Raw genomic sequence first — 562,815 nt, 5'->3', positions numbered from 1 at the left:
AGACATCAGGAGTAAATTGTTTACTGTGGGGGTGGTGAGGAACTGAAACAGGCTGCCCAGAGAAGTTGTGGATATCCCATCCCTGGAAGTCTTCAAGGCCAGGTTGGGTGGAGCTTTGAGCAACCTTGTCTGCTGGAAGGTTCTTTGCCTATAGTAGAGGGGTTGGGACTAGATGATCTTTAAGGTTGCTTCCATTCCAACCCAAGCCATTCTATGATTCCTATGAATAGTAAGGAATGGAATTAAAAAGGCATACATATTTGGAAAAAACATGAATTTGTGAAAAACTTGTCACAAGACTCATTCTTTCTTTCAACAAGATTACAAATTTGATTGTTAAATACATAAATAATAGATTATGCAGATTAAATAGCTGCCTAAATTCAGTATTCCTAGAGAATAGGAAGACTTTGTTTTGGTTGATACCACACATTCTGAACAGGGAGCAGACTAGTAAAAAAATCAATATAGCATACTTTATAAAGATTAAAAATGAGTTAGCTAACAGATCCCAGGATGAAAAGGTAGACAAACAATCATTGCTGAGCCTATGAATTCCTACTGTCAGTTCTTGGTTCTGTTATACTCATTCTTCAATGACTTTGAAGGAGCTGGCAGGTGACCCAAAGATCAGGTATAATCAGCTAAACACACATGCTCATCACGAATCTGTAGCCAAAAAGCTTCATTTGATCCTTGGTTGTATAAATGAGTATACCTGTGAAAACAGATTAAATTTTAAAGTATGAGTAAAACTCAACTTAGGGCAAATATTCAACATCTACAAAAACTCTGCTACTGAGGAAATGGTTTTCAAACGCAGCCATTTTTGCTATGCATTCTAAAATCAAGATCAAATCTCTTTCTAAAAGAAAAGTTCTAGATGAGATGAGAAATAATTCAGAAAAATCACATTATATGGAATGCAAGAGGTCAGACTAGATGATTATGGTTGTCCCCCTCTGGCTTTCTAATTTGTGAAAGTGTGTTAGCTAAATCAATTCCCCTGATGAATTTTGGTTCTGATTTATCTTTTATTTTAATTATACTATCTGCATCAAACTTGGTGCAACAACTTAAATGTTCCTTTCATATGGAAGTGTACAGCAAATGTTCAAAATTATGTAATACTTATTTTAACTGGTGCTTTGTTTTTTTGGTTTTTTTCAGTTCAAAGCCTGCTTAACATGGAGTTTTTGCAAACTTCTATAATCAAAGAATATACTGGTGACACAGCACTTAAGCTTAAATTCAAGGGTATATCTATTAACCTTCTTATCTCAGGAGAGTACTTTCTGGTACTTTATTTATCTAAAAGGTTCACATACATTGATATCTTTTCTAATCCATAACTTTCCATCACTAATCCAAAAATACTGAAATTAAATTACCAGCCCTAGAAGATATGTCTTGTGGCTTTCAATATCACTTATTATATGATATTAGACCATATGAATTTAAATCAAACAGAATTTTATGCTTTATTGCATCTGATAGCTCATGGGAACTGACATTCATAGAGAATAAACAAACCTTACTCAGCATCCAAGTTTATCACTTTGTCAAACACATTTCCCCCTCCATAACAATAATTTTATTGCGGACCTATATTTTTCTTAATCACACAAATAGGCAGCATTTTTCTCTTCTGTCAGAGACTAGCCCTTTCATTTAAAAATCTATTTGATTCAGAGGATTAGTTCCATAGTAGTAAAATACCATATTAAATTTGGAGCTCTTTTCTCAGGCCAGAATTAATTTTGATTTTTTTCAACTTGGTTGAAGAGGCAGCTCAGCTGTGGAGTTTCTGTTCTACCTTTGTTGAACATTTTAGCAGGTGATTTAGTTGTCAGGAAGCAAACCACAGGAACACAAGCACTTAAGAGAAAGATAGTGTGAATGCCTTCCTTCCTTCCTTCCTTCCTTCCTTCCTTCCTTCCTTCCTTCCTTCCTTCCTTCCTTCCTTCCTTCCTTCCTTCCTTCCTTCCTTCCTTCCTTCCTTCCTTCCTTCCTTCCTTCCTTCCTTCCTTCCTTCCTTCCTTCCTTCCTTCCTTCCTTCCTTCCTTCCTTCCTTCCTTCCTTCCTTCCTTCCTTCCTTCCTTCCTTCCTTCCTTCCTTCCTTCCTTCCTTCCTTCCTTCCTTCCCTGTTCTCATGGAACAGTTTTTTTCTGTTCTTTCATCTCTCTCATGAAAGATGCCCCCGAAAGTAGAAAACCACCCGCCTTAATGTGTATTTATATGAGTCGTCTTGGCCAGTCATATTCCAAATTTTGCCCATGAACATCCTCTGGTATTTTTCCTCCTATAATGGTATTTCAAGGTGGAAGTGCTGCTTTCTGGCAGCAGTTCTAAGTAGTTTCTGAGAAGCAGATGAACTATTATCAACTAAATAGTGAAGACAATAAATGAGCAAGTAGAAACAAGGTAAGAGCAAGAAAGGAAGACTGAAAGAAAAAGCCAGGGTTAGAAGTTTATACAGCCAGACATTTCATTTGGATCATTAGACAGTGAGGTGAAAAGGACCACAAAAGAGAAATTGATATTTTACTGTACTTTTTAAAATTAATTAATCAGTTACCCTTGTAGGTAAACAATGATGTTACATCACAAAATGCATTTGCAACTTTGTGTTTCCTTTAGATGTGTTCTTGTCTTAGCATCAATTCAGTGATGAATTGTAGGTTAAAGAGTCAAAACTAATTTTAACATGAGAGATAGTCCTCAAACCTGCTGCTAAATTTTCTGAAGTGGAGATATGAGAAGCATCCAGCAATTACCCTTGTTTAGGCAACCTCAGATATTTTCCTCTTTGAATGTAGAAAGCAGGATCCTGTTAAACAGGATCTTGTTTTAAACAATTCAAAAACTTGCAAAGGTATTATTACCCCAATATAACAAGAGTATGAGCAACACTCTATTGATTTATTAGCTGACTAGCACCATTAAAATAAGTCAAAGCTAAGATATTGTTCTGTTTCTAGTAGCGATCAGATAAGAAAAATTAGCTGTTGGTTAGCTCATGCCATCTTCATTATTAATATCCACCAATGCAGAACATATTTGAAGTGAAAAACTCTGATTCTAGTCTCATTCACTCTACTGTAAATTAGGAGTATATTCATTCATGTCAGTAGAGTTATGCTGCTGTAATACAAATTAGAATAAGAGAATGCATATCTGTTCAAATTCAGACAAACTGAAAGCAGTATGAGAATCTGATTCTCAGTGAAAACTGTTGTCCAGCTGGGAACAGAATTGCCTATCATTCCTATATGTTAAAGATATAATTTCCAAGGGTGTGCAATGCAAATATATGAAAAAGTACATGGTTGTACCATGCTTTTCTTGGTCCATATGCTAACTAACAGCCAAGTACTAAAAGGGGTTTTAAAACTTCTTTTTATTTCTTTTACCAAAAAAAATTGTTTTGATATATGAAAATGAATGTGTACCATCTGCAGTATTCTCTCCTCTACCAAGTCTACAAATATTTAAAAGCAAACACATTTAATGATCAGGGCACAAATCCAAACATAGATAGAACAAATTACAAGACACCTTTCCTGAAAATGTCTCTGAACTGTATATGGAAGCTGAAAAACAGATGTCTATTTACTCTGGGGTGGGTTTTTTTGTTTCGTTTTTTGGTGTGTGTTTTTTTTGTTGTTTTTTTTTTTGTTAAAGCATGCTCAATGTTAATTTCAGCTGGCAAGTTTAAATATGTGGAAAAAAAGTCTCTTCTTAACTTCATAAATATATGTGAGCACTGAAAGTCATTTCTGTAGAAGCTAAGCCAAATTTATTACAAGTCCATAAAAGCTGTTAAATTAAGCAGTTTGAATGCTACACTGCAGTCAAGAGCTCTTAAGCCAGAGAAACTATAACTTGAAATAGAACCTTTTTCTTAAAATTATTTTACCTGGAATGTTCTTCTGACCCATTTGGAAATAGCAGAGGATCTGTCGTGTTATCTGAGACAAGATAGATACTTCCATATTAAGTATTTTGAGGAACAAGAAGGAAGAGGAACTCAGCTTTTTAAAAATAAATATGTTGGTTATTTTAAAGAAAATAAAGACCTTTCAAATGAATTCAGCACAAAAAATGTATGATTTATTGCAATGTTTTCATGGTGATTAGAGCATTGGATCTGGCCTTAGCAACACGGACATTTTAAGGAGATGAGATAGATTAGGAATGGGAAGTGAACAGTGACAAAGATGGCTTTAAGGGACTTATGGCTTCCAGAGTTATCAAAGCTAAGACACACCAACACGTATTAGAGGCCTGTGACATGTACTTTTCTGTTTGGGTTTACTGCCCCCCTGACAGAAGAGCAGAGTCAAAGAACTATGTCGTGCTATTGCTTTCACCAAACTGGTTCTTACTTTGCTCTCTAACTCCTCCTGCTGCATAAGGCCAGCAAACCCTCCAATCATGGTTGCACCTCTGGCAGTGGCTGAGAATAAATGAGTAGAGGAGAACATAAGGGTAAGGCAAGTTTGCAATGATACTTCCCAACTTTCTCTCTTTGAGTAAGCTGCTAGTTAGCAGCTTCCTGAGGGCAGTCACTATGTCTGGCTAACAAATAGGTCTTTACGTGATTTTTCCCAACAATTTTGCTTAATTGTTTCCTGAGCCCATCTGAACCTCTGACTTCCACTGAAACTAGAAGCAATGACTTCCACAGTTTTTTACAGCGGCCCTCCTTTTCTACCATTAAAAGTATTCCTAAATAATTTTATTGTATTGTGTTATTTGTTGCTCGTACAGTGTAAAAATGGAGTATTTCCCTTTCCAGTTTTTCCATACCATTTGTGAAGCACTTTTCTTCAGCCAAGTCCTCCTCCAAACTATCTCTATGTCAACAATAATTTTATTTTTGCTAATTAACTTAGCATAACTGAAAAATTTGTTACCTTTTATATTCATGCCCTGAATAATCTCTGATCTGTTTAAATAAGGTCCAATTAACTCAGTGAAGTTTTTTTTCTGTCACTCGTTTGAATTTTGTTTGGTTTGTTCTATACACTATGCTTCATTTGAGTCCAGCATTCTGCAACTTCACTACCAGATGAATCATCTCAAATGGCACAAGTTTTGGCACATTGGCTCTCTGATAGTAAGTTTAAAAACGTACCCATTTTTATTTAAAGTTTCATCAATGGATTTCTTTTTCCTTGGATAGACTGTGTCCCTAATATCAGTTCAATTTTTTATTAAAGTTTCCCCATTCTTAACAAGCTGACTCTGCTCTTTATGCCATTTCTCAGACATACTGACACTGCACTCTGTCTAACCCTGTTCATGGTACTGAGAACACTTCTCAGGTCATCTTTATTCAAAGATTTTCTATAATCTGTGGCTACTATTCTACAATATGAGCTCTTGAGATTTCCATTTTAAAGTTAAGTTTTCAGAGAACAAAAGAGAAGTATTTTGTCATGAGGAAAGCATTGAAAGCATTTGTTTTCATGTCATTGTTCACCCCTTGCTATTTTGTTTCTTAAGGTGTGACTACTTATTCTGTTAAGTATGTCTATTTTCACACGGCATTTCAAGATTTTAGTGCTGCCTTGATAGCTTATTCCATGCCTGCTTTCTTTGTTCTTTCTTAGCCTAATAAAACAGGGAAGGGCTTAATTTCCTCCTATTTTCAATGAACTGTTGCAGGAATATTTTTCTCATACATTCTATGAGCTTGTAGGTGGCTATACATTCCTTTGGACTGCAACATGCAAAACTACGCAATAATTTCCCTTATTGTTACAAGGTTTCTTGTGATAGAAAAACATGTTTTGTGCATCAGAAATTGAAGTCATAATGGCATTCCACTCCAAAAGAAAAACATAGAATTTCTTATACATTTTGTCATAGAATTGTTAAGGTTTGAAGGGACCTCCGAGATAATCAAACTCAACCATTAAACCAGCACTGCCAAGTCCACAAAACACCATGTCCCAAGCACCACATCTACATGTTTTCTTGAACACTTCCAGGGATGGTGATTCCATCACTTCCCTGGGCAGCCTGTTCCAATGCTTCTCACTCTTTCAGTGAAGACATTTTTCCTAATATAAAATCAAAACATCCCCTGGCATAACTTGAGACCACTTCTTCTTGTCCTATCACTTGTTACCTGGGAGAAGAAACCAGCCCCCACCAGTCTACAGTGTCCTTTCAGTTAGTTATAAAGAGCAGTAACATCCCTCATGAACCTCCTTTTGTCTGGACTAAATAAACCCAGTTGCCTCAGCTGCTCCTCATTAGTCCTGTCCTCCAAGATCTTTCAGCCTATGGGGCCAAAGGGCTCTGTTTTGCCAGCATAGACTGCACTGATTTGTTTATCTTCTGCACTTAGCTACTGCATCTATAAAATGTGTATTTACTGGGGATAGCGTTAGAGAGAACTCAGAAACTCAAAACCAAGTCAGTGTGAAGAAATTGATTGTTCAGGCTGTAAGATATGCTGGGCAAAAAAAAAAAAAAAAAGTTGCCTGTGCTACAAAATTACTAAAATGAGAACGTTTAGTAGTCTTCTCCAGCTTCTCAAATATTGATCATTGCTTCCTCTTTTCATCTCTTACTGTCAATTCCATGTTTCAGTAAGTCTTACCTTGATTGGCTGTGCATTAAAGAATATTATTATTGCCCAATGTCCTATTAGACAGTGGCTGCCTCAGTTTTTTAGTCTGCTAAACACTGTAAGCCAACAATTCAGCTTGAAAAAAGAAGAAAATAAAATGCTAAAAAATGCCAAAAAGGAAAGGAAATGTTAGAATTTCTAGATACAGATCAACATTATACTGAAGAAATTAGCCTAGCCTGAATATCAGATGAGCCTTTTAGTGAATTAAACCCATATTTTTTCATCTCAGTCAAGTCACCTTGCATTTTAGAAGTCAAATCTAGCTTCAGTTCTCATGCCTGAGTATACCACTACTTATTTTTATGGGCAGATTTTTCTCTTCCCTTTGCCACTTGACAGTATTTGAGCCTCAGATAATTATAGTTCTGGCTTTCCTACTGTAAAGATGTGTGTATGCTTTGCAGGAAGAGCCTATTATCTATGGAGGGGTGAAAGAAGAAGTCACTTAGGGACCACCTTTGCTGCTGGTAAAGGCAATTTTGGAAGAATCAGCCCTGTGACCAAGCTTATGGAGACTTACCCACCTATTGTGCAGCACCACATTGGGGCTGGCAGGGCCCTCAGTGGGCTCAGATGTGTGACAATACACACATCACTTTTGGTTTGGGCCATCAGATAGAAACCCATCAGCACAGGAACTTTTCTTGCTTTTCCTTGTATTTGTAAGCAAGCTGCCAGCTCAGAGTCATATATTAAAAAACTATTTTAATCTCTCACAATACTGTTACACGTTGAGGTGCCAACACTGAAAAGGAGACAGACCTGTGAAATTAAAAATGTGAGGCAGTGCTTAATATGCTTTGAGTGATGAGTATGAACCAGGAGATTGCAGCAGACCTGCACCTTTAAGTCCCTTTCAGCAAGAATTTGGGGGTAAAGATGTCTCACAGTCTCTGCAGTTCTTCCAGTGATTGTGAAGATAAATAATCCACTTCTGTGGGGTTCAAGACTATAAACAAGACTGAGTCTGTGATACTTTTCATTCTTTCCCCTTCTAAAATGTAATAATATTGGCTGCACATTTTTAATTTACTGCTATAGAACAGCTTGCAAACAAGGCATCCTTGTCTCAGTTTAATTTCAGCTGGATCAGATTAACCAAGATAAATAAAGATCTAAACATCTCATGGCAAAGCATGAGCAGAGCTTGCAAAAGTATTATTTGAAAAAGCACTATTCACATTTTTCCTTCAAAGTTTGCTGTGTGTTTAAATGCTTAGACCTTCTCAGATGTTTTTTTTTCTGTTTCTTTACTGGCTTTTTCTTCTGACTACTTCAAAACTTCAGGTGTGAAGACCATTTCTTGTGAAGCACAGCTGAACTCTTAGCATTTTCAACTTTATGAGGATTCTGTATGTTTCTATACATCATTGTCTGTTGCTTGCAACCATCTATAGAAAACTGTCATATTTAACCTCATCTTTTAGTTACCCATCTACAAACTGAGTTCACAGAATTTCCTTAGTGTAAATTTCTGTAAAAACATAAATTTTAGGTGCTATAAGTGAAGAGGGTGAAGGATGGCAAGTTTAACACATAAATTTATATGAGTTACATAAATCCTCATACTTGTGCACTGAAAATATCCAGACTGGGTCCACTGAGTCCAAACTAAATGTCAGAACATAGGAAATCTGTCCCTTACTTTAGCCATTCTGTTTCATTTCTGTAAATTTGCTTAGTCATTCAATTTGTGTAAAAAACCCCACAAATTTTTCTGGCTTCAGTAGATCTACTCACATCTACAATTAACCTAAACAGAGGTGATTTACAACCTGTGTAAATATTTATGTATTTTTTACAGGACTAATAAACTGCTCCTTCATTTTCCATTCTTCTTCCCAGAGGAAAAACACAGAGCTGGATCATGAGATGGAGAATCTACACTGAAAAACGAGCTGTTGAAAATGTACCCCAAATTATTTGTTACTTTGTTGTTAAAGTTTACTGAAGGTCTCTAATTAATATGTATATGCAGGGAGAAAGGAAAATTAGGGGAAAAATACAAGAGTATGGTGTAATTACACAGATCAGAGTTGTCCCATCAGTAATACTGTTGGAAGTGCTAGTGAATCTATCACTCAAAGAGCATATTGCAGGTCTTGAAGATCTTTGTAAAAAAGTGGTGAGAATGATAAACACCATGAGAATATCTTTATGAAATTGTAATATTTTACCACAGGAAACAAATCAGAAAGGTCAAAAATGAACAGCAGCATGAAAGCAAACTACGTGTTTCTGCTCTATCCCATGGCAAAAAAAGGAATCAAAGAATGAAAATAGTAGTGGGAAATAAAGGATAGACCCAACACCTTTTCTTCCAACAAGGTAAAAATAGACTATAAAATTAAGGTAAAAAATTTGACTACCTTTTAGAATGTCACATAATCAATATATACAAAAAAAAATACCCAGGCTTGTCACTGCTAATTGTAACTAAAGGTTTGGTTTAGCTTTCCTGTGTTAGAAATTAGATAAGATTTCTGAAGTTTCCTGTGGAAATCCTATTGCCCATAAATTCACACACTATGGAATTCACTAATAATGTAATAAGAGGCACCTTAAAATAAGATAAATTTCTTTTCTCCACAAATCCAGCTTACTGTAAGTAAGCCAATTATACCCAGATAAACTATACATCTCCTGTTGTCACAAAATCACAGTGAACATGGATGATTACAGTTGAACTGAGTGTTTTTCAATATACATTATTATCTTCAAAAATATTTAAGAAAAATATATTCCATCTTGAATATAAGATTGCAATATCTGTGAATAATTAAGAAAACAGGCTTTGCTTTTGGTTAAAGATGAAAAAATGTACACATCAGAATGATTCCAAAAGATTTTTGCTTTTTATATATTTTTAATATATTTGTAGCTCTGTTTTCTTTTCCTACCCTGCCAGGCAAACAGATTCCTGGAGTCCTAGTCTAATCCTGCTTCGTCAGTGAACCAAGGTTTCACTTTCCCATTTTTTTAACATAGCCCTACATAAATAATGTAGGGCTAAAAGCAAAGGGGAGGCTTCAGTAGGGGGATGAACCAAGAGGGGAATTACTTAATTAACAGTACTTCTAACTGGGGAGTCAATTCTGCTAATCTTCTAAACTTAGAAAGGTGTTGAAGCCCTGTATCAAGTGCGCATTTTATAATCTTAATCTTGTTTGGCTCTTAATTTTAGGGGTTATCAAGCAACAAGAACATAAAAATTTCAATTTAGATATGCAGATTAACACCCCCCCCCTCCAAATTTGTACCTGTGTGGTAGGCAAATTAGCCTCACAGAATTGTAGTAATAATGTATTCTTAAAGCCTGTGCTTGGGTCTTACTCAGCTCTCCTTCTACAGAGAATACGAGAGGCTAGCATAAATTAGCTGGAGACTGTCCTGTATTGCTCTTCAGCAATTCAAGATATTTGCACAGGAAAAAGTTTCCTCCTCCTAGACCCATGACAGAGCTTAATATTGTTGGCTGAGAGCACACTGGATAGAAAGAAAAAGGGTTCACACTGCCTCCTGTACATCAATCTATCTCCTAGGAAACTAGTATTTAATTCATTAACCAGAAACTGTTCCCTCACTCTGCTAGACACAGAATAGCCAGATAATATTTCTCCACTCTGTGGAAAGGAATACAGTTAAGAGGCAATATAGTTTTTGAAAAACTTACAGTTATCTCTGCTAATTTCTGTTTATATTTTTATTTTAAAGCAAACGTTTTTAAGCAGTAATAAACAAATCAAACGTGAGTTATTAAAGATTAACAAAGTACTCAATACTGCAGTACTCAAATAATCATATATTCATTTTAGAATTAATGGTTTGAATAGACATCTGGAAAATATATCAAACACATAGGGATGTAGATCAAAAGTAGCACCTTTCAGTTGTTCACCTCTGCTCCACATGTTCTGCTAAATAGTTGTTAACTAGTTTGAGAAAAGTTCTGCTGCTTAGAGTAGAAGTTGACTACAGGTGAGCAAAGCATTTACAGCCTGCTTGTCTATGTGCTTGCCTCTGTAGTTGCTATGAATACATTTAACTATTGAGTGAAGCAACGAATGCATCTATAATTTATTTAAATGGGGCCAGGGGCTGTTCTCTGGTACTGAGCAAGTGGATCACAGGCTAGATATGTCAACACTACTCTGTTCTCAGCTTTGGGTCTTTTGATGGCCTCTCTGCTGGTACTGGCTGTGGCTATATAGTAAACTAGGCAAAACCTTTGCAGTGCCTGAGTGTGACTCGGAGGTTAAACTAGGACAGGAGCCATTTCCAACATACAGTTTTCAGGACACCACACTTTTTCAAAACTCTGTTGACAAGAGCAGCTCCAGGTTGCTGGCTTGTGTATTTGTCCCTGAATCTTCTTTGTTGCACTTCTTGAAGATGGGTGTAACATTTTTGATTTTTACATTCAGCAGAAATCTTCCTTGATTGTTGTAACTTTTTTAAGGTGATAGAGAAATGAAATTTGCCAGTCAATGTCAATGACATTAGCTGATTCCTTTAGCATTACTGGATTCATCCTACCCCAAAGAATTGAATTTTTTAAAGACTTCCTTAAGCTGTAGCTTCCGATGGTGTAAATAGTGTCATTTTCACACCCTCTCCAACTAGATGCAAAAGACCTGAGAGCAGACCTTGCCAGAAAAGACTATGAGAAAAAAGTCACTGAATATTTTTGCCTTTTCTGTGTCCTTTAGCATCAGATAAGCACACTGAGCAGCAAACCCACATTTTTCTTAGTTTTTCTTTTGCTATACATGAAGAAACTCTTCCTTTCATTCATGGACCTCACCAGTTTCAGCTCCAGCTAACGCCTGACTTTGCTAACTTCAGCCCTAGATGTTTAGGCAATATCTCTATAGTTCCTCAAATAGCCCATCCCAATTTTCACCTTCTTTGTATTTCCTTCTTTTTTGGCTCAACACAATGGTAAATCTGCTTTCAGAACTGGACATGATAAAAATGTTCACAGTCATCCAATGTGAAAAGCTCAACTTGTACAAACACTTCTACTTCAAATGTGCTCCTAATTTTTTGAGGAGTTTTAAGTTAGGTCAGGCATCATCGATTTTTCAGAGCTAACATAAAACATTAATAAAATACTCACTACACAGAATCACCAGCACTGCCTTCATGTCCTTATTTTTCATCTGTGTACAGCTAGTACTGCCAGGTGACCCAGCAGCCCTCAGATCTTGTGTGGATAATGGCTGAGCCATGGCCTACAAGGACCTGAGAAGTAAGCAGGGAGCTGCTGGTTGCCTCTGCTGTCGATTCCAGCTGCTCGTCCTGTCATCCATATGACAGGTTGCTATGTCAATATTTATTTCCTGCTGGAATACACACTGTTTACTTAGGATGGATTTTACTTGGAAGAGAAGTGCCTTTGATGTTTTCTGTGACAAGTACTACATGCATTGTGTTTGGACTGAGTTTTCAGTTAAATGAAATTAGGCAGTGCAGGTAATAAATCATAGCCCTTGAAAATTAGAACAAACTGCCTTGTTCTTATTCCAAATTGCAGCACTTAAAAGAAAACCACAGTAGCCTAGAAAACATTAAAAAAAGCCAGAATTAAAAGAAAACTAGTCATCTCTGAAGAAGTTATTATGGGAAGAGACACAAAAGAAAAATGTGGGAGGGCAAACAGGAAAATAGAGATGTGCAGACCTATCTAATGACCCAGAGTCACTCACACTGTTGGAAATCAAACACATTGATTTCTCCCAGTATTTTATACATCAGACCTTTGCATCTCAGAACTACAGGACTGTGACCAGTGTGGCAATGTGGTCCATAAAAAAAAAAGAGGCATTCACAAGCCTGAGCATTTTAATATATTCTTTACTTCGAAAAGTATATTCTTTCCTTGAAGTAGTGGATCATAGCAGAGCTATGACTGTGTGTGCCATGAGCTATGACTGTGTGTGCCATGTTATTTCAGCTGCTAATCAAAGCCTCCATTCCCTGTACTGGATACCTGTTGAGGGTTACACACAGGGGAAGCTGCTGGAAAGGCTTGAACAGATGCTGCTCTTAATCAGCACCTATTAAGTTTTCTCCTGAGCTCAGTTTGGCTCCTTGGAACATGGAGGAGTCACTTAGCTGTGTCTAGGTCAGGTGCTCACAGGGGTGATGTTTAATGTAAGACATCATAAGTGCTGGTACAGAAAACCACTGTGCTTCGAGGCAGGCAGCCAAGTACCATCGCCAACAGCTCACAGCCCTTTGTGGGAGCTTCCATCTGAGTAAACAAGTGGTATTTATCATGAAAGTGAGGCTATGCCTATACTAACAAATTAGTATTCCAGACACAATTCTTCAGAAAGTGCATTGATACTGCTGAACTATTTTACTCTTCAAAGCAGGACGCTATGTCCAAACTGTATTTCTGTATTTCAATTCACGAATATAAGCCCAGGTATAGTCTGAATGTGTACAGCTCCTGTCAGTTAGAGGTCCCTGGAAGTTTGATGTAATTTTGAGTGAAACACAAAGAATCATTTGTGTTTGAAGAAAGGTGTGTGGTGCAGCATGACATGAATATTTCCATCGATGCATGAGCATGACTAGACAGATCAACTATTATAACTCAAGGATTTCTGTTACAGAGGTTCAACAAGGTTCTTAGAGCAAGAGCTAGCTTAGGGCCACTTTAAATTCTTCCACTTGCTCCTAGCCTCAAGGCTTGTTCAATACCAGAAACTACAATTGCAGGAACATGTCAGTGGGTCTAGTAAAGCCTAAAGAATTGCCATTTTAAAAAATCAGGAAACATTTTCAATGTTTTGACTTAAAACCAATTGGTTTTGATACCTATCCAAGCATCCCGGAAATTTTTCTTCAGTGACACAAGAGATGGCACAAAGTTTCTAGGGAGCAACTTGAAAAAAATTAGTCAGTAGCTTCAACTATAAGGAAGGAGTACTGTAATCTGTAATTTATATTGCTCCCAGGAAACCAAGGACTGCTAGCAAATTCTTTGAAGGATTATAACTTCTTACAAAGATGTGAGCTAAATAAACCAGCCATGGGAGGTCTCATCTTATCAAGTACTGGCAAAGATGGGGATGGTGCTGATTCCTTCTGGGATATAAAACTTCAAGTGATAAAATTGATAGGGAATGCCTTACAGGAAAAAAACCCTCAGCAAAATCCCCAGTAATTCTTCACATTTAGAGAGGAACCAGAGTAGAGAGTCACATCTTCAACATAAAACAGATAGCTCTGGGCATAGAAGGGTGTACATGCTACATTTAGCACACTAAGATTTACTTACCCTCCCCTTACCCTCTCAAGGATTAGCCAATAGAACCTTAAAAAAAATGAGCATACTTGCACGGGTGCAAGTGACAAACTTATATTATCTGGAGTGAATAAGAAAGTAAATCCTTTGATTTTCTTTTTATTTTATGAATGATTATGTACAAAAGAGGTGACAGAGATCTAGAAACAAAAAGGGTAAGTAATCCAAAGTGATTATGTATTGGGCTGACAGCAAAAATTCAAAGCCCACAGAGTTCCTGCAGAGGCAATAACACAGGAGGCAATAATGTCTCCTGGGTTATAGATGCTTGGATAGAGTACAGAGGAAGATTGAAGGAAGTACCATCAACTCATGGGAAGCTTACAGCATGTTTCTATTTGTGAAGAATTTGAAATGCTGATGGCAGACATATTTCAGACCCAACATTACTCCATTTAATTTGAAAATAAAAGCTCTTGTATACATTAGGATACAGGCTTAAAAGAGCAAATTGTTAGTTAAAAAATTAAAGAAAGATCTCACCAAAGCTCTCCATGACAAAACCTCTTCAGACAGTTATCTATGCCAATGTCTGAGTCCAGGCACGGGAACTTCAATGTCCACAATTCAAAATTGTTAAAATTATTCTGGAACTGGTTTTTATTCAATAGTTCCTCTGCTAAAAAATTCTGGGGAATTGTTCAGCAGGTAGCACAGGCAAAGAGATATTCCCAGTAGGGTCTATGAATAAACTAACCTCCTGTCCTGCAGTCAGCTTACCTATACTAAGGCAGCCTAATCCTGTCAGTTCTCTTTGGGACTGGAAAACGAACCTGGACATTGTTACTTTGCTGACACAGATGCAACCTGACAAAATTTTGAACATATCACGAACATAGATTTATTTTATACCTTTCCATCTAGGAACTGCCCCTGTCTTCCATTTTGCACTGATACACAGAAAAATTATTTTTTAGATCTTCTGTGAATATGTAAGTAGCATGTGAAAAAAATAGTTACAGTTGCTGATAGTTAAGATGCTTCTGTTGGAGGAAAAAAGATCTCCTGATCTCAAGGGATCTAACTTTATCACTAGCATAATGTCATTTAAGTATGATTAAAAACATCCCATGTAATTCTCCCACCTTCAGTACAATTATATTTCAAAAATAAGGTTCAAACTGTAGCACATTTGATAGTATGTGCTAAATAATTTGCTTTTTCCACTGACTGACAATCACATACTTTCACTGAATTATTTCCTAGACAACCTAGTGAGAGTTCTGTGATTTCCATTATTCATTACTTTTTTGAGCTGATAGTAGACAGGAACTCCCATGGCTGTCTTCATTTTGAGAATAAATGAATGATAAAAATGGGATTTTTCTTTGTCCTACACACAAAGCCTGTTTTCCCTCAGTACAAGAGGGAAAGGACATTTCTCTTAGTTTCTCTGGTCATCTTCTCAGTCAGTTTTGCACCCATAGAGCACCCATCTTTGAACCAGGTTCATGGCTGTTTTTCACCTTTTTTTCCTCGTGGGTGTGCATTCTTCCAAGAGTCTTCAGGCCTCTTCAGTTGCATACAGTCAGAGGGAAACCTCTCACAAAGTGTAGCCCATCTTTGTCCTGGCTCTGATATTTGGCTATTTTTTTTAGCAGTTGTTAATTTTTATAGCTGTCAACCTGTAAAGAAGGCTGAACTAGACACGTTTTGTTTAAACTGAGTTTTTATTGTCTGTTGACCCATCCACAGAAACCAGTAACACCTTTCAGTACAAGAAATATCTATTCTGATCTCATTATTTCCTGTGATTATTCAGGGTGCAAGAAAACCGTTGCAAGTTTGATGATAGTTATATTCAATCCTGCCTGCTGGAATCCCAATGTGGCAGTTCTGCTGGCAGCCCTGATACTTGACTCAAACTTGAAAACTCCATCAGTTTGTAGTTGCTATGCCAACAAATCATTGGCTATGGACCAGCTTCACAAATTGTCAGCAAAAAAACCCTGGAAAACCTGTCTGACCCTGAAGGCCATGTAGGCACCTGCCCTCGGGGAAGAAAGAATAAGAAACTGGAGCATGCATGGGGATTGGAAGAGTTCATTATCATGAAAATCTCCTGATTTCTGTTTGCCTTAAAAGTTAATAATACTAGCATTCCCTTTAATCAGAAATTGAATGGCTCATTGCTTACACAGGCACAACTTGGGAAGGATTAACAGGAGCTCCTCTGGACAAATATGTCAGCAAGTCCTTTGGCTCCACACTGAATGCACGACAGCCGCAGGAAGTGTTCAAAGTGTGGCTGAATAGGTTAAGGTATATGCCTCTGAAGGTAGAACACAGCCAGCAGATTCTATTTAATAGAGGGCATTCTCTTGGCATATGCTTCATTTATGACAGAATAATTTAGATGCTGAACTGGAACATCCAAGACAGAATTGTCCTTCTCCTAGAGTCAGAGTGCAGAGAGAAAACAAGGCAGAAAAGTCTCTAGAGAGCTGAAATCTTGGACTTGTCTGGAAGCCTTCCCTGGCCACAGAAGGAACTTGAAGAACCTGCGTTTTGAACTTTAGTGTCTGCCAATTGGTTAAAGATAGGCAGAAAGGTTTTACCCCAGCAAAAGGCTTGAATAGGTACCGAGTAAGAATAAAGGATTGTTGTGTGCCTTCTATCTGAAACTTCAAGAGCTGTAATCATTAGACCCCAACCTGAACTTGACACACATAACTCAGATCACTCTCAAAAATAAAGGTGGAACTTTCTGATGCTACCTAGCCAATTCTTACTAACATATGGAAGAGAATGTACCTCTGAATCCACTTCAGAAATATCTTGTTTTTCTATCCTGTGCAGAAAGCTTGATTTCCTTCAGTTTAATGCAGAGACATCAATGTAAGATTTCCTTTTTTCTTCTGTTAATTCTTTATGTTGAAAAGATTTTCCTTTTATGTAAGTCTGTGAGGTTTGGATATTTGAGTTAAAGAGCTAGAAGCTGAAAACTAAATATAATTGGACACAAATTTAATCTTTGAACCAGGTTTAATTTTACTTTTATATTTTTAAACTAAGATTCTATCTACTTACAGCAAATATCTTGTTCTCCTAACTTTTTCATTCTACTGTGACTCACATTTTTAATTTGGCCAATTACATCTGATAAAATAGCATTAGACTTTCTTGTTTATTGCAAGACTATGCTGCTTTTTAGATGTGGTAAAGTCTGCTATTTCAGACAATTTTAATTAGCATGCAAGACAAAATATTGTACAAGATAAGTGGATTTCTTATCAGTAATAAACCAACTTAATAGAATGTGATGATATTGCATCAATTAATTCTTTAAAATGAAAAATAATCTGTACAGCATACTCCTGTCTGCTAACTTCTTCCTTGATTTCCCTTTGTTAATAAATGGATGCTAAAAATAGTTTTGATAGGTTATAAGGTATTTCATGGTCTTACTTCCTGATTCGTTTACTCCTATTTTTAATATTGTTATAAGAATCTGCAGTATGTTCTTCTTAGTATGTTGTCTAAGTTATTTATCAAACAGTTTACCAAAGTGTTAATTCATAGAAAATAAATGGCAGCTGAGCAAACCTAAGTGCAGGACTACTCAGAACAAATACAGAAGTATCAACATCTGAGAGATTTGCATCATTCTTTTGGTTGCCTATAGTTAACCTGTACTACTCCTGAATCAAGAGATCATTTTCAACATAAGCAGGTGAGAAAAATGGTCAATAATATGAATGTGCTGTACAAGTTCAAACATATCTATAACTGATAATGCATTTGATAGGTTTTGTGATCTGCCAGTTCCCTGAAGGTGAAGCATTGTCTACAATGAAAAATTGTCCCTTAAAAAAATTTAATGCATGGAAAAGAAAATAAAATAGGTGCAAAATGAATAGCTGGGTAAATATTAGGAAACTTATATGCCTGCAAACCTTTGATTATTGCTATTATTTGGATATCTTCTTGGTTTATCAGTAGACACAATGATTTAGCCATGCAGATTTTCATCTCAAGAAACAGATGCTGTTCCGACTGGAGTTAAAAATAACTGGTTCTGTGCTGTTTGTTTTGGGGTGTACTTCCCAACAGTGTGTCATTAACACAGTGACTTAAAAGTAACCCTCAGAATCATGGGAATTATGCCCACATAACGTAAAAGTAAAAAACAAAAATTCCACAACAAAAAACTCAGCAACGAAAAAACACTCCCAAAAATCAATACCATCAATATATTTACCTTGCCTTTGTTGTTCTCAGAAATGGGGTATATAATACAAACTTAGTAAATATCTGATATTTTCTGAGAACTAACCGACATTCTCTGACACATACTATGCTATTTGAAACTCCTTAAAGTGACTAAGTGTATGTTTAATGAAACCAAAAGAGAAAGTCCATCACTATCTTTCTTTCCCTTTTAATTTTTCTGGGTTTTTTCATATTTAAAAGGTATTTTTATGCAAGTACCTCTGTTATATTCATCTGTAGCCTGGCATGTCTTATCTATGTTTGTAATACATCAGCCCTCCTTAGGGTAAAATCTATTTTGTGATTGTAATAATCCTCTAGAGTGTAGAACTTGGACTTTTTGCTTGTCTTTTATGGTATAATATCTCAAAGAGCACAGATGTGGAACCCAACTCACAACATGCAAGCAAGAATCAAATTCTGTTTTCTTTTACATCCACACACCCCAGGAAAGCCAACAGAATGAATTCCATTAGTGAGATTTTATCAGTAGCAAACTGCTTTAGGATGGCATTCTGACCTCACTGGATGGTCCCTCCTTGCATACAGCTAACACTGATGGGTCATCTAACTCTGTCAACAGAGCTCGGGGATGTTCTGAAGTTCCAGAGCTGATCCCTGCAGGCAGCAGCAGGGTATGAAGTGACCTGACATTACATGTACACTGCATTATGTGCGTGTGGCTCAGGGCCACACCGGGCTCCACACAGAGCAGTGGGAGCAAAGCCGCAGTGCTGAGGCAATGTCCTCCACTGCTGACAGCCCAGGAAGAGTATTGGAATACAACAAGCATATAATGATACTTCTCACACATAAAATCCCAGCTTCTAGTGATTCTTGAGCTAGGTTATTGGTATTCAATAGCAGATTGGGTTTTGTTCCACAATATTGTCATTTAATTCTATTGTATTTTCAATATGCACTGTCTGCTTTGAGAAGGATTTCCTTTCTTTGCAGCTATACTATACAATTGTTGAAGTTACTCTGTGAAAGAGTGTGTGTAAATGCTCCATTTATATCCTGTTTAGGTCTATCAGATGTCCTTGTGTGTAGAGAGATGTAAGTGGGAACAGAGGAGCAGTGTCTATGAAAGTTCCTGTCTGTATTTCCTTACAGGAATGCTGTCAGCGCTGCCTTGTAGAAGAAATACAGTATGACTGCCAAAGATATTAAAATCTGTCAGTAATAGCTATTACTAAGGATGACATTGGATAAAATCTGAGAATATGTAGAAAATATGGACATTTTCAACTAATTTCTTTAATGTTTGTCTCATGTATCACTAATGAAATCAATTGCTGCAGTTAACATCATAAAAACAGGAATGAGAAACAGCAAAGAAATAGCCCATACATCAAAAACAGTAATCTGCTTATACAAAAATGCAGTGTTTGTAAATAATGTGGTTTTTCTGAAGAAATGGAAAAGTTGCCATTTCTGGCATTCAGTATACTAACCTTTATTTTTAAAAAGACTTATTTTAGAAAATAAAGGATATGCATGAGGTAAAAATGGAAATTTGACTAACAGGTTATTTCATAGAAAACTCTTAACTTTGACTAAACTAGACTACTTTGTTGCAGGCTTTTTCCATACATTAAAAAGAAATTGTGGTTTAAGAGGAAAAGCAGTTAGAGGTCTATTGAACCTTGACTATTCAATGCTGGCACAATATCAAACACACATCATTGCAGTTTAGCACATGCTTAATCTAGCATTATTGCTAGTGAACTGCTTTGAATTATCCTGTGAAACACATTATATGGTCAGCTATCATTAGATAAAAATAATTTGATATAGTAACTGCTTCAAAGTCCTTTTTAGACAGGTAAGGTTTGCCAAACTAGGCTGAAATGAATGATCTGAGAGATTATAGGGGTTCCAGAGGAATTTAGACATTGAACAATGAGACAGAAATATATTCCATGTGTGAAAACTTTGACATTACTCAGTGGTTTTTTATTTCAATATATTTACTAGCTCTAATGGTTTTTTCCTACATATCCCTGAGCAGCTCACCATGAGCATTCGATGCTTGCTATTTTAAAACCAAACGCTGTGTTTAACACTACCAATTACATTTTATATCTTTGCTGTATAATTTTAATGTAGACTGTAGAAGTTTATATCCAAAAAAACCAGCCTAGAAATCTTGCAGTTCAGAGCTCTCCACCTCCACTTGGCACATTCCCAGTTTTCTTAAAGGATCAAAATTAGGTACCAGTGCTTGCTCAGAAATATTGTGGGGTAGAGAGCTAGTTATTCCTCTCACCTCTAACCTCTTGTGTGACTAGCTGAAAAGTGTTCAGAAAAAGGCTTAATAGCTCCAGAAGCCTGAAATCTAAAATACTGAAAAACCAACAGGCACAAAAAAAAAAAAAAAAAAAGAAATCTCAAATTATTTAGAAAGTGTTTTTTAACTTCAAAAAAGTTCAGGATAATGGGCTCTAAGCCATTGTCCTAGAGGACAGTAATCATAGACAACATGTTCTAAAGCTTTGAAAAATTGTTCAGCCTATCCCTTTTAAGAGATTCTTTTTTACTTGTGTGTTCTGATGATTGCTTAAATCTTCACTGTGGTCACACTTTCTCCTTTTTCTGCTGAGCAGTTTTTGGTTTATGAGCATTTTGTGCTATTGATTTATTTCTTCATACTCCTTAATTAGCTATATTGGCCTTCCATGCCCTTTCCTCCTTAAACTATTGTTGGGATTAATTTCAATTAAGGATGGGTTCATGACACAGAATTCTGGTGACGATCTTGAGTAGGCAAATTTAAGAGTTTGTGTTCAGTTTTGTGGCTCAGGGACTTGTTTAACCATATCTGCTGAAGCTCGTCTCTCCTTTAAACCTTGATCTAAAAAATTGACAATGGATGAATGTGCCTTATAATTTGTTTCTGCATCATAAATCCCAGAATTAGTGATTTAATAAATTATTACCTGGAGGGTATTAGTTTCACTTGCTTCTTTTTTCAAGCTTGAGAGATTACAGAATGCAGTACTCCTGTGTTTTCTCCTCAAATTCAGTATTTCTATTTCTGTAGACTTATTCCCAGTTACAGAGCAATACTTAAAAGAAGACCAACATTGCTGAAAATAAATAAAATATTCCTTTGCTGAAGCGAAGGACACTGGCTTATCTTCCCCATTTTTGGTGTAGGATCAATTCTACTCCTTTCTTGTTTTGTTTTTTATGGGTTTTGAATGAACATTTTGTGGTTCACTTCAGTTTGCCAGCTCTTGCTCAGCTTTCTTCACTACATTCGATTTTCTCCTTAGTTATTTCAGGTTTTTATTTATTCCAAATATTCTGTACAAAATGGCTTTTCTTTTGCGGAGACATGGAGCCTCAATGTGCTTTCCTCTTGACACGAGCTGCAAGCATCAGAGTTTTATATTCAGCTTAAAAGAAATTCCCTACGCCATGTTACAGCTAAGCCTCTAATCCATGACCCCAACTGACTTCAGTGAGTCTTCTAACAACAACAAAAAGATTTTTTTCAGTGTCATTTTACGGATCCAGTTTAAAGCAAAATAAATTACCAGCTTAGAGGCACAAGAAGTGTTATCTCCAATTTCTCTGAAGAGGTGAAGATGTAAGGGATAGAAGCCAATAACTGAAGGTAGGAAAAGGAAGGATGGAGCTTAAAGCACTCTATAAGTTCTTAAAGGTTCATAACATACATTCAAACTACAGGTACCTTCTTGGGAAAAAAAAAAGCTTTAGCTTTCTGGGTTTTTTTTTCCGTTGAATTGAATCATCTTGTGATAACACAATTTAGGTTTAGTGTCTATAATCAAATCATCACTGAAGCTCTGATGATTTTCTAAGAAGGAAGTTTGAGGGAGGATTCCACTCCCTCCCAAATTACTCTGTTCCCCCAGCCTCCTCACTGCTGGGGGGGTGTGAGGGGCAGAGAAGGCCTTGACATTGTGTAAGTGCTGCTCAGCAGTAACAAAAACACCCCTGTGCTATCAACACTGCTTTCAGCACAAATCCAACACAGCCCGTACCAGACATGAGGAAAGCTAACCCTATGCCAGCCAAACCCAACGTGTATGTGCTTCTGAAATTTGTCTCTCCTTGGGGTCAATTACCTCCCTGGAGGTTCATTTTTAAATGAAACAGAAACAAACATAGCAAGTCCTCTCCTGATTCCAGGTCCCTTTAAGTAAAGGGAAAAAAAATTATTGCTTGAAAAGGGGGCAAGAGTAGGGCCTGCCTTATTAAAACCTGATTATTTAACGGTAAATTTGAAATGTAGGCCTCCCTCTGTCTAAAGAGGTTTCCACCAGTATTTAACTCCGGGGACAGGGACATGATCAGTGGGCTAAAAAGCTTGACAGACTAGGAGACCAGCCCTGTCGATCTGAGAAAGCAAGATTCTTCAGATGGAGGAAGCAAAAAAGAAACATCTCATTCTGGCTTTTGCTGCTAGGATAATTTCTGCATTTTATATTGAAGACTCTCTAGAAAATTACAGTGACAGGACTTGACCTTGGGCTCCTACATACCCTCAATTAACTGGTTGGTTACAGTCAGCTTCCTTCTTTCTGTACCTATTCTAGTACCAATGCTCTTGGCTGCTTGTTAATCCAATTTCTACAGGGTATGGAAGCAGATTATTTAGGAACTCCCTGGAAGTGGATTTGTGTTCAGATATGTAGACTTGAACTTCCTTGGGACATAGAGAAACTGGAAGCAAGTTTCTCACTTTGCCAGCCTACCCTCTTACCCTCCAGCCCCACTTAGAGATTCCAGAAGCACAGGAAGCTACCTGTCCTACAATCTGCTTTACAGCTGGTCAAGCCTGCATTGCCTTCTAATGTCAGCAGTCAACAGAGTTGGATTTTTAAAATTATAAAAATTTGTTATGCTCTTTGAGATTTTGTCATATATAGATACAGATTGCCTTTAGAAAACAACATTTTTGTGGTCTCTAGCTGGGTTACATATAGAGCAAAGTTCATGGTCACAAGTAAAGTCTTCCATTTAAACACAGCTGAAAAACCCACAAAACCAGATATATATATATACCTTTTTGATTTTGTATTTACTCTTAATATTGCAGCCATACTTTAGCTAGCACTACCAAGTTTGGAACATATTGAATTTATAGACTTACCATCAGTTCTTGGAACAGAAAGTGTTTCTGAATTATGCTACTACATTAGGCTGATTCATGTGGTGCATCCACAAGCTATGTTTATTCTAACAGTTTTCAGTCAGCTGGCAAACTTCCAAAGCATTTCCAGAGAGATAGAGATTTTTCAGCATCAGCAATTTGAGACTGTAATTGTTGCTCATACAATTTGGGAACAAACTGTGCATCCCTGCAAACCTGTGAAAGTCAGTGTTGTAGGTCATGTCAAGCTGGAATAGATTGAGATGTTTTGGCAATGAGGATAAAAATTTAAAATAGCTTCAACAAAAGAAAGATGTGACACAAAAGAAATAGAATACAACTCAGTGAAGTTAAATGACAGAAAAGGAATAATAGAAAGCACACTGACTAGTTCAGGTCTTGAAAAGAGGGCCTGAAATTTAGGAACAAAAAATAAATAAATGCACTAACCCTACAGTGAGAAAAGGAAAAATTTTAGGTTAGTATTACAAACACAAGCAACATGAAAAATAATTGACCTGTTCCATTAGTTACTGGCAGGATGCCAACTGAAGAGGTTTGAGAAACAGCGGATCAACTTGGGAAGAGTCAAAGAAGAACCATAAACAATTAAAAGGGCTAGAATATGTGCCCTCTTACGGAAGATTGAGTAAGTTATTTTTTCTGAAAAAAAGTAGATGAGAGAAAACTTTATAACAGCATTCAAGTGCACAAAAATCTATGACAAGGAAAAGAAAAACATCTATTTTTCTTCTCTTTCTATACTCAGGATAGAGCAAGGAAAAATGACCTTGCGTTATAGCCTAGAAGATTCAGATACGGGGAATTTCCTTACAGTAAGGCTAGACAAGCACTGGAATAGATATTTTAATAGGGTATGAAATCCCCATCTCAGAATGCTTATTAAAAAGATTAACAACATTATCTAAGCAGGATGGATGAGGGGGTAATAGAACATGGATAGTATTGGACCAGGCAATCTCTGAAGATCCCTTACGGTCCTATTTCATATTCTTCTCTGTACACAAAATTTTATCAATTAGAAGTATGTGACTAAAACCTGAAAAATAAAGAATCTCATCTGATAACAACTTCCTCAGTGGAGGGATACACATGCGCTATTTGCTGACACTGCCACTTCAAAACTGCTTGGTAAATCCACATCACACTTGGGCTCACAGAATCACAGAATGAGCTAGGTTGGAAAAGACCTTTGAGATCATCAAGTCCAACTTATGACCTAACACCTCCTCATCAACTCATCCAGGGCACTGAGTGCCACATCCACTCTTTTTTTAAACACTTCCAGGGATGGTGACTCTATCACCTCCCTGGACAGAGGATTTCAGTGCTCAATCACTCTTTCAGTGAAAAGTTTCTTCCTGATGTCTAAACTAAACTTCCCCTGGTGCAGCTTAAGACTGTGTCCTCTTGTTCTGTCAGTGTCTGCCTGGGAGAAGAGGCCAACCCTCACCTGGATACAACCATTTTCAGGCAGTTGTAGAGAGGGATAAGGTCACTGTAAACACTGTTCTGGGAGACTTAGTTTAATTTGACTGCATAAAACTCAATTCCCTCTCATACAGCAATATATTCAAAATATGAGGAAAAGAAAATTACTGCAATGTGGTATCTTCACTAATTTTTGGCTGCGATTCATAAAATGTGCATTTCTTTCTCACAAAGATAAGTTAAAAAGCCCAGTGTAACATAACCGACAAAAGTGCAGACATGACTTTTTTCCATCTACCTTTCTCTTTCCCTTTCCCTTCATCTTGTGACAAGGTTATTTTCTTTTTAAGAACAGCTTTTGATCTGATATTTCAACAAAGAAACATTCATATTTACATTTTCAAGGTACTATTTTTAGAGTTGTCTAGAATAATGAAGACCCACATTACTCCTTGACATGCCAGTCATATTGTCTCTTTGGTAGATAAGCACACAGTTTGATAGACTATAGTGAAAATACGCCAAAGAAAATGTATCTCTGCAGGAGCAAACATGCATCCTTGTAATGAGTGGAAGACTAAATTATAGGCATTATTTATCTATCATAAGGACATGAGATCCTGAACACTGGCAACATTGGCTAGTATTCTACAATACGGACAGGGTGTTTGTGGATGCTGTATTTAGGAAGGCTTTTGGTTTCTTTTTAGCTTTCAGAATGTCTTAACATATCCCACTCCCTACTCCTCAAGTGCATCATTGGCACAGGGAAGTTTTAAGATGCACATGATAGCTGTTTTATTGTTCAAAACACTGATCCCACAATTGATCAAGTAGGACGCAGTATTGTTGTGGAACAACTGTGTTTCAGAGACAGGACTGGGCAAATGCTTTCTTCAACTTTTTTTCCAAATTAACTGAGAATTATGAGAATTCTACATTCAGAAGAAATACAAAGTGTCTCTGTTTTGTTGCAGTCATCAGCATTTAAAGCATTCTGTCTGTATGAGTCTGGGGAATTTTAATGGGGCTGCCGCATCCCCATTAAAAATATCCTGGGCAGGCATGTTCTAGCTCCACAGAGAAGACTGAAGCCTTTTAAAAATGACCAACAAAACAGTGAGGTGCCCTTGCATTGGTTGTTTCACTAGGACTATAAATGTCATAACAGGGAAGTGGGAAGGCAATGGAATTTAGGGCACCATAGGAACTCTTTCTGACCTTGTAGCCTTCAGAGCACGTCCTTTGTGAACTTCAGTATCTCTTAGACTGTATTTCAGTAATGGCATATCCTCACTTCTGCACTGGCAGTAGGCAAAGTTGACTGGAGAAAAGGACCTCAAGGGTAAAATAGGGGTAAACCAAGTTTGAGAAAGACAAAACACGACACATCAAAGTCAATGGTACAACAGTGGACAAAAAAGTATGAGCTTTTTTTCAAGCTACCTCCCCTACACAGGCTTCAAAATTAATTCCCTACTGAAGCAGCTGCAAATTCTACTTGATTTAAGACATTTAATTTAGCATATTTATGCATTGCATATGCATTTAGCATATTAAATCTCCATGGGTTTTTTTCCTAATGCTAGAAGAAGGAAGGCTCCACCTTTTCCCAGGTAAGGATGGGCAAGAAACTCCTGCTCTGAAAGAAGTATCAAGAGAAGGAAGAAAATTGCATCCCAGGTTGTCTCCCACAAGTAGGAACTGAGTTTGGAAAAGCCTCAGATCTCTTATTTGGGCTTGGATCTGAGGCAGCACACACAAAGCTTAAGCCAGAAACTGAGTAACAGTGTTCAGTGGCAACTGCTTTATTCTCATCAAACTACTACAGCAAATGAAGGAAGGACCACGATAGAGGTGGTAGTAGTTGGAAAAGGGTATCAAAAAGTCAAATGCATCTGTAAAGGAGTAGCTTCAGGAAGCTCTCCTGTGGCAAAGCAAGCCAGTGGCACCCTAACAATTTTAGGAAGACTGCTGCAATTAGTTCTAGGGAGAGGATCCTACCCCTCTGCTCAGATCTGGTGAGACACATCTGGAGTGTTATTTCCAGTCCTCGGATTTCCAGTACAGGAGAGACATGGGCACCCTGCTGTGGGTTCAGTGAGTGACACAAATATGACCCAGGGATTGCAGCATCTGTTATACAAGAAAAGGCAGAGAGAGGTGGGATTGTTAAAGACTGGAGATTTATACACTTGTATCAATGTGTAGGTCAGGGGTAATAAACATGTTGAAGCCAGACCCTTCTCAGTGGTATCAAGGGAAAGAACAGGAGGCAAGGGGCGTAAATTCAAATATAGGAAATTTCATTGAAATATTAAAAAAACTCTTTTTTTTTTAAACTGAGAGTCATCAAACACTGGAACAACGGCTGGCTGCCCAAAAGATGCTTTGAAGTCTCCATTCTTGGACACATTGAAATCCTGATTGAGTATGGTTCCAGATAACCTGCTCTACCTGACCCTGCTTTGAGCAGAGGCTGGGACTAGATGAACTCCAGAGGTCTCTTCCAGCCTCAACGATTTTGTGCCTCTGTGAATTGCCTTTCTTGCCCCCAGGGGAACGGAGATGCCTTATGCCTTCAGTGCTGCAGAATTGTCCTTGCACTTATGCCAACATGGTAGGCTGCCAGGATAAATTTAATCAGATTTTAATGCTGAATAATCGAAGAACACATTTGTCATTTTAAATATTGGATTATTCAGATTGTTCAAATTATAAGGAAGATTGATGAATTCAAAGGCAGAAACTCAGACCTCAGTTTAATACATGTTGATATGCATGACAGCATGATTTTGCATTTTAGAAAACAACTAACACATTAACAAACTTAGCAACTGTAAAACTCTAAACGCAACTCTGATCTAATATAAAAATCAATGAAATATATTGTACTGGACATATTGCTGTGCTGTATTTATAAAGAAAATGTAAAAACAGTACTAAAAATTATAGGTCTGAAGAAAACAAAAAGGATTTGTATTTTTCAATGATTAAATGATCTATAAATCAGAAATGTTGAAATGTTACTATTTGCAGGTAGAGTTTGCCACATCAGCAAAAATTATCTGATAGTTATTAGCGGTTTAAAAGAGGCTGCAGAACTCAGGAATATCCACTGTTATACTCTGCAAGTCTTCTTCCAGCCCAAATCTGGCTCCTGTTTGAGAAGGGGAAGTGCATTTCATTCCAGGTATCAAACGTGGGAAACTTGGTTAAAACGGACTTTTTAGATATTAATTTTACAAAATTCTGCGTCCAGCATAATTACAAAGATTTATATGTGTTAAGAACATTACAGCCTATTTGAGATTGGACTCTGTGTCTTTAGTGGTAAAATGGCATTGAATTTTAGATTACTTGTGATTAAATAAATGATTGTGCAGTATGTGTAGGTGGAACACCATAAAAAGAATTATTTTATAAATATTTATACACCTACCCACAGATAGATGTAGATTTAGATAGATGGATGTAGATGATATGGGTAGGCATACATAAATATAGCAGGGGGACGTTTCCTGGTGGTAAAATTTATAATTAAAATGTAGAAGGAACATGTGTAAAGAATGAAAGACTTTACTTCCTTGAAAGAGAATTCTTTAGGGGGAAATTCTTATTTCATGAAGGTTTGCTATTTCTTCTTTAAAAAAATCATTCAAGCTGGATAAGATCTTGAAGATTGTTGAGTACTACCATTAACCACCACTAAACCATGTCCCTGAGTGACACATCAACATTTCCTTTGAACACTCCAGGAATGGTGAATCAACCACTTCCCTGGGCAGTCTGTTCCAACTCCTGACAACACTTTTCTTGAAGAAGTTTTTCCTAATATCCAATCTAAACCTTCTCAGGTAAAGTTTGAAGTCATTTTCTCTCATCCTGTTTCTTGTCACTTGTGAGTTGAGGCTGACTTGCACCTCTCTACAGCCTCCTTTCAGGTAGTTGTAGAGAGCAGTAAGGTCTCCCTTCAGCTTTGTTTTCTCCAGACTAACCCCAGTTCCCTCAGTCTCTCCTCCTGCAACTTGTGCTGCAGACCCTTCACCAGCTCCATTGCCTTTCTCTGGACGCTCTCCAGCACCTCAATGACTTTCCTTTAGTGAGGGCCCCAAACTGGACTCAGCACTTGAGGAGTACCCCCACCAGTGCCAAGCATAGTCACTGCTCTGGTCCTGCCAGCCACACTATTGCTGATCCAGTGTGACCAGAGGCTTCTGCAGAGCCTTCTGACCCCCAGCAGGTCAACACTCATAGATGACTTGGTGTCATCTGCAAATTCATTGAGGGTGCACTTGATCACCTCATCCAGATCATCCATAAAGATGTCAAACAGGACTGGACCCAACAGTGAGCCCTGGGAACACCACTTAGGATTGGCCACAGCGTTTACCACCACTCCCTGTGCCTGGCCATCCATCCAGTTTTTGCCCAGCAACCATGTCCCAGTCCAAGCCATGACCAGCCGGTTTCTCCAGGAGAATGCTCTGGGAAGTGGTGTCCAAAGGTTATGAAGGTACAGAAACCCAATATACCAGCAGATAGGAGAGGAAATCAGTCATTTAATTTGTGAGTTTTACAGATCAGATTTATGTAACAAAAGGAGAATATAATCCAATTGATTAAAATGTAACTGCTCAAATTGACTTCTCAAATTATTAGTGAATGGTAATTGACATAGAAAGTTTTGTGGTTTTGCTTTGTACATTTAGTGAGTGTATAGAGAAGTCCATGCTAAATTACAAATATTTAGGAGTTAGACCTCTTGAAGTCATCCTTCATTAATGTAACATGCTTGGGAAAATCAAAGAAATGGGCTGGTTTTTGCTTTTGGTTTGATATCAAAATAAATACAGAGGAGAAGCCTCTGAACAAGAAAGCAATGAGACGGAACAGATGGATGAATCATTGCAGAGGCTCTGATAAAAATACACTGACCTCACTCAGATATTCAATCAAAAACCCAATTTTTGTTGTTTGTATGAACTTTTCTTCAAAATGTGGCAATTAAAATTGATCATCAACAGATTTATGTTATATGAGGTTCTTAATATCTCAGTTCAACTGCTTTGTTGTCTTACTTATTAGCATATAAACTTACAGAAAATAATTTACAGAATTTTTTTGAGTGAATGAAATATATTTATAAATTATTTTGAATTGCATTTAAGAGTCCTTCTATGCTACTGAGATCAACTAGGAAATCTATTTATCAATTAGTCCTAGAAATCCATATCTATTTAAAAAATGGAGACATTTTAAGGAGTCACGATTTGAATTCTAAGCCCAACACAATAAACCTGAAGTTCAAAGCCCCATCTCTGTGCCTCTGGATGGCTTATAAAAAACTACACTTAAATTGGATAGCTTATAAAAAAACTACACTTAAAGCTGGCAAAGAAGAAACTCACTGAAATGAAAGGGTTTTAAAACCCACCCTTCTTAGAATTTTGACAATTGAGCCCAGCAGTTATTTTTGATCTGTCTACATTGCAACTAGTGAATTCTGTTTTCCTCAACAAAGAAAACAGTTGGTGCTGAGTATCTGACATTCACACTATAAATGTTTCAGAGGGCTTTTCCTAGGAATAGGATGGCTTAGTCCCTGCTAAGGAACCACAGTCTAGGTTCTTTGAAGAGTTGTTGAAGAGCTGCATGGATGGTGGTGGTGATAAAGGGCATGGTTTTCATATCTTAGATGACAGAAAGCGGTAGGCTACATCATTGTGCTCCTCTGATCATCTCATCTGCTCTTTTGCTCTCTGAAACAAAAGATATGAGTTATTTTGCCACAGTGGCCCTGCTTCATTGTGGATGAAAAAATCCTTCTTTAGGAAAATATACTGGCAAAAAAGAAGCTCAGAATTAAAAACTTTCATTCTAAAGAAGGCAAAAGCTCCTAATTACTTGGTGAGTAAAAGCAGTTCCTCAGTCCCAACTGAAGAGAAAACATCAGGAAATTTATTATTATTTATTATTTCCAGAGAAGCTGGACCCTGTGAACATATATTAAGGAATATTCGTTGCATCCCAGATGAATTCCTTCTGTAGATATAAGCTCTCATTCACAATTTTTTCAGATGGGTCCTCATGGAAAGGTGGCACTGAGTGTCTAAGATTAAAAAAACTAGCAGCATGACCCAGCTTCAACAAACTAGACACTTACACAGCCAAAGTGGCAGAGGATCCTGGTAAATTGAGGTACTTCCAGGTTTGGGTACTCTAAGCAACAATTTGGACTTAATTTTGACAGTAGACACAGAAACTTAAAGGCTGATTCTGAAAAGAGTTTGTAATTTAAATGTATAACAATTATTCCTTGTGAGAATGAATGACTAGTACAAAAACCCAAAACAAGCAATATTGTTTCCTTGATATTAGAAATTTATTGACAAATATAGCAGGGAGGTACGATTGATTTTTTCACTAACATTCTTTACGAGCAGCATATGCAGTCAAGTGCAGCTCACCTATCAGTTCTCCTGAAAACCTGTGATTTAATCCCTGAAGTATCATCAGAAGTGTGAATTATTTCAAGACTCCAGGACTGGCTGAGAGCAAATACTGCAGAATCAATAGTATGTTGAACACGAACTCAGAACCACACCAGAACATCTCCTTTAAAAAAAGTCAAATGGAAAGTATATTTTTATTTAAATTTTGAAGGGCAACTTTCCTGCTGCCAGACTGTATTTTAGGAAACTTCTTGAGGAGATTATTCACATTAATTTTCCCACCTAGTGAAGAGGGAGATTCCCTCTGAGACTGAGTCAAGGTATGTGTAAATGGGAAGACTGAGATTATCCCCATGTTGTGTCTCTGCTGATTAGAGTGAAGCATACACAAGTGTGCTTCATTTTCCTAATCCTGCTTCCCTCAGGAGAGAAACCAGGCCATGGAGACTAACAGATATGGAAGTGTCTGCTGATGAAGACCCTAGCTAGGGTTATGTGAGGATGCATGCTTTACAATCAGTCTAAACAGACCTTTTCTGAACCCAGATTGGGTCCCTCATACTCTTTGCACTTTTTGGTAACTCAAACACTAGACATAGTCTCTGTTACTTCCATTTAACTTCTCTTCCCACAATTTTCCTCTTTCTTACCTTCTTTGTGACGCATTGTTTAACTCTTCATATCCAGCTATTTTTTTTTTTTCCAAAGGTGACTGACATTGGTCTGGTAGTTTTGAGAACATCTCTTGGAAGGTTAATGTTACAAGGCTCCTTCTCCAGAAAGAGAAAGGACTTCCCACAGGGGCGTTAAGAGTAAGCCTGAATAGCTTTATGAAGGCACTTGTTCATTCACTGAGGATAGAATCCCTTTGGAAAGATTAACTCCACTTCATTGAAGTGAGCCTTTCTTCTAATTACCTTAATGCCATAAACTCTGCAAGTCAGGGGCTGTCTTTCATGTCTATAAATACCCAAACCACTAGGCAGTAGTAGGTTAAATACATATTTAGATATTATAATTAATATGATACCTTGTGGCAGAATTAAACTCTCACCCAATATTCTGAACTCATCCCTGTGGAAGCCTGTAAGGAACAGACATGTGATCCAGCCAACCCATGGAATAAACTTCAAGTATGTATGGGAGGAGAGAGCATCCTCTCCCTTAAGCATGCATGGTCAAGGATCTTTTCAATGCAAGAAAGGGATAATAAAAATAGATGGAAGACATAAACAAGAAGTTGCAGAGGCACAAACCTGACAGACAAGCATAATGGAGACAAAGACAAGAAATCAACCTGTCCAGTCCCTGTAGTTTGTGAGCAATTAAGAAGCTGGAAGCAAACCTGGACTTTGCAAACCTGAGGGTGAATGAAGATGGAAGGGGGTCAATGGAGTTATGCATGCTGATGAGGGAATATCCAGGGGAAGGGGGAGCATGGAGGAATGAAGGGGGAGACTGATAGAAAAGGGTATAAAAGGGGCTGGTTGTATGTAAAATGGAGCCATTAACACACTTGTCTGATGGAGCCCTGCAGCTGATCATCACAATTCATCTTTTTTATTACATACTGTAGCTCTGCATGATCTCACCCTCTGCTCCACATGGGTGAGGGCAAGGTCTGAGTGCTGCCTACTGGGGTTCTGGTGTGGGTGAGACACTGGTTCAGCAGTGGCAGCAGAAGCAGGACCATGGCTCACAGCTCACATGCCTGGCACCAGTTTGGTGGTGAGGGGGACAAGCGTCTGTATCACTCTCAAGATGGGTGTACATGGGGTGTGCACCTGTCATTCAACAGCAAATTCCAAGCTGGACTCAGCAGCAGTTGGATGCCCCGTGTTGGACCAAGAACATCAGGCAGGTAGAGCCCATGGGGGTGGGGGGCTTTGGGGTGCCTGTGCAATGAGAATGTGAGTCTGTATGTCATTTTGCAGCAAGCCCTGAGCTAGACCAGCTGGCAAATCGAGGACCCAAGGGGTGGGTAAGGATGTCTGGAGTCCTGGCAGGGGAATCAAATGGACAGAAGGGTCATGCTGTAGTCAGGGAATCTGTGTGTGTGTGTGCTAGTGAGCCTGGACACTGCTCTGTGTGTGCTCACACAGGAGACCTGCTGTCTCTGCCAGCCCTGGGGAGGAGGGCATGGTGCTCTCTGTGCTTCCCTGATGTGATGTGAGTCCTGTGTACATGCAGCATCTTTGTGCAGCCAGCCACGTCCATGTCCTCTAAGTGTCCTGCCTGTCTGGGAGAAGGATTTAGCTTCCCTAGAGGGTGAACCTGAAAAAGAAAAGGGGCAGCCATATCTCACAGCCTGGGCAGAAACCCCAGGTCTCTGGGGTACCAGGTTGGGCTCCAGAGGTCCATCAGGAGAAAGTCTTGTGACAGACCTGCAGGAGATGGGAGCCGCCACTAACAGCTCTTAGCAAAAACCACAGTCAATTTTACAATAATCAATAGACAATAATACAAATTTTTGATCTTTAAATCTTCTGTTAGTCTATGAGAAATAATTACTCTCTTTTTGGAAGTTATTTGAGAAAAGAAAATAATTATTAAGGTACTCTCTAACTTATATGTATCCAAAATGACTTTTGGAAAAGGTCCATTTAACATTTCCAAGAAACATTAGCTCACATAATTTTTATATTTAGGAGTAATTATATGGTTCCACATGCGTAAGAAAAAGGAAAAGTAATTATTTCTTCGATAGATCTAATTACAGAAAGGTTTTGTGGAAAATGGAAATGTCAGCTTTCAATTAAGTTCACATTGGATTCAAATTCCAAAACGCTTGTTTAATCAAAAATAAATATTCCCTCAATATAGTGTATACTGAATAGTTATAGTAAGAAATTATCACCAAACCAGAATAGGAGAAGGTAAATTCCTACATTTTATGAGATTTATTCACTGTTCTATTGTTTCTGGTTTCATTAATATATTCCTGCAAGCAATCATTACATAGATGAAATGATCACACAGAAACATACTTTTTACTCTTTCTCATTCACTTCTACTTTAACATCACAGAAATATTTTCCAGTCATCAGATGCAATAGACCAGGAAAAAAACCCTAACAGCTGTCATGATAGCTACCTTTCTTAGTGTCCAGAGCCGACTTATTACAGTATTTAAAGAATAGAAGAGAAAGGCCTGTGTTGATCCTAGTAAACCTTGAGCGTCTCCTTCAGGAACACTAGACTTTCTGTACAATCATGTAACCCTCAATTAAAATCCAGGTGAAGGAGATGTACAGAATGCAGCAGTCACCTCCAGCATTCTTTTCATAGTGCAGCCCACTGGTATGGGATGAACTGTGGATCAAGCCTTCAACTGTTGATCTTGAAATAAATATATTAATCTTGTCTTGTTTTCTGTTACTTGTTTCTTAATTAAATTCTTAATAAAATTCTTAATTTATTTTGAATTACAGATGCACAGGTGCAGAATACACCTTTTTGGTATGCAAGCGCTGTCACATGAAAAGTAAACCAGGGGTGTGTGACTGATGGTTGGGTGCTTCAGCACAGCTCCTTAGCTCTTTAGGATGGGGTGCAAAGCACCACAGTCTTGGAGGCATATGAGACATTGTTCAACTGAGAACAGCAGTCAGGAATATTAAAACTTTTGACAATGATTATTGAATTTTAGATGCCTATCTAAAATCCATGGAATAATGGATTTTATATAAATAGATGGCAGAGTGAAAAAATGAATAAGCAGCAAAACTTCAGTTTAAAGTTTCTGGAACTGCCAATTTTTAGCACTCTAGAAAATCAGTCTGTAGGTATATGAAACCAGGGAGCTGAATCTGAGAAAGACTACTGACTGTGTCAGCTTCTCCTGGTAAGACTGGCCTTTGATTCTCCCAGGTCTTTAAGATCAATGGGAAAATCTGGAGCAAGGAGGACTTTTCCTTGGAGGAAGAGGACCTGGTTAAGGAATATTTAAATAAACTGGACATCCATGGGTCTAAGGGGTCTCATGTGATGCAACAATGATTACCTGGAAGCTGGCCGATGTTATTTTAAGACCACTCTCAATTGCCTTTGAAAGGTCAATCAAGAGAAACTATTGAGAGCTAGAAGGGACCAAATATAATTCCTATCTTCAAAAAGGAAAAGGAAGATCTGGAGAACTACAGGCCAGGCAGCTTCACCTCCACTCCTTGGGAATATGACAGAGCAGACATTTTCAAACATATGTATTACAAGAAGCTGGTTAAATCTAGTCAGCATTGATTTACAAAGGAGAAATCCCTCCTGACACTCCTGATAGTCTTCTGCAATGAAATGTCCAGCTGAGTAGCTGGGGAAAGACCAGTGGTTGTTGTTCATCTTGTTGTTAAAAAGATATCCCACACTTCCATAATATCCTTCTCAACAAACTGATGAAGGTTGGATTACATAACCAAAATGAATTGTTTGGCTCAAAGTGGTTGATCAGCAACATGCTGACGTCCAGCTCAAGGCCATCACCTGTGGTGTATTGGAGGGGTCAGTGTGAGAGTCAGTATTGGTCAACACTGTCATTACCTGGACAAGGGGACACAGTGGTCCCTCATCAAGCCAGCTCTGCTGAGGTCAAATCTAAAGTATTGTGCCCAGTCCTGGGCTATCCAGGACAAGAAAGATGTGGTCATAATGGAACAGGTCTGGTTCAGGAGACAGGAATATCTAATACACAAAGGGAAGCTCACAGAGATGGGATTGTTTAGAGAAGAAAAGGCTGAAGAAGAAGAATCTCATCAATATGATGTGATATATAAACCGCATGGGAGGATATAAAGAAGAGGAAGTCAGGCTTTTTTCATTGGTATTCAGTAAAAGGAGAACAAACAATGAGCACAAACAGAAATACAGAAAATTCCATTTAAACATGGAAAAAGTTTATTACTGCAAGGATGGTGCCCTGGAACAGGTTGCCTAGAGATATAACTTAAAACCTCCAACATTTTTTCTGGAAATTGCCTGCGGGGGACTGGGCCACAGCAAGCAGGTCAGGGACCTGACCACTTTTACTGTCCTTGGCAAGTAGGGAAGTATTGTTTCAGCAAAGAAGGATGAAAACATTATTGTTTGCCTTATTTTGAACTTATTTTATATACTTGAATGCTGAATCAAAAGACTCAGCTGTGACGGTAAATGTAACCTGAGGCTCTACAAATTAGGTTGAGTTCACAGAGAATGGTAAAATAAAAATAAAAATGAAACAAAACCCAACCAACAACACCAAAAATTTTCTCTGAAGGTTTGTTGAGTTCTCTGGTCAACTGAAATGCCATTTTTCTTTTATGAATAACATTAAAACATATGACTGTCATAGCACTTAAAATTATGTTGGCCTTGTGTGGAAGCACTGATGTCAATTCCATTTCTATTGACTAGAAATTAATCAGTGCAGAAATGGTTGTTCTTTCTTCACCCAGCTAATTTAGAGAGATTTAACAACAGAACATTATGTACTTTTGCCTTTCCTTTTCTGTTCCCATCTGATGGCATTTACTCAAAAACACAGAGAAACTGATTTTCTGTTAGCTCCTGCTGAACACATCAGCTATCAAATATAATAAGATAGCCATGAAAATCTGAAAGTAAATATGAAGACAATATATGATAACAGAATTTTTTTTAATGATGTATTGGCCTTCATCCATAAAGAAAAGAAACATCACTGCTGGAGTTGCTAATATTTGGCTAGTAGATCAGAGATCACACAGGTAAAATGATAAAAGCACTGGTTATAACCATAGACAAAATTAAGGTATTTGGTGGAGGCAATTGCATTCGATATCACAAACTTCCTCCTACATTCAGTGGGATACTGGAAATCTAATATTATTTTTTCTATTACTTTTATCATGTCAAAAATGTGCCAGAAATTAATTCCTCTCAGATTACTGAACCTCACCCTGGATGTCTCTTAATAGCTTTCTTTGGAGAAGAGGCAGGTTATCTGTACCAGGTTGCTTTCTTTTGGGTCTGCACCAATTCAGTCTTTATGGAAAGGAGCACTTTGATTGTCAGCTACAGCCGCTCAAGGCACAAAAAAAAAAAAAAAGCATAATTTGGAGGTTCTTTGAGATACTGGCATCTAGTTTTGTCATACAGGGGGCCAACACCCTTCATTGAGATGACCAAATATATACTCACCTTTCCCTCCGAATTACCCAGAGTATAGACTAGACGTAGCCCCAAAGGCATAGAAGAAGTTGAGAAAAAAAGGAGTTATCAAAGGAGAGTCATAACAGCATAGACATTTGGGGACAAAAGCAAGGTCAAGCTTGCTAAAGGCTAAGAAGAAAGGAACCCATCAGTGGGCTAGTAACAAGAGGACGTTCTGGTAAAATATGGTACTTTTTTGGATGGTACTCAATACTTTTTTTGGTCTCAGTCTTCACAGTAAAAATTGGATTTCAGTCATTCTCATGTACAGTCTGAGAACACAGCATCATAGAATTATAGAATAGTTTGGGTTGGAAGGGACATTTTAGGGTTATTTAGTCCACGCCCTCTGCAATGACCAGGGACATCTTCAGCTAGATCAGGTTTACTCAGAGCCCCATAAAGCCTGCCTTGAATCTTTGCAAGGTTAAGTTATTTACCAAATTTCTGGGAAACCAGTTCCAGTGTTTCACCACCCTCATTGTAAAAAATTTCTTCCTTATATCTAGTCTAAATTTACCCTTTTCTAAGTATAAAACCACTTCCCCTTGTCCTGTTGCAACTCTCCTAAAATGCCTATCCCCATTTTTTTTACAGGTACCCTTTCATTACTGGAAGGCCGCAATAAGGTCTTCTTAGAGATCCTCTTATTCAGGCTGAACATCCCCACATCTCTCAGCCTGTCTTCATAAAAGAGGTACTCCAGCCCTGCTGATCATTTTCATGGTCACCTCTGGAACTGCTCCAATAAGTACATGTCTTTTCTCTGCAGGGATGCAGCACTCCAGGTGGGGCCTCACCAGAGCAGGGTAGAGTACAGTGAGTAGAGCAGAAGGCCAGAATCCCCTTCCTTGCCCTGCTGGCCATACTGCATTAGATGCAGACTAGGATGCAGCTGGTCTTTGGGGTTGTGAATGTACATTGCCAGCTCATGTCATCCATCAGCACCCTAAAGTCCTTCTCAGCAGGGCTGCTCTCAACCCCTTCATCCCCCAACCTTTACTGATACCAGGGGTTACCCCAGCCTGGGTGTGGCACCTTGCATGTGGCCTTGTTGAACCTCATGATTTTCACTTCTCAAGCTTATCCAGGTGCCCCTGCTGTGTCAGCTGCACCACTCAGCTTGGTGTCTCTGCAAATTTGCTGAGAACAACTTGAAGTGGGGAATCAACAGGTTAGGGGCTACTTAAAGAAGCTGAGAGTGGTGAGATACATGGAGCTGTAAGAGATTAATTCAAGTGTGTTGACATGGCACATTGTTATGAGGAGGTTGACTATCATCCGCAGAAAGTAGATGACAGCTGGAGCAATTCTCTGCCAGGTGGAAAAAGTTTAAAGCTTTGCTTATCTTCATGAGAAGTAAGAATCACATTGAGAACAGTCAGCTAATCAGCCTCACCTCAGCCCCTGGAAAGGCCTCAGAGCACACTTTCTTGCAATCTATTTCCAGTTTATTGAGAGACAAGAAGATAATAAGGAACAGGCAGCCTGCAAACCCTGCTTAATCAACATGATTGTGAGTAGGTTACCAGGTGAGGATAAATAAAGGGTGAAGGGCTAAACTGGAGGCCTTTAATCCAGAGGACAGTTGAGAAGCTTGAGGACTGAGCTAAGAGGAGCCTTACAAAGTTGAACAAAAAGAAGTGCAAAGTTCTGCTCTTGGAGAAAAATAATCCCTTAATAATAATAGGTGGGGAAATAGCTGAATGTATAGCAGCCTGCTATAAAGGACCTACAATGTATGTGACTTTGTAAGTCATTCTACATATATGTTACAGTCATACTGCAGATATCCTAAGATTAAATTGAGTCTTCCATCTCTCTTCATAAAGTATGGAAGATAACTGGTCATGGCTTTGGTAATCTCCATGTGAAAAATGCTTATCTGATATCTTGCATTTTTTTTCTTTTAACTTCCTGCAAACTTTTCACGTCATTGGACTGGTCAATAATATTTGAATTATATTAAAAATTTTTAGTTCTTACCTAATTAGTCATCACTTCTAACTTTGCATTTAATATCCCCATTAAAAATGGGGGAAATACTTAAATTTACATATTGAAATGTGCCTCTTAACTTGCCAACTAAAAGTTTTGAGATTCCAAGGCTAACATAGGCATCCTATTTATTAAAAGTCCCCATCTTCTGGAAAGAAGGTTTGGACTAGACTAAATTCCAAACTCTGGGAAGCACTTGGGAGAGTATTAGTGTTTGAGGCTGCCAGGTAGGATTATAACAACTAAATAGTTGAGTTCCTTTTACCATGCTGCCTAATTTACTAATATGGAGGTAGCAAAAGAGCTTGAAGTAAATACCAGTAGGTAAAATGGCAAAAGAAAATGTTTAAAAAATTTTAAAAGGAAAATCTGTAGCCCGGTGCAACATCTGAATTATAAGTCTTTATATGTAGAAAATAAATTTTTATTTGTTTTTGTTTTATGAGCAATAAAAGTGTTCTGGCACGATGCCACAGTTTCAGGTCATGGCATCATGTGGCCCAGACAAATTACACCTAATGGCCTTAAAGAAAAGAGCCAGAAAGCTCTGTAAACATCATATAGTTTAATGAATTATATATTAGGAATTAATCTTTGAATATGGAAAAAACCCTCTGGAAGGTATCTGCTCATATATTTCCAATATTTAGATATGATAACAAGGGTGAAATGAAGCATCACTTCTAAACAATATGATAGCTTATTCAGGGCCAGCAGCAGTGACTTTACATGTAACTGACCAACACTGAGTGACCGGTTATATACTCACACTCTACCCCTTGCAAGGTGTTCAAAGCACAGTCTTAAAAGAGGGCAGATTAAGGAAAAAAAAAAAAAGCCTCATGATGCAAAACTTGAAAAGCACACTCTATCCAGCTAGTCAGAGAGAAGCTATAGAGGTTACTGGTCCATAACAATTAATGTGTGCTTGTAATTTCCATTGTACTATATAGAGAAATATTTCAAACCTAGAGAAAAGAGCATGAGATAGCAAAGTTGCTAGAAGTTGAATTCAGGTCACTTCCCTGAGGATGAATATTAAATGTTGGAGCAGTTCATAAGAAGAGGTGGGGGAATGTTAAGCTCTTGTGGAGATATTGAATTTCATTTTAAAAGCCAGCCATCTCCTGGGAGCCATCCTGTAGTCAGTGCTCAGAGCAAGCCTACACAGATCACCATGTGGTCCCTTGGCACCATCTGAGTTTCTCTGTGCTGACCTGCCCTGGTTTAATGCCATGGCACACCAGACTGGGTCAGAGTCCTCAAGGCATGTCCTGTCATGCCCTGTGCCCAGATCTGGGCTGTGACCCCAGTATGGACCAGTGCCTCTAGAGCTACCAGAGCAAGCTGTGCCCCACCTTGAGGCTCTCTGTACTGCTTGTGATAGCCCTGCAGGGAGGATAATTCCAGCCTGTTTCAAACTCTTCATTTGGAACCACTGTAGGCTTGTTTTGAATTCTGTCCTATCACTGTCATTCACATTAGTCTGTGGAAAAAAGCATGTCTCAGATTGAGAAACTCACCCATATCTCCCACTGCATACACGGTCAAAAGATAGCTGCTCGAATTCTGTGTTAAAAGGAAGTGACCCCTTCTACACCACACTGACAGAATACTGACAGAATGCTTCTGCAGAGTCTTCACGACTGGCTGTTGGAAAGCAGTTGAAAATACTCCTGTGGCTGTAAAAGGAGAATTAAATCCAACACTTTAATTATTATTAGGAAGATTAGACAACAATAAAAAGGAATAATTAGCAAAATTTTAAGAGCTTGTTGTTCTGAAATGTAATTCCAAAATCCTGTTCTCTTTCCTCCCTTTGAAGTAATAAATATTTTCTGGCTGTCCATGCCTAAGCTTCCTGCCAGCTCCCAGCACATTGTGGCTGTGCTAGGACATAATTGACACCATTAACAATCTGTTAGTCAAGGTTCCTGGTGAATGATGTTGGCAAACCCAGAGGTTGATAACATGGATTGACTGATATTGCATGCACTGAAGACCAGCCGACACTCCTTGTTCAGTCCTTATCTCCACAGACCCAGGAGGTGGACACATTTGAACTACACTGGATGGATCTACAGCATGCACTAATTCCTGAGCTGGGGCTGGGACATTGCTGTTATGCCCAGCCATGCCAGGGGCAATGCTGAGAAATGGATGGTGAGGAAAATACTGCTTGGTCTGTCCTCTAGCCTGTTTAAAGAAATAAATGCACTTAGAGATGTAGGCAGGTATCTCAGCAGCACTACACTAAGAGCATCACAATTACAGTGATTAAATTACAGCGCTATGAAAACACCCAGTGTGACTTTGGGCTTGAATTCTCTGGTTTCAGGAGAGGACTAAAACTTAAAATGCTATTCTGGATAGCAGCCTTATTATGAGGGAAATATGTGGTGTGAATATAATGTTAGTCCTACCCAGCTGTTACTTTTGCCTTCGTCTTCCATTCTGTAAGTGCTTATATAGTAATATAACACCATAAAATACATGAGAAATAGCTTAAGAATCTGATTGGTAACAGAGTATGCCAATACACCAATTTTCGATAGTAGATGAAGCCCAGAAACAAGAAAAATAAACAGAAGGCTAAGCAGAGATTTCATGAGAATAGAGGACATGCTGCCTTATAAAAACCAAGAAGTGAAATATTTTGGTTTAGGTGCCTAATAAAAAAAAAAAAATAAATCCTAGGTTACTGAAAATCTGGGATGTCCAAACAATTGCATGTCTAAACAAGTAGAAAAAGGGTAAAGGATTCAGCCATAACAATTTGTAAACGAACTCCAAAGAAAGAAATAATGAGCTCATTTCCTATGGCTCAGAAATCACAAAATAAAACCAGAACATATTAACATGTCTCTGCAGTTATTTCTGTCTACCATCCCCAAATCAGCCTATGAATACTTCACATGTTCATCACAGACAAAGATACACTTCATCAACTGTGATAAATATGAAAATCAACTTGAGATGGTGGGGTGGTCTACCACCATCTGGAAATTAGACTCCAAATAAGCCAGTCCCCTTCCCCCTGCCCCTTCTGACAAGAGATGGCCAAAGGCAGAGGCTGTGGGTTGAGGTAACAATTTACTGTAAGGAAACAGCCTTGGAATAAGGAACACACAGTAACAGCAGCAATATAAATGACAAAAGTATAGGGAAGGAGAAGGTGCTTTACACACAAAAGCTGTTCAGCACCTTGGCTTAGCTCTTTGCAGCTGCCGGGACAAAGGCAGGATGGAGGACGTTCCCTGTAGGTTGAAGCCGCATGGCCCCTGGGACAAAGACAAGATGGCGGCCGCTCCCATGCAGCACCACAAGGTTTCTCCAGACAAAGACAAGATGGCAGTCACTCCCATGCAGCACCACAAGGTTTCTCCAGACAAAGACAAGATGGCAGTCACTCCCATGCAGCACCACAAGGTTTCTCCGGGCAAAGACAAGATGGCAGGTGCTTCCTGCAGATGGTTTTCCAGACTCTGAGCCCAAGACAATGAAAAACAATGATTGACAAAGGCCCAAAATATGGACCATCTGTGCTGTGCCACTGTTGTTTTCCGGGCCGCTGTGCTCTGCTGGTTCAATCTCCCATGGTGCCATTGCTTTGCACTGCTCCACACCACTCCACTTGGCTCTGTGTGGGTCCTTCAGCTGGGCTGGGATCAGGCTCACCTCTGCTGCTCCATCACTCACGGATACTTCCCACACCAGGACCACTTTTCAGCACCACTCCTTGGAGTGGGAAGGGGGAATGGGAAGGGTACAGGCAGCAACAGAGGACAATGTCTGCAGGGCTGATCCCAACAACCTCCCTGATGGAGAGAGTGAGGCAAAATGTCACACTTCTAGTGATACATTCATCATTTCTTCCCCCTTAAACCATGTCCCCAGTGATGATGTGGCACCCTGCCACATGGTGCTAAGCCATGCCCCCTCTCTGCATTCAAAACAGGTGGGTATCTATGCAGGGATTCAATCTAAGATGAAGATATTTAAATTAGTAAGAGTCTGTAGGCACATCTCATTCTTTGTTAGGGTCCATGGAGGTGGAGTTGTAGAGAAAGCAGCTCATCCTTCAGCAGTAACCAACAATGAAATTCAGCTGCCTAGATATTGATGTCAAGTATTTTCTCAGTTGGTGTATGGTACAACACCTGGTTTCCAGTTTTCAGAGGGATGCAAGTCTCATGTAGTCTGTGCCTCAGGAGGTATAACGCACTTCCCAGTGTGTCTGAACTGGCACTAGGGGACTACATAGAGGCAGCTGAATCCTGCCCATAATACTGGTTCAACTAACTCACTCCACTTGCTGAAAAGAAAACTTCAACACATACAGCACATCTAAACACCTAAATGGGAGTCTTGAACAAATTCTGCCTCCAAAATCTGTTACAGAAACTCTGTATGTGATAAGAAGTATGTGCTGTTACAGACTTTTTGCTCTTACCTGACATGGGTAGATGAATTATAAAATTGTATTACTTCAGCTGAAAGATTAAGACTAACTGAGAAGCAATTGCATAAATTGTCTTATTTGGGATATATCCCATGTTTTCTTTAGTTGTTAGAGGCTTCACAAGCTTTTAGATCAAACAGAGTTGATATAGTACATCAAAGTAGGATAACTCATGCTTTAGAGATCTCAGGAATCTATAGTCTTATCTTCTGCAGGTCAGCTGAGGTCTGACCAGGTTGCTCATTCCCTTATTTCATCCAGGTCTTGAAAACCTCCAGGGATGGAGCCTGCTTGATCTTTTTGGACAATCTGGTCCAAATGGAATAGAACTTCAAGCAGAACTCATATACTTTGTGTACTCCTTTCAGAATGTTATTTAGAGTTTAATTTTCAGAAATATGTAGGCATTGCATGCAGTCCTGAAGAGACTGAGAATGAGGACAAAAAGGATTTAATTAGTCATCCACAGAAACTATCAAATTATGGGCAATTTTGCAATAAGTATCATTAATAAGATCACTCTGGACACTATGTTCTTGTTTCAGGACAAGAGAGGAGAACAACCTCACAAAAGATGACAATATGTACAGTGATCAGTACATGACATCAGACTCCACCTTTGCTCATAGTTAGGACAGCATGGTGTCCATCCAGCTCCTCTCAAGAAATTAGGTTGCAGATACAGAAAATTACCAAAGAGTGAGAAAGAGCAACCTAAACCCAGAAAGAGGAAATTAACCCAAAAGATCTTACCAGCAATATTTAAACCAGACTGAATCTTGGACTCTCTAGAACTAACCAACACAATCCATTTAGCAAAGAAGGCACTATATCACAACTGGGGAACATATGGGTTTATAGTGATGTCCTCCTTAATCATCCGCAGGTGTATTAGATATTTTCTATTCACAGTAGGTTTCATTAGAGATGTTGGAGATGTGTTTTTAACAAGGGCAGTGACACTTAACCACTACCAAAAGGCTTTCTGTGAGACAAACAGGTAGTTCTTATCTCATGATATACCTATCATGTTTAAATTTGCTTATTTATAAGGTCAGATAAGTATATGCAAAAAAGCCCCAAGAAATTATACTCACATGCGTCAAAATAGTTTAGCCAGTTAATTAATTGTGGAGATGTATTCATGACCAAATAACCAGGAACCTTAGAAGTAATATAGTCAATTTGAGAAACAAATTGGGTTTGGCACTTTACACAATTGTTTAATGGAATGTTTAATTAAAAATTGAGCAACTTGTCCAACCTTTGTATTTCTTGGCTCTGATTTAGCTAGGTTTGTTATATAACCTTTCCTTTATGAGAGCAAATGACATTCTGTCTGTGAACTATGGAAACTTTTCCCACATCAGCTGTGGAGACAGATGCAAGGTCACCATCCCTTATCCTTTTTCAATGGCCAGATGTCAAAGGAGCATGGAAAACATAAAAACCTCAAGGTCACAATCCTTTCTCCTCTGCTACTACTCCTTAAAAAAGAAAGGAATTTTTTATTTGAAAAATTGTGGAAACTTTTGTTGACAGCATGAAAATTGTCAGCATTCAGAAGAAATACATTTCTTCTTAGTCCCTTAAAATCACACTCAAGGCTTTCAGTTCATTAAATCTGATCTTATGACATACAAAGGAAGCTACAAATATTCAGATCAATGTAGAATCAGCAGGTATTAGTTCTTAGAACAGTAATTAGTGTTCATACTAGAATTTTCAAAAGCAAGACAATTGTTGCTGTTTACCATTTGGGATCAGTGGATTTTAAGTTAATTTTCATATGAAGTGATGCAGTACTTTGCTTCAGGCAATACTGATTCAGTACACTAGAGTTTCTTTAAAGCTGTCAATCTTCAGAGCACAGAAAACATACCTCTAATTGAGACACAAGCCAACATTGATTTTGGACATTACTTCTTGATTTCGTAGCTTGTCAGCCAAAGTAAATGATGGAGAGCAAAGAGAGAAAAGGGGGATGAGAGCTAGGGATAATAATAATATGATAAATAGCATCTTCTAAAATTAAGTTTACTATTATTATATGAAAACAGCAGCTGGCAAATACAATCAACCCACAGAAAGTATGAATATGGAATGGGAAACTCATCATCCATTCTCAACTACTAGTTTGAGCAGAGAGGTGTTGCAGCTTGCTTCCTGTCACTTTAAGCCCTTTGGCATTATAAAGGATTGTGTACCCCTCAACCCCAGCAGTGAGTGCCTCCTTATAGACCCTGTACCTACTTTTGTTATTTTCAGGGTGCATTTTAGGGCACCCAGACCAGGCCTTAGGACCTAAGAGAGATGACTGGGAAGAAGAGGAATTAGGTGAAACAGCTTGACTCATATGAGAGATTAAAATGCAAACAAATAAGGAATTGCTCACCATGTCTTCCAACAAAAGAATAAGGGCAATTATATCAACTCAGAGGGTGACTGGTCATTCCAAAAGAGAAGGTAGCTCTTCTCAGTGCAGGTGTAAGCTCTTCATTAAGAGATTTTTGACCTGCAGGGTGGTGAACATTCAGAGTATCCTGATGTCCTGGTAATCTGTGCATCTCCCAAAGGCCATTGGTGATGACATGATGCAGAATCAGATGGACTGGTGTGGTCATCCTTTCTACTCTCCCTGTCTGTATTTCCCTCACATTAAAAATTGCCAACAGCCTTCAGATTCCCTCTTTAATGCTCACAAGGGTGATCCCTCCTAAGAAGCAGAAGATGAAGAGCAGATACACCTCCTGATTCTAATTTTCCACTGTAGCTGCCAACAGGAAAGACAGTATGGCCCAGTATTTTTCCCTTAAGAATAAGCAAAAGAAAATGAACCCTCTAACCAGATACTTTCTTCTGAAAGCAGAGAGTTTCAGGGCTTGAATGAATACTGATGAACACTGAAATATTCACTGAATTCAGCTGATTTTTCCTGTGGAAAATATCCTGGGATCTTGCATGGGAATGAAAACAGAGATCATGGAAACCATGATTGCATGCAACTATGTGAAAAAAACCTGAATCTTAAGAAAGGTTAGCTATTTAAACATCTGCATAGCACTCTCAAATAACTTTGAATGAAATCTTCAAATATTTTGCTGAATATTTTCAGTAAAGATTTCATAGTCATACCATGGAGAAGCTAAACCTTAGCAGACACACTGTCAAACAACAATTGAAATTTATCTTGTAAATGCAATCAAATCTAACAAATGCAGAAAATCCCAGGTGGAAAAATACATATTTATGCAAGTTTTCCAAAATAAGATGCTTTTGCACAAAATTTAAAGATATAATTATGGTTTTGAAAGTAGAAAAAGAAGAAATCTTTATACTTGGTAATTATGTTCCAGTAAATTGGATCATTTTCAGCATATGGATAGTTACACGTGAAATCCTACTGCATTAATTTAAAGGTCATGGCTTCACCGGAGAAGTGATTTCTCAGCAACTGTCCTCTGCCCCTGGCTTTATTATGGTTTGCTCATTCCTAATATCTCTGTTTATCAGTTTGGTATCCTTGCTGGCTACATCGTGCATTTTTACAGCAAGCATTACAAGTAAAAGGATAATTTTCAGAAACGAAAGTCTGAAAGTTTGAAAGATTTATTGACTAAGGAAAAAAATAAATCACAGGGTATCTGGCTCTTACTATTTAAATGTGTCTGCACATATTCAACTGCAGGTTGAATCTGGCTAGAATATCTCATTTGGCCTTGACTAATTTTTCATAATTCTGTCCTTCATAGAAACACATGAGGGCTGTATTTATATAAATAGATCTAATCTTCTGATCCAAAAAGTAAAATGGCAATTTTAAGAAAGAAAAAATATATTTACTCAAAATATACTCAATCTGTTGTGTACCTGCATTCTAAAGGATATTGATATTAAAAGTACAAAATGTAACTTGTAAAAATGTCAACGTCTGTAGCATGTAAGAGAAAAACCAACAAAAACTTATGATATTTGCACCAGTCTTGGAGAAAAAAAAGCAAGTGAGGGAAGGCAACAAAGCTATATAGTCACATTTTTAATAACAATCCCTTTTTACTCACTAGATAGTGGTGGGCTGAAAACTTTAAGTCAAGGCCTCTACTTGTTATTTTTTTGTGAATAAACCAATACATCTAGTTAAATCTCTGCTACTCCTTTTGCAGTTGTAAATTTTGGAATAGAAAGTGTACCAGAGCAGTATTTCCCACTTCTGTTATAAATTGCTGTGAAGAGATCTTATTGTTATAAAGTGATATAAATTTTAATGGTTACAGGGAGAAGAAATTTATATGGTTATATGTTTTTTTGTGAAATTTTTTGACAAAAAATTAAACATTGTGACAAAACTTAACAATGGATTTCACCTGGGTACTTTCATTCTGTGAATGGCTCAGGGTAACATAAAGGAAAAGCTAGTAGACAGAAACAGTTATTAAAATTAGACAGCTTCTTAAATTCCCATTTAATCTGGGAATTACATTTTGACTCTATGTGTGTATACAGAATACATGTTATGAAGAATGATAATAAATTAGGTAGTCTAGACTGAACTGTTATACAACATGCACTAGGCAGAAGGAGGTAACCTTCCTATTTCTGCCTCTGTCCTCTTGTCTGAGTTTAGTGTTAGAAGCCATGTACTACATTTTATTAAGACATCAGAAAACTGCAGACATGCTCCTAGGCTTGCCAAAACCCTGTGCAATTGGGATTAGCTCACCAGAGAGCTTAAGTGAAAAGAACTGGAGATTCTCTGTGGCGTTTTTTAAAGCTCAGAAAATGTTGCAAAATGACAACTCTTTCAAGCAGGAAAAAATAATGAAAGATGGGCAATCAGTTATTGGTACAAGGAACAGACAGTACTTGTAGGTAGAAAGTGTGTATGGAGGAGGGAGCAGGAAGATTACCATAAAAGTGGGAAATTAAGTTCATGATCTACTGATTAGATTGATAAATTTTCATACAAGGAATGAAAAAAGGTTGTTGATGGTCAGAAGACATTCAGATAACTACTACATCAGGCAGGTAAAAATCCACCATTCCTTTGTACTGATACTACAGCACAAAAGTAAATAAACTTAATAAAAATGAAAAATATAATCTCTTTGTAGGAATGAATTTGCTTAGTTTGAACTAATGATCTCTAAGGTGCCTTCTAACCCAAATCAGTCTATGATTCTATGATCCTTTGAGGGTCCTGGAAAGAAGTGGATTACATGCTGAGTAAAGTGTGAGAAGGTTTTTTGGGGCGTGATGTTTTGGGGGCTAGCTCCATCTCTATACTTGATTTTTTTTGTGGCCTTGAATGAGGTATCCAAGGCCAAATGTACTTCTTATGCTTTATTAAAATGGATCTTTCTTTTCAGTAAAGAAATGAGAATTGTTTTCCCCCTTTTCAGGCATTAAATCCTTTGGTTGAAACATCTTTTTTATTTTCCATTTGTTCCATTATCTTAACTGAGTTGTATAAAACGTTAACTTAGATGCTGCTAGACTGGGAAAAAATTGGCTCTGCATTGCAGAATTTCATACACAAAAATGATGGCAGAAATGGCAGTCTGACTCGGGGAGATACAGCAAGACTAATTCATTGGAGCCTTTAAAACACAGTTTAGAAATGAGAAAAACCTGTGGGATCTGGTTTCATGCAGATACAGTAATAGTCCTTCTGCCTCCTAGATGGAGCTAAAGCACTTGTCTCCTGTATCCTGGCTTGTGGGATGAAGGAAAGCGAGTAACATGACAAAAAATTGTTTTCTCTTGCATTTGTTGATTAGTATTACCTGAAATTTTTTACATTCCTAAAGAACACATTTTACAGAATAAAAATTAAAAAGATTGGTCTCCATTTTGCAAGGACAACCTTTTGTGAGTTTATCCTAAATCAGGATAAAGTTCAGGATAAAGCCATTTTCTGCTTCTCTGCAGGCAGAGACAGTGCTGCTCACTGGATACATGCTTCAGCAAGCACTGCCAGGTGCCCAGTTCAGCTTCCTGGAAGACTGATGCTCAGTTTTCTTCCCCCTAGTCCTCATGAAGGATAGACAAAGGACTTCTGGCCCAGGACAGAGACTGAACATACAGCCTAGATGAGACCTCTTCAGTGTTTATAAAGGAAAGAGATGCCATAGTGTTTAAAGGGAGGAGTTTGAAAATAGAACCCACAGAACAAGGTACCATCATGAGCTAAGTATAGACACAAAAGCAAAGCAAAACTTGCAGCTTTTTTTACATGTGAACAAACAGAATTCTAATAAAACCTTGCAAAAACCCCCCACAAGTGAACAAAACAGTGCCATTCAAACAGTGTATTCTGTTTGTGGGAAGGTCATACAGTGCCAGGAAAAGGATGTTTCTCTTTCAGAGTTTTACTGAAACTTAAGTCATAAGCACATGCATAGGTCTCTGTGTCTGTGCAACTCAGTACCCATCAGTATACTGAGACATTTAATTTCCTAAGCCTCATTTGTGGTGAGTGCCAGCAATTCAGTCTACTCTACCTACCTACACTTTGGGGTGATGAGACCAAAAGAAATGGAGGAGGCATATCAAAACAACCACAGGGTGAAAGTGGAAAGGGAAGAGACAAAAACTCTTCACACTGTACAAAAATATGGAAGACACACAACAGACCCAATCAGAGCCTAAGAACATTAAAAAAAATAAAACTACCATACCTAAAGAAGACTTTTTAGGTTTAAAAAGGGGAAGAGATTGAAGAGGTGGCTGGTGTCCAGTGCACCAGCTGCAGCTCAGTGTCAACTAGCATCTAGGAAAAAGATCCTGCCTATCTGGAAGACAAGGTAGTTAGTGAAACTATTATAGCAAGTTGGCAAAGCAGAGCCACTGCAGAAGAGAAGGTCAGACCCTGTCCTCTGGGTTACTGGGCTTCTGTCTATGCTTTTGGACTCATGAAACAAGCAGATCTGAAGTGCAGCCAAAGAGGCACTGCTGAATCTTTATGCCTGGCATCTGGCCTGTCTGCATTGCTTATGATTTTAATGGCATTAATTTATTGCAATATCTTATGATGGCTGTAAATTATTTAATTTGATGCTTGAGGTAATTTTTAATTATTTAATTTGTATTTGTTCCCTTATGTGCTGCCTATATTAATCTATGACACCAATCCTACAATTATTTCCTTATTGGTGAACCTCTTTTCTACTGTGGACCTGCATAAAAGGTCTATGCATATGACAAGGAATTTTCTCACTTCTTTTAATTAAACAATAGTTGTCTATAAAAAACTCTATTTTTATTTTATTCTATACCTTATTCTCAATCTATCAAGAAACCATCAAAAAATAGGTTAATTTAATAATATCTGAGCCCTAATTATCACTAGAATCTGGTCCTTGAGCCTGCTCTTTTGGAGCGATGTACTCTACACAATATATTTGTTAACACATCTGCTTTAAAACCAGACCAGGTTCATATTTGGAGACTGAGGCCACAAGCCATAGGATTTTCCTGTAAGAGTCATGCCTCAACTCCAGACTTCCCAGCTGAATGTTGTTCTGCCAGAGAACAACATCATGTGAAATTCAGGCTCCCCTTCAATATTTCAATATCTTTACTTCTCCAGGATGCCTGAGTATTGCAAATGCACAACACTGATTAACAGCCACATTCCATAACTCCCTAGTTTATATACTGTGGAATCCTCTGAAAAGTTACTTATCAAAAATATCCCATGCCCTATAAAACATGTTGATGTCCTGTAATTGTGTATCCTATGTTTTGGCATGGGACTGAGTATAAAGCAGACTGAAATAAGGAGCATTATATATAGGCCATATTTTGTCATCCTCCTCTGACAAAATCACTGCTGAAATCTTGGCCTGGTTCTCAAACATGGCAAAGGCAGCTCTTACCATCTCACAGACCTGGTAACACAGCTGAGAAAACTCTTTCAAGTTGTGCCCTCATGTTTACATCTCTCCTCAGATCTATGCTTATGTATGCCTAGATGTGCCTGAAGGATTAAAATCACATTAGTGCATGGTGCTTGCTGGCATTCAAACAACTTACATGAGGAGATATTTTGTCCCTGTGCGTTGACAGAGCTGCCATGGAACCAGTTTGCACTCAGGAGTGTCACGGCAGGTTGAAGGCTTAACTAAGAAACCAAGCCCATAGCCTAATCTATTGCTGAGCACAGCTGAAAACAGATGTTAATTAAACTGCAATTACCTCATAACAGGGCTTGCATGTCAATTGATAATAGAAGGGAACAACATGAAACTGATGTCCTGGATCATTGAACTATCCAGCCATAATGCCCAAAGGATACAGAGCCAACTGGCTTTGGGATTACTGCAGCCTCTGTGAACTGGAACATCAAAATCCTAATGGAGGCAAAAGTAAGAAGGTATTCAGAGGTTTTTCTTCATGACTGTTACTTGAATTTAAGCTGTAGCAAATTGGCATTTAAATCAAACACCTGTTCTCATGGTGAGAGGGGATTCCTCCTGTTTGCCATCACACATTTTAGCTAGACCTGCAAAAGAGGAAGTGCGATCCATGAGGAAGCCAGACAGGTATGAGAAGCAGAGAAAATAGATTGCAAGGAGTGAGACCAGTGGGAATACTGGTCTTGCAGATTTAAATGCTGCATGATTTTATGGGCTACAAAGCATTCTGGAACACAGATATGGCCATGGAAGATAGAGATCAGAAAATTAAGTTTGGAAAAGTAAGTAAGGCTTTACAATCTCTTTACGCCTTACAAAAGTAAGTAACAATTTACAATCTCACTTTAAAATCAAAGACTCATGAAACAAACAGATCTGAAGTGCAGCCAAAGGAATGATGCTCAGAACACTGTAACAGTGCTAAAAGTTTGGTGAGAAAGATTGCAGAGAGATAATCGGGTGACTGTTTTGCCTTATCTTTTAAAACTAAAACCAAGAATCAGCAGAGACAAATATGCTGCAGAGTTGGGTAATCTGGTATCCACAAAGAAAATCAAGGAGAAAATCTTAATAACAGTCTTATTTTGTGAGGTATAGCAGCCTAGTTTCTAGGACAGTCTGTTGAGAGAAAGCGAGCTTTGCCTCCGAATGTTAAAGAGAATTGGCAGGAAAATATCAAAACCATGGTCAAAATTATGATGCTGATAAAACACAGCAAAAATTTATAAGGTCAAATCTGAAAAAAAATCCAGGACTAGAAGACAACAAAACTATATTCAGTGACAAAAATAATAAATATTTTAGGTCAATGTGAAAATATTTTCAGGTTTTTTTGGCCTTTTTTAATTGCTTTTCAATAAAAGAGCCATTTTCTAACTGTAACAGTCACAGAGGGGAGTTATGCTCTGACAAAAGAAAAGCTTTTGGAAGGGGACAGTTCCACCAGTTCTCTGGGAAGACAACTTAGTCACAAACTGCCATAGGAGAAAAGAAGACATCTTAGATAACTTTTGCTGAATACAATGAATATGAGGCCTAATTCTATACATTAGTATAGACATTCTATACATTAGTAAAGACATTAATTAATACATTGCATTATATTTGCACTCTTGATGAGCAGTTCCAAGCAACACTGAGGAGATGTGGTACTACACACAGTAAAACAGTTCCCAAACTTTAGAGTTGGCCATAACCTAAGATATAATAATCACATGAAGTTGCTGTTTTCTGTCAGCAAAGTGCTGCACTGTGGGTGGAAAAGTGTCTCTTTAAGAGGATCCAGACAGCAGTAATATCAGATTTAAGAGATGACAGCATTTAGTTGATGCATAATTCATGCCTGGAGATAAAATAATGCCGAAAAGGAAAGAGACCTTGTCTTTTGCCATGAACACCCGTATGGGGAAAAATACAAGGTATGTAAAAAATACTTTGGTCATTCATAAAAGCAAACTTTTCAGACTGCAGAAATCACAGCCTTTTTTTAGAAAAGGTTGTGATAGGCCTCTACAGTTTTAAAGTAAAGAACTACAAGGTCAAAATTATCAGCCTCTGAGTGCTAAATCATGCCAGCAAGAATTATGATAAGTATTGACAGCAGATTCTGCAAGCTGTAACATGCTGCTATTTAGCATATGAATTAATGGGTCACAGTACATGCCAATATATTCAAATGTATTTAGTATATAAGTGGAATTGAAAACATCATACAAAAAATTGTATGACTCCTCTGGTTTCCCTGTCAGCATCAGTGGTCCAAGCTACAGACTAGTGTTCTGAAATGTATAGAAAACTTGTTGGCTTCTTTCAAGTTCCCATGGTGCAGCAGGTTCTAGTTAGGCTTGACCCCAGGAAGTACCTTGCAGACTGCAATCACATAAAGGATGGGAAAGGTAGGACTGGATCCTGGAGGGAGGAACTCAAACTGCTTTTCAAACTGGAAAGGAAGAGGCTGGAAGTGTCACTATGATATCAGTATGAGTACAACAGGGCTAATGGGAACCTACCTGCACCCACACCTTCATTTGGTTTTACAAGCACTGAGTCCTCTGATATTATAATTCCCTGTGCAGCACACAAAACAGGAGCACCCTGCCCTCATACAGACAGACAAGGAAGCTCAAATAGGATACAAATATCTGGGAACTGGCCCTGATAGGGAAAAAGAACTGGATGTGGACAAAAGCTCATCTTCGTCATTGAGATGGAAGACAATGGCTTCTGAAGTACAGACATGAGAGAAGCCAATGGCTTCACAATACATACAGTGGTGGTCCAGGTCAAATGGTAACATTTTCATAAGAGCCTCAGTGAATACAATGTATAAAAAGTCCCAGATTAGCCCTGAGTGTTTGCTGTATAAATATGGCAAACATAGGGCAGCAGGGATGTACCAATTACATGTGAAAAATTTCTACAGCTGCATTTGCTCCACACTGCATCCTTGCAAGTAAATACATTGAATAAGGCTGGTGCATACTGCCTATACATCTGTCATTCTTCCAGTCTTGGAGCTGGCTCAACCATTTCTAGCTTGAATGCTCCAATGTGCTTGCACAAGCAGTCAATTCACTTTCAGGACAAACTTGGCATTTTTAAAATCCTTGTATTTTTCCTTTAATAATTATCGGGGCAGACTTCCTCATACCTATGTCATGCAGAAAACTTTAAAATTGTATCTGAGTGAAGTAGTAAATGTACATAGTTTTTAATAAGAAAATTATATTCTGTTTTCATGAAAAATGATACATCATTCTCTGTTCGTTCATGATTGAGAAAGACTCTAAATCTTATTTACTGCCCAATTTAGACATTAAATTTTGGAACATATTTAATGGGAAATATAAGAGTAGACTACAGCGGTTACAATTATTAGAATCACAGAAAGGATTTGATATCTCCAGGCTCTAGGCCACAAAACACACCTAACATGAGACTGTTTGAGCAAAACCTTCAGGAGCCTTTCTTTTCTAGGCAATTTGTAGGACAGGGCAGTGCTACAACACAGAATAGAACAGCACATGCTCATTACAACAGCAGATCCAAAAGGCATGTGTCATAACCAAAATGCTGATTATCAAGTAAGATACCATAACACAGATAATAAGAAGCACTAACATGTTAGATGTGAACACTTTGTAAAGAGAGAATTTGTTACATTCTGACCTACAGTCTTCTTCTGGTATCACAGAGGAATTAAAATAATTCTGGACAAATTTCACGTGTGTGTATTGGCTTAAAGGGCTTTTCTCCTTACTGCATTGGTGGTGAGAGAAAATAGGTAAGTAATTTAAGTGACTCACACACCGCATTGGTACATGTGTCTTTTCTGCATCAGAGCATCTGACTTTGAAAAATACAGATCTTAAGACTCTTCAGTCTTTGTGAAAACTGCCACACCAATCCAAAATATTGGCTTGAAGAGAATTCTTTTATTTCATGGCTGTTCAGTTGGTGTAAGGTAAGCATGAAATGTCTTTCAAACCCATCAAGTGACTGTTAGATACTTCTGCATCGTTCTGATTTTGAAAACTGATCTCCAGAGTGCAGTAAGAAAGCATTTGTTATTTCACTTCTACTTTTCTCTTATGAATGTGTTCTTTCTTTCTGCCCACTCTACACATGGTAGCATATATACATACATGTATCTACATATATGTATACACTCTAACACAGACAACTACTAAAAGAGTCCCTTGATTTTGTCTAGAATTTTCCTGAAGTTTATGGCATGTTATTTGAATGCCTCTGTTAGAATATTCTGTTATAGAAAGGACCTGGTGTAAAATGGTGATTAATTTAAAATCCAGCTATTTCCTATTAAAAGGGAATTCTGATTAATTTATCTTTCTGGAAGAAAGCAAATATTCAAGAATGGGCAAAGAAGGAGCTTATCTGAGACAAGCATGGTATAACAATACAAGTAAAGGGGCTTAGAACTTCAGTCTGCTGTAGCAGGTTTCAGTTATCACTTTTAACTGTGGTATCTGGAGAGTCAGAGGTAGACCATAAACCAAAAGACACACACAGAGATAAAGGATAAGTCTATATCCATACAAGACAGGATTCAACCATGTTGCATTTAATATTTTCTGACTGCAAACAGGTTTTTTGCACACAAATTCATAGGTACATACAGAGATTGCCTCGACTCCAGAGGTCTCTGAAAAGTGAAATTTGAGGACACTTGGCACCCACCACACATCTAATATCTCTTTTTGTAAATAGATGGATCAAGCAGAGGAAAAGTCATCAGCTTTTCTACCAGCATCTACCCAAAATCAGCTCTTCACAGGCGTAATCGTGGTTGTCTGTCTAGCATAAGAGTTTGTCAGGAAGAAGATCTGTGAAGCTGAAAACATGCTCACACTTGAATAGTAGGAATATTATTACATGGTGCACATCTCTTCCCACCCCTCCTTTCTTAGCCCCACACTTCTGCATCTGTACAAGATGAATTTTTCAAAAGAAAAAAGTATATATATAAAGATTTTTTTATTCATGTTAGCTTGCTCATGTTTTAAATTTTCTGACAAATGGCTTAACAAGAAAGTTGTGTGTCATTTCAATGGCATGAACACTGAAGGGAATGACCTGAACTTATGTCAGAGGAGGTGTAGGTTGGATATTAGAAAAAACTTCTTCACCCAGAAAGTGGTTGGGCACTGGAACAGGCAGGAAAGTGGTCACAGCACCAAGCCTGACAGAGTTCAAGAAACATTTAGACAATGCTGTCAGCACAGGGTGTCCTGTGCAGGGCCAGGAGTTGGACTTTGATGACCCTAGTGGGTCCTTTCCAGTTCAGGATATTCTGTGATTCTGTATGATGGTAACCAGTCTTCATTTTCCTACATATTCATCATTTCAGAGATTCCACTTTAAAAGTCACCTTGATTCTGTTATCAGTAAGATAAGAAATGTTATGGCTTATCTCTTTGTGTTATCCTCATGACATGCCTTGGCTTGAGTTTTATGGGCTGATGGGTTAATAAATAAAATGAAGAACTATTCAGTTCCTGTGTTGTTTTTAGAAATCTTGCTGTTGTATTGCCCTTCCTATCCTTCCTCACTGGAATGAGATATCATACCAGACAGGGCAGCTGTGCCTCCAATTTGGTTGCTGCTTAGAGTACAGCTTTCTCTAAGTTGGGAATAATACAGTTTGGGAACAATTTAATTATAATTAAGGATGATATTTACACATTCCTTTCAGAGGTAGAACTGAAGATAAACACAGTCAAGAAAATAGCATGTGCTAAGTTCAAGAAGACCTGTAGTAGGGACTAAAACTTTGAATATTCATGAAGGACTGTGTATTTTCCCGTGACATCAGAAAATAAACTCCCTTCTCTAGCCAAGCAGGCTTGAGGGCAGGGAGAGATAAACATATGCCAATGAATTACACTTCTTCCATCTTCAGTAATGAACATGCCTCAGAAGTATTGCAAAGAGCTAACTTAGGTCAGATTTCGTACCTCATGACTTAATTGAAGGCCTGTTCCTCATTCTGCACTAATCTTACATCTATTTCCATGGAGATGAAGGTTTTGAATGCATTCATCCTTGAATGACTTCCACTTCTTTGTTATTAGGCAGGTGTGCAGCATGCAAGACAATCACCCCAGAGAAATTCTGCCTGTTCACTTTGCCTCAATGAATATGAGCCTTTCAGGACATTTTGTAACCTGCACTTTCTGGTGAGTCAGCAGGGAGTATGCTTAAGTGGATAGCCATGCCCATAATCAAGAGGCTTGGCTTGCAGACTCCAGAGACTTCATTGGGTGTGACATCTCTGAGGAGAGCCTAAGAAAGTTCAGAGTAGATGAATAAAAAATGCCATTCTAGTGAAAACCCTTTAAATTTTATTTAAATTTTATTTTCTGCAGTCACACCTTTTCTTCAGCTGTGTCAGTGTCATTACTATGGGTATGTTCTTTATTCTTCCTCTCCTTAGAGCTAAACATTTTGCACAGGGTAGACCTCCAGGTCCCACTTTCTATTGTAACATAGACATCTACTAGGTCATTTCCGGGTAGATTCAGAGAAGAAATTTTAGAAAATAATTGAGCAATATCCCCTTTGCCTTAGTTTGCATTCCCTTAAGAGTTTATCTTGAAGGCTAGTTATTTATCAGACTTCACTGATATTTGTAGGTCAGATCTGAACCAGGTGTTTTCAAGAGAAATACTGTGATTCAAATAAATCAGTTTAGCACTTTATAAAAAATATCAAAATATGTACTGAATGTCTGTTCATAAACATGAAGATTTTATTACAGAGTGCACAAAATTTCCCAGACATATGTGATAAAATGAAGACTCCCAGCGCACAATGAGTCACGTTTTCTCTAGGGTTGAGATACTCACAGCTGAGAGAAGAGCAAGACAGTATCCAGGTTAGCTGTAATTCAGAGAGAAACATGAGAACTAGAAACTAGATCAGTGGTGCTCTGGTCTCTGCTCCCTCCCCAGACACCCACACTGGAAGGTGACCAAGTTGAAACAGAAGTGGATACTGCTGAGAGTAGAAGGAACACCGAGGAAGTCCTCAGTTTGCCATTTCTAGTAAATTACCTAGGACAAAACAGATGTCTGAGGCCTGACATTTTTCTCTTGGCCCTACTGAGTCCTTTGAAGTATTGGTAAGGCTCACCAGTTGATAGCTCTAAGGCATTTCAGTTTTAGTCCTATAAAACCACCTCACTGCATATTTGACAGCTATACCTTGAGAACACTGAGTAGGATTTTAATTGTGAATATGAAATAATTACAACTTCATGCAAAATAACAACATTAACAGCAGTAAAGGAATATTTATGGAATATGACTGTGAGTAATGACTTCAGTGTGGGTGATCCTGACCTATACAATGGCACAGTAAATCTTCTGTAAAGGACAAACACACAAACTTTTGTCCAATCTCACATCACTGAAACATAAGAAAATCACTGTGAAGGCCAGTGGATTTGTTCAGACGCAAAACTAGAAGGAAAAGAAGCAGTTTTCTCCAGATCCTGTGATAATCATTAGTACACAATATTCACAAACAATGTCTGGTAAACTTGGCACAATAGTTGCGCATTTAAATGCAATAAAACACTTTGTCTTCACTATTTGTCTTCATTCCTGCTTGCTGTTTGTAAGAGGTTCTGAAGGGTTAACCACATAGTTGGGAGGCAAGGAGATGCAGGGAAATGTAGCCAGCTGTTGAATGAAGCATCAAGACACGAACAGGACAATTACTTGGGGCAGTTTTCCTGCCTAAGACAACAGGAAGCTTCATCTACTGGATATGAATTTTTAACAGGAGACCTTTGAAGTGACTTCAAAGACATCAGGTGATTAAAAGAGATAAAGGGAGCAAAGGGAGAGGCCGACTCTGTGCCATAGGAGGAGCTGGGATGCAGAGGGGATTTGGCTGGCGTTTGCAGACAGGAGCCTGGCCAGCTCGCCAGCTCTCCAGGGACTAACACAGCAGCCTCCCTCAAGGACTGCACTGCTTTCAGACAACAAGTACACACTTCTTTGTTTCACAGAGAAATATGTGCTCAGCTGCTGATGATCTCCATCCCATGAGAGTGAGCACCCTGACTTGCCTGGCTCTGAGGCCACAGGTGAAGGAAGCACCCCAAGGCTCTCCAAAAACCAGGTTTAGGAGAGGTTGCTCCACAGGAACTGCATCTGGGGCTAACTGCAAGTTTTCTCTGAGGATGTATTGATAAGATACTAGCTGAAAACAAATGTGTTGTTTGGGATAAGGGCACAACACCTATCCTTCACACCCCCTAAGGGTTATTCTAACACATCTTTCCACAGGATGTTTTTAACACAGACCTGAAAAGGAGCAATATTTTCCTTCTGTTTCAGAAAGCAAAGTCTAATGCTGTATCATGGCTGGCAATTACAGAAATACTAGCAATAAAGGAATTTTCTGAAGGTTTTATCCATAACTCACAAACTTGTGAAAAATCTCATTATTAGCATATTTGATATTAGAAAGCCAAACTTTTGAAAAAAAACACTGCTAAGAAATTTTAAATGTCCAATTTGGGACTATATTGTGGCTGGAATATCAGTAAAGTGCAAAAAGCCTTTTGAAGTATCTAAAACAAAATGCAAATTAATTTTGTTGTACTGGCATGTCAGCCAAGTTATTTTGTTCAAGGACTCTCTACTATTTGCAGAGAAAAAGGAAAGACTAATTCATAAACTTCCAACACAAAGTTATTCCTTTCAACACAGAACAGTCTAAATTTTAAGTTCTCATTTAATATTTGACTTCACTCATGTTGCTTCATTTTGTACCTGACTACACAGGAGGGTTGTTTGTGGCCTCTGTTCTGGGGTGGGAAGGAGGAAGAGTCTGAAATAATTTTGTGGAACACCTGTGATGTTTTGTAGAGCAACAGAAACTCACGGGTCACAATAATAATGAATAATGCTAAATTACATCAGGAAATGCTGTATCTGTTAAAAAAAGATCCCAGAGCCCACACAGGTGGCTTACATAGACATAGTCTGCAGATGCTCAAACAGAGTCATGAAGTGCACAGTGCAGCTTGCACATTAAACCCAAAGGTTACAATAAATAACCTAAATAACCTGTGCCTCCCTTGAGGATACTCCCTCAAGGAAGAAAGATTGCCAGGTGAGAAGTATAGCAGCAGCTCCGTTTGCAGCAGCAGTTTTAGGCTCCAAGCAGCAGGGGGGAAGCTGAGGTTTCCCTCCAGCCACAGTGCACAACACCTCTGTGACTCCTGCAGGACCTGCCAGGGACTGCCCAGTGCTGGGGGCTGCAGGCAGGAGTGAGAATGGGACACACCAACCACTCTGTACTGCTGCACTCAAAGCAACTTCCAAAGCTTCAGCAGAGCCACAATGACGCTGGGCAGCCACACAAAAGTCAGCTGTTGTAAAATATCCCAAATCACAGAAAAACAGAAGAGAGATGAGACCATTTCAAGACGATATTTAAAAGTCATTCCAGTCAATCACTTTTGAGTGTTGTTTATGTTTACCCATTTTTCATGCTGTCTTCTCTGAAAGTAAATGTTCCTTTTTGAACTGGTTGGTCTGAAATTTCCACTTCCAGAATGACTGAATGCAGTGGTCAAGCTGCTTTGGAAAAGTTTTTGTAAATACTTTTAAGTCTAAAAATTCATAGAAATAGCTCACTCTGAAGGGGCAAAATGAAACTGAGAAGCAGCAATGAGGAAAAAATCCTCCTTAAAACATTGGGAGCTACTGGCAGAGACTTGGGGATTAATTTTACATCATCTACCCTCCCTTCTGAGTGGTTGGCCCAGTAGGCCCCAACATCCTTCTTCATTCCACGGGAATCACCAGCAGCCTTCCTTTCCCTATAGCACACTGGCTTTGCCCTCAGTGCCGTGAGGAGAAGCAGACACATAGGTGCCTAGCATTTGTCAGCTCATTTTTCCATCTTGGCAGAAAATTGTGAGGAAAAAACGATCAACAGAGTGGAATTAATTCTACAATTGTTAAGTAATGTTACCTTAAAAAGCAGCAAACTTAGAATTATTGTTTTGTTGCCACAGTACATTTTTCAAACCAAAATCAAACATTTTAGTTTAAGAGCACCATTGAAACAAATACAATTATTGCAGAACAAGCCATGTACATGCATTCTTATTAAAAATTCCAGAAATCCACAGATATTTATTAGTTATACTGCTGCAAGTGCTGCAGACTGCAATGACCAATGTTAAAGATATTTACACAGCAGAGTTGTTTCCATCTTTTTTCATAAACCTGTAAAGTTACACTCAACCTATTCAAATAAACCTAGCTGTAAGTTATAGAAGTAGTTTTACCTAGTGAGGAAGCAGGAGAAACTTTTTCATCACTCTGTCCTGAATGTTATAATAACTCAGAAGATTTTAAAAAGAGTTACATTAAGAGGCAATTTAGTATTTCTTACTGTCTAGACAGAAAAGATATGAGATTGCAGCCACCAACTGTACCATCAACAGAGGAGATGTATTTTGTCCCTGGTATGATGCAGACAGGTAAATGGAAGAATGTTTGGTTTTTTAGGGAGTTTTTTGAGTCTCCTTGTTTGGGTGGGGGTTTTTTATCTGCTTTGTTTTGCTTTTGTTTTGCTTTTGTTTTTGTTTCTTTTCCTTTTACAGTGTGGTTATTCTGTACAGTAAGAGCAAAAATGGACCAGAAACTACCCCAGCTGAAGTATCTCCAGCATAACACCCAATTTACTCACATTGATCCAAATTATTAAGCCTCAAAAGCCAGCCTGGTTTCTTCCAGACTAGAAAGTCACTGCAGACACATAAACTGTCAGTATTACAATTTCTGACCACTCAAATACTGCTTTGGTCACCCCTAATGGACCCAGATCTTGCTGGCACAGAGACAGTCATCTCATCTTTCCCATACCTCTGCCTTTAAAGTTTCTCAGTTAAGTTTTCTTCCATTTTTGCATTTAAGGTACCAGGTTGTTCTATCTATTCCTGTTTTTTTTTTTGTGTCTCTGATTGATAAAAGAAGTCAGCATGGAGCTGAAGGAGAACCAGTATCTCCCCAGAGCTACCCCTGTAGGAGCACCACTGATGAAGATGAGCAATCAGGTAGTAAAACAGGCAAGGACAAGAGAAGAGGCATCTGTTGATTGTTGGAAGAAGAAATCCATCTTTTTGGTCCTTGTATCTGTCTCTGCTTCTTTATTTTAGCTTAGAGGACAAACAAAATATAGAAAAATGGGATTGCTTGATGTGTTTAGAAATTGAATCTTAGTTGGCTATATAAGAAACCTGTGTAAGAGCTGCTGATTGTTAATCTCCCACATGCTAGTCCAGTACTTAATTTAAAAATACTGCCCATCCTGAAAATCAGGACTTGGGACTGCCCTCTTTCAGGTGTAAATCAGCGTGGAAATTACCTTAGGGTTGTTTAGATGTATCAGCTGTGGGCTCTAGTATTAGCTGGAAGTAATGAACATATTGCTGTTTTACAGCAAGCAGAATGCATCATTTATGCTACTTTCACTTTATGATTGGTTTGTCGTTTTTCATCTATACAGAGAGTATGCATCATGTACATAAAAAGAAAATCCAAACAAAAAAACCCAACCAAACAAACAAACAAAGAAAAATAATAACAACAAAAAACCAAAACCAAACAAAAACCCCAAACAAAAAACAAACAAACAAAAAATTTTAAAAAGCCCCCAAAAACGTGATTGAAAAACTCTGTCATCAGATTGCTGTTTTCTGTACCTGTTTTTCTGCCTGCATCATCACCATACTGAAAGCAAATTAATTGCATGTTTCCTAATATTGTTTCCTGTAAGTGATTACTAGCTAAAGTAAAACTCAAAGAACACTCTGTTTGTGCTTGAAGGTCAGTAAGGAACCATCTGCAAAACCAGAGTTGTTTATTAATTAATGCACTTTATTCTGGGGCATTTTACTACCTTGTCAGATCAAACAAATCAGTATTAAGTATTGACTGATTATTTATTTAATACTACAAATTTAATATGTATAAAAATGTCACAAGATATAATCACTTGTCATGTGAAGACTACTATCACACTGGTACATCGACACCGAACCTCAAAAACTGGGGGTGGTTTAAATGCCAGTTTTGTCATCTCTTCAGTAGCCACGTGTATACTTTTGTCAGTGCTAAAGAACAGACATACCTGAGCAGATTGTGAACTGTGGCACTTCAGATATTTTAGCAGCCTCATTATACCTGGAAAATTGACTGTAGCTTGCATATTTCCCTGGAATATCATTATGCATTGGTACTGATTGTGTGCTGGACTCATGAATGCATGGGCAGCAGTGTGAGGAGAGAAAAAGAAAATTTCTTTCAGGAAATCAGGGAAAACTGAGGACCAGGTCCTTTACAATGATTGTGTGGTTTTGATCTGTGAAATTTTCATCAGACACTGAACACCACAGAGCAGACCTGCTTGAGACTTCTCAGAAGTGCTTACAGGAATAGCTGTTAACTCACTGTACTGACAAGGTCAGATTCCTGCTTCCTGCATTGTATGATTTTGTGGCACTTTGCGTGCTTTCCAGTGGAGAAGTGACAAATCACACCACTGGTTCCTGCTTTGGCCTTCTCAGCACTTCTCCCTGCCACAACAGTCTGCTTTCACATGAAAAATAAAGCCATAATAACTATTGATAGGAATTTTTTTTTTTTGCTTTCTCTCTTTTTGTGATATTTAGGAAGATTGTTCCAGTTTCTCAAACAGCCTCCCTGCCAGTAATAGCAATCTCACTAAAGCCTGGTGTGGTCACTCATCAGCATCAAGAGAAAAAGTTTCGGGACTGAATTTTCTAACTGCTTTATCTGACAGTGCATGACACAGAACAGGATACAAATCTTCTACCTCTAGGTTTGAGCTTCACACTCAAACAAATAAAAGCAATTATAGGGAGGCTAGGGGATACATACAGAGCATTTGGACAGGAGTTCATGCACTTGCTGGGAAATGCTAAGAATGCCAGGTGAGGAATCCCCTGAGCTGTGTGCTGAGCACCCTGCTGGGATGGGCTCTGCCCCACCTCTGCTGCTCAGAGTGGGCAAACTCTGCTCTCTGCTCATGAAAATAACAGTGGGGTCTAGCTCTGGTAATTATCTGAGATTTCTGTGAAAGACTAAAGGCACAGGTGAGTATAGTGCTCTGACTGGAATGCTAGCCTGGGCTTTATGAGATGTTTAGTTGCCACCTTGTTTTGCTTGTCATTTTGAAGCACTGCTGATTTGGCTTGCTGCTGGCAGGGAATTAAAATATGCCAATGTACATTTTGGTTGCCTCAAGCAAGTGGAGGGATTAATATATCTTTCTGCCCTATGATTCTTTTTTGCATTTAATTAAGAGATGTACAGATGTGCATACAATTGTTATGATATAAATGCACTGACCCACATTTCCTCTCACATTAAAAGTATTTCTAAATAGTTCAAGAGCATAATGGCTCTTGTTTCTCAATAAGAGAAGAAAGCATTCCATTATTTGTGAAGGAACATGCTAAAATATGCTTAATGGTATATTTCTTGAAACTTAAGGTACATAAAAATTGCAAAGTCATGTCTGTTTGGTTTCAGTAATTTTGGAACCCAAGGCCGTGATGATAATGGAGTGAATTATTTAAAATACAAAGGAATAAGATCTATTAATTAATGAAATACTTTTGATTTAGGAAATGAAAAATTAAAAGGGTTTTTTTTACAAAAAAAAGAAACAATACTTCTTGCTCAAGGAAATGCAGATGAAGTAAATGTTGTTTGAATTTAAACTGTCAACTATCAACTTAATTTATTATTAATCTCTCAAGGTAATGAGATTAACATTTTTATAAATAATTGATCTGAAAAATAATCCAAACAAATTACTGGCTTGTTGACTGAATAAAATATTCCCTATTAACCTAAAGATTATAGACTGTAAATTTTTATCTACTGATAAAGTAATCTCTTTTGAATTATAGACCATTGTTGAATATACTTGTCTTTAGAGCTGATCAAGCTGGAAAATAAGCTCATGTAAGAATGCATGCATGGAATATAGATAACCCTTAAAATATTAGCTCTATAACAAGTAACACTCCTCAGGAAAAATAGATTCCCATATAGATAATGCTTTTCTCAGAGAGGTGAAAGAAGTAATATGATGAGATGAAAGCAGGGCTAAACACAAGTCTGTGAAATGTGGGTTTGAGGAGCAGTGTAAGAGGAGCAACTTGAGCCCAAAGGTTTGCAGAAGAGACATAAACCCAATAGCTAGCACAGAATTCCTGTTAGGAAAAAAGTAGAATACCAAGATGTCTTCTGGTTTACTCTTATTTTCATGGGTTTTTTTCCTCTCTGGCTAGATTTGTGGTGTGGGTGGGGGGAAAAAAAGGACAAAAATGCATCAGGCAAAACATTCATTCTGCTTATAATCTCCTGCAGTTCAACACTTCATTGTTTGAGAAATTTTATTGCTTGAAGTCTGCATACTGTGTATGAAAAAAAAGAAATGGAAATTCAGTTTAAAAAAAAAAGCTAATTTGTGGAACATCTGTTCTTGAAATCTGCAGAGCAAAACAAGTTTCCCTTTCACAGCTGATGTCTTCCCAGCAAGTGAGAAGAATACTATTCCAGATCCATGATTTGTGATCCTATCTCTGCCCAAACATTTGAAGCATCAAAGGATGTTGACACAATCTCTTGGACAATGGTGCAATCCCTTGGACAGTGGCAGAGTTACCTGGCTGAAAAGAGGCTGTATACAATGCATGGCTCCAGAATATTCCTCCCACCACCAAGAATTTGCAGTGCAGCAACTGTATGAGCCCGAGATGGGTGTCAATAAGGTAACTAAAACCCAGCAGGTTACTTATTTGTCAAGTAACCAGTGACAGATGCTGTCCTCCTAAAGGCTTTTTATGTAGCATGAGAAAAAACATCTGCTGCCAAACCGGCTTCTGATCTTCCCAGATCTTTTTTCCTCCAGTTTTTTCAGTTTTTCCCCAAACCCTTGTTCTCATCAGAAAAGGAAGAACAGAGAATCTTGAGGTGTGCATGACATCTTTAAGGAACTTTTCTGGCTGTGAGAATAAATATATGGCAACCACCTGCTTCCCTATGGCCTGCATTGATTGCTGTAATATTTCTTGTTAGGGAAACAAACATGAGGAGTTTCTGAGAACCTCCTGACTCCAAGGCCTGTCTGCCCCATGGATTTATCCACTTGTAGGCTGAGTCCTCTGCATCACTCTGGTGTAGGCATAAATGGACTTGAACAGACTTAACAGCCACGTGCCTGTCCCACCTTAGAAAGCACAAAGATGTTTTTGTTTTGATGAGTAAGTTGAACAGAACAATAGTGAAGACCATGGCTGATTTGAAACTCGCCACTGCACAGAGTAATGGTTAATTTTTTTTCTTTGTTTAAGGGCTGTCTACTTACTGACATCTATCACAGTATAGTGCCCCAAGTCCTACTAGTCACTACTTCAAGATAAAAATAGCTGGGTATCACAAATACAGTGTGGCAGTTTGTCATTTTTGAGATACATAGGGAAAGGCCATTTAGTATATACAAAGATCTGCAATTTTACAGGCACTTAATAGAATCACAGAATCACTTAGGTTGGAAAAGACCTCTGAGATCAACTGAGTCCAGTCTATGGATACAGACTTTACCAAGATTTTAGTTTTTTAGCAAGATTTTGGGAACGTGATTGTGCTAAACAAGACCCCATTTGCACACCTGGGAAATGGACTCTCCAAGTCACCATATTATTGGTAAATTTAAGGCAGTGGGACCAAATGGAAGTAAAACAAGGAGCAGCCACAGCTACTCTGGCATGCAGCAGTAAAGCCTCAGGATTCCCATATGCCAAAAGGGGATAACAGCTCTTACTCAGCTACGAGGAATTCTTGGATAATAAAGTAATTCTGCCAAAACTCTAAATATTCTTGTTTTCAAAAAGTTTTTGAGAAAAAAAGTTTTCTCACATTTTGACTTTCAATAACTGTCATGCAAGTACTTTCCTGCCAGAAATCCCCAACTCATACATTCATTGGTCTTGTTCTCATTAGGATATATGCATACCTTCCTTCTCAATTCAATTGATATGTCCCAAAAATGAAAAGGGTTTTGGTTTTTATATATTTACTTAGTGATCACACATTTCAGAATGATGCACACAGAGTTGCTGGCAGGGTACATTTGTCCTAAGTAAGGAAAACACAAAGGAGAGCAGGCAGTAATTATTATAATGACTTTTGTGTGTGGGAACAGGGAAAAGACTTGAACTCGGTCTTTTCCCAGTTCCCACACACAAAAGTGGAAATGAAACATGATGAGTTTTACTTAAATTACAATGTAAGTAGAAGTTCCTGCACAAGCAGGAGGCTCAGTATTATGCATACAGGTATGTGCACCAGTGCCTGCAGACACCACGCCACAACCCCAACCATCAAAGTCCCCATATGTGGTAAATCACCTCAGTGTTCTATAACCTTTTATAACTGAAAAAGCACAAACGTCCTCTCTTTCTCTTCATTTCCTTCCTTCATTAAGGCTAAATATAGACCATAAGCTGTTCAGAAAGGCTACTATGTTTTCTACTGTTTTTTCACAGGTACTGAGCAAATATTAAGGATTCAAAATCAATTTCTTATGAGCCATGCTATGGTACAATTCATGCATGGAGTTGTCAGAAGTTAATTCTCAAAAGCCATGTGATGGGAATTATTTTTCCAGTAGCAAGTACAATGCAAGAGATAGCCAAGCAGATTTTCTGAAGGATGCTTTATTTAAATAGAGAAGAGGAAATTAAGTCTGAGATAGGAGGAAAAAGAAAACACTATAGAACCTGACATTACTAGCAAGGCAGAATTAACAGGAAGGCAATCAAACCCAGAATACTACAGCAAGGAAGTGATAGAAGGCTCTGAAAGCAAACATGGGATACTAACACTGTGGACCTTACCCCCTTACATTTTTGATCCTACTTACTTTCATTATTATTATACCAATATTTTATTCCAGCTACTTTATTTTAGTGATGTTGGCTTTGGTCCTTTCTCTGTGGTTTCTGTGAGCTCTTGGTCCCATAGAAGGTGCAACAGTTCTGCAAACAGTGATGCTACCACAAAACAGCTTTGAAACCTCAGTTTCTTAACATTTCACTCAACATTTCTGATATCTGCATTTTTTTTAAGATGTTTAAAATTTTGAAATAAGAATTGTTAATAACAGCATGAGCCAGTAAAAAAACGAACACAGAAATGAGCTGAGCTTTAAAAGAAACATTTTATTTGGTAAAAAATAAAGGTAATAAATTATTTCAAGGCAATTTTTGGTTTGTATTTGTACATACACAGTATACCAATAACATAGCTGCTAAGTAATCCAGGAGTTCCATCTTAGGAAAAAAGGATTTACATATCAAGTAGTTGTAAATGAAACCAGCACAGTCCTTTACACCTGTCAGTATTGAAACCAACTTGATGGAATTCCTTTCCCATGTTCCCCACCCCCCCCAAATTACACAGGAAAATCCATTCTGGGTCTTGTGTATTTGCAGCATCCCTCACGTTTCTTTTGCACCATCTAGATTAGTATCTCAGCTTTTTTTAATCAAAGATCAACTGATTATTATGTTTCCTGCCAGGTTGGTGCACTAGCTTTCATTTTCAACTGGTAGAATGTTCAACTGGTAAAACATTATGAATATTCACTCGTGATTTCATCTTCTGATTTTACTTGTTTCCTTTGCTGTGTGTGAAGATACCTGCAAATGCTTTTTAGTTTTGTCTCTTTGTTTTTTTAGTAATTCAAATTCACATCCTTATCCTCTTCTGATATCTTATGGATCATCACAGATCCACATACTTTGCTTTAAAGAAGATTGATCTAAACTCTGAAATCAGAATATTTTCACACCAGCACATGTGACATTTGAAAGACACATTTTAGACATGAAGTCTAAATGTGGTGCTGCCATGGGTCAAAATCAGACACGACTCAAACAAAACAATGAAAGTACCTAGTCAACAATTACCCACAATACATCAGCTAGGAATTGCACTGAGAGTTTTAGTACCAAAATCTAACAAAACACGCATGCATGGTATGCTTTATCCTGGGATGGCCTACTTTAAAAATCTAAGCATGTTTTTAATGCCTCATTGGAATAGTTATTCAGAGTAATATTCAAGAGCTTGGGAAGCTGTAGACCATCAGTCTGAATTTTGAGCAGGTTGATTGCTAAATGAGGCAAGAACAGACATACAATAGACATGCAGGAGTCCAGTGTTTGAATGCTAATTGATTAGTTGCATTCATTTCTCAAACACAATAAAATATTGTCACTGGTGCTCAGTCTTTCAAATATTTCCACTTCAACTGGCATAAATTCCATGTGTTCTGGAGAGACAAGAAGCAATTTTTTTCCCAGCTGTATTTATATAGGGAAGTAACATTTTCAAAATAAGCACGTATCATGGCCCACACATCAGAAATGATTGGTTTTCCCTCCAACTATCATCTTTTGCACTTAACCATTGAATTTTTAGATATTTCAACACATATGGTGAAAGAAAGATGCATAGCCATGACAGAAGCTTCTTCTGAAGAGATGCCAAGTAATTTTTAGCAAACCACATTCTCCTCCAGAAAAACACTGAGATATTTTGTAAAAATCCGCAAAGACATATATGAAAAAAAATTTATTTGTCTTTTGGAAAAAGGGACGGGAAACTCAGGACAACCACAAGGATATTGTGAGGCTTTGCAGGGAGAAAATTAGAGGGACCAAAGCCCATCTGGAACTTAACCTGGCCACTGCCAGAAAAGAAAAAAGATAAAAAAGTCTTTGTCACAGACGTCTTTTGTGAAAATCCTTTTCTTTAGGATTTTTCCTTTTGAGAAGCTGAGGCCTCAGAAACAATATGTAAACAATGGTTATCTGCTGCTATGGAATGCAACAGGTGGATCCATCACTGGTCTCGTGTGGATGTTTTGATTCAGTGACCAGTCACGGCAGAGCTGGCTCTCGCTCTCTGTCTGACCCAGCTGCTTTTGTTATCATTCTTTTCCTTTCTATTCTTAGCTAGCCTTCTGAGGAAACCTTTCCTTCTATTTCTTTTTAGTATAGTTATAATGTAATATATATATATATCATGAAATAATAAATCAAGCCTTCTGAACATGGACTCAACATTCTGGTCTCTTGCCTCATCCAAGAACCCCTGTGAACACTGTCACAAGCCTTCTATAAACACATCAGCAACATGAATGTTGAGGAGAATCTCTATCCTCTCTTGGATGGGGGGGGGGAAACATAGTCACAATGGATGAAGAAAACACTGAGGTACTTAATGCCTTCTTTGCCTCTTTACTAGTAAGACCAGTTGTTCTCTGGGTACCAGCCCCCTGAGTTGGAAGACACGGATGAGGAGAATGAAACCCCCAAAGTCCAAAGGGAAATTGTGAGATACCTGATTCACGACTTAAACACACACATCCATGGGGCTGGATTGCATCTACACAAGGGTACTGAGGGAGCTGGCAGAAGTGCTCGCCGAGCCCTTTTCATTTACCAGCAGTCCCGTTTAACTGGGAAGATCCCAGGTGAGAGGAAGTTAGCAAATGTGATGTCATTCTACAAGGATCAGAGGAGGACACAGGAAACTACAGGCCTGTCCACTCTGATCTGGGTGCCAGGGACACCATTTCCCACTGCATTCCCCTGGAGAAACTGGATGCTCATGGCTTGGATGGGAGCACTGTCCATTGGGTACAAAACTGGCTGTATGGTCTGTTGGTGGATGGATTCCATTCCCATTGGCAGCCAGCACAATGGTGTTCCCAAGGGCTCAGTGCTGGGGCCAGTCCTGCTTAGTACCTTTACTGATGATCCACGTGAGGAGATCACATGGACCCTCAGTCAGTTTGCATATGACACCAAGTTAACTGGGAGTGTTGACCTGCTGGCGGGTAGGAAGGCTCTGCAGAGGAATCTGGACAGGCTGGATCAGCAATAGCATGGCCAGCAAGACCAGGACAATGATTGTTCCCCTGTGCTTGGCACTGGTGAGGCCACACTTTAAACAGTGTGTCCAGTTCTGGGCCCCTCACTACAAGAAGGACATTGAGGTGCTGGAGTGTGTCCAGAGAAGGGCAACAGAGCCCAAAGGGTCTGCAGCACAAGTTTTATGACTTAATTAGTCAACATCACAAAAGCAAACTCAGAACTACCAGCTTTGCTTAACAGCAAAGGAGTCCTGTTCTGAGGTCTCCAAGAGCAAATGTTTTCTTCCATCCTGTTTACAAGTACAGAAAAGCATTCTCAGAACATGCAACATGCTTAGCATCATGTGAAATGTGACAATTGTAGACCTAACTTTAACTTAGAGCTGAAAATTGTGAAAGATTTCAGACCCCGAGTAAAGGTACCCAGACATCCATCTGTAAGCACCTCTCTGAAATAAGGAATGAAATGGCAAGACAGTCTTTTGAGTAATGCAATCTCCTCTCTTGCCACTGGGGTGCTAATGGAATACGTACTTGTGCAAGTGAAGGCAAAATTGGAGGAACATGCTTCAATTACCCATGAACTACTGCAGCTTTATGTTGCTCTAACTCTCCTGACTTAAATGAAAACAAACTAAAAAATCCCCCAAGTACTGTACTGTGCAATAAAACACTGATATGGGGAATAAATTACACTAAGTACCATGGTAACCCTACTGATCTCTCTGCATGACACAGTTGCAAAGCTACTTGTTGATTGTACAGTTTACCCCACATAATGCTACAAATGAAAAAACATATGTATTTATCATACAGCTTAGTAGAGTCAATTTAAATTTTATTTTTACATTGTCCTGCAACAAATTTTGGTATTTTTTATGATGTCTTATAAACCACAACATGTTTTAATACATTTCAGAAAGCTGGAAAATATCAAACAGTTGTCTTTGAATAGTAATTTTTCACCTATGCAGAAACATCTAGTGCCTGATAAGCTTTTTGTTTTTCTCAAGGTTTGTCTCAAATACTACTATCCTCATTTATTAGACAGCTGGCAACTCACTTTTCCTTGATTTATAATCTTTCTTCACATCTAGTTCATGTTTGTTAGCATGAATAAAGAGGGCAGTGCAAGGTCATTAATAAGAGAACAAGCAACAATTCTGCAGTCTGAGAGGCAGCAAAAGCTGTTTATTATGAGGCTGAAGAAATGAAGCCATTTATTCACTGTATATTATGACTGTATGCAGGGGTAGTTTATTTACGACACAGATGGAATGAGCACTGTATGAGGAGCCTGCATCTCCCAGCTGCACTGCCCTCTGCTCCCAGCAGTGCTCCTGAGGGAGCTCAGCACCCTCAGCACTGCCTAATTCTCCCCAGCTTTCACAGAGATGTGTGACAGTGCTAATGGAGTTTTATTTAATGCGGGAATGACGTGACATTTCTTATGGATTTCACAACTCCCAAGCCATGTGGCCAAATGACCATCATGCATGGCAACAGCTATTACTTCACAGCCTTACAAAACTGGGAGTGCACTGGGCGTGTGCGGGTTGTAAACATTTTAACATGCAATGCACATTTAGGACACATTGAATGAACTGCATCTCTTTGGAAAGGCAGAAACATCAAGACAAGCTTTGGGAAAAAAGACGTTCAAAAATAATAATTCCAACTTTTCCCTCCAGAAATCTGCACATCCTTTTTCTCTGCTGATATACGGATTTTTTTGCCACCTACATTTTCCTTTTTATTTTATGGGCAACTGGGTTCCCATGGAGACATGAGGCAATCACATCAGACATCAGTACATCAGACAGTACTGGGTGAGCATTTTCCCACTAACACAGGTTCTGGGGGGAACAAATGAACACTTGGTCCTTGCAGCATCTGTGGACCTCCCCAGTGTGCTTCCCAACCTTCAAAGCTGTAGCTGCAGGCAGGGCATTAAGCTGCTCTTCCCGTATTGTCAAGCAGAGCCTTATCCTCCCCAGGCAGCACTGGGTCTTGTTACATTCCTGAAATAGGGATGTCAGTACATTAAGAGTCTGATCCTACTTCCCCTGAGGTCCATGGAATTCATTTTCATTAACCTCGGATCACGCCTGAGCACAGACCATTCCTATGTGGGAATTCTGAGAAGAGAGCTGAAAATGAAAAAAAAATGCTAGTTCTACAAAGATTTTTTTTTGCACTATCAAGCCTATGAGCAGGCTCTTCACTGAAGGATCTTAATCTTCTCTGCAGATAAAAAACAGCAGTATGTATATCTACAAACACAGGTGACTTGGTAAATTAAAATATCTGCCTTATGAAGACCCTTTAATTAGCAATGTGCTTTGAAAAATACAGTAAATATTTCCAAATTTCGTGAGTACAGATTTCCCAAAGCTTATTCAATATGGACAGCACTTGCTCTTCTAAACTTGGCCCAAGATCCTTGTTCTCCCTCTTTCATTTCCTTCCCAAATATAGTTCTGCCTACAAGCATAGGTCAGAGATCACTAGAGTACAAAGGAAAACTAAAGATCTTCCCAAAACTAATCCCACCATTTTTAGCACCAACTGCACTTCAATTCAGGTACTATCCTGGGCAAATGTCCAACTGGCTAAAAATTATTAAGTGTTTTAAAAAGTACAGTATGGCATTGCTGGTGTCTGCCCAGCTGTGGAATTACATTGTGCCCACGCTGAAAACATGCCTTGAGAACTAAGACACTCTTTATCTTGGGTCTGAACATGTTGCCTCTGTTGGGACAGAATATTTAAATATAAACATTTGTTTGGGAAAAACACTAACTATGGCATTTCATCAAGGAATGAACAAAGTGCTCACCAAGAAATCTATAAAATCTTCTGTGATCACAACCAATGGAGGGACCTAAACTTTCAGCAGAGGATTGAGATGCAAGTCTTTGTCAGTCATATAAATAATTGGAATCCTCACAATGAAACAGTTACTGCTATGATGTATGAGCCCTAATAAAGGTGCCTAAGAGCTTGAATAAAAAGCTGACACTGCTTCATTGAAATCACTGACAGTAACTATGGGACTTCATGGGAACCCGAGCAGGTTCTCAGTGAGAAGTAATTTCCATTTAAAATCTATTCCCATGGTCACAGGTAGATAAGACAAACTGACTTCATCTAACTGGTGCGTTTTTGCCTTTTTGGTATTTCTTCCTAAAGAATGATGCTGAGACCTTTATGGTGGACTCCTCCATAGAACACTGTGGGACCTTTCAGATCTGAGACTGAAGTTTTCTCCTAAAACTCTTTCCTGAAACACAAAGATCTGTATAAGAATTCTAAGCTTTCAGCAGTGAAATTTCAAAAAAAATTTGAATTTTAAACAAAACTGTCACAGAATATCTTACAGCTAAACGGTTATGGAGTCCTTCCAAGACACGAACTTCACACCCAGGACAGGATAAGCCAGTTGACTGCGATGCTGCTGCCCAAACACATCACCACACCTCTGTTTTTGTGAGCACTAACCTGTAGTCACCCATTATTGAGAAATTTTTTATGATACAGAGGCTCAGATAAACCAAATGTCCCTTAGACTGCAGTTAGGTGCCTCAATCCCTTCACTGAAGTTTAACACTTTCTACTATCACCCTTCACTGGTACTTTCTTTGTCTTAAGAAAGGTGCCTTATCATTTGATGCGGTGATTTTTACAAATCTCACATTTAGCTGCCTAATTCCTCGCAGGCTTGTAATAGTCATCCTGACGTAAGGCCATTAAAGCCACAAAATACCTGGCCACACTTAGAGGCCACAGCTGCAAAAATATCTGCCAACACTTAAAACAGACTGTTGCACGTGAAACTCAAAAACTTACCTGAGAAATGGAAGTCCACAGAATTTTTTTTAAACACCAAATAGAAAAATGTAATAAAAAAGCTTTTTTAGTGAAGACATTACAGAATACTGGCATGCAGTACAAATGTGATTAACGCACTGAAATTTAAACTAGTTGTAGGTTATGTTCAAGGCACCTTTTCTAGAAATAGTTTTTTTAATGTTCATTCTACATTCACACTAGATTAACCATGTAAACAAGTCCGTGAAAACTCAAATTAAGGTCACTTTCAAATCTGTATGCCAAATACTTCAGAAAAATATCATATTACACAGATAATTCAATAAAGTAAGATAGATCCATCTACTGCCCAAACAGTTCAATAGATGCTAGGAGGTAAGTTATTAACAAGATGAAACCTAAAAGAGGTTTCCAAAAATTAAAGATAAGCAACATGCCATGCATTAACATTTGTGTTTATCATTTGAAAGTGTACATAAATGCTGAAAAAATACAATTTACTATTCCTAGTACTATCCTATTTTTGAAGGGCAAATCTTTGGAGACAATATTATCTGAAGTTTAAAAACATCCCCCATCTTTTTTACCCCATGTTTATTAATCTTAAAATATACTAGAATGTATTTTCTTCACAAGGAAAATGTATAAAATTAATCTTACAATATCAACACTATAAACAACTTCCTTGGAACATCTTCTGGACAGAGAATTTCTGTGAAGATTTAAGTATAAGAATTCTAGAATAATTATTTTTAAAAATATGTACATTCGTTCCAATGTCCTAGACCCAAGAAGAAATCCAAGTAAACTCTACAAAAGTTAGCCACAAGTCTTTGTCCAGTAAAGATTATGTCCAGCTTTGCCAGTTTTGCTGCATTACAATATAATCAACAAAATTATAACATTACTTGTTTTTGTGTAGAAAGTTCCCAAACTTTTGCATAAATCCTCTCAGCTTGTTTTCATTAGGCTGCAATGGGTGGTAAGCAGCTGAGTTGTAGCTGACCATGTGATTACTCCTGCCGTAATTATTCCCTAAGGCCTTGGTTTTGATATCTGAGAGATGTGAACTGCTGTTGGCTGCATTTCCTGCAGGTTGGCTGGCATTTTCCATCTTACAGAACGGCTCAAAGCGACTGTAAACACGCCTTTCACTCAAACGAGACCTCAGCTCTTCTTGGTGCTTTGAGCCTGTCAGCTGCGGTGCCACTGAACTTGCTCTTTGGAGAGCAGAAACAGGAGCTCTTTCAGAATTAGCATTTGTGGAGATCTCCTTTGCATCTTGATACTGAATCTGTTCTGTATTAAATCTTGGCGTAGATGGATCTCCTGCAGTTTCTATGAACTTACTTTCAAGGGGGCACAAGAGAGGACACTTTTTATTGCTCTCATCAGATGGAGGTTTTGGAGATTTCGGTGACTTCGGAGACTTTGGAGACTTTGTTGGACTCCCTGTGACATCTTCTTTACTTCTGTTCAAACTACCTTGAGAATTTGATGATGAATTTCTTTTTCTCCTTGGGGAAGAATCTGTCTTATTTTCAGAAATCTTCGGTTTTTGATTCTCATCTTCAGAAACCAACGTGTCAGAACTACTACACATTCTGTAAAACGCGGGACCTTTGTTTTTTGACAAGTTTTCCTTCTTGTCTGGTGTGAGATTAAGAAGTGACCGCAGTTTCTGGGACCCTTTCTTCAGAAAACTCGGGGAATTCTTACTTTCTTTCTTCGATGTGCAATCCTTACTAGACTCCTCCCTGCTAGCTTCAGTGAGAGCTGCCATGGAGATTGCCTTGCTAGCAGGCGGGCTCTTCAGCTCTCCTTTCAGGTCCTTGTCCTCCTGTGGCGAGTGATTGGTTACACTGTGCAAACTTTTAGCACTCTTCAGCATGTCTTCTGGAAGTTTTGGACTAACTGGCTGCTTAAGTCTATGCCTAGTCAATGTGCTGTAAACATAATTCGATGCATGTTTGTTGGTACCAGGATCCAATATGGACTTGGAATTAAACATAGGAAAACTTCTCCTTTTGAGCATATTTTCATTTTGAAGGTTCTTCAAATTTTCTGCATGTTTGTCTGTACACAGTGTTGTGTACAAATACACTGATGAGTCTCCAGCTGCATTTGAATTTACACTAGGTTTTGTGTTGTCTGCAATCTGAATTCTGTGGCCTGTTGGTGCATCTGATTTAAGAGGAGAGTTTGTCCTAAGCTCCTCTAAATTATTCGTTCCATTTTCCACACTTGGAGCATGGTTAGATGTCCCTTTGGGTGTTGCACTTCCCTCTGACCCAATTATAGTTGAATTAGAAGAACTTGCACAGCTGCTTACTTCCTGCTGTTCAGGTAAAGTTGGCTGAAACACTAACGACGATCGCAAGCGAGAATGAGAGTACAGCGCATGAGCTTTAATATTTTCAGCTGTGTCATAGCTATCATATCTGTCACCCAAGGCTGACCCATTTGACTCTGCTGGATAATCTGACTGGTCATTCAAGTAGGACTTTATTCGCCAGTTACGTAGGAATGATTTTGTTGTGTGCTCAAGGGTTGGCATCCTCTGCTGCAGATGGCGGATATGATTGTCTGTCCCATTAAAAGACCTCCGTACAATTGAATTTCTCTCTGCAAGATTTACCTTTGGTCGTGAGAACTGATCAGCAAAACTCTGCTGGGGAATATTGTAGTTATTTGCATATCCTCCTCGTAATGATGACACAATACTAAGGCTATCAGATGGCATTTTCCAGGTATTTGGTAGATTGTTTGCTCTGTTAATAGCTCTGTTGAGCAATAGGTAAGGTGTCCTTTCTGGCTTCTCTCCAGCATAACTATGTCTCTTCCAGTGCTCATTTTTTTCACTAGGTTGATACTGCTGTATTGGATTTTGAACATTAAAAGCTGGATTAAATGGTTGCTTATTATACGCTTGATTTCTCAAGCCATATTTATCTATTTCATTTACTGCATATCTTCCACGAGCTTTCCAAACAGGATCTATCTTGAAACCATTGTCTTGCCTACCAAAAAGGTTTCTTTGGCTAGAAACTGAAGCCAAGGAGGACACTGAATGTTGGTATGTATCATTATCCCAGAGCATCTTGCGACTGTTCACCCGCACTAATTCTGGGGCAAACGAGCTGGGAACGGAAGAACGGGCATACAGCGTCCTGAACTCTTCATCAAAGGATTCAACAAGCTGTCCTGTGATAACTTGAACCATGCTGAGGTTGGTTTTTTCAAATGACCACATAAAGCTGAAAGAAGAACAAATGACCATTAGATACAGTTCTGTTGAGCTGAAGTATTACACCAGTCTTTCTTGAGAAGAAAGCTTTTACACAAACCTTGGCTTTGTAAAAGTACCTTCTAAATAAATAAGTTGAGGGCATGATTCATGTAATTTAGACTCAAAATGTCTAATGTAACACCAGTTAAATTCAGATCGAGTTTTTCCACTGACTTCAGCGGGAGTAAGAATGAATCTGTAACTACCCTTATAATTACCCTTATAAAAAGTTTTCTAAAAAAGGATTCACAAATGTAAAAAAGTAAAGCACAAATACCTAATGGGAAAAAATCACTTCTGCAAAGTCTATGGCAGGACTAACCTGTACCCACTGAATTACCTCTTCTGTCAGAGAATGTTACTGTGTGATTATGTTGTGAAAAAAAAACATTTGAAATAACATGCAGGAATGCTTCAGCAATTTTGAATGTACTTCGTTCTAAAGGTTTTCAAAAAGATCCATCTCAGAATTTGAAAAAAGTTCACATTTTCTAATATGCACATTGCACTGGATATGAAAATTTCTTTTAATTGCAATGATAATGCTTTGATAATGCTTTTTTCTCTTTTCTGCTGTAAAAGACTGAACACATGCTCAAAGCTAAGCAGCTGCAATTAACTTACAGCTACTAAATGAGATAATATAAATAAACATGTACATTAAGGATGCTGCAACAAGACTAATATCATGGAGTGAAAAACATACTATTTGTAGATTACAACAAAGAAAAAAATTGTTTTGAAATCCTATTTTTCATGAAAACAGGAAAAATAATTTATTTATTTGCATTTTTCTTCTAGATGTTAGAAAATGGGTTAGTTTTGTTCACAAAAATAGCTTAATGATTAAGGGGTTTTTTTGCCGTTTTTGTATTTTTCGGGAAGTTATAGTGTATCAAGATTAAATAAAATCATGCTGCGTAAGTTCTTCTCCTATTAATTCTCACAAGAATAACATCTAATATTGGAAAAAACCCCTGAACTTTAAATTGAGTTCAGTGACAGAGTTCAGAAAGACTTGTTTTTCCTGTTACAAATCACTAGATTCTTTTACCAAGAAGGCCTAATTTCTACAGAAATTGATGATTCCAGCCCCTGTGGTGCAAGGTGTTCAAGCAGCGTTGTTATTTCAAATTGGAATGAGAAAACCTATCCCACTCTCAAAGACTATGACACTGTGTGTAGATGTCAAAGCATGCAGGCTCGCCCTGCAGTCTCTTACCCTGAGTCATTTATGAACTTGTCACTTTCCTCACTACCATTCATACGTGTCACTCTGAATTTGGGGCTGGGTGAGTCTTACAGGAAATAAAAGGTCAGATTTTCAAAAGCTTACAGTGGTAGAAATCTGTGAAAGGCAGTGGCTGTGGATCTGGTACCCAGGCACTATGCTGGCAGACACTAACTTACTTGGGCAAAGGAGAAAAGTGTAGCATGAAAAGAAGGAAAATATTTAATAATGTGTGAGTTAAGACTGTCTCTGCTTTAACTTAGATTTTTTTCAGCTCTGCAAGCCTGTTAAGTTCTTCCAGCCTGTTTTCCTCACATACACTGAAAATACAAAGGAAAACAGAATACAGAAACTTAGCCAAACACAGAAAGAGACATGGGCAAATTTGAATTTGACTATCATATACTAGAAAGCCACAGAATCAGTCTCTAATGTTAGCTTTAGAAGATTATTACATGGAGGAACTATGTTATGAAAAAATTTTGACATTCACTTCTCTGGAGTGAATGTTAAACAAGAATAATTCAGAAAACATAAGACAAATCAGGATTTTTTTTCTTTTTACAACTCTTCGGCTGTAGCAAAACCTATATCCCTTTATTTCTTATTTGTGAAAAATGAACAGAGGATCTCTTAGGGTAGTTAGCAATAAGTATCTATGAAAACCTGTTAAATTACAGAAAACATAATCAAATTTACACATGTAATTCTCTAGAAGAATTTTCACAAATACAAAACCCCAAAATCTGCTATAGAAGTACTGAGATGACAGGTTTGCTACAGATACTTCAGTGATTGATCTTACCTGTAAGAACCATATATGACTTTCTTACAGTCAACAAGAATGAATTTTTGTTCCATTTTTCCATGGAATTTTGCTCCTGTTTTAGAATAGTAATCTTGTCCTTTCACTGTCCGCACCCTCATATTCTGAAAAAAACAATGCAAACATTTTATTTCATCTACTGTAGTCCATGTTTAGCATTCAGAGGGCTAAAATTCAGAGGAGCTGTAGGAGAAAAGTTAAATTATTACATATTAATAAATTCTGCAGAGAATGAAATCCTGATCAAACTTATCACCTAGGGACCAAAATGGCTGGTTACTGTTTTGGCTTCAAGACTGATGAGATTCCCTAGGCCTCAGAAAATGAAATTCCACTTTTCCATAGTGACAAATTCAAAAAAGAGGTTCTGGCAGAAAACACCTTCAACAAGGGGAAAGAGGTTTTGTACTGTAAAAAAGAATTCTTTCCATCAGCTGATGCACATGTTTATATGATTTCCAAGCACCTCAGCTAATCATAGAGAACACTTAAAAGAGCCAGGATCACTTTTATTTTAATTGAACAAGGCTGTTGTGTCTACAAATACCTATGTCCTACTCTGAGATCATCCACTTAATGATACCATTTGGTGCTAGAATGCCTTGCAGATTTACCACCATGAGATCAATCCCATTTTTAAATTCAGAGACACTAATACAACATGCATAGGTAGCATAGCTGATTTTGAATTCTATTAAGCTTTATGCTTTATTCATGCAAACTCAGTAAATGACACTTGGGAAATTTTCCACACTGGATCTCAAAGATGTGGTGAATTTTTATCCCAGATTACTGATGAAACTGATTCAGCTAAATCAGCATCTTGTAATTTTTCTCTATTGTCACTTGGGTTTTTATGCTCATAGAAATAGAAAATTTGAAAGAAGTTGTTACTATACCTCATGGACTGTACTAATAACAATATTCTAAAAGTTCTTACAGGGATGTAGAAAAAAAGACACATTGAACAGAAATTGTTACACAAAAGGTGCTTACTTATCTAAAATTTATATTCAATGCAAACCAACCTACAAGCATCTACTTCATGTAAATATGAGACAAAATGCTTCACAAGAGATAAAAGCAGCTTGGAAGATAACTGTGAATGATCACAATATTTACTGTATTTTCTAGCCTTGGAATAGTTTTTCTAGCAACCCTAAGCTTTCCAGTGGGAGTAAAATCCATAATTTAGCATTGGCAGTAAAAACCAAGAATCTACATGATTATTACATACCCTGTACATATGGAAATGGTGTAATGTAAGACCTGTGAGTAGACAGGAATGTCACACTTCACCAGGACTGCCACAAGGGCAGGCTGCAGATCACGGCACATGTGCTCTGTAAAGGTCAGCTATAGGTGGAAGGGCTGCTCATGAAGCAAATGGAAAAGACTGTGTACATGGTAATTCCAGCAAAATCAGGAGGATTAAATAATAGGGTAGGATAGGATAGGATAGGATAGGATAGGACAGGATAGGACTATTCCAGATGGAAAGGAGGTACAATGATCATCTACTCCAACTACCTGAAGAATTCTGGACTGACCAAAAGTTAAAGCAACTTATTAAGGGCATTGTCCAAATGCCTCTCAAGCACTGATGGGCTTGGGGCATTGATCACTTCCCTAGGAAGCCTGTTCCACTGTTTAACAACTCCCTTGGTGCTTCCTGATGTCCAGTCTAAACCTCCTGTGGAGGGTTGCACCATTCCCATACATCCTGTCACCGGATACCAGGGGGAAGAGACCGGTATCTCCTTCTTCACTTCCCATCCTCAGGAAGCTGTAGAGATGTTCAAACTTACAAATTCATTTAAAATTCCAGTCTACAAAGTATGACTGAGTTTGCAATACAGTGACATAAGCCTTCATTATCTATGGGAGCACTTCTACATTTGCCTAAAACATATGAAGTTCTGGTAGATAGAGGCTGTAGGAGTTTTTAAGATTGCATCTACTACAATCCAATTAACTTTATCTTTCCAAACAGAAAATTCAAAAATTAGGAGAAAATATCCATGATATGAAAGCACATTTCCAAATAACACATGCTTTCTAAATCAATGTATATTTCAGTGTTGGTTTCTTGAAACTTTTATCAAATGAAAAATCCAACCACAGAAGCAACAGTTACACTTAAAAGCCGCTGAGTTGGAAAATTAGGGTTTAACTCAAGTTATCAAAGTTGTTTAAACTTCATTCATTGTTAGGAGACTTTTCGCTTTGCATTTTTGTCAAGCTTTGAAAAAGCTCAGCTCCATTAAAATGTACTCAATTCAACTCAGTTAAAATGTACAAAGACAGCATTTAAGAATTACTTCTGTTCGTGAGCTATGTGTCTAGCAAATGTAAAATGTCTAGCAAATATAAAACATAAAGTCTATCTCTTAAATAGATAAATACAAGAAGTATTATCTAGAAGTGCTGTAACATTTTAAAAGGTTAAAATTTTAAAAGCTAAAATACAGGTGGATACTTAGGTCTATTTTCAGAAATAGCTACAAAAGAATTAATAACAACCCGATTTGCATTACTGAATGCCAGGTTAACATAAATTTGCATCTCTAACTGCTAATCACTTTTGCCAACCTAATGTTCTGTTTTTTAAGTTTTCTGCATTCCAATTATAACTCTTCTTGATGAAAATCAATTTTTGTGTTTTTCCAAGGTGATTTTGCTGAACTTTGAATAAGGCCACTGAAGAAAATAATTTCTTCACCAGCAGCTATTCAAGCTTCAACTAATTATGTTAAAAGCTTTTATTTGAAAGATAAATACTACAGAAATAGTAATTCCTGAAAAAGAAGAAAACACTGAAATTTACCCATTCTAGAGATAATCATAATAGTAACCCCTTACTTTAAAATAAAATCCTGTGAATTAGTAATGAAATTTGCATTTACTTTGATAACTGTTTTACCCAGTTCTATATACCACATAATAATATGTGTATTTCAGACATATTTAATTATATTTAATCATATTTATGTCATTATAATTTGAAAAATGTAACTTGAGAGCAGCTTATACATTTTCAAGTGCCCATAACAAGTAATACTGGCCTAAAGACATGTCAGTTGAACACATTAAATGTTACTTAGATAATATCTGATCAGTATTGGACAGGATATAATTTGGGAATCAATGCTGGAGGCACAACCAAGTCTAATGGCTTGCAAATTACCATACTACACCAAAAAAAGCTTTGCCTTAGGTACACATAACTTGATATATAAGTTTAAGTAGGCATATGTAAAAAAGGAATACAATTATTTACATTAAATTCCTGGGAGGTTAAAAAAAAAAATTGTAGTCACTGTAGTCACTCTGCTGCTTTTGTTTACCTTCTCTTCAGTACTTTTCCCCTTGTAGCTTTTCTATCCCTATTCCCTGATTCTGAACTCTTTTCCTCCCTTGGTAGGTCATCCATTGCCAGATGGGAACGTGACAAGTGGCAGAGATCATGCTTACCTTTCTCACATAAGACTTCCTTTTCCTGCACAGTTCATCCAGCACTCTTCACCAGCTTTAAACACTCTAATTAAGGTGCCAGGAATGCACGCTTTTATTAATGACCCAAAATACCAAATCACCCAAACCATATTTGGAACACGGAAACAATGCACTTCACTTGGGACTAGAAGCAGTAAGCATACACATACTGAATTACAAGCCCCATCTGGTGTGAAATGCAGGGCAGGATGAAATACCTGCCTGGCTTCATCCTCAGGCTATAGGACTCTCCTAACAGCAGTGTGCTCATCACAGCATCATTGTGGGGAAAGCAATCACTCATTTACAAATGGATCTCCTCTTTTGTCCAAGAGTTTACAGGACACTCAGGAACATTTAAAACATCCAGTGGCTGCAGTTTTAGGATAGCCACCAGTGCTATCCAGTTAAATGACCTTCCAAAGTGCCCATTTATTCACTCCATCTGGTATCACCAGCAACCTTTGTCAGGGTACACTTGATCCTCTCATCCAGATGACTTATGAGGATATTAAACAGCATTGGGCCCAGAACTGATCCCTGGATGATTCCACTTGTGACAGATTGTCAGTTTGTATTGACCACATATGCGCTGTACAAATGCCAAGTAGTTTTCAAGTTTGCTTCTATTCTGACTTCGAATATGACTCAATGACCACTCAAGACTTGACTGGAGTCTGGTCCTTATCACAGAAGTTCTTCCACAGACACAACACCATGCTGTGAGTGCCTATTCAATAACCAAATTTGCCTTAGATGTGGAAGTACTGGAAAATTTTTGATGATTTTGGTAACACTAGTGAGAAAAAAAAGGCTGCAAGCAGGTCTCAAGAGCAGCTTCTACTGTGTATTTAAACATGCATATCTGGGAGCAGATTTCACAGAAGGAAAGTAAAATCAATCAGTGGTTTAATTTTCCCTTTCCCTCAATTCATTAAAAATATTAAGAGGATTATCAGGTAATAAACAGGTCCTGCCAAACAGCTTTCAATATCCTCCTGCAGCAAAATGATTCTTCATTATTAGCAGAAGAGTGAAAAAGAGGCTCCTCCAGAGCATAGAACCTCCACCATCTCACCCCATATCAAATAAAATATCTGTCAGTAGCAGAAAAAAATAAAATTACTCATTAGTTTCTGAAAAATCACCTGGAAAAAAAACGTTTGAATCTGTAACTACTCTTCATCTCTCTATGCAAATGAATTGTAAGTCAGACCAGGGACAAAGTTAATCAAAGAAGCTTAGGTAGAGGAAAAAGAAGAAAAAACAAAAAACAAACCAATTAATTACTGAGGACAAATGTAGTACAGCCATAAAATGAATGAAACTGGAAAAGACTAATGGGAAAGCACAGGAAAGGAATTATTTGAGCTTCACTGATGGATGTGATGTCAAGATGAATATTGAGTAAGAAACAACCTACATGAAAAGATGCTGCAGGAAAGACTAAAAATTATTCTAGTAATCCCTGATTCCTAGTTTCCTATATGGAATTCACAAAATAACAACAGAATATATGGTCCATCCATTTTTTCAACTGTATGTTTCAAAAAAGAAGAGAACATGCCCTGAATTTGGACTCAGACTTCAGATAAGAAAAACTGTCTGCACAGACATTTAATGAAGATTTATGAACAAAATCCTCTTTCTCTTCCATACAGAAGACTACTTAGTTGTAAATGTGAATTAAAAAATATAATATTGTTCATCACTGAATCTCAGGTTTTTTACTGATTCAAAGGGAGAGAAAAAGAGACAGAGGTGTTGAGTCTGAAACACCTTGCAGAAAAGTCATCACAAATGTAAGGACTAAGAAGCATCATCCATACTCCAACAAGACTGAACCAAATCACACCAGACAAGAATAAGACCAATGCTGCTGGTGCTACATTTTCAGGAAAAGGAATAGACCCACACAGCTCTGTTCTCTTCTTGCCCTTCTCTTCACTGTTCTGGTCTTGCCCTTCTCTTCACTGAATAGAAGGGCAAGACCAGAAGCCAAGAGTACAAAAAGTGGAAGATGTTTATCTTTTTTCTGAACCTTGAGTAATGTGAAAAAGGGAAAGGGAGAAAACATCTTCAAAATACTGGCTGTTCTTTCATAGTCACCTGCATTTCCCTTTTATCCTCTAAAAAGGCATAGGAGTTAATATGCAGGAGTAGTAAACTGCTGTTCTCAGAGCAACAGTCACTGGGAGTAGCCCATGGATGAGAAGACCATTAATTTGAACAGCTTTATTACAAGCTAAACCGGAAACTCAGCACACAACAGGATTATTGCTTAGCTCTTTGGCATGTATTTTTTATTTTCTGATTAAACTCAAAGTATTCTAATGCATGTATTCTAAACTCAAAGTATTCTAATTCTAAGTTAACCTTGCAGAATAAAGATGTATTTTATTTCTCCCACCAAAACCCAGAAATCTATAAAACACAGTGTCACTGAAGAGGCTACATACAAACCTCTCCAATCCCCACTAATCCATAAAAAATCCACTCTGATTTATGTATATTAAATTTTCAACCATAATATAAATACCTAAAAGTCTATAAAACTGCCTTAAAAAGACAACCTTGAATCCAAAGAAGGTAAGCTTTTGAAATAACTGTTCATGGAAACAGTTTTCATATTTTGAAAATGCATATGGCATTTTTGAGACATCACTTGAAAGACACAGTCTTAATTATTTTTTTTTATTTTGGAAGGAAAAACCTCATTCCATATATAGACATAGACAATTTTTGGCAACATCTATTGTATAATTAACCCAAGCAATCAGCAAATGGTGATATCTCAAGTTCCAGAATATGGAAGTACTGCCAAATACTGACTTCATTAAGGCAATCACTATCAGTGTTTATAAAACACCACAGTTTTGGTGGTTTTTCCTTAGAAGCTCCCACCACTCTGTGTATTAGGCAACCAGAGACAAAGAAACAAGCATGGAAAGTAGAATGGGAATACTTCTGAGGATGTAAGTCAACCCTACAGAATAAAAAAGGGTATAAAATAGATTTTGCTCCAAACATCTACCAAAGAGACCTCTTTATCCTCACAAATACACCACATCTCTCTCTGATTTCTGGACTGGGCTCTTAGAACAGGTGCTGCTATAAAGAGCTTTTATAATACTTTTGACTGGCATGAATGAAGCTTAACTAGTTACAGAGGCAAGCAATTTCAAATGGAACTACGAGTCAAGGCAGTGCTCAGAACTTTGCAAAAAGACTTTGACAACATCCTCGGAACTTCTTTAGTACTGTCTGCAGTACAGTAAACCTACAAGTATTTATGAAGCGCTTATGTCAGTTCAGTGCAGCTCATGGTTTATATTCTGATCCCTGATAAACATTTAGGCAGTGTAGGACATCTCATCAAAATGTAAATGCCATCTTGTTATCTCTCTTACAGGATAAAATTACATATTTAATGTGTAAAAGGAATAGGACAAAGCACAGACATGGAAATATCGATTTTCAGGAAAACACTATAAAAATAGAATCTTGGGCCTCCTGAAGTATTTTAATGCAGAACCTTAAGAAATCATGAAATGAAGTACACAAATTTATCTAAGTCTTATGACTTTATCTGCAGACAACTATAGGAGAAAGGATAAAAAGAAGCTTAGTTTTTCAAATAAAGTCTTATGACTTTATTTGCAGGCAACTATAGGAGAACGGATAAAAAGAAGCTTAGTTTTTCAGTATTCCTAAATACAAAATAATGGAAAAATATTTTATAAAATATATATGGAAGTTATGACATTCTATGAAATGCTCTTGTTTTGACACCTGAAAAAGATGCTTTTAAAAAATATATATATCTCTAGAGAAAGTTCTGCTGAGAGCTTACCTATTTACACCTGCTTTTTAATTTGAAAAATCAGTATTTAATAACCACTCTTCCAATAATAATCACTTTTCAGTGGGCTGTGGAGGAATAAGCAGTGAATATACATGCAAAGGAAGACAGTATGCCTTACCCTGAGCCTCTGAACTTGACAGCCTTGTTTCTCTGTCATCTTCAGAAAGTGACTGAAGTTCGATTCATCAAGCAGGATATACACTGCAATCCCTCTTGCAGATGCTTCCACGATTTCTCTAAAAATATCCACATCTGTAAACATATCCATAACAATGGCAATGACCTGAATCAAACAGGAAAGACACAAATTATTGTACTGTATAACTCATATATAGAATTCTTCACTGAAGCCTGCACTGAGCAGCTAATACACTAATATTTTTTACACATTTAAATGTTCTATTTTCTATGTTGTTCCACTTAACCTGAAAGTTTTCAGGACCACTGGATCTTCTTTTTGACAAATCAAGTGAGCACCTGGGTGACGTTTGTCACAAGTACCAAAGTCCAGCAAAATGAATTGTGGGTTGTCTTGGTTTTGTCTGGAATCAAGTTGATTTTGTTCCTAATACATGGTACCATGCTGTGGTTGGGATTTAGCACAAGAATAATGTTAATAACAAACTGATGTGGCTGCTGCTAAGTAGCGTTTACCCCAAGTGAAGGACTTTTCAGTGTTCCATGCTCTGCCAGTGAGCAGGTGCATAAGAAACCGGGAGGAAGCACAATCAGGACAGCTGACCCAAACTGGCCAAAGGGATATCCCACACTGCAGAATGTCATGATCAGTGTATAAACTGAGGGGAATTGGCTGGGAGGGGCCAATCACTGCTCAGGGACTCTCTGGGCATTGGTCAGTGAGTGGTGAGCAACTGTAACATGCATCACTTGTTTTATTGGGTTTTACCTCTCCCTTTCTCTTATCCTTTCACTTACAATTATTGTTATAAATATCAATAGTATCATTTTATTATTAAATATTTTACTTTCTGAGTAAAAATGTACTTTACTATAGTAAATTTACTTATTCAATTATTAATCTGTTCTTATCTCTACCCACAAGGGTTTACTTCTTTCCAATTCTCTCCTCCATACCACTAAAGGGGTGAATGAGCAAGTGGGTGTGTGGAACTTGGTTGCTGGCTGGGGTTAAACCATGACATGGGTGTGTGTAGTGACTGGTTTTATGAGGGAAAAGGAAACTCAGTAAGGGTCCCCTCCCAGAAAGGGAGGGAAAAACAGCAAGACAAATGCTGCGGAAAAACCTTCAAAATACAATTTCATTACGCATTAAAAAAAAAAATCAGATAAAATTTTTGTACACAAGGCTTCTCAGTCTTTCATCGTTTTCTCTAAAGCTAATGGCTCAAGAGCTTGAAGCAGCTAATAAGACACTGAAGAGCTGGAGGCACTCTTACTGAGACAAAACATCCTCAGCTTGTGAGAGCTTGGCTCAAGAAGATCAGCATGCTGAACACCAGCTACCAACACCCTTCAATCCACAGGGATAAAGCAAGTGTGTCTGATTTGGAAAAGCAATGTCCCTCTAGTGGTATTTTGGCTATATATATGTATACAGAAATGTCGTACTGTTGACATACCATTAGTAATTTGGGAAGAACTACTGTTGAAACATGAAAGGAAATAAGAGGAACAACCAGGGTTTGTGTAACTTGTAAAGGTATTATTTTTATCTACTAGTATTTTCATGAAAAGTTCCAATGAGATGTCTTAGGTGCAAATTTAAACCAAATAAAACCTTTCACAGGTATCACAGCAGATTTTACCATTTTCACTAATCTTTAAACTACCTATACATGAACTTTAAAGGTGTAATTGTTAAGTTGCAAGTACTCATCTTATTCTAGAACTGAAATATTTACCTCACACAGGTAAATGCTGTTGCATACAACCAGGTAAAAGTTATATCTCCAGTCAGTTGTACAAATTACCTTTTTTGAATCCCACCTGCTTAGAACTAAAAGCTTCATTTATGCTGAACATGTAATTAAATCACTAGAAATATAAATGAGAGAAGACTTACATAAAGTAAAAGTAAAATAACAATGAAAACAACTAGAAAAGTAAAAAGACAACTCCCGAATAAGAGAAAAGGAACGAACTTGGCCTCTTCATTACATGTCACCTGGCAACAAAGAGTCTTCACAAATCCACCAGTCAAAGAGGAACTAAATAGCATAAAAGAATCCCATTCTTTTGAAAATCTTAGGTAACATGCCAATGCACTACCTCATTTCCTTTATTGACTTTTTGAAACTAAAACCTAAACGTGTTTTTCTCCAGTACAGAATATGTTTCTTTATCTGAGGACTGAAAACATGAATGTTTATCTTGATTCCAAGGATCTCATCACTTTCAGACTGCACCTTCTGTTTGGTCTTGTTTCTGAGATACACAGTGTTAACTGAACAAGGCAACCCAATTTATTCATCTGTCTTGTTTCACTTGTGTCTGAGAAGAAAACTGCCAAGACAGATCAAGTGTGGTAGATAAAGACCAAAAAATCACCTGTTCTCAAATTTGAGTCTGTTTCATTACTTGTTTACCCCTTCCTCTGAACTCCCTAATTTCTTCCTATAAGAAACCGGGAGATCTTCAAGATCTTCAGATCTTCAAGAAATGGGTGTTCAGTGCATTCTAGGATCAATTTAAATGTAGGAAAAAAAATCCTGAATGGATTTATTAGTGTTGTACACTGATACAAGTACATCCATTTGTGCATTTCCTACAAACCAGAGGTGACTCTTGTTGAATTTCCTCATTAGGCTACCCACTTACTCTTAGCAACACTCAACACTCTATTAAACACAAACATAATTAGGTTTAGCTGCTGGAGAAGAGTGCCGAATTTGAACAATACATATAATACACATATGATACATACAATATTTAAAAAGTCATTAACAGTGATAAGGTAATTTCTGCATACTGATTTCCATAAACCGAAACAGATGTTTGACCATAAACTATAGATTTTGATCCAGAAAGAGTGGATTCCATAAAGGTCATGGAACAGTCTGGCCTTTAAATGTATTAAACTTCCTTTTTTTTTTTTTCCTCTCCTTTTAATAGGGGTAATGAGTACACTTCCCCAGTTTCTATATTTTGCAGCAGAACAGAGTATTGCACATGGGAAAAGACAAAGCAAATATGGTATTCAAGGTTCCAAGTTTTGATTAATTAAGGAGACCAAGGTTAGGAAATTACTGCAGTGAGGTATTCTATAATATGTACCAACCTTTAATTAAAGCTGCAAAAACAGCTGCAGGATTAGTTACTTGCTGCATCACTTTGGAAGAAAAGATTTCACTGCTGTGTTTTTACTTTTGTTTTTGCAATTGCAGAGCTAATTTCCACCCTGGTACTTACAAGAACACAACAATGGCTTCCAGCAAGGAAGAAAAACTGATATAATTCAAACTGCAGAAATACATCAGAAAATTGTCTGTTCCGTACATCCTGTTTCTTTTACGCATAACAATACTATCCTGAGTCAAGAAAACCTCCTCAAGGCAGAAAGCTGTTATGTCATACAGGAAGGTTTCCTTACAAACTGCCTTTTTTTTTTCCTAAAGCATAATTGTTTTCCACAATGCAAAGATCTTTTTAAAAGAAACCACTCATGCTTTTGAAGCAAATACAGCGGCCTTCCAACCATCCTGGGAAAACTGGATGGGTACAGCAGTTTTTTAATGAAAGCACCAGAATTCTGTGAGAACTTTCCAAACCTTGTCAAACTGATTATCACCCTGACCAAAAATGACCCTCATTTGGGAACAGCTAAGCAAGCATGTTACAGGAAGGAGAAAATAGTTGGTAGAGCAGACGCTGTGCATAACATGACACAGCACTGAAATTATGCACAGCAAGAGGGAACTATCACCACCTGGGTGGGTATTGGACAGAAGAGCACATTTCAATGATCAACTAAAAGTGAAGACAATGCAGAAACCAGTTTTTATGCCAGAGTTCTTCTCCCAAAATTATCTTTGATTGTCACTGCTAGTATTTTTATCTTATCTACCCATTCTTTTTTTTTTTTAAGTGGTGATTATTTTTTAAGCTTAAAATTTGGTTTCAATGACATCCTTACAGAACAAGAAAATCTGCCACAGTCAATAAGCACAAAATTACTCCTAAGGAATCTGACAAAATGCTCAAATTAACTGAAGGCAGCAGTAGAGCCATATGCTATTGTCCTTCTTACTGTCTTGACACTAAGACTATGCTTTGCAACAGAAAAGTAAACTACACACCCTTCTTTGGCATTTAAAAACATGTAAATACAGAGAGGAAAGTATAATTTTGTTGAATAGGACTATTTTTATGCAAATATTCTAAACTATCTTTTTCAGAAAGCTGATTTATTTAATTTGCATGTTAGTGAGGAAAGTACCATTTTAAAGCTCAGTATCTCTAAACTATCATCACTCTGTACAAATAGAGTATTCTTTTCATTCTTTAAATTTCTTAATCTTCAATTTCAGTAAGTGACTGACTCCTACAAAAAGTACCAGTGACAAGGTTCACGAAAGACACATACATATTTGTTTGTTGGTTAAAACAAAAAGCTACAGCTGGAATATCTTGCATATCCTTGATAAAAAGGAGATTATGTACATGGTAACATGGCAACCGAGTGCATAACATGACAGTAAATGGAGGCCAATGTTCAGTTCTGTGGCACCTGTTATGCTACAGGGTAAGTTATTGCTAGTTTGGGCCCATCCATGTGTGTTGCATTTGCTTAGATGGTTCTCACCTTCAGAAACTAACTCAGAGGCTTATCCAGAAAGAAATTGCCAATCCCAACAGCTACACTTATCAGTAAACATCTCCTGAGCGTGTCCAGGGGAGGGCCACCAAGAGGGCACTTGCCCTGTGCAGACCACATGAAGGAGCTGGGTTGCTCAGCCTGGAGCAAAGATGGCTTCAGGGAATCTTACAGCAGTTCCTGGTACTTTACAGGGAAGCTCTCAAGGGACAAGTTCAGGTTCTTTGCAGTGGTGGCAGGACAAAAGACAATGGTCACACCGAAATGTGAACAGTTCTGCTTGGATATAGGGAAGCCCCTTATTCCCACAAGGACACCCCAGCAGTACAGCAGGTTGCCCAGAGCAGCCCAGTTTGCATTCTTGGAGGTTTTCAAGCCCCTGCTGGATAAAGCCCTGGGCAACCTTTTCAGATATTACCACTAGCCATGCTCTAAGCAGGAGGCTGGGCTGGAGACTTTCAACTGACCAAAGGCTGCAACTCAATGATTCAGAGATCTTCGTTCCCATCATTTTCAAAATGAAAGCAAATTTTGCCATGTTTGGCAGTAATTATAAACTTTGCTGTGAGGCCTAAAGAAAACAAACAGAGACTATAAAAGAGAATGCTGAGAAATAAAGCTTTTCTGCTTTACTTCTTCCATTTTTGATAAGAAAAAATAAGTGGATTTTAATCTTCATTGAGTTTTAGGACATCAAAGTCAACCTTTTTAATAAGTGTGTGCTGAAATTCAAGCATAAATGTAACAAAAGCCCTTTACTGCTAGCACCCAGTAAGTCTATTTTGTGAACCCTTGACAGTTTCATTATCTCAGCATTACCACTTCTTTCACAAATATAAATTATGATTCTCCAGGTTACATATTGCAGTGTGTGTCATTTAACAACTCCTTTGCTATAAACAGTAAAAATACAGGAGTCCTCTACTAAAACTGCTTGCTTAGGGAAGGCTTTACTAGGGATACCTACCAATATCAATAACCTAGTAAAGAATAATGCTGAAGACCCACCCTATCCTGCAAGAGTATTGATTTCTTGTAACCCACATGCTGCTTACTTTGGGCATTACATGACAAAAATCCATACTGCTGTGCAGTGCTTTAAATGTCACCACCCTTTCTCACCCCAAGAACAAAGAACCACATCTCTGACAGAATTATTAATTCTATTTTCATTGACCTTTCTCTGTTACTCCAGTCCTCTTTTTGCAGATCTCTGTTTTGGGGAGAATCTCCTTGAGGCACAGGCTCAGTGTTATCTGAGTCTGGCCCTTCTCAGAGAGCAGGCAATTCCAACAGTGCAGGAGGAGGATTCAGGGCTGTGTGCCATGCTGCTAGAACAGGAGGCAGGCAACAAATGGACTGCTGAGTTTCTGGTATCAGAAAAGACAAATTTGGTGGTCAATGCAAACAACCTTCCCTCTAGTAAGCTATATAATATGTCCCACAAATTACTGTGGTTCTTTTCTCAATTATATTATGTTGGTTTTTATGGTTGAGGGTTTAGGTCCAGTTCACTTTTCCTGCAATTCATATTAACAGCTCCCTAATAAATCATCTGTTATCCTTACTTCCTGGCATTGTAACTCACATCAGAGTGCTTCTAAGACAAAAGTTCATTAATTTGGTATTATTTTGCAAAATTGAAGACAGCCCTGAAATGCTTTTATTATACAACACATCCTTTTATTACAATGTCTACTTTGAAACCATTTGTCCTGGATGAATTGCTGAGGTCTCACAATACAGTAACAAATGAGAACTCTTGCAATAAAGTGCCAAAGTGCAATATAATGAGGGAAGCCTTGCTCTGTAAATACAGCCTAATACAATAATATAAATAGTAATCAACCATCTGAGTATTATCCATTCTCCTACAATTTCTGTGGCAATATAATGGAACAAATACTGAGATGATTTATACCTATGCAACATTCATGAAATTAATATCACTACTTGTTGCACTGTCACTACTTGTATTATCATCATAATTGACCCCCTGGGATCTTATTTAATATATTTAATTTGGCTCTACAGACATGGAGCAATATACCATAACTATGCAACGTGCATGGAAATGTTCTCCCATTATTGCAATCTTTAAAACCAATTTAATTAACTACAGGGTGAAGTCTGGCACTTCATTATTACAAGCAGCTACACCACCTCAGAATCAGCTCTCCTAACCCCCACTTATCCTCTTTTCCTCCTCCTGCTCCAAATCAGTTCTACCATTTATTCTGAGGATAGAAAAACACATGCTCTCAGAACCAAGTACACCTTCTGTTCTGATCACCAAGCCTCATTTTATCATGCCACGTATCACCTACAAAATCTAAGAATTTTAAAGTAAAAACTAAGTTTAAGTGGAATAAAAACTAACTTCCAACATGTACATGAGCAATCTTCAATAACCTTAAAAGTTTTTCCCTGCAACAGGACATGAGAAAAGCTCAACATCAACACAGAATCATATAAATAAGTTCACTGTCCAGAAAACATAAACTAAACTTTTACCTATCTCCTGAAATATGAGAAAAAACAATGCAAACTATTAGAAAATTATGAAGGTAGGTAACCACATAAGGCAACTATACAAACAGTTTTCACAGAATTCACAGAATGACAACGTTGCAAGAGACCTTAAAGATTGAGTCCAACCCATGCCCGAACACCTCGACCAAACCATGGCACCAAGTGCCACATCCAGTCTTTTTTTAAACACATCCAGGGGTGGTGCCTCCACCACCTCCCCAGGCAGACAATTCCAGTAATTTACCACTCCTTCTGTAAAGAACCTTTTCCTAATATCCAACCTATATTTGCCTTGGTGCAGCTTAAGGCTGTGTCCTCTGATTCTGTCAGTTGCTGCCTGGAGAAAGAGACCAACCCTCAGCTGACTACAGCCACCTTTCAGGGAGTTGTAGAGAGTGATAAGGTCACCTCTGAGTCTCCTTTTCTCCAGGCTAAACAACCCCAGCACCCTTTTAACCTGTGTAGTCCATATGGTATCTGTTCTGTCCAAGGAACACACACAAAAGATGTGCAGTAGGGGAACTTTCTAGCTACCAGTAACAGGGGAAAATGTTCTGATTCTATCAGCGAAGAGTAATATGACAATAAAAACAGGAGCTCTGAGAAAGGATGCAATTTTACTTTGAAAAACACTGGGAAGCTCAAATTTTTACAATGAAGAATCTTCTTAAAACTGCATGAGAATTCTGCCTTTTGCTCAATTTGGGAACTTTTGTGTAGCTTAGTATGTCTGAAAAAAGCAGATCAGAAGACCAGCATTAGATCTTTGACAGGCGAAACCAAAACCAAAACAAAAGTTCTCTGAAACAGAAATAAGTCTGTTTTCTCTGAAAAGTGAATGTGTAGAAGCCTTCTACATTACCTTTCAGAAAGCTATTGCAGGCCAAGCTAGTAAGTCATATATACACCACCTTAAAGGGACGCCTTCTCTGTCACCTCTTGAAATCCACACAACTGAATTTCACACAAATTTTACCTTGCAAAACCAATGGGAGTGAACTACCTTAATTCTTTAAATGTGATCTTTATCTATGAGTTTGGTAGTTGTTATTCTGGCTGAAGGATTAGTAAGAACTCATCGTGAGCTGACCAAATTACAGGAGACACCTCCTCACTCTAGCCAGCAGCAGAAGCAGTAATTCCTCTGATGCTTTACTTCCACACAGGCAGAACTGAGTGTCAGCAAGTCATGGCAATGAGAAGATGAAAGGGGATATTCCAGGGATTCTTCATGGGGACCTTCCAAAGAGCATTTATAAACCTAATCCTTGGAATGAAGGATCTGCAAAGAAACAGCTGCTGCGCAGTGCTGGGACACCATAGACAAGAAAATATATACCTAAATCTGCAAAAATCTGTCATGTATGATTAAAACAAGTGTTCACAATGCTCAATTTTAACACTTTCCTCCCTGCTTGCAGTGCTCCCATCAACAACTAAAATGCTTTTGGTATTTAGCAAGCAAGTTGTGTTCTGTCACTGAAAACAGAAACAGGCAGAGGTCCTACAGAAAAGGACATAAGGCAGCACAGAAAATCCTTGGCAAGATGGAGGGAACGCATCAGAGACCTTCCTCTGCCCTTTCTTCTCTTGCCATTGGTATCGCTGCTGTATTCCCGGAGCCATGTGGGCTGCAGCTGTTTGGGCAGCAAGATTCTAATATTTGTATTTAGCTCTTCAGAATGTTCATATTCAGTTGTCATGTTGAGAAGCTGCCAAGCTTTTTCTGAGGAAAGCAATTCAGAAAGGAAATGCCAGGATTTCTGACGGCCTACGACTCTGCTATACCACAATGGAAATTCATGAGAAAAATCAAAGGTACTTCTCTAGCCTCTGGCTTTCTCTATGATGAATTTCAGAGACTTGCTGTTTGAGAAACACATTTTTATTTAAAAGAGTATTAACAGCTTCAATATGTGGGTTCTCATGGGATCCCTTAATATTTAGTGAATGTTTAGGCTACTTGAATTAATATTAATGTTATACTTTTTATTTTAAATTTCTTTGTAAGTAGAAGCACTTAATTATTCGTGTGCATATTTAGTGACTGCACAAAAACAAACAATGCACAGCAGTGTGATAAGTATCAATTATTTTATTTAAAAGTCTCAGTTGTATGAGTTACTACTACAAGGTTAACAATTCTTTCAATACCTGAAATTATTATCTCACACCTGAGAACAAGGGAAAGGGATACCTCAAATGCAGGGGGGGAAAAGGGGAAGGCAAAGGGACAAAAACATTTTTTTAAATGCACTAAAATTGTCCTTTCAAATTACTCCTGCTTAAAAATGCTCCTCATGCCACAGTAAACTAGATTGAGCATTAATACTTCTAAGGGCTCTTCCTGTGATTTCTTTCAAGAAATATTAAAATAACTGACTGCTTATCAAAGAGTCAATGTATGAGATTTCACCTAATCTAGATAACAATTCTAGATAATATTTTGGGGAGTTTGCCACCTTTAACAGTACATTTTGGTGGCGTGTCTTAGTTTGGGAATGGAGTGATGTTGTGAGTCAGTCTGCCTTCCCACTGATTCACTTGGGTTTCCTCAAGAGTCCTGTATACATTTTTAATACTAAACCCCTCTTCCTGAGAGTTTATATATTGAAAAATGCTCGACAATGTATAAAACCCCACAATATAAATGAACATTTACAGGCTGTAAACTTTAATCTATAACAAAAGCATTTCTTAAAGTATAGAACGTTGTTGGCATTTGTTAATTAGTCACTTGGAAACAATGAAAGATTCTCTTCATCAAAGGCAGATTTATAGGAAGAAGAGATGATTCGGACCAACTTTTCTAGACCAGGAAGGATAATTTTGCTTTTAAGGTTGCTTATGCCAGAGCTGTGTACTGTTTGTCATCTTTAAGACCTTAATAGTAAACTGCCTGAAATCCCTGGCTCTTGCCTGCAAGAATAAGTAGGTACAGCAGGAACAACTTGCACAGAAGAGAATCCAAGGACAAAGGCAGGTATGTAACACAGGGGTGGAAACTGCTGACTGACTCCACAGCAGATACCGGAAAAGAATGGAGTTGAATGAAAGTAAGTGTCTCAAAAGCAGGAAACACTTATTTTTGCATTTATATGCATGTGAAAATTTTGGTGTATCCAAGTCAGCAGACAAATCTGATGTGTTTCAGAGTGGCTTATGATTCAGAAAGATAGACTTTGGAATACCTATATGTAGTATGTTAGGCACAGTCCACATGGATGGCCTATCAACATTTTTAGCAAGTGGAAAAATAAAAGCATACGGTTGAGGAAGACTTGTAGGCCATGTACTGCTAAGTCCACAAGTCTTACACCAGGGTGACCCTGCATCAAGCAAACACAAATTCATGCAAAGACTAATAATTTCTAACATGGAAGGAATTGCATCAAAGAGAAAACAAATCTATTTTTGTAGGCAGTGCCCAATTTAAAACAACAACAATAATAAAAAATCAAAAAAATCCACAAAACAAAACAAACAAAAGGAAACCCCAAAAACCAAACCAAACAAAAAAAATTTCAATCACTAGATTCCAAATCAGTGAAAGGCTGCAGACCAATGAGCATGACCTGATTATATAACTGACTTTATGACCTTGATACTGAGAAACAAGTCCTAATTATGTCATTAATTGTTAAAGGTTAGTCCTCTATAGACACTCAAAACTTCTTCCAAAAAGTAGACTGCATAAGGAACACTGGTAGAAGAAAGTGTTTCAGAGATAAGTGTAGGAAAAAAGAAGAATAAAAAATTGAGCGTCCTTGCAGAAGACACTGTTGTATGTCTATAGAAACCCAAATGAGCTAGAAGCAATTCTGGTTAAAAACCTCCTCTAGTTCATGGTAGAGAAGGTAATACCAAAGTGAAGAAAGGAAGCCTCAACAGAGGCTCCTGTTAATCTTTGGAAAATAGTGGCATAATTTCTTTGTCTTTAGGTTAAGAAGAAGCATTACAGTCTAGTGCAATAGAGTAATATTTGTTGCACCTTCAATTAGCAGACCTGGATGGATCACATGCAAGACAGCAAAAAAATTTTGCTGTTGGTCATTTTTAATTAAACATTTGAGTATCAGGGAAATAATGCCTATGGCCACAATTCAAGAAACAGCTTCATGACCCAAGCTGGTTGCTCAGCCTGACTTCTGAAAGGAAAACCAACAAAACAGTCAATTAATACAGAAATGAAGGCTAATTACATATTTAGGAAACAGTAAATGGGAAAGCACCTTTTCAAATATTGCTTATTTAATCCTTTTTCAAAATACAGCTTTTGTATTCAGCTTCATACATGTGACTGAGTGTCAGTAAAAGACACATGAGGTACAGACACTTAAGGACTGGTTATTGGCCAGATGTGTAAAGTAGTTGCCCAACGAAAACATTTTGATTGCATGTATTTCTAGCAGCTCGTAAGGCTCAATGATATTAAAGATGTCACAAAAAGGGAAGCAAATTCAATATAATTCACAAATTATTATGGCCTCTTTCTGTTCCCCCTTCCCTTCCTTCTGTGACTGCCTTTACCTTACTTCCCTCTTCCCTCTACCTCCCCCTCTACCACTTCACTCCCTTAATCCTTTCTTTTCCCTTCCTGTCCCTTCTTCCCTCTTTCAAAGGAGGAACTCCGAACTGATTTAAATTTGAGACTGAAAAAAATCTGATATTGGATACTGAATGTGGGCTTAAATTGAGCTCCTATGCATTTTATACAAGCTTAAAAATACTCCCCTTTTTATTCCACATTTTATGACTATACCCTTATGATATTCACAACAAAGCTTTTGATTCCTGCTACAACTACTATTTGCTTCAATGCTACTAATTTCAAGTTCTATAGATGTACCTAAATATATTTAAGGAGGTCAACTCAAGCAGTAATATGGTTAGAATAAACCAGAAAAATACAGAACACAGGCTGTTTAAAATTACTGGTCACAGGTCAGTGATGGGTCAGTATAAAGGAAAGTCAGTGAACCTCTGGTATAAATTAGAGAAGATGAATAATGAAAAGTTTCTGCAAGGTTTAGCTCTGCCAGATTCTCTGTTCACCTTCAAAATTTTGCCAGTTTAGCTACATGACATAGTAAAATGCATTTATAAGTAAAAATAGAATGACTGGACAACACCTGTAGTAACATTTATGTTACAAAAAAAGCAACAGCAATTATGTCATATCACTATTCTGAAACATATATCACAGACAAAATGTAAGCCTGCATAAGTCCATATGGCACACAGTTACATCTGAATGCCAGTAAACAACCTAATCAGATGATTTAAACTATTTGCTTTTTTAAACATGCTGCCAATTGAGCAGGAGACTTCCCTGATACTCATGAGAAGCAGATTACACCACCTGCTCATAGAGCAGCCACAGCTGCTTGTGCAACATATTGCTAATGACTGTGTGCTGGCAGACTGCATTTCAATTTCACCTATTTAAGACAGGTTTTGAAACTAATTAATTAATTGTAGTCTGCAAATCATGTTCAGGTCCTCAGGTGAAATCCTGAACCTGAGGTATGCCAGGTTATTTATTATAGATGAAATGAAAAAGGAAAAAAATAATTGCAGACTAGTCTGAAAGCATCAACAGAATGTCCTAAAGATAAGAAAAGATTAGTCTTGTTAATAAGTAATTATGTGCAGCTTTTCAGGAAGAAAACAGATTTAAATTTTTATGCACAATAACATATGGAGCAAGATGTCTGAAATAGTAGGGAAGCAATTATAAAAACCCTGCTCAAACCACCCGTGAAGCGAACTGAAATGAAGAAGATAAGTAATGCTGCAATTCTGGTAGCCCCAGTGGAGTGAATTGTGAATTGGAACTAAACAAGGTACTAAACAGAATTTAATTTCTGTTCAAATGCAGTGCCTAAAAACTAAAACAATAAAATAATTACAAGTAAAATTATTATTAGAGAGTTATAATTTCAGTACCAATGTTATGCTTTAAAAATACTGTATTTATAAAAATTATTTCAATTTTTAAATCCTTTAAAAGCTTTTTGAGTGAAACCTAACAATTCTTGTTTGAGCATGAATGCTGCACATGGTGTGAAGTATTTAAGGGAGTTACAAGTCAAGGGATAAGAAATGGAATTAAAAGACACAAGTCGAAAAATTTTGAAGAAAATATTCTTAATTATTTGTTTCTGCCAGGTTTTTGCTCAACTGATCTTTTAACTCTGTGTGAACTGACTTTTGAATAACCATCTCTGTCAAGCAGGAAGCAATACAGCTTTACAATTATCTTGATGACACTATTATTTTGAAAATGCAGTTAGCATCAGCTTTCACTGATCTGCACAGCTCTTCCATAAGACCACACAAGTATTAATTCATCACTTGCAATTTGATACTACAATTATGCAAAATCAGAGGAAAGATTATTTGATCCTTTTGATAAAAGTCTGGTTAGGTATTTATAATGCTCCATCTTTGCTATCTACTACTCTTTCCAATTAAATGTAAAAGTTTATTTTTGATGGTTACAAGTTTATTAAGTGTATTCATAATGTTTTCTTAGATCAGAGCCCTAGGCCACTTCCAGGACACATCTGGGAAGGAGCAGACACACAGCCAGGCTGCAAGACTTCCTTCCACGACCCAGACTCCATCTGCCTCAGCCACAGATGGGAACCATGGTCTGCTCCTCTCATTTTTCTCATTCTCACAAGGATAGGATGCATAATGAAGCACTCATTCAAGAATCATTAAAATGAACAATTATTCAAATAAATGAGTTATCACTGTGCAAGTAACTGAACCCTTTATAGTCAATTGAGCTAGTGACCAACTTAATGGCAAGTTAATAGGGTTTTTTTAAGAAAAAGAGAAACATGTTATGTCAAGTCTTCCAATGTACAGCTTCATGTGTGTGAGAGCATTCCCCTTTCTACAAAATATTCCTCCTACTGTGCATTGCATGCCAGTTCACACACACACACCCCTAACCTCCATTTGGGTAATGATAATCAGAGATCTAATCAGGAAGCCTGCTGAACATTGGCAAGAAATGCAAAACTCCTGCTAGAGCAAGGCGGTATTCTCCAAAACATCACAGCAGACACCTGAATTTAAGAATGGAGGAAAAGAAAATCAGTCTCAGGGGTACCTACTGCAGCTCTTCAGCACCTTTCTTTGCAAGATTTGCTGCCTATTTGCGCCAGTGAATCCCCTGTAACCACAAAACATTCCTGCGTTGAATATCTGTGTACCTCAAGGGTATATATGCTAGGAAACATGAGGGGCAGAGAGGAAAAGTCACTATTTTGCCATCAAAAGTGGAAACCTTCTAATAATAAGGAGCGAAAGCAGAAAAACCACTGACCAAACCACCCATGGATTTACATTAAGCCACGTTCTATTGGCAAATTGGCTCTGCTGGAAAATGTGCCAAGCATGCTAATAGCTGTATTTATATAAGTTAACTCAAATATTTATATGAGATAACTTCAGTTGTTTGAAGTAAGGATGGAGGTGAGAACATGCAATATACATCTGTGGAGGAGAGGTGAACATTTTTTTCCAAGAACACTTTGCCAAGTGTTGTTTTTCAATGCAAAGTAGTGCCTTTCAAATAAATATTTGTTATTACAAAGTACCTCTCAGGTCTCAGGAAACATGTTCCCTTGAGTAATCTGCCCACTCCAAGAAAGCCTCTCCTCATCCCAGACTGCTTTGCTCCCTGTGCCTGTGTGCATGCATGGAATCTACATTTTCTGTAGCACAGTGCACAGATTTTCCCTGTGAACATGTGCACACACACTGATTGAAAAAATCCCATTTTATTATTTGCCTATTTCCTTCATCTAAAAAAGTTTCAAACCAGCATTGTATCAACAAAAGAAAAAAAAACAATCATTTCAGACGTAGTAACAGGACAGTTTTTATCCTTTTTTCTTTCTCACTTAAAAAGGTGTACACCTTTTTCTGCTCTTCAGAGTCTCTCACTGTAATTCTGAATCTGTTTTCAGATATTGGTACAGTGTGCACTCACTCAAGAAGTACAGCTGTCAGGAAGGAATTTTTCAGTGAGTCTATTATAATTTTTGGTTTACTGTGACTAGCAGTTGGTAACTAAAAGATACTCCAATCTCTTTTCAATATTAGATGTGCAATATACATAATTTTCACCAACACAGGACATTTTTTGCAATGATACAAGACTCAGGTATGCAAAGGTGAGACTTCCATGACACTTCTGTGGGTGACTGAGCATTTGCTGAAATGCAACCTAAATTAGAAACACTATTTCAAGTGAACAACAAAAAAGTTATTCTCTTGTTTCTCATGCATAGAGGGACATAGTGAAAAAAAGTAACATCAGAAGATGGGCAGATAATGGGGAAGCAAACAACTCTACTTCATATTTGGATATTACTGAAATATTTCTGCTTGAATGCTCTAAAGCTAACAATCTCATGGACAAAACAAATACACAAAAGGTTAATGCAAAATATAAAGTTTTAAACCATTGGAAGCACCTGAAAAAGGTAGATTTCAGCATAAGCTCTTGAAACGGTTCCCTACCCTTAGCACAAGTATGCCAAACTACCTGTCTTCCATATACATACGACCATATGCCAAACTATATGTCTTCACAAATCACTCTGAGATTATATTCATATTTATAGATGAGGAGTCTGTGTTCTACAAGGAATTTCTATACAAGTCTTCCAAGTCCTAGACCAATGTATTTAATATTTTTTTTATTCAGCAAAAATAAAAACATACAAAAATATTTTTTAAAGTATGTAAAAGACCTTTGAATTGAGACAAATGCAGGAAACTAGAAAAACAAGTAAATCACTCCCCTTTTATGCAGTTCAAGAAGATATTATCATAGGAATATATTTTTAATAGCGTAATGTTATTTACAACCTCCTGAATCATCCCTGGAGCAACTAAGAAACCAGAAACTTACTGAAATCTTTTTCTACTACTTCTCTGTTGTAAAAGACTCCAGAAGAATTACCAGAAAAATTAAGCATCTTTTTTAATTCCTCTTAACACTTAAATGCACACAGAAAGCTTTTCTCCTCTGTAAAGTGCAAACCATTCCATAAATGCAGGAATAACATATTGCACCTATTTTTATCTGGGAAACTGAACAGGGTGTGTGTGTGTGTGTGTGTGCGTGTCACACTGCTGTCCTGTACAGGGACACCTGAGTCAGCCCATTGCTAATGAGCTCTGCCACTGGGAACAGTCTGGTCACGCTAAGGTGATGCTCCAAGGAGGTGAGGACACCCTGCTCCCTGAGAGTGCCCTTGTGCACTGATCCCTGCTGTGTGAGCAGCTTCTCAGAGGCCAACAGCCAGGGATTGTGGAGAGGCTGAGCATCCCAAGGTCCCCATGAAAGCAACTCCTGCAGCTACAGATCAGCCCGAGCCGAGCCTCACCCTCCAGTCCTGCATTTAGAATTCTCTGCACCTTCTCTTTTGGCTGGCTGTCATGTTGAGTGATGAGATACACAAGCAGAAAGCTCAAGCAAGCTTGGTCTGGGCTTGCAACCTGGGTTTCTTCAAGCAAATTCCATCATTTAGAGAAAAGTGACTGTCCAAAAAACAACCTTATCTCCTGGGCAATTATTAATTAGTTACCCAGAAGTGCTGATGGTAAGACTAGCACCCACCTGTTTTAAGGTCAGATTTATTCTTACTAACAGCTCTTTGAGGATGCAACACTGTCAGACTTGTGTTGTGCAGGGGGTCAGATGTCATTAACATTACAGTCCCTTCTGACATCAAAACCTGTGAATCTCTCAGTTTTATCAGCCTCTGCTGATTTCACAGTCCAGAAATGGCTGCAAAGATGAACAACGAGAACCCAAACAAACTACGAGTTTTCAAAGGCTACAAACACTGATCACAGGCTCACGTTTACCCAGCTCTTTTAAAACAACTGCCAGTAAAATCACTTAGAAAATCATATCTGAAAAGGAAAGCAATGACAAGCCTCATGAAGAGGACATATGAACACAATAAAAGCAGTGGTATATAATCAAGAAGTACAGAAGACTGCTTTATACGAAAAAATAGCATTCATTAAAATGCCAGAATAACTGCTAGTCTTGGGGGAAAATCATGTCTCTATGAATTGAGTTCAAAACTAAAGGCCTGCCACTGGGATTTTGAGGAGAATGAACCTAGAGTATAGGAATTACAATGCAAAGAGCCACTCACTTCAAATTCCCAGGCACAGAGAACCCCAAAGCATGCCTAAAAAACACCAAGAAAGCAAAAACCGCAGATTCTGTGAATCATCCAGGAATATTTTACAACTCGAAAACAAATGAAACATTTAAATTGGGATTTTCTCAGTTTTGTGGCTTTGAACAAATTTGAGAATGGAAGGAAAAAGGAGTGCACAGTTTATTGCCATTAAAATCCTTCCTGGACAACCTGTTGACCTTCAAGAGCCAACCCTGACTTTGAAATTAATTAAATTGTCCGAAGTGAAATACTATTCTCAATTTTCATAATGCATTAATTTAGTTAACTATGTTCATAATTACAATGAAAGTTTTTTGGCATAAATCATATTCACAGGTGTCTTGCATTTCAGCTTATGGCACTGCTGACAGCAAGTTTTTCAATGAAATTCCAGTGTGTGTATGTGTGTGTGTGTGTGTGTGTGTGTGTGTGGTATTTATTATATGAATATTTTGTAACCTCTTAATACAGATTATTTAAAAATTTTTAATGTCAGTTCTAACTTCTTTTTTTTTTCAAAAGGTAAAGAGATTTCTCTTATTGCATTTATATATTTTATAAGCATAAAATGGATCAAAATAGGATGCTTTGCATTTTTACTGTTTCAGGCCAAAATCCAATTTAGAGCCACAGATCAGCAATTTAAAAACAAATCCATAAAAGTTCAATGCTTATTACTTACACTGGAATTGTTTTATTCATGGCTGTTGAAAAAGAAAAAATACAAACCAGTGTATTTTTACTGTAATTTAGGACAGTCAGTGGAAGTCACTAAATTAGGGGGAAAAAAGGTAAAGTACTGGATTATTTTTAACTTTTATGCTACAATGCTTTCAATATTTCCAAATTTCTCCTCATTAGAGAAGTAGTTTAAATTCTAGCCAAAGTGATTTCTTTCATAATCTCCAACTGAAGTATATTTAGCATAATTTTCAGAAAGCTCTCCACTGTTAGGACAGCAATGCCTCCAACAGGCATTGTCAAGAAGCTTTTTAGTACCATATCAGGTATTTCTTTTCTTTAGGGAAAATTTTAGATTCTTTACACAGATTCGGTCAAGACTGATCAAAGAGACTGCCCAGATTTAGATCTACTGAGTAAGGAAAAATTATGCTTAAACCCATGTCTGTTTCTTTTTGCATGCACTATATATATTATGAATCCCCACACACGCTGTATGACAAAAAGCAGCTCTAAATTCCATTTGAGTTTTTAAAACTAGAAAGTCTGTGTGAATATCAGTGTGAAATGAAAGGCAGCCTAAAATGCCACTGTTACTTCTTTGAAATAACATAAAGATTTCTGTATTTGGCATTAAAATGCCACAGCTTTTCATTCTGTATCATATTTCCACAATCACAGTTTCTCATTCAGTATCTTATTTCCACAACAGGTTACTATAACTGTGCTCCTAGAATGTTTCAACAAATGTGCTCAGCTGCAAATCCCCCCAAATCTTTAAACACCTAGCTTTTTGTGGTATTTTCAACCTAATTACATTCTATGGAAATAAGTCTGACAAGGATTATCTTCTAATGAGTCTTTCAGATAGAGTACATAGCTTTGAAACTTCAGTTCCTGCATTAAAATACTGTTATTACATATTTCAGAAATTAGATATTTTCCCTTTTCAAATTATTTCTGGTTTTGTTATGTGCAGTCTACTACCTTAAAAATAGATGGCTGGGTTATGAACGAGACAGTAACACATTAAACTGTTTTCTTCTTTTACTTTAGTAGCCCTTTACTCAAAGGACTACTTTGCATAATTAAATTTAGCAAATAACCTCTCAGACAGTATGAGCAAGGTCTCTGCACAGAATTTAGCAGACTGTGAAATTCTGATCAGTAGAATTTTTTAAACACCACTAAGAAAATTCAAAATAGGTAGACCAACCTATGTACCATTCTCTATCAACATATCATAATTGCCCATTTCTCGAGGTAACTGTTTGTTTTAATTTAAGAATATGGAGCATTTAAAAAACAAAATCCATAAACTATTTTGGACAGTTCTATCACAATAACTAAATTCCAGATGTTTACTTCTTAACTAGTTTTTCTTTTGTTTTTGTTACTTGCAGGCCAGCATACATGGACAAGTGCACGTGTGCTTTTTGCAATACATTTTGCAATCATTTTTAAAGCCTTAAGAGTACAAGTTGAGAAATTTTTCCATGGAATTTTCCTTGCAGAGTACATAAGCTCAGTAAACATGTGTAACGTGGCAGAATAAAGCCTGTATCCCCCATATAAACTGTTAACGTCAACGTGATAAACTAAGTCTGACTTTTGTATTTCTTTGGAAGGAACCACCCTATCTTCTATAATATTAAAACATGTACCCACCCCACTTCTGTGGGAGCTGGGCCTGAATGCAGGGATCAGAAAAGGGATGGAATAGCATCGGGGAAATGAAAACATTCCATTGGCTTCATGGCTTTGCTTGGCTTTCAGATATTCAGTTATTCAACATAGTTTTTATCTAGAATAAAAGAATTAGAGCAGTCTGCTTGGACACAAGTTATTCTTTTTCAGGTGCTCACAGTGGATGCAATCACCTGAAGATGTAGCTCATTTTGGACTACAAATGTACTGTGGCATGATTTAAGAGAAAGAAATTAATTAAACATTCAAAATCGGATCCTTAATGATACATGGCCATATCCCTAGGCATCAATCCTGCAAACATAAGCATGTCAAGTTAATAGAAGCTCTCATGTACACAAATTACAGTATTTAAATCCTCCCAGAATTACAGATCTAATTTTGCTTGAAGAAAAAAAAAGCGTCTTCATTGAGGAGATATTATCTTTTTGTCTCTCTGCCCTTTACTAAATATTCCCCCAAGAATTCTTGTCAAATTTTATTAGATGTACTGTTTGATAAAATGAGATGAAAAGCAATTGTGTATACAAGTCATGGTTGTAATTAAATAGCCTACTGTAATTTCTGATACACAACTGTTCAATCTCTAAACTTCGTAATTTTTGCCAAAAACATCAGTAAGGTAGTCCTGTTCAGAAAATATGCCTTCCTAATACTTAATATCAGAGATGCAATTTAAAATAAAAATCAGAAACCTGGCAATAAAATTGATGAGACAAGCAATTCAAAAGCACTGCTGTGTTTCTAACATCATGTTGGTGCTTTACAAGTTCCTACTGGTAGTGACAGAGGATGGGGAGCTGACACAAACACCAAACTGCAAGCACTGTCTCCAGGTATGCTGACTGGCACCCTCCAGGGCAGTCACATTTCTTTACTGACCTAAGAGGGAGATATTATTTCCAGATGTCCCACCTGGAATTGCTTTCCAGAAAGATGCCACAAGTGTCTCGAGCAGGCAGCAAATGTTCACCTCTGTCAGAGGTGCACAGTGAAAGGAGAAAGGACAGAGGAGGTAGGGCTGTCCAAGGGACAGAGCTGGAGAGAGGGGCAAAGATGGCGGGAAAGGAAAGAGAAACTATGACCAAAAATGCATGTAGGATGGTTTCCTGCCAGGTATGTAAGTATAATCAGTATATATACATATACTTCATGCATATACTTCAGTATGCATAACTTTTGTGCCTTACTCCCACCCCTTTGATACAGATTCTCAGGAAGTTACTTCTGATCAATGCTCACCACCATAGAGTGGAGCCCAGCTGATTCAAACATTGGTCCATCTGTGTATGTCTTAAGCTGTCCCCTTCCACATGATGCTCTAAGACTCCAGTAACCTCAAGCTGCCAGCATTTTCACCCTGGCTGCAGGCTCCAGAGTGTTATGGTCCCTCAGAAAATCAAAACAGTGTTTAGTTGTTGCACTGATTTCTAAAAAGAATCCACTGGAAGGACTGGCAGATCTCTGCTCCTCTGACATGCCTCTCACCCAACACCCAAGAACAGCACATCTTTTCCTTCCTTTGCTCTCCTTTCTCCAAAAAGCACCTGGAGCTCTGGCTTTGAAAGGCTCTGGCACGCACACAGAAAGAGCTTCCTGATATCTCAAGAACTCATTGCAAAGACACTGTTTAACTCCTCTAACTGAAAAACAGGGCCTTTACTTGGGACAGAAATCCTGTAATGAGTGATTGCAATATCATATGGCATTTCAGATCTGGACTGAACTTTCATCATTAAACTTATGCATAAGAAATCAAATCCTCTGACTAATGAGATTTCTGGCACAAGTGGCTTACTAATATCATTAATCCAGAATTCATTAACAGAATAGATGATGATATTACTGCAATAATTTTGTGCATCATAAAATCCATTATAAAATACAGTGATATTACTGGTGCTCATGTTATGCTAAAACATGAAATAGGGTGATAGCAAATAAATAAACCAATAGAAGAAGAATCAGTCATAGTTCCTGGTTTCATATCTATGCTTAGTCTTCTCATTTCAAAAATATATCCCTTGAGCAAAATAACATAGTTTTTGTTACGTTTTAAAACAACTTTCTGTAGACTTGTTTGAGTACATACTGCTGTAAAAGTTACACTTGTGAATGGCTGTATTTTTAGGCCCATCCTCAGCAAACAAAGGTTACTGGTCTCTATAAAACACATTATCGGCAGCCACATGGGCCTGTCTGTTATTTCAAAAAAAACCCCACGCCCTTAAGAGTGACTTTTCAGGCAATTATTGCATGCCTGTGCTAATCCAGCATTAGTCAGTGACAGGAAATTATCAGAACAGCAGACAGCTTCAGATATTACTGTGCTCTGTCATGCTGGATGGCGACCTAGTTGCTTTGACAAGCAGCATCTCTCTGGCATTTGAAACAAATCAGTGTTGCTGGCTTGACACTGCAACTTCTGTTTGCTGTCTCTGACGTCTGTAATCAGAGGGCACAGCTCACTAACAGGGAGTTCTGCACAGCTTAAGAAGAGCTTAGTCCTTTAGTGGGCATTTCTTGAGAAAGGTCCCACTGGGAATCATAATTTTTTTCTGTGTTGGTTATTTCATCTCATCCTCCATATTATTTCTTCCTTTTCAAGCATCAAAAGCCTAAAGAAAAACACCAACTAAAATGCCTTCTGTGGACTGATGCCACTCAGATTCACCTGAATTCAAAGGTGATGTCTTAGTGCTTCACCTAGTGCTTAAACCATAAAGGGAATTTATTGAGCTGAAGTGCAGCCTTCTTAGCAAAGAGTGCCTGCAGCTCCAGGAAACAGCATGAAAATATGTCTGAGATGTTGTATCTGCTGTTTGAACTGAAGGCACACCTATTTGGCTACCTGAACACACAATCCTGTGCTACTGTTCAAGCCTGATTGCTAGTGAATGATGCAGATCTCAAAGTTTTCTTTTCATCTCTAAGAGATACAGCGCATAACTTCTCCTATTATCCTATCACTCAGCCTTGTCTCTGACAGCAGGATCACTGGCAGAAGGGAAAAGGCCTGAGGAGATCTGGTGCCGCAGCTAGCAAAAATCCCTGGATAAAAGACGTACCAAGAAGCTTTCTGAAGGCAGCTACATGCCCACACTCCTTGCTGGGGAAAGCAGGGGTCACCATGGACCCTGGTTTTGAGGAATTTGTTCTGTTCCCCTCACATCACAGATCTTCTGGGCAGGCAGCACAAGCACTCCAGAGCGAGACAGAACTGGTTAAGATAACCTGCTCCTAGATAAGGTATCAGAACACCCTGTATACGTCACACCCTTCTTATCTGAAGCTAGGAAATGCTTCATGCTTTTACAAATATATTTGAAAAGTAAGCATTACACAGCTACAGTTTGCAACTTTTATCAGGGAATTACTGATGTTCATCATAAATTAGTCTGCATAATTACAAATGCACAACTGCAATTTTTATCAAAATCTAAAACCACAGAGGCAAGAAAATAAAAAATGGCCCCTACTTGCTCTGAGTACTGTTTGCTAATGTATAATATTCTCACACTTTTGGTTTATAACTGTATCTTTAAAAAAAAGTTCTTTATATTCATTTAATGCTCAGTGTGTCTCAGTAGTCTCATTGACAGAACCACACACACTATGGTTATGCTCTTTGCTGGCTAAGGATAAAGGAGAGCATACAAATTCTGAATCTACTGTTTACATTGTAGTAGTGGTATGTCTGTACTGGCTGGCACCAATCAGGGAGACTACAACAGCAGAAACGTGCGATATACAGACACACAGTGAAACATAACAATGTTCAGTGCTTCAGAAAACAAACACCTAAAATATGGGAAAAGATGACAAACATGGGCAAGGAAAGCAGAGATAGATCGTTTGATTGCTTATAATTCTGTATTTATAATGTAAATAACACTACTATAAATTCATCTGGCTTACTGATCAGTGGATTGTATACTGAAAAATTATTAACTGTTGATCATGCAAGCAATGGCCAGATCTTGCAATTATTTATTTTGAGCAGCTCTGTTGAGGTGAGTCATTTTATGGATGTCTGCAGATGCTAAGGTAAAGTGGCAAGCTCAGCACCAGTTACACCCTGTTATGGCTGTGATGCCAATGCTTCCTTCCTCCCAAAGGTAAATTACAGTAGGGTTTTAGAAAGCAAAAGCCCTCTCAGGTCTCAGGCATGTTGACAGCATTTCTGAAAATCTGGACTTTAGCTTCTCTTGCAATATTATTGTATCCTTATTAGAAAATGGTTATAGATACAGAAAATTGATATAGATACTTTATCAACAGGCTAAAATGGAAGGCATGACTACACAGTTATCTAGGGCAAGGTCTGCACTACTTTTAGAGAGGTAAATAATAAAGTGTACTTTGACTCCTCTATCATCTGGGCCGGAATCCTTACAATACTCCTCAAGGAAAACAATGCAGCATTAAGCAAGTTGTTCTCAAATAGTTACAAGTGAAGTAGATACTTCTACTCAGATCTGATCTATGAGGAAACTTAATACATGTAACTCACTGGCATGCAATCCTACTCCTTCCAAACAGAAGAATGGGAAATTTTGTTGTTTTGTCAGCACTTTTCAGCTTTCTATGTAGACTCTATCACACTGCGTTACACACATACTGCTTCAGTACTGCAGGTATCTGCACACAAAGCTATGCTCATTTAAAATTCTACCACAGATAATATATTTTAGTTTCCAAATTCTGATATATAATAAATTCAGTGTTCAAAATGACCCTAAATGTGTCCTCAGAGGATCATTGGCTGTGCTGGAAAGCTTCGTAAGTTCAAAAGCTCTTGCAAAACTACAAAAGATGAAAAAAGGCTTATGGATTTATGAATGTGATTAGAGCTATAGTTCTTCAGGCAAGATTGCTTCCTGGCTGGAAAAAAAAAAAAAAAAAAGCCAACAGAAAAATTGAAATCTCTCCGGGAGAGGAATTCAGATGAACAAAAGCAGCACTTCAACATTACCAGTATTTTTTGGACTAGCAAGAAAAGGAGAGGGACAAAACCCCAGTACACTAGTCTGAGCACTGAAAGAAGCATTCTGCCTGGGCAAAATTATTTTAAATCAACAGTTATGTATTTATAGCATATTTTGATCTGTAACTGCTTCAGCATAATGTAGTACAAAGTTATTGTTGAATATGATAAAGAACGCTTTAATCTACTGAATGTGCAAAAAGCGTAAATGACTTCTTAATGGCACTTTTGTTTTGACTGACAGAGATTTATGTCAATGAGAGAAAATGTTTTAATGAAAGGAATTGCTATAAAGCATATGTGTATGCTTACTTCTCATATGTATGTGAATGAGACACATTAATAAAGAAATACAGCTGCATGCAATATCTGGCCTTTTATCTTCCTTATTCTATTTTTAAATTCATCACAGAGGTGTGGTATTTTGATAACACATTAGCACAGTTCTGACGTAAAAATGGCAATACCTATCAATTATTTAATTACATCTTTTAATACTAGTATTGAAGATGTCAAAAGTCTTGCAAAGATAGAAACCTGTGAATACAAAACGACCACAGCTAATTAAAAATTATGTTCTCAAAGATCCCCACTCCCCAGGCTCTGCACTCTGCTTGCTCTTCACTTATATATCCTCCCCACGTAACAAGAGCACTACCAGGAAAAGCTGTGGGTTTCATGTTTAGAGCACATAAGAATTGGATTTCACAAAAATCCCAGATTTTCCAGACTATAAAACTGCTTGCAGATGTGTCCCATGGATGGCAGTCCTCTCTGCCTGCACTGAGGGCACTGCTGTGACTGCTCTGGGACTACCCTTGCGTGGGGGGAGCAGGACAGCAGGGAGAGAACGGGACAGGCCAGGCAGGTAAAACAGTGTGAGGACTCCTAAGGCAATTCCAAGCAGAGAAAATGCCTGAAATAATTACTTGTTGTGAACAGCACTACTTTGTGATGACAAAAAATTGATACTGGGTCACACAGTAGCAACAAGAGCAAGAAGAGTCCTCTTCCAGCACATGGCATGTACTCTGTGCAATTAGAAAAAATGGGACACTATCTCACTTTCTGAAATAAATCTATCACAAACTATAAACTATGTTTCACCTGGAAACCATACACAGGACTGCCATGCTGGTTTTCAACCATCAGGAAGTCTTTTAACAGACTTTGAGAGAAAGTTAATGATGAATTCACCCTTCAGCACAGCAGCTGAACCAAAAGACACCTGCTGAAATCCTTGTGGGGCAAAATATCTTGGCAGGGAAAATGCTGCCTTATATGTTTTCAGCCAGAAACTGAGTATTTCTGTGCATTACTCTCATCTTAAAAAATGGTATCTGCTGATTATCTAACACTTTAAAGATAATACAGAAAATGTCTGAGTGGGGCAACTACTGTATCTATTCTTTCTCCCTGAATTCAGCAGATTGCTCTGGTTTTTGCATTCAAAAGGTGCAGCCCCTCTCTCATCTGCTTGAACCGATGCAACTAGTGAGCTGAGACAAGCACTGCCATAAGGACTATTCATTATCATTGTTCCAGTCTGTGTTCAAATTATATTTAAAATAGTTGGCAAAAAGTACTCGTGAAAGAGAAATAAAAGATTGCTCAACACATCCATATTCTACAAGTTTTCTCCTGTAGAGAAACATTACTCTTCAAATTTGCATGTAAGAATCTGATTTTCTTTCATACTAGACTGCAGCCAGTACTACACTATTATTACTGCATTATACACATGACCAAATGAGATTAACAGTACATAATAGTGAAGAAGGAAGAATAATTAATAATAATTAATACCAAGTAGTAACGAATTAATAGTGAATATTTTTTTCCATAATACACACCTTTTACTCTCGCTTGAAACAATACACAACAAAATAAAAAACCCCATAAAACTAAAAGAAAATATTTTCCTTTTTATATATTTGTAAAATTAATCAACTAGTTTTTATTTGATGAAGTCCACTGCTATAGAAAACAATGCAGGCATTACATTTTGTACATAACTCTCTTTCACAAGAATACAAAGAAACACCTTTTTGACCAAGTGCTTACCTAGAGTGTGTCCAGCAAGACTAATAACAAGTTACACTGATTCACAGTGCATAATGTAATTCTTTCCCAAGGGTCCAAGTTTTGCAACTTTTCTCATTAAAAACCCCAATCATAAGTATTTCAGCAAAAACAACTCCCTTTTTTATTTTCTAAAATTATAATACACTAACCATTTTTATTTTTATTTAAGCTTCTAAGCAATTATATTTTTTAAAAATTCTTACAGATATCACTGACTTCATGAACCCAGGCTTATGACTGTTAGTATATTTGAATAAAATAAAATCAGTGAAAAGTATTGCATATTTTTTGAATAATGTGCTACGTCATACATTCCATTATAAATCCCAAAAGTACGTCAGAAAGTCTTTAAGTATTTTCTGGTGTGTGCTACAAACTAGTAACCCTTGGGTTGTCTAAGCAACATAGTTCTTTAAAAAACAGGTTTTAATTCTCTCCAGGAAGAGCAGATCCTTATTAGGATATGAGTCTGAGCTGTGCCTTCTCTCTCAAACTGTGTAGGAACGTCTCCATGGTCGACAGAGGAATCTAGTTGCTGTAAAACAGAAAAACACACTGCCAGAAGGTCCCTTTGGTGTCCTGTCCTGTCCTTTCCCTGTGGCCTCACCCTGTCAATCACACCTGAGAAAATAGTACAAGAGATTTCTTGCACACATGCACAAGCTCATAACTGATGGTTTTGAGGCAACTCTTAGGAAAAGTCACAGAGGGAGAGAACACTTCATTATTGAAGTCTCTGTGTTACAGTGTACTAAATGAAGGAAGTTTCATGTTAACCAGCATCAACCCACTACAACCTGACACAGATGAGTAATAATCTTGATATCATTTCCCAGATGAATAATCTTCTCAGTAAAAACTGCTAAACATTATCAGTTGCTGTTCAGACAGCCCAGCCACGATGAGTCAGGCTGCAGGAGCACCTCAAGCCTCAGAGAAGCCGGAAACTTGCCAGTGATTAAAGGTAGAAGCCTCCAAAACGAAAGAGAAATAAGGCTACCAGCTTGTTTACAAAAGTCTCCATCATTAAGGTCAGACAGACCTTGCAGTGCTTTTTCCTCACATGGTTATATCAACATGAGAAAAAAGACTCGTGTCTCCCCAGTTGACACAGTCACGCCAAACAGCCTCCTTGTGTGAACACAGGTTATGTTGACAGAGGAGGGTGGCTGGCAAGCTGTTTCATTTAGAGATGAGGTCTGGTTACACCAACTGTAAGCCCATCTTGTTGACATCTTGGTTTTACCTAAGGCACTCTGCTAACATCACATCTATCCCACAGATGTGCTGTAGTATATGGGTGACAATGTAATGCCATGCTGTGTACAATACAGTTTCCCTGCTCTAACAAACCTTCAGAAACATGTATCACGGGCATGGATTCATCTCTTTAAAATGGTTAGCTAATTTTTCTAGGACGTAACACTATTGATCTTTTTTCTGTAAGAATTCCACTATTATATCACCTGTATTTTACAATTAAAGTAATGTCTATAATTTTTATGCTGCTTGTGTATTCAAGGAATACGTGACAAGACTTTATTACAACACTTCTCTATAGTCACTGGTTTTATTCTAGTGTAGCATGGGCTTACAAATGATTTTCTTTAGTCAGGAAAAAATCAGTCAGCAAGCAAGTTGCTTAATGTTGTTTACAACATCTTCTTAAGGTCAAAATTAACATACATAATAATCATTTTAAGGAGTGACACTGTGATGCATCAAGCATGAAAGAGGTCAAGAATAAGTCCACTAATAGTGTCATCTTATCCTTATATATATCCCAATATTCAAAAGCATCTAGGTTTCAAGTGGCTCAGTCTCCTTCATGAATTTTTGGGATAGTTTATACATATAAATACACATCAAATGGGTTCATTCATGGAGTGAATCAGTGCAGAAATATTCTCTGCCTTGCCCTTGTAGGAGCTGGTTTCCTACTACACTGAGCTGTCAGGTAGCCCAGGGAAATCAATGCCTGAACTCAGACACTCAGGCTTGGTGCTTGAATTTAAGTGGTATGAACATGCCCACCTCCAATAGCCTGTTTATTTTCACACAGAAGTCTGCTGAAATTCCCACAGATTTTGCTTAGAGCTGTGTTGGCTGAATATGATTTTCTGATTTATTCTTTACAGGTTTCTCTTTTTCATGTGCAGCATTATCCTATTGCCTTTGAATAGTCTCAAGACTACACATCTCCACTACTACATAACAAAGAACGCTGTTTAATATAACTACATTTTTTAAGTGGCTTAGGAGAAGTGCACTAGGCTGTTTACAAAGGGATTACCTACTGTAAGCATGATTTAAATAGGTTACCTTAAAAATATTTTAAACTTTTCTATCCATCTGCAGACAAAAGAGGCGGAACAACACTATGTCTCTTAGATTTAATTGCTGGTCCCTGAAGCAGCCGATCTATATCACTGTATCAAAAGTGTTGTGGTTGTTGATGTTGAGGTTGTGCTGATCAACTAAACAAACCTTTCAGCTGTCAGATTTGACAGTGACACGCATAAAAGATCCTCTTTATAAAGTGGAAGCAACATAAGCACACCAGGCAGCAATGCACTATGCATTCAACCTCCTTCCAAAGCAAAGCAAGAAGCACACCGAATTTTTTTCTACAGTTGCATTAAAGGAGCAACTAAGGGGGAATGGCCTAACTTCATGGCATTTCAAGACCTTGAAGCAAAACTGAACTAGTCTTCTCAACAGAGTTAACAGTGTTTTAGTTGTTTCCCTTACAGTGGATACATTGGTAGGTCAGGAGCTGCAGTTGAAAGAGTATTTTGGGCAATTTACAGTCAGATCTCACTACATACCAGAACAGAAAACATCCAATCTCACTCAGAAAGGGATAGAGACGGAGAGAAATAATGAACTCTTCCTTGAGCATAGTCATTCTAAATTATAAACTGTAGGATAAAAGACCTAGTGATAACTCTATTATGGCAACAAATTATATGCTTTATCTAAATATAACAGAGACATTGTAAAAAGACGCAGTCCTTCCCTGCCCTGCCCTGTTCAGTTCGTTTCTATAGCACACATTTGCACACATATTTCAGCCACCAAAGTGTTTACAGATGTTTGTGAGACAGAGCCCCTTCTACCAATTTAAAGCTCATAGAGTCATGCAAGACACAACTGGATTTCACTGGGAAAATTTAACATACTTGCCAGAAATACTTCTGAAACACTGTCATACCTTTTAAAGATGTATTATGAACCTGTGTCAAACAAATCTGCATGCTAATACTTTTTCTGATTTTTTTTTAACTGACATTGTTTTAAAAATTGGAAACTTAAAAGTTTTAAGCTGACACACTGAGAGCAAAAGTGGTTTGTACATACAACATTCTGTCACTAAGGTGTCAGCCAGGTGTGCTGTAGGAAACTCAAGATATAAGTGCTCCTAAGTGGAGACAGGTACATTTGGAAAAATGTCCAAATTTTCTAGTCATTAATCAGAAATGAAGCCAAGATACACAAGTAAGATCTATTTCCTTGTTGCTTAGTCTAGTTTGTTTTTTTCATTCAGAGTTTGATTTCTGGAAGGACATGCCAAAATCAGAAAACCAGACTCCCAAGGTACGTGAGTTGGATGAACACAGTTGTTTTCTTATAACTGTCTGCCAAGCCATGTGCCAAATCAGTGCATGTTCCCTCTGATGCAAGACAGAAACATCAGTATAAATCCTAAAGTTATACAGTATTGTATCAATGTATATTCAACTGAGGTCAAAGAAAAGGTGTGCTGATTATCTACAAACGTCTCATGCACTGGTCAGCATTACAGTAAAATGGTAATTATTCATTATAATGGTAGCATTAATTAATCCGTTCAATTAACCCTTGATCCCCCTGATTTCAGGTTAATAACACTGGTGCATGTGACACCAAAGGACTGATCTCAGTCTGGAAAACCCTTTCCTACTGAATTGTGAGCAACCAGATATTTTTTTTCTGCCAGGACAAAAATAAAAATAAAAAAAAAACCCTGTAATAAAATACCAACTAGATTATTATTATTGCCACTTTTTTCCCAATATTATTTTTCTTGTTTACCTTTCTTGCATCTCGTATCATCTTCCGAACAGTTTCCTTTATGGTGTAAGGCTGTGCTCGTGGTGGATGAAAAAGCAGATCAATATTTGTGCCACCAGAAATTCCAGGCATCAGATAGGGCCAACCTAAGTCAAGATTTGGAGCTTCCACATCGGATTCAATGGGCCAGTAGGTTCCCGAGGAAGAGGTATCATCAATGGCATGGTTAGAGGAATAAATTGTGTTTTGGGGAAGTTTGTGAACATTGTTCAAAATATAATCAATTTCCTCATCCGCTAAGAACTCTGAGCATCTCTCTTTGGAAAGAAATTCTTTGTAGGCTTCTAAACCTCCTTCAATCAGAGCATCAATAGCTATTCGGTACCATTCCTTGTAATGAGGTTCAATATAGTTGTCTGATCTGCATTCATCATGTAAGGAGGACAGCAAAGATGAAGTTTCCATTTTCACATGTATTTTGTATAAATTCTTTTAAGAGTCCATTCATGAGCAGATGAAATGTATCTGCAAAGAGAAAATAAGTAAGAAAACAATGAAAATATTTCTAGATAACTATGACACGCACACAGTTATTAACTAAAATACTCTTCTGGTAAAGTTGCTCTAAGTTTTTCTAGCATTTTCCAAGATTTTAAAAATATTCTGAAAAGTCTCAGGGACTTCTATTGCCAAAAATTAAATATTAAAGAGATAGATAAATATTAAATAGATAGACAATATTATATTAGAGACACAGATAACTTTTATATAAAGTAAATGAAACACATAATTCAGTGATTTTAGGAAGTTGATCTTATAAGCTATGTCAGAGCTCACAGTACACCAAACATCCATACCAGTAACACCAATACATACCCAATGCATGTTCCAATAAACTACCACAGGTTGTGTTTCAAAATGCCCTTTGCAACACCTGACTGAGTACTGTCCAAAGAAACACTTCAGAAACCAATTAAATTTCCTACTTTTTGATACATTACTGAATCTGCAACGCATTTCTTTTCTTTGGCTTCTTTGAAACCACAGTCATTCAGGTACTTCTCCTTATCTATCTGTTCTCCCATGCTGATCTAATCCATTTGTTGCTCCCAAGCAGGATCAGCCTACCTCATTTCAGTGAGTTATGAGGAACTCCAGAAAGATTTATCCTCCCACATCTGGGATCAAACTCTGAATCAGCAATTTGATGTCTTGTTTCCACCCTGCTCATTCCTTCTGCCAAAAGGAGCGGCTGCTTTAATCTTTTTTATTTTTTCAAAACATTAATAACAAGTTGTTTACTGCTGATGTTTTATAAATTCATTCTTACACTTTATTTCATTTAGCAAGTTCTGAAACAGTTGCTTTGTGCTGCACATTGGAGATTTAAGAAAGAGAGAGAACAAATACACAATGTTTCTTCCTTCACATTTCTGCAACCCTCAGTAACTCACCAAAAAAAGGTGGGGAAGGTGTTTCAGGGCAGCAGCATCAGCATAGCCATGTAAAACAGAAAGAAGGTAGCACATCTTCCAGGGCTAGGGCATGAAGCTTAAGAGAAAGACTGCAGAAGTAGGAAGAACATCCAATGAAGGCAGAATAGTTAGAAAAAGCTTGATAGCTTGGAAGTTAACGTTGGGTTTCCTTACAAGCCTAATTAATAGTATAGCAGTATAACAGCAAATAGACATATGCAGTTCTGATTTAATTTACTGGCATATAAATGTAACTTAATTCCCTCTTCCCATGAAGACCTTCCAGACATTTTCGCAAACAGTGCAATTGCTTTCTACTGTCTGTTGGGAACAGTTTAAATCTTCCCAAAAGGAAATGTAAATTAGCTATATTAACCTAAAGGAATGAAAATAAAAATCTCCCTATCTACTGATAGTTCAGATACCAATTAAATGTTCAATTAAACCAAGATTTATAAGAAACTTGGGAAGTCTGAGGTTAAAAAAAAGACCAAGAAATAAAAATCCAGATCTGAAGCTGGCATCAGCATGTCATATGGAATAATTCCATTTGAATCCTGTCTCTCAGCCAAGTAGCAGGGCAGATCTTCCCAGATAGGATTGCTTTCGAGCCTGGGGGAAAGGAGTGTTCCTTGCTGCTTCAAGAGTAGCTCTTTGTGGTGAACTGGAAAGCAGAACACGAAAGGGATCTGACTGCTCTTCCCCAAACCAAGAACTACATGGATTCCTCTGATAGCTACTCAGGGATTCATTCTACACTGCTCTCCCAAGAAGAAATGAAATGTTACAAAACAGGAGGGATACTATTTCCCTTCTCACAGATGCAGAGACAGCCTGTAGCAGAAGGTGACGGAGAACCAAGCACACAGTACAGGCAAGACAGATTCAAAGATTAAACTCTTAACATATTGTAAAATTAAAATAGTCACATCAGGACCAGCCCAATCATCTAGACCAGGTTTTCAAGACATTTTAGATACAGAATGAAGAACAACCTAGAGTACAAAATGCAGCTGAGTTGTTCTCAAGAGTCTGCACAGTAATACAGGTGACTTCATTGAGATTCCAACACACCCCTCTTTTAGGGCCCTCCAGGACAAATCATTCTCTAGTCACTGCAGTAACACAGTCAGTCTTAAAAGTCAGTCTTATTACGACATGTAAGAATAAATATGATTTTACAAAGGCAAATGAAAGATATTCCTAAAATTCTCACTACTGTGGAATGGATATACTTCTAAAATAGTATTTTTTCCACTGACTGCATATATACAGTTGTGAAAGATGTGTTTATTTCAAAAGCCTGTCTGAATTTATTTTTTCTTCTCCTCATTCTGTCCTTTGAAAATAACTTAAGGGAATAGGACTATACTTAATATATAACATTGTGCAATATCAAATATGGAATGTTATGAACAAATAAAAAGTAAACCAATTATTACTTGTGTGTTCTGCCTCACATGCATTTCTTTTATTTGTTTTGGTTCTTTCATTTGTTTTTCACAATAGTATCATATATTGCTTGACTTTTCATTGAACATAATGAATTAGTTAAGTGTGGAAGAGGTCAAATACAGCAACTTACGCTCAGAATTATGCTGAAAGCAGGGTATAAATATAAGTAACCTTGAAAAGGTGAGACTTCTGGTGCAACATCTTCCAAACAAGAACAGTCATTTTACAGTGAACATCTTTGAAGCTGATGTTTGATTAACAAGTGCTGTTTAAAAAACAAGCTTAAAGCAGTGCACATTAATTTAAGAAAGTAAATGTAAAATTTGCCAGCATGGAATAAATCACAGAACACTTGAGACAAATGAAAAAATTTTAATCCTGGTTTTTGAAATTAAGGACATCAGCATGAGATACATTCATATGAAACAAAAGAGAACGCCTAAATTAAAACAGTGGCTTCAGGTATACTTGACAAAAACTCTACATGTCTTTACACAGGTATTTTTCTCCTTAGAAGCTAAGAGCAACTGTGCAGAAACTGAACATGTGAACCATATAATTCTGCATAAAACAGTAGAGGTTTGGACAAAATTCTTAATAACTTTTTGATGTGTTCTTCAACCATGTATTGTGATTTCCGCATAATAAACTTGATTCTTCAAAGGTCCTCCTCGGGTCAACAATTACATTAGCAAGGTAGCGCAGAATGAGGCCCATTTCTTGAAGCTTACAGATCTTTATCACACTTTACGTACACGATCACAAATTTTACCAGCACCAGGAAAGTTGTCATTCATCCTCTGAGAAACAACCTTGCCTGTTAATCCCAGCCCATCTTCTCTACCTGAACACAGGGATCAGTCACTTAAAACATTTTTAATAAGTGCTATTAATGGCCTTTAGTTGAATTTAAACTCAAATGGAGCTGCTAAAACTGGATCTTCTGCTGAAGAACACAAATTCTGAATCCTGTATTGATGCGATCATCTTGTCCTTCTATTAACATGCTCAGACCTTTCTAATGCCATTACCGGGAACCCAGCAAGAAAAGACCTTTTTCTATGAGTAAGAAGTAACTATGCCTTTATACAGAAAGATTTGGAGAATATCACAGACTTCACAAATGCAGCAGATGACAAATGTCCACTAAAGAAAATTATGCAACATTATACAGGGGTTTCAAACTAGTACCTAGAGACAAAGAGCTTACCTGCCATACTAATATTCACAGGATTTGAAAAATTTCCTATTCAGCAACTTTAGGGAGCAGCTCTAACCTCAGGCTTGTACAGCCAGTCCTTGGCAAGCACCTGGCCATGGTGCTTTCCTCAGGATGTCCTTATCGCTTTTCCAATGGAAATGTGATTACTTTGACAGTTTCTGCATAAAGTCTCAACCTTGCCAGGAAATTTACACCTCGAGAACAGCTTGTTGCAAGCTGTTGCATACTCTCAGGTATGGTTTTTAGGGCATCCACCTGGGCACCTCTGGCCCACGGCTCGGCCAAGGAGCCTCCCCACGGCTTAAGGGCCTGGCATGACCAACCTCTAACAGAACAAAAAGGCGTTTTACGACACCTGCCTTCCACCAACCTTTCTATTAAAGAATTGTATCAAGAATAAATAATAATTACCTTACATTAAGCAGTAACAGGCAATTATTTAATTATTAAATTACATTTTCTGTAAATACAAAGGCAATCAAATCCAAGTGAAAAACAACACCGCAAGCATTCCTGCTGCTTTCCTTCTTTTCTCTTTCTCTTGTGTGTTGTCGCTCGTTTTGCGGCGGGTTACTTTTGGGGGGTGGCTTTGTTAGTTCAAGCAGAAAGTTTAACTTTCCAGGCTAAACAAGGGCAGCGGGCGCTCCGCTGGCCGACACCGCACGTGTGGCGCCCCCGGCCCGGCCGCTTGCGCAAGGCGGCCCCGGCAGAGCCGGGGGGAGCGGCGGGAGGCGCTCCCCGGGCCGCCACCGCCCCCGCCGCCGCCCGCGGCCGGAGCGCCCCCGCCGCCGCCCGCGCTCCGCGACCCGGGCTCCCCCGTTTGAACGCCCCGCGGCGCCGAGCGGGATGGTGGCGGGACGGGGGACTGCCCTGCCCTGCCCCTGTCCCGTCCCTTCCCGGGGGAGACTGAGGGGAGACCCACTTACTGCGCCGGTGCCCCGCGTGGGGTCTCGCCTCCGGAGCTGCGGGGCGGCTCGACCCGGCTGCTGCGAGCGCGGCGGCGGCGGCGAGTCACGGCGGCGCAGCGCTCATCGCAGGTACTTCCCGTCGCTCTCAGGCGCCGTGGGTGTGGAAACCAGTTACAACATGTCAGGACGGTGTCGCACCAAACCCGCCGCCGCGGGAGCGGGGCGAGGACTTGTCTGAACTGGGGAAGCCCGGCCCTCTCCGCGGAGCGAAGGGCAGCGCCTTCCCCGGGCCGCGCCGGGCCCCCCGCCCCGGCCCATCCTGCCTTTCCCTGCCCTGCCCGGCCCGGCCCGGCCGGCAGCCGCGGGAGCCCGCGGGGCAGGGGCGACCCGAGCCAAGGCATCGGCTGCCCCGCGGCGGGCCCGGGAGCAGGGTGTGCGTGGGAGATTAAACTCAAAGTAAACGCTGGCTTCAAGAAAAAATAAACCCGTCAGCCTCGAGTCACGGTTTCCAGGTTAACTCCGGCGGAGCAAGTCACGGCAAGGGAGCGATACCCGCTTGAAACCTTCAAAGTCGGATGTATGGACAAGCCCCTTTTCCGTAGCTCAGTTGCTTTCAGAAGGCTCTTATTTTGCTCTTGATGTCTCGGTGGGAGACACGGACTTGCAGGTAGTGCCCCCCATCCTGGCAGCAATGCACCGGGCCTTCCTGCTTCATTCTTCTCTCCAGCAGCAGGCTGGGCACAGCGCATGGCAATGCACGTGTTGAAACCTTGGAGAGCCCTCTCTGAAAGGCGCTTTGAAACCACGATCATCTCTTCAGCGGGATCTTGCAGTCACCAACAGATCAGCACACTGAGGGGATTTTATAATTTTAGACTTTTTGTAAAAAAAAACCCCTTTTTTATGTAACTTTTTGTATAAAACCCCCTCAAGCACACTGAGGGGGTTTTATAATTTTAGATGTTTTGTAGACTTTGTCCACATCATACTCTGTGGGCAGCTCTTTTTTGAGGCATTTAAGACAATGTAGTATAACCCTGACAGTTAGGCTTTTTTAGCAATAACTCATCCAGTCTGGCTTTAAGCACAAACTCATTTACCTAACCTATACTGCCTAATAGTAAGTATGGGATGTATCCTATGCTGTGACATCTTGATGATGGTTTCTGAAAAGAAAACAGTAAAAATATGCAGTATCTGCACAGTAATATTTGTATATTTATATGTATGTAAGTGTATAAGTCTGGCCATCAGGGAGTGGTTTTTTCCTGTGCAGTTAATTCAGGTAGTGGAGTGCACAAGAGGAAATGGTGTTAATATACTCATGGACTACCCTTTACAGACAAAGGAACATCTGGATTAATGATTAGACTCTTCTCACACTCAAAAAAGATTTCCCTGGTTTTGATGAAATAACAGGTGTGAAAACCGCTTTAAAAACAAAATTTTAAAATGTGCATAGAACTTTATAGTTAGTACACAGCACTTTTTGTCCCATGAAAATACGTAATCAGGAAGGAGAACCTGTTTCTGTGGAAACTTACCCATAAGGAGGTGAGGCTCTAATTTTTTAAGAGAGCAGATCTATTTTCTAAAGTTATTTAAGAAAGGGTAGGAAAGTAGATAAATGGTCACATAACTTCTTTTGACCTTGAATGAATTGGTTACACTTTTATTACATAAAATTTACCAGCCTGTGTCTTTTAGAGAAGTTAAATGGTTGAGTACAGGCTTAGTATAAACAAAAAGCTATAATGAGACCTATCATAGCTTTTTAAACAAGGAAATCTGCATGAAGGAAAGTATCTAGGTTTCTTTGCCTTATTAGTATCTGTACAAGAAAAGTTTTTTTTCTACTGCCTTACAATTTGTCAATTGAAGCCCTCCAGTAGCTATACTAGACCAGACAGTTCATAAAACCTAACTTGAGTAATGCATTTTGGAAACTGTTAGCTCTCAAAATAAAGAATGTTTTTACCTAGCAGGTAGCAAACTTCTGTGTCCTGCAGCCACAGGCATCAGTGGAAGCAGACAGTATGAGCAAGCTTAATAAGCAGTAAGACAAATTCTAAACAATAGGTATAAAACTGTATTGTAAAAGTGTGAGGCAGGAGAATGTGCTTCAGTATCCTTACTTCTAGAGCTGTGGAACTGCAGCAGTATGAGGGGAAGGGACTGCAGAAATTGAGCAGCCCTCATTCCCTAAACAGCATTTCCTTTTGCCATTGAAAATGTAGCATTGGGTAGGACCCGTTGAAGCATCCTATTGTTTGGGATTGTTTTATTGTAATCCAACTGATTCATAAAGCCTCAAAACTACAGAAGAAGTTCTTAGACATAGCTCTTTCATAAACTACATGAGAAGAAAGGATAAACTTAATATGTTTGATGGCACCATCTTTAGAGTGATTTTCTTAATTGACCTGGGTACTTGGGTACCCAGGTGGGATCGTGGTGCTGATGGATGATCATCCATGCTACTCCCATCTGTTTGCAGTTCTGAGATTTTTTTTGTATTGACAGATGATCTTGCCCTATACAAGTCTAGCTGAATGCAAGCAGAAGATAAAAGATTATTAGCACATGTGCAATGGCACCAGTCCAAAAGTTTATTGTAGGGATAATGATTAAGGATCAATACTTAGATGAATTTTATTTCTATTCCTACTGCATGCTTACTAAGATTTCATTTAGATTTACTAAAGGGAACACTGATTTGGAAGCAGTGGATGTTTATACAATCCACGATACCTATGAGCGGAGCTTTTATTAGATTTTAACAGATGAAGAAATAATACAGTCCTGAAGATTCATACTATTTACAAATCAATGGCCATCTGCTCTAAAGCATAAGCATGGACTTCACACACTAATCTTAAAATTAGAGGAAATGTGCTTTTACAGATATGAATATAAAAGGAGCTGCAATACATTTATAACAAAAGCTAGATGGGTAGTGATACAAAATCCACACCTTTCATAAAGTAGCAGGGAGAAAAATGAGACAGAAAACTACAAATTATTATGGAAAAGCAGGCATCCTCCTCTCAGTACATCTTTTTCAAATTAAATAATCATAACCTACTCTATTTGGTATCGTATTCTTAAATCAAGAGTACATTAATTTGGTCCTTATAATATTAAGGAAATACTTGGCAATGTCCAAGCACTGCCTAGTTTGCCAGTTACTTTCACAGCTTCTATCGAGAAAAAGCCAGTAGTCAAAATACAAAGTATTAAAGCCAAGGTATTTTACTGAGACCATTCTTAACCCATATATTGGGGCCTGGGTATATGTGCTATATACCATATGGTAAATTTTTGTTATAGGTCAGGTCCTGTGTTAAAAGCTCGTACAAGCCTTCTGAAATTACTTCAAGTTCAATTGTGTGAAGAGAATCTGCGTGTTTCCTTTGGGAAATTTTGGTAAGAGGTGAATAAAGTTATGCAAAGTACGTTATTTTTGAGACACAAGTAAATAAATAGAAATCCACCAGTCCTTATTTTCTGCCCATAGCATAAGTAGCTGAGAGAGAGGGTAAAAGAGCAGAGTGAGAGGGATGATCAAAGGTGAAGAAGGGCTGCCATCTGAGGAAGAGTCACAGAGTCTGGGACTCTTCAGACTGGAATGGAGTTGGTGATTGAGGCTTACTGGTGTGGTTCATTACATGACGTGTAGCTCAATGTACAACAGGCCTGAATGCAGAGAAGGAAACTCCTCTGAGGTCAGCTTTAATGTGAAGCCAGTATCTCTCAGGCAGTTCCAAGACAAGAAGTTCTAAACTGATGGAGGTTGACAAAGTATTCTCTGCTCCTATCCTTCATTCAGTTTCCTCTTTGCCACTAGTCTGCATGTCATTAAAGGGCAGATACAGGGCTACTCAGACCTTTGTTCTGAATTCATACAGCTCTTCTTATATTCCTTCAGAGCATGCTACAGCCCATGTATAAAGAAGTTGTAGAAGCACAGATTTCTTACTTGGGATTAACTTCCTTCTCTATGGATCAGAGAGGTAGCTCCTCTTGGTCTTCTTAAAGGCTTGAAATATCATGTGCCATTAAATATGATTCCACCCCTGCCCTTGGGGAAGACAACTGCAAAATGGGCAGTAGGTTTCTCTGAGCTTTTATGTCTTCATAATACCTAGCTTAGATTCCAGCTCTTTCAATTTGTACCTCCTTGTTCTGTCAACAGTTCCTTACGGAGTTTGTCTCCAGCTTCCCTGTAGACCCCTTCAGATACTGAAGGTTGTTGTGAGGTTTCCACAAAACCTTCTCTTCTCCAGACTGAACAGCCCCAACTTTCTCAGCCTGTCTTCACAGGGAAGTTGCTCCAGTCCTCATGGAGGACTTCCATCAACTTCATGGTCTCTTCTGGACTTGCTCCCACAGTTCCATATCCTTTTTATGCTGGGGACACAGGGGATGCAGCACTCCAGGTGAGGGCACTCACAAGAGCAGAGCAGAGGTGTAGAATCACCTCCCTCACCCTGCTGGCCACGCTGCTTTGAATGCAGCCCAGGGCACTGTTGTCTTTCTGGGCTGTGAGCACCCACCTCCAGCTTGTGTGGGGTTTTCATCAGCCATTACCCTAAATCCTCCACAGGGCTGCTCTCCATCCCTTCTCTGCCCAGCCTCTAGTGGTGCCTGGGATTGCCATGACCCAGGTATAGGACCTTGCATTTCTCTTGGCTGAACTTCATGGGCTTTGCGTTGGCCTGTGTCTCGAGATTCTCAAGGTCCCTCTGGATGACATCCCCTCCCTTCATGTAGACTCTTGCTACATAGCCATAAGGATCTTTGAGTCAAAAGGAGAATTCATAGCTCCTAGGATCCTTCTGACTGGGAAAAAAAGGTGAGTCCTCCAAATAAATTCATGGAAAGAGAAAAATGAGATGGGGCTAAGGGAACAAATCGTTGCTTGATTTGCGAGTGGTTTATTTTCTACCACTGTAACCACTGTGGCAGTGGCTTGCCACTTACAAGGACCTAATTTTGCCCTAGTATTTACCTCTCTGCTTGGATGTAAGGTTGGCAAAAGGATGAAAGCTGTTTGTCTCCTTCCAATCCCAGAAGGGCCTGAAGCTAGTTCTCCTAAAGCTGGTTACTTGAAATCTTCAATGCTACCCCAGCGTTTGCTTGGGTGCTCATGGTCCTCATGAGCTGTATACACCCAAGCCCATCTTTCTTGTAGATCTTTTCTTCTTCTAAAACTTGGAGAGGTTTAAAGGTCTCAGGGTGCCTTTGGGAGTCCTCTGGCCATCAAAAGTAATAGTGGCAGAAGTAGAAGAGAAAAATAAACCAGGGAATAGACCAGCCTATCTCAAGTAATAAAATCACATTGAAGTCTCAACAGCAAAGGAAGTTATGTTCATATTCTAAAGGAACAACGTCATAAGTCTGAATGCAGTTACTACAAATGGCAGATTTACTCTTTCCTGGATAGATTCCCAAACTGCCGATGGAGTTACAGCCAAGGAAATTATTACCAATGTCATAAGTGGCAAACAAGTGGCAGAAATATTCCATCCTCAAATTACAAGGTTTTCTTAAGTGTCCACATACCTGTCCAGAAAAAAAAATGCACTATGATTAGGGAATGGTGCACAGCAAATGTGGAGTTCACTTACAAGCACTATGAGGTCAGAAAATATTTTCCCATGAATTTGGTGCTTTATAATCAGTGTGAAATTGTTAATTTACGTGTACAACTAATGAAACAAAGTAATTTATTCTGCATTTATCGAGGTGTCTTCAGAATTAATGTAGTAGTGTAGTGGTGACCATGATAAACTAAGAATGTCTGTGGTTCAGATTGTTAAGAATAGTTAAATCTTTCATCAAATCATCTAATCCTGTTGTGGAAAGCAGACAAGCTTATAGTCACTGACACTTCTCCAAACCTGGAATACACACAGCAAACTTCAAATACAAGTACAAATTGTGAACAACTGCTCTGGGTTAAACTAGAGATATTTCAACTATAGAAGAGAAACAATACAAGTGCAATATAGGAGTATCTATTCTAAATCCATCTAATTCAACATCATGCCTTTGACAGTAATTGGTTAGAACCAAGTTTTTGGGTAAGTTTGTGGCCTTCCATCTTCATCTCTTAGCTCTATCAGGGGCATTTGAGTGTTGGGGATGATGGATCCCCATCATTGTCATCCCCAAAGCATGCTGAAAACCCAAACATATCTGATTTCCAAGTAGATAAAATAGAGACTCTTGTTTCCATCTGTTTCTTGCTGTGAGATTGTGGGAGGAAGGGGATACTTTGTAATTGCACTTAGGCAGTGCTCTCTGTGACAATGAGACACCAAGATGCAAGAATTACAGGTTGCAGCAAGAGAAATTCTAATTGGGCGCCGGAAAATTCTTCACTGTGGGGGTGGTTAAGCACTGGGATGTGCTTCCTGGACAGCATGTGGGATCCACCTCTGTGGAGATTTTCAAAACATGACTGAACAAGTCCTGGAACGTCTTCATTTGATTTTTCAGTTAAACTGACTTGAAGCAGGAGGTTGAACTAGAAAACATCCAGAAACCCTTTCCAGGCTAATTGTTCTGCCATACTGTGATTCTGTCCTTATTTTCCTTCCTGTAACTACTATAACTCTGAGAGAGGTTATTCCGTTCTTAGAATATTAAAAATCTTACAGGAATTTTTTGAAATTAAATATTTCTTTATGCATCTCTATTGTGCATTATATTATAATCCCCAGTCTTTAACTGAAATTACCTGATGATAATAAAAATTTTAGGTTTAAAAGTTTAACAGTTTTACATTCAAAACACTTTAGAGCACTGCAGAAGTTACTTCTAGTAAACTGAGGAGGTCTGCTAATTCATGTGAGAATCAACTGAGAAACAGTGATAAATAATAGCTTAAGGTTATGAAATAATGTTATTATCTGATTGTGTCTAGAGATTTTATCAATAACAGAATGGCTAACTTCTCTGATACTTAAATTGGCCTTGGAGTTAAAACAGCAAGATCAATGGAGACTGTTCACTCCTAACACTGGAGTCTTCAGCTAGCTGTTAATGTCCTAAATGTCTGTCTTGAAATCCTGAAGCTGATATTATAGATAATGTTTCTAAACACCAGCTTAGGTCTGGAACCATAATTGTGTCATGGCCATGTGTGTTCCTTACAGCAGTATACATGACTATCACTTACAAAACTTCAAGCAAAACAAATACTGACAGATTTTACTGGTAATTGGTGAACTATCTGACATCAGAGAGAAGCTCTATGTCAAATGTTTATGAACAAATAAGATGAAGTTTTTGTACTTTATCAATTACATTGATATGGCTGCAAGAGATTGTGTTTCAGTGTTTAGAACAATGCTTTGAGTTGTTTATGATATGTGATGGTTAATCTGAAATAATCAGGTTTTTGAACGGTATCTTGGACAAAACATACTCATAAATTCAAATGTCTGTGGATTCTTTCCATTCTCTTCAGCTACCTGAAATGGAAAACCTGTGTGATCAAGGCCTAGAAGTGGGTTTGAGTTGTCATCCTACATTTTCCAATTATGGGATGTCATGTGCTTGCAATTCATTTAGATTAAACAAATACATTACCATTTAAGTGGCAATCTTAATCTGACTTGTACTGAGTTAGTAAATGAATAAAGGTAGTTCAACTAAGGGCAAAAAATACATAGACTAAGGAGTAATTGAGTAAAAAGGGCTGGGTTATGAACATGGAAATTGGCAGTTACCCTCACCAAGAATTGAACTTCTTTTAAAATTGAGTCATTTATAGAGAAAAAAGAAAGATAGAAAATATCTTAAGTTCAGTCATGCTGAACTATAAATGTATGGCAAGCTAGAATGACGCAGACTATCATAAAAATGTTAGGCACCATAAAATCTTCTCCAAATGAAGTAAATACTATCCTTTCATTTTTTTATTAAAGCCTAAGAAATTCCTGAACCAAGTAGCCGACATGATTTCAACTATTTCAAGGGGCTTTCATGACTAACACATGATTTCAGACTCCTGTCTTGAAAAGTGTTCATCAAATAAACTCTTCTCAACTGTTATTTAAACTTTCTCCAGAGAATATTATTTTTCCTTTTTAAATTCTAGTGTGCCTGATGCTCTGTCCTTGTGTATACAAAGGTCTTGGCCCTTATGTGCACCTTCACACCTAACTCACAGGCATGGTCAACTCCTAGAAGCTTTTAATTCCTTCTCTCACAGCCCAAATGATCAGATCAAAAGTTTCTCAGGTTCACTCTGATCCTCTCGCCTACATGTCAGTTTTTATTTACTGTGATTTACAGTGAAATCCTAGAAAATGCTCCCAATTCAACTTGCTTCAATCATCTTTGGTTCAGTCTCTTAACAAGCAGCACACACCTCAACAGAGAGGCGAGCAGAGCTCACCAGAGGAGCTGGTGCCCGGACTGCAGTGAGTAAGGAAGGCTTCCGCTGGCCTCAGGAGGGCTGGTGACCTACAGCATGAGCAGAATGCAGCACGTCCACACCCACAGGAAGAGCAGCAAATGCAAGGTCGTGTCCAGTTGTTATTGTGTGTATCCTAGCAGTAGGAAGCAATAAAAGAGCAGTGGAGCTGGAAGACAAGTAAACAACAGCACTTAGATCTTGATCAATAACCTCCGAATTGGCAGTTACATTAGGCATTTAATTGCTATATTATTCATAGTAGAAGTAGTTTTTTCATGAAGGAGGGTTGTAATGAATCGTGGTCTGAGTTTGGGAAACTACTGCCCATGTCAGAAGTGACACAGAGTGAGAGACAAAAGGATCAGTGAGAAATACCAATACAAGTAATTGAGATGTGGTAAGAATAGAAGTATTCCTCAAGGGCTAGTTCATAGGCAAATAATTCAATAGCATCCTCTGTCATCTCACTTACCCCTTACTGAATATGCACATGCACACTATTTTAATATATCTCCTCAGCAATGTAGTTTTCACTGTCAGCATTTTGCTCGTTATCCTTGTCATCCTGCAGTTTCTCAATAAAACCTGCTATTCCTGAAAAAAAAATCATTCTCCTCTTTTCTGTGAGTTTGTTCATTACTATTGTGAAATGTTCCTCCACAGCCTAATAAAGTGCAAAAGTAGCTCTGTAGAATGTCTGTAAGTTTTGATTTGATTTAATTTTATATTGGGCATCACAGAAAGCCAGATACAACAATGTATAATAATCAAGAATATTTGTGGTAAAAAATGCCTGAATGACTATGAGTTTGACTGAATTATTCTTACTCCATTGCCAGGTAGAAAATAGCAGAGATGATCATGTTGTCAGCAGACACACAGGAGTCACACTATTCACACAATAAACCTTGAGAGGTTTCTGAAAATGCCTGATAGTGTGATCCTGGCTTTGAGAATGGAAATATGAAGATAGGGAGAAAGGCGATTTGTACGTTTAATTTTGTGTAATGTAAAATTAAAGTTCTAGTTCAGTGTTAATATTCATAACAGCAACTGGAAACTGTTTTCATAGTGCATTCTGTTTTGATAGTAATTCGTGTATTAACCAGGATGCTGAGAAATGCAGGTGAGTGGCAACTTTGAGAAGAGCTATCACAGTGGAACTGAACAGATTACTCCAATGAATTTCTGGCATCACAATAAATGGAAATAGAGATGGAAATACAAATACTCCATATGGAGCATAAAGTATCCAGACAGCAAATGTAACACAAAAAATGAGGTGTGTAGCATATTTATTGAAAATTAAGGATTAAAAAGAAAACTAGATGGAAGTGGTGATTCATTTAATAAGAAAAAGTAAGTAATTTATGCATAGAACTAAATACATTTGTCCAAAATATGGTGGTGCTCATACTTGGAATATAGATCTTCTTCAAGTTAAGTTTAGTTATTAAGAGGAGAAATAAAGATGTTAATGCAGGAAAAATTGTCATTAATTAAGATCAGTATTTTGCTTTATTTGGGCATTTATTGTGTATTTACATTGGACAACTTTATATTTCAGATATTGTACCCTGATTGTGTTGGAATGTCAGGTGTTAAATGACTTTTAGTACTGGTAAACTTATTTAAGTCTTAATTCATATGTACTACAGTCTGCATTTAATGTTCTTAAACAAAAAGCATGTTCCAATCAATACAGATCTAATATCTTATCCTTCATCATTTCTTCCATCACCCCACAAAGATTTGGGTAAGTCTTGCCAATGGTTCATGAAACAGCAGGTACAGTTCCATCTGCTCCTTTTTCTCCAGAAGGAAAGTTGTTTACATTTCATACTGCTTGTTTTTGTAGGATTCTGTAGGAAGAGTTGGGGATTTAAAAAAACAAGCAAACAAATAAAGCTAACAAACAAATACCTGGTATGTCTTAACAGGAAAATTTAAGACTGAAGAGACATGCGTTGCTAAACACACAATGGTTATTATTTTCTCTCAAAAATAATTTTACACTTCCTGAAGTGACCTACAAAAAATTCCTTCTCTGGGAGACTCACTTTACTCTTAGGCAGAAAGCGGGACTGCTGTACACATAGATTCATAAGAGCATTTTATTGAACAACAAATCCCATTTGCAGCTTTTTGATACCAGTTGGATCTTTTTTGAAAGGTGTTTTTTCAATAATGTCAGAATTCTATTTTTGCATTGATTTAATTGATTCTGCCTGCTTCATGCATTATGCAATCAATTGCTAAACTTCCTGATAAGATTTCAGCAACAACAATGAAAGTAATAAATTATTTTAAAATGACGGAAAAATGCTTATAAAATCAGAAATACACACAGAAAATAAAAAGGACAATAATAATAATTTTGTTGACATTGTGTGAAAACCAGAACTTTCAATCTTTTAAACTATTTTATGCAATAAACTCTTCATATAATTAAAATAAAGTTGCCTACAGGGATAAACCATATCAAAACTGATATGGTTGGAAAGTGAGGTGCTTTAAATGTGGAGAACGTAAAAAAAGGCTTCCTGTGCAAATTTCAATCTGCCCTTTTTATGTACACAGATTATCAGATAGCTTTTAATTACATGATTGTATCAGTATTGTTTCTTCACATTTGGAAGTCCTGCCTTATTCAGTAAAGGGGTAGTTATTCCTTATTTCTTCTTCCTCCAGTATTTGATATCAGATCTTACTCAACATCCAACAGGCAGATCCTGCATAAAATTCAAAATTATCTAATATTATCATGAATGATTGTGCTGTGCTCTTGCCATGGCATGTAAGTGCTTCATAAAATTACTTAATCTGTGGTTCCCTACAAAATTAAGTGCCACCATTACCCTCATTTTATAACTGAGAAATTGAGACATGTAAAGATTAAGGTCAGAATTGTCAAAAACATTCCCTAATTTTGGATGCTGAACATGAAATGTTTCATGCTTCATTTTCAAAGCACAATATACTTTTATCACCCTTTTTATCTTCAAAGCACAGCATTCATCAACTTGAAGTTGATCAGCTTGGAGAACAGTATTGTAGCTGTGTCTCTGCCTGGAGAGACTGTGATTGGGTGTTTAGCAAATGGATTTATTAGCCCTGTATCTAAAAGATGGGGTACACTGAGTGTTGCAAATGAGCCTTGCCAGAAGAGGAAAATGGTGCTTCACATCTGTTGTAGGCTTTGGAGGGGATCATGCTCTGATACTTTAGGGCACACATTTGTGTGGAGTGGGTTTTAGAGATACTAAGGGAGTATCACTCAAGCTGAAATGGGGTACATGATGCTGTACCTATCAGGAAGGGCACTCATGATGCTGTACCTATCAGGAAATGCAAGCACAGTTCTGTGCTGGCAGGTAAGTGGTGTCTTTATTTTGGCATGGTGACACACCTCTACTAACAAGCCCCAGTTTTCAGAGGGATGAATTAGCTCACACACAGTAACTTAATGGCAATAGTTACCTTGTTTGAGAGCCATCTCACTTGTCTAACTCTGCAAACAGGGCAGGCTCCCCACAGAAATACGTGTGCCTGCTTACCCTAATCATGACTAATGCCACTCTGTTTACCCCGTTTTGTTGCAACAGAGAATCTGTATTCCTGCCTCCCAGTCTTCCATCAATCCCAGAAATCATGCCCCTTTCTACCATTACAGGTGCCCAGAGTCCTGTCAAGGCTTTCTTCTCTCAGTAGGACTTAGGTCCTTTATTTTTGGTGTTGAGCACATTAGTAGCAAGACCAGAACCTGTGCATAGGATAGATAAAAAAAGGTCTCAGCCATACTACAAAGTAACTCTCTGATATTTGAAAACCCATTTATTTCTAGGAATCAAAAACAAGGCTTCTTATTCCTTATGAATGACTCTTGAAGAGCAATTTTCTTGCAATGATTTTTCTTTAGTAAATATGTGTCCCACTTCAAGCTCCTTACATATGTCTTATGTATGGCTCCATCTTATGCAATAATCTCATTCTTAAAGTCTGCCCAAAATCTAGGATCTGTAGATAGATAAGATACTTGCTGGCACATTTTAAGGGCTCAGTAGTAAAGTGTAGTGACACTAAAGAATGGGAAATCTACTAATGAAAGGTGGAAATAAGCCAACTTAAGGGGTTTTTATTTAAATAATTGAAGCAGTATATTGGAAAATTCCTGCTAAGGAAATGCACTGGTAAATGGATAATCCTTTCTGAATTAATTAGTATGCCTGTGTTTTAATGTTTTGAGACTTTTAATGGAAACCAGAATAACTGATCTGAAAAAAGATGATCTGTTGATAACTGTTGTCCAACTAGTCTAAACTTAAGACAGACATCCTTAATTATGTTAGCACATGAACAGCTTCAATTATTTTCAGATGTAAACAGCAATAGAACCTGCTATACGACACTGATACCTTTTTGCAGCTTTTACAATTCACCTGGCAGCAGTCTCTTCTATGGCAGATCTGTTCACACAAAAGATTTTATTACAAGGAAAAGTGATAGCAACATACTCTCGCAACTGAAAACACCAAGAAAAAATTATCTCATGAATTCAGGAACTGAATGCAAGCTTAAGTTAAAGAATTTTCATTCAGTTATTAGCTTTTTTATTTCCTGTCAAGAAAAGCAGTAAGAAGCCCTGCATCTTCCTACTGTGGTGCTTTAAAAAAATGGCTTATCACTTTCAGGTGTTACCAATTTTACGTTCCTTTATTTCCCTTACTTTTTCTTAGATTTCTGTGCTAGTAGCCATATTAAATCCATGTCTGTCATTCTTACATCTTGCCATTCCATATGTTTATTTTACATCTTTAAAGGTCTTATAGACGTGTGTTTTGTGACTTTTTCCCATATTTTTATTTCACTCACACTTTCCATTAAATTTTGTAAATATATAGCATGTCTACCAATGACTTAAACCTTTTGTACAATTTCTTTTTCTTTCTATCTTTGCAAAATAACATTGTGTTCCTATGTAAAATAATCCTAGTTTTATTTGTTTCTTCTCCAAATACTCTTGACTACATGATGCTTTTGACAGCTTACCAGGACCGGGGCTATCTTGAAGCACACCACCTCAGGAAAAGCAGGATGAAGGACTTTGCTGCCTTACTTTCTTTCAAGGATGGTCTTTTTAATAAAAGGGAATGTCATACTATTTATTAGACACATAATGACATATCTATTCCTTGTACCTTGTTTAAAATACCAGAATAATTTGGTGTGATTGGTGACTGTTGCCTGTTGAATCTTTTGCAGCCATCAGAACTACCTTGATGCCTTGCCAGGGTCAGAAACACTAATTGTGTCCTGGTTTTTGACATATAGGACATGCTGGAACTTGGAGTTCATTTCTGGAATATTAGGCTGTTGGAACTTAACATTGACCTACTCTTAATCATTTTGCCAAAGAAAATTTATTTTTTAACAAGATAAAACTTGAAAAAACATTTATAGCCACTGGAGCCACCACTGTGCGGTCAATTTTTCTCAGTCCTGGAGATCTGGGCTGATTATTGCAATCCTTTTGCAAAGCCTTTTGACTGGGCATTAGTTAGTAAAATGATAAAGATTTAATTTCTATATGAATGCTTCCCTTTCTTGGTCAGCTGCTTTAAATTTCTGCACTTGTGTCTGGTCTCTGAGATATACTGTAGCACAGGTTTTTGTAGTTAAAATGAGACTGTACAGATCTGTAGCTATGTAATACCATTACATTCTCAATGTGTTGACAGAAAGCTTAGCTCACCAACTGCCAAGCACAGGCTTGTTGAAGCATTTTGTATTGCCAGCAGGTTTGGGCATTCAGCACCAGTATCAAGCCTTTTTGTTGGCTGCTTAACTTATAACTAAATAATAACTTAATTCATTAACAGCAATTGATTATCTCCACCAACTCTGAGCCTGTTTGTAAGTGTCAGCAGATAACCAGCTGGTACTATATTCAGTCACTGACTTTGCCCATTATCCATATAGCCTTTCCTATTGTGAAATGAACTCTTTGGGAAATCAGGAGTTTTGGAAAATGGTTCAAAGTCTCAGTGCACATTAAAAAGAAACTTATTTTTATCCCACTTTGGGCAGATACTCTGATTTACACCAGTACTGGTAAAAGCTGAAAGAGGGCTGCAAATAAAATGAATTTCAAATATTACATAAATGTTTTACATTTATTCAAATATTTGTTTGTGATGATTTTGCAGTGCTGAAGTGCTGCTATTTGTTATTTTGAAAATAAAAAAATTGATTTTTTTTTTGTTTCTCTAGTTCTCAAGGTCGCAAGGATATAAAGACATTACCTGCCTAAGCAAGGTGAGCATTTCCATGAACTTCAAGTTAAGTTAATGCAAATAAGGGCTGTTCTTAAGAGCAGAGATTTGTGGAACTTTGCTTTAGTTGACCATGATGATATAGAAATGAAAAGACACTAGTATTTGATAAATAGATCCCATGATGTATGGAATTTAATTCACCCTAAGTTATCATCTGTCTCTCTGTAGCTGGCATCAAATTGGTGCACAATATCTTGTGGCTGCCTGCCCATTCATCCTCTGCAGTCTGATTGTGCACCCCTGTGTGACCCAGGACGAGTCTGTCTTGTTCAGGGATGTGGTCATGCATGGCTGGTATCAGGAATGGTGAAATCAAAGCCTCACTTGTTCCCCAGCTTGTGCTCTCCTGTGTAAATACTGGGAAGCCTTAAATTCCATTTTGCCCAACATTGCAAACCAAGAAACAAACTCAGTTTAAGGTGGAAGAAACACGTCTAAATTCGCAGCCTGTTTAAGCTCAAGGATATTGGTCAAAGCCTAAAGTATTTGAAAAACAAATTGTCCAAAGGCTGTTAGATGTCTTTGGGAGTTTAGAACCATTTTTATAAATGGTGATAAAAGTGATAGGAAGTGCTCTTTGCTGACACTTTGATGGGATGTGAAAAGACATTTTGTTTTAGATATAATAAATGAGTGAGATTTCATATATCTACAAAGGTAAATCAGTGAACGCTTCAATGACAGTGTGAGGCTAAAAGACTTTGTTTGAGGTTTAAATTGTCAGTAATGCACTTGGCTTTCACTGCATGCATTAGGCTAAAATTGTGTTTGGATGCTGCTAATCCATTAAGAAATAGATTTAATTTGCAAGTGAAATTTCTATGAAGTAAAGAACAGGGAAAGTATACTTCTGGCAGTCAGTGTTTCCCAGTTGACACTGCTGTTTGATGGAATTATATAAAGTTGGCACAGACAACACTTGGCATAGGTTTTCTCTGAAATCAGAAAACAGCTAGCTACCATTTTCCTTGGCCTCTGAAATGACCATCCATGCTTTCTAAGTTTTTTGCTTTCGGTAGTATGAAATAAGCAAGAAGAAAAATCTCTGTTAAATATTTTTTCAGAAAAAGAATGTAATTCCCAATTACAATATTTTTTAATATTACAGGTCAAGGAGGAAGGTAGATGCTCATCAAAGTCACAGAGATGGCTGACTCTAATAAGGTCCTTATAAACTATGATTGCAAATGGTTGGCAATGTAAATAGAATATTTTTTTTTTGGAATTGTTTAATCCACTGATTAAACTAAAGTAATAAATTATTTGGAATACTAGCTGAGATCTATTGAACACTAGTAATCTGAGCATCAATGTCAGATTGAGCTCAGTGCAGTTAGGTCATATAAATAACTGGCTGGTTTGGTTGTCAGTATGTAGGGATTTGCAATTTCCGTCTAACACCTGTGAAATGGCCTAATGCTTCCTCTGCTTCTTTTCTTTTGGTGACCCTTGACTGCTGTTTGAGAAGCTGTGGTCTCAGGGGCCTGTTGCTGTTGCACTGGGGTCATTTGTTACTTCACCAAGCTCACCTGCAAGTTGGATCCTGAATAATTTGTACTCCTCCAAGGGTGGATCTGCCATGCACCCTCGGGAGGCTGGCTGCAGACTCGAAGCCCTACCTAAGCCAGTTTTACATTGTGACATGGGTATTGGCACTCAGCTCCTCACAGTGCAGGGCAGCAGCATGAAGCAGTGTGTCTTTGTTCACTTCTAAACTATTTGTTCAGCTTCCCTGGTGGATTTTGCAGCCTTCCTCAGCAACATTTAGTCACAAAAAAAAAAACAAAACAGCAGTGTAAATATATTCCTAACCTGAAATTCTGTCTTGCAGCCACTAATGCCAGGGAGACAACAGGGTAATAATTCATGAACAAACAACAGGAAGTTTAACTTCAGTAACATCAATTGAATACTAACAACTTCATAGTTGTGAACAAGGGCTTCCAGGACACATTACAATTTTTATGAGATATTGTATAAGTCACTCCAATCAGGAAAAGAAATCTTACTTAATATAGAAGCAGAATATTTTAGGGCAGCCTTATAGTCAAACATAGACAGTAGTAAAGATTTAAAATGCCTTCACCAATGAGTTGAAGAAAACAAGTGCCTCCAAAACCACAAAATTCTTCATCTTAAAAAATACTAAAATTTTGCAGAAAAGTTAAACACACTGATAATAAACTGAAAATTAAACTAAATTTAAACTATAGTTTTTTGACTGAGATATAATTTCACCTATATAAATATTTTTTCTAAAAGTAAATTGTCAAATATCTACATTTATAACAATTGTTCTGTACATGAAAGAGGAAGCATGACATTCTCATATGTTATTAAAGTAGAACATGAGTTAAATAGAAATTGCATATACCAGGTAAACAAATGTTGTCTGTCAGGTTCTTTTATTTTAAATCCTCTGTATCACAGTTTTTCCCCTGTGAATTGTATTATATAGGCCTGCTTAATATACCTCTAATTCTGGCCTTGAAAGCTAAAAGCCATAAAGTTCAACTAAAAATAAAATGAGAATTGCAGAACTGTACAGTAGCTAAAATATACTGAGACTCTGTGATACCAGTTAACCCAATTGAACTTTTGGTTCAAAAACAAGGGTACAAAAAAGTAAAAAATACTGAATTCCAGCAGTAAGTGACCTCTGCTGAAACCACAGATCTTATGATGTGGCACATAAACAAGAACATTTTAACAGCATGTTAAAGTGAACACTGTTTTGCTATGGACAGCATAATTTTATTTATTAGCCTTTTATGCAGCTTTTAATGCACATGCTATTCCAGATACTAACCCAATGACATGATGCTACTTGAGCAAGATGATGCAATGCTAGTCAAATCTTCTGACAGAGCACAGAGAAGAGATGGGTAATGAGAGATGGTAAAACACTACTTAAAAGAAACCTATAAATCTCTGTTGTCAGGCATTTACATGAAGCCTGTTGAACGTGCAGGATGACAGTGCAGGCTGCAGTGCCAATGGTTTTTAGATGTATTTGTCATTTTCAGTACTGCAACCATTCACTAAAAAGGTACCACAAAGCCTTCAGGAAATTATTTCCTCAAAGAGGAGCAACTGTCTGAATCTGAAATTGACCTAACTCACTTTTGAACTTTTATTAAGGCATTTTTAGAACTGTTAGAATGAAAGCACTCCCTTTCTACTTTCTAGAATCAAATTCTTCACTGTGTTCGGTCGTTAGACCAGTTTTGCAGTTTCTGGAACAGACATCTCGTGGTTCTGCATCTTCTACTTGCTTGGAGAAGAATTATCTCCCATGTGTTTTTCCTTGATCTCCAAATAGGTATCATGGTCATAATCAAACCTTCCAAATAAGCAATGAGGCTGTCCAATGGAACCAGTATATGACACTGGTTAAAATAAGAGTCCTTTTGCTTCTGCTCTTCTCAATGTCTACTGCCACAACTCTTATTCTGGCCAGTTAAAGAGAACTTAGTCACCATCACTTCTAATCCTGCCAAACTGCTTGTAAAAATCTGGGATAGGAGAGAGAACAAGGATGTGATGTTATGTCCCTTGCCACTGGTGTTGTGGTACCTGAGTGGATGCACACCATGAAGGGAAGTAGCAGCTTGACAGTACTTTTAATCAGTGTGATAGACACCCCTCTACAATTGCTAGAAAAGTTCTAAAGCTGAGGAAGACATTGTAACAGTACGGAGCCCTGACGCTTTTAACATGCTTATTTTCAGTGCATGAAAGACATAAACCAGACTGACCCCATTTTAAGCCCTCCCTGTAGCAAAATGTCTGGAAATGAGTCAAGGGTCCGTAAGGCTGGAACAACTAACCATCTACCCTCACCTCACCTGTGCAGACTCATCCAGCAGGATAATTTTATTTGGTAGTGAGTCAGCAGGACAGTAATATTGAGGATAGTGCTGTATGTGTATGTCTTGGAGAGAAGTGCAAACCCAGGTCAAGTGTGACAGGATTTATTAGATTAATTATACACTGTACGTTTTGATCAAGACCCATGGAATATGTCAAAGTGTGAGAAGCTGTCTCTATTAACATTTTATTTTCCTTATTCTGGGAGCCACAAAATAGGTATTTTGAATGAGATAGGAATCTTTTGGGAGAGATATTACCTATTGGATTTCACAGATAGAGTAGATCAGGAAAAATGTTCGCAGTGTGAGATCGCCCTGCTGCAAACAATATTTGCACTATTGCTGCAAATGGAGGTCTTGAAGCTGTAAGCATCTGATTAAATGCTCCTAGGATTAAAATGTGTAGGTTCTTAGTTGCAGCTATGACTCCCCCTTTCAACCATTCTATCTACATGTATGTCTCTCTGCTTAGATGACTGTGTACACCCACTTGAATGTGTGCTTGTGTCAACATTGACCACACATATTTATGTAAGCTTTCAAGTCCCTTTTCATATTTTGCTGCACATCCACACAGCCAGGATGGTGAATTCTTGCTCAAGGCTACTTCTTCTAGTAGTTGAATTCCCCCAAAATTGGATCCTGTCACTGGTCACCAGAGAGAAGAGCTCAGTGCCTGCCCTTCTGTCTCCCCTCATGAGGAAGTGGGTGATCCTGGCTGGACCCAAAGCCTCTCTGTCACTCCCCTGTGCAACTGGACGGGGGAGAGAAAATATAATGAAGGGCTCATGATTTGAGATAAGGAGACATCACTCTCCAAATACTGCCACAGCCAAAACAGGCTCAAATTAGAGATATTAATTGAATGTATTACTAACAAAATCAGAGCAGGATAATTAGAAGTAAAATAAAACTTTAAAAACACCTTCCCCACCTCTCCGTTCTTCCCAGCTTGACCTCCTCCCCCAGCAGTGCAGGGAGACAGGGAATGGGGGTTATGGTCAGTTCATCCCAGGTTGTTTCTGCTGCTGCTCGGGGAGATGCATCCTTCCCCCACTCCAGTGTGGGGTCCCTCTCACAGGTGATAGACTCTCCAATCTCACAGACAACAGGCTCCCTCAAACTGCTTCAGCATGGGTCATTCCCATAGGGTGCAGTCCCTCAGGAACGGGCTGCTCCAGCGTGAGCTCCTTTCTCCACAGGCTTCCCAAGGGTCACAGCCTCCTCTCAGGATCCACTCAATACAGGAAGCTAATGCTATGAGGTGTCTCCACAGTTTCCAAGTCCACTGTTGGGATTTCTTTCCTGTTGGTATCCTGGCACCATTTGACTCTCAGAGCAAGATGGGTTTGACTACTAAACCACAAAGAAAACTCTTACCCTAACATTAATATCTGCAGCCTTGAATGTACATGAAACCAGTGCCTCTCAAACACCACTCTGTAACTTTATCACAGCACTTTTCTAACTACCCAAAGATCCCACAGGATGACACTTGTCATGCTGTGTACCAGCCCTGCGCTCTTACATTTTTTTATGACAGCTAGGTTCTTAGTAATAGCATGAAACTGGAAATAAAGTGGGAAGCACACACATTAGAGGTCTCAACCTGTAGTTATTTACATACCAAGCTTCAGGACAGTGAAAAGCCCTGCTAATAATCAATGTGATGTCTGATGTTAATAATTTCAGTGTGTATATAAATTGCTGCTCAGCTGAGCGTTGTATCTGATTTAGACTGAAAGGCAATTGGATGCGGATTTTATATGCCTTTATATTAGTGAAATGGAGTGCATATCTACGGGACTATCAGGTAGTGTAAGTGATCTGTGTGTGAAAAGAAGGTGTGGCTAAGTTTTGTACACATCAGGGTGTGTTTTTAATTTTATAAGTGTCTGAGTAGAATTTTGCGTATCTCATCACCTCGCCCCTGCTTTTATCTTTCTTCTCTTGTTTTTTGTTCTTCCCAATCCTTTAATTTTCCTGCTTCTTTTATCTGCTTTGCTTCCTTCCTCCTATCCTGCTAGACATCTTTCCTGCTTTCATCTATCAGGTCCTCTTCTCTCTCACTCTGCTGTCCCCAAACACAGATCTCCAAGCTAGCTCTCTTTATAACCCACAGTACTGTCTCACAACTTTACTTAGTTTGGCCTTTCATCCTATGTTTTGATGTGCTCCATTAGGGCTGTACCTTCCTTGAAACAAAGAAAACATGTTACATGTTAGTGCAGTACTGCTCCCAATTTGCTACAAATACTTTGGAAAAACTGCAACAAAGTGCAAATTGATTCTGCACATTGTTGGGTTTTTTTGTTTGGTTTTTCTTTTAATTTGTACTTGTCTGCTCTGTTTGTCAAGATCATATATCCCAAACTCGTATAATTATTTTTAAGACCAACTGTTCCTCAAGAAAGTACTCAGTTGTTAGTGGATAAGGAGGACAGCTCATTCATTTCTGATAAAAATACTGTGTTTCTGTTAAAAATAATTTTGAGCTTGCTTTTTCCTGAAATAATCTCCTAATGGCACTGCTCATGGAGAAAAAAATGGGTGTGCCTATTACATGCAGATCCTGTAAATCTCACCTGTGGGAAGTAATCAGAGACAGTTTATCCAGACTTTTGTGGTTAGAGTACTTTTTATGGCAGGGGTAACACAGAGCAGATGGTTGGAAAATTATGAACTTTTCTTCATGTTGATTTGTCAGCCTCTGTGATATAATCATCTTTAAAATGTTATAAGTGAGCATCCAGAGTTACTTTTGACTTTGTAATTCCTTTTTATATGCTCAGTAACTTGACAAGAAAACCAGTTGGCATATTTTAGCAAAATTTCAGATAAGTTACACCTATCAAGTTGAATATTAATCAGAAATTACTGCACCTGATTTTCTTACTCCTAATGAAAACTACAATCATTTTTTGGAACATGTATGCTTGACTGTGTTGACTTAGATGCTTTATATCCATCTCATTTTAGAAATAGAGGAGAAATAAGAAGTTACAAAACTCCTCCAGTAGTCTAAAATATTTACTTATATGGAAGAACATGAAAAATGCTTTATACATGGAGATCTTACAAGCTGTGATCAATAATAACTCTCTTCTTCAAGAAAATAAATTAAAATAAAATCCTGATATTACTGTAGACCTATTTGAAAGACTTGTTGAATTTTGAAGATAGTTAAAAAAAACCTGCCTGAATATCTGTATTTTCATGTTTTACTCAAAACATGGAAATAGTTTCAGATCTCAGCAGCTGAAATCTGACTTCTCTCACCTCCACTTCCCTTCACAATTGGGATTTTAATATTTCAGCAGAAGTAAATTCTTGAAACAATTTCCAACAAAAATTTCTTTTAATTTTTTTCTTACTTTTCAAAATGTCTTTAAAATTATTATTTCTATTTTTCTGTGGTGAACAGAAATAACAAAAAGGAAGAATGTAAAGAAAATAATTTTATTACACAGGCGGGTTACAATAGCTTTGGATATAATTGCTGTCAGCTCTATCTGATCTTTACATTTTTTTCCTGAACAAACATCCCTCTGTCATCAGACACAGGTGGAAAATGAAACTTCCTTATCTTCCATGCCAATGTAAAAATAAAGCCAAATTCACCTGCTTTCTAATAGATGATCTCTTTGACAGATGAAATGTCCTTTTCTGGGGAACACTGCAGTGGCACTAAGCCTATATAAGCTTTACACTGCAGCAGCAGCAGCCACAGGCTGGGTTTGAATATTCTGCCCAGCCTCTCTTACTCACACAGTAGGAAATTGCACCATAGTTTAGCTACCTCTCAACCCCCAGGTTTGAATGTGGAATTCATATCTGCTTTCTCACTTCTAGCCTCAAGTAGGAAGTCTCCAGAGACCACAGAAATCCTTAAAATGGCTGAAGAGTCCTCATCAATGGAGGAAAGCCCTAGGCACTTGGTGTATTTGAGGTAGGAATGCAAATGCAGAGCAAACCAAGCACAAGGAAAAAATGTTTTGACTTGCCACGTGCTCTAATGTAGGCTGCCACAAAACTTTGGGCAGGCTCTAATACTTTAATGAGAACTCACCTTGCACTTGAGCTATTTATACAATATTATTATATGCATTGAAGACAATTTAATGTAAATACTGCTCTTTTCTTAGAAAATCTAGGATGAATGTGAAATTAGCTCTATTTAAGAGAAAGGAAAACAATTGGGAAGGATCTGCATGACACAAGCAGATTTATTTGCCACCAGCCATCAGCTGCTGCTGAAAGAGCAGACTTCTAAAAATGAGAACTGAGAAGTGGATCATTTGTTCTGGTTGCTCTTGGCCATTCATCTGAACTTGTCTGATTCTGGGTCTGTCTGATTCATACACCTCTATCATGCCCTTGCAACCAGCCATTTGTAGCAGATTGAGCTTTATTAGGGAAGATTGCACTTGTCACTTGTACAGTGTCCTTAAGGACAAAAAGTCATCTAAAGACAGTGGAACATAAGGACAGTCAAAGTTATTACTTTCAATCCCTTTACCACCTTTTACCTGATTCTTGAAGCCCCATATGGGTCCTGTTCAAACAGGATATGGAAATACATGTGCAGCTGAGTTTCCCACACATTTAGCAACAGCAGTAATTATTTTCTAATATATTTTTTATAAATATCTGGTTTTCATGTAATGATGTAAGCTTAGCAGCCACTGTAGCTTTCAGAAAGAAACACCTTCTCTATATCAGCAAATGGGTCTTCAGAGGCTCAGGCTGGTAAGTTCTGTTCTTATTTGCAGTCTCAGAATGAGCAACAGATTTTGTTGATGCCTAAAATTTGTTTGAAGTAGCCCAAATTAGTGTCAAAGAATATGCAAATGATAATAAATTACCTGGTCTTCTTGTCACATTCCAGCAGTGTAGGATTGCTCCTCAGAAGTATTTTTATCAGTAAAACTATCATGTCTGATTTTAAACATGCCAAGAAATGTAATTTTTCTTCTTCTCTGTAATCTTCTTCCAAATATACTTTTGGCTGGATTCTTCTTGCAAAATGTCTAAATTTCCTTTTCTGCCACTCTTTCCCGATTTTTCTGCTAAAGGCTGAATATGCTTCTCCATTTTACTTTTGCAGCTCATCTGTGGACAGTGGGGCTGATGCATCTGGCCTACATCTCCCAAGAGGCTCATGGAGATTGGACCTGGAGCGCAGCACTCTGTGAAGGAGGCCAGAGAGACATTTTCATATGGTAACCGTGTAAGGACACAGCTGCTTGGCTCAGGTGCAGCATCTATTTGCCCTCAGTGCTGCCAGCACATCAGCAGGGAACAGGAAGAAAGAGTTCAGGAGATGTGGTCTGTTGGGAGATCTAACACCATACTGGTAGTGTGTTACTGTGTATAACTTCTGAATGTCTTCAGGCTTTATGTTCTTTACTCTTTCTTTCTAACTTCTCAGTAAAAATGAGAAGTGCCATTTCTTTGAACCATTTCCTGCTAAGGAATCTCTTTTTCCAAAGGTTTGTGAACTTCAGTGGGCATAACATTACAATGGTAATCTCCATTGCAAACACAATTACTGTGCATCACTGCTCCAGGCACCATTCTCTGACACCTCCAGGCTCCAGGAAGCTGAGTTGATTCTGACAGGACTGTTCACAATATATATGTGTAGCACACATATATATGTGCAGCCTTAACTGCTTTACATTTACAAATTTCACATGTCATCTGCAGCACAGCTGACTGTACAGAATGAAATTTTGGCAGGGCTGCAAGGGCCTGTAAGTTCCCATGCAAGTATGGGTCACTCTGACATTTTTATGTTTCTCTTGGATAAAAAAATATCGCTTTCTTTTTTTTTTTTTTTAATCTAAGGAAATACATGTAGACTGCTGCTTTGAACAAAATCACAGCAGGTATCTAAATAACAAAGGGGAAGTTATTTTTTTCTTCCTTTTCATTTATTTTTCATCAATCACCTTAGTTTTGTCTCTTCAGCCTCATTTCCCAAGGGGATTTCCCATTCTAGCAATGTGTCTGGCAAAGGTTGTGTGATGTGCATGACAACAGCAAAGAGAGTTTCCTTTGATGCACACCTCTTAGCTTTGATGAAGACCTCCAGTATAGCCTGCATATGGCTATTATTAATACTTAATAAAAACCTACCTTGACACCAAACTCTCCAAAAATTGTATGAACAGACACAAATAGCTTATATCCAAATACTTCCAAGGCCAAAATCTGGTTCAAGTAATTAAAAAATGTAAGACTTTATGTATGCTGGTCAAACTAATGGCTTACAGTGATTTGCAATGACTTCTGAGCATCCCTCTGCACAGTCTTATGGCTAACCTTTCCAAGAGTACTTTAGTAAACATAAATCCAAAGGTGAAAGGTATCAATGCTCCTTTTAAACCTTTTTAGGAATGGAAATCTCTCGAAGACCAGTGAAATTGAAATTTTCCTGCTGTTCTTACAAGGTTTTAGTATCTAGAAATTGCACTCTGTTCCCAGCTATACTGGGCTTGTGTCCCCCAGGTTGAAATTACGCTGTTCACCTCTGTGTGTTGTTCTGATACATGGCAAGTTGCATTGGGTGTTTAAAAAAGCATGCATAGAGACATGGCCACACAGCTTAGGCATGGATTTGGACACTTGGTACTATTGCATTTTGGTGGTTTGGATTATGGATACCTAAAAAAATATATCCCTTATTAATTAATGAAGATTTGTTTAGGACCTGCTTTATTTCTAATTGTAGAATATTTGGTTACCAATAGGAAAATATTAAGGCACACAGTTGCAGGTGGTTTTATTGCCAAATGCAGTGTTTGGTATGTTCAATTATACTACAAGAAGACCTGACACATTCCAAATTCTAGGCAATGCTGGCAGGAAGGCAGGCAAACAGCTTGTCACACCACAGAGAAACACAGAAGGGTTTTGGTTGTCACAGATGTTTTTATACCAGCACCCAATCACTCCCTGGATAAGCACAGTGTTCTAGGTTTGAGAGAGACACAGATAAAGGGGATGACAAGGAATAGAAACAATACTAAGAACAGCATCTTCAAGCAAGCACATATACTTTTGACAACCTGGGCCAATACAGGTGTCAGATGTAAGGCAGGTCTTTCTTGGTAAAAAATTAATAAATGTTTAAGTGTCACACAGTTTTATTTAAAGATCTTTTGCTATTTTTCTTCACTTTGACTGCTCAGAAGAAATATCTGTATCAAATAATCCTGTGCTTGTCAGTATTCTGGGTGGAATGCAGATAAAAATCCATGGTGTTTTATCTTTCAGACCCAGCATTTGCTATTCTGGATCCCAGAACATTAGCTCTATTAGCAGAGGTGTGTGCTGTGGTACTCTGCCATGTCAGGGACAATACAGAGGCTTGTAACCATGGGGCTTCTCTATGAACTGTGCTGCTGGCTCTTCATCTGCGCCTTCTGAGATATGGAGATTGTGGACTGGTGCTTCCTCAACAGCCTCAGACAGCCCAGCATAAGGTCACAGTGCTGGTATATTTGCCTTTAGTGCCACAGAGAATGTGCCATCTCCTTGCTTTGAGATTCAGAGCGTCCTCTTAATCATTTCCATTTGGATGAATTTGTCATTATGCTAGCTTACACATAAGGAAAGGAGTTAAATTTAGACATGTGTCAAGCTGCTGTCTTCTTGCAATTGGAAAACAAGCAAACATACTAATTTACAAATTTATCTGCGGGCTTTGAATTTACTTTGGACTTTTTGGGAAGGAGACAGAAAAATAAGAATTAATCTGTGTGCAAATGTCAGGTTGATTCTGAGATGAATCACTTGAAATAATAACAGTTTTAAGACTCATTCTTTTCATTTTTAGATTCTTAAAGTTTACAATCCCCTGTAACTAATTTAAGCATTTTGGATGCAGGTTACTTTTAAATCTCTGCTTAGCCAAAATTATGTATTCACCACTGAATTTACTTAGCTGACTGAACAGCCACAAAAGGAGGATAGATGTAAGGATGGGAGTCAGATCAGAAGATACAGAGGTTTAAGCAGAAAGTGTGCAATGGCCTGATGCAAGAAATGCATAGGAGCTACTAGTGAAAAGATAGAAGCCCTAGCTTAGAAGCAGCCTTGTATGTCAGTCACTGCTATTGTGAATTAATCCCTTTTTATGCCAGTGCTAATAGCTTTCTATAACACCCACAAAAATAAAAAAATAGAAGACAATGAGAAGTAATTGCATGAAGATGTTGAGTTTCTGGTTTAAGCTATTATGTCTCATCTTGCAGATAAATTAATTCAGAATCAACAGTCATTTCCAGAATTGTGTAGGGTTACACAGGATTACACTGGTTGAAAGTCATGCAGTTATCCTGAGCAGATATGTGAGAAGATACATTCTAAAATCTGGATTTAGTAGTGAGCCACTCTTTTCAGCATGGCTTGTAGCAAAGGGTTTCATGTGTCACAAAGGAATCTGGAAGTACAGAGTTTATGAAAATCTGTGTCAGAATCTCCAACTAGAAATTTGACCTGGGAGAGTTCACCTTTGCTTATTCATGGCACCATGGACTATATCTCTGAAGAGGACTGCAGCTGTGGGTTTCTGGAACTAGAAGCCTGAGCATTATGAAATTAATATTGACAGAAATGCATAGATTCAAGCCCTTTTCTGCCAGCTACAGAAATTTGAAGGGATTTTATTTGAAAGTGGATCTCAGAGTTAGAAGCAGCTTTAGACTGCATGAAAATGCAACACATTTCTGGCCAAAAAAATTTCCATGTTACCCTTGAATTGTCAGTTCATACTATCCGTAAAGTTTTTGACATCCCTTTATACGTGTTATATGTGTTGCTTCAATTAAAAAAAAATTACAACAAAATTATTAGAAATGGTGTGTCCTCAAAACCAATGCCAACATAGTTGAGCATTTATAGAAATAGGTATTACCAATACTGCACCCACAATTATGTGATGCAATCCCTGGTGTATTTTGTAACTGGATGTTACTGAACACTGCCAACACAGTCACTAAGCTTGTGTTTTTACTGTGGTTTCAACAGAGTGTTGTTTTTCTACAGCAGAGACCCAACAGGTGTACCAAGTAATGTGAGAAGGGTACCCCTAAAATACTACTAATGGAATTATTATAATTATTGTTTATTAGGAACATTAGGTCAGCCTTAATTATGCATTTTTCTAATATTAACAATTGGAAAACATTCTTTTTTCTGAACAATATTGACAGATACTAATTCATATTTTAAAGTTTTTTTTTTATTCCTGTCAGTCCAAAAATGTGAAAAATATTCAAGAATACTGTACAAACTATGGATGCTGCATGCTATGGGTGAGTTACTCTAGAGTTATTGCTGGTACAAAATGTTCAAACAAGGTATAACTAGTCAAGTAAATGTCAGAGGATCACAGGAGAATTCAGGTGTGAGGGAAACTCAGGGGGTCTCTAGTCAGGCTTCTTGCTCAAACCGGGATCAGATTGGTCAGAACAGGTTGCTCAGGGCTTTACCCAGATGAGTCTGAAAACTTCAGAGGAGGAGACTGCACAAACCTTTTCTGGGCAGCTTGCTCTCCTACTGGGCTATCCTTATTGTGACAAAATTTCTCCTTCTATCTGTTCCAAACTTCCCATTTCAGCTTTCAATTTGCCTTAACCTCCTGTGATATGCCACTGGGAAAATCCTGGCTCTGCCTCCCAAATAACTTCCCTGTAGGTCTCCCCTGGGGCTCTGTCTTCTCCTGTCTGAACAAGCCCATCTCCCTCAACCTCATCTCAGAGACAAGTGCTCCAGCACTGATGGTCTTGGTGCACTTTCCCAAAATCAACTACAGCTGTTTTAGGAGGAGACACAATGCTGGATGCATGTTTTGGATGTGGCCTAATGAGTGCTAAATGGAGAAGAATAAACCTGTTCCTGATCTCCTGGCCATGCTCTGGTAATGCAGCCCCAGGTGCTGCTGGTCATTCCAGCTGCCAGGGCTCATTTCTGGCATGGGTTCATCTTGGTGTCCCCCAGAACCACCAGGGTCTCCTCAGAAAATCTGCCCCTCAGGCAGCCAGACCCCAGCCTCAATCACTGCCAGAGGTTATTTGCCTTTGTCTGTCCTTGCTGAATTGCACAATTTGTTCTCAAGGTGAGTTAAAGGAGTCACCACATTTGGTACCATTCCAAGCCATACACACGACTGGGAATCAGACAAACTCACATGAACCAGGAGAACAGCAACCATCTGTTTTTTCTGCTTTTTGCCCTTGGGCAAATCATGTCACCTCTCTGTTTTAGTGTTGTCATCGAAAAAGGCATTTGGTATTTATTGGTATATTTATTCCCCTTGGCAGGGCACTCTTGGCCAGATTTGTCAGCAATGTTTGATTTCTTTCTCCTGAAACACAGAGGATGACAGGGATTGAACCCAGGTTTTCACCTACAAAGTCATTTATGAACAGCTGCTCAACAAATAGATAAAATCAGTATGTAATTACAAATATATGTGTCTGTCACAAGTGAACCAAGTGTAAAAGTAATGTTGCTTTAAACCTATTTCTCAAAAGTATCGAAATCTGAACAAAAGCACAAGCCTAATTTTCATCAGAAGCATCCCAGCAGAATTCTGAGTATAGTGCTTACAGGCTAAATCCAAAGATGCTAAAATAGAATTCTGTGTGATTCATAATTAACTTTTTTCTTTGCCATTTTTTATGTTTAATATTTTATCTTCTAGCTCATATTTCCAGCCTCTGCTGTAGATGGTCAGTTATCTGCTGATACTCTTCCCTTGATAGAGTGCTAAAAAAGCACTTTATGATATTATGAAGTTTGTCTTGGGATTTACTAATTGTGTAAACATTGCCCAAAAGGCAATGCTTCTTGAGAAGCTGGACATTGCAGAAAAAAGGAAATATGCTCCTTGGGTTGTTTCCATGTATAGTTTGCACATTGTTTTTTCAACTACTGTGGGACACCTGCACTCTGCAAAAAAAAAAATCTAGGGCAAACTTTCAAACGGTGTTTCCATCTGTGATTCATGCTGCACACCCTATGCAGCAGGGTGTGACTCTGCATGCTGGGAACATGTTTGCACACATCCTCGCTGGATACCTGTAAAACACAGTGGTTATTTCCGACAGAGAAACAAACTTGCTCAGTAAGTAGAAAATGCTCCTCAGCTATCAACTTTCACACTATTTTTTTGTTTTAAAAGATCCAGCACTCAGAGAACTTTGGAGGTGTCCATTGGAGGCCTGGTGTTCATTTTGTGAGAAATATGACACAAAGTATTGGTTCCTTTCACCAGTTCGTCTGTCAGGCTGTTAGCAGGAAAAACTGCTTCCCTCCAGAAATGGTTTCAAAGGTAATAACTGAAGTGACACTGTTCTCCCATGGGATCTCTTACAGATCACGGCACAGGTGGCTCTGATACAATCTTTTATCAGTAGAATTAGAAGGCTCCATGTGTATTTTTTATGGGATGGCTCCTTTTGACAGTGAGATCTCATGCCAGCACCACAGTCCCTCATGAAAGCTGTATCAGCCCTAGTGTCAAAGAAAAAGTCAAATGGCATAATGATGCCTAGATACTCACCTAGGTTTTCCCTGTGGATAATAAAAGGCATCTAGATACAAGCAGTTCCTACTCTTCCTTATCCACAAATACTATAATTTCTTGCATATATATATAAATACATAAAGAAAGAAGGACTTGGAATCCTTCCTCAAAATCCCTCTGGATGAGTTGTATACAGCAGCTGCTTTGCAAATGCTATTACCATGAAAATTCTGAATTGAAAGAGAAAAAGCACTCAGGCTCAGTGAAAATGTACAGCAGACATTAACCCTGGAAAGGAGCTCTGGAAGGAAATACTTCTTGGCTGCATTTTTCTCTCCCACACCAAGATGTGCTGTACTGACATTTTATGAGTGCTGTAGGTGTGGTCAGCAGTAAATCATGACTCTTGTGGGGAGTTCACTCCCCAGCACCTTCAGCTGCATTATGCCTTGAGGGTGGCTGTCTCACAGTGCTCTCGTGCGCAGCTCAGTACTCGGGCAAAGAATCTTCCCGTTCATGTTACAACATGGGAAAAGTATTTCTCTAGCATTGGTACTTTTCCAGCTGCATTTTCTCATACCCGATGATCATCCTCATACTTAAGGGCTCTTGAAAAGAAATGTCTTGGTGTACACAGCAAGAGCCTTTAGGGCTCTGGCTTTTCTCAGGAAAATGATGTTTACCTTCCTGACAAGGTGCCAAGCATTAAAAACTCCTCCTTGCAATATTACAGTTAAAGAAGGCAAATTTAAAGGGAAAAATAAAATTAAAGCCAACAAGACAACCCTGCCTTATCTATTATAACAGTTTGCAAGCTTGGAAAAAAGATAAAAAGCAGCAAACTGCCAAAATAAAAGCTGACAACTTAGGCAATTTGGTATTTTAGTTGACAGAAAGAAGTATTTGGGTACCTAATCTCAGTGGTATCTGTGCATTATTATAGTGCTATAGCTGTTAAGTCTGACCCAGCAACATATCTAGCCATTACTGAAATGCAATTTTATGACTAACACAGCTGAGTTTGTTTCATTCTTTTTAATATAGCTTGCTTTGTCAAAAATTTGTCTGCTCCTCTGATTGCCTTTTGTCCTTTGACTAGACTAACATATTCTGCATCATGCAGCATTGGTCTCTGTTTTAGGAAGATGGATGTGAAAGTTAGCTGTATCACACAGAAAGTCTCACAAATTTGTCCAATAGTAGAAGTGTAATAGATCACAATGGCTATTCACCAAGAAATGGTGAGGAATAAAACTACATTAAATACTTGTGTTGAAGATGCAGCTCTACCTTTGGTCATTTTGACTAGTAATGGACTTTTTTTTTAATCTGGTTAAACCCATATGCTAGTAATATTTTCTACATTTCAAATCAAATCCACAAACCAAATGGAGCAGTACTGTCACATATTCTTATTATATACTGTGATATAATCTTGTTGTTCTTGTTGTTGTTGTCATACTATGCATATTGTACTGTTTTAACCACTATTGAAAACTCTTTTTTTCCACAGCAAAATGAGGATGAGGCACTTTTACATAAAAAAAAAATGTGAAAATTGAAGTTCCAGGAAAAAAATTCTTGTTTCTAAGGTTTAAATCAAGCAAGATATGTTCCTTCATTCCCAGAGTAAAGACTGAAAGATTTTGTTGTTGTCAAGTTAATAAAATCTAATTCAGGAATTAATTTCTACTATTTATGAATTTTAAGAGACACAATAAAATTAATTATCAAATTTTTATAAATATGTGAAATAGTATTTCAACATACAAGTACCAATTATGGAATAGGATACTTATAATTTCTGTAATGTTTGGTTACTGTCAGTCTGCTTGCATCAAGTACATGGCTGGTTTTCCTTATTTTCCTTCTGATCCTTTCTCTTTCCAGAAATGAGCAGAAAAGGAGTGAGAACTGCTGTCTGGACAAAGTCTCATGTTTGTTCCAGATCTAGGCTGAGGGTTTGGAAGTTGTGGAGGCTTATTCAAAAGTCTCCTGCATTAGCTGGAGGTTCTCGTTTGCTCTTTGCTAATTTTGCTTTTGGCTAATATACCATGAAAGCCCCAAGAGCTTCATCATTAGGCTAGTAAATCCTATAACCCAGCTCAGGTGTAATCCTGCAGTTCCGTGTCAAAAAAGCCAACCAGTCAACCAGCCAACCAACCAAAAAAAAACCCAACATCACCACAAAAAAAACCCCAAAAAACCAAAACAAAAAACACCCCTCAAAAACAGAGAGGGGAAAAACCTCAAATGCCAAAAACAAATGAAAACAAACAATCAAAAAAACCCACAAACAAACAAACAAAAAAAACCAAAAACCCCAAAAAACACCCCAACAATAACAACAACAACAACAACAAAAACTAACCCTAGGAAATCTTGGGAAGCTAACCTCTCAGTAGTGTTTTCTTGCCTTAACTTTCTGTTTCTAGTAAGGTACGGGGAAAAGGCTGAGAGATATGCCACCTCCAAGGAATTGCCTTTCTGTGATAAGGAAGATAAAACACTTCAAAGTTAAGTAAGGAATATAAAATTTGAAAGTGCTCAGAACTTTTCAAAATGTTATTTAAAAGGACTAGGATACAGACTTTGCAATGTCTCATATGCAGGCCTTCACATCTGTCTGAATTTGAAAAAAACATTCTTGTGATGACACTATGAGGAAAACAGTCAGCTTTATTATTCTCCCTTAAAGTTATGCTTTTGCAGGTGAGGAAATATATTTTTTTTCAATTTATGCAGTACCTAGCTACCTACTATAATCTTAGTGGATAATTTTTAGTAGTGTTATGATAGAAATAGGAAACACAAGAAAACCAGGGTTTGCCTCCGTCGGTTTGGGGAGCTTTTAAATTAATTTAAGCTTCTGGGCCAGCAAAATAAGAATCAATGCTTTGAATTTAATTTTGCAAATGATATTGACATTTTAGTTTGCACAAGAATGAGATTTCATCTTAGATTAAAACATTCAGACAGACTGGTAACACCCTGAATGTTCAACACAGGTTAATACTCTGTCATTGTGTTCAAGTTACATATGGATTAGTCATAATGTGGTAGACTCCAGGTAAATCACAATGACTCTTACTAGGACCTAATAACTTCAGATTTCATGCACTATTCATAATGAAACCAAGTAGGGACCTCTTTTAGACTTCCAGAAGATGTCTAAGGCAATCTCCGTGAAACCTTTTCTATATTGCTAACAGGAGGAAGATTTGTAGAGTTAGTATCTTCCTGGAAATGCATGTCAGGGCATCTGTGGTGTTGTTCCAGGAGGAGCTCAGCTGTCTGGCTGGTGTGGACCCAGCACAGTTTGATGTAGAGGGCAGAGGAGAAATGAGACAGCATTGCTCTGCTCACCCAGCAGTTGTTCACCTGCTGTGTGGAACTTCTCACTCTGTAGGTGTGGGAGGTTATGCTATCATGTACCCCTCTCCTTACTTTCATCACCAGCTTCATGTCAGCTTCAGCTTCAATCTTCATCAGCAATTAGTGTTTGAAATCACTGATTCCCACTAAAGTCTTCAGGAGCATTCCTCTTGACTCCATGTGGGTGAACTGGGCTCTAGGTTGAGCCTTTTGTGTTACCAGTAGAAAAATGTAATAAGTTGCCAATAGGAGAATGAAGTATTTCAGCAATGGCAGGACTGCTTAGTTTTGATTTGAGTTTGGTCTTGACATTTCTGTTTCGGAGCCACAACCAAATTGTAACACAGCAAAATAAACTGGTCTTATATTGTAATGCTTCATAAAAGACTTTTCTGTTGCTCCTTCAACCTTTAAGACAGGGGAATATCTCATCTCTCTGCTTTTCACTACAAACATCAGCCTCCCAGGGTTTCAGGCAGATACAATTCACGTGAGATACTATGTTGCACCTATCATCCCTCAAAGACCTGGGTATGAGGTGAAATAATACTGTTTCCTATATCACACTTATGGTATCCCAGATGTAAAAAAAAAATAAAAAAATAAAAAAAAAAGTTAAAAATATAATAAACATTATTGAAGTTTTTAGTCCTTTTTTATCATTCATTGTGAAGTCATAAAGTTATTGTTTTGTAGATAATCCTCCCAAATAGCCTTGGTTATTAGACAAAGGGTCAGTTATATTCCAGACAAATATAAATTTACTCTTATTTTTCATAGAAATTGAATGGGAAAAAATTATAAAATGATACCTGTTTAAATATCTAAAATAGCTTCAAAAGCCAAGTTATATACATCCTGAAGGAGTTTTATGAGAGACCGATAAGAGAAAGATAGGTTGGAGGTAGGCAGTAATTCCATTGTTCAAAAGACAGATGAGCAACTTCATATTCCTCAGATCCTGCTGGAATTGTAAGAGTAAGAAACAGGAGCATCCCCACGGCAGAGTGTCTTCCCTGGAAAAAGTCAAACAAAAACAAATGCAGTAAGCTGGACATGTGTATTGTTCTTTACCTAAAGTCATTCTCACTGAAAAAGAAAGGTGAGTTCTCTCAGTGATCTTCCTCTGCCACAGATTATAATCAGCCTGTAGGACTACCTGGGAAAGTGTTGTTTTCCCAACTGGCTACAGTGTGTCTGGAAGACCTGGCACAGGTCTACTGGAAGCCAAATGACCTTAAATTTCCTTCCTTTCAGGCCCTAATAAGCCGAGGGTCACTTTGTAGTCACACTAGCCAGCTGTGGGCACATCTGCAAAGCCCTCCTGCCACTTCCTCCTTCAGGGACAGACCCAGCAGGTCTGCCTGGCCAGGTGCCTTTCTCACAGTGTATTCTGATTAACATTCTGTGGTGTACTGTGCTCTAAAGGGCCTCTTCACAAAATGTAGAAATATGTGAATTTCTTTTCTTCAGAAATCCTGCCTCATCTGGTTTGTATCAGTCAGACTTTTGCTGAAGCAAGTCATGGCGTTAACTACCACAGAAATGGACTTTATAATTTACTCCAATGAAATCTGAAAGCTCTGGGGAAGCTACAGCTTCTGACTGCTGTTCAGTGGCCCACAGCTGCCATGGATGGAAGAAAACAGGCTGCATCTTAATGTGCTCTGAAGTAGCTACTTATGGAACACTCGATCCAGCATGATACCCTAAAATGCCTGTTTGCCTGTAGAGTCTGTCTATTCAGCTTCTCCAGCCTGCTCCTTTGCATTGCTCTCTTCCTGCAGCTGTTGCATTGGATGCTGACACTGGAAGCCACCAACACTTCAACTCCAATGGGGTGAAGGCAGAACACCCCTGTGGAACCTTCTGCTGCTAGAGATAAACTTGTCCTCAAACCTGAAGGAGCATTCAAAACCAGAGCACTTTCTGTAGTGCCTTACTAGTGACAGAGTTGCTCCTGGGAGCATACTGGGGGATACACTGCACTGTGGATTATTTCCTCTTGAGATGAAAGCAGGCAAGTCCCCCTGTAATGAAGGATTTGATGTTTGTACTTCATTGGTGTTGCCTAGATACTGTAATGACTGATGTCTTTAAAACACAAATAATCTTGCAAACAATAGAACATTATTAAGGTTGCAGAGTCAAGTACTCAAAAGATAGAAAACGCCAGAAGTAGGATTGCCCAGGAAACCTTAATTCAGCCATCTTTTGCTGAATGTACTATGACACTTTAGTTACATAGGTCACCTGCTTCATTAAGCATGAAGAGACTGTTCCAGCAGTGAGAGGTTGTATATTGCATTTGCTTCTCACTGTTCACTCTGTACCCCATGACCTTATTTGCCTGACATTATTCAAACACTTCTGTAAGGCTGAATTATTCATTTCCTCTAGGGTGTCAGATTGTTTCACAAACATTAATTCATTCAGTCCCGCAAAACTCAAATTAGCTCTTTTTTCCCCCCTTATTTTGTAAAACCAATACAGAAGTTGTTTAAGGTTGAAGGATTCTATCAGGTTGAGGTGCCAGTCAAAGTGATCTAAATCAGTAACTTTTAGAATGCTTTTAACTACATAATCAGGAACAGCATCTGTTGACTTTAACGGCAACTTTTGCTTATTTTATATGTAATAAAAATTTGTTTCTAAATAGAGTTTGCACATATGCCTAAATATATTATACCTAACTCTTAACATTTTAATAATGTATTTCTGTTTTATTATGCTCTGAGAGATATTTTGAGTCTGTATTTTCTAATTCAGTGCTCATTGAGCCAGTGCTCATGTGCATTGGTCATTGGAGACTGTACTGGCATCATTGAGATGCCTCCAAAATGCCTTGAAGACTGTCTATAACTCAACATTCTGAAGGAATGGATTTAGCATAGGGATCTCTCATAAAGATATTACCCTTGGATCTTCACCATGACATTATTCATTATCTAAATGAATTGTGTTTAATCTTTCCTGAACCTCCATTTAGATTAAATGCTTATTAAATACATGTACAGCAATTGAATTTTTTGTGCTCTCAGTATTTAAAAATATTTTATCCTACATCTACACTGGTGGAGCATAAGCTTCTTTATTATGTCAATTTACCTATTCTACATATGAAGCTCTGCTCTGAATTTTAGTATGAGAGGCATTTCCTGGCACTTATAAACCCTATTCTAAAATGTATTTGCCTGTTCTTATATTACAGGATATTTGGTCTCTGCTTTATCCATATTATATTCCAGCATTCCCGTGCCTGTGTAAGAAAAGTTTACGAACACAAAAGAAGAGAGTGCAAGTATATCTCTGCACAACTGCACAGTTCACAGTGTCCTACCATGAAAAAATATATTTCCCTTTCATGGCAAAATGGCTCTAGATGTCTGCTGAGCAATGCAACAGTCTAACCATAGTTGTGTCAGGTTTACTGTTAAAAATCAAAGAGGTTTTGCAACAAAGAGCTCCACTAATAACATCATGCTAATTACAAAGTTTTATATTTGGTTCAGAGACTAAACTGAGAGCTGGACAGTTGAGAAAGTGCCCTAACAGGACTTTATTGCATGTTGAAATGGTTTCAGGCTTTTTTTCTGATGAACAACCTATTGAAACAACTCTGTGGAAACATCTGCAGGATGAAGTTGCTTTTCAACAAGAAAAGAAGATGTAACTACAGCTCTCAGAGTTGCATGAAAACACAAAAGTAAAGCTTATTTCTCTCTGGTTTGCATATTGGCAATGTTTATTGAAAAAATTATTAAGTGCCCTGTAGGGACCTAATTTAGATTCCTTTTTGATTTTAATGGAATTTGGATGAGGCTCTTAGTTCATAAATCTGCCAATGATGTATAAACGAGTATAGAGCTTTATTTGCTGCATATCAGTATAACCTTTCTGTTGTTTTGGTTCAATTATGAATACACAAATTCGGACACATCCATTAAGACGTATGTGACTAAATTCAAAACTCTCTGATACCATCACCTTTTTGACTGTGACAGATTTCTGAAATATTATTTGCTAAAACTTATTTTTTATAACTTTTTTTATTTAGTTTTGTTCATTTTAGATGTGTTGTCAGAGTTCATTTCCTGAAGCTTTTTTTGGCAATCCATGTAACCCATGCTTTGTCTGTTATAAGCTGTAGCATTGTGTGTTTTAAGATTATTTATACAAGTTTTGTTGTAAAGTCGGTTATTTTTTGTAAGTTGAGATTATGGTTTGATCCTTGGTTCCCCCCATGTTCCTCCCTCACAATAGTTTGTCCCTGAGTTGTTTGTCCCTTGTTTTCCTGCCAGTGACCCGTCTGTCAAGGTGACCGATCCCCTGGTCCTTCCCTTTATGTCCTTGTAAGTTTATCTCCTCCCTCCTGGTGCTGCCCAGTTTCCCTGTCCATCATTGTAACCACATCCCCCCCTTTATTTCGAGAACCTTCTATGTCAGTTATCCCTTACTTGAGATATGATTTACCTCCTGAGCCTTTTCCCTCCCCTGTGCCATCCTTATTGGTTCAGTTTTGTCCCTCGCTCCTGCCCTGGGCTTCGTTTATTGGTTCCCTCGTGTCTCCTCCTGTCACACCCATCCCCTTTATCAGTGTCTCCCCGAGCTGTCCTTCCCTGACACCGTCACTGGTCCTTCCGGGACAATAAAGCGCCTTGGCGCCCATACAAGTGTCCGCTGTCTCCTCCCTTCGCCTCAGTAGCTCGTAGTCCCGCTCTCGCCTGCGCCACCCACACGGCAGGCGGCACCACTGCCCGGGGTTCTTGGGAAGAACCTGGGAGTGGCGGAATCAGTGGTCTTCTCCAGCCACTCCGGGACCGGCTAGCCAGCATCCGTCCAGCTCCTGTGGCCACAGGGCAGGCTACAGTAAGCTGCTCATAACTAGCCTTTGTTTGATACATTACACATGTAGACATACCAAACAATCCTTGGCTCAGTATTGTTTACTTTTTCATCAATGACTTGGATGAAAGGTTAGAGGCCTCCTCAGCAAGTACCCCGAGGACAGAAAGGTGTGAGAACTGGCTGATACCCAGAGGCCTGTGCAGCCCTTCAGAAGGACGGCAACAGGGTGGAGAGTTGGGCAGAGAAGAGCCGTCTGAAACTCAATAAACGCAAATGCAGGGTCCTGCACCTGGGGAGGAATAACCCCAGGCACCAGCGCAGGCTTGGGCTGAGCTGCTGGAAGGCAGCTCTGTGGAGAAGGACCTGGGGGTCCTGGTGGACAACAAGCTGCTCTGAGGCAGCAGCATGCCCAGAGGGCTGGCAGTATCCTGGGGGGCATTAGGAAGAGCATTGCCAGCAGGTCAACAGAGGTGATCCTGCCGCTCTACTCAGCCCTGGTGAGGCCACATCTGGAGTGCTGTGTCCAGTTCTGGGCTCCTCAGGATGAGAGAGACATGGAGCTGCAGGAGCAGGTTGAGCAGAGGGTGGCAAAATGTTTTAGGGATTGGAGCATTTCTCTTATGAGTTAAGGCTGGCGGAGCTGGGCTTGTTCAGTCTCAAGAAGAGATGACTGAGGGAGGACCTCATAAATTTCTACCAGTATCTGAATATGAAGATAAGACAATGGAGCCAGGGTCTTGGTGGTGCCAAGCAATAGAACGAGGGGCAATGGGCAAAAACTGATGCACAGGAAGTTCCAGCTGAATATGATGAAGGATGTCTTTACTGTGCAGGTACTGAGCAATGCACAAGTTGCCCAGAGAAGTTGTGGAGTCTCCCTCCATGGACATATCCAAGAACCATCTGGATGCAATCCTGTGCACTGTTCTCTAGACGACCCACTCCGGTCCCTTCTAAGCTGGTCTGTGATTCTGTGATATCCTTTGTGATTTATGCTCCTTCAAAAGACAGTTTTTAAAATAGAAAATCTGTTCTTAACTTCTACAACTGGGCTCTATGCTGGAATTGGGAAATTGTGGAACTGTGAATCCAAGTCAAAGGCAAATGTTGTGCACTCAGAAGAGATTTTGTTTACTTAGAAGCTGCATTGCAGTGGCCAACAAGTAAAACATACCATGAAAGCATCTGGCTTTCATTTCCACTAGGAGGACCCACCTAGTCACTTCTGTGCTGATGTAACTGTTGGAGTATTAAACTCATGAACAGGCCATTAAATAATATTTATTTGCTGTGAAATCTTTGTGTCTGGAATTTTACTCCTGTGCTGAGATGCAAGGGCATGTCCCAAGCTTTATTGTCCTGATGATATTTAAATGGCATCCTCTTCACATTTTACATTATTTTTTTCATCAAGTAAGACACCTAGACCAGTGTAAGATGATCCTAGCAGAGCATCTGCTAAAGACAAGCATTCATCTGTTCTTCACATCTGATGATTTAAATCTGCATCTAAGACTGAGCCTGTATCTTTCTTAACTATGCAGAGATTTTGCTAGTGTCAACTTTGAGAGGTGATTTAGCCAAACGAAGAGGTGTGAATTACTTCCATAGCATCACCAGCCCATTCACTTGGAATCAGAAAATTGTGCATGTCACTTAATGTTCTCTGACACTTGTTCTCTGTTCTCTTGATGTAGCTACACATTCAATACCACTTGGGTGATGTGGATGTGTGAGGAAGGAGAGACAGAGGAGGTAGAAAGACAGAAGGTGTTCACTGAAAAAAAGGTGATTACAGAACAAATATTTTCACCCTTCAGCTTCAGAGCAAAATACTGCAGTCTGAGCAACTACTGTGGTGTTCTCCAGGGCTCTGTGAAATATATTTCCTGTAAAAGTATTTAATTGTCCTTTTACTGTATAAAACAAAAGAAATGAAATGAAGTTTCAGTTAAGTCCTTAGCTAGTAAAATTCAAAGGAGTGTCCTTTGACCTTCTTGTCATACTTATTGCCACTACTGTAAGAACTTCCCTCACCTTCACTCTGCTGTGCTGAACAAGCTCATCTGCCTCAGTTTTTCTGTTAGGCAAGGGTTTGTAAAGCAACCAAGACTGTTCCATTTAACCACATTCAGTAGCTGATGAAGAACTGAGCTGGATATGTGTGAGAAAACCATTGACTTAATTATTTAAATATACAGTAATCTAAAAAGAAAATAAAATTATTATAACCAATACTATAGTGTCTAAAAGTTTCTGTTAGCATCAGACACTTGTTGCTTTTAGCACTATGAAAAGTCAAGGTATAGAAATTCCTTATGAAACATTTTTTTCAGTCTGTCTCTAATGCAACAGTTGTCGGAGTAATTTCCAAATTAATATTTTATAAAGTTATGGGAAAAGATATCCAGCTTGGTCCTGTTAAAATCCACACAGACAAGAAATTCCTGAGTTAAGAGGCTCAGAAAAGTCATGAAGCAAAAACTCCAAACTTCTTTAATCCTTTGTTCATTTTATTAATTCCTGCCCTTTGGGCCCTTTTCGACTCTGTCATATTATATCAACAGTTGACTCTATGATATTATATCAACAGTCCATAGGAGACACCATACTACCATAGGTTAAGGTGCTACTGTGCACTAGCTTCCTATTTTTTCCTTCTGTTTCAACAGAAATATTCCCAGGGAATTAGATTAAGTGGGAAAGGTGTTTTGGCCTGATAAAGATAATTCTGAGTGCGTTTTCTGCGTGAAAAGGTATACAGCCATAACTGAAAAGTGGCGTCTGTGACTAAGCTACCTTCCAAAATCATTTCACACTTGAGAGGTAGATACCTCAGATTTTTGTGTTTTCGTTAAAGTAAGACAGTGCCTTGTGCAGTACAACTTATCTCTTCAAAGCTGAAAGCTGATCAAATGCAAAGTTTTAAAAGTTAAGAACACCTAACACCTAAGCACACCTAATGAAAGTCTCTGTTAGTGGAAGGAATTCTAAAGCCTGAAACTTGGCCAAAACTGTGAAAAATGTGAGAAATAAATGCAAAGGGTAGAAATTGATGGTTAAAATTATTTTATTCCATCTAAGGTTGCAGGAAAAAACAGTGTTATCCATCCCCACAAGACCTACTGTCAGCAGGTGCATACACTGCTGTCTTTCCTGAATATTTTAATTTTTTTCCAAGAGATGGGAGCTGGGATTTATTTCTAGTAAGTGCAGCTGAAAAAAAATGGAAGGACAGAAATGTCAAGACAAGAAATCATTTTGTGTCATGGCTGGAAGAAAAAAAATACGTGCTTTTCATAGTTACAATGTCAACCCTCACAGTTCAGCAAGGGAGGTGGGATAATAAATGGGCAGAAAGCAATAAGGCAGAGTAAGAAGAGTGAAATAAATGACTGGAACAATAATTGGGATAAGAATACCTGCATAATTGAGTGAAAGACTTAATACCTCTGTCAAGAAGACTTAATGTTCAGACTTGAAGAGACACGTCAGTTATCTCAATAAGGACTGTAAGAACAGGCTGAAGTGGAAACATTTTTAAATGGTAATTTCCATTAGGCAGGTGGATATTGTATTTAAACATATATAATCACAAATATGTATTGAAAATTTTAGGTAAAGGAGGGGAAATTGGGTGAGAACTGTTCTGGAAATACAAAGATTGTATGTGCTCTTTATGTTGTGAACTATGTATAAATTTATTGTATATTGCATATCAGATATCATGGCAACTCAGAAAGAATATAGGAGTTGACAAAAAATTGTAAAAATAAGATATCTTGATTAAATTTTGCATTAGGCATGCAGGTTTTTTTTTTCATCACATAGTCTTTTGTCTTTTCCAACAGCATCAGTCTTAGACAAAGAAGAGAAACTGGTAAATACACACTGATTGACAGCTTTTGCACTTTTCAGCTCCAAATAGTGGAATTCCAGGATACCTGAGTATGCCCAGCAAGCTTGCTGATTTTCTCACATATAACCTAGGAAATTCCCTGCAGTGGTCTGGGAAAAGAGGGTGTGAAGAGCAGCATGCTCTGTCCTCCATGGAAGATATTGCACAAAGAGACAAACAGGTGAATAATGGAATGGTTGTTTCACAACCTGCCACAACTAGCTATTTTTTATACATAAAAGGTATGTCACAGGTAAATTGGGATGTGACATATAAGAATAAAAGACCTGACTCAGCTGTTAGCAAACTTTTCTCTATTTTAACCAAAGGTTTCTTCATCAAGGGAAATAATTGGATTGTTATAAGGTGGACCTGGGGAGTGGACTAATGTGCATGCTATGCAAAATGATCATTTGAATCAGCCCCAGAGCAAACAAATCAAACCACCTTGGCAATAAAGTTGTTTTCAAGAATAAAGCTGTTTTCAAAAGGTCACTCACATTTAGTTAAAACAAATATTTGCATCAACAGATGACTTATTACCACCTCTAGAAGTGAAAAAAATATTTCTATTTATTGAATATATGCTGTAAAAAGTACCCTTCTCTGATATGCAGCACCACGAACATAAAACTCATGTCATGAGAAATATTTGTGGCAGTGAGAGCAACATCTACTTTAGGAAGTATTTCTAACATATATAATAGATGTAATACATTTGACAGTATTCATTTCCTCTACATAACTCAGTATAAAAGACACTGGATGCAGGTCCTGTCCCTACCTAATCAGCAGTTGGACAAAGCTCAAATTCTATGGTTAAAAATGATAGATTTTGATAGCAGAAGTCCTATTTCCACAGGAAGATATGAAATTTTAGTAATTAATACACTTTTTGTATAAACTCTTTGACCTTTGGCTGAAATGGAGAATATCTTTCTTCTCAAAATAAATAGAATTATTTTATTTTCTAACTTCATGTTAAATAAATCCCTTTTTTGTTGAAAATCTTTCTAGTTTTCACTGGCACAAATATTCATTCTGTTATTCACTTTCTGTGTTTCATGATGTAGAGAGAGGAAAATAGATAGTTTGAAGTTTTTGCCTATGCCATTTTATGTGCTTAAAAATTACTTTCAATCTTTGATTAAATTTATTACAAACAGAATTTGAACAAAATATATTTGTCAGCACTTTTCTAATTTGTTGAATTTGTAGCCCCAGAATTTGCAATGCTCTTTCCAATAAACAGGTACATTTTATGTTTCTTTTTATAACTGTAGGTTTATGGGTAAGCAAATCTAGATGGCTCTGTCTTTTTGTCTCCTGATACACCCAGTTGCACAGAGGAGCACATCCTAAGAGAAGGACAGTTACTCACAATTGCCCTGGGAAGTTGTGGATGCCCCATCCCTGGCAGTGTTCAAGGCCAGCTTGGATGGGGCTCTGAGCAACCTGCTCTAGTGGGAGGTGTCCCTGCCCATGGCAGGGGGGCTGGAACAAGATGATCCTTGAGATCTCTTCCAACCCAAGCCATTCTCTGATTCCAAGTAAGAACCTGAAGGTAGGAGTTAATGTCCTCTATTTTTCTTTGGGTACATTGCAAAAATGTACTAGCAAAGGTTGAGGTCTGGTGATACAATGTGCAGTGTGTTGCTGTTTGCAGAAAAGCAGATCAAAACTGATCAAAATATGTGAAGCACTGGGTTAGGAGCAGGGAAGAGTCCTAGTGTGGTAAGTGAAGTAAAGCATATGTTTTGCTGAAGGACAGAGCAATTCCAGCTTCAATGATTCTAATTTAAACTTGATAGTTTACCCCTTAGTAAAGCCTAAATCTGAACCAGTGGCACAAAAATCAAAGAATCTTTCATGAGAATCCATCTCTGGATCCTGAATTCTCAAGCAATTACTCAGATGACTGTAATAAACCAAACTGAGTTTTCTCAGAGTATGAGCAACATCCTTCCTAAAATGCGTGTTCAGACCTGGTGACACAGTCCTGGACTGGATTGCTCCATAAGGGTTACAACCAGCATAGTCACCAAATATTTGCAGTAAAAGCTGTAACCACTATTATCATGGCAATCCTCCCCCTACCCCTACCTTAGAATTGAAAACTCTAAATAGCACGAAACAGGAAATTTCACAATGCACAATGCATTGATCAGGTCGGTGAGATCTGTTCAGGGAGGAATACACAACACATTAATTTGTGGGTACCTTTACCATAACTCACAAGTGTCTTATTTGGTTTAATAAAGTGCATTTCTTCTTCCTTGCTTCCTTTAAGAGCACAGCAACTCATCACAACTGTAGAGGAAAACACAATAATATAGAACACAACAGTCAATTAAAATTATGTCCATAGACCGTAATTACCTGTATTTGGAATGGCTGACAAGTATAGCAAAAGTACTGAGCTAGGCAGTTTGGCAGGAGGAAACATCAACATTTCATAAATTGGCCCCATTGCTGTCATATTGCAGAACTCCAGAAAAATATTTTTGTGAACTCATAGTGAGTAGGATATTCAACAAATACAAAAAATAAAAAGGAATATTTCCATAATGAAAATTAATTTGAAGTGTGAGGCTATAGATACTGGAAAATAGAGGAGTAGGCCTCTAAAAGAGAAATTATGTTTGCAAGTGAATTACATGCTACACGTCAGTTGTTGAGGCCATAGCGGCAAAATGGCAATTTATATTTAGTTGTTTTGTTTTCTGAGGGGTTTGTGGGGGCTTTTTTATGTCTCCAAAATGATAAACAGTCCTGGTTCAAACCAGGCTTGCCACTTCCTTCCCATCTGTGCACAAAACCTAGTGTGAGCATATGTCATGGTGGTAGAATCATATTGATTCAAAACAGGAAATAAGAGTGAGAAAATACCATTTTACTTAGACACCTTTCTTGGTTTCTTCTTAACAGAAAATAATAAATTTTTAAACATACCCTGTACCCAGTTCCTTCCAGTGCAAGTTATCTCTAGAAAGACTTCATCCCATTTTGTTCTCACGTGTCTTACAAGGCTCATCTAAGGCAGCTAGCTCTCCTCAGGGCCCACAGGATGGAACCAGGAGACAGGCTGTGCTTTCATATTCCTTCATGCAGAGAAGAAACCTGGGGCCAGACTTGGAATCAAGGTCATAGAATCGCTTCAGTTGGAAGGGATCCTTAAAAATCATCTGTGGATGCCATGGGACAGAGAAACGGCAAGCGTTTCTCACAGCAGCTTGTGAGAGTTTTTAGGGAGTTGTAAGGATGTGATAACTTGTTAAGTATAAACAATGTGCAGGTGGTGTTTTTCTACTTCGTCTTTCTGTTTTTCTCAAGTACGGTGTATGAGGAAGATGTTTTTGTTAGTTAGCCAATCAAATAGAATCTATTGTATCACTCTATATAAACTGCGCAGCTCTCTCAAATAAAGCCTTCTTTTCTCTTTCTACAATACTGCCTCCTGCCTTTTCCTGTGTCATTCTCGGCACAAGAATGACAGTCATCTGGTCCAACCCTCCTGCCATGAGCAGGGACATCTTCAACTAACACTGTTTGCTCAGAGACCCATCAAACCTGACCTTGAATGTTTCCAGGCATGGGCATCTACCATCTTTCTGGGAAACCTAATCCAGTCCCTCATCACCCACAGTGTAAAAAGACATCTTCCTTATATGTAGTTGGAAGCTACTCTTTTTTAGTTTAAGACCATTACCCATTACCCTCTTGTCCTATTGCAACAGGCCCTGCTAAAATGTTTGGGCCCATCTTTGTTTCAAGCCCCTTTCAGGAGCAAAGGATGCTCTAAGGTTTCAGAGGATTCTTCTGCTCTCCATGCTGAACATCCACAAGTCTCTTAGCATGTCTTCACAGTAGGAAGGATTCCAGTTATCTTTCTGGCTCTGTTCTGTACATGCTCCAAATGGTCCATATCTTTCCTCTGCTGGGGACCCCAGAGCTGAACACTCCAGCTGGGGTCTCCCCAGAGCAGAGGGAGAGAAGCACTTCCCTCAAACTGGTGGCTACTGCTGCTGTTGATGTAGCTCAGGATGCAGCTGGGTCTGGATGAACTGGATCAGCAGTTCAATTGCCCAGCACCCACCAAGGGGCAACTCTGTGAGGAAGTACCAGCACGTGAGTGGGAAAGGTGCTGTATCCTGAGTGTAGCAAAGTACCTTTCTGCAACCAAGAATCAGTTGCTCCTCCAGGTCCTTGTGGAAGGTGAGAGTTACCTGGGTGTCTGTGTAACTTTGCTAAAGGAAAGTTTATGGAACTCTGAACTACAGATTTTTCTCTGGTTTTGAGCCTTGATTCTTCTGTCTCAGAGGCATCATTTCTCTCTCTCTCTCTCTCTCTCTCTCCATCTTTTGGGATCATTCCCCCATTTGCAGTTAAACATCATACTCTGTCCCAGACTTGTTTTCCCCATGTTGGTTTGTAACGTCTGGCATTGTCTGAGTTGTGGCTGGGATGTGAGTGCTGTCCCCTGGCTGTGGGCTGGAGGTAGCCAGCCCAGTGGCAAATTGGTGTCAGCACTACACAAGCCACACTGAAACCACCCAAAACTGAGCACATGCAGGCTTTCAATGAGTTTGTTCAAACTGCAATCACGATGCCTGGCAAATGCCAAGAAATCAAGACTATCCAGGCCAGAGCCACTGATCTAGTAAGGTTAGCACTGGAGTGGTAGGAAGCACGTGTGCCTACCTCACCGAAAAATTTGCAGCTCATCTTTCTGGCTTAAGCTGCTGGCAGAGACAGAGATGAGCTAAAGAGTCAAAGATTTTTTGTGCTGATGTGGGCAGAACCTTTATATGGAACATCAAACACTGAGCTGTGGATTCCAGCGCACATGAATGTACCATAGGCTTGGACACTGCCCAGCTCCTCTTCAAGCACCTCCCTGTGCACCAGGTATTTGGGATGCAGGAGCCAGGCAGAGCAAAAATAACGGGATTTCCACTGAGTATCAGGAAAAGCTGGCAAATGATCATGCCAGTAATTGAATTGTTTGCAAACTGAGGAGGAATGGGAGAAAGTCCAGATAGGATAAAATGTGATCAGAATAACAACTTGCTGCTAAGCAGCTAAAACCACAGGCTGTGACTCCTGGGAAGGGAAAGAAAAGCTGGAAATACAGCAATTAAGGCCCTTATTTAGCACATAACAGGCAAGTACATGCAACACTGTGTGCCTTTGCACAATCAGGTTCTAACAAGTTAAGAGATATCCTTCAAAAAAAGCAATGCTGCACTGTACTCACTGGGATGCATGAAAGGAAAGTGTTTGTTGATCCTGTTTTCAAAAAAAGGTCCATGGAATTGCATTTGTGAAATGGGATATGACATGAGAGGAACCATGACTCACGTGAAGGACTTTTTTAGAGTGACACCTTAAAAACAGTCTTTTGTCAGCACAGCATTGTTTTTCATTGTTTGGGTTTTTAAATTTAATCACTGCTATGGCTGCAGATGTTCATGAAAGAGTGATTCAGAGAAATTACACAAATGTTTAGGTTTTCATGCTTATTCACTTCATACTTGTCAGAACAAAAGGAGGGCTGAGTATTTGCCTGCAATGCTTCCCAGCAGCTTTATTGCTGTTGCAGTGCCCATCCTTTAAAAGGAGCAATTTGACCTGTCCCATTATTTCTGTCACTTTTCTTGGTTTAGGATCTGAAAGACAAATAATACTTGTAGGTTGTCAATCCCATCTTCTTTCAACAAAATGGAAAGACAAAATTGAAAGAATCTTAACTAATTTCATCTCATTAAATCTTTTGGCTTTCCTAATCTCTTTCTATGACATGGAGAATAGATAAACATTAGGGCCCTAAATTAAGGACAGGATGAGTTTAAACCCCCTCAATGTCAAAAGCAAACAAACAAAATGAGGTGACTATAAATGAAAGCAAGAAAAAGCCCAGAACAGTATAACAGCTGTTGATGTGGTTAGAATAAAGTCAATTTTTCTATGAGAAACAATTAAATCAAACAATTAAGCAGGAGGTTGGCATAAGGCAGCTAGGTAAAGCCTAGGAGTATGGGAAAGCAAGCAGGTTAAGCAGGTTTTGCTGCTGTCTCAATACCCCTAAGGTACCTGTGGATAATACCAGGCTTGCCTTGCTCAAGTTTCATTTGAGTTACATCAGAGATGCCAAAAGCTGGCGTTGTACTTAACGGAACAGCCCCCTCCCTCCCTCCCCAGACTCCTGTTATTGATGATTGTGAAGACAGGGAAGACTTTAATAATTTTTTTCTTGATCAGATGACATGTATGAGCAATGCCCAAAGAGAATTCAGTGGGAAGACTGATCTGAGGTTCCCCTCCTGCATTTGGGAGGGAATCTTTACAACTAGCTTGTGTCTACTCACTTACTCATTTGGTTCAAGATTTTCATTACTAATACAATGATTGCTGCTTCCTGTGTTTCAGAAGGCAAGGTGACCATACATAGTTCAAAACTATTCCACCAGAGTGTAATTTGGATTATCTAACTAAATTTAATGTGTATGCATTTGTGAAACAAAAGCAGCAGTTCTCATGCTCATTTGAAAAAAGGCCAAACAAGATGTTTTAAATAAATAGAGATAGATATCTAATAAGGAGAATAAAAGAAAGAATAGTTTTAAAATAGCATTTGCATACTGAATATGGAAAATATTGACTGTGTATTCGGGAAAATAGTTCCTTCTGATTATCTCTACAAATATTAGATTGTCTAAGCATCCACCTCCGTTCCTCATTATGAGAGAGCAGTTTACTGATTCATTTTATGTTTATAAACCCTTCCAGACTGGAGTCTAATGTAGGATAAAGCACCTAATGTTTTCATAGGATCTTCTGTTCCTTTCCCAATCGATATATTCCTAATAATTTTAAATCTTTTCTCTTCTGGGTCTCATTCAGTGTTTGATTCATATAAATTAGAGAGTTACTTTACATTTACTTCCCATAGCCAGACCTGCAAAGGCTAAATAAGAAAAATGGGCAAAATATGCAATGGGCTAAAATGAAAACAAAATACATAAGTTCTAATTAGTTTCCATGTCCTGTAATTTGCCTACAGCTTTCCTGTTTAAAATTAGTTGTTTATACCATTTTACTAGGGATCTATTAATAAGAAGGTGCATTGGGCAAAATTTGTTGATCACAATGTTTTTACAGTACCATGAAAGACAATCCCTGCTGCAGGTGTGGATCCCTGGTGGTTTTACTTTGTCCAGTCATTAATGGTGGCCTGGAAAGGGGTCTGGAAAGACTTAGTATCCAAGAGCCATCTGGAGAGAGAGAAGATAACTGTAATCCCTATTAGTAGGATGGGGAAAATTTCTTCTGTTTTGGAGACTCAAGGGTGCTATTAACAGCTAAACCACAATTTTTGCATAATTTTGATGTTCTAGTTGTGCTGTACACCAATTTTCCCATGTTTACAGGTGAGACAATATTTGCTAAAGAGAGTATTCCAGAGATAATGAATTAATGCTTATAAAGAATACAGATTTTTCAGAAGGTTTACATGTGACAAGTACTTGAGATACATCAGGTTTCTCATGACAGTGTATTTAGTTGTAAAATGTATTTTAGAATGAATTAGCTTTTTCTGGCAAAGAAATATTGAATTTTAAGATAAAGCTTTCTATGACAAAACTGTTTCTTTTCCAGGTTTCCCTTAAAAAAAAAACAACAACCAACCAACAAAAAACAAAACCAAAACAGACAAACAAACTGAACAATTTCAGCAAACGTTTAAAATATTTCTTTGATCTTTTGAGAATGAACAGCCTCACATATTATACTTGAGTTTGTAGCTCAAGGTAAGTTTGTGATACCATTAGCCTAAGGTTGCTTACGTTTATTATAAAATAAGATTCATTAAAAGACACTATTGCATGGGCCTTCAACCTCAATGTTTTATGTAACACACCTTTTTTCTGAGACTAACACTATAGCTGCCTAGACTTCTCCTGACAAGTTCTTGCCTAATCTTTCTTTAAAACTTTCCATTTTGATTCAATTCCTTTTCAAAACTGTCAGAAATCACCATCCTACATTTGGAAAACTTAATGAAATAATTAAATTTGATAATTTAAAAGAATGACCTAAGGGTTTGGACGTATGTGTGGGGAAAACAGAAGCAAATAAAATATATTAAAATTTTATAAGAAAGTAGATAATACTTTAGATCCCCATGTCAACCCATTTAAAACAGACTTATCAGAAATCTTAGAAACTGCAGCATGAAATAAAAAATCCTGTTACATAAACCTTTGACAAAGACAAAAAAGAACTGTCATGCACATTATTCTGAAAATATCATATAATTTAAAAATTGGAATATTAATTTGAGTTTAGGTCATATCTTAAACAGTGAAATAACTATTAGGTATGAGGATCTATAAAATAGTTGTCATTTTCTATTAAGTCTTTATTTTAGAAAGAAAAAATTGAGGTTGGATTAATGTAAGGATGAGATTTAAGGAAAGAATGCTCTCTTTTTCTTGCATTAGCCCTCCATCCCATTTTTATGAATCTGATAATAGCATTATGGTAGACCCCAGGAAGAGCTGAAGTTCAAGTACAATTTCTTTTTGAAAATCTGGATTAAGTTGTATTTGCTAAATGTCTGTGCAGAAATGCTAAGTGAGAGATAATTCACACCCTTTATAGATTCTATGGCTTGTTGTCAACAGCTGTTCATCTGAGAAGAAGCTCACAGTAGGAGTGGAATGTGCAAGCTGTAATGGTTCCGCCAGCATCAAGTGTGTGGGAGGTGTTTAAGAAAGAGCCAGCTCTAGCAGTGTTGGCACAGGGTGCCTCACTTTGTCTGTTTTTCCTTAATGATACTCTTCAAATTACATGGAAGCTCTTCCCACACATAATTAACCAGCATGTTCAGGACAATTAGGTGAAGAATTGTCTCTATCATGGTCCCTTACCCAAAACTGTATTTCCAAATTATAAGACTTGCTTCCTGAGCAGGACCTTAACCTTCAGGACATATGTACCCTCTGCTCAACATAATGCAAACATATGCCATGCATATTAATGTGTGAAAGGCACGTTGCTCGCCTACTAGTCTCTCATGCCACTCAAGGTGTGTCTTACTAGTTCCAGCTTGCAGGAGCAAAGAGTTTTCATTGATATGCTACAGGGTGCTAAACCAGTTCTCACTATATCTGCAAATAAACAAGCACAGGTACAGATATAGATACATATTTTATCCAAGTGAAAGCCATCAGAGAATGCTGATCCTCAGAAGTGACAGTCTCACCTTCTCTGTGTGCTGCGCCTTTAGAAGATCCATGTACCTCATTGTGAGCAGTACAGGAACACAGATTTCATTTCACAATCAAAATGTGGCACAGAAGCCTTCCAAACCTTTACTGGAATGTGAAACCTGGACACTGGGGATTAGTAACTGCTCAGTGAAGACTCCAATTTATTAATGCCTCAGGAAAATTGTGATTAACTATTCTCTTTCATACTGTGGTCCACACAGTAGCATTGTAGAGAAGTACAGAAATACCCTAGGGATGAAACGAGTCCAAATCTGAGGTGAACCATGGTCCTAAAATCTCTTTCTGTGTCAGTGAACAGAGTTGTTTTAACTTCCAAAGGGGTTCCTTGTGCTTTCTAGGAATGCTGACAGGAAAAATTTATGCTGTGCACTCCATAGCTCCACTGTGATACAGAGTTGCAGACTGGAGGAGATCAGTGACATGGAACAAGTTTGTCACTGTAACACAAGTTATTGATCTTCCACAGATCCTCTTTTGCTCAAGGTCTAATAGAGTTTAGAATCAATATACAGAATTATGTACGTAATTCCCTTATATAAAACTCCTTCCATTCTCATCAACTCTCCATTGAGAGATTTTTCTATTACCTTGAAGGCTCCTCAAATTCTTCTTATTTTTATTCATTACCTTTTCATGAGAGCTATGGTTTAGCAATACCTTCACATCCATTTAATCCAGTATTAGTGTCTCCTTTTTTTTCAATGGTACAATAATTACAGCTTTCCCACTTACACAAAGGTATGTGTTTAGGTCTTTCGACCTTTTGTGAAATGAACTTTTCTTGTTAAGCAATGAATTTTAAGTATATATAGCCACCACTCAGTTGTCAGGGTAACAGAGGATTTCAAAAAACTAGATAAAACAAAAATACAGATAATAGCAAGGGCATTCATTATCCTGTGAATATGTTTAGTACATTCTCTCCTCATAGCTTCAAAAGTCCGGTTTATCCAGTTTTTGCTCAAGAGAGGGGTACTTTTACACAACAACAGGCAGAGTTCAATCTTTTAGTATCAACTCCTTTTTCTTATGCATTATACATTTTTTATCTGTTATGTCATATGTCATAAAGCATGGGAGAGGAAGGAATGGGGAAGGTGTGGTTAATATATACAGTTTAGTTAACACAGAAGAATTAAGTTTTGAAACCTCTGGTCAGTGTATCTCTTCCTTTAGTACTGGTTCTTCTATTTCTAATATAAAAGTCATGTACATACGCTCATTGTAAAATTGATATGCACCTTTTGATTTCATGGGAACTATTCTGTTAGCTCTTTGCTACTATGTGTCCCATGAGGAATTCCTGGGAGGCAACCCTGCTGTCACCAGGCACCTGCTCTTCGACCTCTTTGCCACCGGTATCTTTTCCCCTGCCTCACAGGGTTGCAGTGGTCGTGATTGGATGGTCATGTTTTGGTCAGGACGTGATGCTCTGGCTCCTCATAGAGAGCTCTGATTTTGAATTACTTATCACTCTCAACCTGCTTCTGACTGCAGTATCCTTGTCTGTCAGTGTTGGTCCCGTGTCAAAGATCAAGACTCTGTCAAGACTGAGTGATCTTATTTCTCTGAACAATATAACTTCCCTAAGTGTAAACTCTGGGTTTCCTCAGCAAATCATGAGCTTTGACCTGTATTCCATTCATGATTTAGCCTGTTATCACGGATTCCATTAGCCTCAAAAACTTGTAAGACTGGATCTGCTGCCTTAAGGCAGAGATTAACATCTTTATGGGTTTGGGTTTTTGAGTCTCATTTTTTTCAGAGAAATGTAATTTTTTTACACAAATGTTGTCTCCCTGAGCATTTCTGATTTCTCATTTCATATTAGCACAGGTATAGGTGACTGACTGTGCTTTGTTTAGAGTATGGCCGTCTGTTGACAGAAATAAGACCATTTTCTGACTAGCCAGTATTCATCATTTACAGTTATATCACAGATTGTTCTTTATGCATCCATCAGGCTATGTGTTTCCAAAGAGTGTTGATGATGCTTTTAACTGATCCACTAAATGAGATTTGTGCTGTTTTTAATCGTCTTAATGTGCTTTGCTCAATCAACATCCATAGCCAAGAATATTAGATAGATCTGAACACAATAGCAAGCACTAGTGTGTGTTTGCCCACATACACTATTGCTGCTGTACTCCATGCTGCATGCACAATGGTGGGTAATGCTTAGCTCTAGGGATACAACCATGAATGATGTGCTCTTTGCATGCAGGACCAAAGGACACCTTCTTGCACATTATATTAAGCAGCACATATGTAGCCAAAGAGTCTGACAGAGATCTGCTTCCTTCAGCCACTAAGTTTAACTGATCACTATTACAAGGCAATGAAGAAAATACCTGGTTCCAAACAGTGTGGTCTGTAGCAGTTCAGTTCCCCACATACACAGCCTGCTCTTGTAAAATTAAAAATGTTTATTTTATTTTTTTTGTCCACAAAATGCTCTCAGCACTGGAGGCAGAGAGGGAGAGAGGAACTTATAAGGAGGTTTAGAACCAACACAGGGGCTGCCAGGGAAGCCCATGAGGCCAGGCCAAAGCCCTGTCTTTGATCTTCTTGCAGTTTGCTCTTGCAGGTGGAGGAATTCAGGCTCATTTTCCCCCTACACACATGCTCACCCTGGCTCCTAAGTTACATGTTCTCATTATTACTTAATAAAATTAGGTCACATTAAATATAATTCGGTCACATTAAATGTAATTCGGTCACAGCTTAGTAGTCAAAAATGCCAAGAGACTGCATCTGATAATGCTATACCAAATAAAACATCCTGGCCACCAGTCTGGTTATACAGAGACAGTGAGCTGACAAGTTCACACTGACGATGCTGGTAAAAATATTCACTAAACTTTAGCCAAGAAATGTTTTTTTGGAATAACCTGCCAAAGCATAATTAAGTATTCCCTTAAAACTACAATGTAAACAAGCAAAGCATCTAATCAACATATATCCTCTCAGCTTCAAACTGTTTTAGCCCATTCATTAAAAAGCCAAGCAATGAAATTCAGGTGCTTTTACATAAGCCCAAGTGAAATGAACCAGCACTGTTGCACTAGCATTTAGTTCTTTGAGAGAACAAGCTTTCAATACAGAGATGTTTAGTATTAGGTGATTTTTATTAATTATATTGTCATCCTCTAGCCTTCTATTAATATGGATTCAGATCCACTTATTTTGTCATTTTATGCACAGTTAATAACTAATTTTCAGGCATGACATTCTCTGGTGACATAATTCAGTCTTTCAAATATTATAGAGCATTATTTTTATTTTATTACCACAGTCCCTTGATCAATATCTGAATATTTATATTGGTATAAAAGAGCTTGTTCCTATGCCAGATCCTCTCCAATTGAAGGTTGTGGCTCAAAATAAAAAGACTCATCATCTCAATAACTACTCAATAAACATTTATTTTCACTTGTATGACTACCAAAACCTTGCCACAGAAACTAAATACAGTAATTGTGATAAAATATACTGCTTTCATTATCAAACCTGTAGTGATCAATTTCAGTGGAGATTTGCTACTGACAACTCCTTGATTTTTCGTTCTCTTCTTCACAGTATATAAGAGGTGAGTTGCAAATCAGAGTTCATTTGTTCAGAATTAATTTTTTTCAGCAAAATATATGTGAACAAGAGCTGAATATTCATGCAGTTTTCTTGTTTAGGTGGGGCTTCATTCCACAAATTCTGATTAAAATAAATGCTGCAGAAATATGAGTTGTGCTGTGTGTTGCACAGAAGGCGTCTGAACATGAACTGCTCCAATATCAGGAGATTGTCTAGTAAGGCTGCAGTAACAAATTAAATTTGAATAGGGTTTTTTTGGTTGGTTGGTTGGTTTGGGTTTTATCTTTTCATTTATATCCACTGTTTCCAATATTTCCATGTGGCCAGAACTATATGAAGCCATTCCAGGGATCCATGCTCTGAAAGTTATGGTGAATCCAAGCTGCCCAGTATTTTTGTGTCATTTCTGCAACTAGGCTGCTGCTCTCAAGGGTGCTAGATGCTAGATTAATCTGTTTCTGAAGAAGAGAGTAAGGTATTTCTGACAATATCTTCTTTCATAATAGAAAAAAACATAGTGTTTGCTAGTCTGGCAGAACTAGAGGATTTAGTTCTTCCCTCTCACAGACAATGTCCCAGCCCATTGAAGGGAACAGGAATTATGTCCTATTTCATTGAAGCTAAAAATTTTTTCTAAGCTGAAAGAACACACAGAAGTGAGACCAAAGTTCAAGCCTTCATGCTTAGCTACTTTTTTCCAAAGGCCAAAATAATTAAACTTTTTAAGAAATATTTTTATTAAATTATTTCAATAGAAAAGATATGCTTTGAATTGAACATAAAATATTTAATATTTATACCTACCCTGGGTTTTTTGCTTAAGAACTCATTGGTGTCCATTTATCCTAGCATGTATCTTGCAGAACTTCAAACATGCTTTTCTGCTACTACTGCAAAAAGATGTAAAATCCATCCATGATTTCAGATTATTTTGCATTTGGAGCTTGACTTTGAGTGCTCAGTGACCTGAATTTTGCAAAGGACTCATAACTGCCAGGTAGGACAGTGATATTTGAAAGGAGATTTTTTGGCCAGTTGACTCCTGAGTGTTTTCACTGCTGTGTTACAGAATATGTTCTGTAATTGCAGTTTGCAGTGAAGTCTGCTGTCAAAAAGTCATATTTTTATCCATCAATAGACATTCAAAATGAAAAATAACTCAAATTATAACTAAACAGCACTATATGCAAAGAGACAGCAAGATGTCTAAATGTGATTAGCTAAGTGTGGTCAGTTTTTACAAACTAAGCTAATAAATCTGCCCAAACACATTAAAAGAATTTGACTAACAGCACTGCTAGTCATTACTAGTGTAGAAAGTCATCAAGTTTTCAGTCTGGAAAGATGCATCAAATGTAACATAATTCATAAAATTAGCCTAAATGGTTTTTGGGTTTTTTTTTTAAAGGAAGTTTCAGAGAGTGGTTATTTTTCATTTCCATAGAAACTGTTGCCTCATTTAACAAGTGCCTTTCTCCACTCCTGGGGATCCTTCAGGGAGACACAGTTAATTAGAGTGGACTCCATGGGGACTTCTATCATATCTTGTGATTTCCCCTGTTCATTTTGCACCTCACAAGGCAGAATTCCGTAGGTAACTTGAAAAATCAAAGTGTTCTGAGTCTTGTAGGAAAAATATGCCTGCTTTTTAAAATGCCAAAGACATGGAAATAGATGAAAGAATAAAAATGGTTTCATCCCTCTGATGCATGCCATTGTTTCATTGACAACTACATCACATAGGAAATTATAATTAGTTTAAACTGACTTTAAGTTTCATTGCTGGTTCAAAGGAAAAATAATATAAGTTTTTCATTTGTAAGAGTGTTTCTTTGCATGTATCTCTCAATTTATATCACACTTTTTCCCTCTTTTTAGTCAGTTTACATTTTTAGGAGGTTTTCCTGAATGGAGTAAAAAAAGTCTATGCCAGCATTTACAAAAAAAAACTCAAAAACTTAAATACTGTTTAAAATTTGTTTTTAAATCTTATGAAGGATGGTTAAAGCTAAATGTTGTGTATATGTTCTACAGAGTCTATTCCTAGTTTGAAAATGGCTGAATCTTCAATTGTTATTAGTTTGTTTAGAGAAGGTAGCAGAACTGGGGGAAGGAGGGGCATTGAAAGGACCACAGTCATATGTGGATGGTCAAAGAGAGGGCTGGGGGAGAGCTGGTTTGAGCAGTTTTGAGTAAAGAGAGAGAGAACTAACACAGCAGATGGCTCTCTTAAAAGCAGGATGGCAGAGGAGACCTGCATGGGGCACTGAGCAAGAGTCAGAAAGGTCCAGGCACATCCCAGTGTCTGGGTGGAAGAGAGGAGTCTGTACAGCTACAGAGAGAGTTACAGAGAGAGATTGAAAGACTCTGGTTGTGTCTGGGGGAGAGGCAAAGGCAGGGAATGCTTTCTTCCCTCTTTTACTCAACAGCTTCCTCCTTTTGTGCTCTTCTAGGGCATAAGAGCAGTGCTCCCCTGTGACATGTTCACAGGGGTTTTCAGGTGAGGGGAGAGACGAGAATGTTGACTCTATGTTCACAAGGCTTGATTTATTATTTTATGATATATATTACATTAAAACTATACTAAAAAGAATAGAAGGAAAAGTTTCATCTCAGAAGGCTAGCTAAGTTAAGAATAGAAAGGAATGAATAATAAAGGTTTGTGTCTCAGACAGAGAGTCCAAGCTAACTGGGCTGTGGTTGGCCATTAATTGTAAACATCTAAGATGGGCCAATCACAGATGCACCTGTTGCCTTCCACAGCAGCAGACAACCATTGTTTACATTTTGTTGCTGAAGCCTCTCAGCTTCTCAGAATGAAAAATCCTAAGAAAGGATTTTTAATAAAAAGATGTAGGGAGAATTGTAGGGGGGTGCACTATGTAATCTTATCCCCCAATGAGTTGCAGCTGGGGCCAGTTAAGAACCACACCTGTAACCAATTACATACAAGTAGCATAAAAGGGTGGAGTCAGAGTAAGAGCCAGAAGACTGCAAGAACCAGAAGAAGATTGCAGGAGAAGATGGTGAGTTCCCCTGGAGGGGATGAATAATCCCAGAAGAGGGTAGACCCCAGGAGAGGAGAATCACAATGAGAGGATGGACTCTGAAGTCCATCATGTGGACGTGCCAGGGCTCTGTAGCCATTTAGCAGCAATATCCTTCATTGGATCGCTGATGGATTAGCTGCAGATGCTCCTGGCTGCATGCTTCAGGAAAAGCCCCTGGAGGGGATGGACACTGCAATGTAACTGTTGTAATGTTTACTGTAGTGTAGTAGTATTGCTGTAAAGTGTATAGGGCAACTGTGACCCACTGGGATGGAGTGGGGGAGGCAGCATTGGTGTAGCTTGAGAGTGGCAGGTGGAAGCCACAAGGAGGTCCAGACCTGATTTTCTCCAATCAAGACACCTGGAAGTAGGTGAGCCACCAACTAGTCATAATGGGACATTTGAGGTCTCTTCTTTGTGTTGTGACTGCCTTGACAAGAAGAGATAGATGCTGTTGTAATGTAACTGTTATAATGTATTTCTGTAATGTAGAAGTATAGTTCTATAATGTATTACTGTAATATATAAGTATTGTATATGTATTGGAATATAATCCCAATATTACCGGGTGGAACGTGCCTGGGCTTGTCTGGCCCTCACTGCCTGACCAAAGGCGGTAGCTGTGGTGTTTCACCCCAGAGACACCTTTGGTTAGCTGTACGCTGCAGCTAGGCACTTGGAACAAGTCCAAGCAACAGGAACTCAAGCTCGACCTCAGATGAAGAAGCTTTAGGCGAGGCAAAGAGGAAAAGGAGACGGATCCGGCTAGAGGGTCTTGATCCAGAGTTTATTCCTGGGCATGCAGGCCTCTGAATGTTGCAACAGCTCCAACCGAGTACCGACCGCATGGTCCTGTGTCTTTTTAAGCTCAGGGAAAGGGGGAGGGGAAGGGGTAGGTGAGCTGCCAACCAGGTGGGGGGTGGAGGGGTGCTCAGGAGACAAATGACACTTGGATGACCCAATTGTCCCCAGAGCTGAGAGGCATCTTTTGAACTTCACCTATCAGACGATGGCCTTGCTGACCTTCTGAGATTGATGGACAGCTCTCAGCAGGAGGCAGGGAGAGGGGAAGGGAGAAGGTATTACTACACCTGGGAGGAAGTGGGAAAGCTAAGACAGGACATTGCTTCACACTGTAACATATATGTATATTGTATAAGTAAATGTATATAAGACAACAAAAAGATGTCTGCAACACTCCCCCTTCCTGTTCTCCTCACAGTTCCCATTAGGAACAAACTCAAACCATCTTCCTGGACTCTGGGACCTCTTGGCAAGGTCAGGGCAGTTTCCTTTGGGACCAAAACAGCAGCAGGATCCTGCTACTTTGAGTGCATTGGGATGAGTGGCACCAGAGGAGCTGGTTTGGACTAGAGAAGACAGGAGGATGTTTGAAACAGGGCTACCAGTGCCACACTTCCCTGTATCCCAAAGACACTGCTGCTCATCTTTCCTCAGGTGCCTACCAAGCCTGTGCTCCAGAAAAGATTCTGGAATGCAAATTCCCTATATATAATCAGCCTACAGTCTGATTCCCCATGTGTCCCAAATTCTTTCTGCATTTATAGCATTTCCCCTCAGAGCCTGGGTCCTTACAGGGAGAAGTGGCAGGGCTTCAGGAGGAAGCCTTGTCCTGTGCCACTGACAGCTCACACCACAGCAACAGCTCCGACTAGGAAGTGGAAAATGTGGATGCGAATGGTTTTGGACCAAGGAGAGCATTCTCACTTCTGGATGATAGTTTTGAGGACATTTATGGCCTTTCTTACTAGGGAAGAGAGTAAGTCTTCCTCATACACATCTTGGAAAAAAACCCACCAACAATATGTTTTCGATTTTTATGAAAGAGAAGATATTTATAGCACTATAAATCCAAAGTGTAGTAGGTACCTTCTATGAGCAGGTGACTGGCCAATAAATGTTGCAGACAGACTGTCTTTGAAATTTCCTGTGTTGACTAATTCCAGACTTCTCCATATACTGGCTACCGAATGCTGCTGCTGCTCTGAACTGGAACCACATATAGATGTCTTGATTCTGCTATAACAGGGTATATAAATAGGTCCTTTGGGGCAACTTGGGATGAGGCAGACTGGAAATTAATACTTATGAGTATAGTGTGTGTGTGTATATATATATATACACACACATACAAGTAGAATCTATTAGGGGCTTATTTTAAAAGTTTTTAGAAAAGTGAATCCTGAAAATTAGGAATTCCAATCAATTGCAGCTATTGTGTACAAATATTCTGAACAGAAGCAAGCAAGATAATTTTATCTACACGGTTTCATTGTCTATGAAAATAAAATTTTATTAAAGGAGATATACCCTGCTGATCTTAGTATCACTTAGATACTGAGAAAACAACTTCTTACCACTGGAAGCTGTTACCAGGGAAGATAGCATTTAGCCAGAAAGAGTGATAAGGGCTCAGTCTTGCAAAAACCCCAGAATGAATCCCAAGTTATCTCAATCTCAGAGTCACAAATGCTTCCAAGCAAGCTAGGGCCAATTCCCAGCAGAGAGCTATTGCTGAGGAATACTTAGGAGCAGTAAAAGGTAACACTCTTTGGTTTGAAGAGGTAGTCTAGCAGAAAGGGCTCATTTTCTCTCTGTCCCTCTTCTTTTTTAAAAGAGTGGTCAGGACAAGAGTGCTTTACTCATTATCCCTCGTTGCAGCCGGATCTTCTTGTACTGGGAAAGGTAAAGTGACCTCTATTAATTTACGATTCAAACAAGAGGCTACTTGATCTGTTTTGAAATGACAGGCATTAGGAAAGCCTTATTTATGTGAGCTTTTGTTGTGTGAGCCTTAATTGTATGAGCAGAGAAGACCAGAGGTAGACCCTTCAAAACCTCCACACCTGCCTGGCTCAGGGCATGAGTTGACAGCTTTACTCTCTGAATAAGTAAATCTTCATCTTTGTTATGATATGCACACAAATCTTTTTTCTTACAACTTCAATCCCCTAGACTATATCCAAAACAAGCCACCTCCTTATCCTTCTGACCCTCCAGGAAGTAGTCTTGGAAATTAAACCCAAAGTTTTGATATAGGCAGATCACATTTGAGCATCAACGTGTTTGGGTTTGCCTGCGACATCTATCTTCACAATTTAGTTCCTTCAATGCTGCTCTCATCTGAACCATGACAGTGGCAAATCAAGCTATCCTGGTGTGCTGTATCTGTAGGAGGGTTTGAATACAGCGTTCTGCAGAACTTGAAGGACTCTTGCAGAAAAGCTGAAAGTTAAGGAACTGAACCGCAACCATTAAAATTCATCACAAATTCATAATTATCAATTGTGACACATACAGAGTTTATAAAAATGAAGGAAATACACAGGTATATTTAAGAATAATTGTCACCAAAATATATCTAATAAATATAATGCAAGGAGTAGTTTCTCTCCATTGGCTATTGTGTAGTTCTTTGTGAACATGTGAGAGGCAAAGTGAACCACCCAAAAGATTTGCTGCAGGCATTCCTTTCTTCATTTTCTCCACTGTGAAATATTTTCAGCTCTTGGCAGGAAGTCTAACATTTGCACACATAGGGAAAGAAAAAAGATTACAATTCAATACACTAAAATATGAAAGGAAGAGACAAGAGTTACTTAAAAAAAAAGGAAAAGTAGTGCATGTTAGGTTTCAGTCTTTTAATGTGTGATGGACTGATGCTACAAGAAAATAGATGCAGTTCACTGTAGAAATAATTTTGTTGGTCCACTTGAGGATTTAAAAAGATAGCAAAGTCAAATAATTAAACCATTTCAAATTATGCTCAAGTGTTATTTCCCAGAATTGTGGTACCTAGGCAGTGAAATCTGAATTCTGTTCTTTACTAAGTAGAGTCCTTCAGGACATGCTGTGACTATGTCTTAAATTACTACAATAAACAACCTTTCTTGAAATACCCAATACTATCAGCTTCAAGAAGCATCTGAGCAAGAGATGACTAAAGATACCAACAGAATTAAAAACAAAGAGGAAAATAAAAGAAATCAAAGTAGAACATAATTTCATAATTCCCATATAAAAAAATACAGAACAAAAGTAATTAGAAAGTAATTATACTCTAGAGGTCAAGGGGAGGAAGGTCAAGTCCTCAATACCTATCAAAAACAGTTAAGGTGATTTTCAGGGCTATTAAGAACTGAGAGCAAAGCAGGAATTGCTTTATTTTCTGTCAGTTTGTGAATGTTCCCATACATTTCAAAGAATCAGTGCAATCCTGACCATCTATATTAACAATATAAATCAAAAGGGTAAAAATAATATCTGAAGATGTGAGAGGCCTTGACGGGTTACTAAGAAGACTAAAACTCATTGGCAGAAGGCAACAAAACTATTGTGATAAAGATCCAGAAAATCACAAACAGCAGATTTGGAGGAGCTGTGTAGGGATGGTTAGCTTACTATTTGTCACAATATCTTGGGGGCAACTAATGAATCTTAGTTTGTGAGAAACAACAGGACTAAACTAAATGGCTTACAAGATAAATAGGAAGAATAAAAAAGAAAATTAGAGTTTTAAAACAATAAAATCACAGATACATCTCCTCTGCACATATCCTTTCACAAAGGCATTGAAGCACCTAATAGTATGGGCCAGCCTGGAGGCAAAAGAGAGAAAAGGACCTGCGGGAGACTCAAAGATATGTGAAAACTGCTAAAAATAACAGGTGTCTGGGACAGCAGCTCAGCACTGTTCCTACCATCCATATCAATTTGTTCCCAGAAATCCTTCAGGCAAGGCAAGGCTAGTTTTTAGGCTGTAGCAACTATCAGAAAATGCCCAGGAAAATCTGAGGAACAAAATGAGCCAGGGATTATTTCCATTATGCAGCCTGGACAGATCTGGGCTGTTTGGATGAGGGAAGGAAGTTTAGCTGTGGCAGGCTGTGCTACTCCTCTTTCCCTAAGGGTCACATCGGACCCTATTTTTTGTATAGATCTATGTGATCACAGAGATTCCCATTAAGCTTTTGGTAGAGCAGAAGTTCTGCTGGGCTTTTACCAAATTGGAAGGAGCTGGACAGGGGATCCCCCAGACTACAAAATCATTAAGGATAGAAGATGAAAAGCAGAGAAGAACATAGCCAGGACCTCAGCATAGTGTTACAGCAACCTGAAAGAGAGGTTGCCTTGTTACTTGTCCTTGAGGCTGTGTGTAAGTGCCTTGTCACTACAGAAAGGAGAACTAGAGCACAGAGGGATCCATCAGCACTGTTTGAGTGGAAATACAACCTAACATGCCACTCCTCTTAAGGCAGGTACAAGAAGGATGGCTATGAATTAAAAAACCCCACGTTTTCACTGCTGATTGGCATCTAGCAAGTGGGTTATTCTGACCCTCCAAAAACAAGTTGGGTTTTTCTCTGTCTTAGGCTGCACTTGGTCCTGCAAGTGTCCTAATCATCCCCCTGGGAGAGGAAGTCAAAAGCTTGGGCTGCTTCCACACTTTCTCTCCTCCTCTTTAAGACCTCTTTAAGATTATGCAAAGACATAAATCATACTAGAGTCTATACTGAACTCAATCATAACCTTGCAATATTTTTAAAGAGAACAACCTAAACTTATGAAGAGCTCCTTTGACCCACTCATTCATCTTTCTTAGTTTCAAAATTTGTATCAATGGAGAAAGAAAGCTGCGTTTTCAATTACAATGTACTTGAAGTGGGTAAATATTGTTGGATTTTTATTTAATTTATTAAGGATATTAAGAGACATTAAGAGTGTCATACATGGAGATTGTTCATCCCAAAGCTGGAGGACCGCTTTCTCATATGTCCACCAATTTCAGTAGGTTGTCTCATTCAAAAAAAGAACAACCAACCTGAGAAATAACTGCTTGAACTAGCTCGAATTGCATCATTTTAATCTATTTGGACACCTAAAAAAAAATAAAGGATGCTTCTTTGCAATATGTTTAATGTTCATTTCTACCAGTACGTGTGGAAGAAGTAACGTTTATTAAAGTTAAAGTTTATTCTGTGGTGACACAAAACTGCAAGTGCCAAATAACAAGCACACAAACCTTTTGATGAAAGAAGTCAGCAGAGTCCCATGCCACTGAAAGAGAGGAGGTGTTAATTACAGACCTCATGGTTACAGACCTGCCAAGAAACAATAAGTATAATATTCAACTTGAAATGCATTATTTCCTGATTCTTACACATTCAGATATTTAGACTAAGGTCAACACTTCATGTTAAATTCTGTTTTATCTGCAAATAAGGGAGAACATTAGGCAGTAAGAAACTCAATTAAGTCTTATCAGAATTAGAACTTATTTAGTTCTTATTAGAACCTATTTATTATTAAACTATCCATAGACCTAAAGACAAAAGCAAGCTTGAAGCACACATGACACACAAAGAGAAGCCAATAGAGAACCAATCAGTAATATCAATTTTCATTCATGTGCAGCAGCAAGTCCAGCTCTGGTTCAGGTGGAAAGTGCTGGTCCCAGTGACCAGCTGCTGCCCAAGGGATTGAAGGCTCAGGTTAGGCCAGGATTTAAGTGCCAGCCTTCCTTCCCTGCTTTAGAGAAATGCCACCTCGTTGTGACAGCAGTTGAAGGCTCCTACATTCCTCTTCAATGATGTGTTTGAGTCCCTGGGCACTGCTAGTGAGTACCTTCAGTAGTGCTTCCTTGTTGGATGCACTTTGCACAGGTAAAGGCTCACTCTACCCAAACCTATTTGGCATTCAGGGGAGGCTCCTAAGTGCTCAAGTCTCTTTGAGATGTCAGTCCTGACTTCGAACATCTCTTACACTAATTATAGCAGCCATGCGAAGTGTAGCCTGTATTTGAGTAGACTAAGACTTGTCACTAAAACTCCCTGAGAGTCCCTGTACACAGCCTGTATAGTAGCATGGAATTAATTTGAAGTCATTGCAGCAATCTAATAGTTAAAATTCCAATCTAAGTGACATTACCTCAAAGACACTTCCAGAGGATGATTAATGCCATGTACTATGTGCACCTCTCAGATCCTCTTTTCTCTCTCTTGATCACAGAAGGAGCTTAGGTGCCACACACCGCCTATAATAATAAAAGGGAAAATAGAAGAATTGAATTTTAAAGCCATTAAACTTGATACTTTGTTTTCTTGCAATTTGTTACATTTTTATTTATTATTAGTTTCTTCATGGGAAGTGTTTGTTTTGTTACCCATGGTCATTAATATACTTGGACAAGTTGTCATAAGCTCCATACTAAGAAAAGTCCCTTTGCATGTGGAAACTTAAACCACATGAGAGAGTACAGTAGAGTAGGAGAGACAGAGCTTTCAATGTTGAGTGACTTGCATTATCCTTTCTGCAGCTAAAATTCCATTGTGTTTATGTTAGTTAATCAAACAGAAGAAGTCAGTTATTTTCCCAACATGCAAGGGATTTTTCATTAAAGCCTTTAGGTACTAAAATCTAGATGCATTAAGTTAGCTGTTGATTTTCCTTGAATATTTAAGCACACATGCAAATTACCTCAGAACTTTCTCAATCAGAAAATGGTCATAAAAAGTAATTAAAAACTGGTTATCAGGGATTTTTTTTGCCAATAATTCATTCTGTTTTTATTGATAATGCAGTGGAAGGATTTAATAATACATTACATTTATTAAATACATATTTCATATGTCATGTAATTGAAGTCTGAGGTTGGTTTAGATTCAAAGAGGTGCTTGAATTCTGTTTTTGATACCATTTCTTGTGTCCTTATGCTCTTTTTCAGCATAGTTTTAACATATTATTATGGATACATCAAAAAAGGGAAGACTCAAAATATTCAAAAAGAAAGAAGGAGAATTATTCCCATTGATTTTTAATAAATTTGATACTTAACTGTTATGTCTATAAAGTATTTTCTGAAATTATTTGAATCAAACAAAAACTAGAATGTTCAAATGCTAGCAAATACAAGGAAATTTGGTACCTGCAGGTCAGGATTTTAAACCTGCATGATGTTTTGGAACTTTTACAGTCTGCTTGTACATCATATCCAAGCTTTTAACAATAGATATGCCCTTCTGTCCTCACAAAAGAAAAAATCTTGGGATAGTTATTTTTGGTTTTCCCGCCCCAACTCTGAAGTGCATGGGAAAACTCAAGCTGAATTTTTGGCTATCCCTATTTCACATTTAGTACTTAGCACCAGAGATGGTTGTGCTCCACTGCCTTGTAAAACTATCACTCACCTCTGCAGCTGGACAGGAGAGAGAAAATGTAACAAAGTGTTCATAGTTCATACAGACCAGGAAAGATCACTCATCAAATACTGTCATGAGCAAAACAGACTCAAATTAAAGATATTAATTGATTACTAACTAACTATTAATTGATTACTAACAAAATCAGAGCGGGATAAAGAGAAGTCCAATAGGACCTTAAAAATACCTTACCCCCACACCTCCCTTCTTCCCAGCTTGATCTCCTCCCCCAGCAGCACAGGGAGACAGGGAATGGGGGTTATGGTAGTTCATCACAGGTTGTTTCTGCTGCTGCTCAGGGAGAAGAGGCCTTCCCTGCTCCACTGTGGGGTGCCTCCCATAGGAAATAGCTCTCCATGGACTTCTCCAATGTGAATCCATCCCACAAGAGACAGTTCTCCACCAACTGTTCCAACATGGGTCGCTTCTCCACCAGGTGAAGTACTCCAGGCACAGCCTGCTCCAGCATGGGTCACAGGTCCTACCAAGAAATCTGCTTCAGTGTGGACTCCTCTCTCCACAGGTCCCTGCCAGGAGCCTGCTCCAGCACAGGCTGGATCACAGCCTGCTTTCAGGCATCCACCTGCTCCGGCGTGGGGGTCCAACATGGGCTGCAGGTGGATCTCTGCATCCCTGGGGATCTCCATGGGCTGCAGGGGCACAGCTGCCTCACCATGGGCTGCACCACAGGCTGCAGGGGATCTCAGCTCCAGCGCCTGGTGTACTGCTTCCCCCTCCTTCTCCAGTGATCTTGATCTCTACAGAGCTGTTCCCCTCACACACTCTCACACCACTCTTCTTTGGGTGCAATTACAACTGCACAATCACTTTATTTCTCTTCTAAACTATGTTATCACAGAAGCATAACCATAATTTCTGGTTGACCCAGTCTTGACCAGGAGCATATCCATCTTGGAGCTAGCTGGGATTGGTTCTGCTGGACATGGAGGAAGCTTCTGGCAGTATCTCACAGAATCCACCCCTGCAGCCACTCACCACCCAAACCTGGCTACACAAATTCAATTCACTGGCTTGAGGTATTTATTCTTTCTCCAGAATTCATCCCATGCTGTCATGTCAGGAGTTTGGTACTTATGATTTCAGCACACCTACTATTAGAGGTCCTGCTAAAACAGATAAATCATACCTGAGCTCCCAAAGATCTGCAGAAATGGCTCAAGGAATATGGGAGATAAAATTTATTTTTATAGTTCTTTGTGGAAGAGGTTTTGGAAACCTGAGTAACTTCAACACCTAGCAGCCTAGATTTACCTGAAAGTACTTGGGAGAGCTCCCATGTGCCTCAGCAGTCAGAAAGACTACTGGTCATTAGCAGTCCATAGTCAACAGAATAGGCCCACAGTCCCTCTCCTGCTCTATTCTGGGGCGCTACAATTCAGACAAAAGACTTTAGGGTATTAGCAGATGGCAGAGGCATAAGATTTTTTTTTTAATTACTTATGTATATACTAATATAGTGATCATTCTTATTCTTTAGGATTCATTATAGAATTCACCATCCAAATGGATTGATAGATCTGAACAAACAATGTCTCTTTTTTTGAATACTTTATATTTCACTAACTAAAATGTAGTTGGCATTAATCTATTGGTAACTATAAGTGTAAAACCAATCCTCTCTAAGGTCAAGACATCTGAAATGGTAAGAGAAAAAGAAGGGAAAGATGAAGAAGAATGGGTTTCTACAGCCTTCAGCTTCCATAGTAACAAAGGGATTTGTAACAAAAGTTCACAGAGTACATTTCAGGAGAGAATATAAAACATCATACAACATTTCAAAGAAAGTTGGAGATGTCAGAAATGCATTATCAGAAGAAACATGATAAAGGTTAATCAACAGATCATTTTTCTTTCTCATGCTTTTAATCTGAGACATTTCTAACAGAAAGTGAGGTTTTTTATTCTGTACAACCACATTTCCCTAGCAACAGATTTAGACCCACCTATGCCCAAGTGGGCATTCAGAGCCCCTCCTCTCCTCCAGATCTGAGTCATTGTTGAAATTTCCTATGTGGTATATAAAAAATTCCTTATTTCTTGCAGATACTGCTTTCTCACTATCTATTTATTGTTAACTAGTTTCCTGATTTATGTGACTCACTTAATGAAAATTATTTATCTCCTGTTAGATTTTGACAAAATAATGAAGTCAATTATCACACAGTTAATTTTATCCAAAGTCTGTTGTTTTGATTACATGGTGTTTAATCAAATAAGGAATGATATCTCATAGGTAGCATTATTTTAAATTGAGCTGATGAGCAGAGCAACTGGAGAAGCCAGAAAACAGAGCAATAACAGAAAGTTAGCTGGGACAATGGGACAAGTAATGAAATTAAGTAGAGGCTGTGGTGAAAACTGAGGCATCTACCCAAAAACGTAAAGCTGCATGTTAACACTGAGTAGATATAAACTACTTGCACAAGAGCTATCACCTGACACATGTTTGATTTGTTCTGAAAAGTGCGGATAGAGTTGAAGAAGAATGGGTATTTGAAGGAAAAGCAGATAAAAGGCAAAGTTTTGGATATAACTGGGCCCTTGATGATACTTGCTGGAAACAATGCCTGGAAAACAGATAAGTGTTCAAGAACAAAAGATTTATGAGCAAGACAAAGGTCTGTGGTGGCTGGTAGAGCAAAAAGCTGTTGACTGTCAGATTAAAGGATTAATCCATGTTATTTCTGCTTTGACACAATCACAGTGAGTCACAGAAAGACACCAACTTCAATAAAAATCGAGATGGTATTAATGCTTTTTGTGACAGAGAGAAACATTCTGAAATACAAAAATGTGCTGCCTTTTTTTCTACCATATCTGAGAGGATGCACAGAGAAAATACTACATGAATGATCATGAAACTACTCCTTAAGCATACTCTTATTTTATGTGGTTTTTGCACTCCTGTGTGTATCTTCCAAATACATTTGAGGCATTTTATCTTTCTGGCTAAACTTCTTTCATTTTCTTTAAATATTTTGTATATTTGATACAACTGTAGGAGTTTTGTGTTCCTTATTAAAAGGCTTCACAAAGTATCCTATCAAAATACTTGACATCAATACTCATAAGTATTTTGTAAGAATCCTAGAATTAGCTCTTAAACAGCTTTCAGTTCAAAAAACCGAACACATCAAAGTCTGTTAACACAATACAGATATCTTGTGTCAAACCAGGTAATTTCATTCCATTAACCACCCACTGAACTTCCCAGTTAGATCTATCAAGAGATTCATTTCTTCTTTTTTTTCCCCATTGCAATTGATAGCACAAAAGAGAAGATAACAGAGAAAGTTGGAAAGTAGCATAGGTTTCAGATCAGAAATGAGTGTTCTTTCTTTTAAGATCTGCAAGGAAAAAGCAAACTTGAAGGGAGAAATTAGTCATACACAATAGTATGGCCTTTGAAACCAATTTGACCCAACATAATTCAACAGGAGCTTCAAAGGGTGTTTTTAATGATGGCCCACTGTTCTGTGAAATAGTTAACATATAATAACATAATAGTAACATAGTTAGCTGGTTAGTTTGCAGAAGTTATTAGTGGAATATTACTTGAAAGAATCTAGGACTTCTCAGATAAAATATATTTGCTAGTTACTGATTCACTGACTGGCAACCAAGTAAAACACATACCAAAGCCATCCACAGACAATTTGGTTTCCTTATGATACAGAAACATGCATAATAGAGAAATAATCAGGCAAAAGTTCCTTATTTTCTATTATAATGAAAGAAAGGAAGGAAATGTTGTTTCTGAATAAAACTGTGCGGGCTGTGGTGTTCAAGAAATCTGTTTTTCATATGCAATGTTGAGCTTCACTGCCAAGAGCCTTGAAGGACAGCTAAGAGTGCTGGTGGTATATAATGTTTTTACAGAAACATCTGTTTTAACTTGCAATAAAGCTGCAGATATTTAAATTACTTTAAAAGTTAAATTAGTAGCTCATTTTTTTGCTATGACCATGAATCTTCTTTACTTCACTGGACCCTTTTGGCATAAAAATTTGCTTTGAATGTGATCATATTATTGCCATTCTTTATCTGCTTAGAACATCACCATGGACTTTGCAGGAGCTTTCCACTTCCATTCTTATACAAGCTTCTTGCCATCTCCTGCGTATCCTTATATGTTTTCTTTATTTATATATGGATTCTGGTTCATTATGTGTCAAAAAACCCCATGGCTTTCTTTGTCCTAAACTGTCCCCTCTGCTATCAGGTAACTTTCAGTGTTTTTAAAACACCCCCACAGCTATTTGAAACAATGTCCATGGTGCTTAACATTGGTAAAGTCCTAGAGATATTATGTGAAGTTTTCAACTGCAAGCAAGAGTCTCAGTTCAGGAATATGCAGCAAGGGAACAAAATATCAAACTAAGTTGATCTCAAAGGTGCAGCTATGATGGCAGCTCATTTTCTTCAAAAGAAGCAAGATACTTGTTTTTCCACTGCTGTTCTGTGAAAACATCATTGTTCTAAAAAAGGTTGTTACAAATTTGAAAGAGTGATATTATAACACATGGGGTTTTTACATTTAACATAAAAACTTTGTGCAGATACTTTGTGCTACAATGCAGACTTCAGCTTCTGTGGGAATTTTGCCTGGCTGAGTGTTAGTTTCATTTCTTTAACCCAAATTTCCTAATGATTGCCTCTATTTCCAGTTTTCAAACTTCTGCGTTTGTCTCGGACCAATTGAGGTACTCTCTTTAAACTCTCATCTGCTCCACCAAGCGTTTTAGAGGATGCCAAGCACACTATCCAAATTTTGTGTGCAGCTTCTGCCATCTCCTGTATATCTGTTTAATCTCTGGCAGGTTTGCAAAAAGAAGGTGAGGAGGCATAAATTAATGTTTATCAGCAAAACCAGTTAGAAAATAGCAATGTTACAATCAAGAGATTCTTCCTTCAGGAAAAAAAAAAAAAAGCAAACCAAACAAAACAGGAAAACTCCTGTTCATTAAAAACTAATTGTATGGATTATATATTTAGATGAAGAAAAAAGCTTTTCTTTTTACACTGTGTTATTTTTACTAGTGGTAAGCATTTAACAAAAAATGCAAATGGGAAACGTTTGAAGAATGTCTGGTTTGGGAGATTAATATTTTATTTACTTTGTGCAGTGCATTATGGTAAAGAGATCTCATAAAATTACATTAAAATGACAAATTTCTTGTTTGCACACCTTTGAAATCAGTATTGACAGTTACTACAGAGATCTGTCTAGAATTCAGCTTCTGTTGTTGTTATGTGACCTTCCCAATCCTATTAAATGAGCTAAATTCCAACTAAGGACTGACCCAAACCCCTCTGAAGTTACTATGTTATTTATCTCCTCAGACAAGAAATCCAACCTCTCTTTTCTGCACACATTTCAGGTTTCAGGTTGCCTACAAATGAGCTTTCTCTTTCTTGTTTACAAGTATCCTCTTGAGCTTACATAGCAAAAGGTTTCACTCTCAGAGAAGACAACTTTCCCTCACATAAATCATCTTCTCCCTGTGTTGGGCTCATGCACAGCTTCCTTCTAAGATCCCCAAAGCATCAAGAAGAATTTCACGAAAAGAAGAGGGAAAAGGAGGAATTTGCTGAAGCATAGAAGAGATAGTGAGCAAATGTTAAACTGCACTCCCCTTTTCTGCTGCTGCTTTCTGAGGACAGGCCATGTTGGTTGGCATTAGATCCCAGCCTGTCCTGCTGTTCACAGAAAAAGCATCTAAGCAGTAATTCAAGAAAAAATGGCCAATTGAAGATGCCACTACTTTTTGATAATAAGACATTTTCAAATGGTTCAGAAGGGCTATATAATTACCTACCTTGTAAATTTCAAGGATTCCAGAGGAAATAAAATTTTCCTACATGAGATTCAAAATCTGCAGTAAGTTCATCTTTTAAAACCTATATTTTTGAAATAAGCTATGTGCAGGAGACCCACCTAGACTGTGTAGATTGTGTCATAGCCTGTGACCCCCCAGTCCCTAAGTACTCTAAGAGAAGAAGATTGAAGTAAACAGGAAACCTGGGGCCCAGCCTCTCACCCACATTTCTGCCTTGCTTCCCATCTTTCCAGGAAAGATTCAGAAGAGTTTATAATGATGAAGAATCCCAGTCCTATAAAACCTTAAAGAAGCAAACAGAAAAGGCTACTTTGAATCTTTCCATAACCTCCTCCCCCTTAAGGTCTTAATTACTGGTCAAAAGATCCCTGAGCAGACTAATGAAAAATTAAACATAGGAGAAGCTAAATCTAGCCTTATTTAAGCCAGTGGGAGTCTTATTATCAACACTGACACCAGCAGAATTTCACACAGGATGTTTACTCTGGCCATGCTGGTAAATAGGTCAGCAGCACTTTTTTTTGACGCTCACTGGAAGCCTTTGTAGCAGCCCAGTTCACCAAATCCTACAGCCTGATCCTTGCTGTGTCCTACAGTCCCAGTGAATGTGAGCACATCTGTATAGACAGAGGGGACAATAGTCACATGTTTCTAAGATTGCTTGGACTTTTACAAATGGGAAGTATTAAGAGACTAACACGAACATTATTACTTATGCCTTGCATATAGGCAACCCCTAAATTCCATGCACACTTCAGTTCTATGAGAATTTTAAATTATGTTTTGAGCTGCTCCTTTCTTAAAACTGTCATCCATTTGACAGTGCAAGGGTCCCTTTAAAGTAAGAAACACAATGCAGACAATTTTGCTGCTTTTTTATATCTACTTACTGTAATTTTTATTCAAATAATATTGAAACAAACTTAACATTCTAACTTGAATTGTCAGTTTGATGTTTGCAGCTTTCAAAAAAGAGAAAAGCTGTAAGCGTTAAGATTCAGGAGTACAAAGAAATTGTGACAAAAGATTTTGATCAGAAAGTAGATATTGTTAGGTATTAAAATTTTACACCTCTTTATAAAATAGAAAATATACTATCTGAATGAAAGCACAATACTTGTCTTTCCTATACAGCTATGTGTTAATGTTCCTATACAGAATGTGCTTAAAATATTCCCCCCTAAACTGGATTAAGGAGCAGTAACATTATCAAAACCAGTGTTCAATGAAAGCACAAAAATACTGGCGATCTTAAGCAACAACTTCCTCATAAGGGGAAGAGGAGGGGCAGGTACTGATCTCTTCTCTCTGGTGACATCGAGGGAATGGTCTGAAGTTGTGTCAGAGGAGGTTTAGGTTGGATATCAGAAGGTTCCTCACCCAGCGAGTGGCTGGGCACTGGAACAGCTCCCCAGGGAAAAGGTCACAGCACCAGCCTGACAGAGTTTGAGAAGCATTTGGACAATGCCCCAGGCATGTGGTGGGATTTTTGGGGTGTCTGGAGCAGGGCCAGGAGTCAATTCAGGATATGATATGATTCTAAAAACACAAGGGTATTATTCATACATATCTTTGTGTCATTTAAAGTTCACAAAAGCTGGGAATACAAACATCAATTTCATGGTTTTGATTAAGATCATTATTTTTTTATTGCTGTAACCTGTACTTTTTATTCACTAAAGTGAATTTTTGTCAATACTTATCTTTTAGCCCACTCCATTAATGACAAACAATTGAAGCACAACACATTTTAGCCTGGAAGGCTGAAAGATAAGCTTTTGTAGATAAACATTTCTTGAGTGACTCCAGAAGGGCATTCTTGCAACAGGAATGTACTCTGTAATTGATAGAGAAAAATAAAGAGCAAGCCAGACACAAGGGAACTCTGTGTTCATAGGCTCTGCAGATAGCATTTTCCTCCATCTCTCTCTCTCTCTCTCTCTCTCTCTCTTTCTCTTCCTACTCTGTTTTTCCATTTAATTTTGTCACCCACCTTTCCAGACAAAATCTTTATTGAATAGGAGATGAACTGCTGTCTAGATTCTCACTACTTGGCAACAGCAGAAACAGCAGAAACCTTGCCCCTCTGAGGTTAGTAACTAAAAGGCATCTGCTCATTTCAGAATGAGTCATGATTCAATATATTAATTAAATCTATTAAAAAGGCAGGATATTTAGTTAGGGAAACGTCCTTGCCCATCTCTCCAGGAGCCACTCTGTCAGTGACACTCCCACACCTGAGCTGGGAGCGAGGCCCCTCTGCAGCTGCACCCCCACACTCACACAGCCACACCAGGCTTCTGAGCTGGCTCAAACCCAGGTTTCACACAGCAGAGTCTCAGATGAACCAACTCTTAAAATAATTTAATCTTGGTCCAGTAACTAAATAACAGAAAACCAGCTCAAGCAGGTGACTCCAAAGAGGGACCTCAAAAAAGAAAACTCTGGGCATTTATCCCCTCACAGACCCAGGAAAATCCTAGGCTCCTGCTGTGTCTCTGAGTGTCCCCAGGCCCTTTGTTGGGCAAAGGGGCAGTGATTCCTGACCTCTTTCTTTGGTCTTGGGCTCCCAGAGCTCAACCTGCAGCTCTCACTGCAGCTGCTCACTGAGATACCAGCACTGAATGGATCCCTCAACAATCTGACCAGGAATTTTACTGCTTTATCTTCTCCATTTTGATAAATCTTTAATTTTTTTTTCAGCATCATCATGTTTAATAATACTTGTTGAAACATGTAAATCTAAGTGATGTTTTCCTCAACAGCTAACTAGTTTCTCACTAATGACCATATCAAGTTTTAGGAACAGAGTTCTTTTAATCTCAGTTTCTCAAAAGCCTTGAAAATAGATATTGCTGATATACTTATTCTGTTTTCTGTCAAAACAGACCTCAACGTTTTCAGAAAAAAACAAGTAACAGATGGGTTAATAAATTTTTATTTATAAGTATACCAGATTGAAGAAACAAGGAAATCTTTACTCAGTGTGTGTATGGATGACATTAAATTGTGTTTTATCATGCTTTGTATTGTTTGAACAAACAACACTGTAGTGTTCAGCCAGTGGGAATTAATTTAGTTTACTAGGCTCTGTATTTGAAATCCTGTATAAAAGACAACTTCAAGAGAAATTGTATTTTCGCTTAATTTGTACTTTTTCCTGTGCAGGCAGTGAAATATATTTGCTATATAGTTCACAGCACTTCACTGTGGCAAGGCTTCTTTCTACAAATGAGGATAAAAGAAATAAATAGTTTCCTGAAAGGCAATTCACAAATAAATACCATCTTTCTAAAAGGATATTAAATTAATATATCTTTATATATACAACCCATGGTCTTATGTTATCCATTTACTTGTTGTGCTAATATAACAGCCATTATAAATGAGAATGCATGCCTGGATGAATGAATATTTAGCCAGTTGTTTGTCTTATAGCAAGATCCAAAGCAATTCAGGGTACAAGGATGGTATCCCAAAAGGAGCCATCACTAAAATGGTCAAGGAGTGGACAAAGAGACTCTAGAGGAGTCATCGCCTTTGAAAGATCAGGGTTTGTGGCAACTTTTACAATGGGTAACCAAGATGAGACAGTTCTACAAGCAATTTTTTGTGTTGTATAATTACACAAGCTCAGCTTGTACCATTATGTTTTTATTCCCTAATGCGCTCTAAAACCAGATGCTCTTCAAAATTTTCTACATTGATGTGGGAATTCAAACAAAGTAGTCCATCTTCAATTCAATTTCTTAAATTTATCGGACAACAGAAAGGTGAATATAGACATCATCTTCCAGTGAGTCTCTACATGATGAGGTCAAAGCAATGAAGGGAAGCAAATTTGGATACTATCCCACTCCCTGAATGACAAACAATTGAAGCACAGGACATCCCTGACTGAGTTGTCTTGCATTAAAATTAAGACATAGGTAAGAAAGTAGAGAGAGTACTTTAGTTAAATAAAACAGAACCACACTAATCTAGGAATTTTATCATAGTGCTAGTAAACAAAGCTAGTAATTTATAAATGACAACCTTTCTAGCTACATATGAAGGAGTTAGACTGTTGAATATGAAAAGTCTCTCTCAGTTTTAAAACTCAGCATTGTTTTGGGATCTCTGCCTTCACCTATACCACTCCCTTCAAACAGAAATATTTCTTGGGAAGAGTGAAGATCTCAAAGTTTGTCTATGCATTTGCTGGAGAAAACAGTAAAAGGTAGCAATGATGATTATATAAATTTTGAAATCTAGCAGTTGACCTGTTAGCTGATAATTTCCTACAGTTGCCCATAATTAGATTTATTCATAAAATGCTCACTTTCTGACTGATTTGCTTTTTCTGTAACCATTTAATATTGGTCTTGAAAACAAATTCACAGGGTATACTTATTGGACAAATATGGTGAGTGCTAGAGCAGAAGAGACAGATACAAAATACGGAAACTCTGAATTCTTTCTAGATCTATATCATACATAGATTTTATCAATTCTAAATATCTACAAGATAAACAGAATTTCGGGCACTTTGGCTGCGATATTATAGAGGGATCTCATTATTTTTGGTAGGAATAAACAGAGAAGTTGGCAGGTAATTTTGGTGGAGAACAGAACACTTAGAGACAAAAAAGCAGGAAGATCTGGAGAGCTGTCTTCTTCCTGAAGCCACAAGAAGTTACGTAGAAGAAGGAAAATGAAGCAGATCTTTCATGGCTTATCTGAATCCTAGCTCAGAGGCAGTTAAGAAATAGAATCACAAAATCATTTAGGTTGGAAAAGATTTCCAAGATTAAGTCCAGTCATTAACCCAGCACTGCCAAGTCCATCACTAAACCACATCCCTAATTGCCACATCTACATGTCTTTTAAATAGCTTCACAGATGGTGACTCAACCACCTCCCCATTCCAGTACCTGATAACCCTTTTGGCCTAACTGTTCTTCCTGCTTACTTTTTTTCCCTTCACGATATTGGAGCTGTCAAAAGATAATGCAGCAGATGAAGCATTTTGTAAGGCACAGCAGAAAAACAGACAGTGACTAAAGCAAGCAAAGGAACATTACTGAAAACCATTACTTGTGACACGAGCACCCACTTTAGTAGTCAACATATGGCATCTGTGTGCCTGCTGGCCCAAAGTATTTCCTGGCTGCCTTTCCTGCTGTGACTAACCACAAGCACTGTTCTAATTCAGGAAGTTATCAAAGGATACAAGCTCTTGTTTATACACATACCAGGGCTGCTGGAACAGAGCAGGCACCAAGGAGAAATGATTTGAGCCAGTACAACTCAATTTCAAAACCTTTTTAAATGTCACCCAAGAAAAACTGGTGTTGGAAGCCAGACACATGCATGTCTGAATAACCTCCCTTCTATTTCAGTCACAAGTGTGAGGGGATTTTGCAAAGTAAAATGGGAAAACTGGGAGTTCATTGAAGAAACTGCTACACATGTTTTTGGCAAAGGACAAGATACTCTGTGGGTTTCTTTGCAGAAGGTTATGCACAGATGTGCTTATTCCCCATGACTTCCCAAGTGAACACAACTTTAAACAAGGAAGATAACTTTGTTTTGTGCCAGATCTCATTCTCATTAAAAGCAAAGCTCAATGAGCACTATCTCTCCTCTGGCTTCCTCTCTTGTATTTTGTGTAGGAGTAGGTGATCTCATATCCCAATTTAAGCCATAGAGGAAACTGGTGGGCATAGCAGGGAAGCAGTCATAGTTTTATAGTCTTTTCCAAAGGAGCAGCTGCCACAATTGCCTCAGCCTTAATGCTCTTTAATCACTAATATACATATAAATAGGTATATATGTGAGAGTGTATATATACGTATATATATGCATGGGTATGTGTATATATCTATATATGCTTATATACACATTCTAGTCTACTCTGAAGGGCAGGTATCTATACAGGTAGTCTGGGGCAATATGCAGAAAGCAGGGAAAGGAGATTGAAAGAGGCTGGTGGCTTCTGGTGTGGCTCTCCCAGCCACAGTGCCAGGAAAGCTTGGAGCCAGATGAAGAGCCAGGGAGAGCATCAGGAGAAGCACCATGCCTGGGACACAGAGCACATGACAGCAGAGAGGCAGCAGCTTGTCATGCAGCTGCAGGAGTGGTGCAGCACAAGGCTGAGCAGGGCACTGGTGCAAAGGTGAAAACTCTGATGTGTCCAGAGAGGAGTGTCTGAAGAACAAGGTGCTTCAGACATGATGGGTCTGCCCACAATACCTTCTCAGAGTCTAAGGTCAGTGACATGATGGGAAATAGTAACTACCTGTATAAAACCTGAGACCAGGGACGTGTCCTGGGGAGTTCCAACGATGAGTGTTGATCCCCACACTGGAGATGCGAACGGAGTATAAAGCATGGCCTAATAGTGTGTTATTTGCCTTGATAGCCTGTGTTTTTCCATCACAGTCTTCTTTCATGGTACAGAATATAGTCAGAGAAGGCATTCCCAAAGCTCAGAAGTGTCACACTTATCAACACCTCTTTGAACCTTGACACGAATGGTTGAGCTGCTATTTGTAGCTGCACAATCTTGTAAAATGACTCCCCTTAGATCCTCTTTTGTGAGCAGTAATACTCACCCACAGACCTGTTCTCAGGATTGCAGTGAATTGGTTCCATTTTGTACTGTGGAGTCATTCACAGAGCCAGTTTCCCTTGCCTACCTGATGATTCCTTACCACACTGTGATACTTAGGCTGCTGCTAGTAGCTTATATTAGAGTTGATCTATAGCGGTTTAAAGCTTTTAAGATGCATACTTCCTAATGAGATTTATTTAGTTTGTCACATTTAAGTTAGCTTCTAACCTACTGCTTTTGAATGATGTCACACTTCTTTTCTCTCAATCTTTACACTCACACAATGGAAATTATACAACTGCGTGGTAACACTCTCATTTTTTCTCACAAGTGACTGAGGTTTTAAATGCAATTTGGTTATAAGTCATTATGCATTGGAGTTTTCTGGTTCACCATAAACTTGGACACTCCACAAGTCTTTAACTGTGTAGTATGCATGAATAGATTTTGCTTCCCCAGCAGCTCCCCGTTTTTGCTTAATCCCAAATTGTTTTCCTTTAGGGTTAGATTATGGACACAAAGAGAAGCTCTCTTGACTGGAAGTAGGTTCTACAGATGTCCAAGTGTAATTTCTCAAAGCTAACTAGCAAGGAGATACATGAATTCTTGAAATGCCATTGGAGACTTCTGCCTGGACTGGGGAACTTCAAATGCTTAAGGACTTTTCCATTTGCTTCTGATTAACTCCACCTGCCATTTATCCACACCCAATCTGAACTATTAATTTATCGCACAGGCATACTTGGCATGAGTAAGATATTCATAATAAATTAATTTTGGTTTTAGGTCTCTTTTGTATTTAAAAATTTAATTCTGAATACCTTTGAAAGCAAGAAACTGATACTTTAGTTGTTATTTCTGTAAGCAGTAAAAAAAGAAAACAGAAAGAAAGAAGGGGAAAAAAGTGATTTTGGAGGCCTTGATTATGCTTAATACACAATTCTAATATGCCTATCAAGATAAGCTTCTGGGCTGATGTAGCCAAGAGTAATGGCCCTTGAAAGAAACAAACATACAGAAAAGCAAATATTGATAAAACAAAAGTGTGCTGGCAAAATGATGCAAAAAAATGTATTCAGTACAGTGTTATGCTTTACACAAAACTGTGAATCTATGCAACCAATGTTCATCTAAGGAATAAAAACATTGATAAATAGTGTTTAAGTTCCCACACAAACAATAGTAATTAATATCACATAGCAATTTCAAAATGACTAAAGTTGCATTCTTTGGAAAATGTGATATTTGCTACTCCTACCCCATATGGGGGTCATGCAGACAGGGACAGTTGTCAAAGTCCTGTTTGCCAAATAAAGAAATTTTGACCTAGATTTCCAGATTGTTTGCCTTCTTCTGAAAAATTTTAATCTCTTAAATCTCCTAATCTCTCTCTTTATATTTGAAGAAAATTACTATACTTCTAAATAGGTCTGTATTTTCCTCCCCATGGACATTTTGACTTTAAGGATATGACTGTAAAAAAATTTAATGATTCAGTGGACTTAGTCTTCTAGATCAGCTGTCAGGGCCACCTGTCTGTGGGGAACTGATGCCTTGAGAAGACTGACGTAAAACAGACACCAGACAGAGTTAAAGAATAAAGTAGGTATTTATTAAAACACCTCGATGGATACACCTTGGGAAGTACAAGAACCTGGCCAGGGCTACACCCAAGATGGTCACAAAATGGATGGTCAATCACAAGGTCTCTCACTTTTATAAGTTTTGATCCACTTGCATATTGGAGTTAATTGTCCAATTATAGCTTTAGGTTATGAAGTCCCATCCTTCTTGTTTTTCTCTCTTCGGTCCACTGTTGTTTATGCTCTTGGGCCTAAAATTTGGATTCGTTGTCCTGGGTCCCAAGCTAGAGAAGGAATTGTTTTGTCTACCCACTCTGTGAAGGGAGTTACCTATTGTAGAAATAGGTGATCCCTCAGCCAGGGAATAATGTGCTCTGACTCCACAATTCAGAATGCTGAACAATTCCTTTATTTATACTATACTATATTACATTAATACTATACTAAATTGCATACTAAAGAATACTAAAGAAAACCCATGACTGTCTGAGACAGCCAGGACGGAGCTTTGAATGATTGGCGAATCACTCAAAACAACTCTCACCCGTGTCCAATTAACCAAATCACTTTCAGTAAACAATCTACACAACACATTCCACATGTGCAAAACAGAAGCAGTGAATAGAGATAAGAATTGTTTTCTCGTCTCTCTGTGCTTCTCACTGCCTTCCCAGGAAAAATCCCTGGGAAGAGAATTATGTCTCTCTCTGTTCAGAGAATGTGAATACCACACTTACCATCCTTAATATGAAGCTCAGAACTACATGCCAAAACAGCACAGAAGCTGAAAAATATAAAAGTTAAAAATTGAGGCATCATTTCCCCCCATGGGCTTGGGCTCGCCTTTTTTCAGGATTGTAGTCATCTTTAGGCTTTTCTAGGGATTTACCAAGGGTATTTCCCACAAGTACTTTCCACATTGTGGTATTACATAACATGGTGTAGAGAACACTGTGGTGACTTGTGGTGTTGTGTGTTTTTAGAGGTGTTTATGTTGGTTCTGTTGTAAAGTTAGTTATCCTTTGTGTAAGTTTAAGAAATGGTTTGATCCTCGGTTCCACCCATGTAATCCTCTCAGAATGGTTTCTCCCCAAATTTTACCGCCTGTTTTTCCTGCCAGTGGCTTGTCCCTCAGAATGATTGATCCTTTGTTACTCCCCCTATGCCCTTATAAGTTTCTTTCCTCCCTCATGGTGCTGCCCACTTCCCCTGTCTGTCATTGTAACCATCCCCCCTTTATTTCGAGAATTTTCGACATCAATCATCCTTAAGTCGATGTATGATTTGCCTCCAGAGCCTCTTCCCTCCCCTATGTGATCCTCATGGGCTCAGCTGTGTCTCACACTCCTCCCCTGATCTTTGCCTATTGGTTACTTTATGTCTTCTCCTGTCATGCCCACTCCCTTTATCAGTGCCTCCCCAAACCCTTATCCCTTGACACTTGTCCCTGGTCCCGTCTGGGAATAAAGTGCCTTTGGTATTTACGTGAGTGTTCGCTCTCTCCTTCCTTCGCCTCGGGACTTCGTGGTGCCACTCTGGCCTGTGCCACCCACGCTGCAGACGGCACCACTACCCCGGGGTTTCTGAGGAGAACCCGGGAGTGGCGGATCTTGTGGCCCCCTCCAGTCACAAAGGGAGCTGCTAGCCAGCATTTATCCAGCTCCTGTGGCTGCACAGTGAGCTATAGTGACTTTGACACTTCTGCTGCCCACTTCTAGAGATCTCAGTTTTCCAACTCTATATGTCAACCATTCTATCACAACAACCAGGAAAACCTTGCTATCTCATCAAATAACAACTTTTTCTTGTTAAAATATGTCTGATGTGTTAGTGTTTCAGCTGCTTTCTTCACCCTCCCTTTATTGCCATGTACTGTCCTTCTTCCTTACTTCTTCCTGCTTACCTAGGAAGCCATGACCCGTGTGATGGTTGGTACCAGCAACCGGAGCAGGGCTACAGCCTCGGGAGCCTGCGTGTCTGTGTGTCACTGCTGGGGAGGCTGGGGCAGGGGCAGCTCCAGGTCACGCTGTGTGTCTGAGCCCAGTGCTGCAGGATCTGCCTCCCACATATGTGCAGTGTGTCCCTGCCTGTGGCACGTAGATGACTTCCCAGGCCTCTTGTAACCCAAACCATTCCATGATTCACTGATCAGATGTCAATGAAGCAGAAAAAAATGGATGGAGATTCAGATATTTCGCGTGGTTGCTAACACAGCAAAAGCATCACTGAGATCTGATTCAGTGCCTGAACCCTACAGCTCATCAAGGAATACAGTAGTACAACCTAGGAATGTAAAACCTCTGCTCATAATCTAGGTTGGGGTTTTTTTGCATAATTCATTTTACTTCGTGATACCTGAGATCATTGTGTTCATGATGGGACAAACTGCACAAGATTTATGGAAAGGGTGGGATGACAGCTGAGAGTCTTCCATCAAATTATATCTACAATGCAGGTTTCATTAACATCAATAGTATGAATCATTATCATGTCAGCTTGCAAACAGTAATTACTGTTGTTTGAATGAAAGACTGTGACAAGCTCACAGTTAAGACAAAACTGTTGGCAGTTACTTGTGAGCTGATTGCTATGACTATAAGAACTGACACAGACATTGATTCTGTTATGATGTTTACTAAAATTCCATTTAATTTAACACTGAGATTCTCCACCTAGAACATAAATCAGACGTCAGATGCTTCAGAAGTAAGGATGATAATGAGGCAGATATGACAGGACTATTTCTGTTGAATTTCTTTTAATGTGCCTTCTATTCCACCCTCTCACCTACTTCAGTCCAAGGATTGTCTATCATCAGCAGCTAAAAGCAGAAAAAAAAATTGTCTTTAAACTTTGTAAAGTACCTGGGAAAATCTGGCTGCATTCATTTTGAATCATAATCTCCATTAAATCTTTATCCCACTAATTTCTTATGGTAATGCAGTGACAATTACTGAGTCAGTAAAAGCTCCTGCTTAGTGCATTTCTCAGAAATCTCATAAGACTTGAGTACAAATTACAACACTTTTCAGCTCACAATCATTGCTCAGCACAGATACAAATTTAATACTCATTGCTCTGTCAAAAAGCATAAATGTCTGCCAACTTAGAAAGATAGAAGAATAGAATAGAATAGAATAGAATAGAATAGAATAGAATAGAATAGAATAGAATAGAATAGAATAGAATAGAATGAAGAATAGCTTTGTCTCATCTTTTGTGAAGGCTTTTGCTTTCATTCCCCAAATCCCTTTTAAAAAGGCTAATTAGTCATCTATCAGACCAGTTTTCAGTTAAAGGACATTGCAAGCTTGCCTCTGAATCCTCTTTCCATTTCACAGGCATTGCTATGAGGTGAAGAGACAGTGTCAGTGGTTCTATCAATTTGCTGCATTGCAGTTCTTAAATGATTTGAAGAAACTGAAGAAAGGTATGATGCAAATGTGTGTAAAGAAAAGCAAGTCTTTATTCATTTCATGTGCTTGTACTACATTGCTTCCAACTGCTCTTAATTTCACAAGTGTTTTCTATAGGCTCTAATTGTCAAGGTCAGCTTCTACTGTGTTTTGGAGATAGAAACAAGAGAATGCTACCCTTTATTTTCAAAAAATCTTCCAAATTGTATCAGGTGGATTTTAGCTTTTGATTTAATGTTCTTGTAAGGTCACCTTTAAGGTAATTTTGTGCAAAGCAATATGTTCACTGACCTGAGTGCTGAGAGGAATGAGAAAGGTGAAAAATCTAGAGAAAGGCTTTTTTCCATATTGCAAAATCCTGAAAACCCATGTTGTTTCATGTTGATTGACAGTGCTTAAGCTCCTTTTTTGTATCTAAATAATTAAATGTTCACTGTAGGCTATTAATGACCTGCTAGCACAATTCTCACACAACATGTGGTTTTGCATGGTTTTGCTCTTTCTTTGCTTATTTTTTTAACCTGACCCATTTCAATTGTAATTTAATGGTGAGGAGTTGGTAACAAACCAGAAGCTTCTCAAGATCTGTTATACATGAGGATGTGCTATTCTTACTAAGTGTGTCTGTCCTCACCAGCTGAGTTTAAAACCATTCTGTTTTGTTAAATCATACAGAACTAAACATTAGGTGACCTACAGGAATAATAATAATAAAAATAATAATAATAAATAATAATAGCAGTAATAACAATAACCATTGCCGTTTTTGTCATTGGTGAGATGGATATGGAGCTAAAACACTAATTTCAGCAGATCTATCTGGTGTATAGTGGCTCACTATTTATATCACAATGAAAAATGGAGATTACTTATCCTAAGTTGAAGTCAATCCTAATTGATAGCTCTATAAATCATATGGCCAAAAGTTCATGTTCACAATAAACATGAAGTTCATCCTAATTGTCTATACAGCCATAAGATCTCACTTCCCTGAGGCAAAGGAGGGGAAGAAAAGCCACACCACTACTGTGGTTTGAAATACTTTGTTTCAAACCCCATCAATTTGTATTCATTTTTTCTGCTTCTAGTTAAGATCTGTAAATTTGTCTGTGAATTTGTCTTAGTGCAGAAACTTCACCCTTGTTCAAAAACAGTGTGAGATCTCTCGTTTATAGTATAGGAGACCAATGCCAAGCCTATTCCTTGATCATGCTGACGTTGCTGTAGCTCAGAAATGCTTCTCAGGGACCACCTGAGCTGTTGCCCAGCTCTGGAATTCAGTTGAAGAGTGAAGTGTTGCCTGCATAAAATCTACATGAACTTGACCTCTGGAATTCCCTAAGCCAGTCAAAACTATAAGTACCATCAACAACTCTCTGAAAGAACTAGTCAGAGGTGCTCCATTTCCCAATTATCATGTGTAGTTAGCTGTATGGGAGGGGAAGAGCAGGTCCTCAGCTTTTCCTGCTTAGTCAGATCTGACCTTCTCCTTCAGCAAATGCCCCCCAGGTGCAAGAGGTGGGGAGCCCTGGCTGGGCACCTCGGCCCTCTCTGGGCAAAGTGCAACATTATGCAGTGCAAAGAGAAAGAGTCGTGGTGCTGGGAGGGAAGGGTATGGTTCTGTAAGTGTGCTGGATTAATCTGGGCCTTTTAGGTGTATTAAGTTTGTAAAGTTTAATGAGACTGATTTCTTCAGCCAGACTTGGTCTGAGCATGTATACATCTTTGAACACTGGAGAATTTAATTCGCTTAGGTGTAAAAAATGTACATTCTAAATTAAGCAGATCATGAGCTGTTATTCAGCAACATAATTTTAGACATGAATTCCTATAATATTATAAGTTCTATTTTAATTACTGAAAGCCTCACTTTGGATCTGGCCCCTTGCTTGCTTCAAGTTTCCAGCAAGAATTGGGGCATATTAAATTAACATTGTCTCAGTAGGAAATAAGCCTTCCAAAAAAATGTTAATCAATACTCCGGTCATCAGTATTCAAGCCTCCTGTGCTTATTGCATATTCAGATATTGACTGAAATGCTTTATTAAGAGAAAGGCTCTGCTTTCAGTGCAACACTAAGATGACTTTTGATAAAAGATTCTAATCTGTATTCTGACAACCATATTTAATATGTATCAGTTGTTTGTGGTGAAGTCTGGTGGTTAATTGATTGTTTTGAAGACAAGAGGAGGACAATGTTCTGATTAGTTTGAGATGGTGAAAGCTTGCATATGTATTGTTTTGTATTTTCAGATGAAAATTATCTCAGTATTGCTCCAGAGCAGGTGAAATTTTGACATTTATGAACTTTCATATTCTAAGATTTTTTTAATTGTTGGCTTTTTTTATATATTGAGTTTATTGTTAAAAAGAAATTATAACCATAGCTTTTCTTTTTTTTCTAATAAATGTAAGTGAAATGAGAAACATTAGAACTACAGAAGAAATTGACATATCTCAGAAATTCATTAAGTGGGACACTGAGATTTAAATCCCTTATACTGTCTCAAAAGAAAATCTACTATGCATTTTGAAGTCTAGCTTTTCAGTTTTCTGTATGTTGTAGTTGAGATGAGATTATGCATTCATCTTGATACACAGCTGTCAAGTAATTTTACAGAAATGAAATACAGGGCAAAGACAAACTAGCAGTTGCCTTGTGTCTGTGTTAAAAATAAGGCAGAAAACTCCATCTTGCAGAAAAACAGCAATATTCAACTGGTCTTTTATTCTTTAGACAGAACTGTGTCTTTGGAAGGGTGTTAAAAATGATTGTATGCCTAATATATAAAATTAAATTGGGTTAGTCTTCAGTTAAATTTGAACTGTCTCTATAGTATTTGTATGTGCATTGTCTACTTGAAGAATGAAGGAAATTATCTATTGTGATTGATACCAGTCTGGTTTCTTTTCAAATGGGCATTTTACAATGTAAGCAGCTGTCATTTTCCAGCTACATGACATAGCAGGCCATGTGTGAAATATGATGTGTTGTCCTTCTCCACAAGGTGTGAAACCATCCCTTATAAACTTAAACCATTCCTGTATAAACTTTTCTCTCCTGGCTGGATGATTCAGCCTGCAGAGGGTGCAGGGCAGGCTCAGCATCAGCCTGGCTGGGGACACTGTTATGTCACTGCTACTCCAATGCCCCTGACTGCAGCCTCCAGGTACCGCTGAGCACAGAGCCTTAAAAGAGGAAGGTCAATATGTTCCAAAACACCATCTCTTATTTCTGTTTTCTCTGTCCTATTGCTCTTAATATTGCCCAACGCACCCAAACCCAGTGCTCTTGTTGTTGATGAATCAGGAGAGTCTGTTGGTTTTTTTGGGCTACTTTGAAGTCACACTGAGTTTTGGGGCTGCCTCATGGTATGGTACCTGCCACGTGCTGAGGGCCTCAGGAGTCAGCCTAGCAGATCTCAGCAGTCCCTCCTGACCCTGCAGTCTCTGAAGTGCTCCATCCATCACAGGTGTAACTGCAGCTGTTTCTTTCAAGGCTTCTTTCAAACTTCCAACGTTTATAAACAGCAGAGTAATACCAGCAAAATAAAATCACCAAGTAATACCATGTGACATCTGTACAGAGTAGTGTGAAGGTGTGGTTTGAGCAGCTGTGTTGTAAGTAGCTACAGTGAGTGGTAAGCAGCATCTTCCGCTGCTGGGACTTTTCTGCCAGGATTTTTTTTTCCCCTCCATCTATACTATCAGTATCCATGTTCTTCTCAATCAAACACTGGAAAAGTCACCTATCTCCTATCTTGGGGCTGTCGAGAAAGAGTCTGGTCAGTCTTGTGTATCCAAAACCGTCTGTCTAGAGGCAGTCTTTCAAAGGTACTTTACTCAAAGGTGACTACTACTGTGTTACTAGTACGTAATTGGTTCTTATATTTGAAAGCTATCTCCAGTACTATTTAGGCTGCTTATCAATTATTGAATACTAACAATGAGGTTTTTTAGCTATGTAGCTTTCCACATGATCTGCTACAGCAGGGCAAATCACTGCCTTGTAAAGAAACCATAGAAATGGAGGTGGAATGCAGCTTCCATTGGACTAGACAGACAACATCAAACAAGATTTGAAAATTAAAAATTTTTATTGCTTTGTGTTACTCTCTGAAGAAAAGGTGGAAGATGGAAATCTCAAAAGATATATTTTTAAATATTCACATAACTTTAGTAGCTACTGCTGTGCAGTCACTTGCTCCACTATGCTGCAAAGTTTAATTTCTACAGGACACATATCTTTCAGAACAAGAAAATGATCAAATCTTGCAAAAGTATTTAGGACAGTATTTAGTATTAGATTTTGCCTCTCAATACATCAATGCTACACAGGTACTAGTTTATTTATGTTGCATCCTTTAACCCTGTGAATTTTTCATAGGAGTAATTTCCAGTCAAAACTATGGAAACCTAACCTGAATGATGTTAAAATTAGCTACTTTTAAACAGCTAGATTTCTAAGCAGTCACTGGAAAATCCTGGTCTGTTGTCATCTTTCCCTTTCCCTGCAAGGATGGGGCATTGTTTGCTTTGTGCTTTAAAGGGGTGAACTGCAGTTTAAGAGAGCTGCACCTAAGCCATCGCAGAAATTGTTGGTAACTGAAAGGAAAGAGAGATGAAGATATTCAAACCTCATCCAAATTCCTAGATTTTTGTCTTTCATTTTAAATAGCAGTATCATCTGTGACATTTTAAAGGAGTATATTGGCTAGGGAAGTTGATCTCTATGTTCATACATTTTGGACTTTTTCCTGAACCTGTTGCTTGAACAGCCAGACTGAGCCCAAATTTGATGGTTTGTGAGAGACTGCTTCCAATCTGAGCAGGTGGTGATGTTTTATGGGAGAGGTGGTAGGAGGCAAAATCAGGAAACAAAAGCAAGTAAATTAATACAGATAGTCAAAACACTGAAAAAAGTGTTCTTGACAGCTGTCAGACTGCAGAACAGAAGAGACTGAATACAAGGTGGCATAAGCCAATTCAGAACTCTATATTGAGTGGCAGCGTAATGACACAGAGGCAAAAAAAAACCCCTAAACCAAAACTAAATTAATGTATCAAAATTCTGGACAAGGATTTGTGAAGAAAGTAAAATTTTAACATTCAAATAAATGGAGAAAAGCCTATGAAAAATTTTTTTGTTTTGTAGAGTGAATTCAGAGTGCTGAAGATTACTGAGAAATTGTGGTAGGAATCACGACAGGGTGAGCAGAGGGAAAGGATCATCCTGTAGACCTGCTGGTGTAGCCCCCAGTGCTCTTGGCCATATCTGCTGCCAGGGCTCACTGCTGGCTCAGGCTTTCCTTGCAATCCACTGGGACCTCCAGCCCTTTCCCACAGAGCTGCTTCCCAGCTTTCTGTGCTGTGGAGGTTATCCCTACCTAGCTGCAGGACATGGGTCCCTGTCAGTCCATTTCTACAGCCTCCACTTACTGACTATTCCCTCTAACTTGGTGTTGCCCACAAACTTGCCAAGAGGGCAACCCTTCCATTCATCTAGGCCATTAATTAAGACATTGTACACATACTGGTCCCAGTATTGTTTATTTCTGAAATGGGATAAACCACCTTATCCTCTTTTTTCTTTCTTTTGCAATCTAACAGCCATGTCTACACTCTTTTTGCAGTGCCTTGACTGTGTACGGTAATTATTTGCTTTGTGTTTCCTGACTCAATCTCACACCTCTCCTATAAACCATGACCACTTGTTTAAATTGAGATTGAGAGATATTATTCACATCCTGACTTTACCTATCAGTGTTGCTGATCAGAAAAGACATAATTATGATTATGGTTGAAAACCAGCCATCAGCGCAGAAAATGTACATTAACCAGTAACCATGTCACTAAGAAAACATTAGTGAATATGGCTCCTAAGAAATACTTATGCCAACGGACTTGCCAGTGTACCCTTAAAGGCACTCAGAATTTCTGTGGGGATCATCTTCAGAGTTATCAAGGCTTACAGAATGCAATGGTTTACAAATCGACATGTTGAATATATGGAAGAATTAAAAGATACGGTCAAGATAATCCTGTGAAGCTGTGATGGCATGAAGCATGTTTGAAAGCATTTAATTCCACTGAACATTGGCCAAAATGCTTGTCTACACAATAGTAACAATTTAATCTAATAATACTATAATGTATGATTTCTGTTTTTCAAATACGTTTAAAAGAGATGCATTTTCATATTACACTTTACAAGGCATGTATTTCAGATGCTTGACAAGGAGTCAGTTTTTTCCTAAATCACAAATCTATACACATCAGTCTCGTGGTATAAAGAACAGTACGTTACAATGGTAATGAATGATGAATTTTCTTTGTTCTTAAACATAAAAAGTACACACCTGCTGAATCATTGATAGATCTGTTAAATAATCAGAAGGATTTTATTATTTACTGATAAAACAATTCGGTGCCTGTCAAAAAATCTTCCAAACATTAAGCTGTTACATTAAGAAGAAATAAACACTTCCACTTTTTTTTTTTAAATACTCCCATATTTTCATATAAACCACCATGATTCAAGAAAACATCTACTGAGGAACAGCTAGCCTGGAAATCCAGTGGGTATGGGTGAAAATCATAATGGAGTATAAAGATTGTGTTCCTGACTCTAGAGCATAATAACTAAAGTGTGAGCTGGTTTGACATGCTCTCTCTGACAACTCACAGTTTACATTGGCACACCACTCAAAAGTACAACAAAATGTAAACATTAAATTAGTTCTTTTTGAAACAGATACACTGGTGACTATTTCTACTCAGAGGATGTGTGGCCTGACCACTGTCAGTGCTCTACTGTCTCTAGCAGTGCATTTGAATGTGTATTGTGCCTGTGAAACATCAAAAACTATCACACAGCTTAAAAGCAGATATTTGTGCTGCTGAAGGTGTTTAAAATAACTTCACCAACTGATTTTAATTTGTGATTATATTTTCTGATCAGCAGTACCAGTTTTTTAATTTGTGCTGCTGTTAAACAGCAACAAGAAATTAGTCTACCCCAGGACTCCACTGCACTGTCCCTATAAAACATATCCTAGCATTTAATGGATGTTATGGTTAAGAGGAATATTTAGTCTGAATCCTGCTTGGGCTGTCTATGGTTGACATGACTGGACAATGCATCCTTTTAAATATCATCGTCCTGAGCAATGTAACCCAATTTATCACTATGTCTCCAATAATATACTGTGGCATAATATAATTATTCTTTTTATTTACAAATTTTTAAAAAGTATTTTGGCTAGGTCTTTGTCAATACTGGATGAAGATGGTATTTACTCTGCCTACATTAAGCATTTCAGTTTAGATCCCTAAACTGGCAGCCTGTTTATCCTAAGATCTCATTTCAGTGAGTAGTGAGATACAAGCATTTTGAGAATTTCAAGCTTGTCTTCTTATTGACTGAAGTTAAACACTCCTGTCCATAAATTATATTGACAGAAAGAGAGACTAGACTTATAAATCAGGGGCTTCATGGTGCATGAGTATTCCTGTTATCTCAAAAGAAGTGAAATAAACACTGAACTGTTTTCACTCTAAAAATAAAAAAAAAAATCCGCCAAAAAAAAGGTTTTGAAAGTTGCTGGTCATGTAATTGGCATATTTTCAGTTTTTAAAACTCTTCCTTTGAGTTTTAAAAGCCAAAGTGTTTTCTTACAAGAACAGAGGAGACAATAAATTCTAGAAAATCAGTAGCTTCAACCAGTTTAAAGTATCAGCTTCCTTTTAAAATCTGAAACGTGATAAAGCCTAACAATATTTTTATATTATTGTGAATTACTACTGATTGATGTGCTATTCTATACTGTCATGAGGAAACAGAAAGGTAAAATAGTAAATAGTAATAAATTAAGTGATTTTGAAAGGATAATCCCACTTAAAAGTGTCATTCTTTAAAATCAAACAATAAATATTTTCATCTCAATGCATCTGTCTAAGAACAATTTCATTTACCAAAGCAGAATTAAATCAATATAGCTTTCTGAAGAACAATTGAATTGATGATAAAAAGTTTAATGAAAATTTTACTACAAGGTTTTGTGCTGATCATCAGTCAGGTTGACAGCCCAAATAAATAACTCAGTTATTTTTAAGAATGTGAGATCCCAGTCTTTGGAATGACCTACAGTTTTCTTCCATTTTCATGACATTTTAAAAGAATGACATGTTTTTTGTGTTTCATTCAATTTATTTATTTTTTCATTTCCTGATTTTCTGAATGCTAATTCTGTCCAAATTTGGTTTTGAATACTCTAAAAATCCCCAAAACCTAAACTGTTTATTTTTCCATGTTTGACAAGATTTATAAAAAAATTATCTGGAAAAAAAATCAGCCCACATATCTGCTTTGTTTTGACATAATATAGAGCAACCAGACATACTTAAGGATCTGGATTTTCTTTTATATATTACTGTAAAATGCAGTAGCTTATTGCAGTCCCAGGAGCACAAACAGGAATAATATAGAGAAGCTGAATTAGGACACAGATATTGACTTTCCAGTACTGGGCAAGTAAGCCAATGGAACTAAAACAGGCTATAGGATTTCCAGGTCCCCTGTCATCAAAGAATGTTTGACAGGTCCTTGTCTATTTAAGAATCTGATATAATTGATTTTTATTGCTTGCAACCTTTTTTTCCACTTGATTTTATTGCAGTAGAAAATCAGAATTACAAGGTAGCATCTGTTTCCCTGAAAATTGAATTATCTTTGTTTCAAATATATTCATTATTAGCTTGTTCTTTTGAGACTTACTTTTCTCTAGGTTTACAAAAGAGGGGGGAAAGCACTCTTGTTTCTAATAGCAAGGTACTTGATGGCAGATGCATCCCTGGTGGAAACAGACTAGAAGTTTGTCACTGTTATACATTCCTTAAAGCGTTCTATAGTCATAAAGTACAAAAATGTAAATGAAATATCTTTAATTTTAATCTGTTTTAATCAAATGGAACATCTTGCATATAAAAAATTCTTTAAGTAAAAATATAGAAAAGGATACTATTGAGGACAGTGAAGAAAATTGGAGAAGTGATCATAGCATCCCTAGTGGCACATTAACAATAAAACATTTAAATAGCAGCCCTTAATGAGACACCAGACTTGACTGAAGAGCAAAATGCAATGTAAGAATGACTTTCAGCATATGGTAGTGCTTCATTTTGTCTAGAAATTTAAAGAAAGGATTTTATAAATGAGTAAGATATTTCAGAGAAAATCATACAAATTTCCCAGTTGTATATGATTTCCTTAGCCTTTGCTGTTAGGTATAGGAGCACAAAACCATTTCAATCCTTAATATCCTCAACAAGTTGAAAATCTGTCCTGTTTGCAAAGCTCGGGCATTTGTGTCTGAAGCATATTCAAGGAGCATAACCTGCAACCAGTACCCAGTGTGTTATTCACGCCCTCGTTTGCGCCTTTTCCATCTTGTCTTCATGTGCTGTGCTCACCTATTGGATGGTCTGGCAGACATGAATTATTCCCACCAACTGCCTGGCCACGTCCATCCAGCTCCAAATGGGAAGCTGGCACTCACAACCCCTTTTCCACTGCTCAGTCCCCTGTTTGGTGTTTTGATGTTTCATTATGCTTAATGGTCTGCCACGTTCTGAGAATTTCAGGAAAGATCTCATCTTTCACATCCCTGTAAACAAACTAAAATTAAAAGCATAGATTAATTTGACCTGCCTTCTGCTTCTGCCACTGGAAGTGGATTTTTATGCTGTGGTATAATCTTCTTTCAGGGGAGGTTGCCTTTGCTTCCCATGGCTCTGTGCCCTTTGGCAGAGACACAGACTCAGTCAGCACTGATGCTTTTCAGCTCAGTGCTCTCTGGTGGGTGACCAAATACCAGTGGTGAGTTACCTGCACATTGTAGGATTTGGGGGTTTTTTAATGCAAGATTTTGCCTTAAAATTGTGACTCTTTTTGTCATCATTCTTTAGTGAGTGAGTTGTAAATGTGCAAACAGTTGTAAATGTGTCATAACTCACGATCTCACAGGTCATGGCTGTACGAGCTGCATGTCAAGGCACAGTTTGGCCTTTAAATGTACAAACATCTGAAGTGCAATGCACATGAGGAAAAGGGCAACTGTAAAGGAAAGAGACAATGTATTCATTTTGTTAAGGCAGTGATGACTGGCAGAACCTTAGAAAACAACAATTTGCCCACACTCATTGCCTTGCTTAAATCTCTACTAGACTGGGCTTCAGTGTACTCACTGACAAGGATGGGGAGTCTTGGAACTCCAGCTGCAGGAAGAAAGGTGTTTTTATAGAATTGGGCTGGCTTTCAAGATATACCTAATAAAAGAGATGCACTAAAACAGAGTTTTAAAAAGAAAGAGAAGACAAAACAGAGAAGTTGGATGTTTATAGACAGCCCCAAAAATACAGGTATCTGATGAGGAAAATATTTACATTTTGAATATCCATTCCAATTTTGAACACTATGTATATTCCTGTGAAGGTTGCAGAAGATCATGCTCAGATTTCATATGTAATATGTTTACACAGTTTACATACATCTGACATAGCTCATTTAGAGACCAAATTTTGATTCTTGCATGAGCTGGTTACCATGGGTTAAAAGTCCAAACCTCTAAGAGATAATATATTCTGCCTCAAAATCCTAGATGTCATAAAGATACAGGAAAATAGGAGTCTAAAGATGAAGCTTCCAGCTATTTCCAGATCCTGAAGTAATATTTGATTCAGTTCTACTGTTCAACATGGATAAAAGTTGAAGATGTCATTTATAATTTTAGATGCATTCAGGCATTTTATGAAGGCTTTGATATAGGTAACTTTTCACCTCAAATGTAAAAATAGTAACTCCTATGCAAAATTAATCCAATTATTATAACAGAGAAAAAAATTGAAACTGACGCTGTTACATATTTAATGGCATCAGTTACAGTATGGTAACCAGCCTGTCATCAACATTAAAACAGGACTGTGCAAACATTTTAATTTAGAAAAAACAAAAGAGAGTTAACACTCTGACCAAGCTTCAAGGATATTTGAGACCCCTCAGTGAGTGACAATTTTGCCTGTATTTATATATTGCATGTAAAAATATAAAAAAGCACCTAATATTTACCCAAATTTTGGGTCACTTTTTTCCGTGAAAATGTCAAAATAGCAAACAAACAAAAAAACCACTAGAACATCATAAAGGTCTGGTGTTAGTTCAGAGGATACAGTCACTTAGAGGGCAAAGTTTTATTCTTTGCACAAAAAGATAAAATAAGTCATCAAAAAAAAAATTAAGTTATTAGTTTTCTGTTCATTTCACTACCTGAGACAATAGAATTTTACAGAAATTTGATATTTATAATTACTTTTACAATTACTAAGATTTATATTTTTTAAGTATATTCTGGGAGAGACTATTACTGGGACTTTATTTATTTTATGGTGAGGAGGTAAACTTTTATAAGGATCTGACAAACTATGAAATGTATATTTTTTCTTTACTGAAGGATATTAATGAAACATTCAGGAGTTTTAGGGTTAGGGCTTCCTCTTTTGTGAAAGTATGAGATGTCAAAATTTTAATCATGTCTTAAGCAATAACAAGTAAAATTGTAAAAACCTTGGCCCATCTGACACTATTTTTATAGCTCCAAAATATTCTGGAATTAAAAAATCCTTATCAGTTTTAGCTTAAGGTGCTAAATCAAGGTTCCTTTCAATTATTTGCTTTAGAAAAGCATGCATAAAGTGATTTCTGGTTCTGTGAATGAGAAGAAATTAATCAGTTTTTAATTTCTTAACATAAATGGCTTACCTATTACTGAACAGTGTCAATAATGGAGTTCTTTTAAAATAATGTCTCTAACACTTGTTTTGATGTCATAGGCTCAGGTAAGATCAGTATACTTCTCTCTTTCACAAATTCTCTCAAGTCATCATAAATATTCTAAGCAAAATTTCCCAATCCTTACATATTTCCGTATCTGTAATACACTTAGAAGAATGAACACCATTAATTTATGAAATAAATTTCATAAGTTTCAATCTTACTGTAGGAGGGAGTCATCCTAAAGGAATATTCCCCATCAAAGCTCTTAAAGCAGAGATACCGAAATGAGGCTGTAGCCAAACCAGACATTTTTGTTATGTACTCGTACATGTTGGCCTCTTTTTGGATTTTCTTCCTTAAACAGTGAAATAACTGTGGTCAGTAGCTTCAGTTACTGAGTTTATCTGCAGTGGAGGTGTTGTCCATAATTTGATAAGGTTCTCCCTGGGTTAAAGAGGAGGACTTACTTTAGCAAGAGGATTATATCAATTCACCTTTGCAAAGGTTAATTTCATGTGGAGAGGAACCACAAAAATGATTGCTATCTAAGCCTTTAGATGAGTCACAATGATTCTTTTTCCCTCCCTCCTGGCTTATGGATTTCTATGCAATTAAAAGCCAGACACTGAACTAAATCAAAGCTGAATCAGTTATATAAAAAGTCTGCTATTACAGGCTCTGTGTTCCAGGATCTGGCCCAAAGTCTTTAGATAAAATCCCGGTGCTGGAACTTCCTTTGTAGAATGTTAAAGGTAGGAACAAGCACTAGAGTGCCCAATTTGGAGAAACATTTTAGTTTCTAAGTGCAGGTAAAACAGAGATAAAGTCTTCATCTTTTTTTCTTCCTCTGAAAGAATGAAAAGATCCAAAAAGAATGAAAAAATAAAATTGAGAGCTGCTGCTCAATAGATGCAATCACTGATTAAGGTAACTGACACATTATCACGTGGATTCATCGATGACTTTTGAAAGATGCTGGAATTTTCAAGTTTTTAAAAAATGTGAATTTTTAAATGAATATGTTTTGATATTGTTGTTGTTGTTGCTGCTGCTATTTTAATTTTGGGGGTTTTTGTCCAAAACCCAAATATCTGTCTTTTAACACTGTGAATTTATTAACATATTACTGGTCTGGAGACCAATACTATATTCTGACAAGGTGCCTTTAAAGAATATATGAATTCATGTGCCATTAATTGTCCCTGTAAAAGCCAGCAGACAGAAAGACCACTGTGAAGGAAGAACATACCTCTCAGATACATAATTTCTAAAATACTGCAGCTGTGGATTTGTACCTTCAACTCAGTTGTTTCCTAGGAGAAAAAGGTTTATATGGATAGAGGAATTAGCATTAAGGAGAGGAGGGTCTCACTAATTTTCATATAACCTGAAGAGCAACTACTAAACTTTTCACAAGTGCTAGGTAGCTGAAGAAGAGCAGCACTACCAACTAGCAGATGAATAAGGATGTTCTGCAGATATGATGTGAGGAGCAGGACTATCCAGTTGGGCTCTTGCAGCCAATAAATGCATCAGAGAAATCCCTTCCTGCACTGAAAACAGGTTGAGATCCTGTGCATTTTGAGTTTACAGATTCTTATGTTTTCACAGGAGAAAAAGATAATTCAGGTCAGAAGGAACCTCTGGTCACTTACTCCACCCCCCTACTCCTGTTTATTTCTTTTTTTAAATTTTGTTTCTAAATTATTGGATAAGGTCTTGGTTTTTGCTTGCCTCAAGTAAATTTGTTTTTTCTTTAAGCTGCTGTCACTCTGCAAAGATGGGACAGTAAGAAGCAGGGCACAGAGTGCAGTTCCTGTCCACGTTGGGAGACATGAGATTACTCAATGTTAAACTCTTGTAGCTGTCGCTGGGGCATATAATGCACAGGTTAATTTCATAGAATCATCTCTTCTCACAACATCAGTTATTTCCAACAGAACTTATGGAATCTCTTCTGTATGCTGTATCCTTCAGCTAAGATGGCAAATAGGAATACCTTGGAGAAGGTATTGCAATAATTGTCCATTCCCTAAATGTTTTGCCAAAGCTCATCTGTTTTTGATTTTTATATCTTCTTTTATTGATCATAGACATTTATACTGCTTATTTTTTACTACATAGCCCCTATTAAATTAAGTCAAATTTTATTCGGTGGCTAATGTTGTGTTAATCTAAGCACTGAAAAATTTGTGCTATGATGTTCCGAAAGTGACTATGCATGAGATAAAAACACTTCGCTCTTATCAGCTTTAGATTTGCAACTCTTATTTTCCCAGGATGACCTATTTCTTGTAATATAAAAGCTCAGCTCTAACAGTGCATGATTCACAGTGTGATTTGTGACTGTTTTATATACCCATCTCCCACGTCCTCTTACTCATCTGCTTCACAAAACCAACCAGTGAAATCCTGACCTGATTGGACTCAGTGGGAGTTTTGACATTGCCTTCAATAACACTGGGATTTCACCTAGGATCTTTGTAGCCTTTAAATGAAAGAGCCTTTGGTCTTTTCTTTCGTAGGGGGAGGAAGAGCACTGAGACATAGTGTGAGTGGTTATGATTTAACTAGATGTATCTCTTCCTTTTGTGGGACAAAGCAGGCAGTAGAATCAGACAGGGCATAAAGGTGAAGCACTCAGAATTTACTGGGATGGGAACACGTTGGCTGGAATCTGCGTAAACCTTACTTTTGCCAGGATCTATAAAGACCTGGACTTAAGAAACCACATTGACTCGTTTGGCTTGCCAGCTTATTTATAATTCTAGTCTCTGTTAATGAAAAGCCAGGCCTGGTTAATCGAAGTTTTAAATTAATCAGCGGTGAAACAAAGTAATCGAGAGTTTTAATTTTAGAATTAAATGAAAGCATTTTCCATTCCCCATTAATTCTTTTTATGTCCCACAACTGGTGGGCCACTTTCTTTTCTGTCCGTGAGCGTGAGCATAAGGAGTGGGAGCCCCTCTCTTGCTGGGTTGCTGTTAGAGAATTTTCTAATATCCCTCACAGTATTTTGTGTACTGGACTCCAGTGCAGAGGCAGCAAAATGTATATAGGGTTTCAGAGTATGAAGTGCAAACCTAAGAGCCAGCAACATTGGCTGCATGCTCAGGACACAGGACTTGGCCAGTGCAACCATATTCCTAAAACTGATGTAATCTACCAGGATCACACTCTAAAACACCCTGCTGGAGTATGCTAACAGAACAACTATTCCATTTCCTGTGTGCTGATGGAAAATTGCTTCTTGGCCAGTCCTATGACTGATTCCTTATTTTCACACCCTTTTCAGTTTGTGAGTCTGTCAAAAAATACACTGAGACTGAATAGCAGTGCTTTATTAGTGAGCTGACTCATAGAAGTCACGTCTGATGGTACTAAAGAAGTGTCAAAATTGAGCCTTAGAATTAATGCAGCAAAATATGTTTTCAATATTTCTTCCTTTGATTCCCCAAACACAGTCAGGGGAGTCATATATTGACTGATTAAACAATGAGCAGCATTCAGCATGAGGTAAGCAAGCTGCCAGCAGCTCCCTGAGCTGAGTAGGTTGGTCTCTATTGCTTTATCTGTTTTGCTAAATTACATTGCTCTGTGACTCTATCAGCCATCCCATACTCTCACCCCTCTCTATTCCATTCCATTCCATTCCATTCCATTCCATTCCATTCCATTCCTTTTGACAATTATCTTCCCTCAATTATATGTAATATACTGTACTATACTATACTATACTATACTATATAATTAATATAATATTATAGACATAGACATAGACATATATATAATATAAATACCTCACCAGCTTTGTTAAACTTAGCTACATACAATGCCTCTGAAATACTGAGGGTTTCCTTCTGTCAAAGGTAGAAATGGAAGTTCACGGGTAGCAGGGTTTCTTTTGCTTCCCTTGAGAGCCAGGACAACAGTGTGCCAGAAATAGAACCCAGTGGCCAATGACTGAAAAAGTCACCAGATAAGATATATAAAATTGAGGAAATGGGGTTTTGATTTTGAGGTTGCTTGTTTTTGGATGACTGTTCAGACTGTTATGACCTTACTCTTGCAGTCAGGTCAACTTTCCCTGCTCCAGTGGAGATTCCACTCAGCGTGTTCAGAGTGCCAGTCCTATGAATGTCTGTAAGATATGTAATGCTCTGGCAGCAGCTGAGGCTGGTGACCTGGTGGGCCATGGTGGACAGCCCCTTCTCCACAGCTGCAGAGCAGAATGAGGGCTGGGATCTGGGCACCCAGATCTCACTCCTGACCCCTCACTCCTGTCAGCAAAGGTAGTACCCAAGTGACCAGAAACGGACCTTCTGGTGGTTGGTTGTTGGTTTATAAAAGTTCAGCAGTTTTGTTTGACCAAGAAGTCAGCGCTTTTTCTCATCTAGGTACCTTCAGGGTCCAGCAGCATCCAAAAATTATAAGACATTTTCAGGATCAGTTTTGGAGCCTAACTCCAAATTCAGCTGAAATCCTGTACTAATTTTGGTCTCTTGCTTCATTGATTCTTCTCCGTGACCTGGAGCAAAGTCTTCACTCTGCCTTTCCATTTTGGAAAGACACAAAGAAATTGCCACAGATTGTAAGGGCTTGTGGCAAAGCCCTACAGTTAGCTAGAAGGCTTTTTATTGATTGAGTAAATTAAATTCAATTACTTATGCTTCAGTGACTTTTAATAACAATTCAGCTCTTACCCCTAACAGTTTCCTCATTAACATTACTTGTAAAATTGAGATGTTGCCTTTAGAGCTTATAACAAACCAATGCTTTTCAACTCCCTGCAATGCACAGACAGCTTCTGTGTCTGGATTTCCCTATTAGGATTCAGGCATTAACACTTCACAATACCTTGTTACCTGGCTTTCCTGGAGTGGAAGCATGTAACTTTTTATAGGAAGATGCCCATATTTCATCCTTCTTGTTGGGTTCCCAGGGTAAAGAAGGGAAGAGCATTCAGGGGCTTACAGCAAGTCTCAAAGTTTCTGGAGTCAGATGTCTTTCCTGCCAACTGCAGATCCTGTTCTGGAGAGTTAAAAGTGGGTGGCAGTGATAACAGGAGGAGGAAGCAGGAAACAAGGAGCCCTGATCCTCTCCTTGGGATATATTTCACATTAGCAGTGGATGAGAAGCAAGAAACAGTAATGACTTTGGGAGCTCAACCTGTATGCAAGACTCTATCTTACCATCTATCTAAAAGATCTAACCACTAATTCACTGATTCATATTCCTTGCTTGTTTTTCCTCTAAGTCTTAAGTATGCTTTTGAGTCTGGCACTTAGCTATATAAGACATACTTAGTAATATAACAGCTATCTGAGGGGCTCAAAATGATAATTGTTTTGACCCATCCCACGGTGATGGTAGTAGTTATTCAGAAATCACTCCAATGAGTGGCTGCAGTAATTTGTACTTTTGATGCATGCCTGCTGAGCATAGCCCTTATCTTTGACCCTGGCATCAATGAAAGCATAGCAGATCCCACAGGTTTTAAGACATAGATTAACTTGTTTGACCTCTATTTCCAACAATGGAGCACATTTTCTCTATGCTATAACATCAGTGGATATTCTGCGTTGTATTCTTCATCAGTTACAAGCAGCTCTTCTATGCATTTACTTGGTTATATTCTGTGCTTTTGGTTACAACATAAAAATTTGCAATTGGATCTTATTTAATGCCTTTGCTCTTATTTTGCAATGACGGGATAAACACAATCAGACCACAGTTTCTGTTACATTTTGTTGACACCATTTTGCTCTCAAAACCAAAATTTACTGCATTTACTTTAATGCATTTGTAATGAAGAAACACTAATCATCCCTCTAATATCAAATTTTATTTGTATAGTTTAAAATTACAGAGAAGTCCTAAAGGTATTTTCCATAAGTTTAGAGACTAAAACATCCCTCAGAAAACAAAATAAAAAGAAATTGTATTTGTTAGAGGTACTTTTCTTGGGGGACTTTTGATGCAAATTATCTCAGTCAGACCTTTCATAATCAGAAAAAAACCCCAGAGCAATTATACTCTTTGTAAAGAGGTGGTGTCTCTTATGCCATGAGTTATAACTGCTATAACTGATAAGGAGACCAGTTTTCTAGCTGAGAGTAAATAATGGTTAATGGCTATCTATTTCAGTTATTACACATTTGTTGGGTGTTCTTGTCATATAGTTTTCTGTATTTTCAGAAATTCAATCTTATGCATAGGGATTTGAACTGTTATGTTTCTAGCACTATTTGGTCTAAAAAAAATTTAACACTGTGGATCTGGATTCATAATTTTCTGAAAAAAAAATTATTCTTCCCCTCCAGCCCCATATACAATAGAGACTTTCATTAAAACAGTTCCAATGGGGTTCATGATGTTACACACATGCTTAATAGGCTGCCCTCAATTCCTTTACAGCACTTTTGAGGACACTCATTAAATTTTTTCTGTGTATTGATCCCAAAACAATAACACATGAAGCAAACATTCAAGTTTGCAAAGACTCCAGGAGGAAGAAGCAAATTGGCAAGGTACTGCTGTATTGTCAAAATGCCTTCTGTCTGACAGAGGGAGGATCCTCAGACTGTATCCTGGCCCATGTTTCACACAGTTCGTCTTCCTTTTTCCTGCCAAGAGAAAATGTCAGGAAGTTCATCTGGTGTGATAGATGTGTCCTATTAAACTGATCGAGTGGGAGAACTTGAATGATTGTAGGTTAATGAGTTTCAAGGAAGACCAGGAGCTTATCAACAAAATGAACATGCAGATCTCTAGTGAAGGGGGAATTGGTTGGGTAGGAAAAGGTGCATCACTATCATCAAGATTTTAGATGCACCTACACTGAAAAGAGAACTATGGCAAAGTAAGGACAAAAATGTGTGTATGTAACACATATAGGAATGTAAGCAACATTATTTCAGCACCAAAACTATCACTCAGTTGATCATTTCTGTAACATGAATGCTGGTGAATAATGACACTTATTAAGAAGTTTAGGGTAGAATTTTATATATCAAGTTATATGCACTTTCACTGAATCCAAAATGTAATGACACTTAGACTCATTAAATCTCTACACAATAATAAAAGGAAAAAAAACCCCAAGAATATTGCCATCAGGTATGGTCTATTGCTGGCTTCTAAATTAGCAAGATCAAGTGGAAGAAACCTTTAGGAAAAAAAAGGGGAAAAGTGTTAGTACCATCATCTGACAGATAGGCTTTGATGTTAATGGCAGGGTTCTAACTCCTGATTCACTGAAGAAAGAGAGTAGGACTATACAACAGACAAGCAGGACATGTCTTTAGATCCAGGATGTTAAGACATAGCCAAAGAATAACATTTTCTTCAAACAAAATTATTTTGAACAATTTTCGAAAACTGGCCATATGGCAGACATTAATCATAACATCATTCAGTGTTTCATTCCTAGAAAAAAAGGGAGACGAAACAATAGGAGAGGCCTAAAAGCTTCTGCAATAATTGCAACAACTTTCATAGAAATATTAGAAAGAAACAACTTGAAAACGTTGTCATCTAGAAGACACCGAACTGATAAGTAATAATCAATATGGGTTTGTTAAAAAGAAATCCTGATGGACCAATTTCATTTTTTGACATGACAGGAAACCTGAAAGATGTGTGAAAGCAGATATTTTGAATTGAATAGGACTTTTGACCCTGTCCAACAGGATATTCACTTGACTTCCTCCAAAAGCATACTCCTGATTAGCTTCTCACAAAATGGATAAGTAGTTGGAGGACAAATATTTTAATAGGTCAAAAGTTAAAGGATATAAGTACTACAGGGGGACTTTATGGTTCCATATTCTCAAACGTTTTTATTTATTTAGGAACCTAAACAAAATCCAATTAAATGTGCAAGCCATGTGTGGTTGTGAGCTTACTGTAAGTGGAATATTAGAATGAAGGATATTGATAAAAGAAATAAAAGCAAACAGCAACAATCAAAACAAAAAAAAACAAAAACAAAAACAAATGAACAAAAATACCAAGACAAACAATAGTGAAAAAAACTACAAAAAACCTGTCTTATACAGGAAATAGTGACAATAGAAATCAAGTTTACATAGCAGTCAATGGCATATCATATAAGTGCAAATAAGAATTTAAATAATTATTGTTTACAAAAAGATATTCAATTGTAATTAAATAATGTTATTGAAATATTGAAAGATTGAAATGGAATTGTTTAAAATTAATCACAAGAAGTAATCATTCTGCTCTTCTCAGCAATGATATGACCTCCCCAGGACTGCCATTTCCAATTTGGATGTTACACAATCAAAAAGGTGAGCCCTTAAGAATTATTAGACAATAAATGTGGAAACATAAAAATATGATTTGGTTTTTCAGGAGAAATCTGTGGAGAAACATAATGGCAAGTTTAAAAAGCGGCTGAAAAAGAAGGAAGGGGAAAAGCTTTTTCCATGGTTACTGAGAATGAAACAAGTAGCATGGACTAGAATTGCAGCAATGGAAGTGTACATCAGAAAGGTGGGAAAATATCTAATGGGAAAGATAGGTAAGTACCAGAGTAAATTGCTTAGCAGTAATGCACTATATCTTCCTCTGCAGGCTTTAAGAACTTACTAGACATCTGTGAGGGCTAGTTTAGATACAGCCAGTCTTGGTTCAAACTGGGGACTAAAATTGAGATGGACTTTCTGATTCCCATCTCATTTCCTGTGATTCTGAGAAAAATTCTTTAAAAAATAGAGCCTACAGGTTAAAAACAGTAGGCTACATTGGATAATTTGTGTCAGTGTCATTAGAGAAAATACTTGTTAAAATATGTGTGCTTTATTGATATCTTAGGCATATTTTAAAATTCAGCATTAACTTCTTGGTCCACAGCATATATTCCAAACTGCTCAGTTCTGTCCTTTTAGCACAACCCAGTTTGTGGTCCTGAGAGTTTGATAACATTTCTCATGCAGTACAGTATAGGGCTTGTACAGATTAGTACAGTGTAACTAATCAATCAGACTGTCATCCCAAATGTTTTCAAAAAGACTTTTACTTGAACTAAATATCCTTGAGATCTAAAGCAATATTCCCTATTACTGTGAGTCCCACTTGAGCTTCTTCCTGTGCTGGACTAAGGCCATCTGTGACTTCCTGGGTTTGACATCATATTTTGGGGTTTTTTTACTTGAAGTGCTCATAGGCTGGAGTGAGCTGTAAATTCTGCTTGCCTCTAATGGACCTCTAATTCTACAAAGAATTATGGTCACTCAGCTGGAAACATATTGTTTTGTTATCTCAATAGCATGCAGGCAGTTATTACTTTTTGACTGTGAATTCTGCTTCTGTACCTCTAATGTGCTTGTCCTCATGGCAATTTCATTACAGAAACAAAGAGCTCCACATTGTTTTGCTTTTTAATTAGGAAGAATAGTGTTCCATATTTGTTCAAAACCTTTAGACTATTATTCATTGACATAATTTGACTCATGTTTCATGCTGCAGAAAATGGCATAATCCAAGCCAATGAAATTTTCTCTCTCACGTTTTATTCAAAAGAATAATCCAGCCTTCATAGGTATAAAAAGAAAACGGTGCTCAGGATGAATCTTCTAGCCACAGGAAATGCATAATGGATAGTCACTTAGCAATCCCATATGCTTTTTTCCAACATTTTAATGGATCCAGTTGCCTAATGCAGCATCTTTTCTGGCAGGTTTTAGTACAGGTGCATTAGGAAGAAGCATAAGAAATGGTATATACTCAGTGATCCCTCTTAGTATGCTTCCTTCTCTTATTAATTTTATTAGTTATATTTCTATTCAGAAATATCCTTTTTTTAATAATTGATTGTCAAATACACCCTTTATAAAGAAATAATATAATTGTTACTAAGCAGTGAGTGGGGGGAATGCCCCATGAAAACTTTTGTATTACTCATTATTGGAAAGGAGAGGAATATTTTCTGCATTAAAGTCAAATTTCTCAGTGTAAGAAGAGAGAGAAAAAGTTTCCAATTTTTTGTGGTTTTAATACAATTAGGGTATTGTAATTGGAGCCTCAGGAATGAAGAAAGCGCTGCCATCTCCCAGCCAGGTAGATGCCTGTATTTAGTTTTTCAACTACATCCTTATACTTGCCACAAACTGTCTTGCAGGAGACTGATTTTGAGACAATCCAAAGGGAGAGGTTCTGAAAGTACCCAGCAGTACTTTTCAGAGCAGCCAAGGTGTGCTGGCATGCTCAGGTTAGCTCAGGAATACTTTCCAACAGGTGCTATGTAAAACAGGAGTCTTCTGCTTACTGTCACCATCCTGGGGAGTTCCTTGGCAAAATCAGAAGACGGATAAAACTTGGATATTTGGGATCCTTCGGGAACTTGAAACAGATGCAACAGTACAAGTCAGACATCAATGAACAGGAAGGAAAGAAATGCAGTAACTAATAATGTCACTTGGTCATGTCTGTGAGAAAAGGCAAACATTTCTGAAACACGCTCAAAGTTCCTTCCAGATACAGCTTGGAAGAGATACATCTGTACTTTCACACTCAAGATTCAAATCTAACTAATGCTCAGAGGCAAGAAAAACTACAAAGAGCTAAATTCAAATAATTTTCAGACCTGAGGCAACCATTCAGGTGCCCACATAGAAACACAGACCAGCCCTACACAATTTGGAAACCTCACACCCACACTTCTGAACAGACTAAAGGTGGGAAAACAGCTCAGAGCACAAACAACTGTTGCTTACAGGGCAATCAGCAGTTCAATTCACAGATGCACTTTTTTACTGCACAACTGGAAACTAGACTTCCCAAGCAGAAAGTGATCAACAGCTATGAAGTGAATTTGGAAATAAGGAGGGCTGGGGGCAAAATGCAGTAAGAAGGGTAATTACATGAAAATGGATTAGCAGATCTTGCAAAAGGAGCACTGTAACTGAAGCTCTGTGTGGCTGGAAAAAGAAAATGACATTTGAGAGAAGTCTACTGAACATAACTTTGCCTGGGTATCAAAAATGACTCTGAGATTTTTCTGCAAATGCCTGACTGGTAGGATGGGAAGTGACTGAAATAGTGTAATAAGAGGGAGAAAGGCAGCTGGTTGGGCCTCACTCAGCAGTAGAGTTCTGTCCACAGAATTACTGTGCCATGGTTTATTGTTTAAATGCAAATGCTAACATACAAGGTAGCACCTCAGTGAGCTGTGTCTTGGCCATACTCTCTTACATTAGAAACACAAAAATATCTCTGCAGGTGGCCTCAGTGTGAACAATAGAATTAAGGACATTTAATCCTTTTTCTTTGGATTACTTTTTTTGGGGGGGGAAGGGTGGCAGTGTGTCTTAAATTGTTTTTAAAGTATGTGTGAGGTCCAGCAAATACACAATGAAAGATCTCAAAGCATTTTTAATAATTTCCCCCAATGTGACTTATCCATTGCACAATAAGGGGTTCTTCTGCCCTAACAGGAAGTAAAATAAGGTCTGCTTCTGCTTGCATCTTTAAATTAAGTTCTTACATATTTAATTAATATCTCTGTGTGGATCTTCTACCATTAAAATAGGCTACAGCTGGCAATATGCTCTTAAGGAAGGATTTAAGCTCATCACTTAAAAAACCAAGGTAAAATCAGCTACAGGAGAATGGTGTTTTAGATAAGTAAGGACTATTTAAGAAAACACAACCCTAGTTTAAATTGAACATTAAAAATTCTTTATAAGGTATGACTATTTTTCTTCTAATTGCCAGATGAATTCCATGGGTGTTCTACTGACAGTGTACTTGCCCATATCATTACAGCAGAATCGTCTATTTTCTACCAAACTGCTGGGTGACAGAAAAGTCACTTTTATTCACTTTTTCCTCCATTTTGAAATAACATTCATGTTTCTGCACCTTATGAAGGTTTACTTATCAAAACATTTTAATATCTTCAAGATATTTTGAAGATTATATACTTGACATTTGCAATTTGATATATTTAATAATCAGAATTAAGAACTCCACTTGGGAATATTGAATACTTAGACATCCAGCTCTTCATCCAAAAATATCAATCAATAAATTCTCAAAAATACATAGCTAAAAAAATATAGATAGATGTATATCCCTCCAAGGCACATAATATTACCTTTATGAGAGACAAAATCCATTTGAACCAGTACAAATGTTCCACATAACATGTTCTCATGTTTCAGGACTTTCTATTTATGTTCCTAACTAAGAATTTTGGAATTTAAAGGAAATACATCTTAATAAGTCACTTAGTGCCTTTTGGCAATCCCCTGTTTCATTCATTTTGATGAATATTTCATAAGTGTGAATTGTAAGACCTTGATGTAAGATGAAACAGAAGTGTCAAATGTTTAATATTAAAATACATGTTAAACAAGAAACACCTCTCATTCCTATATGTCACAGCTGTTGGATTTATATGTTACAGTATTTTTCCTACCTAGTCAAAATTACAATAATGAGAAAAATTATGTTCAGTTGGATGACAGCAGAGTCATTCAGACCTATATGACCTCTCTCAAATAAACCCAGACTCTTATGAGCAAGGATTGTAACCTGGGATTTATCTGTGCACTGTGAAGTTAGAGAATAAGTATTTCTTTCTATACATGGGAAATGAAAGTGCAGAAGAATGCTGAACCTTCTGCAGGATGACACAAAGAGCACTGACTAAGAGAAATTAATTCCTGTAATTGTATTATACATTTAGCTTCTAAACTGAAACGTAACTCACCTTGCCACCTAAAGCCAGCTGTCACAGGATCATTTTATTGCAGTGAGCTGGGAATGAAACTCCCAACTCTAACTGATTATTATATTTTTATGGGAAAGTATTATTATATTTCGATAGGGGAGAGATGATCATGGTGATTAAAAAAACCCTTTTCTATTTCAGTAAGAAGGCTTCCTCTAGGTCCAAGCGCATAAGAACTCCAAGTAACGGTGCATCGTCTTTAATTCATCTTGAAGAAAGGGCAATGTAGTACCACCCAAATTAGGCAAAAATATATTTTAAAAATCCTGTTTATTCAATCATTTAATAATAAAATAAATGGAAATGCCAATAACTATTGACAGAAGTCAACTTGCTATAGCCTACTACATTATTTTCTAATGAGCATACCACGTTCACTTACACTAAGAATACTATCTTTACTGAATCTAAGAAATAAATATGTATATAAGAAAAGCACACACCTGGAAGGATACATGGTTTTACATTTTATACCTTACATCCTGAAGACTTCGCAAGAGTTTTATGCTCCTGAAGTGAAGTGTCCTTGGGAGGGTTTTAGATAATTTTTACCATTTTTAACTTTATTACAAAGCTCACATATCTAGCGAGAAAGGGTTTTAAGTACCTGGTATGGATGCAAACCAAAAGTTTTTTAAACTGAAAAAAGTCTCCAACATTTTAAAACTGATGACTCATTTTCATTAATCTCTTGATTCTATGAGATCTGACAAATATTTAGCTGTAGGATTTTGCAAGACACATCTGAGGAAGAATACAATGGGTGAATGTTGCTTTTACTTTGGAACATTGCAGTCATTCTTGTCTTTCCATTGCTGCTATACTGAGTGCAAGCTGCATTCAAGCTAAATAAAGCCCAACAAACCAGCACCATTTTAAACCACGAACATGCAAAGAAACAGATGAATGAAATGACTTCATTTGCTCAGCTCCATTTAGCTCAGACAGAATGACAGCCAGCCTGGAGAAACTGCTAAAGAAACTTAATGCCATTCTAAAAATAGAAACTCCATCTTGAAATGTAATGCCTGTGCCTCTTGGAGTCTAAAGGAAATGGAAACATAGCTACAAGTAGGTTTTGGAAAGACATCAATGTATTACAATGTTTTCTGGTATTAAAAAATTCTATAGTAACCATTTTGAAGGACCCTCAATTCATCTCTGTGGTAAGGAGCTTTATCTGTCAGAAAAAAGAAAAGGAAGTTGAATCCGTGTGTCTTGTTATCATTGTGGGATTTGCGCATGAGAAATTCCAAAGGGACAAAGTGCTATTCTAGACTCAGAAAATATTTCTGTCTCTTTTTTTTTATTTTAGTAATTTATTCCATACAATTCATTTTGTGTAAAGTTTCATTTCTCCTGGAAACTGAAATCCTGCATGAGACTTTTTTTTTCTGAGTGGTTATAATATTAAACAATTTATTTTTGTCAGGGTCATGTAATAAACAATTCCAGCCTTGTAGATCACACTCAGGACCTTGTGAATCACTATGGATTCTGCATGCATGTCCATCTTCTCTCTTAGCCTCACACAGCTTAGGAGAATGCTCACTACATGTGTGTTGAAATCCATCTCACTCCTTCTCAAGACAAGAATTTCCAAAAGGCACAGTCATAATTTCCAGAAGTATGTATCTGGCAAGTAAAGACCACAAGTAAAGAGGTGGGAGAATCTAAGACATATGGATTTACTATGCCTAGAAATGTCAAAGTAGGAATAAAGAAGTATATGCCTTGCGTGCACCTGGTAATCCACAAGGAATTTTATATGCACAATAATGTTGATATTATGTGGGCAAATTTCCTTTACTATCCCTCATTTTAACCAGTCCTACATACCACATAGAAACACAAGATAAATGGTTACCTGCCATTGTCTATAGAAGATGACAATGTTCTGGTGGATCATAGGAGATCTGAGGTTTGACCTACCAAGTATGGAACAACCCAATCTAAATTTCCACCACTAGTACAAGAACCTGTATGTAAATTCATACACAAAATTGTGTACCTCTAAGTTTAAATCAGATGCTTAATTATGAGCTGGAAAATGTTTATCAATTTGTGGATATCAAAAGGAAGGACAATGTAAAGTGAAAAGTAAAGAAAATGAGTGCTATCACATGATAATTCTAGTGGATGAAGGATTGCATGATGTTATCAGGCAAAAGCTCTCAACTCCTTATTCTAGACACTATTTTTTGTGCCTTTTGGAAAGTGAAGGCTCTCTTTAGGATAAATGAAATATTGATTTTAGGTTCTAGCTAGACTCCATTAAGATGCTTTTTTAAGTTACATTGTGTCTGCAAAGAGTGGAGTTTTATGAACACAAATCAGTTTTCTAATACACATAAGTGAGCTTTTCATAAGCACTCATAAATAATTCACCCAACTTTCCTGTGCATCAGTAGAATTTGACTTGAAGCTTTCTTAAGCACTTCCAAAAAACCTTAGCCACATGTCTGGTATTGAATATATCAATGATGACTGGTATACTACAGACGGCCCATTTGTTTCTAAATACAGGAGCAAGAGAAACAGCATTGTGAGGGAATAAAAAGGTAATCAATGACTCACAAAGACTTTCTCTGTGTTGAAAGCAGATGATTTGAAAGTGTACTTGAATAAAAAAAGATGGTCTGACCAATGTGATGATGGTTTGGGATGCCTCTGGGTCTGTTAGCTCTGTCTATACTGCCAGATGCACCACTACCCAGCTTCCAAAAGGTGCTTTAACACAACTGACCTGGAGTGCAACAGACCTGGTCAGTGCAAAACACAGATGGAAATGGGGGTCCAGCCCTTACAACTCAAAGGGGAACTGCAGCGAGGGTCAGGTTGTCCTGTCCCAGGCTCTGAGCAAAGGCAATGCTTCATCCCATTCAGAGTGAATATCAGCCCTGGAAATCAAATTAACAGAAAGAGATTGTTCTTCCTTCCTTACCTCACTCTTGGAATGGTCCAAAGTTTTACTGCATCTCTGAAAATTCTATTCAATTACCTAACCCTGAGGGGAGTGGAGAGGATTACAGGAGGGCAGGTCAGCCAAAGAAGGTGTACTGACATCCAGAGATGTCTGCTTGATCAGAGAAGGGTCAGGAACAGTTTCATTTTCCAACAATTACAATTTGACATGACTTGTACCATACTGTTATTGTGTGTCCTGCTTTCAGCTGGGACATATTCTTCCTGGTAGCTGGTGTAGTACTGTGTTTTGGATTTATCGTGAGAATAATGTTGATAACACATTAATGTTTTAGCTGTTGCTGAACAGTGTTGGCATAAAGTCAAGGACTTTTCAGTGTGTCGTGCTCTGCCAGTGAGGAGCTGCACAAAAAGCTGATACAGAGCATAACCACAGTACCTGATCCAAACTGGCCAAAGTGTCATTTCATACCATAGAACATCATGTTCAGTTTATTAACTGAGGAGAGTTATCAGGAGGTACCAGTCACTGCTTGGGCATTGAGTAAAATAGGCATTGGCCAGTGGGCATAGAGCAGTTGCATTTTGCATTGGTTCTCTTTTTTTGGATTTTATTCATCTCTCTCTTTTTGGTATCACCCTTATCATCACTATTGTTATTGTCGTCATTGTTGTTGTCATTATAATTTTAATAATTAATCTGTTCTTTTCTCAACCCGTGGGTTTTACCTTTTTCGAATCTCCTTCCTGTCCCACCACGGTGGGGCAGTGGGAGGGGCAGGGTGATCAAATGGCTGCATGGTACCCTAATTTCAGTCTGAGTTTAAAACATGACACAGTGCTGCTGTTTCATTAGGAGTTTTATAATTCTTCAAAGATGCTGTATATATATGGGAAGTTAGTAAATTCTGCTCTGATGGATGTAAAATTAGGAGATGAATATTTGTTGGGTTTTTTTTAATAGACAAAATTATTAACTTCCTTGATCAGATATTTTAAAGCACTTCCTTGATCAAACCTTTAAAGCATTCCCCAAGACATAGCTTTCACATGTGTAGAGGTATTGTTCTGTGAATCCCTTCAGAACCACATGAGTACTGAGCAGCACAAATCAAAAGTGTTTCAGGGGCTTGAAGAAAAAGATGTTTAACAAAAAGGGAAAGCAATATTTTTTCCCAGTTCAGCTAGGTCTGGAGTCCCATCATCAGTCTTACTGAAGTCTAGTCAGAGAATAATTTTGGTGCTTGCTCAGTATGGTGACACTGTTTCTCTGGGTTTCTGCATGCATTTCTGGACAGGAAAAGAAGCTGGTGAATAAATTATGACACCACAAGAGTTCAGTACTTTCTATTTAAGAAGACATATGAAAAAAGAGTGTTTCTTGTCCTATTTTTTTAATATAATTTCACAGGTTTCACATTCATACCCAGCACTCTGCTTTGTTTTAGAAATAAACAATCTCAAGGCATTTCTTACTCCTTGGCAGGCTCTGCAGGTCAGAGGGGGGTGGGATCGTCTCCCTCTGCTTAGTGCTGGTGAGCCCACACCTGGTGTACTCTGGCCAGTGCTGGGCTCCCCAGCACAAGGAGAGATGGACATACTGGAGAGCCTCAAGCAAAGGTCACAAAAACAATGAAGGGACTACAGCAGCTCCTATGAGGAAGGGCTCAGACTTCTGCCTCCAGGCTGGAAGTTGCCTCATGGAAGCTGGTCATCCATGAGATCTTCACATCCTATTTTTCCCCTTTAGGGGATCTATCAGTGACTGCATGGACAACTAACAAGCTAAACAAAAATATGGGGGCTGCAATGAGTGAAAAATCTCTCTAAAATCATTGGCTCTGTTGTCTCAGCATGTGTTGCAGGTGACTATAGTTTTTCCTGTTGGTTGGCAGGTCACATCAAATCTGTGAGCCAGAAGATGGCAGCTTGATCTTCATCTGAATTCCTTCACAGTGTCATCTTAAAACTTCTCTTCTGTGGTGGTACTAGTTATGGAGGGACATGAGGAGTGTACAAATTAGAGGTCAACTGCAGGTAAATACAAAAATGGAATACAGGGGGGGTTTGTAACACTTGAATTTTGAGAAGACTCCGCTTTTTGCTCCAGTATTACTTGAAAGTAACAGTTCTTGGTGCAACACTGTTTTTTGATGACTATGGTAGTCTTTAGCCATGGTCTGAAGAGCCTGTAGCGCCACGCTGGGCATTAAACCTGAGGCTTTGTACAGGGCATGGCGGCAAATTTCTTCCTGAAGGCTTTGGGGGTTATTTTTAAAGTCTCTAAGAAAGCAGGAGAAGAGAAAGCTTTTCAGAGGCTTGCTACCAGGCATTAGATTTACATTGGCATTATAGGTAGTGTGAGACAGAGTAATTGTAAATTGACTTCACTTTTCACTGCCACCTTTTGAGAATGGTAAAAAACAGGAAAAGCTACTCTGGGTGATACTTGGAGTGAAGCATGAGAAAACACGTGTGGAAGGACAAAAGCTTTTTCTAATAAGCTATTGGTGTTGTTGATATCAGGGCAGAAAGGAGAAAAGTGGTCTTTCAGTTGATAAAACATCTTCAGTTAATAACACTGTGGAAATACAGTACCACATTTTATAGAACAGCATAAAATAGAATGTGACCACAAAACCAGCCCTCAAGTTTCATGTTTGCTATCTTCTTAACATAAAAAGGCCTTGCAAGAGTCTCTTCAGATTTTCAGATGCATTTTTTTATGGAGAATAGATACTTGGCCTGAGGCCTGAGCATTGGATCTGATTTTATTTTTGCAATTGTTAATAGGGGCTGATTTTATCTAAAGTAGTATCGTTCCTGACACTGGTAAGAGGGCGTACAGTAGTTCCCTTGCTGGTAGGGTGTGCTACCAGGCTCATGCCCAGCATGGCTGTGGGACCTCCATGGGGATCAATTCCTTGCCACCTGTGGCTCAGTGAAAGAAATCCGGCGTCCCCGCTGATGGTGCTCACTCCACCCTGAGGAGGTTGGGATGTCCCGTTCGGGTCTCAGAGCCCGTCCCTCATCGCGTTCCATCCTCCTTAGCTTCTCCCGCAGGGTTTGGTGCCAGGTGCTGCAGGACCTCTGCGGGGATCGGCTCCTCGACGTCTGCGGTTCGCTGAAAGAAACCCGGCGTCCTCGCTGACGGCGCTCGCTCCTCCCTGACGCTGCGTCATCGTGTTCAGAGCTTAGAGCCTGACCCACAATGTGTTCCATCCTCCTTAGCTTCTCCTGTGGTATTTGGTGCCAGGTGCTGCGGGACCACCCCGGGGTTTGGCTCCCTGTCCCTTGCAGTTCAAGGAAACAAATGTGGCGGTCCCACTGATGGTGTTCACTCCTCCCCAAAGAGACACAGACATGCCCCAGGCCCTGCCAGTGTCCTTGTCCAGCAAATCTCTGCACCCTTAGAAAGCACACAAGTGGATGTCTGTCCCTGATGGAGGAGGCCAGGCACTGTGGCCCTTCAGGACTGCCCTGTAGAACCAAAAGCCTTGCTGTCACAGGTGTCACAATGACTCCCTGGTGACATCAGGGGCCTTTCAGGGACCACACCCAGAAGACACAAGTTCCAGCCTCAGGAACAAAAACTTGCCAGATAACACACCTCACATGATGACCTGCTTTTCAGCAAACTCTCTTGCCTTGTATTTCACATAAATTCACAGGTTTTACCTTTCACACCCAGTGCTATGTTCTGTTTTAGAAACAGACCATTCAAGGCCTTTCTTACTCCTCAGCTGACTTTTGCAGGAGCAGTTTTGGTGTGAAGCAGTACCATCTCTGACACTAGTACTCTTTTTGCTAGGGTGTGCTACCAGGCCCTGGGCCTTGCAGGGCTGTGGGATCTGCACCAGGATTGCCTCCTTGTTCTTTTCTTCCTGAAACTAAAGGGTGTGATGCTTTTGCAGAACTTTCTGTGTGATAAAAAGAGTTAAAGTTCTTGACCTTTGGCTACAAATTTATTGTTTTATAAAGAGTATTTTTTAAAAAAATAGAAGAAAGAGTTGCACAGGCCTATTTTGTCAGTCAATGTTCTCAGCAAAGCAAATTCATCTCTTCTGTACAGGTACCTTCACAGTTTGTAGACTGAGCAACATGCCTTTAGAAAGAAAACTTCCTTCTCTTCTCTGAGTTTTTTGCAGTTCTGAACACTCTGACTACCTGTATTACCCATCATTTTGAATTGAAGTTCTCCTGCAGAGGAGCTCTAGACCCAAGATAGTGCTATGGAGAAAAAAAGTAGCAAATGTAATGCCCATCAACAAGAAGAGTTGGAAGGATGATCAGGGAAACTACAGACCTACCAGCCTGACCTCTGTTCCAGGCAAGGTTGTGGAAGAGATCATCCTGAGTGCCATCCCACAGCATGGGCAAGACAACTATGGGATAAAGCCCAGCCAATGTTATTTACAAAGGCAAGTCTTGCTTCACCAGCTTGATCGCCTTCTGTGAAAAAGTGGCCCACTTAGATGAAGGAAAGGTCTAGAAAACATGTCTTATGAGGAGTGGCTGAGGGAGCTTGGATTTTTAAATGTTGAGCAGTCTCATGAGGGACTGTTGCTCTCTACACTACCTGAAAGGAGGTTGTGGTGAGGTGGGGGCTGGTTTCTTCTACTGTGTCTGCAGTGAGAAGATGAGGAGAAAGGGCTTTAAACTGAGACAGGGGAGATTCAGATTAGATATTAGAAAAATAAAATTCGCTGTTATATTGCCCTGGAAGGTGGTGGAGTCACCAACCCCAGAGGTGTTTAGGAAGCATCTGGATCTTGCTCTGGATGATACGGTTTAATCATTATGGGGTTACAGTGGTGGTGCTGGGTTGATGGTTGGACTTGATGATATTAAAGCTCTCTTCCAGCCTTGATGGTTCTATGATCCTATGATTCTGTGAAAGAGCAGAACAGAATCAGACTGAAATCAAAGTAGTTTTGCCCATTTATATTCTTTCCCTTTCTGCTACTAGCACTTGGGCAGCCTGTCCATTGAGAAAATTCTGTACACAGAAATTCCATTAAATTTCTTGTTCTTCTGCTCTCCTGAAATAACTTCCACCAGCCTTTCCAAAATACCATGGAAACTTATGGGAACCCAAGTTCTTAAGTATACACAGATGGCTTGCCTTCAACCTTATTTAAATATCACCTTCAGTGTCCCAAACATTAGCATGTCAGTAATAACAAAGGTAACACAAGAAACGCAAACACATTAAAAGGCAGCACACCATGAGGGACAAAGAAGCATCAGAACAGCGAATGAAAATCCACATTAAAAGTAGCCAACTAGTGAAATGCCATCTGTTCATCCAAGCTACACTCAAAGAAGGAAGGTTTCCGGTTTAATGGAACAATAAATTCTTCAGGGCTTGAAAAGATGAGTGATTAGTTGTGTTTTTTTCCCTCTGTCTTTTTTTATTGGATGAATCCTTATGCAGTTATTTACCTTGAAAATGTCACTAGGGCAGCTACCACTGTGGTGCTCTAGTATTTTTTGTTTGCAGCAGTGTTGTATGAAATTTGGCAGGGTAAAGATCTAGATGCAGGGGGTTTTTTTTTTTTTTTTTTTTTTTAAGTTCTGAAGGAAGGTGCATTCCTTCAGTGCAGTTGAGGTAATCTCCTGTTACAGTCCATTTTGATTTTGGTTAGTTTTCCAAGAAGAAAATCAGAGTGAAACAGGTGGGTTTCACACCAGACTCGGTGGAGTGGAACTATAACAAGATGATTATTCTAGTTGAAACATATTGCTGCTTTAGACTTTGCTGAAGTTTGGCCCAGACTTGCTGAAAAATCCATAAATAGGGCCTTATTTTTTGCTGTAGACTGAGCTGAAGCCCTGCAAAACTTGCTGAATTTTGTTTCCAAGACAAAAGTACAATTAATTTTTGCTTCCACACCTGGTGGAAACCAGAAAGAATTATTAAACTACTTCTCCCCTCCCTCTTCTTCTACGCTTTTTGCCTTTCTTCTGATGTCAAGACCTTCACAGACTTCAGCAATTTGGGTTCTATTGAGGTCACACTGTTAATACACTTTTTCGCATGTAGTGGATCCTGCTAGCTAGTAGCACACAGTGCTGTTAAAAACTTCTGTAGTTTAAAAACGAAGACATGCAGTTTCTAAATCCTTGATTTTCCAGTTTTGCTGTTTCCAAGTTTCTTGATGAAGAGAAGCCCTTCTGCTGGAGCACAATTCTTACAAGGCTGAGGAAACTGGATTTGTTGAGCCTGAAGAAAAGGAGGCTGGAAGAGCACCTTATCAAAAAGTGGGGAGTTAATCTGCTGCCAAGTGACAGGACAAGAGGAAATGGCCTCAGGTTGTGCCAGAGGAGGTTCATATTGAATATTAGGAATAATTTCTTCACAGAAAGGCTTTTCAAGACTTGGAAAAGTCTGGCCAAGGAAGTGGTTGAGTCCCTATGCCTGGAAGTATTTCAAAGAGCTGTAGATGTGCCATTTAAGGGTGCACGTTAGGGATTTGGCAGTGCTAGGTTAATGGTTGGACTTGATGACCTTAGAGGTCCTTTCCAATTCTGTGATTCTGAGAGAGAACAGTATTATAACTACATGCAATAGCAATATTGCTGATTAATTTGGACCAACAGCTGAGTCCTTCACAGTATGACAATACAGCACACTAGGGCTAAATATTTGTCTTCTGATAAGTTTTCTAGAAATTTTTCTTTGATAACACATTGGGCTGTGTATCATTATTTGATAGACATAATGAACTATTCTTGTGTTTTTATGCTCTTTTTGCTGCAGTGAGAAATAAAAGATTATAGTCTCCAGAGTTTTGCAATGGAATTGCAGTTGTGCTTATATTAAGGCAGTAGTTTAAATTAATGAGTTCCCATCTATGTGTTTGTGTGGCTGTCACTGTTGGAAGATCTGAATGAAACATCCAGATGAGCATGAAATATTTCATACAGAGCCTGAGGCAGCCCACAGCTTCAAGAGACACAAAAACTTTAAAGCACAGAGGATTTCAGTGGTGAGCTTAGTCTGACCTCCTGCCTCAGGCTTCTTCCTCAGCTGCCTTCTCCAGGAAAAGCTTTGCTCAGTGCTGCTCCATGATGAAGATTTCCAGACAAAACAATAAATTTTTATAGATGAAGCAATAACATTCACTGTATTATAGTGTGTGTATTTGACAGCTAGACTTATAAAGAAAAGAGAAATTATTTCTTTCATTGCATTCATTCTATCTCTAATATGCAGCTTAAAGTTATTTGAGTCAGAGTTGCCTGCTCTGCAGCCCTCACCCACTGACCTCTGCCACCATCCTTGATTTGGGGTGACTGCTGAACAACATGGGACCGAGAAAATGTTGAGAGCTGGGAGTCTCCACATTGTCTGGAAACAAACATAGTAACAGGATACAGGTGTATCTTGACTGAGGGGATGCAGGAGAACTTTAGAATAAAGCAATGTTAGAGTTTTCTGTTAACTGAAGCAGAGACCTAGCCTCCATCCTGAAAAAGGCTTGGTCCTTGCAGGGACAAATGGGTGCAAAGATGTAAGTTCATTTAGGAAACAACTTCCAAATGGTAGGTATAGCATTAAGTGACCAAGTGCAAGTTCCTGTCACATCTCTAGTAAAATATTGCACTGAAAAGATTTGCAAACCTATCTTTCTCTTATTCTGATTTCTGGAAGTGTAGCTCCTCTCTTCAGGATTGCTCTTTAGTCTGGCAATTTTCTGTGAACCCTGCAACTACAGGAAAACAGTTCCCATGTCATTCTCAGGGCTTGTCTCATCCCTGCTCTAGATGCAAATTCCTTATGTCCATGGGAGTTCTTGTTCCTCTTGTTTCAGGTTGTGTTCCTATAAAACAAGTTGCACTAAGCTGCACATAAAGCTTTGCAGATGTGAGTCCCAGTGCTGGCTGCCAGCTTGAAGCTGTGAAGCCTCCCTAATTTCAGCACGCCCAGGTGAAGCTCTCCTTGAGAAATCTCACTCTGAGCATCCAGGACAAAGCAACTACCTTAAATTAGAAGCTTAACATCACAGACCAGATCTTAGGAAAGTCTCATAAGGAAATCAGGAGCAGCAACAGCCACTGGCAAAAGTAAAAGCCACAGCAGTGCAAGCCAATTTGGAGTTGAAATAAGTAATCCCCTCCAGAGTTTACTGAACATGTTTTTACAGTGTCATTCACTTCAAAGTTAAATTATACTCTCCTGAAATCTTGACATTTATGGAATCAATACATACTAAGAGGTTCGGAAATAGGTGTGCAGATGATTCAGTATACTTTTCTCTCAAGTACTGGCTTAGCTCACTAAAACTAGAAGAGTTATTTCTCTCACAGCATTTAGAGCTTCTAAGATTGCTTGTGTTACAATTTGCTACAAATTTCAAGTGATAAAGGGTTTTTTGTGTCTAAATTCAGTTTACTACATGACACTAAAGGCCACAGAAGGCTTGTTGTGCTGCAATATGGTACTGACATTTTAACAATAGCTTCTTTAAGTGGCGCAACATAAATTGTCACTTAGCTTTAGATGAAAAGAGGTTATTTCAGAGACATGGGCATTTGTCATATACCACTGCCATGAAAAATTCTTGAATGAGCTTGCTGGTGACATTAGAAAACAGGTTCTTATTCTAGAAAGAATAAACATTATTAAACATGCTGAAGGTACACCTGGAAGTTCTTTGTTCACTGATATTTCATGGCAGCTCTTTCCCCCTGCTTATTTAACGTGCCATGTTTTCTTTCATAGATAATTTTATTCCAGTTGGCATTTGGCTTTTGGATTAATTGAAACAGAAAGGGTTAGAAATTATTTAATTTCTTCTTATGCCAATAGTTTCAATAATGATATTTTAATCAGCAAATAAGCAAAATAGTCCTCAAACTTGTCAAGATTTGCAGCAATGCTTATAGGAGGGAATGTGGGTCAAAAAGCTGCTTCTTCAGACAGAAAAAGCATCAGGAGTTCTGTGTGTCTCATTTGCACTAGTGATCCTGATCACCAACACCAGGAACTGAGCCTGGATTACAGACATGTCAGTTGAGACAAACACCAGAAAACCTTTTCCATCTCTTTCTGTTTGCAACTGGCTTTTGGGAATGTTGGCATATGCTTGTTCTCAGGTTCTCCACAGGCAGTGGAAGGCAAGCAGTTCAGGAATTAGTCTAGTCTAGACTGAATTGGGAAGAAATTATATTTTCTTCTTCATTTTATTTTAATTAAAACATTATTAAAATTGTACCATTTTGGTTGTGGTTGCAGGAACAGGAACACACTTTCATTACAAGCTATTTTTGTATTACACTGAATGCATCAACTTTGTGGGATCTACTACAAAAAATTAATTTCCTGGATGATATATTGATACATAGATACAACTTATCTACTTAGTTTTAAGTAAAGGTGGATAGGAAATAATTCTTCAACTACAGGATCAGAGCTGCTTACATTTCTTTGGAATATATTATCCAGTACAACCATGAGCTGTCTGGGCCAATTTTGTTTGGAAGAGCACCTAATATTTCTGAAATCATTTCTGGTCAGAGTATATATATTGTAAAGAGATTAATGCTAACACTGTAACTCCATTTTTTTCAGGCATTGTTCAATGAGGAGGGAACTTCCTGCTCTGTGAGACATCAAGGTTTCCAGTAGTCCTGGATATAACATGCTTTTAGTCGAAAGGGTTTTTTGTACCAGGTGAGATCCAAGAGTGCTATGATGTCTGTGTTCAAGTCAGGAAGACTCCATGAGGGCTATTAGAAAGGTAACTTAGAGAGAAGACATCATTTTTTCCCCCATAAAGACTCAATATACAACGATGGAAAGAATAGATACATCAAGCAGAGTATGGTACAGATAAACTATGGTTGTCCCAAAGTAGCTAAAATCAGCTTCTCAATATCACACTCATTTTGTCCACGAAGTATCCTAAAATAACCATTTTCTCCCCAGGATTTTCCCCAGGAATTTGCAGCAATCTAAAAGTAAAACAGAAAAAATTATCTATTTTAATTTTAAAATATTATTTTAAAATGCAAAATTAATCTTTTGTGTTAACTTTCTCTTTAAGGAACAGAGTCTCTCAGATTGGGTGCACTGAGAATTAGCATGTATCTTTTTCTGATTTCAAATAATTTGTTCCTTTTTTGGTTTGATCAAAATTTCAGTTCCAAAATCAGGGTTAGTAAAAATGGAATAGTATTTCTATAAGACAGTTTGATACATTGAAGCAGAAATCATTAAATGAATATTCAACCATTTACTGCTGAAAGTGGTTGAAACAATGGTCAGAATTCCAACTAACCTGTCAAAGATGTACCAAAGAGATGATGATAGATAGATAGATAGATAGATAGATAGATAGATAGATAGATAGATAGATAGATAGATAGATATGTAAGCTGACTTTTAAAGAATGACATTTTATTCAGGTAGCTATTGACATATTAAGAAACTTATTTTCTGATGAAGTCTCAGTAGTCTCAGCAGGTTTTGCCTTTGATAGCAGTGAAACTACCTACCATAAGCCCTGCCATCAGCTGTGTAAACACCAAAGTACCTTCAGATGAACACAGGAATAATGGGATGAGCTGTTAGTCATAGTCCGAGTGATAAAATTTGATTTATTCTAAATGGCTTAAAGGAAATGTTCTTAGTTTGATTGGTTTTAGTTTTGGGGGCTTATTCTGATGGCTGGATAACAATTTCCAACACTGTTTAAACAGAAAATTTGTCTTTTCCAAATATTTTAACAATTACTATTGATTAATTTTACTGACTTTCATTTGCAGACATCAAAAAGAACTGACTCTTCATAGAAATTTTTAATAACATTTGAAAAATTGAATAAGATTTGAAACAGAAAAGGCAGTGTAGGAAAAACCACAGGTATAGGTGGGATGAAACAGGCTTTGAATTTGAGGTAGGTGATGCAATAGTTCAAGGGTCAGCATGATAAAAGTTGCCAGAGAGGGAATAGAATTATGTAGGACACTTTAAGGTGAAGGAAAAAAATCAATGCAGAGAGAGTAAAGAAGTAGATTTTAGATGATCTCTGCTGTTGAGATATTTTTTCATCTGCTTCAAAACACTGTCCCAAGCATTCACTTACCCAAAACTTCTGTTTCTGTCCATTTTTGTCAGGTAATGCTCCCCACCTTTTAGAAAATAATGGTACTTTGATGAAACAAGCAGTCAGAAAACACAAGCATTAGCTGTAATCATTATCAGTGTCAGAACAAATCCTGAGTAACAAACTCTGATGATTCAAGTGAGGTTACCTGCTGACTTGCTAACCACAAGTCAAATTGCCATTAGTTATTACAAAAAGTTAACACAAGTCTAGTTTTAGTTTTTCATTGCAAAAACCTGTTTTCATTGACAGACTCTCTCTTCTGGAGAGCTTGCCTGCTGAACTGAACTGTGTAGAAATATTGAAACTATTGTGAGCATATTTCTTCAAATCAACTGAAGATCCCTAGCAACATTTTTGTTAAAAGTCTCATCTAGCACCTTTACAGAAATAGCTGCTGAGTTGGGATTGAAAATACTCCTTACTTTTCTCAGATTAAATTGGCCTGCTGACAGCCTAATCTGTTTCATTGTATTGTTGGGGGGGGGGGAGGTTGTTGGGTGATTTTGTCATCTTTGAGGGCATGCTAACTTTTCTGGAAATATTTTCCCCACCTGCCAAGTGATAGGATTTTCACAGAGGAATAGCTGTAGCTGAACTGCTTAGTACTCTGATCTTTAGGTCTCACTTTATACACAGGGAAGAAGTTCCAACCCAATCACCTGGATGTATTTCAGTGAGCAAGAATTGCACTGCACACCTAAGGTAGTTAAGTCTGCATGGGTTTTCTGCTGGAGCTTAAAGAGCTCTGTCTTGTTTTTAATTTATACAAGGAATGCTTGTCTAGTTACTGTTCACAGCTCATCGTGCTTGGGTGCCTATGAAAGGGCACAAATAAAAAGAAAAACAAAGATGTGAACTTTTAGATGGTTTTCCCCGGTGTGAAGTTAGTCCTAGGATATATCAAATGCCATTGACAGGGTGTTTACTGGTGTATATCCCATCAACACTGCCTGTTTGAGCTGTATTTGCAGTGCTCCAGCCATTTTCAAAGGCAACCAGCAAAAATATGATGAGGAATCCCATACAGTGAATGGGGAAAATGGGATTTTTCTGTCATCCTTTTGTTTGAGCAACAACAGTGACATCAACTCTCCTTGGTTAACAGTGAACCATCATTCACATGGAATACCTGTGCTTTCAGCCAAAGGGAAAAAGGAAAGGAAGATAAATTGGTGACTAGCAGAGAGATGAAGTGTGGATTGTATTTGCAAGCACAAATTGTAGCTACTGATGATTAAATTCAAGGAATCATAAAAACAATATTTGCCATAATGAGCCTGGAATGCAATTATTTTTCTTTTAAAGAGACCTCATGATGCATTTTCTTTTAATTACCACATGAATGTTCAGGGATTTTCAATAATTGCCATTTCTTTGCCAAATATTTCAGATACAATCTGTCATTATCACAATTTTTTTAAAAAAGTTGTAGGCTTTTGAATTTCATATCAGATTCAGATTTACTTCTTTACTCGTGGCCATTTTACTAAAAAATACATCGGCTGTAATATGAAAGTCCAATATTTACATTAGTCTCAAAGACAGAAAATTGCTTTGAATTGAAATTCATGTACTCCTGCGTTTCGTACTACACATAATTTCTCCTGCTTGCTTGAGTATGACAATATCCCACAGGGTCACATTCCTGTGATTAAATGTTTTTCTAACATTTGTTATTTTCTAAAAGACTCAACTTCTAGTTTCATACATTGACAGGAATTAATTGATTCTTAGAAATGTTTCTAAATAAAAGAAGACTTATAAGCCATGATAGAAAAGGAAACTTTTTCTTATCCTTGACTATAATGTATCCATGAATTTAGTTTCCCAGGGTTTGTGTCATCATAGATACATAGGCACTTGAGATATGCATTTTATTTACAGTTTGGAAAGAGCTACTTTCTTACTAATCAATGCCTATGGGTATTCATCAAATACTCTAAATTCAAGTAAATTAAAATATAGAGTGCAGCCAGCAGGTCAAGAGAAGTGATGGATTTCCTTTTTTTGGGACTGCTATTCTGTGTCCAGTGCCCAATTCTGAGCTTCCCCACACAGGAGAGGCATAAACAGGCTGGGAAGAGACCAGCAGGAATCCACTGAGATGTTTGGAGCACATGACGTATGAGGAGAGGCTGAGGGAGTTGGCTTTGTTCAGCCCTCAGGAGAGAAGGCTCAGGGCAGACATTTGTTGTCTTCTCTGCAAAGGGTGAGTAAAGAGAAGATAGAGCAGACTCCCCTGATACATTTTGGTGGTCCCCCCCACCGCTCCCCCTCCACATCGCCTACTTGAGCCTCAGCCTCCAGTGGAGGTAGTGATGGCTGCATCCAGCTTACTCTAGATAGCATTCCAGATCATCTTCCCTGCAAAGCAAAAGCTCAGAGAAATTGTTGATCGGTCCCTCAAAATCTCCAAAACCAAAATTTAAAACAAACAAACAAACAAACAAACAAACAAAAAAAACCAAAAAATAAAAAAGCATAATCCTGGAGGAGTTTAATGAAGTAACTAAACTCCCAGTGTAATTAGTTACCAAGTGGAATTGACAGAGACTTAAAAGTGACACATTCTTGGACAACATCCATTAGAGAACAATACTGTATTTTCTGGAAGATGACCAAAACAATCTAATCACACTCTTTTGTTTGCTGTTGTGATTATTCCAGCTTGATATTTACTCCAAATGAATGCCATTTTAAAAGCAAAGAGATGCTGGATCTTATTGGTCTTGTACAGACAGGGAGTTTCTCAGGGTTATTTTTGCAAAGCTTTAGATCACTAATACCTTTGGTATTTTTTAGAAAACCTTTCAACCTTATGTCCTGGTTTCCACTAGAATAGAAGGGTTTGGTTTTTCTCTGAGCAGTTGTTACAGTACTGTGATTTGAATTTGGAATGAGAGTGATGCTGATAACACACTAATTTTTTGGGTTTTGCTAAGTAAGGACTTTTTTATCCTTTTGTCTTATGCTTCAACAGTGAAGAGGAATGCAAAATAAACAAGGAGGGACCCTAGCTGGGACAGGTGGCTGGAAGTGACCAAAAGGATATTCCACACCATAGGACTCATGCCCAGTTTATAAACTGGGGGAAGTTACCAGAAACGCGTCCAATCTGGGTTCAGCAAGAGGGTTCTGATGTTGGTCAGCAGAGGGTGAGCAATTGCATCATACAGCACTTCTTTTTCCCTTTTTGTTATCACTTGCCATCATTATTGTATTTTCCATTATTTTTGATTATTAAACTGTTCTTATCTCAATCCACAGCTTTGATTTTATCCCCCATTCCACTGGGGTGTGTGGGGGGAGAGAAGTTGCTGAGAGAGTGACTGCTTAATTTCCATCTGGGCTTAAATCATGACACTATTTCATATCCAAACTTCCTGTTTTTATTTAGAAGAAAAAGAAGAGATTGTAAGAAATCATTAAGAAGATCTGTTTATCAATTACTGAAAATTACTTTTGAAAGGGAGTTTTCTTCTCTCTGGCAAAAATATTCTGTGCGATATACTCCACTTAGCTTTTCCAAAAGAAACTGTCATGATCTTCAATCAAAAATAACCTTGAATTAAAAAAAGTAATTTCACAGAACCGCATTCAATCCCCTTCAGGAAAAAAAGTAAGCAACGTGTTTCCATTTACTCCAAGGAGACCTGTTCCAAGTGACTCTGTGAAAAGAATTCTGTTGCTCTTTTAGATAAAAGGGTGAGTTCTTATGGTCTCTTATAAAATGATTTTCATAATTTTGTGTCCAATTTTATATAGTAGAGGCACCTTAGCTGTCCTTTTCAGTAATAACTTTCCCTTGACATTAACTCTGTAGGAACAAGCCCTGAATACACAACTCTGCCTGACAGGTAAAAAATCTAGAATACAGAGACTGTTTCAGTAGTACTACAGAGAATGGAAATTGGTTTTATTTGAACATTTCCCAGTTTGTTTTTCAATAAACTACGCCACTAAAATTTAGGTGGACTTCACAAGGAAAGCATAAAGAAAGCTATCAGGAAAAAAAATGTAAGCTGATAATTAGTCATCAAATAAAATAATTTAAAAAGGGAAATATAACCTAACACAAGAAAAAGGGTTATCAGCAGTGGCATCAAAACTAAGGTGTTTTGGCAGATAACAGAAACTAGGTTCAAGGGTGCTTACAGTCACTTTTGTAGGTAAAATGCTCTTAACAGCAAATACAGTGAAGATTTCTGAAGATTGTGCTAAATAATATTATACAAACTGTCTCCTTAAGACTGAAGGTATGAACAGAACACAGATATGGCCTTAAAAATAAAGAGGAATGGCAGGTTTTAGATCTCAAGCTAATTTCTGCAGATTAGTTGTTATTAGTAGAAGTCAATGCTTTGCATTAACCAAGGATTTAAACTGCTTGCTGGACACAAATATATGCAGTCCAAAAATTTCTCATCTCAGCTTCTTCCTGGATTTGATTGTATAACCGTCATAATGCTACCAGAGAAAAAAGTTGTAAGCATTGTGGGTCATGTCCTGTTCTTAGTGCTGGATCACAACAGACTAGTACACTTCAGAAATTAGCAATTTTATCTACTCAATTAGATAAAAGTTTAATTCTTAATCTTGTTTTAAAAATAAGAAGGTTAGGGTCGCTAACTTATGTTCACCACAAGAAAAATCTTCTTAAAAAGTGGTTGCTGGAATTTGAAATTGTAGTTTTGCATAGACTTTTCAACACGAGAGATGAGTCAAATTGAGCCAGTGAGCCAAGAGTTAAATCACTCCCACAGATGCCACAGATCCCACAGATCTACTGTAATGAATTTTATGAGTGACAGTCTCATGGATTTAACTGCATGAATCATCAGACACTGTATCTTTTCCCCATGATCTCCTCGTGAATTTCTCTTTGCTATAAAATGTTTGAGTGTTGCTGTTTGATGTTTAACTTTAATACCTGATGTTGATTATCTGACAGTGAAAAAGTAATTATTTTTTCCCCATGAAAGAAGAAGGGAACTCAAGCCCAGGTTTCTTTATTCAGGAACAAAACAGTTTGGGTTATGACTTTTGGAGTTTTAAGATGTTACTGTTTGGAGTTATTTTGAGTATAAGATCGAGTGAGGGCAACTAAGAGAAAAAATATAGAGAAAAACAGTCTCCAAAGCCAAAACCCCAGATATCACTAGGAGTTGTCAAGACTTTGGACTTTGGATAGGTGAATCATTTCATTATGTATTAAATCTCAGAATGTTGTTGCTCTGTCTGGCTGTCTCCTCAACATTAAACCACAAGCTCTTTGCCTCACATATCAATTTTATCTCCATTAGTATGGCTTTTTGTGTTAAACATTCAACCAATGTTTTTTCAGGGCATAGAAGTTTCAGTTTAGTAGTTGGCCAAGCCACTTAATCTGCTGCATTATTCCATTTAAATCTTTCAGTGAATTGCTAATTAAAATAGAGGGGAAATGTGTTTCCAGCTAATGTGCATCTCAGTGTCCTCTTATTAAAGCCTTTTGTCATTCTGAATTCCTTCCAAGCGTTGAAAATCTATCTTGTTCATGAAAGATTATCAAGGCTTTCAATAACATTTGTTTGTTTCCTCCAAGCCTTAAAGTGATAGTCCATAGATTTAATTGCAGCCAAAGGCATGGGCTTTTGAGGCCTGCCTGGATTTTTCAGTGTCATGGCTTCAGCAGTTGCAGCTTTTTAGTGAGGTATGGATCATATATTGTAGCTTGGCACTGATACTAAAGTGATTCAGAAATAAAAGTCTGAGAGAGATTTGTCTGAACAAGCTGCAAACATACAGGATGGGTACTTCACTAACTTTGAAAAGAGATTTTTTTGAACTAGAACCACAGCTACTCCATCCAATGTACTTCCTTGACTGAGCTATACTTTCCTTACCAAACAGACTATGGCATTTTATACCAACAAATCTACCCCAGGTTTTCTTTTCCTATAGACATTACATTTCTTCTCCTAGCTGGAACTAAGAAAGCCAGAAGACTAGAAAGAAGAGAAAATAAAATTTAAAAAACCCACCCAATCAACCAACAACAAAAAAATTTGCAGAGAATCTGATAGAGAACAAATATAACTGGTTTGATCAGAAAACCTTGCTTAAATCTACAGACCTACCATTGAGTTAATCTTTGGTGTGAATTTAGTATTTTTTTTATTGAGACCTTGAGATAAAAATGACATTTTCGTATATAATTTTTCAGCCATCAATCTTCTTAAAATAGGAGAGTGCCAATGAAAAAATGAAAATTACCAAACTAATAGTTTGTCCTCTTTAGTCCCACTTGCCATTTGCAGTTTCGTTGTGCCTCTTTAACTGGTTTCATTCTGGTGTCATTAAGAGCTGTAATTATGGATGTATGTATCCATGAATGCATGTATGGACATACACACATCATATGCAAGATTCTGAAAATGCTGTCTTACTATGAATATTACACACCAGTCATTTTGGTTTTAAGCAACTTTAAGATGCCATTGCATGTGGGATTTCTGTAATCAAATCTAGAATTTTTCATTTTGGCTATTTAAGTGTGATGTTATCCCACAGATTTTATTATAGTCTAAAAGGAGAAATCAGATCCAACAAAGCAATTCAGCTCACCTTTAGATACTTGAGCTAGAGCAGATGAATATCTATAAAAGATGAAGGAAACATGCAGAGGCATAGGAATTTAACTTTACGACCTCAAAACTTAGCTGTTATGTATCCCAGTCTCCATTATTCACTTTTTCTGCTTATCTCCTGTGTCTAGAATAGACACAGAAACTGCCTGAGAGATCCTGCTCTCTTCAAGTATCAGTGGGTCAGTCCATCCTGCCTTCAGATTACTGAGAGCCCTATTTCACTAGAGAGACTGTGACCAAACCCAAACACTCTGCTACCCACAACAGCCTCCACATTTTTCTCTCCTCCTTCCATTCTATTCTGTCTTTTCATATTGTCTCCCTGAGCCTGAGGTCCCACAATACCTCACAGTACCACACTGGGAGATAGACTCTCAGTCTCGTCACAGCTGATTTTATAAATAAACCTTTGATAGAAAATAGCTTGCAATTTCCCCTTTGCAGAACAAGGGAAGCCAGTTTAAACATTTAAAATCCTTCCGGTCCAATGATCAATTGAGCAGTTTGTATGTGCATTTCTGGTTTTGTACAAATAGCTCTTGCAAGCGTCACCAAAATGTATTTGCACTTTATCACTCCATTGTCTTATATGTTGCACAATTCACGAGCAATTTAAGGCATTTTCAAAAATATTTCTGAGATATTACAAATATCAGCTTAATAGGGTCTGTCATTATTATGGCTGTCTTTTACAAGTATTGAATGTCTTTTATGGAAGGGATTATAAATAAAAATAAGCCTACAATAAATCTCAACCCACAAAAAACTGCATATTTTATCCTATCAGCATGTCTCTGCTTCTTTTTTTCTCCCCAGGAGCCATCTCAGCTAAGCAAAATGCAAATATTCATCAGTATTTTTATCTGAAGTACAACTATGATGAGATTCCCATGAGTTTTTTATTGAGGTCAAGGAGTCTACATTTTCTTTTGCTTCCAAGCTATATATGAGTGACAAAGAACTCACACCCACAACACATATTTTGCATTCAAATTCATTGAAACTAATAAATTATATTAAAAAGACATGGCTTAATCCTGAAGACAATAAAATCTCTACAATGAAGTGGTTTAAAGTTCATGATGCAGCATCACATTTTATGGCTGGATTTATCACTGTTAGAAGCACCTAGCTTAAGGCTCCAACCGTCTGCAACTTGTCAAGATCTAATTCAATTTTTACAGTTAAACAGGTCTGCAAGTATTTTATATGGCACAACCTTGGAGGCCACAACATTTCAACATTTGTGCCTTAGACAATTTCAGGATTGGTAAATCTTTATACTGTTGGATCCATTGGATATTTCAGGAATATTCAAATTAAATAAATGAGTTAGTAAGAAAATGCATTCCCCCATATTAAACTCTGAACAAGTCTGGGGTTTCATATATAATATCATCTTCAGTTTTCTTCTTTTTCCTTCACTTAAGTTCTTTTTCAGTACATCAGATTACTTGTCTTTCCTCCATCTCAGTGTTCACCAGTGACCATTCAAACAGTCCTGTGTCTCAGTCAAGGAGTTCACATTTTGCTTATAGTGGTCCCTTGCCTAAGGGTTGCTGTATTTTCTTTGCACAACCTGTCAGTTCCCATTTAAATCAGCATCTGCTTCAGCACAGAAATACAGAATCGTAGAATATCCTGATTAGCAAGGGACCCACAAGCATCATTGAATCCAACTCCTGGCCCTGTACAGGACACCCCAAGAGTCACACCATGTACCTAAGAGCATTGTCCAAATGCTTCTTGAACTCTGTCAGGCTGTGCTGTGACCACTGCCCTGGGGAACTGTTCCAGTGCCCAACCACCTTCTGGGTGAAGAATCTCTTTTTAATATCCAACATAAACCTCCCTGGCACCACTTCAGGCCATTCCCTTGGATTCTGTCACTGTTGACCACAGAGAAGAGATCAGTGTCTGCTCCTCCTCCTCCCCTCACAAGAAGCTGTAACTGCAGTGAGGTCTCCTCTCAGTCTCCTCCAAGCTGAACAGACCAAGTGACCTCAGCTGCTCCTCATAAAGCCTCTTCTCAAGGCCCTTCACCATCTTTGTTGCCCTCTAATAGTTTAATATCTTTCTTATATTGCAGTGCCCAAAATTGCCCCCAGCACTTGAAGTGAGGCTGCCCCAGTTCAGAGCAGAGAGGGACAATCCCCTCCCTTGCCTGGCTGGCAAAGCTGGAACTGATAACCCCCAGGGCTGGCCTTCCTGGCCAGGGCACTGCTCAGTCATATTCAACTTTCAATCAGCCAGGTTCCCCAGGTCCTTTTCTGTGGCACTGCTTTCCAGCGTCTCATTTCCCAGTCTGTCTGTACATCCAGGGTTGCCCCATCTCAGGTGCAGAATCTGGCACTTTCCCCTGTTGAGCTTCATATGGTTGGTACATATGGTTGGCACATATGGTTGGCACTTTAGTTATCTCCTCCTCTCTCCCTCCTCAGCCATCACTTTGTCCCTTGGTGCTGTTCTTGCATAATCACTCATCTGGGTAGGTTATTCTGCGCAAATGTGGAGCAGCTTGTCTTAGGGAAGAGTTGTCATCACCCTATGCTTGCACCAAGCGTACTTCACAGCCCTCCTAGCACCTGAACTCAGCCCCACAGCAGCTCATTCCTGAGCTAAAGTATTCAAATTGCACTTCACATTTTACTGTCTAATGTTATCGGTTTCTCACGGCTGTTACCTTAAATACAGATACAAAAACCAACACTTACCATCCGTCCTCCATAAATATATTTTCCTAACTTAGTGCCCCATTTTTCTACACTAAATTCCAGTTTCTCTTTTTCATTACTGCACAATATTCTCTATAATCATATGATTGGGAATTTTTCCTTTATTTGCCTGAGTCAATACTTTTTGCAGCAGTATCACAGATGATCTGGTATAAGCCTGCTGCGTCTCTTTGCTTCTATGCCACCGTCAAGCACACTCTTGTAATCTATAGGCAGCAGTTTCCACAGCCATGAAGGGCATTCCCACGCCCTTCATGAAGATGTCTTCACTAAGATCACAAGCACAAAATTAACCTTATTTTGCAATTTTATGTTCTTGAAGTACTTGTTGAAAATATTCTCAGTAATTTTCCTAGCACACATGGAATCATTAGTTATATTACATTATAGACCACCGATAAAATATTTTCTTGAGATTCTACAGTTATTTTTCTGTGTAATCACTCATTGATTTAATAAAAATTCATCCCTGCATATTCCCTCCATGGCAAAGAATAAAGCCTTGTGGTGTGTTCAGTAATTCAAGCATATGCATTATTAGACACTTGTCTTCTTAACATAGTGGCCTGGTCTACATTTGAGAGGAAATCCACTAGTGTACTACCCACATGCTTCTGTGGCAGTTTTCCAAATAAAATCAGCAGCATCTCCACAGCAGTTGGTTTCTATTCAGGGCACAGAAAGCCTAGATTGCTGTGGCAGTAAACTATGCCATTTAAGTGGGAAGTCACTGTCAGTTTTCATGTTTCTATTTGCATTCTGTTTGGTGGCATATTTGAAGATAATTATATCAACTTTGTTCACAACTTGGAGTATTTGTGAATACCCAACTAAGTTTTTTATATGGTGTGTGTATATATATATATATATATTTAACATGTGTGTGTATGCGGTTTTAAATATATATGTATATATATATATAGGGTTAAATGGTTTATTCTATAAACATATTTGGTGGTTTTGAACAAATATAAGAGTAGATTAAGAGATGATAGGTCTACACCTCTTTTCAATACTCTCTAAAATTCATAGACAAGGCAAAAATTAAACATCACTCTTATGTTGGGAGCTAGCAGTGTTCCATCTGTGACAGTCAAATCTTTGGGTTACAGACTGGTCATTGACATTTTATTACACTCATGACTGGCAGAGAAAAAGAGTAAAAGAATGTGCTTTACCCACCCAAGGAGTTTGACTGAATGAGTTTTCCATTTAGATCCTGCTTTCTGGGAGTGTCGATATATTCCCTCTTTGTAAAGGAAAAAATCTTCATACACTTTCATTATTGCTGAAAAACAGTAGGAATAATCACAGTCAGCAAACATAACCTCTATTATTCTTTGCTCCTTGTATTTTACCAATGAAATGCTTGTTGTGTGTTGGATTGCATTAAGTGCACTTTGTAATTCCACTAAAAGCATCAATTTCTCAGAAGTGTCCTGCTGTGAGTGAACCAATAGAAATACTTCAACAAAGTTCTCTCTACGGTCTCTTATCAAGTTTGTCAGTTTTCCTTGTCATGGAAGCTCCCTCTCACTGACTTCCTCCAATGCAGTAAGAGGAAACATTGCCTCATGAAGGCTTACATAAATTTTGAAATCTAATTCAATAAAATTAATCTCCCCAAGGTTCATATATAAACTACTCAGTTCAGACTAGCATCTGCATATTTAAGAAAAGTATTTAACAGAAAATGTATATCCTGTGAAATATAGTGGAGTGAAATGCCTTAATCTCCTTAAAGAAAACTAAATTGTGTGTATGCATATAAATCATGACTGCTAGTTAAAAGTGTGGAAAAAGCCACCCCTTTTTTCAAAAAAATGCAAGGTGAAAGAGCTGATGGACTGAACATTTTGTGCAAGAAAATGAAGATTATAAGTTGCATTTTATGCCTCTCTTATATAAAAATTTCTTAGGAGCATTATTCATTTATTAAGAAAATAGTTCTGGGTTTCTTTTCCACATATGTTCTGCCACCATTAGTACCATTTGCTTTATGGTGGGCTACCAGATCCAGAGAAATGAAAGCATTTTTCAGGTCTACATTACCTTTAGATTCCAGTGAATTAGAAGCATTAACTATAAGCTTCATTCCATTTTATTTTTAGCTTATGATTTTAACTGCCACACAGCTTGGAACATGAGAATTAGTGAAATCCAATTTCCTAAAGTCTTGCACCTTGAGAGTCCCATAAAGTACAAGTCTCACTGACCATTTTTTATGTGGTTGGACCATTTTTAACATATGAGTCTGGTATAGATCTGCAGTATCCAGTAAGATGAGATCATGCTGCCATATTTTCTGTCTGGCATACTTATAAGTTTATTTTTCCTACCTGAATATTTTCATAAACTTGAAGAAAATTAACTATCTTTAAAAGAACCTCTATAATATTTGGCTGAAGGTATGAAACAGTCAAAAATTTTAGGGGATGAAAGAGATTTCTCAAAACATGGTTAGATGAGGCCGATTGCCTTGCCACAGACAAGCCTCATATTGTGTCCCTTCCCCATCACAGCTTGGTTGTAGCTGTGGCAATGAGACCCGCTGCTCCTGAGCAAAGGCTCTCCTTCCTCTCTGAGAAAGGGAAGTCCCATCTGATGTCAGCATGCCTGGTGCTTAGGCCATCCCACTGTCAAAACTCCCCAACATCTGAGCTGTGACACCAGCCATGGAGCCATGATGTCTTAACAGACTCGGCCCATCTGTTTCTTCCAATGTTGCTGCCTTCAACTGTAAGTACAAAGGAGAATATAACTTGCGCCCCAAATGAGACACATTCTTGTCTGTGAAGAGATATCATACCTAATTTTTTTTTCATTGAAATGAAGTAGAAATTTTTGAAGTGTATTTCCAGAATAACTTTAGTTTATGTGATAGAATTTTATCCATGATTGTATATTATATATACATTGCACACCTGGGCACGTGTGTACACACACATTTTTATATGTATGTAAATATATATACTCATGTATATGTAATACCTTGTAATCAGGACCTAAACAATGGTATGGTCTGGATTTAGAGTGGTCTGGGTGCATGAAGTACAGGATGGACAAAGATGATGGTAATTCTAGATTTAGCACTGAGACATTTTTATTTATCCAGTGGTTTTGTCCTGATACAGACTGTGACTTGGACAGGACAAGGTGATCACAGTCCACCACCTAATTTTGTTCCTTCTCACATAGGAAAGGCTTTGCATTTCCCAAAATGAACAGATGAATTATTAATGAATCAGAAAAGGCAGCGATTTTCGTAAGATTTACTATACTTCATGCACGAGCTACTTCAGTCATGCTGAGCTTGTCAGATCTATGCATATAGATGCAGCAGATTAAAAGATTGATTCCACTGTGCATTCCCCTGCATAAAATGGTTAAATAGGATTTTTTGTCTCTTTTGAATCATACAAAGACATGAGAAATTAAAACTAGTTGCTACAAAAGGAAACAAAGTTTAGCTTATACATTAATATAGTCAAGTACTTTCTACAGATCATTTTCTTCATCTTTTTACAGATTTACTTTCTTTAGCAAATATAAAAATTTTTCCCAAGATCATAACAGCTGAAATGGTAAGTTTTGTGGGGTCAAAACCGTGATGTATTACCAGCAATGTGTGAGCCTGTCTTTTAATCAAGACTGACTAATGTGTCAGAGAGGATAATTTTCCTCCATCAGCCTTGTAACTGTCAGAGTATTTCTTAAAGTCCATGAAAAAAAAATGTATGGGCAATATTAGGATTGTCCATCTGAATGTTTTGAAATTATTGGTGAAATTTCACTATGTTTACTTGAAAATTGATTTCTTAAAAAAACTAGTATTTCATCTTTGAATCAAAAATTGCTAATTGCTCGGTTTCTGTACCATGTAAGACAATGATGTAGGTCAAAGAGAAATTGTCATTCAAACTTGAAAGCTGTATAACGTAAAATCTTCAATTACATTCCTAAACCTACTGCTTCACAGTTGTTAAAAAACTCTTTTTTTCTTAACTTTAAATATGACCAAAAATCCAAATCCATTCATCATCATGATCTTGAAGGGATCTTGAATATTTCCCAGCTATTAAACATTGTTTAGTACATTAGAAAAGACTGTCCCTGAGCATTTTGTAAGTTCGTCAGAAATGACAAGTGAATGAATAATGGAAAACCCCTTCAGTATTTGAAGATCATTTGCAGAAAAAGTATGATATGGTTTTAAAATTAGACTTTTGCCCTGGTTGCATCTGTAATATGGGAAGATAAAAGAGAGGATCAGTGACAAATTACAGGATCATAACTGTGATTAATTTAAAAATCATATTATAGCCAAAAGAAAAAAGAGCAAGTGATTTCAGTCGGTGATGCATAGTCTCGGTTATATGCTGTAATGTAGATCTTGATTTTTCTACAAACAACATTACCTTAACCTGATACACAAAAGCATTAAATGATAAAAAAAATTGAATTGTTGAGTGGCTAAATCCTAACAAATGGCTGAATATTGATTATTTCATGTGTAAAATTTAATACTAGCAGATTTAATCCAGAAGAATGTTTGAGGTTTGAAACTCTATCTTGAGGATCCTAATTTTTATCATTTTCTAAAACTGGCAGAAATTACTGTTTTTCCATCTAGATCAAATGCAATGTGGGAAATAATATTTTCCTTGAGCAAACAAACAAAAAAGACTGATGATGTTGATCTAGTTAAGTCTGAATTTCAGATTAATTGCAGCTGCCCACATAAAGAGCTTTAAGAAGTAATTTCAACTACATGATGCATCAAAATGAATTCTATCTCATAATCAAAACCATTTGAATAATAAATTGAAGATTATGATAATTCCTTATATAATTAAAGGCAGTAGAAATGCAGAAGTCACCTGAAGTAAAATTCTTCGGCTTTGCATCAGCCAGCCATCCAAGAGAGGTGGAGATCTTGCACTGTGACCATTCTCTGTCATCCCAAGCCCCACATCCATCAATCTCTCTAGTTACACTGGCCTGGGCTGTGAGCAGGAACCTGCATTTTCAGCTTGTGCCAGCACCATACATGGCCACAAATGGATAGTATCCAGGGTAAAAAAAAAAAAAAGTTTGCAGTTCCCTACTCAATGCTGAGTCTCTGAGTGAAGTCTCTGTATTTCTGACCTCTAAGAGGTCAGGGATCTTCATTGCAGAGTTCAGCAGAAAAATTCAAAACTGGTAGGCACCAACAAGAGCATTTGGGTTCTGAAATGAGAATTCTGGGGTATTTCAGTACTGAATGATTTGCTGGAAGGCCCATATAGTTCAGCATTACCTTCAGAGGAGAGCAGGTCTGGTGGGCTGGCCTTAGCCGTGGGGGAATCCACCCCAGCCCTATAGAACCAAGTCTGGCTAACATTTAATTCCATAAATTGCTATTTCACCCATGACCAAAGAACTGTCATGAAAAAAGGCACACAGATTTCCCACACACATTTTGCACAAATTTTCAGTGTATCCAGTTCAAGGTCATTTTACTCTTTACAGGCTCTGATGCAGTCATGCTGCCTTTAGGGCCACTATTTACCCACCAAATGTCCCTGGATGGACTACAGTGCATATGACTGGATTCTTCACTGTGGTATATAATTTGCATTTTCTAATATTTTGATACAAGATCATTGCACAATCTAACTATTTCCATAATGCGATCATCCTTTAAACTTACCGTACCTTGCACTGGTCCTCTCTCCTTGATTTCTTTCATTATATCAGTTTCCTGACAGGAGGTGAGAGGAGCAACAGAGAGAGCAAGGGAAGATAACATTTATTAAATAAAATTAAAACTCACACTAATTTATCATTGTGTGCACGCATATATAGTATAAGTATACCTTTGTACTTGTATTTCTGCTGGAGAACATTTGGTTTACCAAATTAACAAAACCTTCAGAAACATGTTTGAGAAGAACAACTGCACTGTTATGACAGCATACTTTCTTTTCTATCTCAAATTTCTATGGGACCACGAAATATCAACTTTAAAGAGATGATGTACAACTGAGAAACTATAAAGAATTTCAACTCATAGGAAAATTTAAGGGGAACATAAAGGAAAATTCACAGCTCTAGTCTTGAAGTTAAGTGAACATATTTTAACCAAACCTCAAAGGAGTGAAATTGTTGAGAAAATAGATGAATTTCATTAACTTACTTTTGAGGACACTCTGTAGTGAGAGGCACACCGGTATAACCGATTGGATTTTTCAAAAGCATTGGGACATGGCCCGTTTGTATAGTTTTTTCCATATTCACTCAACACATAACACTGTTTTTCAGCTGATGGCCCCAGGTGTTTGTTCCAAAATGATGGATAACAAGCATATGATACAACCCTGTTCAGGTAGTTTAAAAAAAGAGTTGATAAGAAGCTCACTCAAAAATTTTTGCCATTTTACTTCAAGCTTTTAATTATTTTGCAACTGTCGTATTTCAAGTAATACTCTTCAGAAATGTAGATGGCATATTTTCAGCTGGATGGCATTTCCTTCAGTTAATACACATGATATTTATGATTAAGTTTCCATTACAGTAGTCCTCCTCCCACCCTTCTCCAAAGAGAGATAGGGTAAAAAATATGTTTAATAATTGTCACCTGGTACATTCATCTCATTAATGATGCATGAAAGCTCACACTGAGGAAGATCAATAAATTACCAATGCTGTCAATGGGCTTCATTTATCAAAAATGGCTTGTGAAATGGGATATGTGGAATACTGTTAGACATTTCTGAAACAATATACACATTTCTGCATTAATGCCATGCAGGCCTAGGAGAGGGTTTCTTTTACAGAGCATAATCCAATATTTTGCTGAAGCAGAATACCTTAAAATAGACACTCTTATAAAAAGCATTTGTATTTATCAATTATACTGGAATTTCTGAACCTGAGGAATTGAAAACTATATTTCTACACAATATGGAGTAAACTATGCTTGCCAGTGTATACTTAGCTGTCAGGAGTTTTACAAGATAAGCCCATATATCCTTCAGCTCTTTTGAATAAGAAATCGCATTTTACCATTAGCATTTGGTGATAGAAAATCTGAGAAATCTTTTTCTTTCTGCCCAAAGTAGAGCACATACAGTAGCATGCTGGAGCTGAGTAGTAATCCAGATAAGATCTCTGAACTAAGAGTCACGTTTGAATCTTTTCACCAACCACAGTTTCTGCAGCCTTGATTACCACAATTGAACAGCTTTCTGCTGAAGCACAATTTCATATGTGCTGAAGTACAATGTCATATGTGCTGAAGCATCTGCACACCAGTAAACATCAAAAACACTTCAAGGAGAAGACCCTTCCAAAAGAGTCATAGAAGAAAAGCAGAAATAGATGTGAATATGTTTATATGCATAAATATAGATAAATGTATACAAAAAAAATGTTAGAAACAAGCAGAATCCAGGGCCAACTAGGAAAACTATGTAGTGTGTTCATACATTCTTGACAGAATTCATTTGAAGTCATGTCTGTGTGTTCAATCTAATGAAATTTTTGTGGATTCATTGCAGTTATAAATTTGAATTGTGAGATAAGAAAATAATCCTAAACATTAGACTATGTTATTTGCAAGCTGGCTAATAACAATAACATCTTTCTCACACCCTACAGCTGCCAAGAGCCAAGGTACAAATCAGATGAAGCCTATTGGGGTTGGAAGCACTATTTACATTCATGTCTAACTTTTATACCACCTGAAAATGAAGTGTTTCTTCCTCATTCTTGATTAATATAACCTTTTTGTTTTCCTTATTAGTTAAAATAGATGCTTTCAAGAACACTTATTTCTCCCAAATTATGACTTGTAACTGAAACACTTTAATAATAATTAGCAATAGAATACATATTTATTCTTTAATTAATGGAGGAAGACAAAGAGAAAGTGATATTTAAACAGTGTTTCAGCTCCACTTACAGCAGATTTCACTGTTAATTGGGTGTTTAGTGATTCTGAAAAGTCAGGTCTCAGCACTGACCTAGCTTCCTTGAGCTTTATGGAAATCTTTTTCTGACTTCACTGGGGATAGTTTAGGTCAGCACTTGATTTTTCTCAACATCTGTCAGAAACCTGAGCTGAGCACACTCCAGAAATCAAAACAGCAGAAACTTTAAACAGCATCAAACGCCTGCTGTGATAATCTACAAGACCCCACAGAAAATCAATGTGTTTTCTTGCTGTTGCAGGGTATGCAGATAATGACACAATGATTGCAATATAACAATTCCTAAAAATAAGTCACCTGGAAGTGTGTGGAAGCAAGCACTATTTGACAGGGCTCATTCAAAAGACACTTCTAACTTGTATGCCATAAATTTCCAATATTTCCTCATTGTCACAGGTAAAAGGTTATGGATTATGGGGTTTAGCTACAAAACTGATTAAATTATGAGTCCAGTGAATCAAAACTTTTCTTTTAATTGTTGTTCTTGATATTATTTGCTCTTGGCTACTGTCAGAGACTTAACATTGGGCTAGATGGACCCAGAAGTGCTGTTCATGTGTTCTTCCAGTATCTGTTCTAAAGATATTTGGATATTTCCCTTAATGTGTTTGTTTGCATCTGGAAATTTTAGAATGGGTTTTGAAATATCATTTGAACTTGAGGAAAGAAAAGCAGAATGTAGAAATTTTTATAAAAATAGGTAAGTAGGGAGTACCACACTTCCACGTGTGGTACTTTGATGCCAAATCAATGATCAGGGATAAAAATGGGTAGCAAGAAAAGGTCTGTCATAGCACAGTGATGTTGTACAAGATGGAGCTAGCTCCATGGCAACAAAAAAAGCATAATAAATTACTAAGAAAATAATCCTGGATTGATGAGATTTTTTGGAGATTTAGATAGCTTCCAAAAATTCATTATGGTTTTCACAACTGTCCTTCGGATTCTTTTCTTAGATGATTAGCTAAAGAGGCTGGTGACTAACATGAGGCTGAGCAATAAGCAAGTACTTGGCAGTGTGAAGGTGAAAAGACAGTTCACAGATGTGCTGTGTGAGCTGAGGTGCTGTGGCTCTGTGTTTCCAGGCTCACATCAGGCAGAAAGCCTGCTCAGCACACCACTGTCACGCTGCTACTGTGTCAGGTCGAACATAATGTTATTGCATTCACACCAGAACAAGCTCCTGCGACGGTACATCTAGGTTGATAATGAAGTGCCTTGTAGAGCTTCAGCCTGCCTTGCTTTTCTTTCAAAAATAAGCTAACTAACTCTTCTATACTTAAATTGCTTCTGTATAACAGGCCATGTCACTAACCACACTGCTCAGGTCAAAATAATACTGCATTCTGGCATAGGAAGAATTTTATTATTATGGGACTCATGGTAGTTGTGCCTGTACAGGGGTAATAGTCAGAGGGAATAGAAAACTAGGAGATTGTCCTGTCACTGCATTCTTTACAGCTTTTCCTCTAAAAATAAGATGCTCCAACTGTTCTGGAGATAATGCTCATAAAAATTATTCTCACTTCTCTTATCTATACCAGCAATTCTTGTGCTCCTGTTTTTAACAGGCAAGAAAACCATCCAGAGAGAGTGTTGCAATTACTCTCATAAAAACATGAACTACTGAGTAAAAAGAGACTGTTTTTCTAGTTACAGAAAAGTATTGCAGTTTAAAAGTGCTTAAAATTAAAATGTCAAGTTATAACTTTCATTTCTTCATTAATGAAACTTTTTCCCTTAGCTCCTGAGGTGGTAAGGGGCCTTTGCTAATCACCCAGCTGAAGGATCTCCTTCTTAAAACCTAAATGAAAGCCAGTTTAGTGTTGAAACCCTGAGAGAAAAAGATAGAGGAGCACTCAAAGTAAACTCTCCCCATAACAATACAAAGTCCTTGTCATATCAGAAATAGTTTGACACACTTGCAGAAAGCAGAATTGTCACTTCTATAGTGTGACAGGTCTTCTCCTGGATCCCCAGAGTGCCATGTCAACTATGACACATCACATCTGACATTCTTCTGCTCTTGACATGGTTTGTTTGTTTGTTTGTTTGTGTTATAGATAAAATCAAAAGTTGACAGAGAGAACACCTGAGATCCCTCTGTCTGTCATTTTCAGATATATCAGAGTAAGGGATGAGATTGTACAAAAGCAAGACAGGAAATAGATTTTGGTATGGAACAGAAAGGATAAAAAAAATTCTGGTAATGTGAGAAACAGCAGAATTTTATTATATGGTATCTAAAATGCAGTTATTGAACTTCTCCTGGAAGACATTTCCAGGCATACAGATTTCAAGGAGTGGACTGAAAGCAGGATGTATGGATTTACCATGACAGGTAATGATGATATGTTGAGACAGCCTGACCATGATGAAATGACTGGCTCCAGGGAGAATAAGGAAAGCAGTACCTATCATTTACTTTGTCTTTAGTGAAATTTTCAGCGTAGGATGCTGTGGTGCTCCTCTAGTTTATTGGACTAGGTAAATGGCTTACAAGGTCAGTTGTGGACTAGCATGTTGAGTGGTCGACAGATCAAAGTGACTGGTGTCTGTTTATTAATGGCATTCCCCAGGAGACAACACAAATGCAACACTTTTGTATCTCTATTAACAATCTGGACAGCCAGATGTAAGGCACCTTAAGCAAGTTTTTGGAGAATGTAAAACTTTTAGGAAGTGATTAGTATGCATGGCTGATGTTCAGAGCAGTGTTAATAGGCTGAAGAAACGAGCCTGACAGAAATATCCTGAATTTCAACAAACACAGATGGTAAATCCTGCCTCTGAGCCAGAACTGCCCAGGTACTGTCAGGGCACTGCCAGTGTGGAAAGTCATTTAACAGAGAAGGACATGAGGTCCTGAGAAACAGCAAATTGAATGTAAGTGAGCAGTGAGCCCTCTTGGCAAATGTGGATGGTCAATACTGGGCTGTGTTACCAAGAACATAACCAAGACATTGTGGAAAATTAATCTTCCCCTCAAATTACTACTCGGCAGATGGAGCTGTATTTTCACTTATGTGTTCCCTGGGAAAGACACTGACAAACTGAGCAAATCCATTGGAAGGCACCTAGGGAACTGGAGCTGAGGCAGCTGGATTTGTTCAGTTTAGAGAAGAGAAAGCCAATAAAGATAGCATTCCTGTCTTCAACTACATAAGGAGAGGTATAGAGGAGACAGAACAAAACTCTTGGAGATGCACAGTGAAAAGCTGGAAGGAAGGTACCAGCCACAAGTTTTACCAAGGAAAATGCTGACATAAGAAAAAGGTGTTTGACCATTAGTCAAAAAAACTGACCTGCTACAAGAAAGGTTGTGGAACCACCATCCTTGAAGATACTCAAAATGTGTCCAGGGAAATGGCCTAAATAGCCTGATCTAATTTTAAAGTCACGCTTTGAGCAGAATGTTGGATCAGGTCACCTCCAAGGTTCCAACCAAAATAATTTTGTGATTTCATAAATGATTATATCCCATTTTAAAGTTTCTAGCTTTTCATGGGGAATTTGATAGCTCTTAACTCTGCTTAGTCTGATCTGAAGGAAGAAGGATCTAGGTACAATCCTTAATAGAGTGTTATACTCTGGAACAACCTCGGAATGAGATGATTACAGGTTGCTTTATTGAAAAAAGATGTTGGATTCTTTTGAATATCCACAGTGTTTTCTCATGCCACTGGCTGCTTACTCAAGGTTGTTTTAAATGAAGAGCCTGTGTCCCAAGAAACACAGAAGTTTTAAGTACATTTATGGTACTGTCTTATTGCAAATTAAGCAACTGTTTCAATTTAAAATAATCTAAACAGGCAGATAAAATATTTACCCATGTGTTTTCAGATATGTCCAGGCACCATCAATGCTTCCACCATTACATCCCTGTTGATTCCTGGTATCACAAGAGATCAAGTTCTGAGCAGAAAGGTTGTCTGTGATCTGACCCTTTGAATGAATTGCTATTCTATCTGCTGCAACACCTGTTTGAAAATAAACTTTCTGTTATCAAAATCAAGTATTTACTCACAACTTTGCACTTGTTTTTGAGAAAGAGGGACAGAAATACAACCTCAATATTTTCTGTCTGTGCAGATATCTTCACTAAACAATACTGATATAATCTGTCCAGACTTTTGTGAGAGAAGATTGTGAAACTGCAAAGCATCATGAGCAACTTTGCTGTTATATGACAAATTCATAGATTTACTGGCTATTATAAAGTCCCAAATACCCAAATATTAGATGAGACATTTGCATAATTGTCTGTATCATGTTTGCAAATGCATATTCACATCTGCTTGTCTTCAGCAGAAGAAACAAATACTTCCCAACTTTCTGCAGCTGAATCTCTAAATCTCTTTGCTTTCTTTTCAACCTTTCTTTCCTTTATGTGAGGGGAAAGAAAAAAAAAGAGCAGTCCTATGAAGAAGACAATTCAAGACTGAAAGTATATTTTGGTTTTATTACAAAGAATATTTGGAGATGTTCATATTGAAGTGTAAATGTGGGACTCTTTGTACCTCCTTCCATTAGTACACAAAATTATTCCTCAGACATAGATACATTATCTGAATTCAATAAGATAATCATGATTCTTAGTACTTATATATTTGTGAACTGATTTAAAGGCAGACTAGGTTAACTAAGTTGTGGGTGAAACTCAGGTCCTTCTACTTTCTTTATCAAACAACAATGAAACAATCATTAAGCCTCATTACAAGTCATTTGCTATGATTGAATTTTATTTGTATTACTTTTAGCCCCACATTTTTCAATTTTAAAATAAAATATTAAAAAATGTCTTGAAATCTAAATCCCCATCAAAATCAGCACTAACTTTGGTGAACTCTGAGGGAGACTTCAGAAAACAAAGTTGCTGACGTCAGGCGGCAGCTGTATTTTGTGCTTTTGCAAAGCGTCCCATGATAATGAATTTATTTTCATAGGTATAAAAAGTTTTGGAGTACTTACAGAAATTATTCATTATAAGAAATAAATTATACAGCAGTGCTTGTCTGTTCATTAAGCAACAACTAATCTTGAAAACTCTGACTGAAAACATTAGATGCACCTAAACAACATGTGAAGGCATCTCACACTACATAGCTTTGAAAATAATTATGTGAATTAAAATAAAAATATTTGTTTATGGAAAGGAAAAATTAGACACAATATCTGCAAATTCTTTCCCTCAGTGATCTCTGTTCATCTCTGCAGTTATCTGTCAAAAGAGCTGTTAAAAGCTCTCTTAGTTTTCTCTTTTTAAAACTGCAGCGGATAAGATATATCAGAAAAAGAGCACGTTCAATCTGGTTTTATTCAGGGAGCTGGGATTAGCTGACCTTAAAGCTCCTTTCCTTTTCTTACTGCTGTGAATTAAAGAAGCAGTTGCAGAAACCTGCACCGGTGAGGACCCACTGGCCAAATTAAGTCACAAAGATTGATCGCATGCTTAAGTTACACAATTTTATGAAAAGCAAAGTGCTGCAGCTTAGATTGACGTTTAAAGATTTTGGGACAGTATAGAGGGAAAGTTGTAGCAATTTCAAATGTTCCTATTTGGTAATAAAAGGTGAAAAGCAAGTCGATATAATTTTTTTACAAAACACTACAATTTTCATTTCACAGCTAACATCAGTGATACTTTAAAAGGGAGCAAAAAGAAATATTACTTGCGGTTGAAAAAGCCCAGGATGCTCCACAGTTTCGCTGATCCAAAGGATCATGAATCCAATCAGGCCACTCATAAATGGCTGAAAAGATTGCAGGAAACTTTTCTTCTGGAAGTGACTTTCCCTAAAACAAAATATAGAAGATCTGTAAATGCTTAATTTCCTAATTTTTTCATAAATTTTATCGTAATTTTGTTTGTAAAATTCTTAATTTTTAGACTGAGGAGACCAAAAGCATTGGCTCCTGTGACTTCCCAAGAAACTCCATGGTGGCTTCCCCATGGCTGAGTGCTGCAGACCCCTGAGAGCAGGAGGGTTCTGGCACTCCATTAACTGAGCTGAAAAGCTGAGCTTCAAGACTGCCAACCTGAATAACCTGACCAGTTCCTCTCTGATTTTTATCTCAAACAATAAATCCCTATGAAATTTGCTAAGTGTTACCCAGCTGGTATTCTTGGAAGGAAAGCCCTCTGCTACAAATAGAAGTTAAATACCTGATACCCTGTTGTCCCAGACACGTGGCTGTAGGTAGGAAATTTTAGTCACTGTGGGAGAGGAATAAGTACAGTGTATCATTGATTTGTCTTTTACATAGAGGTTATTCAATCTGAAGCAATTATTCCTGTTCTAGAATAAAAATCAGTGATTTTTCTTCTGCTTTTCAGTTTGATAGTGAATTCATGAAAATTCATTATCTGCTCACTAAAGCAATTTGGCCAGCCACTTCTGGCACCTTCATCTTTCAGCCTAAATTTATGTCCTCCACCAAAGTCCTCCAAGCTTTGAACAAATATTTGCATATGCAAGAGCCATCTGGTACAACTGCTAATAATCTGCTCTGTGTTCAACATAGCAAAATTATTGACCCATTTTTTTTTTACTGTTGAACTTCATGGAATGATGGATTGTGCTGTGCAAGGAAATAGGAATGGCCACAGAGAATTGCAGTAGTAGGCCGTGCAATCAGTCTGTTTCAAAAAATTGTTGATAACCTCAGTTCCAGAAGGAAATACAATATACAAAATAAGAGAATCTGTTCCTGAGCAAAACACTCACTGATGCTTCTTTCTCATAAGCAAGCTGAAATTGTGAAGCACAATGACTTCTATCCTGTTTAAATTCTGGGTACCCTTGCTAAAACATTTTTCTAAATAGTTTATGTGATTTATAATCATAAAACATACCTTTTGCTAAGATTATTTAAACATTTGAGGCCAGTTCTTTCAAACTATCTTAGGACTCTTTGGAGAACCAAATTTTAGCCCTTTGCCTGTATCAAGATCACTTTGTTGCGTACAATATGAAACAGCAGTGCCTCCATTCAGTTTCTGCACCTGGATTTGCCACAGAGAATCCTCAGCTGAGAAAAAGTGGGTGAGGAAAAAGGAAGCCTGTGCCTCAGGTCTATATCTGACATTAGGCTGGGATACAGCCCCAACAGGCAAATTGATAGAGCCTGTGTGTTTTCCCAGACCCAGTAGGTCTAGGCTGAGCAGGTTAGACGCAGGCTGTGAGTCCTGAATCCATGAAGGAATACTGCAAACTGTTAGGTCACTTCAATGATTTTGAAAGTCTCACCTCCACCTGTACAAGGCCAAAAATTTTTTAAAACCTTGCTAAACCTTACATTATTTTGCTTAATCAGTTTCAAACACTGCTTTTTCATAGTTTTATATACATGTGACTTGCAACATCAAGTGACACTCAGGAAGCAACAACTAATTTAAATGATAACTTGACAAACTATCATTATGTTCATTATTAGTAAGTAAGCACTCAAGATTTACTTTGAAGATGAAACATACAGGACAAATCCCAGACAGATAGAATTTCTTTTATATGATGAGACTAACAACCAGTAAAAAAGCAAAATTTGGCAAATATTTAGCACAATTGTGTGGGTAATGGCTGCTTATAATACTCATTATGATGCCTCATTACAAATGAGGCCAATGAGAAAAGCAAAATTCTAAATAGATCTCCAGTTTTGACAATGTATTGCTTTCTGTATTCCTAACTTACTGTCGATGTATTTATTAGCCTCCTATTGTAAATCCCAGAGCAAATTCCTCATTATCCCTGAGCCTTGTCATTTAGAAATACAGGACTGATCTGTAGCAAGAAACCTTGGCATTTTTTCTGAAAAAGTTTCTACCCTGATATTGAGAAGTGCTGCTGGTCTGAGGCAAATATCAAGTCTAGACAACTGTTTCTCAATGTATGCTCCATGGACCAGCATCAGACAGCACAAAGCAATCAGCAAAATGACTGGTGAACTATTTTTAAACCTTTATATGTACTCTCTGCAGTGAAGTTAGCAGCCTGGCTAAAGCAGGAAGGTAAGAGGACATAAAAGAGCACTCGAATTTCAACAATGACTTCTTCAGAAAAGATAGATGACTAATAAGAGGGAAAAGGCCAAAGATAACTGAATTTGCAAATGTGGAAATAGTTTCCCTGTGGAATAGTTTTGGGTTTGTTTTTTGGGTTTTGTTTGTTTGGTTGGTTTGTTTTGTTTTGTTTTGTTTTTTGTTTGTTTGGTTTTTTGGGTTTTTTTAATGTAGCAAAAAGATCCTGAACATCACTTGCTTTGTGAAGACCAAATGGGCATGAATGGCCTTCAATTTGCAAGAGAACTATAGCTGCTGAGGGTTTTTACTGTGAAAAGCCATATGCCAGTGGAACAGAGGATGTACTTTGTCTACTTTCCAATTGTTTTTCTGAGCTTCTTGATATTTATTGAGAAAATGGTGCCTTATTACTGAATTATGTATTTCATTTTCTTGTAAGACGGCACTCAGGTGAGCACCTTGTTGCTGGGGGTGCAAACCTTACCATAGCAATGTACCTCTTGCCAGAACTTGTGCTGACAGAATACCACCAAAAGTGCATCACAGTGATTTTAAAAGTGTTGCAATTATTCTTGTGCTACATGGAGCTTCAAGAATGATTGCACCGTCTCCTGCAGTGAAAATGCCTTCTCAGATGGAGGAGTTTCAGCTTTGTCAGCAGTCAAACAGGTTTAGTGGTGCATTTTGCTGTTGGTCTAGACTCAGGTCCAGACATACTGTGCCACAGAGGGTCCTCAGTTCAGATTTGGTTCTTGCTCCATATCCATATCTTGCTCCATTGTCTTTTGTGTGTTCTAATGTACCATCAAGACAAACTTCCCTTCCAGACAAAAGTATCACCTTGTTAAGCAGGTAGAATCTTTTATTAAAAGCAGAACTTTTAAAAGCTCTACAAGCAACTTCAGGAAGTTTGTGATTTCCCTAAGAATATTGCAGAAGCTGAGAAAGCCATAGGGAGAGTATTATTTTATATTTTTACCTTTTGTAAGTAGAAAGATTTCCCAGAATCCTGTGAAAGGTATGTGATTCCAGCAACATGTAAGGAAGTCTCATGATGACTAAATGCATGAATGTGCCAAGTTGGATTTCTGGAGAAAGATGCATTGAATCTCCTTGGGTGTCTGGCAGTGCCAAAGGGGGTTGGGTTGTGGCTCACAGATTTCATAAAATAGCAGACAGAGAAAATATGACTGAGAAATGTATCTGTGGAACAAAGGCTATAAGAAGTGTAGCAGTTAAAGTAGCTGCAAGAAGCTTAATAACAATGATTGAATAAGCTGGATGTAATGCAGGACTACTGAGTAAACAGCCACTACAAACTGAACAGAGGAAAGGAAGTATCATGAAGAATTTCTTAAAACTTTCCCCTTTCCCGTTTTCCTAGCTGGGATTTGTCTTACCTAGCTAGATACCTAGCAATGGAGACGTCAGTCTCTGGGCTGGGTACATGAAATCCATTTTTTGCCTGTGCTATATAAGCTTCACACTGTATCCCTCAAGGAAAATGCCAAAAACAACAAATCAATCCAACTCTTTTGAGCCTCAGTGAAGTTCACTGGTACCTTAAGGCAGACACCTACTAAATTGAGTTAAATTCTTTTATGTCATTGTCTTATTTTGACCTGACATCTTCAAGTCAAATGATCCTTCTTTGGCTGCCAAGAGTAGTCCAGAAAATCCTACAAGGCAAAACTCCAAAGCTTAATTCCTGTCCACTTCTTACTCTGGCAACCCTTCAGAGTGTAATTTTGATTGAGTTGGCCAATCTGGGCCTGAGCACAATGCCTTACTTTGCTGGTGCAGGGAGCTGACATTGTGTGTAACCAAGAATGGTCTGAATCAAGCAAAAGGGTTAGGACTGCTCAAATTATTGCAGAGGCTGTGCCCTCTTTCCCCAAAACCCATTCAAGAGGCAGCTCTGCACTCTGTCACCAGGGCCTTCTATCATGTGGAAACCCTTCTGCCACTGATGCCTAAAGATTTTTAGCTTTAAATATGTGTATATATATGTATATATATATATATATATATTTGCAGCTTTGTAGATTTTCAATATGCAGCTGTATAATTTTTCATGCTTTTTCACACTTCAGAACAGTAGATTATCCTTTCTCGCACATTTATGCCACCTTCTTGAAGTTCTGTTTAAATAAATAGTCTTATTTTCAAGAAAAGCATTCCTAACAAGAACACCCTGTTTTGCACCAGCACACAGGAGACATAACAAAATATAGAGCTGAGAACCCCTTGGAGAGACTCTGAGGGTCAGGCCTCAGTGGTTACCAGGGCAACTGGTCTCCTATAGGATGTACTTGCTGGATATCTTAATTAATAAACTTACAAAATTTGTGGAAATCCCATATCAGGCATGCCCAAGATATTTTGTGCACCTGAAAGCTTTCATTAAAGAACTGCTCTTTATATTATCACCTTTAACATTGTTTGGAAAGTTTTCTTTTGATTGTAGAAACACCACAACACATAAACAAGCATCAGCAAATGACTTCTAATAGACAATGAAATGGCATCATTTGCCTGAGCTGCATTGAAGGCAAAGATAAACACCTGTTATACTTAACACGTTTGCAAACCTTGGATCTATCTGTTTATACTTTCACTGCTAATTTCACTCTGGTGAGCTAGTTAGGTGGAGTTTTTTTGGTCTGTGAACTCCATAAATTGTGTCCTCTAAGAAAGAAACTAAGTAACTGATCCAAAGCATTGGAAAAATCACTCTAGATTCAATAACTTGTAGTCTTCTTAAATTGCTTAACCAACGTACATAACTTAAAGTATATTTGTTTGGATGCCAAACTAATTTCAGCATAAATAAATTATAGGAAATTCAATTTAGCTGTCACAAAAATTGTCACGGCCAAGGGATTTAGAAAGCTGGTAGTAGAGAACCATTTCATTTTGCAATGATTCCCATAATTTTGTTGTCCATTTGTTCAAAAACAAAAAAGCTTTCACAGCTTCTGTCAAAGATTGCTGTTTTGTCTCAGCTGTTTGCCTTAATGAACTATGCCCAGATGTATTTTTCAGTGGTTACAGCTGTGTGTGCAATGATTAGCAAATGGAGAGAATTAATATGCAGCCCTCTTAAGGAAGTGAACTACAATGATAAACTAATATTGCTGCAGAGCTTCACAGTGATTAGGATTTTCTTTTGCTCCTTCTTGCTTGATTTCTGTCAATAGGGCCAGACATTCTATGACTTATAAAGCTGTTCCAGGAACATCATATTCAACACGGAAACATTTAGTGGCAAAACCCTGAATCGTACTCTTATAATTGTCCACATTTATTTTTCTATGTGATAAAGCTATTTAAAACAATCAACAAGTGTACATGACACTTACAGGAGCTTCTCTCATATTCAGCAAAGAATGAGATGGAGGGAAAGTGCCCAGGCGCTTTTTGAAACCTTCTTCCACTGTCATTCCCCAGAACTGACTGTAGTTGTCAGCTTTCCATCTTCCTCACAGATGAAAACCAAAAAGCAAGACCCAGGTTAGAGATAACACTCACATTAACACATTGCTCATTTAAGAGTACAACAGCAAAAGCATCCAGAAATACATTTTTGAAATTGCATTTCAAAAACTTGCGTTCAATATGTATGAGAAAATATTTGCTATGGACTTTTCCACTGCAGATAAGTGCAGGATGGAGCAACACAGCAGTATATGAATAGTGGTGATTTGGGGTCAGCATCACATCAGCCTGCAGGACATGAGTGTGCAATACTTCAGAGCAGTACTGGCAAACAAGACACTCAGTCAAAACGTTGCTGTTCTCTTAACTTATGCTCAAACCATGCTCAGCCCAGATTCCCACAGGAAACTAGCAGCCTCGTGTTGTGAGTTGCAGTGCACCTTCAAGCCTTGGTGCACCAAAGGAGAGATACTGTTGAACCAAGCAAAAAGCCCAGCTGACACCTTCTGCCCTAGTTTTATACCAATAGCCACTGAGAGAGAAAGGGCTCCCCATGATTCCCTAAGTCTCATTGTTCTTGGTCTCCCTGAAGTCAATGAAAAGTGCAAGCACATGGAGAAGTTGAGTCATGTCTCACCTGTCACCCTATGATAAATCTCAAGGGTCACCACTGACAAGAGATAGGTTCAGGCGCCAGGGACCTAACTTGGTTTTTTATCTTAATTCAGTTGCTTTAAATGCCTCCCATGAAGTACAGAATGTTTCAGCACTCCTGACAGCTCGAAATCTGGGCAGGCTTCACTGGTGAATTGGCACCCCAGATCCTAGGGAGGCTGCCCCTGTATCTCTGTCTGTACACAGCCAGCAGGCTCCCAAGGCACAGATCCAGTATTGCACTGGATCTCTGTGCACTAGCCACAGGAACAAGACTGTTAGTAAGAAAAACACCAAGCCTCCCAAGTTCTGATAATTGATCCCCATTTCACCCATCTTCTCCACTTCCAGTGCTACATAGAGTCCTGTTACATGGAACAGTGCTCTCAAGGGAGCAGGAAAAAATTACTTTAAATATCTATCCCAAGTAATAAACACAGTGAAAAATAGGGGAAGATGATGCAAATCTTGTTTTGAGAGAAAATAAATTGTTCTAAATTTGGACAATATTTTAGATAGATATTTACAGCAGATGTTCTCTTACCAGCATGAGATGTTCCGTATCTTTCCATTTAAAGCTTTATAATCTGACAGTGATTTGGGAAATTTCACAAATGCATACTTACTATCAAATTGCTGTAAAGTATTTGAAGAAAGAAGGGGTGGGGAAGACTGCATACCTTGTAATTTGCACATACACAGAATGAGCAATACTGTGATGCATAACAAAACTTTAAAATAAAAGGGTTCTCACCCAAAATCTCCAGAATTGATGTGCTGAATTAAGTCTTGGCGAACAAGGCATACATCTGTTGAACATTTCCAGAGACTGTTGAAACATTTGCTGAAAGAACAAGAATATCATTAAACAAAAAAAAAAAAAGAATTGTCAAAGGAAAAATATGCACTTTAACAGCAGAAGGCAGATAGAGGGGAGGGAAAGTGTGAACAATATAATTGTCACAGACAGTTTATGAAAACATAGCATAATTTCTTCCTACTTCACCGTCTAACGAGTTGGAACAAGGTGGGAACATTTACAGTTTGTGAGAAAGGTCACATCTGAAACATTTTGCTTCCATCTTTGTAAGACCAAACCAGGGAATGTAATGTTGATGCTGAATTCCTGAAAAAATGTGATGTTTTGAGGAAGTTTTACTCTGGAAACCCAGAAAGGGTTTTGTGGCCCCAGACATCGCGCTCCAAGGACCCTGGGCTAAAGTCAGCACAGTGGGAACTCCAGCCCTGTTTGGGTGGGGCTGGAGCCGTGGGATTCTTACTCCAGGACAGGGCTAGTTTTTGGAGAGGCAAAGCCCAGGCAGTCAGGGCTGACAGCAAAGCTCCCCTGCCTGATATATATATCCTTTCCTTACAGGTTAATATAAGCTCCCATAACTCCTTAAAGAAAAATAAAAAGCACCAAGGAGGAAGGATTCAATAAAATTTAATTATATTTGTTATATTGGTTTGATCTGCATTCAGGTCAATGCCCAGGTCTAGACTGAAACCATTTCAATTTAGGTTTGACTGAGCAGGAACAGAATTAGGCCAGTGAGGAAGAGATTTGAATAGTCTAATACTCATATCTTGATTAGAAATTCCAGTTTCCCTCTTGCTGTTCTTCTAAATTGGCTGCAATCTACCTCCACAAAACTTAGTACTTAGCACTACTTTTGCAGACATTTTGATTTGATTACATGTTTAATATGAATTTAAAGATGCTCTCTACCTTAATTCCTGTTTCATGACATATGCTAGATAAAATTCAATTTGCAGTTCTCTGAAACATTACCAGGAATTGCAGTTGTCTTTAATTATTGTTCCTTCTCCGTAATATCGGCCATCTTTATAACAACCTGCCAACATAACATATAGATGTGTGAAAATAAAATAATTCTTCAAGTGAATTACTGAAAACTCTTGCTACTATTGTATTAATTGGTTTTATGCGGTATGCTTGAATTATTTAGTTGAAAGCCAGCAATATGGTTCCAGTTTCTTCCAAGAAATGCAGGCAGTTTAATGTATTTTATTGTTTTAGAAAATATATTATCCCTCATAGTAAATAAATTCAGAATCAGATTCAAAACAACCACTAAAAAATTACTATCTTACATATAAATAAAAAATTCTTCAAATAAAATTATTTTCCAATATTAAAAAGAAAATATTTCTAATAAAGATTTTCTAATTGACAATTAAAATAGAAATAGGTTTTTACAGGTACAGAATTTTAAAAACTAGTGAATACACCAAAAGTATTGTAATAAACTCTTTTTCCTTGCCAGATTAATTCCTCTTTGAAAAAGAGATAGATCAATTGCACTTCAAGGCAAATGTATGTTTTATGCACCCTCCAAAACCCACCATGAAACATAAATTGAGGGATGAGTTCTCCATAAAAATATATCCCTCTCATTTTTTTTTTATTTTGTAACACTTCACTGAGGAAAGATTTTGTGTGTGTTTCAGTATCTCCCACATAAATTGCTTCATCAGTGCATTTGACTGTCAAAGCTTCAGTGGAAGAACAATCCGGAAGGCCTGCACAGGGTGTTGGACTGAGTCAGGAGCAAGCACCATGCATTTATCACACGGGTCTGTTTTCCAGCCTGTCCTGACAGCTGAGCCTACAGACACCATGCTTCTCCTCCTGCTGAGAGGGCTTGGACTGGCACTAAACTGGTTTGTCCCAGGTTTACTCCTCCCTTGCCCCCTCTCACTTGTATCCCCTTGGCTGTGGTCCTCTTCCTCCACCCACCATTCCCCCGAGTTTAAAAGTCTCCCGCCATGAGGCATTGCTGTCTTTTTCTTCACCTAGAGGGTCACCTGGATGATCTGGTGTCTCCTATCAAGGAAATAAATTTAGGACTTTTGTCCCAACATGGAAAAGAGCACTTGTCGTCTTTTGCCTTTTGTCCTACGTAAGATTATGTGGGCTGGGATCCATAGCTAGCTGGATTGGACCCGAACAGCCTGTCAGACAGGGATTCTTACAGCTGGTGCCCACATCTCCCATGAGGTGGGGGACGCCACACAGCAGCTGGTAATTCATGCGTGGACTACCTCAGCTTTTGGGACTTCCAGCTTCCTTTGACCTCTTCGCCGCTTTTCGGATGGCGCAGAGTCAGGAGGGTGAGATTGGCAGCCCGTCCAGCACAAGGTGGACTGATCTTTTCCTCCATTTGCAAGAAGCTCTAACACGGTGTTGACTTGCAAACTGGCATGGTACACTGCTTTTCCTCAGCAGTAGTGTGAGGGAGGCCATGCCCCTCTCATGGCCAGGGCTGGAGTTTGGCTGACCCCACCCTCACTGCCTGCATCTCCTTCCTTGCCAGGACAGAAACGCACTCTGAGCCCTACATGATTACATAACAAAGCACAGAAGGGAACTAGAGGTGATTATTAAGTGAGTATTAACTATAAATGCCTTTATTTCCCTGCTGCTAATTCAGCAGGCTATGGGAGCTAGCGCAGGTAAAATAGATCCTGCTGAGGCAATCTGAGGCCCAAAGTGTCTGCTCTAATCCAACTTCAGCTAAGAGCTGAGGTATTTTTCACAGAACACTCAAAGCAAATTACCAAAGTGCCATAGTTTGTCACAGTATGTAACTAAGTCAGCATCAGACAGTAGCTGGAAGGAGGACCAAGCAAGTTATTTCAAAAGTATCAAGAGAAGTATTGATGCAGCATTTGAGAGATGGAACAGCCTTCGTTGGAGCTCTGCTGGCAGGGCTCACTGCCTGTGCCCAAGATAAAATGCAAACCTGGACTAGTACAGAAGCAGCTTTGCAATGATGTATGCTTAGGGAATTGAAAATTAACACTATGCAGTTTCTTTAGCCTAGCCAAGTTAATATTTTGCAGGCCAAGAGTACTGCCTGAGGCATCAGTGAGACAACAGAGTTTTCTAAGCTAAAGGACACATGAGAATACAGCGAGGTTGTCTGGCTCTGAGTGTATTAAGTTGGAATATTTATACATTAAGTAGGAAATTAATTAATTTGAAGATGCAGCTTGATGACTTTGTGAATGAGATTTTATGATGTGAAAATCATTATTGGAAAGAAGAAAATTTGAGAAATGGAGTCTTCCTTCACAGTCCAACATTCATATACCCTTAATGGTTCTTATTTAATTTGTCCCCAGCATTGGGGACAGAAGTGAGTACTTCTGTCCATGAAATATCTCTATGTTTACTCCCTTGTAGGTCATCTGTCATGTAAAAGCAATCAGCAAACTCACTGGATGTCACTTTTACACCACCAACAGGGTGAGACCCAGTGTGTGGGCTTTCACGGGGCTTTTTGTACCCTCAGAATAACTGAAACAAAGAGACAAAATAAATAATAAATAAAGCCCTGAAATAAAACTCAAAAAGTCCTTCTAACAACAGAATTTAAAATATGACTATAATAAAAAGACCCTGAATTTCTATTTGGTATTTAAGGCAGGAATGTGCAGTTTCTTCTGAAACTACACATGAAAGCCATAGAAACAAACTGAAGGCTGGGTTTATAAAGGCAGAGTCAAAGCAGTTCCACACAATTAAATCAATACTGACCCCCAGCATGGTGCACACACATGCAAGAAGTCACAGTGTTTCTGCTGTAGCCTCTCAGTGAATATGTGGGGATCCAGAAATAAACCATTGAGCATTTATATTGCTGTACATTCCAGCCTATGTAAAACACTTCACTTTATTGGTTTATTTAAAGAACTATGACTCAGGAGGCTCTGAGAGCAAAACCTCTGGCAACCAAAAGATCAAGACCTTCCAGATAAAAAATACTTTGGCACATGTGGTCTTCAAGTGCTTACATAATTCTTAGCCTAAGACAGAAGTGTAGTCTCATTTGCTAAAAGTCAGCTAGCATACTTATGTCATTTCTAATGATGCTTCCTAATTTTCTTAATCCTCAGGCATTTAGTCCTACTTGTTTCTCCTTTTTTTCATTCCAATTCCTCGGATATTCCAGTTCTATAAAGATTCTTTAGAGATGGTTTTGTTTGTTACCTTTTTTCCCCTGCTTAATTTTGGCTTTATTATTCATCTTTTACCGTCTAAATTACTTACATAATGAATATCCAATAAAGAGATTTTTTAAAAATTCACACTTTCCATCTTTTTAAAGATGACATATAAAAAAATAGTATAAGATCATTTATAGGTGTCCTGGGTTGACTATATGGTGCTTTTATCCCCAAATCGTCTCATTGGTTTATGCATAATAATAATAAGTTTTGCACCTTTAAGACTTGTTGCAGAGAGTGAAAGGGGGGAGAGAAGAATCGCACAGTTTTTTTTTTCCTCAGACATTGCACTTACTCCCCCACATTCCTGCTCCAGGACTGTGTTGTCTGCGGACAGACAGACGGCAGGACAGAGAGCTCTCCTTTTGCTTTTAGTTAGTTTTAGCTGGCTGAGGCAAAGAAGAGTCCCTGGACTGTGGTTTTTCTTTTCCTTTTCTTTGGACCTCTTGGAACCTGCTCTGGACTGAACACCCAGGGAAGCACCGGCAGCTCGCACCTGTGGCCACCGGGCCGGGCCGGGCCTGGCCTGCGACAATTCCAGCACCAGAAGGACTGATGAGAGACTGAGTGAGCTGGGCTGCAACCGGGGGGGGTTTTCTCAGTTGGTCATCTCTTTTAGAGCGGCAAGGGGTTTTATTGTTTAATATTGTTAGGTTCTATTGTTTAATAAACAGCTTTTTTCCACTTTTCTCCAAGGAGGTATTTTCTCCCGGACTGGTTGGGGGGGGGGCCGATTGAATTTATCTTCCTACTAGAGCCCCTCTGGGGACTCTCTCTCCCAAAATTTTGCTCTAAACCAAGACAATAGGACAAGTAAAGGTACTTTAAATATAATTGCTACCCCTGGCAGGTATGTTAGGGGTTGCAAACAGTGAGCACAAATGCAAAAAATTGAATTAAGAAAGTAGTAAAAAGGTTACCCCTCACCTATTCCCTTATCTAAACCTTCTGTTACACTTCTACCTTTTAGAGGTAGACTTGTGGGAGTGACCATGTGGCAAACTGCTGCAGGTTTTGTAATGATTCAATTCCATGAGACAGTTTGCCAAAGTAGACTCACCAGCTCTCAGCTGTAGGCAGAAATACAACTGCATGTTTAAGTAGAGCCTACAACAAAAATCTCATGTCAAAAATAATATACATCACTGCACCAAATAAAAATGAAAATAAATGTATGTATTTACACAGAGCCTTAGAAAATTGTTTTAATTGGTTAGAAACATTTTGGAAAATTAAATTTGTTTTGCACCATTTCTGTCACTCCCATTTATCAGATTTTGGCTGCACACCTAAGAGCACAGCCTCCTGAAGAGCTTGTGTTCTAAGTGCTGAACTGCAAGCAGCAAGGTTATTAAAAAGAGTTAATTTTTAAAAATCACAGTTGTATTTTATTGATTTTAGGCTTTTAAAACTTTAGGACATTCTCTACATCCTCTGCCAAATTTGGTGTACTGACAGTAAGAAGCTACACCAAATCTGGCCAAAGATGTAGAGAACACCAAATTTTCTCCACCAGCAGAGATTTGGCCTATCCACAAGCCAAGGGAGGACCAGATGTTTGAAAAAAAGAATTTTTTTTTAATCTTTAGTGATAAAAATAATTAGACTTAGTTTAGAATAGTCCTGGAGAGACTTGCACTGCAAACTAACTTGTTAGAAACTAAAACATGCCACAAATCCTTGTTCTAAACACATCCCTTCACCTACTCATTGTTCTAAGCACATCCCTTCATTTAGTCCTGCACCTGAGCTGTTGCCAGAAAAACAGTGTCCTACAGAAAACCTGTGCTGAATCAAAAGCATTGCAGAACATCTCAGGGCAGTATCATTCAGGATAAGCCTCCATTTTGTTGATGATTTGTTTGTACTAATATTTAGAGCTTGCAGTTCATCTCATGTTAATCTGTGGAACCCTATTGAAATTTTTCAGTTTACACTAATTTTGACCCAATGAGGTTATTTGAGAAATTTCAAATAAAACAGGGGTTCTATCCAAGAGAAATACTATGAAATCAACACTAATGTCCTAGAGACAAAGAAATAACAGCAAGTATAATTCTCACTCCAGTTTCATGCTCAGTGTCCTTGTCCACTATGACTTTAGTCAGTTTTTCAGGATTTTACTTCTATGTTTATTTTCACTGTGATGCACTAAAGCCAACTGAGCATTTTGTCTCCACTTACCCCATGCTGGAGGCGGCCAAGGCTCCTCTGACCTGGTGGGCTCCACGGCGTGGTTGCAGACATCCCAGTAGTCAGTACAGCAGTCTACAGGCCCTGGAGAGCCCGAGGTGCAGTACTGGTCACAGTAACATACAGCTCCTCTGGAGACAATGGTAAAGCTGCAGTCATCATCTCTTCCTGTGCAACAGCCTCGTATCCTGCAGGAACTTCCCTGATACAGGCTCCTTATAATCCTGTTCCACTTAGCAGAACCACTGTCTTTTACAGAGTAAAGTCCTTTGGGGAAACTTCTTCTAGAATCAAGACGTTTTGTCATTGAAACTTCACTGGCAATGCAATATAAGAGCAATATCTGAATTTTGTGCCACATTCTTGTGCCTCTAGAAGCCTCTTTTGAGGCTTGTTCTCCAGTCAGCAATCAAAAAGAAATCTGATCAGAAAGCTGCAGACTACAGTTTTCCAGGAAGACTCTGCATGTGTTAATTATTAGTCAGATATGTTGTAAACAGATTTATTTGTCCAAGATACAGAGGTACTGGAAACAGATCCACAACTATGTATTCATTATGAAACTTTGGTGTGATCTCTTGCAAGTGAGAAAGTTTATAGCAAAGTCTCACCATATATAAAATATACATGATCCAGTATTTTAGTTCTGTACTTCAGACTTCTAAAATCAAAACAATGTGAGGAATGAGTACATGGTGTCAAAGGAAGCTCTCTTTCTTTTTGTGTTCCCATAACCAGCATGTGCTCCACATGATTAGAAAACCTTAACATCTCACCTAAATTTTCCTATCTGATAAGCAGGGTGACATCACTGCAGTAAAATTATCCTGCATCCCCCATTTCAATTTTATTTCCAGTGATCTATCTTAGCCTTATATGTTTCACTTTTTTCACCTGTTTTACTATGGGCAAACTCAGAAAAAACATCAGGTGTTATTCAGTATAAAACATTACTCAAAGGTATTCTTTTAAGGTTTGCATTTCTGTAGTCAAAATGACTTGGCAGTCATTCTAATTAATATAATAAATACCCCCTAATAAGTGTTCATTCCTATTTAAGAAGTAAATGTCTGTATTTATATATTCACCAAAAAAAAGGTAAAAAACCAAAAAGCAGATATCAAGGATAAGTCTAACAGCCTTTGCTACATGATCTGTAATCTCCAGATTTTTGAACAGAGGGCTTAAAGAAATATACGTGATACTGTTTCCAAAAAAAGATTCAGAAAAAAATACCAAAGAACTTTGAAGTTTCTACCAGAGATAGCACATGAGGCTTAACTGAAATAAAAAACCCCACACCCAATTTCAGATCTGAACGAGACCGTTTAAGTCCCCAAAGCTGAACAAGCAGAGGTAAAAACCAGTCATCCTTCTGTCTCCATTTCTTAGTAAGTGAGAGGAACCTGGAGAAGTTGATAGTGGGTTGTTTTCTAGGGAATTAAGGGGGGTTCTCCCTTTGTGACTTCAGCTGGGCAGCTTGGGAAGGCACAGCATCCAAGGGCAGCTACTTTTGAAAGCACAGCCAGTGTGGATGCATTGCCATGAATGACAGAGACATAGAGAGGCAGAATGTGTGTACATTTATTGAAGACTGAAGTCTAAGTCTTCAACACAATTTCTTGCCAGCAGTGCTTTTATTGGACCTGCCTCCTACACTGTCCTTGTCACACCTAAGGAGCTGCAGATCAGGGAAAATTACCTCTGACTGTACAATTTAATTTTTCTCTCTTGCAGGCAATCGTTTGTGTGAAAGATATCAGAAAGGCCAAGGTCAGCAACAGGCAATCACTGTCCATCACATTAATGGTTCATAAATCTTAACCTTCAAATTTGCTCTGCATTTTTTTTTGTTTGGTTGGTTCTCTTTTGATCATAGTAGAAACATTTGCACAACCTTAATTCTGTCACTGACTGCAATGATGCAACAAATATGAGGGAGATGAGAAAGGATATATTCATGGAAACAGTGAAGTGCTCTCTGGAAATTATAATTCATTTCTTTTCCTTACATCTGTGCAGTTCTATCAGCTCCAAGAAAATGACCTCTGATTTGCACTGACATTAGAAAAATTCAAATCTCCTTTGTATTACAAATCCTCAGAAACTCTTTTATCTAGTTATCTCCTTGCTCTGGAAGCATAAGAAAGAATATGTGGTAAATGTCTGTCAGTCAGATTAAATGAACAAGCATATCTTTTTTTAACTTTAAAGACCTGCTGATGATAAATCAGAGGCAAGGAATTTGCTTGGAAATAATTTCAGCTCATTTACACAGGTGCTAGATTTCCTTTAAAAGAACACAAAAATCAACTTGTGTTCTAAGGCCCTTTGTTTTACATTTTTCTCAGTTGATGGTTTCTGAGCAAATCTTTAAAAACCCACAAAACTATTCCATTGTGCTTCAGCAAATAGATTTTTTTTTAGCATTTTCCTCTGTAAGCAAGCAGCTCTGTCTTCACTGTGTGAAAGCTTGCACTGACTTATCTGTAATAATTTAGAAACAGCTGGACGTGATCCTTTTCTCTGTTGAAGATTAGCCTGTTCCAAGCATAACAGCTGTCCTAAGATTTTGAGTTAGGGTCTTAGTATTCATTCTAGTTGGCACGGTTAAGTGCAAAAATGTTTGTCTAGTTCCCCTTTCAGCAGTTCTTGATGTTTATTCTTGAGCTTCAGGAAACACCACACATTTGGCAGAAATTCAAATATTAATAGCACTGAATGATTGATGGAGTAACAAATAAAAAAAAAAAGACATTAAAATGTCCAAGAATCTCTTTAAAGCTGCACCAGGGTTATTTCACAGCCTTTCTTCCAAAAGCTGTCCTAATTTGTGTGACTGACCTACTGGGCATCATAAAAATCTCATCAGCTTCAGAGAAGTGCAGGATAGCAGTCGCTGGCAAGACTCTTGGTGCTGAAGATGACTCCCAGGATGGACAGCTGAGCCCACCCCATCAGATAACCATGATACCTTCCCTTCTCCTGGCTGCCCCAAGCAGACTGGAGCCAATCCTTGTGCAGGGGGAATTGCAGTACTATGACCTTCTGCCAGGAAAATGAAGAGCCAATTAAGGAAGAAATCACAATGCCAGAGCCCAAGTCAGTCATTTTCCAGGAGGCACAACTCAATGCATCAGAGAATCCATGTAATTTCTTATCTCCAGTTTAAACTCTGCAAGGATACCATCCATCCCTTTTGTTGAATTCAAAAGAAAATTTAACTGGTGACTCATGGCACAGAATGCACCACTGATTTCTAATGGCCACAGTACTTTATGCTTACTCCTCTTTTTTATTAATGGTTGCAATGCAGTGAAAGTTTTCTAGGCAAAATTGTTTCAACAAAAGTATTATCCCACAACATGTTGTCTCTACCTTGTACTAATGGTAGAATAGGATTCATCCTCCCAAATTGTGAATGTCCAGCTCCTAGATGTGTTTACACAGAGACAAGCTGTGTGTTAAAGTGATTTTCTCACTGTCAATTCACTATTTGTATGTTTACAGCAGGCATAGGAATGGGGGTGCCTGTTTGGCAAGAGCCTGCAGCTCACTGCTGTGTGTTGTTAGTGTGGTAGCAAGCAGTGACACTTTTAATCCAAAATTTCAGGGCTGCCTATCTCAAGTTTTATGATGTTAATCCAAGCTACATGTAACTCAGAATAATGGTCACTTATGTGACAGATTTCATCACCCTGCCACAGTGTGACTTGTTATTCACAGTCTCTGACACCAGTTCTTCCAATTCATCAGATGTTTGAATCAACAGGTTTAGGGCTGGAGGTAGAGGAAGAGCAACTGACCCAAATTGTGCATGCCAAAGAAATCCCATTTCTCACACACAGAGATGCACACACATGAATGCCCAAGAGCTCAGAGTCAACAACTGCAGGTAAAAGGAAATTACTTTAGGTGTTACAAATATACATTACATGGTTTACTACTACTATTATTATTATTATTATTATCATTCTTATTATCATCATTATTATGTGGTTGTTACGGCCTCATAGCCTTTTTGCCCTACCCAGCACAGTAATTGACCATGCATATTTCCTGTGCCAGCTGCATCACTTGGGCAGCCTTGAGGAAGCAGGTGCCATCTCATTCTTCTTGCCAGCCATGCTCTTGTGCTGTGTAAGGCCAGACCACTCTGGGCTCAGCCCAGTGAAGCCTGTGAAGAGTGGGGGCCCCTGTGCATGAACCAGCACAGTGTCCATGCAGTCCTACAATTGCAGGGGCTCTCCGTAATGGTGTTTCACTAGGACTTACAGAACAGGTAGCAGCAGTCACTGTGGCTCATACCTGAATAGGAACCTCTCAAGAAACACAATCAGGTGCAGAAATTTTGGCATCTCAATGGACCACATGCCACCTTCATTATGCCATCAGTGCAGACTATTGTGAACATACTAACCTGTGCATGGCTGCATTTAGCTTCAGAGAGGTGATGTTTACTGTGAATTTGCCAATCCCAAACCTCGTCAACCAGTCAAAGATGGAGACAAGCATTGTACTGTATTTCATTGACAATATGAGCTCTCAGAAAGTATTGTGCTGGTGTTGCAAGCAAGTTATTCACATGTTGGTGTTCATCTCAATTGTATGCTCCTATCTGATTCCACCAGTGAATCTTAGAATCATAGGATCATTCATTTTGGAAAAGATATTTAAGATCACAGAGTCTATCACATGTCCCCAGGTGCTACATCCAAACACCTATTGAACAGTACCTGGCATGGTGAATCCACCACTAACCTCAGCAGCCTATTTCAATGCTTGACCACCCTTTGAGTGAAGAAATTTTTTTCTAACACCCAATCTAAACCTTCTCTGGTACAAACTGAGGCCACTCTTATCCTATCACTTGCTACTTAGAAGAAGAGACTGATCGTCCACCTGGCCACAAATTCCTTTCAGGTATTCATAGTGATAAGGTCTCCCCTGAGCCTCCTTTTCTCCAGGCTAAACACTCCCAGCTCACTCAGCTGCTTCTAGTGAGACTGTATCTTAATCCTTTTAATAGGCTGATCCTCAGTGTTGCCTTATTGCCACTTTCTGATTCTCTGCTTTCAATGATTTTTTTTATTCTTTAAGGTACAGATTTTTTTTTCCTTTTCTATCCCTGAGTTGCTAATCTTTCCATCCTAACAAAATCCTTCTCTCTGTGCTTTTTCTTTTTTTATTTTGCATAGCTTCACCTTGTGAACTCCCTGAGATCTAAGCAATTTTCTCATTAAAACTGAGTCCAGACCACAGATCTGTGCCATACCAAACCAGGCTTTGGATGTCAGCCAGTTGAACCCTGGGACCAAGGGCTGTCCTTATTCTGATGCAGCATCCAGATTTTCTCAAGTATGTCACTGTCCAAATACACCTATTGTGCCAGCCACATTTCCCTTCTGACCACTTGGGCCAACTTTAATAAGTAATTTTCTTGATAGCTTGAGTTGCAGCACAGAGCAACAAAAGAAACACCACAAGCATGCACAGAAGGGGGTGTATATGTCAGACTGCAAGAGAACTTGAGGCAAAAAGGGGATCATAAGCCCTCAGTAAAGATATGCAGCCAATGTGATCCTGTTGGGAATGTGTATTTTACCAGAAAATCATTACTAAAATCAGGGTAAGGCATCAGAACCTGGATTAAATATATTACACTATTGAATAAGCAGCATCCATTAATCTTTCAGTACTACAGAAAAGGCAATCACTTTTCATGCTGTTTTGCTCTTTATAATCTCTCCTTAAAGATTTTTTTTCTTAATACTTTTTCCATTGGTTTCCCAGGACACAATTCCTAGAAACTGATTGCCAATATAATCTCATTTTTCATTCATAGATGGAACCTTTTTGAACAGAGAGGGAAACTCTTTCCTAAAGTACACACTGATGAACAAAATCACAAACCCAGAGGTAAGCAAAAGGATTTCTCCTTTGTTCTTCCTCTAATCCCAGTAGTTCCTTCTCTTGCTTGTGTTCCTTTCACCTGTGGGCTTCAGTCTGTCTCATGGGTTAATTTAAACTTAAACGTAAGTCGTGTGAACAATTGTCTCAGGTAGACATGCTAGAATGGATTTGGGCTCTACAAAAATGAAATTCAAGAGGAAAAGAAATCTGGGATTGGAACAAATTCAGAACAAAACAAATGCCTTTGGAAAAATCAGCAGGAAAGCAGACTAAGGCTTTTGAGAATCACATGGCTTTAAGTATTAATTTTTCCCACTTCATTGCTTTACTGAAACCAAGAAATACTATTAGGTCCTTAGTGGGTGGATCTATTACAGCTCTTACAGTATTTTTAACACATTTATAGATGTTTTTATATGTATGATTTTATTTTCTACTTTTAAAATTTTTCTATACTTTTTTGTTCTGTTTATATGTGAGGATTTCTGTCCCCAAAAACTCTTGAACTCACTGAAATGAGTTGTTTTCCACCACCTGGTTAATAGGTATGCCATTCACAAGATCTATACAGTAAAAATAACAATTCTGTTGTTTTTCCATTGAGAAAGAAACTAATACAAAAAACACCACCCTTAAATGTGTAGCAATCTTTCCACAATATTCTTAAAAATTTATATATTACCTATAGAGGGAAAGACTCACTAATCGCTGACCTTTTCTTCTGTTTTCACAGCTACAGAGTCCAACAGCTTAAAAGCAGGCTGGATTGAAATAACATCAGTTCCAATAGGGCAAAAGGCTGAGTAGTCTATGGACTATTCCACTAAAACTGGTTTTAATGTTTTTCCTTATTGTAGTATTTAATAAAATAGTTCATCACATTAATTTTAATGAAAACAGGAGGATTCTCATTAAATTATCAGTCTTTATCACAATTCATTGTGAGAGAAAATCTTCTGCACTCTGGGACAGGGCTGTGATGCAAAGGTCCTGAGCTTGTTGTCAGAGTCACCTGAGGGCTGACTTGTGGTTCAAAGGACCAAGACACTGGGGAGAACTCAGGTAGCTCATGCAAGCATAGGCAACCAGCTTCCTTACCCTTTCATAATTCATTTTGAAAGCAAAATCTTTAAGATCCAGGCCTGTACAACGTCATGTGGAAGCAGCACAAGATCAAAAAGTCAGCAGCATAAAGTGGAAAGCGATGTTTCTTCCTGCTGTTCCAGGAGTGCAGAGGGTAATTCTGCCTGCACTCTGCACCTGGCAGGGTCACAGGGGCTATGAATATTGCATGGCAGGGGAAAATCACTGCGCATGTTCACTGCTGACTGCTGTGGGTGCTGACACCAATGTGAATAATCCCTGGACTACCTCACAAAACACAAGTGTCTGTGTGGCGGCAAAATGTTGCCAAGTTAAAGCACACAGGAGCATTCCTTTCCCAGCAATGCTGGCATTTCTTCTCAGCTATTGAAACCCATGGAGCCAGATTTACAGGGGTAAAAACAAGAATCACAAAAAATGTTTTGCAACAAAATACAGCTTTATTTAATTTTAACATTTATATTATTTCTAAAGAAAATATGCTGTGTTATATTGGGCATCTCTTAAATCAGCAAGCACTTCAAGAAATGGCATATTCATGTGTATATCCCTGGAGTTAATTATGCTAGTACATAAGATTATTTCTTGAAAGAATATTTCATTGTTATTACTGCCTTGCAACTAGCATACCATAAGCATTTTTTTTATGGTGCTTTAAATAACACTGGTGCTGTGGATTCCTTCTTAATATAGAAACAGGCTTCAAAATTCAGTTTTTGCTCTTGATCCTAATTTGGGGCTGCAAAAGAAGGTTTTTTGTATGAACACAATTTGTCAAAAATACAGATTAGTAAGACGCATAGCACACACTGAGGTCGCTTAGTTTTCCTAATTTATACAGTCTGATGATCTGGCTAACAAATAGAATTAATAGTTTCACAGAAATTTTTAAAAAACCAACTTAAAAGATATATTCAGCCACCTCTTTTGTCCTATAGTTGTGGGAGAAGATGAGAGCTGGCAGGTCAGATTTATCTTGTGAGAAGTTTGCCTGTCTTTGCAGCAGCCGGAGGCAAACTGCTTTTGGGACTTAAATTTTCACAGAGCTGTAACTGTTCAAATTCAAACTAAATCTCTTTCCCTGAAATTTAGACCCATCTCTTTTTCTCTACTCATAGGAAAGATGAAAAAGTGACTCATATCCCTTTATAATAGTCCATTATGAAGAGAGAAACTGCTGTGCCTCTACTCTGTCCTTATGTCCTTATCTTCTGTATGAAGACACTGAAGCCTTTACATCTTTTCTAAATCTCCCATTTGTTTCCCACATCCTATGCCACTGATTTTGCACTAATAGTGAAAAAAATAGTAATTATCTTCATCATATTATAAGCATTCCTTTCAACATGTCCCTGAAAGCATCACCTCTTCTACTCAGACTCAGTTTTTCCTCCCCTATAATCCTCAGGTTCTCACCTGCAGTATTATTGTTATTCTTTTTCTGTCTGTACCCATAATATTTCTTTGTATTTTTCTTCAATTAATTGTATCATATTTATTTCAAGCCATTCTTTTAATGTAAGCGATTTTTTCTGAATTAAAATCCTGGCTTCCATGCTGCTTGCAAATCCTCCCAAGTGGGCATTATCTGTAAATTGGGTAAGCCTATTGTCCATGTCATTGAGAAAGTAATTAATAGCAAAGCTTCATAGTGCTAGCACTAGAAGACAGCATTCTGGAAGTCACGGAGATGTTCTCCCTCTCAGGCAGCAAATAACCCTTCTCAGAGTCCTGCTTTCCAATCAAGTACCAGTCTACCTTATGTGAATTTAATTTACTTTGCTTGCTTAGGGATGTCATGTGAGACTACATTGAAGATACACTGTATAAAACACATCCTTGTATCTGCCTTGCTGTCACAGAAGGAAATGAGATCAACTTGATAGGATTTGTTTCTGACGTGTCCCTGTGCAAATAATCTTATCTTCTTACCATTCTCTAGATGCCCATAAACGTGTTGTTTAATACTTTTTTCCAGTGTCTTGGTAATGCTATTAGGACTGAATTTTCTGTGATTCCTCAGATTTTCCTTTCCTCTTTTGCTTAGATAGAACATTGTGTTTACCTTTCTCCAGTTTTCTGGGAACTTACTCATCCTGCTAATCACTAGTGTTAGAGAAATTGCTTAGGTTAAGTATTTTAAGGGTAAATTTCATTAGGCTGTTCCATTGTAAATACTCCAATTTACCTCAGTACTCCTTCAGGTGTCATTTTCCATTTCTCTCCATGATCCTACTCACAAATTCTTAACAATAATTGAAATAAACTTTTATTCATAATTAATATCTTTTTTTTTGTGAAGACTGAAACACAGAAAGAGGAAAAAAAGGCACTGAACTTTTCAGTATCACCTATTTGCTGATCTCTCTTGCTAAGTACTACATTAAGTCAGCTCTCAAGCGTAGCACATTATTTGCAATGTGGCATTGTTTAACTCTAGCAAACGATTCATTTAATGGCAGTATGTGGTCATGTGCTCAAATATAAAAAATTTATCTTATTTCCCTGACATCCTTTCATAATCTAGTTCCAATTCCTAGTTCAATTCCTTACAACAATTTGATTGAATCTCACTTACAATTAATTCTACTGTGACTTTATTCTGTCATGCTAAGAATTTGAATTTTTCTGCATTGGTAATAATTCATAGAAAATCATTCACCAAACGTAGCCATCTTATTGTCCAGACACTGAATCATGTACCTAAAGGATCCTATTATCTTTTCAAATAAAAGAATAAAAATTTGATAAAGTGACACCAAAGTAGATACATATTCTAATTTTGACTGTAATCATATTTTTAAAAAATAGTAATACTCACCATCATATCTAAACAGAACCTCTTTCATTGGAAACCTATAGAAAAATGAAAATAAAAAGCAAAAACAAAGTGAAGAGGAAAATAAAAACTGCAAATGTTATGCAGGAGCAGTTGTAAAAACTGGTGGAAAACTCCACACAGCACTTCTCTGTTTTTTTTAATCACTGGTTTGATGCACTCTTAATTTACAGCTCTGCTTATTGAACCAGGAATTATTTTTCATGCATTGACATCCTTGAGGAATTCTTCTGCCCACAGAAATTTCAGGAGACAAGCATCACCTTGACTAATCACACACCAGTTTCACATTGGTTTTCCACCTTCCACTTCTTTTTTGAACTTCTTGCTTGGAGGACAGAGCATGTGGCCACCCTTGCCTTCACATGACACAGGTTGGTTGCCTCTGCCTTAGCATGGATTTGCCAGCACCCAAACCAAAGAGTGGGATAGACTCTTGGGGGTGAACCAATGCAGCCTGTCCCTATCTGGGACACTGGTCTACAAAGATAGAATTCAACAGCTCAAAATGTCTGCTCCAGGGAATATTTCAGGGGATGCTAGGGTGACATCTCCATCAGAGATCTGAAGAACCTACATGTCTTGGAAGTCTGTGGATGTTACTAATTTGGAGGATAGAGAGACTGATATGCCAAGGGTATGACTTTCATTCTGGGGGACTGCCAAACTGGAGGAACGGGCTGGCAGAAAATCCATGAACAAAGGGAAATACAAAATCCTGCATGGGGCAGGAGACAAGGAGGGATGGAGGAAGTGAATAACCCATGCAATGGCACAGGACAGTGACTGACTGACTGACTGACTGACTGACTGACTGACTGACTGACTGACTGACAGACTGGGAAGCAGCTCTGCCGAGAGGGATATGAGGTCTGACACCACACAGAATGTGCATCAGTCCAGCCTTGTTGTGATGAAGGATAACCCCATATACAGTTGCATTAACTAGAGCACAGCCAGCAGGTTGAAGGAAGTTATTCCCCTCTGCTGGGCATAAGCAAGGCTGCATCTGGAATGTAATTTCCATTATCGAGCCCTCACAATAAAAATAGATTTTGCTTTGTCAAGCAAGCAGAGGAAACCAATGGACAGCTATCCAGATGGTTACAAGTGTTTGTTGATTTCTGAGAAAGATATGTGACAGATGAGGGGTGGCTACAGCTAGCATTGTTTAACCTAAAGAGTGGACTATGGGGCATTTATATTCCTTTTCCAGACATTTAAGAAAGGTTTAATGACAGCCCAGGTTTGCATGGTGAAAGAAAACAAGGCAGCAAGTGGGGAAATTTTAATTAGCCATAAAGAAACATATTTCATATCATAAGAATGGTCAAACACTATAGCTAATTTAAATCTGATTCTATGATTCTAATGATTCTAATGCATTACCTAAGTATTTAATAATTTTAAAAAAACTTCTTCAGCCCACAATTATGTTCTGTCTAACTATTCAAGGCAAGTTCTTGTCCTCTAAAACTGTTTCTCAGAACTCCTGCCATTCTTTGAAGGGGACCAGCTGTTTCTTAATGCCAGGTGGAATTAGATTCCAATTGCAGTTTGAATCACATACTGATATTTCAAACTTTCTCTATAATTCTTATATTACTACTCTTTCAGACTTTTAAATGTAAACTTATAAAGCTAATATATTTACAGTAATTATTTTTATGCAATCGCCACACAAATAAAATTCTATAAATGCATATAATATTTTCTCTTTGTTACAGCATGGTGATCTAATATGCCCTTTCAAGTCAGTAGGCTATAACTGCAAGTTTTTATTTAAAACAAGAAGATATAGTTGAAGCTGACTAAAGTATTGCCCAAATACCTGTTGCAATATAAATTTCCTGTTGAACATACAAAATATTCAAGAAAAAAATTAAAACACTGTTCAAGTATAAAGTAACTAGAAAGGTTTTCTGCTGATATTTAGTTTTTATTTGAGATTTTAGAAGTGTGCATTGTTTGGACCTGCCTTTCTATTTGTAAATATCAGAAGGCAAGTTTACTGTTTCAGTGGCCCACCCAATTTAGAGGTTAAAGAATTTGACACCACTAACACCTGAAAATCCTATTCCTTCAGAAAAAACAGTAGTTATTCATACATTTAATATTCATTTTCAGGGTCATTAAATTTTCAGCTAAATGAACTGCTATAAGTCTATGGAGAGAGCTTAGGGTTGCACTCCTCGGCTTGGTCAAAATAAACCAAGGGCAGTGAGACCCCCTACTCCAGAGAGGAAGGGGCAGCAATGTTCTGTGCAAGATGGAAAGCAAAAAGTGAATAGCACATCTGTGATGTGACACATGAAGAACCCATGCTTCTGTCTCCTAGGAAGGCACAAGGAGCAACTCTGTCTTTGTCCCCAACACGTCTGGAAAGATCTATCTCATCTGCCAAATGGAAAAAGTAGGTGCTTGCATAAAGTTGACCTTTGAGTGGGAGTGTTGCCAGTGGAGCTCCCTCTGCTTCTGTTAGGTCCTTGCTTTGACAAGCTGGAATCTTTTTTACAAGTTGAAAAGGTATTGAGCGGTATGCAAGGCCTGAATCATTACAGAATAATTCAGGGTCCAATGAGGAGGGTGTTTAACTGGAAGAACATCACTTTGCCATGATAATGTCATTTAGGTTGGAGCTTTTGTTTACAGTAAAATCCTTTACATAAATTCTGTAGTACAATGACACTTTCATAAAATGGCTACATTTTCCTCTTATAGGTAGACTCTATCAATGATTAATACTATTGTTGACGTTCTGAGCAGGAACACTCCTTCAGTAAATAAAGACCAAGAGCAATGTAAAACAAAACTTTGGACCATATTGACATTTTCATAGAATTTCAAATTTCAAGAGCTTTTGTTACTTTGCACAGAAGACAGCTGGTAAAATCCTGTCACCACTGAAGTCAATAGAATCAACTTTCTCTCATGGGGTCTTTTTATAGATGTTGACTTTAGAAATGCTATTGATTTCTCAAGTAACTATTGCAGATCTTTCGTGAACAAAACAAACAGATAAAACTGAGTAATTACTCAACTTCAGCAAAAGATTACATGGACCTGGAGTAATTGTATTGGTAACTATAATTATTCATTTATTAGTAATTGTAATTGTAGACTTGGGATTTTGTAAATCATAGATGAATAAGGGTAATGAGGACATATTTTTAGCCCCTACACACAATGTTTTTTTTCAGATTACACAGGTATATATGCCCAATGTTCTCTCTAAAGGTTCTGACTCAGTAAAATTCTGAGACTGATTATAACACCATTCACACATCCTAGCCTGGGCAAACACTAGCTTTACTTGAAAGGAAGACAGTAGGTATCAGAAATTATTGGCATATTGCTTGGTTATGTTTCAAAGAGTATCCTTCAGACCTCCTCCATTTAAAATGCACTGGTAGTAGAGGAGGATTTCACAAGGAGGAGAATATCACTTAATTATTTTCTTACTTTCACAGGGGAGTCACAGGTCTTACTTGCTACATGCCATGACAGAATGATGCTAAAATTACACTAATGCTGTTCTTCTGAATACAAAGGTACCTCCACTTTGTTTGTTTGTTTATTTCCAGTGAATACTTTGCTTTGAGGAAAACAATACAAATTACTAAGGAAAAACTAGCAGCACATTTCCCTCATTTCCTCTCTCACTCCTTCCTAGAGGTGTTTACATTTCACAGAGCATCTGTCCATCCATTTGGGTTCTTTTGGAACTGCACAAATCACACTTACTTTCTCGTTCTGAGAGAGGAACATTGCAGGAAAAGTTAAGTCTGAGCCTATATATAATTCTAGATAAAGAGAGTAGATAATAATTTAGATAATATAGGAGAATTATCTATGATAGCAGTAAGAGTAATATTGGACTTATGACTTGGCAGATTTTTTTTCTAATCAGTTCATCATCCAAACAGAATTCACTGATAAAAAAAGAAGACATATTAAATTAGGATGAGGATTTGTGGGTTATGAAACTCATAAGGTGAGAATTCAGTATAAACTGTTCTTAGAGTCAAGATAGGTTCCCAAATAAAAAGAAACAACACAGGCACCTGAAAGATGTTGTGATTTTAAAAATCATCAACCAAGATCTTCCTTGCTTTTTTTAATGCACTAGAAAGGGAAAACATTATAACATACAATCCTGAAAACCCAACCACATAAAACAGAAAATGGTGAAAATATGTTCGTTTTTCAGAGACAGCTTGACAACAACTTATCTCCAAGAAGCCACTACCCTCAGGTCAGCTAAGAAAGCTGTCCCAAATAACTTGAGCTGCACCTAATTCTGTGTTGCTGTCCTGTCTGTCTCCAAGACTGCATAAATGTTGATCTCCTTCTGGGTATCAATGCTGAATACTTCAGTTTCTAGCAATAGATCTCAAGGGAAACAGATGCCTTTGTTCAGTTCTTCTTGACTGAGAATGAAAAATGGGGGTCATCTCTAGATGCATTTGTGTCTTCTCTGACACCCATTAAAGAGACAAAGAGATTGCTCAGCCTTCACGCGGCCAGAATGATGTGGCCTGGTCACCTCCTCCTCCTCCTAAAAATGGGATTAAAAATTTGGGAAAATACTGGATCATTTGCTTTTTACAAGTGAGTTGAACAGTTCTATGAAAAATGCCTTCTTTGATTTGTGATATAGAAAACAGCAAATATGTCATCTCTTGATGTTACTTCCCAAGCAGCTTGTGGTGAGCCTGACACAATTCTTCCTGATATTTCTACATGGACTGGAGTCCACTTTGCATAGTCATAGTGGCAAAATACTCATTAGTGACAGGCCCCAGGGAACCAGCAGTCAGCTTGCTCAGCTGTACAAAATGATATCTGACACTTTTTTTTCAACTTTAAATCTAATTATTTGCCTCTAGCTAGCATTATTATAAGTCATCCAATAAGACGTTAATCAAAGGAAATACAAAGTGTACTGATAACAGCACTTATAAATCTTCTTTCCCATCAATCCGCTTTGGTCCTTATAAATACAACCACAGTTTCATAAGATATAGTTGTTCTACAGATCATGGTACAAATTCTCCCATTGTTTTACTACATTTAAGCTTTTTTAAAAAATGTAGATAGAAATTCTGTTCAAACTGCTTGTTTAAAATATAAGGGAACTTTTAGAAGACAGTTTTAATATATTTTACCTGCCTTGGAACAGACCAAGCTGGCCTCTAACCAAAGGAATTTTGCACTTTTTTTGTGTCTGTTTACTGTCAGTACAAGATCCTTCACTTTCTGAATTGATCTTAATAATGATCTTAATAATCTTAATAGTTAAATTATGCGTCTTGTCTCTTAGAGAATTCTCTTTGAAAGTATCAGTCTTTCCATTAGATTTGCAAAATTCTTCCTCAATGTGCAAATTGTAAGGTAGAAGGATGAGACACAAGGATCTAGCTGTTTGCTTCCCTCTGTTTTCAAATACAGGAAAATCATCTGCATCATCAGAGGCTGCAAATACATACACACACACAGACACATTTATACATGTACGTGTATATATACCCATTTTAGAGTTCCTGGTGTACTGCAAATCTGCTTAATCTCAAAACCAAATTTACCCTCAGAACTATTTAGTCCTTCTCACTGCCTTCTAATGATATACCATTACTTCAATAATATTTCCAAAACTTTACAGCTGAGCTGGAAAAAAACAACCTAACTGAGAAGATCTGAAGGGGATTCTTGGTCTAACTTCACCTTGTGAGGACATTTTGGATTTTTCTTTGAATAGCAGACACTGTAACACCTGCTTTTGAGAGAATCAAGAAGTGGCTCCTGGGAGGCAGAGGAAAGGGGATTGATGGTGTAAAAACAAGCAGAAATGTCAAAGGCAAGGAACAAAGGAGGAGATTTGGGGGGCTGTGATGGAGATTCAAACAAAAAGAGATATGAAACAGCTCCAAGTCCCTGACACCCTGTGCAGAGAGGCCAGGGATGCACAAGAGAATAAGAGGCTACAGTCATGCCTATGTTCTCCTGGTGCAGAACTGCAGTCTGTTCATCCACCCAACCACTAAGATATCAACCTCTTTTCATTTTTATCTTTTTTCCCCTTTTTTTTTTCCAGTGGAAACTGAGATAAACTGTGAGGATATATTGATATGTTGTCAACAAACTCAGAATTCAGGCAAATCCTCTACTTCCAAAATGTGAAGAGCTTGACCCCAAAACTCCCACAGTATTTTTCAAAAATAAAAGGAATTTACTCGTTTGGTAGAAATGACTGGCAAACATCCATTTCGTATATTTAAATTATCATGTGGCTGCTTTCAGACAAACTAGAATCTAATTTTAAAATAATAAATTAAAACTGCTTACTAATTTGTAATTATCATTCTTATCTGTATTTTTACATTCATTAAAAAACTAGTGAAATAATTGTGAGAATGCACCTGGTAAAAGAGGTCTTGGTAGTAAAAAATTGATTCTTGTGTCATAAACATTCTCATACTGCTATTATTGGTACTAAATTATGCTTTCATAGGTGAATTTCTAAAATAGTATTGAAGATGTCCCATAATGAGTGGTGTCCTATTACAGTCCAAAGCTAAAGAGTGTGATAGTTAATTGAATTACATATGTCTATTCCAACATTGAGGCTATCATTCATCTTCATGCTCGTGTTGGAAAAAGGGACTTGCCAGTGCCAGCTGAACCGTTTTTTATCTTCTATATTCTTTGTCTCAAGAGAAAATTGATAATGGCTAATAGATTGCATCTTCTGTCACTGAATGAGTTGTCTACAGTGGTAACCACTATGGTCCTACAGTTTAGACACATAAATGTAGTAGGGAATTGGCAACTGAATTTAGACTTCAAGAAAAAAAAAACTGGCACTAAATTTTGATACTGGGCAAACTTGAATTGGATTTCATGTTTTCTTGACTGTCTTTTATGAAATTCTTAATAACTATCCTAAGTGCTTCTGGTAGCTGTAGTACCTGGTATTTAAAACAGAAGCTATATTAGTGACTGAAAATTGTGGAACGTGTTATTTAAATATGGCTGCATAATTTAACAAACAGCTTAATTTAACCATTCCCACTTGCTAACATCCCAACAGCACATATCAGGAACCTGAAGCATAAATGTTACTGTTATTTCAAATTCACATAAGCAACAGTTGGCAAAACAGCTCTGGGTTTTTTTCTTCATTGATCATTAAGAACAATGAATGTCTATGTAGTCTTTGCACAGGAAAAAAAAGCAGGTTTGGAAGCTCAGCACATTTTTACTGATCAACCTTATATGGGCTATGCAAATAGAAGATAAAGGTAGCATGCAAATGCTTAAACACATTAAATGTCAACTGATTACCTCCTTGGAGATGAGCATCTCATTTTCTGGAATAGGCACCATGGAAAGACTGGGCTGCCGAGCCAAGATGTCACAGGTTGGAGAGAGCATGAGGTTAAACACAGGAAAAAGAAATCCATTATCAGTTCAATTTCTATATAAAATATCACTAAAATTTAAAATTAAAGCAAATACCCTCAGACACACTAAGGATAGCAAGGCATTGAGATCTGTGCTCAGCAGACTCTCACTACTCCTTGTCTGTATTAAAATTTATTTCAAGGTATGGCCTGTTTTCTCTTATATTATATTCCCAAAATTAAAAGTGTGGGGAAGGCATAAATCCCTTTTGAATTTCAAAGAAGCATCTCAAGTAAAAATCACACCAAAAGTGTCTACTTTATGATACATTTAGTATGAGATAATGCACTTAAAGTTATTTAAAACTAGAACCATACTAATATCAATGAGAATTTAATTAGAATGCAGGTAAATCAGCTCGAGTTTATAAAGGCAGTGTTAAGATCACAAGCTTGTGACATTTTCTTATAGCGTGACACAGAGACATCATGTTTAAAGAAAAGGCTGCTGAAAGTTTTGAGATGTGGGTGCTTGAGTACTCTCTAAAAGACTGGAAGAAGCCTGCTATTTTCAGCGTATCAAAGGCATTAATTTATTTTGGCATTTAGATCAAATAGTAAATCAGTGAATTATATGTTGCTTACAAATTTTGCTCTTCTAAGAAAATTGATTTTTACACTGTGCTTTTTGAGAAGCAAAACTGATCTCCTAAACTGGCCGTGTACGCAAAGAAATATACTGAAGTGGAATATACTCTAATTTTCTGCAATTGCTTTATGAATGTGTTATATATTTCTCTCTTCCTTTGTAAATTTGCCCTGATTTCTTCCCAGAGAAGAAGGAATCTACTTTAGTGACAACATAAGCTTTGAATCATTTAACTTCTTTTTTTGTGATTGCTATTCCCAAAAATGAAAAGAGAAGGGAACAACTTTAGGCAACAAGTTTATTTATTCAATAGATTTTTATAAATGAGTAAATTTAGGCAAAAGAAGGATAAGGAAGGGGTAAGGTGCCTAGATCCTCTCAGTGGCAACATCCCTCCCTCTGACACTCCTGTGGCTCCCAATGCCAATTAGGCCAAGGCTTCCCCCAGACCTTACAGCACCTCCTGCTGCTGCACACACAGGAGGTGTTTGATGGTCTGCGTGGAACAGATGTTCTGCTTCCAAACCCAGCATCCCATGATTACCAGGCCTAGGCAATCCTTGATGACACACAGGTACAAAGTTCTAGCAACACCTGTGGCATCTTGGCAAGTGCATCCCATTGGAAGAAACCCTAGAGATACTCATTGCCTCATCAGAATATGGGACATCTGTATCCCACACAAAGTAAGAAGGGTCAACCACAAAGAGAAGAAGGAAAGTATTTTTCATATTCTGTTCACTTTCTGATGTACAGCTGAGCCCTCTGAGAAGAATTCTCCACTGCTCACAAGAAAGAAAAGCTCCCTAGTCAGGCAGTGACCTGAGAAAGGGACACCACAAATTGCACAGAGAGAAAATCAATGAAAAACGCACTTCTATTGTGTTATCTCATCCTGGACTTTCTTGCTGATACTCACTGCCTGCTCTCTTAACCTGAAATGCCCCTCTGAGTCATGATTCTGCCTTACCTTTTTTCTTGAATATGAGGTCTCAAGTCCATCCTTAGACCTGACAAAAGTAATTACCTTTTTTTGTCCAAGAAATAGATTTCTTCTCTTATTTTGATAGCATCCTCTTTTCAAACTAAAGAGCCAAACTGTGTGACAGTCTCCATAGGGAGGAAAATAATTTCTATTTTATGGAGAGGTACTCTTAAAATTGGTTTGGAGATATTTAATTAAAAGAAGGCAAGGAATTCACCAAATAATAATGAAGAAAAATAGTTAGTAAACAATATTGAGTCCTCTCTGTTTCCACAAGGCTTCTCTGACCAAAACCCCTTGAAGTTACCATAGAAGAGTCTATGCATTCTACTAGCCAGGTGGGTCTAGTCTTAAGGAGGCAACATATAGCTCATTTATAAAGAACTTTAAGTAGTACTTTAGTGAATATAGAACACATAAGCCAAGGGCTACACCCTTTTTCTGCTGAAATAAAACTTAGACTTCAGGTCCCTGAAAGGAAGGTGTTCAGATCTTGCCTGAAATCATACAGTTCTGCCTCTGCCAGCTGCAAAGGAAACAAACGCCTTGGCCTGGCTGACATCAGCCCAAAGACCCAGAGGCTGATTACATGTGTTATTTCCATCAAGTGTCAGTGTAAACCAAAATGTGTCTGCCTTGCTTTAGAAAATGTCCCATACCTGTCCTGAGTTTAACCAAAAAGCTACAGAATCTTGTTCTTACTGATTTTTCCTTAAAAATATGATTTTTTTGTGTTCTTGACTGCACATGACACAGCGAACTTCAAAGTACTACTTCAGAATATGAAGTAGAAAGAATGAGGCTGGATTAGCCTTTTCTTACTTGACATTGTGTCCCTATCACCCCTCAGAGTCATACAGGAATGTGCTTGTGTCCACCAGATCTGAGATGTGAATGCAAGTAGGACTTTGTACTTTTTATGGGTGTGTAGTATCAGTGAGACCTCATCAAACTCTGTCATTGGCATTCTTTTATCTTCAGGTCCAAGCAGCTGGCAAGAAGCCCTGTCTCCTATGCAAATGTGAAAATATTGTGTCTGTTGATGGTGGGAGATGAATATTGCTTTTATAATTACCACTCTTCTTTCCTGTGACAGTTACAAAATTCTGCATTACTCCTACAAGGTTAATCAACAATTTTTAACTTTTCCAGATGTTACTCCGACTTCTCTTAATGTGGCATTTTTTTCTTTATTATTTCTAAGAATAGTGAAAGAGCAAACTAGACAAATCTGCATTTGTGACTGCAAAATTGCACTGAGGAGAGTAAAGTATCTTTACAAGTTATAAGTACTTGCAGCATGTAATTTCAAAGATAAGTTATATACCTGCCCAAAATAACCTCTTACAGACTAAGACAAGGCTTAGAAAGAGGTGGTTATACAATATCTTCATTAGACCTTTGCTCATTTAGTTCTGTAATCAGCAAGACATATTTGCCTTTAAAAGGTCAGTTGATCTTTATTGTGCTATGAATCACAGCTGCCTCTGAACTAATATAAAGCTTTCTGAATTGTTCTCAGTGTAAGATGTTTTTTATAAATCCAAGTCGCTCTCTGGAGGGTCTGCAACATTTGCTAATTGAGGCACCAGCTTAAAACTGGAACTGCTGAGAGATAACATACATAGGAAGTAAGACTATTTCAACTATAGTAACCGGAGAACATTAACATTTACACTACTCTGTCGAGTCTTTAATCCCCTTTGAAAATAAATTAGGTGCTCTAGTCCTTTATTGAACATAGATACATTCCTTCACAATAGGAAAAATGGCTGATTTCTCAAAGACTAAAAACATTAACTTAAACACATACAACAAGCAAGTATTTTTCATAAAACAGTTTTATGTCTCTCTGCTTTATCTGAGTGACAATGAACATGAAATACTCAGTACCAATAAATGGTAAACCACCCACAGACGCACAGAAAGGAATACTTCCAACTAAGGGGAAAGAAAATAATATAATGTAAAGGGTCAATTTATGATTAAAATGAATCTAGTCTCTTTGAAATGACACAGTATAAATTCTATTTCAAAGATTCAGTCCTTAAGCACCAAATTCTTTTGTATCTTGTACCTCTATGAAAAGGAAAAGTAAAGTAGAAATAGCGATCACAATACAGATTTACAATGTGCCTTCAGACTTATGCAGTAAACCATCCTGACAGACTTGCAAATCCTTATTACACATGATTGTAGCCCTGTGCTTTTATTTTGAAGATTTCAAAACTCTTTCCAGGTACTGAAAGTACCTGCAAAAAAGAAACAACTCTCACACAGGCACAGTTTCCTGATAGTTTCTTACCAGACACAGGCCCAGAGGTCACCAGAGTGCAGTGAGACTGAGAGATTTGAATCTAAATAGAGTGGATCATAAAACCATAGAAAGGTTTGGTTTGGAAGGGACCTTAAAAATAACCTAGTTCCAACCCCTTTGCCTTGGGCAAAAGCACCTTCTACTAGACCAGCTTGCTCAAATCCCCATCCAGCCTGGCCTTGAACACTTCCAGGGATGGAGCATCCGCAGCTTCTCTGGGCAGCCTAACACCAGAGAATACCAGAGGCTGGAAGAGTTACAGGGCTTTGCAGTAAGGATTCCTTATCTATAAGTGGAATAGGAGGGAGATGCATGCAAGCCTAGCAGTGCACTAATTTTCCTTGGGTTGCTTTTTCCCAGATTGAGTTTAACTTCACATGCAGGGCCAGTCCACGATGGATTTGACTGAAGATTTTCTAACAAAATTATTTTTCAATGAAAAATACTAGTAACAACAAAAAAATTAAGCTTTCTGCAAAATATTTTGTAATTTAGAAAATTAAAATGAAGCGTTCAATTGCAAGAAAACCTAACTGCAACTACAATATTGTGTTTTCTGTCTTGGATGTTTCATTTTGAATCACTTGCATAAAATACTAAGATGCATTTCACTATCCACTTTGTGGCAATCATGTTAAGAGCCTCTATTTTCTGCTGGGGGCTAATGAAGCGCTGCAGTTCCTTGCAGGGCTGATTTCACTATTGGTGATTATGGGAGCTGGTGGCCAGCAAGGATTCCAGACCCATGATGAAGACTTGAGGCATGAGAACCACAACCCACACATCCATAGGGTAAGGCAGCAGAGACAAGCCTCTTCTAATCAAATGTGTCAGGGCTATCTGCGTTGAGTTAGTTCAGGTAACCCAAAGGATGCATATTGGTTTCTGGAGTATTCAAATATTTTCAAAATTTAATCTGTATTGGAAAGAAAATGTCAGAATTTCCAACAACACAAGGGTTTGAAATTTCCCTCAGCATATTGACCGTGAACTATTTATGGACTCATCGAAATAGTCATTGTTTAGTTGCTTCCTGCCCAAGGAAGGGGCTCATTTCTAGTTGAATGAAAACATCCAAAGAACTTTAACCACTTTCCAGGGGACACTGTGAAATGGATTGGATTTAATTTTCAGAGCTGAATTTCCCCAACATATTTTATTAGCAGATTAGCTGTTAAACTGAAAAATCCCTGTTTTCTGAGCAAGCTTCTGATGCAAGAGATCTTTTACCTTAGCTACTTTAAGTTCAAACCAGAAACTTTTAATGAATCTTCAAGAGTGAACACCTGTAATTGTCACCTATTATATAAAAATTTGCATTAAGATCATATTCTGCCAATAGTATAACTATAACTAATTCTATATATTTTTAACTAAGAAAAAGAAAAATCTAGTTCACAATATCTCTGTAAATCAGTAAATACTGACTTCTTGAGTTCAAGATCTGAGTACATCCTTGGCATTTTACTAGAACTAGTTATATTTTATGCTTTTATCTAACATAACTGAAATTGGAGTGAATTAAGACTGTATTTCAGAGTACACATTATAGAAATACTTCAATTAAAATGTCTATATAGCTCTGGGTGCTTTGGGATATAGCTTTGGGTGCTTTTCCATTAATTATGATTTTCTTTTTCCTTTAGGTCTTGCTTGTTCACTATCTTCAATTGAAAGTGCACAAGTATGAGTTTTGTTTCTCATACAGGTTTCATACATACCAAATCAGATTTGGTATTCTTCACTCAATTACATATTTCTGCTAATGTTGTTAATAAGAGCCTTTATCTCTGGATTGCTTCTGTGCTCAGAAGCGAGTTGTTAGCTAGGGTCAGAATTTCTATTATATTTGGGAATGTTTATTGTATAAAAAATGTCTGTCTGAAATCCACTACACAGAAGACTAGATGCCATCACCCTAGAAAGTCAGATATAAGGATGAACTCACTCAAATTTTTATTATGTAGAGACTTCTAAGAATGAAGATAAAACATCTTAAAGCGCTATTTGGTGCTTAAGACTGGTTTAATCTGTCCTAGCAGAGACAGCCAGTATAAAGGAAAAGGCAGAAAGAAATAGAAGTGGCTGTAATTATGTTTCATGAGGAAACTTGTACACTCCTGGGTGTGTTCACTGGGAAGCATGTTTTGGTTTCTAAGCATACAAAGTGCCTGCTGGGTCTTGATCCCATTGTGTTGTGTGCATGTTTTCTAAATTAGCAGAAGCACACCAAAGAAATGCCAGGGTGCTACCCTCAGCATCTTCTCCTACTGGACATAGGACAGAAAGGCTCTCAAACTTGGCAAACTGCCCAGGCCAAAAGTGATGACACCATAATCAATTCCTTTCTCTTTCATTGGAAGAGCTGTCTCCGGAGAAATGGGTAGCTGAGGTCATTCCAGGCCGTGCCAGACTTGGGACACCTCCATTTAAGGGCCTGTTCCTGGGTCTTCTGTTGAGCCTAAGATACCTTCAAGTTCTGTTGCTAATTCAATGGCTTTTGAAAGAAAGCAATTGATTATGTTTAGAATGTTATGATCTTTCCAAAAAGTGTTTTAAGAGCAACATCTTTCTTTAAAGATGAGCTGAGCAGGGACTGTAGACACATTTTCTGAAGGCATTGTCAAACCAAGTCAAAAGTGATAGAAATATCATCTAAATATGATATAATTAAAATAAATCATTAAGCCAAAGAATGCTATAAAATAATATACAAAGAAGACACAGCAATATTAATCATTACTATTTTCCCAACAAGGAGGTCCAATTTGTAGCTCAGCACTAAGGAACTGACTTGTTTACCTCTGATATCTTTTTTTACACCAAAGCAATTTTTCTGGGTCACAGATAATATATTGATCAACCACAATACACCTACACAAGTGCAACATTTAAATACCAAAGTTCAAAAGAGAGAAAAAAACTGTCTTCTAGAAAATAAAAGCTGTTGGATGATGTCTGGGAGAAAAGTGCTTTTCCATGGCAACCTTGAAAGGCTGCTGTATTCACAGAATGTCACCTCCCACTATGCTACTATTAATCAAATGCAAACTCCAATGAGTAGGAGATTGGATGATGAAGTAAACACCACAGATTTCATTTAAAAAATAATAAAGGCTCCCTTTAAATATTCTGCTTACCTATGAGCCTGGAGACCTGCAAGTGATTATGAAAAGTTGACACTTTTGGCATGACCGCATTTAGTGGTTTCAAGAAAATTACATTTAGACCACTAAGGAAAAAAAATTAAATTGGCTTGAGCACAAAGTTGGACATTAAAAGAGAACTTGTCCTCTGCTACTGTTATAAGTAATGCCTGACCAGACAGAAATGCTAATTTTTTAACATTTCCTCTCACTGCTTGCAAAAAGGCAGTTCCCTCCAATCCATTTTCAAAGGCTATGCTGCTAAATATTTAACAAACGGGGAGATTTTCACAGGAGTGTTCATAAATCGTGTATTCAGCCCTTGTTGCCAGAAAGAAACGTTTGAAAGGCACTGGAGACTTAGAGACTGAGGGAGCTACACTCATTCATTTCTTGCCTCTTTGCTTGAGCAGGTCATTCCTTTCTCCTTCAAAAAATAGCTAATTTTCTAAAAGCTAGTGGTCTCCGCCCTGAGAGGTATTTACATCTACTGTGCCTCCTATAAAACACAGAATCTTAGAATAGCACAGATTGGAAGGGCCCTGCCTTTTGAGGGAAACAGAGCCTAGGTGAGGTTACCTAGCACCCTGTCCAAACACGTCTTGAAAACCACCTGTGGTGGGGATTCTAAACATCCCTACAGAGGTTGTTCCAGTGATTGGTCCCTCTCACAAAAAAAAATCTTTTGTATAACAAGATTCATTTTGTCTCCTACTGCTAGTCGAACCTATTGTACCTTGTCTTCTCCATGTGGCTCCATAAGAAGAGAAAGCCTCTGTCCTCCCCCTGACTATTTTTTAAGTACTGGAATCTTGTGAAGAGGTCCTCCCTGAGCCTTCCCTTCTCCAGGAAGAAAAGACCTAACTCCTTCAGTCCTTCCTCATAGGGCAGGTTCTCCTTCTCAGTCCTTTGATCACATCTGTGGCCCTTCTTTGGACCCTTACCAGCCTGTCTGCATCTTTTTTGAATTGCAGAGACCAGAATTGGACACAGTATGCCAGATGCAGGGTTGTGCTCTTCCACACTTCTCCCTTAAAGACTGGAGGGATTCCCATCAGAACCATGCTTTGGAGTAAACCACAGAGCTCCACATTTCCTCTGGCTCTCCATGACTGCAATACGTGTATGTCATTCCTTTTTCTTGAGTTGTTTTTTTGCAATCAGAAGGAAAAGGAGCTTTTTAAATAATAAAACTTCTAAATCATGTAATTATTAAAGTCTGGGGGGTTTAAATAAGAGCAGAAGCACCTGGTGGCTGGGCAACAGAGTGGGGAAGGAGAGGACAAGAGAGATAAGAAGGCAAGTAAGAACAGAATCAGCTCAGTGAAGTGGACAACATTTTTATTTCAGAAGTAGCCTATGCACAGATGCAAGGAGAGAGACACAATACCTTAGTTCCCACTGCCTCCTTCTATCAAATCTTAAAACCACATTGTGAAATTATTTGGGATACAGATTATAAATTTCATCACTTCAAACAGTTATAATCCACAAAAACTGCCTGGTTTATCTTTCAGCTTGATCTCTGTAATTTCATCACCTATGGAGATTCAGGTACTTTAAAAAAAACAATCTGGCACCAAGTCAAGCCTGCCTAAACAATACCACAACAAGCATTTCAGATCAATACAGCTGATATCATCTTATACCCTGAGCCAACAAATGACATGATCCTGGCTTTAGGTCCTCACCATATCCAGTCTCCCTAATATAAGACATAGGTAATCATTTTGGTTGCTTCCATTTCCCATTTCTGAGGGAACACTGGTTTAAGGTAATTTTTTACCAATAGTGCAGGTGGAGAATAACTTAATTCAATGTGACCTCCTGTCCTTTTTCAATACTGCATTTTTCACATATTTAGAATGGTTTTAAGAATTTATGCCAGCTGGTTTTGCCCTCTAGTGGAAGGTGAAGCAAAACACAACATGTAATTAGAAACTTATCATTCATAGATTGACCCTGTGGACACTGACCACATGTTTACTGGGTGGCTGGAGAGACAGCAAGTGAGTCACTGCATGTTATTCCTTATCCTAAAGAATGGCAAGTGGAGAGGGGAAAATCCAGGAAACTAACAGAGAAAATAGTCCAGGTTTAGTAGAGAACAGAAAGAAATTCCCATGCTGTTGGGATGTTGTTTAGAGAATGGGTCTAACTGTTTGAAATGTCAACACTTTATCCTGTGTATGCTGTGCTATGTTTTCTGCTACTGCAAGTACTTATGACAGTAAATTTAATAATTTCTTTTTAAAAACATTATTACCTTAAGACTTTAGTTGGGTGGTACAGGAAATAGTAGGCAAATATTGTTAGGATTTTTATCAGCATATACTGACCCAATGTTAAATATTGATTATGAGAACAAAATAAAAATTCCTTTGTTTATCAATGAATGTTAATATTATAGACCAAAACAGAAGCATAAAAAAAGTCTAACTGATGAATATTTGCTTTCGAGGTGAAAAAAAAGTCTGTTTGTATTAAAATAGCCCAGTATTGACATCTGATTGTTCTGTTTGGCAAAGAACAGCTGATATGATATACCAAAAAATTACACTATCTTAGTTACCTTCAGACACCTTTTCCCTGACTTATTCATTTTTCTATTCAAATTTATGAGTTTTTAGCATTGTTTTCATTAGCAACAGTAAATATTCATTTTCCTTATAAAGCAATGGTTTTACTGGTCATATGAACTATTTGTTTGTTCATGTGAATGCCTACAATGAAAAAGGAAACTTATCCAAAATATGTCATTGTAAAATCTTTTCTGCCTAAGTAAATATGTCAGCCCAGTTCAGTAAAAATTTAAACAGAACTTTTGTTCTGTTTAAACCAGTCTCTCAGATGGGAAAAGGTGCTTTTGTTCAGGTTGTCTCAGAGACAGAATGGAAGGTTGATTTTAGTTCTAGTTTTATTTCTGGTTCATCCTCGTAAGTGGGTAAAATGGTAAATTCTGTAAATCCCACGAGATGGAGGGGCCAATATCAAACACTATTGATGTTGCCTATTAACCTAAACCATGCTTCTAGTATGGAGAGAGAAAGGCATTTCCAGGTTTTTCTTTAGAGTCTGACAGCTGATCAACATGTATCCTCTGCAGAGATTACACATTTTTCCAAAGCCATCTTGACTCTCTGTCAAGCATGCCTGAAACTAGTGACACATTTTTCACCCTGGTACTTCCTCTGAAGAGGAAACCAGGACACACAGCCTAAAGAAACAGAACCCAATGCCAACATTTAAACCTCTTGCATCCCAAACAAAATACACTGTACAGCTCAGACTGGGACAGTCTCTCCTGGAAACAAGGTTTGCTCATTTCCAGCCAGATTCTGTGTTAGAAAAAGAGGAAGTAGAAGAGATGCATCTGAGAGGTTTCAAACAGCATCTTTTATGAACTTACAGAACTGATGCTTTTCTAGGGCAGGGGCTCTCTTGAGGTAGTGTAAATACCTTGTGTCAGCTGCTTATCAAAATACTTCAATTTAGGCACATGACACAATTTTCACCTTACAAAGCTCATTAGCCAGCCCTGTCATCCACACACCTTGGGCTACAGAGATTTTTGTCCAGCTTCTCCAATGCTGTTTCAAAGAAGATAAAAATGTCAGCAATAACATCTTTCACTTTGCACTACCAAGAGAAAACTGCTTGTCAGGATGACAGACAGAGCCACTGGAAAAGTCTGTATTTCCCTCAGATTAGTCTCCCTTTGCTCAATCACCAAGGAAAAAATAATTACCCCATTACTTAAGTGAGGGGAAATGTTAAAACTAATCTTAGCATGAGGGATGAAATAGATTACTACTGCTTTAGAGAAGAAATAGTTTGACTGAAAAGTGGTGGGAGCCCGTCCTAGCTGGTCTAGAGAAAGCCAGACCCAACAGGAGCTGTGTCAAGGAAAGGAAAAGCTGTAATATCTCCAGGGAAGTTGGACACACAGGCTCATGTGAGATACATCTCCCATAGCTCTTGCCAGCACCGAATCCTAATGACTGAGCTGAATTCTGCCTAGAATTAAAAGAACAACAGCCTACACAGATCTTGAATCACACTATACTTGATGCTCACCTTATTGTACAAAAAGTTGTACCAGTAAGGGCTATAAGGATTCTAATGAACATCACACACAATAGAAGAGAAGTGGCTGAAAGTCCAGGGTTTTACAGTTGGTGAGGGAGATGGATGGAGGACACAAAGGGGACTTAGCTGGAGGGATCAGTTTAGTTGGACCCAGAGGGTGTAGGAGACAATCTTCTATGAAAAAGAAAAGTAAACAGAAACAAATTAATGGGTGCAAAAAAAAGAAGTCTGGGCAGAAAGCAAAGTGCTTTTCTTGCACCATTTTATGTCTCCTAGATCTTGATGGATCTGGGAAAGGTGCTGAACTTTTATGCCAATACAACTGATCTACACTAAACATTTTCATTGGCATGAAAGTGCATACGCAGAAACCTGCGGTAGATGCCCCATTAAACCAGTTATACTTTGCTTGACTGGGGTCCAGTGCATCTCCCTCCTGCAGCTCAACTGGTGCTCAAGCAACAGAAAAGAAAATCCCTAAAGCATCCTGTGCTAGGATAAAACCATCATGTTTGGGAGACTTAATAAAACAGGAACCAAACCAATGTAAAAACAGTGTCTGAAAGGTACAAAAGAGAGCTGTATCTGTATATGAGCAGGAGCACTCCAGGGTTTTTAGCAAGACTCCAACAAGACTTTTGAGACATTTAAGTGTTAAACCAGTGAAGGTGCATACACAATATTTTTTGCTTCTCTAAGTTGTCAGTAGTTAATAGTGTTTCTGGTTAAGAAAACCCAATATGTATGTTCTTTTTGCACCTAAGGATAGATCCCTTTTAAAAAGAGATTTTCAAAAGAATTGGGATAGTCAAGGAGGCATACCCAGGTTTTGGCACACATCTTGCACTTAGATTTTGTCAAGGCTGTTGACATAATACATCCTGGATTCTCACTTAGTTGGCTGGCTGTCTAGACCAGCAACTCCACTGTGCTGTGCCTTTGAGCCAAAGAACCAGAAAATTTGTGACAAGAGCTGTGATTAGTTCCAGCAGAAGCTAATGCATTGCCCACCAAAAGAGTGAGCATGAGCAAACAGAGGATCAGAGCTGGGCAGCAGCCCAGCCACTTCACACCAGCCTTGCCTCCTGCCGTGCCTCTTCAAAGGCACCAGGCCTGCCCCTATTAATGCTAAACCTTTGCAAACTGGTCACACAGGTTCACACCAAATGGAGCTAATATCTCTTTAGTTCATCCTTATCGTTCTTCTTCCATTGCCCAAAGTTATTTATTTTTTAAATGACAAAGGGGTCTGTAAACATTCTTGCTAATAAATATTTGCAAGCACATGAATTGTCTAACATTCCTTATGAGTCATTTCATATAATTATGTAGCAAAATGCTTAACTTTCCTCCAAAAAAAAAAATTGTTTCCCTAATTTCAAATCAAAATCTTCATAAAGCTGTCATATCAGCACTGTTACAGATTTATTTCCCATTCCAGTGTATTTCATGGTTCTTTTTTGAACAAAGTGGGACATACTTAGAAAAATCCTGGAACGCTACTGAAACGTACTAAGAGGAAAAAAAAATCTCTCATGATGGGAAAAATACAATCTCCAGTAAAGGCATCTAAAAATGTGGGAAGCTTAATACTGTTGGATTGGAACCTGAAAAACATTACACTCTCTCTGTAAAAAGTGTTTGAGGGGTGGATATCCACTAGGTAACAGTAATACCAGTTGTATAGACCCTCAGGGTGGGGAAAAAAAACCAAAAAGAAAAGGTGGCAGCATATGCTAACATGGAAAAAAAAAAAGCCAAAATAAATCGGGGCTTTTCCTTGGTTTATAAATTTTATTGGCACATGAGTCTAAATCTATATACACTGTGCCCAGAGCACAGATGATGAAAGATCTCTGTGAGCTGAACTACATCCTTTCCAGATGATCTTTGCTAATTTAGATACTTTTTTCTCTGTTAATTACTTTGGATTATCTGCATGAGATCATCTACCTGTTAAACGAAAAATTATTCCATTCTAAAGGAAATTGACTTTTCCACATAACGACATTTCTCAATGAAATGAAAAACAAACAAGCTACTCTCTGGTGTGCAGAACAGCCAGTGTGTTCAACAGAGGGATGTGAAGCTGAAGGTCAGCAGTTACAGCTGGCTGCATCATTATGTCTCAAACTGAATGTCACCCACACAGTCACCAGTGCTCAGTGTCACACTGAGAGGTTCAGCAGGGCAGGGAGGTACTGCAGAGGTCTAAGAAAAATCAAAAGAGGTAAATTAATAAAGCTGATGCCATCTGGAATCACATCTACTCCCTACCCTCCTCAAAGATGCAGCCTGAAAGGGTCTGTCCTTTCAAGATGGGCTACGTGACGGAGAGGCAGCAACATTATTAGAAAGAAAGGAAAAGAAAACTCAGAGAAAGAGAATAGAAATGTGAGAGCTGAACCTCCCATGCATGACTGGGAAAATCTGCAAAGAAAAACAGGGAAAATCTGAAACAGTATGAGCACTTTGATCCACAGCCACAATTAATGCCTCCTAAGTTCTTATCTGAGGACAGATTAGCACCAGCTCCTCCACAGAGAACAAAATGCCTAACTTCCAGTCTCCTAGTTTTATTTCCAGCTCTTATATCCCATGCAAGCAGTTAATTTACCCAATTTAGGAGAAACATTGGTAGGAAGAACTCCCCCTTTTTAGAAGTCAGCCAGCATGCAGCCAAAAATGCTTTTACTGAGAGCAGGTGAAGGGGGAGAATGAGTCATTACTCTTTTCAGGCTAAAAATCCCACAGTTAGAGGCAACCAGAGCAATTTTCAAGCTGTTGTCTTGGCACCAAGACCAGTTCCACAGTCAGTGCTGCAGCCCTCCTACAAGCACTAAAATCCCTCAGGAAAGTTTCACAGGTGCTGAAAGATTGTGAACATCCTCACTTGGGCATCCAAGTCCCCTCCACCCACAAGGGATATGACAACAGTACCACGAACCTGCTCTGGGAGGCAGGAGCTGAAATTAAGAGCATATGCTGTCTTGTTTGGCACTTCAGTGTTTTCCCTAGATCTGCATATTATTGTACTATTAATTGTTCTATGAGACCACAGCGAGAATCATATAGCCATTTCTCACACAAACAAAACCAGTTTCTGTTAAGTGAATCCATCTGAATACAAGTCATTATTTCTTTTTTCAGACCGAAGATGTCTTTATAAAGATCTTCTAAAATAACATGTATTTTGCAGCAACTTGTAATATTACTTAGCTTAGGACAAAGATACCAATTTATTAGTACTATAAAGCCTACAACATAATTCATTCACATAAAGGAAGCAAAACTGAACCTATTAATTGTGAAATCAAATTTTCCATCTATTAAAGACAATGCAAGTTTTTTTGTTCATTTTAATGTGTAGCTTTCATGTAAATAACTTTGCCTTCCATTGTAACAACAGCATTAGACTTATTATGCTGTCAGTACTTCAGTAATATGTGCCACAAGTAATTTATAAAGTGTAAGTTGATTGGTTTCCACAGTTAGCTTCAAATGTCATAATGCTTCAAGCCCTGGCTATAACCCCAGGTTTATATTTGTCTGAAAAGAGGAAGTTTGGTAAACTTTCATCAGTAAAGCTATAGCCAACATAATCAGTGTCCAGCCCTGATGAAAGGGAGGTCTGAACTGCCCCTGCCTACAGGAAGGCTCTGCTGAGGTGGCCTAGGGCAAAAGCTCTATAGTAAAATGTCCAGATAACTCTCCTGCTCTTTCATCCCAGGAAAATGGCAGCACAGCACCTTGGAATCTGAAGGCGTTCAGTAATTAAAGCATGAATAACTCACTATCATCTCACCTGTAGTCACTGAACTCAAATATTCACTGTCAACCTCAAAAGTTCAAAGTCAAACTGAAAATCACTATTTTTTATTATTTTTCTTATATTTTACATAAACTCTACATTCTATGGAAACCTTCTGATGCCACCCATACGTGTTGCTGGAACCCACTCATACCACAATTATTTTCCTCTGTACTGATGCAGTACTCTTGAGGAGTTCTTGGATTTTTCTACATCAAATCAGAGCTATGGAGAGGCATGGAAAGAGCTAAAATTAAATTCTTAATTAAATTCTGTTTTAAAAGGAAGAAGAGAGGACTGCCATTGCAAAAATGTCTAATGTGAGTAGAGAGGCACAGGAGTAAGAGAAATTCAATTAGTAAGGTATTTTATTCACATTGTGTCTGACAAGAGGACTATTGGCTTCATTTTACTTCCCTCCAGATGGAAGATTTGGAACATACTGGAGAGGTTAATAACAAACTCTTACAGGTACATTCAGATTGTGTATCATATTTAAGGTTTTTTTCCCAATAATGCACACAAACACAAATGCATGAGGAAAGGCTGTCACAGCCATTTATCTGGAGTTTCTCTGAGATAATGCCTCATACAGGTCAGCACAGTCCAAGATGTGTTTTTGCAAAGTGATCCTACAGCTTTGTGCAGGGGGCTGTGGGAGAAGACAGCATCTTTGCTGCCCCAGCATCACATGTGGTACAACTGTACCCTCAGTCTGTGGAGGGACATGGACATGGACCTGGGGGAGATATGGACTGTGGGAGACATGGACTGGGGGAGATATGCACTGGGGGAGATATGGACTGGCAGTGAAACAGAAACATACTGGGGCTCCTCTGCAGTCTGCCTTGGAGAAGATGTTGTGAACCTTGCCCAGCCCTCACCGTCATTTCTCTTCAGAGAGGTTTCAGGTCTGGGCCCCAGATGAAGGAAGCACTCTCTACTAGATATGACCTAGACATCTGTTTGACAGGGAAGCACAGGATTTCAACTCTCTTTTTTACAATGTTTCTTACAGATGTCATGAAAAGCTCCTCTCCTCAACATACAGGTGTTTACATCACCAAAGAATAATGGCCCTGTAGAAAGCCTAGCTGCCCATCTCAGCTTGAAGACTTTCCTTTAGGATCCAGGTGCCCCTTAGGGAATCATCTCACTTTGCAAAAGAAAAAGAGACAGGAGCAAAACAAGGATCTATGTTTATTACTTCATCTTTAGGGAAATTAGCTGAGGCTACAAAATCCTTCAGAGTGAGAGCTACTCACCTGCTCAATATTTTGATCACTGATTTCTTCAAGGTACTTTTTAAAAGGATTGGGTTGATAGGGCTCCTCCATTTGCTGTGCACTCTTTGCTTTCACCAGCACGGGACGAATAACACCAGGTTTTGTCTTGACCCATAGCACATCCAGGAGAAAAGAGATGGAAGAAGAATCACATAAAACACCTTACCATTTACAGAATATTTGTTAGACAAGTCAATTCTGGCGGGGCTATACTGACTATATTTTAAAAAATTTTCTTAATGATATGTTTCACCACCAAAATTATTCAGGTATCATGCTGCCTGGACTACTTCTAATACAGATAGTGGAGAAAAGTGCCAAGAGCTGCTTTTATGCACAGAACGTCATCACTGGCGTGTGTTTATTACTGACAAAAAATAGCTACAGAGCTGTCAGACCATGGTTTGTGGGTTTTGCTGGCTGGTTTTTTTTTTTCTGGCTGTTCAGCTGCAGCTTGATTAGTTCAAGTCACACTTTATGCACAGCCACACATCTGCTTTTACACTGGGCTCCTCAAAACAGTAACTGTGAAGGAAGCAAGGACAACCTGTGATGCTGTTAGTTTACACCCAGGCAGAGGCATGTTAGGAAAAGTCTTATTGGGGAATAATACCAGTGATTGTGTGCTGGACTTTATAGTCATAGAGTCACTGAATCACAGGATGGAAAAGACCCTTCCAATCATTGAGTCCACTCATAAACCTACTACTGCCAACATATACATAAACATATACCTGAGCACTCCATCTACACATCTTTTAAATACCTGCAGGATATTATGTCCAATGAGTGGAAATGTTAAGACAGAGTACTAAAAGTGGAGACATAATATTGATTTCAGGTACTGTAAATGATACACATGTAGAATAGAATTTTTTTTATTGGAAAAGGCCCCTAAGATAATAGAGTCCCACCAATGACCTACCACTGCCAAGTCCACCAGTAAAATATATCACTAAGAGCCACATCTACATATCTTTTAAATTCTTCCAGGGATGGTGATTCAACCACTTCCCTGTGCAGCCTTGAAGAAACTTTCCTTAATGTTCAATATAAACCTTCCCTGACATGACTTAAGGCCATTTCCTCTTGTCTTATCACGACCTTGCTACAGCCTCCTTTCAGGCACTTGTAGACAGTGGTAAGGTCTCCCCTGACCTTCCTTTTCTCCAGGCCAAACACCCCCAGCTCCCTCAGCTGCTCCTCGCAGCACTTGTGCTCCAGACCCTGCCCCAGCTCCACTGCCCTTCCCTGGACTCACTCCAGCCCCTCAATGTCTTTCTAACAGTGAGGGGCCCAGAACTGGACCCAGCACTGGAGGTGTGGCCCCAGCAGTGCTGAGTACAGGGGGACAATCCCTGCCCTGCTCCTGCTGGTCACACTATTGCTGATACAGACCAGGATGCCATTGGCCTTCTTGGCCACCTGGGCACACACTGACTCATGATCAGCTGCTGCAACCAGCACCCCCAGGTCCTTTCCCACTGGGCCCCATTCCAGCCACTCTGGCCCAGCCTGCAGCTCTGCATGGGGCTGTTGTGCCCCAAGGGCAGGACCCAGCACTCGGCCTTGTTGAACCTCATACAATTGGCCTCAGCCCATCTACCCAGCCTGTCCAGATCCCTCTGCACAGAACCCTCCTACCCAGAAGATCAACACCCAACTTGCAAACTGGCTGAGGGTGCATTAAATCCTCTCTCACAGATCATCAATAAAGATACTAAGCAGAACAGGCTGCAATACTGAGCCTTGGGGAACACCCCTTGTGGCTGGCCACCAGCCAGATCTAACCCCATTCCACACCACTCTCTGAGCCTGGCCATCCAGCCAGTTCTTCTCTCCAGCTCCCTCTGAGGTTCTCCTGACTCAGGAAGCCCCTCTGTGCACCCCACTGCAGCGCTCCACTGCCAATCATGCCAGCACTAGAGCCACTCACCTCGGTGACAGAGTGACAGTATCTTTAAGAGTTCAGTTGGAAAAGTACACTTTTAGAGGATCTGATCAGCATGGATATGTGATACCCATCATTTCAGACAAATTGGATTATTTCACCAAGAAAAACTTCCTTGGTTGTCAACCAGTGAACCAAAAAATTTGACTATTACCGTCTCAATTTAGTATATCTGTGATTTTTTTTTTAAATTCTTACTGTAAAATCTGACAAGATGGATTGTGGCATAAACTCTAAATAGAGGCTAAGGGATAATTTTAAAATAGACATGTTCAGTGAGCCAAAAAGGGAAGAAAAAGTACACTTTCTCACTGGAATTTTAAAAGTAGTCAAGTCTTCCAAGATCCGTGATTGAATTTAAACTTTTAAATGAATCAGTTGTATTCTATTCTGTTATGACTAACCCCTAGAAAATAAGTGGTCTCTGTCACAACTGATGAAGGTAGTAACAACAGGACTGCTGCTGAGCTCCTTCTGTGGTTGCAGCACAGAGAGGCAGCTTGCCCAGCTGGGACTGAGAAATAAGTGTTGTCACAGCTCCCCATCCTCAGTATCCAACCAGGTATAAAAATGCAGAGGAGAAACTTGATTCCCTATTAGATTTATTTATAAAATAAATACATATACTCAATAACACCCTGCTGTCTATTTATAATAGCAATACACTTCATCAGTCAGTCTGGAAAAAGAGAAGTTTACTATGAAAGTAAGCTTAAAATGATTCAGCTGAGATTGCTGGATGTAGCATGTAAACTGAGTCATGGATCCCCTTAAAACAGCATCTGCAGGCATCCAGCAATGTCCATTGAGGGGAGGGTGCAGAGGGTGTTTTGTGCTCTGCTTCTGCCCTGGGAAAGGACAGAGCTCAGCCCAGGGTCTGAGGTAAAGGCAGCAGAGGCAGGCATGAGCACAACACTCCTGGGCAGAGCAAGGCCCAGGGAGTAAAACATCTTCCCTTAGATTTGTGCTTTCTACTCTCCCTCCTCTCCACAAATTGGGGCCCTTTCATTTGTCTCATCAAGCAAGAAAAATATTCAACTGAAAGCAAAAATTCAGCCATGCAGTGATACTAACATTTTTTTAAAGAGCAGTAACTGTCAAGCTGCATCAAAAATGTTTTCATTACGAAGATCAACTTTTTCAAAGATGCAGCACTTATTTAATGAATTTCTAGTCCTTACTTCATGACTATATCTTTGTAGGATTCACCAAAAGATACTTATTTTTCTATCAATATTTCTGAAAAGCATCCGTAAAGTGTCTGGATTTCAACACAAAGTAAATATAAATTTGAAAAGAAAGGTACAGTTGTTATCAAGTCATTATTATGCAGACAAAGGACGTGTGGTCTTCTGGCACTCCTCCACACCATGTAACCATGCAATCAAAAGCCCATTGTGGTACCTGAAATCATCAAGGATAAGCTACTCTCCTTTTGTAAGAAACCTCTTCCAAATGCATGCTGTAGAAATGCTTTTAAGGAAGCATTTTCTAAGCAACACCATGTACTCAAATGCTGACTGAGTCATATGTTTATGTCTGACTCTGCTAACAGAGTGACAGATATCAGCCAGCAACCAGAATTCTAAACACTTTATTAGCACTCTGACAAACTACATAAAATCTTTGATCCAAAACCAAGAACTTGAACTCTTTCTTTGATGACAAATGTCACAGCTGACATGCTGAGAAACAATTTAAAACTAAGTTTTGCCAAGGAAACCGTTGGTCTCCCTACAACAACATGAAAAAATGGTAAAGGCTGTCACGGTAGCACTGGGCTGCCATCATATGTGCACAAAACTTTCAGCAAATTACACAGGGCCAAAGCACAAGTTCCAGAGCTGACCCATAATCAGTGATACTGACCCAGTGCCAGGGCATTCTCTGGCATGGGTTTGGCCCAGGTCAGAAAATGCACAAATAGAAATAATCTACATGCTGGGCTGCGGTGCCTCTCTATGGGCAGCATGGACAGGGCCACCCTCCCTCAGGAACTGAAGGTATTTTGCGTGAAAATGAGCCTTGCATAGTATCTGTCCAAAAAATGAGAAGACAGAATGTTGGCAGAGGTATGGGCACGTTCACCTCTAATTTTCTCCATGTTATTATCACCCTGGTTGCCCCTGAGATCTTACTGAAACTGGTGGGTCAGGTCCCATTTGCAACCCCATTCCATCAGTGACAGAACAAGGGAGATTTGCTTGAAACAGAAAGAGGGCAGGTTTAGATTAGGTATTAGGAAGAAATTATTTGCTGTGAGACTGGTGAGGCACTGGAACAGGTGGCCCAGAGAAGTTGTGGATGCCCCAGCCCTCGTCAGGTTGGATGGAGCTCTGAGCAATGTGGTCTTGTCAAAGGTGTCCCTGTCCACAGCACCAGGGTTGGAACAAGTCACAAATCAAGTTCCTGAGAAATCTGCTTGGGAATCTGGGCTTTGAATTATGGATGCAGATCAGACAGAAAAGATTGTCTGGTAAGGTGACAAAGTTTGGTGGTAATACTAATTAGGGGACTAAAAATATTGGTGCAAAGACTTACAGAGAGATCCTAAAATATTGAGTAAATGAATAATAAAAGGCAGGTGAAACATAACTGAATTCAGTATTGACACATTTCACAGCAGAAAACTAAACTACATCCCAAATTTGCTCATGCTCATGCACCAATGAGCTAATTAGCTGAGAAACCAGCTCTCACTACTCAGGAATTATATCTTGACTTTATTGTGTATTGTTCTGTGCAAACATTGGTTTGCTGCTCAATACAAGTAGGAAGAACTAAATAGAGTACTATAAATCGTTAAGAAAGGAATAGAAATAGCAATAAAGGACCTTATCACATCCTCATGTAACTAGAAAGTTCTGTATCCAGAGCTATATAAGAACAGTTTATGGTTTTAGTCTCCAAATCTCAAAAACAAATATCTGAAAAAGATATAGAAAAGGGCAAGAAGGATCATCAGTGATATGGGATAATATCCATACTTTTCAAAGAGTGACCAAGCAATTTTTAATTTTCTACATGAAATAGACATGACTGGTAGTGCTAGATATTATTGCAATACCTAGAAAAAAAAACTTACATTATTTAGAAAGCAAAGAAAGAAAAATTATTTGCTATTTCAGTACAAGAACTGAGGTCAAGTCATAGGCGTAAAACAAAGGACTGAAGTACTAGTTTGCACCATGCATAATTTAAAAGTAAAGTCTACTGCTAGAGAATGTTATAAAGATCAAAATATAGCAAAATTCAAAAAGTAACTGGAAAAATCATGAAAGCAGATTTAGTCAAAGATTGCTAGGAGAAGAAATTGATTCAGGAAGTCCCTGAGATTGCATTATTTAAAATACAAGGGAAAAATTTCTCGTCCACATCTCCTTTTTTCCCTAAGCATCCATTAATGATCACTGTCACTTGGGCAGGCTCCATGATTTCGCTTCTGAGTCTTCTTCAGAAACTTTGTCTCCAACAAGATGAAATTGTGATCAGAGCTTAAATGAACATCTGATACATAATCTCCCTTTCTTACTTGATCTTACCCTTGCTTTTCACTCATTAAAGCAGCTTTGATGTAAAATAAAGTGTAAGAGGAAAATAGATGGTAGAATCATTTCACATTTAAACAAAACTGTACAAGTGGAATATTAAAAGAGTCCAAGAGGCAGCAGCTGATTCTACTGTTGTCATGCACCTCAAGATCCAGCATGACTCTGTAGTTTGGCATTTGGCCCATGGGTTTACAAGTAGTGTCAGGATTTACAGCTACTTGAAACAGGTGTGTAATTCAGCACAGAAAAAAAAACCAATACAGCTCTGTAGAAGCAATGCAGCTTTGTAAAAAGATATTGACTGGATTTTTTTTCAAAGGACTAAGGAAGCAAGTAATTAATAAAATTTTGTCCTTGTGCACATTTTGAAAACAGTGTATCACAGCTGTGCTCTACATACCAGCTGACTCTCAGTTACTATAGGCACCGATTTGTAAAGGTTGGCCTGCAAAAAAGATGAATATACACAGTATTACAAACAATATCTTTGTGATTACAATGATGACAGAAAAAAATTCAGGAACAGCACTAGGCTTAACTTAGCTAGAGAAGGTTTTCCCACTGACACAGTGGTATGAAAGAATATAAAACATTCTCATTTCCAGTTTTATTTCTAGATGTAGTCAAATTCCTGTTAAGATTTTAGGAATTCTTTTTTCCAAGTGCAACAAAATTGCTGTTTTTCATCTTGATCTAATATTGAAATTTAAATCTTATTTTTCTGAGCCTGCCATTGTCTGTTAATTTGCAGCATCAATGTTTTTAACATTATGAATAGTACTGGGTTGAGTACCTTCTCAACCTTTTCTCACTTTATAGTAGAAGAACCAGAACAATCCTACTTAAGCATACATGTCAGTAATATGGACATTCATTTTTCCAGTTAATCTTGAGAAATTTCTATCTAGAGAATAATTGTATTATTATTATTAAAATATATTAATATTTTATATTTAATATATATTAATATATATTAAAATTATTATATATGTATTATTAAAAATCAGCAGTATCATCCCTAAAGCCAACAGAGATGCATTATTATTAAATGGTGAATAGAATCATATCAAACACCATACAGTTTTAAATGTCATTAAATTACAACTGTGGTACTTAGTTGTCAGCTGGTATAAACTGAATTTACTTTTCATACTTTTTATACACTCACAATAATTTACATCCTTAAAAGGTTCTGAATTTCATGAGAATATAAAAGGTAGATGAGGCCAAGGCAAATCTATGACATTTTAATTGTTAAATGGCAGGCTATTTCAACATACTTTTATAATCTAATACTCTGTATAACCTATTGAAGTCATTAGCAATATTACCATGTTAACATACATATACCTTTGCATATGGTAGTTATAAATAACACCTAAGCATTACTCATAAACAAATTTAAGCTCCTCTTTTAACCAAAAATGCCTTCAAAGCAACATTTTGACAAGCATCTCAGTATTAGATATTGTAAATACAAAAAGAAGATAACTCTATGGAAAACCATTTCTGTGTGTCCTTTCTCTAACGGCCAGAGGACAAACCACTGCCTGGATTATTAACTGGGGCAGAAATAGCCTTTTTACATCCTACTAAGAAGCAGAGTGAGAGAGGAGGAAAGAGCTGTGATGCATCTATGCTATTAAAGACACCTGATGTACCCCTCAGGAGACTGCTGCAGAGTACAGCAATGGCAGAGCACAGGAGAGCCTAGACCATCAAGTTCACACACAAGTGTGTGTGTCAGGAGACAGACTGGGGTCTACAGCCCAGCCTGGGGACCCCAGTCTGTCTCCTGACACACAAAAAATTCAACACACCTGTACAATTTTTAGGAAAGATTGGCCTTCCAATAAACCTCTGTGTTATTCCCAAACACATTTTTAAATATTGTTTTGTTTCATTCATCTAGAAAGTGCTGGTGGAAACAGAAAAAAATGTGTTTGTAAGGGTGATTTTCCATGCCATCCCTAGGCTTCCCTAAGCTGGATGCCTGAAATTATGGTATATGTCCATATTTCAGTTTTGGGAGCTGGAGATTTGCACTGGAGTGTTATTAAATACACTCTGTTCTCAAAGACTACTTCTGAAGTACACTCTTTTATTTCATTAAAAAGCTCTCCTCTGATATTCTTCCTAATTAGTATGAGCCAGCACAATCTGTCAAGCAAAAATCACAGTATGCAATAAAATATGCATACTGCCACATTCAGGAAGCAAAACTGAATTGATCAGTCAAGCATTGTGCTGGCATAAAACTGGGAGACCTCTGTTGCTTTGCCAATACTGCTTTGATTTGAGATTCAATAGGAATGCTGAATGATGAATAGGAAGCTGAGATTTCTCACCACATGACTAAATGAGTTGCAAGTAAAATGTGGAACCTGCAGTAAGTGTGTATGCTAGAGACAATTAATATGTTAATTGGGTTTAATGTTTCAATAATTGAACAAATGACTCAATATAGATATTTTCAACATATGTTACAAAACAGATTCAATTAATCTAAAGTGTGGGTTTTCAGCCAGCTCTGTATCTTGGAAAGAAAAGTTTGGATCAATCCCAGATTCTGAAGGATAAGCAAGAACTACAGGACTTCTACCAAAGCAATTCCCCTACAGTGCAGGCTAAGTCCAAAGAAATGCACCCTTCAGCACCCATAACAAACAGTCTGTATACCAAACAGCTGAACTCTTGCCCCAGGCTTGAAGGAAACAACAACAAAAAGTGTGTGAGGAGGTTAATTTTAACATCATATTTACACAGGTAAAATTATCAACAGACACAGCAGCGAAGAGAGACTCCAGCTGGGATGATTTACTACAGTGAGAAGACACTTCAAGTCTCAAATGCCAGCACTGTAATATATTTGCTTGTCTATTCTAGTCACCATCTGATATCACAAGCAGATGCTTGTTCAGACTCACCCAGGATTGCTTAGGAGCAGACAAAGTAAGCATTTTTGCATGCAAAATAGAGAGCCATGGTAAAAGTACTTACATATCTGGTTTCACGCCCTGCTGCTCTCTGCAGTGTTGTTGACATCTTGTAAAGAAACAAACAGATATATAATCAATATATTGAGTTACTCTGAACAGTAACTCCAAGAGATTTTCAACGTTCTGAGACTTTATTAATTGCTCAAATTCAGGAAAACTTGAGTTTTCCAGAAATATTCACGCCATACATGAGACTAAGGCATATTTAAGCTTTGCTTGTCTGTTTATTATAGAAAATACCACTTAATTTTACTGCTCAAAAACATTGATTCTGCTCTATTGAGGTTGGCATTTAATATGAGAACTCTCATAACAAAATGCTTATTATTAGATAGCCATAAGTATCATTGCCCCTTGAAATTGAAGTTACATTTGCTCACAGAATACAAAATATTACACCTCCATGCTTTCATTTGCAAGAATTTGCTTTAATTTGACTAATCCGTAACAATTCTAAGGCATATCAGCTCTTTTTTTTCTTCCACGTCTATGACCCTCTTTTACCCTCTGTTAAGCACTTTTTGACCTCATTCTGAGATCCTCAACACTTTTAGCTTGGTCCCTATGCTGCATTTATTTGATTTCATGACTGCTGAAAGATGCCTTCCATTCTCAATTGCCCAAGGAAGTGGTTTTTGGATACTCTAACTCATCTTGGTAGCAGCATTTTAAGCACTCCAAATTCTTCAGGCATTGGAAAACACACTCAATTACACTGTCTGCCCATCCTTCTCCTGCTATCACATTTCTGTCTTTCAGCCTCTTGGAGTCCAATTCACCCCTGCACGCTGATTGACAGAAGTACTTTCAAAACCAGAAATTAAATGTGAATTGTATATTCAATATAGCCGCTGAGAAATGCTGGAGCTGTGCCCTATTCTTGCGTGGTGGACTGGACATAAAGCCGGATATTTTGAATGAATTAACTTTTTGCTATGTTCATCTGCCAGAAATTCCTTTCCTGCCATTTTTAGTTGTATTTCTGCCATTTTCACTTTCCTATAGCTGCAACAGGTAACTTTAATTTACTTGGAGCAAACTGAAGACCTTCTTCCCTTGGTTAGCCATCCCTCTGAACCCAGAAGGCACATCAGCATAACTTAATGAAACCAGAAGTTTAGAAGTAGAAAATTAACCCTGCCTCTCACTACCTATTTCTTAGTCATCCAGGAGAAAGAGATATTGCAGACATCCTCCTTCTAGGAGTGGTGAGACTTAAAATGAAATCAGAACTTCAGAACAAGTCCAACTATTAATTTAATACTCCCATTATTTTAAAATAAATAATGAGCTTGAAAAAATCCCTATGTTCTGAAAGATGCTTCCAGCCACCAAAGCTAGAAACATCGGTTGCTTTGTAGTAAGCACGCATGGATGGGATGAAGCCTGGGAGAAGGCCAAAGACTCTGCCATATGGCAGGCAAGGTATGAGAGATTTTTAGCCTCTGAAGCCTTAAAACACTCTTTCATAATGTATCTCCTTGTGACTCCAGGAAAGCGTCGTGCAGCAAAGACTGCACAGGCTCCAGGGCTACAGTTCTGTCTTTCCATGCTTTTTTAGCCACCAAACACTTTTGATTTTGCATTTTCTCAGCTGCAGCTCTGAGTTGCCTTTGGTTTTACTGCCACAGCAGTCCCTACTGCCTACTGATTTTGCCTGCCTTTATAATTACTTGAAAAGAGCCCTTGCTGTGGACACGGACTTATCCACCTACCTTGCCAACATCTGACTCTGTGCTCATCTGCAGAAAACTTGGAGAAGACTCACACCGGCGCTGGAAAATTATTTTCAACAGAGAATGGACATGTTAATGCCAGAAGACAAAAGAGAAGGAAGAGAATAAGTCCATTCCACACACTGATGGGTTACCATAGTTAAGGGGTCCTGCAGGACTTGATCAATGACAGCACACAACTCTTCTGTTTGTTGTCTGAGCTGGGCAGGGGAGCACATCTGAAAAGGGAGGATGGATCACTCAGTTAAACTTTGCTTTTTGATTTCAAATATAGATCTGAAAGATAAATAACACCACTACCTCTGAATGAGTGTCCAAAGCAGTGCCTTCAGTCGCACTAGCAGGTTTGGCCGGCTCTTCTAATGCCTGCAATTCAAGAGATATTGGTGTGATACTGAGTTGAAAATTTCGAAAACCAAACATACACTTTTTCCAATACTCTGTTTCCAAAGGTGGCACTTTCTCTTTCACCATGTAAAGATGGAAAAGAAAGAAATTACAGGTCTAGTGATGTTCTTTAGGTTCCCAAAACCTGATTCAGAGTGTAGGTATGGGTTTACAGAGAAAAGAGTATTCAAGCAGGATGAATCATCTCCACTTCTGGAAAATCAGAAACTACCAGTTCCAATTGTATTCTCCTTCAATAATGCCACCTCTTTCACAGTAAATGTGACACGGTGAGTGTGCACTGTGTACCAACAGAGAGCCACCACCTGTGAGCAGATGGACAAGGCAGGGACCCAAACACACAGGAGGCTCTTTTTTTCCTTTAGTAAATGTTTTCTGTGAAAAGTGTCTCCTATTTAAAGAGGATGGTGGTGTCACCTTGCAACAAAAATAGTTTGCCATTCTTGGGTTTTAGCCTGAAATCAGAAATGCATGGAGCAAAATATGTTCCGTACTCTAATTGTGATCTCACACTAAGCACATATGCAATCTCTCAAAACAAAACACAAGCTTCTGTGTGGCTATACCGCTCACTTCCCTATACAGGTACTTGGAGCAGGTCTGAGAACAGTGGAAATCAGTTTGCCAATCCCTTCACTTTGTAAGGGTCACAAAACACCCTCAAAAGCCAAAATCCACTGCTCAGCTCCCTTTTCATCTTCATCCAGCATCTGTGAAGCACATTCTCCCTGCCATCACCCGTTTTTGCTTTGAAGTGATTTTCAAATCGACACCTGGCTGAGACCAAAAATTACTCTGGAAGCCTGCTGATGTGTCTGCTGAAGCTGGACTACAGGGAAGGGAACTGCAGGGTTTGTGGAGTTTTTTTGTTTAACACATTATGTTTTTGTAAGGTTTCATTTTATTAATTTTTTTTAAGTATAAGAGAAAAAAGAGCATGCCAGTAAAGCCTTTTTTCATGCATGTGGGATACTGCGTGAATGGGCTGGTGCCACTGAGGTGGGTATGAGGGCTGCCAAATACAGGAGATGTATGTGGACCTGTGATGGAAATATCAGAATATTTAAAAAATAAAAAAGAAAAGAAGCATACTTATTTCTGAGTTTTACTTTGCTGACTACATTTGATTTCTTTCCTTGTCCAGCTACTGGCAGCATACATCTGTGTACACCTAAGCGAAAAGTTAGTGACAATTTACTTTTAATATTATTATAATACCACCCACAAATTATCTTGCACAAAAGCACATTTATGGAACACCATGTCTTCTACTAAAATTAAAAGTGATTGCTTTCCAAACATTTCTTCCTTTATCTTTTGACAAATGACAAATGTGTTGGCCTTAGAGTAATTTTAGTTCAAAAGGTGAAAAGTAAAAGTGATTCACTTTTATATACAGAAATGAATGTAATCTTATCCCAAGACAGACCACGAAAAGATAAACAGTCTTTCTCATCTCTGAAGTCTCATCATTGTCATCCAGTTAGAGTTTCAAAAAGACAGACAGTCTTGTTCAAGAGGAGGACTCATCCGAAGAGAGCTCAGCAGTGCACTCAAATACAGTGCCCCTGGTTCAATAAGCAATAAAATTAAGTAGAAGGGTCATTTCAGTTCTTACTAGGGTCAGGATTGACAAAACAGCCTCATATAGAGGGATGATGAGTTTGAATGTGAGTTAGGAAAAACTTTTAATCAATCATGGATTTGGAATGGGGAATTATCTAAACTTCTCAAAACCCCCAATAAACCAGTAAGACAATAAACATAATAACGGGATTGTTGAGAAAAAAAATACAGTTGCTGTTTCATATTCACTTCACCAGAATAGTGGGTGAACAAAATCAAGGGTAAGAAACAACTACCCTGAAGATTTGGGGGAATCTTTCCAGGGGAATTACAGCTACATCCAGAAGTCTCTGTTCAGAACCAAGACTGGCTAATTTAAGAATCTATTAGTTTCAGAAGCTGAGTTCCCAAATATCTTTCCATTTTGGAGCCTTCAGTAACTAAGGAATGCAGGTGAGCACAGCACCAAGGTCTGTGCTCTCCACAGTCCCTGTGAGATACAGCCATCATGCAGGAGCCATGCTAGAAAAAGCTACAGTGTTCTCCCTTACTGAACTTTTGGGAAAAGAAAATTTTAATCTTCAAACCAATTAATCTAATTTCATTCACTATTTCACCTCTTTAATTCTTCTTTTTTTTTCCTTTCTTTTTTCTTTTTCCTATTTTTCATTTTTTCTTATTTGAACAGCTGAGTTTTCCCAAGAAAGAGTAGAAACAGGAAAATATACTCTCTATAACTATCCCTACCACCTCTACTAAGATAAATGGTTCTGCTTAATCTGTTGTTAGCTTTTCAAAACACATCTCATTTTTTCCCAGCATGCCTTCTTTCACATTTCCACATAGAAAAAATAAAGAGATAAAAATGTACAACTACATTTTCAAAATTACTGGTGTCATCATGCAAAAATGTTATGATTAATTTCTGTCTACATGCTGCTGATTAGCACTATCAACAGTACTCAAGATTCACTTCCTATGCTGATGGTCTAACAATATTAGAAGTGGAACATTCTTGTTAAGACATTCAAATTTTTGATTATATATGAAACAACAATGGTACCACAATTTAAAAGAACATCATAATTTAGATAATGAAAATGTAAAGCAATTTAAATGAAATAACCAGCTGCTGAACCACTATTTTTTTTTCTTTGAAAAGGGCAATTTTGGGGGTGTGATGCATTTGTGCCATTGACATCAATGATGACTACAATCCTTCCCTCCTCTTTCATCCTTTTTGATTACTAAAACTGTATCAGAGCTGAAAGGATACTGGTGATTGATCCAAACACAATCCCCAGTATTTCATTAGAAGACTGAGAAGTCCAGGCAACATATAGGAAATACAGAATATCATTTCATCCACCAATGGACCACATCAATAGAAAGAGAAAAAAATTAATTTCATGACCTAGATCTGACATAGCTTTCTTCTTACTGTATTCTGAAAACCCTGGACTGAGCATATTTCCCCCATCTCTATCTTTTCCCAAACCCTCAGCACATGTGAAAAAATCCCATCATACAATGGAACTTCACATACCGTTATTTCCTTTAACTTCTCTCCTAAAGATTCTGGGGGATTATACTGAAAATTTTACTGAAATTATATCTACTATTTTCTGCCCCATAAAATAATTAATATTGAAAGCTGCAAGGCCCATGAAAAATGAGTGAGCTCAAAGGCTGCTCCTACATTGGCACATTTGATTATTATTACAAACTAGGTCTTTTATTTAGTCCTACAACTGCACAAATTATTGCCTTTCTTTCTTACCATGAGATATTTGTCTGTAGCCTTGAGAAACACTTTGATGTGAACACGTAATCTGGATGCAAGAAATTCACCTTGTAAGTGCACACCAGAAGTATTTGAGGAAAATCTATTTTTATCAAAATATTCTCAATAAAGTCTTGTCAGAAATGCTTTCCAGGTCCAGAAAGTTCTGACATGCCTCATAATAGCCAATTGTCCAGCAGTTAGGTTAATCATCTGAGTGAGAAAAATTGGCTTCCAGGTTCCTGCTGTATGATTTCAAGGAGCAACCTGTACCTGCATTTACCATGATCAGTTCCTATAGCTATGGATTTTTGATAATACAATAACTAAGTTTCCTAAAGGCAAGAACTTAAAGGTGGATCTTCAATATAGCTGAATGCTGCCACATTTCTTCAGTTGCATTTCTTCCTTTTCGTTAAAAAAAAACAAAACAAAACAGCCAACCAACATACCCTCTTTTTTTTCTTCTGCGTGCAGAGGAAAATACCTTTTTCTATTTTTTTCTTCCATAAGGAGAATATGCTGCACTGCCTTTAGTCTGTTTTTGCAGGTGATGCAATTACCAGATCTTTGAAGTCTTCCAAGAAGTGTAACAAAATATGGAAACACTGTTTTACTTTTTCTACATTTACTTGGAATTGAAATTATTGCTGTCAGCTTGTAATCAGTTTATAAACACAATCCAAATAAGACAACACTTGCACCCCTTCCATCCACAGCCAGTCCTACCTAGTGTTTTTCAGAAGACTCAGTAAGTGTGGGATAAGCCTCAGCTCTGAAGCAGGTTTGTTTCATGACACATTCCATCACCTTGGGTTGTAACATGTGTGCCACACTCATCCTCAGTTCAGGACGAGGGAAGTCTGAGCAGAATATTTGCAGCACCAAGTCTGTATGCCCATGTTTCCTTTCCACCAAAATGATGCTCAGACAAGGCAAATTCATATCAATCAGTATGTAGAGGGGATGTGAAGCTGGACAAATACAGAAAACCCATATTCACCTGCATAGAGCTTGCTGTAGACCAAAGAAGACTGAACTGTTAAGAGAATAATTTTTTGGTTTGTAAATCCAAAGCCTACAACAGTTTTTGTGTTACATATAAAATTCTACGTAATCCTAAAGATGAAGTTGTACTTATTTTAAGAGACTATTTTCAAGGCCCTTGAAAGAAAGAAAAAAGGAGTTCAGAGGCTGCTCCTATATTAGCATATTTGGTTATTATTACAGACAAACAAGGCCCTTTATCACTCTACAACTGCACAAATTATTGCCTTTCTTTCTTAACACAAGGTATTTAAAGTTACGAATTTTGCTGTAGTGCCTGGAAATAAATTCTTCATCTATTCATTTTGACTGAAAGACATAGTAGTTGACACTTGGTAAATACAACCTCTAAATAACAGACACATTACTTTTTAAATAATACCCAATTCAGAAGGGAATTTTGAATTAGACTGTGTCCACATCCATATAATTGTAGAACTTACACAAGAGTGACTGTCTGTAGCATTGTGACTCACTGTCTCAGTGTTAATAAGGCCAGAAGGAATGACAGTGCTCACCTAGTATGACGTCTTTAAACCACAGGACTATCTGGAATATGAGAAACCAGAAAATTGTCCTGCCTTGATTTTTCAATTTTTGTGATAAAAAGCCTATTTCAGTCTCCAACATTTTTTCCTAATACCTAATTAATTCTTTCTGTCAAATTTTTGCCATATGCCTATTTTAAACTTGTTCAGCTTCCTCTTCTGGCCAGTGGATCCTATGATCTGCTGGGCTGAAGAGCTCAGTATCCCAGTCTGTGGTCCTGACTCAAAGCTCTGGATTTGTGTGGCTGTGATGGCACTGCTGAGTGACCCTGGGTATCACCAGCTCATAATCAGCATTTCTGCCATCCCTGCTCAGGCACTGTGGAGCTGTGCCCATGTTGGTGAGGACATTGTCCTGACGTCCTTGATGCCAGCTCAGCTCTCTGCAGAGCAGCCCCCTCTTGCTGCTCCCTGACACGGCCTGACCATGCTGAGGGTGAGTCCCCTAAAAACAAGTCTTGTTCTTCTGGCTGTGAAGGAAGTTACAGCCCAATCTTCCAAGAGATATCCTGGATTGCGCTTTTTCTGAGCAGAGAACAGAAATGATGTGAGAAACGTCAGGTTCATACAAACTCAAACAGCTGGGAAACAGTGTGGGAGACCTGATGAGGTTAAGCCACTTCTGGGTTTCTCAAAGTATACACATATAGAGCCAATCAGCCTTTTCTTCTCACTAATGGGCACGTACTCAAACAACTCTCTTTGAGTAAGAGTACTGGAGGATAAGAGTATGTTCTAGAAAAAACATTAGGGTGATGACAGCCTAATGGTTTCATTAGCAGAAGTTGAAAAATGCTAGTTTAAATTAAAGTTGAAAAATGCCAGTTTAAATTAAAACATCCACACTAACGTAAAAGAAACTTGAGAAAGAAAGTTAGACCTCAACAGAAAATTTAGAGGCAGTCAAATCATTGCACCTTACATGGCCCATGAGGAGCAGTTTTCTGTCATGGGACCCAATTAATACTGCAGATGAATTGTTACTAAGATCACTCACAACACAATTCTTACTAATTTTATTTCTCATGACCACTTAAATTAAATAACAATTACTCACACAGTGGGAAAAAGCCTACTTCTGATAACGTGCATTTCTAATTTAATCACATAGCAAAACACTTCTTTAGCACCTTAGGCTAAAAAATATATCTAAAATTATGTTGGTTTTCTAATCATATAATAATTATTAGGATGTTAATAAAATATCACTTATGTAGTTAAAATCTTACTGTCCTAAATCTCACTCTTTTAAATGCTGCGTATAAAATGCTTTGCATAAAATGGGAACAACATAACTTCTCTCGTTGAGCTAGAGCGCATCATGAGTTCCCTACCCAATATTTTGAGAAGAATATTTGGATATTAAGACTTGGTACAATGGGGCCTGAGTGTGCCATGTGACTTCTTCATGCTTTCTCATAGGAGTCATACTCTAACCACTCATCAGCTGACACAACAGGACCAGCTTAGGAGCACTACAGTTAGCTGCTGCGGCAGATCAATAGGAGACTGGTATCCATAACTCCCCAGATGGGAGAAAGCATGTTCTCAGGCAATGCTGAAACATACACTTACAAAGTTACTTAGTCAAGAGTCTCTCCTGAAGGCAAATGCTATAACAGAGAATTGATTTCTTATTAGTACTACATGACTGCTCTCACTACTGAAGGATACACCATGGCTACGATTTTCAGTAAATCCATGGATAACTAAAAGTCTATCTAAACACAGATATCTTTTGGGTTGTTACTTTTTCCACAGGTGCTGGGATTAGATTGCACAAATCACTTTCATTCATTGGGGATAAGTAACAGGCAGGTTGTGAGTCAATGCCCAAGACAGCACCAGCAAGACCGTCAAAAGGAAATCCATTTTCTTATGAAAAAGTGCAGTCGGACAGCTGACATAAACCCACTAGTTCACATCAGGAGGGTGATCTTAGAGTGTGTCCTGCTCAGGGTCACCTACCTGGCTTGGGTTGCAGGGTGGTGCAGTCTCAGAATGCACAAACAGTGCCTTTCAGGTGAAGTCAACCATGAAGTGGTACTTCAGGAGTCCACCAAATTCTTCCACCCGCTAACAGGCTTTCTGCTCAAACAAAACCCTCCCAAAATACATTCTGTAGGGGTGTAGAATCTCCTGCATCAGCTATTTTCCTTTACAGAGCCGTTTCTATTGCATCACATTGCAGGCTAAAGCAAACATAACCTTCATTAGTGCATTCAAAATTTAAGTAAGGGAAGGATCAGGTTTTATGCAAAAGATTAAGAAAATCCTTCAAGATTAAAAGAACATTGGAAAAGAATATCTCTTTTTTTTCTGAAAAATAATCTGATTTATAGCACTTAACTGATCATTACTAGATCATAATCAGTAACATTTCAAGGAAAAAATTATCATCTTCAAATATTGTACACAGTTAAGTTCACCCTAACCAAGAACTTCAGGCTTTGTAAACTACTAGTGAAATCAACTGAGCTGTATATGTGCATAAATATTTAGATGTGTAGTCAGGAACGCTTAAAGAAATTAATCAGAGGGGAAATTCCTCAACTAGGTCCTGAACAGAAAGCTTTTACTGATAAAGTTACAAACTGAATGTCACCATGATTAAGCATGTCTTTAATCATGCAGGACACAGCTCATTGATCACTTGAGAAAATTTTTGTTAAACTTAGCTATTCTTTTGAGTAAATTAATCTGGGAAAAATGTTTTCAAAATAAATGTCTGTGGGTATTTTGAACCCTTAATGCAAAGCTTAAATTTTCAATTGACTTTCCAAGTTGAATTGTCTGAATAAGACTATACAGCCCTGCCTTTGTTGACTGTGACTTTGGTGGTAAACCAATGCACTGAAGTATGGGGTTTGAATCCATCATTTTCTCTCCTACAGAAAATGATTGTTAGCATAAACTACAAACTGGGAATGGCCCACTCTCACAGTGTTCAGGAAGAATGGAAGTTAACAGAGGTCAGAACAATGGCCAGGATGGTTCTCAGTTTAACAAGACAGTAGGTCAAAATATCATATTTTTGGTTGTTAAATTTATGGGTATAAGCACAGCTGTCCAATAATCATTAACTGACCAAGATCTACTGATTGTCAGGTTCCAGAACAGCGGTGCTTCAGACACTTTCCAATAACAAAACCAGATTTTGAGATGCTGCGATAAAAGGCAATTCCTTTAGGACAGTGGGATTTTTTTCCTTTTTTATAGTAAATGGATTTTCAGAAAATCAGCTTACCGGAACTTTGATCTTCACTGAAAGTGGATGACCCTATAAAATGGCTGGAATTACAATCCTGAGTAGTTAGTTCCCAGAATTCACGTTCTGCTGTATTCCCCAACAGACATTTCAGAATTTGTACACTAAGTTGAAAGGACTCAAATGTACAATGCAGTGCCCATGTCTTTGAGCAAACACTAACCTTCTGTTCCATAAGCAATGTGTTTGTAGGGATTGCTGCAAATGCCTTGTAGCTTGTCTTGATCTTGTACTGCTAAAAGGGCAAACCAGAGAGCAGGAAGAGAAGTAAAACAGGGTAGAAGAGAGAGAGGGGAGAGAGGGGAAAGGTACGACAGAATGAAAGACAATTACAATCATCTTGCAGACATGTTGCAACAAAACAATGCTTATGTATTTCCTAGAAAAACGATTTCTTTTTAAAAATCTAGTGGTTTTGTTAAGGCTTTAAAGTCTGGTAATGTACATGTTTTGTTCTTAGTAATGAAGTAGGACAAAACAAGTTCCCTCTATCTTATAGCTTCCAAAGTAAGTTTAACCACTTTCTGCTGACTGCCACCCTTAAATGAATATCAGGGGAGGCTGTAAGTTTTTTTCCAAGTTTTCTTGCGAATTGTTATGAAAATGCACAGCTACTTCTGTCAGTACATCCACCTCAACAACTGCTGATGAGTGGTGTGATCCTGAACCATGAAATCAGAGAGATTTCTGTGATTGGCTCTCATGAGACTGATTATGATCCTTAAATGCTGAATTGCTTGTTTGAGTAGATAGATAATTTAAATCTTCTTGCAGCTTTTCATCTCCTGAATAAATAACTATACCACCCAAACAAAATAAGCATAGGAACTTTCACACTCTAACAAACTAACAGAACTGGCAATCTAAACATACAAAATGTATGGGTTTGGGTACGAAAATTCGAAGATGAACCTTAAAATTTATTCTTTTCAAATAATTTATATTTTAGACTATATTTGTTTGCCCAGTTATTTTTAAAGCTTTACAAATGATATTTTTTACATTTTCTTTACAAATATAGAGGCTGAATTCAGTATTTTTTAGAAGATTGGTCTCTTCTATATTTATAGGAGTTCAAGAGGTAGGATTCTTAATCACATGACTGCTAGAACTTTTACTACTACTACTACTATATTATTATTATTATTATTATTATTATTATTATTATTATTATTATTATTATATTTGCTACATTGTTCCCTTTTCGGCAACAATCTGACAAAAAAGTCAAAAATTCACACAAAAATAGACTTCTAAGTTAGTGATTGATTATTTCTGTGACAGTCAGCTGGAAATAAGGTTATTTGTTAATCAGGTCAGGTTTTTTAATGTACCATTACCTGCAACAGTAAATACTGGTGATTATGAGATAACAGTCTGAAATAGCATGTTGCACTTTGGGTCATTGTTTTGTTTACTTTTTATTTTCTTTGTATCTACTAAAGGTCTCAATGACAACAGAGTGGGCAAAATTGTAACTCAGATAAGAAATTTATCACCACAACTGTCTTGAAATAGTGTAGGGCGCAATCTTTGAATTCTTTCTATACATAATATTGTTTGCTTTTGGCTTCACTCAGTCAGAAACTGGAGAATGAGTCATTCAAGAAGTCAGTAATCACAGCAATCATATTGAATGAACAGCTTGACAAAGCAGATGAATGCAAATGCTGGAACTGAACTTTTTTCTATTTTTCAGTGGGAGGGGCTGTAGAGCATGGGACAGTAATTCATTTGAGATTTAGTGATTCTAACTTAGATGTCTGTCATTCAGTTTCTCCAGCCACTCTAATGCTTTTAATAATCATAGGTATTTTTATAGAATTAATCTAATCCCAAAGTAGGCAAATGGAAAGGTAAAATAAAATCATCTTCTAAATACACCATATTCTCTCCACTAGCTGTAATAGAATCACCTAAATTGTGCTTGGATATGCAACTTTCAAATGTCAAAACTCATGTGAGATGAACCCTGCCCTTTGAACATTTAGACAGCAACACTGCATAGCTCCATAGATGAACTTATGCATATACAAAAACTATATGCAAAAGTTTAGTTATGCATAACTAAACTTATGTTTAGTTATTTTGAGCTAAAATAAAATACTGATCACTGAGATGGAAGACCAAATTCCAAATATTAAAATAGGCATATTCACAAAATGTAATCTTGTTTGATTATAATTGAAATCCAACTAAAATTGTGTCATTGAACATGTGAAATACAATATCTTCACTAGCTCCTAGGCTGGTGAAGACATTTAATGAAATGTGCATCATATATGAAAAGAGAACTATGATCACTTTGAGGTTAGTTGTACTATTATATTAACTAAACAAAGACATAACAGACTCTCAAAATGTGAAAGTTTCTGTACTGCTTTCATGTGCTTCATGACTTACATATACTGTAGAAACTGTGAGCAATGTGCTATTTTTGCAGGTCTTGATGAGTGGAAAGTCTTTAATTCGGTTTCTCACCTATATAAATATGTTTCTTTACACATTATTTCATGGTTTTTAAAATTACTTTTTCAAAACCCAAATACGTTTAATAATCTGCTTCATAGGAATCTAGTAGTAATTTTAAACAGCCGTGGAGAGTTAGGTCTGCTCACCTGCACCACAGTACAGCCAAAAGCAAACCCATTCCAACATCAGAGCTTGAGCAACTGTCAGTCTGGGGAGTTCGGGGGAAACTTTTGTCTTTTTTGTTCTAATGATCACCTAGGGCACCCACGGGGCACTGCAAAATCTGCTAGACAGGTGCTATAAAGGCTTAAAATCAGTGCTAGCATACTTGATAGCTTAGAGCTCCTCATGAATTATCTTTCCTGCTTTATGGTAGGTTTTGCAGCTGTGCTGAGCTCCATGTTGCTAAAGTCAGTTTGTTCCCCAGCTGTTTTGTGTAGATCTATATGCATTCCTGAGCTACATTCAAATAGGAAAAATCAAAGACTAAAGAAGAATGATACCCCATGAAACCACTACAAAGTTTTTTCAAAACAGAAAGCTAGAAGTTGTTATTCTAACAACTGCTCCAGCAAAATTTTTCGGTCCCTACTGTGTTTCACTGTCCATTTTGCTATATTAGGTCCATGAGGACATTATCAAAGTATCTACAAAGTCTAGGGGGAGAGCTTTTATCTCCTGTGGTCACCCAAAGCTGACACTTCACACTGATCTGTGGATTCATGTTTATATTCACTTTGCAAAACATTCCTATTTTTAAATCATTAGCAAATACAAACCAAGGAAAAACACGTGCTGATATATACATAGACAAACAGTTAAACAAATGAATAGGTTATCCTTTGATTTGCATTATTTGGTGCATGCCCAAATTCTGGTTTAATAGATGTTGGTTTAATGTGTGCCTTAATGTTGCTGTAATGACTGTTGAAGCAACATTAAGGCTGAAAAATTACACATGCCAAATTATACACACCAAAGGCAAGCACTTCTAGATGCTGTATTTGTTCCCTTGATGTTCACTTAGCACTTTTGTACATGAAAAGATTTTGTCATGCGTTAACAGTTGTCAGATAAAGCAATCTGCTTTTTGTCTAGTTATAAAGCTGAGCTGATTACTACTAAAGAGACCTAAATGCTACTTAAGATATTAAAGTTGTCTTTCCTCAAAACTTTTCTTTTTTTCCCTGGAAATATACTGAGATTTGAGGCTGGAGTATCACTGGACAGCCTGCTACCATTAACACATCAGCAAAGTTCATTGAGCTAAACCATAATCTAGGGGTGGGAATAAGCGAGCAGAGAGGGGGTTGAATGGGCAGTATTATTAACAGTAGATGAAGTCTCTGACTCACATTTTAAAGCCACGAGAGACTTTTCTTACACTGAACACCCAGTTGCATTAGATTCAGATATTTTAGGTCTTCCACATCTCCAGCTGAGTCAGCTTTGTCTACAAGATTAAAAATTAGACTGGACTAATGGTCCAAGTCTGTTATACTAGTGGACACTCTCCCAGTCTCGATGGGATGGTAGGGCAGTTTCAAAATTGCCATCATATTGCATGATAAAGCAGAATTAGTAGAAAAAGGGACAGTAGAAAAGACAGAAGTATAACAACCTCTGCAAATATAAACCCAGGCAATAGCTCAGTGTCACAAGCAGAGAATTTCCTTACTGCCAGAGACCTCACAGTGCTCGATGCACCAGCCAGCAGGAACAGCAACTGTTTTGCAATCTGCAGGCTTGGTCATGGGTTACAGTTTGGTCTCAGGGTCTTTTTTCTTGGAATTTCTTCAATTTCATATCTCTTTTTGTTTCATTAACTAATACTGACAGGGTGTAACAACACTGTACAGCTTTGCTTGGCACAATGGCTCCTCTTGGCTCATTTGGATTTTAAAAGAACCATTCATGACAATTGCTACTTTGTGCTGATTTTAACCTCTCATTTCCAATTAACATTTTTTAAGTCACCCCTGCCATGGCCAAACTGTTAGGAGTACATCTGACACAACTTGATCTGGCAGGCCAGGCTGTAATTTTGTGCTGTGAGGAAATAAATCAATAAACTATGATAGACTTTGTGTGATGGACAGAGCTCAGATGTGAGTGGAGGAAGGGAACACAGCACAAGGAAAGCACAGAGTGCAAAGAAAAGATAAAAATTCTTGGGAAGCCTCTTGCAGCTCTGGTGCTTTCTGCAACAAACCCCTCCTTTTTGCATAGCAGCTCCTCTTGTTTTCACCTACCTGCTGCATGTTTTTGAATACCCTTCCCTTCTCTTTCTTGAAATACACCTCTAAATCCACAGTGTGACTGGTTTCCAAGCCCTCCTGCAGCAATTGCCATCGTTGCTCATTCTCACTCTGCAACGGCTCTCCCACCTCTGGGTGGATGACAAACAGCAGGAGCTTGGCTGATCTGCCAGGTGTGAGACTTTGGTATTTGCAGTGGTTTGGGCTGCAGGAAGCTTGGCTTTTCTTTCCCCCTCATCCTCTGTCTAGCACAACAAAATCAGAGGAGTACAAAAGGAAGGGAAGAAGCAGGAGACTGTCCTCATCTTCCATTGCTGGCCCTTGATCACAAAGTCTTTGCTCAGGCTGAGCTCATTATTGCCCCTGGGCTAGTCCCAGGGTGGCTGGGGTGAGGAAAGCCTCCATGGAAGCGAGGAGGACAGGCAGGATGGGGTGCTTGGGAGTCACTTATCAGTGGAACAGATAGTTCACATCAATTAGATTAAACCGCTTCTTGCTCAGCCCTGAACCTCAGATCACCACACTTCTATTACTTTCCCTGGGAACACATAAGGATTTATTTTAGAATGGGGTGAAGAGACCATGCTTCATGGTTGATTTTTGATACACCAGGATTTTAGGCAAGCTTCATAAATATGTGTACCTAATGTACATCAGAGCCACTGCACACAAATCCATCTTTAGTAGTAAATCATCATACTCAAGAATAAAGTATCCTCTTTTTTATGCTAAAGGATTCCTACGACATCTCCATAATACAGAACACAGTGCTAGCAATTTTAAGGGTAGGATTTCATTTTCACTATCTTCACTATTGATACAAAACCTGTTCCTTTTCCACATTTTTTCGACATCCCATTTATTTTACTAGCATTCTGCAACATGGATGGGATTTTTTTTCCTACAGGGACAAAGAAATATCATAAAACAAGCATGCACCAAGAGTACCTTGGGTTTGAAGTTTTCATGGCCAGGAGGCAGGGAAAAAGACTGTGGTGAAGTCAGCTCTCTGGGTCTTGATGGCAGTGTGCCTGGTGCCTTGTCTGAGATGGGAGATCTGCACTTTAACACTGATGAGGTGGCAGAATGCTCAGGTCTCGGAGAGGAGGAGTTAGACCTAAAATTTGCTTGCACCAATGAAGAATTCAATTGTAGTGGATGGGAATCAATCCTACCAGTTTGTGGAACCAGTGGGGTAGAGTGAGGCCGTGGGAGAGACCACTGCTTTGAGATGCTAGAAGGCGTAGGCGAGGAGGCACTGATCTCCTGAACAGATGTTTGGGATGAATCTGATCTAGATCTAGAAGGCGAGTGCAAAAAACTTGGGGAAGGAGATGAGTGTTTTTCTGGGGGAGGAGACAATGCACCACTAGGACTGGCAGAAGCAAGCAAAGGATATGACCGGCAAGTGAAGATGGGCGAGTAAGTGTGCACTCTCTCAGACTTCTGAGGTGCCCAGGACCTGGAGGCAGAATAGCCCAGCCCTTCTGGAGAAGGAGAGGTGGGGTATGCGAAGGAAGAGGTAGTTGGGGCACAAGGAGGATGCAGTGACGACTGCAAATCTGGAGAGGCAACTGATCTTCTATGGGAGGAGAGAGGGGATGATAAAGAATTTCGGCAGTCTGGAGAAAGTGATTGAATGGGAGGGGGCTTTTTAGGAGAAAGGGACCCTGCTTGAGGGGTGGGAGGAGGCTTGGAAGGTAAAGGCATATGCTGGGCCCATCCTGAAAGCCAATAATCCTCTTTGCTGGGGGAATCTGGCCTTATAGGAGGGCTTGAAAGAGATTTCTTGGGGGTTGGGGGAGTTGTTTTGAACTTTTGATCTATTGCAAGTGTTGAGGAACTAAGGGAGCTAGGGGAAAATGTGGGACAAGAAGCAGGAGAAAGCGGCCTCCGCTGAGAGGAGCCTGATCTCAGAATAGCAGTTAAGAGAGTCAGTCTGGTTGGCAGAGGGGATTTGACTCCTGACTTGGCTGAATTTCCTCTGGATAATATTTGTGTGCAAGGCTCATTTATACTACATATGGTCGAAGAGGACCCATAAAGAGAGGGTGGAGACAAAGGTTTAGGGCTAGGAGATAATGGATGTGTTATTATATGTACAGGGAGAGGAGACAGAGCATTCAATTTTTTGGAAGAACTGGAGGATATAGACTGAGCTAAAGATCCTTGAATTTCAGTTGAACATGGAGGATTGGAGGAAAGATTTGGACTCTTTGTCGGAACAGAGGATGTGGTGAAGCCTCCCATTTTGCAAACACAGTCAGGGTTATAGAGACTTGGTGTTTGTAGGTTATCAGACAATCGAGGAGTGGAATACCAACACTTTGATGCAGAAGAGGATATTTTAGACATTGAGAGAGGTGAGCTATGGGAAGCAGACTGAAAGTAGAGAGATGACTCTTGCTTAGAAAACCTGGTTGCTGACTGCCAGCTGTTACAGGAATCTTCCAGCGAAGAGGCTTGATTCATGTTAACCACGGCACCACACGCTACTTTCTGATTAATTGGAGAAATTAAGTGGACAGCAGGTGGTTTAGAGGAAAGATGATCAGAGGTGGAAAGAGTAGAAATTAACTGGAGAGAAAAAAAAAAAAAACAGAATTGTTAAAATAGGTGGAACTTGTGGAACTGTTAAACACCCCACATTTCAGTCCTGTGGTCATGCGTATAGGGTTTCCATTAGTACTGCTGCGTGGGTTAAAAGCATAGGGCTGTTTTAAGCTTGGCCATAGAGCCTGATGGATAAGGTCCTTATGGGGAGGTGACTGAGGCAGACAAGCTATGTGGTACTTTGGGTTTATGACACTTCAGTTTTGTTGATGTAAACAAGGTTCAAGGCCACAGTATTTTTCCTTTTAGGTAAATCCCAAGACAGTAGTGCCATGAGTGTCGGGAATCATGTGATGCCATCCACATTATGCAAACACAATGGAAGGTAAAAAAATTGCAACAGTGGCCAATCTCACTTTGCCAGTTCACTGGAAAACAGCCTTTTTGAAAATAGGATTCAAGTCAAATGTTCTTTTTCTCATTCAGTAAACAACCAAACTGCCCTTCTGCAGCACTGTGATATCGGAATGAGAAATTTCCTTGGAACTACTTAAATCAGACATCCAGTCTGCTTTTCACTTCTCCTGTCATTCACAGAGCAGAGCATTTGACAGTTTGCAGGCATGTGAGAGTCCTTATCCCCTTCTCCACAGTCTTTCAATACATTAATAAAACAGTAATGAGCTCTGTCATGAGTGCCTTTTTTCTTGGGTCTATTCTAATTAGGATTTGTCAAAACTAATTAGAGCATACAAGTATATTATCAACCTGTTATACAGTTTCATGCTTCTAAAGAAAGAAATTCTCTCAAAATCTTCCAAGTTATTATAATGCTGAAATTAAAAACTGAGGTATGCACAATATGAATAAAACATAGCAGTATGAAATTATGATTAAAGTCAACTGTAAAACCAAAAGGATACAAATTGTCACCTAACATTTGACTGAGCAATTTCAAAGCAGGGAAATTGACTCCAATTTCATCAAACTTGATGTAAATATCAGAACACCTATTTAACTGCTGTTAGATACCCTGAAAATATTATGCAGCTCTATGAAAGACTATTATTATATGATTCACTTTCAACACACTACTTGCTCATGGCTTTGGCTCAGCCTATTAATTATATTTTTAATACATATGTCTTACCCATAACAGAGACAAATTATGATGATTGTGATTATGATTATGCAATACAGTATTGATATATTACAAAACAAAAATAAGAACAAAACAATTAATGTTCAAGTGAGACCACATGCTGGAAGAAGCTGCGACAGAAGAGGAAGATTTAAAAGCTTTCAAAGGCAAAAATACATCTAAATATAGGCTAAACACACACTTCAAAACCCTATTAGCCCTTATAACTTAAAATCAGTGAGCTCTTCTTGCTAAATGATACCATACAAATAGCAAGCCTTTTAAACCAAAGACGCTTTCTGCATAAGGTAACTTCAGAAAAGCCAGGTGAATGCTTTGATTTATAGGAATAAACACAAAACCTCCAAATGCCTTTACAATAACACTAACTTCCTCTGTTTTATACATGTGTTAAGGTGTCACATTTCAGAATGGAAAGTCAATGGATGTATACAGGGAAAATATTGGATATAAAAATTAATGTTGTTTATATCTTTGTATATATATTCTATTCAAAAGGATAGGACTCTTGTTGAAAATGCTGCTAATTAAGAAGAAGCAAAAATACTGGAAATTGAAAATCATTTACCAGCATTGAATCATTATGAAAAACTATTATTAAATATGTCATGAAAGATAAAATTATTTAACAAGTTGAAAAGCAGTGTGGTAATAAATCTGATAATTTGGAGCAGCCTCCTGAATTTAATAATGAATTCTGGAAGTTAATCAACTACCAAAACAGAGCTAGGGTATTTAATCTCTGTATTTCAAACTAGAATAGATAAATTTCCCTTACAACAACAACAGATTAAAAGAAAGTGAGGAACAAATATGAAACTTCATAATAAAATCATATGATGAGCATTGACTTCTAATTAGTTAAAACTAAATAAAATTTATTAGCAGCTACAAAAATGTTCATGGTAGCAGATGACAAATATGCTCCTGCAAGTAAGATAAAAACATTTTGCAGAATTCTTCCAGTTTAAATACCACTGAACATTCACATGCTGTGCTAATTGAGCCATTAATCAAGTATTCAGAAATGATTTTGCTATTGCAACACAATATTAATAACCACATCCATAGATGATCAACCTCTTATTTACAGGATCAGGGAATCATAATCAAAGTGGCTTGGAAGTGACTTCCAGAGGTCATCTAGTGCAACCTCCTACCCAAATCAGGGCTCTCACCAGCACCAGTGGCTCAGGTCAGCTGTGTCTGTATCTCCTCAGTCCCCAGAGCTCTGATGGAGCTACAGCATCCCCAGGCAGCCTGTGCCAGTGCTGCACCACCTCCCACGGAGGAAGCTGCTCCTGGGGTCCAGTTGGGATCACCCATGCTGTGATTTGCAGCCATTGCTGCCTCATCTGCCCCTGCAGAGGAGAGTTTGGCTCTGCATGTCCATAACTGCCCTGCAAGGGGCTCTGGGCAGCTGCCAGATGCCTCCTTGGCTGTCTCTTGGTGGGAGTCAACAAAGCCAGCTCCTTCAGCCTCAGCTCACATGTGCCCCAGACATGTTTACACTTTTGTGCTGGACCCCACTCCCTTCCTCACATCTCTCTTGAATTTGAAAGTTGCTGACCACCAAACTGAGCATGGTTTTACAGTTGGAGCCTCAACAGTGCCAGGCGAGATAGAATAACTTCCCTTAATCAGTGGAATTTTTTCTGTTCAGGTTCTCTACTGGATTAAACCCTCCTGTAGATGAACTGAATTAGTGCAGAAGAAGTGAGTGACCAAAGTAGATTTGTGCTTCTTTGGTCTGTGATTCAACTGCAAGCCATTTTCTGTTCTCCTGAGTACCTATACATGTCCCAAAAATGTATGAGGAAAGTTGAAATAGGTGGCAAGGTTACACTAGCACAAAGGGATGAAGGCACTTGAAAAAGATCTTGATGTCTTGTAGTTAACCATTCCAGAATTTTCAAAGTGGACATAATACTCGTATTGAGCCTTGCCCAGAAGACCTTTAGCACATTTGAAATGGCAGAACTGAGCTGGAGACAAGGCAAGTGGTCATTCTGGTGAGGCCACACTGTTCTGGAAGGGCACAAAAGATGTGGTTAGTTATACTAGCAAGATCCTGGAAGATGTGCTGGTCAAACAGGAAAAAGCAAAGAGTATGCAAACTGAGACCCCAGAAGGCAGAAATCATGTCTGAGTGAATCATGTCTTCAATTTAGACCTGATCCTTGGCCCAGTTAACCATGCCTTGACCTCAGTAGAATCTCCTTATAGACAGGAAAAAATAAAAACAAATTACCTACAAAGACTGCAACCTGAAAACCAGAAAGTCAGAAGGAAATACCAGAAACTGTGAAAAAGCTGAAAAAATCCCTAGAGACAACACAGTAAATCAGACTGTGAGCTGAGACCCAATTAATATAAATGCTATTTAGTCTGGTTTCCCCCAGCAAGGAAGGCACATTGTCCAAGCAATGGCATGAGTCTGTAGGGACCCCGACTCATTCGTCTGGAAAAGCCAAACCAGATGGCACTCAATGGACTGAGGAACGTCAAGTAACTTCAAGTAACTAAAAATCCTTCCAGTTACTGACCCCCCACAGCAAGTCAAGAAATTTCTCCAAGTTGAGCCCATGCCCTGACGTTCAGGGAAGCAGACCTCCCGCTCAAGCCAAAGGGTAAATTCCCAAAGGCAGGAGTCAGTCTGACTCTCTTGCATGGCTAGACTCTCTTTAACATAAAAAAAAAAAAAAAAAAAAAGGGAGGGCGGGGCAAAAGAACCTCAACACAACATATAAACATTAAACTATTACCAAGAAGTTCCAAATGTGACCAGAATAACAGGTTATTTTTTTTTCAGACTTTGAATATAGCGTGGCATTTTCCAACATCAGTCAGGACCTCTATGTCTAATAGAACAGAAATTTCCAATTTTTTAGTGCTTTCCTTTTTTCCTTTTGTTTAAACAAAGTCAGAAATGAATTAAGCAGAATGAGCCCTCTGGGTCAGTTAGAGTGATCCCTTCTGCAACACAATGGTCCCCAATACTGGCCCTTGCTTTTTTCACATCTGACAGGAAACTCATTGTCTAATTATGTTTTTAAGTAAACGTAATGTTACATGCAATAACTCTTAAGAAGAACATGATACTGCCCTTATAATCCAAGAACTGAAAAGGTAGCCCATATATGGAGTCCTTTGCAAAAAGGAAATGTACCAACAGATAAACAATGCATATCTTTAATCTTTTTGTAGTTTTTCACTCATTTCAGAACTGATGATCCTTCATTAGATAACGAGTCAGAAAGAGTGATGCCTAAGGAAACATCTTAGAACCAGAATAACAGTGAAAGGCAGCTTAGTAAAAACATCTTTTTTATTAAGCCATAGAGATGGCTAAAGATACTGAGATAATGAAGACTGAGGAAGTACAGTCTTGAAAATTTGTGACTAAAGAATAATGACAAGATATGCAATTACCATATTACATACTGCCTCTCTTCCTGTTCAGGTGGACAGTTAGCAAAGTTGGACTTAATTTCTTGTTCTGTGCAATCTTTATCTTCTCCAGCTAAACCTCACCAGCTAAACCTCTCTTTACTTCTCAAGTCACCAGAAGCTTAAGAAAGATCCAACATAGGAACTCTTCTGTATAGTATTCTAAAATTTACCCAATTTCTGTAAAGGCTTTTTTAAAAAATACCCAAGTAAGCCCAAACATTACTTGTTCTGAGGAAATACAAATTTACTTTAGCATTCTGTTACAAGCTGCTTCCTCTATGTATGCTTACCTATGACTTTAACCTTCCTCATGGAAAAATCTCACTGACTTTACTGGGAGTTTCTCAGAAGAAATAAACATTTCATATGCTGTGAATCCCAAACCAGAGTGGAGTTCTTATCCACAATGTCTTCTATCATAAATTGACTCTGAATTTTTATGAAAAATTGAGTGGCAAAAGTATTTCAACACAAGATAGGAAATCTGGAAATCATTTTCAGAAACAAAGTAGCCAGCTTAACATTTGTTTTTAAATCATCAATGAAGAATTGCATTTTCAAGTGATGGTAACCCAGTCAAGGTCAAAGGAAATGCCTGAATTTATTTCATGTGACACAGACATTGCTATTTTGCTAAAGGTGGAATTTTCCACTGCACATACACCCTTCAATATATATCAGTGTTCTTCCCAAAAGGGAAAACATTAACTTTTCATGCAGTATTTTGGATTGATGCATTTTGTAAATGAAACGTTTCAAAGACTCTTTTTTGGAAATGCCCCAGGGAGAATTGAAAATTTAGTAAGTCGATAAATGCACCTATAAAGATCCACATAAAATAGAAATTTCATCTTCATTAGTTCTTTACACCTGTGCAAAGTCAGGTGTACCAACCAACAATCAGAATATTAGGATTTTTACAGCTTCTTTCTCTTGCACAAAGGACTGCAAGAGGTGCTGAGGAGAAAAAAGAATCTAGGTCTGGGAAGTCTGATGCTAATCATTCAAATGATCTCGAGGCTCCATTGATTTCAATGACCTTACCCAATTTAGACTAGCTAGGAATCTAACATCTCCTGATTAACTTGCTGTCATGATGAGCTGCTCTTAAAGGAAAGAATAAATCTGCCTCATCTGCTCCACACACACACCAGAATCATATGGGGAGGCTGGAGAGGCAGCAAGTCAAAAGGGATGGGCCACCTCCTTAAGGTTCAAACATTACCAAAATGGCCAATGAAAATGTTAATTAAAGAACAAATTCACCCAGCTGCTGCACAAACTGGCTCCATATCCTGAAAGGTTTAGAAAGCAAAGGTTATCTCTAAAGATCTCATTACCTGATGTTTTTGTGGATCAGTAGTATTGTGGGAAAGTGCAACACCTGGAAGGTGCCCATCGCCGGGAGGTTTCCCTGCCTCGGTGCCAGGGGAAACGTGGGATGTGGTCAGCAGCTGAGCACTGATGGGACTGTAACCATTGGAAGGCTGATGAACGTTGCTTGAGGCAGCAGCTACTTCATCTTCATCGCCGGAGTCCGTAATCAGGATAAACTCAGCCTTAAAAAGGTCATTCTCCTGCATTTCTCCTCTGCTTGAATGACACCCCAGGGACGGGAAAGCCGTTCGGGCGCTGCCTGCACACACAGCGGACACACAGCCTTGTTTGGCCCCACTCTTTAAGACCAGCTCATCAGAGACTGTGTCAGACTGCAAAAGACACAAGGAAAAAGATCCCAATTAACTGCATTTTATTTGTATTCCCCAAAATGTGAAGCAATTTTGGCTTTAGGTAGTGGCTGTCTCTGCACTACCAAAAGTGCAGTAGGCAAATGAAGAATTTAGGCATGAGTGCACAGCAGAAGCCACTTCCCTGGGGACTCCCAGCTTCCAGGCCCCAGCCAGTGCTGTGGGGGCTGCCTTCCCAGCAGCTCACAGAGCAACAGGGGGCTCTGAGACAGCGATGGCCCCAGACAGGGCTGGCACAGGGACTGGGAAGGAGGGTGCAGCCAAGCCGAGTGAGCTGTCACACCGCGCTACACCAGACACGGTGGGAAGGCACCCCGACCACAGCACCCACAGAGCAGACAATGCTCCTCAGAGGAGCCTGACAGACAAATCTGGGACAAAACCTATACATATTAATGAAGAAACAAAGGCCCTTAAGACAAGGCATTCTTCGAAGAGAGCAAACAGACTCAGAGGTCAGAGAGCTTTGCTGTATGTTCAAGCTTCGCAGCACAGACCACAATTGTTCCTCGTATTTGCTGCAATTTCCACATCCAGTATGTCACTTCTCAAGCGTGCTTCAGATGAAAGCAGGAATAGTGCAGACTACACACATGACACACATATCATTAAAGCAGTCAGTATTGAAACTGCTATTGTAAATCATGTTTCTGTCAGAGGAGGAATCAGGTAAATGAATAGACATATTGTGTACTGCAAGAGGAAGCCTCCAGATGGGGCTCATATTTGAATGCTGCTTGAGGAACACAGTAATTACAAATTTCCACTTCACTGGCAGCTCCGTGAGTCCTGCAGTTCAGTTCTTAGAATAAATATTGGACCGCAAAGGGGGATAGTACCACTATGAGTTTGACAGTGTTATTTTGATTATTTGATGTTGGTTGTCAAAACATTGTTCAGGTTCTAGGCATTTTAGAAGAGGGACTAATTGGTGCTATGAAGGCCTCACTACTGCATCAACTGCCAGAAAGGGTTCCTCTGTCTACAGAGAAACACATGGGGAAGAGAAACTCAGGAAGACCTGATTCTGCTTTACCCTGGGCATTACTTATAACAAAACCAATACTGAGTAGCTGTAAATATAACCAATTAGTTAAACCACCTGAGGATAATATTCCAGTGAATGTCTCTTCAAATATATCCACCTTTTGCCCAGACCTAACCCCTTTTTTGACAGATAGGTCACTGAAATGCTGGAATATGTTCAGGTCAGAGGGCTGTGAACTCCTCTGAAAAGTTTATTACATGGAAAAGCACCCATAAGTGCAGCCCCAGCAATGTCCCAGGGAAAGAGCTCTCACACAAAAGCAGAATTGCCATAAGCACTAACATTAACCTAAGGATTGTGGTGGCCTTCCAAGCAGCATGGAATAAAATAACACATTAAGTGTTGTGAGGCCGGAAAGGAATAAATAAAAGGTTGACTGAAGGAAGGAGAGCCAGGAATGCTGTGCTGCTGGCTTCACTCTTGCAGGAAATCACAGAGACAAGTTTTCAAAAATCAAAAGTTCGCTTCCACTTTGATGCATTACTATGCAGCTATGAAAGGTATTGGCACCTTTCTGCAAGCCACAGCACTGGCATTTGCTGAAACCAGGATCCAGTGAACAACTCCTGGTCCATTTCCATGTGATAACACTCCTTGCACACCACCCTTGCTGTCATGAAGATCAAGAAGGAATCCCCCCATCCCCCTCTGCCATTGCATGACTGACAGAGCACAGAATTGAGATGATCAAGGGTTTCCTTCCAGTATAAAGTCTGGCAAAGGCAAAGCAAGCTATTGAGCAGACACTCGCCTTCTCTTGCACAATGATTCCACATCTTGGTAATTAAACCAAGCACAAGCCAAGAAACCATTCAAGGGAAAGGGCTTCACTTCAGCAATGCTCAGAATAAAATTTTCTTTATCTTTTGAAGTGGGAAAAGTAAAGCAAACAAAAACCTACCTTATTTACAAATTTTTGGTTGCTCAGATCCTTTGGTTCCTCTGGAATTGTCACAAGGAACTTAGAGATATCCACAACCTCAAAATGAGTTGGAAGCTGTCCAATGGATGGTACGAATGTGAAGGTCAATGGTTTGGTCCCAGATTCTTGAGAAGAGACCTACAAAACACAAAATTAATTCAACTTCTTTATCCAAATAAAGACAATTTTTAGCAGAGTTGAGATAATATGAATAACATGAAATAATGAATCTATATAACTTACGTGTCTGTTTTTAACTCTACCTGTCATTGTTTTGGTGGGGGTTTTTAACTGGCTAATTGTGTATTAAAGCCTTATTTGACAGACAAAACACTGCCTTGGTTACACTCATCAACATTCTCTATATTCTAGTGGCATGGTTCAGCAGACCGGAGAACTTTTGTTTGATAGCTTGCTATTCTTTCAATTTTCCATAACAAAATCAGGAAACCATATTTAATCCATTTCAAGGGTGTTTTTATCTTTGATTAACTCCACTTTAGTAGAACAAAAATTCAATTATACCAGTGTATCTGGGCAAATTACAGCCCCTAGAGTATTTGCTTAAAAAAAACCAAATTGGAAAAACTTTTGCTCTGAAAAAAAAGCAAAATATGTTCACATTCTCTAATGCAAATGCAGCTAATTTTGAGAAATATCAGAAATAAATTGCAATTTAAATATCTTCTCAATTTTCTCTGGGCTTCTCAGCCACCTACACCAACTAGTTGTTTGTCTGTCTGCTTTTTTCTCCTTCCCCCTGCTGCCCTCACAGCAGGACTGTGTATATAGGGCCTGAATGCACCCAAGACAAGAGAGACTAAATGAAGGCAATTTCACCTAAATGTTTGATTTTATCACAGTGCTCTCCGATCACTTGAATCCCCTGCACAGGAGATGGACCAGGGAAAAAATAAGTCCACATCATCATAAAGCTCTCAGTTGCTTTGCCAAATGTCAGGAAGAGGAACTGCACATGCACCAGGTAAATAGAGGGAGCCACACCCCAAACCAGTGAACCTGACATGCTGACTTTCCCACTACTTGTTGGTGTAAAAAATTCTTTTTTCTGATTCAAAACTATGAAGTACATTGATAATCCTTTGTTATAGCTTATGTAAATCTTTTGACTGTTAATTGTCTTTTCAATGAACTCTAATATGCAGAGGGTTGAACTGTATTGAATCATACAGGAAAACATGATTATTGCCTCAGCTCCTTTTTTTTTGCTTGCTTGCTTGCTTGTTTAAAGTGAAACAAATTGAAGAGCTATGACTCTCATTATGTTTCTTTGTAATTTGCATCCATAAGCAAATAGCAATTATGGAACAGAGCAGAATTATGGTTTACATTACTTGATCATCTTGTGGCTGGAACATTAAAATGATGGACACAGATTTCTAGTTTTAAAAACCTCTAGGCAAGTATTAGTTACCTCTACTAACAGCTGTCTCCTGGAGTGCTTGGGCAAAACAGAGGCAGGTTATATGTAGAAATGCAGTGAACTGCTCTTTCCTCTACAGTTTGGAACTGTGCTCTCTCAGACACATGCAGGTGTGCAGGTACAAGGTGCTCTCCTACTTTTATTTCCCCCTCCATTTCACACAAGTGACCAAGCACTGGAACAAATAATGCATGGCCTGAATCAACAGTGAAAGAATAACAGCTAAATGCTGCACCATGCCAGGAGCTCGGGATGTTATTTTATGTGAAGGAGAAACAACAGGAGCTTCCTTCTCTCGGGAGCTACGGTACTTGAGTCTGATCACTGCTTTTCATAACAGACCAACACAATTTTTGAATATTATTAGCCAGCACAATAAACACTTAGTCCTTGCACCTGATAAAAGCCAGCCAAGTGCCATCAGTACTCAAGGATGCACTCCCTAGGGAGCAGCTGCCAGTCCCCAGGACACAGCCAGGGATGCAGCCTCCAGCCCGAGGTGCCTTCAAGGGGCAGGATTACCTGCACACAGGCAGGAGCATCACATCAGCATTAGTGATTTCTGTATAGCTGACACCATTCACTGCAGTCTTACACCCTACCTGGGTCTACACTAAAATCAGCTAGAGATGACCTTTGCTTTCCTGAAGACCTGTAGCTTTGCTTTCATCTTCTCTCTAATTAGGAAGTGCAGCTGAGGACTTTGACTACCTTGGTTGTCTTCAAAAACATTTTCCCCCTCTACCTCACCCTTTAGTCATGCTCTTGCTTTGACACTTGACAGCAGCTGTTCTGTATCACTGGACATTATTGAGTCAGAGGGCAAAATATTCCTTATAAAAGAAAAAGGAATAGAGGGAATAAGTGTGCAAATAGCAAGCCCAAACACAAACAGATTTATGGCAAATTCCAATATAATGTGTCAGCATTGCTAAACTCACATTATTTTATCCGCATATTTGTAACGAGGAAATACAAACAAGAAATTAGACTAAAGGCTCCAGGCTGTTGCACAGTAATGGAGATATCTTGATATCACCTTATTTTGTATGTGTCTTACCCTGCACTTCCCATTTTATTGCTTTGGTGGAAAAATTACAGAACACACAAAGAAAACCTTACCATCTTTGGCCTAAAGACATAGTGGAAATAATCACCAAAATTGCTTGCAAGCTGAAACTATGATTGGAAAATACATTAAAATAGACAAACAAGATTTTTTTTTTCAGGTGGGAGATGCCATTAAATCATGGCATTATTTATATTCCCCTAGTGTATATTATTTTCTTAAAGTTTAGAAAGCATACACAAGCAAATACAATTACTGCATTTCAGACAGTTTCAAGTTGCTAGGTACTGCACTGAGCAGTGACAGGACTGTGCTACTCATAGTTTCACTCACAGCAATTGAGAAACAGGTACTTCCAGCTGGTAAAACTGGTCATGCAATCTAAGCTGCTTCACAGAAACCCAGACAAGCAAATGTCACATGACTAGCCCGAAAACACAACCATTGCCACTGAGGGAAAACAAAAGAGAAATACTTGTGGCTTTAAATTACTTTTAAGTGCTTATTTTCATTTTATATTTTTTTTAATAAGTAAAAATACTTTGACATTTTAAAATTTAATTTTTCATTTAACAATGTGAAGCAGAAGGAACTGTTAAATACTACTTCCTTCTTTAAGGTAGAAAAAAGACTTTTATACCTTTTTAATATACTCATCTCATTTACCATCTCTCTCTCTCTGGCTGATGTTTCTAACCTTGAAGAACTGAAAAGAAATGAACAGGCTGGACCACCAGCACTTCATTACATCTGTTAATAGCCACTCTGATATGTAGAGGTAAACAATAAGCAAAAAACTTATAATTCAAATATATATTAAAAAATATATCAAACTTCTTATCATCTTTCCTTCGTAATCAGTAGTAACAGCAGAGGTAATTCAATATCATACATTCCCTGCTGCTGGAATTCACTTGAATCAATACAGTTACAGTGCCAGAAAAATACCAAATGGGACATCTATTGAATTCAATAACTAAGGAATTCTGGTTTATATTATATAATCAATCATATGCACATGAAATAACTGATTGTTTACAATTGCAGCCTTCACATTAACTAGTTTTTTGAAGAATAGAAATTACAGAGTTTAATATAAATAACCTTTATATATATCCATTAGTGTCTATGGGCAGCTGCATAATATATTGCCAAAAATCTTCAAAACAAAAAATTTATTCTAGATGACTTCTATGAGCTCCTATGTCATCAATTTACAAACAGGTTTGTTGCATAATTAATACCATCAATTCACAGCTGCCCTGGGGATAGTAACTTAAATTATATTAATTATTGTTTTCATTACCACAGCTTCTGTAGTCCTTAGTTGTAGAGCCCATTTTTATTGTCTTGGTTACCTTATGAACACAAATGAACACTTCTATTTAATCTCTCATATGCTCCATATGCATTCAGCATGCTGCCTATTTTGTAATTTAAATAGAGGTTCTATTGTCAATGATTGCTTCTCAGGACTTCCTTCTGGAATACAGATTGCTAAAGTGAAATTCAATATGCTGGGTCACGTTACCACTTCTTCCACTGATTTGTTAATGTAAGTCATTCTATTAAAAAAACAACACCCTGAGAAAACCTCATTCTTGAAATATCTAGTTCTTCCTCTGAAGATATTTATTTGTTTAAAGGACAGAAAAGGAAATTATGAGTAAATAATAGCAAAATAACAAGTGTGTACATCATGAAATAGAAACATGTTGACTGAAGCACTGTTTTGGTCAGAGCACAAATTCACATGCCCACAATTCCTGAGTGATAAATATAGCTCTGACACTTAGAGAGAGCACAGCTAACACCATTCATCCAGCTAGGGAGAGGGGCCATCCAAAAACACAGCCTGAGTTCTGTAATCTCTCCTCAAACTCCTTTTCTATGTTCAGACTAAAGTCAAACCACAAAGAGACATTGCCTCCTCCTCAAGACAGAGAAAAATCTAGAGAAAAATCTAGTCAGATGGAACTATCAGTGAATAAGATGTAAGAATCTTCAGCCTATCTTCATATCCTGACTCATTATAGCTATCACAGTAACCTAATATGGATTAGCTGTTTATTGTGTAATGAGCTCTGGCTTTTCTAAAACCTTTTACAAACAGCAGCAGATGATCATCTGAACGCCAACTTTCTCTCTGTGAAACTTCAGAGGAAAAAGCTAAACCCATTCCAAAAGTCCAGAATGAAATTACAGTCAAGAAGAAGTTTGTGCCAAAGTTCCCAAGGGTAACTGTGGCCCAGAAGCTTCCCCAAGCTGTATGATGTGCCCATTTTATCACCTTCAGCAAATCATTTGTGCTTCTTTCATTACATCAACACACACTCAAATGCAGACAAGTATCTTTTGAAAATTAATGTGTGATGTGTGAAAAGCACTAGAAAGAGCAAATGAATAATAGTAAAAATATTAAATCTATTATTCAAAATGCAAGAGCTCATCCAGATTAAGTGCTTTTTTTTCAAACATCATTTTAATTAGCTCTTCAGCCCAGCAGACTTTATACAACTGTAATTGCTCTTTGATACTGCTCTACACATATGCAGCTAAGTTTGATGAAAAGGAAGTAAAAATAACATTTAATTTCCTTCTTTCGCTAAGGACAAGTAAAATACCTTGTCTATTATGCTTACTTGACTTAATTAAATGCAGCGTGACTAAATGGTCATAAAATATTAGACCCTAAGATGATCTGGGTCTTTGAATTATATTTCTATGTCACTAACACCCTTAAACTGTTTATTTGCTTTCAGTCTCCGAAACTTCCTAAGAAGCAACATCTCCCATGTTAAAACACTGTGTTGTAACATCCCAAGCTGCTTTAGTCCATCACCCATGTAAACAACCACAGCTAGGTTGTCCCACACACAGACTGCTCCTGGCTTCTCCCTCAGCAGCGAATCACCACTTCCTTCTGGCGGTCCTGTGTTCATTTTGCTGTGTGGATCAAGCAGAAATTAAGCTGAAATCTTGTTGCTGATTTTGCATTAGTGTGGCCAGGCTTGCCATCTGGCCTTCCACAGAAGTCAGTCAAGGACTGACAAAAGTAGACTGAAAAAGTTTGAAGGCAAAAGAAAACTTTTTAAAAGCAAAACAAAACAAAAAACTGGTGCTGTCTAACACGTACATGATTTGTTTATCAAATATTTTTATATTGGTGATTGTCAGATGACTTCCTGGGAAATGTGAGACTTCAGATGAAATCCAGTGCCTGCAGGTAAAGAAAAATATCTGCCTCGAAACTGGAGTCCTTGCAAGATCATAGGACTTATACCTTCATATGTAAAGCATTCATACTAGCACATTAACAGATACTTTTAAAAACTGATATATACATAATATATGCTTATGCAGCATCATGATACCTCTGGCCAGCAAAAAAGGCTGCACACTGGTCAGTCACATTAGTATAGCACAGAGGCAAAAAATGTCCCATTTTCCAGTCCATTTTTCAACAATTCCGACTTGATTACTCAGTGAGAAATTGAAAATTGGAATTTATTCTTTTTTCCTGTAAGTTTCTGGCAATTTCAGTCCTGTAAGAGAGCCCTAAAAATGCTGCTGTTACCCTCACAGCGACCTTAAAGCACGTTCTCGTTAATCTATTTGACATAATTCCCCTCATTGTGTTTTCCCAAAAGCTGTGCCTATCAATAAGAGGGTACTGTTTCAAATCAAGCACTGGGAGGATAAATAAATCCCTACTTGCATCTGTCAGAGCTGAGACATCAGTCTTGTGGGATGATACTAGCAAGGAACTTCAATTTTATAGTATCCCACACCAGCCATTTGCCTTTTGGTGTCACAAAATGTCCGAGTGGTTGAGGGCAGAGGGGTTTCAGCCAGAGCAGCTCCCTCCTCACAGAGCTGAGGCTCATGTGCCACCAATTCACATGACATTCTGCCACCACACCCTGAGCACTGCCAGTCCTGCCTGCCTGAACCAAGCCCAGTGGTGCAGCCACCACAGGTGAGCATTCTGCTGTTCTCCTTCCAAAAACACACTGCAGAGCAAGTTTGGGAACACACAAGTGACGTTGTTGCAAGCAATGCATTTTGGAAGCAGGTGGTGCCCAGCACTGCAGCTGTGCCTGCACATACCCCTGCATGTGTTGAAAACTGCACCCTCTTATTGATACAATGACTAAGGATCAATGAGTCCAACTCATTTTTTGTGTTGTGAGTGGCCAGGGATTGGACCCACAACCTTGGCATTCTTAGCATATGCTTTAACCAATTGAGCTAATCTCCTAGCAGACCAGTACACCATTAATTTTGTACACTGGATTAACTACAGAGTGACTCCAGAAAAAGGATATATATGTGCTAATACTACATGTCATGCTATCATAGCTTGAAGGCTGTTGAAGAAAAACAAGGGAGTTTAAAAGATGCTTCCAAAAGTACAAGGACAAGATAATAGCAGAAGCCTTGAAAGTGCAAGTGTGGAAAAGGAGCCTTAGGGTTACAAGCACAAATCATTAATAATAAGCTGTTACTCACTACAGGAATGTAGCCTTCTGTGCTGGTATTAAGGATAACAGAGCAAGCAAAGAATCAGTATGTGGCATACATAAAACATATCAAACACCATTATATTTAGATATAGGATGTGCTGGCTCATGAAGGAGGAACAAGTAAACTGTTAACAAAGACAGTAAAGTAGTTTCAAGTGGGCCCAAAGCACAGGATAAGCCCCACCACCACCATCATCCACCTTCCTGCAAACAACTGGAGACGCTGGCAGCTTCCATAATGATACACAGAAAATAAAAGAGGTAGAAAAGAGAAAGTTGTCTAGGTTGCTTTCAACTGTGAGATCATTGAGCTGCAATAATAGGACCATTCAGACTTTAAGTGTATGCCTGTGCCTAGACTACACCATAATATAAGTCCCATGTACGTGAGAGTTTGGGTGCATTTGGGTGAACAGTACAATGAGGAGCTGCTAAGAGAAAACAGATTGAAGAGAGGGTAAGTGTGAGAGGTAGTGCACAAAAGTTTTTCCCAAATGGATAAACTCAGGGGATTAGTGGTCAGGTTGAATACAAAATAAGTGTTAAATTCAGAATACCAAGCATCAGCCCAAGACCCCCACAGCACACTGGAATCAGCAATGAAAAGTTGATCCTCCCCTGTATCTGCTGTACCCAAAGACTGCCGGATTACACATACAGCTCACTCTCTAAGAAGCCAAAGGCACAGTAGTAAAGCCTTCTACTTCTGCACAAAGGGCTGTGGCTCCAGCTGGGCATGAGGTAGTGCATGAGAGTTTGAGAAAGCTGCTTCAGTAACCAAACACAGCCTGTGCAAAGTTATCTGCTTTAATAACAACAGCCTCATTCTCTCAATATCTTGACTAGAAAAAGGGCTCATATAAATGTTGTTTTTGAGAAGTGCTTCCTTCAACTTGTTCCTGTCAAGGAAAAGGGAATTAATAACATTATAACTCTGTGATTAGACTGCTAATTTTCCAATTAGAGTAACTAGAAATTTTGCATCTCTGTATGTGCTTCTCTAGCTTTCATGAGTTGCACAAGGTATCCGGTCTTACCTCCCTTGAGGTTTGGTACTGATTTGGATACAGCAGACGAGATTGAGCATTTCCCCCCTGTGCAGGTTTCTGCTCAGTTTTGAAGCACTGCTTTGCTGGTTTGCTTAGATGCAACTGAAGGAGGACTGGTACAGCCCCACTTCAGGAGATGAATTACACTTCAAACTTCTCCAGGTTAACAGCTGTGTGTGAAATCCCTCACGGACCCTTATGAGGACATGTTGGATGTAGGGCTCTCAGTACTTTGGGGCAAACCTGCTGTCAGCAAGAGCACTTCAGCAATATTTTGGCAAGCACAACATCATTTGTTTCACAACAGCATTTTCTCTGTGTTTCCCCAGGTATAACTCTATCCAAAACACACTGTTGCAGAGTGATGCAATTTCCTGTTTTATCTATCCCAGTCCTTTCCCAGGTGTAGCAATACCTTCTCCCTTCCCCTCCCCTTGCCCCCTTGCTAAGTGCTGTCCATCAATCTCAGTAGGCCGGCAAGGCCATTGTCTAATTAGCGAAGTTCAAAAGATGCCTCTCAGCCCTGGGGACAATTGGGCAATCCAAGTGTCATTTGTCCCCTGAGCCTTCCCCCCTCCTACCTGGTTGGTGGCACACCTATCCCTCCCTGCCCCTCCCCCTGAGCTTAAAAGGACACTGAGACCATGCAGTCGGGATTCTGTGGAGCTTTACCAAGATTCAGAGATCTGTGACCCTGGAATAAAACTCTGGATTAAACCCTCCGCAGAATCCGTCTCCCTTTCATCTATCTTCACCTCGCCTAAAGCTTCTCCATCAGAGGTAATAACTGAATTCCTGCTTGTCTGGACTTGTCTAAGTGCCTAGCTGCAACATACAGCCAGCCAAAGGTGTCTCTGGGGTGAAACACCACAGCTGCCGCCTCTGGCCAAGCAGCAAGGCCCAGAAGAGCCCAGGCACGTTCCACCCGGTAATATTGGGATAATATTCCAATAACACTCCAACACAGTGTGAACACCCCAGCCACCCAAGTCTGACAGGAAGAAATGAACAACCATGGCCCTTTGTACCATGGTCACCTGTTAATTGTAGCATTTACTCTAAGAAAAATTGTCCTCTAACCCAAAGGACTACAGCTTCAGGTTCAAATTCATTCTCACTGCCAGCACTTTCAGCAAAGAAAATTCTTTCCAGGAGAGAATAGAAGGCAGTTTCCAACACTCCCCCCTCAGAGATTGCAGCTACCTCTGTAAGATTTAATGTTCCCATTCCCATGCCAACAGATCCTGTCATTACCTCCTGCTCCAACCAGCTCCATCTGCTCTCATCCAAACACCAAAAGGCAGTGATATGCTCATACACGACCTGCAGATACTACATGCATGTCTCCACTGACAACTGTCTCCTTATTTTGATTTTCTGATTTCCTAAAAGTTCCCTTTTCCTCTAATATTCCTCTTTTATTACTGCTGTCTGTTCTCAGCTAAACAAAACTTGTTAAAAGTACATTTAAGTTTTTGATGGCTTTTTCAGTTTAGTTTATTAAAATATTTTCATTTTTTAAAACTGTAGAAAGTAAGGGATCTTGAATGTTAAAATGTTTTGGACAAGTTTTATTTAAATGGAAAGTAAATATTCATTTAAAAATAGTGGATCTGGCAGGAGGAAATTAAAGGCTGATGTGATTTGCTTCTGGCAGCCCAGATTCTTTCCTGTGTTTGGACTCTGCTACTACTATTATTTTAAAACAAGAATCACATCTTCAATAGGTATCTCCTTTCCCAAACTGCTACAGCTTGTGTCTGGGCACTGAGGAACTATATTTTTGGAGCTGGGACCCAAAGAATATTAATAAAGAGTTGTGTTAAATTTTCAAAAGGCAATACAGCTGCCACTCACATGCCAATGACAGATAATAGCACATCTTTCATGTTTTGGTGTTACCTCACTAAATTATTGTGACATACTCTCAAATATGTTTTCCAAAATTCAAAAAGCCATCTGGCCTCTGGATTTAGCAAGTTTTTTTATCAATCAGAAAAGAGTATTTTGAAAAAAGAAAAGCAATGCTGTCATAGATTTCAACACAGGCAAATTAAAACCTTAGACTTCATCTACTCCATATATGCCCAGACTGATGGCTTCCAGTTAATCTGACATCATTTTTTTTTCTGCTGTCATTTCAGCAGACAGCAGTGAAAGTCTTGCAATACCAGCTAGCCCATATTCCTCAGCTCCCTTCCATGAAGAAGAGAACAGAGTTCTCCTTGATGGCACATTAGGGATACACAGAGCACTTTGGAAATATCTGACGCTACATTTTCAGCTTTTAAACAAAGCACACATAGGGGAAGGCAGTTAATATTTTAATCTCTAAGAAATTGATTATTTCATCTTGTATTATCAGCAGTAGGCTTCCCATCAGAAGCTGCACCCTTTACAGTCATCTGTGCCAGGCAGTTAAGGAATAATCAATACAAGCTCATCTACAAGCATTCTTACCTGTCCCCTACTAATAAAACTCAGAGGGTTGATAATTCAGATGCCTCCTTCTGCAGACTGCTGCCTGTAGTATGTAGAGCACAGTTGGAAGATAAATAAAAAATGAACATTAAAAAAGAGCAACAAAATGCCTATGATAAAACTGAAGAAGAGGTCATATTTTCCCCTTCTCAGCAAGGACTTTCAGAGGTCCTTTTAATGAGCTATTTTCTGAGTAGGTCTGTGTGGGCCCAGAAGAATGCTGGCTACAAAGAGTAATTATTCTGGCACTCAGCTACTAGCAAACAATAAGGTAAAGCTGAATGGCTGTTGGCTTCTTCTGCACATTCACAGGAGGGCATGATAATAAACTTAGAATCTTGTTTTCTTCTCTGTGTTAATCATATAAAAGCAGCTGTCTTTAAACATTTAACTTGAGCTTGCCCAGATATCAAGAATACTGCAATACTTTGACAGTGCTAGGGTCATTTTCATGTGACTTTATCTCTTGGGAAGAACAGTTACACTTGTTCCAATTAAATAACTTCATTTTTACTTATTAAATAATTTTACATATATATATATACAAACTTGACTTCGTCTCATTTAAAAAAAAAAAGCTGTTACTTTTCCACTTTGGCATAATAATTCACTAAATACAGTCATGTACCATTCCTCAGATATTTTAGAGTGTAGGAGAAAGAATAGAAGAACTGTAGGAGAACAGCAGACTGTACATTTTGCACCAAGAACAAGCATCATTTCTTTAGACAATAAATCTGGCAAGTGAGAAAACACTTCAAGACCAAGTATGCTACTAATGTCAGGGTTCTAAAGGAGAGTCTCCCAAATTTAAGCAAAACCCTGTCAGTGTTACAAAGAATACCTTGTTGTTTCGGTTGAAAATGCGTAAATAACACTCATCCACAGATGCTACAAACTAACTAAAAGGATCAGAGGCTCAAAAGATTTTTAAAAAGGGGAGAGGACCTAACTGAAATTAACAAAAATCTACATGCTGTCTACAGATACTTTCTTCAGAAGTTCCCAATATTAGAATACAGGTGACAATGCAATGGGCAACACTTTGGCAGGTAGTAAGAAACAATGTAGGTTCAGTACCTAATTCCTATGTATTTGTACTGTCATGTTGTATCTTCATTCTAGGAAATTGGAGGAAGGCATGAATGTAATAATCATAGCTTTAGATTAAAGAAGCAATTGAATTAATTTACTGACAGAACTATAATATCAGACATTTTATAAATATTTTTGTCACCTTAAAATAGTTCAAAGCCTGTATTTCCTATAATACCCCAAAATAAACTCAGTACAATCAAGGTTGGTCCTGGCAGTAATTCCAGTATATTTCATAAGATTCTTAAACCACCCTCACCACCAGGGAGAACTGATTACCCTCAATCTGTGCATTAGGTGACATTCCTGACATGCATTGCATAGGATGGATTCTGTCCCTCCCCCTGTAAAGGACATTTAGCATTTTGATGACGTTAGGAGCGTTCATAAGTCAAGGTTCTCTTGTGCTGTGTTTTCTATTAGCTAAAGACACATGCCCTCTTCTTCAAACTCTAGGCTTTAGAGCCCAAAATTTTGTAGCCATTCAAAGAGACTTTTGCTCCTTTTGCCTTAGTGGGAGATGAATCTGCAATCTCCCAAAAGCAGAGCTGACAGAATCAGGGAAAACATCCCTTGCTTACTGCAGTGCTCTAAAACGCCTGGATTGAGGAGAATCTTACAAGATTTCAGAAGAAATTTTGATTTTCTTTTTAATAACTTTGGACCATTTTTTATTAAAGTTAATTGAAGTCAAATTTCACCCTAGAATTGAGTGAAAACAAGCATGATTCTGAGTTTCTGAACTTGGTCTTTGTTTTGAAAAGGGAAGAAATATATCTTGGATGAAGATTGAAACTGAAATTCAAATTAAGTTAAATAGGAGGTTAATATAAAGTTTAAAAAAAGTGAAAGCATTTCAGTTATCTGTTTGTTAGTTTGAGATATCAGTCATAGTTTTAATTTTCAAGAGCGGGGATCATTAAACCAGACATCAAAAATATATCCTTCATTTAAATTCAAGAGAAAACGACCCTATAACTCATGCATTACTTTTTCATCCAATGTTTTGACAAGTTAGAAGATTTACAAATAATAAACAGATTTGGACTTAATAAAAGTCTTTGTTCTGCATCAGCAAATGACTCTTGCAAGTCTCTGGGATTCTTTATCCCAGAGATTATATGTCCTGTGAACAATATTAAGAAATGACAGGCATTTTTAATAAAGCTCTCCCATCTGCCTGCACAAGGCACAATCTGTGAAAGGTTCATAATCAATGTCTTCTGAACAGCTTAATTAGTTTACATTACACAGAAGCATAGCTAGTCACAGGTTAAAAAAAAAAAAATTAAAACCCTGAAACTTTAGGTCGTGTATCAAGACCATCCTAGCAGCAATGTATTTTCAATCCAATAAAATTTTAATTATGCACACTTTTCACCAAATCTTTGGATTATTTTAAAATATTCTCAACTCAGTTTTTATGAAAAAAAAGGCACTGCTGTACTACTTATGCCAAATTCTTTTTCATAGTGTTGGACTTTATGTTCCTATTGACTACAGCTCTTTCTTCAGGAAAAAAAGTGATGAGGAGCTCAGTCCTGCCACAGCTATCCAGGTGAGGTTTTGATAAGAGCAGAGAACACATGTCAAGGGGAGAGATCAGTTACCCAAGAAGAGCAAAAGGCGGATATATCCACAAGCCCAGTCCTCTTCCCTAAAACACTCCTTTTCTGACTCTTAAAGAAAGTGTAACCACTGATGTGTTCTCCCAAAAAGTTGTTCCCTCATGCAGTGTTTGTCTCCCAGCGCCAGTCTCTGACTTTTCATCTGCCCTGCCTATAAGGTCTTGTTTGTTAACTAGCCAGAAATCAGCATGAAGAAAATAATTTAAAAGTTAAGGAAATCGATGAAGTTGGTTTTTGAAGTAACTTAAACGACCTCTTGTACCAAAAAACTACTTTTACTCTGCTTTCCAAGAAAGATTCTTTTAGAAAATTACAAAATATACTAGTAGATTATGAAATTCCACTAATTGAAAAGGTTGCCTTTAATTTTGGTAGAAGTCAGATGCTGTGTTTTGTTGCACGTTGCCTCAACCGACTGTATAGCCACTGTACATAGGAGATCCCATCTCCTTTGCAGTTCTGCAGTGGACCAGGAATCTTTCATTTAAGTATTTTCTCCCACACTAAAAAAGTCAGTTTGCTTGAACAAAAGCTTTTAACAGAATATACTTGGCTTCATTCATTTTATCTGGATGGTGCCTTGAATCCAGGAGGGAATAATTGGTGGAAGCAACAGAATGGAGAGACAGAAGTGCTTTTGAATACATTTCTCTGAATGACAAGAATAAACTCACCCCATGTTTCCTACAGTGCTGATGAATGACCCAGCTACCAGACTCTTTTCAGATGTCTCTTTCTCAGATGTTTTTTTCAGCATAAGATCTGAAAGAGGTCTTCCACCATTAGCATCGGAAAACACATCGCCAAAGGTTGAAACCTTCCTCCTACTAAAGTCTTTTCCTAGCCAGAATTGTCAGACACAGTTATTGAATGTTATAATGGTGTTACATCCTTCCAGAGCTGGAGAAGTTTTTGTCTCAAAAATCCTGACACTAAGGCCTTGGAAGAAGGATTTGTGGAGCAAGAAAGGAGCTTTAGGTAACTGTGAGGTGACAGTTTTGTTTTGCAGCACTCACTGGAATCTGCCTTTTGCCTGCAAGCAGCCAAGAGCCACTGCAGCACCTGATGGTCACAAACAAGCCAGAAGGCTGCAGGTGAAGGATCTGCACATCTGACCTGCCATCAGCCTTTATTCTTCTTCCAAAACTATGCATATGAGAAATACACAGTCACAGATTTGAAGCAATTGGCAGACACTTTTGTTTGGCTCCTCACTAATGCTAAATAAACACAAGATTTAAGGTTGTACTGACCCACAGCTGTTCTTGGCAAAAATCAACACAGCCAAAAAGATTTATAGAGAGTGATTTGTGCTACAAAAACAAAATCACGTCTGCTTAAGAACTCCTTGTCTGCTACATAGGACACGAATTATTTCTTAGTCATTGAATTTTCACTCCAAATTTACTAGAACCTCAAACATTGAATAGAGCATTCAGGATTAAGAGGCTTTGGCATGATTTCTGCAGTGAGTGCATGTCTTTGTGCGTGTGTGTGCTCAAACGAGAGACAGGAGAATGTTATGTGGGTGGAGGTGAAGTGTCAAGAATTTGGGATTTGCTTTTGCAAATAGTTAGATCAGCAGACTATATACTTGTCCTATAACAATAGACTCGGCCTTGCTCACATGAAACTCTACAGTTTAATGGATTTTTTACATGAAAAAAATTAGACTTGAGCAAGATTTATAGTGCTTTTGAGATTGCATCAAATAAAAATAAAATAGGCTTTCATACATTTGCACCTGCTACTTAAAAATACCCTTCCTTCCACAAAGACTAATGAAAGAGTTCCATAAGAATTATGCTGTATCACTTCAGAAGACCAAATTCTAAACTATCAGCTTGTTTCAACCCTAATTACCAATGTGGCACGCTTCAGAAGTTGTTTTCTCATCCAAACTTAGTTCATCTCTCTTGGAACATGTGCATCTGATTGCATGACTATTTTTAAAGGTTATTATCTGTCAGTGGAGGTACAGATAGTGAATCAATCATCTAGGGACTGCTGGACATCCACAACTGCAAAATAAAAAAAAAATACTGTGGTGCAAATGGATTTATTTAAATAGCCTACCATTACTTCTTCTCTGGGTAGCATGAGAATGTGTCTCTGCTAACAGGGGATGACTTATTTGAATGTGTTAGTCAAGCATTTGCAGTCATGTGGCCTTTCATAACTGGTAAAACAAGCCTGAAACATCCTGAAAAACTCTTTTGCAGTATTTCTTAGTCAGCAACATTGAATTCTACATCACTTCTAAGATATTTATCTTCTTTTTTTCTCTTTGCTGTTTGTCACCACTTTAAAACATCTGTTACACAAATACACACTTAGAAAGTATATTCTGGGAAAGAATTCTTATACGCTGCATCCATTATTGCAACTGATCAGTTAGATAAACCCTCCGGTAAAGCTTCGTGTTTCTTCCCTGTTCACATTGACTGCACACTTTTCCAAGAATTGTAAAAATGCACTCACTAAATTATCAAACACAACTTCTGAGAGCCTAATGAGAGCTAGTTCAATGCAAAAACTTTTTCATTCTTATTAATATTATAAAATGACAATAAAATTATTGAAAAATGAAATCTAAACTAAAATAAAATAGAGGCATGACATCTTCGAAGAATATGCAAAGAATGTCATTGATTCATATAGCAGCAAAGGAAGGTGCACAAAAAAGTCACCAAAAATTGGTTTGCTGTTAGATTTTGACATCAAATGTAAGAGATTTTCAAACACACAATTTCTGTTCAGAATGCAGAGAAACATTTAAAGCTTCTTGAAATTTTCTCAGGAAAATTGAATCATTGGGTGGGGGGGGGAAGACAAAAATCAGAATATTTAAGGGAAAAAAAGTTGAAATATTAGTTTAGTAAAAGGTAACAAAGAGGGATTCATTTAACAAATACACAGAAATTCCACAAAAAAATCCATATAAATAATTAATATTTAGGGCAATGTAGAAGCAGCTAAGGATTAGGTGTTGATCTGGACATGGGAATGGAAAGAACAATTTAGGTCCCCTAAATTGCTCTGGCCCAGTGAATATGCAATTAGTTAAACAACATGAAAGACTTTTATTAGGAGAAACTCACTGACATATTCTGTGCCTAATGATGAAGTACTGTAATTGCCCAGCAAATGGAGAGATGTGAGCTCAGCTCTAATGCTGGCCCCTCTCTGCCACTGTTCTCTGGGTGTCAGCTCTCAGACACAGCCTGAGACAGGACTCTGCACAACTCTGGCTGATCCACTGGGGCAGTTTTCACAGCCTCATTCTCATAAGAAACTGATCCCTACTTTAGAGGCCTAAATTTGGAAGGAGTCACAGCTGAAAATGCCGAGCAGGGGAGCTGCTCCCCGGGGCTCATGTCAGGTCCTTACCGCTTCCCAGGGCCGGGGCTCGGGCACTTTTCTGCAGGCGGCTTCTCCTGATGGCTCCCTGAGGCAGCTCCACCACTCCAGGGTCACAACTTTCTTGGGTGATTACTACAGATAGATCCAAATTATCCCTTCCTAAGCTCCAGAGCTCGGGAGACCTGAGCCAGTCTGGGTCACCAGCCGCGCAAATACAGGCTAATTGTGTAACACGTCACCTAATTTAATAAGCAGAGCACAGCTCTGTGCTAGCCAAATGACTCATCCTCCACACCAAAGTGGCTCCCATCCAAATGGTCACAGCATGGTGGTGTCTCCTCTCCTTCAAACATGGCCCTCCAAGCTTTAGAGGGGATGTGCCTGTGTGCATGTATAGGACTGTGCCCTTTGTTGACAGAGTGACAAAACTATCCTTTGTCCCCTCAAAAAGGAAAGAAGCCCAGAATTTTCTCTCCTCGATTAGGTGAAAAAGCCACCTCATAGGCCGAGAGGACTTCACCTCAGACTTAAGGGTAGCCAATTGGACAGGAGCCAAAAAGTCCCGCCTGGGCAATTTAGTAGAAAAAGAAGAGAACAAAGAAACTAATTGCTTTTGTGAGGTATTTTACCAGGAGCAAGAACCTCCTGCACCTGGCTCGGTTCTTCCCTGTAAGGAGTTTGTTATTTTGCCTTTTATTAAACTTTTTTGTTTCCAACACTGCAATGGAAGCCATCCTGCTGATTTTATGCCTCCAAAGGTAGCTGAGATATCTTGGATGAGAAATAGACCTCCAAGAGCTTATGAGACCTGGTTCAAGGAGGCTCCTATTACTTGCACAGACAAAACACTGCACAGTGCCTGCAGACTAGTCCTGCAAAGGCAACACGGGACTAAGAGCCACTGTGGTCCCACCTCTCACATCTCAGAGGTTCCAGCAAGCAACTCTCAGTTCTGACAAAAGATCTCTTTTGTCCAAATGTGCGCTGCTGAACTGTTTGTGCCCTAGACAAAACCCACACTTTCTGTACGCTCCCACAGTACCTACATGGTGAAAATAAAAGTCTACGGCCAAATCAACTCAGTGAGATCTAGAGTGTCAAGTCATCATGAAATTGTACAAGCAAATGCCTCACAGCTCAGGTTCCCACCACCCATTCAGAGTCCATACCAGTTATATCACCCCAAAATTCCTGTACTTTGGAGGGTTATGCAATTTGCAACACGGTGTCTTCCAGAGTACCTCCGCCAGATCAGCCTAGTATTTTGATACCAGTCATGCACATTCAGAAGTTAGCAACCTCTAATCATCTTTAAATTGCAATCAAATGATTGGCACATCTTAAAGATGCATCAAACATTACATAAGTAATAGTAAAATTCCATTTTTAACAGAAAAAGTATGCTGTTCCAGACATCAGATTTTGATGCAATTATCAAAAATGGATTTGTATTCTGAAAAAAAAAATCTTTGAATGACATTGAATCTTTCACTACTTGAATTGCTGGCAATGAAATTAATTGTAGGACAACCTCTCAACTGAAAATGTTACCTATAAGCATTTCATATCCAAACCAATAAGTACTATCTTTGTCACTAGGGGGGAAAAAAAGCACAAAAATAACTACTGCCTTCTGAAGGAGTTATTAAGGGCAACACTAACAAGCAAACCGAAGTAATATACAATAATACTCCTGCCAAGGAATGTCATGACAAAATCAATATGATATATATGTCAATACACACCAATGTTATTTTAACATCAAATCAGAGCCCTAGACCAATGTTTTGCATGGCTGGTGATATAAGTGACACTAGTAATAGCAGCATTACTTATCAAGATGTGTTATGTCAGCTTCCTTCTGTTCCTGTCAACACTGAAAACGTATAGTGATAATGCACCACATATGCTACCCACCTCTCTCTGCCAGCATCAACCTAACTTCTGCCAAATCTTTCTAGAAACACTAAACGACATGGCCTGCTACAGAGAGCTGAGATACTGAGGCTGTCTAATTTAAGATGCTGATGAATAAGTAATAAACTTTCAAGCATTACAAGCAAACTAAGGTTCTGCCAATGTAGACACTATAAAAGGCTGGCAGTGATTGCAGTTGAATATTCTAATAGCTTTTATATTATGAAAATGCCTCATTTTTTTAGTACCACATATACCATCTAGTAATACAATAATGGCAGTATAACAGAAATGTCTGATTACCTATAGAAGACCTTGAAATCATTTTACAGGTTTTCTCCCAGTGAAGATTTTATTAAAGACCACTGCAAACACTTATGCAAGAGATATGGTGCATTTTCCACTGTCAATAAAGGAGACAAAAAACTTTCTAAGCATCATTTTAGCCTAACTACTGTTTTCCAGCCTTCATAAAATAAAAACACCCCTTAGAAACACTCATATGCATGACAGCAGCTTTTCTGGGCCCAAGTATCCCCTTCAGGAAAGACTAATCCCTAAATCTCTAGCAATTTGGGACCAGTCCTTTGTAGCTCATTCCCACTTGCACAGACTCTGGTGAGCACTGCCTGCAGTGGTGGCAGGAGGTGCTCAGGTCACAGCCACTGACCAGCATGTCCATGGCTCTCTGAGACCACAGGGGGACAAGGTAGCGTTGTATCTGCCCAAACCAGTTATGAGTGCTGAGGAGGGGAGAGGTGGGATGGAAATTCTGGGACCAGAGGGGCCTCTGAGTTTTCACTCTGAGATTTTCATTGATTTCAGTGAAGAAATGTCATCACATTTTTTCCAGAGTACTTTAATGAAAATGCTTATGTGAGGTCAGATGTGCTGCTCTTACTTTCTCTAAAGAGAAAAGAAAGCACAGAGTGGACTTGGGTTATATTCTGTCATGGAAACCTCATCTAATCCTGCACTAGATCCTCCCAAAACATGAGACAGAAGACCACAGCATTAACAAGGCTAGATATTATTACTGTTTTCAATTCAGAACTGAATGTAAAATATACATTATATCTTACTCCTTATACGAGTCTCCAGAATAACAATCTTTTTTTGTTATTATTCTTTTTGGCTTAAATATCCATCTCATTAAGCAAGACACATGACAGGGAGTAAAATATTTGAAGAATCGCTTACAAAAATGCTAACAATATTATTACTTCACAAATTTTATGCTTTAAAGGGTTTAAATGCTGTCAACTTGGAAGATATTTCCTGTTTTCTGTCCAAATTTAGGAGCAGTATATCTTGTATGACTGAAAGTGCACCATAAATATTATAGATGGTCAGAAGTCATGTACTAGTTTGTCAGATGTTACAAAGGCTTCTAAACAACTAAAAAAACCCTTATTGTTTATATGAACAAATTACATCAGTGATCTTTGTAGTAAGCACCATCTGAGACACAAGGTTTTTCATTTACAGTGATTAGCATGAGGTTAATCTCCATCAGTCAACTGCAACTGTGATAAAAAACACTAGAGCCCCTGAGCTTATGGTGTGCAAATCTACAAAAGCAATTACATTTCTTTGCCTGTTATGGAGATGAAGGTTTTTTATGATAGCAAGCCAAGTTAATTTCTAGTGATAGAGAAAACCAATATAAATGCAATAGTCTCAGGACCTGTCTGTTATCTCCAAAAAGAATCCATTGCATGCTTCAATGTACATAAATGTATATAAATATCACTGCACCTTGTCAAACCCTAGTTCTCTACAGGCATTTCCAAAAACATACTTGATCCATGCAGTAAGTACTGCAATGAAAGACAATTTTAAATTAAACCAAATAGCCTTAAAATTGACAAGGACATGACACTGAGGAAAGGGAAAGCTAATGAGCCCATTTTCTTTAATACAGTCCCCACAACTTGTAGGCAAATGCTAAACTATACCTCGAATGTGACAAAGTAGCAAATAGCTTTCTAACCACAAAATCACCTCGATATTTGTTCCTTTGGGGTGGAGAATCTCTTAAGAAAAACAAAGCTTGGTTCATTAACACAGGTCTTGGTTAAACCAGAGATCACCTAGTGATCAGCTTCAGACTCCTTCTTATCTACACTCTCTGTTGATGCATAATTCCATACAAAGCACTACATACCTTATTGCACCATTCCTGTAGAACACTCTGCTGCACAGCAGCACTCCAACATCATAGGAACCATTGCAGGTCTCTTCTTTTTCTTTAAAGCTGTCTAGATATGTTGGTAATAGTAAGCAAAACAGAAGAAATCTGACACTGCTGTGCCTATGAGAAAGCATTACAATAATGATGGAGAAAAGTTTATATAGAGCTAAAATTGTGCAGTAGTAAAGAATGAATCCTGCAGCTTCAGGAAAGCATAAAAAATCTGAAGTATCTGAGGAGGAATTCATTAAAGAGGTAAAACTCATGTGAAGGTGTATTAAGGGACTGTGGGGTTCTTCTCCTGCTGCTGTGAACTGCCAGCACTCCTTGTATCTCCCCGTGGCTTCACTGATCCACATCTCAGAGCCAGTGGGGAAACAAATCAGAGCAGGAAGATATATTCAGCTGGGGATCGGGAAAACATTTTCCAGTGCCATCTAGCACTCTGAAACAACCCCTCACGACAGTAATGCAAATTCTGGGCCAAACTTCAGCAATCAGGCTTTTAGTAGCACGGGAAAACAGGCAAGGCTCAAAAAAGTATTTCTTACATAAAACATTATCTAATATTATCATGAATCTATAGTAAGGACTACAGTTTATTTGTTACAATGTTTTCCATTAGCATATAACCCATTTCTAAATACCTTCCTAAATATTGTTTAGCATCTAATTCATATCTTCCGTAGGCTATCCTCCATAAGTTGTTTGATTTTATAAATTGTTTCAATTTCAAATATTCTTTCTATTACACTAGGAAGAGGCTGGCAATACAGAGATGGTAACACTACCAAACAAGTGCAGGTGTATAATACAGGCAATTATTTTTCCTTTTCAAACCAGATTTCTGAATAAAGTCTGCCTGAAGAAACTTAAACCCATGTATTCCCCAGCCACCAGGCAAGAGGCCATTCTTGCAACAGGTAATGCTCATTCCCTCTTCTATTACACTACTTTATATTCAGAAAATATTGAGTATTTATGATTGCTTATTGGCCACCAATAATAAAGGGACATTATTAATAGAGTATGAGATTTGGGGGCTGGGATGCATCTTTAGGTTGGTTTAAAGAAATTATTTAAGACTGGGTCTCCAGGATGCTGGAGGCACCCACATTCCCCTGCTCCACTCCAGTAGGATGCCTTTTAAAGGGGGATAATTATTATTCTTTTCCCTTTCCCTTTGTATTTAACAGAAATGACCACCCTGTGGATCTCTATTCTGTGAGGGGGGCTCAGATCAAATTCATAGCATCAAAGGACTTATCAAAATAACTTCTGCTTTCTGCATTTGTGATAGAGATATGGTTACAGACCAGCACCAAAATAATCAGAATATACTGTAAAATGGAGCCATTGAAGCTGAAATGGATGTGCTGGGGAAATTTTCATATATTAAAACCTTGAAAGCCCATTACTTGAATGGAACTAAAAATTGCTTTTCCAGAATTTCGATTGAGATATTTGAATTGTGTCTGAATCTTATTCTGGGTGGGAAAAGCTTTTTATCTCTGGTCCTGGAAAAGGAGACTTCTTCCTTGCTCTGCACTGTAGTAAGCTAGCTGGCAAATATGGTCAGTAAGAGCCATTTAATTTTTTTTTTTGTTTTCTGTCATCTCTAGCTCAAGAATTGTGGTATAAATCTGGAAAATAAATAGGAAGACACCAGATTTGTTTTAGACGAAGTGGGCTGAAAATAATCTACATGCCACAATATTGCACTGTCTCTTGGACTAATCTACAGAATATTGGAGTGCTCTGTCTCAGGGCTGATGTTTCCTTCTCTCCTAAGACTTACAGTACCTTTAGAACAGCAGGCTTAGTGGTGGGAAGGGAGACAAAACTAAAGATGTCCTTCCAAGACACCCCTCTGGGGCTGTAAATTAAGCAAATGTGGACATCTTTTTACAAATGCAGGGGAGGGGCCCACAACAAAGAGAAGGCAGCCAGCTTCATGGTCTCATGCAAGTTTGGGGTCAAGTGGAGGTACAGAATCTTCTAGAGGGCCTGCAATAACACCACATCAAGTGTCAGTAAAACTGACTTTTTTTTTTTTTTTTTTTTTTTTTGTGTAGTAAATTCTGATTAAAGCAGACTGAGGCTAACAGTTTTATATATACTTATTTCCACTTCATACTACTCAACTTCAGGCAATTCCTGTGTTAAGCTAGCTTGATTTGAAGAGGAGAAATCCAGTGAGCAATGTGACTGAGAAAAAGAGCAGCTGCTCTTTTCCAGCTCTCCTCCAGCCCAATTCCTTGTCTGCAAGTAATGTTCTTTGTCTCCTCAGTTCAACTGTCCAGGTTTTTGCTTTACCTTTGGCAATGTAGAATTTTTCCCTGGAGAATTAAGTTTTCTCTGGACAAAACAGCCTAAGAAAAAATAATTTCAAAAAACTACTGCAAGACTTCTGATTTTGGTCCAATAAGTGCAAGGACAAAGGAAATTAGGTTAATCTGACACCAGGGGCAATGAGCCAGAGTATCTGGTTCAGTCATACAGGTACTAAGTGGGTTTACCTGCTATGGGTACCATGGTCAGTACCTTTGATAAGAATCATGGATTTAATTTCTGTCTGTGTCACTACATGACTATAGGTACAAATGTATCACTCCAATAATAATCCTCTCTCTTCCTACAAATGTCCTTCTTTATTTGTAGACACAGTGTCCTTTGTAAAGTCATTCTTGTTTAAATGAGAAAACCTGTTTTGTCTGTAAAGATTTTATATTGCAAGGCATTTTTCCCTAGAACTGAATTTTTCTGCATTATGATTTTCTAACAGAAATAGAAAGCTAGATGAGAACAATCAACTGGTTCATCTGTTGCTATAATTTCAGTTAATTCTTGCAAGAATTTTTGCAGAGCTCCTGCATAATTTTACTGTTTTAATTCATACTCAACAGAGTATTTACACTCTGAAATTAAGCAAAATTCAAGCAATGGAAGTGGGATATTTCCACATATTTCTGTCTTTCACTTTCATGACAAAGGCATAGAAAAGTTCTCTGCAGTCTAAGTGAAGTTTTCATTGATTATTTGAGGGCAGATCCACTGACTGCATCTGTGATGATCAGTGAATACACAGTAGTTAAATAATTTCCATCTCCTTCTAACAAATGAATACTGGGTGAAAAGCATTTATTAAGTATATGTAAATCATCCCATTAGCAGATTTTTTTTCCTCCACATTTCTTAATTCTATTTTCCCAAAATACAATACGATTGCCAAGGAAAATACAGATAATTACATTTATCCTACAGCCATTTTTTTTCTGCAGGTATGATTTCCCTCTCTCAGGACATGTGATGCCCCTTCACAATTTTTTCTTTCCTGACTAGTAACTACTAAATCAGAGACTGTCCTGAATTTACAAACACAGCAAGGAGAGTAATCTTCCAGGACTATTCTCTTTGACAATTCAATGAAGGAATCTACAAGCCTTGTGAATCAATCGCTCTGCAGTGGTGATGTCTAAATGGCAAAATTCCCTAAAAGGAAGGAGTTGTGGTTATTACAACTTGGAAACTGCTGTTTCACATGTATGTAATTTCACATAATTAACAGTAAAAATTGAATGCTCTTCTGACCATTTGATCCTTTATTGTTCACAAGAGAAACACGAGCAGAGCCCTGCCCACTGAACCAGAAAGAACATATAGGGTGTAGTAGGATATTAAAAGAGGTTGTGTGAAAAAACAACTTTAGAAAACATGAAGAAAAGACAAGAGGGTGTAAGATAATAAATGCCTGACATACTTAACATGCTGAAAATACTTTTCCAGATTGGAATCCCCTCTGCTATCAATCAAAAACAGTGGTTCTTAATATAGCCTAACACTTTCCACAGGAGTAGGAATGCCAACGGCTGTTTCTTGGGACTGTGCCCAGGTTTTCTACATTTTCCCTGTATTTTCACTTGTGTATATCTTGAAATTCACATCTAAAGTTTTGGTGTGCCTGCTGATACCTCTGTTCCACATCAAATATAACTCTGAGCAATTAAATTGAATTAAATGAATTGACAGAAAAAAATAGCATTGCAATAATATGAAAAGCCAAAGTTTCTGCAAACTTAAAAAGATATTTCCTACACAGACAGTTAAGGAAACATAGGTATTTACCAAATCTACATGTGAGCTTGTTCAAGGCTCCATTATGACCAAAGGAGAGAGATGAGACACTTAGAGTGAAGACAGGCATCTAAACTATATCAGAGAATAATGCCCAGGAAGTTCCTACTTCCTTCTTCTGACTGCAACAGGAGCCTGGACAAGCTCTTCAGATGTAAATGCAGCTGTCTAAATTCAGGAGAGATGAATCACAGCCTATTGATTAGCCCGGTTAGCTAAAATAAGAATTTCTAAATTACTGATTTTAGGGAATGAAAATCAGGTAATTGAAGTAAGGTCAGACACTGAATTAGTAGGAGAAAAAAGACTCTAACCTGGGGTCTACCCACTCTCTCCTCTTCAATTATTTCTGAAGACTAGCAAGTAAAATATTGAAATCTTCTGTAGGTCTCAAACATTTAGAGCCTGTCTCCCATCCAAAGTTCAGAGCACAGGTCTTGAATAAAATTTAAACAGTACTCTGATACTTTCTTTACAATATCTGCATTGAAATATCATGCTGGCACCTGAAATTGTACGAGAATGAATGCTGGAATGCCAGAACTATCAAGAAGTAGGTCCAAAGTTCTTTTTTGGTTTTTTTTTGAAGAAAGCTTAGTGCTAGAATGCCAGAAAGTACTAGGAACTAAATATCATTTGCTGTTAGTTACAGAAACTGCCTAATCAGGGTAAGGCAAATGCTAGAGGTTCTTGAAGCTTACTTAGGTGACTCGGTCTAGGGCTGTTTATGTCTCTGAATAATTTTTTCTCTCATATTTTCCTATTAGAAAATGGTTAAAATCAAAATACAGTTTCCAATGACCTAGTGGAATCAAACTCCATGGATTTGGCATCAGGAGCAGGAAAGACTTGATATCAGAAGGGCAACATCAATCGGCAGGCAGTGTTTTTGTGCCAGTGCTCAGTGTAGCAGCAACAGATTCCTCAGCCATCAGGGAGATCAAATGTTTGGAATTGACTTAAGATGGTAAGCTCTCAATTAAAGGCACACCACCAAGGCACCTGCAAGCCAAGGCTCACTATCTCCCAGGTGCAGAGACCAGCTTTCCTCTTCCCTTGGCCCTGGGATCATCTCTTATTCCTCAGCACACTGCACACCATGTGCTTGTGACGATAACATTCACCCGCCACCTTGCTTTAGTTAAAGGAGCAAAGTGTTTTTTTCACCTTGCCTTGCTTTTTTTGTCTGTTTTCTTTTTCCCCCTTTTGCTAGCTGCCAAACAGACACAAGATAGCATTAATCAAAATGTTCTGGGTGACCTTTGAAGAGACACTGTGCTGGGAGCCCTCTTCACAATCTAAATGAAGCACATCATCCAAGGAACGGGCTCTCTTGAGGTTACAAACAATTTCACCAAAAAAATTGTGGGCACACCATGATGTCAGGCATTAAGGAAAAAACCCTGCTAAAGAGTATTCATTGTATAAAATCTCCTTTGCCATTTCCTTCTGTACTGCAAAAGCATCTTAGCTAGTGCCAAAGTGTCTGGCTACCACTTGCTCAAAGAGTGTCTGAGGTAGGACAGGAATTAAAATGCATTTTACCAGCTTATTATATGGTGAATGATTCATAAAGCAGTTTTTTCCCCAGGATAATGTATATTTCTTCTTCCACAGTGAATGACATCCCCAAAAGCAATATTCATCTGACCAAATGCAGAGGTGTCCAGAACAGAAATCTACATCTAAGCCATGTTGTCTCTACATACAAAGAGAGGAACTGGCACTTCTGAGATGCAGTCCATTCTACTCAAAGGTAAATGTTTAATATGGGTCAGATTAATCATAGTCTCTTTTTTTAAACTGATATTTTAAAAATCATATTTTCTTCTCACCCAGATGTACATTATAAACATCTCAAAGAGGGGATATGATTCCTGTCTAAGCAACATTAGTTGGACCATTCATGCACAAGATTCCCTGTAAATATGAGCTAGTGGGACCTAGGACAAGACGATGACTGCTATAATATTGTAAAGAAAAACAAATCTGTATAAAGCTAAGTTTCTACTACTAAGTTTCTACTGTCATGGATTCTTGGGATAAGAACAAAATTTCCATGAGGCACCACATGAATTTATCATACAAACAAAAGTGTCAGCTCACATAACACATAATTATTATTAAAAATGCTGCATCAGGAAGGTCCAGATGCTAAAAAGGAAAACAGATCAAAACCCAAGAAAATACATCCACAGTGTACAGATCCACTCACTGACATTAAGCTCAGGGGGAACAGGAAGACACAGGAATATCTATCCTTTTCACTAGGCCTTTTTTTATGATAAACATGAACCTCAAGCAACAGCTGAGGACAGGACTCTGAGCTAGATGGACTGGATCTCCAATTCAGTCATCCATTCCTGTTTTCTGACCTCATACTGCCAAAACTGTCCTTACAGCAGTAAGCCAAGCAAGGAACATTATAGTCCTACCTCACTCAGACAATTTTTTTCCTAGGATTACCAAATGCAAGTTAAGCTTCAGTTTTACACCAGGAAGCACCCAAACAAAAAATGCAAGCCATCACCTTACCTGCTTTCTCAATATTACTTCAAAACATTTGTGCTTGGTCCAATCCTCCATTCCTGACACATTATTTCAGTAGAGATATTTACTGGTGAGGAGAGTTAGTGTTGGAGTCAAACACCTACGTGATATTATCCATTCTGTCATCAACATGAGTCACCAGCAGTGGTCTCATCTTCCATCTTTTCAAGCAAAGTTGAAAAATTGCTAAAAATAGCAGCAGAACTTGACTGCAGAGTGTTTTGCTGGGGAACTCAAATCTTAGCCTGTGACTAATGCTGCTAATTGAATTTTTACCTCCATCTTTCTTGGGGAGAACACAAGCAGTAAGAGACAAGGTTGCTTTTTGTAATGTTTCTTTTTACTACATTGTCTCTTGTCCCTTATTTTTTATGACAGTGAAACACCAAACTACGGCTCAAAACCCTCTTCTTAAACCCTGTTTTCTGAAGAATCAGACACATGGGGATTTCCCAATAATATTCTGGAACTCAGTAGTGAGCTATCATTGCAACACAAAATAAGCTCTGACATGTTTATGATAAAAAGCATTTTACATATGACATTCTTTTTTCTTCTATCCAAACATCTCATTTTCCTTCTACTTTTAAATTAGCCATCAGGCAGCTACTGTATTTCAGCAATCACTGCTGCAATGCATTACCAAATATGAGCTCTTATGCCAAGCTGAAGGAGACACATATCCCTTATATTAAATACATCTCCTTCATGACTGAAAGAATTATGTTAGGGAAGAAAAACTGTCATATTATGCTAATTCAATTTCTTCTGAGTACTTTTGAATCCACTTTACAGGAAAAAAAAATGAAAAATCCAAATAAACACAGGGATAATACTTTTTTTTTGCACTAACTACCATTCCCTTTATCCCATTCTGCTTCAGAGAAAAATTAATTACTTTTATTTTCCAGTACAATCAATGTACATTAGCTATTTCAAAACTGTGCAGAAATAGATATACACACAAACACACACCCCCTAGGACTAGTAAAATGCTGCTAAGACCAGGAAATAGTTACAAGTGTTTTCAAGAATATCCTTTAAAAAAAAGTTTGTGTGTGTTTGAGGAGCTCCCCCCAAATTTTACCTATGTGTATTGCAGCCAAGCCTGTACAGAGAGCCCATAATAACAGGCAGGAACAGGGACTATATCAGGATGCAAGCCAGCTGTCTGGGTAAACCTGCATTCTGTGGTGGTAAGCTTTAAAAAAAATCTGTAGTGTTTGGGGCCTCGTTGCTGTTTTTTTCAATCAAATCAAAATGTTATATAATCAAAACTGGCTGCATTTGTAGAAAAGGAGCCAATGAAGCTGAGCACTGGCAATTAACAGTGCAAGTGCTTTTCCTAAAGGGACACACAGTCAGTGCTTCCATTCATCTCAGCATTAGCAGCCAGACACACAGTGCTTACAACAATAATTTTCATGGAGTTATCGAATTTTTCAACTGCAAACTCCAGTCCCTATGGATAGTAAATCACAGAAGCAATCCAAACAAAATCAGTGGAGGAGTGCTGCTAATGAAGTGTGTGCACAGATCCACACAAAGTCGTAGCCCTAAGTATTTATCAGAGAGAAACAGGTGCCAACCAGATGCCAAAAAAATAAATAATATGTCAGAAATTAATAGCAGTCAGTCTGTTGCTCCTGCAAGTGACAGAAGACAACCAAAATGAAAATAAAGGAACCAAAATACAATCTTGTAAGAGCCCACAAACAACCAGGGCAATCACACAATCTAATTTATGTTATCTGATATTACTTCAGGCTTCCTAATGCTGAAAAAATATAAGGTTATCTGTAGACTCAAATTAGGAACCAACCATGGGACTGCAGAGCACTGCAAAGCTGTAAAAGGACAATTCTTGTTATCATGCCCAAAGCTCCTGCCAGGCTGGAGCAGAGCCTGTGAGCTGCCTCACATGCCTGGAGTGCAGCGAGCAGGAGCGCCACAAATCCTGTAAACACTTCAGAAAATACAGGAGAACAAGAGGTCAACCAAAGATGTGACACATTGCCTAGTGCTGTCAAGTGAGAAGGCAACCATGTCACTGAAAGAGTAGCAGCAAAGGAGGATTGTCTGCAATGCTAGAGAGATTTTAACCATAGAAGTAAGAATAGCAAAATAAATCAAGAAAAGAGCTGAAGCATTCTCACTTTAAGATACGATGCAAAGTATCACTCCAAGCTTTCTGAGTAGAAATTTATCTTCTAGTTATACAGCAGTTGCCGGATATAAAATCTTCTGTATACCTATCTACATCTATTTCTATAGATCAGCACAAAAACAATTGGTTAAGACTGAGTTACAAGTGCAGTCGAGTGCTTTATATGAAGTGCTGGAGGGAAAGGAGGGAAATCTTGTTTACAGCTCAGTAAGGCTCAGGTATGGAAATCAATGGCAAAACGTGTTTGTACAGAAGGAAAAGAGGGGTTTTTTTCCACTAGTATCAGCATCAACACACGTGGAAAACTGTGCTGATGAAGTCAGCAAGAAAAATGCAACAAGGTTTTAGTCTCGTTACTGAAACCTTTTGTGCTGTAATATGTGAAATACATACAATATGTGAAAAAACACAACTAAACTTTTTCATAGAAGAGGCTTCTAAGTGTCTAGTGGGGAATTAACAGATGTTGGGAGAATCACTTTACCAATACAAAGGGTTGCTATAAACACATTAGCAGAGGGAGTTTCTGCTGTTAAGCCATAACTTAGAAGATATTTACAGGTGTTCTCCCAAGTAATCTGTGCATTCTACACAGTTATTCACCAAAAGTGTGAGGAAACTTAATAGTAGGTACAAATGATGGAATTATTACATTGACAAATAAAATACAGCTAGTCACACATCAATTATTAAAAGATAAGCTTGCTGAAAATTCAGGCCAACACATCCCCTATTTTTCATTCTCCATCTCTATTTCCACATTTCTTGAACTTCTTTAATTCACACATATCTATTTAATTCTCACTCCCACCATCTTGTAGTCTGTTTTACTTCACTTTTCAAAAGTAATTCCCTTGTTTCCCTTTTCTTTCATTTCTCCCATTTCAGGGAGAATTACTTTTATTACTTTTTTTCCACCTTCTTTTAATAATTTTTAGGACTCCCTACCTCTCCTGTCTTATTACCAGCTGTCTTCTCAAGTCTTGTCTAATATGTGTATTATAACCATGCCTATGGTGTGCAGTACTAAAAAGGTTTGTGGTGCATGCCACATTTTGCCACAGCACCAGTGAGTGCAAAGAGCCCCCCAGATTCACCCCGCTTCTTACTTCACCAGTGCTTTTCCCTGCAGCACTGATTTTACCGACATATGCAGCAAAGAGTAAAATGCTTTTGTTAAGTCCCATTGCTTCAGGAAGCAATGAAGTGCTGAAGCTCCCCACCAAAACAAATTTAGCAAGTCAAATAGCACTTATGCTTCTCCTAGGTTCAACTTTCCAACCCCTACTCCTCCTCCATTCAGTGCTCATCCCTCTTCCACACCTGCAAATTCACATGTGCCTAAACATGGGGATAAAACATCCTTAGGTACCCAGGATACCACTGCTGCTTATCCAGAGCTGTCACTGCCTTGGCTCAGCTCAGCATCCACCTGGGTGTTCATCTCACACCCAAAGCCAGACTGGGGTTTATTATCAGGTGCCGCAGACCACATCTCCTGACAGGCAGCAGCCATGCTCAGGAAAAGCCACATTACAAAACCCAGCAGCAGAGGCATTTCTGACAGGGCAGTGCTGCTGCTCAGCTGGAGGAGGACAGGCAGGGATGACGCACCACAATAACAGCAAAAATGTGAAATTAGGAGGTGATAACATAATCAAACAAATTTGAAAAGTAACTGGTTGGTGCAAATAAACCTCACTGAGATATAATTCATTGACCTGCATCTATTTTAAAAGTTTAAAAATGCCTTTCAATTTCTTTGTTGGTTAATGGTCCCAAACAGCTCGAGTATTTGCCATTCCCCTTACCCAGCCAGTCCCTTCAGTGAAATTCTAAATAACTGATTTCAGCATACAGCTAATAGACATAAATGTACTTTCTGATTATTTTTCTGTCAGATATGTTCATTCCTCTGAAATGAAAGTAACAGCACAGAAAACATTTTAAACTAATTATATCATTATGGTTTTAAAACTTCATTAAAACTGCTTTAAAACATAGCTCATTCTCTAGCACAAAAGCATTTTAAATTATGGAAATAACTTTCTGCTCATGAAATCTACATATTTTTAATTATACACATTTAATTAGAGAACTATTTGTTGAATTCAAGAATATAACAGTTTGGGATGTTTATGCATCAGATGGGAAGAAACAAGTTGGTCATAGTCTTCTGAAGATTGCTTCAAGATCACTTAAGTTCATATCTTTGCTACATATTCAATAGCAGCTTAAAGCAAAAAACTTGAAAGACATTTACAAAGAACTCAAATGAAGAATTTAGTATATAAGTGTTCTGCAGATAAGTAGTCATTGGCAACACCTAACCTTGAGCTAAAAGGCCCTGATGTAGATGATTCATGGGTGAAATTGCAACATACATCATAGAAAATCACAATATTAGTAATGCTAATGATGATGAAAATATTATTAATATTTATGCAATAATTTCAATTCTCCAGTGGTTTCCAAAACAATCATTTGGAATTCAAATATTATCTGATTCCTTTTATGTTCACTAAGCTGGAGTACTAAAATCCCTCTCACAATTTCCTCCACTTCCCAGATAAAAAAAAAGAATATTTGGCTGGGATACTTCCCAGAATGGCCTGATTCTCTCAGTGTATTTTATTCTATATTCACAGTCACACTCTGAACAAATTCTGGTCTCTTCTTTTGAGAGGAAAAGCTGGTGCACTGAACTCAGAAACACCCAATAATGCTAAAAATACCTTTGCATTCTGCTTCAAAAGTGAAAGCTGATTTTACAAAACAGCTTATCAACTCCTTTCACACTTTATGCTGCAAATTCTGTCCCACACCTGCAAATACAAAAACATTGCTCTTCATTGTTTGGCATCTGTTCTACTGCAGGGCAGTGTTTCAGACATGCTACAGATCATCACTTTACATAACATGTTGTCTATTTGCAAGACATACTCATGTATGTAACAACAGATTTACTTGAAAATCATCATCTGCTCACTCACACATTGATTGAAAGAGGCTATCTGCTTTCATATAAACAAATTTATTTTATATATAATATATTTTATGTCCATGACTAGCCCTCTAAATCATTTACATGTGATTAAAATTTGATAAATTCTTGGACTACACACGTAAGCTGCTGGATATCATTTAGAATTGTACCCTCTCACAGACATCAGAAAGAGGATAGCTACAATATAAGACAATCACAAAGGAACACAAACAACTATCAAACCAAATCACTGCCACCCTGAGACAGCACAATGAGATAACTACTATAAGTATTTATGTTTTATACAAAAGCCATTCTTTCAAATAGAATTCTATTCTTGGAACAAATTGTTCTTGCTTGAGAAACCTGAAAGAAGGCAACTATCTCCTGCATTAATGAAGGAACATCTAAACCTGTAAGATCTTGCATGAGAAATCGTAATCAAAACAGAACAAAAGAACATTAATTAGAAAATTCTAATATACCATTTCATAGACAAATAATGTTTTACAGGAAATCTACAATACACAGTAAATATAACAGTACTTCTGTTCTTAATAGAGTTTCCTATCAAGAAACTCCAGCATAAGGAACAGCAGAGATTCCTTTAGAATACTGGGGTCAATTATTATTTCAAATAATTTGAATTTTGAGGAATATGTAATAACATAGAAATTGCTACACCAGAGGGTATTCTGAAAATCAGTGTGTGTCAAAGCATATCCTATTTCTGCAAAGCTCAATCTCACACCCCTCCCAAGACATACACTGCCCAGAGCATCATGAAAATTATTTCCATACTTTTACATGACACTCCTATCTGCAGTACTTGAGCACTTCATAGAGGCAGTGTTCCTAGAAGTCATGCAGTCTGACCATTAACGCTTCTTAAAAATGACTAATATCTGCAATTTAGCTGATTTTAAGAAACTGGTTTAACTTGTCCCTAATAATTTGGAGAGTGTTACCCACATACTTGCTGCCAGGGGATAATTTCTGAGAGCACTCTGCAGTATGCAGAATCATTTTCTGGATACATCCCTTTGATTGTCATTATGTGGAAGGGTGAAAATTACAACTTTCCCTTTCTTTAGACATCTCAACCATTTGACTTAGATTTTCTACATATGTCAAGAAGCACATTCTGAAAAAATCCAAAAAATACTTAATTGGAAACAGAAGGATGAAATATTGGGTTTTATTTTACAGCATTTTACTTACAATACCACTGTGGGTAACTACTCTTTCTCAGATCCCATTGTATCCTGATGTAGCTGGTCATGGTGATTCCTAAGCAAAATCACCACTGGAGAACAAAGAAATAGCCTGTAGTCCTGTTACTGACACTTTTATCATAACACTTATGAATAAAACAAAGCAAATAAAACAAAGTGAAAATTAAATTTGCTCTGATAATCCTATTTCCCAAACTTTAAAGTGCTCTGGAGCCTCTGAAAACCCCAGGCAATCCATCACACAATGCAGCACTGTGTCACCACAAGTCATTGGCAAGGTTGGAGGTGCACAGCCCTGACTTCTCCTTCTAAGACTTAGAAACTGGGAAGGAGCTGAAAACCATTACATGAATCATTTATCATTATAATCCTTCAGCACATACACTTTATTTCTCAGAAAAAGACACTGTAAACTAGAATATATTGTTATTAAGAATAAAATGAAATGAAAAAAAGAAAATCTTTCTTGTTCGATTTAGCTACTTCTCTCCCAACAAAAAAAAAAAACTAAAAACAAAACAAACAAAAAAAAAGAACAAAAAAAAACCCTGACATTTTCTTTGCATTTTTTAAAATATATAAATATCAGTGTCAATTTACCTAAAAGATTGTTAATAAGATTGCTATAAGGAAAGCTGATGTATTTTTAACTGAGATCTGTTCCGTTGCATTACTGAAAACACATCACATTTGTGAAAACATGATCTATTAAAGAAAAGTAGAGAGAAAGACAAATCATGCCCTTTCCTCTGCTGGAATTTCAAATACAGATACTTTGCATTTTGCTTTTGTTGTCTCAGACTGAAAGAACTGAGTTTTGGCTCAGGAGCTTTGCTAAGAATTACTCTTTGTCTGATTATCACTTAACTCAGTTGATATTTGGGGTTTGATCTGGATGTATTCCAAAGTGTATTTACTATAAAAGTCTATTAAACTATTTAATTCTTGCTTGAGGCTGAAAACTAATGATGTTTTTCAAACATTCTTTTTATCATCACCAACAGGTGCATTTTCAAGGAGTAAAATGGTGATAAATGTACTGTCAGTAATATTTTATGAGATGCATGGAGTTTCTATAAAAACAATTTTAAATCTATTCAACAGGGGAACAATTTTTGATGGCTCTTCCCTGAATCTTCAGTTTTAAATGTTTAAAGCAAATCCTGTTGGTTCATTTCACATCATTTAAAAACATAACATTTATAAAACACTATAATTTTCCCATGTTTGGTTTCCAAATGTGCTGCAAGAACAAGAAACATGACACAGCAAAGAGAGTATGGCAATGATTCACTTTTTGTCTCACAGAGAAAAATGTGAAATTGCTTTGGGGATTTCTGTCAGTTCTGGGGTATGAATACATTCATTTGTGTACAATTCAAGATAGGAAAAGCTTCAACCAGTTACTTTCTACTTTTGAGAACCCTGAATAAATTAAAAGTGGTTGAGCAAAATTAATTTTTCACCAACATTCAGCAAATTTGTTTTTATCCTTTTTCCTCAAGAATGGATCTTTGTTACCAGAAAGGTACTAATATAGCAAAATTTCCATCAGAAATTATTTTCCAATATGTACTACAGGTCACCATCAGTTCTTTCAAAAAAGGTAACAGTTAACTCTCAATAATGAAGTATTAAATGCAGAAAGGTTTCCTGCAGGACCTTCATGTTCAATCAAGAGTTGAAGCTCTGCTCCCTTGGCACAGAGAACTTAGGGGTTAGGGCAGGGATTCCCTCTAAAGCAGAAGCAACAGGAAGGAAAGGTTTTGGGTGCTCCTAGAAACTAAGGACCAGCAGGCATTGCTCCATTTTCCATCCTGTCAGGAAGTGGCAGGTACTCACTGGTGCCTCATCATCCGTCTGGGGCACAAACTCATTCCACACATAGTTTGTGTTTCTTCAGCCTGCCTTTGCTAACCTCATGCTTAAAAAGTGAAATATAGGCTACCCTACTCCAGCTTCTCCTCATCCAGTGGAATCTTCTTCTCAAGGAGAGATGAAAATAAGCAAACATCACTTGAGGGAGGCTTGATGCTTTACTTAATGTGACTGGAGAAGCAGGCCATACTGAGGTAGGGCAGCACTTTTCTGGGATAAACATCCTTGTTCTGGTTTCTGCAGATAAGCAAACACAGCACAAGTGCCAGAATCAGCTCTAGAAGCAGGAATGGGCTGCCAACAAAAGGCCAACCCAGGAGAGGGGGATCAAGACCACCAAAGACCCTAATGCCCTCCAACCTGTTTCCAGAAGGATCTAGAATGAACTGCATATGGCAACTAATTTGCACAGAAAGTGAGACACTTAGCTCCAGAAGAGGCAAAAATTATCAATAAAAATGTACCCCCACCAAACCTAGGCACACATGTGATCCAGGACCCTGGGCACCCATCAGCAGGATTGATGCTGCAGCCAGGACTGATGATTTTTCTTTCTTCTTTCTCCCTCTCTTTATTCTCTCCCTTCTCTTACATCCTATCCTTATTCAAAATCCACTGCAGTGTGTTTATATCATAAGGGACTAACACTCCAGTTGCCCTGCCATGTGTATAATTTACTAATAAAACTTTGCAAATTTTTGTAGACCCTCTGACTTTTGTCATTCCTTTTTGACCACAGGCACCTGTGAATCCTGGGTGCCCCCTCCCCTTAAGGAGCAATGTGGGACACCACAAGCATGCTGTCCTACAAGCCAGCTTCATTAACGTCTGCCTTCTTTATCCCTTTCATTAACCACTCCTCTCTTTTTATTCTGTACATTGTCAAGTAGTTTGTCTTGGTTTCAGCTGGGATACAGGTCTTAGTAACACACTGATATTTCAGTTTCTCCTAACTAGTATTTACTCTAAATCAAGGACTTCTCAGTTTCCCTTGCTTGCCAGGGCGCAGGTACACAGGAGCTGGGAGTGAGCACAGTCATGAGAGCTGACCTGAACCAGGCAAAGCTATGAGCCATATCATGGGACACCATGCCCAGTATATGAACTGGGAGGAGCTGGTCAGGAGGAGCTGATTGCTGGTCAGGTACAGGCTGGGCATTGGTCAGCAGGTGATGAGCAATTGTATTGTGTCTCACGTGTCTTTGTTAGCTTTTATTCCTCTCTATTTCTCTGTTTCATTATTGTCATTATAATTATCATTATTGTTTAATTTTGTTTCAATTATTAAACTTGTTAAACAGATAAACTTATTAAACAGATAAAAACTGGTTTTATTTCAACCCACAAGTTTTACATTTTTTTTATTCTCCTCCACAACGTGGGGTGGGAAAGGGGAAGCAGGGTGCAACTGTGTGGTACTTAATTGCTGTCTGGGGCTAAACCACAAAAATCTTTATTTTCAGGAATTTATACAAAAGCAAAAGACTTAATGCTGCCACTCTATTATTGAGTGCTTTCAGAATTCAAAGAGGGAATTGAAAACATTAGGCTTAAAATGTTGGAATGAGGATGTCTTCATGACAACCACAGTCTCATTGTGTATCCATACTAAATGTGTGAGGAGATTTGCAGATGGGAAAAGCTATAAGCATGTTTCATGACAAATGCTGTAGTGTAGTTCAAAATTAAATTAAAGAAATGTTTGGAAGGGACCTCCAAAAATCATCCACTCCAGCATATGGATTCAACTTCAGACTACTGCCAGAGCAAGGCCATGATTTCATATGGTTAAGGTCTGAAAACTTCCCAGAGTGGATAGTCCACAAATTCCCTGGTTGTTACAGTGCTGCACTATACTTCTAATGAAGGAACTTTTCCTAGAATTCATTCTCAATTTCAGTGTGAGCAGCAGCAGTGAATATCTTCACAAGTATCACCCATAACTCAGACATTCCTGAGGAATATCTTTGGAAAAAATTGGTTTTTTCCAAATAACAGTCTCCATAGCCAAACTTATTTCTGGAAATGGTCTCTCACTCATTATAACTCTCAGGTTATACCTGAGTATCACTCAGGGAAGTCTCAAAAAAATACCACAGAAAAAAAATTCTATTTAACTGATTTCTAGAGAGTTTCATGCCTAGAACTGTTTCCCAGAACTGCTTTAATTACTCAACACAGGCTGTCTCTCCATACTAACACTCTGAGGCATTTTCTATGAGGCATTTTCTTGATGCCTCACCCAAAATTCAATCACTTGAATTGCCCTGCGTGACTTTGTGGCAGCAATTGATGCAACTGTTACAGGGGCACAGGGGTTCCTATCTTTCCTCACCCCAAAACATTAAAATAGGCAAATGCTACTTGTTCATGAAAAGCCTCTTTTACCACAACATTCAAGACCCTACAGGAATCTGCTGCACTCCTCTTCTAAACCCCTGTGGGATATTGTATGGTATTGTTTCACATAACATCCAACCAAAAATGCACTGATGACACCTTTCCCAGACTGCTCTTTTCCCACTGATACAACCAAAGCCTGCCTCAAATGCTCCAGCAGTGCCTCTGTAAGACTGGCATCAGCCTAAAGAAAAGGCAGCTCTTGCCTCATGGCATTTATGTTCCGTGACAGGATTAGAAAGAAGGGCAGACCAAGATTCAGCGCTTCCCACTTTCTTTTGTCCTGTTTAATGTCACATCAACAGTGCTAAAAATATGCTGCTATGTGCAGGCTCCAATTAATTCCCTCCTCCTCCTCCTTCTGGGTGATTGCCTGCTGAAGTAACCCATGCCTCCACACAGGCAGGAATGCAGCTCTAGGTATGCAGAAGGAAATGCTGCTCTTCTGGCTGGAGCTCTGCCTCGGTCACTTTCCTACACCTGTACAGCAGGATGCAATTGCCACCATGTTAGGATCTTATTGCTGTAGCAATTGCAAACCCTCAGTCCTGATCTACAAAGCTCTGGGGTATTTGAAAGTGGCTCTCCTGAAGCAACCCTTTTTGCCAAAGCTGCTGTAATTTGGGACAAAGTAGCACAAAACATCTTAAGTGTGTCAACTCACCCACCTGAATTCAGCTGCACGAAAAAATCTCCCAGAGGAGGTCACACACACCCTCCACAGCAAGAACTAAAACCTTCCTCTTAAATAAAAAGGAATTTAAATATATGCTCATATAAAGCTTTCTCTGACCTTGTACTTTTGTGTTTATTTAATTTTAGGTCATGAAATGAGCGTGATACTCAAACTTCAGCACCGAATTATCAAATTATCCTTTGTTCCTCAGCCAAGGAGATTTCTGCTGTGCCAAAGGAGATCCCATTGTCCAGGTGGAACAAACACTCGCTCTTCCCTCATCTCCTCCTCCCTCCTTGTGGCAACCCACAGAGCCTTAGCACACCTCTGGCCACAGCACACCTGCCTGCTGCACAGCCAGGGAGCGTGGCAGAGACTGCCCATGGGGCCCTGCTCCTGGAAAAGAAGCAACACCAGCAGCCCAGGAGCAGCGCTGCCATCCCTGATACCAGGAGCAGTGCTGCCATGCCTGACCCCAGCCCTCATGGCACTGAGGGTGACCTGGCAGAAGGGTTTTTATCCATGCAGGGACGGCTGTACCCAGCCCTGCCCACTCCCACCAGCCTCCACCCAGCTCCCTTATCTGCTGCTTTTCAAACAACCCTTCCCATCTCATACTCGCTTCTCACCTGGTTTACAGTCATTAAATCAACAACAAAACCTGCAAGCAGGACCTGCCATCACCTCATTAGTCACCAGCCTCATTCTGCCTGGGCTCCCTGAGGTGGCACACTTCAGGAAACAGGCTGCCTTCTTCAAGGAACCTCTACTTCCCACACTTGCCATGGAGAAGGCCTGATATTGACAGGACTTCTGATGTTGCTACCAGAGTACAAAGATTAACCATTGCTTCACTTGGGCGGGCTTGATCCAAATTGCCCTGCTCTCTAAAGCTGTATCCACAGTTAGTGAAAAGCAAAGCTAATGCTCTGAATGAAGTCCTGCAAGTCTATCATTCAAAACCCAACCTTTTCAGGAGTGCATGGCATCCTTTCTGATTCACATATCCATTTGGTTGATCTATTTTCTCTATAGAACTGTTCTTTTTTGCTACTCCATGTAAGAAGAAAGTAAAGAAAAACCCTTATAATGCAAACTAAAGTACAAAGACTAAATATTCCCCGTTAAATGTACCAATGTAAACATTTTAAATGCAATAGTGCTGTTTTTCATGGGGAGAGAAGAGATCAAATAGGAAAGAGAGAAGTATGAAATATAATTAAAATAAATTCAAATAAGGCAATATGCATTAAGGGATGAGGACTTCACAATGAAAACAGACTATTTTGAGGTGAGGTGTTGTTTCAGTAGGGAAACTTTGGAAGTATTGGGTCCTTCTGAGCTATCAAAGCTCTGAAAAGGGCACGTATGTCCATCCACTTAGTCCAATCTATTTTATAGTGAGTCATTCTATTTTCCCTTCACAAAATAGGCCCTCCATTATCTTCCATTCTGACAGTCAGCTCCACACAAAGACTCTCTTCAGGATTCTGGCTGCTGAGTCTTCCTCCAGGAAGCAAGGACAAGAATTCTTTAACAATAAATTTCACAAATATTATTTGAAATAGCCTGAAGTGGTAGAGAATTTTATAGTATTTATCTCATGCACAGTAAGCAGTGAATGTAAAGGTACAAGACCACTTTATAAAACTGTCTGTGACACTGTCTTCTGTGTTAGACTCTGAGTATGAACTGGTCTCTGATTGATTGATATGCTACAATCAGAGTATTTTCAGGATGACATAGATTTTGTTCTTTTGAAAATAGCTAGAAAATATTTGTAACAAGCATACAATCCCAAGATTGGTCTTACATACACAAATACATACAGGTCATAGAACTACCACATTACAGAAATAACAGATATGACACATGGCTATATTGCTGCAAGGGACACAGGCTCTTCACAAAGGCAGGGTAAAGAAGACAATCTCTGTGTGAAGCAGCAGCTAAAATGTGGAGAACATTTGTACAGGTTGAACAACAGGGCTGGGTGAGTGCATGTGGGTCAGGATCAGGGGAGAGGTCAGTGAGGGTGACACCACAGTGAGACTGGGCTACAGACAGCACGGAAGGGGTGAGGAAGTGGAGAGTACTCCTCACAACAATTTCTTTAAACAACTCAAGGAAGTATCTGGACTGCACACTCTGTTTCTTTGGGCTTTTTCATGAGACTTAAGCTTTTGTGACACCTGCAGAGAACAAAATGGCATGGCACAAGCAATGCAGACAATTTCTGCAGGGCATCAAGGACTGCTTCTTGATGCAGGCACAAGATGGGCCAAGCAGTGTCATACCCAGCTGGATCTGTTATTCATAAACATAAGGAAGAAGTGGCTGTGGATGTGTACACTCACACAGCAAGCTGGGCTGTAGTGACAGTGAAATAGTGAGGCCTAAGACCTTGTGGGGAACTGAGGAAGACAACTACCAAAACACACACCCTGGGCTTTAGGAAAACGGACTTCAGCCTATGCAGGAGATGGTAAGTGGGATACTGTAGAAGGAAGCTTGGAAACATAGGGAATTTGGGAAAGCTATCATGTCCTTGAAAACAACCTTGTACACATGCAAGGCTGTTCATGATTCAGGAATACAAGCAGACTTACCAGGACACCTGTGCGGCAAAACCGAGAATTTACAACTGAGGTGAAGTGCTAAAAGGCCGCACAGGAGCTGAAAGCAGAGCATGAAACAGTGTATGTATTTGCTCTACTGAAGTTAAATATGTGAACAGACATCCACAGCAGCATGTACAAATAGCATCTGTACCACAGATTGACACTGCTCCCATGCAGTCAGTTGACTTGACCAGCATGTAACAGAGTAAAGGGCAGAATCAATAAAAATCCAGGAGATGCAAAACTAGGGAAAAAATGTGGGGGCAAAGGGAAATCAATCTAGCAAACAGAAAGAAAGGCATTAAGACTAAACAGGCAGAGACAGTTTGAGGTGGGATGTAGAGGAAGCTGGGGCTCAGCTGGAAGGGGACAGGGAAGGGGCTGGGAGGACAGAGCAGAGGCATTCCTGCAGTGTCAACAGAGTGCTATGAAACGTCCTGAGCCAAGGCAGCTCTATCCCCTCACTGAGTGCCCACAGGAACATGACCTGCCACTGCTCAGGGACACTCTCAGCTCAGCGTGTTGGGAGGATTTAGTTTGGAAATTACTGAACAGAGTGTGACCTGACATGGACGTTAGCAAGGCTCCCATCAGCGGGGGCCCTGCTTGCTCCAGTTTGCTCTTCTTAAAATTAGTAAATGATGCACACAAAGAAGGTCAACAGCAGATCATTAGTGTTCCAAATGAAGCACTCTGCATTCTGGAAAAGCCTTACTTAAGGTTGGCTGCTCAATTCTTTGTGCATGAGGATATGGTCTGCAATTAGATAACCATACAGGCTGATTAAATTGCTATGTATTTTCTCTTTGCATGAGCTAGAACAAAATGTCAAAGGTTTCCTTCGAAACCTTCCTTAAAGATCAAGTGGATTTTATACTTGTTTTTAATTTTGATGTTTTCCTTATATTTTATATATCAACCACAAATTGAAAATTAGGTCACTGTCTAAAGAATTAATTCATTAATTAATGAGAAAATGAACAATTAAAACAATAAATAATATTCCCATTAGAACTTAAGCAATGGAGCTTTAGCAATGCTCTTTCAGATATTACTCTTTAGATAAATGGTGTTTTTTTTAAAGAAAAGGTACTATAAGACCAGGTCATTTCTTTCAGTTTCAGCGCTTTCCTTATTTCCTCCCTTAATCCCTTATTTCCTAATGCACTTGCCTTGGTGAAGTGGTATTGAAAACTGTTAACTAACACACAAGCTTGCCAAAACTAATTTAACTCAGGCTGGTAGAGGCCAACATTGTGATTAAACAGGAGTGAAAGTTGGCCCACTAAGAAAACAAATCAATGCAATACCACCATTTAAGTGCTAAAAAATTCAGTGCTAATTTGTTTCTTAGCAAGAGTGATGACCACTTTTCTTCACAGCTTTGCAAAGCCAAGAATAAACTGCCCTTTTTGTGATATCAAGGAAAAAACTCATTAATGCAAGGCAAATTACAAATTGCATTGCAAGCCTCAGCTAATTAGGAATAAGCTGTGTTTTGACTGTTTTCACTTTCTCTTAATAATTTGTTTTGGTCACACCTTTTTTCAGTAAGTTTCAGATTCATTCCAGACACAAACAATTTCTTCTGCCATTTACCAATCTAAAGTTATGGAACATAATGTGCAAAGATATAGTCCCTTAAGAAAAATACAAGAAAACCAATGATATTAGCTATCAGTTTCGGTTACGATAACAAAGTTTTACCAGATTTCAGTTTTGGCATTTCACATGCACACAAAATGAATTCACAAATTTCCATAATTTCCACAGAAATTCACTGTCATAAATAATTCAATACACATGAATGAAGTTTTAATCTTCAAGGTCAGTGGTTAAAGCAAGCCAGGAAATACTCCTATAAAGTATTATGAATTATTTATTTTCCTGCTTATAATTACATTTTTAAAAATTTAAAATATCAACATTTCTTAACATATCTTACCATTTGCTTTTCTTCTAAAGCTTCTCTTCCTGAGGCTTTGCTTTCATGTTTTCCTAACTCCATTTCCCAGAGGAATAGAAATCACCTAATATCCTGAGCAGAAGTGATTCAACCTGACTACATGTTAGATATCCCTGCACTTTTGGAGTCAGGTCAGAAAAGTATCAGGAGCACTGTGGTGATTTCTAGTCAGCATGTGTTTCCATTTATAGCCATCAAAAATCCACAAATAGAAGTGTGGAGAGAGGGCAGACAGCTGCCTCTGATAACAATAAACATTGGGCTGGTATCACAGCAGATTGTTCAGGATGGATTTTGGTTACCAGCCCCATTCACTCTCTCTTTTTTCCTCTCTATCCCAAAAGCTCATACCAAAAAAGTCCATGAAAATTAATAGCTATATGTCTCAGTAGCACTAACTTGAGTTCACAGAGATTATTAAGCAAGCAAAATAATGAATATAATTCACATGTGCTATGCCAAGACAAAAGTGTACAGAAAAGCACTTTAAAACAGTGTTTTACCATAACTATTGATCTTTCCCTGTTGAGTGTTTGGGACTGAGCTATTCCCACATTCCCTCAAGCAGAGAGTTCTCTCCTGTCCTAGTATCAGAGTGACATCTTGCACTTTTGAAATGCTAAGCTTCCATCAGGCATTGTGAAGAAATGACCAGTGAACAAGTAACATGGAGCCAACAGCCACACGAGAATGGCTGTGGAGTTTGTTACTTGACTGTTGAAGAATAACCTGGCTCTGTTCACAGTGACAAAGTCAGGAGGCCAATATTAGAAACTGCAGGGCTGGAGGAACCTCTCAGCAGCTCTGCTGAGGATGCCAAGGTTTACAACACACCCTTCTGTTGCCACATCAACTGGGCTCACGTCGTCTAAGGTGTGATTCACACACAAGCCTGGCTCTGCATGTACCAGCAAGGGAAGGGGAAGCATGAAGACTGAGTAACACAGAAAATGTTTCCTACTGTTAAAGAATGTGCTCGCTGGTAATCTGTGGTTCATTAGACACACTCTAAAGCTGGCTCTTTAAGCATCTCACTAAATCCCCAGTAAACACACATCCTTTCTACTTCTTCCTGTCAACACATTGGTAAAAGACTCTCATAAAATAGATAAATAAGCAGATAGGATAAATGAATAAATAAATATTGAACCATTTTTCATCTACAATCTTTCAAGAGCCCTAATTAGGCATACTGCTTTCTGCATGTTTTTTTAGAGATGCTATACTCACGTGATCTTTAGAGCCTTGAATAGGAAGAAAAGGTAGCCAGTCATCTCCCAACAGTCTTTATACTTCATATATGAAAATCTGATAAAACCTTAGACTGCTCCTGTTTTGAAACATTCTTCAGTACAAACAAAAAGTTACTTCAGTGACACTTGTTTTCTTTAGCCTTTATTTTACCTGTGTTTTTAGAAGACAGCCATCAGAAGAGTAAATATGGCAAGGCAAATGCAAAGAACCAGTCAAATCTGCAAGGGCTGCTGCAGCAGAAGGAATAAATATGAGCTTGATGTCATGAAGTAAAAATACACCCCACCGTGTCTCCTGGAAATGCTGGGACAAAAGGAGCAAGAGTAAGTGACATAATACCCAGAGGAGAGCCGCAGTTCTTCACTCTTCAGTGGGAAGGCAAACAGTAATAATAAGAAGTTCATATCTCCATAATCTTTTTGTGAGGCTGAGACTTATCCCTGTGGCAAGTGACGTCAAAATGGCTTTGCACCACTTAAAGACCTCAAAGGAGGTCTTCAGTGGGCTCCAAACAGCAGCTTGCACTACACTGCTGCTTACATTACTGACCATTCCTGCAGTGCAGGTGAAGAACCTGAAGCCCCTCCAGTCCCCTAAATCTTCATTTGCAATGGTTTTAATTGACAGACAAGGACAGGAGCAGCTCAGGTGGGCACATTCAGCTGCGTGCCCTCCTAGCCTGTCCCCCTGGTAGCTGGGACACCCTGGATGTCAGCAGGCTTCCAAACAGCAGCTCCCAGGGGAGTCACTTCCAGGGGAAGTGACTGGGACTGGGGAACAGATATCCATGTTGAAAAGAGAGCAGGATCTCAGTGGTGCAAGAAACCAGCAATGCAGGACTCGAGAAGTATACAGGCAAGCAATGGCAGATTTTTATCTGCTGTTTATGTTGCATGTAACTTAGCACTCATCCTAACTACCCTAGAACTTAATATTCAAATATGTTTATAGTCTTTACTTGCATGGTCCAATACTGTTTTCATGTGTCATCTCACCCTTTGATATCAAAAACAATCGCTACAGAAAGACCCAAGGAATTGATTATGGTGTGAATGGTACTCAATAAGATAGTGATGAGGGTATGTCATTTCACAAGTAGGTTTCCCATTAACATTCTTGTAACACCATCTAAAGCATTCACTTGAGAATCTCCACTTCTTATGAATGGAAATTCATATTCTGGATGCATCATGCTGCTGCCCATGCAACTGCAAGGCACTTGGAGCAAACTGCATTGGAGATGGGAACATGAAAAAAAGGCTATGAATGCAAGGGAATATGACACCAAACTTCATGCCATCATACTAAAATCGAGGAGCCCAGGAAACACTGGATGCAGAGCTCTTCTGTAGCCTGAATGCTATTACATAAGGACCCTGGAGATAGCATAGAAAAGCTGACATCACCTTATTATCTACCATATCTCGCTCAGCATGGCATTTCATCACCAAATCTGAGGACAGACCATGGTTTTATATAATCATGAGAGTACATTTCTTACTCCTACAGAGAAATAATGGTTATTCTACTCCAAGAACTTCCTGAGGCACTGTTAGTAACTGTGCATTTCCTGTTTTATTTCACAAGGGGAAACAGGGCAAACAGGTGCTAAGTAAAAAGCATGTCCTAGACATTGCCTAAATTACTGTGCTATTTCCAATTGCTTCTTTTTATTACAGTTATTCATCTCTTGACACCTGTTTCTCTTCTCAGAGCAGGAGAAGAGAAACAACAACAAGCCAAGAGAAGAAGCTGATGGAGGAGAGGGCTGTGGGCTTTCTTGTAAGATGCAAGTGCTGAATATCCCAAATAACACTATTGTGTAAATAAGGCACTTAAACAGATGTGTTTTCTGTGCTCATTTGATCTGCTGTTCCTGGAGAAGGAAGCAAGTGAATGCTTGTGATGCAATCATGATGTTTGTGTGTCACACTCAGCTGTGTTTTCACTCTTGTGGCTCCGGCAATTCTTTAAATTTGCACATTTTCATTTTCAGCCTGGCTCAGCAGTAGCCCAGGGCTGCCAGCCAGTGGCTGTACCACACATCACACATCTGCACTTCTGCTCTCCTAAGCCTGTAGCTTTTATTTACTCAGCATCAGACACATCATAAAAATTCAACAGAAGTATTAATTCTGCCCCTGATGTGGTCAATGAGACCATACTCAGTTGAAAACCATCTACTTAAGTCACATTTACCAGTTAAAAATCCTAACACTAATACAGAAATTACTCTCACAGTGATTTTTAAAGCTCTAATGTGGAGAGCATTTCTGTCCCACACTTCAATCAAAAAGTTGAAAGGAACAACAAGCATCAAACTCAGCAGAGTGCCTCTGTAAGTGCCAGTCCAGCAGAAGCTTCCCAGGTTATTTCTGGTGCTCTCCCTTCTCTCAGCCCGATCCTGCCCTGCCAGCAAGCATTCCCTGTGCTACCCCAGGTCACATGCACCCAAGGTCACATGCACACGCCTGGAATCACAGAACCCCAGCAGCATTTCGAGCTGGTATTCCGTGGCAGGATCCCTGCAGAAACCCAGAGCATGACAGAGCTACAGAGACAGCATTTGAAGCAGGCTTACCTTCCAGGCAGCCAGGAGCCAAGGGTGGGAAGCTGATCCTTAGGAGAGATGGGTCCACATTCCTGCCACAGCACCCAACAGCTGCTGCTGTCACTCCCTGGTCCACCCTGCTGGCTCTGCAAACACTCACAGAGCAGGAGATAGCAGGTGTGGAAAAGGAAAACAGCACAGGCACCACAAGTCCCTGCCTTGTGTGTGAGGAAGCAGAGTCCTACACGTCATGTACAGGGAGCAGAGGGCTCCTTGACAAATATTCTCCAAAGAGAGAAGTTTGCTTATGTTTGAGGATGAAAACAAGGAAGGTTATTTCAACATTACAGTAAATTGATTCCAAGAGCTCAGGTCCTTTTCTGATATGGCAATCCAGGGAAGCTGTACTTGCATTCTTCTCCTTGCAGGTCTTTTAAGTTAATTGTTTTAACGTGGACAATCCTTGTGCTGGCAGGTCCTACATCTACTGTCCTCCAGGAGTACAGACAGGAATGGAACACCAGACTTCTTTTCTGTCAGATATCCATTGTTTCAGCTATATACATGATGTCCCTGAATATTACTGCTAAATCCCAGCAAACCAAATTATCCTGGGCTGTAAAATATACATCAATAGATTAGTTGCACAAAGAAAAATCTTCCCTCCCATGTTGATTGGTACTGTTTGCCATGCCTTCCTCCACAACGATGGATGCAACAATAATGAGATGGGGCTAACGAAATACACTGATAAATCTTTATATACCTTCATAGCTATCTTTTAAGTGATGTGGCAGCTAAAGATGAGGAGAAGTCCGTTGTCCACAGAAAACAAGTAGTCCATAGCCAGGCAGTAGCTTTTTCTAGTCACCTCCCAGGGCAGCAGGAAATGAGGACACAGGGTATGAGCTGTCATTAAAGACCAACTCCCATTGAGCCTCTCCACCTTCTCTCTGCCCATTCTTATCAAACAGCCAAACCTCAAGAGAATTTACTCAGTGCTGATAAGGACACCAGCTTCTGACCTTTACCTCTGCCCCTCTTTGGCAGAGCAAAAGCAAAACATAATTAACTGCCACTGTTTTTTGGGTTTTTTTAATGAAAGTTTGAATAAACATAGGCTTTGATTGATATATTTTGTAGAGCTGGACATCCATAGAGAGTGTTACCACTGTAAGATTATACTCACAGCAAAATTTTCAACACTGCAGTATGAAATTTGCCTTGAAAATCAGTGAAGAAGGACAGATAAAAATCTCAGTGTTTAAAAGTTACCTGAATGGCGACAGCATTTGGTTAAAAGCTTGTCATTGTGATAGCAACTGTTTTGATTTCCAAGATGTAACAGAAAATCTAAAACAAACACATGTGCATGGGAAGTAAAAAGGAAGAAAATACCAAGTTCTCAACAGAGCTCTTATTTTTACTAGCTTTCAACTACAACTTGTTCTGCAATCTAAGGCTGATTTATAACAGCTGAGGGTTTGTGGGTTTTTTTGCAGTCTAGTGAGACACAATAAAGTAGTAGTAAATTGTGCATTACTAGCTAGAGGGCCAAAGCATTTGTGGGTTCTGAGTTTGATATTTTTACAACATGCATTGATCAAACATTAAGTCATAGTGGAAGAACCCAGCATATTTTGGAGGAAGAAAAGAGATGGGAAACAAATATTTTAAATAAAATTTCATTTATCAATATCATTTAAGCCTATGCTTACGCACATTATACAGTCTTTAATATTACAGTCATAGGAGATTCTAAGATAATGTTCATTTTGCAAATGAATGAAGTTAGCTTAATATTCCTTTTGCTATCATCAATTAAAATGCAGATGTACAAGATAATAAAAAACCTAACTGGATACCACTGACTTGATATCATACTGCTAGCACAAATCCATCTTTTCAAAATAAAATATCCCTTTTGTTAGTAGGAAATATTGTTCTCTTTGTGACAGCCATATCCTCCTGAGAACTTTCTAATTCTGTAAAAGCCAGCTACCAGCATTCATTGAAGTTATGAATGATCATCTGAGAAATCTTGCTCAAGAATGTGAATAAAATATGAGCATTTACCAGGTCAGGTTGTGTTATATTACATTTACAGGAAAATAAACTGTATAAACATCATAAAAGCCACCAATGCACACTTAATGTACATGAAAAGAAAGTCATGGCATTCAAGTCTAGCAGGGCCAGACCCCACGTCTGAGTTAAGGCAGCACCATGGAACCCCAAAAAAAGAACAGTCCCAAACAGTTCCTCTTAAACAACTTAAAATGCATTAGAATTAGAAACCAATGCACTGAATAGCAGTGAAGAGAATTAAAGGATTGAAAAGTGTTGTACAGGACAATTTGCTCTTAAATGCCTACCCTCACACACACATATATACACAAAATAGAGGCATACTGCAGTAAGGCAAACTAAGTGTTCTCCTTATACACAAGTCAGGGGGAAAAAAGGAATTTTCAGACAGTTCCTCATGCATAAGAAATTGCTTCTCACTTCACTCTCAGGTACATGGTTGCATAAGGTGCCTCCTGCATTTGGATCTAATAAAATACAACTTACAAGTCCTGTTCAAATCTGATATACATTCACATTACTGATATAACTGGAGAAACTGTTCTTTATTACAATAGAATGAGATACAGAATTTCAACACAGATAACATTTCTCAGTGGGTAAAAAAAAAAAAAACAACAAAACAAACAGGACTATTTAAAGACAGATTTTTTTTTTCAATTATCATAGAAAATGACATTAAAGGGACAAATCAAAGGAACCTGGGGGAGATAGAAGGATGAGCTGTTTTGACAAATCATGGACACAAGATTTTAAAAATCCCACCCAACTATACAATTGCTTTCAGTGTGTTTTCAAATGGGTAGAGTACCTTCTGAATAAAAATCACCTGCATTTTTCTCATTACATTTAGGTGCTGCAGGGTACCTTTACAAGTGGCTACTGAAACACGTGGTGACATTCACAAAACTTGACCCAGTGCATTCCAGTTTCACAAGTTCTTCCTGAAGGAAGTTCAAGGCAAAGAAATACAAGCAGGGTTCTCCTCACAAATCCGCCCTCCATGTCATGGTTTTCACTATAAATAAGGCATAGCGGTTCAAGTACTACATTAAATGTCATCAAACAATGGGAAAGAAAACCACCCATGAACTCCTGCCAGAAAAGTACTTTATTAGGGAGGATAGAAAGCACTGCTCAGACAGTCTGAATAGGCATGGCCTTCTGTGCTGTCAGGCTCCTCGGGCTCAAAGTCCTCAGGGTCTGGGGGCAGCTGGTCGGCATCTTCATCAGAAGTGGATGGGCGTGTGAGGATTATCCGAGGTATCTTCAGCAAGATGGGAAAGATTTCAGAGAAAAGAATCAGATCAAGAGCAGGGATGTGTTTAACAGGAATATTTTAAAGGGACTGGGGAAACAAGTGATGAGAAAAAAATATGTGAGAGGTGTAACACCATAGAGAATCATAGAATTGTTTAGGTTGGAAAAGACATTTAACATCATCAAGTCCAACTACTAACCCAGCACTGCCAAGTCCACCACTAAACCATGTCCCTAAGTGCCACCACTACACGTCTTTTAAATACCTCCAGGGATGGTGACTCAGCCACTTCCCTGGGCAATGTGTTCCGATGCTTGAACACCCTTTCTATAAAGACTTTTTTTCTAATATCCAGGATAAACCTACCCTGGCACAACTTCAGAGCATTTCCTCTTACCCCGTCACCTGTTATATGGCAGAAGAGACCAAACCCCACCATTTTACAATCTCCTTTCAGACAGTTGTAGACAGCAATGAGGTCTCCTCTGAGCCTCCTCCTCTCCAGGCTAAACACCCCCAGCTCCCTCAGCTGCTCCTCGCAGCACTTGTGCTCCAGACTCTTCACCAGCTCCACTGCCCTTCCCTGGACTCACTCCAGCCCCTCAATGTCTTTCTCACGGTGAGGGGCCCAGAACTGGACCCAGCACTGGAGGTGTGGCCCCAGCAGTGCTGAGTACAGGGGGACAATCCCTGCCCTGCTCCTGCTGGTCACACTATTGCTGATACAGGCCAGGATGTATGAGCCTTCCTGGCCACCTGGGCACACATTGGCTCATGTTCAGCTGCTGTCAATCAGCACCCCGAGGTCCTTTCCCACTCTGCATCCAGCCTGTAGCTCTGCATGGGGCTGTTGTGACTGAAGAACAGAACCTGACACTAGGCCTCACTGAACCTCACACAACTGGCCTTGGACCATCAATCCAGCCTGTCCAAATCCCTCTGCAGAGCCTTCCTTCCCTCCAGCAAATCAACACTCCCACCCAGCCTGGTGTCACCAGCAAACCTACTGATGGTGCACTCAGTCCCCTCATCCAAATAATTTATAAAGATATTAAAGAGGACTGGCCCCAGTACTGAGTCCTGGGAAACACCATCAGTGACCAGCCACCAGCTGAATGTAGCACCATTCATCACCTTCCTCTGGGCCTGGCCACCCAGCCAGTTGTAACCCTTCCAACAGGTGTCCCTTCCAAACCATCAGCAGCCGGGTTCTCTAGGAGAATGCTCTGGAAAATTAAGTCAAAGGCTTTACTAAATTCTAGGTAGACAACATCTAAGTGGGTGACTTTGTCATAGAAGATTAGGTCAGTCAAGTTGAAGCTTCCTGGATACTCCCTCCAGCCCCTCTTCTAGATGGGAATCACATTTGCCAACTTCCAGTCAGCTGGGACCTGCCCAGTTAGCCAGGATTCTAAGAGAGGATGAAAGAGGCTCGGTGAGCACTCCACCCTGGCTGGATTCTCCACAGACCTGTGTGTGTCTAACTTGTGCAGCAGGTGTTGGATATTCCCCTTGGGTTAAGGGGCTTTCATGCTTCTCCCTATCCTTGTGTTACAGGTTAGAGGACTGGCACCCAGAGAACAACTGGTCTTGTTATTAAATACTGAGAAAAAGAAGGCATTAAGTACCTCAGACTTTTCCTTATCCTTTCTCTCTGTTTCTTACCACTTCCAATAAAGGATGATTCCCCTCAGTCCTCCTTTCATTTTTTGTTTTATGCCAAAAAGCCATTGATAAAGCAAAATTATGATAAATTGCCTTTTCCTCTCATTAGCTAATCTTTAAAAAAACCTTCTCTAGGTGAAAAGAAGATTAAGATACTTTTTAAAAATAAAGACAAGTAAATATGAAAAATTAATTTAACTTCATTGTTCATTCAATTCATCCCCCTGAAAGCAATATAGGATTAATTAAGAACCATAAATCATATAAATTATTGATCTTTGAAAAATTGCATATTTCAGCTTCTTTACTAACAAAACATATTTAAGGGAAACATTAAAAGAAAATATAAATGTTCAAATTTGTCAGTAAAATATGCATACATGGATTTGATTCGGGTTTTTTTTTGGACAAGAACTTTGTGTTCTTTAGAATCATATTGCAATGTTTTAAAATTAATTTAAATGCTGTAACTGAGGAAAAAACCCAGTGTCAGGCTCTAGATGTATAGTCATATATCAGTAATTGTTTTTATCAATGAATGGATTATTACAAATTTCACTCTGATGCACAAAATCATCCTCCTTTTTACTGCTTTCCAAGAAAGGTTTAACATGTAATGAAAACATATAAGGGTGAGCCAATATAGCTAAAAAACAGGTAAGATGATAATGTGTAATAAAGTGGCCCTTTTGCTAGCAGTATGAAAATTTTCAGGAAAGTTAGAACTCCTTATTTATCAGCTACTTCTACTTCATGAGAACATTAAATGTTGACATCACACAATTCAATTGTTTATCTATTATTTCCTCGCTGTACATTATTTGATTTAGGAAATGACACAAGCATATAGATGCTTTGTGGTGTTGCACTTTCAGCCAGGAGATTTCTGCATTGAAGTAAAATTAATTATTCCCCAGGCTCCCCTAACATTAGGTCCAACTCCCCTCAGCTCACAGCACACTACACACAGGCACCAAAATGCAGGTGTCAGTCCAGAGCTGAACCTCACCCCGATAGATGCAAACTAATTTTAAAACCATGTATAAATTTAATGTATACCCTGGTGTACTGAGCACCCAATTATATATCTTTTTCCCCCCCTTCTTCTGTTTAAACTAATAAGGACACATTTCTGGAAGCTTTAAATAACCTATATAGATCCTAAGCACTGGCAAAGCTACAAGTCCTGGGAAGATGTGTTTTTGTCATGCACATAATGACAAAATTTATAAGCTTTCCTTGCACTGGATAGTTCTGTTCTTTGCTGAAATACGCTTCTTGCTCAACAACAGCCAGCAGCCAGCTGCTTTGCAGTGCAGCAAATGCACATCTATACATACAGGTGGTTTGCTGGGTCACATAATGAAATTCTGACACCTCGAGAACTACTGCAGAGGTCTGTGCTCCCAGTTACCTACACTCATGTCCAGGACCAGGCTTTGCATTTCATTGAGCTGTCAGTTCAAAGCTCAGGGAAGATCCTTCTTTGTGTATTGTGCTGCTCAAAAATAGAGATGCACAATAGGGGTGCACACCTCCCCATGACTGACACGTATTTCATTAGCAATGCAGAGTCACCTGTACCTATTTGTCATTTTGAAGAAAAGACCTTAGCCATTTTGAATGCCAGTTTTTTAAGTACTCTTTTTCAGCATGGTTCCTACTGCACAGTTTCCAGAGAACTAAATAAGAGATTTTCTTCAAACATTTCATGACTGCTTGCATACTGTCTTTCAAATATTATGATGGAAGTAGGTCTGAAAACTATAAAATCAATTTAATTGATGAAAAGTGCTCCTTCAGCATTTCTGAGGTGATTGTGTTAACTGCTCCACAAAACACATGGTGTTGGGCAAGTCTTACATCTAATCTTTCATGTTGCTGCAGGTAAAGAGGAAGCAGCACTAAATGAACAACCAGTTTTCTACAGCAGAGGCTGAGCAGTGTCTCAGCCCAGAAGTGCTGCAGAGGTTGGAAACCCGCACTCCCAAGAGAAGAGTGGGCTCAGGTGTGATCTACAGCAGCCCCTCTGTGCCCTCTCCAGGCAGGTGAAAGCTCACACAGACACTGACTCTTGCTGATTTGGAGACTTGCTGATTTGATTCTGGTGAGTCCTTGTAACAAATCAAATGTCCTGGTCCCAGTACAGCTGCATCTCTGCCACTGTACCACCTGTACCTGTGCCACTACTGTCCCTAAACCATGGCTGCTCCTTGTCCTGCAGTCAGGCATCCTTCTCTGTGCCTCTCTCCCTGTTGGGATGCTGAGGAGCCCATTTCCTCAAATCTGAATCATAGGGACCAATGGAAAAACAACTTTCAGCTGAGGATGGTGCCAATTATGCAAATCCAAATGCAACTAAGTAATAGAGCATGCATTTGTACAAGGTCTAACTCAATGAAAAGAGGCTCAGGCCTCTAGTTTCTCTCTCCTTGCAGCAAAAGTTATCAATCAAGCTCCTCTATAAAGCAAAAACAACACAAAATTGATGTAAGAAACACACATCACACTTCTAAGCACAGTGGCCTAAGCACTTTGACCTAACCATCCCCTAAGAGCCCAGCACTCTCTATCACTGCCTTCACATTCACCCAAGCTCCAGGAATATCACAATATCAGCTTTATCAGCTTCCTTTACTCTTTCAGTTTTGTTAAAACAAAACAAAATAACAACAACAACAACAAAACAAACCACAAAGAAATGAAAGTAACAAAACTGAACAACACTTAACTTGTATTATATTTTGTTATATCCTTTTTTAAACCCAGTACTTCTCTTCCCAGAATCCCAGAGGGATTTTACCTTCGCTTTATTTCCCTGCTTATCTTCACTGACCTCAGCATTATCCTATTAAATAGGCAAGCTTTGCTCTTGGAGCTTTTCTTTACTATTTGTATTTGAATGTACATTTCCTGGGGTAGCATGATTGAGGGAAGATAGAACAGACTTCCTATGTGAAGAAAATGGCACAGCAAAGAGGAAGCAAGCTATTTCCACTGCTCATTACAGACAGGGCAACACAGACTTTTAGGATGGCAATGGAAAACCCTTCCAGTACAGGCACCTGAGTTGCTTGTCTAAGGCATGTGGGAAGGTGTGAAACTTCCATCTTCTGTAGAAAATTCTGCAAAAAAAATCGATGCCAGTGTAGGAGGACAAATTATCTAGATTTCCTGTTATTCCATTGTTTTCTCCACTGGTGGTTACTCAGCAGTGTTAGAACTTGTTTAAAATTCTTCTGTTGAAATTGCAAAGTCCTCCTACTCACTTTCCATCATCATGCTTTAAATATCATTATTTAAATAATATTGGAACTACTATTCAATCTCAAATTGTCAAAATACATAAAATACTTTTTCAGAAAAACGCATAATTAATTACTTGAAACAAGTTACTATTTTTCCATTTTCCCCCAAAATTACATTTTCAGTGCCTAAAAAGTAAACTTCAAAATGGACATGTCCCCTAGCAAAACCAGTGGGCTCTCTGTGGAAACTTCTTCCATTACCTTGTTTGTGTCACTTTTCTAACATAACCACTAAGACTTTCTACACTAAAAAAAATTCAATTTTGTTTGAATCACAGATAACTAAAAATCAAATTATTTCAGACACTCTCATTTAATGGGATTAACAGGCTACATTGTAACTCAGAGTCCTTCAGCTGGAGCACAGACAGGGGGCTGCCTGTGCACGCCTGGTCCTCTGCAGGAAGAAGTAAAATAAAGCCATCTAAACAACCTGGGGCAATTCAGCTGCAGTGTTGGCTACAAAAATTCAGGATAGGAACAATCCCACAACTAGCTATGATGCTTGAAAGCAGTTTTTAAAATAAAACATGATAAATGAGATGTCTTGCCAACAGGTTAACATCCAATAATTTTTAACTTCCAGATGCACACATATGCTTTCCTTGCCTACTTCTAGCCAAAATGTCTGTTCAAAACATTGCAGAACAGTCCATAGAAGACAGTTCATTGTGTCTTTTTATAATTTTTTCTAAACTAAAACTGAACAGAACAAACCCCATCATCTTGTTTGTTTTTTTTTTTAATAAGCCTTTCCCTTCCCCTGGTCTCTCCCAGCCCACAGATCCATCCTCCAATATTAGCCAGAGAGGGAAGTTCTCAAGGCAACAGTCACAGCTACAACCCAAGCTTCTCATCAAAGGCACAGCCAGCAGTGACAGGGCAAATCACAGCTGGCAGCAAGGCCAGCAGCTGGGGACAGAGGCTACAAATCAGAAGGTGAAATGACACACGAAAGGCCAAAGTTTGATTGAATAAGGGCAGGAAAAAAAGAATTTGGATTGACCTTTAAGAAGAAAACCAGACATACTTTTAACTCCAGTTCAAACAGGTAAATTTTAAAAGAAAATATTCCCCAGCTATAATAGGAATGCCTGCGTAGCTCTGCTCATATTGAAATTTGTATTTAAATAATGCATATTTTTAAATTTTGACTTTACAGCTGATTTGCACTGACTCCAGAGCTAAGGATGGTACTCTTAACTGGGGAAAACAGGGGAAAACAAAATTATCAACACAGTTGGGAGCATGTGCAGGGGTTTATGTAAACCTCATGAATAATGTTATGATTTCATACTTAGTCTCACCTGTTTTATCATCACTGGGGATGGAAATTGTTTTTTAGACCTGAACAGGAAATTTCGACTTCTCACTAAACAATGAAAACAGTCCTTTGCTAGATGCAAAAGATCACATTTGATAATGACTGTATTCACAGAAGAAACTGCCTAAATCTAATTCAGTAAAGTAGGGCATTTACTCATGCCTAAAAAATATTACACAGCTGGACTTTTAAATAATTTTTTTTAAAGAGGATGCAAGAATGCATCCAACAGAGCAGCAGAGAAAGGGCAGATCTGAGCTGCACAGTTCACAACAGACCAGCATCTGATGGTGTTCTTAACTGAAGTGATGTCAGCAGCAATATAAAAAAAAACAACTTTCTCCCCAAAAAGAAACAAGGAAATACAAGTCAAAAAGAGAGAAAGAGATCAAATTATCTCCCTGTGAGTTAATTACTCACAAGCAACCCCACCTCCAGGCGGGAGCAGGCACAGCAGCCAGGGCATAGCTGGGGCAGGGCCAAGGGGACACAAACCAGCTGATGGCCAGCTGTGGGTATGGAAACACAGGAACTTGGAAATCCTGTCCAGGCGTTCAACACAGCTCCTTTTTCATAGCATATCAGGGACGTTTCAATAAGCTTGTGTTTTATGGTGCACCCTCAACTCTCCTGGTTGTAGAAATCCCTGGCTGCATCCCTTTCCCCAGCACTTTACAATATTGTTTTACTGCTATTTTACTGCTGTGTTTGACCTCTGGGCAAACCCCAGAAATTATGAAGTTGGATGGAGAGAGAGGTATAAACCTCTCCTACACTCTGGGGAAGATGAATCTTTGGTGAGGCATGGATGAAGCACCTCATTACACCTGGCTACAGAAGAGCTCTGCACAAGGAAATGTGTGTGACCTGTGCTGCTGCACTCAGGGAGCAACCAGCTCATGACAAAACCTTTCATTCCTTGGGGATGGGAGAGGGCAGCACATAATTCAGTTCATCCTGGCCCTTGGAGCAGCCACACCACTCTCAAGCACTGACAGAGCATTTGGTACCGTGCTTTTGGAAGTGCTGCCTCAGTTTTGTGTGCAGCAGCCTGGTGAGGGCCCTGAGCAGGGGCTGCCCCACCAGCCCATCCCTCTTCCCTGTTGCTGTTCCCACATTGTGCACAGTGATTAATTTCAAAATCTAATCAGTATGATTTCCTGGAAGTCAATGAACCAGACAAGCAGTAAAACACTGGAACAGGTTGCTCAGACACATGGGGATTCGCCATTTCTGGAAATTTTCAAGGACAGGTTGGACAGAGCTCTGAGCAACCTGTTCTAGTGGAAGATGTCCCTGGTCACTACAAGTGGGGTACAAGATGGCCTTTAAAGGTACATTCTGACCCAAACCACTCTATGATTCTTTGGAAATTTCCTCAGTGTGAATTTTCTAGGTATTGATATATTTTATAGCCCAGTTTTAAAACTGAGTATTTTCTCTACTTCTTGGAATAGCAAGAGAACATCTTGCATGTTTCATCTGTCTTCCAGCATGCAGTATATACAACATTTGGTCATGTCACATTTAGAGCAAAGCTCCTTTCTGTTCTTGCTCTCTGCCAAGTGCCTCCCAAGGGCAATGCACAATGCAAGAAAGATGGAGCTGTGTCAAACTGAACACAAAAATGGAAGATCAATTCTCATCATGTCATATCTGCAATGCTGTCAAGCACAAAAGGCTTATATATGATTCAAATTGTGTATGAAAAATTGTCCTTGGTCCATTTCTTTCATCTTCTAATGTACCATTGGATAGTGACTTCCCTGACACTGGAACCTGACTTACAGATTTTTATGTAAGTGCTTTCATATAAGTGTGTAATCATTTATGGCCTGATGCTATGAAAACATCAAAGAAAATGCATTGCTCTGACCACATCAGGAGATTTAAAAGGCACTGCCCCCATAAGCGGTGCTGCCCATGGTCCAAGTTGCCAACCCTTTGATTTTTTGAAGAAAACTCATCACCCCCGTGGAAGGCAGTGGCTGTCTGGAAGCCTGCAGGAACTCAGTGCAGTCTCTTCCCCTGCAGTACTCCCAGAGTCCACGAGGATGCCTTTCACCAGGGAGGACATTGTTTATCATTTGTGTAGTTCTTTAAATACTTATCCTCTTTTATTCTCAAATAATATGCTATCCTACAGCACAGTTCAAGGTGCCTGGCTTGAGTCTGTTTGTCTTTTGTATGTTTCTGCTTCTATTGTCTGCAGTGCTTATATTGTCTACCATATGATGGGCTCACGTTGCAGATTTTCTCTAACTTGGATGTGTTTTAATAAGGTAACTTGAAAAGATCAAATAATGTCCTGTCTTTTTAAAAGCTTTTTCCTATTTAGCATTGTTAATTACAAGCTTTGCAAAATCCAAGAACTTAAAGTTTGAAATGAGTCAGTTTTGACTGAGTGTGTGAGAAAACTACTTAAAAGGAAGAGAGGAAAAAGATACACTGTGCAAACAGAAGCATTTGTGGAGAGCAGGAACTTAATTTCAAATTCACAAAATAAGTTCCCTAACCACTACACTATGGAGGCAAAAACAGAGCCTACAACACGCACCTTTTATGTTCTATCTTTCATCGCGACTCAGAACTACTCAGTTGCTTAGATAAAAGCAGAAGCAAACTAGGAGATGAAATGGAGGAGGCAATCCCATGGCACATGGGTGCTCACACTCCACTGGAGCTCACAGCATGACTAAGGTTACCTCACCCAACAAGGCTCACAGGCTTCTTTAGAAACATATGTAAACCTGCACCAGATGCAAGGCAGGGGAGAGTTAGATTCCTGACTTCTTAAACAAACTTAGCTTGTCAGAATAGAAAAAAGAATAACATAAAAACACAAACACCCTTACCTGATAAGATTAAAAGAGTCATGAAAATGTTTTGGAGAAGGGATAAAACAGTTCCTCATAAGAAACTTGAAATAGTAGATCTTATGGTGCTATAGGTCAGTCAAACACTGTATGTGATGTGAGCAAGGTCTTTCCTGTTTGAAACAAGCTTAAGAAGAAACCTGGCTTTGTTCATGATAAGGACATTCTGAATCTCACTTTCGTTGTCTCCTTTTATACTGCTTCTCTGACCTGAGCACTCCACTGGCTTTGCTTTTAAAATTCAACAAAGTAAGACAATGATTCAAGAAACAAAAGTTTTATTTTATGTTGTATGATTTCAGTTCTCTGATATGTTTAGAACATCCTCAGATGAATAAAGAAAGAGCTTGATAATTAGATTTTTGAAGATTTTTAACTAATGTAAGTGGATCAAGGTTTTTTCTTGGAAAGTCTTTATCAGCTGGAAATTAAGAAGGTAGATCTGCTGGGATTCTCATCCATGTAAGATTTCTCACAACTTGCACGTGAACAATATGAGGCAAAGGCAGAAGACCTGCATACTGTGGGAGATGCTGTACCTGCTTATGCACCTTCTGCAGGCACAAGAGGATTTCATTTTGATACATGTTACAGGTTCTAGTACACTTGTCTGTTTTCTCAGCAGATTTAGGAACATTTGTTATCTCTGGATTTTTACCAGAGCAGCCAGAAAATTTTGCTTTTTTAGCCTTCTAAAGAAGCTCTTCAGATTTTTTTCAGTACTGTAAGCTGCGCCTTTTATTTATTTATTTATTTATCCACACAATCACTTTTAATTGGTAATTCTTACTTTAACCTTCCTTGAAAATGCCAGTATCAGTGACACTTGTACCCCTGGTGAACTAAATGAAAAAATATAATTGAGGAAATTCCCAGGGCAATGGCATTGAAATTGAATCAAATAACATGCTAACAATTTAAGTTAAATACTAGATTGAAATATTTTGAAGACTTGATATTAATTACAATCTACCTAATATCCTTATTATGTTAATAGCCCCAAAAATGAGTCAAAGAAGATGGCATGATGATGCATGTTATGAAATTATAGAAAATGCTGAAACCTGTCAACACTCTCCATTCAGTCAGACAAAATCCTCTGGGAATTTCAGTCAGAGGTTGAATGAAAATGTTTATGATGGAGAAAGATTGTGAAGAGTTAGCTCTATGTTTGAGAGGATGGACAGGAAACAATAACAAAACTGGAAATGAACACTTCAGAATTAAATTTCCTTCTGTTAAAGTCAGTATGAGCATTTGTTTATATCCCTGATTTTTTGTTGTTGTTGTTTTTGTTTAGGTTCAATTCAAATATTTGTATTTTTATATATATTAAATAAAATAAAAGATATTTTCATAATTTTAAGGTGTGATTAGCATAACTGAGGCAAGTCTATAAAATACTGTATGTAAAAACTATCTACTTGTAATTAAAGTTCTGAGCCCTCTATCTACATGTCAGCAAAATACTCAATTATAATTAAAACCGCGGAAGATTCTCATTTTTCCTTTGCAAAACAATTACTCACTGTGAAAGAACATTTAGTTTGTCCAATTAATTACTGGTCATTCACACTGTCATGAAATCCTAAAGCTGACACAAAGGGTTTGAAATTGAGTTTGGCTGGATGAGTTAACAATTACACGAGCCTTTTAGAAGCAGTTAGAGCAACCAAGCCTGGTCTGGGAAAACAGAGAGGAAACCTGAACCTGGCAGCAGCATTGCCTGCTGTAATGCCAGAGCAGCTGGCTCAGAGATGGGCTGGGCTGTGCCTACAAGAATGAGACAAATATTATCACAGAGAGCATATGCAAAGACGATGTTTATTAAAATTCAATAAAAATAAACAGATGAAAACAGTATCTGCTGGAAGGCAGGATGATGACATGGAAGAGAGGGAGAAGAAGGATGACACCATCTGGCACATACTCAGTTTTTGCAGAATACTAATAGGAGTCTCTGGTTTCTCTGCCATGATGCTTCAATCCTTCCCTCCCTTGATGTAGACACAACCATCTTCTATTGAAACCTGATCAGAAACACAAAGGAAATGAACCTTCCTATATTCCTAGCACAGAAGAAGATTCTGCATCAAGGTCCTACTGCCACCTGCTTATCTGAACATGCAAAGCAAGTCCTCCATGAGAAGCCAGGCTCCAAACATTTTTCAGATAATAGGATTTCCTTCAGTTACTGAGAAATAAGAGAGACTTCAAAGTGAGAACAGATGAGAAATTGAACAGCCCCAAGTCAGCAGGATACTCCCCACAAGCCCATAATCCCTAAAATTGATGAATGCTGCTCCAGGATACAGGCAATAACATGTATCATTTGCTACAGCACAAAGATTTTTTATTTCAAAAAAGAAACAAAATCAGAAATACAAATTTTTCTTCACAAAAGAACCTGCACTTTTGACACTCAGAACATATTCAGCCAGTTTACCCCCTCTGCCCTAAGTATCTCAGTCTAATCTGCCTCCTCCCCCCATTACACCTGAAGAACTTTAAAGGGAGGCATACAACATAAAAATACAGTAATTTCTCCTTTTTGGTTGAAAATACTAAAAGTCGGGCACTACTGCAACAGATCCAGGCCACTGCCAATGTGTGAATAAACCCTTCCAACAGTGGATCCTCTAATAGGAAGCCTCATGCTTCCTACAATGCTGATAAAGACCAAGAAACAGCTACCAGGTAAAACTGGAAAAAAAACCTCCAAATTGATGAAAATGTTTTAAGCTGGAAAATAAAATTGGTCTAAATGATGATCTACAAGATGATGTTGGAGGTCAGAGGCCTCAAAATAAGTTTCTTTAAGCAACTAATAGAAGGGAAAGCTTTTCTTAGTCTATCTCATGGACAAAAGCTGTAGCTCAACATGCCAAATAGTGACTAACACAGGAAACCAGAGAAAAACAGTTGAATGATCTATGTGCTCACTTTTTCAGCCAACTAACAAATCACCTCAGTTATCTAAATGGTTTACAAATCTGATATGGTCTTTGATTATAGTCTTTTATACATACTTTCATTTTTTGTGATTAGCTGGGTTGTGAATGGTATTCATGGAGAAAGATTTAAACAAAGACTGAAAGAAGAGGAATCAGACAAAGCATTCCTCTGGCATTTGCTGTAGGAGAAACAGTTGTTGCTTCCTGGTACTTCAAGCTCTACACAAGTAAGATGCTTTTTGACCTTAATTATTCAGATACCTTGATCTTATTGTATCTTCCTAATGAAGCCATATTTTCATCAGTGGTACCCATAGATGACCAAGATGAGGGTAGGTCTTCAGAGAATTGAACTTGCTAGAGAAGTTCAAAAAAGTGCATTTCTAAAAGCCACCCTGCAGGCCCAGCTGTTGCCTTCTGTGACATGGGCAGCAAGCTTTCTCTCACCAGTCGCCTAAAATATGGGCATGTCTTAGCCTGTGACACAAGTTCCCCTTCCAGTCAGAAGAGGAAAATGGTCACCACCTCCAGGCAGCAGTTCGCCCTCTCCCTCCTAAAAGAGGGACCCTGGAAATGCTGCTCCTTGCATTAGCTAGAGACAGAGTCCAGACAACAGAACAATGACTCAAACTGGGGGGAATAGACACCACGCTGGAGTCCCCAAACCAGAGTGCTTCAGAAGCTGGGCGCTCACCCAGGAGCTGAGCCCCTCCAGAAGCCATGTCCCAGCTGCAGGGACAGCCACCTAAATCCTTGGTAGGGTCTCTGATCTTTGACATGTGTTGAGTTCTGTGCCAGTCTTTACTAGCATTAATGTAAAGACAACACAAACATTAAGACAACACAAATTTCTTAGGTAAGAGAGATTTGATATTTACTGGGGGCATCCTACTTACTGTTATGACATGGTTGACAGTCGGGGAGGGGCTGCCCTTGGGGGAAGCTTCAGTAGGACCAGCATTAAGGGCAGCAGGCTCTGAAACAAAGGTTGCCTTTAAAAGAAAACACCAGAAACATATTTTTATTCTGAATGCTGTTTAAGAAGAGGAGTTCCCTCCCTCTCAAGTTAGTATACAAACACCTGGCCTTATTGCTACATGTGGTTGTACAACAAAAGCAAATAAAATTGCAATTCCCACTGTTTCCCATTTTTGGTGAATTTTATATTTGAACTGTTGAAATTACCAGTTCAAGAATAAGAAGTTGTAACACAGTGTCCAGAGAAAAATGCTTGTTATTTGTACACAGATTAGTCCTGTGGTAAAAACAGCAGTATTTCTATAGCACACCTCATTAATTCCTTCTTGTCACACACACACAGAAAAGCAGAATTGTTTTCTATATTCTTTAAACAGATGAATGATTCTGCCATCTTGTGGGAGATGGAGAAATTCTAACTATTTGTACAATAACAGCAGGGCAGAACAGGAGGGAACAGAAATTTCTTCTTTTTCACTTATTTCACTATTGATTAAGTGAACAGACATTAACACCTAGTATATTCCAAATAGTCCCCAAAATAAATATTTAATGATAGCCTCAGAGAGGAACCTGAGCAATGGGGTTGATTTTTAAGATACTAAATTGATCAGAAACTCTGCTCAGAAGGTAAAGGTACAGTAACTAAAATTCCTGTGGTTTTTTTCCCTAATCATCTGATAATGTGAAATATGTAGAGAATTATTTACATTCTCTCCCATTTGTTACAATACCTTTCATTAAAGAAAAAATGCAAAATTATACAGATTTTTATCTACAACTGACCTTTTAAGAACTGTCAAACTATCACAATATTTACACATTATGGAACACCACCCTCTATTAATAACTCCATAGCGTAGTTTTACAAAATTATTAGATTAATTTATCATTAAAGTCTTTGGCTGATACAGATTGTATCATTATTCCTGACAATTTAACAGACAGACAATATTGCTTGCTCTATCCCACCTTAATTCAACATGGACCATGCTGGAGCAAAAACTATTAATATAACCAAGTATAAATGACAGTTTAAGAGAACAAGAGCTGGAAGAAATATGGACCAGTTTCACCGTAAAGTAATTTTGTAGAGGTTCTCTTCCTACTCCACCATTCTCAGCAGGTAGAAACCAAACAGTACATCAAAAGTATGTAACACAAAATTGTATGTGATCACTTTTCCCCCATTGTTCTTGGGAAATTCTGAAGCTCAAGAATGTAGCTTGTGCTAGGAAAGATGAGGCTTGAGGTGGAGCAGCCCGAGGGGCACATTTATCCCCTGGCACTGCAAGTCTCCATCAGGGGAGTTATTCTGAGCTGTTCTCTTCCCACCAAAAATTACCTTGGGGAAACAAGCTCATCTAGTTTATTTTTCTTTGTTGCAACTGTAATGAACTCATCTAGTACATCTAATACCATGTCACAAGAAAGCTTCTTGGATCAAATACTTCATTTATTCTTACATAACCACTTAAGACCATTATTTTCCTTTGTAAATCATTCATTTAAGTGAATAATATTTTGTTAAGCACTTTGAACATAAAGATCTGACAACTAGAACACAATAAGAAGGAATACAACAATTTAATGTTATTATAATTTCTTCATAATGGCAAGCATCTAAAAAGCTAAGGCCAGCCTAGATGTGGATGCCAAGTCCCCCAACTCTAAGTGGTTTCATTTAAAGAAAACAACAAAAGAACACACTCCACACTGACAAACAACCCACCTACCTCAGCCACTCTGTCTCCTGCTTGTACACCAGCCAAGTCTGGTGGAGCATCTTTTGGCAGCCGTGCAATCAGGATCCCCTGGTAACACAAAACACACGTTTCAGAAGTGACAGTTTCTCCCATTGTTCTCCCATTGATATAAAAAGCAAATGGGAAGTAATTAATTTTCAAGACTTATTGTTTTGCTGCCTCCATAAAATTAAAAACTAGATGCCTTAGCACATTAGCAAGAAAAAAAAAGGCCTCCATGGCTGACACATACAACGGTAAACAACAGTCAGTAATTGTTTACACTGTGCCATGGGGAACGGACTGGAAAAAAAACCATTTCTTTAAAAGATAAATCAGTGAGAAGATGTGTGAAATATTTCTCTCAAATCAACTTAGCTCCTGGGAATGAGCAAATGAGATGGGAGAGGCATGTAGATTGCCAAGGGAGTAACTCCAAATTGAGGCAGAAAGTGAGAATTAGACAACAGTGTTTCAGCCATCAGGTTGCCTTTGCAAAATCATTGGTTTACATTTGGGTATCTCTCCCAAATCATTCCTTCTGGAGCTTCCCATCAAAATGTAATGCCAGATACTACTCTGGGAAATAAGTTACCTCTGTTTACCCTTGTTAGCTTTAGAAAGATGGAAATGTTACATGAAGGACAATCTCAGAAAGCAAACAACAAAACACAACAGCTCAAGGAACTACTCATCAGTCTATTCCTAACAATCACTAGACAAATTTTTAAAAGTGAAATGCACCTCATCACTTTCTTTACATGAAGATGAGCCCTTTCCACCAGCAATGCTAATACCAAGGCTCCCCATTTGACTGCACACAGTAATGGTTACCTGGAAAAGAATTACAATGCATAAGTGACCTGATTAATCAAAAATATTGCCTCTTAATTATGTGAGCATTGAAAATCTGCCACCCACTCTGAAGACCAGGAGACATGCTCCCGGAGAGCCCAGCCCTGTGAAAAATGGTGCTACACTTCAACACTGGCACATGCAAGACATCATCACTGCTGTGAAACCATGGACTGAATGAACTGCACCCAGCTCAGTGCCCACCTGCACGTACCTCTGACTTGGCCTCAAAATACCAAAACTGGATGTATAAAGTGAGATGCATGGCTACAAGGAAAGTGGGCTTTGTTGGGGTTTTTTTAATGGGAAATTTTTTCCATGTAAGCCATGGGGAGCAATGACAACCCTCAGCTTACTCACTTTAAGGTAAGCCTCATGACATCTGCCATGCAATGTCCCTCCTTCTTTGCATCTTCCATAACCTGCCTCACCCAAGAGAGGTGTCCCACAGGGAGACACAGGGAGTGCCCCACAGGGAGACACAGGGAGGGCCCCTCAGACACAGGGAGTGCCCCACAGACACAGGGAGTGCTCCACAGGGAGACACAGGGAGGGCCCCTCAGACACAGGAGGGCCCCACAGACACAGGGAGGGCCCCTCAGACACAGGGAGTGCCCCATAGACACAGGGAGTGCTCCACAGGGAGACACAGGGAGGGCCCCTCAGACACAGGGAGTGCCCCACAGACACAGGAGGGCCCCTCAGACACAGGGAGTGCCCCACAGACACAGGAGTGCCCCACAGACACAGGGAGGGCCCCACAGACACAGGGAGGGCCCCACAGACACAGGGAGTGCCCCACAGACACAGGAGTGCCCCACAGACACAGGGAGGGCCCCTCAGGGAGACACAGGGAGTGCCCCACAGACACAGGAGTGCCCCTCAGACACAGGGAGGGCCCCTCAGAGACACAGGAGTGCCCCACAGACACAGGGAGGGCCCCACAGACACAGGAGTGCCCCACAGACACAGGGAGGGCCCCAGAGACACAGGAGTGCCCCACAGCCATGCAGGAGTGCCTCAGAGCCATGCAGAGCCCCAGCAGCAGCAGCAGCAGTTCCAGACCTTCAGCGGGGCCTGCGGCACATCCAGCGTGCGCAGCTCCTCGGCAGCGCGGCCGCTCTGGCTGGGGAAGCCGCCTGCTGCTGGCACGGGTGGCTGCACCCTGCTGTTAGATCCTGGAAGAGCCTTCCCTTTCATGGCCAACTTGTGCTTTTCTTGGAGCGTTGCTCTGCTATTTCTTTGATCTCTCACGCTTTCATTGCTATCAAAAAGGCTGCCGGAAAACTTGGAGATAGGTTCCTGAGGGTTAAAGATAAAAAAGGTAAACACAGCAACAGCAAGGAGAAGCTGAAACACAAACCTTACCCATGCTAACATGGACTTGTTCCTCGCCCTCACATTGCTGTATGATAGAATTTATTTCACGGAAGACAAAACTGGAACTTTACAGCAAACATACAAAGATTTCTTTTACCATTATTTCTCAGGGCATGTTTTGCCTTCAATACTGGGGTTGAAATTGAGGGAACAGGGGAGAGGACTGGGATTTCGTACATCCTTTCACTAGACTCCCTGGCACACACAAGCACAGGTAACACACACATATCCATATGTGCACGAATCCTGCAATGCCCTGTGAAAATGGCAGAGCATGAGAACAAGACTATTTTGGGCAGCCTCTGGCAGCTCTGTAGCACTGAATCCACTGTTCTGGGGGAAGGAACCACACACACAAGGCAAAGGAAAGATATTCCCATATAGAAAATAAAATATTTCTTATAGTTCCTCAAAACTCACATTCCATTCTTGGGAGTACAGGTGTGAGAGGGAAGACAAGCCCCTACCTTGCATCTACATATCCAAGACTTTGTTTCAGTCATTGGATTGACTTCAGTTGCAAATGGCAGTGAGTGGAGAGCTGCAAACTTAAATGATTTAGAAGCCCTCTGGAAATGGAACCTCAAAGGTGATGCATACTAAAGCCTACTCTGAAGCCTGGCCCTAGGGTGACCTACTCTGAGATGCAGTGAGGAGCTCACAATGTCACCCAATGCTTAGCTAAACCACAAGGGCTTGAAGAGAGAAATACACAATTAAAATACATCCACCAAACAATTAAAGCTTCAGACAAGTTTGACTGCAAAATGTAGTGATGTTTTCCAGTTATCAGTTATTCCTGGCAAGGGGTTAAATTAAATTCAGACACACTGCTCAAATTCTGTTCACATTTTAGGAATGCTTTACTTATATTTAGCTGATTTTTGCTCCTTAATTTGATGAGTTCATGTCAAATCAGATCTTTGTATTGCCCAAATCCTTCTATCTTCTGTTGGTAGTAAAACAATGCAGCAAACACACATCAACACCTCTGAAAATAAACCCCATAAGTGTTTTTCTAAGCCTGGAAGTTTAATACCAAAATAAAAAGCAGTGGTATTGCCTTGAACAGCTGTGCAGAACCCCACTGGACAGTTTATTTTTCAATCTATATTGGCACTTTCCCACAATCTCTTTTTGGTTAGGATGGAAAAAAGCATTGCCAACCCCAGGGAAAGCATAAAAGGCATGATTGCTTCCCATTTTCACTTAAAAGGGAATTTGCTTAGCTTTGACTCACATAAAGCATTCATTACCTTTCTTCTCTTGAGAGAGATTTCTCTTTACAGTGCCAGGCTGACTAACCTGGACACATCTGCAGGGCTGTGGGTGCCAGGGAAGAAGGCCATGAGCAAGAGCCAGGAGTGCAGGCTGGAGGAGGGGCACACCAGCAGCACCCACAGGGGCTAGGAAGGAAGCAGAGGTCCTGGAAGAGGAGCAGGAAGCCCCATTCCTGCCTCATCTCCCAGCTAACATCAGGAAGAATGGCGAGCAATGCCCTGAAAGGGAAAGGCTGCAAGAGTGCAATCACCACCTGCTTTTCCCAGGCCAGGACCAAGAGGACAGGCAGGCTGCAGCACAGGTGACAGACACCTGGCAGGCACAGGCAGGAGAAATTACAGCAGGCAGGGGCTCAGAGGCATCAGCATCCTGGAAGAGCAGCACCCAAAATCAGCATGCAGTGGAGGAGCATTGCAACCTCACTTTTCTAGCATCCAAGCCCAGGGAGATGCTGAGCCCCAAGTGCTGCCAGCGACCCACTTACTTACCTGAAAGAGATGAAGGGAGCTTGGTGACTGGGGATGTAAGCAGGGTAAAGTACAAAACGTGTCTCATCACTCAGGTTACCCATCTTAACCTGCAGGTCAAACTGTACTCTTGAGGGTTGGATGAATTAATTGCAAGCAAAGTGAAGGAAATAAAACATTGAACATAGCTCTGTGCTCTCTGCACAAGCAAGGACATGAGAGCATAAGCAGTGCAGGTCCCACAAACCCAAAGTGCTCTGCTGCACAGCAGTGTGAGCAGCTACAGCCTCTTCACAGATACACATTGTCTCTCCTGATTTCAAGACTACTCACATCATCAGGATCCTCGAGTTCCTCTGCTTCTTGCTCGGGACTGATCCTTCCCTCTCTCCATTTCCCATTGGCAGAGCTGAATTTGTACAGGTTACCACCAGGAAAACCTTCCCTCCCTTTCAACGAGGCCCAGCGAGAGCCCTGGGAGCTCCAGTTATGGCCACTGTGCAGTTTAGGAGACTTGGGAAGCCACTTAATAGAGTCCTGAGGGAAAGAGGACATTAAAAAAAAGACAATGAATAGATTTTAAGAAAGCAGTTGAGGTATGTAAGTGCAGAAACTCCTGGTAAGTTCTGCGAGGTATTTTAGATTCTTGCAAATACTGCATTTCCCATTTTTACCTTTAGAAGTACCTTCAGTTCCACAGAGACACTTTGCCAGTTAATGGGTGTTACTGGTGATACAAAGAGCAAGCAGAGGCTGCTGAAAATAGTGGAAGCCTTTAAGGACTTGTAAGAGCATGGGACCAAGCCTACCTTCAGCATCATAAAGGATGGATAACAGTCTTCAACAAAGTGTAGTACTGAGAAAACAAACAAGAGTACTCAGACCTTTAGTGACCATCTCATCTCATGACCTGAGTTAAAAAAAACTATCCAGTCACTCCTCTCTTCATTATTCATTAAGTAAAATGTTTCATTTGTTGAATGGTACCAATAGAAAGCACAACAGTTAACTGATCTTTTAAGGATTGCTGATTTACAAAGTGATTATAGTTCAGTTATCCCAAAATGTCCATTACTTATTTGCATCCAAAATACTCCACCTTTCTTGCTCAGAAGTTTATACATGACAAGTTGTGTCAAGGTTGCTTACGTGCTGAATTTTAGAAGCAATTTTTCAAAGTAACATTTATCTTTCTTTGAAGCTTTCTTTAAATCTCATTTCTGCATTTTCTTACAGTAATACAAATCCAGTGGCAAAAAGCAGCCTGATGCCAAACAAATAAGGTACATCAATGGAGAAAACAAACACAATCAATTTTTGGCAAGCTTGTGGTGGGGCAATCAGAAGCACATGGTGACTTTCATGTGTTTTAACAGGTATTTGATTCAGATTTAACAGTTAAGTTTCTGTTTTCCTTTTAAAATACAGAATGGTTACATTCACACACACACACAGATATGCTGCTGCTACCAGCAACCCAGATGTCACATCTGATCTCTATTCGATCTAAGGTGGAAAAGGACAAGGAAATAGGACAAGACTGTTCATGCTGGACGCACTGATTCATCTTCAGCTGCCAAAGAAGGTGGTCCCCTTGGGATTCTTCATTTGCTTTCAGTTTTAGGATGGCTGAAAACACTAGGAAATGGAAATGGACAGTATCCCAGCATTTCATTGGAAAACAGCCTAGACCTTTCTATGAGTCTTGAACAGATGATAACCCCATCATAGGATTATTTGTATTGTACAAGGAAGGCATGATTGGCCTATTCCGGCAGGAGATTTGCTGTTACACCACATTTGGAATGGCACTGACACTCAGTGATATTGCTATTTGCTGGTAAATAGCCCATATTTCTGGTTATTCTAAACCACATTGCTCAGGACAGTGGAGCTGATTGTCAATTTAGATGATCAATGGGAAAGCAGCAAAACAATCACACCACAGCAGTGGCTCCCTTTCCTCCTGACAATTCAAAATGCAAGGCAGGATATCTCCTGATATTTCTTCACACTCGTCTGGAATAAGAAAACATAGGGTGCCCTTAAACAGAAATCTTGCTTTTTGTGAATATTAACTAGGGGGATAGCAATTCTAATCAGATAAACAGTACACTCAGTGAAATTGTTTGCTATTGGCTTGGACAGTTGTATTTCAGACTATCTAATGTGCCATCTCTCAATGTTCAGGGTATTTCAAGACACAGCTTAAATCCTTGTCAACTTTTAAGCTCATTAGGCAGTCATAAAGCAATTTCACTCTAAAAATAAACATAGGTACAATGAAGCATTTAACTTCTTCCAAGAAAACATCTCATCTTTGTTCGACCCTGATCCCTAATCCTAAACAACAGCTTCTCAAACTCAGCCTGCCAAATTCTGTAAAACCAGTAAAAGACTCTTCTCTCAAAGTACCAGACAGATTTCAAATGAAGCTTATGCTGACAATCCCTTCATCACTTTAGGCATAGACTTAGCTGCAGTGGCAGCCTCCTGTATGCAAAGGTGATGAACATCAGTAGATTTTACATCCCTATGCCCCCTGCAGTTCAGCTGGGAACACAGAGCCACAGGGCACTCCTGCTCCCTGTCTGCCTTCTCCTGTGGCAGGAGGTTTTTCCTCATGCTGACATACAGCTGTAAGGAAAATTCAGTACCTGTTTAATGCCTGTAACCCAAGAAAATTTAGTCTTTAATATTATTGATCTACAGTGCTACAAAGTAAAATAGAAACAACAGAACAATTCTGGCAAAGAATTTTCACCAGCTCTGCATAGTACTGTGGATATAATTTTCTTTATGAAAGCAGTTTCATGATTTGGTTGTATCAATAGTAAAAGATGGACTGCAACAATTAGAAATGCCCTTTAGTCTACACTTGTATGTACCTGCTATATGAAAAACACATGAATTATACTTCCACAAAGTAAAATGGAGTAACCAAGCCAATGAATACTACTGCTGTGAGTGCAGGCTAATATTGTTTTGCAAACAAATCTTAATCCCCAATTGTTTTTTAAAACTTGATCCATTTTGATGAAACAAAAGGGAGAGGGCTGGAATTAAGATAGTGAATTCAACCTCTTCATTTGATTTTTTTACTGGATTTTGTTTCCCCTGACAAAAATGAAACCAATTCCTTATTCTGATGTATTAATGAAAACTGATTTAGATGGCAACAAGCTTCCATTACCCCTCAATGTCATTCAGGTAATAGATAGCAGATTTGTACTCCAAAAATGAAGCTCTCTTTAAAAACTTCCAGTAATTTATTAGCTCATTCTCATTTTATTAAATACTACAGGACCATGCTTTGAGACAGGAGGCTACAGGCAAATATCCTAATCTGAAGAAAGAAAAATCAGTTCCCCTTACAGAATTTTACAGATTATAATTGGTGTTCTTACTACACAGGTAGAGTTTGGAAGTTCTTTCTTGCGTTTCATATGTGGGGAAGCTAAGACCAAAAAAAATTAAAAATATTATTGGTTTCAGTCATTGGCAACAAACACAAAGTGAGATGCACATGGATTTACATTTTGTTAACAGTAACTGGAATGAAAAAAAGAAGGCAAATTCTGTATTTAGGGCTTTAAGCTTCATGGGTATGTGGGTGGTGTAACACTGCTTGTTTTGTAAAACCAGGAGTGTTTGGAGGGGGAAAATATTTATCAGCCTAGCAGTTATTATGTTCCATGGAAACACATTTTTCTTCTCTTTTCACTGTTAATGAGCCTGATTGGTAACAGACCATTTTGCTTCAGTATTTCACCAGCAAGTCAAGTGACATTTTTACCTCCTTTCAACATGTTTTTCATCTTTTCAAAGGCAGTCTCTCCACAACATAACTACTGCTCTGTATCATACACCCCTGTAGTTAAGAGGACAAATTGTTCTCATAAAGCACAAGGTGTCCATTCTCATAAGATCTCACTAAGAGATGCCCTAGAGAATAAATTTCCTCCAGAAAACAAAGGTGTGCAAATGCTATGTATCACCCTAAAACATTCTGGTACATGAAAGAGAATCCAAATCGGCCTAACAATAAAAGCCAAGATATGAAAGATATGAAAGCCTCCCTTGTCTCTGAAATCACAATGACAATGAAACACCCTGCTTACAGCCACAGCCTGGTCTCCACTGGCAAGTAGAATCCAGTTACCTGGAACACTTCAATGGCCATACACCTGCTACTACAATTCAACTCAAAACCCCAAACACACATTCTCACCTATTTTTCTATTTAAAAGATGATTTGCTTAAATAGCACAATTATGGGAGAGAAAATTGTTTTAAGGATGCATTTCCTAGAACATAAACACTTTCCTGTTTCAAAGTACAACTATACATAACATATTCTATTAATCAAAAACTATTTCAGACTCATTCCCTTTTTAAAGTACAAAAGGCCGTTTCTTAGAAAGCTTTGTGTAACTCACATGAAACAAAGCTAAACGAAACACTGCTGAAACAAAGGCATCCTTGAATATGCTTCCACTGGAGGAGAGGCAGTGTAAAAGCTGTCTAAACTGATTATGGAATCAAGTCTTATACACTTTGCTAGCAGTAAATACACAATTTCATTTCAAACTCAGATACTTAAGTATTAACTATCGAGATAAGACTTAATTTTCTGAAAATACAATTTTAAAAATTGCTGTAGGTTATCCTAAAACATCCACTATGCAAATGCTCTTCAGATTTGAAGTCTTCTCCCTTTATGAATGAAGAAAAGTCATCAGTAATATTGAAACAAACCTTTTTGTTAGTTCATTTGGATTTGGTTTTAAATTGCTTAGTGGAAGTCCAGGAGGATGCCATTAATAAACTATAAAGAAATTCACTCATGTTTATAAGCATGTAGTCATGATTATAATGTTGAATGTCCCAGAAGTATGGGACAATCCTATCTCCTATGAGCAACCTCAGAATGATTTAAAGCAGTCCATTTACTTTGCAACTGAGTGAAACTGGCAAGTTACTGAGAGTGATCATAGCACCAGGCTGTTTCCATCACAAGCACATCACCACAACTTGCCTGAGTTTGCTTCAGGAGAAAAAGAAGACAACACTTTCAGGCATTTAATTAGTTTTGTGTCCAACTAAAATTTTCTCTGCCTTATACTGGGGATGCTTACAAACTGAAATCCAAGCTGCTGATGCTTTAGTGGTATTTCCAAGCTCTGTGTGCATCTGTGGACCTTGAGGAAAGTTACTGCAGTCAGCACTGGTCTTCCACAGTGCGCGTTGCTAACATTTTGTGTTTGGCTGTTAGCACCAGCTGCACACCAGAGATTTCAGCCAAGGCGACATTCCCAGCAACAGATGAGCACATCAGAGAAATAGTGTCAAAGGTTACTGTACATCAGGTGTCCACTTCCTGGTTTTAATGCTGAGGAAGGTTTGCTAAAACCCTTCTCTGAAACATCACTGTGGAGCCACACAGTTCTCTCCATGGACAGTAGTGATACTGTATTTTCAGGAGAGGTTTTCTCCTGGGAAAAGATAAACTACTTGTTAAGATCCCAGAGTTAATGGGCTAGTAACAACAGTGTTTAGAGGCAAACAACCTGAACAGGTTACAGATTCAAAACCAGACTTGAACCCTCAAACCTGAAGTTAGCTCACAGTCCAGCTACACTCATTGAGCTCCTTCCTCCAAGCCCTCTGCTCTGGCAGAACCCATGACTGACTAGCCCACTGCCACAAGAAGTGCACAACAGCGAATGAAACAGTGTCTCCAACACCCACCAGAAGAGGAGACAGGATGGCTCCTGCAAAGCAGCTCATAGAGGCAGCTGAAATGAGGCATGTGCTACCCACTTTGGAAAAAATAAAAAATCACATTCTTCATTCAGCTGGTGGAACAATGATTATAGCCCTGACTTTACAATAAAAAGCATCGTCCCACTGAAAATTTCACAATTGCTTCAGGAGAAAGGGAACACCCAAAACAATTACTGATATTCAAGACCAGCTTTTGTCACATTCCCTGACAGCAATCCAAGCACAGAAACCCATTTGTGTGTTTGTCAGAAACTGAAGATAGGAAACACACTTATCAAGTCAATTGAAAAACTAAAGTAATTTTATTTTCTGGAGTCAAGGCAAAGAATGGTGGTGAATTTTCCGTTAACAAAAGGTCTAGACATTTCTGATAAACAGTGTGCTTCTGTCTCAGTGGCAGGCAGACATTTACAGCAAACCTGGATAGTATTAACCAATATACTAAAAAATGCACTTTTAATAAAATTAAATTCCTGGCATCACTACTCTCTCTTAAAAACTGAAATTATGAGCTCCAAGTAGTGAAACCTGTTAAGCAGCTGATCAGCAAAAAGCTGCTCACCCAGCCCTGGTAAAGCATCAGTGCTAGACCAGAAGCAGGCCAATCAGGACACAAACAAGTCACTGGCTGGAAAGAACAGTGTTATACAAGTTTCCAGTACACACTTTCCTACAATACACTGATTATCAAAAATATGGAACTTAAGCCAGAAAAATAACCTCAACACATAAATTTGTGGGAAGTTGTGGGAAAAGCCTGGAGCAACACACAGGGGATGGAAAAATCCATTGCTACACTAACTACGGTAGCACCAGAGTGCCTTTTTTCTTCTTATCCTTTTAAGACTAGGAATTGTGACTTTGAATAAAGAGAACTTGTATGCAGTAACTGGCAGGTTAATATTAAATCCACTCCACCACTGTGGTCAGTTGATTTACCCTGGTTACCTGTTTATAGCTAATAAAACAGCATGCAAATGTTGTAGCCTCTTTCCATAAAATCCACCTCTCAAAAGACAAAGTAAAGAAGGAAAAGTTTGTAGAGAAAGAAGTCATACTCATAATCACTACTTAGGCTCCTCACAGCAGCAGCAAGAGAAAAAAAAACAACAGAGATTAGGAAGAGAGAATACTTTCAAGGACAGACACACATCAGAACATGTCTCATCAACTTTTTCTGGCTATAAAACAGAGTTAAAACTGCCTGGAATGTTATCAGCGCTGTTGGGTGGAGAAGGGTACTTCAACCACTCTATAAAATGGCACACACATGGATCACTCAAGAGATGAGAGGGACTCCTGAGGTCTAGACTGATGGGGGTTTATCAAATAGAATGACAGACAAGACACTCTGAACCAGCATTAGGAGGAGAGAGTAGCCACTTGTCTCTGCACAGCAAGAATCCAAGCATCTTGTCAGCCCTGGAAAACAACACTTGATCTGCTCTTATTCCATACCACCACTGGCTGTTGCCATACCTCAAGGTGCACCCTGGTAATTACACCCACTGCCAGACTCAAACACTACACACCTTGTATACACTGCTGAACTACCTGCAGCAGAGCAGAATCTCAAACTGCCTCACCAAAAAGCATAAACAAAAGACATTAATGAGATACTGTGCTACACAGTATTACTGCAGAAGCCTGAAAAATACACCTCCTCCTTTATCTCTCCCCAGACACTGACTGAAAAAACATAACAAAAATCCAGATTTCCACTACACAGGTTAACAAAGTGAAGAAAGATGGCAGTGAAAAGCAAGGAATGCCAACACTCCTCTGGGGATAGCAGCTGGCTGGCCTGATGATGGACTTCAGCTCCTCTAATCTCTCATTAAGCAATTGTTGGATTCTAGTCTGAGCTCAATTAATTTTCTTTTACAACTGAGTGGAGGGAAACACCTTCAATATGCAATACACCCATCATACCCCCCATCTTTGGCTGAGATGACCATAAGGAAACAATACCAGCCACCCTTGGGTGCAGGAGTGTGAAACTGTTCCAAATGAAGGCAACCAACCTGCATCACTCACTCATTTATCTGAAGCCAGAGAATCCACAACAAATATTCCTTCCACTATTTAAAAAAAAAAAAAAAAATCACCAAAGTAAAAAATACTGACTGCTGACCAGTTACTTTGTGCCCAAGTGGATGCAGCAAGTAGTGCTTGCCCTGTGGTGAGTTTGTGGGCTGCAGCAGCCTCCACGAGCCTGCTGGAATGTACCAAAAGCAAACAACAGAGCACATGTCACAGAGCTGCAACAGGATTTACATCTCGTTCTGACTGCAGTAGGTACACAAGGGCAATTCATTATTTTCATCTGGTGGCAGGTCAGGCAAGGCTTTACACATTCATCTTGCTGATGGAGCAGATGCTAAAAACAAAACAAGCCACGGCCTCCAAATAAGAAACTGGCATCACAGAGTCTTGCTGCCTTTGGCTTTTTTTAGGAACTGTCTTTTTCAGGAACTTCCTTTCATCTCAAATGGGTTTGTTGCTGCTTTCTTGGGTACAGGGTTTACTACACTTTTAAACTTCTGTTGTGCCGATTCCAGTAAGTACTGTAAAAAGAAAATTCTACCCACGGCTGGAGTCAGCTGTACCAAAACCTGCTTTTATTTTTGGTTTTATTTTAACAGCAGCTTACCAAGAATAACCAGGAGAACTCTCCCTTGAGAAGAATAAAACTGCACTACCACTGAACTGACCTAACACCTACAAACCTCCAGCATCCTCCTGCAAAACCATGTCTTGAAGCTTAAATGAGGAATCTTGGGGAAGAGAAATGAACAGAACCCAGAGACATGAACATCAGTTTTTATCAGGCTTTTACAAAATTATTTACTGAATTAAACTCAGTTAATACTTACCTTTATAAACAAATCAAAACCCACAGATTTAGTAAGACCTTGGAATCAGCATTGGGCAATTGAAGTGCAACAAAGTTACAATGACAGCATTAATGCAGAGATACTTTAATTGCTGTTTTAATGATACATCACATCTACTGAAGCTTTTAAAGATGTTTTTATTATGGTTTTATAAATTTTTATAAAACCACCAAAGCACTTTAAAGAATCATGCTTTCTTGTGTAATACATAAAACTAATTTCATACTGTGCTTCTGAAAGTCTGTTGTGATGTTTTTCAAGTTATTTTACAGATGGCACATTTAAAAAAAAACAATGGAAGCATGAATTTCTAGTGACTGCAATGCAACAAGGCATCCAAACCAAGATGTTTCATTACAACTAAGTTAAAGTGTGAGTGCATTATGTAATAAACAATAGCAGTTTGGTCATTTCATCTTAATTCTGTTTACAACAAAACTAACATTTGTGCTTCACATCCTAAGACCCCATAATATAAACATAAGTTCTGTGCTGTAAAATTTCCGACAAATTACTGTCCAAAAAGAAAAACATATCTAAAGCAAGAGACCAAATCTACTCACTTTCCTCAAGAATTGCTATATTTAAGACTAATATGACATACCAAACACAATAAGGCACAATGGGTGGTACAAACAAATGAATACAGTTGTCCATGAAACTTGTTCTCTTCCACAAATACTAAAATATGTACTGCTCAAGATAAATTTTCTCTTAAAAATGAAATACATCATCTTGTTATGAAAGTCCTATACAAAAATTTAAAATTTACACCATCTGAGCTGCCAAAAAAATAAAAAAGTGTATCGATTTCCCACAAAACTATATTTCTCACCAGCACATCCAGCCACTGGGAAGAAGATATCCCAGCACTCTGGAAAAGAAAAGCATTATTTCCCCTGTGTTTAAGACAAAAATATTGTATTCTGCATACAGTAGTGTATTAAACTTAAAAAAGCCTAGGACTATTAAAATTACAATATTGATTTGGAAATTACTGGTTCACTGCCTGGATGAAATAAGGCACTTTCTTCCAGCGGGCTGCACTTTTCGTGTGTATGGAGACGATGAATCAGGTTCTGGTTTAAAACAAAAAGGGGCTCAGTGAGGTCCCAGGAGACGACAGGAACATTTCAACAGCAGGGGAAGACACAGGAGGTAAAATCTGGAGATGGAACTCTACACAGAAGTGGTCACTCTGTCAATGGCATTATTGACCTCGTTTTTGTTTGAATCCAGTCCTTTAGCAGCATTCATATCATTCCGTAAATTCTCCACTGTCTTTTTCATGTTCTTTAATTCTCCAGGGTGTGGAGTGGCTCGCCTTAGAAGTGTTCTCTAAAAATAAACAGTGCAATAAGTGGTTTTGCCTTTGTCTCTCCGGAAAAACAACACAAACTTAAAAGGCTTCAGCATTCACGTACCAAATAGTAAGTATCAATTTTTTTTCCTTTTTTCCCCCCTTTTCCTTTTCAAACTACAATGCTCTGTGCTGAGCATTACTTTAAAAGCTACTTGTGTATGAAGACAGGGAAAGAGGTTTTAAGAAGTCTCTAAGAGCAAATTTTGTCCTCTTTTGGAATACTAATCTGAAAGCCACTCATGTGAAGTACAATTAAAAGTTATGAAGTGAAGATTTCTTTCATAACTATACTTGGGGACTTTTATGCTCCGCAAAACCATACAAGTGATTTAAGATCAGACTTAAAACATTCATCTGATTTTGAAAGAATCCCACAAGATCTCTTTACAGTTTTAAACAGTGTTTGTGTGGAGCTCCATTTGCCTTTCAGCCCCACCACACAGTCTAGTTCTCTAGCTAATTGAGAACAAGCACCTTGAGAGGGAGCATTTCTCTCCCACCTTAGACAGAAGAATGTATATCATTGTGCTGAAACCTTTACAAGGAAAACAAGATTCACAAAAACTCCAGTTAGCACCCAGGCTGGAGACAACAGAACACCACAAATACAGTATAGGTATAATACATGTATACATGCAATTACTTTTTAGTGGCATGCATGTAAACTGTACAGAGAACAGCAGAACTGATGACCCATACGTGGGTGCTTTGGTCAAGACTGCTTTGGAAATCTGCCCTTCCTTCTCCTCAGTAAGATCATTAACTTTTCTAATAGGAAGGTTCTTGCTTCAAATCAGGCAAATCAAGCACTTATCCTCAACAGCTGAGCCCTCACTACTCTGTGGACATTCTCAGGTTGGCAGAGCTCTTATGCAGCATCATTCTGAACTCCCTATCAGTCAGTGAACCAAGCCTGCTAAGAGACACTTTGTTTCTGCTGCTTTGGAATAAGCAACTACTTTACTTGCTCATTTCCAAACTAAAGTAAGAGGTTTTATAGTCACTTTCTAAACTAAAACAATCCAGACAGCGCCCTGAAGGATGTCAAGCTGAGATCTAATGAGGATCACCAGCAATGTTTCAGAGCATCAGAGCACGTTGAAAACGTGACTGAAGCAGCGTTAATCTTTACAAGGAGTTTTAGTTGTTAATAAAAGCTAGTAAAACTACAGATTGTGTTGTGTTTTGATCTTCAGAATATGCAGAGCCCAACTGGAGAGGTCTTATAAGTACAGTGACAGATGTTCCCACATCCTTTGTTCAAGTGGGAAACTAAATGAGCAACATTCCTGCTGTTTATGGACACTATGGTTGGTTCAATGCAAATGGTGGAGTTAAAAAAAAAAAAGAAACAAAGAATGAGAGAGAGCACAAAAGAGATTGGAAATAGAAATTAGAGAGACAAACAATAGCAAACTTAATGGAGACACATGCCAGAGCGCTGGAATCCTAAATTAGACCCTATATACTTTCAGGCAGTAAAGCTTCACAGATGCAGAGAAAGATACTATCTTCTTTCTGGAAACAAAACATCCTGAGCAGACAGAGGAAAACAAAGCAAAACAGAAGACTATCCTGCATCAGAATATGAAAGTTATATTCAAAGCAGAAAAAACAAAGGCATTCAAAGTCAACATAAAAAGTTTCAGCAGCCAACATGAACAGTTTCTTTTCCAAATGTACATACAAAGCATGCAGTCCAAGCTGAAATATTTACAACAAGAATGCTCAGAGACTTTTTACACTTCTGCATTAATGTCACAGTATCTGGAGGTATCCAAAGGCTTGGAAAACATACCATTTCGTTTTCCTCTTCATCTTTTTCATCTTCTAAGAAGCGAATTGCACTGACTCTGTTCACTGCCCGCTCATTCCATGTTTCATCTGACATCTCATTCACCAAACTCTCCAATGCACCACATCGTGGTAGGTTATCTGTTGGAACAGGAAAATGTAACTCAAGATTCACAGCAACATGCATGTGAAGTCACACAATCAACAGCTTTATTGTTCATAATTGCAACATTGCACAATCATTCATCCAATACCTACAAGTGGCTATTTCTACTGTTTTTGGAAGAAAACAGAACTTGCATTAGTTTTCTGTTATCAAGTACCTACACTAAATGGTTTCTGTATAAATTAGGAATTTCTGTACTTGGACTGTTTCAGAGTTTTAGAGTACTGGCTATATAATTTAATATACTTGCCACTATAATGCTTTTCTTGTGGAACATGGCTGCCAGCTGACATTAGCCAGTTCCCTAAATAGCATTCCATAACATAGGATCATTGCTTTTACTAACGTCATCCTTTCAGTATTGCTAGGCAAATGCATCCAACAATCTAAATTCCATGCTTTCTACCCTTGAAGTCATGAGATTCATCTGGAGAGGAGGAAATCTAATTTCTAGTAGTGACGTCTTTAAAGAAAGTCAAGTCAACCTCTGTTACTCTTCTTGAACTAGCTTAATCCTCTCTAATTCCAATGGGGTTAATTCATACATTTATTTTAATTCTTAACTATTCTTAAAATCCAGGAGCTGCAAACAGAGACATTTCTACACTCCTACTGTTTTAATGGTTTCTATTTGCTCCAGCCATGTATTGATATTAAGCCTGGGTACGTACAATACAGATACCCACAGCTGAATTTTTCTCCTCAGGCCCCTTTGTACTCAGTGGAGAAGAATCCACATGATTTTCTTTTAAAAGTCCATTCTTGGATGGGATAAATCACTCTCCAGTCATTACAGCAGAAATTTAAATATTAGCTCAGATGAATCCCCTTGAATGTTCACATACAGCTCTAAAAGCTTGAGGAGAAAAACATTCAGAAGTTACTGGAGCAGCAACACAGCCAACAAAAGAGTTTATGGTTCCACCTGGCCCAGAGGTAAGTTTCATCACAGAAGGTAAAAGCAACTTATACTGCAATTCTACACTTGTTAATGAATATAATAAAGCTACTGTACGGCACCTCTGCTTGAAAGAAAATTAGCTCGCTAAAAAGTAAAAAGTCCACTGTTTACTATTTGCTATGCAATTTATTCTGCTGGTAAAGAGATTGAAGATGGAAAGCCACCATTTTTCCATATTTATATGTATGTAAGATGTATAATCAATGTACACAAATATGAAACCACTACTGGGCCCACTTGGCAAGCCTCAAAATAGTGATATAAGTAATTCTTTTTCTTCCAGATCTGTATTTTATTTATTGTAGCTGTCATTGTATTTTCAATAATACTCAGTGCCAAGTTCTGAAGTCTTCTGAAGACTAATAGGATAGTAGAAAAAAAAGGTTTAATATTGAAAATTCAACCAGAACTTTGCTACTTTGCTCACTAGAGCTTATGCACATTTTATAAACCTTTACGGGACAACTCAGTAAACAAAGAAGTAATAATTCTGTACATAATGAAAAGCTGGCTCTAGGCACTCACCTTGGCAACCAGACTCAGAAGGCATCTGAGGAAGTAATACACATGTTAAAATCTTTTCTCCTGTTTCAGGGTCTGTGTCAGTCTGAAATGTCAGCAGAGGTTGGGACTGGTTATCAGACAACCACAAAGCCTTCAGCCTTAACGTAGTCAGTGAAATGGGAAGATAGGTCAGCCTAGTTCAAAAAAAGGAAAGTAAAAAAGTCAGGGCAATGCCTGAGAGTCTTAATAGATGGTCATGAAGTCAACTCAAGTATACATCATTGAGTTGGAACAAACAGGATTGAAAGTAATGCCCCTAATAGAAGGCATTGCAGTAGTCATCAATTCCAACTACTCCATTCTTAAAAACAAACAAACAAACAAACAAACAACAAACCTGCAGCTTAACTTTATTATAACTTTATAATCCTCTGAAGCTGAAAACCAGGTAAAACTATGCTGAGCTTTCTCTACTGCAGTAAAGTGCCCTGGAAGGCAGACAGCTGCTTCCCATCAGGAGCTTTACATGTGAACAGTGGCTAGAACAGAAATACGTAAGGGCCTGTGAGACAGCTGCATTGCACAGATGAGATACCATTCTCTTTTCTTCTGTTTTGGGGTTGTTTTTTTTTATTTAACTTTCTACTAAGAAGCTGAACTAATTTGCTGGTTTATGCTTTAATCCACTCATTTTTGTGTGTTGATGTTTGAAGATTTGATGTGAGAAGCTGCGAGGTCAAAGTGGTCTTCCTTGTTACTCACACTGTATCGAGAAAATACAACACTCAATACTGGTGCCACTTGACATTACAGCTTAGTAGTTTCACCTGAAGCTCTATCCATTGCCTAGATTCTCAGTTTTAATACAGAAATATATGAATCCAGAGGGTTTTTTTTAAAAACCTAATTTCTTCCTCAGGGTCAAAGTAATTCAAAAATCACACTCAGGACAACACACAAGTTATGCTACTTTTGGCCCGGGGGAAGACTACTTAGACAATTTCAACAGTAACACTGACATGAATGTCATAACTGGTTTTTTATTACTCTCTTCTTAGACATAATATCTTTTGCTATCAGAAAGAATTAAGTAAATACAGCAAAAGAACATGAAAATACAAAAATCTCTTGCCTGTTTCCAGCAACATCCAGGACATGAAGTTCAGTGGCCTGTGAAATTTCAGAGGGAATTCGAGACAATCTGTTGTCACGTACAGAAAAGACGTTAAGACTGCAGCAGCCCCCAACCTACATTTGAGAAAAGGGGGGGAAAAAAAATCAAGTCTGGTTTTGTTGCAGTACCGCAGTGTAACAAAGGCATGCAGTGCGGGTCAAGGAGTGTGTCACAGCACATTCAAGTTACAATGCCTGCCAGACACTTCCCCCAGAGGTACAGACTGCAAACAAGTGTCAGCTTCCAAGAAGTCTGATCTGTAGCAAGTCTGTAGGAGCACTGTCTTGAACAGCTGCAAATAATGGATAACTTTACATATAGGTCACATTCTAGGTACCTTTCAGAGCCTTCCACACCCAGAAGAAACCAGTAACCACACAGAAGCTATTCTGTGCCCAACATTCACAAAAAACCATACACTCAACGTTTTCTAGCTCTAGGTTTTACATATTAATTCATTCTTTCCTCATGGCAACTTTTTATCCAAGCAAGTGCAGTGGGCCTTGAAGGAAGGCAAAATGCTAAATATACCAACTCCCAAAATTTGTTGAGTCCACAAAGATTAATGAAGAGCTCACTATAAGCAGAACACTGAGTAAAATCTTTGATGCCCCGATTCATTAGAAGCACCTCATTTCAACACAATTCCCCCATGAACTGGCCTTCTTTATTTTAATCTAATATCCTCTGTCTCTATCAATTTATCCAAATATAATCATTTGCATTTGAGTGCAAAGATGGCATTTTTCAGTTCTGCCTTTAAAAATCTACATCTAGCACCAAAGGTAGCTGCTTTCACAAAGACAAACCCCCCACAATTGATCTTAAAAAACTCATTCCAACTTTATGTTCCAGAGGGAACTTCTATAAACAGGAAGATTATTAGTTGTAGCAACTCAAAACCTGCTTCAAGTAACTCTTTGTTCCTATTAACAAAGGAAACTTACCTTTGTTTGCTTATTGTACAGAGTTTCAAAAAGCATTGTTGTTTGTTTGCCAGTTCCAAAACTCAACAGAAGAAGGGGAAAAAAGATTTTTCTTTTCTTACTCCAAGGAATAGAGGCAAAATATCCCAATGCCATTTGAAGCTTTCAAGTTAAGCAGACTTAGAATCTAATTATAGAGTTAGAGTCCAAACTAAACTCAGTGGAAAATCTCAGATCAAAAATGAGAGGACATCTATAGTGACATATATCTAAGAAGGTTCTCCTCTCACACTATAGCCAATATGTAACTACGCCTTGGCCAGGAGTCCCCAAAATTAGGATGAAATTATTGTGTTCTTGTTAACTGTCAGTTGTGTCTTTGCAAAACCCACAATTCAGTCCAAACCCAAGACTGAGATTAAAGACAAACAGCACAAAATATTTTAACCAGTCAAAGGAAAAATAGTGTTGATTTAACATACACTATTTACTAAGGAAAAAGCCACTTTTAAAGGATGCAACTATGACTCACAAAATAAAACAAATGGAGCATTTACATTCCACTCACCTTCCTTTGTATCAAAAATGCTTTTTAACAGAAGAAAACAGCAATCAGCTGCTCAAGACTTCTGATTCACAAGCTATTTACAGCAGAAAGTTAAAGTGCTACATTCTTGACAAAACAAAATCTGTGCTATTTCCTTTAAATCACTGCACTTTTAAGATGCAGCTACTTCACAAGATTATCAGTTTTCCCAGCCCTGTGTGTACAACAGAACCATGAACCTTGCAAGCCATTTTAGCTTGTGAATCAAAGCCCTTAGAAACCAGCACTCAAATAGTAAGCAAACATTTCTTGGTTCAAGAATTCCACTATTCACTTTAAAGCGTGTATACATTTTTAAATAATGTGTCTTCACACGTTCACAGAGCACAGTGTGATATTAAAAACAATATATACACACTAAGTGTCTAATTGGTGTTGCTAACATGAGGAGCCGTGAAAAGCAAGAAATACAATTAGGGAATGTTAATGAGCTGGCAAGTGATGCCCTCAGTGTACACAAAGTGTCCCTTTTCATGAATGAAGTTTGTGTTACTCAGTCTTGGAGCATGGAGATCGAAACAGGTTAGCCAAACAAACAAAGTAAAGCCATGCAGCCCTGATGAGACCAAAATTTCTGTAATTTTGACAATGGGAAAATGCAGCAGTGGAATTGGGACAGCTTGAGTCATCATGCATTTAAAGCAGCTTAATGAAAGTAATAGGAGAACCATGGACTGAAGAATACTTACAGGGTTATCAATTTACCTGACCCATAATTTTCCAAGCGGCTAACAATTAAGAAAATACAAGAGATGTTCAATTTATTTTTCTTTATCCATACTAGACAAGAGCATGCCAACAAATGGAGACAGAACATACATTCTTCTACTGCCAAAGAGGGTTGTAACTCCTAAATCATTTAAACTTCAGTTGATTTAACTTTGCTCGCTATCAGTCAACAGGCTGCTGTTCAAAAGTTTTGTTTCATTCAAAGGTAGTTAAGACCTTTTATTTTAATAGGGTAGTAGCGTAGATAAAAAAGAGACACTGATTTTTTTAAATGAAACTGTTTTTAGAAAATGCAGAAAGCATTGCATTGAATGAGATATGACAAAGGAAAAAAAGACAAGCTGACAGTTAAAAATCAGCTAAAATCTTTGTCATTTCAAACAAAGATAGCACCCATCCAGCAGTACAGAAAGACACCAGGTCCAATGTTTGAAAACCTAAACATGAAGCCATAACACGGAGGCAAAGTGCACACACTACATGGCATGCAGAAAGGAAAACACTGCTGGGGCCACCATGAAGTTACATGGTACCAGAACATCACTGGTTTGGCTCACAGTGGCTAACTGAGGAAGAGCCATGCTTTCCAAGGGTCACATGCTCACAACAAACTGAGCCAGACCACCACATCTGCACCATGGACACATCTGAGGTCACAAGCCCATTCACCAGTTAAGCACACACTGCATTTCCAGCACAGACTTCACTTAATGGGGACAAGCATGTGCTTAGGCACATGTTCTAGGCACGTGAGTAACTGTTCCAAGGACTGGAGGCTTAAAGAAGTCCTCACACTCTTCTGTAGTGAGCAGGACATCAAGAAAAGATCTCACATGAGTTGTGCATGCCTAAGTCGTACTCCTGAGACTTAGTTCATTTTAGCAACTTTAGTATAAGGGTTATTGACTTGTCACATCACGCCAGCTTCAAAGAACAGTGAGCCTAGATAAAGGAAAACCACAAAAACAAAGCCCACAGGTCAGTCAGGCAGTAAATGGTCATTACTATGAAGTGCTAGTTTTAAGATCATTGGTACTTATGAAGATGGAACAAAACTGCTTATTTGCATTCAGGTAGGCTTGATTGAGAAGATGATTGTCACTAGGAGACCTCTGGATTCCACACAAAACTTCAACCCTTTAAACCCTTTAATGGATGATCTTATTGCTCTTTTCTTCTATCTCAGTCTGAGGCTCATCTTTCTGACAGCTTCCTCATTCTGGAGAAACAGTAAGGCTTGGACAAACATAGGAAGTCAGCTCAGTTGCTAAAACTCCCGCCATGTTCTCATCATGACCAGCATTTAGCACTTCACCCTCCTGCTTTTTGCCATTCATACACCCAGTACTAGTCCATCCTAGACAGTCCTCCACAAACTGCAAGTCTTAAAAGAATGCTTCTCTGCTGGTGTTTCTAATGACTCTAAAGTACATCTGTTTACTACTCAAAAGCTATGAATCAATTTTGCTGTCCTTTACCAGTTAGCATCTTTCACACAGGTATAAGCAATGCAAAAAAAACCATTATGACAAATACTGTAATGATCAGTCTTCAGTTGTCATGTGAATAGCTAAAAGTCCAGTGACACATCTCTTTTATTCAACTCTCAAAACAGCTGTCAGCACCAAAAACTCACACAGACTTATACAAGTCTGATAAATATAGTGGTAATTTAAACACAGTTCCTCTTGTGCTGCAAAATCTTTTCCAGCATGTCATATCCAACATTTTGTTTGGGTTCAAAGTAAATAAAGTCAGAATTTTCCTTGGTTCCACATAAAGTATACTAATTCTTTAACTGCAAGCACAGAATACATTTAGGGGTGGAAAAAACTGCCCAATTCATTATTATTAACTATTATTGTGCTGTCATTATTAACTTTAAATTGGCTACGAAAATCTTCAGCAAACTCACTTCAACACCTTCAAGAGTAGGAGAGGAGCTCACCAAGACAGCTTCTCAGCTCTCTGACTCAAGACAAGTTTTCCTGCACTTTTCCTTAGTACCCTTTTTTTTTTACCTCTGAGACATACATACTTCTACACAAATGAAGAAAGAGACAGGACATCAAAAGTTAAAATCAGAAAAACAAAGTGGTCCCCACTCATTTAAAAAAAAAATTAAAAAGCACAGTTATTGCCAAAAAACCCCCTGTAGTTTTACCTAATGGAGTAATAATTCTTACAATACACCTCAGAGCCAGGAAGGACACATTACCAGATCTCTGCTGGGTGTAAAGACTCATTAACAAAAGCATATAAACTGGAAAACATTCCAAGGAGGTTATTTATGCAAGTGCCAAAATCAACACACCAGTTTCATCAGCATTCCTGTGCCAGGGTGGGATTTCAACACCAAAGAGTCACCAGACAGGTCTTTCAAGTTTAGGGGGAAAAACATTTCTAACTATGAACAGGTTTAGACATTCTCAGTTCTTGCTGAAGTCTGTTTTACCACTTCAGTCAGAGAGGCGCTAAGCTGCAGAACAAGATGCTGTAGATGAAATCTGTCAGTGACTCAAGCCTTGGTCACACATTCAGTTCTTCCAGGTTTTACCTTTATCACCACACAATACAGAAGAACCTTTGAACCAGGAAACTTGGAAGGTGTATTTGCATACAAACTCCTCAATAATCCCAAGTCAAGACATTTTACACCAAAAGATGAAGAATGCTTTTACAAGTGTGCCTTGAAGCCATCTTGCAATATAATGGTTTAACACACTGACTCAAAACCAAATTCTCTTAAACTGTTTAACAAAACCAAATCCAATCAACATCCTTCTACCCCCTTCCCCAAAAAAAACCACACACCACCACAGAAAAACTAAAACTCAGAGATTATCTCACCAGGCACATAATTTTCACCATCCTACCTATAAAAGTGGTCTTTCCTACAGGACTAATTCTGGCAACACCAAGCAGATACAGTATTGGGTACATGTACTCTTCTCTCCAGCTGAATTCCACTTTTTTCTACACATATTAAAAACTGTGTCTCTATCCCTCTCCAACAGAAATCAGTAACAGCCTCTCCCACATCCATTTTTTATTGGGATGAAGACCACATATGCACAGCTGCTCTAGCACTCTGTAAGGGAGAGAAAGAATGGAAGAGGTAAGAAAAACACGTAAAGGAAAAGGTACTGAGGAAAAATATCTCCAGTGTATACTCTACTTCTGCATCCAACTCTGCTTCTGTGAGTTGATACTCACAAGTATTAATTTTGTACTAGTACTAATTTTGATGTGCAGAGGTCTGAGACCCCAGTCTTGGCCATACTTTCTCAGGAAACATCTTAAGCAACACCGAGCAGGCAGGGATGTTTAAAATTACTTCTGTCAGAAGCTTGTGCTTGAGTTGCTTATTCTTTCTATTTGTAACATTACCACCTTGGAATTCAAATGCACTGATCAAGAGTGAAATGACCCCGCAGTTAGAGAAGGGCTGACTTCCTTTAAAATTAAATAATAAAAAATTAAATATTGGCAGAGCAAAGCATAAAATCTTTACATGTAAGATTTTCAAGGCATTTGTTCTAATGAGACAGACACATTTATGTGTACTTCTTTAAAAGAAATATAAAAATTCTATTTCAAAATCGTTGATAGGGAGCCAAAGAGCTCTGCTTCCTCTGTTTCCCTGCCAAGCTCCCTTGGGAACCACCCTCTCTCATTTTTATTTCCTGGACTTCCACAACGCCTCAAAGCTCACCTGATTCCAGACACCACCTTCCATTTTCTCATTATTCACCTTCTCCAAACACAGGCTCATCCCTATCTTCAGTCCACTTCTGTGCAGGTGTCCCCTCCCTCTCTCATGTGCACTGATGTTCTCTAGACACATTCTCATTCTTCACTTCACCCTCGGATATCCCCCAACTCCTTCACCAACTGAGCAACACATTCCACCTCTGAAAAACATTGCTGGTTCCAAGCCTTCAGTATCTTGCTCAGCATTAATGCCTGTATTGTTCTGAACTGAGCTCCTGACCCCACCATACCCCCAAACAGACACAATTCCATTTTCACCCAGCTTCACCTGCTTCTGCAGCTGAGCCCTCTCCTCTTGCCTGCTCCTTCCAGGCCACACTGACTGCCCTTATGCACCACCTCCAATATCACATATTCCATTAACTGAGAAAAGTGCTTATACACTACACAAGCTATTAATGGCCAATCTGGAAATAAATCGTACCAGTAAAACTTTCCATGCAAAACTCAGAACAATTCTGCTCAAAGGTGGAGTGGACATAAAATTGCACAAGTCTCAAGTACAGGTATTTTAGCAAAGAAAGTCTTCTGCTGAATGAACACAAGATCAGAAAGATATTAAGCTGTTAGAGAGCATCCAAAAGAGGGCAACAAAGATGGTGAAGGGCCTTGAGGGGAAGTTGTATAAGGAGCAGCTGAGGTCACTTGGTCTGTTCAACCTGGAGAGGAGAAGACTGAGGGGAGACCTCACTGCAGTTACAGCTTCCTCATGGAGGAAGAGGAGGGACAGATACTGATCTCTTCTCTGTGGTGATCAGTGACAGGAACTGAGGGAATGCCCTGAAGTTGTGCCAAGGGAGGTGTAGGCTGGATATTACAGAACCCTGGTTTCTTCACCCAGGGTTGCTGGGCAATGGAACAGCTCCCCGGGGCAGTGGTCACAGCACATCCTGACAGAGTTCAGGAACAGTGCTCTCAGGCACATGGGATGACTCTTGGGGTGTCATGTGCAGGGCCGGGAGGTGAACTCCTGATGGGTTCCTTCCAACTCAGCATCTTATGATGAAAACTGCTATCACATACCAATCCTAGTAGTCTTCCCAGGATCTTGTCTCTTGCTAGCCATCATTCAACCTGTCTGGGTAAGCCCTGTCACAATTCTTTGCTCAAAACCAGAAGCACCACAGTAGGGAAGACACTGTTTTGCTAGAAAAGCTGCAGTACTCACATGTCTCACCCCTCACCTTTCCTCAATTAGGTGACTGGCCTGTGGCAGCTCAGACCCAGGACACTGGAATTGTTGCTGTCAGTGCCACAGCAGGATTCTCTGCCCCTGCTTGATCCCTCTTCTTCAGACAATCAGCTCTCACCCATCTCCTTGCCACTTCACTTCCTTCTCACACCTCCTTCTTGAGCTGTCCAAGCTCCATAAAGAAGTGAGCCAGAGCTGATACTCCTCTCAATTACCATCCATTGGCTGTCACCTGAGTACATAACCTTCCTTCTCCTTAAGTGACTGAAACTGGAGAACAATAGCTCAGAGCCACATGTTAGATAACAAAATTTAAAGGGAGAACTACTTGGATAAAAATTACAGAGAAAAAGTAGTACAAATAAGAACCAACTCACAGTTCCATGCTGCAATCACAGGATGATGCTTTCCCAACTTCTTTCCACAATTTACTGCTGAACTAAACTTGTAAAGCCTTCATTATATTTAGTTTCACAACACAAACTCTAGCCTCATTTCATTCCACACACTGTTACAACAGACAAGAAGTCCTAGTGTTCATAGCTGTAAAATATGAGGTATCTTGGTCACATCACATCCTTATGTTTAAGCACAGAAGTAGTCCAGAGATCTCCAACAGCAAAAAGACTGTCAAGACAGTCACTGAGCCACTTTTCAGAGTATGAAACCTTCCCTTTGATATTGGTCACTGGAGCGAGGTGAGGAAGAGTGTGGCAGTAGTTTCATACTACATGCAGAAGAGACATATTAGTGTCGCATTCACCCTACCAGAACTCCAAGTCTTCAAATAGTGCAGGACCTGACATCCATACTGGGAATTACCAGTTAAAAGCTAATTAGACCCAAGTTAGTTACAAGCTAATTAGATCCAAGCCTTTCTGTTCAACTGCAAAGACATTTTGCACTTCCAAGCCATCAAATCACTACGGTTTAGATCTAGTGGACAAGTTTCTGGTTGTGATCAGTTTGGAAAGAATACCCACTGGACCAAAGTTGCCTGCTACTTCTCATAGGCATTTGAAATCAAGAGTTTTCTGTTTCTATAATGTCATCAGCACAAAACTTACCTCTTTGGGCAAAGATGTTAATTTGTTTCTATCAGCATTCAAATTGTTCAGCTTCTTTAGCTTTCCAATGCTCTTCGGCAATGACTGCGCCAACAAAAACAAAATAATATACAAACAATTCATAAATAAACAGAGTCAGGAAAAACCACTTAACTCACTTTTAAAATTAATTAACAGTCTGATCCACTTTCAAAATTGAAGTGTAGTTAATCCTCATTACTGCCAGACTTTCCAAAGAAGATCCAAAGGTTTACACTGCAGAACAAGTGTCTAGGAATGTCAGTTTCTAACACAAATTCACTCATTAATTATCTCTGCACTACAATAACAGACACACAGCAGCTGTGTACAGAATGCATGTACATAGGTGTATTATCCAACTTTACACTCCCAAATTTGCTCCTCAGTTAGCTATCTCCTACTCAGGTGCTATGAATTGACTGTTGGAGAGGCATCTTCTTAACAGTCCTAAGCTTCTAACTCAACCAAGTACCAAGTGAGCTTAAGAAATGATCAACCCTAGTTTATTTAAAGACACCTACTCTCCAAGTGTCAGTGTCACATGAAGTTTCAAAATAATGGAAGGAAACACCTAACAGAAGGAATTCTGAGATTTTATTTTAATTGATCACATATCATATTTAACACCTGTCTAGAGCAGATCAGCAGAGCAAGGAGCAGTACAAGTTCTGCAGTGCTCAGGGCTTCTATTCAGGTCCTGCAAGGATCCAGATAATGCACAGCAAAAACTGGCAATAATGCAATACAGCACAAACCCCCCATCAAAACCACAACTAAGTAAGTGATACCTGCACTCCACATGCTCCAATTCTCTCACTGGTCATGAAAGACCCAGGAGTGAATATGTAAATGCTTAAGCATTGAAGGGTGGATTGTTACTACACACAATGTGATCTCCACATTCATTTAACAGGTAAGAAATAAGATGCATTTAAAGAAAATGCAGTGCTTAGCAGTAGCAAGGGTGAGTAACCTAACGAGCTAACTGATTCAGCACTTAACAGCAGCTCTTATTACCACCTGCCATTTGAGCAGCCATGACCATGCATACCTGCAGTTGGTTTTCTGTGAGAACTAGTTCAGTAAGGCTTTCACAGTCTCCAATGGAATCAGTTAGCTGGATCAGCTTGTTCTGATCAACCTTCAAAATGGACAGTCTCCGCAATTTTCCTGGACAGAAACAACAACATGGATTTTTAGTCTAGTATTCTCCAATACCTTTAAATACGTACATTTTTACTGCTGCAAAACTTCCAGAAGTCTTCTAAAACAGTAATTTTTTTTTAGGTAAAATAAAATAACCCAAGCACTGCTTCACTTAGTGCTTGCACTATTTCTGCAAGTTTTAATACCACTGAATTCATACTCAATATAAGTATTCATAGCCAACATTTAATCATAATAAATTGCAATGAAGTTACAATCTGAATGATATCCCATGTAAATACCAACGATGTGTCTACCCAAATGCCTATAAACAAGTGAAAATTATCTGTTTGTTCCTCAATTATACATGTTTATTAATAAAGGAATGTTCAGAAGATCACCTACACCTAATCAGCCACAGTGAGACTGTCTTGCACTGAAGTGACAGCCCAAACCCAAACAGGATCAAGGTATCTTTGTCCTAACAGAGAACCTAATTAGTCAGACAGGAAACCTAAGTTTATTCTTTAGATGAGAAATCAAACTTCTTTTGAAGGTCATTTTCTCATGAAGAACAAAATACTGTTTCAGCACAGAAAACTAAATTTGTTCTACTCCTTTGTATCAGAATGGTCTTTGGTGCAAAAGCTGACTCAGGCAGAGCCCATAACAGAGAATTCAGGAGATAACACTAGGTGCTGATACCTCACTGCCATCTCTGTGTGGTCCAAAACAGCTGTAATAGTCTGGAGTATCAAATTCACTGATGATGCTAAATCACGAAGGGATGTCTGACACAGAAAGACAGCAACTAAACAGAAACCTGAGGCTTAGCACAGAGAAGTGCAGAGCTCTGCACCCAAACAAAATAAACCTGTGCACCAGCACAGGCTGGGAAGTAAAATAAACAGCTATACAAGAGTCCTGCTGGAAAGCACATGGATACTATGGTGAGCACCAGGCTGAATAGTAAAGAGCAGTGAGCTCTCATCAGAAACAAACACCAACTAGACTACATTAGAATTATAGCCAACAGATCAATGGAAGTTGCTGTATCCTATCAACCTGAAATTAGTGAAACCACACCTGTAAAATCATTCTCAGTTTCAAGTAATGTCCTGTCTTCCTCCTCAACTCCCCTGTTCAAGTGATGGGGGCCCAGTAGGAAGCTATCAGGATGGCCAGAGCACATGTGAGCTGAGGCTGAAGGCATCTGGCAGCTGCCCAGAGCCCCTTGCAGGGCAGTTATGGACACAACAGAGCCAAACTCTCCTCTGCAGGGGCAGATGAGGTAGCAATGGCTGCAAATCACAGCGTGGGTGATCCCATCTGGACCCCAGGAGCAGCTTCCTCAGTGAGAGGTGGTGCAGCACTGGCACAGGCTGCCTGGGGGTGCTGGAGCTCCATCAGAGCTCTGGGGGCTGAGGAGATACAGACACAGCTGACCTGAGCCAGTGCTGCTGGTGAGAGCCCTGCTTCAAGAGCTCTACAGATCCACCAGTCCCACCAAGGATCCAGTGATCAGCTGGGCAATGCCCAGGAGCTTCCACAGAGACCAGCAAAGTTCTCTTCTGCCAAGCTCTGTCCAGCCACGTGCATGGGCTGCTGACTTTCAGGAGCTACAGCTCCATTTCTGATGTACAACTGTACTGGCCAGCACAGGTCAGCAGAGAGGGCTGCTACAACTCCCTGTCAAACACAAATCAGAGAGGGCTGCTACAACTCCCTGTCAAACACAAATCAGAGAGGGCTGCTACAACTCCCTGTCAAACACAAATCAGAGAGGGCTGCTACAACTCCCTGTCAAACCCATGTTAGGCAGCTGTAGGACTCACAGTTGTCAGCCCACTCCCCAAGTCTAACTTCTAGAGAAGGTTTTCTTAGTCTTATACAGAATATATAGGAAGGGGGAAGGACTGATCACTCTTTTCTGAATGTTTAATATGGTTAAACCATATTCACGAGTCCTCCTTCCCCTACACCTTTTTTTTTAAGTCCTCTCAAGGAGAAGGCACACTCCTACAACGTGGAACTTCCCAGAAAAACAGCTGATGAGTAGAGGAAAAAAAAGCTTGTTCATCTACTTGTCACAAGTACTGCATGGGTAAAAAACATACACCTTAAAAAAGGCACTGGTAACGCTTCAGGAAACAATCTTCAGTTACTGAACCCAATCTATGGGGTGAGACACAGAAAGGTTGTAGTTTGAATCCTCAAGGCAAGGATTAATGCACTGCAAGGCAAACAGTCTTCTACTAGGTTCAGTAGAGGATTAATCACATTGTCCAGTTGAAGATAAATACACATCACCATTCAAAATTCTGTATTTTTTGTAGTGATACTTTCAGTTAGGCTTATCACTTGACCCACAGCATGTTACAAGCTAACATTTTACAGTGTTAAAGAGATCTGATGGTGAAATGGATACAATGGGAACTGAAGGGACATGTTAACATTTATGTTGTTTGGGAGGTATCAAGTGAAGACTGAAAGAGGATTATGAGGGAGTCATTATGCAGACAATTAAAATGCAACATTAATAGAGCTATGCATTTGTTACTCAGCAATAGGAATAAAAAACAACATGAGACAAGCTCATCTCTTGCACAAAAAGACTTTAAAAACCCAAATGACTTCCACTTACAGTGGGTTAAATGGTTCTGTGTGATAGCATTCACTTTGGACTCACCAATGCCATCAGGTAAGACCTGAAGTAAATTCTGAGAAACAAGCAAGTCTGTTAAAGAAGTCAGACCACTAATTTCTTCAGGAAGGCATTCCAATTTATTTTCAGAAACATCCAGACAAAGCAGGTTTTTCAGGTTTCCTACTTCCTGCGATACAAGGAAAAAAATTTAAGTCATGCCCAAACACGTAAGAAAGCACTTTGAAAAATGTACCATCACAATGAAATTCCACAAAGAAAAACAATTATCTGTATGACCTCTTAATTGGCCATTCTTTGTATGACCTCTAAAAGCAGAAAAAAAGTAAATATTTACATTTTACATATGATAAACTATCCGAGTGATTCAGTCACACTTTCTGATTTTAAATATTAAACTGGCTTCAGTAGTCAGGCAAGCTATGCTGAGCACACCCCGGCAAGCACCAGCCAAACCTGGAGTTTTCCTCAAGTAAAGACTGCAGAGTTGTTTTTTTCAGAATGGCAGATTATCAACCACCACCTAATTAAAGTCTACTCCTCCCAATCAACCCTAGGCAAATTAAGATTAGTCTCTCTTGGCTGCTACAGCAACATGCCATGACATCTAGGGATTTCGTATCTTCACATCTCCCAACTACAACAAATGTAGAAATAAGAACTGGGGGTGTTGCTTTAGCAATTATGTTTGAACTGCCAAGTTATACTGCTATCACCTACTACTATTAATGACTACTTAAGTTTTTATCATGGCAATCCAACCATTAGACAGAAAAATACCTTTGTCTGTTAGCTATCAGAGCACCCCCCCATTCCACACACACACAGACACCCCTATACACACCTGAGGACAGATCTCATTTTAGTCATCCAAATCACCTTTCAGAGAAAAAGCTGAGGAAGAAGTGCCTTCTACTTCTACATATATTAAGTTTTCATACAGCAATGGCCTTGATCCTAACTTACAAAATCAGTTCTTTTTCTTTTGAACTGTCTGCCCCTCAAGAGGATCTTTCATTAAACACATACCCTTTATCCTACAAGTTCATCCTTTCAACTTTGGACAAAATACACAATAACAGCCAGTTTCAATAAAAGTGGCTGCTAAAGTCACACTCCACCTTTTATGAGTGATCATCTCTACTTACTAGGCCAAGCCAACAAAAACAAAGTCAACTAAGCCCACTAAACTGTAACGGATTTACAAGACACACAGTTGACAACGAGATCCATACAGCAAGTAACAGCAAACTGGAAGAGGAACAAAAGAAAACAGGTTTTGACTTGGCTGTAAGGGAAAAAGAGGGAAGAGGAACCATCTCACATATTATAAGAATTTAGAGTGCTGTAAGGTTTAAATGCTAAGTTCCCTTATCCTGTGACTGATATCAGATGGGGGATTTGCCTGCATAAATTAAAATTTCTATTTATGGCAACAGTTCCATTACTGTACTTCTTCTAAACACCATGGTTAATGGATGAAGATGACTACAAAATTTTTTTAAAAAATCATACTCAAAACTTTTAAAACTGCAATTCAGACAGATACACAAGGTGAGGGTTAGCTCAGACAACTAATGGCTTCCTGATCTTAGGGCAAGAACTATAAACAGAGTATGTGTCATCCTACAAACTGAACAATGTGCCTATTAGGAAACAATTCTTTTGTCAAAATGCTTAAAAGAAAATTTCTGACAACACAGAGTATCATGGCCAATCCCTTGCAAAGGAATTTTTCAAGAGAAAACACTTACACACCCAAAACCAAACCCAGGCAAAGTAGACTGAGAAAATATTCCATTTTAAAGCACTTCCCTGTAGGAATGAATGAAAATGTTTTCTTTCAAGAACATCTTCAGAACAGTAGCAGTAGAGCTCATTTTTACCTGAGGTATTTCAGCTAATTGGTTTCCGTCCAACCAAAGGTCTTTAAGATTGAAAAGTGCACCAATTGTTTCTGGCTATAACATAAAAAGCAGTAAAGTTAAGTAGCATAGGAGTTTCAAGTAAAAAAAAATTGCCACCCCACAATTACAGTCAAAGTAAACCAATTCTTACTGCACTATTTAGAGGTACCTTGGTTAGAAGTAGCAAGGGCAACTGTATTTGGGAACTCCATCATACAAATTAATTGCTACAGCTTAATAATCTACCATTCTTTCCTGGCATGCACTAACAAATTGCCTGCACACCCTTGACCTACTGAAAATCCATCCAACATTTACCTGAATCACCTTTAGGAGATGACAGATAGATTTCTGGAAGGTCAATCTGCGACAATGTAGGACCTCTCAACCCTCAACAATTTTGCCTCAGCCCCTCCCTGAAGATTCCCACTCTCACCCTGGAAATTTAACTTTCATCTGTGCTTAGCCCATCCAGCTCCTGACACAAGTCCATGTGGTCATTGTAACTGCAAGCATAGACAAGATTTTGTGTTCCTCCACTCCTTTTTATTTCCATAAAAAAGCTGTGCTGCACTCTCATTTTCTGCAGGTTTTTGAGTAAAGTGATACTGTACTCAACAAGACTAAACAGATATGGAAGCACCAGCTCACTGTCAAAATTCATCTGTACCTATAAAAAGACTCTCCCTCCATTCATTTTTCTTTCCTCAGTTTTGGACATCCTACAACCGATTTAATCTAAATTATGCATAAAACAAGACCAATGTGCAGTTTCAGTGCTATATTCTCCCTTACCAAATGATAAAGTTCATTGTTTCCTAAATCAAGTTCTTCTAGTCGCTGCAGCTGGGCAAGTGATCTGTGAGATGAGATAAATCAAAACAAAACCACATTAGACTAAAGCAACAGAAACCCCATGTATTTGAATAAGCTCATTTTACTGAAACTTGCATTTCAAATTACAATGTACTGTAGGCAGACAGTTATTTTACCAGGCACAGACTGTTTGCAGTAGTATCTTACTGAAAAAAAATAATATGGCTTGTCAGTGTAACTGTATGACCTTAAAACTTAGTATAGACAATCAAATCATTACTTTTTTTTTTATTTTAACAGTAAGTCCCCAGGGTAGCAAATGCCACATACTTTAGTATAGTTAGTTAGATTCACTTTTAGGGGAATTTTTTTTTTTACAGTTTGCAACTGGATAAAAATTCCCCATAGTGATCACATAACTATGTGACTCAAGACTCAATATCCATCATTGATCATCTCAACATGATCCATCAATTTCTGAAATACTTCTGGTTTTGAGACTGCAAACAGAGGGTTTTGCACAAAAGGATGTAAAAAAAGTTCAAAGCAACAGACAAGAGAGGGCCACCCTTCAAATCAGGCTCATAGAGCTCTTGCTTACTTTCTCCAAAGCTGCAGTAGCACGAAAACCAGAAAGAATTGTCAGTACGTTACTGACAGTCAGGATTTTCAAGGAGCAATAAAACTGTCAACATTTTTGATAGCTTCATACTGACACTGGATGGGCAAACTCAGCTAGCAATTCCTATCTTCTGATCACTGACATTAAAGTGTCTTGTGGCTCACTGCTATGAAGAGCCACAACCAAGGCACTTGGGTAGACTGACAGGAAAAAATTACCCCAAAGCAACTGGGGAAGAGATTCTGATTTTAAAAAGGTAAATCTTTTACAGTATATATTAGATTACCTAAACAAGTAGAAGAGGAGTCACCAAAACTCTTGCAAGAAGCAACCAGATAGCAAAGGAAGGAAGGAAACTCCTTCACTAGAGAAAGAAGAGGCTGTCCCAGGCAGACAAAAAGGATCTCCAAAGTATAAGATACCATATTAGTCTAAGAAAAGACCACCAATTTCTCTGCCATAATACAGACAGTACAGAAACATCTAGATAACTTTTTTTCTCCAAAAATCAGAGTGGGTGAAGTCAGACTTCAGACATCAGCAGGCCTAGTTTGCTACCAAGGGTTTCACCTCCAGGTTTTAGAAGCTTTTGGCCACTCAGCCCTGAATACAAACACTTATTTAAATGCTATAAAGGTCTAGAGTGAAAATCTTGGAGCTCTTACTGGTCTACTTTCACAGTTACAAAATTTAACTAGGAGGAAAACCCAAACCACCACTCCCACTGCAGATGGGCTTGTCCAATGCATGCAGGACATGTTTGGTGATGCTGTATGTCATACAGAATATTTTTTTATAGAACACAGACAATCCATGCAGACTGCAGGTTCCTGCTACTAATCAAGTACAACTAGAAGTAATGGATGTAAGTAGATGTTGCTAAAAGAAGGCTGTATCTCATATTGTCAATTGGCTTTGAATATTTTTTCTAGCTGTCATTTGGTTTCATATGTTAGCACATTTTAAGAATAACAACATTTTATGTTCATACAATGAAACACATGCAATGTGACTTACTCAGGTAAATATGTCAGCAAATTTTCTCTCAGTTCCAGTGAAGCCAGGTTATAAAGACTAAAAAAAAAACCCAAAAAAACACATTTTAATACCATTTTATTTTTTATATTCCAGATTCTATGAAGAAAAATGTGCGTTCACACAGTTTAAAACAAGTCGCTATAAACTGATTTTTTGTTGTTTTAATTACACCAGATCATCTTGTGAAAGGCAGAATAGAAAGAATAAGTTTTTGCTTGTTTCTCTGTGATATTTCAACACATTAAAGCTAGGAAGTAAACAGACAAAACACAGATTTCTATTTGTTAAAAGGTTTGTAGTTGCAAACTACTAAACAGAGTATGGTATATTATAAATGAACTGCTTTTACTTACTGGCTTTCAGAATGTGGCATGGGCTACCAAAGTTAGAGAGCACCAGGTAAGCCCATCACTGGCCTAATGACAGCATGCTCATTACTCTAAGTGACATTATGCTGCTAAGCGGCTCGCTTACTCCAGATCCCAGGCTTTTACTAGCATCACCATAGCAACATTCAGATTTCTCAGGGGTTTATTTATGACTAAATGGAACACAGGGAGTCAGACATTATTCCAACACTATAATCTGCTCTAATCCTCCGCCATCACAGGGAAAAATGAAAATCAGATATGGTGACTGCAAACAAGTTTTCGACAACAGAAATATGTTCTGTCCTGGTGTGCAGGGAAGGGAGACAGTGTGCTAGGCCTTGAATAAAATCTAGATAAAAAACAAGAATTCCACTAAATTTGAAATAGATGTTAATTCTAAATTGTACATTTTAGGGAAAAAAAGCCAAACAAGTCCATGCATTAAGACTACATAAAACTGAAATATTTTCTCATCTCAAACAATACCAGCTTACCAAATTACAGAATAATTAGTTAGCTCCAGTAAAAAAACAGCTGATGATAAAACTTAAACCTCAAAAAAAAAAGAAATCTTCACATTGCAACTTCAGTACAGTTATCTAAGCAGAGAAAAGCAACAGAATTGATGTAATGATTAGCTAAAAGGCAAAGAAGATTTTTCATGGATTGACTTTTGATGGTGTCTGAAAAATAAAGCCTTATCTCATGCACCTGTTTGATACTGCATTCAAAAAAACAGTGAATGAAATCTCATAGGAGCTTTGATTACGGTCTCAGCAGCCCTTTCCAGCTATTAAAATAAGCACATTTTACTCATTGGGTTCTGTATCCCTCCAGAAGTATAGTTTAAATATACCATACAGACAAAGATACTTTAGTAGAAGTCTATTACAAATTCAATTAAAAGATAAGTGAAAATAATTCTGCTACTGCCACTCAAAATCATTGACAGAAAGAAGCAAGCCATCACTCCAACATCACAACAGAATATTCACACATAAAAATTTTAACACTATAAAACACAAGTCAAGATGGGACAGGGTATCCAGCATCCTCAATGAGTCCAAACAAGTGGGAGAGGAAAGGGGTGATGAGAACCCTTCTCTCCAAAAGGAATGTGGGTCTGCTCTTGCTGGCATTGCCACCCACAGACTGCCATTACATTCATGTTTGCAGGTTTTCTAGAAATCTCTTTCCACCTTCTTTTGAATGTTCCACTTTCTCTTCAAGCTTATATTAGGTGAGGTCCATGATTCATTTTTATCAAGAGAATACAAAAGGGATGTGCACACCTCCAAGCTGCCTTGTAATCTTGTGTTTACACATCACCCCACATCTACTCATCTCCCTCCCCAGCACGCTAAGTGTTGATGAGTAAAATGGTGCAATCTCTTAATTTCTTTTCTTACCTCAGACACCACTTTGGCTGTGGCTGAACAGAAATCTTTGTCAGAAAAACATATTCAACAGCAAGAACTCGGGAACCACCATGTTAACCAGCTGCATCATATCATTAGACTGGGGCAGGCCAGTGAATCAGCTCAAGAAACTGATCCTGCTTAAAAATAACCCCGCAAGGAGAGTAGCACAGATCCTCAATCCAAAACAGAATAAATCCTCTTAAACACCTGGGCCAGTACAGCTGCCAAGAAGGTGCAAGGAAGGCAGCTGTGCTGCAGCACTGTCAGCACTCCCTGGCAGCTGTGCCCCTGTGAGTACCTTGTGAGCATCTCTGCAGAGTGACTGTGGCCCACCACAGTCCCAGCCTAGGTTCTCTTCTTGTGGGAGTCAGCAACCTGCCAGATTATGTTTTCATCTCTAAGGACACAGCTTTCTGAGGGAGAAATGCTTTATTTATTCTACAGCTACTCTCACCCAGAGCATGTTCACAACCCTAACTCCACCCTTGAACAAAAGAAATGATACTGCCCCACACTCCTTTATCCTTTCTACTTCTTCCAAGGTCTTGAGTCCTTGGAATATAAGCAGACCCTAATAAGCAAAATTAAGCTTCCCATCAACATAGAGACCTAAGTCTGTGAAGTTTAAACCAGCAAAGCTGCATTATTAGAGTGAAATACCATGTTTAAAATGGATCCATTTCATAAAGAGGTGAGAAAATGAAAGGAAATTTCCCACTTATTATTCTTATATCGTGACTAGTTACAGAAACGGCTCCCAGCAAACCCATGTGCTGCAACCTAAAATGTGACAACTACTGTATAAAACAGCACCATATAAAAGACAGGATGACGTACTGAAGCACTAATCTCTAATATGTTGAAAAGCAGAGGTATAGCTCATCCTTACACTTACCAATGGGGTCTTAACAAATTGTGTATGTACTAACATTTTCCTGATTTTATGTTCTGTTAAGAAACACAATTTTAAGTATTTTGCAAGAAAAAGTCAACACGACTTGTTATTTTTCAAATATCTTTTCTGATTTAGTAACACTCCCTCCAGAAAGTGCAATCCTTCCTCTTCTCAGCTACAAATAGCTATTTTTCACAATATACTAAATGAAATAATTTTTTTTCCCTACATCCTTAATTTTACAGGTGCACTGCCAGTCCAGTATTTCTAAAGTCCCTGAAAAGAACTAAAGCAAGCCATACCTGATGGATTTCAGAATCTTCCCCTAATTCTATCTTGTAGAGAAAAATCAGTCATTGGAAGTTACCATAAAACACAAAGGCAGTAGCAATCTAATTTACTCAGCCTAAAGAAAGATCCATCAGCAGCTGTTCACCAACTGCATTTAGAAATGCAAACGCACCACAGAGCATTGCAGGCTGCTTTCCAACAAACAGTCCTCACTCCCCCAAAAAAATCCAACAGAAAATGCACAAGCAAATGTAATTTATCTTCTAAAGGAGAAAAAAATCCCCAAAACAACAACAGCAAAAAGAGGAAAAAAAAAAAACAAAAAACAAACATACAAAAAAAAACCACTATCAGAAGGAATTATTTCACCACAGTTGAAAAAAGCATTAATATTGTAATAATTCTCAGTACAAAAGCTACCACACAGACCTCAAACACTGAGCACGTGTGTGAAATTACTGAGCACAAGGAAACAGACAAACCAAGCAGAGGATGAAGGTAACTGAAATAATTACAAGTTTTCCATCTCAGCATTCCAGACAACTTCTGGTGTAAGGCTGGAACCAAGTTGAATTTAAAGGTACAACATGGCTAAAAATGTCAGTTTCAGTACAAACCAGAAATAATTGTTCAGCAATCTACCTACAGTAACTGTAGATATTGGTATTCATTGTGTGAGCTAGAGAAATGAAGAGAATGTGAAATCAATAAATGAGAACAAAACTAATAGCAACAAAGTAGGCAAAAATGCTGGAAGTGTCTTTCCGGATCATTCCTGCCAGGATTTGAAAGAGAAACGTGCAATTCAACACAATCTACAATAGGGAATACCACAAATATTCCTTCATCAACAGCAGCAGTCTACTCTAAAACAAAAAGTAGACGAGAATCATCCACTAAAACCAGAAACAAAGCCTGTTGCTCTTTTTCTTTCAAAGCAAGTCATTTTGGACTGATTACAATGGGATTATCAGCACCACCATGTTCCACAAAACAACCTTTTCACTGACAGATGACTCTCTAAACAACAGAGATTTACTGCAATAGGTTTAAAAACATCACTGAAGTAAAAAAAAAAAAAAGGAGAAAAAAAAAAGCTGTTCTGTAGTTACTCTGGATGAAATTACATTTTCAGTGTACAGCAGACATTAAATGTGGTTTATTTTTTAAAGTTATAGAATACAAAACTGCTATGAGTTTATCCTAGAACTTTAACCTTGAGGGACAGTTGCAGCATATTCCTCTATCCACGGGGACAGAAAGTCAGCCTTAAGAGTAACAACAGACAGCACAATACACACACCTCATTTCTGTCACAGCCCCTGCAAAAAGACTAAGAGCTCCAAGCACTTGGCAGAGACCAGCAAAGGTTTCTGAGAGAGGCACTGGGAAGCATGATAAGACATATGCTATTTCCTTGTGGGAAGAAAAAAAAAAGCTAAAATTATGGACATGGAAAGAGAATGTGGGAAAAGCTAGGAGAAAAAAAGGTAAATGACAAAAAAGAATTTATATAAAAGCTGAAGATGCTCAGTCAATAAAAGCTGAACAAAGTCCTTCTCTTGATTAATAAAAGCTACACTTTTTCACCTTGTGTCAAAAGCAGCACACAGCTGAGCCAGCACAACAAGAGCACAGGCTTTGGGAAATAAGAAAGCAAAGCTGGAAGAGATGAAGATTTCAGTTCACTGGGCCAGCATCTGAAGATTACTGGTATTATACCTGCCTGGGTATACAGCACATACACTGAAACATCCATCATGACAGTACACTGGGAAGGAAAGGACTCTAAACTAGGCAATTTACTGTCCTCTTTTTTTTGTGCAGAAAAAGAATATGGTTTCTCTGTCTATTTAAGGGTATTCCAAGACATAAGGTAACTGTGGTAGTCTAACAATGGCATAAAAATGCATTAAACTAGACATATTTAAATATATTCCAGCCCATTGCCACTGGCCAAATAAAACTACCAGTAACATGTCCCTGCCCCAAGACACAGCTGGGGCTAGTTAGATGACTACAAACTCATGTGACAGGATCGCAGTAAGCTACTCCCATCCCACAAGGCTTCCAGCTGCAGATCAACAATGCACTGAGAGCCTGGTGTTTAGCAGCTTTTATTCTCCAGGAAAATGACAGAGTTAATCAATAACTAGCTAGCTCTCAAAATACCACTTACTCAGACTCTAAGTATTTGAAGGGACAGCATATACCTTTGGGATAGGCTCCTGTTACAAATCACTCCCAAAAAAACCCTCTTTCTCTTCTCCTCTCGTGACTCTTTCCTCAACTGCACACAGACCCTGAAAAGACCAAATGTCCAAACTTCCAAGGCTACATCAACCACATCATCCTGGTCTGCATAAAAAAACAGTGTGGCCAGCAGGTCAAGGGAAGGGATTCTATTCTGCCCTGCTGAGACCCCACCTGGAGCACTGCATCCAGCTCCAGGGGCCCCAGCACAGGAAAGGCACAGTATGCTGGAGAGGAGGGCCACAAAAATGATGAGAGGACTGGAGCACCTATCCTGTGAGAACAGGCTCAGAGAGTCGGCATTCTTCAGTCAGGAGAAGCAATTTTTTACAATGAGGGCGGTGAGACACTGTAACAGGACACTGAGGAGCTGCAGATGCCTCCTCCCTAGAAACCAAAGTCAGACAGAACAGGGCTTTGAGCAACCATATCTAATGAGAGGCATTCCTGCCCACAACAGAAGGGGTGGATTAGATGATCTCTGAAGGTCCCTTCCAACCAACCCAAACCACTCTATCAAATTAGCTGCTTAAAGTTGGATTGTCTCAAGAGCTCCTGTAGCATGTACCCATTTTCAGAGTTAATTACCACTTCAGTTCTTCCCTGAGTCTGCCTCACTTCACCCAGCTACTGTACCTGCAGCAACCTATCTTCCCTGTGCCTGAACAACCAGCTCCATGTGGGATTTTGGTGTAATGACATTTCCAATGCAACAGAAGCAGTATCGGCCACATAAGAATTCATATCCATTATATGGGAACCTACAAGTAGCAGAATAGTCCTGCCTTGGTTACTTTTTGCTCATAGAAACTTGTTTTACAATGTGAATGATAAAAAAGAGCACTGATGAACTTTTGTAAAACTAATCTGACAGAACTGAGAGACCTTCTGTCCACACCATGCAATAGGGGAGAGTGATCTATGCAAATTCTTAGGTACTGAATGCCAGAAATTCTTAGATGAGTTAGAAATTACAGGAAGTATAATTTCCTAATTGAGGGCACTTCCTTATTTCAAAACAAGCTGATCTTCACACACATGAAGTCCTGTGGTTCTACGTTGGAATACAAGAGAAGCTGGAAAAACAACTAGAAAGCAAAGTAACTAGATTTGGTTTTGATGAAATTGTTAATTTTGCATCACCAGTATTGTTAAAGACTATTCTTCCAGAAATATCTTTGAAAGTTTTCCCCCTTCTCCTCCTTTTTGGAGACAAAGCAACTTCACATAACTTGTATCTAAATTAAACATTATTCTTTACTCTCAAGTTTAACTGTATAACATTGACAGGAAAGGCATGAGGCTTGCCATAGCAGTCTACTTCTAGAGTTTGATAAGCAGAACAGCAGCCTAGCAGTAACTCTTCTAACAATATCTGAAATTATGGATTATGTTCTTAACATTTGTAATTTCTACAGAGCTGGGAGAATTGGACACAAATTAGGGTGGGGAAATACTCCTTCCAAAGACTGATTTTAAATAGGGACCAAAGAAGTGAAGTTGACAATTTTGTCATCCTGAATTTTAACAGCAAGGACTCTCTGACTGAAAGTCAGAGAAAAGTGCATTTGCATAGTCAGTTACTTGAATTGAATTGTCAATACCATTAAGTGGCTCATAAAGAGCTACACATCTTCCACAAGTAAAAACAAGACAGAAATTGTTATCAGCCACTAACTGAGGGAAAGCCTCAATAGATGGCCGGTAGTACAAGTCACATCCAAATTTTAAAAATAAAGCTCTACATTTTATGGCCAAGGAATTCTCTACATGTGTTACAGAGATAGTCTAAATTGGTCTTACTTGCTTATCAAGACTACTGAAATGGATTGAGAAGGCTAAGCCCACTATTACAACAAAATTTTTGTTTTTAAAATATCGTCCACTTAGGCAACATCAATCTTCAATGACTTCAATAAAAATGGAATTATTTTACTTTTAAAAAATACTGCTAAAGATATGTTAAATGTCTTTTTCTTGTTCAACATAAAGGATGCAACATCTCTTATTTAAAGGCCAGATGGCACTGCATTCACTATTACATTGCTAGTGTTCCTGAAATAAACTTCCGAGTTCTTAACATTCAGTTTTGTCATTTACCAACCAGCTGTGATTAACACTGAATGCTCTACCTACTCAAACTCTGTAAATATTTCTTGCCATGCTAAATTCAGTTAAGCCACAGTAGGAGTTCTTAATACTATTTATATCAGCCTAGCCAGACCACCTACATATAGTCCTCCTTCTACGTATTTGTGAGATAAGCTTCCACATCACTGCTGTCCTATCATGTAAGACTCTATGTTAATGAGACATTATTATGCTAAACCTGAAAAGAGAACTGAATTGTCTTGTTCCACACAATTTTAAGGACATTTTCCATTCTGTGTGATGGTACCAGATGCATAATCTACACTTGAAACATCCAGGCATACACTAAGAAAAACACAGGCACGGACTGGCCCAAGAATCCATTCTAAGGATTAGTATGCCATTCTGATCTGCTTCTGGACCATCTGTACTGAGCAGATCACCCTTGCCTTTGAAGATCCTTTATTCTCCAGCTACTTCTTCCATGATAAACATTAGAGATTCTGTTTCAGAAGCTGCTGAAAACCTTGAAACCTCTAGAATTAAACATATATATGCAAAACCATCCCCCCAGTGACTAACACGAACTCTCTGGGTACTTGTGGTTCCATGACTGTTGAAAAGCATGCCTGTAACAAATCTTTCTGCAAAACAATGCTCCTAAAGCAGAGCAACATTTGTTCTGCTCTTTTCATTATGTTCACTTTCATAATGAAACGCCTATTTCAGCACTCTACCTGCTAGCTGCAAATGTTAAGAGGAAAATATCTCTGCTTACCTGGTAATTCCCTTTCAGTAGTAACGTTCCACAGATCCATTCAGCCTGCTTGCAGCTTGGGGGTAAACCAGACTCATCAGTCATCAGCATCAGAATATCCTTCCCATCTAAAGAAATTCACCCCTCCCCACATCAAAAGTTTCTGAAGCTAAAATAAAGCTATGCTACTTCCTTGCATCACAGATTGTGCAATTGTCTTTAAAAAAAGGGAGTGGAGGGGGAGGGGAAACTGTGAATGGTGGGGATACTACAAATCATTCTATTTCTGTGATCTTTTGTTGAATCCTCAGGATTTTGAAATCATGTCCAAGTAGGAGACCATCTGTGTATTTTCAGGGGAAGAATAAAAACTGTGTATAGCAGAGGAAAGATTTTTTTCATCTGCCATGTAGGGAACTTTCGAAATACCCTACCTGCCAGTCATGAATAATCTTTTACTTCAAAGCTTAACATCCAAAAAAAAAAAAAAAAGTCATCTGGTAATCTTTATCTTTCCCAGGCACAGACAAGACTGCTGAAAAAGTGGTTAAAGCTAAAAACTAAACTGGATATGAGTTAGGTGTCTGGTGTGCCAATGGGCAGCAGGTCTTCAATCATAATTTAAAATACACTAGTGAAGCTCTGCCCTTTGCTTCAGCCGTTTAAGAATTTAGTTGATTTTGGCACCCTTAGAGAACATGACAGATAACTGTCTTTTTCAGATATGCATTTCATGCTGAAATGACTGTTTTTTCAGCTAAGGACAATTCCTCATGAAGTACTGTTCTGAGAGTCCAATGCTAGATTAAACACTGCAGACACATAAAAGGCTTTCCAAAGAAGGTACCTGGATCTTATTCAAGCCTAAGAACCACAAAAAAATAACAAACACACAAAGCTGACACAATCTCTCTGCTCTTTCTAGATATTAAGCCTGAAGACCACTATGCAGAACTCTAAAATCCTCAGTCGTTACTGTGAAAAAGCCAATATTACAGTGGCCTGAAGCCAACACTACAGAATGAACACATATGGACAAGAAAGGTGCTGGAATATTCATACTATTATTATAAGACATGCCATAGGAAGTCTCACAGACATCCCAATTTATTCAAATATCCTTATGTACAAATACTCTGATTTTCAATTTCAGGAAAAAGCCATGCCCTGTGTTTTGGCCACTATGTGAATAAGGAAGTACTGAAGAAAAATAAACCTAGAAGCAAGGGGAAATTCCTAAATGTTACCCACGCTGGGAGGAACAGGTTATGCCTGCTTGTTGGGCAGCTCTAGACACAGACGGCCCTGCAGAATAAGCAAGGAAATTAGACTTGCTCTCATTAGTCTGAGAAAGGCTGTAAAAGACACTCCTACTCACAGCTTTAACTGTGTAACTTGTTTCTCCAAATGGTTCAACTAGCCAACAGGACAAGTCCTGCTCCAAACTGCACCCACCTATTATCAGCTTAAGCATCTCCCATGTAATAGCATTCACTGCTTTACTCCAAATAGGAACCAAACCCTGAGTTAAGAGAACACAAATCACAGAGAAACACAAAAAGCAGCACTGGTAACATTAGGACATATAGTCTGTTATCCACTCCTATGTTCATCACACATCTTTCTAGAAAGCCCTGAAACAATACATGAGCTTAGAAGAAGTAGGTTTAATCCAGCAAGAAAAAAACAGCACATGTAACAGCATCAGGAAAGCAGACTGAAGTGGTCACACAGAGTACAAAAAGCTGACATACTTGGAGCATGGTTATGCATAAGCAAGAGGAAAGAAAATGTTCAAGGAAAGCCTTGCCTATGTTCTTCAAACGTCCAGTTTTAAGTATTTAAAAATACTCCCTTTGGCAATACAAAGGAAAAGAAAACTATAAAAGATCTGTGCAGAAGAATGCCTGACAGCACAGTAAAAGTACTGATGGAACTCTAAATATCAGCAGTTTGAACAAGTTCAGGCACTGGCCTGGGACAGTGAAGCTGAACTCCGGCACTCATACATCAGACCATGGGAAAAACAGACTGGAGATGTGAATTCACAAGGAAGACACACTTCCAGTAAGGGCTCCCAGCAAGGCAATTCAGGTCTATTATCTGCCATTAGTAAGAACTTACTAACATTAAAGCACTGCTGTTTGTAAAAGATTTGCCATTGCTTTTGCTGCTTTCCCCATTTAAGGGCAAATTCCCATCACCACAAGATTATAAGTAGGTAGCTCAAAAAGAGAGAGAGACACTAAGTACATACTGATCTCTGTACTACATGAAGATGAGTTAGAGATCTCACTGGCTGTTCTAGGCAGCTTCCTAGACAGCACCATAAGACTGTAAGTAATCAGGATGCATTTCTCCAAGTTTCTACATACTCTAGTGGCCCTGCAGCAAGCACAGGGACTTCAAATCTTTCCCCAAACAAGTCCAACTATAGTAGAATAACTACCGGTATAGATTTGCACACTGTTTGGCAGATCTCATTGGTTCAGCCTATTCCATCAAATAACAACATGCATTATTATCCAAAGCATACTGAAACTCCAATAAGGCATTTGCAAACACATCCAAACATCTTTTACAGACTGACTTAGTCTGCTTAGCCAGAAAAACAAAATTAGCACTACCTTTCGACTCCCAGCATTGGGGGAATGGGATCCCAGCAGATGAAAAATAACAAAGGAAGGAACAACAAGTACGAATTGGTGGGTTTTACCTTTGGAAAAGCCACAGAGCATTCCACTGCTTTTACCAAATACAAGGTGATTGGCAACACCATCAAATTCACTTCCAGTAAATGACGAAAATTTTGGCAACTAAAATAGGACAGTTGCACGTGTTGGTAGCCAGACTGAAAAATAAATTTCTTACTTATAGATCTACTGCTAAAAAGTCAGTAAAATTCACTCTCAAGTGATCCATAAGGACTTTAGGTTGCAGTTCCAGTTCACTACAAGACCTCCCAATAATTTTGAGTTGGAATCAGATAGGAACTCTCTGTTGGACATTCCTCAATAGACTTCAGGAACAGGTACATTTTGGGTGGACACCCCATGAGTTTCCCTCATGCAACATTATCATTCTTCTGAGTTCAAAACGATGCATTTTCAGTCCAAGCTTCCTGTCAACTTCCCAACATATTCCCACCTATTTTGAATACCTGATAAGGCAAAAACAACAGCCCCACACATCTGTTTCTGCTTCTTTAAATATAAACCTGATAATAAAAGTTTCTACTAATGAGATTAAAGTGTTTTTGTAAAAACACAATATTCATATTCTAAACAGCTAATGTGGGAACACTTCCCAGATCAAAGCACCTGCCAGACTTGAATAAAGCCTATCACTCCACAAGAACTCACCAAGACCGCCAGTACAAGCCTGTGGCTCTTCCTGGCACAAGTGAGGACGCCAGAATTTTAGTTTCAATATCAAGGATCAGATACTGATTTTAAAAGAGGATGGGTTGCATTGCTCTGTTCTGTGAGAGCTCACGCTGAAACTGCTTAGGATCAGTAAGAGGTAAATTTTTACCTTTCTTTCTTGCACAGCTCCGCATATCAACATCACAACAAGTTCTGGTATCCCCATTTTAACTGTACCTGTGTCCAGTCATCTGCTCCAAAACAGAGACTATCACCAGTGACACTACCAAATGAGAGGCAGAACAAGGAAGAAGCCAGAGCCACCACAGCCAGTGAGGTGTCAGGGAAGCCAACAACATTCCTGCAGCTACTGTCTGAAAAGCAGCAGTCCATAGCATGCTTTTGGAAATTGTGCTTGTCCTGTTTGTTCTATTTATTTTCAGAATCAGGTGGGATCCCAAATTTTTTGCCTTGATTTTTGGTAAATGCAAAGCTTGAACAGGCCTTTTCTTAGCTGCCAGTGCTGAAAAAGCTGCATGAAAAGTTATGTGAACTCTTACAGTGAAGGAAGAATACCACAATATATCACAGTATGAATATCACAACACGGCCCAAGCAATTTTTAGGTAAGACTCTGCCCTAATCACTGGGCTCACACTATCTGTACCTGTTAGTGCTTGCGGGAGGTTTCAAAAGAGATTTTCCACTCCTGTTGCAGCTGGTGTGATGCCAGCTGGGAGCTTTCATACCCATGGGAAGTGGCTAAAGTAATGCCAGTCTGAACTTGACTACATTGCAGGAGCTCTTATGATTAAGATCCTTTCTGCAGGACTCCTCTCTTTAGAAACATCTGGATTTCACTGAACTAACAACAAACCAGTCAAATGCGTAATAGTTGTGTGCAGCTATTTGCCAGGAGAGGATACTAAAGATGTCTACATATGCTCAAGGAGAAACTGGACAAGTACACAAAACAGATTCATTATGGGCTATCAATTAGACAAACCAAAATCCAAAGCTCAGGAAATCCTCTGAACCAGGAACAGTCAGGGATGGAAAAAAGATTCATCACACACACACACACACAAGTTGTTCTTCCAAACCGTCACCAGGCATCTACTTAGGGACACGGCAGAAGGAAGCTGGGCCAGATGAGCCTTTGGGCTGAATCAGCACAGTCATTCTCAAATGCTTAAGTGAGGAGACATGGAACTACTACTTCTCCCTCAAATTGGAAAAGACAGCCTTCACTCCACTAAGGGGAAAGAGATTTCCCATCTGCCAGTGTGGATGTTTATTTCAGTCAAAAGGAGGCACATAAACATTGCTCACTTCACTTTCCACATGTATCCACTTTGAAAGTCTCTCCTTGCAACGCTGATCTACCTTCCAGAGTGAACAAACATGTTAAAAACATATAAAATTTCATCTTAAAAGCTGTTCCATGAATTTTCATCTCCACAGTTCCCACTGAAGTTTTTTTCAAAACCAGACTGCTCCCATAGCTAGTTAGGAAGCTTCTAAATTTCCATCCTGATCACAGCCAGCTTTTTACCCATCTGTTCTTGTGCCAGCAATTGCCTGGTTTTGAGCTAAGCTGCAAGCCATCTGACATGTTCACAATAATGGATCAATGGTCTACTTAGGAAAGCAAAAGGTCAGATCAGCATGACAAAACATTGAATTAATTTTGCACCTAAAATTCCAAGTTATTTTAAAACCTAAAGAACAGAGTTTAACTGTACACATACACACTACAAGTTCTGCATTAACCTGCTCATGTCAAGTGAAAATGCCATTTTTTAGGGTTTTTTTAAAGAGATCCCTCCAACTTGAAAGAATAGAAAAAATAAGGGTAGACCTGTAAATAATTTTATAGGTGTATTAAATACAATTATGTGAGTCATTTATACAAGAAGTGCAACAATAAAGAAAAAAACAAATTTAAGAAGTAATAAAGTGCAAAGAACTTACTTCCCAATGTTTTCAGGTAGTGCTTGCAGAGAGATGTCATTTACTGAAAGACATGTCAGATTCTGCAATTCAGGAAAGCTTTCAGGCAACCTGTGGAGATATTAATTTAAATCAAGGACTTCCAGAAGCACTCTTTCACGTGAGTAAGACTTTATTTAGGAAATACACACAGAGGGAAGAAAGCCCAGATTCTAGCATGAAAATTCTAAGGATCATAAAAAACCACACGTGATTTAGGGACTTTAAAGTTTATTCTGTGTCAAAGAACAGGTGATATACCACTCTCTTCCCTGCATCCAATTTGCAACTTCAAAATGCTATAGGGCTTGAGAACATTTTAAGCATTTTCACAAAACTGAAAAATAAAATCAAATACATTAAAAAAATAACACAAACTTTTTTACTATTATTTTCCTGTATAAACAAATGGTAAAATGATTAAATTTTATTCTTATTCTGGCTCCAGTAGCATACACACTTATAGCATTGCCGTTTTGTATTAGCTGCTGGGTTGCTCTTCAATTGCTGCTTTTTTGAAGAAACATGCTGTTCACTGTGAAGACAATGTTCTGCTGTTACAGCATTTCACATTTACTGGTTCACAGCACAAAAGCATGCTAACCCCCCCCCTTCTTACACTATAAAATGCAGTCACATGCAGAACACTTCCAGAGCTCCCAAAGCCTTTAGGTCCATCACCCAGCTGGTCCTCTGCAAGATGTGGCTCTTGATTCCCTCACCCTGAGGGGCTCCTGTGCCCTTGCTGCTCACTGGCCATACCAGAAGCTCAGTTTGCAGTTGCACAAGAGACAGGATGAGCTAAGGGGGCCAATTAGGTAAAGAAGTAGAAGCCCCTGGCCCAGCCACTCAACTTCTGCTCAGCCCCCAGAGCATGCAATCTAAGATCAAGCTGTAGCATTTGGTTTGGCTCCTGCTCTCCCCATCACCCAGCTCAAGGCACATGGTATGACCTGCAGGCAACCTGTCAAATGGAGACACATTAACAGGAAAATACAACTCTGCACAGGGGCATGGGGAGAAGGAAAAAGGCAAATTACAGTGTGGGGTGAAAGGGAGTTTTCATGTGATCAATTCTGTACTGCACTGCTTCATATTCTGGACCTTATTAACAGCAGATTCAAAATGGAGCTTTAAAAGCTCCACTGGGACCACTCATTACCATTTAGACTCTTAACAGGTTTAAGAGTGGAGTTAAATGGTTTGATTGTCTTTTGCTCACCCTGATGTTAACAGGTAGTAGGACTCAATAATTACTGTAGGTCCCTTCCAACTAGAACTATTCTATTCTCTCTACAGCAGGCAGTGGACTTCCATATCTAAAATAAAACTATACATGCGCATAAATATAAATAAATGCATCTGCTTTTTACTGATATAAATAATATATAAACCTGAAATAATCTGAAAACAGCAGGAAAAAATGGTCTGCCAGCCATCTTTAAGGCTCAGTTTCATCAGAGATTTAAGTTTGACAATGAGGCAGCATACTGTATTAGTGGTAGGACATTGATTGCAAAGATCTCCAAATGGCTTTTAAGCTTAGAGGAAATAAGGACAAGAATCAATGGCTAAAAAAATGTTCCAGAATATTATACAAAAATAACTATTTGACTTTCCCACTTTGCCTGGGCAAATCAGTGCAAAAACATACATGCTATTATATAGGTAAAACTGAAATTCTGGATCTCATCACAGAAATACCTGGCAACCATATGTAAACAGTTCCTGGAATCTGTGCTTTCTAACTTGGACTGCTTGGAGTGATGTTTTCCAGGACATGCAAATGCTTTGGAGCCACTTTATCAAGAATTTTTAGAATTCCCTTAAATTATCAACACAGAGTTATGAGATCTATTTCAATGTCACTGAAAAACTCTTTGTGAATTCCACAAAGCTGTAGCTGTACATTACAGGTATTGTTTAAGGCAACACATTACTCAGGCCTCAGGCCTTACTGAGCATACAGAATGAATGAAGAAGGGTAAGCAGAACACTATTACTGACACTTCTGATTTCAATACCAGGGGACACAGATCTGAGCTTTATACACTGCAACTGACGCCTGGAAAAAAGCTGCTCAGTGACCCTCACCACTTGTGTATCTAAACATCAGTTCAGCCTCAGTTTGCTTTGCCGGATTTTTGTGGTATTATTATCCTCACTATATAAATAGGCTACAGAGCCAGGGGGATTAAGATCACAAGTGTCCCTTTAATGCTCAGCGATGTGACTTTCAGAGAACTTAGGAGGCACTATGGGCAATATTCAAAGCACACTTCTGAAGAATCTGAGCTGTACACGTGGGAGAAGCAGTCTTGCAAAACCACTGGAGCGGCTTAAGCTCTTACAGACTCCTGTTTGTTAGCACTGCAGCAGCCCAGCCAGCCAGCCAACCCTGCAAGTGTCTCAGTACAAAGCAAAGCAGGTCAGTGAGCACCCACTGTGAACACTCTGCCTTATGTGACTTGCTCAGCATCACAAAGGAGCTCTGTGGCAATGGCTGGTTCAAGAAATAATTCTCCAAATAGTATTCAAAGGCTTTAACTAGCAAATCACCTCCTCTTTGCCAGTTCCACCCTCACTTTACTAGATAAATTCCAAATTCTTTAGCAAATTGAACAGAGAAATGTAAACAAAACTCCTCTTCCATACTAGAAGTGTGCATAACCTCCAAACCTCAGCTGCTCAGAACAGAGGCTGGCAGCAGATTCAGCAGCCACTGACAAACACAGCACATTTCTGCCTCATGTTACTGCATGTCACTGTGTCCCAATTGACGGCAGGGTGATGAAATGCTAGTCCAAGCTTTAATCATTAGTAAAAGCCATTATCTGCAGCAGCTGATCTACAGCCTATTCCAAATCGTCAGGCACCTGGGTTTGTGCCAATTCATTCCCTCTAACCATTGCTGTATCTTTCCCATGTATGAACTTGGTTTTCCTATGCATTTAAGAAAAGGAATGAAAATCATTTTATAGACAATCAGATTTACCAAATCAGATTTTTCTGATTGGCTAACAGATTTCATCCCCACCCAAAGAAAGATGCAAATCATTTTTTAAATCTGAACTTTTGCTGCAGTCCCCGCCAGAGGCAAACACTCTAGGTCACAATTTATAAGGGCTTATGTAAAATCATAATTGTTACAGCAAGACTGCAATTCTGGTGTGCCATATATTAAGAAGAAGGTGAAGTTACCTAGTCAGTGGATTGCCACTGAAATCTGCTACCTGTAGTGCTCTGCAGAATGAGATGCTTTCTGGTATTTCAGGAATATCTGCAGAAGAAAAAAAAAAAGGAAAAATTGTCAGCAACAGTATGGCATCTGCACTGAAATTATTGTTTAATGTCAGTAAGTAACTCACTACTGCAAGGTGTTATCTTGGTGTCTTTCAAGACATTTCAACATGCAAGGCTGCTCCCTGTCCAAGTACAGAAGTATAGAAGCAGACCCGTTTTGCGCTTCTTCACACTCCATTTTCCCCTCCTGCTCCATGTTCATCTTCCTACTATTCACCTGTCCTTGGACTGATCTTTATCAGACTGCCCATCAAAAGAATCAGACAACCAATATGCTAGGGCTGCCCTAAAGAGCCAATTATAATCTGAACCTCTGGTGAATTGATCAATACATGCCCACATTCTGTAGTGGAAGAAAGAACACGGGAAAGGAAAACAGCGGAAGGAAGAAGAGAATGTGCAAGTCTCTCCAGGTGTAACTTATACTCATGGAAGAAACAACCTTCCTTACACAATAGCCAAGTAATTCCAAAATTTTATTTACACTGACAAGTTGCAAATAAGTACTACCATAACTACACAATTTCAGATTGCCAGGAAGTAAACAGAGATATTTGTACATGAAAACAGGTGGATTTTTTTCAAGGAACTTCAATACAGCACATATATCTGCTCAAGTCAAGTACATCTTAAAAATAAAATTGTCTTCTGGCACTCTCACAGCAAACTGAATATCCACAAATAGGCTGTGAGTCTTCTGATTAAGTGCCTGTTTACTGTCATTGAGATCCAGCAAAAATTAAACAAATATTTATGTTTCCTTTAATGTCAAAATTAATCTTTATGATTGATTTTGAAAGTAATTTTAAAAAAGTAAAATTTTAAGTAAAGGCTGGACTTCTGTTTCAAAGTTTTTGGCTATTTCCACTGACCTCACCAGCCATGTATGATCTAAATACATTGAAAAAAATATGGAAATTAGTTCTTTTCCTACCTAGTTGACTAACTCAGAATTGAATACCCATGTATTTTGTTCAGATTTTCTCCCTAAAAGAGGTGTGAAGGAGAAAGAAGCACAGAAAAGAGGAAAGTACCTGCTCACCAGGTTCATCTCTTGCAAGGTAATCTCACCAAAACCATCTATTTTGAATGCTTCCCAATTCAGAACAAAATCACAGCTGGAAAGCACCAAAAGCATCACCTAGTCCCACCCCCTGTCATGGGCAGGGACACCTTCCACTAGACCCGGTTGCTCAAAGCCCCACCCAACCTGGCCTTGAAGACTTCCAGTAATGGGGCATCCACAGCTTCTCTGGGCAACCTGTTCCAGTCCCTCATCACCCTCACAGCAGTTAATTTCTTCCTAAAATCTCATCTAAATCAAGTCAAATACACACTGGAACTTTTATCTTGCATTACAGCAACAACAAATATGGACACTGAACTTGGCTAACCAACAGCAAGTAAAAAATGTCACCCACTATCTTGTCTTCATGCTCTTCTTCCCTGGGAACTAGCTGGAAACGTTCTGAAAGGGACATCTCTATTTCAAACCTTCTGAGAACTGAGAATTACTTACTTCTTTGCAACCAAGCCAGCATCCACAAACTTTAGAATGCATTTATGTACACACACAACCCTTTCACACAGAGAAACACGCTTTAGCATGACAATCATTCTCACTGATTAAAAACAAACCAGCAATCAAATGACAAAAAGTAAAGCTGAAGTAAAAATAACTATCCTAATCCATTTGGGGAAAATATATATACACATAAAAACACAACGTATAAAGCAGAAGGTAACTCGTCAATGCAGAAATTTCTAAAACTAATCATGTTACCAATTTCCTCCACCAAAATACAGTTTCACTGCCATACTGCAAATATTTTCTCTTGTACTTCTGTATGAGGTACTACAAAACCCAGAAAATATGCCTTCTCAACAAAAGTATTTTGACATGCTTTTTCTGTTTTAACAGTCTTGGATACTACCAGTAAAAGCCAACAATCACCTAAGCTAAGAAGAAAATTACTCCAATATATATACCATTGGCAAAAACACAGTACAGGTACTGCTTATAGTCTGGATGCATTTGCAAATTACTGAATCTGTTCTGAAATAAAATGTGCTTTCCCAGACTATGAAGTTACTACCTGACCAAAATTCTTCAATAAAAAATGCAAACAGACACAGCAAAAACAAGAGAAATTTCATTTTTGTGGGTTTTTCTCACATAATCTCTGACCCAGGAGACATGGGTAAAGCAATGTTGGAAGGAAGATTTTTCCATGGACAAGAGGAATTGGGTTAGAGAACACCTAGGCAGACTTGACTTCCACAAGTCCAAGGGCCCTGTTGGTGCATGCTCACGCGTGCTGAGGGAGCTGGTGGACACCATGGCCAGGCCACTCATGATCATCTCTGAAAGGTCATGGGGATGAAGAGAAGTGTCTGAGGATTGGACAAAAGCAAATGTCAGCCCAGTCTACAAAAAAAAGCAAGAAGGAGGACCCAGGGAACTGCTGGCCTGCCAGCTTCACCTCAATCCCTCCAAATGGATGACAATAAGGTAATCAGGAACAGTCAACATGGATTCACATCCGATGAAATTTATTGCCTTCCACAATGAAACAGCTATCTGGATGGATGAGGGGAGAGCAATGGATATTGTCTCTTTGGACTTTAGCAAGGCTTTTGACACTGTCTTCCACAATAACCTTGTAGGCAAACCCAGAAGGTGCAGACTGAATGAATGGACAGAGGACAGAGACAGATGGACAGAGAACTCAGTGAGCTGTGAGTCCACACCTGGAGAGCTGTGTCACATTCTGGGCTCCCCAGTGTGAGAGAGGGAGCTCCTGAAACAGCTCCAAAAGGTGATTAAGGGACAGGAGCACCTCTCTTACAAAGAAAGGCTGAGGGACCGGGGCCTGTTCACCTCAAGAAGAGACAACTGAGAGGGAATCTCTTCAATGTCTATCAATATCTGAAGGGAGGATGTCAAGAGGATGTTTTCAGGCTCTTCTTGGTGGTGCCAAGCAATAGGATAAAAGGCAACAGATGGAAACTGATGCACAGGAAGTTCCACCTGACTATAAGGAAAAACATCTTTACTGTGCAGGTGGCCAAGCACTAAAACAGGTTGCCCAGAGAGGTTGTAGAGTCTTCTCCCTGGAAATATTCAAGAATCAGCTGGACACAATCCTGAGCAATCCGGCGGTCCAGGACAATCCTGCTTGAGCAGGAAGGTTGGATCAATGACCCACTGTGATCCTTTCCAATATTACCCATTCTCTGATTTTGTAAAGTGCATCCCCCTCACTTGATCCTTTTTCACTATTCATTTCTCTCTTCTGTCTATCTGGACAAAAGAATGGACAAAAATTCAGCGCAGCTCTCTGAAGCAAGGATCATTATACATTTACTGAATTCAAAAAGGTTGAAATGTAACTCATTTTCATTGCCAAGCATCTTAAAAAGATTTCTCAAGCAAAACACAAGTTAAGATACTTTATCACTATGTGTGAAGACTAGTGTAACATTGCACTGAATAAATGAATTCAGAAGAGAAAAGAAGAGGCACATTTTACTATACGACAAAAAGAGTGAGTGATCATTGTAGCAGAGAAGATAACAGTCCATAATAAAACCACTGACAATGGAATGCAGCAGAGGATATTAAAATATATAAAGAAGTCCTTGTGTCTTTTGATGGATTAAGAACCTTTCACAATTAGTGTTGAGTACTCAATTTTGTTACAGACATTAACATGTGCATACCTGCTAGTATCAGCAACAGTAATGTTGAATACTTTTCTTGCCGCTGCTGGATAACCAGCTCAAATCCTACTTAAATATCTAGGATTCTTCTAATGCTACACTCTGATGAATGCTTTGCATTTACACGCTGTCCCAGATGTCCTGGTATGCAGATTCTGCAGCACTGCTAATAATAAAGCCATAAACCAAACATAAGCCCTGTGACGTGTGACAGTACAGATACACTGACAGCAGAAGTGAAGTTGTGGCAGCAGCAGTGGATCAAAACCAAGCTCAGCAGCCATGTACACAAGAGGGCATGTGTCCCCTCCTCCATTCAAAGCACCTCCTCACACGTTTATATGTTTATTGTTACAGTTTGCACAAAAATTTGCTAACAATTTAGCAAGCCCTGTACACGTAACTTTAGAAGTTAGTTTGACATTAGGGAATTCTGTACTGCCTAGATAAGGAAATTACTTCTAAAAATCCTTCTGACTGATGATAATCCTTTCCACCTCCTCCCCCCCCCGTTTTTTTGGAAGATTTTTACAACAGTTACATCACTCAATCCACATTCCCCCACTTTTCTTCCTCTAATGGCTGGGAGGGTTATTTTTAAACCGATAAAAATTTTTGTATGGCACATTTTTTCCAGCATTCTATATTAAATTTCAAGAACTGATAATATTGCATCTACACAAAGGCTACAGTACAGCCAGCATCCTTTATACATCCTGCAACACTGAACATAATTTCCAACACCTAATCAATATCACAACAGCAATGGCCAGGAAAGTCCTAGGCTGTGACAGGGCTGCCAGACCAGAGCTACTCAAACAGTGACTCTAGAGTAAAAGAGTAGAGGTCAAAAAAGTAGTTTTGCAAGAACTTTGTTAAATTCTCAGATATGAGAGATGCCCCACATTCCTCAGGGAGAGTTTACCACGCTCAGGAGTCCTTCAGGGAGCAACTAATGGATGCAGTCATATTTTCCAGCTATGAAGGCAACACAGAGCACGGTGTGTTAGGAGCACTGGAGCTGGCACACTGCATACACCCCAGCCAGAATCAGCAGAACAGGTCTGATTTACCTGGTCATAGTGGAAAGTCCACCAAGAGGTATATACAGAACTTTTACATAAAACACCTTTAACTGCTTAGCAACTAGTAGTAATTCATAAATGTAATTTAACAGCTGATTAGTTTACACCAAATTTATACCCAAGGAAGCCCATTCTAGACTCAAAGACTGTGAATCCATGCAGCATTATCCCTCAGGAGAGATAATCAGCAGCAAACCAGGTCTCATCCATCCAATTCAATACACAGATTATTTCTCATCCCCCTCTGTTCACATATATAATATACATTATCAACTATGGTATTTACACATACACCCACACACACCAAAGATCCGTGGAAGCATTAAGCACCACAACGCCCAAATGCTTTAGGAGCCTAAAGGTTCTCTTGTCACTTCCAGGGGGGTTCCTCTGTGCCACCCACCTTCCCACAGGGATCCCTGAGAAGCCTGCTCTTGGAAAAGTTCAGTTTTCCAGCCCTGCTCTCCACCTCTCCTCCCTCTACTAAACATGGAAGGAAACTGCTCACTTTGTCAAATACCTTTCAAGTGGGAATTTGTGCTGCAAGCATTTGTTTGTCTTTTTGAAGGGCTCTCCAACTGGAAAGCCAGCTGAGCAGGCTGCTGTGACACAAATGTCCCCACCACATCTTTCCATCCTCCCAAAAGCAGCCAAATGCAGCTCCCAAGGGTCTGATCCTGCGGGGGGAAGGGATGGAGGAAGGTTACTCATCCTCTCCCTCCATTTCCATACTGAGATCATGACATTCACATTGATCAGACAGGTTTCCCTTTTTTTAAAGCCAGGAGGCTCTGCTACTAGCCCTGAAGTCAGAAGTAATCAACCTCTTGCAATGAAGTGCTACAAGTTTTGGGGCACAGTGTGACAGGGGTCATGTGGTTCTTGCAAAGTCTATTGAGAAAAAGTGGTTCTTTTAGCAGGTTGTAACATTTTCCTCTTCAGGCTCTGAAGCTGAGGACATACAACGCACAAGAGATAAAGCTCTTTCAAGACCTGTCTTTAAAGCTTTAAGGAAAATTCACCAACAGGTTCAGGTTGCATTTTCTCAAGTAAATCCCTTACTGAATAATTAACAAGAAACTGAAGAGACATGTCTCATTTCTCCTCCTCACTGCTTCTGGAAACATCCCTTTTCGAAACACCCAGGGACAAAGTCCTCACAAAACAGCATTTCAGGCATACATTTATATTGGACATGTTACTTGAAAGAAAACTGTGCAGGGACATAAGAACAAGCTGGATTTTTGAACACATAGCATGTTGTAATTCAACAGACTATCCTGCTCAGCTGCAGCAAGCAGCAGGAACAGAGATCAGGAGCTGTAAATTTGAAACAGGAGGAAAAAAGAAGGGGGGGAGAGAGAGGGACGAGCTGGAAGACCAGATCACAAGGAAACAATAGTTCCAGGTGAATTAAGTGGAAGAGCCCAAGTTTGACAACAAATTTATTTATTCTACCTTTTTACTTATACATGCCAGTCAAGAGTTAAACAGAAAAGTTAATGGAGATATTTTTATAAGAATTTCCACCTTGGACCTCAAGGATAATACGAATTAAATACTTTTAGTCTGAGAAATAAGGGTAAAAAATGTGAAAACTAGTATTCTACCTATGAAGGTGTGGATGAGAGAAAGGGTTTTAAGTGTTTTAACAGTAAAGTTCCAGATTTATTCCAGACTAATTCTTCATTAACTTCATTGTCATGTCATCTTACCTTCTCAATAAAATAGAGACTGAAACAAATCAAATCTGTGAATACAAGAACTAACAACTTTTGTCTGCAGATTACCATTTTATGGTCGCTAATCTAGATTATCCAGAAAATTAAGTCTTTATTTTATGTCACTCCTGTATGTACTGTATGATGTTTAACACTCCAGCTGACACTTGAGGTAGGCATAAGGTTTCTGCCTCCAACTTGGCCAGCTCCTCTCCCCAGCTTTCCTTTGGCTTTGTATGAAGGCACTATTGCTAGATGCACACATAAATACATTAGCAAAGTCTCATCAGAAAGAACAGTTAAATCTGGCAGAACATGCCATGATGGAAAAATCCACTTTTCTGTAATCCATTTAAAAATAACATCTTCTAGACTTCTCTAATTAAATTATTCTATCATGAGATTTCATTTATCTTCTCTTTCTCAATCACAGTCAGCACTTGCTGCTTCTTCCCTCTCCTTGGTGAGAAGCCCTGCGCAAGGACATGGTCCAGTAATTTCTCTCCTCACCTTACTTCTCCTGCTGCATATAAAGCTCTCTTCTTCCTCCAATCTACTGACATCAAATTAATTTTAGTGACACAGATTCACAAATCAGATTCATTACTTCTTCTTCTTACAGATTACATCTTCAAAGTAAGCAAGAATTTCTCCATGTCTGAGGCACTGTGCAGAGCTCCAGAGTCCAAAAGTAATTTGCAGTAGGTGTTTTCTTTCTTCCCTAATATGCTCCTTTGTACATTGATCCCTAAACCTCATGTATAAGACATTAAAGTGATGATGTTTTTAAGCACAAATGTTAAACTAACCTCAAGGGAGAAACAGGAGATAATACGAAGAAAAGGTACATCACAAGAAATCAGATGTGTCAAAAAAAACCCCAACCCAAACATCAAAACTCAAACATGCAACAAAATTGCTAGCAAGCAACCATCTAAAAGAGCAAAAAATTCTCTTATCTCCAAGTCTGCTTTGCTTTCATTAGCACAAAAAAATCCCCAAAATCCCCACAAAACCAAACACCAGTTACTGTTCAGATTATATGCAGACTATATGCAGTTACTATATGCAGACTGATGCTTAAGTTGCTCTACCACCATACAAAACACAACAGTCTCTGGTGGGGTGTTCCATCACTTTCAGGTGTACACACCAGGGTTGCAGCAACTGCATTCACAGGATGCTTTCTTGTATTAGATAAGACATGTCCGTGCAGGAGTAGGAGAGCAAATCTTGTTTGTCTGGAAGCACTCACTTGGACACAAATCAGTTCAGAAGGCAAACAAGCAACATCCAGGAGTTGCATATGTTAACAAAATAGATGTATTTGTCAACTATCCTGCCTTCCAGCACAGGTTGCTGGCTAGGGTTTTTTTTCCTTGTCCAGTGAGAAAGAAAGCATCAATTCCCATCTATTTCACAGCATCCTAGGTTTTGCTATTCGCTGCCAGACCGGTATCAGCACGTTTGTGTTAAGGCAGCTGGTGGCAGGCAGAGAAGAAGAGGATTTCATGGAGGAATCTCTGCTCAGATGCTGTGGAAATGCAGCCGAGGTGGACAGCCAGACTCCAGGCAAGAGCACAAAGCAACAGCAGCAGCTGCCAGGCAAGAGAGCTGGGTCCATGTGAGGCTGTGGGACAAGATCAAAAGCCTCGGAAGTGCTTCCCCCTACTTAGCTTATCTCTTCACGGTAAAATAGCTGGATCACCAGCCCAGGCTGAACCAAAACAAGTGTTCAAGCCTTTCCTCTATCAGAATATCTAGTTTGAAAAAACATTGGTTATCTTGTTTTCAGTGGGGGAGAGGAAAAGAGGAGCACCTTGTGGGCAGAAGGGAAGGATCCTGCAGTACAGATGACAGGCATACCTTGGAGAGCAGGTGGCTGAATTAAGAAGGGAATGCACTGATGTGCAGGCAGTGATTCAAACAAGTGAGCTGAATCCCAGACAGCAAAGCAAAGATTCTACACCACCCTTCACCAAGGCCTACTCACCTGGACTTCTAATTACTTGTTGAACAAAATTTACCTATCACACAATGCATGTGGTGTCGTGAGGATGACCAAGACCGCTAAAGAGACTTTCAATCAGGTTGTAAAGTGACTAAAAAGAACAAACGCTTCAAATAAAAAGCAGAAATATCAAATTGTCTGCAGCTGGAAGTAGGACAGTTAAATACCATTGTTGCAGAGTTCTCCAAGCATCCTGAGAGCTGAAGACAAAACAAAATATAAGTTTCTAAATCCATTTTGGAAGCAAGGAAAACTTAAGCATAAGGCTCATGGAGCACTTAGGATACTGATCTTCTAGAGACTGACTTCCAAAGTCTTGGACCCTGCTCAGACCTTGCATAGCAGTAATGTAGTCTTTCCTCACACAGTGTAGTGATTATTGACATGCTTGTGAGGAACCATCTCTACTGTTATGGTAATCCCAAAGTAACATATTTATCTTTGGTTAAATCCATAATTATTTTCACATAAATGACAGCATATGGCAACAGTGAGGAGAGAGGATTTTGAAATGAGAATATCCTCATGTCGCAAGACTTGTGTCCAGAACAAGCACACTATCAATACAGTTGTAAGTTCAGTTTAATCAAAAACTACAAAAATGGGTAGCAACTAATATATCATGTAGCCAGAATTCATCTCTATGGTAGGTATAAAATATGAGCTGTACACATTGAACAAACAGTATTATTCTTACTGATTATCATAGTAAAGAACCATGCTGAGAGTTTGGTATCAAGCATCATGCAGAGCCAAATATAGCTTAACAAGATGTGCCCACACACAGATTTCCTCAGTAGGTGCCACAGCAAAACCCATCACTTCTCAATTCACAAAGTAATGGATCTCAGCTCCACTGAGAGCTGAATCAGCAAACAGAACAGGAATAACCTATCTACCAATAAGATAAAAAACAATTTCATTCTCCCACTGCACTCACACTTCCATCTTTTCCACAGTTTTGAGTCTTGGGGCTTGGACGTAACACCAAACTGCAAGGTTAGACCACTCCCACAGAAGACCACGCCATCTGAGTCCCCTTATCTGCTGCCAGCTGGAAAGTCACTACAGACAGCCAGTGCAAAACTGCCAGCACAGAGCAACTACCAATGCAATGGGCTAGCATGACCAAGTCCTTGGTATAAACATTCAATGGAAGCAAGAGGAGCAGCAGAAAAGCCTGCCAGGCTTTGATCACAAATAGACAGCAACTCACAGGTAGACACAGCAGTGCAAGAAGCTCCTCTCCTACAAAAGCAACAGGGTCAGCCTGCTTCAGAGAAAGGGGTGGACAGCAGGACAGTTCAAATGGCACTCCTGAAGCTGGGAAGGATAGGAAAGTCACTCCAGTGCCTAATTCCTACTATCCTAGCTCATAGTGATTTTCTTTTTATGCTAAAAGAGCTGAATGAAACAAGCTGCTGACAATCTGTCAATGGCTGTGAAAGGTGTATCACATTAAGAACAAAAGACCTGGGTTCCACAGCACATCTGTTAAGAGAAAGCGTGTGCAGGATAGAAATTTCTTTCAAGTAAGAATACAACAGTTAAATTAACAGGTTCAGGGCATTTTAAGGAACATGCAATATCATGACAAAAACACATGAGTGGAGCTTAGAGGATTTATTATTTGTCAAAGGCAAATAATACCCCTCTTCTTGGAGAAGAGGGATACTAAAAAGGATTGCACCACCTCTGCAAGAACACAGCATACATGCATAGTATACATAATCCTGAATATCAGCATGCATTAAATTAACTGCAGAAACTTTATCCATTGCCCCTCCTGTCTAGAAGAAGCTACAGAACAAGAAAAGCCATTAACATTTTAATGAACCCTGGATAGCAGGGCCCTAAGCTTTAAGAATTTGGCCTCCAGGGGTTGTGCAAGAAGAAAAGGGGGGATGGAGTCACTGCAGGAAATCTCTGGGGGATGAGCAGCACGGGTAGCAACCTGCTACAGCTCACAGGGATCTGAAACACAGGGCATGCCTTTGGAAGAAAGGGAAGCTAAATGAAGATCCAGTTGAGGCACCAGGAAAGAACTGCAGACATTCAAGCACATCTTTCTGTCTTTGGAGACTGCACTTTATAAATCACAGGGTCTTTCAGGACTTACCTGAGAGAAATGTCTGAGTTCTGTGGGGAACAAAATAGCACACAAGCACTTGTGACTGTGCTTAGAGCAGAATCCTCCCCTCCCTCATGCAGAGCAAAGACTTGCACTGGAGCTCCATGCAAAGCACCTGAGCCCTACCCAAACTCCAGGGTGATCAAGGAAGAATGCTTCAGTGACCCAGTGTCTTCACAGAATTCACCTGTGGCGTGAGAATCCAGGAAAAGATTTAATCAAGCCCGGGGAGTGTGAGGGAACCAGCAGTAGCTTCAGACACACAGCAGGTGAGTACCTATCTCAGAAGATTCCTCAGGGAACACTCTGAGTTTCAGACATGCTTTGCCAGCAAGTCAAAAGCTCAGGCATGTACTGTTGAAATCCTACCGAGTCTGTTTTCTTTAGCCTTAGAATGAGCACATGAGCTTTTTGAACAACTTGATACCAAGAAGCAGAGATAAACTGGATTGCCAAACAACCTTCAAAGTGCTCACCATCACTATGCTGTTTTCTTAGCACAGCTTCTGTGCCCTCTTATATTCCAGTCCTTGATTCATCCTTTCAACCTTAGCACAAAGAACAGCCTCAGCCAGACTAGAAAAGCACAGTAGGGATGCTTCCTAGGAAAATCTGCATGAACACATGGGCCTTCCAGGGCATGAGAAATAGCATCAACATGCAAATACTCCAGGAAAAGTTTAAGAATATATGGCTGCTAGCCTTCCCAAATCCTTTTCCTTATGCACCACTGAAGCTATCCTTACCCTCCCCAAACTTCTCCCACATACACAGGGAGCATCAAATTTACATCTGCTCAAGACTTTTTAGTTTTATCTCTTTGAAGCATGTTTGTAGTTCTAGATTCACTCATTAACCAAGAAACTGCTTAAAGAATTTATTATTGTAGCACATTTTTAACATATATACTAACATGTACTGGGCATTTTAGAACACCTGAGAATTTAAGAGAGACACATGTCAGAGTTTCCCTATGGACCCTTCCCAAGTGTCTACAAAGCAATGCTACCTACATGGCACATAATGCTGTATGGCACGAGTACACAGAGCTACCTGCAGACATCAGCAGAGACTGACCCCTCCTCTAGATTCAGCACCTCACAGCTGCTCCAAGCACAACTGGGCACCACAGCTTGGAAGGGCACCCAAGTCCATCCCTGTGACACACCCACCATCTCACGTGGCTTCAAATGTGAAGCCATATGTTCACATGTTGACCAAAGGGTTATAAAGTAGGAGAAAGAAAGGCATGTTATCATTTTATTATGGCAGAAATGGAAGTACTCTGTTTATTCAAAACCCTTTCCTCCTTCTGTGATGAGAGGTTAAAATAGAAAAAGCTATTCACTTGCAGAGAACATTAAATGAATTTATATCTGTATTTTTAAGCTCTTTGAGGAAACAGAATGGCCAGAACTGAAGGCAATTAGTGCACCAAACCAGACAACTAGAACAACAAAAAACACAGAACAATGATCTCTTATTTCCCAAGCTCAGATGTCACCATCACACTCTCCTATTCATGCAGCATACTGCATTTTGAAAAGCAGAGCTGTTTTTCTCTGCCTGAAAGGAATATGAAGCATTCCTATTTTTTTTCTAAGTAATTTTGGGCAGTCAGAAAAAGAAAACCTTTTGGAGTGCAAACAACTGAACAGGACAAACCTGTGGCAGGTTTAGAATGAGACATACTGGGAGGTGGATTCAAAATACAAAGCTAGTAAATTAAAGTATTGTAAAATCAAAAACCTTTTGTGAGAATTCCCCCTGCAGCATCCCAGATGGTGTGTTATGCCTTTTGATTTGGAGAACCATGAGACAATCATAAAAATGGCCAAACAGTGGAAAGTAAGACTAGTTATTTTCCACCATGGCCCCCCTGCACCACTTTGCACGGTGTATTTTTAATTTGAAGAGTCAAGTCATGCAGTAACTGTGACATAATTAATCAGAGGGAAATGGCATCAGTCACCTTCTGCAATGAACCACAGAGAAAAGAAAGCAATGCAATAAAATGGGTAATTAACACTGAACCTTGGATATAGGAAAGGAACTGCTCCCTGCCACCTGCATTAGTTCAACCCATTACTGGAAAAAATACTTCCCTGTGCAGTAACTTCTACTGACACACGCATCTACCCAGCCATAAACATTCACACCATCTGCTCTTGTTACAGCTCAGTTCTCAAGCCAACTTCCAAGCCAGGCTGACAAGAGTTCACATGGCTCTGATCCACCAGATCTTTTCCAACTAGTTATTCATTTGCAAAGAGAATTACTAAGCCAACAGAGGGTTTCTTTTTGTATGAGGTCTGTCACTGACAGCACCCAACTCAGCCAAACTCAGTAGCCAAATACCACATCAACTAATGTTCATGTATTTCTAAAATGTTTTAACTAATCTGTCTCTTCAGTCTCTGTTTTTTTCCTCTTAAAAGGTTTTCCAAATGTGCATAAAATTATATGGTTCACAGAAGTTTTTCAGCAATTGCCTGGAGACTCATCACGCTTCATCAATTTTATTATCAGATAGAGATGGAATTTAAAGCACCAAAACAAATAAAGGAAATATGCTATAGAAAGGTGAAGTACCAACAATATTCTTCTGTCACAAAGAGTCGATGTGAATTTAAACCATCAAGAAAAAAAGGCTCCCTGTTACACTGTTTATTTTCTTGAATATTCAATTACAACCCTCATTTATTTACAAGGTTACACAACCTTGATCGCTCCCACCCCTTCCATCACAGCTGAGAGAGCATTTTGGGCACATCCACTGCATGTAAAGAAGCAAAAATAGCTGACAGTTGCTCTAATTTGGTAACACAGATTCACTGGTTTTAGATCACTGGGTCAAAAGACTGCTTAAAGGTGACCCACCAGCCCCTGAACTTCTTGCAGAACTAGTAAGTTCACCAGGCCACAGAAAAAAAAAGATATTTTTGCTCCATCACAGTGCAGGACAATATACACAGCAAGCATTGCAACCCATGTTGTTTCCAAAAACACATTTTAGAAGGTAGTTTCTCCCAGCATTCTTTTCTGAATTTATCTTTGCAGTTGACAAACAGACTGATTCTTCTTCCAAAAGTACAACTAGAAATACCAGCACTCTGCCTCTTGCTAATCCCAGGTAAAGACCAAAGCAGAGATAAAGAACTAGACTTCTAACCCACAAGCAGTCCTTTTTTTAGGACAGAAAGCAGCTTTATTTTTTTTCAACTTCTTTTTTTTTTCTTTTTTCTGTTTTTTTCCATCTCTAAATGCCAGGCATTTCAGAGAGCTTGGGAAAAGAAGTCAACATTGTGACAGATACACATATGAAACTACCACATGAAGCATTTTTTAAATTGGAAAATAAAACAGGCTCTCAGAAACACAGAACTACAGCCAAACACTATTTTATTACTGTATTTATACCACAAGCTCCCTTCTGCTCTTTCCTTCCAGAACTAAAGGTAAATCCATGAATTAGACAAGAAAGTGTTCTGTAGGACATAGATAACAATTTCTGAGACAGAAAAATCCTACTAACACAGTTTTCTAGACCATGTCATAGGACAGTATAGAATCAAACAAATTAACCTTGGAGCTTACCATTTCTAGACAAATCAAGTTCCACCAGCTGCATGAAATTTGCTATTTCTGGAGGGAGCCGTTGGATTTCATTATCACTAAGTCCAAGTTTCCGTAACTTCACAAGCTGGAAGAAAGGCTGAAAGAAAGAAAAAATTGCATTTCAGAAAATATTCACATAACTCACATATAGGCATGATAAATGATGAGGAATAACTAGAATCACTTTCAAAATGTGAGCTAATTAAAGCTATTTCATGGCATTAGTTATGCAGATCTCCTTCACACCTGTACCAGAACAAACATTTTGTTTTAATTTTCACATGCAGACAAACTGAATGTGAAAATAACCTATATTTTACTTAAAATGAAAATGCATGTAAAAAAAAAATCCATAAAGCTTGTTGTTAAAGATCATTGCAGATAGACACTAGCAAAATCCAGAGTGCCAGCTTAAAGTCATTAATGGGGCAAGGCTACCAAGCAGAGTAATTAAAAGCATCCTAATTACACACCAGGGCTCGTTAGGAAGTTAATGCAGAGGGAGAACAAGATCTAGAAAAGTGATGAAGAGGGGCTGACAAGGTCTTCTTCAGCAGTGAACACCAAAACCAACTAGGTTACAGAACCAGCCTCCCCCAGGCAGGCTTTCCTTCCAGCCTCAGACACCCTCTGTTCTATGGCCCAGTTTCAGAAGGACTAATGAAACTTGGGCAGCATTTCAGGTCTCCTTTGCTTGAGGAAAAACCCAGCCCAGCCCTGTCCATGTGAGAACACAGCACATAATGCAGCGTGCAAACATTCCCTGACCTCAGCTATGGGCTCAGGGGGTCTGGCAGCCCCCAAGACAAAATAACCATCAAACAGGCCAAGCTGAAAGTCAGGTCAATCCCAGGCACTGGGAGCAGCTGGTGACTGAAAAAGGATCATTTAAAACATACTGAGATGTAGGCATTGCTAAGAAAGTTGTGGAGCTCTTACGGAAACTTTCCTTTCTTCCAGGCAGGTCTTTCATGGGGTGAGGATTTGTGCAGAATGAAATGACTTGACACATAAGTCATCTTGATCAAAACTGAACAGACTCCTCCAATTTTGAGTGAGTTTTGTGCCCCTGGAGTGCGCAGGGAGTTTGATCCAGCAGTCAAACATGTGCATCTCACCCACTCACAGGATGGGTGCATGCCTACACCCCCACGGTTTTGCCACCCTGGGGTAACTGGAAGATATTGTAAATTTGGGATACCCACTAACATTTCATCACCTACAATCCCTTCTAGGAAATTAGCACCTCTTCTTGAGTTTTTTTTTATTTAAGTGATGGAGTATGTGCTCTAAATGTCACTCAGATATTACTAAGATTGACATAAAAAGGGACAGTAAGGCATCTTACTAGGACACAAGGCAAAAGCAGTTTCATCAATCTGTATTACAATACAGGTTTTCAATCTTATTTTGAGTGGTCAAGATCATAAATCAGGTTAAATGCAAAGTTTTGCACTTCTGCATCAATCTTACAGTATACACTGTGCCACAGAAAAATAAACCACATCTGAAACAAATGTGATTTTCCCTCAAAAACATGGGTTCCTTTTAGGGGATAAGAAGGATAGAGCTTTAAAAAGTTTATAAACACTCGACAGTAAAAGATGCACCAGATTTGAACGTGGAATTTCAAAGGCATTTTTGAGTCAGAATGGCACTCCTCCACCCTCCCCCATATTAAAAGTGTTTTGTAACACAGTTGAAATTTTAAGAGGAAGGTAAAATTCTCTGTAATTCCATATTTCTAGCTCCCTAAAAACTTATGTTCCAATTAAAATAGCCACAAATGCATTTTAATCCTTCATTGTCCTCAAAAGATCCGTAACTGCATTTTCATATCATTACCATTCTTACCTTAAAACAAATGTAGCCCTTTCTCTAAATATTTATTAATATGCCTAAACCAAAAATCCATCAGAAGCTTAGAAAAGCACTTAAAGACACTTTTGTGAAAACATAGCAGGAGTACACTCTGCAGAAGAGATCCCAATCTGTCCTAACACTCCAGAGTAAATACTTGCCAAAATGTGTTCCTCAAAGCAGTGTGTAGCTGCTAAACTGTATGAAAGTTATAAATATTTATGTTCTCCTACAAATCTTATCTGAGCAACAGTTGTCCCTGACAGATATTCAATGGCAAGTGAGCAAAGACAGCAGGAACACGGTTAAAAGACAGAGCAGTCATCCAAAGAGCTGGATATCCTCTGGAAGGTTTGAGAGCGCTCAGAGTACCACGTGCCAATGCAGTCCGTGTTTATTAAATGTGCAGAGCACGTGTGCAACAAGCAATATTACACAATATTTAAAGATATTCCTGTTTCCTCAGCTGACTACTACTTAAAAGAAAAATTAACTGGAAGGTTTATTTTCCATCTGTATAACAATTTTTAATGAATGACACCATTTCCTAGATAAAATCAAACTGCAGTTACACAAATGGCATTTCTTTGAACTTCTGGTTTGTTTGTTTTTTTTCCTTTAAACTACAGGACTCGATCACTCTTGCACGTTTAGTGCATCCTAGTCCCATTTCATTAAGTGTTCTTCCTTTCTCTAAGACACATCATTAGTGCTCTGAAGCACTGCTGGAGAGGCAAGCAATTCCTTTTAGCCATATATGTTTTACCTTTCAAAAAGGCCACAAAGGGAATGAAGGGAAAACAGAGAACAAAGAGAACTAAAAGCTTACTCAATACAGTTCAACAAACATAAACATATATATGTATATATACATATGTGTATAAATATCTGAGATTTTTAAAATACATGGCAACAAGAAACATGTTCCTAATTTGATGTTTCTAACACAGTTCTGCCTCTATTTGGTAAGCTCTAACACGATCCAAAGTGCAATGGGGCTGTTGGCCAGAGCAGCATATCCACCCAGCACGCTCTAATAGCTGGTTTTGATTGCAGACCCAATGCCTCTATGAGTATCTTGGCAACACTTCTAATGCTGCTTAGTTTAGCCAGCCTAATTAATAGTGCCTCAATGAGAAAAATAATGCCATGAGCATAAGCACTGAAGTAGCCTATAACTTGCTATTTAGTACCAGTTCCTGGCCCTCAACTGAAGCTTTTCCTGCTATCAAAGAATTTATAGAGGTTTCTATTATATGGATTTTCTAAGAATATACATCTTGAACAGATCCCTTCTCTCACTGGAAAACTAACCAAGACTCTCTCACCCAGACACATATTTTAAAAAAAACTTCATTCTGACAAAATTGGGTCGATGTCAGCCAACGGAAGAAAAAAAGTAACAGATAAGTTCATGACTCACTGAAAAGTATAAACAGACAGTATGATCCCACAGTCCTCATTTTTTATACCCTTTTTTTTAAGAATACCACTACAACTGGCACTCAATTCTAGAAAAGAAAAAGTTAAGAGAATTATGCCAAACTAGTAGGATATTTTCTTCCATGCAAGTGGCCAAGACAACATATCTCTGGGTTTCTTTCAATGGTTCTCTCCCAAAACAAAAAATACTCATGCCTGAGAATTCTCCCTGAAAATTCAGCACCTTAGCTGATGGGAATAAAAAAAAAAAACATAAATGGAAATACAGGAAAACAATAAACAGTTGAAGTAAAACACATAGGAGGGAACAAAGATGTATTTACAGCTAATGCTGTTTAAGGGGAGGAGCAACATTTCAGCATCATCTGAGCTGCTAGAGCCTTTGCAGGGCTAGAGACATGTCACACTCCAAACCCACCTGGCACAGGTAGCATAACTAAATGTTTACTGTGTTAAGCTCAACATTTCCATAAAAAGGCTACTACTAGCTATTGCAACCACAACTAGCAGCAAAGAGAATTAAAAATTCTCTTTAGGCAGAACCCACTGCCTAATTCTCACAATGGGCTAGCATAAGCAGTAGAAATTAGAATGAGATGTAAAGGAGAAAGAAAATTGCAAATTAACTTGCTTCATGGTTACACACACACTAGATAAGATGAGGGTTTGGTGGTTTTTTTTGCTTCAGGATTTTTTTTTTTTTGCAAGCACTTGAGCTGTTCCTGACAAGATCAGGAATTTGTAAGCATTTGCTCTTATGTCAGATTTCCCTCAGATGCCAATATGGATTTTCCACATACACATGCTGCCTCAGCTTTTAAGTCTTCTTCAGGCAATTACATTATTTTATTAAAATGAATTAAGTAAGCTCTAAGACAGAGTATGTTACTAGGCTCTGTTTCTTAAGAACGTCTGTATTTATTTCAGCCATTTTCCAAACTTACACATGACCAACTAAAGGCTATCTGTGCCTTAGAATTAAGAAGTGGTACATAGTAACTTAAACACAGTTTAACTCCTAAATGCATTCTTGTTTTAAATCTTACTTCAGGCTCCATTTTCTTCTTCTACATTGTAAACAAAAATCAATGGGGACACCATTTCATTTGTTTACTTCCAATCACCAGCTATGTGTCCTCCTTCGGTCACCGGATAAGGGAAATTACAGCCAACCCTTCCCCACACTTTTTATAGTGCTTCAGAAAGATCTTTTTCTGAGCTCCTTCAGGCAAACACAAGTAGAAGAGGTAATTTTGGTAAGAAAAGCAATGAACAAGAGATAAGGCATCAAATCCATGAAATAACCTTGCAACATAGCTGCTGCCCAACAAGGTCCCTACCCCCTGGCAGTTACCATTTTGTCTGCACTGTTGCTTGGCATCAGTGGCAGCAGAGGAAGCCTGTAAGAATATTGTGCTATTTAGTGCAATACAACAGAAGCCCAACCCACTTTGGGTGAACACACTGCTTGGTGCTCAGGACACCATGAGGAAAACAAGGATTAAATCCCATAGTGAAGCAGCACCAGTGAATCCAAGCACTCAGCTTCCTCAGAATGGGTTTAATAACCAGGCTCTGGCACAAGCATACACACACATTCCCCATCTGCCTGAAGGGCAGAGGCTAAGAGGGAAGGGTGAGCTTTTCCTCATTCCACTCCACTCCACTTCTGTCAAAGTCATCAACAGAAAGGCCTTTGAGAGACTATCAGTAGGGGTCACTCAGTGCTAAGGATTCCAAGGAGAGAGGACACTCAGTGCCCTACACTCACCAACTGGCGGGATTTCAAGTATCACTTCTACTCCAGTCAGCCAGTGGACATCCCAGTCTGGAGCTCCCAGCAAGCTGTAATGCACCCTGCACTCCAGCCTCAAGACATCACCCTCAGTCAAAATCCACAACTAACCTGTGAGCAAAAAATTCTTTCTAGGATGCAGTCCTGTACATCATTGTCTAAAAATCCAACCCAGAGACTTCTGCCAGTAGCACGGGTGAGAGTGCTGAGGAAAACCAGCAAGAGCACAGAAAACAGACACCTTTCCTGTAGAAGCACATCCAAACTAGCTGCACAATAAAATGCTGAGGAAGCTGAATCCTACTCTGGATTCATGAACTGTGAAAAGAGATCTCAGCAGACTCCAGTAAAGCCTAGCATGGGCATTATCAGTTTGGCATCTCCCACAAAGCCTGCCAGCAACATCAGGACTCCTCAAGTCACTCTGTCTCCTTTCACCTGTGAGCAAGGACAGCTGGCAAAGGCAACAGGGTTTCTCAAATATGGATCCCACGTGATCCTTTGGGCACAACACACTTTAATTTTCAAATAAAATACTCCCTTAGATACAGAAGCAATTTCTGAGGGCAGGGATGAACTCACAGTGCAGCACAGCAGGGTCATCATGCAATTGATAACTCTACATCAAAGCAGCAGCTGATGGACTTCCTCTGGAGCCATGAGGAGATGCAGCAGCAGCTGGTGATGGACAGCAGCACACAGACCTCTGCCTGCCTGTTCTGTGGCAGGCTGGCAAATGGACAACCACTCCATGCAGCTGAGGTCTCTAATTCTGTCTTCACATGTGCCATGAGCAAAGCCAGAACTATTATATATACTTGGCATGATGAAAGATTGTTTCACACACACAACCATGTATGCAGAATATATTCAAGCTATCCTTTGGTCTTGCAACATTCTACTACCAACTTTGTGATCACGAATATTAGTGAAAAACATCATGGAGGTGGACATTGAAGCAGGAGTCCATACAAAACATTAATAAAATTAGTAGATTTCACAACAAGAGAAAAGATTAATGAAACAGCACAGTTCATGGGCACATATACTAAACAGAACCAAATGCTGCAGCTGCTGTCTCTCCCTCCAATGGGTACTTGAAATGAAAGCCCAAGAGAAAGATCAGCCAGGCTGTGGGGGAAGGCCTACAGAGACAGAGCAAAAAATTACACCAATGCCTCACTGAAGCTGGTATTCAGCATCGACCTGCTACATTTCTGACACCCCATTTTCAAAGCATCTGCCATTTTCTGAACCACTGACAAGGATGGGCCAATTGCAGGTCCTACTCTCAGTTGTTAGTATTCCTTTTAAAAGAAGACAAATAGGGGACTATCCACTCTCAAAAACCAATCCACTGCAGCACTGAATCAAAATGCTGCCCTACCAAGCAATGCATTGACCAGGTTATCTCCCACTGTTCCTGGCAGACAAGGATCTACTTTCTCTTATATCAATTAAGCAGAAGCAACAAAGGTTAAAGAGCACTCATGCTAGAGCTGTTTGTTAGAGCACCAAGGTGAGAGGGACTACCTCTGCCTTTAAGAGAGGCCAGAAAACATCTACAACAATGAAATACAGATTCATTGCAGTTAAATGCATTTGCCATTTGGAGGAAAAAAAACCAAAGCCCACATTAATCTCTCTAATGAATTTCTAGCATGCATTTTTCCAGTATACAAGACTGTTGACAGGAGGTAATGTCTTTATTTTTGACCAACTGATATAATTAGAAAAATAACTCTACGTATAATCATAAAATTTATTTTAGAGGTACAGATGTATAATCTCTGCCCACAAACCTTGTCTCACCTATGTACATCACAAAGAGAAGGGAATGCTACCAGTTTACTACAACAGTACACACCTTACAAAAAAAAGTTAAAGGTATAGAAATGTCTTGAAAGTACTTAATTACATTCAGCTCAGGTCAAAAATCAGTAGAGCGGAGCTGTTACTACAAAAAACTGCCATTAGAAAATATTTCAAACCAAGCACACCTCAAAAGTCTTCTGAACAATCACAGGCACATAACAGGGAAGATAATGACTTTCTTTTGTTTAGGAAACAGCAGACTAAGTTCTTCCTCTGCTTCCATCAGACTGTGGTCTTTCATTTGATGTCAAAAGGTAAAGTATTTCTTCAAGTGTGAAGCAATACAACAGAAAAATCTGGAAAGTAGGAGGAGAAAACCTAGACATACTTAACTGGTAATAAACTTCTTTGTAGCCTTCAACACAGAGCTCTAGGTGTATTTATAGGTATATTAATATAAGGATCCAATGTTGCTTCTCTACAAACTATTATGGATTTTAATAATTCAAGCATATACTGCATGATAGTACTAATTGACAATAATCACAACAGGTCACAAAAGGTAACATAATCTCAAGTTACCAGCGCTCTTAGCAAGTATTTTAAATAGCATTTGTCATACTGAAAACAATCTCAAACTTTCAATAAAACTACTTTTACTGTGTGTGCACAGTCTGCTTCAGCTTCACCCAGTGGCACAGTTCTCTCTCTGACACTAACTGCAAATACATGCTTGTTCAAATCACACAGTAGTATTTCTTTAAGGATTTACAGCAAGATGTGCAAAAACACCATATTATTAATGTAGAAAGTAAAACAAGTAAACATTTGAGGGTGAATAAATCTTGAAAGCCAAAACAATTCAGTCTGTATCATTAAAAACACCCAAGTTAAAGACAGGCAAAATCTTTGATATGCCCTCTACAGAATCATAAAACGGGTGAGATTGGAAGGGGCTCTAGAAATCACTTACTGCACCCCTGCTCAAAGCATGGGTCACCTAGAGAATGTCACTTAGGACCATGTTCAGTCACGTTTACAGCATCTTCATGAACAGAGACTGCACAACCTCTCTGGACAATCCAAGCCAGTGTTTGAGCATCCTCACAGCAAAAAAGTATTTTCATATTTCAGACAGTTTCCTGTGTTTCAGCCTTCACCCACTGCCTCTTGTAAGGTCACAGGGCATCCCAAGGTTTCGTGCTGATTAACATGTATTTATATACAACCATGAGCCTTTTTCTTCTCAAAGCTTAACTACTCTGGCTCCTTTAGCCTTCTCTCCTGAGAGATGCTCCAAGCCCTTAACAGTCTTTGTGGTCCCTACAGTGTATGTCCAGTATGTCCATGTCTCTTCTTTTGGGATACCCAGCACTAGACAAAGCACTCCAGGTCTGTTTCCCCAATGCTAGCCAGAGGACAAGGATCACCTGCCGGCAATGCTTTGTGTTGCACAGCCCAGGATATTGTTGGCTCTCTCTGTCATGAAGGAGCATTGCTGGCTGACAGACAACTTGTCCACCAGGTTACCCATGGCCTTTTACTGGAAAGCTGTTTTCCAGGTGGTTGGCCCTCAGCCTGTACTGAAGAACTGGGTTATTTCTCTCCAGGTGCAGGTGTATTTCTCTTTACTGAACTTCATGAGGTTCCTCTATGCCTATTTCTCCAGTCTCTCCCTGTCCTGCTGAATGGCAGTATAAACATCTTTTTTACCAACGTCTTCCAAGGAGAATCCTAAACATACCAAAGTTTGTTTTCTCAATATGCTGGTTTTTGTCCTGTTCCTTCCTCTCAGAACCCAGAACTCCACCATCTTATGGTCACTACAGCCAAGGTGACCAAGGTCAGTACAGCTACTACAACCCTGATCTTCACATCTCAACCTGCCTTTTCTTTTTTTTAAGTATGAGGTCCAATAGATCACCTCTGTCCATTAAATCCTTGAGCAGCTGTGTTAGGAAGCCATCAAAGCACTTCAGAAAACTCCTGGGTTGCTTATGTCCTGATGTGCTGTCCTTCCAGCTGTCATGTCATTCAAGACCCTTGTGAGGGCCTGAGCCTGTAAAAATGAGACTTCTTCCAGTTACGTGTAGAAAGCATCATCGACTACTTCATCCCGATCAAGCAGTCTACAGCACACACCCAAACAATGTCATACACTAATCCCAATCTGCTCTCAGCCGGCCCATCATCCATCTCAAAGAAAAACTTCACAAATCACTGCTACTCTCTCATCCAAAGGGCAAGTCCCCATCCTTGTTTTCCTGGCCTGTCCTTAAAGAGCCTGTGTTTATCCACTGCAGCACTCCAGCCACGTGAGACATCCCACCACATCTCTGCAAACTCAAGGAGATCTGTGCATTCAATAAAAGGAAATAAAGTTCCTATATACGTACAACTTAAGCAGCCATAAACACAAATTTAAAGAGAGGTATAGTACGATAATCATGTCTTTCCACAGATTACTGGCCCCTGACCAAACAAGTGTCTTTCAGGCTTATGGTTGCATAATGATAGAAACAATGATGGAACAGTGAAACTCAGTCCAGAACAGGTTTTTTTGCGAGACAAAGGTATGGTATGGGAAGAACAGTGGGACTGTTTCTTAAGGAGTTTTCACATGATTTTGGTAAGATAACAGCACCCTGGATTTCAACAGCACACATAACAGAGATACCAACAGTGCTGAATGTCAAGCAGAGCAGACCAGCAGCATCTCTAACAAAGAAACTGGGGCACAGGAAGAGGCCAGGGTTTAAACAGGTCTCTTGGGAAAAGGGTCTCACATCTATCTAGTAACTCTACAGAAAAGCTTTAGTATATAACACCAAGAAGAAAAATCACAGATGACAGATATAATTTGTAAGCTCAGAGATGCGAAATAATTCAGTGCTGCACTACATTAGGTTTACAAACACTACACAAAAATCATTCCCCAAAGGAAAAAAAAAACTTCCTCAGACTCTTAGGCTAAACTAAGTGCATAGAAAAAATTTTGAAATTTTTTCTGCCACTGGAGTTTTTCCATAAACAACATCTGCTAGAAGTATCATGGGAAAGTGGTCTTTATTCTTTGAGTTAAAGAACTGAGCAGCAGCAAGACAAAACAGCAGCAAAACAAGTGTTATAAGCTATTTCCACCACCCACCAATGCAAAGAATGCTGTGATTTAACACAAAGGCCAAAACATAATACTGCATTCAAGGGTTCCTAAGATTATTTTTTTTCTGTCACTGGAGAAAGAAATATGCAGGGATTCAGTTTTGTACTGCAAATTTGAATCACAGAGAAATTAAGCTGACAGGATGTATTTGCCCTTAAATTCTAATGTACTGGAATAGAAAACACCATTTCAACTACAGACTGATCTATAGAATTGAAAGCATTTTACTTTTATCTGATGCTTTTCATTAGAAAAGCTATTGAAACGCATCATGCAGAATGTGTTATTTTCTTCTATCAAAGCAATTTGCCAGAAAGCCTACTCTTCATTGAAGAATAGTTTTTGACATGCAGCAAATTATATACTGCACATTACAGCCTGAGTTGAAAAATTCCTCAAGTTTTCACTCCCAAGGAAAATAAAAATGCTATGGGTTCAGAAAAAAACCACACAAACTACATTTTTTAGTTGCTCTATGCACACTGGCAATCATATTTTTTCCCCCAATAAAATCAGATACACAAAATAATCAACAGAAGGCACATGGGATCCAACACAGGAGAAGGAATTATTTAAGCAAGTTAAGAGCTACACTTCACCACCAACTCTATACATAGCCCATCCTTTTCAGACCAAAGGGTGCAGCTCTTTAATTTGTCTTGTAAAACAGAAGTGGCGAGAAGCATGCTGACAGCTAGAAATTGCAGTTCTGTGGGAGAACAGCCACATCTGCTGAGGAAGGCTTCAGAGAGACTTCATTATTGTGGAAAACCACCAGCAGCTTAATAGTGTACAGCTTGCTCCTCCAGCACATCCCACCAGGCTGGCTTATCCTGCAAGAAGGGCAAGAGCAGAGGAGGGAACCTGGGAGGCAGCAGAAAGGAAGGGGAAAGAGCAGAGTACAAAGGAAAGAGATGTTTGCAAGGGCAGTCAAGAACCCAGCACAGAAGGGACAGGAGAGGAAGCAAAGCATCAGCAACAGCCGACAGACAGAGCTCTTTGGGTTGGAGGAAATAAGAAAGATGCTGGAACGTGAAGGATGGGGGAGGATGGGAAAGTATGAACATTCAGGGTGAGGAGTCTGAGACACCAGTGGTAAAGACACAAGAAGGTCACTGACAACATAAGAACAAGTTCTGCATCACGTAACTGGGGAATGGAGCAAAGGGACCCCAGGATCCAGCAGAGCAGCTAAGGAAATCTTGACAAAGATTCACTTACTGACATGGGAAACCAAACATGCAGCAACAAAATTATATAAAAAACCTTTAAGTTACTCTACAAACAAAAATTATTACCTTGTATTCTTAAAATGCTGACAGATACAACTTGATGAAAAAAAAGTATTTGTAGGGAAAAGGGGGTCAGAGAAACAGTTCTTTTTCTGGTCCACGTACTAATGCACAAGGAAGCAAACATGGGGAAGAGTAGAAATAACAGGGGCACCTCTCTCTGCTTCTCAGACATTTCTGTTCAGGTATTTTCCAGATGAACCCTTCCTACTCACTCCCCTTAGAAAAAGGTGAAGAATTCTACCATGCATTTTGGACAGCTTACAGAACAGAAATAAAACTAGCAAAGTAATTCCCTCAACATGATTCAAGTGTATTGCTTGTTTCTCCTGAGGATATTTCTCATAACATACAATTCAGCAATAGTGCTGAGTCCTGCCAGTCATTTTCCTTCAAGATACAGCAATTCTCTAAGTTGTCTTCCATATTTTGATAGGATTTTTATGTGTGTTTCTTCTGTTGGGTTTTTTCATTAACACCCTAACACACACCACATTCTACTAGCTTATTCTAGAATAAGAGAGGTTTTACATATGCTAGGAAAGACTACAAATTAACAAAGCCTAGGACTACTTCTCTATCTCAAAATGGAGATTTTAGGATGTATTAGAGTATATTCTTTTACTGGTGTATTGGATCAAACCAACCAAAAGACACCTTTTATAGCTACTTGATAGAAATGGGGGCAGAGAGAACTCGGGGGGAGGGGGGAAGTGTGTGCATCCAACACAAATTGCCTTATCAGCTTGAGAGAAATGCAGCAGGTCCACATATTTCATCATGCCACTTGCTGATATTCATCTCCCTCAGAAAGCTTTACATTTGAAGGGATGAAAAAAAAATACAAGTGCATGTGGAGTGGATGTCTAGAAATAAAGCCATCATCACTGTCAGATTTGTAGCCATGGCAAAGTTGGTAAAAGAACTCACCAGTATCTACTTGATTTCAGAGAAGCTTTACAAAACCTCCTACCTACTGCAAAAGACCTTTCAGACCACAGCTGCCCACACTGGAGAACTGAGTCTGAACTACCTGTGTGCACAATGAAGAGCTGAGCAGCAGAGCTGGGGTCTCCTCCTCCATCCATGGCAACTTCTGCTGCAAGTGACAGTTTACAGGGAGATTCTTCTTCACTGTGCCAAGCTGAGGCTTTACAGCAGCAATTTCCTAAGGGGCATCACAACCATCTCAACAGCACAAACACCTTATCAGTGTTGAAGGATTATATTATGGCATCAGCACAGCCCACAGGTGATTCACCAGGAATTGGCACAGATCACTGTGAACTTCAGGACTTCATCAAGCACTAACACACACCTAACTAACCAGCCACTGAGAGTTAAATAATTCTCCTGACTTGTTTAGGCCTCAACTCAGCCCAAATCTAGCTTGATTTTGTATTACTGCCTTTATAAACATAGAGAAGAAACTTAATGGAGGTTAAGGTCAGTCTGATATAATGAATTACACTAAATTAAGGATGTAACAACCACTTTTATCTATGCTGACCCAATAGTTTGTTAATTACACACTCTGATGATTTCCCCCATGTTTTCTCTACCAGAGGTATGGTCTATCCCAGCTTTTTGCACTGATTACCAATTCTGAATCTGTACTTTGCATTGACACTACCCTTTAAATATAACAGGAATGAGCAATGTATGCTGTAGCTACCTTCCACCGAGAGATCTTCCATGATTCTCCTCAACCAGATTCCTAGAGGAGAACTTTCAGAACTATCTGCTGGTAGAAAAGTTGAACAGGGCTCTTCCATCAGTTTTACCTTCAATACATTAGTTTCACATTCAGGACTGCAGCTCTATTTTTGTACCTCAGAATTCTGCAGAGTCAACACTTACATGAGGTGACTCCATTTATCAGAAATCATTAATAAGGAACTGACAAGGAAAGTTCACAGGTTTGTGCAGGAAGCCCCAATAAAAATGCCTCCCTTCATTGCTGACAAGGCACAAAGTACTTAGGACAGATACAAGTATGTTTCTGTGGTTGTATTTCTTCAGATTCCTCCTAGTCCAGCTAAAAACCCACACACATATTCCTACAGTATATTTAGGCACTCCTGTAACATGATCCATGCACATTAAAAAAAAAAAAAACAAAAAGAACCTTCTTTCTGACTTCAACTTCTGCTTGATTCCACCACAATGCCAAGGAGCCTAGGCTAATTTTTGGAGTTTTTTAACTCCCTCAGCTATTTCTTACAGGTATGGGATGTAATGCATAGTCACATGCAACTAATGGGAAAAAAGTGGTCTTTTTAAGCATCACAGGGCAAAAAAAGGCTATTTCATATATTATGGTTCAAGGAATAGAGAGAAACAGTAAATAGCTGTACTCTATTTACAGAAATGAATACCATGTAACACCATGAACAGACATCAGCCTTTACATTTGTACAACCAGTCGGTGGTGAATTTATTACTTTTTTTTAAATCCAAGAGCCATGGGTGTCAATGGGATTTTAGTCACACACACATTAAATACCCCTGTAACATGATGTGTACCAGCCTGAAAGCCAACATTAATAAGAAAGGTCTAGTACAAAGGGACTCCTGAGTTTGGTCCGTGCACAAAGCCAGTAAAAACTGCTGGAAGTAAAAATAGCACCCACACACAGGCTATGCAAACCAGTTTTGCTCTAGTTCAGAAGGATAAAGAGTTCAGTCACAACAAGATGCAAACTTGTGCCTAGGTTTTTCAAAAGAAAAAACCAAATTTAACACATCAGTCCAACTGACTATTTTTACTACTGTCTGAAGGAAAACCTAGCCACCACGATTACTCTTACTATGTAGAGTTGAAAAAAGAGAGTGTGTGTGAGTGCACTGAATTTCAAAAAGGAAAAAGTAAGGCTGTTTAAGTCTGGGTATGAACAGAGCAACTTTGATTCAGGTACAAACAAAGGTGCTTTTGAAAAATTTTCTGGCTAGTGACTTCAGTTTCTTGGATTCCAAGTTAGGAAGAGTCCACATAGCTTTTAGATGTAGCTTCCAGGTAACTCTTCCCGTGTCAAACTCTACCAACCACAACTCACAAAGGTTTCTGAGTTGTCCAAAGTTTAAGGAACAAACACGGGGAAGAAAGCCCGTGGGTCCTCAAGTCAGAAGTCGAGTATGCCTCCCACCCCCTCTGCATCTGTGCAGCCGCAGTGCCTCGCTGGAGTCACTCTCATGGAGTCCCTCCGGCAAAATGTGCAAGTGCCACCTGGAGAGGCACACTGGTAGGTACCACTTCAAGGTCTCAAAATCATGTTGAATTTAAAGTGAATTCACCTTTGACAATAATACCAAAAATACAGTATGCATAAAACTCTGAGTACATGCTTCAAGTGGGAAGCAAAACACTGACAACTGCCCAGGACTTAGACCGAGACACAGAAAAGGCTTATTCGTCTCTCGTGTTTTGCACAATGAAGTTTCCAGGAGTAGAAAGCAGAAACGGGAACGCGGTTATCTGCTGGAGGGTTTTGGTTTTCCCATGTACGGAGCAGATAGTATCTACCGAAAGGGGAAAAAAGGGGAGGGCTGAATACCCTCCAAGGTCTCGTAATTCCGATGACGTGCATGTTAATCACAATATACACTCATGTCCTGCGACTCCGGCACCAACCCCCCTGCCTTCCCACAGGACCTGTCCTGCCGCAAGACGCGGATCCCCAGGTTTTGCTCCTGAAAGCTCATTTCCCATCAAACTCCGGGGAAACGCTAATCTGAAACTCCAGCTCTTCCTTTAACTCCGAGGGCTGCTACCCCAGACCCACGGCCCCAGGAGCCCCTCACCGCCGCCTCGGTGCGGGCGCTGGACCGGGAGCTCGGCGGGCACCTGCCGGGGCAGCTCACCTGGCCCCCCGCTCCCATTCCCGCTCACCTTGGGCAGCTCGCGGAGCTGGTTGGCGTCCAGCAGGAGCTCCTCCAGGCTGCGGCTGTAGCGGTAGATCTCCTCGGGCACGGCGGCCAGCGAGCAGTGCCGCTTGTCGATGGACTCCACATGGCGGTTGCACCGCCACAGGGGGATGCAGTGGAACATCGCCCCGCCGCCGGGGGCCGCGGGGCGGGCGCCGCCGCTCACCGCCGCCCCCTCCTCGCCGCCGGCCGCGGGAGCTGCTGCCCGCTCCGCCGCCGCGCAGCGCGGGTCCCGGCGAGCCAGCGGCCGCAAGCCGCATCCAGCGAGCCGCCGCCACCGGCGGGAAGCAGCCCCGGGCGAGCGCGGCGGCCCCGGGAGAACAATGGGAGGGAGCCGGAGCGGGGCGGAACCGGGGCGTCCCCTAGTGCCTCTCGGCGGGCCGCTGCCCTCTCCGCAGGGGCATCGCGGGGCGCCGAGCGCAGCGCTGCCGGCCGCCGCCGCGCATTCCCGCGCCTGACCCGGAACACGGGCGGCCGTTCCCGCTCCCCCTCCTCTCCTCCCCCGTCCCGGCTGACATCAGCGGGGCCGGGCCCTGCCGCCCTGCCCCGCCCCGGGCCTGGACCCGGCCCGCCGCTCGCACACCCCCCGCTCCCGCTCCGGCGCCGCCTCGCCCCGGGCAGCCGGGGGCGGGCGGCTGCACAACTTTCTGCCAAGGGAAAGAAAAGCGGCGCCGGCACGGAGCTTTCCCCGGCTGGAAGCGTAACGTGCTGCCCGGGCAGCGGGGCTCGCACCGCACCCCTCCGGCCCGGGGACTGGCGGGGCGCGGCTCCCACAGCAGCGGCCGGGCCCGCAGCCGCCCCGGGCAGGCTCGGCCAGCGCCCCGCGCGGCGGGCGGCGGCTGCTGTCGGAACGGCGGCGTCCGCAATCCCCGGGAGTGCCGGGGAGCGGTTCGGGACGCTCATTTTACCGACTCTGGGACATGCCGATCCCTACCTGAAGCGCCCGGGAACACCGAGCAGGAGCGTGCGCAGACCGCGCTCACAGTTTCTTTTCAATTTTTAGAACTCTGTCTGGAAAGTAACACAAAAAAATCTATGGAACGCACTCTAGGTACCTGGCCCTGAGTAATATTTCCCTTCTCAAATTGCATTGGTCTAAAATTAAAAAAAAAAAAAAAATAGGAAAGAGACAAATATATACTATCCTCAAGGCTTTCTGAAAATAGGGTTTTTAATCCACTTTCAAAAGGGCAATCGTTAGGTCACAAGGGTTAAGGAAGACAAAGACTGGGAGTCCTCTGCCCGCGTCCGCCGGCTCAGGGCTCCGGCAGTCCCACCTCTACACCCCTGTGAATAGGGCGATGTGCTCCTGAGCTCCGATGGCAAAACAGCCTTAAAGGATCTCGTTTTTCTGGTTACATAATAGCAATTTTGTAATCTACACAGCAACACAAAATACTTTTGAAAAGAGGGAGTTAACATCAGCCCTGTTCTTGAAATATTGCTAATTTCTTGCATAATTATAATTGGGTGCAGATATAGGAATAGGAGAGAGGGACTTTATTGTAATTGTCTCTGTTCTTCAATCCCTGCACGGTACCAACAACACTTAATCGTACAAAGTTGCAATGTATTTGTTGTTGGGCTCTTCTTAAATCAGCTGATAAATCCTACAAGCTGCACTTGTTAAATTTCTGTGGAAATTTGAGTGATCTGCCTGTTTTTTGGTTTTAAAATGACATTTTAGGTACTTGCATGTTGTTACTCTTTGCAGACCTACAAAACAAGAAACTTTTAAAATGTTAACTTTTTCTTATAAATATCTTTTAAAATAACTGTCAGAACTAATTGTTTCTTCCTTCCATCAATATATTCAGTAATTACAAAAGAGCATTCATAAATGTGTTCACATGTGCTCGGAAGCAGGGCAGGCACACACCAGCACTCCTGAACCTTCCCAGCCCCGCAGCGGGACATTAGATAACTTCAACAGGATAAATCAAACCAACCTGTTGTGTGCTGGCAGAGCTTGGCAAAGACAGGGATGCAGGAAGCTACCCAGCAGATTCCAGAGGTGGGGATGAGGAGGACCATCTCTGTCACAATTAGTGGGTCCTAGCCAGGGCCAGCCAGGCACTTCAGATGCACCTCTTGCAGCTGCTAGTGAGACTGGTCCTCCCTGATTCCAGGCAGAGGAGCTAGGTTAGGAAAATCAATCTTCTTATGGCAGCTCCAACCCAAGATTTGACACAGAAGATATTGAACCAGATGCAGGGAATGTGGAGGCTCAGCAGAGATCAACTGAACAAATATTGAGGCAGATATAAGGCTCAAACTGTTCACAAGCCTCTGTGACCAACAGCAGATTTGCTGCCAAGATTGCTTTGCCTAAATTCAGTGACCTCAGTGCCTCTGTTCCTAGGGAACTCTCTGAAGAAGTGAGACTACAGAGCAGCCATGCAGCAGGGCACATGAACAAGGGAGGGCTACTGCTGACTACCCCCAGTTTACCTAGGACATGCAGTACTACAAAGGACAACATCATGGGAATGGGATAAATCAAAGCGTTTGAAACTGGAGAACAACATGACCTGCTTAATTGCTGAACAGAAGGATGAACACATTGCCTCCTGAACTCCAGCTCTAAAAAACAGACTGGTCAGTAGCACCTCAGGACCTTGTGTCCATCTTCTGCTTGTTTGGAAGCACCCACATTGTCCCACAGCTGAATCTGTCAACAGGCAAGAGCTCTAGCAGTGGCCTCAGTGGGAAGGTTCTCTCACCATCTTACAGTGCTCTCTGTCCCACCGTCCTCTGTGCCATTTGGGAGAAATGCCCAGCATGCCCTCCAGACAAAGAGGTCTTCAGATCCCAGCACTACACTGATTGTCTCAGATGCTTGTAAACTGCTTAAACCTTTCTTCCATGACATGGATACAAAATCTGACATGAGATGTCACTTCTGCAGATGCTGTCATGTGTCTCATGACTAGGCCTCACTGTGACAAGTCTAGGCAGTACTACAGGAGGGTGACTGACAATCGGGTGAGTTTGTATACTTTAATGAAGAATGAGTCAAACTATTTGCACGCTTCTCACGAGTCTCAGGGAGCCCAGGGGGGACAGACTGATTGCAAGAAAGCTTAATACTTATTTATGAGATCTGCCTTCACCAGCTGACACTCAATACAAGGATAAACATCTTTCCTTTCTCTACGATGGACAGCTAGTGTCATAGGGTTTTGACAAAATCCTTGGAAGCTTAGGACATTAAATCAGTGCTAGTGCCCCTGGCCCACTGCAGAGGTGAAATACTTTCACCTGAAGCTATGGTGTGGAAATAGGCACTGAGGAAGTCAAAAGGCAAATCAGTGCCATTCTTGAGAAAATAGTATTCTCACTGTAGAAAGCAAACTCCCAAGCAAGCAAACTTGTTCAGCTTTGGTCAGTGTAATAAGTTACTGGTATCTCTGGTTCTTCTGCACTAGGAAATAGCAGCAATAAAGAACCTTCCCTAAATGAAGAAGACATCTCATATTGGGACAAGTTTTGGTGGGAGAGGTCTTGAAAAAGGGGTGAGAAAAGAGAATTGTGATACAATACAGTAACTAGAAGCTATAGCCAGGCATGCAAGTTGTGAGAAGGGAGGACAGCAAATCGCCAGGATTCATACTAACACATACCTGACAACCTTATTACCTGGGGCACTGTGCCCCCCGGGGGTTCGGAGCAGTGTTGCCCTCTCTGATAGAAGCAGTCCTGCTGCATTACACATTTCCACAGCAAGCCAAGGTGTGGCTCACATGCAGAAGGAATTAAGTTGTGCTGGTCTCGCAGTCCTGCAGGAGGATTACCTGGTTCCAGCTGCCATTTGATAAAAGAGGTAGAGCCAGAGGTGTACCTCTTCTGCAGGAGGAGTAAATGAGTGTGGGGAGCAGCTTTGTGCTTCTTTCCCAGCCAACCACTTTCTTCAATCTTGTGCAGACAAGGTCAGACTTCTACCAGCTCTGATTCAGAGGGGAATAGATGAAGTCTGCTCTCACTGTGAGATTACAGTTCACATATCTTCCTGCTATTCACATTGTGATCAGGGAGCCACATCAGGGTTTGTGACAGTCCCTGTTGCCCCCATTAAATGGTGTTAAGGTGCTCATTAACAAAGGCTGCAGCCGGTTGTTTGCAGGACATACACAGCAGGAGGTGAGCAAGCTCTCCTGCATGCCACTGCTAGCAGAGCTGTGTTGAGTGCAAGAGATCACCCTGCTGAACAGTTCAGTGCTTCCAGGGCTCTCTGTTGGGAATGACACCAGGAGTACCAGTTATACACACAGTCACTTCATCGTTGAAAGCTGGGAGACTGGTCATGACCAAAAAAATTTATGTCATAAGTCCATCAAAGAAAGAGCCATCCTTCAGTCACTCCAGCCTGGTCTGGGCATATAGCCAAGAGCTTCAGTGCTGAAAATCTCAATTTCTCTTACTAGATACCATCATCCTGAGTGATCCTGAACAAAAAATTAGGTTTCTGTGACTTACAAAGAACTCAGACAATGAAATGTGAAATACAGATAAGGCTGGACTGATCTCAGGAGTGTTCCTGGAAGTTACGATTTGAAAGAAGCAAGAGCAAGGTCATGCTGTAGCTCTCCCTCCTCAGCACAGCTCAGACAGAATTGCTTTCTGGCTTGTCAAAAGGCAATTCAAGCAAAGAATGCCAAGTTTCAAGTTGAGATTCTTACAAAAAGGCCTAGAGCAAGGATATCCATGGGCTTGAGTGAGTCCAGAGGAGGTTAGTACTGCTACAAGGAAAGCAGTAATACTCAAAGTAATCAGAATTTAATAGTAATGTACATTGTAGGATATAAAGAAAACATAAAGAATGGATAGAAATAGATTTTGCATCAGCATAGTTTAAGTAATTCATAAAGCTCAGTTCAAAATCCACTTAGCACTAGGAAAAGTACAATAAATAACTAAAAAAAATGCAAAAAAAAAAAAACAAAACCCAAAAAAACCTCCATACAGATAAAATAAAAATAAAGCAGGCCAAGTTCCTGAAGTCTCTTTCTGCATTCAGGACTTCTTCCTTCCCCCAGATTTCTAAGCCTTGCTATAAAGAGATATGGTTACATGGCACAGAGAATCCAGGGCAAAACAAGAAGAGTACAAAGACAGAAAGACACAAGTACTATAGCTAACAGGACTAGTTTTGGGGGAAAATAATTTAACTAGCACTGATTTCTGCTGGAAGATTACTTCCCCAGCAGCTCTGAGCAAATTAAACAGGAATACTACTGAACCCACTGTATCACAGCCTGCAGAGCTGCTGAGAGGCAGCCCCAGCAGGGTGCTGGAGGTAATTAGCACTGACATACTTCTCTTTGCTCAGTTTTGCTGGCTGAGGACTCTGGTCTCATTTGTTCTTCGTTTCTATGTAAATTGTTTAGAGGAGGGCTGTAAAAACAGCAGGTAGACGTGACTGTAAAGCGTTCCCACACCGATTACACAGCTACAGTTACAAATTATGGTTTAATCATCACAGGTACCACCACATCTACAAGGTTTTGTATGCCTAGAATAACTGATACAGGATCACATAATGTATTGCTAGTACAAAGGCAGGGCTAAGAGCCACAATGAATTATTCTAGCCATGATACCCAGCTGAAGTGGCACATGCTCGTGGCAGCGCATTTAACACGTTCGCTGTGGTTTTACAGTGTTATAAATAGCAAGCACTGTGAGCAGAAGTTGTAGCATCTCCTAAATTCTCCACCCCCACCACCAAACAAATCACTCATTAACGTCAGCTTTTATTTGAACACAATGAGCTGTAATCACATGAGGTATTACTTTGATTTAATCCTTCTTGCTTCAGTTTGGTTTGTAAGGAGTGGCCAGTCATATGTGGTTGCATTGTATCCAGTAGTTTCATATTTCACACCAACTTTCAAGGGCTGACAACCCTCATCTTCTTTGGCCAGAAGAATTAATAATGTATTCATGCAAATAAGGAAAAGACAGTCTGGCAGCCAGGATGGGCTTTTTCCTTCTTTTTTCCTCCCTCCCACTTGCTGGGCTGGCTATGGCACCTGATGGGTAGGTTCTGGGTCCCAACCGTTTTTTCAGGTTTTTGCTGTTTTCAGCTGGTTCTATACAACTTTGCACAGCAAATTTTGCTTCTTCAACCACCATGAAGAGAGCAAGTAGAGACATGCATTCAGGTCTATGTTTATTTTTTCATATCAACACCATAATGTAACTAAATAATCCTTGACTGGATGCAGTTTGGTGCTCAATTTCCTATGGTCAGCAAAAACAACGACACTGCTGGATTTGGCATGAAGTAAAAAGGCAGATACAAGCACAAGGTAGGTCACTCTGCTGCCTGTCAGCCCAGCCTGAGGACTTGGGTAGGCATTTTTTTTAAACCTGACCATCATTTCGTGATCTCTACTGGCCAAATGATGGGAGACCCCCAGTTTCCCATGGGCTTTCAGCATCGCGAGGGTCAGGAGGTCACATCTCTCTAGGGGAAGCTGAGCTGGTGGTTCCCACCAGTGCAAAGGTGGTGACAAGGAACAGCACTTCAAGAACCCGTATCAGGAGCATTCTTACAGCCCATCATTTTGTGGACTCATTGGTGGACCTGGAGCATGTTTTATGGAGAGGAGGAAGAAGCAGCTAGTACCAGAGCTAATGCAAATTTTACAGCAATGAAGAGTATTTTGACTGGCTTGTAATTTTTTTAACCTTGGGTTTTTTATATGTGGTTTCTTATTTTCTTCCTCTCAGCTGAAAGAGAATTCAATGCCATTACAATGTTGACAGGGGTACTGTCAACAATTGCACACACACAATTCCACATTTAGCATTCAGAATTCCACAATTCAGCATTTAGCTTAAAGTTTAATCTTAAGTCGACCCTTCACTAATTTCCTATATTAGCTCATAGGGGGAGGGGACATTTCCAATGTTAATTGGAAATCTGTACTTCAATGAATTTTACCACACAAGATTTTTTTTATTTAAGTTATAAAATATCATGTTATAAAAGTGTTACTTATCTTCAGGAAAAAGAATGAAGAAATTTCTGACACTTCTGCTCAGAGAAAGAGGAACTGAACTGTGAAAGTTGTTTATTTAAGGAATTAGACCAAGGACAAATAAAATATAACAGTAATTATTTGGAATACCAAAATGAAAAAGTATAGTAAGCCACTGCACCAGTTAAAATATATTTCTGCCTTTAATCGTGTCCCAGTAACAACTGGCATTAAAAGCAGACCTCTGAATCCAGTGAGGTACCTGGTGTGATGTAGCTACTCAGTAAGAATCACAACTGTCTTCAGAATTAAATCCCTTTCTGAAGAGATGTTATGCTGAGGACTGAAAGGTGAACTAACATTTTAGGATATATATACAACAGGTCAATCTTACAGTTAGAAAAAATATAGTTTAAGAAATCAGTAGCATTAAAAAATAAATAAAATTTTTAAAAAACCCTGCTTGTACTGTTGATAAAATGTCAGAGCTTGTGAGTCCAGTTCACAGTGCTTATTAATCTGCTACCCAGTTCTGTAGAGCCTGTGCTAAGTTGTCACAAATGATGGTTTTCAAAAGAATTTAGGTCAAGTAAACACTTGGCAAACAGAGATATAGTGGTGAGTTAGGAAGTCCATGCACGCACCTCCAAAGCTCTGCAGGCAAACAGAAGGAGTAAATGGAAAGCAAAGTGGGCTGGAGTGTGACCCTTCAGCAAACTCCTCACTGCAAGGAACTTCCACCAGCCCAGAAGCTCAGCTAGATGATCACTGTACCTCCCGCCACAGAGAACTACTCTGCCTCTCCTTGGCCATTTTATGAGAGAAGAGGTTTTCCAAGGTACCATGTGCTCAGTTAAGACTGTTTTATGTTGGAAGAAAATATTGAAATTAATTTGATTGTGAGAAGATCTGAGATGACTGCTAATGTGAAATGAGATTACTTGAAAATGTGTGGACCAGAAAAGGGCATGGTGCTTCAAGAAATAGGCTTCTTACAGCTGACATCAGAGGTGCAATATATATCTTGTCTTGCCCATTGTGGGAATCCTGGCATGGAAGCATCTCCACCCACTGTGGATACTGCTGAGCTTTAATTGTGAAATTCCCACTAGTTTTCCAACCATCACAGAAACACAGACCCTGGGCCTGGACATCTTATTCCAGTTTTTAATTCTGTATTTCTATTTCCAGTTTTTAGTGCTTTGTCCAGGCACTGCGCAGAGGGATAGGCTGACAGGAGGCCAGAGAGGGGTGAGAGGGAAACCCAGTCTGCTCTGGCATGCTCCTTCAGCCACACAGCTGGCAAGCAGCAGCTTGTAATTTTGGCTGTAATTTTGCAGCCTAGCTGTCCCTACCATTTTGCTGCGCATGGCGCCAGGCTCCTTGCTTGTGGCAGGGACTTGACTTCTCATCTCCCACTCCCTACCATGGGCTTCCTTGGTTTAGGCTGTCCAGATACATCAGTGCTCTCAGGTTTAAGAGCTGTACAGATGGGGCTGTCTCCAGATAGAAGTGCTGCTAGGTCATGGGCCACCCCCAAGAAACAGAGCCCACCCAGGGCCCCCTTTCCTGTATGTCACTTTTCCTCCAACTTTCCCACCACAGCCATGGTCATCTTGTGGCTCACCCTTGTGTCTTTTCCCAGCAGGAAGGACAAGCTACCCTCAAGCAAAATCTCAGCAGGATTCTGATCCCAGGATAAAGATGTTGGGCCTAATACAGATATAGCTGTATGATGCAGTTTTTCCTTGATTCTTTTCAATCTCCCACTTCAACCCTGTGCAGGACCACCATGAGATCACATCATTTATTTTCTGGAAGGTGGGAAGCTTTATGCTGTATTTTGAATTGATCTCTGGGCTGCAAGCTGAAAAGAGGGAAGTTGAGAGTACACAACAGCTATAAATAAAGCCAAAACCAAAAGCATCTTGCCCTTTCTAACTCCTGGAGATACACTTAGCACCAAATGAGCAGCTTCTACTTCACACACAATGCCAAGCTGCTGCAGGTTTCCTATCTTGGTTTACCTGCTAACTTTCCTCAGCCAAAATCCCCCTCACCAAAAACAAAGGCCCTTTCTTTAATCTGGAAACCTCCCTAGGAAGCAGAAGGGCACCTTTTGTCCGTCTGTCATCAGGAGCAATGCAGAGATTATAATCTCCATCGTTAGCTAGCCCAGTACTTCCTTCTGTAAAATCTAGTTTCTACTTGCTTGCAACCTCCCCAAACTCCAGCTGTCAGGACAATGTCTTCTGCCTTACATGTCTGGCTCAGATTCAGGTATTTTAACAAAGTTTCAGCTGAAATTATCATGTGGTTCTAAGAATACACTTAGCAGACAATACACTATGTGTATCTTGAAAAGATGCACAGTGGTTTTGCTGCTGTGACCATTTGCTTTGGACAAAAAAGAGCCTTTTTACCAGAAAGCAGCAAGCTCAGCCTCCTGCCACCAATGGGCCTTTTGGTGCCACAATCATGAAACTTGTCCAAGATTCCTTTGGGGAAAAAAAAAAAAAAAAAACCAAAAAAAAAAAAACCCAAAAAAACCAAGAAAAAAACCCAAAACCACAAAAAAAAAAAAAAAAAAAAAAAAAAAAAACCAAAAAAAACCACAAACAACCAAACAAAAAACCAAACAAACAAACAAACAAACAAAAAAAAACCAAAAAACCAAAAAACAGTCCACAAAGGCCAGCAGCATGTGCCTGTAACAAGCCTAGTATTTAGCAGCTAAAAATCCCACAAATCCTCCATGGACTGCGTCGTGCTGCCCAGGCTGTCCAGGTGCTGCATTAAGCATCCAGCTGGAGCAAAACACTGATTCATTACCCAGCTGAAGCAAAACCAAAATTCCTCACAGATCTCTTGTTAACATAGCAGGAATTTTTATCTATAGAAGGTCTATAAATGTGTGACCCACAGCTTGGAGTGGTTGCACAGTCAGGGATCTGGAATACAGAGCACCAAACAGGGGAGAGTCACACTATATTTGTGTCATCCCCTATTACAGCTGAAATAAAAAGGGTTTATTTGGAGTTCAGCCTTACTGGCTGCATCCATGCTGCTTATTTTCAGGCACATTTGTAGCCCATGCAAACTACTTACTTTGGGGATTGCTGCCATTTCTCAAGAGGTAAATCCTGGCTGCAGCCTCAGCTTTAAAGGGCTCTGCACTTCCCTAACAAGCTGTGTAACAGTTCAGCAGCTTCCATCTGTCTTGTCAGTCCTACTCTTGGCTTCCTGTAGAAAAAAAATGTCCCTGGCTCATTTCTAGAAGGGACTAAGTGTTGCCCACTTGATGAACAGATACATATGTAGGCAGCCTGAGTACAAACTGCTTAAAAGGAAAATTTGTACCCAGGAATAAGGTTTCCTAGCCTGAATTTACAGATGTATCTGTAAATGGAAATAGATCAATTATTGATTTTGAGCTGCATCAGGGCTTTTGTACTGAGGAAGCAAAATCCTCTGTGTTTGCTATAAATCTAGGGTTTGCTGCTTGCAAAACCTTTAATCTCTTTTCATCACTCCAAGTTAAATCTCCAGTTTTACAATCCCTAAAAGCAGCACCCAACATTTTCCAAAGAGCTCTTCAAAAGCCACAAGAGGAAAGAGTAGATAGATCCCTGCAAAATCACAGAGGCTTCAGCTCTCCAAGGATGACCATGAGCACCAGAGGGAAAAGTGGAAGTGTCCAACCTCAGTACATAGGTGTTGGACTCCAATCCCATTTCTTCTTCACCTGTTTTTGCCACCACTGCTTGCATGGCCCAAAATGTCCTTCAGGATGACAGAAAGGGATCAGTAAGTCTTCACCTAGAGGGAGGAGGCTGAGCAGTCTGCAGGCTGACACCAATTCCTAAGCAGTTTAGAAGCTGTGTTTTCTGAGAGACAATCATTTAGCCTAAGGTGAGCAAATTTCAGAGTGGTATCACAATTTCTAGGGCAGGGAAATGACTTCTGATTCACTCCCACAGCCAAATTAGCCTCCAAGAATGGAGAGAGCTCATTTCCAGTCAACCATTTCCTGGCTCCTCAGCTGCTGGCAGCTCTGGGATAGGAGAAGCCCTGCAACACCCATCTTCTTCAGAAGCTGCTCTTTGCTCCTCACTGTGTCTGCAGAGCCATCTGCTCCTACCACCCTTGGCTCTTCTCCCCATTATGGAAACATAAGCACATACTTGGGATTAAGGTAACAGAATTGTGACAAGAATTGTGTCATCCAGATCTGCCCATGGTGTTTCCTTCTCTGTCTTCCATCTTCTGAATCTTTCACATGAATTTTGATACAAATTCATGAACTCTTATTCCAGAGTCCAGAAATCACCACAGTTACTTAGCTGGAGCAAATTCCAGGACTGAGACTCCTATCAGGAGCACCCCAGATTTCTGCTCACCTGAGCAGCTCTGGGCATGACTCCCTTTCCACAGTCTGCATGAAAGAATGCAAAGGGGTTGAGCAACTTTCCATGAGTATCTACCAGTCCTGCAGAACAGTGTGTGGAAACATAACATGTTCATCTCTTTTTCTGAAGCACTTACTTGGTGCTGAACTACTGAGTGAGGAGATAAATAAATGCATACCTGGCATCAGTTGTCTTAGGAGAGACTTCAGCAGCTGCAGAGGCTGACTCTTGCTGGAGATGTGCCTTAGGCACCAGCCTGGTAAGAACAAAACTGGTACAGGAAGGGTAGGTATCTAGTGTAAGTGTATCCATTAATACCAGAAGGTGAGTTTCCCTAATGAAGGAAAGAAGCCTAGCCTTACTTTTTTTTTCTGAGTTTGTCTTGTACTCACAGTAACACCTGCTTTCACAATTTCAAACAAATGTTTGAGCAAGTACAAGCTGCTGCCTTGGTAGAATGTGGTTTAAGAGCAGCTTAAATTAAAGAAATAAATGGCAGAAAGATAAGTAGACCTTTTTCCCTTGCAATTTCAAACTGAAAACATCAGCAATACAGATTTTCATGAATGCGTTTTCCACGTTTCATGAACAAACAAGAAGCCCACACACACTACAGACAGGCCATTGTCAATCTTTCTGCCAGCTCAGATTTTTATAAGTTGTTGGAAGATGTCTGACACGCAATGTAAAATCATAATCAGAAGACAGGAATGTTTGGCAATAAGGATGATGCTGTTAGAGCTGCAAGAATGAGGAGGCTGGATGAGAGCTTTAGCTGCAGGGGAAGCTTGGGCTGAGAAATGCCTTCCGTGATGGTGCAGGCAGGGGAGCCTGCAGCCAAGGAAAGGTGGGTGATGAAGGCTCATGAGCAGCAGGAGAAAGCAAGCCAGGTTGGATGGGGCTCTGAGCAACCTGGTGGAGTGAAAGGTGTCCCTGTCCATGGCAGGGGCAGTGGAACTAGATGATCTTTGAGGCTGCTTCCAATCCAAACCATTCTATGATTCTGATAGGAAGCAAAGTTAAGCTCTCTGGGCAAGTGTAGCTACACGCACAATGTGATTACCTAACCCTGGCAAAGTCTTTGTGGGATCAGACAATCAGGACTCCTGCAAGCAGCAGGATGTGCCCTAGAGAATTCACAAGAACTTTAAAAAACAAAGCTGCTGTCCAAAGCCACAGTAAAAATTGCAGTAAATTCCAGCAAAGGTAGCACTGGAAAAAGGAAGAAATGTAGTGTACTTCTCAGTGTTTAGGAATGCAAGTCCTGCAAAGCAAAGTGTTACATAAATTACTGTTAAGTTATTAAAAATGCTCCCAAAAAAACCAAGAAAATAACAGAAAAGAAAAGAAAGAGAGATTTGAGAATACATGTTCTGTATCCAGTAGTAGGTCGATTATCTTGATAAGTGAAACTGATTCCATTACTACATGGGTGGTAAGCTTGGAGTTTAGCAACACCCAATACACACAGAATATTTTATGCAAGAATATTTTTATGCAATGTTCTGCAAACTGTCAACAACACGTGGCTTTCCAGCTGATCAACCTTTGCAGACCTTTGAAAATGAGGACATCCAGTGGCTGAATATTATAACTGAGATTTTCATCAAGGATTTATGTCTGGGGTAGAACCTCACCAGTTATGCCAAATTTCTGCCCTTCACAGAGACCTGAAGTAGGTGTGTGTGGAGCAAAGGCTTTTACAGAAATCCTCTGTGCTGGAATGAATTCTATTTAATTACAGGGCTCATGGTTGTAACAAACTGAGGCAAGCTCCAATAACTCAGCAATACTGAGAATAGATTGTTTCACCTTTCTTTCTCTGCTTCCCTGTCATCATAGGCTCATGCTGATATTTACCTTAAAAAAAAAACAAACAAAAAAGTAAAAACAATTTAATAAAATGCAAGTTTCCAAATCCCATCATGTTTCTAGTTTGGTCTCTAGGTCTCTTATTTACCAACAGAGAGTAAACATGGCTGGGAGTTTTAGAAACCCTCAGCATCTAGCCAGTCCCTTTGGAACCAATCTGTACAGCAAGTGTTGTACACCATGCTTTTAGTAATTTAGCCTTAGAAGTACCAATTTGAATATTTACACCTAGTTCCTATATTACAATAATATTTAAAGACCAGTTGCAGTAATTAATCTAAATTCTAAATACACAGATTAGGAGAAGAACTAAAATAATGATAGATCAAATTCATGCTTTCCTGCCATGAAAGTGCAGTAACACATGAGTCAACAATATCACATTCTAGGACGACAATATTGTGCCTTGTACAGAACACAGAAGAAGCAGAATGAAAATATGAAAAAAGTAAAGTAACATTTAAAGAAAATGGGCCACTAGAGCTTTTGCACATTTGCAGGCCATGAATTCCCCTGGGGAATGGCCTGTATAACATGTATAATATCACTGTCTGCTATAAGAAACATGTTACCCAACATTAGGAACTGAATTTCATTTGGAACTGAATGTCACAGCTCAGAATTGCAGAACTGTGCTGAGTTTCCAGGATGAGCTGGGTAAGGCCAGCAAGAAGAAAAACCCTTACCTTCCTCAAAAGCTGATTTGAACAAATGTCACTCTGGACAGTATCTACATGCCCCAGAAGATTTTTCAGGTAGTGCTTCATACAATTCATATCTCTGAACCAGCAAAGCCAAGTGCTTAAAAACAGAGAGGAAAAGAGCGCCCCAGACCTCCTCCCATCCTCCATCAATCCATTTCAACATGGAGTGCATGGTGCAGTCACTGCCTTCTGCTCCCACTTCTTTTTTCTGGTCTAGGCTGATTGTAATTGCACTGATTAAGTCTCCCCACCTGGACAGATGTAACCTGCTGCTCAGCTCACTCCAGCACAAAATGTCATTGCAATTTAAGCCTATGATACTATAGCCTTGTCCTCTTCTCCCCTGCTCGCTGCTGTGCCAGCCAGCACTAATGCTCATGCAGGCACATTATAGACAGTTCATGCAAGCTGATGCAACTGGAATCCAATCCAGCCATCGTCAGTAGCTGAATCTGCTCTCTGAACTATTTCAGTTCCCAATTCCATGGGAGAAGCACTGATTCTATATACCTCTCATCAGTTGCACGTTTTTAGACTCAGGCCACACTTTCAGTCTAAGCTTAAACCCCTTAGACAGTGAGGTGTTTTGGGCTTATACCACTATGTCAGAAACTGAACCCAGAACTGTGATCAGCAAAAGAAAGGGTTTAGCCCTGAAACTCCCCAGCAAGACAACTCTCTCACACTTTGCCAGTGCTCTTGCAGCCAAGCACAGGCTGGACCATTTTTAGAGGGCTTCAGGTCAATTTTGACTATCCTGAACCACTCTTAAGCCTAAACCTCTCTAGTTAGGCTTCTACTAACAACAACAAAAAAAGCTCTTCTCCTTTGCCTCCCCTTCCGCAAGCTCTCCTGTGAATTGGTCACAGCTGTGGGGTAAGAGCAAGCTTGCTGATCCTTGTGGGAAACCAAACCGGTATGAGAAATACAAAGAAACAGACCGGCTTTTTATTTGATTGGTTTTGAATGCTGAATCAACACAGCATATAGTACATGAGCATTAGATCTGATTGAAGAAAGGAGGGGAAATGTTTGGTCAGCAGTTTGGGAGTCTATTTTTACCAATTTGGCTCGCAGCTTAGTCAGAAAAACACTCAGCTTGGTGCAAAGAAGGTGCCAGGAGCATACAGCAAGAGGAGAGAGAGACTATATCAATGCCAGTTTTGATCAGTTCACATTGTTCTAACTTAGACTTGAAAATTTTACAGTTTTTTCATTTGGGAACTATATTTAGAGCTCATAAAAATAAAACGGTGACCAAAAAGTGTGCTGGGAAGTACAAGGAATTTACTTTCTTTGAAGGAGAGCTGTAGTGTTCACAGACTGACTCTTTAGAATTGTAACACATTTTTCTTCTCTGGCTTGGGGCTTATGAAGAGTAGAATGAGAATCCCACCATGGATTTCTGGACCCTGTATTAAAAAGTTCCTGTATGATAGGTTGTATTTGGGATGGCCATGCCTGCTGGCTAACAGCATATAAGCTTCTGCAGTCTTTCCCACAGTGTCATGCGGAAGCAAAGAGCATGAGTGAGAAATTCAGATTATTTTTCTCCCCATTACTCTTAGTGTTCCGTGTCTCTAGTATCTTATATATTTTCTGGACCATTAGTGCCATACTCAGCTACTTGATTTTACATTGTGTTGAGAAAACCAGTGCACTAAGCAAAGTCAAGTCAAGGTTCCCAGTCAAACTGAATTGCTCTTTGTTCCTCCACAAAGGTTATTTTAATTGCATAAACTTCACAGAGGAGCTCATGAGGCGCACCTAAATTACAGACAGCAGGCAGGGACAGGTGGGGAAAAAGTGGCTTGGAATTCTGAGAGGCGTCGCAACCTGTGCTGAAACTGGCAAAACAACTGAATACCAATACTGGAAGGTCCTTTTCTTCCTTCAACAGCACTGACACATGTTTGTTACATAGAGCCCCTGCCAGCTGACAAGAACTTCATCCTGAAATTAGAAAGATCTTTTCAATTAGCATAGTTTTATGGCTAGATTATCCAGGCTTTACACAAGGTATCTGCATTTCATTGAATTCATTATGAATGCAACCACAAAGCATGCACTTATTTCTCCAGAGGCTGCTTTAGATTATATGTTGACAAATTATATATTGACAAATTACACGGTGACAAGCAACTCATCCTTGCATTCCTTTCACCAGCCCATCAGACAGAAACCTCACTGTACACAGGCTGAAAAATGACAAAACAACCACTTCCCGCTCATGTGTCCAATTTGCTTTCATAGTGCCTGTTTTCATCTGAGAGGCATAAAGGCAAAAATTTTTTCATCCTTTCTACTTCAGGGAGGAAAAGTGTAAGTACGGTAAGTAAAAAACCAGCAAATATGTATTTTGATTTTTCCAGTAGTACAAAGTTTATAGAGCCATTATTGATATAAGAATCAACCTTAGATGTCTGTGGAAGTGACTAAATACTCCCTCCCCCTTCACTTCATATGGTATGAAAGCTGTTCTTTTCAGCTAAAAACATTCAGAAAGTTATGTAGCACCTATGGCTCATCCTATACAGAGTAAGAATATTAATAAATAAATCCTTATTCTCCTTTAATACAAACCAGATGCTACAACATCATTTTGTCTGTGTCAGCCTGAGCCAGTGGATCTAACCCAACTGTCTGTAAAAGAACCCAGAAAATATAAGAGAGAATTCCTGGCTATTTCCTGTTGAGGTTTGAAAATAGTGAGGCAACAAAGACTGTGTTTTGAAGAGATTCATCCATACATTCAGTTTGAAGAGATCCATCCATTTACCAGATGAGCTTAAAATTTTGAAGTCCTAATGGATACCAGTTATACTTAACACATTGAAAAACAACAGATGTATATCACAGACCTTTGGTTTTCCACTTTAATGATAGTGGATTTTTTTATTGGACTTAATGGACTGTGAATATTGCAATTCATCTGACTGTCTGAGTGCATATTGCCATTCCTGTGTTTCTCAAGTTCCAGCATAATTTTCTAGAATAAATCCCAAGTGCTGCATATTAGCACAGATTTAAATGGCTCAGCTTCACAGCTATCTCCTGCTGACCAGTTATGGAAACAGCCTTTGCACAGCTACTCATCCACTGACACCCATTCCACTCCAACACAGGCACCACAGAGGCATTAATAAAGAGATAGGATCTTGCCCTGATGCTCAAAAAACAGATTCTGAAGGGATTATCCAAGCAATGGAAATTTAGTTTTTCCAAGTTCAATCTGCACGCCCTCCCCCACCCATCCACTGCCGTGTTTGAAGTCAACATCTCCACTCAGATTTACTCTCCAATCAAAGTCTGGAGGACTTCAGTGGATTATTCCTATTAACATTCCCCTAAGGTAAGCATTACCACCTCTCTGTCCTGGCAGCACTGGGTTTCTCTAACTTTCTGAAACACCCATTTTGATGTAAGCTTTATCTCATGCAAACAAGAAATTTTTAGATGACCTAACAACCTGTTCTATTTAGAGCAGGTAAAAAGAGGATGAGTATAAAGGGCCAGCGAAGCTCCCCATGAAGAGAAGCAGTAAGCCTCACAGTCTGTACACAGACACATTATGGCATATCTTGAAACTAATGTCACTCTCCATCAACCTTTTGTGCTTAATTTTCTGTAGTGGAAAGTGGCAGGCCATTAGCAGCACACTCAAGTGAATTGCTGGCTCCTCCTGAATGAAACCTGGAGGTTTGCTGCCTGCCACAGCCATGCTGCCTGTCACCAGGCTGGACCGCAGGGACTGGTGTGACAAGAGGATTTATTTTACATAGCCCAGATGGAAAATATGGCTCTTACAAGGCATTTGAGGAAGTCTTCCCTCCAGCAAGTCTTCCTCTTATTTAACAGGGACAAGTGACACCTGATTAAATTGCAAAAAATGCAAGCACAGACACTGCTCTCTGGTCTTTGCAGACTGCTACGCTGAGGCCACGAGAGCCATGTGTGGTCTTGTATGGAGACCAACATAGTTACTATTGCTTTGAAGTATCCTGTCTCAGATAAAATAGCACAATGTTCTTCCTCTGTGAAAACAAGGAAAAAACCAGCCTTTTTTTAAACCTGCCAAAAGGCATGGGAGCCAGGGTTAGGTGAGCAGAGGACAGCATGTTTATCTACTCACTTCCAAACAGGCACAGCCCACTCATCATCTGAGGCTGTAAGAAGAGCTGCAGACAAGCAATACCTGAGAGCAAGGCAGGTTTGGGCAAAGAGAAAGCTCCCTTTTTTGTAAAGTCCCATTTTCAAGGAAATTACTTTCTAAACCTGAATTTGAAGCACCTGCTTTCAGGAATTCAAGCACCTATTTCACACTTAACAACAAATCAGCAAGTCAAAGTGCAAAGAAAACAAATTTAGCAGATTGAAAAGTATGAACAAACACTTGAAGACAGCAAACACATCCTCATTTTTGGGATTATTTTGGAATACATTAGCAAGGAACAGCTGCATCTCTGAAACTAGGAAGCTTTAATTTCCTGTTGGAGTGTCATGAAAAATAAAAAATGCCACTGGAAATAAATGTATGGAATTATCTGTAATGAGGAACAGGGAATGGTTTTGATGTTGGAGCTAAACTATGGTGACACCCCTAAAAACAAGAAAAGAAAAGCATGCATGTGCAACACAAGAGAAGGCAGAGTACACCCTAGGGCTTCTCACAGAGACATTTCTTTGTGCAGCATTGCTATGTGGCATCAGGAGCTGGAGGAGGAAGGGTTATGATAAAAATAGGAGGCACAAAGACAGCCTGCAGGATCTGGGTGAGCACAGGGGGTTGGGGTGGGAGGGTAGGTAAGGACACACCAGGCTTTGGGTAAAAAAAGAGGTAGAACCAAAACTCGCCTTACTCAATGTTACTGGGAGAGCTGTCAAGGCACAATACTACACTAGCATTTTGGATGACAGACTGAAAAAACTTTATATTATTCTTGACCTCTCAGAGGTTTCTCAGATCTTTCAGATTTTCCATGCTTGTGGCTTGGCTTCTGTCTTGAGGAAATAAACCCTCTAAGCTGCACACCAGCATTCTCGGAATGGGGCTGTTAAGGCAGAAATGACCCAAACAATAATTTCCATAATTGCCCAGAGGAGTTACAGAGTCCAACTGTACCCAGCTTCTGGAGGAATCAGGGACCTGGTTCTCAGAGCTTCTTTGCAGCACTTGAAACCCCCTGTAACAATCCTTCCTGGGCTATGGAGCAGCCACCACGAAGGATGGACAAGTAAGGACAGGAGCCATGCTCCAAGAAGGACACAGGACATGGGATGCACAGCACCCTCCCAAATCCTTACCATCCTCAGCACTGCAGTCTTGTGGTGACACTGTTAGCCTTTTGCTGTCAAAATTCTTACCACATTCTGTTCCCTAATAACTACCTTTAGAAGACTGAATAACCTTTAAACTTAGGTTTAATAAGCGTAGTAAGGAAAAGGCAGCTCTTTGCCCTCTCCCCACAGGTAAGAGCCATAACATCCCCAGTATCAGCATGCTGCTAGAGAAAGCAGGGAATAATAGATGGGCATCCAGGAAGACAGTCAGCATCCAAGCAAAAGTGTCTTCTCTCCAAGGGAAACAGTAGTGCCATAGGAAATAGTGACTTTTTGAGAATTACAGCAATTCACTCCTAGAAGAAAAGCATTGTCAAACTAATTCAGCAGATTATTATAAACAAGGGATAAGAGATGAAGCTTCCTATTGCAGAGCAATGAGAAAAATACTGGTGAAAAAAAATGTCTGTCCTCTCACTGAGCAGCTCAAAGATATCAGTGGGTTTTAACTACCAGAACTAAGAATGTAAACAGCTGCTGCTAGTCACAGCAGCACTAAAAACATGGTCTGTTACATCCTTGGTTTTCCCCTTAAGTCTTCAGAAAAATTCTTTCTGTGCTGTAAGTGCCATAATTTTGAGAAAATTATACCATGTTTTCAATGCTTAACTCTGACTTATATGCAAAATATAGCTCAGTCTTATTTAAACAATCTAGAAAAACACTTCATACATTATGCATGAGTTCTTCCACAAAGATCTTGATACAAATTATAGAGAAACAAGATACACTGAGTGTTGAAAGTTTTGATAACACTGAATGATTAAATAACTTCACAGTACATCAAACTCTAAGGTTTTCCTGGGGAAACTCTTTCCTATGCTTCTCTCACTAGGCAAGCCAAGGAGACTCAAGCTCTCAGTAATGAAGAACATGTTGCTGTACCAACAGCAAAGCAAACACAGGCAGAGCTTACTACAGCTCTCCAGATGAGGAAACTTCTGGAAAAGGCATTCAATACAGACCACAGACATTTCCCTTCTTAGGGACCCATACCTTGCTGAGAATGTTAAATTTTAACTTTTTCTTAAGACCACTAAAACCTTTTATGATCCCAGTCAATCCTGAAAGTCCATGGGATCTGCTGTTCCACCTGGATCCCTGTAAGTCTATGGGACCTGACACAACTCATCCAAGGATATTTAAAGAGCTGGCTGATGTCATCACAAGATCTTTCTCAATGACTTTTGAATGGTCTTGGGAATCTGGGGAGGCCCCAGCCGGCTGGAAGCTGGCAAATGTTGGCCCAATTTTCAAAAAATGCAAGAAGGATGAACTTGGAAACTACAGGAAAAGCAGGCCTGTCAGTGTCTCTTCTATAACTGGCAAAGTTATGCAGAATATTATTCTGAAAGTTACTGAAAAACACCTGAAGGATGACAATCATTGCTTACAGCCAGCATGGCTTCACAATGGGAAAGTCCTACTTGTCAAACCTAATTTCCTTTTGCAACAAAGTAGCCACTTAGTTGATCAAGGGAAGCCAGTTGCTGTAATCTTGGATTTCAGCAAAGCTTTTGATATGTCTCTCACAGGATCCTTCTGGACAAAATGTCCAGCACTCAGTGTGTGTGAATAAACACATCATGGGATGGGTGAGCAACTGGCTCATGGGTCAGGCACAAAGGGTGACAGTGATTGGGGTGACACCAGACTGGTGACCTGTCACTGGTGGAGTTCCAGAGGGCTCCATCTTGGGCCCTGTGCTCTTCCACATCTTCATAAGTGATTTGGATGCAGGACAGGAAGGGATACTGAGCAAGTTTGCAGATGACACTAAATTGAGGGGAGCTGTTGACTCCCTTAAGAACAGAGAAGCCCTGCAGAGAAACACAGACAAATCAGACAGCTGGGCAATCCCCATCCATATGAAGTTTAACAAGGAAAAGTGATGGATCTTGCACCTTACCAAAGAAAGGAATTTGAAATGATGCCAGCTAATTAATCAGCTGGTGATCAACATCCAGGTCACAACAAAACCTTGTGGCACAGATACCTCCTTGTTATAATGAGGTGCCCAGTATATCAATTTTGCCTTTTCAGAGCCACATAGAATACTTTTCTCCTTATCTATAGAGGGATTGCTACTTCTGGTCAGGGCCTGTGATCTTCCATCCCTCAGCTGCAGAAGCAAACTCAAGTCTCAGGCTTTCTGGAAACCTGGGGAAGCTGCTATGTGCATAAGCCTTTGGGACTTCCTTAAAACATTTCATTCTCTTCATGCTTTTCTAAATACCTAAGCCCAGAGCTCAGCTGTCAGCAGAGTTCAAGCACAATACTAATGCTTCATATGCCACTTTAGTGCTTATCTAAAATTTGAGACAGACTAATTATCTAACTTTTAGACTGAAAGGTCTGAAAGTGTTAAAAAGCACATCAACAAAGTTACCTGTGGGAAAATGCATTTTGCAGAGAGCTGGCTACAGCACATCCATGGAAGAGAAAAGCTAAGAACCCTGAGCATTGTGTAGAGCTGTAAGCAGCAAATGTGCCTTGTCTGGTGAAAGAAACTCATGTAATTCACAGAGCTAGATAGCATAAGGAAGAGGGCTTCAATGTTTGCCCTCAGAGAGGTCAGCAACTTGAAAAGAGGGAATATTGCTTCCCAATCTGGTCTCAGCAGTTTTTCCCCAGTCTTGCAGGTTAGACCCCTTCGTTCTTCCAGAGGCTAGCAGTAGTTTGCTCCTCTTCATCTCTGCCTGAGCAGCTAAGTTTCCTGCTTCTGAAGCAGCATCTCTTTCTGCAGCCTCAGCAATTCCATAAACACAAAGGGATAGGGCCCTGGAGATGCCATAAAAAGCTTTGTCTACTGCTGGGATATCTATTTACAGTTCTGTAGGAGGACAGCTACAGAAGATTCTCCAGAGTTGTTCAGCCCTGTCCCTCAGCAAGTGCCATTTTTAGGTCTGTCACCGGGGATAAAAAGAGGGAACTTCTCTGTAAACAGAGTTCACATAACATATGCTGCTGAAAGCTTCCACCAGCACTTCCCACAGCAAGCACACCATTTAGGGCTTAAGCTACAAAGATTACATTCATGACTTTATAGTTTCACATTTAAAGCAGGAATTTAAAAGTTTTGCAATTTGAGGGGGGAAAAAATAAAACTGCAACCTCCCGCACTGTTCTGACCTGAATTTGTTTTATTATCAGAAATTAGGAGAAACACTTGGATTCTAAAACTATATTCCTATGCCTTTAAATGGTTGGCAATTTTCTGAGGTTTTGATGCTTCATTTCTGAAAAACTATGACAGTCTCATCGTGTATTTTCTTCTAGAAAACCTAGTACTTCCAAGCTCCATTTCGAGCATCATTTTTGTCTAGGGCACACTGGTGAGGATATTGGGTACGGTAGGTACAGGATTGTTAGACCTCAGATTCCAGGATGTTTGATCTCCAGGCCATCAAAAAGTTGGATTTGCTATGTCCATCTGTGGAAACAATCTCCTGAAGTCTTCTGGGATTAGTACATTCCTTCATACATCTGGGAATGCTTGGTTTTCATCTGCTTTTTTGTTGTTTTAGATACAAACTGTCAACATATATTTATCTTTTGAAAAGTCTGCAATTCTGTCTCTATAATGTGTGTAGTGACAGAGCCCCTTTTTTGCTAACAATTAGGGTTGCAGTTTTAAAAACAACCCAAGACATGTAATCAAAGGAATTTTGTACAAAGAATTCTATACCACAGAATAAAACATAATTCAGCTATGTGAAAAAAGTTTAGAGAAGGAGAAGATGGGATAGCTGTGTAAGGATGCAACTCATGTGTGAAAAACAGAAAACTGAATAAAGCACATTAAAAAATGCTTACCAGAATTTGTAAGAGAGGAGGCAGATACATTGCACATCACTTCCATTAAGCAGGAAGAACAACCTGTTCCCATTTTCATGTCAAGCAGCACAACTGCAGAGTGATTCCAGCACTTTCCTGAAAGGTGTCACTGCTGAACAATGGTACCCAAAACAGGGACTACTGAAAACCAAAGGCAAATGATCACACCAAGAAATGCTGAACCCAGCCCCTACACTGGATCAATATGATTGATCAGAAGAACCCAACACCATTCTTTTTCCCTTCCAAATGATTCAGCAGATCGGAAAGGAAATATTTTGGGGGCTGGAGGCAAGAATTGCTCATATGGAAATTAGTGAGAAAGAAAAAAAAAAAAAAAAAAAATCACAATACATTTGTCCTGTAAATAAACAAACCCAAGATCATTTCTGCCACTGTGGTGACCCAGGAGAGACTTGTTCCTTCACTGGCAGTAACTAGTTACAACTGCAGAAAAATAATCTTGATTAATTTCGCTTCTGTTCAATGGTAGGGGTGGCTGAAAAGGGAGACAGTAAGCTGTCTAACCAAAGCCTTCAATCACCCACTCAAAAGCCTCTCCTGTCTTTACAGGAAGAGCAGGGAAAGGAAATAAAAGAATGAGGCAACTGACCGGGTGACTTGGGGTTTTGTCAAGTGGTGTTTTGTTTGGTTGGTTCTTTTTCCTCAACAGCACTATATAGAGGATGGTCTTCTTATCCATCAGTGCATCAACATTTCTCACCACACTAAACCTTGGCACAGACCTTTTACCAAGCTTTCAGATGGCAAGTCTGAGATCTGCATTGTGCAAGGGGATTTCTTTTCCCTCTGCTGAGGTCATCTCCTATGACTACCAGAAATCCTCAGACACCCCCAGGTACCACACAGCCAATGGCATCATGCTCAGAGCTGTAACCACCTCCCTGCTCACAGGGATGTCAGCTGTGCCTTGCTTTAGCAGCAGCTCAGATGCTGATCCCTGAACAGCAACAATTGACAACAGCATGGACAGGGCACTACATTGATGTCTACAAACTCTTCCAGAAGGATCATGCCAAACCCTACACCCCATTCTGGCCTTGGCCCAGCACTTAAGTTAACATTTAAATGCCTACAAGGTCCCCAAGAAGAGCTTAGCTCCTGGAATTCACATGCCTTCTGAGCAGGGTCTCATAAGATCGAACACTTCACCTCAAAACTGTTTTCCTTCTGCCACAGGGACTGTTTAGATGGCAACATCAGGCATCCTCCTTTTTTAAGTGGTATAGCAGTCAGGCCAAGCTTTCTTCTTGGGCCCAACCACTAAGAGGATGGAAAATGTTCCTGAACGCTATGAAACAAACACTGTCAGGAAGTGGAAAGTGGTTTCTGTGCTTGAAAGAAAAGAGCTCAAGAGGAGAAGAAACATTACGCATTTGAGGTCCTTTCCACAACAACAGGGCATTCCTTTTGTGCCCATATTTTTCTCCCATTACTTATTTAATTTTCCAGAAATTAATATGGAAGTTGCTTATCCCCTGGAAAAGCATTATGCTGCTGGGATAAAAGGCTCCAGAGATACTGCAGGAGGACTAAGAGCTGCAATGTGTTTTTAGGGAAGAGAACTTCGACATGTACTTGTAACATTCCGTCTTTCTGTGAAAATAATCCCTTTTCCAAGAAGGATCAGAGGTCTCCTCTGATGAGATGTGGCAGCCAGCCTGGGGAATATGCAACAAAACAACCAAACATCTTTCACCCATCCAGCAGAAGGAAAGTCATCTGCCTCAGGCCAATATACTCCAATACCATGTGTACTGTTAGGTATGTCAGATGCCAGGAACACATAGCCAGCAATCATTCCTCTGTATATAGGGATGGAAGGCAGGAGACTGCAGAAGCATCTACATTAGCATTCTGGTTCAGATTGAAAGGGTATACCTTTGAAGTTGGCCTTGAATTTGCCTCCATGATTGATTTGTATTGTATCATCAAGCAGTGTCAAACCACAAAAACAAGATTCCTCACAAAGATGCATTCCCAGAGCATCCCAGCATACTGCAGCCTCAGGTAGGCATTAGTCCATAGGAACAGACCACAGCACAAGCAAAAGAAAAACCCTATCCTAAAGTGTGTGTAGCACCAAATAATTTACAATAAAGAGATATGCTTGTCTACTGTATTTTCTAAATTAGAAATTGTCAGGATGACAATCTGATCCCACGAGCACCCTCTGCACATCTCTTACCAGAGCTATATCTAGAGCCTTTGAAGTGCGAGAAAATGAGAAGAGAAAATTAAAGTCACCTAATCTTGAAGTAAAATTTGTCCTCCACATAACTCTGCTACCATTGTCAAGGATAGGAAAAGTTATTGCCAATCAACAATGCAATTCTATTAGTTAAAACAACTCTTTATCATTCAGACTCCAAAGTGGATATTCCCGTCATCTATATCTGTTCTGGATGGCTAGAGCTGTGTTCTCAAATGCCAGAGTCAAAACAATTACTGTCTTTTCTTACACAAAAGGATACCACACTTGATAGAAACCTTCAGCTGAATCTAGCTTCTGCCACCAACTGATTAGAAACAAAGAGTGGTACATTGGTCATTCAGCCAGATTTAAGTCCTGTAAAGAATGCTTCTGGGATGAACTGTTCAGGTATGTATGACAGATGCTGCATTACCTCTCCTACTAGTTAATGCTTGTTTTGATTCCAGAAACAGCAAAAGCTTCCCCCAGCATTTCCAGTTCAACATGCATGTTTTCAACTTCCATTCTTTTCTAGTGCCACTGTAACGCATGGAGAAAAACCACAACACAACAGCACACCTGCTGACAACAAACCCCTGTATAAACAGGGCATTTGCACAAGCTGTTATGTATGGGTGACTAAGTTAATGGCTGTAAAAGCCATTTTTAGTAGCACTATTTTTGTAATCTATCTGTAGTACCTAACATATAGGTTGAGGAAATTGACACATAAGGTGTTTTGAGTAAGAGACATCAACTCAAAGGTTTCATGACAACCTTACCCTTTGCTTCATGAAGAGTTCTAAAATGCCAAACCCTATGGAAGCACAAAGGAAGAAATAAGACCTACTTGCAACTACTGAGTGCAATTGATACAGCTTCTCCATTCCTAAGGCATGCCTTCAAGGCAAAGTCAGGCTTACAATTCAGGCAAATTAACTGGTTTAGTAAAAGAAACTACAAAGACATATCTCATTTCTAAAATGAAAACCATTCACAGACCAACCCCAAACTGCAGCAGTCCCTAACTCTTGAAAGGACAGCTATGCAAGACCAAATAGCTTCTTCACTTTAAAACAACTGGCTGTGAGGTTGTGAGCTAGACCTCTTCATGACAGACAGAGTAGCAGATCAGAGTGTAGTCCACATTTTCTTTCACCTCCACACTTACAATCATAGAATCACAGAATTGTTTGGGTTGGAAAAGACCTTAAAGATCATCAATGTCCAACTGTTAACCCAGCACTGATCCTCAAATGCCACATCTACACATCTTTTAAATATCGCTAGGAATGACAACACAGCCACTTCCCTGGGCAGCCTGTTCCAATGATGACAACCCTTACAGTGATTTTTTTCCTAATATCCAATCTAAACCTTCACTGGTGCAACTTGAGGCCATTTTCTCTTGTCCTGTAACTTGGGAGGAGAGATCAACCCATGTACAACCTCCTTTCAGGTACCCATAGAGAAAAACAAGGTCTTCCCCTCAGCCTCCAGATTTTCTCCACACTAAACCAACCCCCTTCCCTCAGCCATTCTTACAAAAACTTGTGCCCCAGACCCTTAACCAGCTTAAACTCATAAATACATCATCTATAAGGGTTCATATAAACTGATTTGTCATTAGTGTGTACTGACCTTATTTCAATTCAAGTAAGAATGCAGCAGTATGAAAGAACTCAGGTTTCAGTATTTATTGCTTATTTTTCACCCATGCAATTTTTCAGAACTATTTTAACTAAAGCAAATTGAACATTTCTTACATGAACATTACTTTCATTCACTGTAGCATAATATACATACAGTCACATCAAATAAGCTTCAAATACACAGCCTCATTTTATCATTGTCCAATTCTACTCCTCAGTGCTTTCAATGTTTTCTTCATGATTGGTGCTATTTCTTCAATAACAACAACAAAAAAAAAGAGACCAGTTAGGATTACAGCTATGAGCAACTTAAATTGGTATTAGTACAATATTAAGCATATATTAGGCAGAAGGTTAAAACAATTAAACTGATCATCTTAGGAAATGCCACTTACTTTTGGTAGGCTTCTTTCCATCTTGAATCATGACACCTGAGCTAGAACTTCTACTGTTGCCAGCATGTATCAGATTTGATAATGTGTTATTTCTGTCTCTCATTTCTGGAATCCCTGTTCTTTTAAAACAAGCAAGTTAAGAAAAAAGTTAGCATTTAATATCAAGCTACTATTTAATATCAAGCTACTATTTACTCTGGCTCATTTTGAAAAAAAAATCAAAACCAACGGCCTGATTTGGTACATTTAAGGAACTTTATACATTTCAAAGTCATAGGATAATTCAGGTTAGAAGGGATTTCAGATGATCATCTTTTCCATTTTAATTGTTGAACAAATATTACATTTATAAGATTTCATGTCTTCTATTAGTCTTTAAAATCAAATAATCAGAGTTTGTGACAAATCAAAATGGCCAGCAATACCACTGTGATTCATAATGCCCTGTGCTCTAGTTTGCACCTTGTTTTTCCTCTTTGAACACAGCTTAACTGCTAACTAACTCATTGATAGAAAATGAAGACAAATGTTTAAAAACAAAACCTCTGTACCCGACTAGCAAAAGGCACAATAACTAACTAAACATCTTGTTGGAATCCTCAATCAGCAAGACAAGGACTGAGGCAGATACACATACAGAGCTGGTGCCTCCTGCTAAAGACCATTAACCCAACACAGCATTAAAGTGTCAGCACAATGTCACCAAGTGTGGCCAGCCCTGTACTCCTCAGAGCCAGACACTGAGCATTTTGCCACCACTCAGTACCACTGCACCCTGAGTGAGAATAGCAGCCTGCTAAGGAGCTGCATGTCTGCACACAAATCCCTAGCAGGACTTTTTAGCTCCTGCAAGACCAGCCTCTCAAGTGAGAATTTCACCTATACAAATTCTGCAGCTTAAAAAACCAACAGGTCAAAGTAGTGAAGTTTAGCTCATTGTGCCTAAACAAACCCTTTGGTTCTCCAGAAGGCAAATCAATGAGTCTCTTCCAGCTTCTTTCATGTCTGAGAAAAAAAATCATGCAAGGCCTGGTCTACATCATTCAGCTACTGGTCCAGAGATTACTGGAGCACAGAGGACATATGTACTTGTATGCTACTGTACTTGAAGCACCTAAACTGGAAAGGCAGGTCTGTCACAATACAGAATCAACCTCCCACAGAGCAGCTGAAAGCAAAAGCGCAACTCAAAGTGCCTTAAGCTACTGCCTTGGTGAAGGACTATCTTTTCAATGGAAATAGGAACAGTATGGAAAGAACCTTCCAAATCTCACCAGCTCAAGGTACAGTTATGAAAATTTATCTGGTATAAAAGCTGAGTTTAAGAAAATTCTTACATCCAGGCTGCCCTTCCTAACCCATACTTACAACCACCTTGAGCAGCAAGTTTGTTTGACTCAGCTTCTGAAATTCACAGGGGAGAAAAAGAGTATTAAAAGTTCCTGAGGTTCATTCTGGTCAACTGAATCACACCAGGCAGCTGACTAGGATTTTATCAAAGCAGGAGAACATGTGAGGCTGCTAGGCAGGTTAATAGACCCAAAACATCAACAATGGAATTGCCCTAGGATGCCAAGCAGCTTTAGTGCAATCTGGAGAAAAGAAACAGCGTCCACTTACACTCCAGCTGGGAGAGTGAATTCACTGGCACTTGTGACAAATGTGCAATGACAATGCACACATGGCAGAAGAGTACAAAAGACTTAAAAGGCAAGTTTGTTTCTAGCTACTAGCCACTTTAAAAAAGGAAAGTAAGTAGAGTTATGTAGAATTTTAAAATTTTACAAGCATGATTTTGAACTGAAAGACACAAACTCAATAGCATAGTACATAGCACTTACTTGCAGTTCCCTGTGGGATGAAGATGGATGACAGGTCCTGCTGCCCCATGGATTTCTTGCTGTCGGCAAATGTTCCTGGGTGGTTTTGCTGCCCCAATCACATAGGCCATTTTTACTTGCCTGCCTAATATAGAAGCAAGGAGCAGAGGATACATGACTTTTCACATCCTTTATGTCCAAAACTCTTTGCATTGCAGCTTAGAATCTTTAGTCCAACCAATAAGGTAAGAAAGACTTGTCTAATGCAAAATATTTTCAGGATACACCAACGTATTGTATTAATGCATCTGTTTATTTTTAAGCAAATTTTAATTTAAGAGTAACAGTGTTTGTTTTTGATGATTTCTCCTGGAAGTACAGCATTAGTACTCACTGCAAAGAAATCACTAAACCAAACATATTGTCAAGAACAGCAGAAGAGATTGGGTTCTGTAAGTGGAAGAGCTAACCAGAGATTTTACCTTTTGGTTTCTCAGACTGAGCTGAAAGAATATTTTTTGTAAGGATCTTCAGTTTTTCTTCTCTCTGATTAAACAGTCTCCAGTACATTTCACGCCAAGACTCATATTCCAGAAGGCTCTCATTTTTAAAGTCTCTTTGGCAGTGTTTTTTCCACAAGTGGTCAGTCTCTTTTATAAACATCTAATTTAAAACACAGACATCTTAAATCAGAGATTTAAAAACAACATTTTCAATAGTACCTATTCTCTGAGCCTACAGACACAACCCAAACCATTGGTGGAAGAAGGTGCAGAGCAAATCCCACCACAGGTGCTGACAAAGGTACCCACACTGTGGCAATGCCATGCAGGGACATTGACTGCAGCCTGGAAATCACACAGCTTCAAGCAGCAGGGCTGGAGTCAGTGAGCACTGTTACAGGCCAGACTTGTGTCTGCAGCACAGGCTCAGGCCACTCCAGCTCTCAACTTAAAGCACACAGAGGAAAGGCAAACTGGCCCTACAAAGGACTGCATACTCAGAACATCAATGTCCAAGTGCATCATGGAGACCTGACAGTGCAGATAAATCTACCGTAACATGCAATCTCACAGCAGCTACTTCCTGACTGATATGCTTTGCAGACTTAATATTTTATACCTGGAATACAGTTGATACTGACTCTCCCAGCTATTTCAGTGGTAAATACTATGGTCATCTTTTTTTCTTTCTTACTATCAGAAACACTCTTGCATACACACTGTCTTTCACTTAGTCATCAGTAGTAATTCTCCTGAATGTTTTAAACTTGAGAAAAGGGGACTTAATAATTACAGCTGAATTCAAAGAAATTAGTATGCAAGATAGAAAACCAGTGCAGCCCATGGAGTTAGGGAACTCTGTGGTTTCCCAAATTTAACAAGGCAGAATTTACCAGATTACATTTCTCTACTCGAAACAACTGCTCTGGTGTGCAACGTGTTAGCACAGGCTCAAGAATTTCAAAGGGCACACCTCCTGCTTCTTGTAGCACTACAAAAGAGGACAGTACTTTCAGTATCTCACTTATTTTACTCAATGGGTAACACCATTCAGTTTAAAACTAAATAAAAACACAAGTTAATTTTAGCAAGAACTAACACAACATCCTATGCCAGACTATGAAAATATTTATAAATCAGCAGTTCCATACTGACTAGCAGTTATATTTGAGGATGGATAAAGCATCTTTGAATAGTAATTGCCCCATCTTTTACTGATATGCATAATTTCCCCCTCTGCCTATGCAATGAAGAATGTCTTGATCACAACAAACATGGGAGTGGAGGGACAGAATTTTTAGTTTATCATTTATAGGACATTCTTTTAAGTAAACTTGGACCTTTAAAAATTGTAAGCTTTCAAAACAAAGCTGTATTTTAGCACAGTCATCAATCAATTTCTGCAAGTGCTTTTCAACCTGCTCCAAGTCATCATTTGTAGGGAGGGACGATATATTTTAGTAGGCCAGTGGTTGGCATGGAGAAAAAAAATCTCATACCCTTACAGCCACAAGTGCTACAAATCCCCTGAAGTACTCACACTCAATATTGTTGCGAAGCATGCGGACACACTGCTCATACAGTGTAAGCATCTTGGAAAGGCAGACTGCCTTGGAGCCAGAGTAGACCTGCATTTTGGAGTTCAGTCTCTGCCCTGTGAATTGAACTATCTCATTGACTTGCTGGGGTGCTTCTACAGCAGGTACTGTGAATGCTGCAAGCAAAACATCAGGCAGGCTTTAAACATTCAGCTCTGAGATAAACAAATTACTTTTACTTACACATACAAAATATTTTCTTAATTAAAAGTTACTGCATTACAGCATGGGACCCTTGCATGTATTGTAAACTGCAAAAGTCCATTCACCATCATCTAACTCCAAGAGGTACACTGCAAGTGAGCTGCACCAACTCAAACCAGCCCTGCATCATTTATCTCCAGTCTACACGAGCTGTATTCACATCTCAATTGCTCTGTTACCCATCCACAGAACTTTACTAATCCTCCTGATTAGAGAAGCCAGAAGCTTCAAAGCAGCAATGTTTCAAGATCCCATCGGTCAGAAACCACATGAGAAGAGCTGCTGGGGAACCACTAGTACTTTATGTCACCTACTTATAATGATACTAATGGTTCCTATGCCAAAGCTGGAACTAGTGCCTCATATATTTGTTTTACCTAAGATCATTTCTGCTAAGGCTTTGCCTGCTCTAAGTACAGACATGAGTAAAGATAAATGGAGCCTGTAGAACAGCCGCTTGGTTTATGCCTTCTCTAAGTCTGTGGTAACCTTCCTCAGTAAGCCATTAGAAGGAAGGCCTTATAACTCCCTTCAGCTTCAACATGATTTCTACAGATGAGGAAGTGAGGCCCTTCTTTGCCATGGATTGATGAGCTAATACAGCTTATTGGAAAAGGGGATAAAACATTTCTATGCAGAGCTATAAACACCTGCACTATTTTATATTTATCAGCCTTGTATATTACTTACCTGTAAAGTCTGCAGCATATGGGGGAGATGATTCTGAGATGCCTGGCAGAGTTTTAGGTAGTGGAGTATTAAGGAGCTCTTGGAGGGATGCCACTTTGGCCTGTGCACAGTTAAGAAAAGATTGCTTCAATATTATAAATTCAGGGTTAACCAGGTTTAAAATAAGCTACAATAAACACTCAAACATTTATGCAAATCCCAAAATTAACTAGAATAACTAGAATTCTTGCTTTTCTACACCAACATTTAGTCACAGGATTACTTTGTAGTATATACTTTCATATTCCACTTACCAACACTATACCACAAAAGGAACTGAGTGGGACATCTGCAATTAGCACACAAAAAAGATTAAAGAACAGAGTAGATATGTAGAGCTAACAGGCTTTCAGATAAATCACTACTGAGGCATGCAGTGAATGAGGCAAAACTGCAAGATGACAAAAGCATAACTCTAAAAGACAAGAAACAGCTTTATACCTAGTCCTATCAAATCTCCTAGATCACACTCAGTAAGCCATTCAGCCTAAAACATTCACAGCTAATTCCCCAAAAAGGGATTTAAAGATGCAGCAGCTTATTAAGTATGGGTCCCTACAAATGGATCAGGTGCAACATCCAGATTGGGTCTCAGGTGTCCTCCAATTGCAAGTCAGGCACTTAGAGCCCAAAACTTGCATTCCCTGCATTTTATTTAAGTATCTATAGTAACTTTTCACAACTGCTTGAATGGTTGAGGTTTTTCCTCAAACACTTTATGTTAGAGTATCATACATAAGCCTCTACATTAATATTTCCCCATCTGGGACAGAAGATACCACATTCAGATTGCAGATCTTCCCTAATAAATAAAGCCTAAAGCTTTCACATCACAGTGAAGATATAAATCTGAAGATAACCCTAATTTTCAGTGCACAAAAGGTCTTCATTTAAAACGTCTAATTAATAAATTTTTTTGCTTACACATTTTCTCAGAGGAGCTACTTAAGCTTTCTGCATTTCAAGAGACTAGGACAGCTCAGAATATTATATGTATAATCTAGTTTTATATGCAATAATGCACTAAAGAATGTTCAGTTACACTGCAAACATTAACATTCACTATTAAAGAACCACAGCATCTGATGAAAGGACTGTTCTATACACAAAGAGCTGCAGCAGCCACAAACCAGGATGGTCAAGAGAGAAAAAAGGTGGATGTCTTTCCAAAGGTAACTGCCTTTGCACTTTGCAAGTCAAATGCAGATTAGTTGGTAAGGATCAAACACCACAGTATTATTGGAAACAATGCTAAAAATACAAGTAATTAAATTTAAAACTATCTCTATCTCTTTTCTACCCATTATTGTCATTATTGGCAATTGCAATGCAGCTGATACAGAGTCATGCAATCTGTTCCTTAAAATAAACACAGATAAATTTCAGTGAAATTAAAAGTCTAAAGCACTTGTTTGTCTGCTGTTTATCTGCTTTTATCTCAACCCTGTAGTGATTTACCTTTTTACTAGGAATTTCTGATTGATCACTCTCACATTTTTTTACATCTTCAACTCCCTCTTCTGCCTGAGAAAGTTTTGAAGTCTTTTGTAGTAATGAGCTGTTCTTCTCTTCACTGCACTTTCTTGGCCGTGCACCTGTAGAACAAGCTTTTCTCTTTCTTTTGTTGGTAACCTCATCATAAGTAAGATAAGATTCAAAAGACATAGTAGGGGGTTCAAATTCCTCATCACTAGATGATTTGGCTTGGTCTTTCATGACAAGATTTTGTTTTGGTTTCTTCACACGTTTAGGATTTCTCTGTTTGGAAGCATCCTTACTAGGCTTTTCTTTCAGGGACAATAAGCCTTTATTGGCTGCAGAGGAATGCTGCTTTTTTGAAATTTTCTTTCTCTCTGTGGAGGTGCTCCCTTTGAACTCACTTTCTTTAGCCTGAGAATTGGTACCCTGGGAAGCATGCTTAGAACCACTGCTGCTACATACTTTATTATCACATTCTTTTGGAGACTCAAAATTTGTACTTTGATGGGTCTTTTCACTACAAACATGCTCCTTATTCAGCTTTGTAGTAATGGGAGCACTGCTGGAGCTTGTAGAGGCCAGTACAGATGTTTCAGGCTTCTCTGAAGGCTTAATCTCCTGGGAAACAGAAGACTTCATCTCACGTTTTTCTTTTTCATTATTTTTTCTTCCCCCGCAATCACTGCAACAATAAAAAAATTACATCTCATTCTCTAGCTGATGCTAAATTCTTAAACAATCTGGTTTTCCAATATTAGTAAAACCAAAAGTATAAAATCACACCATGTGTCATAGTTTTCCAAAACCCAGAACTTAGTTCTGCACTGTATTCTTACTCTTCCATTATCCATACAGAATCACAGAGCTCTTGGGTCCAGCACTGCTAAATATTGAAACAAGAACTGATAGCAAAACAAGCCTGAGCAGGAAAACAAACCTGGCAGCACTATCTGCTTATAACAGGCTGGATACCACTTTTCACAAAGCTTCCCTGCATGCTTTATAACAAAGACATGGTGCTTGAAATAACTAGGAGTCAGGAAAATTTACAGCATGTTCTGTAGGTGAAACAGATTAACAGGTCAGCCTTTATGATTTGCTTATCACAGGTTCTAGTATTTTATTTTACCGTCATTTGAACAACTTCAGATTTAAAATGCACTATTTAGTCAAACTATTCCCTTGGCTTTCTCAGCTCAACTGTTTGGAACTGTTGGAACTCCATTAAACATCTAAAGCAGAGTGGGCCTGGCCATGGCAGTGGTGGCTGCTTCAGTCTCAGAAGAAACTGCATCTCTTCACTGTGCCTCCTCCAGGGTTGGAAAGCCCTCTCAGTCCACAGGAACATTACAAGAAAAACCTCTATACAACCACATCACTGGAGAGCTGCCTCATTTAACCACCACCTCTGGGAAGAAAGAGCAAGTTTCCCAACTTCCTCAAGTACATCACGGTTTAGTTCTGTTTGCACCAGCTGGGACCTAAGAACTTGTGCCAGTCACAAAAAGCAGCTGAAGTCAGAGTACCAACTGCCTAGTTGACCAAAACTGGTTTGATTGTTTTCCTCATATTTTACAGCTGCGTTCTCTTAATTCACATTCCAATTCAACATACATATGTCATTCCAAACACCCTCCTAATTTTCCAATCTGTATTTTCAAAATACACTACAATATAATTAACTTCAAAGAAGAAAGTTCACACCTACCTTTTATTATCTGGAGAAATAAGCTTTTTCCACTGTTTTAACAGACTTTTAGCTACATTCCCAGCAGTGGCATGTTCCCTAAAACTTTTAACTGTTTTGTCTATGCCAGTTTCCTGTTGAAGACAGTGCAAGAAAGATGGGTAGAATAAATCACAACTCTCCTCCCAAATAAAACCTCCTCAACAACTGCTACAAACAGTATTAGCCTAGTATTCAGAGCAGTCCTATGGCAGCCAAAGAATAAATGCCCTCTTTATACTGCAAACAGAATTGAAGGAAGTAGTTATTTATAACCAAATATGGGGAACAAAATGCAGACTTAATTCATAAAACTGAGGGAAGCAATTTTCCTCCTTTAAATGTATATATTTCAGGAATTTCACTTCTCTCAAATGCTTAAGTCCACAAAATACATAAATTCAAATTTCTTTTAGGCTTATGAAGTACATTTGAGCATATTAGCATATATGTTGGGCGTGGTGTAATATAAAATACATCTCAACCAGCAGTTCAGGGTAGAGGGGTCAGAGCAGCAGAGTTATTTTCTCAATATCATTGTGTCTCCAAGTCTCATTCGAGTGTGTTTTGTTTAAGCAAAAATATCTTGCAGACTTTGAGTGTCTGTAGAATCACAGGTGATTTTAATAATGTATTATCAGTAAAGATCTGATTCACAAACCCTCACTTTTAAGATGAGGCAAAATATGGAATTCAGTAGGTTCACTGCAACCTGTGAATGCTCTTGCTAACAACTATACTCCTGTGAAGTCTGAGCTATACACGTTACTCCCACATAAACAGCTCAGCCTCCAGAAAGGACTTCCTTAAATCCACTTCAAGTATATTTAGCTTGTATATAATTTGAGCAACCTGATTTGGTAAGTCAGTCATTGCAAACAGATGGAAGAAATCTGGTGGGACTACTTCATAAAGCTATTTATGTTCTTCAAATGCATTAAAATATGTGGAGCCCTCTGCTGTAAGACATCACTTTCCTCTATTTGACTTGAAGGCTTCCATCAAAGTCTGTCCCATTATAAAGCATGCAAAAATTCTGGGAACATGAGTCATCTGCAGAAACCCTTTGTCATTTTAAACAACTAATTGCAAAATGAGATTATGTATTTTTATTGGTAAACAAAATAAATATTGCTTCATTTCAGCAGAAGTCTGCCTGTGCCTAGGCAGACAAATGCCTTTACCTGAATAGACCATTCAAATATCTTGGCAACTATATTCTTCCTCTTACTCTTCAAAGAATTCTCTCACAAAACCAACATTTTTCTTCTTTTCAAAACACAGACACATTGCTTATAATAGCTAGAAGCTTCACAGACCAGTGTGAGAACATCTAATATAGAATTTGACAGGATGCAGCTTGGATGAGGATAGAATCATTACTGGGGATTCCTCCTCTTTAAATGCAAGAAACTAACTTTGAGCTGCTAATGAAAGATAGGAGAGTTAGACAATTGACTTAAAGAATGGTTCACCCATATTTACTTTAAGCATTGACAAAAGGCAGTTTTACACTGAAAAGAAGCCAACCTGATTAGCAAAGTGTCCTCTATGTGCTCAGTTCTATCACTGTTGACATAATAGTGCATTCATCAAGCTGGACAACCAGCTTTTGGGAAATTATTCTAACCAAACAGGATATAAATTTAAAATTATAAATTGAAACATGTTCACCACTTCTACAAATGCACACTCTTGACATTTACATAGTAATTTACTGTAGAAGAGTTTAATGTATTATTACTGATCACTTACCACTAAAATATCCAGCGATAAATCCAAACCTTGTAGTACCTTAAGTGTTTTTATAATCTGGAAGGAAACATCAGATTTATTGTTTTAAACAAATACTTTGAAATCTTATTCTGTTCTTCTCATCCTCATTCACATATTTAATCCAAAAATACGCAATAGTGTTAAAAGGAACAGCCAGTAACTCCTGGAAAACATGAGCACTCCTTTACTGCACATCAAGCAGTGTTTGCAGTCAGTGCTGCGAACCAGTACAGTCCTGCCAACCCCTCAATTTCAGTAACAACAGAAAATCCAGTAAATAGTTTGAATTTACTGCTACAGAGATTACAGTAAATGTCAGTAACACAGTAGTAGAGGCTACATATATATATGCCTACTCATCCTGTGGCAGTGGCCCTCATTTGCCACAGAGCCAGTACAAAAGATGTATTGTGCAAAGCCATCAAGCAAAAATCAGTGAGCCTCAGAGTCAGCAGCACTACTCCATCAATCCAGGCCAAGAAAGGACAATAGAGCTGGTGCAAGCCCAGATTGCACAAAATAAGGTTTTGAAAACATAACTGCAATTTGAATTTTAAGAAAACAAGCTCGAGCTAGAACAACTGTTTTCTTTTGCACTGTCAAAGCTTACACCTGTTACCAAACTCAACACTTCCATAAAAGCAGGGAAGATTTTTTCACATACAAAATATTCATCTTTCCATGAGAGGTGTTTTGATAACAAAGAAGTCACATTTATAAGCGAAGTATAAATTTCAACAGCAGTATAACCCAATTTATTTGGCAATGGATAGCATATAGCATCCCAGAGTCTTGCAGCTAACCATACACAGCAAATCTGTCTTATCTTTCTGTCATTGTTTAAGAACGGCATTCCTCAATTTAGTGTTGCCACTAAAACACTGCCAACCACAGACATGAAACTATGCTACAGAGGTGACAGAATTAATGTACAACTGAAATACCAGCATTTCAGAGGGCTTTCACAAAGCCTGAAATACTAGTCAAGTGTTTCAGATCATTGACACTTCTCAGTATAACAGCAGGAACACAAAACACACTACTCAGAAATCTTCTGACAACAAAAGCAGCTACAATAATTTAAATAACTGATGAACTGTCATTTATTATATTAGATACTGTTTCTGAAATGGCATTGCAGGAGGTGGAAGAGGTACTAAAAATGAATAGCAAGCTCAAAGAAACAATTTACAAGCTTCACTCCAGAGATATATTGCTCTACTGTTGCTCTAAGTCTCATTGCTCCTACAATACATTTGAGTAGTGGAATCCCACACTTGACACTGATCTTCATTGTGTTCAGTGGGCTCTATCTACATGCTGGCAGCAGCTCTTCTGTAAATCATCCACCCTGAAACAGTGCTTCTGAGTCTAAACAAGCACAGCAGAAATGCTTCACAGCCTGGGAAAATGTGAGACAAGGTAAAACATACAGCCAGGACCAGAGGTAACAAATCAAACCTCTCCCAAAAAGTTCAGCTAGCTACAAAATGGCAGGAGACCTAAAAAAAAATTAAATAAAATAATTATTTTTTTAAAAAAGCTTCCTTACCAAGATTTCAGAACCAGCACAAAAGCCATATGAAATTCTGCTTATCTTAAAATAAGGCAGTCCCTAAGAAAAATCGTAATTGCTCACAATGTTGACGTAGTTTTTAATGCTTGAGATGATCAGTGTCAAGTTAGTTCACTTTTATTTAATTAAAAGAATTAATATCCTCATTGATTAAATTTATTTTGCAATGAAAAACTAAGTAACCCACTGCTGACATGTTATATTGTGATATTTAACATGTCTAGATAATCAAGCAATGCAAACCACTGGGAGTAAATCCCATTTATTTTGCCAGAGACAAACCTATTTGTGGAAGAATACTAAGGGATGTTTTCATCAAGATACAGAGAATAGGGGTTTTGAATAGTTTCTCTTGATGGATTTTGGACTAGGTTAACTCATAAAGCCAAGTTTATTTCAGAAGAAAAAAATTCAGGAAGCAGGCAATTACTATTCATACAACTTCAAACCAACAGGCTAAATTACAAAAGTACCTAGATGACAAGCATGTTCAAAAGCAGTCAACACATTTTAATGAAAAACAAAACTTGCAAAGTCTTCTAAAGTACAGACCACATTGCTCATTTTGGTTACTTGAAATGTGTATCACATTTGCAAACCTAAGACAAAAACACTGTTTCATTTTAAAAAATAGAAAAAAATGGATCAGACACACTGATAAGGTTTTTAGAAGTGATACCAATCACTTAGAAGCAGGGAACAGCTCAGGCTGCAGGGCAATCAGCAGCTCTGCCTGTACAGGACTACTACAAGACTGTTCTGTATCTGGACAAAGTAAATGGCTGCATCCAGCCTGCCAGTAGGAATCACATCTCCAAGTTCTTGGGATGTAGAACCAAACTTACTTACAGAAACAATCAGAAAATAAGCAAATAAAATTTGTGGCAAGCATCTGTAGCAGCAGAGAAACTTTGTGTTTATCCTATTTGCTAGAGACCTCTGATTTCTCTACCAAAGACAAAGCACAAATACCAAGCTCCAGTATTATCTATTGGGCTTTGGAGAAAGGTATACTGTGATCCACAAGATATAGCAAAGTCTGTCACCAATACCAGAGCTTGCTAGAAACACCAACTTTGTTGTCCTGATACCTATATATAGTATACCATTATAATTATTGCATAAAATAAGGCAAAATGATTAAGTCTGTTCTGAGCAGGCTTTCAAAAACAAAATAAAGACTGACTATCAAGGGATCTTTCTCTAACCATTTCTTTCACCACAGCATTTGTGGCCTATCTGGCTCTTACCTCACTGGACTGGATCTAGCAATTTCTTCAGGGAAGACCTTCCATATACACACAATACATATGCAACCCTCCACTGGTTTTCAGACTATTTTACCTCACATATCACTATCAGCTATATCCTTGTGGAAAAACTCTATCTACTTCAAAAGAGACTGTAAACTTCATAGGAAAATTTTGAAGAAAATTTATCTTCATATACAATTCCTAAACTAGTCTACATAATTCCTAAATTCTAATTTATAAAGAACAATCAAAACCCTATAGGACAGGGGTTTTTTCCCCATAAAATACATTCCAAGAAAAAACAAGACCTAGGTCTTCATGCAATATAAACAGGCAAAGTCTTATGGACAAACTGAGAGCTGGCACCTACATAGTAGTGTGAGACAAAAGCAAAGATGACAGTAGGAACAAAAGCAAGTAAAGAATCAGGGAGGAAGAGAAAGCAGGCTGGAATTTGGAAAGCAGAGATCAATGGTAATAAGCAATGGGAAAGAAGCATGTAAGCAAACAAAATTTTCCAGAGCTAGAACTGAAAGCAGAGTGGTAACAACAGCTGCCAGGTGCACTGGGTTTGGTCAAATTCCACTACACCAGTGTTGCTCCACCATCCTTCATCCAAGTGCTGTACAGTCTCCTCTTATTTTCCTCTCTGAGCCTGGAACCTCAGGAAGGATGTGACCCACTAACAGGTTCCCAGACCATCTGTCCTCAGGGGACAACACTTCTCTATATTAATTCCTGTTTTCTCTCTTTCTTCACTCAATAGTTGCATTTCCCTTTCAAAGAGATCCCTATGATCCTTTAGCTTATTCTCTTCTATAACAAAGCCTGTGAAATTCCATCAGGTCAATAACTTCTGGCTGAGCTAGACAACTCATTTGAAAGAGTACCAGGACTTTGAGGAAAACACCTTAGAAAAACCCAACTCTGTCCCAAGCAGATAATCCCTATGCCCTCAGCTAACAAAAAAAATCCCTGAACAAATACCCTCTCCAAAAAAAAGCACAGCTGTTCACCTAAAACAATTGCTTAGTTTTGTGTTCAGCTACTAAATCTAATGATCTGTTAATTAACTAAAGGAGCTTTCTTCCAATCATCTTACACAATACAGCAATAAATGTAAATACTAATCATACACTTTACCTGGGCTCTTTAGTTTCATTAAGTTATGCTAGCCAGAGCTACAGCAATTCTCTGGCTATCTTATAATCTTTCCAGCTAGGCCAGTGTTGTTTTCAAAAACAGTCCTCAGAACAGGACACAATATTGCTGTGATTGTCCTTCTAATGCTATATAGCAATAGTAACATAACCCTGCTAAGCTACCCAAAGATAGCATTTACCCCATAAGCCACTGCACCCTACTGCAATTTCATGCTCAACTGGTAATACATCAGAGCTCCAAATCATTTTCTGAGCCAATGCTTTCCAAAGTACAGTCTCCTATGCTGAATAACCTATATTCACAGCTCCTAGCTGTGACTTTCCACTGAGCCATGGTAAAACATGTGTTGCTCAAATGAACGTAGCCTACCACATGATCAAATTTGGTTTCTAGAAGGGACTCACTTCATTTCATACAAATGACTTCAGTATGTGTAGCATTTCCCTACAATGTTTGTTGTCTTCTAAATTAAGGAAATTTCAGCAGCATCATGTCACAAAGAGATGCATAATCACTCTCCTACCCCCCCAAAAACCACCACAAACCCACAACCCAGCATTGTTTCCTTATGAGGTCTGGCACTTATTTTTGGCGAGTTCAGCTGAAATCAGTTTCATGTATTATATGAGGCCCGTGCCACTGCTGCTCTAATCAGCATCATACAGAAGCAAGTCAAATGCCTTGAAGTTTGCCTACACTGATTCATAATTAGTGTCAGCCAAATACAATTTGAGATAGATTTGGCAGAATGTATCTATGTAACATCTCATGGAGTGATATGGATCATGGCACCACCCTTCAATTCTACATCAGGTACAATCTTAACATCATGCATCATTCCTGTATGATCAATGCCAATGAAGACCATCTCACTGACCTTTAATTCTAGCACAGTACTTTTTTCCTCATACTTTCCCTAGAACCATAAACATCATTCAATAACTGTTCTTTCCTTTGTCAATTCTCTGAAAACTCAGTGGCTACCTATCAAAACTCACACATCAAGAAGCTTTTGAAATGGACAACTGATGTTCTTTGTGGTTATCAAAAACATTTTAGCAATATTAAAAAGTCAAAAGATGAATATTCTCAGTATGGAACAAAAGTATTTGACAAAAACAACACTTGCCTACATACACATCTGTGATATTGATTTGCAATTCTTTTCACCAATTTCTAGAACTCACCTTTTTGCCTTTAAAGATACTAACCACATAATTTCTCTTATTAGATTCAACTTCTGCACCTTTCATGGCTGCCAATTTACAGCTATCAGTTTCTTGCTTTCCCTGCCACTCCTCAGGCTGTGTTACCCATAAATATTTCTATTTCACTAGACAGTTTTACCAGGGACAGAAGCGCTGCAGCACCACCATTAGCTCCATTTTATGCAGCACCTATGCAGCTATGCCACATAAAAACATTGTATCTCCTCCCTTAATGAATCCAAATTAGCCAGAGTTGTTTTCATTTTTCACATTAGTAGAATGCTTTGAAAGTTACTGGTTTGGGATTACTTAAAAACTTACTACTTCTAGAATTATTTTCTTTTCCTTTGCTACTTCTTGTTCAAATAGTGTACCAAAACTAATCCCAAGTACAAATTCAGACACTGTAATAGCTGATTGCTCCTGTAGCATATGAAGAGATTTTAGGCTAATTGAACTGCGAATTAAAACTTCTGAAGAAGCACCTACATGGATATTTGCATTTTAGACAGATATTGTCTACATCACAATTCAAGAAGATATGCCATTATTGGCTATGAAAACAGGTATTTCTTCTATATGTATACACACACACTTTGAAAACACACTGGAAACATGATTAATAGCTAAGATTCTCATCAACTACCAAATACAATGCCATTTTTACTGCTGCCCTCTGCCTCCAACTACAAACTTCTATAAAGTTTTAATTTCTTTGAAGCCCATAAAGATAAAAGCATCCTGTATTTTCAAAGTGAATGTGACCCTCCAAAAACTTAATTAAAAAACAAAAAAAAAAAAAACAAGCAGAAACCACATCACTGTTTCGAATACACCGTCTTCAGTCAAATATAATTTATTATTTCATAAAACGTTGAGGCCAATTTGCCACACGCTACTTTGCTTCCATTTCCTTGGGAGTGCCGGCTGCTGCTCAGAGAGCGGGGCGTGCCTTGGTGTCCCCTCTGCCCGTCCAAAGCGCGGTGCAGCCTCAGCACCTGCCCTGATCGCACTCCCCACTCATCTCCGGCTGCCTCAGGGGTCCCTCATCTACTCCTCACAGCTACTGAGCAGCCCGGGCACCCTACAGGGGTTGTTTCCGACGAACACCTTAGTCCTTCTTGGACCAGGAAGAACAACAAGGCAGGGCGTGACAGGCCCCGCTCCTCTTTGATGTGTGCCGCTAAAACCAAGCAGAAGCACCTATTTCGCACAGAAAAGCTCTTATGAACACAGAAACACCAGCCCAGCAGCTCCTGCGCGGGCTTTCCAGGCCGAATACCTCCGCGGGCCGCCGCGCACGTCGCAGCCGCTCCTGCAGCCCCAGCACCCTCCGCGCGGCGCTCCGCCCTTTCTCCGCCATGGCACCGGCACCGCCGCTCCGCCCTTTCTCCGCCGTGGCACCGCCGCTCCCCCGCTTCTCCGCTCCGGCACCGTCGCCCGGGCTCCTCTGTCGCCGCCCGGCGTTCTTGTAGCCGCGCCCGCTCCGCCATTGGCCGTTCATCCCGGCCGGGCTGGTTGTTGGCTGCCCGGTTACCAGCAGTAACAGCGCGGACTGTGCGCTTTCCTCTGCCCCGCTGGGCTACATGTGATCGCACAGTGCGGTCCTGAGCAGGCACAGCGTAGCTGGGGCGAGCCCCTGCAGAGGGGTCAGCGAGCGGCCTGCCCAGGGAACGCCTCGGCGCTGTGCCCCTGCCAGGGTGGGCTCAGGCCAGCCTCAGGAGCGGCCCGGGCGGGCCCTGCGCTGCGTGCGGCAGGTGGGACGCGGACAGTGTCGCTTGCTGGTGCACATGTGTCCTGTGACGGGCAGCAGCCCCGCGGCCCGAGGCATCCCTGGTGACTCTGCGTGGCAGCGGGCAGAGAGGCTGCCTTGTGGAACGGTGCCGTGTGTTGGGGTTGGGGCAGCGAGGCTGAGCCGTGAAGCCGCGACTGGCGCCCGCAGGCAGCCCGCTGCGCTCCTGACTCGGGCACCCTTTTCTTTAGGTCCTGCTTTTTTTTTTTTTTTTTTTTTTTGGGCCTGAACATTTTTGGGACCCCGCAACTTTCAGCAGGGCTCTCCCATGGATTCCTTAAAAAGCGTGTGACAAGGAATCAGTCTTTGCTCTACGTGAACTGCGCATCTGAAGCAAGATCTCTGCCATGGAGCTTGCCGGGGCTGAGCATGTGCTTGTGAGACTCCCAAGATGAATGAGTCCCTCCTAAAAATGTGTGTTTGCAGAATTCCCTGTGAAGTTTCTATAGATGTAATGAAAGCAGGTGCACAGAACACCTCTCACCTTTAAAGTGGTGTTTGAGGGAAGTGTTAAAAAAAAGTGCATCCAGTCTTAACTACAACAGAATTTTAAGTAGGCAAAAGTTGGTATTTACACATTAGGATTGCTGCTCTTGCAGAATAGATCTTATTACAGCTTGACACACTTTATAGCAAATTCATCAGTAGAGAAACCAAAATAACTGATAGGGCAATACAGTAGGTAGAGCACTCTGGTTGGAAATGGAAAAAATAAATCCAGGTCCCTGATGCAGACTGTCTCTCCAGTTACCATACTCACGTTTTTATTTTACAGAAATAATTAACTCATTTTCACAGAATGTGGAGACTTCATCAACCCTAGCTTAAAATAGGCCATTCACAACTAGTCTCTCTTCAGTTTTCTGGCCCAAATAGTATAACATTATTTGTACAGAGTGGCATTTATGCAGAAGAAATCCTCAGAAAAATTCAGCCCACACCAGCATTATGATTAAAATCATTATTGAGTAGGGAAGTTGAGGGTCAGATTGTCATACGAATTGTGTGATTGAAGCTGGAATTCCCCTATGTTGTTTGAAAGCTTAATTATCAAACTACTTGATTTCCTGGGATGAGGAAGATGTTCTTGCTGCCCGGTTATTCTGAAAAAATAATGCTTTCAGGACAGCGAAGACAATGTTTAAAATCTCAATAGAACACAAAAAACATTTTAGCCCAGACCTAACTGAAGCATTTTTGGTATTGCTTGTCACAACTGTCAAGAGGAAAGAATTCCAAGTTTACTCAGTCCTTCAAAACTGCAGCCAATGCTGATTATTACAAGGATTTGTTTGTTTGGCATTGATGCATGATTCCTCTTAGGAAGAAGTGGGCTTGACATACACACAAATATTGCTCCAAAAATTGCTCTGACACTCCATGCTCAAGGAGTGTGTTGTACCATCAGCTCTGCTGAAGGCTTGCAAACTCTCTTCTGACCTTTAAGAACCTCCCTATGCCCTACTTCCAGTGCTTAGTGAGTTTCCAAGGAAAGGTTGAAACCAGAAAGAGGAATAGGCTTTGTTTGAGCTCAGAGGAAGAGCCTGGTAGAATTTCAGAAGAGGGATCAATGATGCTTGACTGGCAAAACTAGGCAAGGAAGTGGGAGGAAATGATCAAGTACAGGGGGAGGTCTGAGTGACCCACTGGGGCTGGGTGCCTTGCTGAACACAGTAACTCAGAGCCACCTCTGTGAAATCAAGCCCTGTGCATTTGTTCCTAACAATGTTTTTATATTAATTCAGCAGCTTTAAAAAACCCACATTTCTTTTCCATCTCTTTTTTTTAAAAGACTGCAGTTCCCACTAAAATTCAGTATGCTTTCACAGTTACCTCCTGTCTGCATAAGGAATTTCACTCTTCCTAAAGGTATTACTGGTGTGATTACCCCATACGTTCAGATTAGTGCAGTTGAAAATCCACCCTCAGCCCGTGGGGATCCACAGGGATGCAGTGATCCACCTGCAGCCTGTGGGGGAGGTGTCCATGCCAGAGTGGGTGGATGCCTGTAGGAGGCTGTGATCCAGTGGAAGACCCAAATGGACAGGGAGAGCCCTTGCTTCCAGGCTGGAGCAGCCTGTCCTTGGAGGACTGCACCCCAGGGAAGAGTGACCCATGCCACAGCACTTTTGGGAGCACTGTCTGCCCATGGAGGGGACTCACATTGCAGCAGTTTTGGGAGGACTGCTGCTCATGGGACGAGAATCGTGGCAGAGAAGCTCATGGAGAACTGTTTCCCATATGAAGCCACAGCCTCACAGGGGAAGGACTTCTCTCCCTGAGCAGCAGAAGAAAACTTCAAGTGACAAACTGACCAAACCTCCACACCTGTCTTCCTGCACTGTCAGTGGGAAGGAGGGAGGGGCTGGGGCTGGGGGACCAGTGTTTTAAGGGCTTATTTTACTTCTCATTATCCTCCTCTGATTTTGTTAGTAATTCACTTTGCAACTTCAATTGAGCTTGGTTTGCCCTTGAAATATTTCTCCTGGTCCTTATCTCACTCATGAAACCTTTGTTATTTTTGTCTCCTCTGCCCAGCTGTAGCAGGGGAGGGTGAGTGAGTGACTCCTGTGGGTGCCTGATATTTGGCCAGTGTCAAACCATAACAACATAGTAGATGGAGACTCCCTTCTTACTGTAAATCACAAGGAAAAGGTGAATGGGGGATAGCTACAAATTACTCCTGAGGAGATTTTGATTTGACACAAGAGGAAAAATTTTCACAATGAGAATATAATTTCCCCAGGGAACTAAGTGGTGGATTCCCCATGGCTGGACACTTGTAAGATTTGTAAGAGGCTGCTGGACCATGTGGTCAAGACAATGTTTTTGCCAAGAAAGTTGGAACCAGGTGATACTTGGTATTCCTTCCAACCTGATATTCCATGATTTTATGAAAATGAAGCTTTGTCATTAGTTTTTTGTAGCTGTGGGCCTATTTTTCAAAAGGAAAGCTGTTTACCTTGTTGCTGTTGGGGGGGCTGAGCCTTATGTCCCTCTTGTCCACTCTCATTTCACACATTTGACTGACTCTAATTTCTATTCTGTTTTTTCATTCTTACCTTGTGGTGTAGCTCCACCCACACAGTGATGCCCTTTTGTTCAAAATGACAAGTGTTACTTTGCAGCGGTTGTTGTAAAAGCCCATCTGAGCCTGAAGGCAGCCAAATAAATCTGTATGATTAAGCATTATACAAAGCACAGCCAAGAGAAAGTCTTCCTGTTCTCAGACTTCCACTTCCCCCAGTACTCTTCCCCTCCCACGCAGACACTTGCACTCTTTTTATCTCTCCCATGGGATGAAATTCTCCTGGGATGTGGAGGTTTGGCTTTATATTATTCCTGAGGTTGCCTGGCAAGGATGCAGAGATAAATTATTCCAGTGTATGGTATAAGCCCCAAGTCAGGATACACACATGAGAGACAGAAGATCAAAGTTCACATCTCTGAAAATATATCAGGATGTGAGACATAATCTTTGAAAGCTGTGGCAGGTCTTTATGGAAGCAGTGACCTAACTCCACAAAACAGAACATGACTGAATCCCCATCAGCTGGTCTCCTTTCCTCTGCCTGGAGTTAAGCATGGAAAATCTAAGAAAGTGTAAAGTGCCAGAATTTTCATGGTGTTTTCTGTGTGTTATTTTAGTTCATAGAATAATAATAATCATAGAATGGGTTTTGTTGGGACCCTCAAAGACCATGTAGCTCCAACCCCCCTGCCATGGGACATCTTCTGCTAGACTAAAGTTCTGTCCAGCCTGGCCTTGAACACTTCCAGGAATGGGGCATCCACAGCTTCTCTGCGCATCCTGTTCCAGTGCCTCACCACTCTCATCAAAAAGTGTCTTCCTTATGTCCAGTCTAAATCTGTGCCCTTCCTTAACCATAGGGCTTTCCCCCGGGCTCCCAGCTGGGAGCTGGGGTACCCAGTGGTTCACCCTACACTTACCTGAGGCAGTTATTACCTGCTGTAGTTATCTTCACCTTCTCCTCCCTTTCCTCCCATGTACCTGTGCATTTGCAGGATCCAGGCTTGTCCTCCAGATTTCTAGTGGCCAGGCAGCCCAGGGAAGCTGAGCTCCTGTGGCTGGGCAGAGGCAGGGAGAAAGGCATGGAGAGGAGGGGTCATTGTAAAGAGCGCCCGAGCACAGGCTCCGGTCTCTCTTGCTCACTGTGAGAGCCAAGTGCCTCACTGAAAACCAGTGAGCTGGGACTTAAGTGGCCTCTGATCTTTCTCACTCTTTTTTCCCCACAATTCCTCTCTTTTCGTGTTCACGTTTTCCAAGGAAGAGGCATTTTCACGGACAGCTCTGGAACGGTATCTTTCTGAGGAGGGTAAGTTTTTAACTCCTCACTTTGATAGTTTTTAGAAGGTGGCATTTTAAAGCAGGGGGGAGGCTGGTTGGTATAATGCATTGTTTTGGGACCCCAAGTGTCCTTTGGCATGACTGGTACTTAAGCTAAAATAAAGTAGGTGAAAGCAAACAATCATAGAAAACCAAATCGCTCAGTGTTTTCAAAGTTCAGTAACTTGGTTTTATAGGATTGTTTGATTTGTTTCAGTAGGGTTTGCATGTCCTGTCACTTACAGTGCTTGTGCACTAAGCTACCTTGTGAAATTTCTGCTGATGGAAAAGCGTTTCTCAGGAAAAAACTTTGGAACATTAGCGAACATTTTTGAACAGAGAGCTTAAAGTGTTGTATTTAAATGAGCTCTGCAATGATGCAATGAGACAATAAACATTAAGTGCTACATGTATTAAAAATTTTAAGTTACAAGTCTCTAAAAATACTTAGAACAACAGATAAGTCTGCCGAAAGAATATGCCCTCACCAACTTTAAAATTGTGACTATTAATATGCAAAGCTATAACTATGTGTGTAACGTACAAAGTTATCCAAAAGTTTTGTTTTCCTTCTTTTTCATGCCAACAAATATATGCGACACTTGCAACATCATAGGGTTTTTGCAACAAAAGTTGTGTTAAACAGCCAAGTATGCTAAAACACCAGCTATACCTTCAACTGAACCTGTCTTAAAATGGCAAGCTGCTGAGATGTTGCTATTCTGGGAGGTGACTCTGATAGGTCTCAACAGATGCAGCCCTGGAATGCAGCCAGAGCGGGGGAGCCGGGCAGCAGCTGACCCCTGCGCTGGCACAGTGGCATATCGGGGATCGCAGCTCACGTCAGCACAGGCTGACACTGACACTCCGGGCACACATGGCCCTCTCCCTCGCCTGCTCTGCACATGGCTGTCACCCAGCAGCAGCAGCAGCAGCAGCAGCAAGAAACTGCTGGTGCTCACAGGCAGCAACCTTTCCTTTCTATAATTAAATTACCATTTTGTTACACGCTCTGTCCTTAAGGAAGAAGTGGTGTGCTGAAATTCTGAGATTGAAATATTACTGAAGTTTTTTGATTTAATTGTCTACAATAAACCAGTCATTTGATTTATAATTAATTAGCATCATTTTTTCATGTTCAAGTTTTTATGACTGCAAGGATCATGTGTAAATTGTTTTAAAATCAACACTGGAGATAAATTGTGTGTTTGAATCTATTTGAATGCTGATCTCCACAATTCTGTTTAAATTGTGTTATTGAAGATCAGTGCTTTCCTTCGAGTATATTTGCGCATACATATATTTTTTCAAAGTAACTCCTTTGTTACTAGGGGCTGTCTCACATTGCATCTGACAAAAAAGTGGCTCTTTATTTCATTGAGAGCTTGCCTAGAGGTGATATATATAATTTAAATATGTGTTCTTACATAACAATGGGACTGATTCTTACCTTCCCATATGCAGAACTTGTTTAAAATAACACATCCTGATAGAGTTTGTGTGACATCTTTTCAAATAGAAGTTAGACATCTTCTCCCTCAATCTCCACAAAATCCTAGAAGTGTGATTATGGATTTCAAATTGCTGATACTGAAAAGCGATCCAACTATGCTATGAGCAGAAAGTATTTGCACATCTGACACAAGAAATAGAACACTATCAGTCTATAAAACCAAAAGTTACAAAAACCTGGAAGCAGTTTCGAGCAGGACCTAAATCTAAAATCAATGTGACATCCTATTGATATCCTCTTTCTCTTTATGTCTCATCTGGCTTTTGTTTCTTAAAGAATTTTTCCCAGTCTTAGTATTTCCTGCTCAAGTTCTGAACTCACCTGTAAGTCTGTAGCTCTGGAGTAAGGATGAACAAATTTGGGGGCCCATATTTTTCCTATGCTTCAGGCTAATGAATTCAGGTCTAGAACCTGTCTAATTTAAATAAATATATAAATTTGTTATATAAAGTTAAATTCTAAATAAATATATAACTTTATTATATAAAGTTAAATTCTCTAAATGGGTTTGCCAGAATGTAAAATTTGGCAAACCCATTTAGAGAATGGATTTGCCATTCTCTAATGACAAACTCTGGGAAACCCATTTAGAGAATTTAATTCTCTCAATGTGGTGATAATAGGTGAATGTTAATTTATGATCTTGTTATTTAAAACAAAAAGGAGTTACTGAATTACTTGTAGGTATATTTTTCACAGTTGGAGTATTGATTGTTATTAATAAGCAGCCATTCTGCAACCTAGAACTTAGGAAGACAGGTTATCCTGTGTGTTTGGCATTATACGTGTTGACAAAGGTTAGATTTGTTGCATAGTCACTTAGCTATTAAATTTCACAACTGTGGTGTTTAATTTTATTTTTAGCAAGTGCTTGGCTGTAATATTTCATTGCAGTCATGGCCCCTAAGAAGAAGAATGTGAAAAAGAACAAAGCAGATATCAACGAAACAACTATCATTGTGGAAGATAGCCCGCTCAGTAAACTACATGGCTTGAATGGACTCTTGGAAGGAGGAAATGGTTTCAGCTGCATCTCATCTGAGGTTTCTGACCCATCATACTGCCCAAACCTCTTGGAAGGTCTAAGCAAAATGAGACAAGAAAATTTCCTTTGTGACTTGACTATCAGTACCAAAACCAAATCTTTCAATGTTCATAAGGTAGTGATGGCTTCAAGCAGTGAATACTTTCACAACATCTTAAAGAAAGATCCATCCACTCAAAGAGTGGACCTCAATGATGTGTCCCCAGTGGGTCTAGGTACTGTTATCACCTATGCTTACACTGGAAAACTTACTCTCTCACTTTACACAATAGGTAGTATTATTTCCACAGCAATTTATCTACAGATTCACACCCTTACGAAGATGTGCTGTGATTTTCTAGTCCAAGAAATCAGTGTTGAGAACTGTATGTACATTGCCAATATTGCAGAAACATACGGACTAAAAACAACCAAGGAAGCAGCGCACAAATTTATTAGAGACAACTTCATTGAATTTTCAGAAACTGATCAGTTCCTAAAACTTACTTTTGATCAGATTAATGAACTTCTTGCAGATGATGACTTACAGTTGCCTTCTGAAGTTGTTGCATTCCAGATTGCAATAAAATGGCTGGAATTTGACCAAAAAAGAGTAAAGTTTGCTGCCAGCCTCTTAAGTAACATCCGTTTTGGTACCATCTCAGCCCAAGACCTTGTCAATTATGTTCAAACTGTGCCAAGAATGATGCAAGATGCAGACTGCCACAAGCTCCTAGTGGATGCCATGAACTATCACTTGCTTCCCTATCACCAGAATACACTTCAGTCCAGAAGAACAAGGATCCGTGGAGGTTTCAGAGTCTTAGTTACTGTTGGGGGACGCCCTGCTTTAACAGAAAAGTCTCTTAGCAGAGACATCTTATACAGAGATCCTGAAAATGGATGGAAGAAGCTAAGTGAAATGCCTGCTAAAAGTTTTAATCAGTGTGTCACAGTGATGGATGGATTTCTCTATGTGGCTGGTGGGGAAGACCAGAATGATGCCAGGAACCAAGCCAAGCATGCAGTCAGCAATTTCTGCAGGTAACTGCTATTTCTTTAAAAGGGATGTAGGTATCTGTTCCACAGAAGGCACGTAGATTGACTAAGCTGGCTTGTGTCATGCAACATGAACCACTTGGATAAAGAAAAAGGGGACAATGTAGGGGAGGTATAGATGCTATTCTCTATTAAACTTTGAATGAACAGAAATATACAACTGAAGTTATGCAAAAAATTTCACCATGGTTACACATGCACACTGAGAAGTGAGGAAGAACTGAAGAAAACTTATTCCAAGTGAAGGAAGTAGATAGGAACATAAATAGGAAGTCATGGGATGATCTAAGAAGACTTCTCAAATTTTTGAAATCTTTTGACGCCTCACAGAAAATTTGGAAAAACACCTTTTAGATATAGCCTTCACTTTCTGTTCATTCACCATATTTTCAACAGCTTTTGTATTGAATTTCATATAGTCTTTATTATTATTATTATTATTATTATTATTATTATTATTATTATTATTATTATTATCAGGAGTTTAAAAACAATGGTACCATTGCTTGAAGGCTGTCTTTTACAGTGTACCCCAAATAATACCTTGCTTCTAAAATTTTGCAGTTCCTGTCTGTAGTCATCCAAGACTGCACTGGTGATAGCAAGGTCAGAAGAGTGCATACGCTAACATGCAATGTCACATGGGCAGTAGTAGTTTTTAAATAGTTCAGCCTAAAGGCTGGCAGTGCACAGCAGCTTGAAGCAAAGGCTGGAGGTGGGAAAAATTTTATCTGCCTTTTATCTACTAACAGACTATGGACATGCAATGGCATTACACAGCCACAGTCCTACCAGTGCTTCCTTTTCTGCTCACAGAAGGAACAGTCTGCTTCTCCTGAGGACACCAGGAGTTAATGAATGAGGAACATTCTCTAAATCAATTTTATTGCGTAATCTACTTCGTCAGAAAAATATCTGCCCTCTTGACCTTCTGCCCTTAAGCTATGCCTCACACTGTCACAAGGAGTTGTGTCCTCAGTGCTGACCTTGGTTGCAGGGAGGAGGTGGGGGAATCCTCGTTGTGCCTTTAACCTTGAGCATGTCAAGTCACATCAGTATGTCTGCGGACTTGCAGATGACAATGCTGAATGCTGAATGACAATTAGTATTTGCTTTCTCATGGTCCTTTTCTCATGTGGTTCTCTGGTCCCCTTAGCATGCAACAGAAGTGTGTGGGTCCACTAATGTACTTCACGTAGCATCTTCAGGAGTCATAATTTGCCATTTCTTATTTCAAAGTAGGTCATTTAAATGCCAAGGACAAAGAATGTTATTTCAGATAGCAAAGGTGTTAGAAAGCACAGATGCTCTTTCCACATAAAACTTACTCCATTGGAGTGGCAAGGAAAGCATACTCACCATTTAGAAAGCGTGAAGAGGGTGCAAGTATAAATCACAACCTAAAGTTTTTAAAAACTCTCTGAGTAACTTTAGACATCTTTGCTGTGGGTGTAAATTGCAAAACAACTTCTAAAATTTCTGTTGCATCTTGAAATTATCTCTTCCTAGTATTCTAATGAGATTATTGTACAAAATCACATTACAGAAGAATCAGATTTACTTCTTTAAAATAATACCAGGTTTGAATGATACAAAAATATTTTTTTCTCCAATCAAAAGCTAAATTTATTTTTAAATTTAATCAGGAATACCAGTTTCATTATGCTGACTTTTAATAGGCTAAATAACTAACTAAAATTCTATCAACTTTGCTCTTGCAGCAGTGGCATAGGAGTCCTGTATAATTTAGCAGAGCACTAAGTAAGACTTACCTTCTTTTCTGAATCCTTTCAGATATGACCCTCGTTTCAATAGCTGGATTCACTTGGCGAACATGAATCAGCGGCGCACCCACTTCAGCCTGAATGTCTTCAATGGGCTCCTCTTCGCGGTGGGAGGCCGCAACTCCGAGGGCTGCCTCTCCTCTGTCGAGTGCTACGTGCCTGCAACTAACCAGTGGCAGATGAAGGCCCCGCTGGAGGTGCCGCGGTGCTGCCACGCCAGCGCCGTGGTGGATGGCCAGATCCTGGTCACGGGAGGTTACATCAATAACGCTTACTCTCGCTCGGTGTGCATGTACGACCCCAGCAAAGATAGCTGGCAGGACAAGGCCAGCCTCAGCACCCCGAGGGGCTGGCACTGTGCAGTGTCCCTTCTGGAGAGGGTCTATGTCATGGGTGGGTCTCAGCTGGGGGGGCGAGCAGAGAGGGTTGATGTTCTCCCTGTGGAGCGGTACAGCCCGTACACAGGCCAGTGGAATTACGTGGCGCCGCTTCAAACCGGAGTTAGCACGGCTGGCGCCTCCACTCTCAACGGGAAAATTTACTTAGTGGGTGGCTGGAATGAAATAGAGAAAAAGTACAAGAAATGCATTCAGTGCTATAACCCAGATCTCAATGAATGGACAGAGGAAGATGAGCTGCCTGAGGCCACTGTGGGCGTATCTTGTTGTACTATATCCATGCCCAACACCAAGACGAGGGAGTCCAGGGCCAGCTCAGTCTCTTCTGTCCCAGTCAGTATCTAAAGACAGGTCTAACCAGCAATAAGTAAAAATGTTTACCAGCACGGCAATATAATTAACCCTTTAAGTAGAATTTTTGTGCTTATATAGAAAAAAAAAATCATTGGCTTTGCAAATGTGCTTTGTAACAGTGCAAACTGGCCAGTTTTCGTGAACTTTAGTACAGGTGGCATGAAACAGCACATTAGGGATAAGGTCAATTTTCTTAGCAGGAAAAGAGAGTTAACCCATAACCAGAGAATTTAATTCTCTTCCTGACTTTGCCACTGACTTACAATACCATCTGTGGCAAATCATTTAATTTCTTTATGCCTTGGTTTCCTTACCTGTAAAATTGAGATAAACTTGCTTCAGAAGATTGTTATGAGGTTTTTTTAACAGTAATTTTTAAACACTTTCAGAACCCAAAATGAAAGTGAAATATGACTAGTAATAAATCTCAATATAAATCAGCAATGTGCCATGTCATCATAATATTGATCAGTTTTGTTGTTTTCTAAGCATTTTCTGTTTTCACAAACAGAAGGGGAAAAAAGGCAAACCAAAAATACCACACATAGCATGTGCACACCTTTCCTTTTGCGCAGTGGTATTCACAAAAACTTCTCAAAGCATTTTCTCCTTCAGAAGGTAGAAAGAGTTCCTCATATTCTGCCATGAAACCCTTAAATTCCTGTATCAAATGCTGTGACATGGCTTTCAAGATCTGAATCCACAAAATACTTTAGCTCCCATAAGCACTGTGGGCCAGCCCCAAGGGGCTACTTTGGGTGCTGGGTGGCTCTCCTGACCTCCATGTACACCAGGCAACATCACCTCATCCTCCTCCTCATGCCAGGGAGACATCCCTCTCATTCCAGGTGGAAAAATCTGGAAGCTGAGTTCATGCTAGGAGACACCAAGGGCTAATGGCATCTGAACATGGGGAAGATGCACAGACCAAACTCCCTTACATTACCCCAGCAAATAACCAGTGGAATGAGGAACAAAGATGGAATAAAGACTTCAGGATCTGCCGTTTAGAATTTGTGTGGGAAAAGAGGAAATCATGGGAAAACTCCCTTAGCAGAAATATAGAGATACCTTAACATCTTTCTTGCCAGATGTAGGCACAACAACACCCAAAGTAACCTTCTGGGTGACATAATGCATCTCCTTCTGAAGCCTCCATTAGAGCCCTTCCTAGGGAGATTTCATTCATATTATTCCAAAGGCTAGACGAATGCTCTTCGTGTTGAAGTTTTCCCAGGAGTCTTCACTCAACTTAGTTTGCCTCCAAGAACTTTTCTTCCTGATTTCAGCATGAGGTGAGGGAATTAAGCATGAAACCTAATCCTATTCCCATAGCCAAAGGGATATGCAGCCCATCATTCCCGTGAAGATTTGATATCAAAGGACTGCTGTCTGCACAAGATGTCTACATCAGCATGAAATGTCTGCATCCTTCTTTTGGGGAGGAAAGACAGAATACAAGGAATTAAAATTACTTATTATAACCAGAAGGGTACTCACCTTAACCTATTCATGGAGGCTTCACATTCAGTTTCCTCAGATTATCACTGACAGCTCCAGGCTTCAGTGCCAATGAGAAGCCATGTTCTTAGCAACGCTTATAAGGCAGACAAATTTTTATCTCATTTGCAAAAAGGGAACACTATAAAATTGTCTGTCAGTGCAGATATTGTTGAGACAAGCATTTTCAGGACCCAAGCTCTTTGTAGCTTTGTGAAAGCTGCATATTGAGGATCAGCATGAGCATGACATGGTATAAGAGATGAAGTAATTCACTCTGTCAGTTGGGATTAAACTCCATGGTACTTGGTCCTGTTTTCCAGTTCTAACTTAGGGTTCATCTTTGCATCCTGAATACACAATTTTAAGTTTGAAATTGTAATTTTGAGTACTGCATATTATTAGAATATACTGCCACCAATGACTTGTGGTCGGAGTAGCACTGTCATATAATTTTGATTCATTTAATTGGCATATAGTTGTTCTCTACTCTGTGTCATTCAAATAATAACAAACATGGAACAGTGTAACAGAGTACTCTTACTTTAAGTATGAAAATTCTGTTCTTGCCCATTCCAGTCACCAAAAGCTTTTCCTGAAGGAGAGAAAAATTTTCTATTTTCCCAAGGCATAAGCATGTGTTCCATATGAATGCATTTAGGAAGTTCTTTAGAAATAACCATCTATTCCAGTATTCTTTTGTAATTTTTTTAATCCATTCAGTGCAATGAAGACACTTGTACAAATTCAATTATAACTGTACTCATGGTGTAGTTATTTAGTATTTATAATGTACCCATAAGGCTGTATTTACAACTGTTATGGCCTCAAACAGATATTGGATGGAATTGCCATATGCAAGTGTCTCTTTTTCCCTTTAGGAATTCAGTTCCAAAATGCCATGAATAGTCAGACATTGCTGCATGCTTTCCTGTTTATGATCTAGCACTTCGTGTACATCAACAACCATCTTGTTTTTGAGTAGTAAATTATTTATGAATGATGGGCTAAGTGCAATGAAACTTCTCTCTTACTACTTAAAGGGTTAAAAACTTTGGGGGCCAAATCCTTTTCATCTTACTCACAAAAAAGGTTCCATTGACTTCAGTGGGACTGCTGAATAAGATGTACAGGATTTTGAACTCTTGGCCAAATTCTGGCAGAACAGTAGATTAAAGTGTCATACCCACAAGGAAGACTGCTGCTCTGCCTCCAGTGCCCTTGCCCATGACAAATCTGTGAAGACATGTCCTAGGACAGGAGCCAAATACCACTGGCCATGTGTTCCTTCTGTAGCACAAGTTAGGTACATACTTCAGGCCAAAAATCTTAGGTAGATTAACAAATTGTATTGTTACCAATAGAACACTACAGTTTGGCTTTACGTTATTTTCTCTAAACATCTGTTTAGGCTTCAACTGCACATTGAGCCAGGATTTGGCCCTTAATATGTGACACTATTAGCTGGACTTAATATTATGTTGAATCATGCTATGCACTGAGCTGTTTGTGACATTTTATGTGTGACCTTCTTTTGTTAGAACTGTGAAAATTACTTTTATGTTCTCTTTTATGGGATGGTGTTCTTTCATTGTCTGGTACCATATATTCAATCTCTACATGTTTAATAATGACATCTCAGTTGAACTTGAAATACTGTGTGTACCAAAAAGAAGTTTTAAAGTGCAAGGAAGTACTGTATGTGGTAATATTAAGTAGAGCAGAGGACTTCCAACTGTATGAGATGCAGACTGTTAAAGCACTAGGGATCTTCTTTAATGCTATATTAGTAGTAGGAAAAGAAAACCCAAACAAAACAAATTAATGTAAGCTGTTATCCTCAAAATTCTGTATAAAATGCCCATGCATTTTGTACTTCAAATAGCTGTGCTTCAAATTCAGATCTGAGAAAGTGCCTTTCTCAGTCTGTGAGAGAAGCAGTTTGCAAGGGTTTGTTTTCTTGTTTATTCCTGACTGTTAGTTGTATGGGAGAGTGTGTTAGGGATTGTGAGGGAGGAACTTACTGTTGGAAAGTTGTGTTGAAAGGAAGATATTGTGTTTAGTTCTTAATCAAGACTAGATCATAATCATTTAATCTCTTCTTGAAGTTAACCTGCAAGATCATCTGTGGATCAGTCAAGAGTCCAGTAAACTTGAATCCTTCAAAGAGGGAAGTAGGCAAAATTAGCATCGACCAAGCTCAGTGAGGTATCAAAAAGTGCTTTGTGTTGAGATTTTTAAATGGTAGTTCTTGCAGGAAAAAAGGATGCAATGAATGAAATGACTGAGTAAGAACGTTTATATTATCCTGAAACCTAGATTAGTTTATCTCACAGTTTTAACTCTTACCTAATCATCTGGGTTTAGGAACAGTTTTTCCTTAGCAGCTGGGCTTGATAATTCTAGTTGCAAATCCAGCAGTCACACAAATAGTTGTATGAGCATGCATACCTTCTTGCATTCAGAGGGACTTCTGCTACAGAAGTTACTCTCAAGGTTTTATATTTGGAAAAATAAAATATAAGAACTAAATCCATGAGCAGGCAAACATCAATGTCTAATTAAAGCAAACATAAGGGTGTTAGACTGATCCTCAACATCACCATTCACTTACCATACCAGCACATGGCATTTTTTGAGCTGAATTACCCTGTGAGGATAATATTTCCTGGGAATGGCTGTTCAATGAAATCCTATGTATACTCCAAAGGTTTTTTTTGTACAACACACAGGATGGGAGGTGCTCTAGTCAAGATTTTGTTCCGAGTCCTCAAGGATGTTTAAGAAAAATGTGCTGGAAAGAAGCACCTACTTCAACACATCCCTTTCCATAAGCAGCTTTGCTTATGTTCCATTACTGAGATTTTCATCATCTTTCTGATGAAAAGCAAAGATCAATTTTCAATTGTCTGTAACTTCAATTCTCAGTTGAACTGAATTTTCAGTACGTTTTGACTGTTTAGCCAAGCTGGGAGATTTTTTCAAAGTCTGAATTCACCTGCTCAGAGAATGCAATTGGAACCAGTAGTCCTACTATAGGTTCTTGACTTTTGACAATGAATCCTCTCTTTTGTCAAAGATTTGCTTTGTATAAGTACTCATTGTAATGAGTATAAGCACATTGTAATGCACAGATTTATACTTTGGCTTCTTCTTGAAAGAGAAAGATCTCTTGTCTCTTTTAGTTTCTCTTTTCTTATCCATAACTGAGTGACTATCAGAGCACCAAAGAAGATGCACAGATGTGAACAGTACATAAAAGCTCAACTGTGAATCTATAAAAATCTCATTGCTGGTGGCCACAATAAAGGAAAGGAAACATTCTGAAATGCCTGCTGGATAAAAAGGGTGAAACATCACAGAATCACAGAATATTCTGAGTTGGAATGGACCCATAAGGATCACAGAGTCCAACTTTTAAGTGAATGGCCTGTATGGGGATCAAACCCACAACCTTGTCAAGAAATGAGTTGCTGGTGCTCATTTGCAAGTGTGACCGTGCACAGAGCTCTGTTCCCAGAAGTTCCCTAAAGAATAAAGGAAAATACATGCAGTTCTATACAGCTGGTGTGAGAGATTTGGTTAATACCAGGTAAGGTTTGCCATGCAAAAGACATACGTGTCTCAATGAAAAATTTCAATAACAATATAGGCAATTAATAAACTTATGAGGAATAGGCAATTTCTATTGGTAAGAATGGGAACACACACATTTAGATACACTGTGAAAGGAAGATACTGTTACTCTAATTGCAGTTTTATCAGTTCCTTTATTGACTAGAAAAGTTAAAAATATAACTTATTTGTATAAAGCATTTTCCTGGCTTATAACTGTTAGATTGCTTATACAGAAGGGTTTTTTAAGTGTACATTTTAAAGATGGACTGTGATAACACAAGGGAACATAATACAACAGAAAAAAAATCTGTAAGTGTAATGTGAGAATGTTACTACTTAAAAAGTAAAATTTGTGGTGCAGCAAGTTGTCATTAAGAGGAAAACAGCATGTTGGTATTTTTCATTGTGTGCTTTAAATAAAACCGTTGACACATGGCACAAACAAATTATTGTAAAATCAGTTGGAAACTGCGAGTCTGCCTTTCTGACAAACGCCTGGTTGCAGTTGAAATATGCTTTGTTTTCTGAGCCCTGGGCTGATCCTTGCTTTCATATCAGCCAACTGGAATGTTTGTTACACCCAGGCTATCAAACCACCTTCACAATAAGCTGCACAATGCGACACTGGAGCCACTTTTGTTTTTTCCATTTTATAACAAAGACAACAACTTGCTTTTTTACAATTAACTTCACAGTCTTTTGTTGTAATCAAAATGCCTAACAAGAAGTGATGATAAATCAGATGTCTGACTAGCAACTGAATATGTTTTCATTTGGATTGTATGGCTATCAGTACCAAAAATAAAAACATCTACATTTTAAGGAAAAAAAAATTAGTCCAGATTCTGAAGAGCAATTAAGTTGTGCCACAGATGAGAGGGTTTGAGATGTCAAAAATTGTTCCCTGTGTTGCAACACCAAGGACTTGGTTCAAAGTGTGATTCTATAGGTCACAGCCTGAAGGGTTACCTGGCCTGTGGCTGTGCAGAGGCAATGACTGTGGGTTCCTAAGATTCCATAATACTCAAGGACACAGAGGCTTTATCCTCTAAAATATTCTACTTCATTACAGATTACCACAAAGATCACTGCTAGCAAGTATACCAATAGTTATTACAGCCAATATGAAGATTAATAAAATGAATATGAATGAATATGAATGTCAAGCTATTACAGTTATAATCAGCAATCAATAATATCAGTCAATGGTATGGTGGCCATCAACACTAGCTAGCATCAAGCAGTATGGTAGTACACCAAATGACAGCAACACCCAAGTACTACTACAATTACTGGAGCTTGCCACTGAAGCAAACTGATCAACAATAATATAATAGTAAATATGCTTAATACATATAATATTTACATTCAGCAAATTAGCCAGACTTCAGAAGAAGCCAAATCAGCCCAAAAGGGAGGAACAAACTGATCCTGGATGGGACACCCAACCATTCCCAAAAGAAGGGAAGAAAGATCCAAGTAGTAAGACAACAGACAGAGTTTCCCTTCAAAACAGATCCCTGACACAGTGTGGAGTCAGCCAGCATTCCCACTGAGTCCAAGAGAATGGACAGTTCTTGTGGGATTCAGCTGGGAAGTTCTCAGAGGGAGACAACTTTAGTCTGTTTTATAACAGAGAAATATTAAGTGTGTGTAGGAGATTCTGCTTTGAGAGACTAATAAATGAACTTAACTTCTATTTTTCACCTGTAACAGGAAATAGATGATTCTGTTTTCTGCCTTTTTTTTTCATCAATTTTATATCTCTATGTTGTTTTCCATTTTCTCAGACAGTAAATTGTCATTACAGTGTCTTGGGTTTGCAGTTATTCCTTGTACCTTGGGATGTCTCTGGTTTCTAGGTCCTTGGCTGCACTTTTCAAGGATGCTTGCAGTTCCCAGGCCTAGTCCTCAGCCTCACAATCCCAGGCTGCCAGACCTTCTCTCTCACAATTTTCAACCAACAAATTTTTCTGTACAGCAATTTTCCTCTTCTATCCAGGTTGCTCACAGCTGGGAGAGCCAAGGCAGCATGGGTCCTGAACCAGGACCTATGCACATCTGGAGCAGCAGCTGGGCTCCTTAGGGCACTTGAAAAGCCACTGCATGCCTGTGGGTGTACTTACCTGCACATCAAGTCAGGACCCAGTTGTCTCAATATCCCTTGTGCAGATGGCCCAGGTGCTGCAGAGCATTTCAAATGGCACTGGGTGTCCAGCTATGGCCACTAAGTCAAGCCTGGAGAAGGGGACTTATTTGCCCCTCTGCTCTCCACACTGCAGTCCAGAGTGAATGGCTGACCTGTGTGTATGCTGATATGTCCTGGCTGCCTTGGACAGTGATGAGGATTTTGAGGAAACAAAAGGGATGATTTTGCTTCAAAATTCAAGGATGGTTTTGAAGAGTCAAGCCATGAGTCTGTATCATAAAAACTGCTAGAAATAGACTACAATTAGACTATGATATAAAAGCAAAAATATTTTAAGCAAGTCTTGACAAATGCATTATTTGCCAGCATTGCTAAAGTAAACATGAATTAAAGTAGAAACTATCTGGATCCTTTATTTCTTCTATTTGCCTTTTACTTAAGGGCTTGAGGAAACTTATTTTTCTGTATTGCAGTTATATTTTAGAGCTTATTATGTCATCTTTTCCTTTCAAAAACAGTTAAATAATATGAGTGAAATATTTACTTAGCAAAAGCTGGTTTTCTGTAAATTATCCATTATTTAGCACTAGGTCTTGCATAGATTTATGGTGTCCATTACAGCAACTTAAACCCAGTATGCAGAGGCCCATAAATTGGTATGCTGCTTGTTTTCATGGGATGCTTATAAGATAAATGTTACTCAATCCTATGGCACCATATTCTTTTTTCATTTGAAGGACACCATGTATTTTATAAGTAAAATTCCTAAGCAGCACAAGAAATTCCACCTGAATATGAGGAAGAACTTAACTGTGCAGATGACCATGCACTGGAACAGGTTGCCCAGAGAAGCTGTAGAGTATCCCTCACTCAAGAATCATCTGGACACAATCCTGTGCCAGGTACACTACGATGACCCTGCAGGAGGCTGGACCAAATGACCCCTCTGTGGTCCCTTTCAACCTGACCCATCCTGTGGCCCACTAATTCTGTAGTGATGTGAGAATAGCTGAGTAGAATCAGAATTCCGCTGAATTTAATTAGAAACAGACAAATCAAACAGACTGCTTTTGTTTTGTGATAGTTGTGTATGGGATTATCCTGGGCCAAATGGTAAATTTATTGAAGCTACTTCTCTAAAGGAAGATAATAAATTCAGATTAAAGGCCTTCCAGTCTGCAACTTGTGTTCTTTTCAGTGAAAGCGACCACAGAACAAATCACGATTTCTCATTCTATGTTGGGTAATGCCACCTTTTAACTACGGTGCAAATGGTTATGCAAGGAATATCTTTGATAAAGCCGCTCTCCAAATTGTTACTCAGATAACGAGGAACACCATGTTACTTTACTGAACGTAGCAAAGCTTGTCTTTCTCAGACTGGCTTAATGTCAGCTGGGCGCTTCTATTTCTTGCCTTTAGTCAAGGGCACAAGGCTTGCCCAGTTAGTTTAGTTTCAATCCTCAATTCGGCACCTGATGCTCACGCATCCCGAAGGATCATCGCTCTACGCGGAATCTTTAAGGGGTTTTGCTCTCCCGAATTGTTCCGGGAAGGAGACACTGGAGGGCACCAGAGGCCGGGGATGGCGCCGGGCTCCCCGCGGGCTCCCTGCGGGGACAGCCGGGGACGAACCCCGCGGCAGAGCCGGGGCTGACGCGTCCCTGCCAGCCCGGGCCGTGCTGGGGCCGTGGGGACAAGGGGACAAGGGTGTCCCACTGGGAAGCTGGCGGCAGTACCGGGGGACAGGCGGAGGGAAAGCCAGCAAGTGCTTAGTTCAGCCAGCACTGCTGGTGGCTCCGGCCATACGGGAGGGGAAGAACATTCAAATCGAGAGTTATTGTGTCATGTAAAAATGTGCATTTCAGCAGTGGTCTGCCCACTGTCCCTTCTCTCATGTCTGCCCACTGTCCCTTCTCTCATGTCTATCTATTGTCTGTAAACATCCTGGGAGAAAAGATTCATACGTCTGGACAATCCCAGCAGGCTGGTGCCATGATCCTAAATAAGCAAAGTGCAATTCAACAACGATGAGGTGAAAAAACTCCCATTTGCTAAAATCAAAGTGCACAGCGATGCATAAGGTTTGACAACATTAGAATCAGGGACATGTTTATTGAATTCAGAATGAATTTGTGGTCACCGCAAGAGAGTACCATCCCTGCTTTCGCAGGGAAAAGGACATAGTCTTGACTGGGGAGGACATACATCTTTCATGGTTGGGACTCGGTTTGCATGTTACAGATACGTGATCTCACCATCAACCTATCTGAAAGTTCTTCAGTCTCCTCTGTCAGAGCTGTTCCAG

At 39.0% G+C, this 562,815-nt stretch overlaps 7 protein-coding genes across 7 annotated transcripts; 1 reads left to right on the top strand and 6 right to left on the bottom strand.

The window, feature by feature from the left end:
• Positions 1-72,640: 72,640 nt before the first annotated feature.
• On the bottom strand, positions 72,641-124,759 carry FAM83B (family with sequence similarity 83 member B). The gene is made up of 5 exons (XM_030946380.1): positions 124,468-124,759; positions 119,411-119,914; positions 88,439-88,603; positions 80,940-81,064; positions 72,641-78,871 (listed from the first exon to the last, which is right to left on the bottom strand). Exons 2-5 carry the CDS (start codon positions 119,852-119,854, stop codon positions 76,519-76,521), a joined length of 3,087 nt encoding a protein of 1,028 aa, XP_030802240.1. The 5' UTR covers positions 119,855-119,914; positions 124,468-124,759; the 3' UTR covers positions 72,641-76,518.
• A 120,724-nt stretch (positions 124,760-245,483) lies between these two features.
• TINAG (tubulointerstitial nephritis antigen) lies at positions 245,484-284,027 on the bottom strand. Its single transcript, XM_030945878.1, has 11 exons — positions 283,658-284,027; positions 278,232-278,295; positions 277,194-277,283; positions 275,710-275,824; positions 269,997-270,120; positions 268,154-268,304; positions 262,530-262,710; positions 262,049-262,094; positions 257,534-257,639; positions 246,964-247,009; positions 245,484-245,830 (listed from the first exon to the last, which is right to left on the bottom strand). Exons 1-11 carry the CDS (start codon positions 284,025-284,027, stop codon positions 245,714-245,716), a joined length of 1,410 nt encoding a protein of 469 aa, XP_030801738.1. The 3' UTR covers positions 245,484-245,713.
• A 7,076-nt stretch (positions 284,028-291,103) lies between these two features.
• Positions 291,104-395,169, bottom strand: MLIP (muscular LMNA interacting protein). Its single transcript, XM_030945361.1, has 14 exons — positions 395,040-395,169; positions 351,661-351,819; positions 349,304-349,672; positions 341,744-343,372; positions 336,229-336,300; positions 327,746-327,811; positions 327,580-327,663; positions 327,425-327,484; positions 325,711-325,755; positions 323,111-323,155; positions 317,188-317,313; positions 300,867-300,920; positions 293,505-293,539; positions 291,104-291,422 (listed from the first exon to the last, which is right to left on the bottom strand). Exons 1-13 carry the CDS (start codon positions 395,100-395,102, stop codon positions 293,513-293,515), a joined length of 2,799 nt encoding a protein of 932 aa, XP_030801221.1. The 5' UTR covers positions 395,103-395,169; the 3' UTR covers positions 291,104-291,422; positions 293,505-293,512.
• Positions 395,170-402,067: 6,898 nt separating this feature from the next.
• Positions 402,068-423,672, bottom strand: LOC115901799 (protein scribble homolog). The gene is made up of 7 exons (XM_030944766.1): positions 423,577-423,672; positions 421,381-421,584; positions 418,985-419,221; positions 417,809-417,898; positions 417,056-417,133; positions 415,238-415,333; positions 402,068-402,220 (listed from the first exon to the last, which is right to left on the bottom strand). The coding sequence occupies exons 1-7, from the start codon at positions 423,670-423,672 to the stop codon at positions 402,068-402,070; spliced, it is 954 nt and encodes a 317-aa protein (XP_030800626.1).
• A 6,176-nt stretch (positions 423,673-429,848) lies between these two features.
• LRRC1 (leucine rich repeat containing 1) lies at positions 429,849-499,028 on the bottom strand. The gene is made up of 14 exons (XM_030945112.1): positions 498,489-499,028; positions 483,211-483,328; positions 468,841-468,919; positions 465,622-465,711; positions 452,183-452,239; positions 450,523-450,586; positions 449,707-449,781; positions 447,845-447,989; positions 445,061-445,179; positions 443,989-444,072; positions 435,652-435,767; positions 434,541-434,713; positions 432,893-433,029; positions 429,849-431,069 (listed from the first exon to the last, which is right to left on the bottom strand). Exons 1-14 carry the CDS (start codon positions 498,645-498,647, stop codon positions 430,911-430,913), a joined length of 1,575 nt encoding a protein of 524 aa, XP_030800972.1. The 5' UTR covers positions 498,648-499,028; the 3' UTR covers positions 429,849-430,910.
• Positions 499,029-525,731: 26,703 nt separating this feature from the next.
• LOC115902425 (elongin-A-like) lies at positions 525,732-542,908 on the bottom strand. Its single transcript, XM_030945911.1, has 11 exons — positions 542,251-542,908; positions 535,747-535,803; positions 533,974-534,086; positions 532,245-532,947; positions 530,748-530,847; positions 529,796-529,969; positions 529,149-529,246; positions 528,235-528,415; positions 527,774-527,897; positions 525,933-526,051; positions 525,732-525,790 (listed from the first exon to the last, which is right to left on the bottom strand). The coding sequence occupies exons 1-11, from the start codon at positions 542,470-542,472 to the stop codon at positions 525,732-525,734; spliced, it is 1,950 nt and encodes a 649-aa protein (XP_030801771.1). The 5' UTR covers positions 542,473-542,908.
• Positions 542,909-546,918: 4,010 nt separating this feature from the next.
• Positions 546,919-555,150, top strand: KLHL31 (kelch like family member 31). Its single transcript, XM_030945595.1, has 3 exons — positions 546,919-547,097; positions 549,486-550,689; positions 552,499-555,150. The coding sequence occupies exons 2-3, from the start codon at positions 549,518-549,520 to the stop codon at positions 553,229-553,231; spliced, it is 1,905 nt and encodes a 634-aa protein (XP_030801455.1). The 5' UTR covers positions 546,919-547,097; positions 549,486-549,517; the 3' UTR covers positions 553,232-555,150.
• Positions 555,151-562,815: the final 7,665 nt, after the last annotated feature.

Source organism: Camarhynchus parvulus, chromosome 3, assembly GCF_901933205.1.
Source record: "Camarhynchus parvulus chromosome 3, STF_HiC, whole genome shotgun sequence".
Classification (NCBI taxonomy): domain Eukaryota; kingdom Metazoa; phylum Chordata; class Aves; order Passeriformes; family Thraupidae; genus Camarhynchus; species Camarhynchus parvulus.
This window is presented reverse-complemented; position numbering and strand designations above follow the sequence as displayed.

Coding starts and splice junctions, on each gene's coding strand:
- FAM83B (XM_030946380.1), bottom strand. CDS start 119,854: ATGGAAACTTCATCTTTGCTGTCCTCCTTACATGATGAATGCAGATCA. Junction 81,065..88,438: donor GTCAAGTTCAGAGGCTCAGG/GTAAGGCATACT, acceptor TGTTTTTTTCAG/AATATGAGGGTGCGGACAGT. Junction 78,872..80,939: donor GTCATATATGGTTCTTACAG/GTAAGATCAATC, acceptor TTCTTCTTTCAG/CTTTATGTGGTCATTTGAAA.
- LOC115902425 (XM_030945911.1), bottom strand. CDS start 542,472: ATGAACGGCCAATGGCGGAGCGGGCGCGGCTACAAGAACGCCGGGCGG. Junction 534,087..535,746: donor TATCGCTGGATATTTTAGTG/GTAAGTGATCAG, acceptor TGTCTTCAACAG/GAAACTGGCATAGACAAAAC. Junction 525,791..525,932: donor TGGAAAGAAGCCTACCAAAA/GTAAGTGGCATT, acceptor TTGTTATTGAAG/AAATAGCACCAATCATGAAG.
- KLHL31 (XM_030945595.1), top strand. CDS start 549,518: ATGGCCCCTAAGAAGAAGAATGTGAAAAAGAACAAAGCAGATATCAAC. Junction 550,690..552,498: donor GCAGTCAGCAATTTCTGCAG/GTAACTGCTATT, acceptor GAATCCTTTCAG/ATATGACCCTCGTTTCAATA.
- LRRC1 (XM_030945112.1), bottom strand. CDS start 498,647: ATGTTCCACTGCATCCCCCTGTGGCGGTGCAACCGCCATGTGGAGTCC. Junction 447,990..449,706: donor AATTAGCTGAAATACCTCAG/GTAAAAATGAGC, acceptor CTTGTATCGCAG/GAAGTAGGAAACCTGAAAAA. Junction 445,180..447,844: donor GGTCTTACCTGATGGCATTG/GTGAGTCCAAAG, acceptor GTTTCTGTCCAG/GAAAATTGCGGAGACTGTCC.
- TINAG (XM_030945878.1), bottom strand. CDS start 284,027: ATGTGGCACAAAATTCAGATATTGCTCTTATATTGCATTGCCAGTGAA. Junction 268,305..269,996: donor CTGGGCTTTTTCAACCGCAA/GTAATATTTCTT, acceptor ATTTTCAAACAG/GTGTTGCAGCAGATAGAATA. Junction 262,711..268,153: donor ACATATCTGAAAACACATGG/GTAAATATTTTA, acceptor CTACCTGAACAG/GGTTGTATCATATGCTTGTT.
- LOC115901799 (XM_030944766.1), bottom strand. CDS start 423,672: ATGAGGAAAAACCTCCTGCCACAGGAGAAGGCAGACAGGGAGCAGGAG. Junction 417,899..418,984: donor TGCCGCAGGCCCCGCTGAAG/GTCTGGAACTGC, acceptor ATTCTTTTCCAG/GTAACCATTACTGTGTGCAG. Junction 417,134..417,808: donor CATGTAAAGAAAGTGATGAG/GTGCATTTCACT, acceptor TTGTGTTACCAG/GGGATCCTGATTGCACGGCT.
- MLIP (XM_030945361.1), bottom strand. CDS start 395,102: ATGGAGTTAGGAAAACATGAAAGCAAAGCCTCAGGAAGAGAAGCTTTA. Junction 343,373..349,303: donor CTGATCCACAAAAACATCAG/GTAATGAGATCT, acceptor TTTTCTCTCCAG/TTAATTTCTACTCTTTCCAC. Junction 317,314..323,110: donor TAGTAACTGAGAGTCAGCTG/GTATGTAGAGCA, acceptor CTATGGGTCAAG/ACAAAACCTGGTGTTATTCG.